This window comes from Rutilus rutilus (assembly GCF_951802725.1).
Source record: "Rutilus rutilus genome assembly, chromosome: 1".
NCBI lineage: Eukaryota > Metazoa > Chordata > Actinopteri > Cypriniformes > Leuciscidae > Rutilus > Rutilus rutilus.
The window spans coordinates 44,889,141-45,465,856 of record NC_140209.1 but is presented as its reverse complement, the minus strand read 5'-3'; the positions used below and the strand labels follow the sequence as shown (position 1 = coordinate 45,465,856).

Below are 576,716 nucleotides of genomic sequence, written 5' to 3'. Positions count from 1 at the left end.
CATCCACACACAAAATAGAATCAGCATTTTTTAAGCCATTACATCAACACCTCTCATAATGGGAGTGGGGGAACGGATTCCGACAGCTGTTTTTTTGCCGTCGTATTCCGTTCCCCCTATGTTTCTTACACAATAAGGTTCTAATATTTATTCAATTGTAGCATTTTGTTAGCCTCAATAGCCTAGTGGTCAGTCCCCTGACAATGTTTCTTTTTAGATTTGGGGCTACCCGAGTTCAAGTCCCGGGTCATCGAACTTTCTTGATACTATACTTTCCTATCATAATAAAAGGCAAAAAATATATTCTTTAAACTGATGCAAGTTAAGCTCCATCCACACACAAAATAGAATCAGCATTTTTTAAGCCATTACATCAACACCTCTCATAATGGGAGTGGGGGAACGGATTCCGACAGCTGTTTTTTTGCCGTCGGATTCCGTTCCCCCTATGTTTCTTACACAATAAGGTTCTAATATTTATCAAATTGAAGGAACTTACTAGTCTCAATAGCCTAGTTGTCAGTACCCTGACAATATTTTTTTTAGCTTTGGGCAACCCGAGTTCAAGTCCAGGGTCGTCGAACTTTCTTGATACTATACTTTCCTATCATAATAAAAGGCAAAAAATATATTCTTTAAACTGATGCAAGTTAAGCTCCATCCACACACAAAATAGAATCAGCATTTTTTAAGCCATTACATCAACACCTCTCATAATGGGAGTGGGGGAACGGATTCCGACAGCTGTTTTTTTGCCGTCGGATTCCGTTCCCCCTATGTTTCTTACACAATAAGGTTCTAATATTTATAAAATTATAGCATTTTGCTAGCCTCAATAGCCTAGTGGTCAGTCCCCTGACAATATTTTTTTTAGCTTTGGGCAACCCGAGTTCAAGTCCAGGGTCGTCGAACTTTCTTGATACTATACTTTCCTATCATAATAAAAGGCAAAAAATATATTCTTTAAACTGATGCAAGTTAAGCTCCATCCACACACAAAATAGAATCAGCATTTTTTTAAGCCATTACATCAACACCTCTCATAATGGGAGTGGGGGAACGGATTCCGATAGCTGTTTTTTTGCCGTCGGATTCCGTTCCCCCTATGTTTCTTACACAATAAGGTTCTAATCTTTATTAAATTGTAGCATTTTTCTAGTCTCAATAGCCTAGTGGTCAGTCCCCTGACAATATTTCTTTTTAGCTTTGGGGCGACCCGAGTTCAAGTCCCGGGTCATCGAACTTTCTTGATACTATACTTTCCTATCATAATAAAAGGCAAAAAATATATTCTTTAAACTGATGCAAGTTAAGCTCCATCCACACACAAAATAGAATCAGCATTTTTTAAGCCATTACATCAACACCTCTCATAATGGGAGTGGGGGAACGGATTCTGACAACTGTTTTTGTTTTTGCCGTCGGATTCTGTTCCCCCCATATTTCTGACACACTGAGGTTCTTATATTTATCAAATTGATGCTGTTTAAGCTCCATACACTCACAAAAATAGAATCAGCATTTTTTAAGCCATTACATCAACACCTCTCATAATGGGAGTGGGGGAACGGATTTTGACAGCTGAACTATTTGCCGTCGGATTCCGTTCCCCCTATGTTTCTTACACAATAAGGTTCTAATATTTATCAAATTGAAGGAAGTTGCTAGTCTCAATAGCCTAGTTGTCAGTACCCTGACAATTTTTTTTTTAGCTTTGGGCAACCCGAGTTCAAGTCCAGGGAAGTCGAACTTTCTTGATACTATACTTTCCTATCATAATAAAAGGCAAAAAATATATTCTTTAAACTGATGCAAGTTAAGCTCCATCCACACACAAAATAGAATCAGTATTTTTTTAAGCCATTACATCAACACCTCTCATAATGGGAGTGGGGGAACGGATTCCGATAGCTGTTTTTTTGCCGTCGGATTCCGTTCCCCCTATGTTTCTTACACAATAAGGTTCTAATATTTATTAAATTGTAGCATTTCGCTAGTCTCAATAGTCTAGTGGTCAGTCCCCTGACAATATTTCTTTTTAGCTTTGGGGCGACCCGAGTTCAAGTCCCGGGTCATCGAACTTTCTTGATACTATACTTTCCTATCATAATAAAAGGCAAAAAATATATTCTTTAAACTGTTGCAAGTTAAGCTCCATCCACACACAAAATAGAATCAGCATTTTTTAAGCCATTACATCAACACCTCTCATAATGGGAGTGGGGGAACGGATTCCGACAGCAGTTTTTTTGCCGTCGGATTCCGTTCCCCCTATGTTTCTTACACAATAAGGTTCTAATATTTATTAAATTGTAGCATTTTGTTAGTCTCAATAGCCTAGTGGTCAGTCCCCTGACAATGTTTTTTTTAGCTTTGGGGCGACCCGAGTTCAAGTCCCGGGTCATCGAACTTTCTTGATACTATACTTTCCTATCATAATAAAAGGCAAAAAATATATTCTTTAAACTGATGCAAGTTAAGCTCCATCCACACACAAAATAGAATCAGCATTTTTTAAGCCATTACATCAACACCTCTCATAATGGGAGTGGGGGAACGGATTCCGACAGCTGAACTATTTGCCGTCGGATTCCGTTCCCCCTATGTTTCTTACACAATAAGGTTCTAATATTTATCAAATTGAAGGAAGTTACTAGTCTCAATAGCCTAGTTGTTAGTACCCTGACAATACTTTTTTTAGCTTTGGGCAACCCGAGTTCAAGTCCAGGGTTGTCGAACTTTCTTGATACTATACTTTCCTATCATAATAAAAGGCAAAAAATATATTCTTTAAACTGATGCAAGTTAAGCTCCATCCACACACAAAATAGAATCAGCATTTTTTAAGCCATTACATCAACACCTCTCATAATGGGAGTGGGGGAACGGATTTCGACAGCTGAACTATTTGCCGTCGGATTCCGTTCCCCCTATGTTTCTTACACAATAAGGTTCTAATATTTATTAAATTGTAGCATTTTGCTAGTCTCAATAGCCTAGTGGTCAGTCCCCTGACAATATTTCTTTTTAGCTTTGGGGTGACCCGAGTTCAAGTCCCGGGTCATCGAACTTTCTTGATACTATACTTTCCTATCATAATAAAAGGCAAAAAATATATTCTTTAAACTGTTGCAAGTTAAGCTCCATCCACACACAAAATAGAATCAGCATTTTTTAAGCCATTACATCAACACCTCTCATAATGGGAGTGGGGGAACGGATTCTGACAACTGTTTTTCTTTTTGCCGTCGGATTCTGTTCCCCCCATATTTCTGACACACTGAGGTTCTTATATTTATCAAATTGATGCTGTTTAAGCTCCATACACTCACAAAAATAGAATCAGCATTTTTTAAGCCATTACATCAACACCTCTCATAATGGGAGTGGGGGAACGGATTTTGACAGCTGAACTATTTGCCGTCGGATTCCGTTCCCCCTATGTTTCTTACACAATAAGGTTCTAATATTTATCAAATTGAAGGAACTTACTAGTCTCAATAGCCTAGTTGTCAGTACCCTGACAATATTTTTTTTAGCTTTGGGCAACCCGAGTTCAAGTCCAGGGTCGTCGAACTTTCTTGATACTATACTTTCCTATCATAATAAAAGGCAAAAAATATATTCTTTAAACTGATGCAAGTTAAGCTCCATCCACACACAAAATAGAATCAGCATTTTTTAAGCCATTACATCAACACCTCTAATAATGGGAGTGGGGGAACGGATTTCGACAGCTGAACTATTTGCCGTCGGATTCCGTTCCCCCTATGTTTCTTACACAATAAGGTTCTAATATTTATCAAATTGAAAGAACTTACTAGTCTCAATAGCCTAGTTGTCAGTACCCTGACAATATTTTTTTTAGCTTTGGGCAACCCGAGTTCAAGTCCAGGGTCGTCGAACTTTCTTGATACTATACTTTCCTATCATAATAAAAGGCAAAAAATATATTCTTTAAACTGATGCAAGTTAAGCTCCATCCACACACAAAATAGAATCAGCATTTTTTAAGCCATTACATCAACACCTCTCATAATGGGAGTGGGGGAACGGATTCCGACAGCTGTTTTTTTGCCGTCGGATTCCGTTCCCCCTATGTTTCTTACACAATAAGGTTCTAATATTTATTAAATTGTAGCATTTTGTTAGCCTCAATAGCCTAGTGGTCAGTCCCCTGACAATGTTTCTTTTTAGCTTTGGGCAACCCGAGTTCAAGTCCAGGGTCGTCGAACTTTCTTGATACTATACTTTCCTATCATAATAAAAGGCAAAAAATATATTCTTTAAACTGTTGCAAGTTAAGCTCCATCCACACACAAAATAGAATCAGCATTTTTTAAGCCATTACATCAACACCTCTCATAATGGGAGTGGGGGAACGGATTCTGACAGCTGAACTATTTGCCGTCGGATTCCGTTCCCCCTATGTTTCTTACACAATAAGGTTCTAATATTTATCAAATTGATGCTGTTTAAGCTCCATACACTCACAAAAATAGAATCAGCATTTTTTAAGCCATTACATCAACACCTCTCATAATGGGAGTGGGGGAACGGATTTCGACAGCTGAACTATTTGCCGTCGGATTCCGTTCCCCCTATGTTTCTTACACAATAAGGTTCTAATATTTATCAAATTGAAGGAACTTACTAGTCTCAATAGCCTAGTTGTCAGTACCCCGACAATATTTTTTTTAGCTTTGGGCAACCCGAGTTCAAGTCCAGGGTCGTCGAACTTTCTTGATACTATACTTTCCTATCATAATAAAAGGCAAAAAATATATTCTTTAAACTGATGCAAGTTAAGCTCCATCCACACACAAAATAGAATCAGCATTTTTTAAGCCATTACATCAACACCTCTCATAATGGGAGTGGGGGAACGGATTCCGACAGCTGTTTTTTTGCCGTCGGATTCCGTTCCCCCTATGTTTCTTACACAATAAGGTTCTAATATTTATTCAATTGTAGCATTTTGTTAGCCTCAATAGCCTAGTGGTCAGTCCCCTGACAATGTTTCTTTTTAGATTTGGGGCTACCCGAGTTCAAGTCCCGGGTCATCGAACTTTCTTGATACTATACTTTCCTATCATAATAAAAGGCAAAAAATATATTCTTTAAACTGATGCAAGTTAAGCTCCATCCACACACAAAATAGAATCAGCATTTTTTAAGCCATTACATCAACACCTCTCATAATGGGAGTGGGGGAACGGATTCCGACAGCTGTTTTTTTGCCGTCGGATTCCGTTCCCCCTATGTTTCTTACACAATAAGGTTCTAATATTTATCAAATTGAAGGAAGCTACTAGTCTCAATAGCCTAGTTGTCAGTACCCTGACAATTTTTTTTTTAGCTTTGGGCAACCCGAGTTCAAGTCCAGGGTCGTCGAACTTTCTTGATACTATACTTTCCTATCATAATAAAAGGCAAAAAATATATTCTTTAAACTGATGCAAGTTAAGCTCCATCCACACACAAAATAGAATCAGCATTTTTTAAGCCATTACATCAACACCTCTCATAATGGGAGTGGGGGAACGGATTCCGACAGCTGTTTTTTTGCCGTCGGATTCCGTTCCCCCTATGTTTCTTACACAATAAGGTTCTAATATTTATAAAATTATAGCATTTTGCTAGCCTCAATAGCCTAGTGGTCAGTCCCCTGACAATATTTTTTTTAGCTTTGGGCAACCCGAGTTCAAGTCCAGGGTCGTCGAACTTTCTTGATACTATACTTTCCTATCATAATAAAAGGCAAAAAATATATTCTTTAAACTGATGCAAGTTAAGCTCCATCCACACACAAAATAGAATCAGCATTTTTTAAGCCATTACATCAACACCTCTCATAATGGGAGTGGGGGAACGGATTCCGACAGCTGTTTTTTTGCCGTCGTATTCCGTTCCCCCTATGTTTCTTACACAATAAGGTTCTAATATGTATTCAATTGTAGCATTTTGTTAGCCTCAATAGCCTAGTGGTCAGTCCCCTGACAATGTTTCTTTTTAGATTTGGGGCTACCCGAGTTCAAGTCCCGGGTCATCGAACTTTCTTGATACTATACTTTCCTATCATAATAAAAGGCAAAAAATATATTCTTTAAACTGATGCAAGTTAAGCTCCATCCACACACAAAATAGAATCAGCATTTTTTAAGCCATTACATCAACACCTCTCATAATGGGAGTGGGGGAACGGATTCCGACAGCTGTTTTTTTGCCGTCGGATTCCGTTCCCCCTATGTTTCTTACACAATAAGGTTCTAATATTTATCAAATTGAAGGAACTTACTAGTCTCAATAGCCTAGTTGTCAGTACCCTGACAATATTTTTTTTAGCTTTGGGCAACCCGAGTTCAAGTCCAGGGTCGTCGAACTTTCTTGATACTATACTTTCCTATCATAATAAAAGGCAAAAAATATATTCTTTAAACTGATGCAAGTTAAGCTCCATCCACACACAAAATAGAATCAGCATTTTTTAAGCCATTACATCAACACCTCTCATAATGGGAGTGGGGGAACGGATTCCGACAGCTGTTTTTTTGCCGTCGGATTCCGTTCCCCCTATGTTTCTTACACAATAAGGTTCTAATATTTATTCAATTGTAGCATTTTGTTAGCCTCAATAGCCTAGTGGTCAGTCCCCTGACAATGTTTCTTTTTAGATTTGGGGCTACCCGAGTTCAAGTCCCGGGTCATCGAACTTTCTTGATACTATACTTTCCTATCATAATAAAAGGCAAAAAATATATTCTTTAAACTGATGCAAGTTAAGCTCCATCCACACACAAAATAGAATCAGCATTTTTTAAGCCATTACATCAACACCTCTCATAATGGGAGTGGGGGAACGGATTCCGACAGCTGTTTTTTTGCCGTCGGATTCCGTTCCCCCTATGTTTCTTACACAATAAGGTTCTAATATTTATCAAATTGAAGGAAGCTACTAGTCTCAATAGCCTAGTTGTCAGTACCCTGACAATTTTTTTTTTAGCTTTGGGCAACCCGAGTTCAAGTCCAGGGTCGTCGAACTTTCTTGATACTATACTTTCCTATCATAATAAAAGGCAAAAAATATATTCTTTAAACTGATGCAAGTTAAGCTCCATCCACACACAAAATAGAATCAGCATTTTTTAAGCCATTACATCAACACCTCTCATAATGGGAGTGGGGGAACGGATTCCGACAGCTGTTTTTTTGCCGTCGGATTCCGTTCCCCCTATGTTTCTTACACAATAAGGTTCTAATATTTATAAAATTATAGCATTTTGCTAGCCTCAATAGCCTAGTGGTCAGTCCCCTGACAATATTTTTTTTAGCTTTGGGCAACCCGAGTTCAAGTCCAGGGTCGTCGAACTTTCTTGATACTATACTTTCCTATCATAATAAAAGGCAAAAAATATATTCTTTAAACTGATGCAAGTTAAGCTCCATCCACACACAAAATAGAATCAGCATTTTTTAAGCCATTACATCAACACCTCTCATAATGGGAGTGGGGGAACGGATTCCGACAGCTGTTTTTTTGCCGTCGTATTCCGTTCCCCCTATGTTTCTTACACAATAAGGTTCTAATATTTATTCAATTGTAGCATTTTGTTAGCCTCAATAGCCTAGTGGTCAGTCCCCTGACAATGTTTCTTTTTAGATTTGGGGCTACCCGAGTTCAAGTCCCGGGTCATCGAACTTTCTTGATACTATACTTTCCTATCATAATAAAAGGCAAAAAATATATTCTTTAAACTGATGCAAGTTAAGCTCCATCCACACACAAAATAGAATCAGCATTTTTTAAGCCATTACATCAACACCTCTCATAATGGGAGTGGGGGAACGGATTCCGACAGCTGTTTTTTTGCCGTCGGATTCCGTTCCCCCTATGTTTCTTACACAATAAGGTTCTAATATTTATCAAATTGAAGGAACTTACTAGTCTCAATAGCCTAGTTGTCAGTACCCTGACAATATTTTTTTTAGCTTTGGGCAACCCGAGTTCAAGTCCAGGGTCGTCGAACTTTCTTGATACTATACTTTCCTATCATAATAAAAGGCAAAAAATATATTCTTTAAACTGATGCAAGTTAAGCTCCATCCACACACAAAATAGAATCAGCATTTTTTAAGCCATTACATCAACACCTCTCATAATGGGAGTGGGGGAACGGATTCCGACAGCTGTTTTTTTGCCGTCGGATTCCGTTCCCCCTATGTTTCTTACACAATAAGGTTCTAATATTTATAAAATTATAGCATTTTGCTAGCCTCAATAGCCTAGTGGTCAGTCCCCTGACAATATTTTTTTTAGCTTTGGGCAACCCGAGTTCAAGTCCAGGGTCGTCGAACTTTCTTGATACTATACTTTCCTATCATAATAAAAGGCAAAAAATATATTCTTTAAACTGATGCAAGTTAAGCTCCATCCACACACAAAATAGAATCAGCATTTTTTTAAGCCATTACATCAACACCTCTCATAATGGGAGTGGGGGAACGGATTCCGATAGCTGTTTTTTTGCCGTCGGATTCCGTTCCCCCTATGTTTCTTACACAATAAGGTTCTAATCTTTATTAAATTGTAGCATTTTTCTAGTCTCAATAGCCTAGTGGTCAGTCCCCTGACAATATTTCTTTTTAGCTTTGGGGCGACCCGAGTTCAAGTCCCGGGTCATCCAACTTTCTTGATACTATACTTTCCTATCATAATAAAAGGCAAAAAATATATTCTTTAAACTGATGCAAGTTAAGCTCCATCCACACACAAACTAGAATCAGCATTTTTTAAGCCATTACATCAACACCTCTCATAATGGGAGTGGGGGAACGGATTCTGACAACTGTTTTTGTTTTTGCCGTCGGATTCTGTTCCCCCCATATTTCTGACACACTGAGGTTCTTATATTTATCAAATTGATGCTGTTTAAGCTCCATACACTCACAAAAATAGAATCAGCATTTTTTAAGCCATTACATCAACACCTCTCATAATGGGAGTGGGGGAACGGATTTTGACAGCTGAACTATTTGCCGTCGGATTCCGTTCCCCCTATGTTTCTTACACAATAAGGTTCTAATATTTATCAAATTGAAGGAAGTTGCTAGTCTCAATAGCCTAGTTGTCAGTACCCTGACAATTTTTTTTTTAGCTTTGGGCAACCCGAGTTCAAGTCCAGGGAAGTCGAACTTTCTTGATACTATACTTTCCTATCATAATAAAAGGCAAAAAATATATTCTTTAAACTGATGCAAGTTAAGCTCCATCCACACACAAAATAGAATCAGTATTTTTTTAAACCATTACATCAACACCTCTCATAATGGGAGTGGGGGAACGGATTCCGATAGCTGTTTTTTTGCCGTCTGATTCCGTTCCCCCTATGTTTCTTACACAATAAGGTTCTAATCTTTATTAAATTGTAGCATTTTTCTAGTCTCAATAGCCTAGTGGTCAGTCCCCTGACAATATTTCTTTTTAGCTTTGGGGCGACCCGAGTTCAAGTCCCGGGTCATCGAACTTTCTTGATACTATACTTTCCTATCATAATAAAAGGCAAAAAATATATTCTTTAAACTGTTGCAAGTTAAGCTCCATCCACACACAAAATAGAATCAGCATTTTTTAAGCCATTACATCAACACCTCTCATAATGGGAGTGGGGGAACGGATTCTGACAACTGTTTTTCTTTTTGCCGTCGGATTCTGTTCCCCCCATATTTCTGACACACTGAGGTTCTTATATTTATCAAATTGATGCTGTTTAAGCTCCATACACTCACAAAAATAGAATCAGCATTTTTTAAGCCATTACATCAACACCTCTCATAATGGGAGTGGGGGAACGGATTTTGACAGCTGAACTATTTGCCGTCGGATTCCGTTCCCCCTATGTTTCTTACACAATAAGGTTCTAATATTTATCAAATTGAAGGAAGTTACTAGTCTCAATAGCCTAGTTGTCAGTACCCTGACAATATTTTTTTTAGCTTTGGGCAACCCGAGTTCAAGTCCAGGGTCGTCGAACTTTCTTGATACTATACTTTCCTATCATAATAAAAGGCAAAAAATATATTCTTTAAACTGATGCAAGTTAAGCTCCATCCACACACAAAATAGAATCAGCATTTTTTAAGCCATTACATCAACACCTCTCATAATGGGAGTGGGGGAACGGATTCCGATAGCTGTTTTTTTGCCGTCGGATTCCGTTCCCCCTATGTTTCTTACACAATAAGGTTCTAATATTTATTAAATTGTAGCATTTCGCTAGTCTCAATAGTCTAGTGGTCAGTCCCCTGACAATATTTCTTTTTAGCTTTGGGGCGACCCGAGTTCAAGTCCCGGGTCATCGAACTTTCTTGATACTATACTTTCCTATCATAATAAAAGGCAAAAAATATATTCTTTAAACTGTTGCAAGTTAAGCTCCATCCACACACAAAATAGAATCAGCATTTTTTAAGCCATTACATCAACACCTCTCATAATGGGAGTGGGGGAACGGATTCCGACAGCAGTTTTTTTGCCGTCGGATTCCGTTCCCCCTATGTTTCTTACACAATAAGGTTCTAATATTTATTAAATTGTAGCATTTTGTTAGTCTCAATAGCCTAGTGGTCAGTCCCCTGACAATGTTTTTTTAGCTTTGGGGCGACCCGAGTTCAAGTCCCGGGTCATCGAACTTTCTTGATACTATACTTTCCTATCATAATAAAAGGCAAAAAATATATTCTTTAAACTGATGCAAGTTAAGCTCCATCCACACACAAAATAGAATCAGCATTTTTTAAGCCATTACATCAACACCTCTCATAATGGGAGTGGGGGAACGGATTCCGACAGCTGAACTATTTGCCGTCGGATTCCGTTCCCCCTATGTTTCTTACACAATAAGGTTCTAATATTTATCAAATTGAAGGAAGTTACCAGTCTCAATAGCCTAGTTGTTAGTACCCTGACAATATTTTTTTTAGCTTTGGGCAACCCGAGTTCAAGTCCAGGGTCGTCGAACTTTCTTGATACTATACTTTCCTATCATAATAAAAGGCAAAAAATATATTCTTTAAACTGATGCAAGTTAAGCTCCATCCACACACAAAATAGAATCAGCATTGTTTAAGCCATTACATCAACACCTCTCATAATGGGAGTGGGGGAACGGATTCCGACAGCTGTTTTTTGCCGTCGGATTCCGTTCCCCCTATGTTTCTTACACAATAAGGTTCTAATATTTATTAAATTGTAGCATTTTGTTAGCCTCAATAGCCTAGTGGTCAGTCCCCTGACAATATTTCTTTTTAGCTTTGGGGCGACCCGAGTTCAAGTCCAGGGTCGTCGAACTTTCTTGATACTATACTTTCCTATCATAATAAAAGGCAAAAAATATATTCTTTAAACTGATGCAAGTTAAGCTCCATCCACACACAAAATAGAATCAGCATTTTTTAAGCCATTACATCAACACCTCTCATAATGGGACTGGGGGAACGGATTCCGACAGCTGAACTATTTGCCGTCGGATTCCGTTCCCCCTATGTTTCTTACACAATAAGGTTCTAATATTTATCAAATTGAAGGAAGTTACTAGTCTCAATAGCCTAGTTGTTAGTACCCTGACAATACTTTTTTTAGCTTTGGGCAACCCGAGTTCAAGTCCAGGGTCGTCGAACTTTCTTGATACTATACTTTCCTATCATAATAAAAGGCAAAAAATATATTCTTTAAACTGATGCAAGTTAAGCTCCATCCACACACAAAATAGAATCAGCATTGTTTAAGCCATTACATCAACACCTCTCATAATGGGAGTGGGGGAACGGATTCCGACAGCTGTTTTTTGCCGTCGGATTCCGTTCCCCCTATGTTTCTTACACAATAAGGTTCTAATATTTATTAAATTGTAGCATATTGTTAGCCTCAATAGCCTAGTGGTCAGTCCCCTGACAATATTTCTTTTTAGCTTTGGGGCGACCCGAGTTCAAGTCCAGGGTCGTCGAACTTTCTTGATACTATACTTTCCTATCATAATAAAAGGCAAAAAATATATTCTTTAAACTGATGCAAGTTAAGCTCCATCCACACACAAAATAGAATCAGCATTTTTTAAGCCATTACATCAACACCTCTCATAATGGGAGTGGGGGAACGGATTTCGACAGCTGAACTATTTGCCGTCGGATTCCGTTCCCCCTATGTTTCTTACACGATAAGGTTCTAATATTTATCAAATTGAAGGAAGTTACTAGTCTCAATAGCCTAGTTGTCAGTACCCTGACAATATTTTTTTTAGCTTTGGGCAACCCGAGTTCAAGTCCAGGGTCGTCGAACTTTCTTGATACTTTCCTATCATAATAAAAGGCAAAAAATATATTCTTTAAACTGATGCAAGTTAAGCTCCATCCACACACAAAATAGAATCAGCATTTTTTTAAGCCATTACATCAACACCTCTCATAATGGGAGTGGGGGAACGGATTCCGATAGCTGTTTTTTTGCCGTCGGATTCCGTTCCCCCTATGTTTCTTACACAATAAGGTTCTAATCTTTATTAAATTGTAGCATTTTTCTAGTCTCAATAGCCTAGTGGTCAGTCCCCTGACAATATTTCTTTTTAGCTTTGGGGCGACCCGAGTTCAAGTCCCGGGTCATCGAACTTTCTTGATACTATACTTTCCTATCATAATAAAAGGCAAAAAATATATTCTTTAAACTGTTGCAAGTTAAGCTCCATCCACACACAAAATAGAATCAGCATTTTTTAAGCCATTACATCAACACCTCTCATAATGGGAGTGGGGGAACGGATTCTGACAACTGTTTTTCTTTTTGCCGTCGGATTCTGTTCCCCCCATATTTCTGACACACTGAGGTTCTTATATTTATCAAATTGATGCTGTTTAAGCTCCATACACTCACAAAAATAGAATCAGCATTTTTAAGCCATTACATCAACACCTCTCATAATGGGAGTGGGGGAACGGATTTTGACAGCTGAACTATTTGCCGTCGGATTCCGTTCCCCCTATGTTTCTTACACAATAAGGTTCTAATATTTATCAAATTGATGCTGTTTAAGCTCCATACACTCACAAAAATAGAATCAGCATTTTTTAAGCCATTACATCAACACCTCTCATAATGGGAGTGGGGGAACGGATTTCGACAGCTGAACTATTTGCCGTCGGATTCCGTTCCCCCTATGTTTCTTACACAATAAGGTTCTAATATTTATCAAATTGAAGGAACTTACTAGTCTCAATAGCCTAGTTGTCAGTACCCTGACAATATTTTTTTTAGCTTTGGGCAACCCGAGTTCAAGTCCAGGGTCGTCGAACTTTCTTGATGCTATACTTTCCTATCATAATAAAAGGCAAAAATATATATTCTTTAAACTGTTGCAAGTTAAGCTCCATCCACACAGAAAAAAGAATCAGCATTTTTTAAGTCATTACATCAACACCTCTCATAATGGGAGTGGGGGAACGGATTCCGACAGCTGTTTTTTGCCGTCGGATTCCGTTCCCCCTATGTTTCTTACACAATAAGGTTCTAATATTTATTAAATTGTAACTTTTTGTTAGTCTCAATAGCCTAGTGGTCAGTCCCCTGACAATATTTCTTTTTAGCTTTGGGGCGACCCGAGTTCAAGTCCCGGGTCATCGAACTTTCTTGATACTATACTTTCCTATCATAATAAAAGGCAAAAAATATATTCTTTAAACTGTTGCAAGTTCAGCTCCATCCACACACAAAATAGAATCAGCATTTTTTAAGCCATTACATCAACACCTCTCATAATGGGAGTGGGGGAACGGATTCCGACAGCTGTTTTTTTGCCGTCGGATTCCGTTCCCCCTATGTTTCTTACACAATAAGGTTCTAATATTTATTAAATTGTAGCATTTTGTTAGCCTCAATAGCCTAGTGGTCAGTCCCCTGACAATATTTCTTTTTAGCTTTGGGGCGACCCGAGTTCAAGTCCCGGGTCATCGAACTTTCTTGATACTATACTTTCCTATCATAATAAAAGGCAAAAAATATATTCTTTAAACTGTTGCAAGTTAAGCTCCATCCACACACAAAATAGAATCAGCATTTTTTAAGCCATTACATCAACACCTCTAATAATGGGAGTGGGGGAACGGATTTCGACAGCTGAACTATTTGCCGTCGGATTCCGTTCCCCCTATGTTTCTTACACAATAAGGTTCTAATATTTATCAAATTGAAGGAACTTACTAGTCTCAATAGCCTAGTTGTCAGTACCCTGACAATATTTTTTTTAGCTTTGGGCAACCCGAGTTCAAGTCCAGGGTCGTCGAACTTTCTTGATACTATACTTTCCTATCATAATAAAAGGCAAAAAATATATTCTTTAAACTGATGCAAGTTAAGCTCCATCCACACACAAAATAGAATCAGCATTTTTTAAGCCATTACATCAACACCTCTCATAATGGGAGTGGGGGAACGGATTCCGACAGCTGTTTTTTTGCCGTCGGATTCCGTTCCCCCTATGTTTCTTACACAATAAGGTTCTAATATTTATTAAATTGTAGCATTTTGTTAGCCTCAATAGCCTAGTGGTCAGTCCCCTGACAATGTTTCTTTTTAGATTTGGGGCTACCCGAGTTCAAGTCCCGGGTCATCGAACTTTCTTGATACTATACTTTACTATCATAATAAAAGGCAAAAAATATATTCTTTAAACTGTTGCAAGTTAAGCTCCATCCACACACAAAATAGAATCAGCATTTTTTAAGCCATTACATCAACACCTCTCATAATGGGAGTGGGGGAACGGATTCCGACAGCTGTTTTTTTGCCGTCGGATTCCGTTCCCCCTATGTTTCTTACACAATAAGGTTCTAATATTTATAAAATTATAGCATTTTGCTAGCCTCAATAGCCTAGTGGTCAGTCCCCTGACAATATTTTTTTTAGCTTTGGGCAACCCGAGTTCAAGTCCAGGGTCGTCGAACTTTCTTGATACTATACTTTCCTATCATAATAAAAGGCAAAAAATATATTCTTTAAACTGATGCAAGTTAAGCTCCATCCACACACAAAATAGAATCAGCATTTTTTAAGCCATTACATCAACACCTCTCATAATAGGAGTGGGGGAACGGATTCCGACAGCTGTTTTTTTGCCGTCGGATTCCGTTCCCCCTATGTTTCTTACACAATAAGGTTCTAATATTTATTAAATTGTAGCATTTTGTTAGCCTCAATAGCCTAGTGGTCAGTCCCCTGACAATGTTTCTTTTTAGATTTGGGGCTACCCGAGTTCAAGTCCCGGGTCATCGAACTTTCTTGATACTATACTTTCCTATCATAATAAAAGGCAAAAAATATATTCTTTAAACTGATGCAAGTTAAGCTCCATCCACACACAAAATAGAATCAGCATTTTTTAAGCCATTACATCAACACCTCTCATAATGGGAGTGGGGGAACGGATTCCGACAGCTGTTTTTTTGCAGTCGGATTCCGTTCCCCCTATGTTTCTTACACAATAAGGTTCTAATATTTATTAAATTGTAGCATTTTGTTAGCCTCAATAGCCTAGTGGTCAGTCCCCTGACAATATTTCTTTTTAGCTTTGGGGCGACCCGAGTTCAAGTCCCGGGTCATCGAACTTTCTTGATACTATACTTTCCTATCATAATAAAAGGCAAAAAATATATTCTTTAAACTGTTGCAAGTTAAGCTCCATCCACACACAAAATAGAATCAGCATTTTTTAAGCCATTACATCAACACCTCTAATAATGGGAGTGGGGGAACGGATTTCGACAGCTGAACTATTTGCCGTCGGATTCCGTTTCCCCTATGTTTCTTACACAATAAGGTTCTAATATTTATCAAATTGTAGGAACTTACTAGTCTCAATAGCCTAGTTGTCAGTACCCTGACAATATTTTTTTTAGCTTTGGGCAACCCGAGTTCAAGTCCAGGGTCGTCGAACTTTCTTGATACTATACTTTCCTATCATAATAAAAGGCAAAAAATATATTCTTTAAACTGATGCAAGTTAAGCTCCATCCACACACAAAATAGAATCAGCATTTTTTAAGCCATTACATCAACACCTCTCATAATGGGAGTGGGGGAACGGATTCCGACAGCTGTTTTTTTGCCGTCGGATTCCGTTCCCCCTATGTTTCTTACACAATAAGGTTCTAATATTTATTAAATTCTAGCATTTTGTTAGCCTCAATAGCCTAGTGGTCAGTCCCCTGACATTGTTTCTTTTTAGATTTGGGGCTACCCGAGTTCAAGTCCCGGGTCATCGAACTTTCTTGATACTATACTTTACTATCATAATAAAAGGCAAAAAATATATTCTTTAAACTGATGCAAGTTAAGCTCCATCCACACACAAAATAGAATCAGCATTTTTTAAGCCATTACATCAACACCTCTCATAATGGGAGTGGGGGAACGGATTCCGACAGCTGTTTTTTTGCCGTCGGATTCCGTTCCCCCTATGTTTCTCACACAATAAGGTTCTAATATTTATCAAATTGAAGGCAGTTACTAGTCTCAAAAGCCTAGTTGTCAGTACCCTGACTATATTTTTTTTAGCTTTGGGCAACCCGAGTTCAAGTCCAGGGTCGTCGAACTTTCTTGATGCTATACTTTCCTATCATAATAAAAGGCAAAAAATATATTCTTTAAACTGATGCAAGTTAAGCTCCATCCACACACAAAATAGAATCAGCATTTTTAAGCCATTACATCAACACCTCTCATAATGGGAGTGGGGGAACGGATTCCGACAGCTGTTTTTTTGCCGTCGGATTCCATTCCCCCTATGTTTCTTACACAATAAGGTTCTAATATTTATAAAATTATATCATTTTGCTAGCCTCAATAGCCTAGTGGTCAGTCCCCTGACAATATTTCTTTTTAGCTTTGGGGCGACCCGAGTTCAAGTGCCGGGTCATCGAACTTTCTTGATACTATACTTTCCTATCATAATAAAAGGCAAAAATATATATTCTTTAAACTGTTGCAAGTTAAGCTCCATCCACACAGAAAATAGAATCAGCATTTTTTAAGTCATTACATCAACACCTCTCATAATGGGAGTGGGGGAACGGATTCCGATAGCTGTTTTTTTGCCGTCGGATTCCGTTCCCCCTATGTTTCTTACACAATAAGGTTCTAATATTTATTAAATTGTAGCATTTTGCTAGTCTCAATAGCCTAGTGGTCAGTCCCCTGACAATATTTCTTTTTAGCTTTGGGGTGACCCGAGTTCAAGTCCCGGGTCATCGAACTTTCTTGATACTATACTTTCCTATCATAATAAAAGGCAAAAAATATATTCTTTAAACTGTTGCAAGTTAAGCTCCATCCACACACAAAATAGAATCAGCATTTTTTAAGCCATTACATCAACACCTCTCATAATGGGAGTGGGGGAACGGATTCTGACAACTGTTTTTCTTTTTGCCGTCGGATTCTGTTCCCCCCATATTTCTGACACACTGAGGTTCTTATATTTATCAAATTGATGCTGTTTAAGCTCCATACACTCACAAAAATAGAATCAGCATTTTTTAAGCCATTACATCAACACCTCTCATAATGGGAGTGGGGGAACGGATTTTGACAGCTGAACTATTTGCCGTCGGATTCCGTTCCCCCTATGTTTCTTACACAATAAGGTTCTAATATTTATCAAATTGAAGGAAGTTGCTAGTCTCAATAGCCTAGTTGTCAGTACCCTGACAATTTTTTTTTTAGCTTTGGGCAACCCGAGTTCAAGTCCAGGGAAGTCGAACTTTCTTGATACTATACTTTTCTATCATAATAAAAGGCAAAAAATATATTCTTTAAACTGATGCAAGTTAAGCTCCATCCACACACAAAATAGAATCAGCATTTTTTAAGCCATTACATCAACACCTCTCATAATGGGAGTGGGGGAACGGATTCCGACATCTTTTTTTTTGCCGTCGGATTCCGTTCCCCCTATGTTTCTTACACAATAAGGTTCTAATATTTATTAAATTGTAACATTTTGTTAGCCTCAATAGCCTAGTGGTCAGTCCCCTAACAATATTTCTTTTTAGCTTTGGGGCGACCCGAGTTCAAGTCCCGGGTCATCGAACTTTCTTGATACTATACTTTCCTATCATAATAAAAGGCAAAAAATATATTCTTTAAACTGATGCAAGTTAAGCTCCATCCACACACAAAATAGAATCAGCATTTTTTAAGCCATTACATCAACACCTCTAATAATGGGAGTGGGGGAACGGATTTCGACAGCTGAACTATTTGCCGTCGGATTCCGTTCCCCCTATGTTTCTTACACAATAAGGTTCTAATATTTATCAAATTGAAGGAACTTACTAGTCTCAATAGCCTAGTTGTCAGTACCCTGACAATATTTTTTTTAGCTTTGGGCAACCCGAGTTCAAGTCCAGGGTCGTCGAACTTTCTTGATACTATACTTTCCTATCATAATAAAAGGCAAAAAATATATTCTTTAAACTGATGCAAGTTAAGCTCCATCCACACACAAAATAGAATCAGCATTTTTTAAGCCATTACATCAACACCTCTCATAATGGGAGTGGGGGAACGGATTCCGACAGCTGTTTTTTTGCCGTCGGATTCCGTTCCCCCTATGTTTCTTACACAATAAGGTTCTAATATTTATCAAATTGATGCTGTTTAAGCTCCATACACTCACAAAAATAGAATCAGCATTTTTTAAGCCATTACATCAACACCTCTCATAATGGGAGTGGGGGAACGGATTTCGACAGCTGAACTATTTGCCGTCGGATTCCGTTCCCCCTATGTTTCTTACACAATAAGGTTCTAATATTTATTCAATTGTAGCATTTTGTTAGCCTCAATAGCCTAGTGGTCAGTCCCCTGACAATGTTTCTTTTTAGATTTGGGGCTACCCGAGTTCAAGTCCCGGTTCATCGAACTTTCTTGATACTATACTTTCCTATCATAATAAAAGGCAAAAAATATATTCTTTAAACTGATGCAAGTTAAGCTCCATCCACACACAAAATAGAATCAGCATTTTTTAAGCCATTACATCAACACCTCTCATAATGGGAGTGGGGGAACGGATTCCGACAGCTGTTTTTTTGCCGTCGGATTCCGTTCCCCCTATGTTTCTTACACAATAAGGTTCTAATATTTATAAAATTATAGCATTTTGCTAGCCTCAATAGCCTAGTGGTCAGTCCCCTGACAATATTTTTTTTAGCTTTGGGCAACCCGAGTTCAAGTCCAGGGTCGTCGAACTTTCTTGATACTATACTTTCCTATCATAATAAAAGGCAAAAAATATATTCTTTAAACTGATGCAAGTTAAGCTCCATCCACACACAAAATAGAATCAGCATTTTTTAAGCCATTACATCAACACCTCTCATAATGGGAGTGGGGGAACGGATTCCGACAGCTGTTTTTTTGCCGTCGGATTCCGTTCCCCCTATGTTTCTTACACAATAAGGTTCTAATATTTATTAAATTGTAGCATTTTGTTAGCCTCAATAGCCTAGTGGTCAGTCCCCTGACAATGTTTCTTTTTAGATTTGGGGCTACCCGAGTTCAAGTCCCGGGTCATCGAACTTTCTTGATACTATACTTTCCTATCATAATAAAAGGCAAAAAATATATTCTTTAAACTGATGCAAGTTAAGCTCCATCCACACACAAAATAGAATCAGCATTTGTTAAGCCATTACATCAACACCTCTCATAATGGGAGTGGGGGAACGGATTCCGACAGCTGTTTTTTTGCAGTCGGATTCCGTTCCCCCTATGTTTCTTACACAATAAGGTTCTAATATTTATTAAATTGTAGCATTTTGTTAGCCTCAATAGCCTAGTGGTCAGTCCCCTGACAATATTTCTTTTTAGCTTTGGGGCGACCCGAGTTCAAGTCCCGGGTCATCGAACTTTCTTGATACTATACTTTCCTATCATAATAAAAGGCAAAAAATATATTCTTTAAACTGTTGCAAGTTAAGCTCCATCCACACACAAAATAGAATCAGCATTTTTTAAGCCATTACATCAACACCTCTAATAATGGGAGTGGGGGAACGGATTTCGACAGCTGAACTATTTGCCATCGGATTCCGTTCCCCCTATGTTTCTTACACAATAAGGTTCTAATATTTATCAAATTGATGCTGTTTAAGCTCCATACACTCACAAAAATAGAATCAGCATTTTTTAAGCCATTACATCAACACCTCTCATAATGGGAGTGGGGGAACGGATTTCGACAGCTGAACTATTTGCCGTCGGATTCCGTTCCCCCTATGTTTCTTACACAATAAGGTTCTAATATTTATAAAATTATATCATTTTGCTAGCCTCAATAGCCTAGTGGTCAGTCCCCTGACAATATTTCTTTTTAGCTTTGGGGCGACCCGAGTTCAAGTGCCGGGTCATCGAACTTTCTTGATACTATACTTTCCTATCATAATAAAAGGCAAAAAATATATTCTTTAAACTGTTGCAAGTTAAGCTCCATCCACACAGAAAATAGAATCAGCATTTTTTAAGTCATTACATCAACACCTCTCATAATGGGAGTGGGGGAACGGATTCCGATAGCTGTTTTTTTGCCGTCGGATTCCGTTCCCCCTATGTTTCTTACACAATAAGGTTCTAATATTTATTAAATTGTAGCATTTTGCTAGTCTCAATAGCCTAGTGGTCAGTCCCCTGACAATATTTCTTTTTAGCTTTGGGGTGACCCGAGTTCAAGTCCCGGGTCATCGAACTTTCTTGATACTATACTTTCCTATCATAATAAAAGGCAAAAAATATATTCTTTAAACTGTTGCAAGTTAAGCTCCATCCACACACAAAATAGAATCAGCATTTTTTAAGCCATTACATCAACACCTCTCATAATGGGAGTGGGGGAACGGATTCTGACAACTGTTTTTCTTTTTGCCGTCGGATTCTGTTCCCCCCATATTTCTGACACACTGAGGTTCTTATATTTATCAAATTGATGCTGTTTAAGCTCCATACACTCACAAAAATAGAATCAGCATTTTTTAAGCCATTACATCAACACCTCTCATAATGGGAGTGGGGGAACGGATTTTGACAGCTGAACTATTTGCCGTCAGATTCCGTTCCCCCTATGTTTCTTACACAATAAGGTTCTAATATTTATCAAATTGAAGGAACTTACTAGTCTCAATAGCCTAGTTGTCAGTACCCTGACAATATTTTTTTTAGCTTTGGGCAACCCGAGTTCAAGTCCAGGGTCGTCGAACTTTCTTGATACTATACTTTCCTATCATAATAAAAGGCAAAAAATATATTCTTTAAACTGATGCAAGTTAAGCTCCATCCACACACAAAATAGAATCAGCATTTTTTAAGCCATTACATCAACACCTCTCATAATGGGAGTGGGGGAACGGATTCCGACAGCTGTTTTTTTGCCGTCGGATTCCGTTCCCCCTATGTTTCTTACACAATAAGGTTCTAATATTTATTAAATTGTAGCATTTTGTTAGCCTCAATAGCCTAGTGGTCAGTCCCCTGACAATGTTTCTTTTTAGATTTGGGGCTACCCGAGTTCAAGTCCCGGGTCATCGAACTTTCTTGATACTATACTTTCCTATCATAATAAAAGGCAAAAAATATATTCTTTAAACTGATGCAAGTTAAGCTCCATCCACACACAAAATAGAATCAGCATTTGTTAAGCCATTACATCAACACCTCTCATAATGGGAGTGGGGGAACGGATTCCGACAGCTGTTTTTTTGCAGTCGGATTCCGTTCCCCCTATGTTTCTTACACAATAAGGTTCTAATATTTATTAAATTGTAGCATTTTGTTAGCCTCAATAGCCTAGTGGTCAGTCCCCTGACAATATTTCTTTTTAGCTTTGGGGCGACCCGAGTTCAAGTCCCGGGTCATCGAACTTTCTTGATACTATACTTTCCTATCATAATAAAAGGCAAAAAATATATTCTTTAAACTGTTGCAAGTTAAGCTCCATCCACACACAAAATAGAATCAGCATTTTTTAAGCCATTACATCAACACCTCTAATAATGGGAGTGGGGGAACGGATTTCGACAGCTGAACTATTTGCCATCGGATTCCGTTCCCCCTATGTTTCTTACACAATAAGGTTCTAATATTTATCAAATTGATGCTGTTTAAGCTCCATACACTCACAAAAATAGAATCAGCATTTTTTAAGCCATTACATCAACACCTCTCATAATGGGAGTGGGGGAACGGATTTCGACAGCTGAACTATTTGCCGTCGGATTCCGTTCCCCCTATGTTTCTTACACAATAAGGTTCTAATATTTATAAAATTATATCATTTTGCTAGCCTCAATAGCCTAGTGGTCAGTCCCCTGACAATATTTCTTTTTAGCTTTGGGGCGACCCGAGTTCAAGTGCCGGGTCATCGAACTTTCTTGATACTATACTTTCCTATCATAATAAAAGGCAAAAAATATATTCTTTAAACTGTTGCAAGTTAAGCTCCATCCACACAGAAAATAGAATCAGCATTTTTTAAGTCATTACATCAACACCTCTCATAATGGGAGTGGGGGAACGGATTCCGATAGCTGTTTTTTTGCCGTCGGATTCCGTTCCCCCTATGTTTCTTACACAATAAGGTTCTAATATTTATTAAATTGTAGCATTTTGCTAGTCTCAATAGCCTAGTGGTCAGTCCCCTGACAATATTTCTTTTTAGCTTTGGGGTGACCCGAGTTCAAGTCCCGGGTCATCGAACTTTCTTGATACTATACTTTCCTATCATAATAAAAGGCAAAAAATATATTCTTTAAACTGTTGCAAGTTAAGCTCCATCCACACACAAAATAGAATCAGCATTTTTTAAGCCATTACATCAACACCTCTCATAATGGGAGTGGGGGAACGGATTCTGACAACTGTTTTTCTTTTTGCCGTCGGATTCTGTTCCCCCCATATTTCTGACACACTGAGGTTCTTATATTTATCAAATTGATGCTGTTTAAGCTCCATACACTCACAAAAATAGAATCAGCATTTTTTAAGCCATTACATCAACACCTCTCATAATGGGAGTGGGGGAACGGATTTTGACAGCTGAACTATTTGCCGTCAGATTCCGTTCCCCCTATGTTTCTTACACAATAAGGTTCTAATATTTATCAAATTGAAGGAACTTACTAGTCTCAATAGCCTAGTTGTCAGTACCCTGACAATATTTTTTTTAGCTTTGGGCAACCCGAGTTCAAGTCCAGGGTCGTCGAACTTTCTTGATACTATACTTTCCTATCATAATAAAAGGCAAAAAATATATTCTTTAAACTGATGCAAGTTAAGCTCCATCCACACACAAAATAGAATCAGCATTTTTTAAGCCATTACATCAACACCTCTCATAATGGGAGTGGGGGAACGGATTCCGACAGCTGTTTTTTTGCCGTCGGATTCCGTTCCCCCTATGTTTCTTACACAATAAGGTTCTAATATTTATTAAATTGTAGCATTTTGTTAGCCTCAATAGCCTAGTGGTCAGTCCCCTGACAATGTTTCTTTTTAGCTTTGGGCAACCCGAGTTCAAGTCCAGGGTCGTCGAACTTTCTTGATACTATACTTTCCTATCATAATAAAAGGCAAAAAATATATTCTTTAAACTGTTGCAAGTTAAGCTCCATCCACACACAAAATAGAATCAGCATTTTTTAAGCCATTACATCAACACCTCTCATAATGGGAGTGGGGGAACGGATTCTGACAGCTGAACTATTTGCTGTCGGATTCCGTTCCCCCTATGTTTCTTACACAATAAGGTTCTAATATTTATCAAATTGATGCTGTTTAAGCTCCATACACTCACAAAAATAGAATCAGCATTTTTTAAGCCATTACATCAACACCTCTCATAATGGGAGTGGGGGAACGGATTTCGACAGCTGAACTATTTGCCGTCGGATTCCGTTCCCCCTATGTTTCTTACACAATAAGGTTCTAATATTTATCAAATTGAAGGAACTTACTAGTCTCAATAGCCTAGTTGTCAGTACCCTGACAATGTTTCTTTTTAGATTTGGGGCTACCCGAGTTCAAGTCCCGGGTCATCGAACTTTCTTGATACTATACTTTCCTATCATAATAAAAGGCAAAAAATATATTCTTTAAACTGATGCAAGTTAAGCTCCATCCACACACAAAATAGAATCAGCATTTTTTAAGCCATTACATCAACACCTCTCATAATGGGAGTGGGGGAACGGATTCCGACAGCTGTTTTTTTGCCGTCGGATTCCGTTCCCCCTATGTTTCTTACACAATAAGGTTCTAATATTTATAAAATTATAGCATTTTGCTAGCCTCAATAGCCTAGTGGTCAGTCCCCTGACAATATTTTTTTTAGCTTTGGGCAACCCGAGTTCAAGTCCAGGGTCGTCGAACTTTCTTGATACTATACTTTCCTATCATAATAAAAGGCAAAAAATATATTCTTTAAACTGATGCAAGTTAAGCTCCATCCACACACAAAATAGAATCAGCATTTTTTAAGCCATTACATCAACACCTCTCATAATGGGAGTGGGGGAACGGATTCCGACAGCTGTTTTTTTGCCGTCGGATTCCGTTCCCCCTATGTTTCTTACACAATAAGGTTCTAATATTTATTAAATTGTAGCATTTTGTTAGCCTCAATAGCCTAGTGGTCAGTCCCCTGACAATGTTTCTTTTTAGATTTGGGGCTACCCGAGTTCAAGTCCCGGGTCATCGAACTTTCTTGATACTATACTTTCCTATCATAATAAAAGGCAAAAAATATATTCTTTAAACTGATGCAAGTTAAGCTCCATCCACACACAAAATAGAATCAGCATTTTTTAAGCCATTACATCAACACCTCTCATAATGGGAGTGGGGGAACGGATTCCGACAGCTGTTTTTTTGCAGTCGGATTCCGTTCCCCCTATGTTTCTCACACAATAAGGTTCTAATATTTATCAAATTGAAGGCAGTTACTAGTCTCAAAAGCCTAGTTGTCAGTACCCTGACAATATTTTTTTTAGCTTTGGGCAACCCGAGTTCAAGTCCAGGGTCGTCGAACTTTCTTGATGCTATACTTTCCTATCATAATAAAAGGCAAAAAATATATTCTTTAAACTGATGCAAGTTAAGCTCCATCCACACACAAAATAGAATCAGCATTTTTAAGCCATTACATCAACACCTCTCATAATGGGAGTGGGGGAACGGATTCCGACAGCTGTTTTTTTGCCGTCGGATTCCATTCCCCCTATGTTTCTTACACAATAAGGTTCTAATATTTATAAAATTATTTCATTTTGCTAGCCTCAATAGCCTAGTGGTCAGTCCCCTGACAATATTTCTTTTTAGCTTTGGGGCGACCCGAGTTCAAGTGCCGGGTCATCGAACTTTCTTGATACTATACTTTCCTATCATAATAAAAGGCAAAAAATATATTCTTTAAACTGATGCAAGTTAAGCTCCATCCACACACAAAATAGAATCAGCATTTTTTAAGCCATTACATCAACACCTCTAATAATGGGAGTGGGGGAACGGATTTCGACAGCTGAACTATTTGCCGTCGGATTCCGTTCCCCCTATGTTTCTTACACAATAAGGTTCTAATATTTATCAAATTGAAGGAACTTACTAGTCTCAATAGCCTAGTTGTCAGTACCCTGACAATATTTTTTTTAGCTTTGGGCAACCCGAGTTCAAGTCCAGGGTCGTCGAACTTTCTTGATACTATACTTTCCTATCATAATAAAAGGCAAAAAATATATTCTTTAAACTGATGCAAGTTAAGCTCCATCCACACACAAAATAGAATCAGCATTTTTTAAGCCATTACATCAACACCTCTCATAATGGGAGTGGGGGAACGGATTCCGACAGCTGTTTTTTTGCCGTCGGATTCCGTTCCCCCTATGTTTCTTACACAATAAGGTTCTAATATTTATCAAATTGATGCTGTTTAAGCTCCATACACTCACAAAAATAGAATCAGCATTTTTTAAGCCATTACATCAACACCTCTCATAATGGGAGTGGGGGAACGGATTTCGACAGCTGAACTATTTGCCGTCGGATTCCGTTCCCCCTATGTTTCTTACACAATAAGGTTCTAATATTTATTCAATTGTAGCATTTTGTTAGCCTCAATAGCCTAGTGGTCAGTCCCCTGACAATGTTTCTTTTTAGATTTGGGGCTACCCGAGTTCAAGTCCCGGGTCATCGAACTTTCTTGATACTATACTTTCCTATCATAATAAAAGGCAAAAAATATATTCTTTAAACTGATGCAAGTTAAGCTCCATCCACACACAAAATAGAATCAGCATTTTTTAAGCCATTACATCAACACCTCTCATAATGGGAGTGGGGGAACGGATTCCGACAGCTGTTTTTTTGCCGTCGGATTCCGTTCCCCCTATGTTTCTTACACAATAAGGTTCTAATATTTATAAAATTATAGCATTTTGCTAGCCTCAATAGCCTAGTGGTCAGTCCCCTGACAATATTTTTTTTAGCTTTGGGCAACCCGAGTTCAAGTCCAGGGTCGTCGAACTTTCTTGATACTATACTTTCCTATCATAATAAAAGGCAAAAAATATATTCTTTAAACTGATGCAAGTTAAGCTCCATCCACACACAAAATAGAATCAGCATTTTTTAAGCCATTACATCAACACCTCTCATAATGGGAGTGGGGGAACGGATTCCGACAGCTGTTTTTTTGCCGTCGGATTCCGTTCCCCCTATGTTTCTTACACAATAAGGTTCTAATATTTATTAAATTGTAGCATTTTGTTAGCCTCAATAGCCTAGTGGTCAGTCCCCTGACAATGTTTCTTTTTAGATTTGGGGCTACCCGAGTTCAAGTCCCGGGTCATCGAACTTTCTTGATACTATACTTTCCTATCATAATAAAAGGCAAAAAATATATTCTTTAAACTGATGCAAGTTAAGCTCCATCCACACACAAAATAGAATCAGCATTTGTTAAGCCATTACATCAACACCTCTCATAATGGGAGTGGGGGAACGGATTCCGACAGCTGTTTTTTTGCAGTCGGATTCCGTTCCCCCTATGTTTCTTACACAATAAGGTTCTAATATTTATTAAATTGTAGCATTTTGTTAGCCTCAATAGCCTAGTGGTCAGTCCCCTGACAATATTTCTTTTTAGCTTTGGGGCGACCCGAGTTCAAGTCCCGGGTCATCGAACTTTCTTGATACTATACTTTCCTATCATAATAAAAGGCAAAAAATATATTCTTTAAACTGTTGCAAGTTAAGCTCCATCCACACACAAAATAGAATCAGCATTTTTTAAGCCATTACATCAACACCTCTAATAATGGGAGTGGGGGAACGGATTTCGACAGCTGAACTATTTGCCATCGGATTCCGTTCCCCCTATGTTTCTTACACAATAAGGTTCTAATATTTATCAAATTGATGCTGTTTAAGCTCCATACACTCACAAAAATAGAATCAGCATTTTTTAAGCCATTACATCAACACCTCTCATAATGGGAGTGGGGGAACGGATTTCGACAGCTGAACTATTTGCCGTCGGATTCCGTTCCCCCTATGTTTCTTACACAATAAGGTTCTAATATTTATAAAATTATATCATTTTGCTAGCCTCAATAGCCTAGTGGTCAGTCCCCTGACAATATTTCTTTTTAGCTTTGGGGCGACCCGAGTTCAAGTGCCGGGTCATCGAACTTTCTTGATACTATACTTTCCTATCATAATAAAAGGCAAAAAATATATTCTTTAAACTGTTGCAAGTTAAGCTCCATCCACACAGAAAATAGAATCAGCATTTTTTAAGTCATTACATCAACACCTCTCATAATGGGAGTGGGGGAACGGATTCCGATAGCTGTTTTTTTGCCGTCGGATTCCGTTCCCCCTATGTTTCTTACACAATAAGGTTCTAATATTTATTAAATTGTAGCATTTTGCTAGTCTCAATAGCCTAGTGGTCAGTCCCCTGACAATATTTCTTTTTAGCTTTGGGGTGACCCGAGTTCAAGTCCCGGGTCATCGAACTTTCTTGATACTATACTTTCCTATCATAATAAAAGGCAAAAAATATATTCTTTAAACTGTTGCAAGTTAAGCTCCATCCACACACAAAATAGAATCAGCATTTTTTAAGCCATTACATCAACACCTCTCATAATGGGAGTGGGGGAACGGATTCTGACAACTGTTTTTCTTTTTGCCGTCGGATTCTGTTCCCCCCATATTTCTGACACACTGAGGTTCTTATATTTATCAAATTGATGCTGTTTAAGCTCCATACACTCACAAAAATAGAATCAGCATTTTTTAAGCCATTACATCAACACCTCTCATAATGGGAGTGGGGGAACGGATTTTGACAGCTGAACTATTTGCCGTCAGATTCCGTTCCCCCTATGTTTCTTACACAATAAGGTTCTAATATTTATCAAATTGAAGGAACTTACTAGTCTCAATAGCCTAGTTGTCAGTACCCTGACAATATTTTTTTTAGCTTTGGGCAACCCGAGTTCAAGTCCAGGGTCGTCGAACTTTCTTGATACTATACTTTCCTATCATAATAAAAGGCAAAAAATATATTCTTTAAACTGATGCAAGTTAAGCTCCATCCACACACAAAATAGAATCAGCATTTTTTAAGCCATTACATCAACACCTCTCATAATGGGAGTGGGGGAACGGATTCCGACAGCTGTTTTTTTGCCGTCGGATTCCGTTCCCCCTATGTTTCTTACACAATAAGGTTCTAATATTTATAAAATTATAGCATTTTGCTAGCCTCAATAGCCTAGTGGTCAGTCCCCTGACAATATTTTTTTTAGCTTTGGGCAACCCGAGTTCAAGTCCAGGGTCGTCGAACTTTCTTGATACTATACTTTCCTATCATAATAAAAGGCAAAAAATATATTCTTTAAACTGATGCAAGTTAAGCTCCATCCACACACAAAATAGAATCAGCATTTTTTAAGCCATTACATCAACACCTCTCATAATGGGAGTGGGGGAACGGATTCCGACAGCTGTTTTTTTGCCGTCGGATTCCGTTCCCCCTATGTTTCTTACACAATAAGGTTCTAATATTTATTAAATTGTAGCATTTTGTTAGCCTCAATAGCCTAGTGGTCAGTCCCCTGACAATGTTTCTTTTTAGATTTGGGGCTACCCGAGTTCAAGTCCCGGGTCATCGAACTTTCTTGATACTATACTTTCCTATCATAATAAAAGGCAAAAAATATATTCTTTAAACTGATGCAAGTTAAGCTCCATCCACACACAAAATAGAATCAGCATTTGTTAAGCCATTACATCAACACCTCTCATAATGGGAGTGGGGGAACGGATTCCGACAGCTGTTTTTTTGCAGTCGGATTCCGTTCCCCCTATGTTTCTTACACAATAAGGTTCTAATATTTATTAAATTGTAGCATTTTGTTAGCCTCAATAGCCTAGTGGTCAGTCCCCTGACAATATTTCTTTTTAGCTTTGGGGCGACCCGAGTTCAAGTCCCGGGTCATCGAACTTTCTTGATACTATACTTTCCTATCATAATAAAAGGCAAAAAATATATTCTTTAAACTGTTGCAAGTTAAGCTCCATCCACACACAAAATAGAATCAGCATTTTTTAAGCCATTACATCAACACCTCTAATAATGGGAGTGGGGGAACGGATTTCGACAGCTGAACTATTTGCCATCGGATTCCGTTCCCCCTATGTTTCTTACACAATAAGGTTCTAATATTTATCAAATTGATGCTGTTTAAGCTCCATACACTCACAAAAATAGAATCAGCATTTTTTAAGCCATTACATCAACACCTCTCATAATGGGAGTGGGGGAACGGATTTCGACAGCTGAACTATTTGCCGTCGGATTCCGTTCCCCCTATGTTTCTTACACAATAAGGTTCTAATATTTATAAAATTATATCATTTTGCTAGCCTCAATAGCCTAGTGGTCAGTCCCCTGACAATATTTCTTTTTAGCTTTGGGGCGACCCGAGTTCAAGTGCCGGGTCATCGAACTTTCTTGATACTATACTTTCCTATCATAATAAAAGGCAAAAAATATATTCTTTAAACTGTTGCAAGTTAAGCTCCATCCACACAGAAAATAGAATCAGCATTTTTTAAGTCATTACATCAACACCTCTCATAATGGGAGTGGGGGAACGGATTCCGATAGCTGTTTTTTTGCCGTCGGATTCCGTTCCCCCTATGTTTCTTACACAATAAGGTTCTAATATTTATTAAATTGTAGCATTTTGCTAGTCTCAATAGCCTAGTGGTCAGTCCCCTGACAATATTTCTTTTTAGCTTTGGGGTGACCCGAGTTCAAGTCCCGGGTCATCGAACTTTCTTGATACTATACTTTCCTATCATAATAAAAGGCAAAAAATATATTCTTTAAACTGTTGCAAGTTAAGCTCCATCCACACACAAAATAGAATCAGCATTTTTTAAGCCATTACATCAACACCTCTCATAATGGGAGTGGGGGAACGGATTCTGACAACTGTTTTTCTTTTTGCCGTCGGATTCTGTTCCCCCCATATTTCTGACACACTGAGGTTCTTATATTTATCAAATTGATGCTGTTTAAGCTCCATACACTCACAAAAATAGAATCAGCATTTTTTAAGCCATTACATCAACACCTCTCATAATGGGAGTGGGGGAACGGATTTTGACAGCTGAACTATTTGCCGTCAGATTCCGTTCCCCCTATGTTTCTTACACAATAAGGTTCTAATATTTATCAAATTGAAGGAACTTACTAGTCTCAATAGCCTAGTTGTCAGTACCCTGACAATATTTTTTTTAGCTTTGGGCAACCCGAGTTCAAGTCCAGGGTCGTCGAACTTTCTTGATACTATACTTTCCTATCATAATAAAAGGCAAAAAATATATTCTTTAAACTGATGCAAGTTAAGCTCCATCCACACACAAAATAGAATCAGCATTTTTTAAGCCATTACATCAACACCTCTCATAATGGGAGTGGGGGAACGGATTCCGACAGCTGTTTTTTTGCCGTCGGATTCCGTTCCCCCTATGTTTCTTACACAATAAGGTTCTAATATTTATTAAATTGTAGCATTTTGTTAGCCTCAATAGCCTAGTGGTCAGTCCCCTGACAATGTTTCTTTTTAGATTTGGGGCTACCCGAGTTCAAGTCCCGGGTCATCGAACTTTCTTGATACTATACTTTCCTATCATAATAAAAGGCAAAAAATATATTCTTTAAACTGATGCAAGTTAAGCTCCATCCACACACAAAATAGAATCAGCATTTGTTAAGCCATTACATCAACACCTCTCATAATGGGAGTGGGGGAACGGATTCCGACAGCTGTTTTTTTGCAGTCGGATTCCGTTCCCCCTATGTTTCTTACACAATAAGGTTCTAATATTTATTAAATTGTAGCATTTTGTTAGCCTCAATAGCCTAGTGGTCAGTCCCCTGACAATATTTCTTTTTAGCTTTGGGGCGACCCGAGTTCAAGTCCCGGGTCATCGAACTTTCTTGATACTATACTTTCCTATCATAATAAAAGGCAAAAAATATATTCTTTAAACTGTTGCAAGTTAAGCTCCATCCACACACAAAATAGAATCAGCATTTTTTAAGCCATTACATCAACACCTCTAATAATGGGAGTGGGGGAACGGATTTCGACAGCTGAACTATTTGCCATCGGATTCCGTTCCCCCTATGTTTCTTACACAATAAGGTTCTAATATTTATCAAATTGATGCTGTTTAAGCTCCATACACTCACAAAAATAGAATCAGCATTTTTTAAGCCATTACATCAACACCTCTCATAATGGGAGTGGGGGAACGGATTTCGACAGCTGAACTATTTGCCGTCGGATTCCGTTCCCCCTATGTTTCTTACACAATAAGGTTCTAATATTTATAAAATTATATCATTTTGCTAGCCTCAATAGCCTAGTGGTCAGTCCCCTGACAATATTTCTTTTTAGCTTTGGGGCGACCCGAGTTCAAGTGCCGGGTCATCGAACTTTCTTGATACTATACTTTCCTATCATAATAAAAGGCAAAAAATATATTCTTTAAACTGTTGCAAGTTAAGCTCCATCCACACAGAAAATAGAATCAGCATTTTTTAAGTCATTACATCAACACCTCTCATAATGGGAGTGGGGGAACGGATTCCGATAGCTGTTTTTTTGCCGTCGGATTCCGTTCCCCCTATGTTTCTTACACAATAAGGTTCTAATATTTATTAAATTGTAGCATTTTGCTAGTCTCAATAGCCTAGTGGTCAGTCCCCTGACAATATTTCTTTTTAGCTTTGGGGTGACCCGAGTTCAAGTCCCGGGTCATCGAACTTTCTTGATACTATACTTTCCTATCATAATAAAAGGCAAAAAATATATTCTTTAAACTGTTGCAAGTTAAGCTCCATCCACACACAAAATAGAATCAGCATTTTTTAAGCCATTACATCAACACCTCTCATAATGGGAGTGGGGGAACGGATTCTGACAACTGTTTTTCTTTTTGCCGTCGGATTCTGTTCCCCCCATATTTCTGACACACTGAGGTTCTTATATTTATCAAATTGATGCTGTTTAAGCTCCATACACTCACAAAAATAGAATCAGCATTTTTTAAGCCATTACATCAACACCTCTCATAATGGGAGTGGGGGAACGGATTTTGACAGCTGAACTATTTGCCGTCAGATTCCGTTCCCCCTATGTTTCTTACACAATAAGGTTCTAATATTTATCAAATTGAAGGAACTTACTAGTCTCAATAGCCTAGTTGTCAGTACCCTGACAATATTTTTTTTAGCTTTGGGCAACCCGAGTTCAAGTCCAGGGTCGTCGAACTTTCTTGATACTATACTTTCCTATCATAATAAAAGGCAAAAAATATATTCTTTAAACTGATGCAAGTTAAGCTCCATCCACACACAAAATAGAATCAGCATTTTTTAAGCCATTACATTAACACCTCTCATAATGGGAGTGGGGGAACGGATTCCGACAGCTGTTTTTTTGCCGTCGGATTCCGTTCCCCCTATGTTTCTTACACAATAAGGTTCTAATATTTATTAAATTGTAGCATTTTGTTAGCCTCAATAGCCTAGTGGTCAGTCCCCTGACAATGTTTCTTTTTAGATTTGGGGCTACCCGAGTTCAAGTCCCGGGTCATCGAACTTTCTTGATACTATACTTTCCTATCATAATAAAAGGCAAAAAATATATTCTTTAAACTGATGCAAGTTAAGCTCCATCCACACACAAAATAGAATCAGCATTTGTTAAGCCATTACATCAACACCTCTCATAATGGGAGTGGGGGAACGGATTCCGACAGCTGTTTTTTTGCAGTCGGATTCCGTTCCCCCTATGTTTCTTACACAATAAGGTTCTAATATTTATTAAATTGTAGCATTTTGTTAGCCTCAATAGCCTAGTGGTCAGTCCCCTGACAATATTTCTTTTTAGCTTTGGGGCGACCCGAGTTCAAGTCCCGGGTCATCGAACTTTCTTGATACTATACTTTCCTATCATAATAAAAGGCAAAAAATATATTCTTTAAACTGTTGCAAGTTAAGCTCCATCCACACACAAAATAGAATCAGCATTTTTTAAGCCATTACATCAACACCTCTAATAATGGGAGTGGGGGAACGGATTTCGACAGCTGAACTATTTGCCATCGGATTCCGTTCCCCCTATGTTTCTTACACAATAAGGTTCTAATATTTATCAAATTGATGCTGTTTAAGCTCCATACACTCACAAAAATAGAATCAGCATTTTTTAAGCCATTACATCAACACCTCTCATAATGGGAGTGGGGGAACGGATTTCGACAGCTGAACTATTTGCCGTCGGATTCCGTTCCCCCTATGTTTCTTACACAATAAGGTTCTAATATTTATAAAATTATATCATTTTGCTAGCCTCAATAGCCTAGTGGTCAGTCCCCTGACAATATTTCTTTTTAGCTTTGGGGCGACCCGAGTTCAAGTGCCGGGTCATCGAACTTTCTTGATACTATACTTTCCTATCATAATAAAAGGCAAAAAATATATTCTTTAAACTGTTGCAAGTTAAGCTCCATCCACACAGAAAATAGAATCAGCATTTTTTAAGTCATTACATCAACACCTCTCATAATGGGAGTGGGGGAACGGATTCCGATAGCTGTTTTTTTGCCGTCGGATTCCGTTCCCCCTATGTTTCTTACACAATAAGGTTCTAATATTTATTAAATTGTAGCATTTTGCTAGTCTCAATAGCCTAGTGGTCAGTCCCCTGACAATATTTCTTTTTAGCTTTGGGGTGACCCGAGTTCAAGTCCCGGGTCATCGAACTTTCTTGATACTATACTTTCCTATCATAATAAAAGGCAAAAAATATATTCTTTAAACTGTTGCAAGTTAAGCTCCATCCACACACAAAATAGAATCAGCATTTTTTAAGCCATTACATCAACACCTCTCATAATGGGAGTGGGGGAACGGATTCTGACAACTGTTTTTCTTTTTGCCGTCGGATTCTGTTCCCCCCATATTTCTGACACACTGAGGTTCTTATATTTATCAAATTGATGCTGTTTAAGCTCCATACACTCACAAAAATAGAATCAGCATTTTTTAAGCCATTACATCAACACCTCTCATAATGGGAGTGGGGGAACGGATTTTGACAGCTGAACTATTTGCCGTCAGATTCCGTTCCCCCTATGTTTCTTACACAATAAGGTTCTAATATTTATCAAATTGAAGGAACTTACTAGTCTCAATAGCCTAGTTGTCAGTACCCTGACAATATTTTTTTTAGCTTTGGGCAACCCGAGTTCAAGTCCAGGGTCGTCGAACTTTCTTGATACTATACTTTCCTATCATAATAAAAGGCAAAAAATATATTCTTTAAACTGATGCAAGTTAAGCTCCATCCACACACAAAATAGAATCAGCATTTTTTAAGCCATTACATCAACACCTCTCATAATGGGAGTGGGGGAACGGATTCCGACAGCTGTTTTTTTGCCGTCGGATTCCGTTCCCCCTATGTTTCTTACACAATAAGGTTCTAATATTTATTAAATTGTAGCATTTTGTTAGCCTCAATAGCCTAGTGGTCAGTCCCCTGACAATGTTTCTTTTTAGCTTTGGGCAACCCGAGTTCAAGTCCAGGGTCGTCGAACTTTCTTGATACTATACTTTCCTATCATAATAAAAGGCAAAAAATATATTCTTTAAACTGTTGCAAGTTAAGCTCCATCCACACACAAAATAGAATCAGCATTTTTTAAGCCATTACATCAACACCTCTCATAATGGGAGTGGGGGAACGGATTCTGACAGCTGAACTATTTGCTGTCGGATTCCGTTCCCCCTATGTTTCTTACACAATAAGGTTCTAATATTTATCAAATTGATGCTGTTTAAGCTCCATACACTCACAAAAATAGAATCAGCATTTTTTAAGCCATTACATCAACACCTCTCATAATGGGAGTGGGGGAACGGATTTCGACAGCTGAACTATTTGCCGTCGGATTCCGTTCCCCCTATGTTTCTTACACAATAAGGTTCTAATATTTATCAAATTGAAGGAACTTACTAGTCTCAATAGCCTAGTTGTCAGTACCCTGACAATGTTTCTTTTTAGATTTGGGGCTACCCGAGTTCAAGTCCCGGGTCATCGAACTTTCTTGATACTATACTTTCCTATCATAATAAAAGGCAAAAAATATATTCTTTAAACTGATGCAAGTTAAGCTCCATCCACACACAAAATAGAATCAGCATTTTTTAAGCCATTACATCAACACCTCTCATAATGGGAGTGGGGGAACGGATTCCGACAGCTGTTTTTTTGCCGTCGGATTCCGTTCCCCCTATGTTTCTTACACAATAAGGTTCTAATATTTATAAAATTATAGCATTTTGCTAGCCTCAATAGCCTAGTGGTCAGTCCCCTGACAATATTTTTTTTAGCTTTGGGCAACCCGAGTTCAAGTCCAGGGTCGTCGAACTTTCTTGATACTATACTTTCCTATCATAATAAAAGGCAAAAAATATATTCTTTAAACTGATGCAAGTTAAGCTCCATCCACACACAAAATAGAATCAGCATTTTTTAAGCCATTACATCAACACCTCTCATAATGGGAGTGGGGGAACGGATTCCGACAGCTGTTTTTTTGCCGTCGGATTCCGTTCCCCCTATGTTTCTTACACAATAAGGTTCTAATATTTATTAAATTGTAGCATTTTGTTAGCCTCAATAGCCTAGTGGTCAGTCCCCTGACAATGTTTCTTTTTAGATTTGGGGCTACCCGAGTTCAAGTCCCGGGTCATCGAACTTTCTTGATACTATACTTTCCTATCATAATAAAAGGCAAAAAATATATTCTTTAAACTGATGCAAGTTAAGCTCCATCCACACACAAAATAGAATCAGCATTTTTTAAGCCATTACATCAACACCTCTCATAATGGGAGTGGGGGAACGGATTCCGACAGCTGTTTTTTTGCAGTCGGATTCCGTTCCCCCTATGTTTCTCACACAATAAGGTTCTAATATTTATCAAATTGAAGGCAGTTACTAGTCTCAAAAGCCTAGTTGTCAGTACCCTGACAATATTTTTTTTAGCTTTGGGCAACCCGAGTTCAAGTCCAGGGTCGTCGAACTTTCTTGATGCTATACTTTCCTATCATAATAAAAGGCAAAAAATATATTCTTTAAACTGATGCAAGTTAAGCTCCATCCACACACAAAATAGAATCAGCATTTTTAAGCCATTACATCAACACCTCTCATAATGGGAGTGGGGGAACGGATTCCGACAGCTGTTTTTTTGCCGTCGGATTCCATTCCCCCTATGTTTCTTACACAATAAGGTTCTAATATTTATAAAATTATATCATTTTGCTAGCCTCAATAGCCTAGTGGTCAGTCCCCTGACAATATTTCTTTTTAGCTTTGGGGCGACCCGAGTTCAAGTGCCGGGTCATCGAACTTTCTTGATACTATACTTTCCTATCATAATAAAAGGCAAAAATATATATTCTTTAAACTGTTGCAAGTTAAGCTCCATCCACACAGAAAATAGAATCAGCATTTTTTAAGTCATTACATCAACACCTCTCATAATGGGAGTGGGGGAACGGATTCCGATAGCTGTTTTTTTGCCGTCGGATTCCGTTCCCCCTATGTTTCTTACACAATAAGGTTCTAATATTTATTAAATTGTAGCATTTTGCTAGTCTCAATAGCCTAGTGGTCAGTCCCCTGACAATATTTCTTTTTAGCTTTGGGGTGACCCGAGTTCAAGTCCCGGGTCATCGAACTTTCTTGATACTATACTTTCCTATCATAATAAAAGGCAAAAAATATATTCTTTAAACTGTTGCAAGTTAAGCTCCATCCACACACAAAATAGAATCAGCATTTTTTAAGCCATTACATCAACACCTCTCATAATGGGAGTGGGGGAACGGATTCTGACAACTGTTTTTCTTTTTGCCGTCGGATTCTGTTCCCCCCATATTTCTGACACACTGAGGTTCTTATATTTATCAAATTGATGCTGTTTAAGCTCCATACACTCACAAAAATAGAATCAGCATTTTTTAAGCCATTACATCAACACCTCTCATAATGGGAGTGGGGGAACGGATTTTGACAGCTGAACTATTTGCCGTCGGATTCCGTTCCCCCTATGTTTCTTACACAATAAGGTTCTAATATTTATCAAATTGAAGGAAGTTGCTAGTCTCAATAGCCTAGTTGTCAGTACCCTGACAATTTTTTTTTTAGCTTTGGGCAACCCGAGTTCAAGTCCAGGGAAGTCGAACTTTCTTGATACTATACTTTTCTATCATAATAAAAGGCAAAAAATATATTCTTTAAACTGATGCAAGTTAAGCTCCATCCACACACAAAATAGAATCAGCATTTTTTAAGCCATTACATCAACACCTCCCATAATGGGAGTGGGGGAACGGATTCCGACATCTTTTTTTTTTGCCGTCGGATTCCGTTCCCCCTATGTTTCTTACACAATAAGGTTCTAATATTTATTAAATTGTAACATTTTGTTAGCCTCAATAGCCTAGTGGTCAGTCCCCTGACAATATTTCTTTTTAGCTTTGGGGCGACCCGAGTTCAAGTCCCGGGTCATCGAACTTTCTTGATACTATACTTTCCTATCATAATAAAAGGCAAAAAATATATTCTTTAAACTGATGCAAGTTAAGCTCCATCCACACACAAAATAGAATCAGCATTTTTTAAGCCATTACATCAACACCTCTAATAATGGGAGTGGGGGAACGGATTTCGACAGCTGAACTATTTGCCGTCGGATTCCGTTCCCCCTATGTTTCTTACACAATAAGGTTCTAATATTTATTAAATTGTAGCATTTTGTTAGCCTCAATAGCCTAGTGGTCAGTCCCCTGACAATGTTTCTTTTTAGCTTTGGGCAACCCGAGTTCAAGTCCAGGGTCGTCGAACTTTCTTGATACTATACTTTCCTATCATAATAAAAGGCAAAAAATATATTCTTTAAACTGTTGCAAGTTAAGCTCCATCCACACACAAAATAGAATCAGCATTTTTTAAGCCATTACATCAACACCTCTCATAATGGGAGTGGGGGAACGGATTCTGACAGCTGAACTATTTGCCGTCGGATTCCGTTCCCCCTATGTTTCTTACACAATAAGGTTCTAATATTTATCAAATTGATGCTGTTTAAGCTCCATACACTCACAAAAATAGAATCAGCATTTTTTAAGCCGTTACATCAACACCTCTCATAATGGGAGTGGGGGAACGGATTTCGACAGCTGAACTATTTGCCGTCGGATTCCGTTCCCCCTATGTTTCTTACACAATAAGGTTCTAATATTTATCAAATTGAAGGAACTTACTAGTCTCAATAGCCTAGTTGTCAGTACCCCGACAATATTTTTTTTAGCTTTGGGCAACCCGAGTTCAAGTCCAGGGTCGTCGAACTTTCTTGATACTATACTTTCCTATCATAATAAAAGGCAAAAAATATATTCTTTAAACTGATGCAAGTTAAGCTCCATCCACACACAAAATAGAATCAGCATTTTTTAAGCCATTACATCAACACCTCTCATAATGGGAGTGGGGGAACGGATTCCGACAGCTGTTTTTTTGCCGTCGGATTCCGTTCCCCCTATGTTTCTTACACAATAAGGTTCTAATATTTATCAAATTGAAGGAAGTTACTAGTCTCAATAGCCTAGTTGTCAGTACCCTGACAATATTTTTTTTAGCTTTGGGCAACCCGAGTTCAAGTCCAGGGTCGTCGAACTTTCTTGATACTATACTTTCCTATCATAATAAAAGGCAAAAAATATATTCTTTAAACTGATGCAAGTTAAGCTCCATCCACACACAAAATAGAATCAGCATTTTTTAAGCCATTACATCAACACCTCTCATAATGGGAGTGGGGGAACGGATTCCGACAGCTGTTTTTTTGCCGTCGGATTCCGTTCCCCCTATGTTTCTTACACAATAAGGTTGTAATATTTATAAAATTATAGCATTTTGCTAGCCTCAATAGCCTAGTGGTCAGTCCCCTGACAATATTTCTTTTTAGCTTTGGGGCGACCCGAGTTCAAGTGCCGGGTCATCAAACTTTCTTGATACTATACTTTCCTATCATAATAAAAGGCAAAAATATATATTCCTTAAATCCGTTGCAAGTTAAGCTCCATCCACACAGAAAATAGAATCAGCATTTTTTAAGTCATTACATCAACACCTCTCATAATGGGAGTGGGGGAACGGATTCTGACAGCTGAACTATTTGCCGTCGGATTCCGTTCCCCCTATGTTTCTTACACAATAAGGTTCCAATATTTATCAAATTGATGCTGTTTAAGCTCCATACACTCACAAAAATAGAATCAGCATTTTTTAAGCCATTACATCAACACCTCTCATAATGGGAGTGGGGGAACGGATTCTGACAACTGTTTTTCTTTTTGCCGTAGGATTCTGTTCCCCCCATATTTCTGACACACTGAGGTTCTTATATTTATAAAATTGATGCTGTTTAAGCTCCATACACTCACAAAAATAGAATCAGCATTTTTTAAGCCATTACATCAACACCTCTCATAATGGGAGTGGGGGAACGGATTTCGACAGCTGAACTATTTGCCGTCGGATTCCGTTCCCCCTATGTTTCTTACACAATAAGGTTCTAATATTTAATAAATTGTAGTTTTTTGTTAGTCTCAATAGCCTAGTGGTCAGTCCCCTGATAACGTTTCTTTTTAGCTTTGGGCAACCCGAGTTCAAGTCCAGGGTCGTCGAACTTTCTTGATACTATACTTTCCTATCATAATAAAAGGCAAAAAATATATTCTTTAAACTGATGCAAGTTAAGCTCCATCCACACACAAAATAGAATCAGCATTTTTTAAGCCATTACATCAACACCTCTCATAATGGGAGTGGGGGAACGGATTCCGACAGCTGTTTTTTTGCCGTCGGATTCCGTTCCCCCTATGTTTCTTACACAATAAGGTTCTAATATTTATCAAATTGAAGGAAGTTACTAGTCTCAATAGCCTAGTTGTCAGTACCCTGACAATTTTTTTTTAGCTTTGGGCAACCCGAGTTCAAGTCCAGGGTCGTCGAACTTTCTTGATACTATACTTTCCTATCATAATAAAAGGCAAAAAATATATTCTTTAAACTGATGCAAGTTAAGCTCCATCCACACACAAAATAGAATCAGCATTTTTTTAAGCCATTACATCAACACCTCTCATAATGGGAGTGGGGGAACGGATTCCGACAGCTGTTTTTTTGCCGTCGGATTCCGTTCCCCCTATGTTTCTTACACAATAAGGTTCTAATATTTATAAAATTATAGCATTTTGCTAGCCTCAATAGCCTAGTGGTCAGTCCCCTGACAATATTTCTTTTTAGCTTTGGGGCGACCCGAGTTCAAGTGCCGGGTCATCGAACTTTCTTGATACTATACTTTCCTATCATAATAAAAGGCAAAAATATATATTCTTTAAACTGTTGCAAGTTAAGCTCCATCCACACAGAAAATAGAATCAGCATTTTTTAAGTCATTACATCAACACCTCTCATAATGGGAGTGGGGGAACGGATTCCGACAGCTGTTTTTTGCCGTCGGATTCCGTTCCCCCTATGTTTCTTACACAATAAGGTTCTAATATTTATTGAATTGTAACATTTTGTTAGTCTCAATAGCCTAGTGGTCAGTCCCCTGACAATATTTCTTTTTAGCTTTGGGGCAACCCGAGTTCAAGTCCCGGGTCATCGAACTTTCTTGATACTATACTTTCCTATCATAATAAAAGGCAAAAAATATATTCTTTAAACTGTTGCAAGTTAAGCTCCATCCACACACAAAATAGAATCAGCATTTTTTAAGCCATTACTGTACATCAACACCTCTCATAATGGGAGTGGGGGAACGGATTTTGACAGCTGAACTATTTGCCGTCGGAATCCGTTCCCCCTATGTTTCTTACACAATAAGGTTCTAATATTAATTGAATTGTAGCATTTTGTTAGTTTCAATAGCCTAGTGGTCAGTCCCCTGACAATGTTTTTTTTTAGCTTTGGGGCGACCCGAGTTCAAGTCCCGGGTCATCGAACTTTCTTGATACTATACTTTCCTATCATAATAAAAGGCAAAAAATATATTCTTTAAACAGTTGCAAGTTAAGCTCCATCCACACACAAAATAGAATCAGCATTTTTTAAGCCATTACATCAACACCTCTCATAATGGGAGTGGGGGAACGGATTCTGACAACTGTTTTTCTTTTTGCCGTAGGATTCTGTTCCCCCCATATTTCTGACACACTGAGGTTCTTATATTTATAAAATTGATGCTGTTTAAGCTCCATACACTCACAAAAATAGAATCAGCATTTTTTAAGCCATTACATCAACACCGCTCATAATGGGAGTGGGGGAACGGATTTTGACAGCTGAACTATTTGCCGTCGGATTCCGTTCCCCCTATGTTTCTTACACAATAAGGTTCTAATATTTATTAAATTGTAGTTTTTTGTTAGTCTCAATAGCCTAGTGGTCAGTCCCCTGACAATGTTTTTTTTTAGCTTTGGGGCGACCCGAGTTCAAGTCCAGGGTCATCGAACTTTCTTGATACTATACTTTCCTATCATAATAAAAGGCAAAAAATATATTCTTTAAACTGATGCAAGTTAAGCTCCATCCACACACAAAATAGAATCAGCATTTTTTAAGCCATTACATCAACACCTCTCATAATGGGAGTGGGGGAACGGATTCCGATAGCTGTTTTTTTGCCGTCGGATTCCGTTCCCCCTATGTTTCTTACACAATAAGGTTCTAATATTTATTAAATTGTAGCATTTTGCTAGTCTCAATAGCCTAGTGGTCAGTCCCCTGACAATATTTCTTTTTAGCTTTGGGGTGACCCGAGTTCAAGTCCCGGGTCATCGAACTTTCTTGATACTATACTTTCCTATCATAATAAAAGGCAAAAAATATATTCTTTAAACTGATGCAAGTTAAGCTCCATCCACACACAAAATAGAATCAGCATTTTTTAAGCCATTACATCAACACCTCTCATAATGGGAGTGGGGGAACGGATTCTGACAACTGTTTTTCTTTTTGCCGTAGGATTCTGTTCCCCCCATATTTCTGACACACTGAGGTTCTTATATTTATAAAATTGATGCTGTTTAAGCTCCATACACTCACAAAAATAGAATCAGCATTTTTTAAGCCATTACATCAACACCGCTCATAATGGGAGTGGGGGAACGGATTTTGACAGCTGAACTATTTGCCGTCGGATTCCGTTCCCCCTATGTTTCTTACACAATAAGGTTCTAATATTTATCAAATTGAAGGAAGTTACTAGTCTCAATAGCCTAGTTGTCAGTACCCTGACAATATTTTTTTTAGCTTTGGGCAACCCGAGTTCAAGTCCAGGGTCGTCGAACTTTCTTGATACTATACTTTCCTATCATAATAAAAGGCAAAAATATATATTCTTTAAAATGATGCAAGTTAAGCTCCATCCACACACAAAATAGAATCAGCATTTTTTAAGCCATTACATCAACACCTCTCATAATGGGAGTGGGGGAACGGATTCCGATAGCTGTTTTTTTGCCGTCGGATTCCGTTCCCCCTATGTTTCTTACACAATAAGGTTCTAATATTTATTAAATTGTAACATTTTGCTAGTCTCAATAGCCTAGTGGTCAGTCCCCTGACAATATTTCTTTTTAGCTTTGGGGCGACCCGAGTTCAAGTCCCGGGTCATCGAACTTTCTTGATACTATACTTTCCTATCATAATAAAAGGCAAAAAATATATTCTTTAAACTGTTGCAAGTTAAGCTCCATCCACACACAAAATAGAATCAGCATTTTATTAAGCCATTACATCAACACCTCTCATAATGGGAGTGGGGGAACGGATTCTGACAACTGTTTTTCTTTTTGCCGTCGGATTCTGTTCCCCCCATATTTCTGACACACTGAGGTTGTTATATTTATCAAATTGATGCTGTTTAAGCTCCATACACTCACAAAAATAGAATCAGCATTTTTTAAGCCATTACATCAACACCTCTCATAATGGGAGTGGGGGAACGGATTTTGACAGCTGAACTATTTGCCGTCGGATTCCGTTCCCCCTATGTTTCTTACACAATAAGGTTCTAATATTTATTAAATTGTAGTTTTTTGTTAGTCTCAATAGCCTAGTGGTCAGTCCCCTGATAATGTTTTTTTTTAGCTTTGGGGCGACCCGAGTTCAAGTCCCGGGTCATCGAACTTTCTTGATACTATACTTTCCTATCATAATAAAAGGCAAAAAATATATTCTTTAAACTGATGCAAGTTAAGCTCCATCCACACACAAAATAGAATCAGCATTTTTTAAGCCATTACATCAACACCTCTCATAATGGGAGTGGGGGAACGGATTCCGACAGCTGTTTTTTTGCCGTCGGATTCCGTTCCCCCTATGTTTCTTACACAATAAGGTTCTAATATTTATCAAATTGAAGGAAGTTACTAGTCTCAATAGCCTAGTTGTTAGTACCCTGACAATATTTTTTTTAGCTTTGGGCAACCCGAGTTCAAGTCCAGGGTCGTCGAACTTTCTTGATACTATACTTTCCTATCATAATAAAAGGCAAAAATATATATTCTTTAAAATGATGCAAGTTAAGCTCCATCCACACACAAAATAGAATCAGCATTGTTTAAGCCATTACATCAACACCTCTCATAATGGGAGTGGGGGAACGGATTCCGACAGCTGTTTTTTTGCCGTCGGATTCCGTTCCCCCTATGTTTCTTACACAATAAGGTTCTAATATTTATTAAATTGTAGCATTTTGTTAGCCTCAATAGCCTAGTGGTCAGTCCCCTGACAATATTTCTTTTTAGCTTTGGGGCGACCCGAGTTCAAGTCCAGGGTCGTCGAACTTTCTTGATACTATACTTTCCTATCATAATAAAAGGCAAAAAATATATTCTTTAAACTGATGCAAGTTAAGCTCCATCCACACACAAAATAGAATCAGCATTTTTTTAAGCCATTACATCAACACCTCTCATAATGGGAGTGGGGGAACGGATTCCGACAGCTGTTTTTTTGCCGTCGGATTCCGTTCCCCCTATGTTTCTTACACAATAAGGTTCTAATATTTATAAAATTATAGCATTTTGCTAGCCTCAATAGCCTAGTGGTCAGTCCCCTGACAATATTTCTTTTTAGCTTTGGGGCGACCCGAGTTCAAGTGCCGGGTCATCGAACTTTCTTGATACTATACTTTCCTATCATAATAAAAGGCAAAAATATATATTCTTTAAACTGTTGCAAGTTAAGCTCCATCCACACAGAAAATAGAATCAGCATTTTTTAAGTCATTACATCAACACCTCTCATAATGGGAGTGGGGGAACGGATTCCGACAGCTGTTTTTTGCCGTCGGATTCCGTTCCCCCTATGTTTCTTACACAATAAGGTTCTAATATTTATTGAATTGTAACATTTTGTTAGTCTCAATAGCCTAGTGGTCAGTCCCTTGACAATATTTCTTTTTAGCTTTGGGGCAACCCGAGTTCAAGTCCCGGGTCATCGAACTTTCTTGATACTATACTTTCCTATCATAATAAAAGGCAAAAAATATATTCTTTAAACTGTTGCAAGTTAAGCTCCATCCACACACAAAATAGAATCAGCATTTTTTAAGCCATTACTGTACATCAACACCTCTCATAATGGGAGTGGGGGAACGGATTTTGACAGCTGAACTATTTGCCGTCGGATTCCGTTCCCCCTATGTTTCTTACACAATAAGGTTCTAATATTAATTAAATTATAGCATTTTGTTAGTTTCAATAGCCTAGTGGTCAGTCCCCTGACAATGTTTTTTTTTAGCTTTGGGGCGACCCAAATTCAAGTCCCGGGTCATCGAACTTTCTTGATACTATACTTTCCTATCATAATAAAAGGCAAAAAATATATTCTTTAAACAGTTGCAAGTTAAGCTCCATCCACACACAAAATAGAATCAGCATTTTTTAAGCCATTACATCAACACCTCTCATAATGGGAGTGGGGGAACGGATTCTGACAACTGTTTTTCTTTTTGCCGTAGGATTCTGTTCCCCCCATATTTCTGACACACTGAGGTTCTTATATTTATAAAATTGATGCTGTTTAAGCTCCATACACTCACAAAAATAGAATCAGCATTTTTTAAGCCATTACATCAACACCTCTCATAATGGGAGTGGGGGAACGGATTTTGACAGCTGAACTATTTGCCGTCGGATTCCGTTCCCCCTATGTTTCTTACACAATAAGGTTCTAATATTTATTAAATTGTAGTTTTTTGTTAGTCTCAATAGCCTAGTGGTCAGTCCCCTGACAATGTTTTTTTTTAGCTTTGGGGCGACCCGAGTTCAAGTCCAGGGTCATCGAACTTTCTTGATACTATACTTTCCTATCATAATAAAAGGCAAAAAATATATTCTTTAAACTGATGCAAGTTAAGCTCCATCCACACACAAAATAGAATCAGCATTTTTTAAGCCATTACATCAACACCTCTCATAATGGGAGTGGGGGAACGGATTCCGACAGCTGTTTTTTTGCCGTCGGATTCCGTTCCCCCTATGTTTCTTACACAATAAGGTTCTAATATTTATCAAATTGAAGGAAGTTACTAGTCTCAATAGCCTAGTTGTCAGTACCCTGACAATATTTTTTTTAGCTTTGGGCAACCCGAGTTCAAGTCCAGGGTCGTCGAACTTTCTTGATACTATACTTTCCTATCATAATAAAAGGCAAAAATATATATTCTTTAAAATGATGCAAGTTAAGCTCCATCCACACACAAAATAGAATCAGCATTTTTTAAGCCATTACATCAACACCTCTCATAATGGGAGTGGGGGAACGGATTCCGATAGCTGTTTTTTTGCCGTCGGATTCCGTTCCCCCTATGTTTCTTACACAATAAGGTTCTAATATTTATTAAATTGTAACATTTTGCTAGTCTCAATAGCCTAGTGGTCAGTCCCCTGACAATATTTCTTTTTAGCTTTGGGGCGACCCGAGTTCAAGTCCCGGGTCATCGAACTTTCTTGATACTATACTTTCCTATCATAATAAAAGGCAAAAAATATATTCTTTAAACTGTTGCAAGTTAAGCTCCATCCACACACAAAATAGAATCAGCATTTTATTAAGCCATTACATCAACACCTCTCATAATGGGAGTGGGGGAACGGATTCTGACAACTGTTTTTCTTTTTGCCGTCGGATTCTGTTCCCCCCATATTTCTGACACACTGAGGTTGTTATATTTATCAAATTGATGCTGTTTAAGCTCCATACACTCACAAAAATAGAATCAGCATTTTTTAAGCCATTACATCAACACCTCTCATAATGGGAGTGGGGGAACGGATTTTGACAGCTGAACTATTTGCCGTCGGATTCCGTTCCCCCTATGTTTCTTACACAATAAGGTTCTAATATTTATTAAATTGTAGTTTTTTGTTAGTCTCAATAGCCTAGTGGTCAGTCCCCTGATAATGTTTTTTTTTAGCTTTGGGGCGACCCGAGTTCAAGTCCCGGGTCATCGAACTTTCTTGATACTATACTTTCCTATCATAATAAAAGGCAAAAAATATATTCTTTAAACTGATGCAAGTTAAGCTCCATCCACACACAAAATAGAATCAGCATTTTTTAAGCCATTACATCAACACCTCTCATAATGGGAGTGGGGGAACGGATTCCGACAGCTGTTTTTTTGCCGTCGGATTCCGTTCCCCCTATGTTTCTTACACAATAAGGTTCTAATATTTATCAAATTGAAGGAAGTTACTAGTCTCAATAGCCTAGTTGTTAGTACCCTGACAATATTTTTTTTAGCTTTGGGCAACCCGAGTTCAAGTCCAGGGTCGTCGAACTTTCTTGATACTATACTTTCCTATCATAATAAAAGGCAAAAATATATATTCTTTAAAATGATGCAAGTTAAGCTCCATCCACACACAAAATAGAATCAGCATTGTTTAAGCCATTACATCAACACCTCTCATAATGGGAGTGGGGGAACGGATTCCGACAGCTGTTTTTTTGCCGTCGGATTCCGTTCCCCCTATGTTTCTTACACAATAAGGTTCTAATATTTATTAAATTGTAGCATTTTGTTAGCCTCAATAGCCTAGTGGTCAGTCCCCTGACAATATTTCTTTTTAGCTTTGGGGCGACCCGAGTTCAAGTCCAGGGTCGTCGAACTTTCTTGATACTATACTTTCCTATCATAATAAAAGGCAAAAAATATATTCTTTAAACTGATGCAAGTTAAGCTCCATCCACACACAAAATAGAATCAGCATTTTTTTAAGCCATTACATCAACACCTCTCATAATGGGAGTGGGGGAACGGATTCCGACAGCTGTTTTTTTGCCGTCGGATTCCGTTCCCCCTATGTTTCTTACACAATAAGGTTCTAATATTTATAAAATTATAGCATTTTGCTAGCCTCAATAGCCTAGTGGTCAGTCCCCTGACAATATTTCTTTTTAGCTTTGGGGCGACCCGAGTTCAAGTGCCGGGTCATCGAACTTTCTTGATACTATACTTTCCTATCATAATAAAAGGCAAAAATATATATTCTTTAAACTGTTGCAAGTTAAGCTCCATCCACACAGAAAATAGAATCAGCATTTTTTAAGTCATTACATCAACACCTCTCATAATGGGAGTGGGGGAACGGATTCCGACAGCTGTTTTTTGCCGTCGGATTCCGTTCCCCCTATGTTTCTTACACAATAAGGTTCTAATATTTATTGAATTGTAACATTTTGTTAGTCTCAATAGCCTAGTGGTCAGTCCCTTGACAATATTTCTTTTTAGCTTTGGGGCAACCCGAGTTCAAGTCCCGGGTCATCGAACTTTCTTGATACTATACTTTCCTATCATAATAAAAGGCAAAAAATATATTCTTTAAACTGTTGCAAGTTAAGCTCCATCCACACACAAAATAGAATCAGCATTTTTTAAGCCATTACTGTACATCAACACCTCTCATAATGGGAGTGGGGGAACGGATTTTGACAGCTGAACTATTTGCCGTCGGATTCCGTTCCCCCTATGTTTCTTACACAATAAGGTTCTAATATTAATTAAATTATAGCATTTTGTTAGTTTCAATAGCCTAGTGGTCAGTCCCCTGACAATGTTTTTTTTTAGCTTTGGGGCGACCCAAATTCAAGTCCCGGGTCATCGAACTTTCTTGATACTATACTTTCCTATCATAATAAAAGGCAAAAAATATATTCTTTAAACAGTTGCAAGTTAAGCTCCATCCACACACAAAATAGAATCAGCATTTTTTAAGCCATTACATCAACACCTCTCATAATGGGAGTGGGGGAACGGATTCTGACAACTGTTTTTCTTTTTGCCGTAGGATTCTGTTCCCCCCATATTTCTGACACACTGAGGTTCTTATATTTATAAAATTGATGCTGTTTAAGCTCCATACACTCACAAAAATAGAATCAGCATTTTTTAAGCCATTACATCAACACCTCTCATAATGGGAGTGGGGGAACGGATTTTGACAGCTGAACTATTTGCCGTCGGATTCCGTTCCCCCTATGTTTCTTACACAATAAGGTTCTAATATTTATTAAATTGTAGTTTTTTGTTAGTCTCAATAGCCTAGTGGTCAGTCCCCTGACAATGTTTTTTTTTAGCTTTGGGGCGACCCGAGTTCAAGTCCAGGGTCATCGAACTTTCTTGATACTATACTTTCCTATCATAATAAAAGGCAAAAAATATATTCTTTAAACTGATGCAAGTTAAGCTCCATCCACACACAAAATAGAATCAGCATTTTTTAAGCCATTACATCAACACCTCTCATAATGGGAGTGGGGGAACGGATTCCGACAGCTGTTTTTTTGCCGTCGGATTCCGTTCCCCCTATGTTTCTTACACAATAAGGTTCTAATATTTATCAAATTGAAGGAAGTTACTAGTCTCAATAGCCTAGTTGTCAGTACCCTGACAATATTTTTTTTAGCTTTGGGCAACCCGAGTTCAAGTCCAGGGTCGTCGAACTTTCTTGATACTATACTTTCCTATCATAATAAAAGGCAAAAATATATATTCTTTAAAATGATGCAAGTTAAGCTCCATCCACACACAAAATAGAATCAGCATTTTTTAAGCCATTACATCAACACCTCTCATAATGGGAGTGGGGGAACGGATTCCGATAGCTGTTTTTTTGCCGTCGGATTCCGTTCCCCCTATGTTTCTTACACAATAAGGTTCTAATATTTATTAAATTGTAACATTTTGCTAGTCTCAATAGCCTAGTGGTCAGTCCCCTGACAATATTTCTTTTTAGCTTCGGGGCGACCCGAGTTCAAGTCCCGGGTCATCGAACTTTCTTGATACTATACTTTCCTATCATAATAAAAGGCAAAAAATATATTCTTTAAACTGTTGCAAGTTAAGCTCCATCCACACACAAAATAGAATCAGCATTTTTTTAAGCCATTACATCAACACCTCTCATAATGGGAGTGGGGGAACGGATTCTGACAACTGTTTTTCTTTTTGCCGTCGGATTCTGTTCCCCCCATATTTCTGACACACTGAGGTTGTTATATTTATCAAATTGATGCTGTTTAAGCTCCATACACTCACAAAAATAGAATCAGCATTTTTTAAGCCATTACATCAACACCTCTCATAATGGGAGTGGGGGAACGGATTTTGACAGCTGAACTATTTGCCGTCGGATTCCGTTCCCCCTATGTTTCTTAAACAATAAGGTTCTAATATTTATTAAATTGTAGTTTTTTGTTAGTCTCAATAGCCTAGTGGTCAGTCCCCTGACAATGTTTTTTTTTAGCTTTGGGGCGACCCGAGTTCAAGTCCCGGGTCATCGAACTTTCTTGATACTATACTTTCCTATCATAATAAAAGGCAAAAAATATATTCTTTAAACTGATGCAAGTTAAGCTCCATCCACACACAAAATAGAATCAGCATTATTTAAGCCATTACATCAACACCTCTCATAATGGGAGTGGGGGAACGGATTCCGACAGCTGTTTTTTTGCCGTCGGATTCCGTTCCCCCTATGTTTCTTACACAATAAGGTTCTAATATTTATCAAATTGAAGGAAGTTACTAGTCTCAATAGCCTAGTTGTTAGTACCCTGACAATATTTTTTTTAGCTTTGGGCAACCCGAGTTCAAGTCCAGGGTCGTCGAACTTTCTTGATACTATACTTTCCTATCATAATAAAAGGCAAAAATATATATTCTTTAAAATGATGCAAGTTAAGCTCCATCCACACACAAAATAGAATCAGCATTGTTTAAGCCATTACATCAACACCTCTCATAATGGGAGTGGGGGAACGGATTCCGACAGCTGTTTTCTTGCCGTCGGATTCCGTTCCCCCTATGTTTCTTACACAATAAGGTTCTAATATTTATTAAATTGTAGCATTTTGTTAGCCTCAATAGCCTAGTGGTCAGTCCCCTGACAATATTTCTTTTTAGCTTTGGGGCGACCCGAGTTCAAGTCCAGGGTCGTCGAACTTTCTTGATACTATACTTTCCTATCATAATAAAAGGCAAAAAATATATTCTTTAAACTGATGCAAGTTAAGCTCCATCCACACACAAAATAGAATCAGCATTTTTTTAAGCCATTACATCAACACCTCTCATAATGGGAGTGGGGGAACGGATTCCGACAGCTGTTTTTTTGCCGTCGGATTCCGTTCCCCCTATGTTTCTTACACAATAAGGTTCTAATATTTATAAAATTATAGCATTTTGCTAGCCTCAATAGCCTAGTGGTCAGTCCCCTGACAATATTTCTTTTTAGCTTTGGGGCGACCCGAGTTCAAGTGCCGGGTCATCGAACTTTCTTGATACTATACTTTCCTATCATAATAAAAGGCAAAAATATATATTCTTTAAACTGTTGCAAGTTAAGCTCCATCCACACAGAAAATAGAATCAGCATTTTTTAAGTCATTACATCAACACCTCTCATAATGGGAGTGGGGGAACGGATTCCGACAGCTGTTTTTTGCCGTCGGATTCCGTTCCCCCTATGTTTCTTACACAATAAGGTTCTAATATTTATTGAATTGTAACATTTTGTTAGTCTCAATAGCCTAGTGGTCAGTCCCCTGACAATATTTCTTTTTAGCTTTGGGGCAACCCGAGTTCAAGTCCCGGGTCATCGAACTTTCTTGATACTATACTTTCCTATCATAATAAAAGGCAAAAAATATATTCTTTAAACTGTTGCAAGTTAAGCTCCATCCACACACAAAATAGAATCAGCATTTTTTAAGCCATTACTGTACATCAACACCTCTCATAATGGGAGTGGGGGAACGGATTTTGACAGCTGAACTATTTGCCGTCAGATTCCGTTCCCCCTATGTTTCTTACACAATAAGGTTCTAATATTAATTAAATTATAGCATTTTGTTAGTTTCAATAGCCTAGTGGTCAGTCCCCTGACAATATTTTTTTTTAGCTTTGGGGCGACCCGAGTTCAAGTCCCGGGTCATCGAACTTTCTTGATACTATACTTTCCTATCATAATAAAAGGCAAAAAATATATTCTTTAAACAGTTGCAAGTTAAGCTCCATCCACACACAAAATAGAATCAGCATTTTTTAAGCCATTACATCAACACCTCTCATAATGGGAGTGGGGGAACGGATTCTGACAACTGTTTTTCTTTTTGCCGTAGGATTCTGTTCCCCCCATATTTCTGACACACTGAGGTTCTTATATTTATAAAATTGATGCTGTTCAAGCTCCATACACTCACAAAAATAGAATCAGCATTTTTTAAGCCATTACATCAACACCTCTCATAATGGGAGTGGGGGAACGGATTTTGACAGCTGAACTATTTGCCGTCGGATTCCGTTCCCCCTATGTTTCTTACACAATAAGGTTCTAATATTTATTAAATTGTAGTTTTTTGTTAGTCTCAATAGCCTAGTGGTCAGTCCCCTGACAATGTTTTTTTTTAGCTTTGGGGCGACCCGAGTTCAAGTCCAGGGTCATCGAACTTTCTTGATACTATACTTTCCTATCATAATAAAAGGCAAAAAATATATTCTTTAAACTGATGCAAGTTAAGCTCCATCCACACACAAAATAGAATCAGCATTTTTTAAGCCATTACATCAACACCTCTCATAATGGGAGTGGGGGAACGGATTCCGACAGCTGTTTTTTTGCCGTCGGATTCCGTTCCCCCTATGTTTCTTACACAATAAGGTTCTAATATTTATCAAATTGAAGGAAGTTACTAGTCTCAATAGCCTAGTTGTCAGTACCCTGACAATATTTTTTTTAGCTTTGGGCAACCCGAGTTCAAGTCCAGGGTCGTCGAACTTTCTTGATACTATACTTTCCTATCATAATAAAAGGCAAAAATATATATTCTTTAAAATGATGCAAGTTAAGCTCCATCCACACACAAAATAGAATCAGCATTTTTTAAGCCATTACATCAACACCTCTCATAATGGGAGTGGGGGAACGGATTCCGATAGCTGTTTTTTTGCCGTCGGATTCCGTTCCCCCAATGTTTCTTACACAATAAGGTTCTAATATTTATTAAATTGTAACATTTTGCTAGTCTCAATAGCCTAGTGGTCAGTCCCCTGACAATATTTCTTTTTAGCTTTGGGGCGACCCGAGTTCAAGTCCCGGGTCATCGAACTTTCTTGATACTATACTTTCCTATCATAATAAAAGGCAAAAAATATATTCTTTAAACTGTTGCAAGTTAAGCTCCATCCACACACAAAATAGAATCAGCATTTTTTTAAGCCATTACATCAACACCTCTCATAATGGGAGTGGGGGAACGGATTCTGACAACTGTTTTTCTTTTTGCCGTCGGATTCTGTTCCCCCCATATTTCTGACACACTGAGGTTGTTATATTTATCAAATTGATGCTGTTTAAGCTCCATACACTCACAAAAATAGAATCAGCATTTTTTAAGCCATTACATCAACACCTCTCATAATGGGAGTGGGGGAACGGATTTTGACAGCTGAACTATTTGCCGTCGGATTCCGTTCCCCCTATGTTTCTTACACAATAAGGTTCTAATATTTATTAAATTGTAGTTTTTTGATAGTCTCAATAGCCTAGTGGTCAGTCCCCTGACAATGTTTTTTTTTAGCTTTGGGGCGACCCGAGTTCAAGTCCCGGGTCATCGAACTTTCTTGATACTATACTTTCCTATCATAATAAAAGGCAAAAAATATATTCTTTAAACTGATGCAAGTTAAGCTCCATCCACACACAAAATAGAATCAGCATTATTTAAGCCATTACATCAACACCTCTCATAATGGGAGTGGGGGAACGGATTCCGACAGCTGTTTTTTTGCCGTCGGATTCCGTTCCCCCTATGTTTCTTACACAATAAGGTTCTAATATTTATCAAATTGAAGGAAGTTACTAGTCTCAATAGCCTAGTTGTTAGTACCCTGACAATATTTTTTTTAGCTTTGGGCAACCCGAGTTCAAGTCCAGGGTCGTCGAACTTTCTTGATACTATACTTTCCTATCATAATAAAAGGCAAAAATATATATTCTTTAAAATGATGCAAGTTAAGCTCCATCCACACACAAAATAGAATCAGCATTGTTTAAGCCATTACATCAACACCTCTCATAATGGGAGTGGGGGAACGGATTCCGACAGCTGTTTTTTTGCCGTCGGATTCCGTTCCCCCTATGTTTCTTACACAATAAGGTTCTAATATTTATTAAATTGTAGCATTTTGTTAGCCTCAATAGCCTAGTGGTCAGTCTCCTGACAATATTTCTTTTTAGCTTTGGGGCGACCCGAGTTCAAGTCCAGGGTCGTCGAACTTTCTTGATACTATACTTTCCTATCATAATAAAAGGCAAAAAATATATTCTTTAAACTGATGCAAGTTAAGCTCCATCCACACACAAAATAGAATCAGCATTTTTTAAGCCATTACATCAACACCTCTCATAATGGGAGTGGGGGAACGGATTCCGACAGCTGTTTTTTTGCCGTCGGATTCCGTTCCCCCTATGTTTCTTACACAATAAGGTTCTAATATTTATTAAATTGTAGCATTTTGTTAGCCTCAATAGCCTAGTGGTCAGTCCCCTGACAATGTTTCTTTTTAGCTTTGGGGCGACCCGAGTTCAAGTCCCGGGTCATCGAACTTTCTTGATACTATACTTTCCTATCATAATAAAAGGCAAAAAATATATTCTTTAAACTGTTGCAAGTTAAGCTCCATCCACACACAAAATAGAATCAGCATTTTTTAAGCCATTACATCAACACCTCTCATAATGGGAGTGGGGGAACGGATTCTGACAACTGTTTTTCGTTTTGCCGTCGGATTCTGTTCCCCCCATATTTCTGACACACTGAGGTTCTTATATTTATCAAATTGATGCTGTTTAAGCTCCATACACTCACAAAAATAGAATCAGCATTTTTTAAGCCATTACATCAACACCTCTCATAATGGGAGTGGGGGAACGGATTTCGACAGCTGAACAGTTTGCCGTCGGATTCCGTTCCCCCTATGTTTCTTACACAATAAGGTTCTAATATTTATCAAATGGAAGTAAGTTACTAGTCTCAATAATAGCCTAGTTGTCAGTACCCTGTCAATTTTTTTTTTAGCTTTGGGCAACCCGAGTTCAAGTCCAGGGTCGTCGAACTTTCTTGATACTATACTTTCCTATCATAATAAAAGGCAAAAAATATATTCTTTAAACTGTTGCAAGTTAAGCTCCATCCACACACAAAATAGAATCAGCTTTTTTTAAGCCATTACATCAACACCTCTCATAATGGGAGTGGGGGAACGGATTCTGACAACTGTTTTTCTTTTTGCCGTCGGATTCTGTTCCCCCCATATTTCTGACACACTGAGGTTCTTATATTTATCAAATTGATGCTGTTTAAGCTCCATCCACACACAAAATAGAATCAGCATTTTTTAAGTCATTACATCAACACCTCTCATAATGGGAGTGGGGGAACGGATTTCGACAGCTGAACTATTTGCCGTCGGATTCCGTTCCCCCTATGTTTCACACAATAAGGTTCTAATATTTATCAAATTGAAGGAAGTTACTAGTCTCAATAGCCTAGTTGTCAGTATCCTGACAATATTTTTTTTAGCTTTGGGCAACCCGAGTTCAAGTCCAGGGTCGTCGAACTTTCTTGATACTATACTTTCCTATCATAATAAAAGGCAAAAAATATATTCTTTAAACTGATGCAAGTTAAGCTCCATCCACACACAAAATAGAATCAGCATTTTTTAAGTCATTACATCAACACCTCTCATAATGGGAGTGGGGGAACGGATTCCGACAGCTGTTTTTTGTTGCTGTCGGATTCCGTTCCCCCTATGTTTCTTACACACTGAGCTTCTAATATTTATCAAATTGATGCTGTTTAAGCTCCATCCACACACAGCATAGAATAAGCTTATTTTAAGCCGATACATCAACATCTCTCATCATTGGGGTGGGGGAACGGATTTCGACAGCTGAACTATTTGCCATCGGATTCTGTTCCCCCTATGTTTCTTACACAGTGAGGTTCTAATATTTATCACATTGCAGCTAATTTCTAAACCCAATAGCCTAGAGGTCAGTGCACTCTCCACTGGCATACCTTGTTTTTCAGCTTATTGCGACCCGAGTTCAATTCCCGTTTCGTCAAACTTTCTTGATACTACTGTCCTATCATAATAAAAGGCAAAAAAATATATTCTTTAAACTGATGCAAGTTAAGCTCCATCTAAACACAAAAATAAAATCAGCATTTTTTAAGCCATTACATCAACAACTCTCATAATGGGAGTGGGGGAACGGATTCCGACAGCTGGTTTTTTTTCCCGTTGGATTCAGTTCCCCCCATATTTCTGACACACTGAGCTTCTAATATTTATCAAATATATGCTGTTTAAGCTCCATCCACACACAGAATAGAATAAGCTTATTTTAAACCGATACATCAACTTCTCTCATCATTGGGGTGGGGGAACGGATTTCGACAGCTGAACTATTTGCCGTAGGATTCTGTTCCCCCTATGTTTCTTACACAATGAGGTTCTAATATTTATCACATTGCAGCTAATTTTCTAATCCCAATAGCCTAGTGGTCAGTGCACTCTCCACTGGCATACCTTGTTTTTCAGCTTATTGCGACCCGAGTTCAATTCCCGGTTCGTCAAACTTTCTTGATACTACTGTCCTATCATAATAAAAGGCAAAAAAATATATTCTTTAAACTGATGCAAGTTAAGCTCCATCTAAACACAAAAATAGAATCAGCATTTTTTAAGCCATTACATCAACACCTCTCATAATGGGAGTGGGGGAACGGATTTCGACAGCTGAACAGTTTGCCGTCGGATTCCGTTCCCCCTATGTTTCTTACACAATAAGGTTCTAATATTTATCAAATGGAAGTAAGTTACTAGTCTCAATAATAGCCTAGTTGTCAGTACCCTGTCAATTTTTTTTTTAGCTTTGGGCAACCCGAGTTCAAGTCCAGGGTCGTCGAACTTTCTTGATACTATACTTTCCTATCATAATAAAAGGCAAAAAATATATTCTTTAAACTGTTGCAAGTTAAGCTCCATCCACACACAAAATAGAATCAGCTTTTTTTAAGCCATTACATCAACACCTCTCATAATGGGAGTGGGGGAACGGATTCTGACAACTGTTTTTCTTTTTGCCGTCGGATTCTGTTCCCCCCATATTTCTGACACACTGAGGTTCTTATATTTATCAAATTGATGCTGTTTAAGCTCCATCCACACACAAAATAGAATCAGCATTTTTTAAGTCATTACATCAACACCTCTCATAATGGGAGTGGGGGAACGGATTTCGACAGCTGAACTATTTGCCGTCGGATTCCGTTCCCCCTATGTTTCACACAATAAGGTTCTAATATTTATCAAATTGAAGGAAGTTACTAGTCTCAATAGCCTAGTTGTCAGTATCCTGACAATATTTTTTTTAGCTTTGGGCAACCCGAGTTCAAGTCCAGGGTCGTCGAACTTTCTTGATACTATACTTTCCTATCATAATAAAAGGCAAAAAATATATTCTTTAAACTGATGCAAGTTAAGCTCCATCCACACACAAAATAGAATCAGCATTTTTTAAGTCATTACATCAACACCTCTCATAATGGGAGTGGGGGAACGGATTCCGACAGCTGTTTTTTGTTGCTGTCGGATTCCGTTCCCCCTATGTTTCTTACACACTGAGCTTCTAATATTTATCAAATTGATGCTGTTTAAGCTCCATCCACACACAGCATAGAATAAGCTTATTTTAAGCCGATACATCAACATCTCTCATCATTGGGGTGGGGGAACGGATTTCGACAGCTGAACTATTTGCCATCGGATTCTGTTCCCCCTATGTTTCTTACACAGTGAGGTTCTAATATTTATCACATTGCAGCTAATTTCTAAACCCAATAGCCTAGAGGTCAGTGCACTCTCCACTGGCATACCTTGTTTTTCAGCTTATTGCGACCCGAGTTCAATTCCCGTTTCGTCAAACTTTCTTGATACTACTGTCCTATCATAATAAAAGGCAAAAAAATATATTCTTTAAACTGATGCAAGTTAAGCTCCATCTAAACACAAAAATAAAATCAGCATTTTTTAAGCCATTACATCAACAACTCTCATAATGGGAGTGGGGGAACGGATTCCGACAGCTGGGTTTTTTTCCCGTTGGATTCAGTTCCCCCCATATTTCTGACACACTGAGCTTCTAATATTTATCAAATATATGCTGTTTAAGCTCCATCCACACACAGAATAGAATAAGCTTATTTTAAACCGATACATCAACTTCTCTCATCATTGGGGTGGGGGAACGGATTTCGACAGCTGAACTATTTGCCGTAGGATTCTGTTCCCCCTATGTTTCTTACACAATGAGGTTCTAATATTTATCACATTGCAGCTAATTTTCTAATCCCAATAGCCTAGTGGTCAGTGCACTCTCCACTGGCATACCTTGTTTTTCAGCTTATTGCGACCCGAGTTCAATTCCCGGTTCGTCAAACTTTCTTGATACTACTGTCCTATCATAATAAAAGGCAAAAAAATATATTCTTTAAACTGATGCAAGTTAAGCTCCATCTAAACACAAAAATAAAATCAGCATTTTTTAAGCCATTACATCAACAACTCTCATAATGGGAGTGGGGGAACGGATTCCGACAGCTGTTTTTTTTTGCCGTCGGATTCTGTTCCCCCCATATTTCTGACACACTGAGCTTCTAATATTTATCAAATTGATGCTGTTTAAGCTCCATCCACACACAGCACAGAATAAGCTTATTTTAAGCCGATACATCAACATCTCTCATCACTGGGGTGGGGGAACGGATTTCGACAGCTGAACTGTTTGCCGACGGATTCTGTTCCCCCTATGTTTCTTACACAATGATGTTCTAATATTTATCACATTGCAGCTAAATTCTAAACCCGATGGCCTAGTAGTCAGTGCACTCTATACTGGGATTCATTGCTTTTCAGCTTATTGCGACCCGAGTTCAAGTCCAGGTTCGTCAAACTTTCTTGATACTATACTGTCCTATCATAATAAAAGGCAAAAAAATATATTCTTTAAACTGATGCAAGTTAGGCTCCATCTAAACAACACAAAAATAAAATCAGCATTTTTTAAGCCATTACATCAACAACTCTCATAATGGGAGTGGGGGAACGGATTCCGACAGCTGTTTTTTTTGCCGTCGGATTCTGTTCCCCCCATATTTCTGACACACTGAGCTTCTAATATTTATCAAATTGATGCTGTTTAAGCTCCATCCACACACAGCACAGAATAAGCTTATTTTAAGCCGATACATCAACTTCTCTCATCATTGGGGTGGGGGAACAGATTTCGACAGCTGAACTATTTGCCGTCGGATTCTGTTCCCCCTATGTTTCTTACACAATGAGGTTCTAATATTTATCACATTGCAGTTAAATTCTAAACCCGATAGCCTAGTGGTCAGTGCACTCTATACTGGGATTCATTGCTTTTCAGCTTATTGCGACCCGAGTTCAAGTCCAGGTTCGTCAAACTTTCTTGATACTATACTGTCCTATCATAATAAAAGGCAAAAAAATATATTCTTTAAACTGATGCAAGTTAAGCTCCATCCACACACAAAACTAAAATCAGCATTTTTAAGCCATTACATCAACAACTCTCATAATGGGAGTGGGGGAACGGATTCCGACAGCTGTTTTTTTTGCCGTCGGATTCTGTTCCCCCTATGTTTCTTACACAATGATGTTCTAATATGTATCACATTGCAGCTAAATTCTACACCCGATAGCCTAGTGGTCAGTGCACTCTATACTGGCATTCATTGCTTTTCAGCTTATTGCGACCCGAGTTCAAGTCCAGGTTCGTCAAACTTTCTTGATACTATACTGTCCTATCATAATAAAAGGCAAAAAAATATATTCTTTAAACTGATGCAAGTTAGGCTCCATCTAAACACAAAAATAAAATCAGCATTTTTTAAGCCATTACATCAACAACTCTCATAATGGGAGTGGGGGAACAGATTCCGACAGCTGTTTTTTTTTCCCGTCGGATTCTGTTCCCCCCATATTTCTGACACACTGAGCTTCTAATATTTATCAAATATATGCTGTTTAAGCTCCATCCACACACAGAATAGAATAAGCTTATTTTAAACCGATACATCAACTTCTCTCATCATTGGGGTGGGGGAACGGATTTCGACTGCTGAACTATTTGCAGTCGGATTCTGTTCCCCCTATGTTTCTTACACAATGAGGTTCTAATATTTATCACATTGAAGCTAATTTCTAAACCCAATAGCCTAGTGGTCAGTGCACTCTGCACTGGCATTCATTGTTTTTCAGCTTATTACGACCCGAGTTCAATTCCCGGTTCGTCAAACTTTCTTGATACTACTGTCCTATCATAATAAAAGGCAAAAAAATATATTCTTTAAACTAATGCAAGTTAAGCTCCATCCACACACAAAAATAAAATCAGCATTTTTTAAGCCATTACATCAACAACTCTCATAATGGGAGTGGGGGAACGGATTCCGGCAGCTGTTTTTTTTGGCGTCGGATTCTGTTCCCCCCATATTTCTGACACACTGAGATTCTAATATTTATCAAATTGATGCTGTTTAAGCTCCATCCACACACAGCACAGAATAAGCTTATTTTAAGCCGATACATCAACATCTCTCATCATTGGGGTGGGGGAACGGATTTCGACAGCTGAACTATTTGCCGTCGGATTCTGTTCCCCCTATGTTTCTTACACAATGAGGTTCTAATATTTATCACATTGCAGCTAAATTCTAAACCCGATAGCCTAGTGGTCAGTGCACTCTATACTGGGATTCATTGCTTTTCAGCTTATTGCGACCCGAGTTCAAGTCCAGGTTCGTCAAACTTTCTTGATACTATACTGTCCTATCATAATAAAAGGCAAAAAAATATATTCTTTAAACTGATGCAAGTTAGGCTCCATCTAAACACAAAAATAAAATCAGCATTTTTTAAGCCATTACATCAACAACTCTCATAATGGGAGTGGGGGAACAGATTCCGACAGCTGGGTTTTTTTCCCGTCGGATTCTGTTCCCCCCATATTTCTGACACACTGAGCTTCTAATATTTATCAAATTGATGCTGTTTAAGCTCCATCCATACACAGCATAGAATAAGCTTATTTTAAACCGATACCAACTTCTCTCATCATTGGGGTGGGGGAACGGATTTCGACAGCTGAACTATTTGCCGTCGGATTCTGTTCCCCCTATGTTTCTTACACAATGAGGTTCTAATATTTATCACATTGAAGCTAATTACTAAACCCAATATCCTAGTAGTCAGTACACTCTGCACTGGCATTCATTGTTTTTCAGCTTACGACCCGAGTTCAAGTCCAGGGGCCTGTTTCAGAAAGGAGGTTAAGTGAAAACTCTGAGTATGTTAACCCTGAAATGAGGGAAACTCTGAGTTTTCTGTTTCAGAATGGGAGGTATGTTAAACCTGAGAAAGCAAAGTCAAGCCCGTTTCTGAAAGAGAGGTAACTTATACTCAGAGTCAGTTACCATGGTAACTTACTCTGTGAACCTAACCTGGTCGGGAGCAGGTTTTCTTCGGTAAACCCAGAGTTTCTATTGGTCTCCTCCCCTTTTTTAAAGAGGAAGTAGTGTTTAAACACCTCATTCATTCTTTCAGTACATTTTTATTAATAAAATTAATCTTTTATTAATAAATTAAATATTGCTATTTTTACTGGGGTTTTTTTTTTTGTAAATAAGATGAAGTCTATATAACTCCTTACCTGGCAATTGAAAATACAGTAGTAGATTAGAGTTACATAATGTAGTTGTAAACAAATTCTACAGAATTAAACTGTGGCATTTACTGAGAATCACTGAACTGTGTTGATCTGTGCAGCAGAAGTTGATGGACCATCCTCCTGCTGTTCTTCCACACTCTTGGGGCAGGGGGAGAGATAAGAATACCCATTTATACTTAGATTTAAACTTTGATTCTATAGGCTACTCCACATAAATATGTGAAAAAATCTGAATGTGTAGATTGTTTGATGTGTAGACACTGTAGGCTTCTCTGTGGCAGCAGAAACTCTTTATCCCCATCGTCCTGTGAAGATGAGCGTTTGGTCGAGTATAGCCTACACTTTATAACACTATTTGTCATAATGGTGTATTGAGTAGGTTACTTACAACTGCCTGGGGTTCTGTTGGGACAGGAGGCTCCAACAGACAGATATTACCATCAGAATCTGTTGGGACCAACAAAAACCCAAACCAAAGTAAAATAAATGGAAATATCAAAAATAGCCTATATAAAAAAATAACACACCTCTTACATTTTATGAGGCCCTTGGACCTTCGGGAGTGACTGGCTCTGAAGTCCCTCCAGGAATTCCCTCTGCCAAAAATGCTGCTGCACTGCTACACTGGATGCTATTTAGTTATTTATGTCAAATGTAAAGTCAGGTAGCCTACGCCCATGATATGCTCAAGCCTTACTTGATTGAATTATGTTTTCATATTTAATTTTCAGCTGCTGCCATGTTCTTTTAATACCTGCAGGATTGCACCTACATGAACATTAAAATTAGGTTGAATAACACACTGTTCTTTCACCTCTGATATTATAACAGTTGGGTAAGTTACTTGTATTACTAACTACAAATGACATCTTCAACAGTGTAATTAGATTAATGTCTACTTATTACTAATTACTAAATCCCATGTCAACCTCAACCATTTCAACATTACAAGGAGAGACAAGAAACTGCACTTTTAATGCTTTCAAATAAACAATTGCATGAATTATTCTTAAATTGACCAAAGTGTGTAGAGGGAGAAGGTTACATAAAAAATATACCTTTTAAAAATGTATGTTAAATATACAGAATTGTTCTATAGTCTAATGCAATTACATCAGATTTTACTTTAAATTACAGAAGAATTAAGAGTAATCCCTTTAATTAAATTGCAGTATTTAGATTGCTTGGTAATTAATTACACCCAACACTGTATAACTAATTAAAATGTAAAGGTGAGAATATGCAGACCTCTTTTTGTCTGGCGCTGTTGCCATGGTGACTCATAATATCTGCGCTCCATTGATAATGGCAGAGCCCGTCTACGGAGAGCCTACCCACTCCCTATTAAGCTCTATTGTACCGAATTTTGGTTGTAGTACCACCAGAGTTCCACTGGGGGCGATCGCCATGAGTGCAAAATGAATGGGAGTCTATGGGGTTAGACGGCTAAATTTGTCTCTTTCACCCGATTGCCGTTGAGAAATCTCAGATCTGATTGTAGATTTTGCAAGTTCAACATGGGTTTTAGGTCGAAAGTTGAACGAACGAGTACTTATGTCCTTTTGATTTCTTACAGGTTGAGTTGTTGTTGCCCATAACACGCTAGCATTCTGCTAATGAACGCTGATTGGTCAGTGAAGGACTGATTACGACCAGAGATACCGCTTGATGGCATCGTGTCATCCGCAGCGGGACCAGAAACAAACAAAACAAAAACTCTTCTAGCACGTGTGTTTACCTGTGTCAGCTGTGTTGTCGATGCCTCGAGTGAAAAGAAAGTGCAGAGCGCGAACGCACCATAGTGACTGAAGGATTGCCGTTAAGCAGTATCTCTGGTCGTACATATGACGTCATTGACACTTTAAAAGACTTTTTAAAGCAAATAAGTGACTCTAAAAAATCTAACACCCAGCAATGTGTAATTTATTTGCATCTCCTTTCGAATACAACATTCAAATTACTAGACAAAAAATTATATCCTGAGAAAAGTGGATTTTTATTGGTATAGCGCCATAGACCTCCATTCATTCTGCACTCGTCCTGTGAGCGCCCTCATATGGAATCAGAGAGGAACTGCAACCAGTTCAGAAGCCGGAAGTGTACTGAGAGTGAAACTTCTCGCCATATTAGACATTCTCTGATAATGGCTTTTTATAGTTGTGGTGCACGCGCTTAACTCAGAGTAGGTCAACTCAGAGTTGATTGAACTGACTAATTTCAGCTGTTCTGTAACCAAAAACTTAGAGTTTCCCATCTCAGGGTAAGTCAACTCAGAGTTCAAGTTTTAACTCAGAGTTGGTTGAACCTCCTTTCTGAAACAGGCCCCAGGTTCGTCAAAATTTCTTGATACTATAAGTTATGTGGATATAAATGACTCATTCTAAGGTAATAAAAACATAACGGTTCATTAAGTAAGGTCTTTATACACCATTGAAAACATAGTTATGGATCCTATATTGCATTTCTGTCAATAGATCCTCAGAAATATCACACATTGCACCTTTAAAAAAATCGATGTATTTCTCTGACTTACCCATAGACTGTAAAAAAATATGGACGTAGTGTCCGTGACGTCACCCGTAGGTTTCTGAAGAGCATTTTTGAAGCCTAAAGTGGGCGGAGCCGGCCGTCGCCATCTTGGCCTTGCGTCACTCCCGGATAACAGAAAATAGACAAACAGGCGGGGCGTGAGTGGAGCTGAGGAGCCTGGCTATCTGAAATCACCTAGCTCGACGTGATCGAGTTAGCTGATGATGTAAACCCAATTAAACGTTCCTATTTTTGCCCTTCGAAATATTATAATAGTTAAAAGACATGGCTACAAGTGAGACTGTGTATTAACGTTACTTCGAGAGTGTTTGTGTGTGACAGTGCTTTATGTGCATACATGTCCGTCACTCTTTCATGGTCCGTCAGCGCGGCATCGCTCAAGTTCGTAGAGAGCTTATTCAGTCCATTTTAAATTCTGATGTTGGCCGTCTCTCAAATGGGTTATGGTTTAACCGTCAAACCATAGATATGTTGCCTTTGAAGTGCAAGTAAATGCGCTAGAAAATCCGCGCTCATTCACGGACGGAGAAAGCGCCGACGCCCGCATGATTTCATCTGACGGTAACTTACATAAGCATATTATAATCCATCTGTTCCATGGGAGCAGAACGAACGAGCATTTATTGACGTTTTAAATTTGAAAACCCCAAAAAGCAACGAAATTGTCAGACATCCATTAGTGCATGTTCACAGAGGAAAACAACTGAAATACAGCGCTGGTTGTTCTCTCGAACGATAACGACGGAATCCAAAGACGTGGGCTTTGTAACGTTACCCAAGTATGAAATAATAATCCCGAAAAAAAGCACAAACACTGCAGAGATGGCAAGTTCAGCAGCTAACATTGCTGAGGTGAAGTGACGGCTAGTAACAGCAGACAAACAGCTAGCACTGACAGCGGCAATCCATCTGTCACTCAAGTGGCTTGGCCACACCCTTAAATTTAAATATTAATCAACTAAACGGACGAGTTATAAAATAATTCACCCCCCTCACAGTTGTTATGAAGGGCAAAATTAGCTGTATAGACCAAATCCACATATAGACACCAGGCTTTAAACACGTTTTTTTCTACTGTAAAATTTGGCATTTTAACATGGGGGAGATACAGATTTGACTCACTTCTGACAACAGCCTCAAGCGGCCAGTCAACGAATTGCAGTTTAACTCACTTCCGTGTTGGTTTCAAGAGAGAGACGGGGAGGTTGCCGCTTGGACTTACCACAACAATATTTCCGTCAGACCATCAATTTAAATCAGCAGACGGGGATCAGTCTCTTGACCGTTGGAATTCAAAAACGTGACGTGCACTGCACTCGCGAGACAGCGCTGCGTGAATATGCTCGGCCAAATGCAAACAAATTGTTTACTTTGTAAAATTAATGAAAATAATGAGTTTATTACTTCTTTTTGTTTATGTTTGCTGTTCAACAGATAAAAAAAAATGTTATCCATAATGCAAAATTGTTTAGTTGTGGTACAATAATTTCACATTAATGACAAAGAATGAAATGAAAGAGCAGCAAACAAGACTAAGTAAGACAAGACGTAAGCCTATTCAGCTATAAATGGCTTAGAATGAGCCCTTATGTTTGTTTTTGTACTGAGTAATTTCTTGTTATGATGATAATAATGATGATGATGATGATGACGATAAGGTCAATATAGGGGTGTGCGATATAGCTAAATCGTCTGCGATAATATCGTATTTTTTGTTTTAACGATGTGCGCTTTAACATTATCAAGTATATTTCAAAAACTAAACAAATCGTGCCTACAGAGTGCACGCATCTAGGCTATAATGTAAAGTTACATGATGAAGTCTAGTTATACTAGTGCGCGTGTGCATTTTGAGTGCGTTCTTTCACTGCATTATTCAGTGTATTCAAATGCATTTATGAATGCATGTGAATGATCACAAAATTCAAAATATGGGTGTTAGAAAATGTATATATTTATATCATTTTATGTAGTTAATCAATATCACACGAAGAGTGCCATTGCAGTTTTTCTCCTCCAAAAATGATGATTAAAATGTGATATTAAGTTACTACAACAGATAAACAATAATTTAATTACAACTACAAAATGTTGCAGAGTAATGTAATATATGAATGAATAATAGCCTAAAGAACCTTTGTGCCAAAAGGGTTCTTTCTTGTCATTATAGAACCTTTTTAGCATAAAAGGTTCTTTGGAGTTGAGTAAAGAACCCTATGGTTCTATATAGAACCCCAATGAACCCTTTTTTCGAAGAGTGTAGTTTCTGCTAAACTATAGTGGCATAGCAGAATTACAAAAATACAGCATATTTTGCAAACACCATTTTCCAACTTTCCACCACACACCAACTTATTAGTGGAGAGAAGAAAGAGTGATGAAGCAAATCAGTGTATATATATATATATGGGGATGATTAGGAGGACAGAGGCCAATGGGCAAATTTGGCCAGGATGCTGGGGTTAAACCCCTACTCTTTTTCATCCTGAGATTTTTAATGACCACAGAGAGTCAGGACCTCGGTTTAATGTCTCATCAGAAGGACAGTGCACTTTGACAGTATAGTGTCCCCATCACTATACTGGGGCGTTAGGACCCACACAGACCACAGGGTGAGCACCCCTTGCTGGCCTCACTAACACCTCTTCCAGCAGCAACCTGGTTTTCCCTGGAGGTCTCCCATCCAGGTACTAACCAACCTCAACCCTGCTTAGCTTCAGTGGGAAACCAGTCTTGGGCTACAGGGTGATATGGCTGCCACACCCCTTACTCACGCCCCAAACTCTTGCTATAGGTTGAGCTGGAAAGAGATTGACAGATCTTGGCGGACTGCTCTCAATGACAACTTGATTTTGTCCATCAGGAATTGATTGGATGGTTGGAACATTGTGGTTTGCTATCCTTGTGCCAGAGAAGACAATAAATATTGCTGCAAGTGGGAGGGGAAGTTATTTTGATTAAAGATTATGAGGGCATGTTAATTTAATTTCATGGTGACTTTAACAAACAGACAGCATTTTACATTGAGTCTCATGCCTTTCTCTCCAGCCAGTTCTTCTGCAACCGGTTCACTGAATCAGTGAGTTGAATCTGTGAACTGAATCATTTAAATTTGAGAATTAATTATTCCAAAAGCTTTTGTGAACCTATAAACTGATTCACTGCTTATGATATTCAACAATCACAAACATATTGTAAGTCTCAGAACAATGCACGTCCCCAGTTAACAAAAATTGCTATGCTATGAATAATTTACATTCAACGTGTATTGTTTGCTACTACAGCTAATAAAAATGCCCTCAAAACAGCAAAATAAACTAATAAGCCCACAATTTCTCTTTAATAAAAGTTTCTTAATAATAGACTTTCAATTGTATCTAAATTCCCTACCATGGGAGGTAATGCATTTTTAAAACCATTAGATGAGCCGCAAACCAATGAATCAATAATTTAGACATTTCATACGGCAAGCATCCACTCTCATTGGTTAAGACAAGCCTTAACAAAATGTTTTCCATTAGAGAGGGCATGCACGCTATATAGAGTACTCTTTAGTGACAGCAATTTTAAAGGGCTAAGTGCCGATTTGGTTATACAGCATAAAAATTATATAGATTTTTATATATATATTTAATATTATATAAATAAATATTTGTTTATATGCAACGGCACAGTATATTATATTATATTATATTATATTATATTATATTATATTATATTATATTATATTATATTATATTATATTCACTTAAACATCAAATATTATGTCTTTCATTAATCCTATGATACCGAGGCATCAGAAGGAATGATGGTGATACCATAGGTTAGCACATTTAAACACAGGAAAAAGTGCATTTACACTATTCTCTGTACAATTAGTCTTTTGGACCGACATAACTCATCTGGAATGTTCCATTACAGTCTGATGTATGCAGGGACTTTCACGTCAACATCTTCAAAGAGGAAAGAATGTGATATAAACTTCTGCACATACCCACAAATAAAATTAAATTAACGTTATCCACTCTTTCATGCCTTGTGCATCACTTTATGCTCATAGATCAGCTCTGAGGGCAGCATCTATAATTTAAGGTCTGCAGTCGTGGAAGTTCAGGATGGGAAAGTGGTGTTGCATTTTTTATTAAATTCAGAGAGACAGTGAAAGAAAATAGAAGACTTGTCAAAGCCTGATGTCTGGAAATGGGGATTAATGCAGAAAAGCATGTGCTATCGGGTCCCCAGTGCTCTACCTTCAGGGCTCCTCTGCTCTTACCCTCCTTTGTTGAGCAGTGCACATGTCAGATCAAGTCAAGTCACCTTTATTTATATAGCGCTTTTTACAATACAGATTGTATCAAAGCAGCTTCACAGTGATAACATGAAAATAATACAACAAAGTTTGTTGAAAATTGGGTCATCGTCCATCGTAAGGCAGATCAGTATAAATGTCCCCAACCAAGCAAGCCAAAAGCCAAGGCAACAGTGGCAAGGAATCAAAACTCCATCAGGTGACAGAATGGAGAAAAAACCTTGGGAGAAAACAGGCTCAGTCGGGGGCCAGTTCTCCTCTGGCCAACGAGTGAACAGTGTATGATTATGATTCAGGCAGCATTACAGGTCAGAAGTCAGATTGGATCAGAATATTCTGAATATTTATCCAGTTTCATCTGGTTGGAAGACGGAGTCATCTCGCCGGTATGGAGACAAGTTTGTTGAGGATCAGTGCCGATTGTTGTCGTGTCGATGAGGCCTTCACAGGGCTGATGAGGGTCCAGGCGCAGGTCCACCTTCTGATCTGGATACGGCCCAGATCTGGCTGACTTCAGTAAACCTCTGAATAAACAGAAAGACTAACATTAGCGTAGATGCCATTCTTCTTATGATGTAACGAGTACATCAGGTGTTATAGGAAGTGTCCCCGGTAATTCCGGCTGACCTAATTTATGCATGCAGCCTAATAATAATTTAACTGATTTGAATAATAGAAATGTATAATGTTCTATATAAATGCCAGGTAAAAGAGATGCATTTTTAGTCTAGATTTAAACTGACAGTGTGAGACACGCATCTTTCTAGATACCATTTCTTTCTAAAAAGGAGCATAGTTGTGAGGATACTGCCTTTTCTATTAATTTTGACAGAAAAGGTAGATTTGAGATCGGCCTGTATTTGACTAATTCTCTAGGATCAAGTTGCGTTTTTTTAATAAGAGGTTTAATAATAGCCAGCTTAAAAGTTTCCGGTACATATCCTAGTGAAAAAGATGAATTAATGATATTAAGAAGAGGATCAATGACCTCTGGAAGCATTTCTTTCAGTAGCTTAGTTGGTATAGGGTCTAACATACATGTTGTCGATTTAGATGATTTAACGAGTTTAGACAATTCTTCCTCTCCTATAGCAATGAATGAATAAACATTTTCCTTAGGGAGACTACAATGCACTCTCTGATGCGATACTGTGGTAGACGGTTACATAGTTATAATTTTCTCTCTAATATTATCAATCTTGTAAGTAAAGTAGTTCATAAAGTCATTACTGCTGTGCTGTTTGGAAACGTCTGGTGTTGGAGCTTTATTTTTAGTTAATTTAGCCACTGTTTCGAATAAATATCTAGGGTTGTGTTTGTTTTCTTCTTAAAGTGTTGAAAAATAAGTAGGTCTAGCAGTTTTTAAGGCCTTTCTGTACGCAATCGTGCTCTCTCTCCACGAAATGCGAAAAACTTCACATTTTGTTTTCTTCCAGCTACGCTCCATTTTTCTGGCTTCTCTCTTTAGGGCCCGAGTGTGCTCGTTGGACCTCAGTGTTGGACTATTTTCTTTAATCTTCTTTAAGCGCAATGGAGCAACTGTGTCTAAAGTGCTGGAAAAGAGAGAGTCAATCATTTCTGTTGCAACATCGAATTCTTCTAAGCTATCTGGGAAGCTGAGAAGATGAAACTGATCAGGAATATTATTAATAAAGCAATCTTTAGTGGCAGAAGTGATAGGACTAACATATTTATAACACAGATAAAGGTTGCTTTGCAACCTTGGCTAAATTAAGTATACATGATATTAAATAATGATCTGAGATGTCATCGCTCTGCTGCAGAATTTCAACGGCATCAACATTGATTCCATGTGATAATATTAGATCTAAAGTATGATTACGACAATGAGTGATCCTGACACATGTTGTTTAACTCCAATAGAGTTTAGAATGTCTGTAAATGCTAATCCCAATGCGTCTTTTTCGTTATCTACATGGATATTAAAATCACCAACAATTAGGACTTTATCTGCAGCCAGTACTAACTCTGATAGAAAATCAGCAAATCCTTTGATAAAATCTGTATGGTGCCCTGGTGGCCTGTATACAGTAGCCAGCACAAATGTCAAACGGGTTTTATCACTTACGCTAGGTAACGTTACAGAAAGCACCATCACTTCAAAAGAATTACATTTGAAACTAGACTTCTGAGTAATACTGAAGATATTGCTATAAATTACAGCAATACCTCCCCCTTTTCTTTTTAAACGAGCCTCGTGTTTATAGCAGTAATCTTGCGGGGTGGACTCATTTAAAGTAATGTAATTGTCTGGTTTTACCCAAGTTTTTGTCAAACACAGCACATCTAAGTAAGTGCTTTTGAGGAAAGGGATCGAATATTCAGCAACCCGAGCTTTATCATTTGTTCATCTGCATTATATTTGTTTTTTATTTGTTATCAAATTTATACCCTAAAATGGGTTTGGGAGTTTTTTGAATTTCCTAATTCGGGGAAACAGACACAGTCTCTATGTGATGATATCTAGGTGAAAGAGTCTCTATGTGATGGGATTTATCTGACCTTGGTGACGTGAGACAGCTAGCAGACGGTTGGTTTAGCCAGCCTGTCTGCTTCCTGACCTGAGCCCCAATTCATGTTTGAGCTCTAAGACTATGTGCCATATTACTAGAGAGAAGAGCGGCACCACCCCAGGAGGGATGAATACCATCACTTTTCAACAGGTCAGGTCTGCCCCAAGAGCTTTTCCAATTGTCTATGAACCCTATATTATTTTGCAGACACCACTTAGACAGCCAGCCATTGAGTGAGGACAGTCTACTAAGTATCTCGTCACTCCTTCGAACAGGAAGGGGGCCAGAGCAAATTACAGTGCTTGACATCATACTTGCAAGTTCACACACCTCTAACGTTAATTTTAGTGATCTCCGACTGGCGAAGTTGAACATCATTAGTGCCAATGTGAATAATAATCTTAGAGAATTTACGATTAACATTAGCCAGCACTTTTAAATTTGCTTTGATGTCAGGTGCTCTGGCTCCCAGCAAACATGTGACTTTGGTGGCTGGTGTCTCTATTTTCACATTCCGTGTAATAGAATCGCCAATAACTAGGGCACTTTCAACAGGATTCTCAGTGGCTTCACTGAGTGGAGAGAACCTGCTTAATGTTGTTATCAGAACGTGTTTTGTCCCGTGACTACAGTGTCTCACGGTCACAGTTGCCCTGCTGCAAGGGCTCTACAGGCCGGAACCGAACAATGTACTGACTTCACTAAGCTAGTCACACCCAAAGCAGTATCTAAAGCCCTTGCATTCTTACTATCCTCGATTAAAGTTTGGATGCATGTCTCTAGTTCTGAAATCTTCTCCGTCAGCCTATCTCCCTGCATTTATCACATGTAAAGCCCTCAGCGCTGACAGAGAAGGTACTATACATGTGACATGAAGTGCAAGTGACAATAATAGGAGAAGACATGACTCACCGTGTTTGTTGACTGATCCTACTCGCCACAGTTGTTTGATGGGCTTGAAAAGGCGCAAGCACACGAGAGAAAAAAGATGGCAAACACGGATGGCAGATTAACAGGCTAGCGGAAGGCTAGCGCGTTTTGCGAGCGATAGTGAACATAATGAATGATTCAGATGGAATTAGGAATATATCAACGCTTTGAGTCAGATTGTGTTTGTTTCAGATTTTGAGAGGTATATGTTGTATTGACTAGCTGCAGCATACCATACATTTCTGTATTTGCTACATTTATTTATTTTCATATCCCTTTATTAAGGGGTCTGAGCAATAAAGCTGCTGAGCCCTATTACTTGGGAGTTTCTGTTTCTTTTCTTTTTTGTTTAAGCTGTTTATATATAACCCTGTCCCTATATGCTGAAAAGTAAAATTTTGCATGCAGATAAAAAAAAAATCTCAAACTGATGTGCACATTTTAAATAAAAAGCCATTTTTCTGAAAAATGTGAGATGAAGATTATTTGCACCTGTAGAGACATTTTCATACAACTGGATATGAGAAATTATGACAGTTAAAAATGAGCTGATATAAATTTTCAGATGCATTTATTGATTTTGAATGTACTTGCATACCTCAAGATAGTGATCATGATGAGCAACCACTTGTTCATTCAAACGCATAACATGGCAAAAATACAGTTTCATGAACACCTCATAAACTTCATGTGCACAGGGCTTGATATATCTGACCTCATTACACGACCGCAGGTCATTGTCACAATCTGGATCTATGAGCTGTGGAATGAGTAAGTAAAATGCGGTTTGTTGCCGGGTATTACTTTCTTGTCAGGCTCAGTTTATGGGTTTCATAAATTGTTCATGGCCGGCTCCTAATACACACAGAAGTCACCCCTACATCACTGCTAAAGAACAAGGGATAGCCAATTCATTCAGTACAGAATGCTATATTTCAGTTACACCTGCTCATGTGGAGATTAGACCACAATTCAAGAGTGTGTGATGGCAACCAGGTTTTTTTTACAAGTGTAAAAAGGATTGAAGATACAAACTGAAAACACAAGTACAAAGATGATTGAAAACAATTGTTCTGTATTGTGAAAACAAGGACGGTCTGAAATCAACCTGTAGAGGTCAGATTTCCTTAATGGAGGTCCAGGTTAATGCACAGCAGTGCTTATAATTTTACATTTCCTTGCAGAATTTTTTTTAACCATTTTAAAATTGCATTTTGTTTTTTATGGTACTTTTTAGTACGGCCATGTGGAAGCTAAACAAGTATTTTACGTAGCCTAATCTATCCGTCAACTAGTATGTAAACTTTACCTTGTTGGGGTTACCAGGGGTGCAAAAATGGACTATGCAAAATACATACTTCCTTTTTGCCAACAAGGCTGCTGATTGCCAGATAAATTTCAATAAATTTCATATATGTAAAAAAAAAAAAAAAAAAGTGTTATGATTGGTGAAAATGCTTCCCACAAAGACACATTCTTCATTTCATGTCACAGTAGCAATTTCCGATAATTCACCCTTGGCGTTATGTAGCCATGTGATACTGTTGTAGTGTAGTGTATATGCTTGATGTTGTTGCAAACATACATTATATAATATAACTACATTCATCTAATTTTAGTTATAAAAAACTCTAGAACCTGCTGAATATAACCTTATGTGCTTGATTTTACCCTTTTCCAATTTCTGCCGTTGGTCACACGGCTGTGATAACAGCGCTATCCAGTGTTGTGTTTTCTAGCTGCAGTCGCCAGAGTGAAACTCCCCTGTGCAAAGACATGACGTCATGGACAGCGTCACTCAAACACAAAACTGTAGCCATACAGCAGGGACACAGCAAACATTTTTTTATTGTTGCTATAGTGACCTTCCCTTAAGCCAAACCACCTGAGACCAGTTCATATCAGTTTCATCGGCTCACTCGTAATCGAATGAAGAAAAATGTCCTGCGCAGTGTCATTCAAACGGCTGAACAATATTATCATTTTATTACATTTTTGAAATAATGACCCTCTCACTTCCATGTAAATTATTAAGGCTTATTTATTAATTATTGAGACAGAGGTCAACATGAACATTACATTGTCCTGTCAAATTACACTATAATTTAAGCATTAATGAATATGTCGCTTTTATGTGTATTTTGTCTGCATTTTCAGCTTTCATATTAATTAATGAAGTTCTATCATTATTTGACTGTTTAACTCCTCAAAGTTACACCATAATAAAATAGATGACACTTTCTATAAAAAAGGTGCAAAATCGCTTCTTATTCCAACAAATAAACAGTGAAGATGCTGTTGTTGTTTTCTATTTATTTTCTGAGGATTGGAGTTTTGTGCAAATGCAGTTTATAAAGTTATAACGTTTACAAATGCAAATGTTTAAGCTCTCATTCAGTAGAAATTCGTGTACAAATGGAATGGACATTTTTGAAAATTATATCTTAATATCAACCCCATGTTAAGGAGTTAAAAGAAACTTTTTAAAATAAAGAATCAGACAGATATTTTATTTATAATTAAAATCATTTAAAATAGTAAAATATGACAATGAAACATTTAGCTGAACTTTAGCTTTTGCTGAAGTTCATTTAATAATGTATTTTTGTTTAGTGCATATTTTCATTTTGTTCACAAAAATTCGATTCAGACTGACAGACCCCTGAACTAGTATATGTTGACTTATTGTCTGCGTTAGAATATAAATTACCACAAGAGGGCAGTTGAGCATCAGTTACTGAAGCACTTCACAACAAACACAGCCCATGCCAATGACAAAACTCACAAGAATCACAGTGATTTGAAATATTTTCCATCTATGTGTTATAGATAGGTTTACATCAAATAAAGGTTTAGATTGTCAGGAAGGTTTTGCAATCACTCGTGCCTCTGGCTGTCACCTGACCAGTTTAGCAAAACTCACAAATATGCATTACATACATGTGCAAATTCTAGTGCTATGACAATAGATATTTAAAGATCAATATAATTACTGAACAAACAAGAATCACTGTTTTAATCATTGAAGTTGCTGTTATCAGGCTCATTTTGGTGACACATTCTGTTTTCGTTAAACAAAACATACACACTTGATGTGAATATACAAATGTAACTTTAATAACTTAGCCTATAACTTTTGCTAGTTAAAAAAAAAAAAAAAAAATTATGGCAACTGTGGTTTCATTATGATGTTCTGGATAATCTAGACTATTTTACTTTCCAACTTGACTTTTACAAAATGTTAGCTTTACTTTCTGACCTTTAAATAAATTAAATGCCTTACATGTCAATTCAATCAATGATAATCACTTTTTTAGAGCACTCAACGTTAGATGCTTGTCAAATTAATCATGAAATCAATAACCAAATAGACAATACTCATATTACAGAAACAAAAAGCAAATTCTCTGAAACATTTGCAACTAAATATGTCTGCATAAAGCAGTTTGATTGGGGTTTGACAACACACACTCCACATCATGATTCCCCACCACCAGCGTCTTCTGAAATGCTCATTAATCTAGAAGTGTCAACATGAGGATCATATCAACTAATTGATCATTCTACATAAAGCATCTTATATCAAGAAATAAAGACAAGGGGAAAAGAGAATGCGTACTGTTAGATGAAGGGTGATATATGAGAGAAAAGGAGCACACACTCTAATCGCCCAGGGACTCATATTGACATATATTTCTACTTCTAAGAGGGTCAGTATCCAGCTTGACTTCTATACATCAGTACACGTGTGCAGCTCTCCAAATCCTCTGGCCTGGATTTGAAAAGCACTTAAAGGACACTTCAATTTCAAGACGACACAGTTTTTCTCTACTTCAGTATACCTCTCCTGAGACAGCCATTCTTATAGCACAAAGACTCACCTAACCCCTAACCCAAATCACAACAGCCTTGAAATGTAAAATGTCAACAATTGCATCATTTTATCATAAGCCTCGCTTCCCTTGCATTTCTTTTGATGTCTATATGGTTCCTAAAAAAAAAAAAAAAAAAAAACGGTCTGGCTGAATGCATTTGTGCAAAATCATTATTGCAACTATCTCAAGTTCACACAAACATTTAGATCAGCAGCAGTTTCAATTACGACCAATAATGTTGCACGTTTCTAAAATGATCACAACAGAACTGCCATTCAGTGAGTGCAAAGAAAAACTGAAAATATACTGATGGGAAATGAGATGATGCAGACATTATTATCTGAGAAAAAAAATTAAAAAAACGTTAGCTTGGCACTACTAAGCGCAACTAGGAGGTACTGTGAAGTAAAAACAGCCTATTAGATGTTGTAATCCTGTAGTTAATGTGTTTCCAAAAAAACTGGATACTTACAGCATCATACAACTCAAAACATGATGCGGTCACTTGACTGATGAGATTCATTTTGTGGTAAGCGCAAAAAGAAAGGAGTCAACATGCATGGAGCGTTATGGACTAGCCTCCACAGTATGAATATGCAAGTGTACTGCGCTCCTTGTTTCCTTTCGAGGGAACGCAAATGTTGAGGATTAAGTGGCTTTTATTTCAAGCAGCACAAAGCATACAGAACAAGAACTGAGCTCAGAGCATTCTGTTGCGTTTATGGGTTGGGGAGTCCGTGATGACGTCGGCGCACTGGACCGAGGTCCGCTTCCTGGTGCCCGCGCTGCCAAGGTGGAGGGCCATCTCCTCCGATATGAAAGTGTTCAAGTCCACATCGTGCAGTCCATTGCGTCTGCGCCCTGCATTTGAGCTGCCGCTGACGTGAGTCGGAGAGCCGGGAGTGCTTGAGCGGACACTGATGCCGGCCATTGCTCCACTTAGACCTGGAAAAGAAAGATGAGATTTAATTCATCATCATATGCACCTTTTCCACATGTCAATGCCACATTTGCTACCCATAATAATGATACATTTTAAATACCTCCAAATAAGAGATGGTAACAACTGTAAAGGTAATGTGAAGGCAACTTCATGTTTCTAGTCTATTACTGTGACGCAATGTTTGTAGAGGTATGACACGCTGTGCTTGAAAATAAACCTTAAGGTCCTTTCAACCAGATATCTTCCTCTAAAAATACTACAGAATGTACACTCATGCAAACCTTGTACTTGAACCATGTGAGGGTCAATGGAGAAAATGATCTTTTACATGTCTGACAGCCTACACAAAGATTTCTCAACTTGACAAAAACATGAATGTAAATATATAAATAATATATATAAAATACTAATTTACATGCTGGCATTAATCTTTCATTGATGAATAAAAAAAAAACATTTTTATTCATGTTTTCTAAAAAGAACAGCATTTATTCAAAATAGAAATCTTTTCTAACAATATATTTCTACTATCACTTTTTATCAATTTAACAAGTCCTTGCTGAATAAAACTATTCATTTCTTTCAAAAAAGAAAAACAATTACTGACCCCAAACTTTTGAATGGTAGTGTATATTGTTACAAAAGATTTCTATTTTAAATCAATTCTGTTCTTTTTAAACTTTGTACTCAAAGAATCCTCAAATAAAGTATCACAGGTTTTAAAAATATATCTATTAAGCAGTACAACTGTTTTCAACATTGATAATAAATCATCATATTAGAATGATTTCTGTAGGATCATGTGACACTGAAGACTGATGAAAATTCAGCTTTGCATTTTAAAGTGTATTAAAAAAGAAAACCATTATTTTAAATTGTAATATTATTTAACAATGTTACTGTTTTTCTGTATTTTTGATCAAATAAATGCAGGCTTGATGAGCATTCTTTCAGAAACACTAAAAATAGTAATGCTTACAAATTTTTGACCACATATATCAGTGTTTCCCAACCTTTTTTCAGTCAAGGCACCCTTTGAAAATGTTTAAAAATGTGTGGCACCCTACACTAGTGTTGTCACGATACTACTTTGATACCATACCTTGAAATGTATCAATTTTCAACACCACAGGGAAGAACTGCCGTATAGGCCTACTGTCATATAGATATTTTTTATATTATCAAGTTTTTTTGTCCATCCATTTAAAGTCTAGGAAATCATTCATTTCTTCTGAAGAGATCACTTTACATGATGACATTTAATTAAGGCTTTTATTCATATATAAACATTGCTCAATTACCATTGCATATCTCACCTAAATGTTTGCTCACTCAGTGTATTTGTGTTTTTATATTGGGATAATTTTGTTATAATTGCACAAGACAGCTTGTTTTTAATATATTTTATGTAATAATTTCAGTTTAATGTAATTTCATCTCCAAATTAATGTAGAAACAACATAAAGACAGTATATACTTCAAATAATTGTTTAATGGCATCTTTTTATGAATGAAGTGTTATTTGATTCTGATGTCACTGCTGCATATGTGGATCCCACACGCGTCCCATTTTCTCACAACTCTTAACGTTAATTTAAGACTTTATTTATAATGTGGACGCACATTTCAATAAAATAAATGAGGCACGGGAATAAAATCACGCGCAAGCGCAACCTCCGCAATTCAACGCCGAAAACGTATGATTTGCATTTTTATAAATTTGTGCGCATTATTTGTTGTTATTAGAGACTTCCGACGATCCGAGATTGATGGTAAAATTATTTATTTTATTTTTTTAACACATTTTAGCTATTTTTAAATGTTTGATGGAGTTTTTACATGGCACCCCTGCTCTCGCCAGAAGGCACCCCGGTTGGGAAACGCTTATATATACAGTCTCTAAATGTTGAGACATGTCATATGGTAATCATGTTCAGTCAGCTGTATCTTAACTGTAATCGGGCAGTCATATTTACCATGTAGTGCTATGGCCTCACAGAAGGGCTGTAAATCACTCTCTACAGATGATACAGAGTCCGATGAAGGTGGTCGGTTAGGAGAATGGACAGTCAGTTTGGGGGCAGCTCTAGAAGTCCTTGGTGGTGGCGCTTTACCACAAAGGAAACTTATCAAATCTTCCCTTCGTATAGTTCTCCTTCGCTTTTTGACCCAGGCCAAAACATCTTTATTACGTCGCTGATGACCAATCTGGATTCCTAAGTCAAAGCTTCTCTTATGTGCATCAACACTCTCTGTTGAACAGATTACATTCATTTAATTATTTATGCAATTTATACAACAAACAACAGTGTGGGGGCACTTGATATGTGCAAACTCAAATCTTTAATACCTTTGTAAAGATTAGTCACTGCTGTTGCAGCGTTCTGAAACGGAGACCACAATGACAGTCCTTGCTGATGACAGACTCGATCTGCAAGACAGGAATAAATCAGGGGTGCTCATGTGACCTTAAAGACAACAGAGATTACTCAAATAAATTAGGTCCAGAAAAGTATTCAGACAGGATTCCTATCGTTAACCTTTACACTATAAGCCTGGGAAAGTCATGGTTTTCTAAATTCAGCTGGTTTTGCAATGGATTAAACCATGTCCATGCTATTTTTAAAGAGACAATAAAGGGCCTTTATTAACCCCCTGGAGCCGTATGGACTACTTATATGATGGATGCGCTTTTTAGGGCTTCAAAAACCCAGGTTCTATTCACTCCCATTATAAAGCTGGGAAGAGCCAGGATCATTTTTAATATAACTCCTATTGTGTTTGGCTGAAAGAAGAAAGTCACATACACCTAGAACGGCTTGAGGGCGAGTAAATTATGGGCTAATTTTCATTTTTGGGTGAACTAACCCTTTAAGTGCCTAACCATAACAATTGCTAATTTATTGCTAAAATAAAACACACTTTCCATTTTATACTTTTCTACATTGAAAAATTCTAACATTTAAAATTTTTTTTTTTTTACAAATAATACAAGTATTTTTTATTCTAAATATCCATTTTATATTGAGCATTATTGTTTTTTTTTTAAATAACCAAATAAAGCAAAGGATGCACCTATCAGTTCAGCAGATTTTGAAAGAACGATGGAAGCGAATGGTGACCGTTCCTGTAAGTACCTAACGTTTCTTTTTGTGTTTCACATGAAAAAAAAAAAAAAAAAAAGAACTTCATGGAGGTTCGGAACAATATAACCGCTAGTAAAGAGTTTTCATTTTAGGGTGAACTAACTATCCCTTTAAGAGCGAGTTCAGATACTCCTCGTGTAATCCAGACAATGGCTGTGTGTCAAACCCTAGTGAGCACCAACCTGGAGAGGATATAATGGCAACATAAGTGTGTTCTAACGTGCCCATGCTGCACAAAGGTAGCCAGTTGTGTGCACTAGGTTTTGAAACACAGCCACAAAAGGACACAAGCTAGCTCACTAACCGGCAGGGCTTTGCCAAAATGTGTGATTTTCTAAGACTATTAAACGTTAATGTGTTAAGCATGAAAATCAGTTACTCCTATACAGATAGTTTAGCCGAAAGTAACGAAAATGTCATATTAAAGGGCAAAATAGCCGGCTTTCAGGCTAGCCGGTTAGCAATAGCAAGGCCAATATAATAACAACGAACAAACTGTCAAACACAGCCAGACCGGCGCGGCTAAAGCTAATTATCATCCACACGCTCAAAAATAAGCACAAAACGCTGCTTTTGATGACGTTAGAGGCCAAATGATACCGGTAAGTTATGCGTTTTTTGATCGAAAGGTGTGGTTCGGTCGAAAAACAGCAAGTTTACGAGATTTTTCTAGACGTGAAAGGTTTTTAGTCGAGCTGCTGGACGTCTGTGGGCCGCTGATAGGGTCTCTTTCTCTGCCCACAGACCTTTATAAAGTTGCGCCACCGCCGTAGCGGAATTCTGGAAGAGATGCCAGAGTTTTTCCTGGTTCTGGTCCACCGCCTCCTCGTTCGGCTCTTCCCTTTCGGCCTCTGCCAGGCATTGGCGCTCCCATTTGGAGAACCAGTGTTCGGGTCCGTGTTCGTGGATCTCCGCTTCGCTCTCCTCCTTCTTCTCCTCCATGATGAATACTGAGAAACTTCGGTGAACTTCTGTTCGTTTTTTTTGTAATTTCTTGCTCTTGTGGGTTAATTCTAGTTCTTGAAATCACGCAACACCCGATCAGTGTCGGTTAATATCCTTATTTCTGGATTTACGGGCCTGAATTAAAACGAAATGAAGTGAAATGTTTTGTCTTTTGTGACGCCGAAATGTAATTACCCAGGACAGTAGCTGTCTACCCCCGGTTAGAGGATCGCTTTTGCCCTGCGCAGTTCCTCGATGTGGGCGGATCATATTTAAAACACGCCCACTTGTTTTGCGCATGCCCGTTTCAAACGCCGTTGCTCTGCTCATAGAAAAAAACACGAGAACCAATGGGTGGAGGCAGCTTAACATCCAGCTCCCCCTCTGGATATAATGGGTGGAGCTTGAAGGTCCAGCCACACCCTAACCCTAAATCGAATTAGGTTGAGCTCCACCCATTAGGTTCAGAGAGGGGGAGCTGGACGTCATTTGATTCTGCAGCGCCAGCGAGCACCACACTGTATCACACTGAACCAAACTGAAGAGTATCGCCTAATATGGGCTTACTTTATGTCGTGCTACATGCTAACATTAAAACTTTAAACACGTATAGTTACGTTTATTAATACTTATTAATACATTAATGTTAGCAGTCTGTAAAGTAGGCCTAATTTATTTGATTCATGTCAAATAATTTATTTGACCCACATATGGATTCTTGTAGGTAAAGTTAACAGTGCGGGTTTAGCTGAAAACTTAAATTCTGCTCAGATATGCTTGCTGGGTGTGAGGATTTTGCTCAAACAATGATTTTAGAAATAATGCTTTGATTACATTTCTGAGCTAGTGGGTGTCATTGTAAGTATTGGCTAAACCACTTCAGACCTGTGGGCAGAAAGTTTGGAGATGAAAAGCTCTCAGTGTAAAAAGCATGTTAAAATCAATTGTAAGTAAGTGCCAAATCTATTCAAAATCTATCAAATGAAAATCTATTCAAAATATGGCTACTTTATTTGAATAGCATTCCTGGCGCTAGCAACACTGAGGTTATGGATTTGATTGCCATGAAACACACAATTATAAAATGTACACCTTCATTACCTTCAATACCGCATATCGTTCAGGTCTTACAATAACTTACAACAATACCTTTAAATTACAATTCCATTCCTGAGTTTAGGTCTATTCATTTCTGTATTGGTCAAGTAATGATTTCTTTAATCTATTTTTGAATTGAATGATATTATGGCTCTGTTTGATGTTATTGTTCAGCCCGTTCCATAAGGTGACCCCACAAACCGAAACACACATGCTTTTAACAGTAGTTCGCACAAGAGGTTGTTTGAACACTTAATGTCCTCTTAAATGATATCCCCCGTCTCTTTCATGAAACATCTCACCTTGAATGCAATGTAAGTTGCTTTGGATAAGCCAAATGCATAAATGTAAATTAAATTAAAACCAGTCATTGTTCTTCTCTTTGTACACTGTAAAAAAAATTGATGGCTGTTAAATTACAGTAGCCCACTTTGCGTTACAATGTCCACATAAATAGGATGAAAGTTGAAGTAAAATGGACTATTAACTATTAAAGGAAATCCCATACTATTTAGTATATTAACTTGGAAAATATTTTAAAGGATTGTACAAATTCCTGTAAACAACTCACTAGCCTATTGCATTCTAACCCATAGTTTACAAATGTTGTTCAATGTAATATTAAACAATACAATGTGGAGACAGCTGTCAAGTTCAATTCAGCTACTCCACACATTTCTACTCTTTTGTTTGTATTTATGTTGAGCTGATAAGTTCATATAGATCGTTTTTTTAAAAGACTGTAGTAATTAATGTGCTCACACAGATGCAACATCTGTCAATTGTGTAATCAATTTGCACTGATGTGGAAAATATATTAAATGAATGCAAGGACACTGAAGGGCGCCATAATTGTAATAATGCACAGTCACCCCAATTACTATGAGCTTTTATTGTGAAATAAAGTAATTATTTTTTCTTGTAAACAAAAGGAGCTTCACTGAGAAGTTAATCGAAGAATCATGATGAGACTGTGCACTTGAATTGGTTTTGTCTAAAATTATTTGGCTGAGAACAAAAGTATTTGAAACAGAACGCAAACACCTTGATCATGTTCATTAACCATATGACAGTCATTACAGAATACAGAGCGCTTATTTTTTGTTGAATATCCGATTAGTTGCTGAGAAGAGTTTAATTCTGTTAAGTTTTCAAAACATGAATGATTATGCAGCAGGACCCATGCAGCTGCTTGTCCTCCTTGCCAATATTATTTGCGCAATCCACCTCACAAACCCCCCTCACACACAACTCCCACATTGACTTTTTGTTGACTAATGTTGTAGACCCTTCTCAGTCAGCAAGAAATGGACTGAACATATCAACACCATGGTCATGCCAGAGAAATCAAATTGATCACCCTATATGGTCAACACTATCAGACACAATAAGAATGTATTTATTTAAATATTTATTAGAATAATACAACACATCAAAAAAAATGAATTGTTGTGGTTTCCAAATTATTTTAAGGACTACTTAATAAATGCACAAAACTATTAATCTTTACTGTGTTGACAGTGTATTTTGCATAAAATAGATGTATTAAATGCAGCAGCTGAGGAAAATGTTCTCAAACTATTTACAATTAGGCAACTTAAAATGAATAAAAACAAACTCATATTTTTTAAACTGCAGTAGGGAAGGTGGTAATAAAAACAAAATGCAATTTATTTGATTACTTTTTTTTCTCTTTTTTTTTAAAATAGGGCTTTACATATTTAGGCTATAATTGTATGTTGTTTTTTTCATACGTTTAATACAGACCTATATATATATATTTTTATCCATAGGCTATTATTGTGTAATTGTCTGAGGACAAGTGTTTTTTGGGATATGTTCGTCCCACTGAGTCAAAATATTTTGTTACATATGAGTTAAAAAAATTTTTTTTGTCAAAAATGGACCTAGGCTACAACACATTTCCGTAATTTTATACAACCCACATAACCTATAGGGATGCTGCTGTCAGTAAAGCAAAATATGAATAAACAAACAAATATATATAGAAAAGTTTCAATAAAGTCTAGCGTGAGGCAGCATTTGTGTTTATGTCGCTCGCGGTGTGCGCCACTGTTTAGATCTCCATGCGGATGTGACATTTCAGAGAGGAGCGCGACCGCCATTTTGAGTTTTACCTCAAACTGAACACCATAAACCACGGGAGCGGGTGAGAGAGGCTCTGGCCGTGACCGGGCAAAATTATCTTTTCTCGTTTGAATAGCCGTTTGGGATGCAGCTTCAGGGTACAATTGAGCGTTAGGTGTTCAGGTTAGTTTCACTAATAACGGCGAGGCGAAACGCAGTCATTTTAGTGAGTTTAAACTTCTAAATTAGTGCGATTTCACATTAGAGTCTGGTTTGAATGGATAGGTTTTTTCTTCGTTCCCCCCCAGAAGAGGGACAATCGGAGGAGCACACGGACTGGAAATATTGCAGGGAAAGTTGTATTTAAAATAATCTTGCGGAGGCGCATGAGTTGCGCTGTTTCTTGTTTGATCACTTTTGCTAGCTTCAGCTGGGCTATCTGTGTTTTCCCCGGCTGCAGGTTGTTGTGAGTTGCATTCGCCCCGCACTTCTACGGGGGAAAGCCGGGGTTTCATTCATCGGGCCTTCGTGAAGCAGAAGCCCGAGGCCTCCGACTATCCTTACGGTTAGCATCCCTTCACCCGGGCGCCGAGATTGGGCGAATAGCGAGCAAATACGTCCGCGTTTCTCTGCCTGCTCCCCCACCGGCCTCCCTTCCTCCATCCCCGGCGCTGACAGCAGACAAGGCCGAGGTCGTCTTAGTGCAGGCCCAGCCGCAAAGGCTCGACCTGTTTATCCCACCTCCGCGTCCTCCGACTCCCCACCAGCCTCTGCCCGCGGAACCGCCATCAGACCGGCCCGACGGAGACAAAGAGCCCAAGCATCGTCCCATTCTCAAAGCCGCCAACATGAACCACCATCACACGCAGCAGCAGCAGCAGCAGAAAGCCGGCGAGCAGCAACTCAGCGAGCCCGAGGACATGGAGATGGAGGGTACGTCAAGGCCTTAAGCAAAAACAAAAAGCTCGCAGCCTTTAGTTTAATATCATAGCCAATATTTTCACATTAAGCCCATATTTAACAAGTTAACTGTTTATTAGCAAGCCACTCTGTCGCATGTTTTGACCCCAATAGCTTGTTAGCCAGCAGCTAACGTTAACTGTTAAGTTACCTCGCTGCATGAGGATAGCCAGTCAGCAAAAAGTCCATCGTTTTTTATTTACCTCATCATCTGAGTTATATTGCACTGCTACGTTGTTATTGTTAACCCCATAACGGTTGTTTTTTAAATAGCAGAAACGTTACTGTTAATGTGACCGTTACGCGAGGTGGATTTTGTTCTATTAGCGTCTGGCTATGTGAAGGCAGCATTAACGTGGCGCAGCCCATCTTTAAGCCTTTCTATCTAACAAACTGTGTCAGATTTTCATCTGATTATGTAAGGAGCCCCTCGGCTACACCTGTAGATCCTGTGGGGAACTTTTTTTTTTAAGCATCATGGGGTTAATGCTCACAGATGAGCTAGTGATTTAGATGGGCAAAACCGTGTTCGCATGCAGAATGGATAAACGTAAGTTAAGTCAATAACGTATTGTTTTTGTGCTGTAAATTGTCATTTAAAGGACGGAGAAGCGTTTGTTGTTGATGCGATCTGACAAGAGCATTAAACGGGGCATTCGCCCACTTACGTTAACTAGTTCACCATTTAATCGGGCGGTTTAGTGCCCTTTCAGAACATATGCTTGTTTAGACATTTCTGAAACCAGTTCAATGAATGGCTTTCATCCATAGTCAGCAAATCCTCATGTTCAGTGCTAGTGGATTCAAATAAACAGCATCACCGGATGATTGCTGGACAACAGCACCATTTTGAACTATAATTCGCTCCTGAACTACATAGAAGATGACGAGCTTTCTGTGCGATATCTAACTTGATCGGTTAAGTTGCATTTAGCTGTTACAGTGTCTTATTAATGTTACTGTTGTTGTTATTATTGGCTTTGGATGTGAGCCGCATATTAAGTTGTGCAGCTCGATTAGGGGGAGTGGATGGCAGTTTTATTTCAAGATGGTGGACTGTATTTTGCACAGATCAGACTCACGAGAGGCCTGCTTGCGTATGTGTTTGTTTATATCTGGGTGACTGCGCGGCCCGGGGCACATGATGGCTCACCAAAGGATCCGCGATCCAAGTAATTTATTTGCTCATTAGATGGTGTCGGATGACACCGTTTGTCCGGGATATGTGCTCTGTTTGCGGAGGGGAAACGTTAGCAGCTCGGCTAAATGTGTATGGAGGGGGAGGGGGTAAACGAGAGGATCGACTCAGAAACAAGTCGTTAATGTAACCTCTTTTTCCCCAGCGACACCCTTATTATTGAGAATATGGGGGGGTGTACCTATGCAGTAAGCTTTACATTTATATTTGATGCGTTTTCGACATCGTAATGACTGTGCGTCAAGGCCAGCGCGTGGGGATGCACCGACAGCGCGCGGGGATTTTCTGCTTCTTCATTGTATAACGAGTCATGCTGTGGGACCGCTCGCCATTTTTAATGATTACGGCTTGCTTGTCTGTTTTTGGCTCGTGTGCCCACTCGCGATCGCGGTTATAACGCTTAGAAGGCCCTAGAGCATTGATGTGATTTCTTCCTCTGTATTTCAGACGCTAAATTTTGCGCTGCGTTTCATCAAAGTTCTGCAGTGCACGTGTGGGGGCGTTTCTGTTCCGATGCTGCTGTCCAGAGACCCGCACTGAGACCTTTCAACACATGAACATATCACACCACACGAAGGCCTACGAATGCGCAAATTAAACGCAAGTTGCCACTATGAAGCATGCAGGTTGGCCTTTTTTTAGTCTCGCTCATTCAGGCCTCGTTAAACAACAAAACGTCGTGAGGAGAACCTGTTTGTTTAGTCTTGCATGGTCTTGGTGCATTTAATGCAGCTTTCATGCGTTATCGGATTTTTTTTAAAGTCGTAATTACAAGTTTGTTACATTCAAGTTGTCAGCAAAACAGGAATGGTGGAGGACGCCGTGGTTAATTTGTGTAGCCTATATTTTGGGGAAATCTTAAACTGTAGCTTATTGAATATATTTTGTAAATATCCAATGGATTTCATACATTGACAAACATAAACATTCATGTATTGTACATTCATCATGCTGCCTAGTCAGCTTGCTAACGATTCTGTAATTTCGGTCAAATAAATATCTCAAAATTTGCATCAAATGGTTATTTAGATATGTAGATGTTGTGGGGGTCACTGTAGCAATAGTTCTCTCCTCCGCCATGTTTGAAGTTTATGGCCTGCCCAACTCGGTAAATGGTGTATCAAAATGATCTCTCAGTTCTTGTAAATGACTTGAGAGGCCATTCATGTCTAATTTCTGATAATTCTGATAGCATGTGAAGGCAGCACATGTCCTCCTAGGAAGTCAATTTTACATTGTCAGGTGTGCTCAAACCACTTTGATCTACCACAAACAAAAATACAGCAAGTGTTTTTTAAACTCTACTTCTTCAAAATGAAGGCGCATTGGGTGTGTGTCTGCTTAGTTTTAATCCAATTTAAGAATGTAAGCAATTATTATACAATACTGTTGTATTTTCATTTTAACAAATCAATAAACACTACAGCCATTGTATCCAACTCAAAAAATTAGATCTCCCACTTGTAATTACAACATTGTGGTGGCATTCCTATGCTTTCAACTTGTAAATATGATCTTTCCAACATGGCTTGAATGCACCATCTATACACGTCTTAATGACTACCTTAAAATGTTACAAATACAATTTCAATCATTAAAAAAGATGCCTCCAGCAGTGTTTTAGAGTCTTCAATGGTTACAGATGCAAATTTTGCTTTGTCACTGGCAGTTCTCAGTGGTTTTAAATTTTGGCTTTGCACGCTTAAAAAATAAATAGATCAGGATATATTAAGTAGTTTGTTGTATTGAGCTAGCTACACATGCTAAATTCTTTGTAATCAATGTTGTGGGTGCATTTGTACCTATTGCACAGTGGATCTGCGCAGCACCATAGTAAGAGTGAGCTTGCAATAAATCTTATGGACCTGGTGCTTTTTACGTTAGCATTACATTTGACAAGGGATTTTCCGTTTTGACTTTTTCTTTCAGCTGGGGACCCAGATGATCCTCCAAGAATTCCCCAAAATCCAGTCATCAATGGGAACGTGGCTATGGCTGACGGACACAACAACACAGAGGAGGACATGGAGGATGGTAAGGAACATAATGAAGCTCAGCACCATGCATGATAACCCTTTTTTTTTTTTTTTTTAAATATGATTGTTTTTAGTATCTCAAGTTATGAATGGAAGTAAATCTGCAGCTCTAACTATTTATTACAACACGTCATAACAGACACAAGCTGGCGCTCTGAAGCAACTTTCCGCTTTGTGGTGGAGCGCTTTAGCAGGCTGAGTGAGTCTGTGCTCAGCCCACCCTGCTTCGTGAGAAATCTGCCCTGGAAGATCATGGTGATGCCCCGGTTTTACCCAGACAGACCTCACCAGAAGAGCGTTGGGTTCTTCCTTCAGTGCAATGCTGAGTCTGACTCTACGTAAGCAATCACCGCCATTACACAGAACAATGGACAATGAATAAGTCCATTAATTCAAGGACATCAGTGAAATCTCTATACTAGAAAATGTAAAGTTAATATATTTAGGCTAAACTTTTAGTTTTCTTTATTTATTTGGGAATAGTTCTCCCTCACTTTAAGCAACTTATTTTTGTTAGTTTTTTTAGCGAGCCTAATTTAATTAACCGATTCCTCCTCGTATGTAGGTCCTGGTCATGCCATGCTCAAGCCATGCTCAAAATAATCAACTACAAAGATGATGAGAAATCCTTCAGCCGCCGCATTAGTCACCTGTTCTTCCACAAGGAAAATGACTGGGGCTTTTCCAACTTCATGTCATGGAGTGTAAGTAAACAGTTTTTTTTTATTAGCGTCTCTGCTGAGCTGGTGTTGTCAGAGGGGAGCAGAGCTAAATAGCTGATGTTAAAGTGAAGTTTTCATTTCAGGATGTGACTGATCCTGAGCGGGGCTTTGTGGAGGATGATAAGGTTACTTTTGAGGTCTACGTTCAAGCCGACGCACCTCACGGTGTGGCGTAAGTCATTTCTCGTGACGTTTTCGATGTTGACAAGCTTTTACAACGATGGCTGATGTCACTGTTTTACTTACAGCTGGGATTCAAAGAAACACACTGGTTACGTGGGGTTGAAGAATCAAGGAGCCACATGTTACATGAACAGCTTACTTCAGACTCTCTTCTTCACAAACCAGCTTCGGCGGGTGAGACATCTGCCTTTTATTATCACAATCAGAATGTTTTGTTAATCTGTTTTTTGTTTTTTTTTGCAATATTCTTACAGAATGCAGTATGTATCACATAATTAGATGTTTGCCTGGGATGTGCATGAGTTAAATGATTATTAAAAACAGTATTCCTACTTTGCAAATTGATTTTCCATTGCCTGCTATAAGCTCCAGTGGAATACAGCCTACTTTCCTACTGCATCCCTCACCTAGCTGAAGTAGATGCATTATGTTGAGGTGAAGAGAGATGATGCAGTGTGCTTTCAGGTGCAGCCAAGTGTGGCCATATTTTGAGTCTTATTGGTAATGTTTGGTTCTTATTAGAGTCATACATCTCACCGGATGGGGATTCACTTTATATTGGAAAGAAAATGTGAAGCAATAAGAGAAAAAATTGCTTATCAGAGCCAGTATCAGTGTGTCCCTTTGCTGGCAGAGGACCTTTTTTTTTTTTTTAAACAACAAGCCCTGTTATTAACAGGCACAAACTTCAAAAAAAAAAAAAAATCGAATAAGATCATGTAAATTGACAAAGCGTGGTCAATTTTATACACTACCATTCAGAAGTTTGGGGTTGGTAATTTTTTTTACAAATGTTTTCCACAGAATTTTGTGAGACTCTGGTGGGTGTACATTGGTCCCTGTAGTGGGGACCAGGGGCATGCCCCCCTGGAAGATCATTTTGGACATTTAATTTTAAAAGCCTAAATCTGGCAAAATTAAGTTACTAGATGAATGAAGAAATTTGTTCTCTTGTTGTGAACAATTTTGTGCTCCTAGTAGTAATTTATTTATTGGTTGCATGGTGACGATGCACATTTGTCACATAAACAACATATAGTACATGATAGTTCATAAATGGTCATGTAGAGCATACATTTGAACCATCAAAAATATGTAACCTTGGTTGAATTAATGCATTTCTAGAATAATTAGTGGGGGCCTTTAATACATAGTTATTATGTACATATTTACTAGAGGTGTAACAGTTAAAGTGTTACATAACCGTTTGTATCACAGTTTTAGGGTCAAGGTTTCGGTACAGTTCAGTATGTGCTATGTTCAGGGAAAAATGGACAACCGTCAAATAAAAATAAAGAAAATAAGAACAAATAATTAACTAAGCAATAGTAAAAAAATAAATATAGAGCAAAGATACACATAAAATAAACAGTGCTTTTCAGGTTTTTCAAGTTGGTCTAACATTAGTTTTCAGGTACAGAAATTGAAGTAATCAAATGTAAAATAACATTACATATTTGACTGTATAAATGAAAGATTAATCCTTATAAAAAAAATTTTGTGTGAATTTGTCCGTTGAAGCTCAAGACTTGAAAGAGAACTCTATATTTGCGTGCTGTCTGAGATGCAGCTTTCCGTTCAGTGCTTCGGATGAGCGTGCACACGAATCTTCTCGCAGTGGCCGCAAGTGTTCATTTGCGTCTTCTGGCTCTTGAATGTTTAAATTGGCTTAAATTAGTTTAAACACAGATAGCAATGTGTGCTGTTCAAGTCTCACCAGTGCTCAACACCCGGGTGATGCCTATCTATGAGAATCTAGTTGAATGCCTGCTGTGCCTCATTCACTCGCTGCATGCTTATTTGGACAGAGCTAGCTCCTTTCACTCGCCAGAGCAGTTATTCGTCTGCTGCGGTATTAAGAGATGTTATATTTCCTGTTCATATACATTCACATTTTCCGGACATTATATTTTGTTAATTTTGAGACCGTGGCAGGACAAATTATCGCCACACTCTAGTTAATGTATGGGAAACACTGCTTTACATTTATGTGGTGGTTGTCTATTTTTCTAATTGATTATGTATGTTTTGGGTCAGTGGAAGAGGTGTGTTTTTTTTTTTTTTTTTTTTTTTATAGCATATTGTTTATTTAACTGTTTTCAAAAGTAAAGCACAGGTTGATGCTGTGCATATGTCAGTGAACCTGCTTTGTATTTGCTTTTTAGGCAGTTTATATGATGCCCACTGAGGGAGATGATTCCTCTAAAAGCGTTCCCCTCGCCCTGCAGAGGGTGTTCTATGAGCTCCAGCACAGCGATAAGCCTGTTGGGACAAAGAAGCTGACTAAGTCTTTTGGGTAAGTTTTGTTTTGAATGTCCAAGTTTACAAGCACTGTGAATCAGACACTGACACATGACACGTCTGCCTGTTGACATTAAGCAGGATGTGAAGTGTGGATTTCATGTTGTTCCTTGTCATTCTCCTTGAATATGTTTTATACTCTGTTGTTGGTCTTTGTAATAATTTTTGTAAATCGTTTTTTTTTTTTTTTTTTTAAGTGAACATATTATTTTAGTTTCCTGTAAAATTCTACAAACTACATGACTTTTCTTTTTCTTTTTTTAAAGTAGAAAAGGTACAATTGTCGGCAGACCTTAGACTTAAAGGGTAGGTTGCAACAATAAGGATTAAATTAAGCAAAGTTTAGAGCTAATCAAGGATTTGTTGATCTGAGTTTTATTTTAAATCAAGTTGTTGTACCAAATCAGGGATTAGAATTCTAACCTGTGATTTAAAAACCTCCATTTATGATACATTTTCTCTGCTATGATGTAATTGTAATTAAATGGCAACAATGTTAATTTCCATTTTGTTCTTTGACCACCAGAAACTCTGAAATAAGAAGCTCTTGTTGATAAAGGAAATAAACAATTTATAAACTGCTGCGTAGAGAGACCGTTACTGCTCAAGCAGGCAATGAAAATATTGAGGCAGCGCATGCTTATTTTATAAGCCTGGAAATATATTATCAATTAATGGCATAATATGGCAGCGTAACGTATGACAAAACAATTGAGATAAGAAAAAAATAACTAGCATAACTGACCATCTCCGCTCTTGACCGCGCCGACCTGACCGTTTGAACGCTGTCCATCGGCCCTGAGAAATGAGAAGTGCGGCAGCGATCACTGGTGCTCACCTCATCACCGCTGCTAAATATATTCATCATCTTTTTCTTGAAAAGAAGCACAGCGATGAGTGATGGATCTGCATCCCAGATTTTATAGCAGGCGTAAGCTTACTGGCCGCCACGACCATCACACTCCGCCGGCTCAATGCACTTTTAATTTATTTTTATTTGTCATAAACACCTGTTTTTGTCTTTGTTCAATCAGCCACATATTGTAATTGTAGTTGCACTTTATTTTATTTAAACCTCCTCACATGTAAATTTAAAGTTAATCCCTAATTGAGATTTAAATCTGAGTTTAAATTTATGGAGCAACAGGATTAAAGTTAATCTATCTTAAATATAAATTAAATCCAGGATCAAAATGATGGTGTAAATGTAATCCTGCTTATTTTTAAACAAGGTTTAAAGTTTGGTGCAACAGAATTATTTGATAAGCCTTGATTTAATCTAGATTTAAAACTTCCTTATTGGTGCAACCCACCCCATGTGACTTGAATGTTTTTGGTTAGCAATACCATTGTAGAAGTAGAAAAGCTCTATTCATAGTCAGGTGTACTTTTATGTGAATCCCCCTTTTTTCCCCCATACGTTTGTTTATATTTATAAATTGTCCGTTTCCTCAGATGGGAGACTCTAGACAGTTTCATGCAGCACGATGTACAGGAATTGTGCAGAGTGGTGAGTTGCCCTATCTCCATGGATCATTTTGAATCCTTCTCTTTTAACTTTAACTTGTTGATCAAATGAAGGATAAGTCATGTCAGATTGAATGAGCATGACTGTTTTGTGATTGTGCCAATTATAGTTGTTGGACAATGTAGAGAACAAGATGAAAGGAACATGTGTGGAGGGTACTATCCCAAAGCTCTTCCGAGGGAAGATGGTGGTAAGTCACCCGGACTCTCTCTGTGGTTTCGCTCTACATCTGATTCAGTGATTCAACCTTACCACATTTGGGTGTTTTCTCCATTTCAGTCCTACATCCAGTGTAAGCATGTGGACTATCGGTCAGAAAGAATAGAGGATTACTATGACATCCAGCTCAGCATAAAAGGAAAGAAAAACAGTAAGTGTGGCTTTCTCTGATATTCCGTCTTTGCTTTTCTGTTCCAGGAAGGCCATTCTTGTTATGTGGTCTGTAAATGCATGAATTTTCTGACATCTTGCAACTGACTTCCGTGATGGATATTTGATCTGACAAAATTGGCTAATTCAGCTAAGCCGTTTCAAGAAAAATATTGTTGTAGGACTGCTCACAGTCTGAGATTTAGAGGTAGAGGTGTGTTACTAATGCATCTTTTCTGCCCTGCAGTCTTTGAGTCATTCAAGGATTATGTGGCTGTGGAACAGCTGGATGGGGATAACAAATATGATGCAGGGGAGCATGGTCTACAGGTGAGGGGTTTGCATACTTCATCACCCATCCAAGCTAACCAAACCTAAAAGTGCAGTCACGTTTACCTTTGTACGGTAAAATGCAGTCTTTGATTTTCTTTGAATATGCAAAGCTTCCGATTGATTAGCTGCTATAGGTAAATAACTAGGAAAAATAACAGTGCAGAAATGGTAACTATTTGTGCTACAAACCAGTGTTTAAATATGATACATACCAGTTTGCAGCATAATGGATTTTTGTACAGCTGAAATTACTGGAAATGTATGACACACGTCATATTGGATTCAAGTATCTTAAACTTTTAACCTGCCACTTCACAGAGTTTACCAATATAAAGCTGCTTGGTTTTAAAGTAAGCTGTGCTTCAAGCATCACTACACCATTTACAATGGACAATGCACCTAATTTTTCTGTTAAATTTAGCTGAAGTTTTGGTGATGTGACTGCCTTGACTCTATCTAATAGTATACAGCTTGTTGCGGATGATACTGGTTTTAATGTTTGCACTTATTCAACTGGAGTGTTGTTTGTGGTTCATTTGTCTTCTAGGAGGCAGAGAAGGGTGTAAAGTTCCTGACCTTCCCTCCTATCCTGCACCTACAGCTCATGAGGTTCATGTACGACCCTCAGACTGACCAAAATATTAAGATAAACGACAGGTAACATTTTTTTTGTGTGTTGTAAATATAATGTTCTGTGCTTTAGATCTGCCGTTTTGACATTAAACGTGTCGTAATGAATGAAGAGTTTGTGACAGAACAAGTGAAACTGATACTCATTAAACTTCTGAAATTATTTCTGTGACGTAATGATGAATTTAGCATCAGGATAGAATAAATGCTTGTCATGTGGAGAGGGAGATTACACTTAAAATATCCTTGTAAGAGTGACTCATCTAAATGTTGTTGAGCATTAACTTGGATATGGACTGGAGGGTGCACTTTAAAATGGTCTGGCATAAGCTCTTGTTCACTCTCTCTGAGATGATGCTAGAGAAATGGAGGCTGAGCTTGATGTTTTGCCTTGCAGGTTTGAATTCCCAGAGCAGTTACCTCTGGATGAGTTTCTGCAGAAGCCAGACGTGAAAGACCCAGCCAACTACATTCTCCACGCCGTGTTAGTGCACAGCGGAGACAACCACGGGGGCCACTACGTCGTCTACCTTAATCCTAAAGGAGACGGCAAAGTGAGTGTCACCGCACCAATAGTGAGAACCTTTAATTTCAGGGGTCCCTATCTTTTCTTATGGTGGTTAATGGGTGGGCTTTCTGGGTGGCTTGTGGTTGCATGAAATGTTTTGTTAATTTTAGTAAAGTAAGACTTGAAGCATTGGAGGGCTCCAGACTGAGACTGAATTTTGCTCCAAATAGTCTTTGTTAGTTTTCACACTGTTGTTGCTTATTGATAAATTACTGTTTAAAAGTTTGGGAACAATAAGTTTGTTTTTTGCTTGATATTAATACCTATTTAAGCAAGAATACATTAAATTGATAAAAAGTGTCAAACGCTTTCACATTGTTAGTCAATTAGTTGCATTTAGGTCTGTTTTGACACTAAAGAGATGCATAAAAATGTCTAAAATTGTCAGTTTTTAGTATGAAAATGAACACGTTGGATGTGTTAAGACTGTCAAAATACACATTTCTTTGAAAACAATGTACGAGATATAGCCATTCAAATTAAATTTCCACCTTTTATGTTCAGGTCCGTTGTAACTCGTCAACTGTGGCTTTACACATGAAATCATGCATAATGTTTTTTGTTTATCTATTAGTTGGATTTGTCTCAAATTACTTAACTCTGAATAGGCACAGGGGGTTAATTCATGCAATTTGTAATAATTTATACACTATTATTGTTTTGACAGAATTATATTACACCTAACAAAAATGAACCAAATCAGGCACTGGCGCAACCAAAACTTTGAGGCAGCAGTGCCACAGTTTTCATTAGGGGTAGTAATCAAAGGGTACCTTACGTTACACGATACATGGCTCACAATACTGATAATATCACGATAAAGCAATTTTGCGATAATCAATATATTGATAGACAATCCTATAATGATACATCACGACATCTGTCGAACTATGAAAACAAAATGCCTTTTGAAAAGGTTAAGTGCAGGTTTTCTCTCTTTATTCAAGTCCAAACTGTTTTTCACACAAAATGTTTTTCAGTTTAATTAAATCAAACATTTTATGTTTATACATTTTAAAAGCTTAAACTTTTCTTTGCGTGTAAACGGACACATTTAACTGCTTATCGACTTTTAAATAAACCTGGATACGTTTCTAAATTTACCAACCTCTTTTATTTAAACCTGGGAACATCTCAGTGTTTACCAGCTTCCTTAAACCTGGGAATAGTGTTGTCAAAGGTACAGACTTTGGTATTTAAAAAATGTGACGATACCAGAATTCCCAAAATGTGACGATACCAGAATTCCCCCCTAGCATTATTAGAGGATTCTTAAACGGCTCTGACGGATCTGCTGATAGACGCCTGCTTTCAAACGCTCCTTTGTGTATCTAAGCACTTTGTGAAGAGTGTCAAAGATGTCTAGACAACCTGTTTGTCCCATCAATGGTATAAAAGCCGAAGTGCGTCCAGACTTGAGACTTAAACGTGGCTGGGGCGTCTATTTTACTTGCACTTCTGTTAAAAACCAAATTTTCCTATGCTAGTTAACTTATGTTCATGTTTCCCTCATTCATGTGTTGAGCGCTACCTCAAGAAGCCATGAAGTAGTGACGCTGGGAGCAGGAAAATCTATTTAGATCGCCTTATTTTATTAATTAAAATATCTATATTTGGCGCCAGCGTATAGATTCTCGTATCGCACGGAGAAGGACAACGATATGTCGCCTAGGGCTGTGCCGGTAAACTTGACAACCGCACCACCGCGGTGGCTGAGTAGCACCGGCGGTGGTCCGCCAGAATCTTTTTTTGTATGTGAATGCTGTTTTACATGAATATTATGACAGGAGTGAAGCACAAAGCTTTGTTTACAAAAGAAATAATAGTTTAGCCATTAAATGTTACATCGCAGCCATGGAAACATTTGGATTTGTGACGAATGAGAGAGTTGTGCGTGAGCCCATAAATTTAAGCTTTGTATTCTGTTTTGCGATCCGGTCACCCGATTATCAGCGAATTTAACAATATTCCATTAGTTATTATTCCACTGGACATGGAACCTCTTGTTTCTTTTCCCAAATCTTCACTCACATCTCACCCATTTTCGCAGGGGACTATAAACGTGTCTTCCTTTTGGTTTTCTTTTAAGTAGTCCTATTATATTTGCATTCATTACTGTGGTAAAGTAGAAAAACACTGTAAGAGCCTACTTTTTTACTTGCACGTCAAATTCTTTTTAACACCGTGTGTGCTTATTATACTTGGTAAGGCGGCGAGGCGCGTCAAGTTTATTTATAAAGCGCTTTTCACATTTTTAGTGACTTTTAGTTTAGCTTTCTCTGGCAGCGCAAAATCAAACATAGCTTAAATGTCTTGCCTCTGTGGAAGATAAAATTCGCTCTTCAGACCTTTTACAACAAGTAGAAAACATGAAGATATATAAAAGGAGATTGTCTTGCTGCTCGTGTCCCACATCCATGATCCCTCTCAAAGCACAGAGCGGTAGGCTTAGGCTATATCACACGTCTTTGTGTGGAAATTATAAATTCATGTTTTTTTTAAATATTGAACTATTATATTATTTAAGTTAATATTATTTACTGATATTTATTTCAATACTTTACAGGCTTTAGTGTGATGTGTCAGTGACGGAAGTGCTCAAATAAACACGCATGTCTTTTACTAAATGGATGTTTGAGCCTCCGTTTATTATTAATAATAATAATAATAATATTATTTTATTAATTGATTATATACAATTTTTTTTTTTTTTAAAGCACCCCCCAACCACCGCCTGTTGGTCCATTACCACCGCGGTGGTAAAAAAAACTGCCTCCGTCACAGCCCTAACGCCCTATCGATATTTTACCCCTAGTTTTCATAGTCTGGAGCCCTGCATTGTTTGTTTTAGCTGTAGTGTTTAGTCTGGTAGCAAACATTGTTTTGACTTTGGCATTTTGTTTGATTTTCTCTGGACTGGTTTATTCAATTAATTTCCACATGCCTTCATAATTTTATTTCCAGACGTAATGTTTGTTTGTTCTTGCAGTGGTGTAAATTTGACGACGATGTCGTTTCACGGTGCACTAAAGAAGAGGCCATCGAACACAATTACGGTGGTCACGATGATGACTTGTCAGTGCGTCACTGCACTAACGCTTACATGTTGGTGTACATCAGAGAGTCCAAGCTCAGTGAGTGCCATGAACATAATTAAGTCTGCTGTGAGGTCAATTTATGATGTTATCATTTTAGCACAAGGTAATGTGGGCCTGTAGATGCTGACAGCAATCCAGCTCTTATGAAAACCACCCTATCTTTGGTTGTGGATCTTAGGGCATGTGCTTGTCCTCTGTCCATCTGTGCTTATAAGTGCTGTTGTCATGTCCAGGTGAGGTCCTGCAGCCGGTCACAGACAATGATATCCCCCAGCAGCTGGTGGAGAGGCTGCAGGAGGAGAAGAGGGTGGAAGCCCAGAAGAGAAAAGAGAGGCAGGAGGCTCACCTTTACATGCAAGTACAGGTATGGAGCCACATTATGTCCAACCAAACCAATTATTCTTGGGAATGCAAATGTTCCTTCTAGAGATGCACCGATTGATCGGCTGGTGACCGGAATTGGCCGATTTTCACGTGATCGGCCATGACCGGCGACCGGCCGGTCAGTCTGACATATGCCGATTTTATGCCGGTCAAATGCACTCGGGCGCCGCATGATTAGCCTTTTGAGCGGTACGGTCTCATATATGGGATTTTTATTTCTGTGCCCCTGAGAGTACGGTGCCACATTTAGAATGTTCAGTGACGTCGCATAACTGCCAGATTCAAACTGTGCTTTCGCGCGTTGGCTGGCGCTGAGCCAGAGTCGGACGCGTTCAGTGCTGTCATATATCACAACCAAGCATTGTTTTCAACCTCATAATGTTTATTTTAGGTTTCAGATATTTAAATACACATTTAAGCACGAGTAAAACAATACATTTGGAGTTTGTAAAATACACACTGATGTCTGTTGAAGCAGCAATAACAATCTATTCAAATATAATTTGCCGACATGTGTTATTCATATCAGACAAACATAGTGGAAGTAACTATAAAGTTTACTCTATTCTTCTCAGTTCAACGGCCACTTTCTTGCATTTATTTCGGGAGAAACTGATGAATTCACGTGCTTTAAATCCGACTGACTGGACAACATTGCGGCGCCCATCTCATGTTATAGATCAAGATTATTTATAAAGGTTTTTAAATGACCAAACACACTCACTTTTTGCTACACGTATTTGAGAATCGGAATGTCAGATAGGCTAGCCGCTAGTTGATGACATGGTAAGCAAGTTTGTGAATATTTTGAATAAAAAAGGAAAAGCGAAATAAAAGCGACACACACATCTATCATACAGTATTATTGTGGCTGCGGTGTATCGCGTGATGACGCGTCTCCATGGAAACATTAAAGGGAACGTTCGCCTTGAGAAAGCTCACTCTGGGGGTGGGGGTGTCAGTTAGAATATTTTAAACTTGCACGTGAAAGGGTTAAAGAAAAAAATCAAAAATAAATATTTGTGTGCGCTGTAAAGTGGTTAGAAAAAAAATTAATCGGAATCGGCTAAAATCGGTATCGGCAGGTCAAACTCAATGAAAAATCGGAAATCGGAATCGGCCTAGAAAATTGTAATCGGTGCATCTCTAGTTCCTTCTAAATGGAAGACTTATTTGTCCACTTGGTGTGCTGGATAAAATGGTCACTTCAGGTCATGTTGGCATAGGCCTTATGTTTAGATCTTTAGAGTTGGATTTGTAAAGTAATTCCAAGCTACTTTGTGTTTGTTTAAACCATCCTCTGTGTTCCTGTAGATGGTGACAGAAGATCAGTTCTGTGGACATCAGGGCAATGACATGTATGATGAGGAGAAAGTAAAATACACAGTGTTCAAGGTTCTGAAAAGCTCCACTCTGGCTGAGTTTGTCCAGAACCTTTCACAGACCATGGTGAGCCTTCACTTGACACAAGTTCCTTGGATAACATCTTTCTCTTTTCAAATCCTTACAATGTTAGAAAAGGAATTTAGTATATATATAAAAAAAAAAAAATCAGGGAAACATGCATTCAGATTTAAGTTTGCTCAAGCAACTTGTTTTTTTGTTGTTTTGTTTTTTGTCCTACGCCGTTTTACCAATTTTAATTTATTCATTCACAATGCAAAATGTCTTGTGCGCGCGTCTGTGCTGCTGCTATTTAGGTGTAAGTATTTAGTTTAACATTCTATTAATTTGATACATTTACTTCATAGACATCCGTATCTGATATATCCATTCTGCTCTGTTTGCTCTGTTGTTGGTGTTACTTTGTCACAAGTACTGTACACACGCTGCGTGGTATCGGTTGTTGGTATCAGAGCAATTTAATGAGTACCAGTACACAAGCGCAGTATTGGGCCTGTTCCCTTCTTACGTCAGTGCATTCTGACCTTGTATGTGCTCATACCGGTTATCTTCATTCTTTGTTCACACACAGTGTTATACTGGTAATTTTACAACTTCTCTATACTGGTAATTTGCCAGAACCGATTTACCGGTATTTTTGAAAAGGTTCTGTTCGCACATGACCCCTTAACGGTAATTTACCAGTAAAGACTATATAGCTGCTTTTCCACCGTCGGGCCAAACTGTTCTCTTTGCTTAACCATTCCATTCCGTGCCGATCCGGGCCAGCCTGTATGGATATGGTTTCATTTTTCCACTGTGGTGCTGATAACAGCCGCTCTTTGGAATGTAATATAAATGCAAGGGTTTACTGATTACTGACTTAAATAGCAAATGCATTATAGGATAATCAGATATTTATTTTAATTTTATCAGTTATTTGTGTTTACATTGTTTAAATAGTGCGCTTAGCCAGCTGCAGAGAAACTTGTAGCCAGGCAAGTGGCCAATCCCAAGTGGCGACGTCAATACATGTATTCTACCAGCACTGTTCCTGTTAGCCAACTGTTATGAAACGTTCAGTTTGTAATCATGCCGTACCAGGCTTAAGTGGAAACATAACTGGAACCGTTCATTATCGTTCTTAGAACCGTTCGGCCCGATGGTGGAAAATCGACTTGTGTGAAAGGGACATTCATACATAGACCTCAACCCTGAATGCTGAAACCTGATTCATGGTGACAATCAACAGACAGTGTAAAAATGACCACTTAACAAATAACTGATGACAGTCAGCAAACAGCAAAAAGATGATCCTGCTACAGTAACCACATAATTTATTAATGCTGCAATTAGGGGTGTAAAAATTAATCGTTTCTACGATGCATCGCGATGCAGACGAGGACGCTTCGGTATCGGTTCAGTAATAGACCATAACCGATTATAATGTACTGACGATTTTCTGACGTCATTTGTCGCGTACGTGCTTTGTCGCGGTAGCATACAATGGCAGAGGGAGGTGAGACGCGAGTGCGAGGAAATAAAAAATGCTCCAACTACTTTAAAAGCCTACATCTGGGCACATTTCGGCTTTTATGAACAACCTGGTAAGCATGACCTGCAGAAGACACGCTGTGTGTGCCGCTCATGTCACGCACAAATAGAATATGCAGGAGGTAATACCACTAACTTGATAAACCACGTTAGCTGTTTTCACCCCGAGCTGTTAGCACCTGGCAGAGTCTGACTGCTTTAGAGTAAGCGGATGAGCTCCAACGTCACCTGAATCCACAGCCAAAAACAAATCATCCACCAGCCGCAATAATTTCTCTGATTTAAGTATCCGCACCCGATGGTCAAATTACAATTATTCTGTGTTACGCGTGATTATAAATGGATGATCGTCACCTTCGACAGCGGATTCGGCGACGGTTGATGCGCGCATCTTTAATGGTAACATATACACTGATTAATGAGCGCTGCTTTTAAATGAACATTTCTTTAAAACTAAATTTATTTGAAAGATTTTCCTTTTCTTAAATGGCGTAAACAAGCTTTACTCCCTTGAAACGTAAACTGTCTGGAATGTCACTGCGACTTCCCGAACAGGCGAGCACACGCACAGACACGCGCGCACACATCACTTTTGAAGTAAAATTTAATATTGAGGATGCGCTGCATCGCGATATCGAATTGAACTGAATCGATGACATAATCGTAATCGCACCGAACCGTGAGACCAGTGTCGGTTCACACCCCTAGCTGCAATGCATACTGGGAGCTTGCAAATCCTTAAAATCAGCAACATTAATTTTGAAATGAAACTGCATTAGGCTAGTAAAATTCTAATTTTGTTGGTATTCACTTAATGCCTGAGGTTAGTTGCGTTTCTTTTCTGGTTTGTCCATGGAGATGGTCTCAATGAATTTCAATTCCTCCAGGGTTTCCCGCAGGACCAGATGAGACTGTGGCCAATGCAGGCCAGAAGCAACGGCACTAAACGGCCGGCCATGTTGGATTATGAAGCAGATTGCAACAAGTCTGTAAGTCTGTGCACTCATATTTTTAGATATCCGTACTTTTTATAGCATTCTTACTTCATATTTTGCTCTTAATGTGAGAATAAAGCTGTGTATGTCAATGTCACAAACAGATGATCGACTTGAGCGATAACGAGAACCCATGGACAATATTTCTAGAAACTGTAGATCCAGAAATGGCCTCCAGTGGCGCAACGTTACCCAAGTTCGACAAAGACCGTGAGTTTCAATGTGTACTTTTATATTATGAATATACTCAGAACATTAATGTTTTAGTCTGTAAATGTTTCACATTTCATTTTATTTTTTTGTAGAGCAAAAGGCCTACAAAAATCTTTCAGTTCTGATTAACCTTTTAACCTTGGTTTTGATTTTCAGATGATGTAATGTTGTTCTTGAAGATGTATGATCCAAAAACCAGAAGCTTAAATTATTGTGGACATATCTACACACCTATATCCTGTAAAATACGTGAGTAATAAAAACTACATATAATAGGATTGTTCTCATGAAGTTTTTGTTGTAAAGATCTAATTAAACAGAAGTCAATCCTTTATTACGTTTAATCCATTCTAACCCTGACCCAAACAGGAGACTTGCTGCCCGTTATGTGTGAAAGAGCAGGGTTTCAGCAGGGAACTAGCCTTATCCTCTATGAGGTAAGACTGTTGTTTTGAATAATCTATCAATTTATGTTTTTTTAAAAATAGAAAGTAGTTAGTAGAAATGCATTAGTAATCAGTAATTGGTATGGTTGAAAACATATTTGGATGCTACAATTGAATTTAGGCATTAGAACATTATACTAGAGCAGCATGAAAATATATGTTTTGTATTTACTGTTCAAAAGTTTGTGGTCAGTAATTTATTTGTTTCTTTTCTTTTTTTTATACATGAGAATAAGAGGTTAAAATTAATATAAAAATATTAATGATGCATTAAATAAAACTTTGTTCATCAAAGAAGCCTGCAAAAGCCTGTTTTTCACAAGGTTTCACAAACATATTAAGCAGCACAACTGTTTTGAACATTGATCATAATAATATATTTCCTGATCACCAAATTTGCATATTGGAATAATTTCTGAAGGATCATGTGACACAGCAGACTGAAAGGCTGCTGAAAGTTCAGTTGTGCCATCAGGAATTTCTGAAGGAATAAATTACTTTTTAAAATGTATAAAAAGTATTAGATTTTAAATTGTAATACTTTACAGTTTTACTGCTTTTACTGTATTTTTGATCAAATAAATGGAGCCTTGGAGGCCCTAAACTTTTGAGCTGTGGTGTATTTCATGCATTTTAATGGTTAGTATAAATGCATTCTGCATAACAAGGATTTGGCTTCAAATAGGGACCTATAGTTAAAACATGATTCATTCTGTTACAGGAAGTTAAACCGAATTTAACAGAGCGAATACAAGACTATGATGTCTCCCTGGACAAGGCTCTGGATGAGCTGATGGATGGAGACATAATTGTGTTCCAGAAGTAAGAATTTGTTGTCTTAATTCTTAAGTCATTTTGCACAGGTTTACATGGCCTTGAAATCAATTGTTCTTTTGTTGTTTCACCACCAGGGACGATCCTGAAAATGAAACCAGTGAGCTGCCTACTGCAAAAGACTACTTCAGAGACTTGTACCACCGTGTGGATGTCATCTTCTGTGACAAAACCATTCACAATGACCCAGGCTTTGTTGTGACACTGTCAAACCGAATGAACTACTTCCAGGTTGGTTTGGATGGATAGATGGATGGATGGATGGATAGATAGATAGATGGATAGATAGATGGATGGATAGAATGGATGGATGCAAGCAACCTCTGAAAATTGTCATCCTGATTCATTTTCAGGTGGCAAAGACTGTTGCGCAGAGGTTAAATACTGACCCCATGCTCCTACAGTTCTTCAAGTCACAGGGGTACGTCTTCTAATTTTTAGTTTAATGGGACTTCTTCACCCCCCACCCCATTTGCATCCATGAACCTGAATTTTTATTCTCCTTCCTCTCAGGTACAGAGATGGTCCAGGCAACCCACTCAGGCACAACTATGAAGGCACTCTCAGAGACCTGCTGCAGTTCTTCAAGCCCCGGCAGCCTAAGAAGCTCTACTACCAGCAGGTGAGAGAGAGGCCTTATCGTCCACTTGGCACTCCTCTAAGGGAATATGAGATCTGCTAAGCCATTACGTTCGGGGCATCTGATTTATTCATGGTTTTCCTCCCACAGCTCAAGATGAAGATCACAGACTTTGAGAACAGGAGGAGTTTCAAAGCCATATGGCTCAACAGTATGTTTCGAGAGGAGGTAAGAACGTGCTGCAATAATTCTACATTAAATTATGCCAGTTAACCCTACTTATTTACAAAAGTATGTTTTCAGCATGTTTAGCACACTTATCAGTGTGAATATTTTATCCCCCTTTGCATTAGGAGATCACACTGTACCCTGACAAGCATGGCTGTGTTCGGGACCTTCTGGAGGAATGTAAAAAGGCAGTGGAGCTCTCAGACAAAGGCTCAGAGAAGCTGAGGTCTGTTTCTCATTTCAGTGAAAATTGAAAGCCCTGAATAATGGAAACAGGGTTCCTGTTATAGGTTTCTCAATTTAAATTTTTTTTATGAACAATATCAAATCTTAAATCCCATGAATCGATCTTTTAGTCTGCTGTTTTCAGTTGATGAATAAACAAAACTATGTAGCATCTCCCATCCAATAAATAGCAATAAGCTTTGAGCTTTTTTACTTTTGATATGAAACAAAGTCTGAGCTTTTAAATTCTGCCCATTTTATTATGAAATTCAAACAATAAACACCGTTTTGGTACTCTTTAATGTGGCGACAGATGGCTGTGGTACCTCAGTTTAAGCGAAGCGGCAGCACGAAGCACCAATAACCGATCATCTCTTCCGTTTACTACCAGTTACAGCATGAAATAAACATGAATGAACATCAGAAGATATGTTGAAAGATACAGTACAACTTACAGAAATCCATATCAAAATGCATTGAGACATACCTTATAAACATTAACATTGCATTTTAAAAACACACACACACAGATAGATAGATAGATAGATAGATAGATAGATAGATAGATAGATAGATAGATAGATAGATAGATAGATAGATAGATAGATAGATAGATAGATAGATAGATAGATAGATAGATAGATAGATAGATAGATAGATCGATAGATCGATCGATCGATCACATACACACACATTAGGGGTGTAACGTTACACAGAAGTCACTGTTCGGTACATACCTCTGTTTTGGGGTCACAGTTCCATATGAGTTCCGTACAGTAGGAAAAATTGGCACACTTACGTTTAGAGTCCAATTCTCACAATTAACTATGACCTTTGCCTGAAACTCCTAATTACGCCTTATTGATAGTTAGTAAGGTAGTTAAGTTTAGGTATATTTAGAATATGGTCATGCAGAACAAGTCATTCATATATGCTTTACAAGTACTAATAAACAGCCAATATCCTAGCAATATGCACTCTAAAAAGAAACTAGTTAATAATGAAAATTGGACCCTAAACTAAAGTGTTAGTTTAAAGTATAAGGGAATGTTAAGTATATAGGCCCAACCCTCCTATACTAAATTTTCTGCATAATTTTCCATATATATGTACAGAAAGGTGCAGTGAGGCATCTGCATAAAAACCAAGGAGCACATTACAGAAAGATCCTAACTTTAGAATCCTATCTTATCTGTTACCATGGCAATTTCAGTTAGGAGCTCATTTAGGACAAAAGCTATTACAAAATGACATTTCTTAAGTGCATATAATGGTATCTTAACTACGGCTAGGAAAATGAGTGTTACAGAAGCATCCTAACTCCACAAAAAAATCCTTAACTTTTTTTTTTACCACTTGTTTCTCCATTCTCCAGTTTTTCCTTTTTACGTCACAGCAGCTGTTTGCGTGTCGTTGCTTGCTTGGTAACAGACCTGAGAGTTGATTACCGAACTCGATGGAGGGGTTTAAGATTTCCTAACTACAGATAAGATTAGATTTTGTAAGATAGAATAGGAATCCTAAATCAACTTAAGATTTGCTTCTGTTTTACGACTCTTGAAATGGAAATCTTTTGTTAAAGACTGTCACTTCTGATCAATTTAATGAAAAATCCCACTGACCCCAAACTGTTGAACAGTAATGTGCAAGTATAAGGGGATACATAAGAATTTCCAAGTGTTAAATTGTCTTGCTATAGATGTAAGCATAGAGACATTTGATGTTTCACTGCATTTGATGTTTCATGCAATGTTAATGCCCCTCTCGTGTTTTGAAATTGATGAGCCTTATAGCTCTCTTGAATGTGAATGCATTACAAACTGACGATCCTGAGGAAAATCAGCCAGTCGTCTTTAATCGCTCAGTGATGCTGCTGTACAAGTCACTCTGCTCATAATTCTGACTCTTTTCACTTGCCACTGCTGATATCGTTCTCTCTTTTGCTCTTATAGGCTGTTAGAAATTGTCAGCTACAAAATTATTGGGGTTCACCAGGAAGATGAATTGCTAGAATGTTTATCTCCAGCAGCCAGTCGAACATTCAGAATAGAGGTAAGGATGAGCTGATACTCATCAGCCCTCAAATCCCATCATTCACGGATATGCACAACAAAGAATCTATTCCCTAGTAAAGCCTCTTAAAATGATTTGGAATCTGAGAGTTGCCATTTAATTGTGGATGCTGTTCCCTTGAAACAAGTTTAATGTCTTTCGTGGCAGGAAATCCCTCTCGACCAGGTTGAGCTGGACAAGGAGAATGAAATGCTGATTCCAGTTGCACATTTCCACAAGGAAGTCTTCGGGACATTCGGAATTCCGTTTTTGCTCAAGATCCGTCAGGTGTGTTGGCTGAGTGTTCACTGAGTGCATGTGTTGGTGGATTGTGGTCATTTGTTTGGTTTGCATGTGTCGTGTCCTTTCTAATGCGTGCGTTTATTGTGGCAGGGGGAACCCTTCAGAGAAGTGATGAAGAGAATTCAGAGCATGCTTGACATTCAGGAGAAAGAGTTTGAGAAGGTAAGAGCAGCAAATGTTAATGTGCAAAAACATTTCCAGCTTTGAAAATTCACTGATACAAATGCAAACTTAAGGTCACTAGTGACCCAAGGTATGTAATAGAGCAATTATATTTTCCTGTGCAACAATATTGAATCTCTACGTGATGAGAATGTCAATCATAATACTACCTTGGACATGACATGGTTTAATGATTTCCTGCAAAGCAAGTGCACAATCATATTAGCATCGTTTAATTAGTGGATCTGATGACAACGCTCTCAGCTAACAATTAGATTTTTAATGATAAAAAAGTATGTTTTTAAGAGTAATGTAAGGCTGTGCGATTCATAAGTTGCATAGGATACACGCACATGATGTCAGCTTCTGCAAGGTGTATCCGTTTCATAAATTATTGTTTTTAAACTAGTGGTGGGAATCTTTAGGCACTTAACGATCCAGTTCAAAACCATTCTTGGTCTACTTTTTTTCTTTTTCTTATTAGTTTGTTTACTAACTTTACATCTTACATTTATTTGTACTTTAATTTAATTACGTATGTAACTATAAATAGCTACGTTTTACATGACATACAGTTGACTTAATTTTTTACTTTTAAGAACTTATAAATGTAGTTTCAGAACATGCAAGCAGAGTAAATAATAGAGGAACAAAGAAACATATTAACTAGCATTAAACAGTGTGTTCTGTATCTAAGAGTGGTTTCCGTATCTGAACATTTTCCAGCCAAGAACAGTGAGTGGTTATTCTCTTTCTCAGCTTTGCTGCTGCTCAATTAATGCATTTTGAGATGCAGCCACTTACACGGAGTCGCACAGCTGCTTCCCTATTTTAAACTATTTATAATAAATTGTTGTACACGATAAAATGGCTATGAATTAAAATATTGTTACTTTTTTTATTTTTTTTATAGTGACTTTGATGGAAGTATTACAGTGCTTTGACTATTTTTGTGCCTGAATTACTAAAATATATACAGACTGGAATGTATGCATCAATGATGTCAAAATCTAGTGTAATATAATTTTGTTATTTTGTAATTTATTAAAATATCAGGGCAGTTTAGAGATCTTAAATGTGCCTTCTGGTTTGCTGAAGACCTGAATATGTAATAATGATTGAAACATTTAAGGTTTAAATGATGGCCAATTAAATTGTATTTATTTCCATTTTCTGACAGTTAAATGACACCAAAATATTGACTAAATTTAAAGGACTTAAAAAATAAATAGTTTAGACAAAGTGCCTTGTAGACAATGTAGAAAGAAGAAAAAAGTAAATGAACCATGGTCACTATTTAGCAGATCACAGTCCTGATTCAGACCCAAGTTAGGTTTCACCCAGACCACCAGTCATTATAAAAGAAATGAATATGGTTTTATTTTCTTTTAGTTCAAGTTTGCAATAGTCATGATGGGCCGGCATCAGTATATCAACGAGGAAGACTACGAGGTGAATCTGAAAGACTTTGAGCCACAGCCAGGTATGTCACTCTTTTTTTTTTTCTCAAATCAATATACATGTGCCATGGATAAATAAAAAGGATTAGCCTTCACCTGGACAATAATAAAATGATTTTAACTAGAAAAGAATACAAGAAAAACAAAAGTGCTAGTTATTAATAATGCATCAATATTTTTGAAAAAGAAACAGCTAAAATGAAAATTACAGTTTCAAATAACAGCACTGCTGTTTGAGCTGCGTGCGCTGAAGCAATAGATGATTACCGATAAACTGACGTGCTTTATTACTTCATTAACTTAACAAACCTTATCCTATATGGGATAAATCACAGATATACACGACATAAACATATATTACAAATTACAATTGCACAGAACAAAAGGTTTTGAATAACTTGACTGGGATAGTCATGAAGGTGTAACTGTTATCAATGCTCTAAAACATCTGCACAAAGAATTCACATTATTTTATAGTCATGTTTTCATAATTTTATGTAGCATGCAGACTGTAGACTTGCGCTGCACTTAACTGTATTTTCCTTCAAAGCAAAGTGATTCCAATCATATTTCAAGCATTTCAAAACCATCAGTGTGAACAGTGCTTATCTGAAACGATTAAGCTCAAGGAAATAATCTTATCGGAAAAAATGTCTTATCAGGCCAATAACGATAACATTAAACATTGAACACACATTGGCCGGTGCCGATATGGTGGCCGATATATCGTGCATTCCTAAACCTTGTCATATTCTGTACTTCATCAGGGAACATGTCACACCCGAGGCCTTGGTTAGGGCTCGACCACTTCAACAAAGCTCCAAAGAGAGGTCGCTACACGTACCTGGAAAAAGCGATCAAGATTCACAACTGACAAGCCCCCACTCTAACCAACGATACTAAAGACTTTAACCAAACCTCTTGTGTGCACCACTTTTAACACCTGCTGTCTGGGTACACAGGCACCATGTATGAAGTCTTCAGCGAATGGAGTGACTGCTGATGCTCCTGTTTTTCTTTTGAGGCTGTTCGATTTGGCTTCTCTAACTATTGACTGCCTATTTGTCTGGAAGAATGAATTGGATTTTAACAAGAAAGGGGGAACAGTATGTCCTAGAATTTTGTTTTGATTTTTATTTTTCGTTGTTTTTGTTTGTTTTTCTTTTTTTTTTTCTTTTTTTTTAAGTTCGTTTTTAAAAGAATTGTTACGGCAAGAAAGCTGCTGCATTGTGAGGTGGAGGCGATGGAAAGAGGAGTTATGTCATTTGCAGAAGATGAAAAGGATACCTCCATCTTTCAACAAAAAAAAATCACCGCAAATGGCTGATGCTTTTGCTAGTTGCCCTGACATGGTTGTCTCATTTTCTGGTTCCTTAGTGCAACTAGTCAATTTTCATGTTTACACAATTCTTCTTTCTCACTTAGTTTGGTTGGAGAAATTCAGTTTGTCGTCTTTGGAAATCCTGTATAATAAAGTAAAGAGCCACAGCATCTGTTTTAAAATAAATAAAAATGAAATAAATTGTCTGTACTTCATCTTGCACGTTGGCACTTAATAATCCCAAGGTTTTACATTTTTCAGCACTGTTAAATGTAATCTTTGGTTGGAGTTTGATTTGCATATCCCTTTGGGTTTCTCCCTCTCTCTTTTTTTTCCCCCTTCTCCCCATAAGGTTTTTCCCCCCCTTCTTTAGCTCCTCTGTCACTGGCTGTGGGATTATTCTGATGGGGGAGGGAGGGGTCGCTTGCTGACGGCTCCAGATTCGTTGTACTGTTGTTGGCACGAGGCTGCAGACGCATAATAGACTGGTTTGGGACATAGAGAAACCAGCATTAATGAACCAATACAAACCTTTTTTTTTTCTTTAAGCACAGAAGGAATGCTCCCTAGTGCATAGTTGGCTTTGTAAAAACAATTAAAATTGTATATTTAAAGAATGAACATGTAAAATTAAAAACACAGATTTGTTGGGTACAGATCAATTCAGATGTTCATATTCATTGTGTAGTTTTATTTTGGATCCTGACAGTTTCAAATTTTTTTATTTTTTTTCCTTAACTAATTGCAACAGTTTGTCTCGTTTAAGTGCAGTACAAAGATGACCTGCAGATCACATCTCTTTTTTTTTCCTTTTTTTTTTTCCTTTTTCTCCAGTCTAATTCCTCCGTGTAGCAGCAGTGTACGACAACTCTTCCTGTATATTGCCTTTTTGCTGGAAAATGTATGTTGAATAAAATTTTCTATAAAAGCTACAGCCATGGTCCGTGGAGAATTGACTCGAGATGGTGTTCAGATTGTAATATGAAGAAAAATACATTACGGGTTCTCATTAAGGTATTGCACATGCATGTTTCAGTTTTATTATGACAGTTCCATATAGATGCACATGACATTTGACATCATTGTAAAGATTCAGAGGCTTTTTACAGAAGTGAAACATGGCTAAACAGTGACCCAAAGACAAAGTGAATTTTGAAAGTGTAATTTCTATTTTTATTTAACAAACAGCACAACCCTATTCTAAGGCCCCATGACTTTTCCAGATTGTGATGTACAAGGATGACACTTTTTTTTATTATTACATAATTTGTACCCTATACAATATATATATATATATATTTTTTTTTTTTAATATTTGAGCATGCAAATATTTTAGAGCTTTTCCAATGGAAATTAAATTAATTTAAAGGTATAGTGGAGGATTTTCTTTTTCCGGGTGGATCATCAAGACTATTGGTCCTCCTAAGTGTCAATCATTCTGGTGATGTTTACGTAAGGCCATTGTACGTGCTCGTGCACACGATTCACACGATGGCGTGTGCTCAAAACACAGGTTGGGTTTCCCACTGATGCCTCAGTCACGAAGTTTCTACTTGACAGGTAAAGTTTGGCATGCTATTTGGAGCAATCTATTTAAAATCACTGAAAGTAAAAGTTAATGTAAGCTATGATTAGCTCGTGCATGCTCTCTCGTGCACACATTTAATAGGCGTTCCCTCTTGGGAGCAGGTAGAGTGTTGCGCATGTGCATTTTTTCAAAAAGTGGAAACAAATTAGGGAATTTCTAAAATTTCTTTAGTTTCTTTTCTAAAATTAGGGAAGATCCTCCGCTATACCTTTAATTTATTTGGTTTAATTAATTTACATGACTTTTCCAGCAGAAATCACTTTTAAAAATGAGTCCATCTCATATACCCACTTTTTATTAGACCGTGTGAAGGGTTCTTCAAATGAAAAATGTTGGAAGTATATTAATATAAGAAATATCTTTAGATGTTTTAATGCTTGTATTGGTTCAAATCAATTTAAGTCATTTTGAGGCCCCTTTGAAGTTTGCTGAGGGCCTCTAGCTTGAGGACCAACGTTCGATATGGTGCAGTTGATGGCAAAATGGGTGATATTTACATTGTGATGCAGTAAATGTAGTTAGGCAAATCAAATTCCATGAACACCTCAAACTTGTGAACCCTTAACCCTGAGTCCTTTATAGATATACAATCAAAACCATGAGTATTCATATTCATTTGTGAATGTAATAATACAGACTAAACCAGATGAACACCAAACGGTTCTTCGTTACAAACATTGCGAAGCATGTTCATACGGGCAAGATGACATCTGTGTTGGTCTGAAAGTGTCCTTCATATAGTGTAAGGTGCAACACAAACCCATGAGCAGTGTTAAATTCTGGGAGGGGATGGGACAGGGTTAGCAGCATTTCTTCCTTTCAATGTGCAGGATCTTAGTGCATTTCGGGCATGCGTGAATGACGTCTTTGAAAAACTTGGTGAAAAATGGAATCAGACAGCAGAATAAAATCAACCTGGAAGAGAGGAAGACAGTCACAGTTTGTTGGTGCACACAAGATTTGATGTTTTCATCTGCAAATTCAAATGGAGACTTACCCGCACAGGATGAAGAGTATGCAGGACAACCAGGCGAAAACTCCCACTTTGTAGCTGATTTCGGTTAAGACCTGCTGTTGGCAGTGCGTGCAGGTGGCCATTCCTGGCTTGCGGCCCAGCTCATATGAATCATAGCTGACGAATTTGTTTTTGGCTTCAGTTGACTGGGACTGAACTACAGGAGAAGCATGTGTTTAGTAAGTATTGTCTTTATTATTATTTATTTATCTTGTCTTTATTTACCATTATACAACAGTAAGTTCGGGTCCAATAATTTCATATCTATATTTAGTGCAGCTTTGGGATTAGACCGCTTTTCCTTCCTAGACAGGAACCAGTCACAAAGTCTTGTGAGTGATGAGTTTATTTGATTCATGAATAACAGGAATGTATGGAAGTACATTTCCAAATTTGAAAAAATATATAATTCACAATTCTGAGTCTATATCTTGCAATCCTGACTTTTTCGTAGAATCGTATAATGTTTTAAAGTTTTCTCAGACAGATCCTTTTTTATCACAAGATTAGGTGGAGAATGGAGAATTAAAACAATTCTCCACGTCCAAATGAAACAATTCCCCATCATAAGTACACATTGATGGCCTAAGACACAAAACGAGCGGTTTGTGTGAGAAAACGAACAGTTTTTGTATCGTTGTTATCTCTTGAACACAGCACACGTCCAAATGATCTGACGGTGCGGGCGGGTATAGATATATACACTAGATATCGCTTGGCTACGGTTTCGTTCCAATGAACTGCAGTAGCCAAGGCGACATCTATGTATATATCTATACCCGCCCGCGCCGTCAGATCATTTGGACGTGTGCTGTTTTCAAGAGATAACAACGATACAAAAACTGTTCGTTTTCTCACACAAACCGCTCGTTTTGTGTCTTAGGCCATCAATGTGTACTTATGATGGGGAATTGTTTCATTTGGACGATAGGGAATTGTTTTAATTTGGACTCTGTGCTTGTGTTTTGAGCCAGTGACCATCGACCTGCATTATATGACTGACAGACAAGAACGGTTTGACCTAAAAATATCAAAATTGAAACTACTGCGGAAACAAAGACACCTACATCTTGGATGCCCTTGAGGTAAGCTAAAACATATCAAAAATTAATTTCAAAGTGAACTATCCCTTTAAAATATCTTCTTTTGTGTTCAGCAGAAGAAAGGAAATCATACAGGTTTGGAACAACATGAGGGTGAGTAAATGATGACAGCATTTTCATTTTTGGGTGAACTATCCCTTTAACTAAGAATTATGAGGGGAAAAAACTCTTGTGTGATTTAAACTCATAATTCATCACCCTGCTGAAGAAAAAAAACCCCAGCTCAAATCAGCCTGTGCTGGTTAACTGGTTTTAGCTGGTCTTCCAGCCTAGTCATGCCTTGCTGGTTTTCGAGGGGTTTTCTTCAGCTGGTCAGGTTAAAACTATCTGAAAACCAGCAATGCCTAGGAGAACAGCTTTTTTCAGCAGGGAGAGAAAAAAGTCAGAATTGCAAGATATAAACTCACAATTTGGAATTGCAAGAAACAGACAGAATTGTGTGTTGTAAACTCACAATTCTGAGAAAGAAAGTCTGAATTGTGAGATATAAAGTTTCATATAGATTTTTTGTTTTGTTTTATTCCATAATGGAAACGGGCTTCCATAAACCATGCACCCTACACATATTCATTTATTTATTTAAATGTATACACAATATAAGGACACTAATAATGGTCCAATCCAGTAAAATCCTGATGGCATTATCAAAACATGGGCAGTTCTTTCTGTGTGCCCATTACAGCTAACAGTTTCCCAACAATAATGAACAGGTAACAGACTGACCAGGTGTGGATGATTTCGCTTGGATTCCAGAATCTCCAATAGTGGAGCTTTGCGGGGTGAACGGGGTGTGCACATGGTAGACCTTGACGTTGGAGCCCCTGGCACCCTCGACTGTTGATGTCAAGAGGAAAGATACGGGTAGAACATTAATATTTCCCTTCATATCTATTTCAGGTTTGCACATTTGCGTCACTGGATTGCTTTCATCATTAGTATCATGAAATGAGTCATTCAAAACGACCAATGATGACTCAGCAACTTACTTGGTATGACATACGCAGGCGGGTCCCCGGTTCCGTCAGCACTCATTCTGTCTTTGGCTGAGTTTAAACTGCTGGGACAAAATAAAAAAAAGTCTCAACAGGGTTTTTCCTGGCTCAAAACGAGGCGGAGGTGGTAAAATCCTGATCATGTATTTTAATAATGAGATAATTAAATTTGTATTTTTCGTAGACCATCATAATACTGTGTTTCCCATAGTATTTTTGTTGGTGTAGCTCGGTACCTCTGGGGGGTCTGGGGGAGCATAACATTTTGTACAATTTAAAGATAAATTCATTAATCTGGTGTACTTAGAGTCACCCGAATCCGCTGTTAAAAATAAATAATCCACCGATTTAGATATCTGCATCTGATCATCACATTGCAATTATTCTAATTCTCAGTGTTATGCATGATGATATGGTAACATATCACACTGAAGTAGGCTGATTTAAAATGAACATTTATTTAAAATAAAAGTTCTTCTTTTGGCAAAATTACATTTCCTAAATAGCCTAAACAGAGGCTTTACTCCCTTCAAACTTAAATTGTCAATGTTTCATTACATCACTGTTGGAAACACTCTTATCAGAATATTTTTTTTTTACCTTTATAAAGGGCATTTTCCCCCTAATTTTATGAAAAATAAAATTCTATTCATTCAAACGATTCGTTCAAACGGCTGATTTTTTTCAGAATGAGGCAGTTTATGAATGGGTCATTGAATCTTTGACTCAATCAATTCATTCAAAGCGCTGAATCATTCAGTAATGAAACATGGTTTAGTGTTGCTAGATGTGTTGTGTTTCTGCTGTGATCTTTATTTGGAACTATTTCCCCTGCTGAAATAGAACAAAAACAGTCATTGGGTCAATGTAAGATACTTAATTTTAACTATTTGTTTATTTGACTGTTATGAAATCAGTGTCTCGGTTTCAATCGTGATGGTATTCAGGAAAACAGCACTCTGGTGTGATGTTTCTTAACTGTATAATATGTTTTAAATAAATGCGTGAGCCTCAACAGCGCAACTTTGTTACCGTCAGTAGGCCTACATTAGGTAGGCCTATATTATTATCAACTATTGGCTATCAATCGCTAGCCTGGCTCCGCCCTCCTATGTACTTCTGCTCAATTTTCATTTTCCTTCAGTACTCCGTCTGGGTTTGCGGTATATAGGCTCTATGCACGATCTCTTCCGCGTTTTGTCTCAGCCCACCCAGTTACATCCGGTGCTGCGTCGGAAGCCGTTTTTGCATTCGGTGGAGATAATGGCAAATTACACTCGCTGTTTACAAGAACTTCCAGCGGTTAACGTGAATGATGTTAACAATATTGTGAGGCAGTTAGCTGTCACACCTAAGAGTAAGAAAAAGAAGATGAGCTACATCGACAACTTTGAGGGAGAGTATTCTCTCATATCATGCAAAATCCAACTAGAGATTCGGTTTCTAAATTAATTTTATGAAAGCTTTGCCGCTAGCTATGCGGAAGTAAAGAGGCTGGCTGAGATTCTACCGGAAATACGTCAGCATTCATGGGTTTTCTCGGCCAAATTTTGACCGTCCAATCAGTGAACAGAGGGAGTGGCTGAGAACGCTGGTTGAGGTCGTGCGCTAGATTGAGTTGCGTTAGCGATTGGTTATTATGGCAGATCCAGAGTGGCTCTGGGGAGATCCAATAGTTTTAAACTTCAGCAGAGTACCCGCCTTCAAGGAAGTTAACCCTTGTCAATGGAGAGTGACCAGACTCTCTGTACAAATGAAATGTAGGCTGAAAGTCTGGTAGGACCAGGGCAGGCTAATCAACCGCCACTTACAATAAATGAAATAAAATCAGAATCATCCTCGCGGTTTCGGTGATTCCCTAGTTATTTTTTTATATTGAAAATTGTTTTAATCAGGACATTTGTCCGGTTGGGCAAGTAAAATTCTCTTACACTTGTCCCTTCAAAAAAACACGCGTTAATGTCTAACCCTGGCTTGTGTTTTCCTTGATTGGTTTTCCCTGAAGAGAATTACGTTGTTCTAAAAGAGTGACGTACGTTCATTGCGTTTTATCGTGATGAGAGTTTATTTATTAAACTCAACACGTTATAATGATTCATCTATCATCCACCCTTGATTAATTGGAATTTTTTTTGCCTACTTGGGCCGCCCGAACCGTGGATTAAGATCCGTGCATCACTATCGGCAAATACGCTTGAGAATGAACACAGGCCAGGAACCCGCAACCGTCACGATGGGAAAAAATGGTGTCTGAGTTTTGTCGAGAGCCGGAGCCGGCACGAAATTTGGCTCTGAGCATTTCTCTATGCAGGAAAAACCCTTAGGGGTTGCAATATAGGCTACTTACATGCTAAAGTGTGATAAAATGACAATCTATGCTGGCAACTTAAAGGATGTGTTCAAAAAGTCACATTGTGAGCAAAGCATTTGAAAACTACTGTAAGTAAGAATCCATGTTATATTTTAGGATTGCTTGCTGTCTGTTACTGTTGTGAGTAGGCTACAAACATCAGAAAATGCCCAGTAAAGAAGCTAAAAGGTGCTGACCGTTTTCAAAGGGGAACGCCTTTGAGTTTAGGGGGAAGAAAACTGAGAAAGTCAGGGATGACATGATATGACAGTCTTCCCACAATGAAATAGTCTGAACACTTCTCTTCTTCCTGCTCAATTATCATCAAACTATGTGTAGCTGCCTGTCAACTTCACGTATGTTTGGCCAAAGTGTATACAATGCAGACATATTACAAATCATGTGGCATTTATTTCCATGATGCTACAGTGCGGTGAACGCCTTAGATAACAAAAAGACAACAGTTTTACAAGCCCAGGCACTGATTGATACAGATGTCCTCCCAAAGACAGAAGTGGAATGTTGCTCTACTACATGTCTAACTGCGGTAGTAATACTCGACTAATCAAACACAGATGTTTCTTATGGAAAACAAGCTCCAGTCTTACCTGAACTTCACAAACCAAATATATCAGATCAACAATGTGTAGATATAAGAACATAAAAATTCCCATTAAATTTATATTTCAAAGTGTATATAAATGATTGTAAAGTTAATTGTATTAGGTGTATCAGTAGGAGGTGACCTGGAAACCTCATACAGTCTAAATATGTCAGTTATTTTACAGCTAAAGCAAACAAAGTCAAAAGCACTATTTATTGCTCAGGTCAGCTTTGATCAAAGCATTCACTATGCCGTCTTTCTTAGTAAATGACGGTTTAGAGCTCTGGCCATTCAAAAAATGTTGCTGCAATTAGTTATAACAACTTAAAATTTGATGAGAACTTAAATATCCAACTTAACTAAAGTTAACTAAACATAACAAGTTTAAATCAAGCACGAACATATCCTTTAAAGTTGAAGCAACACATTATTTTTAATTCTAATGTTGAAATTTAAGTTGTGATAATCACAGCAATAATTTTTCACAGTGTATAGAGCTTAACATTCAAACTAAAATAAGGCCACACAATGTTTCATTTGCATTTACATTTTATTCATTTACATTTTTACTTCTAAAAAAACGTAGGCTATATTTTTCTAATTATTTCATCCCTGTTCTGTCTTGTACTATTCTGTACAGTTCGAAACTGTATTAGCACTTAATAACTTGTGTTATTGCCGCCTCAAGACTAATTGCTTGTTGTATTCCTCATTTATAAATCTCTTCATGAAAGATAAAAGTATTACAATAATACCATAATGTGTTTGTGAATGGGGTAGTTACTGCACAACGCATAACACGATTTCACTCATTATTTTTAAACCTTTTATTGTCTTCTAATCTGAAGCAAAACACCTTTAAAATCAAAATAAATCATTTGAATCAACATCCATGGAACATTTAGCATCAGTTCTAATTCAATTAAACTAACAATTCAAGAAAAATCCTGAAAGGAATATAAACAGCAATGCAAAACTGTTGAGTACTCAATACTTCAAACTCTTAAACCTTTTCTCAGATCATCAAAAATGCCCCACCTAAATCTAGAGGCACTGCAAAGCTGTACAGAGAGCTCTCTTACCTGTCCTGTTGCTGATAGTTAGACTAAAAACCAGTTTCGATGGCGTTTACAAGCTTTTCATAGTCACTCACCAGCTCCACCCCTGCCTACTTAGTATGCATTAACATATTCTGTCATGTTTTATGAATGTTCTGATGTCAGAAACAGGAAGAAGGCAGTATTTCTTGACATATAAATCATTGAAAATGTCTCTGTCTCTGAATAACCAGTTTCGCTAATAGCATCAATGGTGGGGTACAGTATATGAATGTAAACATAATACTTCTATACTGAAAATGACAAAAATCAGCAAAGTGTATTGTGGTAGCAGGTGTTTTGTTTTCACTTTTCACACCTGTTATTTCCAATGAAAGAAAACCTAAATATTGTTTGCTATCATGTGAAGTTGGTCAGATATGGTAATCAAAACTAAGTTGAAGTTGATATCTTATATAGTGACTCCTTTACTCTAAACCTTATGTTCTCCCAAAGATTTATGTGTAAAAAATGATAATAAAGAATAGTATTTTTAAAATTAACTTATTTTCTTATCAAAATGTCAAAACCCATTTGACAGTTATTATGTAATCTTTTAAGAACTTTTTGGAAATGTGAATGTTGATACAGTAACATTGATGTGACCCCGGTAAAAAAAACAAAAAAAAAAAACAAAGAGTTTAAATAACAGTAGACAGTTAGCAATTGAATCAGAAAATCTTAACATAATCTTGAAGTAACAGAAGTTACTATATTGCTAACACTTTACAAGAAGGTTTTTACAACATTTATTAATCTAGATAGCTAATGTTTACTTCTGCATACATTTTAACATTTCATGTTCTATAAATTAACATTAGTTGTATTCTGAACAAACACAAATTAATAATGAACAGCAGTATATTTGTAGTATACTACAGTAGCCTGACCAGTAGTATATAGTCTGAACTGTAGTATACTACATCAAGAGTAAAACTTTTATAGCTTATAACGAGTGATTATACATTTTATGAAAGTTATCAACATATCAATGTCAACCTGATATGTTAATTATACTAAACAGGGTGTAAAAAAAAAACGAAACAAAAAGGCCCTGGGTTCTCTCAGGCCACAAACAGAAGGTGTAAAACATCATGTTACAGTGGTCGGAAAATTTTGAAAAACCCATTCTTGAAACTAAAGCCCTATTCACACGGGATAAGTATTACCTGGTTACCTCTAGTCATTTGTAATAATTGCGGAGGTTGTCTGTGATCTTAATCCCGTGCGAATCGGCATCTCTGTGATTTGGCGGGGTCGTATATAATTTTTTCAAGGTTTCATTGTTTCCTGTGCGCTTTTTTATCCATCTTTCGCGAAGAATGGAGGCTGCGTTGGAGTGGTTTGATAGTATTTTGGGTGCTGGGTAATATCACTATAGGCTAAACCATACAATTTGCTGAAAGAGAAAGCTGAAAACCATCAGAAGAGCAAAAACAAAAAGAATGATTAGATGGAGATGAATGACTAGCAGCATGTGGTAAGGAACATTCTCCTGTTTATGATATTTCATACAGCTAGACCTATAACAACAAGACATTTCCAAGCAATAGACTATTGAGATCATATTCGGGAGATAAGTCAGTAATTTCGAGTAAACACACAGGCTTCGCTTACCCCGTGCAAATGCGCCACACGAAATTCAGATGTGGCTGGGTAATTTCTAAATGACACGTGGTCCCCAGATAATACTAATCCAGTGTGAATAGGGCTTAACAGACTAGATAATGTTGGTTTCCAGCAAAGATATTTCAACTTTTTCTGTTTTAAAGTGTAAGCTCTCTGTGTAAGAGATAAACATCCCTATACAAGGGCTAAGGGCAAAGAACTGTTGAGATGGATGGATGAGGGGTACGTGAGCTGACTTCATGAGATTTCCAGGTGTGGCAGGGAGTGGAAGAGTCTGTGTTGCTGATATCATGAGAGTGGGCTCGGCTTCTCAACTGCGTCCTTTTGTGCGACACTCCTTTCCCTGCGGTTTAGCTTGTCCGACAGCATTCCATCTGCCGTCACCAAACATGATCTGTTCCACATTCCGTAAAAGGTTGCAAACTTCCTGCTGATGATTACAGAGAAATAATTATAGTGAGATGTTGAGTTTGTCGGGAGTATTTTGAATGAATGAGGTATATGGCGCATTCCTATGTACTACTGTACACCCAAAGCACTTTACAATCATGTCAGGGGCTCTCCTCAACCACCACCAGTGTCCAGCATCCACTTGGATGATGCGACGGCAGCCACAGTACAACAGCGCCAGTGCGAATCAACCCCCATTGCACATCAGGTTTAATTTACAGACTTTCAGCTGTTTGCAATGAACAAATCAAACAAAAATAATTGAAATAGCTCAACACAACACATTTTTCAAGTGGTTTCCCCAAATGTAACTGAAAATGCAACTTTAAATGGCTTATGCAGTCTCAAAATGATTTAATCCCCTAAATAGAATCCCTCATAACAGCACAAATCTGCATAACGAGTGTTGTCTCAAGCACACCTGATGCAACTAATCAAGATCTTCATTAGTTGCACCAGGTGATCTTGAGCTAGAACATATGAAATACTTGAACTGGCTTAGTTTGTTGAGTGTCATGTTTGACTGCATGTTAGAAATATGGTCAAAAGTCAAAAGAATGGTCCAAAAATGCTAATTATAGCGAAGGCACTAAATGTTCCTTGAGACACCATTGGAGGCATAGTCCGCAAGTTTAAAGTTTAAGGAACAGTGGTTACATTTCCTGGACGGGGCAGAAAAAGTAAGCTATCAATAGCTGCATCCAGATTTCTGAGAAGGCAGGTTCAGAAAAACCCTTGAGTGACTGCAAAAGACCTGCAGGAAGACTTGGTGGCAACAGGCATTGAGGTTTCAGCTTGCACAAGGCGTGTACTAAAAGTATGCGGTTTCCATGCCAGAACTCCAAGATGTACACCACTCAAAAGCACAAGAAAAGTGTCATACATAAGCCACAGAAGTTTTGGGATTCTGTTCTGTGAAGTGATGAAACAAAACTGGAACTGTTCGGCCCTATGGATCAGCGATATGTCTGGAGGAAGAAGAATGAAGCATATGCTAGAAAGAAAACTCTGCCAGTTAAGCATGGTGGGGCTCGGTGATGCTCTGGGGCTGCTTTGAAACCCGCCATTGCAGGCCATTGCTCATGAGGATTCATCAGAAACACTGATGGGGAAGTTATAAACATCACGTGAGATATTTTGAACAAAACCCATTCCAAAACCTTTACTTAAAGCCTAACAAACTAGCATGCTTTGTTCAGTTTAAATTGTTCATATTCCAAATTCTGACTAGATGAGATTAGTTCAAAACTGATGTATAAAAACACAACTGTGAACATACATTCTAATACTAACCTTAACCCTATAGCCTCCAATTAGAATGATAAACTATGTCACTTAGTGGACAGAGTGAATTCTGATTATTGTTCATTACTTCTTACTGAATGTTTGTGTGTCGATTGCGGTTACTGCAGTTTTATAAAAACAATAAACCACTTGAAAAAGTATATGGCTCCTATGGCTTATTGTTATTATTTTGCAGTAACAAGACAAGTCAGCATGCAATATCCAACCAAACTGGATTTTCAAGATGTGTTCAAGGCTTCATAGAGCTATTTTAAGAAACTAGACTGGATCAATTCAGAGAGAACACAGTAATAGTTGTCATCTAAGGGGTGTTTTTGCCTTTAAAGGTCACTTCCTACGGAAAAGATCCACACAAAATCTTTGGAAGAGCTTGTACTGTAACTTTTGGGAGAGTGAATAGGCATCAATATGTGGTGTGGTTGTAACTAAGAAACAATTCTAGTAGGACGTCAAAAAGAAAAAGAGATTATGTGTGCTGTTTATAAAGCATGGAATGACAACCAGGGCAAGAACGTTCATAAATCACATTCCAACAAGAAAAGTCCCCCAGAAAGATCTGCAAAGAAAAGCAAGTAAAAATAGGGCCCAATCTACAGCTGTGATTTGAAGGATTTTTCCTTACTGATTTTTCACAGGTGTTTTCCCCTTCATTTGAATTTCGCACTGTGTATTAGGGTAAAATGAAAATGTCTGTAAACTGAACTGTCCAGGAGAAACATCACGTGAGATATTTTGAACAAAACGCATTCCAAAACCTTTACTTAAAGCCTAACAAACTAGCATGCTTCGTTCAGTCATATTCCAAATTCTGACTTGATGAGATTAGTTCAAAACTGATGTATTAAAAACACAACTGTCCCAGGGCAGAAAATTACCAGTACCTTTTCTGTTTTTGTTTTATTTCCAGATTTGTGGTAAGAAAGACAATGTGAAGGCTAGAAACTGATGCAGAGAATATATGCATGCTGTGCGTATGCATCTGTTTAATTTAAGGATAAATAATAAAGAGTTAAAATGAGAATCCCGTTAGTTTTGCATTTTAAAACTAGTTTGCATTTTTTGCAGGATCATTTATTGAAATGTATTCTCTGCAGTAGGCCTATCTAAAGTTAACAGCAGCCTACTAAAAGCAATACTTTCTGCTTTTTTGCCATCTAGCAGCTAAATAAATGGTAACACTTTATTTTGATGGTCCCTTTTGAACATTCTACTAACTATAAGTGACTTTGCTACTACGTATCAACTAACTCTCATTACAGTATTAGTAGATACTGCTTAATGTCTGCTTAATATCTGCTAACTCTTTATTTTGATGTTTCCTAACAGACATTCTACTATCTAAGTAACTGTGTAACATAGATAGATGCATATCAAAGGGAGGACATCTTAACTTTAAACCACGCTTTAAATAGACAGTTCTTGCCAATGTGTATATCTATACAGGAAGCTATACATTTGTTTCAAGGTAAGATATTTTGGACTTGCCTGTTGCATGATTAGCAGGCTTTTAGTATTACATGTGTTTCAATCTGAACAAATTTCCCTTTAGGCATTATTCAATCATGTATTAGTTCATTTATATATTTTAATTGAGCTGTACTGAAATATTTTGACCTGGGGCCCGTTCTTCGTACGTCGCTAACTCACTTAGCTGGATTTGATTGTTGGCGATTTGGCATGATCTTGGATTGTTCGGTTCTTCGACGCTCATCATGGACTTGCTGTCATAGCAACAGGTGCGCAATCTTAAACCTGCTCGGGAGCAGGCTTATTTCATGTTATCAGGATTAGACTGCGGCTTTATAAGCGGAGCTGATACGATATATCTTTCTGAGATATATCTTTTTTTTCTCGTGACTCCTGAGATTGTCGTTTACATTATTAATTTGTTGGAAACGCACATTTATTTTCGACTTGTCGGAGTCGGGCTTTAACTAGGCTACAGCACAAACTGTTTGCATTGCCCTAAGATTATTTGCGAGTGGCTCTTTCCTTTACACTATTGGAGATGCGGAGAACTTGATGGAAAGTGCTGTCTGTCGTGTCATTCGGAATTTACCTGGCGCTTTTAGGTTTAAAAAACAGTTGTTGTTGTTTTTTTTGTGTTTTTTTTTTGGCATTTCCAAGCCACTTAAGACCCAATGTTGTAAAGCATTTTTTTTAAAGCCTTTTTTCTTTTTTTTAGGCTATCATAATTTTTTATGAAGATCATGCAATCATGACCATGCCGATTACACTATATGCCACTCAGGCTTCACTAACGTGATTGGTACCATAGACTGCCATCAAGGCCTCAATGAAGGGGATTATGCATGTGCCATATTACACAACATTGCCAAAAAAACACACTTTTCATTAAATGTTTAATAAAAGACAAATATGCTTAGTTCCTTGAGTTTTATTTCAGTTGTTCTTTGTAAAGAAAAGCCAGTGGTCAAGTGCCTGCAACAAGAGATATTAGACACATGCCTCATGCAACAAATAAAAAGGAAAAGTTGGCTATACACTGCCCACCTGTAGGCCTATGTCTCCTCTGTCTGTGCAGACTCTTCTGTAGCCCTTTCTGTAGATGTGGAATCCTGCAACTTATATTGCAGCCATAAAGCATACAAGTATAAATTAAGTAAAGTTATTTATGCACTTGCAGGCTAGTTCCTCCATATGACAGTTATCTGAGAGGGTTTATTCACTGTCCAGTGCAATGGAAACAAATGGACATTACAAAGTCTTATACTTTCTTTCCTTTGTAAAGTTAGAAATGTCCACTTACTGCACATATTTCAGCCACTACTTTCTTGGGAACAGATACAAGTGTTGGTGTATTATGTAAAAGTGCACAAAAGAGGAAAACACAATGTCATTACAATGAACTACACTCTGGAAAAATGTGATCAATAACTCATGGCAAAATATTTTCACGTTAACATAAGTTTATCAGTTTTCACTTTCACAAGTCAAAGCAATTCATCATTACTCAAGATTTAACAGTTGAAATGACTATACAGCCTTAATTTAATGCAGCAAAAATTATTTTACAGTGTAGGCTACTAAGATCTTTTTTTTCAGCCTTTTTCTTGGTTGCTTTTATAAACAGACAACCATTTATTTAACAGTGCATTTTATAAAAGAGACTATAATATAACTAAAAATTACCATTATGTAGAATATTTTTGTACTTCACTTTTATTTGTTCCCATGTTCTAGTGTGGTGACTGACATTACAATGCACAAAGTAATTATGCAATTGTTAAAATACAATAATATAGTCTAATAAGTGATAAAACATCTAACATGGCCACTTCTAACGGATTTAAATTGTCTGCTACTCTTTGCCAGCCCTCTCTCCTGGCTTTTGCAGACTTTGAGATGTTCCCTGCCGTTTTGATTAAACATTAAAATTCCGAATAAACTTCGACTATTAGTTCTCTTGCTCTGCTGAGGAGAAAAACTGAGCGCGCTCTTTGGCCACGCTGAGCAGCCAATAGCAGCGTTGCTGATCAATGTTTCTACTATCGATACATATCCCCTTTTAACCAGCGCATGAACGCGCAATTATCTCAGATAAATCAATCCAGCGATACTAATCATATCCAGCAAGTGTGTTCGAAGAACCGAGTTAGCCGGATCATGATTCGCACGATGATATCATCTTGGATGTGTCATTTGATCTCGGATGTAATAAGCAACGTACGAAGAACGGGCCCCAGGTGTGAACTGAAATGAATTTAATGTAAATATGTGTGATGACCCAGATCTTGGTGCTGAATTGTGATCAACTCCAAATTTAGAGCCAAAGTAATCACAGATCCGAATTCAGCTTGGATAGGTTATTCTCCCAGGCTGTTGTAAGCAATGGTTGCACAAAGAATGCATCGTAAAATCTGAAACATGATCCATGAGTGCAATTTGTTCATTGCTAGGCAACTGTAGCCTACCACCTCCCCAGAAGGGGAGCTTTTGGGCTCAGACTTCAGGTTTCAGATGTGCTTTAAATTTGTCAGCCATAAAAGTTAAATGTTGGAAATCATACCTCAGACATATGTATGTTTATATGTTGTATTGTTATAGATAATTATGTTTGTGTTGTTTTTTCTCCCATGCTTTGAACACTTTGTGTTACTTTATACAGACAAATGCAGAACTTGTGCACAGAAAAAAGAAATGGTTGAAAGTTATGTAAATCTTTTTCAGAACATCCGGGAATAGGAGGATGTACACATACACAAACTATTAGATTTGGATATGTTTTAAAAAAATCTAAGATCCAGTTATTTAAACGGCTGTAAAGGAGGTAAAGAGACCATGACTAGATGGACCAGAAGTGTTTTGTTCATAATCTTCCTGCTGATGCCTCTGACCTACTACCTAATATAGTAGGATGTCCTGTTACTTTATCCTCTACAGTAAAAGACCTGGGTGTTATACTCGATTGCAACCTGTCTTTCAAAAATCATATTTCATATGTTACAAAAACCGCCTTTTTCCACCTTAGAAACATTGCTAAGCTACGTAATATGCTATCAGTTTCTGATGCAGAAAAGTTAGTTCATGCATTCATGACCTCGAGACTAGATTACTGTAATGCTTTATTAGCTGGTTGTCCTGCATCCTCAATAAACAAGCTACAGTTAGTCCAGAATGCCGCCGCTAGAGTGCTTACTAGATCAAGAAAATATGATCATATAACACCGATTTTATCATCACTGCATTGGTTACCTATAAAGTTCCGTATTAATTACAAGGTATTGCTACTTACTTATAAAGCCCTAAACGGCTTAGCTCCAGTCTATTTAACGGATCTTCTATCGCCCTATAATCCATCGCACTCTTTAAGATCACTAAATTCAAGGCTTTTGGTCATACCTAGGATATCCAGAACCACCAAAGGAGGGAGAGCATTTTCACATTTAGCTCCAAAACTCTGGAATAGCCTTCCTGATAGTGTTCGTTGCTCAGACTCGCTCTCCCAGTTTAAAACTAGATTAAAGTCGCATCTCTTCAGCCAGGCATTCATATAATATTTTTAATCTTACAGTTCAAATTACAATCCGGCCTCTAGTTAATAAACGCCAGAGGAGAACTGGCCCCCGACTGAGCCTGGGTTCTCCCAAGGTTTTTTTTTCTCCATTGGGTCACCTGATGGAGTTTTAGGACACCAGTAGGTCACTTGATGGAGTTTTTCGGTTCCTTGCCACTGTTGCCTTTGGCTTGCTCAGTTGGGGATATTCTGGGGATATCTAATTTGATTTTATCAATAAATTCAACTAGAAACAAACCTTGTTGTATTATTTTAATTTAATACTGTGAAGCTGCTTTGATACAATCTGTATTGTGAAAAGCGCTATACAAATATACTTGACTTGACTTGACTTGACCTGGACACAGGGAGGAGCACCAACTGAGACAAATAAACCCTTAAACCAAAGACTGAGAAGGCTGAATCAGCAGGTTTGTTATGTTTAGCATTTAACATACTGTCTTTAAATATCATATTACATATATCTGTATATGTATTCCTCCATTCCTAGTTCAATACATTTGAATGGATGATCTTCACTCATCTTCAGAGCATTGCTGAAAACTACAACATTTCAAAAAGCATAGACTCTTGATTTCAAGTTTTTTAGTCTGCAGTTTGAGAGGATCTCCAGAGAGCTCTATGCAAAGAAACATCAGAGATCAGTCTGAATTCCCTCAAATCCTGGAATCAGTTTTCCAGTCGACAGAAAAGTACTAAGAGGCTTGACTCGAGTCTGGCCAACATGACAAGAGCTTTGAGGGAGAACAACCATCTCAACCTCAGACAAATCCATATGCAGAGAACTGTGCTGTCCCACAAGATCCAGAACCAGCAAAGCCACATCGGTTCTTTGGAGTCCTTGAGGAATCAGGTTCGACATGGGATGCAGGATCTTCTGGCCTCTCTCAAAAGACATCAGACCCATATAATGAAATGGGAGAGTCAGATGCAAGAGTTGTTTAAGATCATTTCAGCTTCCAATGCATGAGTTTTAGATCCCCTCAATTTTATTAGGAAGCAACAAGGTGAGGTGAGGCATGTCCAGCCTATAAACCAAAGTCCGAAGAACACAGAATGAGAGATAGATTGCCTACTTCTGGGCACACCAAACAACCACAGACACACAAAATGAGACACAGACAACGGCAACCATGGTAGAGCACTGTACAACCACCAGTTCAGGCTGAAGAGGAACCTTTTCAACTTCCACTTCGATAAAAAAATCCCACATATTCAAGCCCCAAAGGAAGAAGCCAGAAGTAGATATTTCGAATGGTTTTGTGTCTAAAAATGAAATTGAAATGCAAACTGCAAAAAAGCAGTTTTTTCCAATTCGTGATAAAGAAACTCCAATAAAGTTGTATCCACTTTAAGTGACCTGCATTAGATCTTTGGAGGAGAAAGTTTCACAGTTAACCAATGCTCTTCTTGACTCTTTTGCTCCTCTGAGGTCACGTAAGGTAACTTCAGCAATCCCAGACATTTGTTTCAAACTATGAATAGACTGCTTAAAGTTGATGCTGTCACCACCTTGCCTGTTTCTCAACAGCTATGTGATTCTTTTCTTCATTTCTTTAACTCTAAGATTGATAGTGTTTGCAAACAAATTTCTGTTGCATCTACTCCCACTGTCCCACTTATCTGTTCATCTGGGTTAACTGGTATTTCTGTCACTAATTTCCTACATCTTGATTCTGAGGCTCTCAAAAGGGAGGTATCAAGCATGAAATCTACCACTCGCTTGCTTGATCCTATTCCCACAATCTTATTTAAATCTTGCTTCGATGTTTTGAGCCCTACTGTCCTCAGTATTATAAATGACTCATTGCAGATGGGGGATATTCCAGCAGCATTAAAGATTGTTGCTGTAACTCCTATACCAAAACAAGAAAATATTGCCCTGGATGATTTTGATAATTTTCGACCTATCTCTAATCTTCCGTTTATGGCAAAAATACTTGAGCGTGTTGTTGCCTCTCATTTGTGTAAACATCTTGCAATTAATAACCTTTTTGAACCCCTTCAGTCAGGTTTTCATAAATTCCACAGTACTGAAATGGCTTTGGTCAAAGTTACCAATGATTTGTTGATGGCTTCTGACTCCGGTGCAATTTCCATTCTCATCCTTCTTGATTTAAGAACAGCTTTTGATACTGTTGATCATAGCCTATTACTCACCCGCCTTGAACAAGATTTTGGTGTGTCGGGGACAGCTCTGAAGTGGTTTAAATCCTATTTCACTGACCGTTCTCAGTTCGTTTCCATGGGCGAAATTCAGGTCTGAGATTAGCTCTGTTCTCAGTGGTGTTCCCCCAGGGCTCTGTCTTGGACCCTCTGCTCTTTAATATTTATCTGTCACCTCTTGGCCATTTGTTGAGATCGCTTGGCCTCCATTATCACTTTTATGCTGATGATACGCAGATTTATTAACACTCTAAATCTGGTGAATACCTTGATGTTGATTTTCTCTCCGGCTGTGTTTCTGAGATAAAGGAATGGATGAGTAATAATTTATTGTGTCTGAACGGTGGTAAAACTGAAGTTATGCTTATTGGTTCCCGTCATCTAATATCCAAAGCTGGTTCTTTATCTTTGGCTATTGATGGCTCGGTCTTGGCGACTCAAGCTAAAGTGAGGGATCTTGGAGTTATTTTTGAAACTAGTCTTTCATTTGATTCTTTTGTTCAGAGTACAGTTAAATCATCCTTCTTTCAGCTCAGAAACATAGCAAGATTGTGTCCTATGCTAAATTTCTCAGTAGCTGAAAAGCTGATGAATTCCTTTGTTGTCTCTAGGATAGATTACTGTAACGGCCTTTTAGCTGGAGTCTCTAAATCCACGCTCAACAAACTGCAGTATGCACTGGATATTGACTGGGTCCAGGGTATGCAATCATATTAGGGGAGAGCGGGGTAAGTTGTCACACGGGTAAGTTGTCACACTGTCCATAACTCCAACACTAGGCTCTATCTCAAAAATCAAATAGCCACTTTATGTGACTTCTTCTTCTATAGTCAACTTCCTGTTCACATGTGGTCAAGATCACTGTAATCTGAGGTTAGAACTTGAGATTTAGCCAACATTAGCTCACATGTCAATATGGGGAAAGTTGTCTCAATGACTTTGGGGCAAGTCGTCACATGTGACAACTTGCCCCTGTACAAATAAACACAGCCCCAGCACCAACCCTGTCCTGCCTAGCATGCCCAGTTGCTTCTGCTATCACCAGCTCACCCTTACCCAGCAATGCTATCGCTGACAGTGGGCTACCAACTCCAGTGGACATCCGGCCATATCCATAAGATGGCCCCCGAAAACCAGCCAGCAAAGGAAGAAAACGACGCAAAAAGCTGTTTCAAAAGAAAGGGAAGCAGAAATCTGGACCTATGAAAAACAAGGCATTTACATTTAGTCATTTAGCAGACGCTTTTGTCGAGTTCAGGCATTGTTCAGAGTAGCATATGCGTAAAATGTGTAAAATGCAACAATTGGGCCCATGATGCTTGCACCTCAGGCCAGGCAATTTATGTGTGTCAGAATTGTGACTCTGGAGATGAGTCCGATTAGTCAGATACAGGGCATCTGTTTTGATCAGAGGTTAAGTTAAGCAGGTTATCTGCAGCATTCCATTCAGTTATCAGGATCTATGTGCAAGCCATAGAACGTTTGAGTTTAAAGTTCAAAGTAAAGTGGTTTTGCCACTTAATTGAAATGTGCATTATTTGGATTGAAATAATTGTTTTTCCAGATTCTCCAGGCACGGATGTTGATATTTCCAGTTCTGTTTTGAGTTTAAAAATTAAAATCAATATTCACAATTAAGTAGTTGTGTTCTTATTTTTTTAGATAATCTAGTGTGACAACTTACCCACCCTAGTGTGACAATTTACCCGCCGATGGGGCAAATTGTCACAAGTGCACACTCGCTACTCAACAGTCTACAACTCCGTAATGAGATAAGATATGAAGATGTTATGAATACATACAACATATGTGCCCAAGACTTCCTTCTTTCATTTGGTATGAGATTTATACCATTTTGATGTATGGTGCTCAGTAAATGTTAGACAGTGTGAAAAGTGTGACAACATACCCCGCTCTCCCCTACTCCAGTTTTGGAGTCCTTACACTGGCTCCCAGTCAGATTCCGAGTTGATTTTAAAATTATGATGCTGACATATAAAGAATTGCATGGCTTGGCTCCTTATTATTTATCTTAATTGTTAATTTCCTATTCTCCAAATCGGAGACTGCGATCTTCACAATCCAACTTGTTGGTTGTTCCTCATACACGCTTACGATCTATGGGTGACATTCTTCATATGCTCCTGTCCTTTGGAATCCTCTGCCTCTTGATCTTAGGGAAGCTCAGAACTATATGACATTTTTAAAGTTAGACTTAAGACATGTTTTTTTAAATTAGCGTTTGATTATTGATATTACTTTTATTATTTGAGCTTTGTATTGCTTATTTTGTGTACAGTGAAGTTGCTTTTAAAGGCGCTTTATAAAATAAAGTTTATTATTATTATTATTATTTATAAACGCTTATCCACAGTTTTAGACAGAAAACCTTTTACTATCATTGTTTAACAATTTTAGTTTTTAATCAATAAACTTTGCTTTAAACATACATCATATTTTTGTTGGTCACAGTCATACATTCAGTCAACACAGTGTCAACGCAATTGGACTTCTTGTTAAGCAAAACATATAAATTAGCCTATACCAAATTAAAATGTCAGACTCCAATATAAGATGAATGCTGTAAATTTAGCAGGTAACGAACCACAAAATGTATTCATACTGCCAAGCACATTCCCCCAATCTTAACCAATCGGCAACACTGTTCAATATAAAAACAAATTTGTGTTTTTCATGATTTACAAAACTAAATATATCACAGTTATGCTCTATGGGTGAATTAAGGGTGATTGGACACAAGGTCAAATGGAACAGTATAACTATACAGAAGTTTCTCACCTAATGAGTGAAATTTTAAATATATATAGCTAGTTTCGTTAAAATGTTATAAAATTGTCGTAGCTATATTGCACAAACCTTTGATGAATTGGAAACATGAATGTGATGCTGCACAACTGCAACAAAATCAGTAAAAAAAAAAAAAAATTGTTTAAATGTCAATATCATGTTGTCAATATCAATTGTCATTGTCAATGACAGTTATGAGCATGTTCTTAAGCTTTCAGAACAGTCCCAACTAGACTAGACCTACCGCACATCATTGACACAACCCAGAATAACTGTGAACTACATTTCCCAGAATTCCTTTAAAAACGGTTTCTTTCTTGGACCTTTGTTCTTTCCGTACACTCGTCACGGGATTGCTTATGATTGTTAGTCATGGGGAAGAAGACATGTTCGCAGTAGTTGTCCAGTTCGCAGGTTTAATGTATGTATAATTGTAAAAGTTGACATGGCCAACATCGCGAAGAAAGTGTCATGGTCTGGCCGAGGCGAAGATCGCGGAGAGAGAACGCCTCTGCTGAACGGTGCCGAGGATGGGAAATACAACAGAAAGGTACCAGACAGGCCATGCAGACTACATAAAAGACATGTATTGAATTCACATTCAATATGGAATGTTTTGGCTTCTACTTATATGAATTACTTGCTCTGCTGATTAAATACCGCATGCTTGTTAAGCATGCCAAGGTATTGTGTTGGCTTGCAGACAGCAACATATGATATTGACAGTACAGTTGCTTTAACTTCATGTCATTCCACAGTGTTGAAACGAAAACAAAATAGTTCTTAAACCTGTTATAATTGGGTAAAACCTTTGTGTTACTTGTTAATCCTTGTAAGGTCCTTATGTTCTTGTATTTGTGCATGGTGTTTTGCAACTCTGGATATTTGGATTTTTAACTTCCCATTTCTTTTAACCCTCTTATTCGGCTAAGAAACTGCAAGCACCTGTGGTCCTGTGACCTACATTGAATCGGTAGTGTTTTTGTCAGAGCCATAGCTAAATTCTGGCCCCTCACTGTATACTGCACTGGGCTTCATTCATTGTTGTGGGGCCCCTCTTTGCATATACACACACACAAACTACAGTGTGTGTGTGTGTATATACAGGATATTGTGAGAAGAATTTATGTTATTTATGTTAAAATAATAGTCATATTTTTTGTATTGTTGATATAGATTCTAAATGTAGATTAACGTAGACTATTGATAAGTGTAATGTGTTTGGTTCATAGTTATCTGGGGGAGGTATATTTCATATAGGCAGGCTGAGCACTGTGGACCTTGAGGAGGAAATCACACCCGAAGAGGTAAAATCTGTTTGACATCAATTCATTTTTATTCGTTTAAAAAAAAAAAAGGACACTTCAAAACAAAGAACACTTCAATAGCCCTTATTCCAGTCCAAAAGAGTGGCTTCACTGTTTTGATGCAGCTGTAGTTTCAGTTTTAATTTTGAAGTGTTTGTGGTTTATTCATGATTTGCATGTTAGGCTGCACATAAATATGTTCTAAATCTCTCCTAAAATCACCCACTCTTGGCAGGAGACTCAGGAAAAAGCCTGACTTGATGTACTTGATTATTTGTGAGGATATGTTTCCGATGTGCTGGCATGAGGTCAAGTTTGCTCATGGCTGCAAAGAGTTGATGTAGCTAAATAAAGTGTTGTGCTATTCTGATTGCATGAGCATAGAATGACTGTATATGCCCTTGATGACTGTCGGCCAAATGCAACTCTTGAGTCTGTATTTTATTTAATTTTTTATTCACACAGGACATTGTGAGAAGTCGACCGAAGGAAATCCCTCACAACGAAAAGCTGCTTTCCCTCAAATTTGAGGTAATTGAATCTAGAGCTGACCTCTCTCTTTCAATTGAGCATCTGTTGGGAATGTTTTGAAAAATAAGTAGGTTTTCAGTAACTTAGCTTAAAATGAGGCAAAATGCAACATGCACACTTTAAATAAAGTGTCTTTGAAGAGCTGTGATATAAAATGTCATAACTTTGCATTCTGTGTTTCAGAGTCTTGATTATGATAACAGCGAGAATCAGTTGTTCCTGGAGGAAGAGAGACGAATGAGTCACATGGTCAGTAGACTCAAATGCAGTAGCGAACCATGACTCTTGAACCTTGGCCCTCTCACCCCCTTCCCTCGTCGGGAAAAAAGTAAACCCAACCTAAAATCAGCCTAGCTTCCTTTGTCCTCTTCTATAATACTGCATGTTACCTTTGACAAGAAATGCCACAAGCAAACATCAGAGTGAGCGTGAGAGTTATCACCAAAGTAAACAAAAAGTAATAAAATGCAAATCGTCGTTACAGAGAATTGCATCATCACACAATCGGTGTGTCATTACAGCGGAATATGGTGACAACTGGCCACAAAAGCAACACAATTGTATGCAAGCCGACGCATCAAGACATCGCTCAGACTGAAGCACATTAGCGACAGACACTTCAGCACATGTTGATAATTAATCATATCACTAGAGCAGCTGATTAAATGTATGTAACAGACCGTATTTAAATTATGATTTGAGGAAAATATAGCTATTATGCTAAATTACAGCAAGTGTGCATGGTCGCCAAGTTAGTAAATTTACAGACTGGCCAGTAATTTTGCAAAATAACTGTTTTCTCAACTAAAGACAGTGGCAGCGGCAGGCAGAATAAAATCAGTCACGTAACCTATTCGATTTTAAATTAGTTGCACAACTTGCACAAACGGCAAACAATTCCAGCAGTAAAGCTTTAGTTTGATTGATGCTGTCATCCAGGGGTATCACTTAATTGCTGTGGTTTAAAGGTGCTGTATGTAACTTTTTCACTCTACTAAAGCATAAAAATACCATAATATGTTTGCATAGTTTGAGGAAACATGCTACGTTCACATACTCGTTTCTCTGAAAAACACTTTTACGGGCAGTTATTTTACTTTGAAATGCGCGTTTCCAGGCTGGAATGTTTGTTTTTGTTTAGGTCTGTGATACTGCACGTTGCCAATTTGTCAATTTTCATTGTCATTGGCGCTCGTTCCTGTTGCGTGTGCTCAGACTGGTAACCCGTGTGAGCGCCGACCAGTCTGAGGAGCAGGCGGCGGGAGAAATGACAATCTCCGATATTTAGAATTGGACTGCAGTACCTATTTCGACCACTAGTTGTCATTCTTACAGACTGCACCTTTAAATGCTTTAAAAAGCTTCTGGTCTTCCTTTGTCGATTAACAGCTTTTGTTCATTTTGAAAAATACGTGATAATAAATTAGCAACGATGTCCTCCTCATAAATGTTGCTTACGGTTTCCATAGCGAATAGTGCTAGCTATTTTATCAGCGCCCGCCCCTAAACACATTGATTTTTTTTTTCAATCAAATTATTTTCTTTAGAATTGATATCACTAAATGAATGAATGAAACTAACAGCACAGTTTAGCACATTTTTTTCTTGATAATCTCCAAATATGGCTTGATCCAAAATGAATATGCCATGCAGTCATTTTGAAGATTTGCAGAACGGCACTCACTGATAAGCTGTTTCCACTTAAAAGCAGTTTATTCAGTGTACTGACAGAACAGACTCTGGTTATAGAGTCTATAATTGTTATAGCCATTGCAGATTAACATGAAATGCTGATTTATCCTAACCACAGGGTTTTAGATGTCTGGAGATCAGGCGATGGGTGATCTGTGGTCTGATTGGGTTCTTCACTGGTCTCATCGCATGCATGATAGACATTGCTGTGGAGAGTCTTGCTGGGTACAAGTACTTTGTAGTCAAACAGAGTATCCTTTTTCTGTCAGTCATGTAATTTACAATCCTCTGATATAATCTGTTTCTCACGTAAAGCACTCAAAAAAGTGTATTTGTATAAAAAAAGTTTTTAAAGTTAATTAAAATTAGCCAATATACTGCAGTTCTTGAACAATTTGTCACAACATAATTTCATTTTATGCAGTCAGTTTACATTTGTAATATGAAAGTTGGTGTAATCCATTTCCTTTGGTATTACATTAATAATTTGGCCATAACTGAATGCACGGCAATCCAGATCCAGACACAGACACATTTGAAATTGAGCCTTTAAAAAATTTTTTTTAATCTAATGCAATCTGTTTATGTAGTTTATTAAACTTATTTCTCAACTATATTAAAATGAGGATTTCTTCTTTTTTTTTTTCAGGAAAAAGACTTAATAGCAATGTTTAGTATTAAAAAAAAAACTGTTTCTTACTGGCTTCAGAGTTTCTTTAATCAGATGTTCAGACATTGAGAAATTCACAGAGCTCGGAGGCCTGTCCATCTCTCTTATACTGTGGGCAGTGCTGAACTCTGCTTTCGTGATGGTTGGCGCCATCGCTGTTGCTTTTATTGAGGTTTGTTTTCTTCCTGTCCCAATGATATTTGTGTTGTGTGACTTCTGCTTCCCTTCTGTTTTTCAGAGTCACTTCAAATAAATCATACAGCTCTTTCTAAACAATGTACTCAAGCAGAAAGCAGAATTTGGCTGCGTTTGCAATAGCATACTAGCATACTGTATTATTAAGTATATTTCTCGACTTACTGAATCAGATTGGGTTGTTACTTCTTTTTTTTCACCAAAATTTTTGTTGTTGTTGAAATAGTACTTTTTTCTGAAAGAAATTAATACTTTTATGCAGCAAGGATGCATTCAGTTGTTCAAAAGTGACAGTTAAATTAAGTGCTGTTCTACTATTAATCAAAGAATCCTCGAAAAATGTATTACGGTTTCCACACAATTATTAAGCCGCACAACTGTTTTCAACATAGATAATAATAAGAAATGTTTATTATCAGCAACATTGAAGACTGGAGTAATGATGCTGAAAATGCAGCTTTGACATCACAGGAATAAATTACTTCTTAAAATATATTCAAATAGAAAATAGTTATTTTAAATTGTCATACAATTTCACTATGTTGCTGTTTTTACTGTATTTTGATCAAATAAATGCTGCCTTGGTAAGCATAAGAGACTGACCAAACTTTTGAATGCCGTAATGTACATTTGTATACTACGTAGTATTTACATAGTTTTACTTTGAACATTATTTAAAATTCAGTCTTCTCGTTTTCTCTCAGCCCATTGCTGCAGGAAGTGGAATCCCTCAGATAAAATGCTACCTGAATGGAGTGAAGATCCCTCGGGTTGTTCGACTAAAGGTGATGTCTTTTATATGTCTTTTTTTGTGATAAAGCTATGTAGAGCAGTCTTGGCCTAATGGTTAGAGAGTCAGACTTATAACCCAAAGGTTGCAAGTTTGATTCTCAGTACCGGCAGGAAAATGTAGGTGGGGGAGTGAATGAACAGCGTTCTCTTCCACCCTCAATAATCCTTGAGCAAGGCACCGAACCCCCAATCGCTCCCTGGGTGCCGCAGTGAATGGCTGCCCACTGCTCCGGGTGTCCACGGTTTGCAGTGTGTGTGTGTGTGTGTGTTCACTTCTCACTTCTCCTAATGTGTGTGCATTAACTCGGATGGGTTAAATGCAGAGGACAAATTCCTAGTATGGGTTACCATACTTGGCCTTTACATCACTTTCACTATTTCTCTCTCTTTTTTTTTTGTAAGAGATCTCTAAAAATGTATTTCTTCTACGTCCACAGACTCTGGTGGTAAAGGTCTTTGGTGTGATCTGCTCAGTTGCTGGAGGTCTTGCTGTTGGAAAGGTACAATAGAAAATCAGTCAGTTGGGGTTAATGAGACTTTAATTTGGGGTTAACAGACTCAGCATCTGCTCTTCTCTCCCAGGAAGGGCCCATGATTCACTCAGGAGCAGTGGTGGCTGCAGGAGTATCTCAAGGCAGAAGCACTTCACTGAAAAAAGATTTTAAGGTCAGTTTTCTGTACTATTGAGTCTACTTGAATCTAACAGTGAACATGGAGCCTGACTGCAAGTTTCTGTTTCCTGCAGATGTTTGAGTATTTCCGCAGGGACACAGAGAAGAGAGACTTTGTCTCGGCAGGAGCAGCGGCTGGAGTCTCCGCTGCCTTTGGAGCCCCCGTTGGTGAGACATGCAGAAATCCACATTTTTTTACATCAGAGTTATGCGAAGTCAATAACACAAACGTTGTTATTGTTAAAGCATATTAAAATGCCTGATATACGCAGAGTTTTAGCTGTAAGTGAAAATACATATAGCTGTGTTCCTCTGAATAAAAGCTGTTAAACTGCCCTAGAATGAATCTTGGATCAGATTGTTCAGGATCATCTTTGATTCATTGTGTTTTTTGGCACAGGTGGGGTTCTGTTCAGTTTAGAGGAAGGCGCATCTTTCTGGAACCAGATGTTGACTTGGAGAATTGTGAGTGATTGTGAATAAGAGCTTGGCTCCTCATTAAAGAGCACTGTCTATTTCACTGCTTGAACCTCTCATCCTGCTTTTTGATCTAGTTCTTTGCTTCGATGGTCTCCAGCTTCACACTGAACTTTTTCCTGAGTATTTACCATAACAAGGCTGGAGAACTCTCCAGCCCCGGTCTCATTAACTTTGGCCGCTTTGACAGTGATGTAAGTCCTGTATCTTTCTCTCTCAGTTACACTGACAAGTTTTTTTAGCTGCCAGTTTTAAGTTTTGCACAGCACTGAGATTTGAAAGGAAAATCTGTAGAATTGATCCTTAAAGCTTTCCAAAATGTCACAACATTTGAAAGAAAACATCGCAATATTTTGGTGTATCTATATCAGTCATGACATTCCTGAACTAAATTGAATGTGTGTTTTCTTTTTTTAGACTGTGCAATATAATTTATATGAAATTCCTCTCTTCATTATCATGGGAGCTTTAGGTGAGGGGAACATCACTTTGTCTGTGCATAAAACATCTTAATAATTTTGTTTACAAAATTAAAATCAGTGGATGTAGCTTTTGAATAGTTTTTCTGATTTTCTTTCGTTTTCCAGGAGGGATGCTTGGGGCATTGTTCAATTTGCTCAATAATTGGCTAACAATTTTCAGAATAAGGTAGGATCTCAAGCTATTGAACTCCGAAGGTCATGGGTAATATGTTTTGCATTAATTTAAGGAAAACTATTATTGGGGCCACCATGCATCTATTCCTTATATTGGCCATTTTAAGTCATTTTTGCAGCAACTTGACAATAGTTTGGAGATTCTGCTAAATGGATGGTAGGTTTTGACATTGAATTGTAGGTATGGGTGTATCATTGAACAGAAGCAGTTGGGATGTGTACGACGACGTTTACATATCAATGTGTAGGTTATGCCCTCATGTCAAATTGAGGCCATCAAGTAAAAGCAGAGACTTTCCAAACTTGTATGGAGTTTAATAGAGTCTGTGAATGACTGATACTGAAAACACAAAATATCTATGTTTGAAAACATAATGTTAAGTAATGTTGGAGAATCTTTTTATTTTTTTAACGTGTCAGCTTTATTGTTTACACTGCCATTCAAAAGCTTGTGGTCGGTAAGATCACTCAGTTTTTTGTTGCTGATTTGTTTTGTTTTTAAAGAAATTAATACTTTTACTCGGCAGGGAGGCATTAAATTGATCAAAATTGACTGAAGACAAACTTTTCATCCACTTCCATCCATCCATCGGCCTGTGAGATTTTAACAGGATGTGTTATGTCTCAGGTACGTTCACCGGCCGTGCCTGCAGGTAATGGAGGCTATGCTGGTTGCGGCGGTGACCGCTACAGTTTCCTTTACTATGATCTATTTCTCCAATGACTGCCAGCCATTGGGACCGGACCACGATGAGGAATATCCTCTGCAGGTGTTTATGTGCTTACATAGCTTTCAAAATGTTCTCTTAAATGATAAAATGCTTAGTTGAACTGCTCCTAGATCAGAATATAGTCTGAAATGTCAAACAGAAACGTGATTTGTTATATTGTTCATTTACAGCTCTTCTGTGCTGATGGTGAATATAATTCCATGGCCACCGCCTTCTTCAACACACCTGAGCGGAGTGTAAGGAGTCTGTTCCACAACCCTCCAGGTGTGTCTCTGCACGGGTGTGGTTGGGTGTGAACGGGCTTGAGAATGTGTGTGGAATTTATCAGACTTTGATTCTCAAAACATCAACCCTCATTGTTATTGCAGCACTTCTTGAATTATGCGGTGTGTCTGCATGTTTTTTGTGAATGTGTGTGTTTGCATATGTCAAGCAGATTTGGTTACAAGCTGGAAGCAGGCCAGCTAACAGGCAGCTAAAATCTTCCTGCGCTCTGGAGAGAAGCCATCTTTGATTGCTTTTCCAGAGAGCTGCAAGTGCACAATAGTCAGTGCTCAGCCACTGGACTAAACAAGCAAAATCACTTGCCAATTGGCAAAGTTTATAATGACTATATAATGACCAAGTTGGTTATGCTTCAGAATGTAATATGATTATAATTATAACATCATAATTACATGTTTTATATATGATTAATATCACACATAATGATATGGTTTTGATATTACATCATGGCTGGTAGCCTTATGCTGCCCTCTAGAGCTGGAGTGCTTGATAGTATGCTAAAGGGAACAGATGTTCACCCTACTACAGGTTGTGCATGTCTTTTGCATTAACATTTAAGGCATTTAGAAGATCCTGTCACCCAGAGTGATGTACCAGCAGTGTTTTAGCTTAACAAATGAGACCGTTATGATCAACAGATTGCAAGCATTCCATTTAAAACAATATCTGCTAGGAAAGGTATGCTTTTTGTAGTGCTAACTATAAACAAAATAAATACAGATGAAATAAAACCTAGTACAAATAAAGAAACCAATGCAATTATCTTATTTTATTGGGTTTTATTTTTTGTGTGTCTTTTATTGTTATCTTTTTAGAAACAAACTTTGCATATATATAACAAACACACCTCGCATATATTATTATTACATTAGTTACAGGCCAGCATAGTTCTATAGACAAGAACAATTAACAGACATTATCAAAAATAAATATGAAAAAATAGGTAAAGTAATTTAAAATAATTACTTAAAAAATTTTTTACATTTTTTTTTTTTTACAAATAATGATATTAGTACTTGATTCCAACCAAGGGGAACATGACAAGCAAAAGTGTGTATGTGTGTGTGTTTTTATATATCGTATCGTACCTCATAACTGGACAGCCTAATATAAATCCTTCAGTCCCTACCATTCCTTCTAACCAGGCTACCCATCTCTTTTTTTTTTTAAATGAGTCCTACTGCAGTCTAGTTTTGTTTTGTTTTAATATTGAAATTTTACTGGGAATATCTCTCTCTCTCTCTCTCAGGAACGTACAACCCCGTGACTTTAGGGGTCTTCACTCTAGCCTATTTCCTCCTGGCTGTCTGGACGTATGGTCTGACCGTGTCGGCAGGAGTGTTCATCCCCTCTCTGCTCATTGGAGCGGCCTGGGGGCGACTCTTTGGGATCCTTTTGTCTGTCATCGCTTCTAGCCAATCAGTAAGTACTTACCCTTCTCTGCACCTTTTTAATTATAGCTACATTTTTAACGTCATATTAATTAGTAGGAATGTGATAAGTCATGCCCATGAGATCGTTTTGTCGAGGTTATGACATCCTTATGTTGTGGCCACATGATGTAAAGTCATGGCCTCGAGATCAGTTAAAATCATCTCAATTAAGAAATGATTAATGATATATTAACATTGCCTATTAAATTGTATTGCGCGGGATGGTGTCTATAGACTGCTTTTGAACGAAATGTATTAATAGCTAATTGTTTAATATTCCTTATAAAACATTTTATCTATCCCATCCAACAGTCTTTTAAATCCATTCACTGATCATTTGTTTTTATATTAATATTTATATATTATTATTATTATTATTGGTTACATTTTTATTATTCATTGTTATGCATTTGCTTTATTTTCCCCATCATTTCTTTTATCTCTTTACCTAATTAACTTTCTGTATATTATGTTACTTAAAGGGTTAGTTCACCCAAAAATGAAATTATTCACCCTCATGTCGTTCCAAACCCGTAAGACCTTCATTCATCTTCGGAATATAAGTGAAGATATTTTTGATGAAAAGCTCTCTGACCCCTCCATAAACAGCAATTTAATTACCACTTTCAAGGCCCAGAAAGGCAGTAAAGACATCGTTAAAATGGTCCATGGGACTCCAGTGGTTCAATCTTAATGTTATGAAGCGACGAGATTACTTTTTGTGAGCAAAAAACAAACAAAATTAACGACTTTATTCAACAATTTTTTTCTCGTCTGTGTCAGTGTCCTACACTGTTGACGTTGTAAATACTGTGTAACGCTTCTGGGTTCTACGTCAGAACTCCTAAAATGAAGGGGTCAGAGAGCTCTCCGTTTTCATCAAAAATATCTAAATTTGTGTTCTGAAGATGAACGAAGGTCTTACGGGTTTGGAGTAATTAATGACAGAATTTACATTTTTGGGTGAACTAACCCTTTAAAAGTATATATTTTGTAAATACTGTAAATGCCCGATCATGCCAATAAAGTTCTGTCTTTATGACTGTATTTCTGTAGACTACACCTGTAGCCTATGTGACGATACATGAACGTCTGTTTTCATTTTTAATGCGCGCAATATAATAGTATAATTATTATAGGCATATCCAGCGCGTTTGTTTACGCATTTAACTCGTGGCCATGAGAAATAGATCTCGTTCACTCAACATAAAGAAGTCACAAGAAAAATGTATAGTTCCCTCAACATAGGATCTCAAGTCCACAACTTTACATCGCATGGTAATATTACGTTCCCTCGAGTTAATATGTCATGGCCACGACAAAACTAAGTGAACCGAACATGTCCCCTCCCGGTCACCGTAAATCTTTAACCCCAAATTTGAGAAAGAATTTAGCTAAAATATGAGGAAAGATTAACTGTACTGTGTTGTGGACATTTTCTAAACTGATAGATTTGGGCGGATCCTGGGAAATATGCTCTGATAGGTGCTGCGGCCCAGCTTGGTGAGTTATTGATGATTCATGTTAATTTTAACTAGATTTTCTTTAATGAAATGCAGCAGGAATGCAGTCTTGTGGTTTATAATAGTGCTCCCAACTGCATTTCTGTGAAGTAAGTACGTGTCATCATTAACAAATATAGCTGTTTTGTTGTGTTAATTTGACAGGTGGCATTGTCAGAATGACACTCAGTCTCACTGTAATCCTGGTGGAAGCCACCGGGAATGTGACCTATGGCTTTCCCATCATGCTTGTGCTGATGACTGCCAAAATTGTGGGGGATTACTTTGTAGAGGTGAGAAGCAAAATATCTAGCATGGTTGTTTTTGTCTCTTGTGAACTGGTGATTTGTCTTTCCAGTAGTTTTTTGTTTGGGTTTCTTAAGGGTGTCACAAAGCATTAGTCATGCATGCATGTCATTTATGTTTTGTGCTATTAGAGCATGAAGCTCATTTGTGCATCTGTCTGACTGGTTTTTGTTGTTTATAGGGCCTGTATGACCTCCATATTAAGCTGCAGAGTGTTCCTTTCCTCCACTGGGAGGCTCCTGCTACTTCTCATTGGCTGACGGCCAGGTAACCACACCCTTCGGCCTTACATGTCATATGATGCTTTTATCTTCTCTGATGCACTCTATACTGACCCTCAGTTCTAATCAATGTAACAGTAATTCATACAACCACGTAACATTAAGGCTGTGAATGCTAAATCATGTATGTACAATATATGTGCACAATAACAATTTTCAGAAAAAATAACATTACGATGCCCAGAAATCGATTTCAATTGTACATTGGGTTTAATTTGTCGTTAAATGAGCTCTACTAATATATATATTGTTAGTGGCGAGAATTTTCACGTGAATAAATGCATAGATCTGCGAACAGTACTTGTGTAGCCTACAGTAATGATCTAGTGGTACAACTTTTGCCAAGCGTGTCAGAGGTTCTGGGTTCTAATCCGCAATCGTATTGTTTTTTTTTTACACATTAAAACCGAATATGTCAATCGCTGGTTGTATATCAAGCAGGGACACGTTTGTTTCGTGATTTCACCGGATCGAATAGAGAATCTCCGCAACGGCGCTTAACAATTATTGAAGCGCACATCCGTGTGAAGACAAGCCACAAGAGAACACTGTATCTGCGCCACTGATAGCAGCGGCCGGCAACGATCACTCAGCTTGATTTTAAAAAAAAAAAACACATTCGCCTAGATCGCCTCTAATTTAACAAACAAATAAAATGAATGCTATGCTATTTAACTGGAGATGTTTTATTTATTTTTATTAGGTTCATTGGTGCCGCGACATGTTTCAAAAAGTGGTGGGGACAATATCGACCCTGGCAAAAAGTGGTGGGGACATGTCCCACCCACAAATTACGCCTATGCTTTGTTGGTCAAAACACAGAAGCGAGTTAGCATTTTAGCACTTCCAGTTCCATCGGCCCGAAGTCAATGGGTTTTTTGAATGGGGTTTTGGTTAAATGGCTGAAATAAGGTCTGTGGGGAACACAAACTTAAGATAATCTTCACATTTTATTCTACAACATAAAATACATCAGTATTACCCAACACGCGAATTTTTTTTTTTTTTTTTAAGCTGTTACGTGTCTTGAAAAAGGCGGCTGCTAATAAGTGGTTAAATGGGACTAAAGAGGCTGTCGAGGAGATTTAACATCATCACGCCGAACAAGTAAACTCACATCCTCGTTGTGCTTATAATTGTGCTCTTATAAACTATTCTAACTCAAATGTTCTGGGAAAATGTTTTTAGATAAAAACTGAAAGAGTTATCGGAAGCTTAGTGACGTTGTATTTGTTTAAAGCCTACCTTTAGCTTTTTACTTCTGGCGACTGCATTTATGCTTGAAAATTCATAAAACTTGTTCATCTGTGAAAATTATCTTGATGGACAAAACTTGCAAGTATCATAAACTTTTGTTGATCATAGAGCTTGTTTTTAGCTATAATCCTATTGGGTTTTTGTCGAGGGACATTTTTCATATTTGAAAAAAAAGTGGATAAAAAATTTATATTTATAATGAACAGATTTATACTTTAGAGTCTAAAGTTTAGACTAAACTAATAAAAAAGAAAGTAAGCACATTGGCCAAGTGTATACTAATTTTTCTGTTAACATAATGTACTTGTGAAGTTTGTGGCGTGAAATGTTTATTAGATATTCAAAGACCTTACCTTTCAATTATTAGACAGAACTGTTAAACAAAGACCGTAAACTAATGAAGATGGAGAATGAGTGCTTCTGAGCTCAGCGCTGTCAAAATAAAAGTCTTGCTTCTGACTATTATCGGTTAAACAGAAAAACGTATCAGCCGATGCTATAACAAATGTTTTTTTATATATCTTCTGATATATTGTCCTATGCAATATATCGGTCAGCTACTAGTCTAGTGCAGTGTTTTTATAATTAACCAAAACTGTTCAAATTGTTTTCATTCATTGAAATAAAGCTTAACATAAAACTTACTAACAACTAACTTACTACTTACTAGTATTTTAGTTACCAAAATAATTAAGTAATAAATCAAAACAAATGTATTAATAAAGCTGAATAGAATACTTAAAAAAAAAATAATAATAATAATAAAAGCACAACAGTTCGACTACAACTTAATGTAAAAATAAAAGCGAATTTAAAATATGAATACGTACTACAATATTATATAAATAATACTCAGATAATGCTGGTGCAGTGTCATATAGTGCATGTGTTCACCACAGGGAGGTCATGAGCTCTCCAGTCACCTGCTTTAACAGAGTGGAGAAGGTCGGAACGATTGTGGACGTTCTTAGCAACACATCCACCAATCACAACGGCTTCCCAGTGGTTACCCATACTACTGGGCATGATGAGGTGACACAACCATGACGTCAGATCCTGTTACTCCTAGTATATTCCAGTTTCAACAAAGACTAAAAGTTCTTACTATCTTCTTCCCGCAGCCGGGCAAAATCTGTGGACTTATTCTCCGCTCTCAGCTTATTGTTCTTCTCAAACATAAGGTGTGGACATATTTTATTATGATGGCTTTAGTTGGACTTTCATCTTTATTATTATAGGCAATATTGTAACTGTTACTTTGGCAAATTCTAATAGTTCAGCCCTCTGTGACTCAGGTGTTTGTGGAGAGGGCATCTTCACGTCTCATCCAAAGGAAGTTACAGCTGAAGGACTTCAGAGATGCATATCCGCGTTTCCCTCCTATTCAGTCCATCCACGTCTCTCAGGACGAGAGGGAGTGCATGATGGACCTCACTGAGTTCATGAACCCGACCCCATATACTGTGCCTCAGGTCAGTTGACTTAAGTAACTTACATTGTTGCAGCATATTCTGACCAAAGACTCCCCACAGAGACTGAGACTGTCTGACTTACATGTAAAGCAACCAATCATAGTTTTTGTTTTTGCATGCCATTTAAAGGCAAGTTTATCTGAAATTGATAATGTAAGGAATAATTGGCTTTGGGCCATTGAATTATTAGAAAAATAATGCACAACTGAGGTGGTAATCGTGTCGGAGCCATTACACCTCGGGTGTGCATTATTTTTGTAATAATTCAACAGCCCGGAGTCAATTATACTACGGTTATCATACCTCAAAACATTGTTCAGATGATGAGAGAGAGAGAGATGTTAAGCGTATGTGAAATACCTGAGTCTCAACAGTGTTCAGCAGCAGCGTCTCTACTAAAAGCGAAACTATAGGTTTATCTGCTATTGTTTACTATATTTATATGCTTGGTCAGTGTCGTGTTGTTGTGGGTTTTGGTTCTTTTGTTTTTATAGGCTGAAAGAACCTTTCAAATAACTGAAATCATATGGCGAAATGATATGGGCATGTAATGCGGTCAAGACCTGCCTGGAACTACTTTAGCCGTGTGTTTCCCTGAAAATAATTGCACACCTTACAACGTTCGTCAACCAAACCGATTCAAGCATTCAACAGCCCCGTAATATAAATCATAAAAATCGACTAGCATCAAAAAATAAAATAAAAATTGAGGCAGAAACTAGAACCTCTCCAGTTTGTGGTTTATTCATACATGGAATTGAGCCGTGTCCAAGCCTTAACAAGAATGCCACTGCCACACCCATACAAGAAATGCCACCAGGAAGTGTATTTTAGTTGGCATGAGTATGTGGTTAAATCATGTGCTGTATGAATAACTGTTGTTTTTAATATTTGATTTCAGGAGACTTCACTCCCTCGTGTGTTTAAATTGTTTCGGGCGCTAGGACTGAGACATCTGGTGGTGGTTGATAATGAGAACAGAGTGAGTCTATCAATATTCCAAATGTGTTACTACTTATTCCAATATTCCAGTGTTACTACTTTTAACTCACAGCTACTGTTTAGCAATGCACAGTATGTTGGTACTATATTAGTATTATTAATCAGCTATTGGCTGATATTAGTCTTTTTTTTTTTTTTTTTGTCAGTATCGGTTGATATTGAATATTTCATTTTGCATGTTAATTTCTTCTAGTTTTAGATTCAGATTACCTTTCTGTCATGATTATTTCTTTAAATATTTGAATTTAATATTTTTTCATTTCTTTATTCGTTTAATATAATTTAATTTATTATAGAGGAAATAGTATAGAACTTGAAAAGCGTCCATTTATCGTTTGTCTGCAATAACATCAAACTTCAGAAATGTTCCGAGTTTCTAATTGCCTGGGCTTTGGATGTGAAGGTTGTGGGGCTGGTGACTCGGAAGGATCTTGCACGCTACCACATGGGTAAAGATGGCCTGGAGGAGCTTCACCTGGCTCAGATGTGATTGGTTGTCGAGTTCATCCTGGACCCTGCCTTCAGAGCACCAGCTTTGGACCGTAATAACTCAGGGGCTGGTCAGAGTCTCTCTCATGTCAAAGATGCCAAACTCAAACCTGCAACATGCACAGATTTGTCCGACATTCAGTATTTTAAGGGCTCGATTATTTGAAAAATACATTTTTGCTCCTTTACAAAAAAAGTTAGTTATGGGTTGATTTGAGCGTTGAATGAGCACATTATGTTCGTACGTAATGTTAGTTTTGCACTATGTGACTATTTATTACATTTATAATATTTTAGAGTAGATGAGCTTTTCGGGAGCCCTAACTTTTCGTGGCTCTCCAAAAGCATCATTTTGTGTCACCTTACATGTTTATCATGGGTAGTTATCATTTGAGACATGAACATGAATGTGTCAAGCCAATGATAATGTATATCGACATGACAGTGTGTCACTATGCATTTCTCTTTTTTTCTTTTTTCTTTTTAACAAGGTTTTGTTTTTGCAGTCGCAACAATTCCTGCACAATATAAATTATGAATGCTTACTTGCTTATGCATAAAAATAGTTGCTGTTAGCTCAAAGTAAGACATCGGTTATGAATGTGCAGGACAATTTAAGCAAGTTTTCTGATCTTAGATTTCTCTTATGCCCATTTGTAGCATTACGAAACCTATTGGTGATACCTTTACGTGCACTTAATACAGACTACTACATATATTGTTACAGTTAATATGGTTCTTTGCATAATTGTTTACCTAGTTCTATTTAGGATTTTTAAATGTTTCTGTCTTGGTTTATCAGTTTAATATTCTAAAATATTTTTGGGTAGATCAGGCCCTAAAATTAAATACGTAAATCCTATTTTTCATGTGGCAAGTTTTGGTACGAGCTAAAAACTAGCGAGCGGTTTTATGTAGTACATTTCCTGAGGGCAGTTTGCCTACAGAATGTGAATTTTCTGCCTTGAGCTGCATTTGTTTTCTGTGAAAATCTATACTTTAAAATGAACACATAAATCACAGTATTGGGCAGTGAAAGATTATGCTAAAATAATTGCCAAGCACTGATTGCAAGAAACGGTCTTTAACCGAACATTAGATGAAGCGTATAAACATGACGTTGTTTTCTGTGTGCTAAAAAACTTTGACGAATGCTGTACGCCTCGATGTTTAAAGCCAACATTTTTTGTTTTTATTGATCAATGATCTTTTGCTCTGCTGATCTCTACTTTTATATTGTTGTTGATTTGAAGCAACAACAAAAAAGAGTGAATTTTATAACCATTTGAACTTTGTGAACTAATAAAGCTATGAATCAACAAATTAATTCCTATTGCCTCTTCAGTAATTCTCTCAGATAATCTGTGTAGTGCAGAATAGGGCATCAATATCTCTTTCTTTTGATCCAAGACTGTATTATTTTAAATGTGTATCTGGTAAAGGTTAATTTTGTCAGCTTTTATGAATACACTAGCATATAGATGGCTTTAAAATTAATAAACATGGATTCAAAAATGTTAATTTTAATTTTGGGGAAACGTGCAGTGTGTGTATGCAACTGACAAAGCTGCCCATGTTTAAATTTGCTAAGGCAACAACACTACATGACTAAGCAGTATGTTATTTTTCAGCTTTTACTTGTCATAATCATCCCTGTTACTACCCTGACACATTCCTGTGAGGCATCTGAAAAAATGGTGTAAGGTGTGGACATGTGCAAAATGGAATTCTGTGAGTAATGCTGCAAGGATCTCATTTTAAGTTTTCATGTATGAATCCCACGTCGATCCGCCCTGTTCATAATCATTGCTGCCGTGTGCCTCTAAACATGTTTTATTAACACAGTGATCTCTCTGAGCCCCTCTAAGTAGTGTTTCTCAAGAGAGAAGGCTAACGTAATTGCATTATAATTAAATAATTTATAGAAAAAATATTTACATGATTTATAACTATGTAAGTCTATCTAATTATGCTGAATCATGAGTGAGTGAGGTTATCTGTGTAGTATTTAACAACAATAAATTATAACCATTCACAGACATTTATTTATTTTATTTTGATCGTGCTCCGTTAAAAAACATAAAAAGCATAGAGCATAAATGTATCATCTGCAGTGCAGGAGCCTGAGGTTTAAGATCAGTGTGTCCTAATCCATTTAGAGCAAATCCAAATCTCCTTTCCTCTATCTTCTCAAATCAATAGGTGCCAAAATATATCTGTCTGGCATCAACTGCTAGAGCATTCGGTAACTGTCGACTTTTAAATATCCTGTTTAAATATGAGTATAAGGGTCAATGACATGACATGCATATTTTTGTGCCCAAATGGATAATTTCCTTTTAAAATAATTTGATAAATTCATGATATTTATCACTTTATCCTATTTAGTTTTTAGTACATTTAAATAATACATATTATTTTGTGTTTTGTTATCTTAAACCCCCAAATGTCAGGTGGTGCAACTGTCTGATTAAATAAACAGACTAATAAAACCATTTAAAATGGTGTCTTAATAATAAAAAAATTAAAACTAAACACTATTGCATCATTTTAGGTTTGAAACGTTTCATATAAACACATTGGTTGTTGAACGTAAACATGCCTATATGGGGAAAAAAACATACTTTTATTATTTTAACCTTTTGTTTTGACTTCCTTTTGTGAAAATTGCTAACGACCTTGTCAGACGTTGGGTTGTAACAGATATCAAATGTAATTTAGCACTGATTATGTTTTACCCTGTTAATCCTTATGAAGAAGTCATTTAGAAAAATGAGAAAAGAGACTATACATAAACGAATTAGAAGAAAGCAATTTGATGGCAGAGGATTTATTGTGAACTACTAATCATTAACAAGGTCAATGGGAGTCATACGATTCTTGCAGCAACGATTTTCCATGCTTAATTTCCACATTTCTTGTTCATGTTTCAGATACTTGAGAAAAAAGCAGACTATGTCTACATCAAATCTTTATTGGAACATAATTAACAACACAGATAAGGTTTTGTGTTTTAAATTAAGCCAAACATGAAAACTAAATTTGCTAACAATGGTCTAAAACACTGATACCATATGACAGATGAAGTGATGTGAACAGCCAATAACTTATAAGGCCTTTCCTCTCTGAGAGCACCTACTGGAAAATAAATAAATATATATATATATATATATATATATATAGAACTATAGCACAAATAAAAACAGGTGGTGCCACAGACTGTATTGTATTTTGGTTATGTGCAGTAGAAAATAAACAGATTGGAAAGAAATTCCATATTGTTTTTCTGGACTGTCACCTTTCTATCATCCAAAACATCATAAACCTATTTCCTTCTACATCTGAATAGTCACTATTAAATGAATCATGCATTCATAGGCTGGTGGGTTGGCATCTATAACTCAGCTGTTTGCAACAGAGTATAAAGGCAGTGGAGGTGTTCATTTGCAGCACCCCTCATTTGGGATCCAGAGGTGGAGCTAGTCTACTAAACAAGTCCAGGTGATACATCTTCCTGTAGTCCGTCTCAAATAATACCATACTGGACGAGCTTGCGCAACTCCAGATGGCTAAACGCTTCCCATGGGCGCACCACAGTGATGTCTGTGCATGAAAGAAATTGGCAGATGAAGCACTGTGATGAGCCAGACAGTGAGCAAAATCAGTTTGCAAGAGTAATGGGTTTATCATAACACAACACAGTAATTTGAACACTACAAAAGCAACGTTCCAAGGGCTGTACTCACCAGTGCCAAGACCCTCCATTCCTGGGATCTCATCACCAAATCTAATGGAAGGAGAGAAGAAATGAATCCCAAAGTTAAGTCTATTTCCTTATATAATGTTAAAAACAAAGATTCCAAAAGGGAGTTTTCACAGAACCATTTAGTTTTAAAATAACCATTATTTTTTCTTAGTGTGAAGAACATTTTTAAAATACAAAGAAGCTTTTTACACTGTTAAGAACCTTTTGAGGAATGAAAAGGTTCTGTGGGTGTTAAAGGTTCTTCATGGGACCATAGATGCCCATTAGGAACCTTTCAAGTAGATTTGAATTTTGTCTACTCACCCCTTGACTCCCTTTTTGGGAGGTTTGCTTTTGAATTGTCTAGTCACTCTCTATTTAAGTTTAGGGGGTCCTCTTCTGGGTGTTGTTGGTCCTACTCTTGTTGGGATGGGTGAGTCACTGAGACCGTCACAGCTATTCCCCAAGCTCATCTCATACACCATGTCCGTTTCCAAAAAATCAGGCTCTTATGTGGGCTCTAGTGTTTGCAGATGACTTCTCGTTCAATGTCAGTCTCTCTCCTTGTGGTCGGCTTAAATACACTCAGGCTGATTTGTGTTTGCGTCAATGGGTCAACAACAAAGGCTGACAGATTGGCGCAGTGACACAGAAGCAATTTGTCCCAGGTAAACTCGAGCAAAGGGCCAGGATTACTCCTCGGATTCTGAAAACACAAACTGGCCTTCGTTTGAGAAATCTTTCTGAATGGTCTACTCGCATACTTAAGTTCACCTGGAGAGTCTGTCATGGTAGAGAGAACATATTTTTCATTCATGGCATATGAGGAAATGAATGAAAACTAAATCTTAAGGCATGTGCACTCACAAGCATTCAGATATTGACAACAACTTTGATATGACATGTTTCAAAGAAACTTCTAAAGATCTCTTCAAAGTGAGTTGCATATAGTAATTCTTAAATAAAATGTGACTTTTAATCAAATATCAAATATCTCTGAGGAATGTCAGCATTGACTTTCCTCAGGAAATAACAAAGTTGAGAATAAACAATGACTTTATGTCAAAGTAGCATAAATAGAACAATGACACTGAAAATATGAATCTGAATTCTTTTTTAATAATAATTGAATTCAATAATTTATTCATTTTATCAAATAGTTATGTTCTTTCTATCTATTTATCTATCTATCCCTCCATCCATCAATACCATAATAATTCATTTTGAAATGGTTATTGTTGCCCCACAGTATTCAACACTACATTAAAGTGAGATAGACAACAGTATTATCTACACTTCATATGACACTGACGCTCAGTGTGGCGTAAGCTATGTTGAAAGACTAATGTACTTAAGGTTAAGTCCCTGACATTGTGAGTGATGTTGAGCAGTGAGCACCATTAAGAAGATCTTGTCACACAGAGACAGACAGATGTCAAATGTAGAACTGGGATATGACAGTCATGTGGCTGTGAGCCTTAATACAATTGAGAAAGAACACCTGCTTCTTTCAGAGAAGAGGAATTCAGGCCAACAGGTAAAATATCATCTCATGCAGCCTTTTCCGAGAACTGATGCAACAATAAAAAAGGGCAGAAGGAAAAAGAGACCTCAAAGTCCTCCATTTCCAGTTCACAGTGTGATCTGAGTCTCTTTGAAAGTTAGCTTCACTCTGAATTACCCACCATTCCCTGCAGGCATAGCTCCTAAAGTGTAGTTCGAAGATCCAGAGAGCCTTCTGTGGCAATGCCATAAAACTGAGAAAGCATAACTTACCTCGGTCTCAAATCAGTACCTGATTGTATTTCTGTGTTCTTTTTATTTTATGTTAAATATGATTTAAGAGAGTAAGGATTGAAATAATACAAACAGATATTAAACACTAATCCAGCTGGGGAAATGTAATTCAACTTTTAAACAGAAGAGGGTGGTAAGAATCTTAATAAAAGCTGAAGCAATGAAATTTTCTAATAAAGAACAGTGGTTTACCAGGGGCCTCAGCAATCTCACAAGGAGCCCAAAGCTTACTATAGTATTAAATCTAACTCAATTAAAATGCTGCTATAAAAGCCTTTTTAAACAATCTATGCAAACTGACATCATATACACAGCTGAGATCTCATTCAGACCATTTAATTCATACAATTTCAGACCACTGCAAAGTTGGTTTGTGCAGAAAAGATTTGAATATTGGACAATGAGGGGCCTTGGAATCCAAAAGACTGAGAAATGCTGGTATTCTTTTCTAGAAGACAAAAACAGGAATGACTGATTGATAAAAGCTGTGGCCTGTAGCAACTTCTTCAGCATTCCTTCTCTACACAGAACTCCATTAATCCCTCCTCTAGACCAGTGGTTCTCAATCCTGGTCTTGGGGACCCACAGCTCTGCACATTTTATATGTCTCCTTTATCTGACACACCCAGTTCAGTTCATAGAGCTCTTTCCTAACGAGCTGATGATCTGATTCAGGTGTGTTAAATGAGGGAGACATACAAACTGTGCAGAGCTGTGGGTCCCCAGGACCAGGATTGAGAACCACTGCTCTAGACTACTGTAATGCAAATCCAGCAATACAGGATCTGTCACAATCTTATGCAAAGACTACAAGCATAAAAATCATAAAAAAATAAAATAAAATAAAAATGCTACTAGGAAGTAGGCTATGACCAAATCGTGACTAGAAAAAAGTCTAATGCAATAACTGACCAATTTTAACTGTCCAAATTTATTGTGTTATGCTATACATCTAACACATATAGGCTACATGGCGCAACAAATGCATATAGGCTGTTTATCATAATTTAATAATCGCAATATTTTACATTTAGGCTATTCAGCTTCTGTAGATATATTAAGACATGTATTCACTTTGTATTAAATTCAATTCTATCCTAAGCAAATTGCATTCAAATTGTATTAAAGTCACATTTAACGTTATGTGACATTTTGAAACACGTTCCTCACTACAGAGAAAAGGCGCAGCTGTTTGCAGCAGGCATTGTTTTACAGAAACGTCGAAAATCCTGTCGAGGAATTTACAGACATGTTGAGACAAAGATGTTATATAGCCTATTTTAGCAGATGAGTTTGAGTAGCCTACAAGGCATCTTGAGGAGCTCATAGATTGTGGCGCAGAGACGCTGCACACTGGAATGTGCAGATTGACACTGCTCTGTCTTTCTTCATTTTCAAAAGAGTTCCTATGGTCATTAATATCTTGCAACGGCTAATACGGAACATAGTTGTACATCGGAATTTTAAAGAAAAGTTTGATAAATCTAGGCTATTTGATTACACAGTATCAGATTCACAAAGCTAACGTTGCAGTAGGCTAGTTTGCTTTGCAGCACGTGCAACAACAGAGATTTGTCACGCTCACTCATGCTTGTCTTGTGATACTGTTTCGACATTTTACATACTTTTGCCATTTTTAGCAATGTGATATTCTTTTGCAAGTAGCTACAAACATAAATAGCGATATTTACAAAACCGTAAAACAATTTTAAAGTACTGGGCTGGTGTTTCTCTTAACAGCTGTGTGTTAGTGTGAGGCGTAGAGTTGTGATTGGCAAACTCTATTTCCTGGTACGCACATGATCTGAACACTCTTGAACATCCGCATCTACAGTTCTGCAAGACGAGACAAGGCGGTAAGACACTTTTACTTTATTACTTTACTATCTAACTTTGTTTTCACTGTTAGAACCGTTTTGTTTCGCTGTAGAAATGATACAAAGATGTATACAATGCAAACTAAATTCATACTGATATTTTAAAGCTGGCTGCTAAATTGTTATTTTTTTATTTAATTTTTTTTAAACATTTTTTGGAAGTAATGATTATATAGGTGATCTTTGTGATTTTTATTTTCTGAGTGACATTCTGAAATGGAAATCCTGTCTTGGACTGTAGTCGGTTTAGAGTAACTTGCAGATTTAAACTTTATTCTCAAGATTTCAATTCACACAGTTCAAATTTATATGATTTAACTTCATTTTGACAGGAATGTTTGCTACTGAATGATATTAATATCTGGCTATGATGATACTTTTGTGCATTTATAATCTCACTTATGCCATAGTAGCGCCTGCCCCCATCCTCTAACTTTCGATGTACTTTTTTGGTAAAGTCGTATGCAACCACATCCTCTTTTAACGTAAGACCAAACTAAGATCCTGTTCTGACTGGCTCCTCTGGCCTCTATACTCCACAGACACCTTACTGCCATCCTTTATCACTTTATAAGTATGAATATAAAATATTAGCAGAATGAGCAAATCATCAGACTTTTATATGTTATGTGAGAGATGATGTAGCCTACAGTACAGATAGTCTGACATTATCACAATTCTTTTTCCAGATGTATCACCCTAGAGGGGTTTATTTTGGAATTATGATTAGTGACTGTACCATATTGTTATGCTGCAATGGCCTCAATGGCCAATCAGACACATAGCCTAGCCTATATGTTGAGCGCGTGAACACAATGGTCAATCAGAGGTGTTTAAGAATCCGCTGTCCGCTCAACAGTGACTTGGTACCAAATTTGGTACTTTTGACAACACTCGATCTAAGTGGTTACATGCTTACTAAATAAAACATAATAGCCTACCTTTTTACTAATGTGCTTAAAGGTCTTAACACGCTTCAACCCAGATAATGGCTGTTCACAGCTATATTTTTAATTGAAATAATTTTATTAGCTTACTTGTGATAATTTTTCAGAAATATTTGAGCTCTGAATGTTGCAATTGACCAATAAGAATCAAGAATTCCAGAAAGCTGTGTATTAAAAAAGTTATTAAAATTAGCACATCACCAAGACATGTCAAAATCTCACCTATTTTATTTCATTTAAATTGTCGTAAATATCTCTTTTTGCCATTTGAGTATAAGACCATGGGTAATTTTACTTGTGCATGAATGAGAAAGTTGATTTAAAGTGCTGGTGAATCACTTTTATTCTCTTAGTTTTCAAAAAAACACATCTTTTACACATACTCGCATAGCAAGTGCTATATATGATGGTGTTGTTGAGTGTCTTTATAGCCAAACTGGGATGCTTTCATCAGCACGAGAAGGTGTATTGCTATTTTATTGCAGCCTCTGGAGAATTCAGATGTGATTTGCTTTTCTTTTGAAAGCTCATTTTGCGTTGACATGGTTTAAGGGGCTGTAAAATGATTGGAAAATTCTTGCGATACCTTTTAGCCTCATATTGATGAGTGTAGTAGATGACATACGTCAAGGTGCATCACTGAGCTGATAAATGGCCCTTAAAAAAGCTAGCGTGGAAATGATTTTCGAAGATCTGAACAGCTAGCCTAACTCTCTTTTTTCCACACAAATAAACAAGTTTAGCCACTCGAGAAGCAGCCGAAAATATCACAATGCCTGACAAATCCGTAAAGAGGAAGCTGTGTATATTAACTGGCAGACCTCGATAAACAAGATCTCTGTCTATTGATCAAGATACCTTTTTCACTTCCTTCTTGAGGTGTTTGTTGTTCAGGCCTAGGCTTCCGCAGAACTTCCTGAGCTAGTGGAACAGATCTGAATTGCAAGTGAATGAGATTCAGAACAAGCCACGAGAGGAACCATTCAGAAGTGTTTAAATTAATTTAACTTTGTTGAGCAAAGTTAGATCCAATTTGTGAGCACATTCAGACAATATATGACAAGCTCCATTTTAAAAGAATGCCAGTGATGTAGACCGATTGGTTGAAATTAGAAGCTTGCTCTTGTTACTTCCTGTTTGTGCAACAGTTTCCAGATAAGTGAAGAGAGAATTTTTTTTTTTTTTTTTTGAAAGTGTGCATGCATGCATGACTTTATCGTTAGTCTTTTAGGATGTTTTTGTTGGTTTCTTTTTTTTCTCCTAGTAAGATAAAGCAGCCCCCTCAAAAGTTTTTTGATATCTTGACAGAAGTAGTCATTGGAAATCACAGGCCGCCAGATACCAGCAGTATTGTGCTTTCAGCTTAGGGTAGTTTGATAGTTCTGTTATGTAATTTGTCAAATTCCTTTTCATAGCTGCTTGGTTTTAACAACTGGCAGTCAGTCTGAACTCGAATCCCAGATTGTGCTAGCACAATGTGAAGCCTACTCTGTCGGATAGAATAACCACAAATGAGATCTCTTTCATTTCTCAATTCTTTCTTCTAGACAGGAAACAGTTTACATGGAGAGCAATTTGAGACTTAAAGTTGGCATGAAACAGAAGTTGCGATAGTCTTTTCTTCCATTTTGTGATGTATATCTGAGTGAAATGGCTTCAATCAATGCCTATGGGGAATTGATTGGATGGTAGGATGGTAGGGATGTTACTATTGGTTAATCAATGTGTGTGTGTGTGTGTGTGTGTGTGTTAGGGGTGGATGGAGTTTTCCCCTCCTTTCCACCTCGCTTTTAAATCGCTTATGAATGCCTGTGCGGCATTATGTGGCAATTCGGGGGCGGCAGTTGCTTGAATGCAAAATATTGTACAAAATATTGCCAAATAGGCGTTTTACATTTCGCTTTGAAACCAAATCTTCCGCCATCGTCTTGTGAGTCAGCTTGCCTCACTCGTCACGTGATATATGAAATCTGACTCCTGCTGCTGATCTGTGCTGTGACTTTCGTTTTGCTCATGCTGAATTGAGCAGACACGTTCAGTTTTTAAGTGTAGTGTCTGTTCTCTAACTGAACTAAAATAATTGTATTACTATAAAAAAATCAAAACGACAGTGGTGCCGCGGTGGGCAAGTGATGTAATCGGTGTGTGGTTGAACACGTGCAACACCGACTATTGCAGCAAGCCTATTGGATGGTTTTGGTGACCGTTCGTCCTGCCCTCGCACCAGTAAACACATCTTCAGAGAAGAGGTGTCAATGCAAGAGGGAGGGGAAGTTTTTAATTTGATTATGAGGACAATTTAAAATAATGTCCATGGATAAATATAATTTATAATAAATACTGCAATATTCCATAAAAAAACGAAAGAAAATAAAATAATCATTTTTGAATTCATGGTGAAGTTCCCCCTACTTCTTTTCTCCTGAGATAAAAACCCCTGTAATCTCACATGTGTCTCTGCAAGTTTGGAGTCACATATTCTGCTTAGATTTACCAAAATACATTTTCAATCAGCTGTCAGAGATTTTAATATGAAAGCAAACATTTCTCATCAAATTCTTCTAATTATAAGGGTGGTATTAGTGAATAAAGCTAAAATTCTTTAATTAGTTGAATGCTGTAGTTATCAGACGTTTGTGTTATATTTTTTCTTTTGCACTGGCACTTCAGTCTCACGCCTCCATCTGCTCTATTGACATGTCAATCTGCACATCTAAATTTCTTTTGGCTCTGCACGAGAATGAATAATTAACTTCCTATGATTATGATACTTCTAAGTACATGTAATGTCGCCTTTGTGCTAAGTAAACCTAATTTATAAAATGGATAGACTCTAAATTCTGATTGGATTGGATGAGCCACATTCATTGCCGTTTTGCATGACCATCGTGACTCATTGCTTCATTATACTAAATATAAATACTACTTCAGATGCGATCCAATGTGTCTTTACCTAGTTTACACATCAGATCATGTGCTGTGTGTGCCATAGCTCTGCACCAGACATGCAGTGAGATGCCATAATTGGTCGGCGCACATAAACCAATGTCCTTACAAGTCTCTTGAAAAAGGCTTTGGCATTGCAGCACCCCTTAGCAAGATGCTACCAACGACAGAGCATCAAGGCCGTGTGAAATGCAGAGGCACGCCCAGTGTAACCTCCGACAGGTTCCTCTGACAGGACCATGACCCTTGAGAGAGATGACTGAATGACGTGATGGAGAACTACAAACTGATAGAAAGTCATCGTTGACCAGGGGGGTGAAAACAGTCTGCCCAGCATGTTGTCCCTGAAAGAGAGAGAAAGAGAGAGAAACAGAGAGAGAGGGGGGAGATAAATGGGGAAACAATATGATAGTTGATATAAAATGGGGGATGGTAAGAATAATAAGTGTCTCTAGAGAGCAGAAATGTGAAGACAGAGAAATAGAACAGGGAATAAAGAGAACGGTGGGGAAAGGATACTGTGTGTGTGTGAGAGAGAGAGAGAGAGAGAGAGAAAGAGGATGAGATCATCGCAGTCTCCTGTCTAATGAGTGATGGGGTTGGGAGGCGTGCTGAACTGAGGCGGAGGGTTTGCTTCTCATGCCGGTGGAATCAATAGCGTCTGCAGACCGGAATACCGTTCCCACATTACCGCCTCATTGCCAACACTTCAGCCACAGCCGGTCTTCCAGCACGGATTACACACAGATCATTTGTGCATTCGTTCACTCCCTTACTTTCTTTCTCTGTCTCTTACATACTGTCTCTCTACTAGCTCTCCCTCTCTCTCTCTCTCTCTCTCTCTAGCCAACCCACACCCAGTGCTTCTGTATCTTGGGTTTTTTTGTGGCGGTAGAAGGGATGCTGCTGTGAATTCTTTTTTCTTTTTTTAAATGTGTTTTAGACACAGATTTTTCTGTATCACGGGAGGTGTGCTTTCTTGATTTTTTTTCTGATTTTTTTGGGGGAAACCTTGTGGAAAAGAGCTTACTCACAATGTTGGGCTTGGATGTTTGTGAATTTGGTGGACAGTTTCTTGAACTGCTCTGGTTAACCGTTTGCTACAGAGGTGAGGATGCATTTATGTTGTCTATTGTGAGATAAAAATGTTGAAAAGTTGAAAAGAATGTACTGAAATTAACTTGAGAATGCAGTTTAAATGCTCTTCAAACTCCACAGAAAGACCTCAGATGATCTGCCAATCTAATAGACCAGCCCTAAACCTTCAGCTGAAGTAGTTTAAAGCTTATTGTGAATGGCGTTTATAAGTTGCAATGTATCCTAAAACCTATTTACATTTCAAACAGATTTTTTTAAAAGTCATACCGAATGGCCATTTTGTGTGACGACTTCCTTTGTGGAAATAGACATTTTTATAGTTGCCATGTGATGCAGTTAAAACAAGTGAAGGTGGATTGATCAATATGTATTGATCGATCGGTTGTTGCTCTCACAACATTGCTTTGTGTGTGTGATCATCATGTTGCTTGTAATTACAAGACACAGATGTTGTTGATTCAGGGCTTCACTCTGCAGAGCTTCTGCTTACTGACACCAATCCAGTGTTCCTCACTCCCACTTTACCTCTTTATCTGTCTTCCACTCTCTTAGTGTCTCCATTCACTTTGAAATCTTGGAAGTAATGATGTATGACAAATGAACACCTGCCTTTATGTGTAAAGTGGAGAGTAAATGTACATATGTGTGTGTGGGATGGGTTACATTGATATTGTTATCTCAGATTCCTATACAGTATGTGGCTTCTCCATTAGCATTCCTATTAATCTCAATGGCAGTTGCTCAGATGACGCAGAGCCCCCTGGAAGTATGTGATTTTGCTCACGGGTGTTCAGTTTTGCAGGTGTTTTGAGGCAGATATCTGACTAATCACTCTAGAGACAGGAAACATAAAGTCAACTTAACTTAAATTTAAGTACCCCAAAAAACAAATCTGCCACTGGTAAAACATTTACTATAATATAATTAAATATAAATTATAATTTTTTTGCAACCATATGCATATGGTGTAGTTACAACATGTACCAACAGGGGTGAATGAAGCCATGCTAACCAGCTAATCCCAACCTGATCTCACGAGAAATTGTTTTACAAAGTTGGAAATTTGTATGATGTGAAAAGGAAGCCTGAACCTGCACCCCTAAACCTAGCCTTCAGCGGGGCATTAGCAGATTGTATGTAAAATAATTACGAATTGTCACAAGACTGTTGGATAAAACTTGATCCCTTTTATCTGACTCAAATCCGTAAAAAAAAAAAAGTGTAGTCTGAATGTCAAAATAGCTCATGAAATCATATTAAATCCATATGTGCTTTGAAATTTGATCAAAATCTGATATTTTGGAATGTGCCTTTGATAATCCGGACATTGGCTCTGTCCCAGATGGCACACTTCATAGCACTTACGGTCTTGTAGACTTACAGTGGCCGCTGTGTGCACGTAATCATGAAGTCCATGAGACCGTAGGGTATCCCATTCGTCATTTTAAGTTTCAGAAGGGTGCTTGCGGTGCTTCATGCTTTTGCCTGAAGCGAGATCCACAGCAGACTTATGCCCGCGAGTCAAAACGGCGTTCCATCGCGAAGGTGCGAACTCATAGGAAGATCGTGAGTGTTTAGGGTGCCATTTAGGGCAGGGCATTTGACAGCACTGATTTGTGTGCAGTGTGAACAAAGCCAGAGTGGTTTGAGGCAAGGTGATTCCAGTGGAATCAATGGTGTTTAGAGAAGGCCCACAAAAGCGGGCTCCAAGGGACGGACCGGTGCACGGGGTTCTCAGCTCTCTCTCTGCCGGACTGCAGGTGCTGACACGCTAAGACCCCCTGTGGCCCAGCAGAGCTGCATCACGACTCAAGCCTCAGCTGCTGCTGCGTTGTGATGGATGGCTGCACGTCAGAGACCTGACACATTTTTAAAGGAGTAAATCAATTAGATTGCATGTAGGAGAAACAGAGATTTCAAAAAGCTGATGTGTTTGTGCTCCCTGTAGGGATAGGCCATATGTATGAGGAGGATCACATGCATCATTGCACTACATGCAGTCAGGTGTTTAGCTCTGTTTTCTCACATTGCAGATGCTGTTTGATTAACAATCCTGAGAATTTCAATGTGTCATTCATCCCCCGTATTATGTGCACTAATACTTATTTTAATGTTTTTAAATTTATACTTATTCTTTTAAGTTTTTGACTATATTTAGATCTATGTTTTCATTTATAGTAGTCTAGTACTGTTTTAGTGTATCTTGTGAGTATTTAATCTGTGTGTTCAGCCATATTCTAGATTAGAATACATGTATTCCTGCTGCATTGTTTCAGTATATTACAGCCAAAACCTTCTGTGATGGTGTCAAATGGCTTGCAGTGTTCTGTCTCTAAAACCGTTGAATTGTGCAGATTTCCGGCCTGCTGTGGTTTTTGTTTGTCACTTACTTAAAGGATCAGAGTTTACTGATATGAATCACTCTCAACTCTGCTCTCAGGTTGATTAGCAGAGACTTTGACGTTGTAAAAGTAGTTAAAAAAGTGGAGGATGTGAGGGTTTCAGAACAGTTAAATTAAAAGTGTTAATATACGGGCAGTATGAAGTCACAGCAGCTGCTGAATTGGCTTTCATTTTAGAGCAAACAGCTCATAAGTGCAGGCAAAATATTCCGAGTTTTTTTTTTTTTTTTTTTTACTATAACACGCCATACTTTGAAACATAAATGAAAAAAACAACAGAGCCGCTAGCTATGTTTCCATCCAAAGTTGCGAATTTAACTTTTGCTCAAAATTGTAAAATCGCATAAAACATTTGCAAATAAAGCAGCATTTCAAGAGAACAAAATCGTCACTTTAGGGGAAATTGGCGCAAAATATCTGTAATATAAATGGAAGTTTCTGCAATCGGGGATGGACCTATGTTTTTTTCCCCCTACATCGTAAATGTATTGCGTAGGGATGGGACGGTATGAAAATTTCATATCACGATAATAGTGACCAAAATTATCGTGATTATCAATATTATCACAGTTTTGTTAAAGGTTGTATCAGCGATTTCAGGCCCAAACATAAATGATCACATTCATCTAATCTTTCCTAACGATCCGCTAGCTGCCCGCCCCATAAGCAGGCCGTCAAAAAACCGCGTCTCTGTAGGCAGCCTAGGCTCTGAGATCTGCACACAAAAACAATTGGTTTCACCAACCACTCAAAACCAAAACAAAGTGTTCCAACCAATCACCGACAGGGGTGGGTGTTGTGAGGTTTTCGCGTGCAGCCGTTCAAAAATAACTGATGCTCACACTGAAAACATTTCAACAAGTTTTATATTTGAAAATCAACAAACAACAAATAAAACAGGCAGATCTATGCACTTTTTTAAGCAAGAATATTTTGTGGCATTTCCTTCCTTAAAATGACGTCGTCAATAACAACGCATTATAACACAGCGCACATGTATCACAACGGACGCGCACGCGCACGCGCTCTCTCGTTTCATTCAAATACAACTTGCCGTCTTGCGTCTCCGTTTTCGATTGTATTGAAAATTAAATCAGAGTTGATTAATTGTTTACTGAGTTTGATAATATTTTTGTGATCATGTAAGATTTAAAACATTAATCTGCCTTCCGCCATTCCTTCTTGAATAAAAAACATTGCGTGCTGCGGCTGCGTCAGCCTGGGCTGGACAGGATTTACAGTGAGTTATTAAAATCGCGATAATCAAACACGGTTTTAATGATAATTCAATTTTAAACGGTAATACTAACCGTCAGTACATTTTATCGTGGTTTATAGTGAAACCGGTAATCGTCCCATCCCTAGTATTGCGTTTCAGAGGGCACAGACGAAATGCAAAAAAACGCTTTCATTTTATCTTGCGTTCGGAATCGGATGCCTGGTGTTTGAGAATGCAATGGTGTGAGATGCTTCTGGGTGGTCCTTATACCAAACCATTTTGATGACAGACTTTAGCTTAGGCATTTTATAATGATCAAACCAACATTTGAGATGCTGTGCAATGAAATTTGTCCGCTGGTTAGTCCAGTTATCCAATCACATCCCCTGTTGAGGCAGTTACGTGAGTTTTTTTGTTGCGCATCGAGGGATTTATTTGGTAAATGTATTCCCATCATAGTTTAGGCGTATGTCTTCTTATAGGATTAAAAATGTATCCCCCTTAATTGAGCGCGTAAGGTATTTATGCACATTTTTAGAATTTATGCACATCATTGTGTTTCCATCAAGCGTTTCATTTTTTTATGTGATATCTATAAATGCTCATAAAATATGTGGATGGAGACATAGCTAGTGTTCTTATGGTTATTTTTTGCCAGTTTTAGGGGCTGTTCACACAACACCTTTATCAACCAAAAACGGAAAACATTTCATGTGTTTTGGACGTTTATTTACATGTGAAAACGCGATTCAAAGTTCTAGTTTTTGAAAACGATACCTTTATCGTCTCCGTGTAAACTACAAAAATGTGAATTTGTGAAAACGGTGACATCATGCACATGTGTTTTACGTCTTCAGTCAATAGGCGCGTAGTAACATCGCCAACTACTGGCCTGGCAGCATAATACAGCATTTTTAGTCATTGAACAGAGAGCGTTTTAACAAGGTTGTCGTCTGTACGCGAAAAACGCAAAGGAAAAACTTTTGTTTTTAGTACATTGTTGTCACATAAACTTACCCTTTGACCCTCAGGGTTTCATCGCCCTTTGCAAGGTTCTTAAATCATTGTTAGAAGAGTGAGGTTTGATTGGACTTTAGAAACCCTCGTGGGCCTTCCATTCATCTGCTGGAGGTCCACAGAATATTTGGGTGTACAGCTGTTGTGAGTTGAATATGAGAGACTGCAGTTTGTTAGCGCTGTTTGCTTGTTCACTCCACCTCATTAGCTGTGCACTGAAACCTGCAACGCGCCATAAGATGAAAACTAGCATGCTATCCATCACAATGTAGCCAGGCATTTAACTGCTTCTACTGATCAAAGCGGGTCAAAGCATGTTGCCTTTGAAGCTCGAGATGCTGCGGCACACATATTTCACTCAGACATTATATCTCCGAAGGGTGGGGGAAGGCAATTAAAAAAGCTTGTCAGATTCTTCACAGTATTATTATTGCTATTTAACACAGCTGAGCAAGGGTAATTACTGTCATTCTTCTCTTTGCTAATAAAAATGACCTCTCACTAGTGGCCACTGCGAGAATGGCAGCATGTCTTTACAGAAGTGCTTCTCAATTGGTGGGTCGTAATACAAACAAGGTGCTGGTCCAAGTTTTTGAAAAAGATACCCTTATCGTCTCTGTGTAAACTACAAAAACGCGAATTTGTGACATCATGCGCAGGCCTGCAGGTTAAATATGAATTAACTTCAGTATCTGATTTTAACGACGTTTTTAGCTTATGTTTGACACTTCAACATTAAACACTTCAGCGCTTCAATCAGGATGCTGAGATGCAAATCCACTGATTTAAAGTTTTTTTTATGAGGTGGTCTTTGTTACTCTCACTCTTTGAATCATATTATGAACGATTGCAACTAATTAGCTGTTAGCTTGTGGACATTGAGAGGACATCAGCGATGTTTAATGATTTAATGTGGAATATCAATATGTATCTGATCACATGGCAGTTTTGAGATGCCATCTTCATTATACAGAAAACATGCCCTGAAATGTATCTATAACCATCCGTAACTGCAATCCATCACTATATAGTTCATTTTGCTTGTAATTTGCAGTAAGAATCTTGGCTTTGGCTTATGGATATGCTTTAAACTGCCCAATTAGCCCAGTCATTTATTCTGTGTGACCAAGCTTACCTATTGTGAATCTCAGCTCAGGGGATTTGATTTGTGTATTCAGTGTGCAATATAATTAATTGGTGTGCATTTTTTAGCAATATTTAAGCTGTAATTGCACAGGGATAATTAACTAAATAGCCTTATATGCACAGAATATTGGTCCAAAGGACACCAGTGTCCAAAATGTGGCCACACTTGAGTAAAATGTTGTAACACTGCAGTCAGTTTAGGCGTTTCCATTTTGCACAAGGGTTAGCTGTCAATTAATACACATTTATGCTTAGCCAAATTTCCCCTCTCACACTTCATTACCACTTTCATCTGTACACATTCAGATTGTTTATTTCTCTGTAATTAGTAGGTTAATTGGCTCACTTTGTCTTCTGCAGCTGGAGTATGCCGTATGTCTCAACAGCTTTTTGAAATTGTGCAGCCTCCTAATAAACTATAATCTGACCTACATGTCCTTCCTAAAATTGTCCTCCTGGATAGAGTGTTTTTCCCCCCACAGGTTCAATAGATGTAGAGATACAGAATTCATACCTTTTTGTTGGAGGAAATTGGCTACCCATTTTTTATATACAGCAGCATATGAGTGTCATGGTCCTCAAGCTAATGCTATCTGATGCAAAAAAAGATGGTGGTATATTTTTATTAGATGCTATGAGTGAAAATCGCTCTTATAAAACTAATGGTGTATTAGAGGATGACCCTCAAAACACCCTATTGATCCCATCAGATCAGATTTTATAGCCCCGTCCTTCCAGTATTGCATTTGCCTTCACATTACAGCACTTAGGGTTTTTGTTCTCCTAAAGGTTCATTGTCTCTCTTGATAATCAGTGAGTAGGATGTAAGCATGTTTCCATGGCTGCTGAAAAGCTGGCCTGAACAGTGTGTTCATAAAATCAGCCTGGGAAACATATAAACCTGGGTGGGGTATCTCTGTCTTTCTCTTTTTTTAATCCTAAATTGTGTTCGGGAACATCCATGCATCCTCTAAGGAGTTCCACTTGTTCTCCCCCAGACTACTGAAAGCAATGTCTTCGTTATTTAGATTTCCCATGAATTCGGTACACTCTGGTGTCCAGTGACTGTTTTTTTAGGGATAAAAATCTTTTTTTATTGTTGTGAGGACTATAAGATATGCTTGCTAAACTATTATCCAATGTAAAATTAATCTAGCATGAAAACTAGCTAGTTTAAAACACATTAAATGTCTGTACCCACCTTAAAATGATAATTTTCAGAAATCTAGAATTTCTCAACTGTATCCATTACTTTAATACACAAGTGTCATTTTAGTAAAAGCTATCAGACTTGTCTAACAGGGTTGCAAAAACCTAAAACCTCAGAACCTGAATAGAAAGTAAAACAGCCCATATAATATTGAGTTCCACCTCTTGAGGTTGACAAATTATATTTTCTGAAGGTTACGAGTTTTAGGCCCTAATTTTGTACCCTATTTGTAGAAAATGGCAGTATATTTCTATACAACACTCACACAGTACTGCTTCTCTAGGTGAGTTATGTGGACATTACGATTTAGCTCTCTTAATTCATATGATAAATTGGTGTCCCTGATGTTGGCCTCCTATATGGAGAGCAGTTTTCTGGGTCTTTATTTTCCTCTGTTTCTCTGGGGAGCAATACCTCAGCTGTCTGCTTTCAAGTAATTATTAGCTGTTAGTTGGTTTTGACAATGAAAACACGTTTTTCAATGTCTGACAAGCGGCTGAATTAATAAACAGATCTGCTACAACCAGACCAGCTTATTATAATTAAACAGGAACAGCTATATATATTGTCAGACTGTGGGTATTTAGTTAGTAACTGTCTTTCAAATGAGCTGAATAGAAATGGAATTATCAGCGTCGAAGATGAGTGTATTGTTCCGCTACGTGAGGATTACAACAAATGACTCTGAATATTAAAAGAGATAAGTGTTTAAATCTACTGTCTGTAGCAGTGTTAGCCAATCTGAAGTGGTTTGTGTTTCAAGCCTAAAAATGTGCGACAGGAGGAAAGATAGCAGAAAATTCATTCAGTCTGTCTTTTATCAGAACATTACTCATCTGTAGAACGAAGAAATAATCACATTGAACATCACAAACCATGTAGTGGGTCATATATTTCACACTAGATTTTTAGACTAATAGTTCAATATCTGGCCCTTTAATGCTCTTACTAGATGCTCCAAACTTGATCGTGACTGGCCTCCTTTTCAAAACCAGTCTAGAAATGTGGAGACTATAAAGTCATCTTTAGGTAAAGTTTTAGTCAGCTTTAATCCAAGTCAGAACAAGCACAGAAATGTTATCATCTCATAACAATTTACTACACCTAAATCAGAGGGGAAATAATAGGTTGTTTAAGTCACAACCACAGCCCTCAGTATAAAATTTGAATGATAAATAGAAATGTTTTTTTTTATGACCAACAAGTATGTTGATCCAGGTATGTTGTGAAATCATGGTAATTTTGATATCTCTATGTGAATATGTTTATGAATGTTCTTTCAAACTTATTGAGAAGCAACAGAAAAAGATTATTTGGAGCTTAAGACCATGGCTAGACCTATCTAAAACCCTAAATTCCTGTTTTTCTTAGGCATAATGGCTGATAAAGAGAAAGACGTGCCAGTGGTTGAGGACGAAGATGAACCAGATCTGAACTACCAGCCTCCGGCTCAAAAAAGCCTGCAGGAGATCCAGGACCTGGACAAGGATGATGAAAGCCTGAACAAGTACAAGCAAACCCTCCTGGGCTCTGGACCTGTGGTGGCAGGTTAGTGTACCTTCACAAGAAACCTCCTATTGCATGTGCACACCATTTATTAATATTATATTATATTATAATTTATATCATTTATACCGTTAAAAAAATCTTTTTAAATAGTCTGTTCATAAAATAATCCAGAAAAAAGGTATGACGGTTTCCTCAAAAATATTAAGCAGCCCAACTTTTTTTCAACATTGATAATAATAAGAAATGTATCAGGTTATCAGAATGATTTCTGAAGGATCATGTGACGCTGAAGACTAGAGTAATGATGCTGAAAATTCAGCTTAGACATCACAGGGATAAATGACTTCTTATTCAAATAGAAAACAATTATTTTAAATTGTAATAATATTTTACAATATTACTGTTTTACTGTATTTTTGATCAAATAAATGCAGACTTGGTGAATTTTCTCAACATTTGAAGCAGGCAAGATTTGAAGAATCTTGTTGATATTTTGACCCACATTAATAGATACACACAAATAATGAATGTTGCAAAGAATCTCATCTTGTGAAGATTGCATTGTCTTCATGGTTAAAGCTGTTGCTCGGCTCTCCAGGGACGGCTCTCCCTTCTCCTCCTGCTGTCTAGACGGATTCGGATCCCCCGGGGGACTCCAGTCTTGGTTCAAAGCGCCCAAACAATATCCTCTTAACTCAGGGAAAGAATGAGAAGGTGGCTATCACTTAGTTTGAAGAGCATAGCTTTGAACTGCTTTGTTGTTTAGAAAAACATGAAACATGAATTATGATTCCACTCCCTGCATAACGCTGGATAATTTGCATTTGATGTTCTGTCCCGTTGCATTAATTATAAGATCTGTTATTGTATTTCTCACTCAGTTATTGAGTGAAATAGCTTTGTGTCTTTTCTGTTTCTCTCTGTGATGAATTGTGTCTGTGATATTATGATCAAAGCCCAGCAATCCTAATTTCTTTTGCCACAGGGAAAATCCAAATATATACTTCAAATCCTTTAAGTGTGAACTGAAATACTTGCTGATACAGTGTTCCTAAAGGCATAAAAGGCAGATTAATTTCCTCTGGACTCCCAGGGCTTAAAACGTTTGATTTAGACGCAATTTAATTTTCTGTTGAGAATTAATCAACTGCAGTCATTTCTCCTTTTTTTCAATCAAAAGCAGCTTGTGTGCCTAGGGTATTTACCTTGTAAGTCCTCTGATTCATAAATGATTCATCTTTGTTCTGTTGGTTATGGCCAGGTTAATAATAGCCTTTATTCAATATTCTGGAATGCAAACGGCAGCTTGCGCTGGTATTTTACAGCGCTTTGTGTTTCAGTATAATGACTGAAAGATCTGCTTACAGTCCTGAGATCATGATGACCAATCAGGGCAAGGCAAAAAAAAAGTGGATCTTTTGCCTCTTGAGAACTATGATACATACCCTTCCTTATGTCCTCATTTCCTATATTGTGTATGAAATGAACATTGCAACATAATTTACTCACCCTCATGGCGTTCACAATCTGTACGTTAAGATCGGTACCAGTGTCATTTTAGTACTATTTATATATTATTATATTTTTTATTATTATCTTGAATTATTTTTTATTTTTATGTTTTCAGTTTTCAGTTTAATTTAGTCATTTAATTATGTGCTTGTCATTTTTTTTTTTTTATATTAATATTTAGTTTTATTTTAATTTTATTTCAGTTTTATTTATTATTTATTTCCAGTTAGTAATTTTAGTGCTTAAACTAAAACATATTTCAGATTTTTTATTTTATTAACCTAACAATAATTAGTATATTATTAAGTTCTCCTTTTATACTACACGGAGGAAAAAAATGTGGGTCACATTTTTTAAATCTTATTGATGTGGGTAAAAACAAAAATGCCACCACATTTTTTCGTAAACCAACCAGAGGTTGAAAACACTGGAAATATGAAACAGGCTTGTCCTGACGTTCATTCATTTGCCATAAGATCTTCTCAGATATAATAGTGGGATTATGCCAGGGTGATCAGTCATGTTTGGTGCTTGCGGTCCCCAGTGCGCAGTTTTGCGAGTGAGCATGCCTGCGGCGGGTGGCAGCACTTGTGGCCATCAGCGGATGATGAACTGTAGTTCCCACTTTTAAAACCAGCCCACCCTGCATCAATAACACTGCATCAATGAGACCCGTCCAACAATTTGTTATGTGCAGTTTTACACCACTAGCTCCCTCTTGGCACTGCAGAAACAATAATTTAGTGGAACAGTAGAGTTAAGCGCCTGAATTAAGCTAGTCATCTGCCCTGCATGCTTCATGGGACAACTTCTATGATGTAGGGCCTGTGGGAGTTCGCATATCACTCTCACTCTGTATAAACTGCTTTTATGTTGATTGTGCGTGTGTGTGTGTGTCCTTTTTTCGTGGAGCTTGACATAGTCATAGTGCTCTATGGTTGTATGGAAAAGATTCAAAAGTCTCCTTTTGTGTTACAGTGGAAAAAAATAATAACAGCATGCAGGTTTTGAATGACATGAGGGTGAATAATGACTGAATTTTCATTTTTGGGTGAACTGTTCCTTTAAGGGGTGGGGCAGCCGCAGCTCTATCACTGTTAAATGTGCTGAGACAGCATGCTGGGGTCACTAACCTGCAGTGGCTCTGTGTCCACCTAAACCCTGACAGGCCCGATCTATTTCTGTAATGGCCAGAGCTCCTATGGACACAAGAAACCTGGGAGGGAATGCATGCCGGGTTATTAGCAATAGTGATTGACGAGACTTTAAATGCCTCTTTATCTTATAATGAAGGTGATTATGTTTGTGAAAGACACTGTAGTTCAGTTTCAGAAACCTTCTGAACTGCATTTTAAAGAATTGTTGGCTATTTCCTGACACAAAGGCTGTTCCAAAGATAGGCAACTTAATTATGCTGTCTTTTAAGATAACTTTTTTTTATATCCTAGATGGTGAGAAACATGTATATTGTGAATAGATTTTGTTCAGTTCCGAAAGGTATTCATAAAAATAGCTCAGTGTAATTCAAATTGGTCAATTAACAAATATTTGTGTTACTTTAGCTGTATATTTGTATGCTGAGAGTATTATTCCTTAGCAATATGCTAACATCAAACTCTATTGAAATCAATGTTTTTGTTAATTATTTTTATGAGTTATTACTAGCTATATATTAATATATAGCTGCAATATGTTAACGTCAAACTTAATTGCAATCAGTTTTACTTTAATCATTTTTAAATGTATTTTAAATGAGTATCATCCTGTTAGCTTAGCAACATGCTACCATTAAACTCAATTGAAATCAGTTTTACCCAATATTTGTGTGTATTTTTTGATACGTATTTGAAGTATCGTCTCATTAGCTTAGCAACATGTTAACGGCAAACTTAACCAGTTTTACTCAGTGTGTGTCTTTTTTTTTTTATATTTTCAAGAGTTATTTGAGAATCGTCTCGTTAGCTTAGCAACTGGCAATTTGTTTCCTGTGAGGAACTTTATTCGTGTGGTGCCCATATAGTGCTACCTCAAAGTCACTTACGAGGTTCCATGACCGTTAGTTAGAATGCTAAGTAGGCAATAGGCATTAAGTCGGCTCACTAGGTTTTGGAGCACAGCTTTTTATACTGATGACAGATAAAACAATGGAAGTTAGTGTGAATTGTATGACCGGAGAAACCTGTCTTTCCACAAACCTGAACTGATGATGTTCATCTGCTGTTATCTGAGATGAGTAATGTGTCTTATTTACACACTGACTGGCCAGTGCGTTGCAGGTGCACATGAAAGCCCTGTTTCCCCCCTCCCCATTTTTACTCTATTTAGTCCAGTCAAAGTATCTTCCCTCTGGCCTGAGACACATGATGAATGTGTGGATGAATCGGCTTGGGGAAATGATACTTCAAATTGTGTGAAAGATGTGTGCTATTACTTTTTTCTAAGCGATCACACTTAAAGTCCCAATTTTGTGACGGGGAACTTGGTACAGGCAAGCACCACTCACATTTGCTCCAGAACCGTTATTAACCAGCAAATCATTTTGGTCTAAAAGCTTCACTGCATGCTGAGAATATTAAACCCAGTAAACACTGGTTGCCTGTTCCTTATTGTTTATGCACTTAGGAAAAAAAGGCTATTCTGATGGGCTTATCCTGTAGGTACAGTAGACGTATGCTTCAATAATAAATGTAGAGGAGACATTTAGCTGTTTCTCATCTGTTTTATTTATTGCATTGCAGATCCCACCATTCCTAATGTTCAGGTGACTCGGCTGACTCTGATGTGTGACCAGGCCCCTGGACCCATCACCATGGATCTGACAGGTGAGTCTCACAAGACAAACATAATCAACTTCATTTAAAATGAGAGCTGTCAGCCAAGTCAATATCATTTTACTTATTTAGATTAATCGGATATACTAATACTTACTGTGACAATCCCTCAAATGGGGTTGTTTTATTTGTTTTACTGTAATACATTTTTTTTTTTTCACAGATTATATTTTTTTATATGATTAACTGTACTAAAATAATACTACATTGACTTATTTATATACTATTATATTATTTATTAATATTTTCAATTAGCTTTTATTTTTTTATATTTTCAGTTTTATTTTATTTCTATATAGCTTTAACTAATTTGTTAGTTTTTTTTTATTTTAGTTTTTTTTATCTAATATTTATATTTTATTATATTTAAGCTTTATTCCAATTAATAAAAATGATTTTTATTAGTTTTAGTTTTATTTAACGATACGATACGATACAATTTTACTTTATTGTCCCCTTAGGAAATTTTTCTTTGGCTTAGTGTTTGCTGCATTTCACACAATAAATAAATAAATAAATAAATAAATAAATCGCATGTGTCTCACATAAACAGTTCAACAGTCCAGTTATGTGAGCAATAACAATAACAACACTGATAACCCTATTTAAAATTCAAAGCATTCAACTCATTCAACTCAAAGCATTCATATATTTTTGGTGTGATTAGTATCGGTAGGATAATAGTTATGTGGGTTGAGGTAAGTGGATGAATCTGTGATCTGTGGTTTTGTCCACACAAAGGCTGCTGATCAAGAGCTGGGAGGGCAGTTGCTTAGTTGACACTATTGACAGAGCCTCAGTAGCTCTGCACTGCATCCTAATGCTTCACCTCCCCTGCCTTCAGAGGGATGATGATGATGTCATTCCTTACACTGCCAGCCAATATCATGCAAGCAGGCAGGAGATGGAGATCTGCAACACAAATCAACATACACTGCTGTATGTAACCATGTACCCGCCCTCCATACATTAGAGGGGACCGTATGGTCTTTTGACGGTCAGAGCAGGTTTCAGCACGGGTTTTCACCCCCACCCCCCTTGCCCTCAGCCGGTTCAACAGTGTTTTCTTTCTCTTTAACAACGGGAATACGGCAAAAGGTCACCTGGTTGCTAGGCAATAGGATGATTCTGGGCTGTTTAAATCAGAGATTTAAAGTAAGAAGCCCTTTTTAGATATAAAATCTGTAACATCATTTATTCACAGTGTCAAACCTATATGCAGCAGCACGTTTCCTCTTTTAGAACAAAACCAGAAATGACTTGCGGTTTGAGTTGGTACAGGAAGGCGTTGCCCTCTTAACACAGAGTACACTGTTGCGCTTTTGTGTGTGGACTTCCTGTTTAGCAACTTCTATTCTTAAATTACCTCTCCACCGAAATAAAAGGAACAAAACAGTGTTTATTTCTTTATTGGTTGCCTGATGGCTGGTTAATGGTTATTATAGACTTAAAACTCATGTACTATGTAAAATGTCATTCAAAACAAAGGGGTTCAGATAAGTGTTCAACTATTTTTTTCAAAGTTGATGTTTAAGTCAGTTAAATATTTTTCTTATTTTAAGTAAAAAAAAAACAAAAAACATTACATCTTATATCTCTTTTATTAATTCTCATTATTAATTGTTGTCAAAATCAAAAAAACCTGTCAACAAAAAATGTATATAAAACAGTTATTATAAATTGTAATAATATTCCACAATATTACTGTTCTTACTGTATTTATGCAGCCTTGGTGAGCATAAGACGACTCCTTCAAAAGCATAAAAAGTCTGTCTTACCCCAAACTTTTGAATGGTAGAGTACTGTATATTTTTAAAACATTTACATATACATTTAAAACATTTAAAAACATAGTTTTTGCACTGAAATTCCATGCTGCAGCTGTAAATTCATTCCAATCCATAAATATTGACCGAACACTTTTCACTATACAAGAACTTGCAGATAAACAGCATAACATATCATTCCATAGCCTGAGCTGTAAGCAGGAGCACATTAGAGATCTGTGATCAGGAACGCAGATGTGCCAGAGTCCTGCTGTGAGTGACAGCCGAGCGTGGCACCTCACTGTGGGACGTCCACTGGGATGGAACGCGCTAACTAGACTGAGTTTTTGATGGATGTGGCTGGGCCGACATGCAATGGAGAAAAAAGACTGTAACAGTTAGTGGTGGATGAAGGTGGGGAGCAGAACCTGACTGCACTCAAGACTCGAATAGCACTCAGTGTGACAGCAGAAGTTCTGCTCTGCTGACGTTCAGATTAGAGCAGCAGGAAGCCAGACCTTATCATGCCGCTCTTAATTGAATCCGAATAGTCCATATCTGAGCAGCTGAATATTTTGCAGTGTTCGTCGCATCCCCTCTGAGAGAGATGTGAATAAAGCACTGAGGATGCACTCTTAACCCAGTCTGCACTTAAAAAAAATAATAAAAAAACGTACAAATATACAGTACTGTGCACAAGCCTTAAGCGGGGGACACACTTAACAACTGTAAGGCCGATGATGAATGTAATTTGATACTTACGACTGATCATGCCCAAACGCGCCGAATCAGAGACGGTCAGTGTTTAAAATCTGCTCCAGTCATTGGAAACAGTCTGTAAGTGTGTTCACTTCAGTCTTAGAATGTTTCAGCTAGTCGTTAAGTGTGTCGGGGGCATTAGGCACGTTAGAATTTTCACCCCGAAATTTTTTTGTTTAAGCCAGTTAATTGTATCTTTTGCTGTAGTGTGTCGGTAGGAAATATCAGTTTATATTTCCAAACATTCATTTTGCCATTAATTGTAACAATCCAGTGAGATTTTTTTATGCACAAGGAGTCTGACAACAGCCGGTGCTCCACATGGAGATCTGATCTCACCATCATCAAGTCTGTCTGTGATTACATGAAGAAACAAAAAAAACGGAGACAAACTAAACCCAGAAGAACTGCGTCAACGTTTCCAAGACGCTTGAAGAAACCTCAAACAACGAGTTTATTCTCAAAGTATAATGAGATTTATTCTCAGCAATTTATTTAACCTTTTTTTTCTCAAAACACGACTTCATTCCTTCATTCCTTCATTGTATTTCGAGTTTTATAATCTCGCTTTAAAATGACTTTAAAAGCGAGATGGTCTTTTTTATTATTATTATTATTATTATTACTTGGCCCTAATCCTCTTCTGTAGGAAACGTATCTTTTAGTGAAGCGAGATTCAGTGAGTTATGTTGATGGTGATGAGGTGTCTGTGTTGAACGCTGCAGCAGTGGGAGTGAGGGTGGAACGGGCCGCTCTCATTCTCACCTCTTGCCAGATTGCAGTTCCTCCAGACTGCTAGAGCCTCCGCTGGGATCTTCCTTATTATCCATCTCCATCTTTGCTCTCTCATTGCTGTGTGGGAGTCATTCAAACAACACACCAGCTACAACAACTTCAGCACACTGTGTTCATAACCAACCAAGTCCTTCTGAATCTTTAAGCGCAGGGAAGGAAAGAACACACATCTACACACACACACACACACACACACACACACACACATATGTGTTTGTATGTGTGCGCGTCTTGGACCAAATGTCACTTCCCGTAAGGATAGTAAAATCTGAATGTTTTTTGGTTTGAAAATGTTAAAATAATACAGAAAGTTTTCTGTGATGGGTAGGGTTAAGGGATAAAATATAGTTTGTAAAGTATAAAAATCATTATGTCTATGAAATGTCCCTGGCCCGGCGCCATAAGGGGGCATCGAGCCCTAAGATCGCATTTGTGCCCCCTCAGTTTCAATTTGTGCAATTTTGGGACTGCGATGGCCCCCTCAAGAATTCTAAATGTCCCCCAGGTCATGGCCTCTAAAAAATCCACATAAATCATGGAAGCCCAATGAGTACACTACCAAACAATAAGCAGCACAACTGTTTTCAACATGAATAATAATAAGAAATATTTCTTGAGCAGCAAGTCAGTGTATCAGGATGATTTCTGAAGGATCATGTGACACTGAAGACTGGAGTAATGATGCTGAAAATTCAGCTTTACCATCATAGGAATAAATTACATTTCAATATATATTCACATAGAAAACATTATTTTAAATTGTAATAATGTTTCATGATATTACTGTATTTTTTAATAAAAAAAAAAGCAGCCTTGTTGAGCATAAGAAATTTCTTTCAAAAACATAAAAAAATTATAGACCGCAAACTTTTGACCAGTAGTGTATGACTATGTAATGTGTGCGGACAATCTAATTTGCATGTAAGTGGAGCTAATCAGCATTTCATAAGGAGATCACACACCCCACGTTTTAACTCTCGCTGTCGTGGACATGGACTAATCCTCTTGTCCAATCAGGATTATGTTATTACAGTGATTATCAGAGCTAGATTTAGTCAATTACAGATAAGGGATTTTCATCTTTGTGCTGTTGAAAGGGTTTTGAGAGGGTTTGATGCCGCTTCTGTTATATTAACATTGGCATCACACGTCAGCACATGCAGAGAATCCACTTCTCCGAGCCGAGGTGCAGTTCCACTACATGATAAAGCCTCTATAGTCTAAAAATAGTATTAATGTTAAGGACACTAATAAACACAGTCTGGCATTTGGCATCACGTGAATGGGCCACAAATCATCATTAATGTTGTTCATTGTATCAATCTCCGATTTCTCCTTCCTCCCTGGTCTCTTTCAGTATCCATTACAAAGCACTTAGGGCAGATTAAAGGGATAAATTGATAACGCAGCATTTGCACTTTTGTAAGGAAACTCTTTGCATTGAACTCAGTTGAACTATAAGCAAAATGCGACCTGCAACATAAAAGGCTCGCATTTACAATGATATTGATTTCTGTTATATTTCTTTAAAAATGTCATTATGACCAGTGTTGGGGAAAGTTAGTTTTAAAAGTAATTTTAACATTACAATATTGTGTTACTCCCTGAAATGTAATTAAGTTGCATTACGTTACTTTTATGAAAAGTAATGTGTTGCATTACTTTTGTTACTTTTTCTCTCCTGGGCTGGGCTTGCTTGTATGTTTTTTAATGACAAAAAAAGTTATATTTTGGCAAATGTAAAGGCCCCTACACACCAAAAGTGAAATGTATAAGTTTAACGCTGAATGAAATGCAAATCCACTCCTGTACAGTAGAGGGTGCAGCTCAAACAAACCTTTCGGCTGTGCTGCCATTCTGAATTGCAAAAAATATATATGGTGCGCCTTTTTCCTTATTTCATTCAACATGGGGACAGGAGAGGTGTCAGACTATAAATGGGAAAACTACGGTGGCCAAGATAGGTCAACGCGCTGCAACTGAAGAAAACACATGCAAATAGAAAAACACCAGCAAATTAAGAAAAGATCTTCATCAGTTTCACAACACAAGTGTGCTCCGAATACTCACAACACAACCAAATTCAGAAACGCGCTGCAAATAGCACAGACCACAACGGAAATGTTTCCAGAGGACCCCAATAAGTGGCGAACCCGGCTGGGACATGCTTACAGCTCAAAGTCTACTTTTTTATTTTACTTTTTAAAAAATATATACTTTTTGCAAAACATACAGAGATGACATGTTTATGACATATAACTTTGTATACAACATACAAAATGTATTAACAATATGTTCAATGTCATCAGAATACAAATGAGAAAAGAAGAGTAAACAATGAGCTGAAAAAAAATTAAAAAGATAGAGAAAAAGAACACTGTACATCAGTTACATTGTACAAATTTTGTTATGTTTAAATAAGTTTCATAAGAAATGTTAGGTAATGCAGGGTCCAAAGATGAGAAGGCAAGGTTTAAAGTTGAGACACTCACACACAGATATATAACGCATATTTGACTAACTTTTTTGTTTAAAATGTATATTAATTTGCAACAGTTATGTTAACAGCAATAATATAAATTTCTGTCGTAAGATGGACACGGTGCTGCGTTGTCATGGGAACATCCCAGGTGTTAATAATGAGGAAATTACGTTATCTTTCGTTGCTCCCTTCATCAAGTGCGTTCCAAACGGCTACATAATGTCACACTAGTGCCCTGCTCACTCCAAAGTCCCCACTTCAAGGGCTCTGCCCTTCGAAGGGAGTAGGGCATAGGGATGCTCACGTCCCAGCCGGGTTCGTCACTTATTGGGGTCCCCTGGAAATGTTTCCGTTGTGGTCTGTGCTATTTGCAGCGCGTTTCTGTATTTGGTTGTGTTGTGAGTATTCGGAGCACACATGTGTTGTGAAACTGATGAAGATGTTTTCTTAATTTGCATGTGTTTTCTTCAGTTGCAGCGCGTTGAGTTCTCTCGGCCACCGTAGAAAACAAAGTCATGGCGTTACTTATTTGAAAAAGTAACTCCGATATTTTGTTGTAAATTTAAATGTAATGTGTTACTTGAAAAAGTCAACTGATTACGTAACTCTCGTTACCCCAACACTGATTATAACAATGCACAATTCCACTCTGAATTTCACTCTGGCTGATGGTTTTGTTTTTGTTTTACACACAGGTGACCTCGATGCTTTGAAGAAGAAGAACTTCACCATGAAGGAGGGAGTGGACTACAGGGTGAAAATCCACTTTAAGGTAAAAAATCAAATAGATTTTGAAGAATAAAAATGGAATTAAACAGTCAGCAGTAGCGGTTAATCTTTTATACTGTGGCCTAAGAATACTGTTGTGTATTTTCTTTTTTTTTTTTACCTACAAATCTATTATTCTGAGGTATTGTAAAAAATAAGGCAAGTTTTACAAAATTGCTTCAATGGCCTTGAAAGTTGAACCCAAGTTCAGAGCATGTAGATATGGAATGCAAGGCTCGAAGTGGATAGATTGTTTATTTCCTGTCTTGATCAGGCCAGCACTATGAAGAACATACAGAAATAGACACAGACACTCTTTCCCAGGCTAAAAGTCCCTAAAAATAACACACTTAAAATATTTGTAAACAGTTTGGGTTACAATGTAAGCAGAAAGTGGGTTTGTGTATTTTTTTTTGTTTTGTTACTGTTTTCTCAAGAAATTAATTAAAAGTGCCATCTAGAATCACTGTGAGTCATACCAGATCATGTGATCATGCAAAATACCATTCTTCCTGATACAGAAGATACTGTAAAATATAGTGTTAGTTCATGTATAAATACACTAAAATAGACAGTGACTTAGGTCTAAATTCAGTGCAAATTCCATGTATTCCCTGAAGTGAATTCCTAAATGTTCAATGATCTAACAGGACCTCTGCTGGTGACTGTGAGAATGAAAATGATATGTTAAATTAATATTTATTCTAATTCATCCCATCTGTTCCTATTAGGTCAACAGGGACATTGTGTCTGGACTGAAATATGTGCATCTGACCTACAGGAAAGGACTCAGAGGTAAGACTAGAGCATCTGTATTCATGAATTTAAATGTTGGCCTTGCTTGGTGCTGGGAATGTGGTTGAGTCAAGGGTGTATGGATCTCTTTAAACACACATGTACTGTTTGAATGTGCGTGATCTAAATAAACATCTTACATTCCCATTTTAAAGTACCATCTGATAAACACATTTCACTTATATTTATATATGTTATGTTTTTGGCAAAATCTTGAGATGATGTAGTCCAGCAATGCTCAGATTATCTGTGATAACTCCACTTTGAGTTGATCTGATATTATATAAACAGGAAACTATCGATGATCAGTTTGTTAACAAAGCAATTACAGATTTGTCAACAATAAAGAAAATGGTGTCATGTCAATAATTGAAAGTTTTTAATTAAAAACTTGTTGATTAAATATGACAAGAAAAAAATACCGGCACAAAATATTAACAATATCAGGTGTGACAATTCAATTCAATTTATTAATTCAAACATAACAATGGAAATAATTATTTAATTCATGTTTAAAAAGTAGTAATAATAATAAAATAATTAAAAATGACTAAATCATTTTTAAAAAACAATTAAATAAATTGACAAAAGTTTATATGCTTTTTTGTGTCGTTTTGCCAAATGCCTGTCAGGTTAGAAAATGCCATTGGCCAGTTTACTTGTGGGAGAAACCAATCAATCAGCTTTCAATCAATCAGTGTGGATGAATCGCGCTTGTGGAAGAGAACTTGTGCGATGCAGAAACTCTTACAAAGCTAAAAAAAACCACTCGTTTTTGGATCTATTAATGCATCTCTCGTATGCAATTTCACTGTTTAAAACGCCTGTAATAGGAAATCTACATGTGCTATCATGAATAATTAAGCAAGCCGTCTTCTCATAGGATAAGGACACGCAGTCTTATGAATAATCATGAGACGCCAACCGATGAGTCATCGACGTACTATAGTACGAGAAAACGTCACATCCTGTGACGTTGACACAAAGACAAAATTAATTCCGGAAGTTGAAAATTAACTAGTTTTCTCCTACGATCAAAACTAATGGATGGTAACATTGACTTCTATGATGTTCAACACACATAACTGTTAAAATCTCAGACAATTTGGTTTTGGGTTTCATGACCCTTTAAGAGCCACCCTCTCTCATATGTGTATGTAAGCTTGTTTCCAGCCTGGAATAAAACATATAAAAGGTAATTGCAACTTTTTGTCTCGCAATTCTGACTTTTTTTCATCAGAATTGTGAGAAACTCCAAATTGTGGGATATAAACTCACAATTCTGAAAAACAAGTCAGAAGTCAAAAACAGGTTAGAAAGTCGCAATTACCTTTTTTTTTTATTGCAAGTTTATATCTCACAATTCTAAGAAAAAAGTCAGAATCGGAACTGTCTTTTTTCTTGTTAGAGATAAACTTGCAATTGCGAGTTATGAAGTCAGAATTGCGAGATATAAATCCAAAATTCTGAGAAAACCGTCAGAGATAAAAAGTCGCAATTATTTTTGGCGGAAACAAGCTTCCATATAATTCCAAAATTGATGTAAGATGGACTGTCGTGCTATTTTGCAATTCAATTTCAAATGAATGAATATGACACAAAATGTTGACTAAATTTAAAAGATATTTTCATTTTTACCTGTAGTGGATAAGGCAGTGTACATGGTGGGCAGCTACGGTCCAAGAGCCGAGGAGCATGAGTTTATGACCCCGATTGAGGAGGCTCCGAAGGGCATGATCGTTCGGGGAAGCTACCACATCAAATCCTACTTCACAGATGACGACAAGACAGACCATCTGTCGTGGGAGTGGAACCTGCAAATCAAAAAAGACTGGGACAGTGCAGAGTAAAGAGGTTCTCCTCTGTCTCTCTCTCTCCCAGATGCATAGCAAAATACCCAATTTATGACTAATGTTTAAAACGGAGGACTAGGCTAGGTAGATATGCAGCTGGAGTTGACTTTGCAAATGGTTAAATAACAATTAGTCATATAACAAAAACCTTAAAATAATGAAGACATTCTTACATATTAAGTGTAATCAACGGTGAGGACAAACAGTGACTGGCAGGGTATTAGAGGTGACTTAGTACTTTGTAATAGATATAACAGCGGTATAATCAACAAATGAAATTCCTCATGCCTGTACTCTCAGGTTAGTGTAAACTGTAAATATTACAATGTCTGTATTCTTGCAATGCATTTAGAGTTCTTTACAGAGCCCATGACCAGATCAGTGCATGCTTGGATGTGAAGCCATCGTGTCTGCTATGGCTAATGTCTTGTATTGATGATGTAATCAGCCTGCTGTTAACTGATAAATACATGTTTAGGAAGTGGTTTGTACTAAGTGTTGCTTGTCCAAAAGGTATTTCTGAGCATTAAACCCCTGCGAAAAAGACCAACTTAGACTAGTATGAAGTTGTTCGCCAGCAAAACTTAGCTGGTCAAACAGCATTTCTGGTGAAGCTGTTACACTTGTCTTACTGGTTAGTCTAGTTAAGAAGCCCGATTGGCACACCAGGCTAAACATTTGCTGGTCTTTTCAGCTGGGAACCCACCATCACTGGAGCCCATAGTCAAGCACCCTCCTCATTCCCTGAAATTGTTCAAAATCTGTTCATCTCTGTCCTGGTGTCTGTAACCGTCCTCCATCTAGCTTTGATATTAGATTGTCTATGATTTTTTTTTTTTTTTTTGACATTCCAAAATAAATAAAAATTTTTGTTTATATGCCTGATGATACTGTTACCTTACACTTCCACCTCCATCTCTGATGTTACTATCTGACATGTGCATATCTTGATTTCCCTTGAACAATTATCTACTGCGCTATCATATTCATATATATCGCAGAATATTCAGAAATACTCTGCGGAAATGATAAGAACAAGATTTCTTGAAGAAAGGTTACAAATGCCATAGGTAATGTATAACTTGCATGTGCATTGTGTAATGCCTTTATGAGGGAGACAAATGCTAAATCATCATTAACTGTGAGCTAGTTAGCAATAGGAAGACATAAATAAGAGAGCGCACAAAAGATTAGCGGATGTTTTTTTTGTGAATTGTCATTTTTGATAACCGTGTCACTCTTCAGTCAAAATATGATTATAAGATGTATTTGATCAAATGGAAATCCTCATAATTTTTCAAAATATACGTACGATGTATATTTTCTCAAATTCATATTGTGACCGATAATGCAATTGATGTCCTCACAATTGGATGTTATCATTAGTCTACTTGTAATCTGTATTGCATGATGCTCCATTTTTAAAAACATGTTAATTAGGGGGTTAATTGTGATGTAATGTCGGCTGCAGTAAGATGTAATGTACGATTTAGTCAGGGCATTTTTTCAGCTGACTGATTCATTTGCTAAAAATAGATTATATTGCTTCTGAATTGTCATACCTTTTCATCTTGTATTTTTAAATAAAGTTCGGCTTGTCCTTATTTGTAATCTTGTTTCAAATGTTTTAGTTTAGTTCATGTAAGTTACTATGATTAGGCACATCAAGTCAATTTATCAAATGAACAACACGTGCATGTAGCAGTAATGGCTGGCAATGAACAGTTGCTTCATGTTGCTAAAAAAAAAAAAAAAAACTGAAATAAAATAAAATTACAGCACTAACAGATGATAGAAACGAATCTCTGAAGAAAAAGACAGGCATCTCTCACTTGAGTCTGACACAACATGTACCGCCTTCCAAAATTGACCAATCTTAGTAAAGTATATTAAGTACGTCTTTGCTGATTGGCGCTCTGCTCACCAGTCACACAAACTGTGCACGTCGCAGTGTTGCCATGTCCTCCTTTTAAAGCGTCTTTCAGCTTGTTTTTCATGAAGTCGCTAACAAATATATGTCCCGTTGTAGGCTGCTGTAAAAATATATAGTTGTTTTAATCGATTAACGTATTAAAAATACAAATAAATTACAGAAAGATGCAAATATGTTATTTTGGGAAAGTTACTTATTTTGAGAATGTTTATTAGTACAGCTTTCCTGTTTTTCAAGCGAGATCTGGCAACACGTGTACGCAATTGGTGAAGTTTGTAGCAATTTAGCATTATCTCTTCAGCTGGCGAGATGTCATCAGTATTAAGACACTGTACCAAATTCAGCCCCTCTGGTATGTGTGTGTTTTGCCTCATCTGAAACTTTTGCTGTTTTCTATTGTGCAGTGACCACTGACTGTGTTTTATTTTTAATTAAATATGCGTTAGCAATGCATCAAGGAATTAGGACGAAGGTCAGCGGACCACAAAAGAGTTCATGTTCAAGTTTTCATGTAACGTTAATCATTAGTGATCGAATTAATCTATATGTTTTAGAAAGCAGGACACATCAACATATAATGACACATGTCATGTTAGTTGTTGTTTTGGTGTTAACTTTTACTTTTCACAACTTTAATAAGGGCACAGCTTGTTCACACTGGGAAATACAACAGTGCTCGCGTAGTACATTGCATGTTTACAGAGGTGTAACCAATAGTCATATAAATGCACTGCGAAAATACCTTGGCTTTTAGTTTTACATATTATGTAAAATATTAGATATATCTCTGCAGGGTTTGTATCACTGCTGTCTGGAAACCGTAGTCATGGGAGAACCTGTGCTCTGCAATACTTTGTATCTTCAAACAAATATTCATCATCCTCAAAAATTAAAGTGGACCTGGATAGTAGTAATGGTAAGAATCTTAATACATAATGTGCATTAATAATGGGTTTACTGCATTGCAACTTCACATTTATCAAAAAGTCATTACCAATTTTTTTTATTCCTGTTATAGCCTAGATTAATAATTTAATATTCTCACAGGTGTTGCTATAATGCAGTTCCAAAGTCCTCCGGTCAACAGTCTAAGTCTTGACTTTTTGACTGAGTTTGCCATTAATTTAGAAAAACTTGAACTGGACAGAGGCTGCAGAGGTGTGATCATAACATCTGTAAGTCATCAGAAACATCTGCTTTAGTTTATACATTATGTTCATTTCATTGACACTGCTGTTTTTGTTATAGGCCCAGCCGAAGGTGTTTTCTGCAGGCCTAGATATTTTGGAAATGTATCAGAAGAGCCCAGAGCACTGCGCAGAATTTTGGAAGGCTGTACAGGACGCGTGGCTTAAGCTTTATGGGTCCACCAAGGTCACAATCGCTGCAATCAATGTGAGTGCCAGTATGTCCTCTTCTGTTTTCTGATACCTGGCTGGTTTAGGTCAAGTATTCATATATGGTCAAATTTTTAGTTGTTGAATAAATTAATTGTTCTGTTTTTAGGGATCCAGTCCTGCAGGTGGCTGTTTGTTGGCTATGTGTTGTGACTACAGGATCATGGCCGATAACCCTCGCTATAACATTGGTCTCAATGAAACACAACTTGGTATAGTTGCACCTTTTTGGTAAGTGTTATTGCTGTGAATTTCACAATTCATGGACTTTGGAACCACTAGCTAGTAGCTATGTTTGCCCAAATAAACTGTTAGTATTTGGATTGATGGCTCCATCGGACTGAAAAGGCTTCATGTAAACACCTCAATCGAAACGACTGAGATTGTTCCACGTGAATTTCGATCGGATTGAAGGGGAAAATAAATAATCTGATCAATAGGGAAAAAAATACGCATGTAAATGCTTGAATCCAACTATAATCTAAGTCGTATTAAAAAATATATCACAGTACCGTGATGCGTATGTTTACATGAGCCTAAATGTGTTTATTTACATTTTACAAAGTGGTCAGTGGAGGAGACTTTTCTGACATATTTGTCAGCTTTCCTTTTAGGCGTGTCATCAAGAAAAACGGCAGTTATTCTCAAGATAGCTCTGTTGACAATATCGCGACGGCTTTCTCTGGTTCTAAACGCACCGACTGGACACTGCGCACGCGCTGAAGTTTGTAAATGATAGTATGTGTAAACGATTATGTGAATCTGATTGCAAAGTTTAGGTTTCATATAAAGAGAACTTTCAGAATCTGTAATCGGATTGGATTCATTCAAAGTGACAAAAATGAGTGCCTGTAAACATGCCTACTGTAAAACAGGATGGTACTAAACGGAGATTTTGTAAACCAGGTTTAAGGACACCATGGCAAACGTTGTGGGCCATAGAGAAACCGAGAAGGGTCTTCAGCTCGGTTTACTGTACAATACTCCTGAAGCCCTGAAGGTCGGTCTGGTGGATGAGCTTGTTCCTGAAGATAAAGTTCTCAGCGCAGCTACTGTAACCATGACTAAATGGTTAGCCATCCCAGGTAAATAGTAATAGTTTGCTCCAAAATACAATATTTCTGCCTGGTATTGTTAGTACATTTTGTTCATGTACACTGTTTTTTGCCCACAGATCATGCCCGTCAGATAAGTAAGTCTATGATGAGAAAGCCCACCATAGACAAACTTCTTGCGAACAGAGACGCCGACACCACAAACTTCGTCAGTTTCATCACCAAAGACTCCATCCAGAAATCTCTTGGGATGTACATGAAGATGCTGAAGAAGAGGTCTTGAGGACCTGAACACGTGCCTGTTGTTGACATTGTCTCTATGTAGCGCATCAGTGTCACTGTATATCACATTGTCCTCTCTTTTTGTTACTAGAGGATAAATTTGTTTGTAAATAAAATCTTATTAAACTAAATTGGGGTCTCATTAGCATGTGGGTAGTTGACATATAACTTGTCTATTTAACTTTTTTTTTTTACATCAAGGTTTTAGATTAAAGTTTTATATGTCAGGTCAACTGATTGCCTTTTATTTGAAAGTCTTTATGAAGCGGAAGTTGCGATAGTCGCTATTTTGACGTATATATCCGATTGAAACGGCTTCTCGATCAAGAAAAAAAATGTAGGGCTGGACTTGTTTTTGTCCAATAGGATTTGATTGGATGGCTGTGGTTTGCTTTTGCTGTGATGTCATGTGAGTGACAGGTTGTCCTGTCCTCACACCAGTAACACTTCTTCAATAATAAACATCATTATCTTCATTACACATCAACTTTTTCCTTCACTAGGTCATTTTAAATGGTATTGCAGCTAAATTAGTTTTTTTTAAATGCAAATAGCATTTAAATAGCTGCACATTCACCTGTGCATTTCTTATAGCTAGAATGATTGGACAAACATTTGTTGAAGAAAATGATTTATTTTTATTCCCACCAAGTGTTAGAAGCAGTGCGTATCTGCTGTGAGGGAACAACCTTGATCTTTTTTTACATGAGCTTGACCTCAACTGGAAAGTGATCGCTCACTGCCAGGGCCTGTGAGAGAGACGTGAGCACTTCAGACAGATGAATACACTCAGCAATAACTCAGTCTCTAGAGATCCTTAGGTTTAATGTTTAAAACATTGTGCTGCTTAACAATAATCCCCAATGGGGCAAAACCTGTCCTCACCCAGCTCTGGCTCAATCCATGGGCTTCCATGAAGTCAAAGACCTGTGCTGATCCAGGGGACACTCCTTTCATCATGTCAGACGTGGCCACAATCCTTTTATATCAAGCATATCATGAGTCACTACATAACATACGTTTATCTGATCCAGCTAGATAGCTTGTGATGTTTTCCCTACCTGTCATAAGGGCAGTTTGTGTGTGTGACGGTTGTGTCCACACTGTCAGGGATGAGCCAGGTGTAGCTTTGGTCAGTGCGGAGTCGTATTTTTGACCAATTCGAATTTGAAACGTAGCTACAGCCAGCATTGAAGTCTCCCAAAAGCATGATGTTCTGAAATGAAATATGAAATGTCACAAATTCACTAAATCATACTATATTAGCATAGTTCTCATTATAGTATAGTTACATTTGTGTTCAAACGTTGTCTAGTATCCAAGACTACATCATGCAGAGCATCAATTTCCTGCACAGCGACTTCTGGAGATGTATGCTGGGGAATGAGGGCAAAGTCCCGGACAGCTATGGAAAATACAGACTTGTTAGGGCTCAGTATTCAAAACATTTTCTGTTTTTTTTTTATCATTATTATTTTTCTTTTTTTTAGTCTTATTGACCCCAAATTTTTGAATAGGAGTTTATATTCAGCTATAAGTATGGTCACTCAGGATCTGGAAATCACATTCCCTTCATTTTCACCATAAATGTCTTTAGATGAAAAGCTTTTGCTGAACAGAGCGTTTCAACTGTATTACTGGTAACATTTTGACAATGAACTGGGACCGCCACCTGTATTAGAGGAGAACATCACAACAAAGGGTTCTCTGTTGAAAGTATCAGTTCCACAGGATTCACATCCATCGTCATAGTGGAAGCTGTTTGAAACCGATACTGTCTGACGCCTGATGAGAACATAAGTGTAATTATTAATTTGATATGAACCGCAGGTACACATAATAGTATACATACAGTCTTATCTGATATATGAGCTACATGTTACCTGTAAATAAAGAGATATCTCTCTTTGTAAGTGCTCCTACCCAGGGGCTCACTTACAATGTGCTGATACACATATGGAGAGGAACCTCTGATAATGAAAATAATATTTGATTTATTTGTTATACAAAAAAAAAAAAAATACTGTAACTTATAGACATTAAATTAAACAACTTACCCATTTACACTTTCCATCAGTTTATTAGTTGCAGAAAGATCACTGTCTCTCACCTCTTGGATGAGTACAATGTCATAGCGATGAACTACCTAACAAACACAATACTAAGGTTACCAAACAAGAAGCATGATATGGGTATTCTATGGGTGTCACTCACTTTGGTAATGATGTCAAGCAGAGTGGCATTGGATGCTTTGGAGTCCCCAAAGGATTTGATGTTAAATGCTCCAATCAGAAACGAGTTTCCAATGTGGACGGATACCAGGAGCAGACTTAAAGTGGTAGTAATCTTCATGCTGTAGGCTATTTTGAGATGAAGACGAAAACATGCATATATTTCCCTGGGAAATATTCAGACATGCATTAGACAGTAGTTAATCATATCTGAGACAGATTAGCACAGGTAAAAGTCAATTAGAATCTTAAAAAATCAATGTGTGTAAATATGCATTAGTTAAGATTGTATTTTGATACATTTATTCCATGCAATAACATAGCTTTACCTGCTGCTGATTTCTGCTTTCACTTGTGACGTGAGAACGGAGAGAAAGCCTTTTTGCACCACTAAGGAGCCTTTGTCTACCTCAGCAAGTCCCTCTCTCTGGGAATATAAGTGGTATCACATATTCTAGAGAGTTTTTATTTTCCACTACTGTGTAAAGACAGCAACCTCTTGCTCACTCTCTCCCTGGGAAAAAAACAGATGGGTGATAAGACAAAGTCTAATGTAACTTTAAACAGGTGAACTGACAGAAGTATTTAAAAAATATTTACTTTGTAGCTGGCTGCTGTACCTCAGACTTTTTTTTAACACTATGATCTCTTATAGGGTCAGAATCTCTGCATTGTACCACTTGAGCTTATACTATAACTGTTCCATATACATTTCCCAATATTTATTTGATTGTAAAGATTTTGCGTACACTCAAAAAAGTCAACTAGCCACTTGCTTGATTTGCATGATACAAATATGTCTGATTAATAAGAATATAACGAGTTTACTTCTGTTAAATGATTCATTCTTGTTACTTGTAACTAAATTAAGAAATAATTAAATGAATTAGATCAGCACTTGTTGATTCAACGAGACTGAAGCGCTTCATATCAACAATTCTCTCTGGTGAGTACTGCGCATGCTCAGCACTACGGCGGGAAGTTCGGGCACACGCGAGTCCAGAGACGGCTATAAGTGGAGTTTTGTGAGCGGTCTAATTGTTCTGCATCCTTGATATTGAGGGTAAGTACTTGATATGTACCTGTTTGTAATTAATACTGTGGGATTATAGATTAAAAATAAGTTATTAGACACTGTGGCGATGTTTCTGCAGGTTTATTTTCCTAAGCATAGGCTATGTTGGGTTCAATCATGTGTCTTCGTCGATACGAGTTTCACCTTAACGTTAATACATGCGCTACAATTTGGTCCATTTCTGTCACAATTCAATGTTAGCTACGCGCCTAACTATTTACTACATAACCCACGTTAAACCTGAACTCTACCTCAACCATGGGAGGGTAAAACAGGAGATAAAGTGAATGCAGAGTCGAACACACCATGCACTCGTTTTTTTTCTGTTTGTAAGTTAGTGTGACGTTAGCTGGTTTATGCCTAATGTGGCATTTTTACGACATACCCGGGGTATATTTACGTGATCTATCGGTTACATCAGAAACAACAGAAGTTAATGTTGAATGATCAATGTGCACTTCTCATCTCTCCTTTCCTGTTAACGTTTAGAGCTTTATTTATTTCTCTTTTGAGATTTTGCTGAGAGTGTGCCAACGGAGGGACTGTTGTTATTATCTAAATTAACTAATATTGGCCTGGGCCTTCATGTGTATATCAGAAATAATATTACTTTAAACGTTCTGTAACTAGACATTTCTGTCTTTTCAAACATAGTTCCAAAATGCCACATGCTACCCAGTTTATTGAATACAGTATGCAAAAATTGTCAAGTAAAATCTATGATGCAGTCGACCATACATTTGAAATGTCCTAACAAAAGGAACAGTTTATAATTAAAGTCATGATGGTATAGGTTTGCATGGTTTTATTCAGGGAATATGGTTATTAATTTAAGTAAAACACTTGATATTTAGTAACAACAGCCAGTAGTGGTATTTTCTTTGGCCCAGGTTTTAAAGTCAGTCTTTGAAATTAGGAGAATACTGCTTGTGTTATGTGTTTTTCTGTTTTCTGGCCTTAGCATACACATTAGGGTAAATAAGTTGCAGTTTTGCAGATTAACTTTTAGACACTTTTTTTTTTTTCACAGTGAAAATGTTCCTTTTCTTCATACAAAAAAGAAATGCATCACAATATAAAGCTGGCGGCTGGCCCCTTGCTCTTCTGGTGTGAACCTCACCTTTTTTACATGGTAAGTAGTTTTTCTTAACACTCACATACAGTAATGTACAACTAACTATCCTTGATTACTGAACTTTCCTTTTCTTTCTCTTTCAGGGACATGTATGTGGCAGTGTGTTGCAAAGGAGAGTTGTAGGTACAAGTTACTTAAGCATTATAAACTATACCATTGTTTTGTAAGCGGCAATCATTATGTTTGTGTATATTTAAATTTAAGTTTGAGTTAATCTTGTCCCCACCCCACAGGATGACACTGCATACCCGAAGAGCCTGTGTCATCAAGTCTCTGTGCACCTACTTGAAAGAAGACCCTGAAAAACTAGTGAAGGCATATATGGTGAGTTGATGAGAAAATACAGCTTCAAAAGCCCATTGAATCTGTACTTGGGCCGTGTTTTTCCCTATTTGCTACAACAAACATGTGACATAAGAGAACACATAACTTTGTCAAATAACTGAGCTGGACAAATTGTTAATTTATAGGAAACTGAGGGTACACCATGACAAAGTTCTTATGTGAATTGGTTGATGCACTAAGTCAATTTTTTTTTTTTTTCATATCGGTTGAGCTCTCTTGGGGCTTAATTTACATGAAATGGCATCAGAAACTGTACATGCATGCTTTTGTTTTATTGCAGTGCATTATATTCTAAGATGGTTCTAATGTTTTAGCCACCTCATTCATTTTAAATATGGTGGCCAAATAAATTATAACAATCTTATAATATAATGCACTGCAATGACAGCCCAGCACCCACTGTGACCTCAATAATAAACATAGTAGAATTATCACCTTTCTGACAGTTTCAACTTAAAACCTGAGAAATTATAACCTTGTAAATGTAGAATAAATTTTCCTGTATCGGATTGACGTTTACTTAAAGGGATACTCCACTTTTTTCGGAAATATGCTCATTTTACAACTCCCCCAGAGTTAAACAGTTGAGTTTTACCGTTTTAGAATCCATTCAGCCGAACTCCGGGTCTGACGGTACCACTTTTAGCATAGCTTAGCATAGATCATTGATTCAGACGAGTCCAGTAGCATTTCTTTCAAAATGACCAAAGAGTTTCAATATTTTTCCTATTTAAAACTTGACTCTTCTGTAGTTAAACCGTGTACTAAGATCGACGGAAAATGAAAAGTTGCGCTTTTCTAAGCCTATATGGCTAGGAACTACTCTCATTCCGGCGTAATAATCAAGAAACTGTGTGGCTGTACCATGAGTGCAGCAGGCGTAATGATATGACGCAGCGCCTGAAAATAGTCCCCAGCTCGGTAACTTCTTCCAACGTGACCGGGACTAAGTTTGTCTAACCTATTAGACCTATTTTCAGGCGCTGCGTCATATCATTACGCCTGCTGCACCCATGGTACGGCCGCACAGTTCCTTGATTATTACGCCGGAATGAGAGTAGTTCCTAGCCATATAGGCTTAGAAAATCGCAACTTTTCATTTTCCGTCGATCTTAGTACACGGTTTAACTACAGAAGAGTCAAGTTTTAAATAGGAAAAATATTGAAACTCTTTGGTCATTTTGAAAGAAATGCTACTGGACTCATCAGAATCAATGATCTGTGCTAAGCTATGCTAAAAGTGGTACCGTCAGACCCGGGGATCGGCTGAATGGATTCTAAAACGGTAAAACTCAACTGTTTAACTCTGGGGGAGTTGTAAAATGAGCATATTTCCGAAAAAAGTGGAGTATCCCTTTAACATGTGTACCTAATAAAGCGGCCAGTGAGTGTATAATGTGCAATTCTTGTGATCAATATTTGAGCTAATTTTTGTTTGTGATCTTTCATGTATTTCGTCCCACAGGATTCAGACATTGAGTCATAAAGTACCTTGGAGCAAACTGTGGGGGAGCGCTGTCTGACAATTACCCAGTAGACATTGGTGTCATAATTGAAGATGTGGAAGTCCTCAGTGAAATGAGTAGCATTGCACAGGCTTGTGCTCTGTTATTTGGACTGATATACTGTTTGAACCTGAGCTCAAATAAAATAAAATATATTTTTTTAATTGTTTGCATGTTTTCTGTACTTTTTTTTATAGATTACTAATGTCATGCTTAAGGCTGATTTATACTTCTGCGTCGGACCTACGACGGAGCCTCTACGCTATAGACTACGCGTTGGTTTTCATTTATACTTCTGCATCGCTGTCCACGTTGACGCGCAATTACACATGCAGAGGGAGCATGTGAAACCCCAGGGAGCGATCCTAGCAGACCAATCACAGCGCTTGCATCCGCGTAGAGTTGACGCGTTGTTACATTTTTGGAGAGGTGCACGTCAGGGTACGCCGAAGGGTACGCGCGCTACACACAGCCTACGACGTAGCTACGGCGTGAGTTCGACACAGAAGTATAAATTGGGCTTTAGTGCCGTCATCTAAAACAAATCTAATTGAAACAAAAAGATAGATATTCATTAAACTACCAAAACCATACATGAACAAGACATTAACTAGTTGATGTAACAAGGCAGAATTTTGTTGAATGGAAGTGCTTTGAGTGAATGAGAATAAATTTGATTAGTCTAACACAATACAAACATTTTGATTCAATTAGTTGTAGAGAAGTTGCATTGACATATTAAAATCATGTTTAATCTACAAATCAATATTGTGTTCAAATAAAATATTCAAAGCTTTCCAAGTTTACTTGATTTGATTAGATGCATAATGGGTGCTACGATTAAATCATGTTCATTCAACAATTAATTTTTTTGAGTGTAGCAAGCCAATTAAAAATGTATTTGTTTGTCATCAACAAGAAACTTTATTATTATACTCTGACATTCAGAAGCTCAATTGACCCCTGGTAACTCAGCCCACTCTCCCTTAAAGCAATTCAACTTCCGTGCAACAGGGGGCGCTTCATGTGTGTGCCAACCATTGACATAAATACATTTAAATACACTCAATACATAAATATAGATAGATTTTATATGTACTTTTGCTTTATGTGAGTTATGTGTATATAGTAAATACTTCTGTATTTTATTTAATGCCGTAGGCTACTGTTAATTGGTCGGTTCCTTAGGAATTGTACCAATTTTTATTTGAATTCGAATAGCCTATATGGTGTTGCATTTGTTGACACTTCCATTGAAACTAACACAGAGTTTGAATTTGAGAAGGAAGAAAAAAGAAAAAGAAAGAAAGAAAGAGCAATGGTGAAGACAAACAAGTAGCCGATATAGACATACTCTGGATCACTGTATATGTACAGCAGATGCACATGATTCCCTAGATAAACTTGAGATATTGTATAACCTGGCTACAACAGACCACATACCAATTTCAGTTATGTTAAATGTTGAAAGTTTACCTGACTAATTGTGAAAATTCTGAACAAAGTGGAAAATTAGACTGGGCAAGACTCACAGCAAATGATCTTTGGGGATATAAACTATTGACAGAGCAATATAAGTGCCAACTGAGACAATTATGTGTGATAATGATTGTAAGAATCCTAAGCATAAGTATGATCTATGTGTGATGTAGGATGAAATAGTGGACTGTTTAGATAATGCTAGTAGACCTTTCTGTCAAAAAAGGGTTCAAAATTATAATTTTAGGGCTGGATGGAATGAATATGTTTCTGAACTGCATTTGCAGGCCAGAGAAGCATTTAAAAACTGGGTTTTAACGGGTAAAGCTAGGTATGGCCCAGAATTTGAGGTAAAGAAATTGGCAAATGCTAAATTTAAATATGCTGTACGGTATATAAAAAGAAACGAGCTGTCCATGAGAGCAAACTCATTGGCCAAGAACTTTCAGCAAAATAATGTCTATGAATTTTGGAAAGAAGTTAAGGCTATCAATAATAGTAAAATACCACTGCCAACTAGTATTGATGGGGTTGTTGGGGCTGAGAATATTGTTAACTTGTGGAGAAAATTTTATGGAGATATTATTAATTGTGTTGAGAGGAAGGAATTTAAAGTTTGTCATGTGTCGAATGATGAAGGTATGATTATTACACCTGATGAGGTCAAGTACGCAACTGAGAAACTGGCTGAGAATAAAGCATGTGGTCCAGATCGAATAACAGCTGAACATTTGAAGCATGCTAGTTCAAGGGTCACAGTGTTATTTGCTTTGTGTTTTACAGGATTTTTAATCCATGGTGTGTTACCTGATTCCATGATAACAGTTTTACTAGTGCCAGTAATTAAAGATAAAACAGGTAAAATTACTGGGACAGAAAACTATAGGCCAGTTGCATTGGCAAGTGTGATCTCAACAGTATTTGAGCAAATCCTCATGGATAGGCTCAAAGAATATTTAATAACTACGGATAATCAATTTGGCTTCAAAAGTAAGCATGGCACTGATCTATGCATATACATTCATTAAAATAAGTAGCTAGTAAGTATAATGTACATAATTCCACAGTTTTCGTGTGTTTTTTAGATGCATCTAGGCGGTTGATCGAATTAATCATACTAAGTTATTTATAAAATTGCAAGAAAGGGGTTTCCCCATATCTGATAAGAATTTTACATTTTTGGTATTTACATCAAACCTTAAAAGTTCAATGGGGTAAGAATGTATCAGAACCGTTTTATATGACGAATGAGGTTCGGCAAGGGGGGATATTGTCACCTCTTCTTTTTAACCTGTACATGGTCTTATAGAGTTAAATAATTGTAAGACTGGATGTGTAATAGGTGATAGTCTCATTAACCATTTGATGTATGCTGATGATTTAGTTATTATGTCTCCTTATAGTGCAGGATTACAACAGCTGCTTCGAGTATGTTCAAGTTATGGTGTGCAGCATGATATTAAATTTAATATTAAAAAGAGTGTGGTCATGATTGTTAAAACCAAAGAAGACCTTAAGCTAAATTTTCCTTCTTTCTATATAGGCTAGATGACCAAGGTTTGAATGTGGTCAATAAAGTAAAATACTTGGGTCACATCATTAGAAATGATTTAAATGATGACGATGATGTGCAGCGCCAGTGCTGTAAGTTGTATGGGCAAGCTAATATGCTGTCTCGTAAAATTTATATGTGTACAGATGATGTTAAAATAGCTCTATTTAGGGCATACTGTAGGCTACTTCTCTTTATACAGCCCACTTGTGGTGTAAATATGCTAAAGCTAAAATGAAAAAGCTCCAGGTGGCATTTAATGATGCGCTAAGAATTTTGCTTAAGCTCCCAAGGTGGACAAGTGCAAGCCAAATGTTTGTATCTAATAATGTAGACCCACTTTGCATGCTGTCTTAAGGAAGTGTATAGAATTTCATATGTCGGTTGAGTGATTCAAACAATAGTATCATAATGGTCTTAAATGATATTATATTAAGTGATACAAGGTATTCTTCCTGTTTCTGGAAGCATTGGAATGAAAGCTTGTATGTCTTTTAAATTTTGTCTGTTGTTTGTCAAAATTTATGTATGTATTTTTCTTTTTCCCTTTTGATATGGACCCATGGGTCTGAAATAAAGAATAATAATAATAAAAGAAAAATATACTAAAATAATAAACATTTTGACAAAGAGATCAAATTGTTAATCTTATCTCGTCTCCGTCTCGAAGGCACGCCAAGGACACTTCGGCGGCTTTCGGCTGATTCCGGAACGGACCGGAAGTGTCTGCCTAGAGTTGGTTGAAGTGCTAACAGCTCGGCTACGCTAATGCATTACAGAGTCTCTGGCTGAATGTGTCATCTTCATCCCAGACACAAATTTACACACTATCGCCATGCTACCGCAGCAGTGAACATTCTCCACGGCAATAAAAAGACACGACGGCATATCCTTCTGCTTATCCAAGCGGTGAAACTAGGCAGGTTAGGAATTTTTTCGCATCCCAGCTAACGTTAATGATTACTGCATACACGTTAGCGGTTAGCATGTAAACATATCAAGCAAACGCAACTGACAGTTTGATCATTTGAATTACTGCATTCACACATCATGCTATTATATACTTTTTTAAAATCCTCTAATTATTATTTTATTTGTTTAAAAAAAAAAAAAAAATCCATGTCTATGTATTTTGACAGGCAGAAGTACTAACTAGCTGCTAGATTTTGAGATTATGTGGTCGTTCAGTTTTGGCTTTTTATACGTGTATAAAATTACTCAACAGTGTTTTGAATTGTGTTTGCTGTTCCTCGAGTTTAATAGATTCAAATGAGGTTACTGTGTAACTGATGCCTCTTCAGTATCAATTGTGATGGGTAGGCTATTATAATGTTCAATATAATATTTTCATTTGCTTATTTATTATGGCAAAATGTTGTCTATTTACTTTAACATCTTGTTTCTCTTTTTATTTACAAATTACATAATTTGAGTTGACAGTAAACAGAAAGTAGCATGTCTTTACTCTTATCACATTTCCCCTGAGAGTGGTGATCTCACTACTACTGAAAGCAAGTTGCTGAAAGCTTTTAAAAAGCAAGTTATTAGGCACAGTTTTTACACATACTGACCGCCATGTTCTAATCCATCAATCTTTTAACACATAGGCTAATGGACTGATCAATAAAAGTAAGGGTTTTCAAACTGAGATGAATGATGTTAAGCACCGCTGAATTGTTTATCTTAATTTGTTCTTTCAGGTGTGAATGACCGACGTGGTGCCTACCACCGCCCTCAGTGAAATAAAGCTCCGCCTACTCTGCCACGATGACATAGAGAGAATAAAAGTGCTCTGTGGAGAGTGGTTCCCCATTGAGTGAGTGCTTGAACCAAACGATCCTTTTGTACGGCTCAAGCACAACACTAACGCATTGCTATATGTTTGTGTTTTAGGTATCCAGACTCATGGTACCATGACATCACATCAAATAAGAAGTTCTTCTCTCTGGCTGCCACCTATAGAGGTGGAATTGTGGGGATGATTGTGGCAGAAATAAAAAGCAGAACGAAAGTGCACAAAGAGGTATGACTTGCATATGTATTGAGAAAATGACACAATGAGGAAAAACTCAAAAAGTTTTAGAATCAAATAATATGTACTATTACGTTGCAATACATTCAATGCTTCTATTAAAACGTGGCGGAAGTTTGTTTACAGTGTTTTATAATATGAATAATAAATGTTTAATTGAGTAACATTTTTTACTTTGGCCATAAAGAGTAGTTCCTCTGGAGCTTTGATGTAAAGGATCATAATTAAAATCATCTGACATATCCAAAGCCTTTTTATAGCCGGTGATTAATTAGGTTACAGACTAAATTTCTGCATGTAGCGAAGGATTTGACCTTCATTAGAGAGGATTTTGCCTCTTCATTGTACAGTTATGTCTCCTAGAGTCCTACTAAAGCTGGCAGTCACTGGCTGTTCTGACAAGTTACATATTACTGTTAGTTCACTTTTAATGAACTTTGTAGGCCCACGCATGGCTAGCATATCAAAGTTGTTTATTAAATGTACAAATTCCATGTATGAAGTACAATGGAAGTCTTGCTTGAATACGTATAATAGACAGACTATAGACAAGATAGAATGAAATAGACAGTATTGCTACGTCTGTGCAAAAATATAGCCTATATGGATAAGCTTATAGAAAGTGGTAAAAGATCAGGTTGCAAGAGTTCCCATGTTGTTATTGATATTATTACACATTTTACAGCACTAGGGTATGCATTTCTGTATCTAGTTGTGTGTTCAAATAGTCCTGAGCCTGAAAAGAGATGTGTAATATATGCGATTTGTAGGGGTTTGAGTGTGACTTCTTCATACAATGATTGCAAGGAATCATTTTAGTGTTTTTTTAATTTTATTTAACAAGAAGTCCTTGCTGCAGCCTGTAGCACGATGACGTAGCTGGATCAGATCTGACACGTACTGGACGCGCATGCGCGGTGGTGTGTTTTGGTCTGTACAAATAAAACATAAAAAAAACACTGAATTTAAGTTAAATATAAATGATCACTTGAGTGACAACTGCGTGATCTGACTGCTGTAATTAGTTTGTATATTAAACTTAAATTCAGGGTTTTTTGTGTTTGTTTTTTATGTATGCACATCATGGCATGATACGTACATAAAACTCCGTCGCTATAGAAACAAAGACGCTAAAATGCAATCATGCAATGAGTTTCTCTACTACTTATTGTGAAATTGATATTTTTATATTTGCTATTAGTATTATCCATACTGCAAAATCCTTATGTTTTTATTCAACTATGTGTGGGCCTAATGAAAAATACGGGACAAATCCCATCCCTTATTGATTCGATACGGGACGCATCATCTTACTTGTAAATACGGGACGATTCCATATTTTAAGGGACGGGTGGCAAGAGGATCCTTATGTACAGATTACCATTACAGAGCCATTAAAGAAGGAACTCTTACCAGGCAAAATATCATTAAGCACTTTTTTTTCTGTCAAGATTAAGTTTCTTGTTGCTGTTATTATTTTTGCATTTTCCCTTGAATGTGTAACTTACTGGTATTTTAAGTTGTTTACAGGCCGTATTGTATTGTAGGCCTACCTCTAGGATTAAAATTACAGAGACAATTACTTGACTCAGTTTTGCTTTCACTCAACAGCAAATATGACCTGAATAAAATAAAATGGCTTTATTTTAAAATGTTCTGTATACACGCATTAAATCCATCACATTTAGGTTTAAAATCATGTTGTTTAAAATGTTGTAAAATGAACTATTTTGCATGTATGTAGAGAGAAACTAGGAAAGCATCACATTTATGTAAATAATTACTTATTCAACAATAATTACTTGTTACTATTTATCAGTAGGCTGCTACTACTACTACACAGGTTAGGACATCATCTCAATACAATATTGAGCACATGTCACTTAAGACCAGCGCATGCGAATTATGTTCATGAACATAACATAACATAACAAAACATAACAACATAACACGTTTGTCACGTGACAAATGAACGAAAGACTCGGAAGGTAAAGTAATTATTTATGTTCCCTGTAAATTATTTTTGACTGCATTATAATGATTTCTTAATTCAGAATATGATAAAGATTGCGTAGGTGGATGTGTTCGGGGAATTTGCCAGTTAAAAGTATAACATTTAAAGCCCCTTAAATGAACGAAATTACTCGAAAAAAGATTCGTTCATTTTGATGAACGAGATCGAACGAGAGTCAGCAGAATGATCCGAACTTCCCCATCCAGTACGTATTGGATCATCCAGCTACGTCATCGTGCTACAGGCTGCAGCGAGGGGTGTCTCATTTTAAAGGCACACTATGTAATTTTTCGCCACTAGAGGTCGTTTATTCAAAACAAAGGCGTAGCTTGATGACGCCTTGATTTCGCGATATCATGGGAGTTGTTGTCTTCACCTCTACAGCCGGTGGAGATTATGACGGGACTCGGGCTGAAATCATATTCATTGATGACCGGTAATGTATTAAAGATTTATTAACGTTATGAAAGCCGTTGGAGCGGAACGAGTCCGCTGGAGCGATTGCTAATGAGAGACAAGCACGACACACAGCTCGAGAGCAGTGGAGCTTTTATTATACCGCAGACGCTGCTTCTGCTTCTTCCGGTCATGCGTATGGGGGGAACGCAGCGCTGTTTTATCATATTAGAAACATTTGAGTGTGTTGAAAGTGTACCGTTCACTCGGCGGCTACCATATGAGACACTTGTTGCACACTGCAGTGAGCTAAATCGATATTAGGCATAGTAAAAGTGGTACTTGCGGTAAATCAAGAACACGAGATTTAAACAAAAAGACTAACTGTGTTGAGCTGTATAACAATGATTTGTTTTCTGTCAATGAATGTATCTAATCAGTTGCTCACCTGTCTAATAAAACACATAATATATTAAAGCGTCTTTGGTGTTTCCATGGTTTCTACAAAATAAAATGGAAATCGAGGGTAACGCGGGTATGATGTCATTGATAGGCGACGCTCGGACACAGTCCGTGTCCTGGTTAAAATTGCTCATTCTTCTGGTTAAAAAAATTCGTAGAAACATTTGGGATAATGTAAGTACACAAATCAACAAAATATATAACATTGTTCTAAAATCGTACATATTGTGCCTTTAATTTTGTATTTCATTGTTTTGGTGCAATTTATATTTTTCTCTAACATATGCTATTTTTTTTCTCTAAAATACTTGTGTACTGAATAAGAAATTAATGTTATGTATGTTATTTTTGAAATTACTGTTCAAAAGTTTGGGGTCAGTACGATTTTTTGTAATTTTTTTTAAAGAAACTATTTTTATTCAGCAAGGATTATTTAAAGGGTTCAAAAGTGACAGTAAAGACATTTATAATGTAAAAAAATAAATAATAGTAATTCAATTGTTATAATATATATTTGTGATCCAATTAATGTAGCCTTGGTGAGCATAAGAGACTTCTTTCAAAAACTTTACCAACCCCTTAAAATATCTCTTAACACCGTCAATATGCTTCAGTGACAACACAATTGAAATCCTAATTTTTTGTTATTTCCAGTATATTGTCCCAGCTAACCGCCTGTGTTGCTAACTCAGCATATATTTCTCTCCATCAGGATGGAGACATCTTGGCCTCCAGCTTTCCTGTTGAAACTCAAGTTGCGTACATCCTGAGTTTAGGAGTCGTGAAAGAGTTTCGCAAACATGGAGTAGGTGAGAGGTGACGTTTTTGTGCTGTTGTTGTGTAACGTCTGCCATGACACATGCTTCCCCTCATAAAACTTCGAACTGTATTCAAACAGTTTGTAAGGTCACTCATATCTCTTTCTCTCTCTCTGCAGGCTCTTTGTTGCTGGACAGTTTAAAGGAGCACATCTCCACCACGGCACAGGACCATTGTAAAGCCATCTACCTGCATGTGCTCACCACCAATAACACTGCCATTCACTTCTATGAGAACAGAGACTTTAAACAGCACCACTATTTACCGTATTATTACTCTATACGAGGAGTGCTGAAGGATGGCTTCACCTACGTCCTCTACATCAATGGCGGACATCCTCCATGGACTATCTTATATCCTTTTCTTTATCTCACATATTTGTCCATGTGCCGCATTTGTCTGTGAGTGTGATTAATCAGGGCGATTGGTAATTAGAGCTGGGATTGCTGTTGTGTTGTTGCTGATAAACACAAACCAATTTGTGTTGGTTGCTGATAAAATTGTTGTTGTTATTAATGATACCAAATCATTTTATCCAATAATGTATTAATGGTATTTTTACATGCATGTCCCCAAACCCCACAATATTGCTTGTACATTCACAGCTTTTCTCAGAGAAATTTGAAAAAGTTAAAAAAAATTGTAAAAGTTGAAAAAGGTCGTAGATACTATATTTACTACACTACTTTTCACAATTTTGGGGCCAGTAAGGTTTTATTTTTTGATTTAAGAATTAAAAAAAAAGAAGAAATGAACACTTTTATTCTGCAAGGATACAATGCGTTGACAGTACAGACATTTATAATGTTAAAAAAAACATTCTGTTGAAAATAAATGCTGTCTTTTTGACAAAGGTGCATCACAGTTTCCACAAAAATAGAAACTGTTTTGAGCATTTCTAATAACAAGAAATGTTTCTTGAGCAGCAAATCATCATATTAGAGTGATTTCTGAAGGATCATGACATTTTAAATGGTATTGATGTACTAGTTTCATGAATTTGACCTGTAAATGCTTGGTAGAAAAAGTGTTCCTTGACTCTCTCAGCACTGATTATATTCATCATATAGGTTCGGCACTGGCCAGTCTGAGCCCCTGCTCTATTCCTCAGAGGATTTACCGTCAAGCACAGAATCTCCTGCGCAGCTTTCTGCCGTGGTCGGGCATCTCCTCCAAGAGTGGCATTGAGTACAGCAGAACCATGTGAGGATTGTGGGGGGTAAGCCTGACTCATCCACCTCTCATGAGATCACCTCTTTTTCCACTCATAAATGTATCGTTCATTTAGCAATAATGATGTCTTGTTTATCAGGTGGAAGAGATTGATTTGTTTGGGTCACATCAGATGCCTGGGCTGCTGAAGACTGATATCGGTTCTCTCTGGTCTGGAGCAGTGTATTATACTTGTACATTTTATATATATATATATGCTTTATATATATATATATATATATATATATATATATATATATATATATATATACTTTAATATATGCATTGTCATTAGTAGATTTCCCTTTTAATATAAACTCTCCACTTCATGCCTGTAACTCTGCTGCTGTGTAGAAATATTCTATTGTTTATCCAGATTTTTAATATAAATAGATGTTTTTTTTTATTTGTGCCTGTTCTATATAGATGATTTTAGGATTTGATGGTAGAAGTATGCATACTTTTTCATTTGGTCATTTTCATCCATGTCAAGCTCTAGTGTTTTGTTTGTGACACTAAGCATGTATTTCAGCCCCCAGTTTTAAGTTTAATATTTGTTTTTTTAAATAAACATTTGCACAGAGGCAATGAATGTAAGTGTTGCTATGAAGGGAAAAAAAATGCCAGAGTTACAGAAAACCCCTCCATCTCACCAAATGTGTATTGTTAATGTCAAATACAAATGTGAAAACTCTTTTTAAATTTAGATCATCTTAATTTAGCTAGAATATTACACCATGCCATTCCTTGCAATATACTTGCTCTTTTAAAGGGGAAATGAATGTAGTGGGGGAGAAATGTTTGATTTTCGCTGTGATGCTGTGAATCAGGGATTTACACACAAAATAAACATATTTGAGAAAAATACTCCTGCGTTACACAAATTACAACATCAAAGATGATATTTATCTGTGTTTGACCATCCATTCACGATGTCTTTGTTAAAACATTGATGTTTTGGTGAAGGACGTTCACAGAGAAGCATTTCTGTGAAATTATAAAAGAAACCTTACGGAAACTACTGTATCGGATGTTATTGTCCTTCATGCATTTGAAAAATGTTTCTTCCATTTCCTTGTTTGTTTCATGCAAAATATTGAGTTTGAAGACAAAATAGCATGTATGAATAGCTGTTTTAAACAAGTTATCGATATAGGTAATATAATCACTATCACCTTGTGCTTTTGAGCGTGAAATTGTGTGTAAATCTACAATTATTCTCCAGTCTGGTTTTAATGTGTTGCATTGTTGTCAAATTGGTACATTGTTCTGTTTTACATTTCATTTTATAACATTTTCATTGTGGTGGTATCAAGAACTGAAATAGGAGAAATGTCTTATACTCTTCCAGTAAAAATGCATTCTAACCCTAAGATGGTAAACGCGTAGGTGAAATGAAATATTGAAAGCAGTGACAGAATTTTTCCTAATAGTCTCTGAATTGTGTAGCACCCTCTAGTGTGCACTGAGGTGAATTTTTATTTGTAAACAACTTAAATTAATTTTGTTGTATTGCTCTTATCCATTTGCATCCCTCCATTTGTCTATTCTTCATTTATGAATTGATTCATGCATTAAGAGCATTTTGAGATGACCTACAGGCAAGAGCGAAATAAAAAAGATTGTGCAACCATTTGTTTCAGTGTTCTTGTTTGTTTACGTTTCACACTCGGAATATGTGAGGTTTTACGGTAATTGTCATTTAATGATGTAAATCTGGATGGCATCGGTTTAGTCACGCCTCTTTGGAGTCTTGGACCCCCGATTCACAGTCAGACTCCGAGTCCGAGTAGACCAGCAAACAATAAGCAACTACTACTTTCTTTCGTGGCTGGCTGCTTTTCGTTATTCACTGCCTCCAACAATCTACGGTTGTTTTCTTTGGCTCGTGCACATTTGCAAACGGTGAGTAATGCTGTGATTCTTTTTGAAAGATTATATCCCAACAAAGTGGCTTTTTATGAAAGTGAAAGAAAAACGACTTCTGCGCGCTCGTGAATTATTCGAGAGATTAATGAATTACAACGAGAGATTCAATTCAATTCAATTCAAATTTATTTGTATAGCGCTTTTCACAATACATATTGTTTCAAAGCAGCTTTACAGAAAGTACCATTGGTAGAGATGGTCATGTTTGAAATCTGTCAGAATTAATCCGATGAATCTGTTGTTTAACTAAGTTTAAACATTCATTAATTTCTCTTTGGCGTCTCTGATTTTAATCTGTTGCATCTTTGCTCGGTCATTGGCTCGATTCTACACACGTTGAATATTTATTTTATTTTATTTGGGAATAACTTAAGGTATCATATTGAGCTTTTGTTGGAAGTTTGAGTAAGTAAGTGAAATAAAGTGGTTTAATTAATGCATAAACTGACTAGTTGAGCTGGTGAAGGGAGCGGTCTTAAAGCAGCTCGTCGAACGTGCCACAATTCTAGAAAGTATACAGCAAACATGCGTGTTAGGCTACGTGTAATGAAGGTGTTTTATTGCAAGACTGTGACTATTATTTTGATACGTTTGTTTGAAAGTCTTTGGCTGAAGCTCAGATATTGACACAATATTGCAGAAGTCTTGTTGACACCAGTGTTTTTTCCGTTTTGTTTTACCAGGACAAATAAAAATGTAAAACTGCTTTTGATTTAAAGCTTCAAATAAAGTGTCTCAGTGTTCGGTGGTTGAATATTGTATAGGTTTACTGAGCAATCCACTATAGAGAGGGGTCAAAATGACAATTTTCACCTGAGATGTAAAAATGACTTTAGAAAGATGACAGCATCATTATTTTATTTTTACACAGAGATTGGTAGGTCTATCAGTAAAATATGTTGACTAGCAATCTTTGTTTCATTATATGCCAACGGTGACAGTTCAAAAATGCGAAAAAAAAAAAAAAAAAAACCTTGAAAAAACAGCTCAAGAAGTATTCAAGATTTCTTAATATCAGATTCTGGTTCTTAAACTTTTTTTTTGTTTTTTTTGTTGGTATCTTCATTTTAAAGGCCCTTGATTGTTCAGTCCCAGAGATATGGATATGTTAATGTGGCTCCATGAGTAAATCGGTAACACATTTTCAGTGGTCAAAAATCAAATGTCACTTTGCATACAGCTGATACTTTTTTATTTTAAAGACAAATAATGTTAAAACTAGAAATGTATCTCTTTTTTTTTCTTTCTATTAGCTCAATTGCATAGAACATACCTGTCTGAGTGCCTTAAATATTCTTTTTCTAAAGTTGTCATGTCTGTAACTCTAAAAGTATTCAAGATATCTTAATATCCTTCTAGATTCTCATTCTTAATTAACTTTTCTTTTGGAATATAAAATTTTAATATATAGATAGATATATTATATATAGATTCTTATAAATAGATGTTTGAGAGCAAGTTATTGTGCCTCAACTTAACCATTTTCAGTAGATTTTTTTTTCAGTAGATTTTTGGGACTCATACAGTTATGTTTTATGCAATTATTTTGATAGAGGTAAACAAGATACATTTCTAGTTTAAACACTATTTAGTCTTCAGACATTCCACTTTAAATGCAAGTATCAGCTGTGTGCAAAGTGAACCACATTTGGTTTTCGATAATCAAAAATTTGAGCCAGGGAAGTTTCCGAAATTTGGTTAATTTGACATGGAATGACCCAACTGTAATTCCTCGCCATCATTTTATCATATATGTATTTTTTTGTGTGTGGAATACAAGATACATTTTGAATTATGTATTTGGTTGCTGTTTTCCATGCTCTTACATTGAATGAGGACTACGTTTGCAAAAACAAAACGATATCTTAAAGGGGTGGTTGATTATGATTTCACTTTTTTAACTTTAGTTAGTGTGTAATGTTGCTGTTTGAGCATAAACAACATCTGCAAAGTTACGAAGCTCAAAGTTCAAAGCAAAGGGAGATATTTGCTTTTAAAGAAATTGCTTTTTAAAGACTACAGAAAACGGCTAGTAGGGACTACACGACATTCCTCCAGGGTTAGTGACATCACCAATCCTATAATTTACATAAACCCGCTCCCGGAACACAATTTATAGATTGTCATGACAGAATATGCAAATCAATGCCTAGAATATAACTACACATAACCTGCATAAATTCATCAACTAACCATCCAGAAATGTCCTGTTGCTTCTACATGTTGTCACTTCTTCGTCTGTGTGAGGTAAAAGGGGACAAACTGTTGTAGCTCCGCCCCCTGTGCCTGGAGCAGCAGCTCATTTGCATTTAAAGGGACAGACACAAAAATGGTGTGTTTTTGCTCACCCTCAAAAAGTGACAATTTTAACGTGCTATATAAAAATATCTGTGGGGTATTTTGAGCTAAAACTTCACACACACACTCTGGGGACAAAACTATGCAAAAGCAAAATAAGAGTATCAAAGTGGTGGTTCATACAACTTGTGCACTATTTGTCAGTTCTTCTGAATTGTTACAATGACTTGGAATGTAGTGCACAACTAAAAAATAAAAGTAAAAGTCTCTGAAACACAAATTCCAAATTGGTGAGTCATGCAGGTTTTGGAACGAATGTGAATAATGGGCCATTCAAGTCATGTTGGAAGGATTGTAATTACGTGTTGAATGCACAAGGTAAAGTTCACACAATAAATGCAGAATCTCTATTGATGGTAATGTTTTTTTTAATGAATGAAAGTAGTATTTTTCATTTACAATAAAACTAGCTAAGTTGCATGTACAAAAGACGATAGTATTGTAAATTGTGATAGAATCTAACAATTCAATTTATAGCACCTTCATAAATTGAATAAAATGTGTGTCTGTCAGGAGTTAATAACCAATAAAGCACAGGAGACGGGAGTCGCGAACTTCATCCATCTTGCTGATGTTTACTCTTCACTTCTGTTCTCCACACATTACATCATTACACCTGAAGTTTTCTTCCCAACTCATAAATACAAACTTGAATGCATTATGCACCATAAATAACATTTGAATTTCATTTTTGGGTGACCTATCATTGAATGTTTTATATGATCTGTCATTGATAGTTATTTAGTTTATCAATCCTATTTTGAGGTTGCAAAATGATTTACTGTAAACTACAAGGACAAAGAAAAGGCTGATTACATTGGAGCTTACAATTTCCTGGCTTATGTCTACTATTTTTCCATTTTCAATATTTCTTGTCTTAGAAATGTTGTGTCTTTACTCCAAGAACACATTGTGTTATTTACACATTTTAACCTAGACCATTGGGCCATGCTTTCAGTTACGTAACTGATAGTTCTCAAGTTGTAATATTGGATTTTGGGCAGTGACAGCATACCCTGTTGGGACCTCATAAAGACAACTAGAGGTCATGTACTGAGTCTGTTACTGTCTTGGAAAACACTGCACTGTGCTCCTCCCTCTCTAGACAATTACAAGGTTATTCAGGCAGAGGTTTTGTTTCCAGGGTTTCTGTGCCCATTTGTGTGCCCATTTTATGTGACCTGGTCACATAGAACAACAATAATTAAGGGCATATTTCATTGTATAATCCAACCATCAAGTTAATAGAGAGCGTGATGACTTAAAGAGTTATCCAAAGCTCAGCTTGAATTAAAGACTGTTGCAGAGGGCTATCTGATCATCTGTTTACACAGACTAGCTCAATCTGTTGCAGAACAAACTCAAGACTAAGCTCATAAAGAAGGAGGTAATGAAATGGCAAATTATGGTAATTGTTTCTGGAGAAAGCACCCTGAAGTTTCGATCTGCCAGAAAATACTATTGATATGTAAATTAGAGTTCAAAGCCTCTTGACAAAATGGATTTTACCTTTTCAACTATACAAGTCATATACATTTCTTACGAAGATCATATTTTGCAAGCTCCCCCATGTGTGTGACCACCTTTGCCTTTCATAAATGTTCATATTATGCAATACTACCACCCTCAGTCAACCAGTACCAAGTGGGCTGATCCTAATAACAGTCATCTAGAGTCTATCTACCATGCTACTTCAGTTTCTTTGTTGTTATGTACCAGAGAAATTTATGAAAGCTGGGGCCTGGTATCATGATGGTAGTTGAACAAACTCAGGGTTACAGGATTATTTTCGAGTTGACAAAACCAAACCAATTCAACCAGGCTTTGTTGGTACTATGATGCTGATCATCAACTTTCTCTGTCAATTCAGGCTTTGATACTGAGTTTAGGTGTGACATCAGCAGTGAACAGCCAATCACATGCTGAGAAGGAGTGAAACTGCGATTAATTTTTCTCTTCTGCAGAATATTACGAGATTGAAAAATATTAAGAATTTGAACAAATTTACACAGCAAGAAGAAAATAGCTGTCTATGAAAGAGGACAACTAAAATGAAAAAGTCTTGCTATATCAGTGCAAGTAAAAGTTGTGAAGTTAGTTAATTGATAAAGGTATAGAGAGAATTGAACATTTAAGCTCACATTTTGTCATTTTATTGTTTTATCTATTGATTCGAAAGTGTATTTATATTACCTTTATATATTTATTCATTTAAACTGTGCGTAATAATAGATAAACTAAAATTGTGCATGTGTGATCGATTAAGGGTATAATAATTACATAATATCTAAATCATGAAAATATTATTATTCTAAATAAGCATTACCAAAAGCCAGACGATTTTGTCTTTAAAAATCATTTGCTATGTATTGACCTTTAATTTAGAGTAGAAACAGGTGGAGTGATTTTATCGCATCAGACATATGTCACTTTGCTCACAGCTGATTGTCCAAGTTCGGTTTGCAACCTCTTACCTGGAGCATAACCTGCCCCGGACCAGGTTAGCCAGGGTTTGTAAGTTACTATGGCGATGAACGCTGCTAAAAGCCAAACCACTTTCATGGTGCCTAAAACCCTGGCGCAAGTTTTGGCGCAAACTAAACTGAAACATACCTGGCTAGCCATCTAAACCGGCTTCATGGTATAGGCCCCTGTTCTGATCAGATGCTGCTTGATCTGTGATGTACTATTTCCAGATATTTGCTTTTTGCAGGTTCTGGAAAAGCTACCAAATGGCCAACCTTGACACATTGTTTTGAAAACAACATGTATCAAAGTCTTAAAGGGTCTTATAACTGTTACATTTTTTTTGCATAAATATTATAATTGTATCATAAAAATAAATGTTTCTGAAGTAGTTCTATTCCAAGGACGACAGTGACCTAACTATAGGGTCATTCTGTGTCCTCCAAACTAAAATGTATGATTTTTATAAAAAAATAATAAATAAAAAATCTGGAAGATTAAAGGTTTCACCTTTTTTGGAGCCAAATTACAGGAGGGGGGAAATAACTAAAGAAAGATGGCAGCAGCATTTTTTTTATTTTTACACCGAGATTGTTAGGTCTATTAGTAAAATCTGTTGACTTTAACAACCCTTGTTGCATTACAGGCTAATGGTGACAGTTTGGATGAACTATTAAAGACTCAGGTTCTCAAACTTTTCTTTTAGAATCTTCCTTTTGAAGTCCTGTATGGCTAAATTTCAGAGATGTGGAGATCTCAGTGTGGCACCATGAGCCACATCAGCTGAGATAATTCTTATTTATTTTAAAGAGGAATGTCTGAAGAACAAAAATTTTTACTTGATGCATCTTGTTTCCTTCTATCAAAACAAGTGCATGAAACGTACCTGAATGCTATTTTTAGGGCGTCTGAAATACAACTAAATAAATCTATTTTGGGATAAACACATAAGCTGTTTTCATCATAAATCTATTGTTGGATACCCATCCTTGCAAGAGGAAACTACCGTGCTGGGTTTTGATTAGCTGTTTCCTGGTTGGGTCCTTTTATTGAACAGAAGGTCCCTGCCTCCCTGTTTTTCCTCCTGCTATTCTTTTTCTCAAGGTTATTTGGAAATTTGGATACGTTACCAAACTATTCCAGTCATAATCTAACATTCCAAACATGATCTCCACCCTTCTGAATCCTGCAAAACTAAGATATCCCTTCATGTATTGAGCATTTCTAAATAATCAAAATATGGGCCTTTAACTTGTATCAACTTGTTGGTTTTTGTGGTTTGGCCTGAATATTTTCACAAAGTTTCACAAGTTCAGCAGTGTCATTTTATCAGGGTACATGTGGTTGTGGTTTAGTTTTTGTGGGGCAAGAAAATTTGCCAGCAGCCATATCACCCTGTAGCCCAAGACTGGTTGCCCACTGAAGCTAAGCAGGGTTGTGGATGGTCAGTACCTGGATGGGAGACTCCTGGGAAAACTATTGCTGCTGGAGGAGGTGTTAGTGAGGCCAGCAAGGGGTGCTCACCCTGTGTTCTGTGTGGGTCCTAACACCCCAGTATGGTGATGGGGACACTATACTGTCAAAGTGCACCGTCCTTCGGATGAGACATTAAACCGAGGTCCTGACTCTCTGTGGTCATTAAAAATCCCAGAATGTCCTTTGAAAAAGAGTAGGGGTTTAATCCCGGTATCCTGGCCAAATTTGCCCATTGGCCTCTGTCCATCATGGCCTCCTAATCATCCTAATTATGTTGATTGGCTTTGTCACTCTGTCTCCTCTCCACCAATAAGCTGGTGTGTGGTGGGCGTTCTGGCGCAATATGGCTGCCGCCGCATCATCCAGGTGGATGCTGCACATTGGTGGTGGTTGAGGAGATTCCCCCCTTCTATGTAAAGCACTTTGAGTACCCAGAAAAACGCTATATATAAATGTAACGACGAATTATTAAGTGAATTTGACTAAAGAATTTGTATTTAGATTTAAGACCATTAAGGGAATAGTTCATGCAAAAATTAAAACTGTTTTCATACCCTCATGTCATTACTTACCTTGTAATTACAAGTATGACTTGTAGAAATATTTTCTTTATATCATGGAACAGACAAAAATGATATTAATTTTAAATTATTAGTGAAATTTAAAGGGTTACTTCAGGATTTAGCATTAAGCTTTGTATTAGTAGAAAACCTGTAGTATTTTAGAATTACCCTGCTTTCCACCCTCATATCCCCCTGAGACAAGAGATTTATGTATTTTTTTGTCTGGAAAAAATCCTCCGATGACGCAAAAATCGTCATTTTGCGTCATCGGAGGATTTTCTGGCCAGAGGCTAAAGACTACAGCCAGTAGATGGCGTTGTTCCGCATGTTTTCAGCCCGCCCATACAGGGTGGGATCTTACTCACAGAATGTACACAGTGTCAGCCGTCTTTCTTTGGAAGCTAAGCTAGCAGGCTCTTGTTCTGTGGAGAAAGCTGAATAGTAGGAGAAAGCTGAGTAAGTAACCATCCTCCTTTTCCCGGACTTGTCCGGCGGGCGAGATCGTTCAAAATGTACGGGATTCAGCTTTTGCTTTCTGCGGTCACTATTCCTTGTTTACATGCACACCTTTTGTTTCAATCTAACTGAATTCATTCCGATTGGTGAATTTGAATGTAGTGTTTACATAAACAAGTCTAAACAAGTGATCGGTCGATGTGCGTTTTACCATTGCTAAGAAAAATTCCCGCTCCTCCGTGAGAGATGGGAGACCCGGCGCGTCTCAGTAATCATGCCACCGGCCTCGCGCCGTTCTCCCGCGGCCGTCAGCCTCGTCCTGCTCGCCACAGTAAACATGATGAATGAATGGCGACTGTAGAACGCAAAAGCCGAATCCCGGACATTTTGGGCTATCTCTAAATCCCTCGCAAACTCATCACGTAGGCTAGCTTTGTTGTTTTAAACTGCGCACTCTTACCGGTAGGCGTGGCCTCCTAAGACAGCGAAGCAAGTGCATTCTGGGAGTTGTTGTCTTTCATCCACATAAGCCAAAAATACATTTTCTGGCTTTTCTCAGTCTAGAAGGCTCCAAATTCAAAAATTTCCTCACATTTCTTCTACTTAAATGACCTATTTTAAATACACATTCATCTTCCCAGAGGTGAAGTATCCCTTTAAGTGAAAATTTGAATTAAATTAAATTTTTGGTGAACTATTCTTTTAAGGTGTCAGGGAGTAAAATATGTTTTTCATAGATAATAGCTAGACAATTATCTATGTAGGCAGTGAGTTGTACTTGATAATTTCAAAAAGTATCACTTGTCTTTTTGTTCAGTGACTAAACGGTGGAGAACGTTTTGAGCTTGCTGTGCTCTAACAGGTCAAATTCATATGTCTGCTACTGCTGTCATTGAAATATTAAAGCATTCCTGAATGGCAGAGACAACAAACCATTGATTACTTTTCTCAATATTGGTATGTCCCCACATTGTGCGCCATAATAGCTTTGCAGCTAATTCTGGGACAGTTTCGTACTGTCCATTGTCCCTGTCAAATAAATAAAATGAATGAATGAATATTGTGCTCAAATGTCCTCTCAGTTTAACATGCCACTGGAGAAAGTTGTTTGTACTTTCATTCATGCAACTTAATGCAGTTGTAACAGCAGGGGTCTGAGTCAGAGCTGTCCTTGCTATCTGAAACTTGTGGGCTGAATTCAATAGTGTGCCGTGTGTAGAAACATCTATAGATGACGACAATCAATATAGGCGTCCAGAGTCCAGACCTTGCAGAGGTTTTAGTCATTGTCACTCAACTGTCATTATTTCATCTGCTGCTGGCTGTGATGCATGCAAACTCTTTATTATATTTATCTGTCAGTTTATATCTGTTTAGCATGTTGTCTTCTGGGAAAATATGGGCATGAGTGGGCATGTTATTGGGCAAATGCAGCTGAGGTTGCTGTGATTGTTTTTTTTGTTTTTTTTCTGTGCTGGTGTGATAATCGTTGTTTTATTCCATTAAGTGGTGTAGTTTTGTTAGGTCTATCTCTTTAACTCATGTTTTGTTGGAAATGTACATTCATTGGATTGTTAAAAGGCAATAAAAGCTGTGCTGCTCACTTCCTGTGTACTTTACAAACTGGGCCTCTTCAGGTGCTCTCTTGAGCGCAAACAAACAGCAAATTATCACCCACGCAACATTCCCACCTCCAGACTTGTCATGCCACCCTGTTTCACAGACCTACAGACCTCTCCCGGACATGTCCCGCAGCTGTTCTGTAGCTTAGCAACTCACCATCCAGATGGAGAGCATTCCCTTTATCTCTCCATCGCTGCCATATTTATTAGTCACCACCTTCATGGAAGCTCCGCCCTCCGTACACGGGATCCAGGTGAAGCAAAAGAGGGGGATGTGGTTGACGCAAACCAAGCAAGGTTGCGCTTCCTCACTGAAGAACAAGCAGTGCTTGTACCCGTCCCGAGCAGACTGTTGCTGGTGAGTATCCCGGTCACACCAAGGGCAGAGATGAGATTGATTTCAGAGCTGCTTGTTATTACAGTTGCTAGATCAGCTGCGGATTAGCAAATCAGCTGTTAAATACCGTGCATAACTGTCTGCTGGTGAAGTCCACTTGTAATCTGCATGCGGAGGTTGTTTACCTCACTCATCAAGGCTGGAGGGAATATTATCAAGGCCTCTATTATGCTGTAAATTGAGATTCTGTGTACTTGAATACAGAATTGTTTACAGAGTTGCCTTTGTATGCCTCATTTACTTATTATGTTTTGTGTGCTTCATGTAAAGACTGTGCTAAACATTTGGCTTGAAAGCTCTAGATAGTGACGTGAATGCGCACGTAATCTTGTGACCTTGCTTTGTTAAACTAGTCATTTGAAGATGTTGCGGGCAGCTTCTTTCATCATTGCTGCCATGACAAGTTTCCTGTTAGGTGACGTCAATGCAAATGCACATCGTTCTGCCCCACTGCATGTTTTTTTCCTTGGAAAAAACCCCCCGGTTTTTCTTTGAGTGTGCAGAGCTTGTGGTTGAAATCTCATTTTGTCTATATAGACCTGTTCTATAGTGCTATTTTGCATACTGCCTTGGCACGGTTTAGGATCTCTGCTCACAATACGGCTTAGTGACCCTATTGAGGTTGGTTAGGGCCTGACAGAGTTATTTGCCTACGTTAGCAGACTTTTCAACAGTAAACTCTTGTCAGAGGTGGAGTTGATGGGAAATTCCAGCAAATTCTATAGCTGACCTTAGTGTAGAGGTCCGTGTGCTCATCCTGAGGTCATGTCTTCCACCCTCTGTTGACCTTTGTCTAATAACACGTGAGTTAAAAGCTGTTGTTTGCTGTTAGACCTCTCTGGAATGGACACATTTTCTACCAACTAGTTCCATACTAAACAAATGCAAATATATAAATAGGCTTAAAAGTTTGGCATCAGTGTTTTTTTTTTTTTACTTTGTGTGTGCAAAGAAATAAAAAATTAAGGCAGGAAGCATTAAATTGATAAAAAGTGATGTTACAAATGTTTTTATTTAAAATAAATGCTGTTCTTTTGAACTTTCTCTTCATCGAAGAATTCTGAAAAAGATGCCACATTTTCATTGATAATAAGAAATGTTAATTGAGCAGCAAATCAGCATATTAGAATGATTTCTGACGGATCATGTGGAGTAGTGGAATGATGATGCTGAAAATTATTAGAGTTTTACTCTAGTTTAATCAAATAAATGCAGACGTGGTGAGCTAAAAAGACTTCTTTCAAAATCATAAAAAATATCCCCAATCTCAATTTCTTTTTATGTTTTTAGCTTAATTTTTATTTTAAATATAAAATAAAAAAATAGTAATACGAAAAATCAAGGTTTATATACCCACACATATTTTTAAATTGTAACTTTTTTAAAGTACTGCCACTACTACTACTACTACTACTACTACTACTACTAATAATAATAATATAAGCTAATAAATCAAGGCATAGTGCATCATGACATGACATAATTTACTCAGGAATTAAGAACTTAACATGTGCAATTATTGGAGTGTATATCTCTGATGTACATAATTGTTAATTAATCCCATCAATAATCACCAACAGATCACGCTAATTTGTTTGTGTTGTTTCTTCACTCTTTGGGAATAATAACTCGCTTTAGCGGAGCAAGTGGCAAATTTAGGTTTGTGTTCACAGTAACAAATTGTGCATTTTACTTGTATCCTTTTATGCATTAAGGAAAAGATTAACATTTATTTTAACTGTAATAAAAGCCCTTGTTTCTCCCTAGCACCTTTATTTTCATTTCAGCTGGGGTGCGAGATGAACTATCATAGCCTGTGTAGGGGGTTGGTCTTCAAATATTGTCTTTGGTAATGGGAGACTCACTGGAGTTTTAAAGGTTGAGAACCACTACTAAAGAGACTGCTTTATATGAATAAGCTAGAAGCTTCATAATTTCTTACAAAGTAGTTATCTAAAAGTATGGTAATATCTTTCTGTTTTGATATATACATTTCGATAAATGATTGCCAAATTCATATATTATGGTATTTATGAGTTACACCAAGCCATTCAAAATACCATACCCCCAAAAAAGCATGGTCATACTGTGAGAGTTTCTTCCTCCTGCTGGGATGTACTACCTGTGTCATTTCTGCTGATGTGTGTGTGGAACGAATGAGAGCTGAAATGAACGTTCACCCATGCATCAGTACCTCAGCACACAATCAGCGCTGTATAATTGGCCCTGGTTTTCAAACACTCAGTGGCCTCGTTTTCGGTTTATGGGGCATGCCGAGTCTGACAGCAGAAAGCTATAATTGCAGTGATGTAATCCATCTGAAGGTACAAAGGGGCCCATTCTCATCTGGCATCTCTCGAGGGAGCCGTCGGTACTGTGTTGCCATGGCAGAGCCGTGGCAGGGACATGGGAGTGTCCGTAAAGCCAATTTGCTGCTTCTTCGGTGCTCAAAATTATTACATAATATGCTTTATGGCTCATAAGGAACATCTTTCGTGGTCATCCCGCTCTTCTTTCTCAATTTGTGTGGGCCGTAATGGCCCAAGGGAGAGCGATGACATTGGGGGAGGGCGTGCGATTATGCATTCAGTGCCATTTCCTACTGTGATTACTGGATGCTTGACCCTTCACAGGCCGTTTGTGTTAACATGCAGCGCTCTGGTGCTCAGTGCATTAGTTAACAGATCCCACAACCGAGTCCTGCACGAACCTCTAGTGGCCTGGCCAAACGATCTGCCGGCAGAGCAGGTTTGTAATATATTACTGGACAGGGGGGATCTGTCAGATAGGGCTAACAAAGGCAGAACGTGGCCTGCAGCATCAACAGTGAACATTCACATTACTGTCGCAAATGGGAGCTGCGGCCTCTGGGGGTTTTGTTTCAGTGATGGTGATTATCGGGGATACTCAACGATAAAGTCAAAGGGATTAAAACACAGTTGTTTAAAATTGTATATGAATAATTAACATCTATAATTCCGTATTTTAAATGAATACAGGAGTGGAGCTTGAATACAGAATATTATAGCTGTATATATTTAGAGGCAGGAGAAGAAAATGCAGGCTTTACATCTCATGTTTCAATAGTAAAGTAACTAATTGCTGATCTGAGTCATTCAGTGTTGGGTTGTCAAGTGGTTCCCTCAGGCTCTTACATATGTACACTAGAGACATTTAGTAACCTTAGATCTGTGTCAATATCACAGGGAATTGCATTATTTTTGTAGCAGTGGAAAATTCTCAAAAGGAAGGGTATCGGGTATCTGTTTTGTAATGAATCACACCACATCGTCTTAGCGATAGCTTTATATGGACCTGGTAACACACCGGAGATTAGGGATGCGCCAATATGAAGATTTTGGCCGATACAAATAATTTTTTATATTTGAAAACCGATATACTGGCTGATAAATCTAAATCCAAGTTTTTATATAATTTTTGAGAGCCTTATTACAAAAACAAGTCTCACCATTAAAATCCATGTCCCAAGCACACAATTATAATTATGTCCTCATTATAATTGTATGTTGCCTATGACAGACTTGTGCTGCACATGTTGCACTTAACTGTATTTTCCATTTTTGAAGTGATTCCAATCATATTTCAAGCAATTCAAAACCATCAGTGTGAACTGAAGTGTCTCAGCTGAAGGAAATAATCCATTATTTATCGGCTTTACAATAAATCGGCCAACTTTTCTTATCGGGCCGATAACGATAACATTATAAATGAACTTATATTGGCTGATACTGATATGGTGGCCGATATATTGTGCATCCCTACTGGAGATTATAGACAAATAGTAATAATGTGGCCATTTTGGGTAATTTTATGTTGAGAGCTGCTTGTAATATAGATCCAATGAGTAATGTTAATATATATCAATGTTTGCTAAAAAACAAATATAAATGATTCAAATGTGAGTAAATACATTGAATAAACATGACAAAAAATGCTTTTAAAAGCCAATATATTTTTTCACTACACCATTATCATGGCCAAACCAATTCACGATAACAAAAACTAGATAAATCTTGGAAAAAATAATGCCATCTGTGTAATGTATTTTTTACTTTATTTTGGGTGTTCTATTTATGGGTCAATGAATCACACTCAAAATACAAGTGTAGGGATGCGGAGAGAGAGTTTTTGATCATAACTGTTCAAATGCGCACTAAAATAACTATTGATCGGCACTTCCTGCAGACTGGAGTGCCTTCGTTACGGAATCTCCCACAAAAACCCCCACAGTGGTGAGTTAACTTTTTTTCAGGTGTGGGTAATATGGTTTTGCTTTCATCTCCTCCTTTCATCACACAATTTTGTGCAGCGGTAATAGCTACACACTGCGTTGTAGTCTTTTTGTACGTTTTATGATGGGTGAAAACCAGAGTTAAGGTGCAGTACCGCCATGTTGGAGTGTCAACCAGAAAGTTGCTGGCGCTTATTTACGATACTATAGTATGTGTAGGATTAACATGATGATATTTTTATTTATTTATATTACATCATCAATACTTGTATATTGCGACACCTCTAGTCATAATATAAGCCTATCACAGGCCTACACTTCACAGAAATCCATTTTTTCAAGGATGTCACTCCTTGGTAGACAGAACTTGTTCTTGTGTGCCATTTGCACTATTTGTGTTTTCGGTTCATGTACACGCAGACAATTGTCATGTTTCTTTTCAAGGACATACTTGTAGAAAACATATTTCAGTTTTAAAAATGAAAGCTTCTCACACTTTCTGCCTTCCCAGTGTCCCACCGTCAGCATGTCCTCAGAAGTGCCATCTCCTGTGAAGTCCACCACCCCTCCTCTGTCCCCGCTGTCCCCGATCTCTCCGGTGTCCCCCAGCTCTCTTCGTCTGCCCGCATGTCGCCACAGAGACCGGTCGCCCTCCCCCATGAGGGGCTACCTGATTCCCAGTCCCCTGCCCACCCGCCGCAACCGCACCTGCTCAGCGTGAGTACAGCAGCACATCTTCAAACCCATCCACTGCTTTAACCCATTCATTTCATATGTTCATATGTATGCATCCACTAGGGATGTCCAATCCTGCTCCTGGAGGGCCACTGTCCAGCAGAGTTCAGCTCCAACCCCAATTAAACACACCTGAACAAGCTAATCAAGCTTGAGGCAAGTTGGAGTTACACTCTACAGGACTGTGGCCCTCCAGGACTGAGTTTGGACACCCCTGTTTTATTCAACTTTTCAAAAGTTTCGGGTTAGTAAGAATATTGATATTATTATTATTATTATTATTATTATTATTACGTTTTGAAGGGTGTCTCTATGGTCACCAAATAAAAACAATAGTAGTGAAATAAAAAACTATTTGAAAAGGTAATTTGTTCCTGTGATGGCAAAGCTGAATTTCCAGCCTCATTACTCCAGTCTTCAGTGTCACATGATCCTTCAGAAATCATTCTAATATGATGATTTGCTGCTCAAGAAACATCCATTACAATTTTTTTAATAATTTTTTTAATTTAACCAGGAAGGTCCTGTTGAGATACAATGTCTCTTCTACCAGGGAGTCCTGGTCAAGATAGGCAGCACAAGACAAAAAGTAGTACATAACACAACATAATAATTATCAATGTTGAAAACAGTCGTGCTGGCTAATTTTGTGGAAAACGTGATCGATTTTTTTCAGGATTCGTTGATGAATAGAAATGGTTATTTTTGAATAATCTAATGCTTTTTTGCTGAATAAGTATAGAGTAACTTTTTTGTCCCTTTAAACCCGACAGTCAAGCGCGTGCAGCTGAGGGCCCGGTCTTCAGTGGGGTCTGCAAGTGCTTTTCACGTTCCAAAGGACACGGTTTCATCACGCCATCAGACGGAGGCAGTGACATCTTTGTGCACATATCTGAGTGAGTTCACAGGGCAAGCATCTTCAGCTGAGTCCTACGTCAAAGCCAACACACATTCCACCACAAACCCAGTTAAATCTGAAATCACATGTATCGACAACACCATGATTATCAGTGACGTAGATGCAAACACAAATCATCATTAATATGCAGCCCAAATTAGAGTTTATAAATGTTTGTAGATGTATTTGAACTGATCATGAGGGAGGGGCTTCTGAGAATAGAAACTTGTGGAGTGTGTGAAAGGTTTTGGCGTCAGGTCTAAGTTAAGTACTTGAGTGTGAGAGATAAGAGCACTTTGACTGGCTTCTTTCAGATGAAATGTTTGTCCAGTGGAAAAATGGATAGACTTGCCAGCTGCCCGCTGTTCAAACATTCAAGACTTGATTGTTTAATGTTCAACTACATACAATTACATTCTGTCAGTTAACTTAAAAACTATAGTGATTTATAAGAATTATCATTTGTAAAATGGGATCCATTTTGTTTGTCCAATCTGAAAGTGTTTTCCATTTGATGTACTTTTTAAACGCGCGTCTAAATCCAGTAAAAACACACACACACACACACACACACACACACACACACACACACACACACACACACACACACACACACACACACACACACACACACACACACACACACACACACACACACACACACACACACACACACACACACACACACACACACACACACACACACACACACACACACACACACACACACACACACACACACACACACGTTTTGCTGATGATCTCCATTCTTCCAACAGCATCGAGGGTGAATATGTGCCTGTGGAAGGAGATGAAGTGAGCTACAAGATCTGCTCTATTCCACCCAAACATGCAAAGATCCAGGCCGTTGAGGTGACCATCACTCATTTAGCACCAGGCACGAAACATGAGACCTGGTCAGGAGCAGTGTTTGAATCATGAGGTCCTTGAGAACAGCAGCTCTCTGAATCTGAACTGTTAGATAATGATGCCGAAAAGGGTTTCTGTTTCTTTTCTGGAGGTTTGGGGGAAAGGGAACAGGGCTGCATGAATGAATGCTTTAAGTGCTGTGTGTGACATGACGGCAAATCTCCAAGAAAAAAAAAAAAAAATATATATATATATATATATATATATATATATATATAAAAAAATCTTGCTTCTTTTTTTCTTTATTTGGGTTCAGGAAGGGAGTTTGTTTGAAATGATCTTGATTATTTGGTTTGTGTTTAATTATGTGGCATGAACCAGTCAGTTATACTTGCATTAACCATCTGTGAATTGCTGACTGATTTGATTACTCTTAACTAAGAACTGATTACACACTCTTAACAGGAAGCCTTAACACATCTAATATGTAGATTTCCCTTTTTTTTTTTATTCGCTAAAACAAAAAAACATGTTCACTGTGTATGTGTACATTATTGTGCAAATATATCATTTTGATCATTTGTCATGTGCATGTGTGTTTCTTGGTCATTTTGCTTCAAAGACAGGCAAGAATAAAAAATTATTCAAATTGTCAGATTTATTTTATAACTTCCTCAGACAACATTAAGGTTATGTAGAAATTACCTCAATATTTTTATCTAATTTTACTACATATAACAGTGTAAACCATTTTCTTTCTTTTTTTTTTAATTGTTAGAGTATCAACAATACACATTTCTCAATTAAATACTGACTTTGCCGAGTACAAACAGACACAGCGTTTACATTTAGAGTCACTGCCGCCGCCTGTCCACAACATTAAAAGGAACATTTGAAAGGCATCCAAAACTACATTTCTACATTACACTGTCATGGGACACAATATCACGAAGGAATAACACTATGTGTTAGAGACGGTGTGATTTTATACATATTTATACATATTAACTTGATTCTGATGCAGCTGTAAACATGGAAACGTGGTTAGTCTTCACTAATAAAGCTTACAACAATGAGCATTGCATAAACTCACTACATGAAGTACATATTGGGGTTTAAGAATTTAAAAAGGAAAGGACGATTGAAACGCCAAGCTGAAGGGATGTTCACTCTTTCAGCTTGGAGCAACTGGAATAGGAGAATCACCCCAAAGATGATAAACGTATACAGGCTTGTGATGGCCATTTAGCGAAGATGACCTTGTAGACGTTATCCATACCTTTTCTTACATGGCCTGTGATGAGGAACATGAGGGGATCATGTTCACCTGAGCAGAGGATGGACGCTAAGCTGAGCAGCCCCAAGCTTGTGCTTTTAAGACATGTTTCCTGATGGATTTCTATTGTTAGATCAGGTAGAAGTTTGGCTGTGAAAATACAAACGCATCTTTCATTGTCAATTATGGAATCCTGTTAATGCTGTAGGAAATATCAGCCCTCACATTACCACACCAGGTTGTGCTTTAAATGTTTCGTGCTGGCAACATTCTGTTCGTATCTCACTGGGATTCAAATCAGAGGCTTTGCGTCACAGTAAAGACAATGTCTCTTTATGATTGAGGAATTATACAGTAAAGCAGACACCTCAATAAAGGGACTTTCTGATTGCTTGAAGGTTATTGGCTCAAGAGACGTCCTGTTAAAATGGGAATAGAGGTTCTACAGTTCTCTGCAGCTTCTTGCTTTTTCCAGCTTTCCATCGGCTCTATCCAGCTCAAGATGCAATCAGTCCAACAATGCTTCCACGACTTGTCTTTCACACATGCTTTTAATTCAGAGAGGACCATAATATTCAGGTGCTCTGTAAATTCAATCTGTCATCATGCAAAATTACAAACTAGACATTTCCAGTGCAACCATTTCTTTGTAGATATTAAAATAGTTATATTTTATCTTCATAAAGCCAGTAGTAGCTACTGTCTACTTCATGTACTTTTAGTGTCATACATAGTGACTACACATCTTTTCATGTTAACTTCCAAATGCTTAGACCTGGAGTCTTTCTCTTTGACATAAAAAGGGTTATGAGAAATATTGCAATAATAAATCCTGTACCATCTCTGAGGTCTCTGTATTGCTTTAACTAACTTTCAATGGAAGGAACTTTCTGGTCCTGAATGACCCTACATTCACAAACTAAGTTGCGACATCAGCAAGAGAGATTTACTTTAATATATAATTTGAGTGAATGACCCTGAATTGGAGGCATTACTACTGGGATAATTCCTGTATTCTGCTTCAGATCTTCAATCAAGAAAAAAGAAAAGATCAGCTAAATAAAAAGAGATAGAAAACAGATTTTTATCCTTCCTAATTAGAAATGACAGGATGAGAGTGGACGGAAAGAGAGAGAGACGGTGATCAATTAATTGTGACAGGCTGGTATAAACCCTTGAGTGGGATTGAACCCTATATGTTTCATAATCAAGGCTGACCTGGCAGCCAGAACTCTATTCATGCTCAGTCAGAACGTCATTCAGGATGTTCAGGAGCTGATGGACATGGTACTCCTTGAAGACCAGAGAGGGACGGAAACGGATAGACCTTTCGCCACAGGAACCCAAAAACGCACCTGGTGAGATAAACAGAAGTTTTTTTTTATTTTAGAGAACATAGTATCCCATAAAGCCTCTGCATCTTGTGCGGACAGGGTCTAAAATGAACACTATTTGTTACTACTATACTACTAATATAATTATTGCAAATTGCATATTATATAATTACCTGACAATGACCTGAGCTTTGTCACTAGCTATGTTTCCAAATTTTAACTTTTGCGCAAAATTGTAAAAAAATCGCTTAAAACATTTGCGAATAAAGCAGCGTTTCCATCCCATGCGTTCAAGAGAAGAAAATCATCACTTCCAGGGAAATTGGCGCTAAATATCTGTAAAAAAAATGGAAGTTGCTGCAATCGGGAGAAGGAACTGTGGCTTTTTTCCCCAACGTTGTAAATGAACTGCATCTCAGAGCACACAGATGAAACATAATAACTAATTTATGAATCATTTATAAAATAATCCAATTGTCATAAGAGCAAAAAACATCAAATTTAAACCTTGTGTGTGATGGGGCCACAGCTTACCTTTGTTCCTGGCCTTCATCATGATACTGTTGCGCGTGGCATCATCGCAGGCGTCTATGGCACAGAATGTACCCTGGCCACGGGCTCTACTCAGGATATGAGGGTACTGGGTCTACGTGAGGAGAAGCAGCGAGACATTCAAACAAATAAACAGCTCACGATGTGGACAGTATCATATATCCACAGCTTCAAAACAAGCACTCATTACGTTGCCAAAATCGATTACAGGCTCAGGTTTTCTCTCCGGCAGCAGGAGTTATGAGGCCGGCCCTCAGATAAGCAATGAACGTCATGATAGAACCATTAACAGTTTTGAAGCCTTTCGTGATGAGCTGTGAGGAATCAGTCATGTAAGGATATAAATGAAGATGGCTGTACCTGCAGTGTATAAAGGCCCTGCAAAAGAGCCTTCCCTGAGCGCGTCACCTCTTCCAGAAGGTTCTCTCTTCTGATCACATTAAGCACCTCTGATAAGAACAGATTCTTTGAGGGGTCTCCCATCCAGGTGTTGAAGATTCTGTAGGGCTGAGGTGAATACAGTCACGTCAGTTTAAATGGTTCTTACACTCAAGTCTTCTTTAAGACGTCATGCAACCAAAAATGTATTTTGAGGGCATTCATAGGCAAAAATACTCCAAGGAGAGGCCATTTGATATTTTAATAGAAGGGATGAACCCTTCAGTATGTCCCGCCTCAAATTCTGTTTTGAATGCGTCAACACAAGAGATAAATTGTGTCAAGCAATTTTAAGTAGACCAAAAATGAAAAAGATTTTTGTTTATTTATTATTTTATAGTAATAATTTATAATATAAGAAATTATTTTCACCATTTAAATTGCACTGTTATAATTATTATAGTAACAACAACAATTATTATTCAAAATTATTAACACTCTCATCTCTCCCTATGTGCACTGGTCACTTACATTTTTTTGGGACAATTTTGGTTTCACATTGCACTGTCTGTACTGTTTTTGCCCTAAATGTCTCTTTTGATCCACTGCTCAATGTCGAAAGTTTTTAAGTAAAGCATTTATGAAAAGTATACGTTTATATAGGTTACATAGTTATATATAAGGTTATATGTTTATATAGGTTACATGTAGATTTTTTTGTGGCTTGGAATGTAGATAAAACTGCACCACTGGAGGTAACGTTACAGAAAGAAACAGTAGGGGGCATGATTGCTCAGTTCCATACAGCTATGAATCTCATCCAAAGACACGCAATCATTTAGACAAACAAAGACTGCGAAACTGACAGAACAATCATCTGATACTAAAACACATTATAACTCCATTCATAAACAATCACTTATAAACAAAAACGATAAAGCAAAGCAGCCCACTGGGAACAATTACTAAGAATGGGATTGACGACTTTGCATGAGGGGGCATTTGGGGAAACAATGACAGCCCTTACTTTGTCTGCTTGCAGTTCATCCCTGTGATAATATCCTCCTGTCAGCATCTTCTTGCTGAAGGAAACAACATCAGCAGGGTCGTCCATACCCCAATGCTCATGGGCCCAGAACTTGCCTGTTGCTCCTCCACCTGTCTGCACCTCATCCACGTGGAAAGCACAGCCATGCTGAAAGATCCAGACACAGATAAACATCTGTTAGCTCACTCTCTGTCAAAACCCATCTTGTCAGCCTGCATAAAACAGCATACAACACCCACTGGACACAGCCGTTGCGCTTTGCTACGCTTCATTTGAAGAGAACACTTCCCGAGTTTTTCAGGGAGAGCGTGGACTTCGTCACAATTACTTAAAGGGCCTCTTTTCTGTTCTCTGCATAAAATCAGCCTTATTAAATCATTCCCTTTTGTGTTCTGCCTTATCTCGTTCATAAGGACTCAATTTAGAGCAGATAAAAAGAACTTCGTGCAGTGCCTTTTTTTATTAGTGTTCAAAGAGTCTCATTGTAGCAATTTAGAGTGTCTATTTGAAACGACTTCAAAGCACAGAACCAATAAGAAAGGATGACTATGGAGGAAAGCTAAGCAAAGTTAGCTTGGAAAAAACGTTTCACCTTGCGTGCAATATTTCGCAATTTGATGAAGAAGTCAGGCGAAGCGTGGTTGTCCCCCCCCTCTGCCTGGATGGGCTCGATAACAATGCCAGCAACTGGTTTGCCCTTCTGCCTCCACTTCATGATGAGATCCTCAACCTGACACAGAGAAAAGTTAAAAACTTATTCAATGCTTTACTTACCTTTATCTTACTTGCATGTTAAGAACTAGATAACACCTTGCAGTCTGTGCATTGTAAGACAACGATTAGCGTCTGTTTTTAGTAAACTATGCTCCACTCCAAAATTGTATGCAAGATACTGGATATCTAGTGTCAGATAGTTGACAAATTAGGTATTTCTGTAATATTCCTGGTTCAGCACAAGTTTAGTTGAAAGCATTAAGCATCATGTTGATTAACAAAAAAAAAAAAATATATATATATATATATATATATGTTTTGACTCGTCCCTCATTTTCTTAAAGAAACGCAAAAAGCATGGTAATGGTGAGACACTAACAATAGAAGAAAATGGGGCCCATTCTTGAAGGATTTAAAAGCAGAAATGTGAAGCTTATAATTTTATAAAATCACTTACATTACTTAAACCATGTCATCACATTTACCATTGCTCTGTGAAATGTTAGTGTGTGAAATCCAATAATTTCAAATGGAATTCATTTAATCAGGAATTTCTAGCAAGGGTGAAACATTTCACCTCGCAGATTTCGCATCGGGTTTTCACCGTATTGACAAACAGCAGCTTGGTTGACCTCTGTGTGAGCGGTGCATTGTGCATTACTACACTATTGGCAGTGGACAATGCAGCTTTCTGTTGGTCAACAAGGTGATTCTGCGTGAAAAACTAGGATATCTGCTTTGGAGAAATGCTTTGCCTTGCGCAAAATTCCCAATCGCGTATATATTCCTATTGAAATGACTAAAGGGTTTAGGGTTCACAGTGATCTGTTTTCATGCTGACAAACCTGTAAAATGGGATATAACTTTACACAACATTAAAATCATGTTAACATCGTTGTTTATGTCTTGTGGTGATACTAGAAATAGCGAGTATTTTAAAATGTATGGATTGGTGTACCTCAGTGTAACGTATATTTTGGCTTTTTTTGAAGAAAAGGTGGGAAACTCACAAATGCTGTTGATTGAGCATTACTTGTACTGAACCCAAAATATTCTTTTAATTATCGTGGATTTTTTTTTTTTCTGTGAACACAAAGGAGAGATCTCAGACCTCCTCCAGGCAGCGGGCCTCTTCCTGGGCGTTCTCCCGTGCAAACTCCTCCAAAGGGTACTGGAGCTTAGGGAAGGGTGCGATAGGCCAGTCAAAGGCCGGTATATCCAACTTGTGAATGGCTTTGGAATGTGTTGTGGCCAGGCAACCTGTAATACAACACCACACACATTAAGGGGATGGATGTCCCAGTTAAAACAAAACAGCCAGGCGTCTTTGTTGGTCAAATGAAGTCATATGATACAAATAGTTGCAAAGGCAAACAAATGTAAGGCTAATACATGCAGGCCAGGTCAAATCCCTGAAATCCCTGAAGTGTACTGAACTGAATCAGACACATCTTTTATGTTCTTATAAATCAACAGACAATTTTCAAGCACTTACCCAGAGTTCTCCCATGGAAAGCTCCCATGAAAGACAAGATGCTCAAATCTGGGCATCCAGGACTCTGAGAGAGAGGAAAGAGAATAGTGTGTGTAAAAAGAACATTAAGATTTCAGGAGCCGCAGTCATGTGCATAATGTGTGTCTTTCACAGTGTCTATTCTCTAACCTGGTTGATCATGCAAGAGCCGATTTCCTCCGCAGATGGGTTGGTGTCTCCTCTCTCCTTATTCTAGAAACCATTAAAAAAAGTATTAGATATCAGATGATTTAAGATCTGTTCATGTGTATAGAGTAGGGCTGCCAACATATGTACGTAGGTACTTACAGTACATTTATTTCCATATAATGAACACAAGCACTGTCCAAGAGTCCATTTTATGAGCCCAGTTAATATGGAATAAGTCAGGAATATGTTTTTTTTGTGTGTAATTACATCAGATTTTCTTATGATTCCCTCACCTGTATCATTTGACAGCCCTAATATAAAGTAATCTGAATTAAATCAGTATTTCTAACAGACTTAAGCTTTCAAGCTTCTGTTATACTTTTGCAAGCAATAATACCAATGATATCAAAAATCATAATACGTATTATTACAAAAAAAGAAGAATTAGGAAAAAAATATTCTAGTGATACACAGTGATTTCTTTCCTCCAACAGTTTCAGTCTTGGTATTATTATTGCCAAAATACAACCGATATCACACCTATATAAAGCAAAATTTGCAGTTTGTGTGAGTCGAGCAGGAGCAAACTGAGGAAAGTCCACTCACTCTGTACCAGATAAACATGCTCTTGAAGGCATTCTCATTGGAGCAGGAACCACAGGCCATGGTTTGTACTCGCGTCATTCCGCTGGGGGCAATCTGATGTTGAAGAAAGAGTCATTCACAGCACTCCGCACTGGCACCTCTACAATAAACAGCAAGCCACTTCCGGCCAATGTGAAAAAGAGCGCAATCATTTATTAGGTTCATAGTGATATCTGCAAAGGACGTTATCAAGATTAAGAAAATCCCAAAGGGCTTTTTTACAACTGCCAGAAAACAATCTGTTCTTCAAGTGAAAGGTCTAAACCTTGCGCAAAACACAGTCCTTACTTGTGAGCATTGTCAGCAATAATTTCTGAGACATATGCTGTTATTAGCTTTTGTTATTGCAAGTTTGTGGAAACATACATCTTTCAAGAAATCCTTCACTTGTGTTTCTTCAAATCCAACAACACTCACCGTCAGCAGGCTCTCGACCAGTTTGTCTGGAAAGTTCTCAGGTGGCAGAATGCCAAGTGCCGGCCGGTTGACAAATGCACTCTGAAAACAAAAATTCACACAAAATTTGAAAAAGTACATTTGAAGTGTTATTACACTACTATTCATAAGTGTATACAACTTGTGGACACAACTTGTGGACACTTGTGTCACGACTCACTTGTGAATGGTAGCAAATTGACACCATTACAGGAATAAATCATATTTTAAATAACTTTAATTAAGTTTCACTATATTACTGTACTCAAATTTTTATCAAATAATGCAGCCTTGGTTAACATGAGACTTCTTTCAAACCATTACAAAAATCTTACAGACCCCAAACCTAATAACAGTAGTGTATCTGCTAAAAAGTGAATTATAAAAGAAATTAATTTTGTTTTTAATGGAAAACTTAAGTGAAGCAGTGCTACTGAAAAGCAGCTCTGTGCATCACACCTTTAAAATTCTCATCTCGTTCCACTCATGCTGACTGTTTGACTGTACAATGGAAATTAGATTTGCAGTAATCTATCTATAAAGACACACACTCGCACACATATGTGCACCCCCATGCGCGCACACACACACACACACACACACACACACACACACACACACACACACACACACACACACACACACACACACACACACACACACACACACACACACACACACACACACACACACACACACACACACACACACACACACACACACACACACACACACACACACACACACACACACACACACACACACACTTCATAGTCTGATCAGGACTCACCATATTATTTGGATTGGTCATCACTTTCATTAAGGCTGGATGATTGTAACCTAGAAAAGAAGATCAAAAACACTGTCAATCTATTCATTATACATGCAGTGCGATATCTGAAGATTTGAAACAGTGAAAACACACCAAAACAGACAGCAATTTAATTGAATGGCCCCATTTTGTCATAATTGGAGCTGAAGGCAACAAAATGTATTTGCACGCTAGTGGGTTGAGGTGGATAATTGATATAGTCGCTCTCTATGACTACAGCTGCAGTGAGAACAACTCTCTGATACTACTACTCTTACACAAAGCACCCAAAAACATTAGAACACTTAAGCCACAATCAAATATGTATGAATGTCATTGCAATACACAAAAATATCAAGTGGAAAATCATGCTAGAGCTTCTCTTGGTCCCAAAGTCATTTGTAGTGTAGATGCATGAAGTCGATGATTTACAAGCTAACAAACATAATGTTGTGAAATATTTGAGAAGTAACTTAAACAATGGTTTAATATTTTTGCATAATGACATTTATTTGGTTAAGTGACTTTTTGAGGTGTCTGACTCTGTGCACCTTGATGAGACAAACTGTATGTAGAGGTAGAGACAATTCATTGAGATTAATCAATCTTAATTAACAGATTAATAATAATAAAGTAACAGAATTTACTGTAATTTCGTATGTTTCTTGAATAAAAAAATCAGTTATGGTAGAGTGAGCCTGTAAATTCACTGTCATTTTTTTTCTTACAACTTTAAATTTAGCAGTTAGGGCTGATCCCCAAAAAAAAGGGAAGAACTGATCTGTTATGTCTGCAGAACAAGACATGCCCATAACAAATTGAACAAACGTCAAGTTTCACATGAACATGTGCCCTGCCCTAAATGTAAGCACAAACCATTTTCAGTGTGTTTTTCTGACATTACATAAAATTGTGTAATGTGTAATGTGCAAATGTATATATAAACTCATAACCCTAGCAACAATCTGAAGTATTTAGGAATCCAAATTTGCTTTTACCTAGTTACAGAGAATTATACATATGAAGAACCAATCATATTGGAGAATGAATCATGTCACCTTTGCCACACTCCTATTCCCTAACAAATGTGGTACTCATTTTGTCGAGGGGATTATCCGTGATTGATAGGTCTTCCCGGCCGTGATTAAAGCACATTCGAAGGCATTGTCTGGAGGTCCGTCTGATTAATGCTGTGTGACAGGCTAGACACTAGAGATCTTACTTCCATTCCCGAGTGATTGTGTTTAGTGGAACACGAGATCTTATTCCAAAGTGATAGTGTTAAAAAGGGACGAGGCATCGTCCGACTAGAAGCAGGTGTCGGAGAGGTGACGCCTTGTAGAGTATAAATTTGTAGGTGTCGAAGTGGAGACGCCCTAACGCCCGACTTAACTTAAGTCAGGTGCGTAAAGGAAAATCTACCACAGCAGCTTAATCAAGATGACTAGCTTTTAAAACTGCATGCCTACAGCTCACTAGGAGTAGAAACAGTACTAGTTTGACCTCTTTTGCTGAGGAGTTCATTCTGTTCTAAATGCTGCATCTGGCTCTTTCAGTCCTGTGAAGTCAACTGAAACAAGCATTTGTCCATGCAAGTGGCTGCCTTTATGTGAAAACACCAGCTGTTACCACATGGGTCATTCCTGTAATACAGTACATTTTCATGTCCCCATCATATTTTTTGGATAATTTTTTTTTACAATTACAATTCTTAAAGATTAAATCATATTAGTTTCCTTTATTATAAATCACAAACAAACATGTGTCAGTATTCGGTAATATGGTATATTGCGGTAATGAGTGGTATTTTGGTAATGAGTGGTACTGTTATTGTCGGCACTTCAAAATACTGGAAAATTCTCAGCAACTTATCCGAATTGGTTAGATTTTTAAAATTCACATTAGCTTGATTTCTATTAACCACTTAAGATTTACCAAAGTGTGCACACTGGCCTGAAAAAAAAAAAAAGTTCAAACAGCTATTTAGATTTTTGTATATTTACTATGGTGTTTAACAAACAACTCAAAATAATTTTACTTTTATTATTGTTCTTTATAGTTGAGTTCTACTGGACTTCTGATTTTTTTTTTAAACATTTGTCTACACTTTGTATACATTTCTTGTGCATTGTTCTATTATATTTAATTATGTCAAGTTAGATAAATTTACTGGACTCTTACTGAAGTATTATATTATCAAAACTTCCAAAATGCCTATAAAAATACACATACTCAAAAAGAACATGCACTGACGCAATGACATTTTTTTTTCTTATTTCCATCATGCTGAGTGAGATCTGTCTTGACTTTCTTGCCATAGCGTAAATAATCGAGTCAGAATTAATAATATTTGATTGCCTGAGCTTGACCAGAGCACATTTCTGAAAGTCTTGTATATTGTTTCATAGAAATACTTCCTTAAATTACACCACAAGCACATTTACTTCTAAAACTTATACAGAGTAAAGAATGTACTGCAAAACAAGAATGTACCTCATGAACTCTAGACAAGCCAGTACAGACTACTATACAACACTCCACCCACTGTTTCTGTTATTTACAGCAACAAATGTTTTGATATCTTGATCAAATGAATTATGAAAATCTGAAAAGGGGATGCTCAAGCTCATAAAAAAATAAAATAAAAATAAAAGCATCAAAGAGGTAGAGTTATCTATTTTGCTGACTGATGGTTGAATCTGTCCAGTGGCTGATCCAGGATCACAGAAAGCTTTAGATGAAGTCATGTGCTTTACTGACACATGTAAAGAACAGGCCGCAGAGCGAATAAAGCCTCGCTCTTGCTTAAACACACAGGATACAGGTGTGCAACACATTAAGTATGAAAACTAGTGGATTGTGGTGTGTGTTGCCCTTGTGTATGCATGTGTCTGTCATTGTGAATGTTTTGGGTGAGTGGGGGTTGTGCATTGACGTAACAACAATATCCCATAATACACTTCTGTTCAAATGAAACAGGAGAAGCAAGTGCAAGGGAAATCAAAGCTCATTAAATTGGAGTCACCACCTGAAGGCACATCTGAGAGCGAGAGACAGTAGCTTCACTCAATTTGTTGAGGCTGATTAAATGCAAGTAAGCTAACGGACCAAACGAATGAGATGCAGACAGAGGAAAGGTGCTCTTTCTGCCTCTCAGGTCAGTCTGTCATATCTGTACAGGCAAACCTCAAAGGAAGTCCTGAGTTCCTGTCGCTCACATTTAATCATCCGCACCAACAAGTCGCCTCAGGCAAAGCCACAGGACGCCTCTCACATTTACTGAGCAAGAACAACACAGTGGCCACAGTGACAACACTGTATGTTGGATTGTGAGATCCTTTCCAACTCTCGTGCAGTGTTGTTATTGTTAACTAAAACTATTACAATTTTCATTAATTGAAATAAAATGAAAAAAAAAAAAAAAAACAGTATATAGACATTAGATAAAAACATTGCTGCTAGTGTTTAATTACAATCAAATAAAATATTTAATCTCAAAATACATCTCATAAATGTATGAGATTCATTTTAATTAAATTTAAATAGCCGACTAATTAATTCTAAGATAATTAGAATTAGAATTAAGATAATCTCTAGATAATTCTTAAGAAATATTGCAGTATTTTATTATATTCTAAGTGATTTATCTGTGCACTGCACATCATTCTTTTTTTTAAATTCATGTGCCCTCACAAACTCTAATCAAAGTATCTTCTCTTCTCTGATGACGTGTTTACTGGCACGAGGGCGGGACAACCTGTCACTCAACATGACATCACAGCAACAACAAACCACAACCATCCAATCAATTACCACTGGAAAAAATCCTGTCCAGTCCTACATTTTTTCTTGTTCGAGAAGCTGTTTCACTTGGATATACGTCACGCAACTTCCCTTTCATGCCGACTTTAATTCAAAGTTGTCTTATTTCCTGTCTTACAGTAGATGTGTCAGTGGTCTGCAGAGCAATGCATGTGTTGTTACAGAGACCAGCTTACTGACGGAGCTCACCAATGGGGATGGAGGAGATTTGTGTGTACACGTCCAGCATTCGGTTACCGTCCACGTCCACCAGGTAGTTCCCTCTGCTCTCCTCATAGTTGCAAAAGAAATGAATCGCTCCAACATTCTGCAAACCAAAAGATAAGTAGAGTTGAATGTTGCTATTAAAGTGAATTGAGATTACACCTAATTTTTTTCTTTTTCTTGGCAGAGCTTCAGCTTCGTGTCAGTGAATGGCTAATAAAAAACCCGCAAGCTCTCACAACAGCTATTTGCACTGATGTCACATATGTATAAGTGGTGATTGTACAACTAAATGGTTATTGGCACAAGAATTTATAAAATAGAAATATAAAAAGTGAACATCAGGAAAAAATTAATGCTACAAAAGTCTAAAGTATATTCCCTTTAATGAATTCACATGTACTGTACAACTGAAAAAGCAGATGTCAAGTTTCAGACCGTGACTCATTACCACAAAATTGTGAGCAACGGTGCTTTATCTACTGAAATTGGCCTTTCCGTCTCCGTGGCTTTGAACCTGATGCAGCATCTATTTTTAGCACGTCTGATGAATAGGTTATGACTCTTCTTATGTCTGCTTATTGTGCACGGGAGACAGACAGCGACCAACAGACACGCACAGGAGCTGCGGCGAAGCAAATCTGTGATATTAGCTTCATCAAAGCCTGTCAGCTCACATCTATCTGCTCATCCACAGCAAAGCGGTCAAAAGATGACTGTGACTGCTCTCAAGAAGCTGGACCAGACAGCAGATAAATTACTGCCTGAAATACATTCCTCACTCAATATGCTGAAGACATCCAGACAGGCTGAAATATGGCTGGACGTCACATCAGAAGTGACATTGCTGATCTAGGGCAGTCACACTTTAGCTATACTGCTGTTAATCATATCGTTTTGTTTTGAATGGCACTGTCTGAAAAAGTGACTCATATAATTAAATCATTATCTAAGTACAAACTAAGAGAACTGCACCTCATGTGATTGACACTGGTTTTCAAATATCTCCATGTACAGAGTATGGAAGACTTCTATCTAATTGCATAACGCAAGTTTAAGGTACAGTTATGCGTGTATAAACTGAGCAAACGCCAAAGTTTGTCTCACCTGAATCTCTCCGAGTTGTCTCATCAGCTCCTGTTGAATGAGAGAAATTAATCTATTAGTCATTCTGCTCTGCAGAGTTATCAAAAGATATTTCTGTCAGCTTTAATCATACAAATATTGGACACACATTATTTTTCTTATGATTGTAATGCTTAATTTGTTTTATATATATAATTAACAAATACAATTATTTAAGCATTAAAATCATAAGAAAAATAATGTGTCCAATCTAATGTATATATATATATATATATATATATATATATATATATCTTATATTCTCTCTAAAAATCCTCTCTAAAAATATTCTCTCTCTCTCTCTCTCTCTCTCTCTCTCTCTCTCTCTCTCTCTCTATATATATATATATATATATATATATAATTAACAAATACAATTATTTAAGCATTAAAATCATAAGAAAAATAATGTGTCCAATCTAATGTATATATATATATATATATATATCTTATATTCTCTCTAAAAATCCTCTCTAAAAATATTCTCTCTCTCTCTCTCTCTCTCTATATATATATATATATATATAATTAACAAATACAATTATTTAAGCATTAAAATCATAAGAAAAATAATGTGTCCAATCTAATGTATATATATATATATATATCTTATATTCTCTCTAAAAATCTTATATTTCCTGCAGAGACATATCACAAAACAATCTGGTGATACATCTCATGGTAAAAGAGTAAAAATGCTGAGACTGAACCTGGGACTTTGGACCTGGCACAGCGGTCTTCATGGATGGGGTGTCATATTCAAACTCTGAAACAGTTTTTGTTGCAGTTTTGCTGACATATCTGGATCCTAATACAACAAAAACAGAATAAAAACTTAAATAAGACATACTTAATAATTTCAGCCACTGAAAGAGATTTTGAATTCACAGTTTGTAAAAATATAAATCATATTACAAGAAGAAAATGAATATCACATTTAGCTGAACATACTATTTTGATTTGAGCGGATGTTACCATTTATTCCATATCCACGAGTGCTGTGCAGTGTGCACAAACTGTTTTAATTATTAATTTCTTGCTGTTGTGTAAATGATCAAATCTGGTCCCCTTTTGTAGAAATTCACTTTCATAAAAAGTTACAGAGTTCAAAAAGTGCTGCATAACAGGAAAGAGTCATTCATTCATCCTTTAATTTCCTCTTGAATTATGAAAGGTTGCCTCAGTTTCAGTGAAGATAACTTCCTAAAAATGCTTAGCATTGCAATTTAGATGTTTATCTGACATCTCAAAGTAATTAACCAACTGAACACTGTAAGACCTTTTGTAGTATATCTGAAAAGTGGCCAGCAAATACATATAAAGAATAAATGCCACAAAATGCCTTTCAGCCATATTTGAGCAGTAGTACCCATGTGCACTTGAGGGGCTACATAAGTTTACAGAAGTGAACTCATAACTGAGCTACTGATTAATGTAGGACGCTGACAGGATTGGGACAATGTGACCAGACACTGAAGGACAAGACACAAACAACTTCTCTATACATGCAGAATTCACCAGCCAAAGCTGGACAGAACCAGATCCCTGTAACTCATTTACATGGTTAAGTAACTTTGAACTGTGTCCCTCTCGACATTCGGCTCTCTATCTATCCACACATCATTATCATTTTAAAGGAAGCCTCTCACTTACTAAGCCGAGCATGGAGTTTAATCACTCTGATAAAGTCTCTGTGACAGCTACAGCTCTTGTTGATGGTCAATAGTAGGTTGAGAACATTATAGTTAAACAAGCTTTTAAGACTGCAGGGTATCATAGTCTTCCATCTCAGCATGTTTTGTTTTTTTACCTGGAGCGGCTAGACGCAAGTTTTGCTGAAGGGAGACGGCCAGCTGGCGGGTCAGGAGTGAGGAAGCCATGTGTAGTACTCACGAAGGCAGAGATGAAGAGCGAGAGAGAGAGAGAGAGAGAGAGAGAGAGACAGCACACTGCCTGCCTTTCACCTTCCTTTTACTTCACCTGGGGAAAAACAATGAAAGAGATAGGTTACAAGGAGTGGGAGGCCAATATAGGTGTGGGATTACAAATTTAAGAATCTATTTAAGATCTGCTGATCTTATGTCCTTACATAACATAACATAACATAACATGAAAAACTAAGGTAGAGTACATTGAATTTAGCATTTAAGGTTATGATGATAACAAGATATTCCTGCCAGTCCTGTTCTCTCCATTGTAAGTTAAATGAGTCAGATTACTGAGGCTCTCACCCTTTGTCTTTAATGGCTCTTGGAGCCCCTGTCTTTGAATAGTTATGCTGATTGGATTAGGATTGGTAACACTCTAGAGTCTGGGGCGGGTTCCTATTGCTGTATACGTTATTTGCATGGTTTGTTTAAGGTCGTCACCCAAGTGCTTTGTATCCATTTCTAAGCACTGCCCTCTAAATTAATATAAACTACAATGTACTGTACACTGCCTTAGTTAGACTTGATGACTGCAGCTACCGACAGCTCGTGTTCTCAATAAAGAATCCTGCGTAAAATACAACCAAGTCTCCTGGTCTTCGCTTCTGAGTTTCCTGGAGGATAATATAATCTGCAGGTCAGACAAGAAATAATATCCATAATTTTATGTTATCAAGGAATTTCCTTGATCTTACATATAGTTGAACAGTTATACATTAATTGTTCAAACATACTATTATACAGACTATTTATTTTGTTAAAACAAAAACTACAAAAAAAGAAAAGAAAATTGTGTTTGTGATATTAGAATCATGACCACATAAACATATTACCACACACATTTACAGATCACCGTTTGCCATTGGTCGGACAAACAGATAGTCCTGCCAACTTGCACCATTGGATATAATAATTGTACTACATTGGCCTGGTCGGGAAGCTCAAACAAGTGTTGTTTTTGTTTTATTATATTATATTTTTAGTTTTATTTATATTTTTTATTCGCTTTTATTTTTATACATTTAGTTTTCATGTTCATTTAGTTTATTTTTTTAGTGATTTTATTACGTGCTTTTGTTATTTTATTAGATTTTTGTTTTTTATTTGTCTTTTTTTATTTCAGTTTTATGGTATGTTTACACAACAACAATGTACTAAAAATGGAAAAGTCTTTTCTTTGAGTTTTTTTTTTTTTTTTTACATACAGATAACAACGGTGTCAAAACACCCTCCATTCACACGGATCCACGAAAATGACTAAAAACGCTGTATTATGCTGCCAGGCCAGTAATTGGCGATGTCACTTACGTATACGCAATACGTATCTGCTTTCAAATGGTGCTTGAAAGTGACTCCCACACCTTATTGGACAGTTCTTTGATACTTTTTTGACCATTCTAGTTGGTTGCAAACTTGCAATCATTTAAAGAAACATGCACTGAACTGAAAACTTTCCGTTGCCCGAGGGCAACGCTGTGCTGTAGAGGGTTAATCATTCATCACAATGAGTAAAACCAAAGAATATAGTTCTGATGTGCAGCAAAAGATTGTTGAGCTTCACAAAATAGAAAATAGCTAAAGCATTGACAATTTCAATGGTCACAAAGCCTAAAAAAAAAAAGAGCTTTTTGGCAGCAAACAGGGATAAAAAGTACCCCATGCCCACGGTTAATTATACCGCTGCATCGTTAATGTTGTGGCCCAATTTTTTCGTGGAGGTCCTGGACATCTCCTGGCCTCTGCTAGAAATCTTATAATGGTTGGATCTTCCATCAGGACAACGATCCAAAACAAACATCAAAATCAACACAAAAATGTGTCACTGGGCACAAAATGAAGCTTCTGCCATGACCATCCCAGTCCCCTGACCTGGACCCTATAACAAATGAGTGGGCTGAACTGAAGGGAAGAAGTGCCAACATGGATCTGGGAATCTGAAGGATCTGGAGAGATTCAATATGGAGGAATGGTCTCTGATCTCTTGTCAGGTGTTCTCCAAACTCATCAGGCATTATAGGAGAAAACTAATTATGGCCAATGTGTTTTGGAGAAAACCCATTTATTACATAATGTGATTTACCCCCCATTTTCAATTCTTTTACTTCAATGAAAGGTTAGATTTTTTAGAATGTTTGACTGAAAGATCAAAAGGATTAACAATGCAGATTTATTTTTACAGCCATCTTTGATTATATTTACCAGGGGTGTCAATAATTCTGACCACAACTGTATATTGATATTTTATTTTATTTCAGTTAACATAAATGTTTTTAATATTCCTTGTTTTATTCAGTTTAGTTTTAGCTCACGATGGCTTTAGTTTAACCCTTACTCAAACAAACTGAGGAATATTCAGAAAGCACCCCAAAGCCAAAATGTTAACAATTTTCAGAGAAATCAACCTACAAACAGCTTGTCTCTAAAAATAGTTGCATATCTATTTTTTTATCAGAAGCTGATTAACAACCATATCGGTGCAAATCTTACAGTCTGCAGTGTGACAGTCCTGGGATCATGCTTCACAGACAGTTCCTCTCTCCCTGAGCAGCAGGTTCAGCCATGCCCATCAATCCTGTCCGATAACAGTGGTCCTGACAGTTGGCCCTCATGCCACTTAATTAAAGCATGGTTGATTGGTGTTAATTACAACATGGCTTAGACACTCACTGGCCCTCGGAAGATCTTTTTGCACTGCAGAACCATCGCAGCCGTTTCTTGGGACGGAGACAAGTGACTAACGGCGTGACTTTCGAGTACCACTAAACCTTCCCAACAGGCACAGGATTCAGGGAACTCGAGCACCACTCGGTCACACTTTGGCGTTAAGATTAACTGTGAAGAATAGTCCTGCCTAAGGGAAAGGCTGATGCCTGAGGGAATCCCGACATATCTTCAGCTATTATAATGAGTGAGCATATGCTTAGGGAAGGAAAAGCAAGGTGACGTTATGCAATTATTATGCACAAAATGTTCTTAACTGGAATAAACACCATGTTTCTGAAGCAATATTGTTCCTGCTCAGTTTAAATGTCATAGGCATATGTTTCTGTCATGGTTCTAGTCTGGACATTGAAAACCTGTGAATCAGTCTTCCTGCTCTATTGAAAGGAAGCTAGTCTTATACGTTTGCTTGTCCAAAGGAATCAATTCAGAGGGGAGAACCATAGCATCTTTATTCATGCGCAGGAGACGAGAAGCAGAAAGTGCATCTCTGTTGTGCTATAGGACGCTTACGCAATTGAGGCGGCAGAAGCAAGAAAAATCCAGACGCTCCGTCTCTCAGAAGCACTCCAACCAGACGGCTCATCGACCGGATAGAACCAGTTCTGAAAATGTGTGTTACACAAGCCTGTTGTCATGTGCCTGTGAGGATGCAGCAAGCAAAATGGGTTAAACTAGTTTGACGGCTGGGGGGCAACAACTTGACTGATGGAGCTGATTTTCCTTTCTCGAGTGAAAGAGACTAATTTCATTTCATTGACTGATAGAGATCGAAGAGATGAGGGAATGCTGATGGGAAGAGGAGTGTGGATACATAATAATAATAATAATAATACATTTTATTTATAATGCGCCTTTCTCAGACTCAAAGCACTACAGAATGTACAGAACAAACAAACAAACAAACAAACAAATTATATATAAAAAATCCGGTTAGACTTTGTGTGAGAGCACTTTGTGGACTACAACTCTTCGCTGCTTTCGACGCGGGAATCTGAAGAAAGAACAGCCCATTTTGTTTGAATGGTGACATTTGGGTACAAAACACACAGGCATCTCGATCTGCCTGCATAGATTATCGCAGCATTAGCACCGCGATTTGACAAGTGGAGGGAAAATGTGTTAAGGGGTGACGTCACATAGGCGACATGTAGTCTTTCTCGTTATGTCTTTTCCGCAACTGCTAGCCAAAGAATCATAAACTCGTAACATGAAAAATTACATAAAAAATTCACAGACAACATATGTTCACATTCATGGCACAATTCAAACGGGACCAGAAAATAATTATTTTCTCACATTCACTTGCATTGACGATTTTTCAACATAGAGGTCCACTTGGGGTTTTACGGATGGGCGGGACTTACCAGCTCTATATATGGGCATAGTTCAATTGACTCTGTACGCAATTGGATAGTCCTTCAACCAATCAGACCGACGATCCAGGCGACGTACTTTGCAGCGAAAACTCCAGGCAGGAAACGTGTCAACAAACGTGTTGGTTTGGAGCATTGATCAGCGGTTTGCAGAACCAGCAATGGCATCGAGCGATTTTTACAGGTTGTGCAAAAAACAACAACATGAAAGTGAGTGGTATTTACACCCACTCGAGCGATTTGTTAGCTAAACTAAAGAAGCTATTGAGCATCGTCGAGAGTGGATTTGATTAAACCCGCCAATAGTGCGCCAGGTGGATAAGCCAGTTTGTGATTGGTCCCCGCAAATTTGTAACGGAAGCAGGATAGAAGAACGTACAGGTTTCCAGCCTGAGCTGCAGGGCAAAATCAAATTGCCGGCAGATCAGGCTGGGTTTACCCAGTCTATGGCTGAACTGGAAGCCAATGCAGCTGCTGGAGCGCTGGAGTAATGTGATGGGGTGAGGATGTATAAGTCAAAACACGTGCGGCAGAGTTTTGTATATATTGCAACCTCTTAATAGAATTTGCTGGTAAACCTGCAAAGAGAGAATTACAATAATCAAGCCTTGACGTGATGAAGGCATGGATAAGCCTCTCTGCATCAGGCCTAGAGAGAAAGGGTCTAATACGAGCAATGTTCGTTATGTTTTTAAAATGAGGATTAAAAGTTAGCTGAGCATCAAATATCACGCCCAAATTACCCACCTGGCCAGAAAGGGACAATTGGGTATTGTTTACTGAAAGTTTAAAAACATTACATTTACTGACAGTTTTGGAGCAATTTAGTTTTAGAAAGTTGAGTTTCATTCACGCTTTGATTTCCAACGAACAGTCAGAAAGCTGAATAGAGATCAGGCTGAGAGCTGATATAAATCTGGGTGTCGTCCACATAACAGTGATAGCTCAGGCCATACTTCTGAATGATCTGCCCAAGAGGCAGCATATAAACACTAAATAAAACAAGACCCAAAACTGACCCCTGAGGGACACCATGACACAGAGGCACAGTCTGAGATCTGTTAGTACCCAGGTACTATATGCTGTGACATATGGTATCGAATGCAGCAATAAGATCTAACAAAACCAAAATGCCACAAGCCCCAGAGTCATTTATCTGCTCATTTTCAGCATCAAAATCAAACCAGCACTCTTTGTTCAAATCACATGACATCTGATTCTCTCTCAGCTAATCAATATTCATCAGGGGTCTCTGCATGGGCGCTGTGCTGGGGGAACATTTCAAAGCGAACAATAGCCGCCTGTGCTGGATTACACAACTCCGAGCCACTTCCTCTGCTCCTCATCCTCTCAGCTCAGAGTGTGAACTAAAGCCAGCGCTCCATGTGAGCAATGAGCAACCGCACACCAAACGCGGAGCCATTTTTAAAATGCAAATTATTCCTTAAGTTACGTAACACCATTTTTGGGAGCAGCTCCCCTCGGAAAAGGAGCAAGATAACATCAGTAGAAGTAAGCAACAAGACATGAAAGAGTCTACAGAATACATCCTCAATATATGTGAAGCTAATTTTTAAACTTCAGAGATGACAAATTGTGATTAACTGATTTTTAACTGATCATAGTGACCATAAAGATAGCAGAGAGATTATTTGGGTTTGCACTCTGGGAAATAATCATCATAATCCTGATCACCAGCAAATGAACTTTGATCGTTGGCTAGCGATAACATTGAGCACACTAAAGACACTGAGCTGTCAGTGAAGAATATGAGCACAGTTCATTGCGCACAATAGCTACTCATCGCTAACCCTGTTAAAGCCTATTGGTAAACTTCATTACACCAATTCCCCTCTGCATGATTTAAACAGTCTATTAGGTCATGTACAAGTCATTCTTTGCTACACTCACTCATACGAATGTGGTGAAGAAATATTCACAGGATTTCCCTCTATTTCATTAAAAAGATAAGAATCTAGACTCTAATACTGAATATGAAAATATGACTAATAAAAATATTCAGTCAAAATCTGAGAGGTTATGTAGTTGAAATAGACATTAAGAGTCTTAAATCAGTCTCTGTAGGAATGGTACATGAAAAAGGGGACATTCAGTGGGATTGAGGAGGTAAAACATCTGACAAATACTGCAAGACAGTTGCCAAGGGAACCAAGGAGGAAAACAATTGTACAACTGTCTTTCTTGTCTGGACGACAGAGCAACCTCTGTAGGGAAAAACTGTGGTGCTATTAAGAGGATAAATCTTGGTTAAGAAGCAATAGGCCAGGTTTTATGCATCAATACCTCGAGAAAAATAATTGCATGGCATATTCATTTAAAACAAAGCATGACATTGAGAGTGTTGCAGGGCTAATCCCAACAAATGCATCCTCAAAATGGGACAGAAACATGGGAAGTGCTCAGCATCAGATGGGAAGATGCTATGAATAACAAGTCCCACATACTGTACATGTACAGACAAATCAATCTGTCATCCATAAGGGGACTTCAAAAACATTCAGCATTCCTGAAAACATGCTCCACAATCAAATGCTTAAGCAGGTCTATTCTGTCAAGCTTCGCGCTATAAATCTACACTGTAAAAATCTGTGATATTTTACAGAAAAGGGCTACAGTAAAAAACCTGTTAATTGATTAGCTGTATAGCGATAGTATAGTATTGTTTAACATTGCATTATGCTGTTTTACTCTAAATGAATAGTTTTTGTAAGTAAAAAACATGAATTACCTTAATTTTTGGTAAAAACAGTAAAAGTACATTCCCAGAATTCCCTGAATGACACATCACATTGGATTATATTATATATAAATATTTTTTTGCATATTTTTACATTATTTTTTTTCATGTACATTAGGGTGTTTAGTGTACCATTTTTTTAATGCTAAAAAGGCGATTTGGGTATTTCAAGTAGACTGGTAAATTAACATTAATAAAACATATGGCTAGGAGTTATTAAATATACAGTCACCAATATGCCATTTCTTGCAACCACAGTTACCAGTTTTGTTGTTGTTGTTGTTTTTTTGTGAAAATTAAACTGATTTTTTACAGTGTAGGATAAATCATCCTTTTTATTCAGTGTGCAAAGCAAGGACAATATTGCAGGAGAGATTATGATACTAGATACTGAATGACAGCATACACCAAGAGCAGCTGAACATGTAAACAACATTTCACATGGATGTTTTGGAAACACAATTTTAAAAGATAAATTCAACAGCTAGTGTACACTATGTCAATATATTTGATTATGAACAAAATTGAGTTTCTTGCAACACAATATGTAAAGCTTTAAATAATCTTACTGAATATTACTGAATATAGTTTTAAAGAAACAGACTTCTCTGATAAGTCTTAATAGAGTTTCTGCTAAACAAAATGGTTCTATAGATCCCATATTAATGTATTATGGTTCAACTACAGGTCATCAATACAAAAAATATTTTTTTTTATTTAATCAGTATTCTTTCCTGTTTTCCATTAAAATATTTAGACATAATTAAAACAGATGCAAACAAGATGCATAAGAAAATATATCTTGAATTAATTTTAAATTTATTTATTTAAATTTATTCACATATTAAATTAAATATTTTGTTCTGGTTGAAAGCAAGTTTAAATCTAACAGAATAACTTATTCTATGCAATTTTGTTTCTCGAGAAAATTGTAATACTGCAAAACAGGGCAAACATGCGGTTATGGACACACTCACTATGACTAAGGATAAAAAATAATAATAATTAAACACTAAACAATTTAAAAAAAAAGTTTATATGAGGTACAATACATGAGAGCATTTGGATGACAGGTGGCTAATGTTGTTTTTGTCAGAATCAGTCACAAAGCAGCTGGTGGAACGGAGAAGCAACAGTATCCGGTTCCGACTGGATCTGACCTGTCAAACGGTTCTGCGAGAGAGAGAGAGACGTATGGAGAGAATCGAGACGATGCAGCAGTCCACCAGTCTACTGTCTCGCAACGCTGCAATGTTTCATAAGAAACGCGGCTGTTAAAAAACAAGACAGCTATTGCATCACCATCAACGCAGAGCGAGGCGTTCCTGCAGCGATACCTCTAATGCACGATAAACTTATGATTATGAATCACAAAATCAAACCGCGTGCTTATGCTCTGCGTCGAAAGCGCTGCAGCGTCTCTATTTCGCTACACTGTTCGCTGCTGCTGTAATGATAGGCTACTTAATGACATTTAAAGACTCACCTTTATGTTTATTCGCTGTACGGGAAGTGAAATATAGCAGGTTCTTGGTGGAAGGACGAACAAGTAAGACAAGAGTGCAGGAGTGAGGAACACAAGCAGATTTTAAAACATCATTAGAAGTCTGGCCCTTTTCCCGAGAGGAGGGTTTTGCTGGGGGATCCGCCGACTTCAGCCAATAGAGAGAGAGAGAGAGCTGCAGCTCCCGGAAATGTCAGCTCCCTTACACTGAGTACAGCTGTGTAGTCAGCAATTCATATTTCCCATTATGTAGCTCCAGTCTAGTAGGTTTTGATTCATTTCCGTGACTCGAATCTTTTGAATCACGGACGCGGTTCACCAAAAGATTCGTTCACTGATTAATTCAGTGTTCTGTATGCCAGTAGGTGGCGTTATGAGAGTTATTGAATCATTCGTTCAACCGATTCCTTACAAAAGAACTTGCGAATACATAAAAAAAAAAAATACATAAAAACATAAAAGTTTAAAAGCAGCGGAAGAAAAGGGATACCTTAAAACTCTCTAATTCAGGGGTTCCCAAATTTTCCATTCCAGGACCAGTATAATCTCAAGACCCACCAATATATCTCAATCTTAATCAAAAGTTTGATGAATTTATTTTCTGGAAATTCAGATTTTGTGGTGGCTGTGCTTTAAATAATCTTAATTTAAGTGATGAAGGATTTTGAAAGTCTGACAGTAGTGCTGAGTAAGGTTAACCCTGCCTGGTTTGAATGTTTGAAAATGATTTAACAGTTGAAAACATTCGTTAGACATTTAGAAAAGTAATCAAATGTAATCAGTTACATTACTTTAATAAAGTAATTGAAATAGTTACCCTACTTATTCAATTTTAAATAGAGTAACAAGTAATCTTACATTTCCAAATGAACCTTCCCAACATTGTGTCATTCACTGAAACGTAAATTTAGCTGCAGCAATTGACCCTTTTACCACTCTGAAAACCCCTGCTTTAGTCTAATTAATCAATAGATAGACAGACAAACAGACAGATAATTTGAAGACATTTATTAAATGTAAGAAACAGCCCGCACTCTAGTGCTATTGGTTCGTCCAATGATCAGTCTCAGGAGCGAAATGGGTCCATCAAAATGAACGATTCATTAAATTAGAAGATCTGCTCAAAAACACCAATTCCATGAAATATACATTAGCGTTTAGTCAAAAATACACATTCCCATATTGTATCCAATGCAAATGCTACATTCAGAGTGCACACATCATTACAAAACTATAGAATATGTACATTAAGATTAAGATTTAAAGGTAGCAATAAATTTAAATACATTTCAAGTGCTAATTCAGGTTCTCTCTACCTTTCAACTGTGCATTGAAACACCACAAACAAACAACAATACCATGCTGATTAATAAACAGAATGGCTCCATGAACAATTAGCCAAAGCAAGAAAAACTCGTCAGACCTGACAGGTCAGTCCTTTCCTAACTCCTGTAACCTCTAGTGTTCAAAGAAGGAACAACAACAATAACACTCTGGCACTTTACCTCTGTGCTGCTGTATATTTGCATGAAACGACTTTAAACGCGCGCTTGTGTGTGTACATATACACACACACACACCAACATATGATGCATATTTTTTAATGTATTGGATGCAAATGCAAAGATCTACAAATATCTACAGTTTAGGTCATAAAATGAATAAATAATATATTTGCATGATGCTCTTCAGTATCTTAAAATCTATATTTGCTGAAACACATTTTTGGCATAGGTAGTAATATTATATTACCTCAATGACAATACATTTGTGTTTGTTTTCAACATTTCATAAAATATGTCAATAGAATTTCCATAAACTCTCCCAATGATCCTTTGAAAAACTTGCCCCAAACCAACTCTAAAAATTAAACCAAAATGCACCAACGTTCTCGTCTGAAATGGCTTTCCTTTATAATTGTAGTTTTTAATGAACAAATTTAAGAGCAAATGATCAAACCAAATACTTTGAATTGCAAATTATAAGGAAAATAGGAATTACAAAGACAGATTCATTCTGCAAACATGGTGTTAAAGGGAAACTTAAAAACCCGTGGTGTTACATATTAAAGTCTTTCTGCTGTCACCTTCCAAAGTTCCTGCAGAGGAGCAGAGGATAGAATCCTTAATGAAATACATTTTGACACTGTTAATCAAAACACAATTTACTACAAGCATGAACAGCTCCCTCTAATGGCCCAAATGGTCAACCACCATTGTTTTTATTGCGCTTTATAGATAAAATGATCGATTGATACTACTGTATGTGATACATAATTAAAAACAAACAAACAATTGAATTATTTATAATTATAAATACAGACAAGCGCTTCTCACCAGCTGGTCCACCCTTTCATACTGAAAGAACTGTGAAAAGGAGATCTTCACAGGCTCAACCGTGAAATTCATCTTTCCATCTGTCATCTGCTGTAACTGGTCTAGGCAGTGACGGAAGTGATCATAAGCTTCACAAGCCACGTCCATGTGTCGAAGAGTGAAGTTCAATCTGCGGAAATACAGAAACCATTCAAAATAGAACAAGAGGTCTAGGTTTTTCTTGGTTAGCATGGCCCTGTTAGCCACTGCTGATAAATGCCATAACTACACCAATCATCTTTCTCCATTGGATGACTGTGTAAACTGACTAAATCAATATCAAATATTTCCTTAAAATAGATGATTTTCCTAAAGTATACTAATTGTTCTATTTATTTTATTATGTATTCATTATTTTATTAAAAAGTAACATACTTTAAGCTAAATATATAATAGCTAAATGATTTACCTAATGTATAATAATAATTATGAACTAATTATTTTATTTAAATTTAATTTATTACTGCTGACAGTTACAATGATGAATGTGAATGAAAAAAAAAAAAGAGCTACAAGTGATGTCTTGGTAACAGGCCATTCTAACCTCTTTTCTATGGAGATGTAGGATGTGCTGGGGTGCCGCATATTGCTGTAAAGTCTATATAGTATTCTGAACAGAGCGTCTGTAAGATCGTCATCATAGCACACTGAAGGGGAAGTACAAAACATTCTTAACAAATAACAAATGACCATCAATCAGGCTTTTATCATGCTCACTGAGAGCACCTATCATTATGTTAATACTCTCTCCAGTTTGTATTAAGGTAATGAATTCATTGTTAATTATGAAAAGCACTCCTTGCAAATGTACCATCTGCTGCGATCAAAACCGTGGTATTATCATGCAAGTCTGCTACTTCTGCGTCGGTCCAGCAGAACTCCAAATCAGCATCTGGGGAGAGTTGAAATATGAGGTGAAATGAGATGACAACCACATGTTGACTTTCAGAAGTCCTATTTCACAGGTCAGCATCACTGGTATTATGAGTGTGAGAAAGCCCTGTGAATTATACTGTGTCAACCGCCCATAGATAGACTATACTTCCCACTTAGAAATGGATTCTACAGAAGGTGAGGAGACTGCACAGCTCTAATAGACGTAACTGGTCATGTTACGATCGCAGTTCTGGCTCTGATCCACACCAATTAGCATCTCACACCTGATGTTCCTTGAGTTCTTACCTGTGCAGAAATCATCTGCCATCCAGTCCAGCTGCCGCACCTTTATTTCACTCTCTGATGGATGTTTAGAAGGGAAATCAAGATGAAGGAAAGAAAAAAAAGAGTATGAAATTACACTTGAACTATTTATGGAAGCCACCTATACGAGGAGTGATGGTTTGAGTAAAATGGCAGACCAACTGGATTACATCAATGAACTCATCAATGTTTTACCTGACAGACTCTATCCTTTACACATACACTCACCTAAAGGATTATTAGGAACACCTGTTCAATTTCTCATTAATGCAATTATCTAATCAACCAATCACATGGCAGTTGCTTCAATGCATTTAGGGGTGTGGTCCTGGTCAAGACAATCTCCTGAACTCCAAACTGAATGTCAGAATGGGAAAGAAAGGTGATTTAAGCAATTTTGAGCGTGGCATGGTTGTTGGTGCCAGACGGGCCGGTCTGAGTATTTCACAATCTGCTCAGTTACTGGGATTTTCACGCACAACCATTTCTAGGGTTTACAAAGAATGGTGTGAAAAGGGAAAAACATCCAGTATGCGGCAGTCCTGTGGGCGAAAATGCCTTGATGATGCTAGAGGTCAGAGGAGAATGGGCCGACTGATTCAAGCTGATAGAAGAGCAACTTTGACTGAAATAACCATTCGTTACAACCGAGGTATGCAGCAAAGCATTTGTGAAGCCACAACACGCACAACCTTGAGGCGGATGGGCTACAACAGCAGAAGACCCCACCGGGTACCACTCATCTCCACTACAAATAGGAAAAAGAGGCTACAATTTGCACGAGCTCACCAAAATTGGACAGTTGAAGACTGGAAAAATGTTGCCTGGTCTGATGAGTCTCGATTTCTGTTGAGACATTCAGATGGTAGAGTCAGAATTTGGCGTAAACAGAATGAGAACATGGATCCATCATGCCTTGTTACCACTGTGCAGGCTGGTGGTGGTGGTGTAATGGTGTGGGGGATGTTTTCTTGGCACACTTTAGGCCCCTTAGTGCCAATTGGGCATCGTTTAAATGCCACGGCCTACCTGAGCATTGTTTCTGACCATGTCCATCCCTTTATGACCACTATGTACCCATCCTCTGATGGCTACTTCCAGCAGGATAATGCACCATGTCACAAAGCTTGAATCATTTCAAATTGGTTTCTTGAACATGACAATGAGTTCACTGTACTAAAATGGCCCCCACAGTCACCAGATCTCAACCTAATAGAGCATCTTTGGGATGTGGTGGAACGGGGGCTTCGTGGCCTGGATGTGCATCCCACAAATCTCCATCAACTGCAAGATGCTATCCTATCAATATGGGCCAACATTTCTAAAGAATGCTTCCAGCACCTTGTTGAATCAATGCCACGTAGAATTAAGGCAGTTCTGAAGGCGAAAGGGGGTCAAACACAGTATTAAGGGGGTCGCACACCGGACGCGCAGCTCGGCGCCGTGCAGCGCCACGTCTTTTAAATTCGAACACATTATTCTCTATGAGAGTACACACACCGGCGGCGCCCAGCAACGGCTCAGGACCGTGTTCAAAATCATGCCGCGCCACAGAGCGCCATTTACATAGTTTTATATTAAATTTACATTTGTGTCTCAAATCGTAGTAAATGTATATACGGACTTAACCCTGTGCTGCAATATACATTTAGTTTTATATTTATTTACAGAAATCAGAAAATTGCTGAGGTTATCGGATTTTCAGGTGAGAGTTGTCCTAGACGTGGCGCGGCGCGGCGCTGAGCTGCGCGTCCGGTGTGCGGCCCCCTTTAGTATGGTGTTCCTAATAATCCTTTAGGTGAGTGTATGATGATGTTGACATTTACACTTAAGACAGAACATTATGTGAATGAATTAGCTTCAGCATGAAACCGATCTGTATTTGCCGTGTGTGTTGCACAGTGTTACTAAAGAACTGGCATGTTTTGTTTACACGATTACAGAGGCACAAAACCGAGGAGCACATGGCACAGGCGCTCTGCCAGAGGAAGTACTCCTTCCTTATGACACATTATCAACGTGAAAAGCTGTCGTTAATGAGAGAACGCTGCTTGAAATCCTGATATGGTGTTAATGTTTACCTTGGGGTTCAAAGTGCAGCTTGTTCAAAGTCACATTTCTCTGACACATGTTCAGAAGGTCTTCACCAACATCTGCAAAACACAAAGAGGCTTTCATTTAGTGAGCTAAAAACCTTCATCCATCATAACAAGCTTTTTATCTTCTGAAGATAATCACAAAGCTAAAATGTTTTGAAATGTGCGGTGACTAATTCCACAAATTGGCGCAGTATAAAAGACTACTAATAAGAAAGATGAGACTATTATACTAAATGAGACTGAAAAAGGATTATATTATACAGTATAATGATAGTTACATTACACTGATATGCTAATGTATTCACGTACTATTGGTGTAAAATTAAAGAGAGAAAAAATAAAAAGGTTTAATAAAGTCCAATAGACAATGTGTGGACATGAGTAAATGAGTTATGTACATTACTTACATTTCTATTTAGTGGCCAACAGGGATGCACAATATACAAGTTACATATCAGTCATCAGACAATATGAGAGATTTTTTAAAATCTTATCAGCCTATATTGAATATTTTATTGTGCATGCTCATTTCACATATTTTTACATGTAGATTACCTTTGTCATCATCAAACGGCCACTTAAAGGTCATTAAAACAAATTTGAATGCAAAAAAAATATACATCATATATTAATATACATGTAGATGTAATTATAAGCAAATCTCAAAATGAATATACATTTTTCATATTGTACATTTATGTTATAATGTAAATTCACATCGGATTCACACATGACTGACTTTATTTTTCACTTTAAGAGTTTTATTTTTTATTTCTTGAGACAAAATATTTCAGAATTTTGATATTGGTCATTAATTGATTGTTGGCCATGACACAAAAATAATCAGCTAATTGGCATCATCTATTATTTTTACATTAGTGCATCCTTAGTGCCCAAATGTGTTTGTGGACTATGAAACCTTTTAATCCAGTTCATGCCTGATTTGCATGAACATTTCTTTCTGCAACATATGAATATTTATCAAAGTAGTTTTTATCACAATTTAATGGTGCCCTAAAAGCTCCTTCCAGATTTTTATCAACTCACAATAAACTTTTGTAATTCCCCGCACAGTGGCAGTCAAATAAAGACAGGACTTAGAAAAGGTCCAGCACAAATCTCACAGGAGGGAATGTGTTAGTGAATACTGTAACATCATTCGCACAAAGCAATTAAACCACTGGCTTCTCCAGTCTACTCAACAGTGAAGTTATAAATCAATGTTCCTCTCTCTCTATCAAACAATCCAGAAAATGAAAAAGGTCTTGTTGTCACAAACCTAAGAGCAGCTTTTTGTCCATACCCTACTAATATAAACTTGACACAAAAGTCTGTCGAGAATAACATCTGGGAATAAAATCTACAACGTGCCTGTGTGTGATTTGTTCTGCAATCTTGGAGACTCTTTGAAGATAATGCTGTCGTTTATTGTCTACACCAAGCCTTTCCAAGCTCTTTAAAATGACGGCTCCATCTACTTCAACTGGTCTGAGAACATCAATCCAGAGTCATACAGACAGACATGGCTCTAATAAGTGACCTTCTTTCCAAAGAAACCTGGCTTTAAAAAAAAAACTTACAGAAAAAAATGAAATGGCAGCAATCATCAGAAAAAAAACATGGTAATCACTGCTTTCACACTACTGACAGGTCTTGACACTGAATGGATACTGTCCATTGTAAGAATGCTACTAAACCATCCTTTGACAAAGCTGGATTTTTTCAGTGTTCATGAGCATGATAGCAAAAATATTAACCATTTGCAATTATTTAATTTGGAAATAAAAATGATACATTTTGTTGTTTGTTGTCAATTATTGTAATCCTTGTATTCTGACTGACTATTCTGGTTGTCCCTTTCCCTCTTAACTGACATAATCTGTCAAATAAAACCTGTATCATGTTCTTTGGACCCTCTTCCTCCATCTCTTATGGTGGAAGTGCTGGACACTATTGGTCCGTGTATACAATTAATAGTTGTCTTATTAATGGCTGTGTTCCATCCTGTTTTAAACATGCAGTGATACAACCAGTCCTTAAAAAAAGGCTAATCTCTGCCCATTACTAATTTGAACTAATTATTGTCCCATCTCAAAACTTCCTTTTCTTTTTAAGGTTCTGAAGAAGGTTTTATTAGAAAAAAAATTAGAGAGGTTTCAGTCTTGTTTTAGAGCACAGTACTGTACAGAATTTGCTCTTTGGAAAGTGTTGACTGATCTGATACTGAGTATTGATTCGGATGACGTTCTGGTTCTTTTGGACCTTAGTGCAGCCTTAAAAGTGATCATTCAAATCGGTTGAAACTTCTTGAGCAGTATGTTGGAATTAGGGGATCAGCATTAATTTGGTTTTCGGGCCTTTCTTAAAGGATGAACTTTTTCAGTAGCTACTGAAAACTTCTCCTCCTTTTCTGCAGCTTGTATATGTGGTGTGTGCTGCTGGGTTCTATTCTAGGCCCCGTTTTGATCTTCCTGCTGCTTCCGTATCTGCTTCCATTAACCAATATTTTTCGTAAGCATCAGATTTCATATCATTGTTATGCAGACGATTAAAATCAGATAAGAACATGTCCCTTAAGACATTGTTCGACTGTTTAAGCGATATTAAAAGCTAGATGGCGGAACATCTTCTTCAATTGAACGACTCCAAAACCGAAGTGTTAGTTTTTGGTCCATCTGAATGTAACAATATCCTTTGTTACAATATCCCTAACAAAAGTCTTAGCCTTATAATCAACACAGTAAATTCTCAAGAAAGAAATTTATGAGCAATTTTTGATTCAACACTCAAATTTAATAAACAAATAAGTTCAGTTGTTAAATCAGCATTTTTTCAGCTTATGAAATAGGGTTATGGAATAGCTTGCCCTCGTACTTACGATCTTCCTCTTCTATACAGGTTTTTAAATCTTCGATTAAGACGTATATTTTTATGTTAGCTTATGAGTTCGATTAACGAGTTTCAGCATTGCTGAGGTAATAATGTAGGGTTTGATTGTATTACTTGTTACTATGTTTCTTTTTCTTTTTTTTTGCTCTTGCAAATTTGTGATTGTGATGACATGATCTGATTTTATTGCTATTACTCTAATTTACTTGCTTGTGCAGCACTTTGGTCAGCCCTGCCATTATTAAATGTGTCATATATACTGTATATATGTATGTATGCATGTATGTATATATATATACATACACACACACATACATATAGAATTATCAGCATGAACAGTCCCTGATCCATTATTCTCTAAAATGCACTTTTTTATTTAAACTACTAAATCAACTCAATTACATCACCACCTGTGCAGTACACCGTTTTAGCCACCATTGCCATGACAATGCTGGTCAGTCCCGTTCCAGCTCCAAGCTCAAGGACAGTAGTGCCTTTGAACATGCTTGCTTGTGCCAGGATGAAATCAGCCAATAGGAAAGCACCACGCCAGATCTGCAATGAAAAACAACAACTTTGAACAGTGCAATAGAGTAGACGTACTGCATAATTACCCATTCGTCGCTGTCCTCACCTGTTTCCCTACATCCTCCAGAGACGTCGCCATAGTATGCTCTGTTAGAACACATTTAAAGACATTTAAAAATATGACAAAACAATCCATTAAACCACATAAATCTCTAATGTAACCCTCACCAATCTTAATGATGTCACGGGCACCATCCTCCTCCTCCTCCTCAGAATCTTCATCCTGGTCGGTCAGCGTCACTGCAGATTGACTGAGGATAACTGGACATACTGCATCCCTGTTACAGGTGGGGTATCTGGGCCTTCTCACCACATCCAGGTCCCCATCTTCATCCCGAGGAACGTTTGATGCATCAGAGTTCTCATGGACAGGTGAATCACAGCCTGAGTCCTTCTCATTGTAATCCCGCAGAATCCTAAACTTTGAAGTGAAGACTAGACATACAAATGCAAATCCATTTTTAGTTAATATACAAAAGGTGTGAACTCATAACTGGCTTAGAACAGTCACACCAGCCTCAGCTACAGCAGATGCAAAGATCTTAAGTCAGCTACAGTATGGTGAGCTAATGAACTCTGGCTGTGGCAGACAGAATGACAGAGGCCTTTTTGCACTGAGCAGATACAGACCCTTTCCAAAAAATGTGAATATCATGGAAAAGTTTATTTATTTCCATAATTCCATTCAAAATGTTAAACTTCCTTAGATTATAGATTCAGGGCCCACAACTTAAACGATTTCAAGTATTTAGTTGTTTATTTGTACATAATTTGGGCTTCCAGCTCATAAAACCCACGAAAACAGGATTTCAAAAAATTTGAATATTACATGAAATCACACAGTGATACCATGGTCATTGAACCAGGTTTGGGTTATTTTGGCAGTGTGGGCAGGTGCAAATCCTGCTGGAAAATGAAGTCAGCATCTCCATAAAGCTTGTCTGCTGAAGGAAGCATGAAGTGCTCTGAAAAGATAGAGCACTGGTAGACGGCTGCGTTGAGTGGACAGCACAGTGGACCAACACCAGCCGATGACATGGCTCCCCAAACCAACACAGACTGTGGAAACTTCACACTGGACTTCAAGCATCTTGGATTGTGTGCCTCTCCATTCTTCCTCCAGACTCTGGGACCTTGGTTTCCAAATGAGATGCAAAATTTGCTCTCATCAGAAAAGAGGACTTTGGTCCACTGTGCAACGCAGCCGTCTACCAGGACATTTTCAGAGCACTTCATACGGACTTCATTTTCCAGCAGGATTTGCACCTGCCCACACTGCCAAAATAACCAAAACCTGGTTCAATGACCATGGTATCACTGTGTAATTACTGTGTGATTTCATGTAATATTCTAATTTTTTTAAATCCTGTTTTCGTGGGTTTTATGAGCTGGAAGCCCAAATTATGTACAAATAAACAACTAAATACTTGAAATCGTTTAAGTTGTGGGCCCTGAATCTATAATCTATGGAATTTAACATTTTGAATGGAATTATGGAAATAAATAATTTTTTTGGAAAGGGTCTGTATGTGATTTCTGCCTTTTCTGCAGTGGTAAAAACCATGTATGAGTCTGTCTGGTGCCATTTGACTGGGCCATCGATCGACCCAGTTCTAAGAAAAGAGTCTCTACATCATTTAGATGGATTTTTTTTGTAGTAGTGACAAAAAAGACAAAAGGTTTGATTAAACTGATTAGTTTGTATGCTTTACCGAAGAGGCATAAATCAGAAAAAAATAAATCATTAATAAATCATAAATCATTGTTCTACATTCACAACTGAAAGACACATAATTTTTTTTTTTATCTGATTAGGTCCATTTATAAGGTTAGTCAAAATTTCTTGAAAACAGACTGACATAAAAAAAAAAAAAAAAAAAAAAAAACATTCTTTGGCCTTTAAAGGTCCCATGGCATGAATTATTTTATTATTTATAATGTTTCCTGGGGTGCCCTTATAATGTTAGAATGTTTTTTAGATCAAAAGTGGTCATAATTTAGAAATAAAAGGTATTTTTCCTAGCCTGATTTTAGCGCTCTGTTTTAAGGGGCGTGTCTGTGTGAGACTTCAGTGTAAACGCCCACTGCTGTGATTGGCTGTCAGGCTTGCATATGAAATAGCTAGTTACATGTGGAACTCTCTCGAAAACTTTTACTATTACAGCTATTATATGTTTTTACTATTATAGCTATCGAGATTTACGAATCGTGAGAAGTTTTTAAAGTATTTAGATCTATTCCCATCACATAAAAGGTTGCAGTGATGAGCATTGAGCAGATGACAGCCTGTTGATCGCGTGAATGAAGATCTTATCATTGCAATTTCTGCACTCTCACTAATGCTTTCACCAATGCAAACATGATGTAAATACAGTAAGAGCTTCGTTGTGCAGTGTAACAGCGTCAAAACGAGTTTTGGTGTTTTTTGGTGTGTTTTGTTCATAACAAGTGTCCAGATAAACTCGCACTGTGTGATTGACAGCTTCAAGGGTGATTGGAAAGGGATTGTTCTTCGATCGCTTTCTGTAAATATTTTAATTTTCATCCTACTACGAGAAACGATGTGAAGTAGATATTTTAGTCACTGGCTTGATTTACTGATGCATAAACAGTATTTAACGATTTTGAGAGAAAGATTATCTGTCTGAACTTGAACAATTACACATCAGAAATTCTTCAGAGGCTCGGATGAAAGACCTAAAAAAATACTTTTGTGTTCATTTGTACATCCAAACACTGAGCAACTGCCATGCTTCTCTCGTTTGCAAGCCGTGATGTCTTTCGAGGAAAAAACAATATCACTCTCGCATGGTCGTAGCTCATTTTCTCATGGGCGGGCCAAATTCTCATGGGCGGGCAAAGCAGAGAAAGGGGAGGTAACCTTTCCCCTTATGACGACATAAGGGGAAGATTCCAGATTCGCCCGTCTGAGCTTTCATTTTCTCAAAGGCGAAGCAGGATACCCAGGGCTTGGTTTACACCTATCACAATTTCAAGCCACTGGGGGACCACAGGCAGGCTAGGGGAACTCATAGTTGTGTGACAAGTGAAATTGTCATGGCATGGGACCTTTAAATATTTTTTTGACTATTGTACATTTAAAGGTTTATTTTGTTTGTATGCTACTGTTCAAAAGTTTGGACTTTTTTTGAAAGATGTTTTTGAAAGAAGTGTCTTGTACTCTGTACTAAACTGTACTTATTTGATGTAAAATACAGTAAAAACAATATTTTGAAATATTAGTAACTTAAAATAACTTTTCTATTGTAATATATTTTAAAATGTAATTTATTCAGTTGATGGCAATTTCAGCATCATTACTCCAGTTGTCAGTGTCACAGGATCCTTCAAAAATCATTCTAATATGATGATTTGGTGATCAGGAAACATTTATTATAACCATCAATGTTAAAAACAGTTGCGCCTGCTTAATATTTTTGTGAAAACAGTGATCATTTTTTTAAGAATTCTTTGATTAACAGAAAATTCAAAAGAATAGCATTTATTTTAAGTAGATTACTTGCTGAGCCCAAACTTTTGAATGGCAATGTATGCAATGCCTAATTATATTATTATTGCATTTTATTATATGCATTTAGCATTGTTTCCCCTGCTGTTCACAGTTAGAACTGACCAGCAACTCATTTTTGAGTCTGCAACCCTACAGTTGAACAACTCTAAATCAAAGAATACTGCATTCAAATGTACTCTAATACAAACAAACAGAGATTTAATTGGGATATGAGAACAAAAGCACAGACATATTAAAGAGGTCTAGAGTAAAAATATTAGAAATTAGTTCTAGAGGTTTTGGACTAATGACAAAATGTGGCGTTTAACTTTGGATGGGAAAGAGTGAATCTTAAAACTCAATCTGGATTATTTTTAATTACTAATCTACTATGTTTAAAAGTGAGACTGATAGAGAAATTATGGGCACAGAACTTAGTGTCAAACTTTTAAAATTGAGCTTTCTGGTTGATGGAGTTCGCACAGCATGCATCTTATTACTCAAGAGCAGACCCATAAAGCTCGGTTTTACAGTGTCATCTCCAGTCTAGCGTTGTAAAGTCATCTCGTCTCTGCTGTTCAAAAATCAGGCTCTTTTTAGTTTTCTATCGTGATAGGTCGTATACAGTATAATTTCAGCTTCATTTAAGCCTAGCTGCTTTGGTGAGGATAATGAATCTCAGCCTATGCAACTGCGCTCATGTTCACATTTGGAGTTTAAAGGACAGAAAAGGCCACCCAGTAATGCTGTAAATGCACAGTAATAAAAATAACAGAACCTTGAAGTGATGAATGTTGAGAGCTCTGGCATTAACTTAGCAAAAACACTGGAACAAATTGCTGTGTTTATTTAGTTTGGCCACATAATAAAATCCTACTTTATGTGTGTATGTGTGTGTGATTATTATAAGTCGGAATTGAGTGCCAGCTGGTCATTCTTAAGTTCATAGGCTAATAACTTTCTAAAGGTAAACCTGTGTATACAGGGAATGGTGAACAGTCAGTGCGTAAATACTTAAGGCACACATGGAAACCGAATAGACAGGGATCAAGGCTATTAACACAAAAGGTTACAGTCGGTTAAGATAAACTCTCATACATGTAATACAGAGCACGGAAATTATGTTATCTGTAATCATGCCAAAAATAAGTGTAAAGTGATGGAAAAAAGCAGAAAGAAAAGCAAGAAAACAAAACACGGTGGAAAGGAAATAGCTCGGCTCAGAACAGCATACAAACATACACCTACACATGCAGCTTTTAATGTGTATACTGTGCACAGTACGCATGAAATACCAGGAAGACCCACCACAGACCTGCAACTCATTTTTGGTTTGTGACCCTGCAGTTGAAAAACACTAGCCTATGTGCTATCTCATGGATGTTCTACTTGGTGAAATCGCATTCACCTATGTGGTACATATGTGTACTGTGCACAGTATGCATATTAAATATAGCATGCATGAAATAGCTGGAAAGACCCACCACATTATCCTTCAGAAATCATTATATTATGCTGATTTGATCTTTATAAATCATAAAATATATAGGCCTAGCTGTCTTTTAAGTCTTAGGATGGGGGTCCCTCAGACAAGGAAGATCAAATTTGGGAGATTGTGGTATGTACAAAATGACAATTCCTACAATAAGATGCACAGATGTCTCCCAGCTCTCCTTACCTGGCTGTCCTACGCCGTTGAGTCTCTTCATGAGATGGCAAGCGTTTGGTAACAGCAGGTGCACATCAGACAGAACAGTGTCACTTCTAAATGTGACCTGGTCCATGACCACCCCTGCATGTCACCCTATGAAGGTCGAACTCTGGGGAACAGGGCAATTTCAATCAAATACCTCATCATCCCCTAACGTTACATGCAGTCGGAGAGATTATAAATCTGGAATTCTACACGAATGGAAAGACTATTTTCAGACAGTTCTACTCTAAAGGCAATAAGCAAGTGGTCTGGTGAAGGATTCAGACCACTTGAGACTTTTGGAGCTTTTGTTTGAGCTCGATTGAAAGCGATTATTCTTTTCTAGAAATATCTTAAAGTGGGCGTGACCATGCGTTCAAGAAAGACTCTCAAACTAAAGCCACTTTCTTTCTAACCGTTCCCTTAATTTTGTGGGTTAACCAGGAAGCTAAACAGAGAGTAGTTGATATTTACCGAGTTTTGACGAGGAGGAGTTTAGTCAAGTGCATAGATCATACTAAAATATAAGCGTAATAATATGATGAGATACTGTAGATAAAGGTTATATTGCAGCTTACAAGAGGTTAGACTTGCATAGTGTTACATTAAAAGCAAACCGTGTGTGTAAAAACCTTCTGAAAACAGTTCCACAACAGAACGCACTTGTACTTTATAATGCTATGAATTCAATTCAATTACTGCATGACTTCATGTCAATTTCATTTTTATATATTATTTTATTATTTGGCACATTTATAATCGGAAATATTATATTTATTATCAACTCTTTTTTACAATGTTTGTTAGTTATTAGGCTATAATAATTAATTATTGTTGATTATATTGATATAATAATACTTGTTATTAATAAAACGTTTATTATTCATACTATTATAAATTAATGATAAGATACTTATAAATGCAATTATGACCCCATAATTTCAATTCGTTTTTATTAGTATGGCTACACTTTATTTTAATGTGTCCCTGTTGCAGTGTAATTATAGGCTACATTTCAGTACTGAGTAATTTTAATTAACTGCATGTACTTACGATAGAGTTAAGGTAGGGTTAGGATTTGGTTTAGGGTTAGTTACATGTAATTATGCCAAATTTTTAGTCATAATTAGTAAATACATGTGTAACAAGGACAAATTAAAATAAGGTGTTGCCATATTATTTTATCATTTGCCACATTTATAAACAAACCGATTTGTTTTGTTTGAACTAAAATGACTACAATTTGTAAAAACAGATATTAGTTTTCTGATCGTATAGAGAGGAAGAGAAGCCAGCCTGACAACTGACTTGAAAGGCTGAAAGAATGTGCCAATAAATTAATTCAGAGATCCCTGTGGTAATAATCTGATACAAACAAACAAAGGTTTTCATACTAGAGGGGGAATTGTATGTTGCAATTACGTCTAGGCTATATCTAATCATGTTTGTGGTTTTTAATAATCACCAGCGGTATTCATCTGTGCCACAGTTCACGGTCAATCAAAGACGGAGAGAGCGAGCGCACTCGCGCTCGTCTGAAAGTGGAGCATACTGCCCTCTTTCGGTGAAATCGCGCTACAGTACAGTATAGCTGTTAATGGATAAAGAGCACAGCATCCAGCGAAAGGGCTTGCAGATGGGCAGCGACGCTGAGGGAAAGGAACACACTCAAGGGAGCGAGAAAGGAGGAGTTTCTCTTCAAGCACTGTAGATTAGAAAGCTGCATTCAGACAAAATGAAAGTCACTTTCACGGGTTTGGCCAGTTTTGTGGCCACCTTTTGTGTCCTCAGTTTTGTAGGTCTCGTTCTGGCAATTGGAACCGATTTTTGGTACATCATTGACACTTCTAAGAGAGAAAACAGCTCATCAGTGTCCCTGAGCTCACATTCTGGACTGTGGCGGACTTGTAACTGTAAGTCACATTACATATTTGTGTTTGACGTTCTGTTTGTGTGATTTTTAGGTTTTTATGTGGATAGATAAATGATACAAAAAAAAAATAAAAAAAATTATAGCCTATAAAAAATAATAATAATAATTACAGACGAAATCGTTCTCTCTTACAGTTCATAACCAGTGCCGGCCATTCATGAATCCTTTTGGGGCCGGAAGAAACATATCAGATTCACAAAGGCAGATACTAAGTAAGAGCTGTGTGTCATCATATCATCCTCATTTCTCATGATCTTGTATGTGTTACTGATAAGTTTAACTCAGCAGACAAAACCAAATTCTTAAAATCATTATCTTTAACGTTTCATGTATGCCATCTAAGGGATACCACTTGTTGTGGAAGTATATTTAGTCGAAAACTCCTTGGTTTAGCTTTATACTGAGATGTTATTTATGTTTGCTGTATTCATGTATTCACTATTTGGTCATTTACAAGGATTTTTTTTTGTAATATGAACTACTGTGATTCAATAAAGATTGTATAGTGTGATGTATCTCAGTAGAACAAACCAGAAAACACTTTCATTTACAACTGGCAGAGGGGGAAACTTAACATATCAACAGGAAGCCACACAGATACAGCTTATTATCTGTTAGCACTACAGAAACAGGCGAAAAATCAGTTTCACGATATAATTTTCATCTCAAAATATTGTGACAATATGACAACATTTTATATTATTTAATTTTTTTTTTTTTTTTTTTCTCGATTTAAAGTTTTTAAATTAAACTCAATATTAAAATGTAAGTCATTTTGAACACATCTATGATTCTTGCACATGGGCTGCATGCTTCAGAACAGAAAAGATGTTTTAATGCCATTTTAACCTGAATCCCATCATACAAATTCCTTTGATTGTCCTTTTATATTGTCATGGAAACACTCTTCAATTAGAGGGCAGCTGTGGTAGAAACACAGCTGTAACAAGTGCACCACTGTGAACCATGGCATGTGTTACACTGCTAATATTGCGAGGCCACCTGCCAACAGACCCTGCAACATTATTTTCCTTTGTTTTCCTTTCTTTTTTTTTCATAGTCTCAATATGTCTGTTGGCCATAACCTATAATTAATGTGCAACATCACTCCAAATTATTCATCTTTTTAGTGTCAAACAGTCACCAGCTATAACTTAGTTTTTCTTTTCAAATGAGCCAAATAATGTAGAATTGCAATTATTGCCACTTTCAAAGTGTCTTAATATTTTGATAACTGTACAAAAGCCATTGAGAAGAAAAGCGAAAGATAAAGGAAATTGGCTAAATGTATCTAACCCAAAAAAGTCTTCTTATCCATCAAATCCATCAAAATTATATTCGTGTCTGAGCCATTCGAGGCACTTGTGTAGGACTGAATGAGATTTTTAAATTCACATGCTCTGTCTACACCTGAAACATTATCTGTACCTGCCTCAAGAGACTGTAATGAGGTTGTAAAAGCAAGATTATCTCAGATTCAAGACCCCTAAACTGGCTCAAATTGGATTTAGTTTCTGTTCTGCTTTGAACAATAGACTCAATAAGTCTGGGTTTTCAGGGTGTTGCTTTGATTAGATAGTAGCCTCTGCTGCACAAAGCTAAATTATAGCCCCCCCCCCCCCCTCCCCTCCCCCTCCCTACAGCTAGTTCAATAGATCTTTCCCCTCCATCTGCGCTGAATTGTTCACCTAAAAGATAATCTTTGGTTAAACAGTAAAAGAAATACCTTATGTGTTGAACATCATCATGGACACCCTGATTATGGCTTGTGACAAAAATAATGCAGAATAATGTCGGTAATACAAGTGAAACGAGAATGAAACACACCCGTCCAATTCAATCATCCTACGGATCGACAATATTGTGGCTGCTCCAGAAAGATAATAATGGCTGGCTTGATTTAAATTATAAATTGACAGTGTGATTTTTGACTTGATTGTAAATGACAGCTTGTCACTGTCTGTATTGCCTGTTCTGTTTATTTGTAGCAAATGTCCAAACATATCAATATGGACCCAACAACTTAAAATGACTAGTAAATTGGGCTTTGCATTAACATTAGAAGTCGATATCCTTTGACCATTTTCACTAAAGTGGAAAAAAAATACATGTCTGTGTCCATTGGTATTAGGGCATTAAAATTCATATATCTTATTTCAGCAAACACAAATTTCAGTCTTTCTTGTCTTCTTCGCCTCCCATCATTACTAATATCCTTTTGCAGTTCATAGTGAAGCCATTAAAGAAAATCCATGTCCTTGAACATGCTGAATCATCTTTAATCTTAATGCTCAATAAGAAACTCTGGAATCAATAAACTCTTAAGTCTCTAATTCTGCTGGCAAGCATGTCCGACTCCGACAGTATAAAAAAATACATTACATTATATGAATACACATAAATATACAATGATTTTTATTTACTGAATACAGGGAATTTTTATAGCAAATAAAAAATGTATGAAATGTTACATTTAAATTGTACTAATATATATATATATATATATATATATATATATTAAAAAATACAGTAAAAACAGTAATATTGTGAAATATTACTGCAATTAAAAAAAATATTTATTACTACAATTTATTTATTAATCAATTTACTACAAATTATTACTACAATTAAAATATTATTTATCATTTATTTCTTGTGATGCAAAGCTGAATTTTCAGTATCATTACTCCAGTCTTCAGTGTCACGTGATCCTTCAGAAATCATTCTAATATGAAGATTTTCTGCTCAAGGAACATTTATTAATATCAATGTTGAAAACAGTTGTGCAACTTAATATGTTTTTTCAGGATTCTTTGAATATATAGAAAGCTCAAAAGAACTATATCCGAAATATAAATATTTAGTAAATTATAATATTTTGTGACATTGCAAATGTCTTCATTTACATCATTTAAATGCCTTACGTTTGAATATTTAAGTAGTAACGTTACGTTTATGAAATCACAAGTGGATGTGGAATGTCAGCTACTCAGTTTGAGTGGCATAAAGACGTAGGATAATTAAGGGAATAGTACAGTACTTACTAGTGTTGTCAAAGTACCGGTACTTCGGTACCAAGACGGTACTGAAAATGTGACGATACCAGCATTTCTGTAGTAGCGGATATATTCGGTACTACCCACTAATAGGCAGCTGCTTTAAGTCGCTTCCGTGTTTTTATCCAAGCGCGGGGCTCCAGACTAATTTTTCTACTTGGAGCACTGTCTGTAGCCGATATATATAGTGTTTGTGTATATTAAACTGCAAAAAGACCATTTAAGTATTAACCCTTTATGTTCTGCTTGTCTCTGTGTGAATGCAGACGCGCGGTTTCATTTTCCTCACACACTCTCTCTCTCTCTCTCTCTCACACACACACACACACACACACACACACACACACACACACTGACAGCCTCACGATATGATGACATGATGAAATTCATCTCCAGAGCCACTCTGAGAGTCACTTAATGAGCATTTTACCGTTTAATTTGAGAAAAAACTATCGTCATATCATACTATAATCAACATGCTGCTCCATGATCTCTGCCGTCAGCCTGTCATCACATGCACCGTTAGGAAGCTCTCTCTCCCCTGTACAATCCTGTCTGATCCAAATATGGTCATTTCCTTTTTATCAGCAACCAATCGTGAAAGTAAAAGGGCTGAATGCGCAATCTCATTGGCTGATGATAAATCTTTAAAGCCCGTTTTCTCAAAATGACTTTTCTCTCATAGCTACTCCAAGTCCGAAATCTCCACTTCAGTAGCACCTATCAAACTTTCCAGTCTTTTACCTAGTTATATTAAGACATTTACAGAGGGATTTGTAAATATATTATTCCTAGCCTGATTTATATAACATTTTAATCCAAAAAACATGGCGAAAATATTTTTTTTAAGGCTATTGACAGTATTTTCTGATTTACAAGATAACAAAAGTAGATATCCATAAATCCCTCTGTAATTTTTTTCCCCATCTAATATGTGAACACAATGACATTTTTTTTTTTAACCTGGCTTTATCCAATACTCAGATTTCGTTTTTTAAAATATATGCAAATTAGTGCATATTTAATTAGATATTGCCTAATTTGCATATTTAAACATTAAATTACAGAAAACTTGTAATACATTTTTTTTCTCATCTTAATGTAGGTAATCAACTGGGAAAGTTTCATAGTGATATCTGCTAGTTAAAATTTTTACCCTATTCACCTCGCCTTAAACAGCATGTAGCCTTTAATGCTTATATGTATTATTTACTTATGATTAGGCTACCATCATAAATAAAGTCAATGAATTGAATTTTTTATTTTTTCAAATAGTTAAATAAAATAGAAAAATAGTTCCAACAGATTTTGCTGTGGTACCGAAATTGGTTCCGAGAACCATAACATTTTAGTGGTATCGGTACCGACTACTGGAATTTTGGTACCGTGACATCCCTAGTAGGCCTACTTACAAAGTCTCAGGAGCTGAGCTTTGACCACCCCAGCCTACACAAAGAAAGCCAAATAGCTTTTCACATTCACTCACCGGCTGGCTCTATCAGTTTCCTTTAATAATGATAGACTAATTCTTATTACCAGAGCTGGGTCGCTCTTATTCTACATGTATACATTAATATGCAACATCATATTTTTAATAGTCTGCTATCAAAACTGCTAAATGTTATCAAATGTGCCATATGCTAAATGCATCTGGAAACTAGCACAAACTGCAACTTCATACAATGTCTCTCATCATGATCAACACAATGGGGAAAAAACATCATTACATAAGCTCTTCGAAATGATCCTGAATAGCCTTCTTGATTTCCATTCAGAATGAATAAATAAAACATTTTCAAGGGCACAAATGTTTTCGCAAAAGTAGACAGATTCATTAAAAAGACATAATTGGAACAATTCCAACTTAACGGACAGAACACAATTTTATTGCTATGCCAACCATGGAAATAACCGTTTCCAAATTAGTCCAATTAGCATGACAAAGATTGGACCCAGTGAAAAGAATCTGCAAGAATTGCGAGCATCCCCACTGACACATCCAGACCTCTTCTCTCTCCAGACATGCAAGGAACGTTCATCGTCCTGCTGCCTCTCAGCGTGATTGTATTGTTTGTTGGAGGAATGCTGGGCTTCATCAGTATGTTGGCAAGATCCTACCTGCTGCTGCTCCTGACCGGAGTCCTGCTTCTGTTCAGCGGTGAGTACCACCTTCGCTTTCACCTCTGACTGAGCCACTTGCAGCATGAATATTAATTCTACCCAAGTCACGCTTGACAAAACATCTGGATCTTCAGACACTTTTGATTGTAATGAATACAAAATGTGGTCAAAACTGATGGAAAGAAAAACTATGAACAGTTGACTTGGGGGACTGGAATTATCTTCACACACACACACACACACACACACACACACACACACACACACACACACACACACACACACACACACACACACACACACACACACACACACACACACACACACACACACACACACACACACACACACACACACACACACACACACACACACAGAGAGAGATTTTGTTTCTTAAAAATACTCAATTCTGAATGCAAAGAACAGCTCCTAAGAAGTTTTTGTTTTCATTTCACCTATACACTACCCATGACTTGATTCCATGGTGAAAATAAAAATGTTCTATTATAGAATAGAATAGCACTTCCAATATAAATCATTGTCAGAATATAGCATACACCATATTGCATTTTTAATGCTGATGAAAATGAGACTGTGAGGTATAGATTTGGCATGTAAAGGTCCTAGATCACATGTAATTTTAAAAACAACTTTCAAAATTGTTTCATGAGATGTTGTGAAGAAAGGTCATCTCTTTCATGCAAATGAAGCTTAAGAGATCCAGGGTTCCAGAAGTCAAAATAAGACTTTACTGAACAAAGCAACAAATTATTAGCATTTTAGCACTTCCGGTTCCATCATCCCGAAGTCAGTGGGTTTTTTGAATGGGGTTTTGGTTAAATGGCTGAAAAAAGGTCTGAGTGCGGTAATACATTAGTATTACCACACTCGTGATTTTTTTTAAAGCTGTTACATGTCTTGAAAAATGCGGTTGCTAACAAGTGGTTAAATGGGACTAAAGAGGCTGTCGAGGAGATTTAACATTATCATGCCGAAAAAGTAAACTCAGTCCGCTGTTACAGCCTCGTTGTGCTTATAATTGTGCTTTTATAAACTATTCTAACTCAGACGGTCTGGGAAAACGTTTTTAGATAAAAACTGAAAAAGTTGTCGGAAGCTTAGTCATGGTGACGTTAAAGTCGAGCGTCCGTGGTGTAGTTCGTTTATAGCCTACTTTTAGCTTATTACTTCTGGTGACTACATTTAGGCTTCAACATTCATAAAAGTTGTGATCATCTGTGATAATAATCTTGATGGACAAAACGTGCAAGTATAATAAACTTTTCTTGATCACAGAGCTTGTTTTTAGCGATAATCCAAAAGCCTATGGGAAAATCCTATTAGGTTTTTCTCGAGGGGACCAGTGTGATGCTAACAATGATTGGCCTACAAAGTCACGTGGTTTTCACACAAGTCACTTTACTGTGAGATGTTTCTTTTTTTGACAAGCTTCGAAGCCTCGGTTCTAAACGCCACATCACTAGCTGCCACCATGTATGCTGATCCAAGTGATAGTCAACAGTTTATGAGCAATATAGCTTAAATGTCCACTGGTGGCAAATCTGAGACACAACAATCTAGTTGTGGGTGTGTATTTGTGGATGTGTGTGTGTAATCCACTTTGCTGACACATCAAGGTAAATAAAGAGATTTTTGAAAAAACCAAGTATGTGTTCATGTAGGAGGGGAACACGGGGAACAGAGGGCAGCTCTGTGACTGGGCCCCTGGAGTGCAATCGACTTTTGGAACTGACTCTCAATATAAAAGCTTTGTCAACTCAGGTTTATTTCAGAGTTTTCGATTAGCTCTGAAGCGATTGCCCATGAAAATGTGACACGAGAGAGCCGGCTCAATTCAATTAAGAGATTATTTTGAAAAAAATATCATGAAATTAAGTGCATTTATATGGCAGGAATAAACACAGCTGCTGCAGTGAACATTTCAGAAGGCAGCTGAAAGAAAATATCTGACTATATCAATGGAAGTGAATCAAACAAATAGGCCTTATAATAACCTGGTTGAAACTACTTTCAACTCCGCCTGTTGTACTGCTCTAAACACAGTTCCCTTTCAGTCGAGAACGTCAGACGTATTTAAATAATTTCTCAGATAAAATGCATATTCTGTCAATCAGATGTATTGCCTGGTCGTCTGTTTAGAGAGGACACAATCTGCCCCATTCTCTTAGCTATAATAAATAGCTCTTTAATAAATGTTTTTTTTCCAGAAAGTTTTAAACATGCTATTGTACAGCCCCTATTGAAAGGACCTCACCTTGACCACACCGTGCATAACAACTACCAACCTATCTCTAAACTCCCATTCATTTCAAAGATTTTGGAAAAAGCTGCACTCTTACAGTTTACCTCATACCTGCATACTTTTAATATTCTAGACCCATTTCAATCTGGTTTTAGAGCGCTGCATAGCACTGAGTCAACACTGCTGAAGGTTACAAATGACATTCTGTTGTCCATTGATTCTGGGTCTTCTGTTATCCTGATACTTTTAGATTTGAGTGCTGACTTTGACACTATTGATCATAAGAGACTTGAGTGTGTTGTTGGAGTCAAGGGCCTTGCTTTACAGTGGTTCGCCTCATATTTAAAGGGAAGGACCTTCTCTGTAAATATTGGGTCATTCACTTCACCCTCTGTGCCGATCCATGTGGTGTTCCACAGGGATCCATTCTTGGCCCTCTTTTGTTCTCCCTCTACATGTTACCCTTTGGCTCAATATTCAAGAAATATAACATACATTTTTACTGTTACGCTGACAACCTCTAACTATACTGTATCTTCCAGTCAAACCAGGAAATGACTTTTCATTTTCATAATGAATGAATGCCTTGATGAAGTCAAGACCTGGATGACAAATAACTCACTGCAACTGAATGAAGATAAAACCTGCTGCTGAGTGAGTTCACGTAGTGTAACAGCGCAGCGCCTCTGTGTTGTACGTCACACGCATCACACACATGACCAGCGTCGGCCAATAGTGAGCCTACGTACTGACGTACAACACAGAAGCACTGCGCTGTTACACTACGTGAACTCACCAGAGGCCCACATAGAAGAAAATGAATAGTTGAATAAAGTCAATATATTTGTTTGTTTTTGCGCACAAAAAATATTCTCGTCGCTTGATAAACTTAAGATTGAGCCACTGTAGTCACTTGGACTATTTTAAAAATTGTCTTTACTAACTTTCTGGGCCGGCAAGTTTCGGTCCCATAGAAGCCTATGGAGGAGTGATCCAGCTCTCAGATTTAATCAAACATATCTTCATTTGTGTTCCGAAGATGAACGAAAGTCTTGGGTTGGAACAACATGAGGGTGAGTAATTACTGACAGAATTAAAAATTTTGGGTGAACTAACCCTTTAAGTAACAACCTACACAATCAGGCAAAAAATCTTGGAGTCTATTTTTATCCTCTTCTCCAATTTGACAAGCATGTAAATGCAGTTGTAAAGAGTAGCTTTTTTCTACTCCGATCTATAGCAAAAGTGAAAAACATTTTTTCAAGTAAAGACCTTGAAATTGTGATTCATGCACTAATTTCCTCTCGAATGGACTACTGTAACTCTTTTTACGTTGGCCTACCTCAAACTACACTGTCTCGGTTACAGATGGTTCAAAATTCAGCAGCCAGATTGTTAACAGGAACTAAGAAAAGGGATCATACCTTTAAAACATCAGGGCCTCTCAGAGTGATGTTGTGTATGTATTTTAAATTAGTTGCTGTTCTATGTTATTGTATGTACAGTGGGGAGAACAAGTATTTGATACACTGCCGATTTTGCAGGTTTTCTCACTTACAAAGCATGTAGAAGTCTGTAATTTTTATCATAGGTACTCTTCAACTGTGAGTGACGGAATCTAAAACAAAAATCCAGAAAATCACATTGTATGATTTTTAAGTAATTCATTTGCATTTTATTGCATGACATAAGTATTTGATACATCAGAAAAGCAGAACTTCATATTTGGTACAGAAACCTTTGTTTGCAATTACAGAGATCATACGTTTCCTGTAGTCCTTGACCAGGTTTGCTCACACTGCAGCAGGGATTTTGGCCCACTCCTCCATACAGACCTTCTCCAGATCCTCCAGGTTTCGGGGCTGTCGCTGGGCAATACGGACTTTTAGCTCCCTCCAAAGATTTTCTATTGGGTTCATGTCTGGAGACTGGCTAGGCCACTCCAGGACCTTGAAATGCTTCTTACGGAGCCACTCCTTAGTTGCCCTGGCAGTGTGTTTCGGGTCGTTGTCATGCTGGAAGACCCAGCCACGACCCATCTTCAATGCTCTTACTGAGGGAAGGAGGTTGTTGGCCAAGATCTCACGAAACATGGCCCCATCCATCCTCCCCTCAATACGGTGAAGTCGTCCTGTCCCCTTTGCAGAAAAGCATCCCCAAAGAATGATGTTTCCACCTCCATGCTTCACGGTTGGGATGATGTTCTTGGGGTTGTACTCATCCTTGTTCTTCCTCCAAACACGGCGAGTGGAGTTTAGACCAAAAAGCTCTATTTTTGTCTCATCAGACCACATGACCTTCTCCCATTCCTCCTCTGGATCATCCAGATGGTCATTGGCAAACTTCAGACGGGCCAGAACATGCGCTGGCTTGAGCAGGGAGACCTTGCATGCGCTGCAGGATTTTAATCCATGACGGCGTAGTGTGTTACTAATGGTTTTCTTTGAGACTGTGGTCCCAGCTCTCTTCAGGTCATTGACCAGGTCCTGCCGTGTAGTTCTGGGCTGATCCCTCACCTTCCTCATGATCATTGATGCCCCATGAGGTGAGATCTTGCTTGGTGCCCCAGACCGAGGCAGATTGACCGTCATCTTGAACTTCTTCCATTTTCTAATAATTGCGCCAACAGTTGTTGCCTTCTCACCAAGCTGCTTGCCTATTGTCCTGTAGCCCATCCCAGCCTTGTGCAGGTCTACAATTTTATCCCTGATGTCCTTACACAGCTCTCTGGTCTTGGCCATTGTGGAGAGGTTCGAGTCTGTTTGATTGAGTGTGTGGACAGGTGTCTTTTATACAGGTAACGAGTTCAAACAGGTACAGTTAATACAGGTAATGAGTGGAGAACAGGAGGGCTTCTAAAAGAAAAACTAACAGGTCTGCGAGAGCCGGAATTCTTACTGGTTGGTAGGTGATCAAATACTTATGTCATGCAATAAAATGCAAACTAATTATTTAAAAATCATACAAGGTGATTTTTGGATTTTTGTTTTAGATTCCGTCTCTCACAGTTGAAGTGTACCTATGATAAAAATTACAGCCCTCTACATGCTTTGTAAGTATGAAAACCTGCAAAATCAGCAGTGTATCAAATACTTGTTCTCCCCACTGTATATACATTGAATGATTTTGATACTTGATTTTTATCTCCTTTTTTCAACTCCTTTTCTGTTTATTTTATTTTTATTGATTTACTTGATTGCACTGTAAAGCACTTTAGATCAACTACGGTTGTGTTAAACTTGTGCTCTCTTCTAGTAATGCTCACAACAGACCTGATTTTACTCAATGTTATGTTTAAAATGCTGGTGTTTGTTAGTCCAGTTTTTTCTGAGTTATTTGTACAGGTCACCATGTTTTTCACTGTCCTTTTTATGATATACCTTTGAGCACTGACAATGGAATACATTTCTTTTTGGGCCCATTTAACTTAATGAAATACCTACCCACATACTTTGTGAGAAAATACAGGTTCACTTGAAATCCCTCTCAGGATAAAAGCCTTTCTGTTTCAAGACTTGCTCGGTATGACAGTAAAAAGAAATTTGTGTTGCATTGTGGACACCATGGCAATAACTAAACCCAACATGAACTCTGTACTTAATCAGACTGACATCAAAACATCGAATCATTGTATATATGCCCCTAAGTGTCATCAGATTATAGATCACAACCATTAAATGACTCAATTCCGTGGAGCCTCTTCTTTAAATTACCTGCAGGAACTGATAGGCTCTGATTGTGATGTAGGTTCTCAAAAGTCATGGGCTTTTTAAAGTAAAAAGAGCACCAGCATCAATGACTTGCTTTCAGCTACAATGCCCCCTATTGTGCAGAGTTGTGTTAGTAGACTATCATTTGCTCCATAGATGGTGGAGCAGAAGATGTGGTGGTTCATTTACAAAATATGTTTCCAATGAGAAAGAAAATCAACTGCCTGTCAATAGAAAGACCTTCTGCTTTATTTATTATTATTATTATTATTATTATTATTATTTTTCACCATTTTACACATTGCAGAGGAATATTAAAGTAAAAAAAAAAAAAAGCTAAACTTGCAATACTTTTTAAACCATCAGAAACTTTTAGACTATCTACAAAAATGTTAAATTAAAATATGAATTTTGTATAAAAATATCTATCATAGTTCACTTTTGACTGGTTGTGAAATATAACAACAACAACAATAATAATAATAAGCACAACATCCTTAATGGGATGTGAATAATGTCTATTATCAGTACAATGTATTCATTTAGTGATTACGGTTTACTAGCACTTAAGAATGTCTTACAAGTACCTGTCCTCCTGCTCTGTTCCTTACAGCTGTGCTCTCATTGGCTGGAATCTGCGTCTACATGGCGTACTCTGCGGCCGCCTTCAACGAGGCTGTGGGTATCTCTGGCCACAAAACCCTGGAGGACATAGAGATTTACTTTGGCTGGTCTCTGGTTCTGGCCTCTGTTTCTTTTGTTGGAGAACTCTGTACTGCCATGGCATTCCTACTTGCCTCAGCCAGAGTGAGCCAGCTGACCAATCAGGAAGAAGATGAATAATGATCTGATGTGACATGATCTGAATTCGTATTGTTCTAAGGACAGGAGAGAACTGCACCACATGAAGGCATGAAAATGACATATAAACACTGAAAATTAAATCGATGTTTACATTTTCATATTTTTTAAAGGGAAAAGTGAAATTTTCAGTAGTTCCATCTCATACATTTCAAGGTACTTCTGAGGTACATCTCAATCTTTGAGGTTTGTGAACCCCTAGGTAAAAAAAATAAATATATATGATCAATGAGTTATGACAACATGTGTTTTTACATCGCTTTAACTCATCAAAATAAGTTAAGAAATTTCCAATTTTTTGTATAAGTTATACAAGATTCCACTCATTTTGGAGTGGGAAAAAAAAAGCAACAACTTTTTTTTATACAGGGGTTCCTCTGGGAACTGCAGAGTTTTGTTTTATGTTTGTGACAGAAATGGCAATTCTAAATTAATAAAATTAAAACATAATAATAATTTCAAAAACAATAACAAAAAAAATGTCAAAATGTTAAATATACAAGTAAACATGTTGAAGAATGTGTTGACACTAAAAATATCCTCAAGTAAATAATTAAGGAGGTTCAGCAAGCAAACAAATAAAGGGAATCCTTGATGTATTAGAAACACATTTGTTGATCATTGCAACCGAATTTTTTAAACTTGCATTTGCTTATTGTTTTTAAGTAAGTTATTAATGTTCATTTTGTCTATTTAGTACTCTGCGTCTCTCTGCATTTTTTCAAATCACAATAAAAGATCAGTTTTGCCAGTTTACTGTGTCATTTTAAAGGGATTCATGTATTTTGAATATTTCCAGAGGATAAAAGTACTTTGCAGCACAGTCAACATGAACCATTCATATTTGTTTTATTTTCCGAGAGGGGTGGTGCCCTCTGATTGATTTATGCCAATTTACAGCAACACACATATTGATTTTCATGTAGAGTGCTTATTTAAAAAGCAGCCATTAATTACTACCAATTTGCCTATACACGACAATCAGACCTTGTTAGGCTGAACCTAGATCTAGCTGAATAAATATTCACTGTTATAGTTTTATTATGTTCATACTCAAATCTTGAGTCTCTTCAGATCAGGAAGTGAAAGCAGATGCTTCACCTTCTCCAGATGGCTGGTTATTAAGTTTGTTATAAAATCATTATGTAAATGGAGGACAGACACAAAGGTTTCATGGCATTATTTTGGAAATTACACTGCAATAATACAACAGCCTTGCTGCATCTGATTTCCACAATTACTGATTTAGAAGACCCTATTGCATGGTTTCACAGACAAGGCTTAAAGACCCAGACTAAAATGCATGTTTGAGCTGGTTTAACTGAAAGTAACTTGCAGTGGCATATCTTAAAATATGTCAATATGAGTCATTGTTTTATCTTAAGATGCACACCAGTAATGCTTTAGGCACATTTATAAAAGCTACTTAAATGCTAAATAAGACCTAATCCTGGCTAAATCTAAGCCCAGTCTGTGAAACCAGGCCTATGATATTTAATGCTTACTGTCAGGGCTGGAGGTTTCTTGCTACAGCGGTTTCATCAAATATTTTGATCTCAGTGATCTGAGAGGTGGGTAGTATTGATTTTGGGCTTGTTTGAGAAGGATTGGAAATAATACAAAAAATAAACAATCCCAATGAATGCAAACAAAAAGAGGATGTCTTGAGCTTAAATCTCACGTGTAAATATTTAAATGCATATTACTGTTAATGTACTTAAACAATGTACATGTTTACTTCTATTTAGTGTATTGTAAGACAGTGAGACATTGAAAATGTAAACTGATCATTTGACAGGCTGGAAAATTAGCAAAAAGATTTATAATCATTTGACCCTACTATAAATACAAAATCAGAAATTGATTTTATATTATATTATTTTTATATTATGATTACTATTAAATATGTGTGTATAAAACATAATTTTGCCTAGAAGTGTATCTTTAGTGTTAGACTTGTATTTTGAAGAGTTTCAATATATGCCATGAAATCATTGAAACAACAACAACAAGTATCTTAACACGTCCAGGCACTGTTTTGAGGACAATCCAGTGAGTAGAAATATCAGGTCAAGCATAAAAAGTAATGCTATTTCAGAGCAGAACTAATGCTCCAATTCAAGTAACTTCCTTCTGAATATTTTAAGGGCTAGCTTTTTGCGGTTGACCTTGAACTCATCTCCTGTGGAGTCATTCAACCTTGAATACAGCGTTATCTGCAGACGCTTTGATTGTATTCACAGATGAGAAGCGCCACATTCTTTTTCTTTTTTTTTTTTTTCCTGAGGCATTTTCTACGTTATGTGATTTTACATTATGCGATCTTTGTCTCTCTCTGCTGGTGGCCAGACGTAAGTGTCTTTTGAATTTTATTATTATTCCCACAATTTTTTTATGTTTTTGAAAGAAGTCTCTTATGCTCACCAAGGCTGCATTTATTTAATGAAAACATTACATTTACAGTAAAACATAAAAATTTTGAAATATTATTGCAATTTAAAATAGTTGTTTTCTATTTGAATATATTGATCTTTTTTAAATTTTAATATTTGAACTATCCTTTAAATTCATCAAAAGTGACAGCGAAGACATTTAATAAATGCTTTAATAAATACATTTAATAAATGCTGTTCATTCAACTTTCTATTCATTAAAGAATCCTGAAAAATCGGTTTGACTGTTCCTACAAAAAATATTAAGCAGCTCAACTGTTTTCAACATTGATAATAATAATAAATATTGAGCAGCAAATTGTCAGAATAATTTCTGAAGGATCATGTGACACTGAATAAATTACCATCACAGGAATAAATTACATAAAAAATATATTAAAATAGATAACAGTTCTTTTTATATGTAATAATGTTTAGCAATATTACTGTTTTTACTGTTTTTTTTTTGCCCCATTGACTTTAATAGTAGCCTATAGCCGTGGTTTGGTTACTGACATTCTTCAAAATATCATCTTTTGTGTTCAGCAGAAGAAAGAAATTCATACAGGTTTGGAACAACTTTTCATTGCTGGGTGAACTATCCCTTTAAAATTAGCCTACGAAAGTTCTTCAGTCAAGAGCAGTGAGGGATTTCTTTGTCTTCTGTTTGCTGAACAGTGAAAACAGACAGCAGCAGGAATATTAGGCAGCTGTCACTTTAGGACATAATGCACTGAGCCAATACACCGATACTGTACATATGCTTTGTCTTTCTCGACTGTTTACGTTCACTTAAGACGTAACCATGTTTGGGATATAACCAGGGTATTTGCCAAGACAGGCATGTTGACAATTTTTGTGACTGTCCGTTCAAGCGCAAGAAGACTTAAAGGGATAGTTCACCCAAAAATGAAAATTATATCATTGTTTACTCACCCTCAAGTTGTTCCAAACCTGTATGAGTTTCTTTGTTCTGCTGAACACAAAGGAAGATATTTGGAAGAATGTTTGTAACCAAACAGATCTCGGTCCCCATTGACTACCATAGTATATCTTTTTTCCTACTATGGAAGTCAATGGGGACCGAGATCTGTTGATTACAAACATTCTTCCAAATATCTTCCTTTGTGTTCAGCAGAACAAAGAAACTCATACAGGTTTGGAACAACTTGAGGGTGAGTAAATGATGACAGAATTTTCATTTTTGGGTGAGCTATCCCTTTAAAAGCAAACTCAAATTAATATTCGCATGCTGTCTGAGACACGGCTTTCCGTGCGCGCACTCAAAACTTCTCACGGCACATGTAAGTTCTCTTTCGCTCTTCTTGCGCTTAAATGTTTAAATTGGCAAGACTTAAAAAAAATGATCAACTTTTGTGACGATGCAGCACTGGCCCGACTGAGACAGTACCCTCAACTGTCCCAAGCATCTTTCATTCTGGCCCCAAGCCCTGCCCAGCGCTTTCGTTATTATTTTGTGCCTCTCCAAATTAGCACTGATTGTCTGTTTAACTCTTCCCCTGCCAGCCACTGGAATTTTTTTAATCATTTTCAGAAAACTCTCATGGCCCCCAGAATATTTTGTTGTATAAATATCTGTTTATGCAGTCAGGTCAAGGCAGCTGGTTTAGGGGCTTTTTTTTGGCATCTCCATGTGGTCCTGTCCAGTATCGTCTAATGTAAACAAGCTCTTTGCTGTTGCACTGTACACACATTATACACTGAAAAGTTTTTTTTTTTCATGTGCTTTTTGATGTGCAGAAAAGAAGCGTGAAGTCTGCACACTGAAAATAGCAGCTCCAAATTTTTATTTTATTTTGTAGTGCAACGTTTAGACCATCAGGTCTTCATCAGGCACACTTTTTGGTGTGCATAAATGCATTAATTATATGGACTCCTTATATCATTTGGTTATTTAAATACATTGTGAGAATCGCCCTTCAATCTGAAGGTTTATAAAGCAAATGACAAAATGAATGTGTTAAACAAGATAAATGGTGTATGCCTAATTTCACGATAAGGGTGTGATTAATGATTAAAAAATGTTGTGCTTTGGCTCTGCGTGACACTGCGGATGAATATAGTTATCCTACTGCTCATAAAACAGAAAACTCATGAATAGACACAGTAAATGCCAATGTAAATGTCATTGGCCAGGTAAGAGCTGTGCGTGTAAACCTCACTTCCCTGATCTCAAGAGGCGCTCTAGCGACTGACACTATAGGCTGCGGTCTTTAGCCTCCTTGTTAGAGCGCCCGGACTTAGAGACCACGGTTCGAATCCCGCTTGGATCGGGTTCAGTAGGACCGGTTACACCAGCACAGCGCTACAACAAAGGTAATGAAATGACCCTTCACAATAGATCATGCTTTATAATGAACTCTGTTAGAGAGCTTCATATGGCAATTTATCTGTTCAATAAAACACCTTACTCACCTGTTGAATAATAAAAACGCCATCTCTGCGTCGCTTTTACAATATTTAAAATCCCTCAGCTCTCGTCATCTCCGAAAAGCCAAGCCAATGTTGATTCTCGTTGTCCTGAACTGCTCCGAGACACGAAGGTTGAGGATCCAAAACGCAGTATTTATTGAAAGGGTAATCCACAATCAAAGTCCAAAAACAGGCACTGGTCAAAACACAGGCACACAATTCAAACAAATACCAGGGCAGGAACTCAGGTAGACAGGGTAAATCCAAAAAACAGGCAACAGGGTCAAAACCAGGGAACAGATGCTCAATAGAGTGCTCAGAAATGCAATAGTGACACAAACAAGACTTCGCAATGAATGACTGAATTGACCAGGCTTTAGGGTGAGCAAATGATGCTTGATTGCTGTCAGCACAGATACACTGACAGCAATCAGGGATAATGGGGGCAGTGACTTCTGGTGTCCAAATGTAGTCCATGTGTGAATGGCAATGAACAAGAGGGGAGTTCCCTCTGGTGGATATCAAGGGCACTCCAGCTGGTGATCCTGACATTCGTTTTATTACGAGCTCTGTCACGTTCTCTTTTTTCCAGCAGACTCTCCTCTGTTCAGCGGTTATTCAAACGGGTGATTCCCCGGAGATTCGAGATTTAGCTTCTCCATGTCAACCTTTATCGCTATGCCACTCCCACACCATACATGCGTCATAGCTGGATCAACTTTTTTTTAACGGATATGAAGAGACACGCATGGGAGAGTGACGCATATACACAATTTCCCATGAAAACCACCCATTCAGGTCTAAAATATAAACACTTATAATAGGCTTACCATAGTGAATCAGGGCAAGACAAAAACACGCTTTCAAAGAAATATTAATGCATTATTCAAATTAATTTTGAACAAAGTTATATAGTGTACCTTTAAGTCAAGGTTTAAAAAAAAAAAAAAAAAAAAAAAAAACTTTTTAAAGGGGTCATATAATGCCATTTTTGTACAAGCTAATATGATTCTTTAGGGTCTAAATTAAAAGTTTGTAATATACTTTAATTAAAAATTCTCATTAGTATTGTAAGAAAACACTAATTTTACCTGGTCAAAAACAGCTCTGTTTTCAGCACGCCGTTTCAGTGCATGTGTCTTTAAATGATAATGAGCTTTGCTTAGCCCGCCCCTCTGTTCTGTGAGTATACCATTTGAAATAATGACACAATAACCATAACGCATTGTTCATTATAAACGTGGGATTATGAATTACATCGAGAACGTTGTACATAGAAAACATGCCGTAATGTACCCTGAGTGTAAAAATAGCCGCATTCATCGTGAAGCGTGCTAGCGATTTGCAAAGATTAATATAAATATTAATATAAAGGTTAATAAAATGTTACACTCACTTCTTCTTCTGGAGGTGCAGCAGGAACACGGATATTTGGTAACGATCCTTTTTTCAGGAGCAGCTTCTTAGCAAAACCAGCTTTATACTGATCGTTTGTAAAGCAGTCTGGTGTGTGAAATGATTCGCGCAAACATGAAAGCATTGACGTTGATCGTGGGAAATATTCCCTTCGAAAACAAACTCTGCCACTGCGTCTTCAGCGGTTCGGATTTAGGAACATCAAAATGATGCTGTGTTCCTTATTACACCCAAGAACAGAACACCACAATCGCTTAGACGCCATTCTGCTCATAGACAGTGCTCCAGCGTATCAACAATGATTGACAGCTCGCTCACGAGCGGGGGCGGGTCTGTGTTGAAACGCTGCTGTCAATCAACAATCGTGGGAGGGTTGTCCGACCGTGTGACGTCACTAGGTCCAACGGCTTGATTTGAGAGGGGGGAAAACATATAAGGAGATAATAATAAAAAAAAAACACTGGATGGATTTTTATCATTTTATGATGGTTGTGTACAGGCACTGCCAACACACATTTCAGTACAATCAACTTGTAAAAGTGCATGTACCTTTATATGACCCCTTTAAATTTAAGTAAATGCACATTGTTTAAAGATGTTTTAAAAATGTTTACAGTACAACGAGACAAACAAATGAAAAAAAATGTGCAGTGTACTTTATTACGGTAATTACTGTCACAGTGTTTGTGTCACAATTCCTTACTTGGAGGATAAATAAGTAAGCAAGCAAGCAAGCAAGTAAATAAATAAATAAATAAATAAATAATATCAGCAGTTGAGGGGAACAAAGGTTTGAATTATATTACAAATGAATTTATTGTAATTATTGCAGTGTAATTAAAGGATTATTCCTTCCAGAAAAAAAATCACAAAAATCCACCTGGTATCGGCTCAGGCCCAGCCCAGCCCAACACCGCGCCGCGTGCATCACACCAGCCTTCCCCTGTTGTCTCCTCTTTCTGCGGCAGGCCCTCACCTCACAGTAAACCCTGCGTATAAAGCAGCCTAAAGACAGTCGCTTTGAGGGATGATTATTTACCACGCTGCAAGAGCACAACCTCTAGCGGCCAAGCTGCTTTGTCGTAAAAAAAATATATGAAAAGTGCGCGGGGTCTGCGCGCGAGGGCCAGAAGCAGCCGCACTTCACACTGGCATCAGTTACGGCGAGCAGTTTGCAAATAAACAAAGCTGCTGCCTCTCATAAATTCTGTGCGTAATTACGCACTGCAGATGCATGCGGGGAGGCGATGAGATGCAGGCAGACGTTATTTATCCCATGAAGTCGCTGATGCTGCAGACAAGATGGAGCTGATCAAATATTAAAGAGCAGCATATGGAGGTTCTGGGTGTGAGGAGGCCAACAGCAAGGTAGGAAGAGAGGAGAGGGAGAGAGAGAGAGAGAGAGAGAGAGAGAGAGAGAGAGAGAGAGAGAGAGAGAGAGAGAGAGAGAGAGAGAGAGGAGTGGGTGTGAGACAGATAGGGAGGGAGAATAAGGGAAGGAGTGGTGCGTGAGATGGAGGGAAAGAGCGCGCGTGAGGGAGTTAATGAGACAGAGAGGAGGAAAAAAGAGGCTAGATCGCTTGCCATGTCAAACCTCAGTCGACCTAGATGTCAACGGTATGGAGATGGGGCTTGTGAAGTAGCTACACTATTTGGGCAAGGGAGTCTGGAACTGATGGGATTGAGGCTGTGGAGCAGAAGGAGGAGGGAGCGGCCCTCATGTATTGTCATTACTAAGCATCACTTCTGTGTTTATGCTACTATGACTGCTGCTTATGACATATGTCTATCACACTGCGCTGCTTTCCCATTGTTTTTCTAGATAAACGCGCTAAACCGTTGTGCTTGCGTCGGTTGCAACGCGAGACGCGCATTTTAAAATAAGGCTTTATTTTAAGGCTAAAATAAGTTGGCTAAACTTAAACAACAACAACAACAACAACGCGTATTTAGTTTTTCTTTTATTTCACTGCCCTGCGTCTCGAGTTTTTAAGTGGAGAATAGTGGATATTCTTCAAGACTTGCAGTTTTTTAACAGTCATTCTCTATATGACCGGCAGGTGGAGGAAGAACATTGAGAATGCACGTGGAGAACGTTCGCAGCTCTCAGCTAGGCTATGTGGAACAAGAGTGAGAGGGGTCAATGAGAAGAGCTAGTAAAACAAAAATAAATTACAATAGTGGTAATAAACTCTTTTCATATAACGGACACCACAACACTATAGATAATAAAACCAATCAGCGTTTCATCTCACACTGGTAATATTTCATGAGAGAGCATTTATGGGATATTGAGCATAACATGTGTTCCTGTAAAAACATAAGAATTATATTATATTGTGCTGCTAAAAGCATCCTGAGTGATGCACATGGAACTAAAGGCTGCTTTTTTATTGAAAGAGAAATGCGCACACACAAAGGAAAATGTAAAACAAAAAATCGGAATGTCTTGCTTCCGTAAAGAAATGTTTAAGAAGGAGGGTTGGTAAGAGGATAAAAAAAACTCAATAAAAAAAAACTCAATAAAAACAGTATTTTCTCGAATGTCTGCATATGATCAGACCATGATAATCAGATTTTCCATGCTCATGTATTCCATGCATTCAACAAAGGAATCATTGCTCACATTCTGAACTGCACAAATCAGATGCAAATCCCATGCATGAGATTTTATTAGACATGTGAGGACCATGATTTGTAACTAAATGTGCCAAAACAAATAAGCTAAGGCACACTGCAAGGGATTTCGTGAAGGTCTCGAGGGTTGTGTTCTAAAAAGTAGCCCACTAAAAGGGCACACAACTTTGCATGTAAATCCATAATTGACAACAATGTTTAAACCAAACCAGCTCAGTGCCCTTGGGAAAATGTGAACAGATGTTCTTGAACTCTACAAATAAAATGAGTGACAGCAGAAATAAAACAATGAGTATTTTTTGGTATATATATATATGCTGAAATCAAACTAAATGTGAGTAGTAAACTCTGTATTTAAATGAAGTACCTTTATGTAATGGATCATAGTAATGACAGAATCTATATTTAATAGATTTAATTTCAACGAAAATTACATGTCTGGACTGGATGAATAAAGTCTACAACATTTTCATTTTTGTCAAGAATACTGAAAAATGGCAGCTAGACATTAAGGGTTAATATTGCAGCATTAATGTAATTTTATACATAACACCATCAATAACAGCCTAGCCGACGCTACTTGACATATTAGAAGCCACATCACTTCCATCAGCTCCTAAGGCAATGTTACATAACCTCCCTGTAATGGCGATGGTTCATAGAAAACTTGTAGATATATGTAAATATGCATCTCAATACGCACACCACAGAGACATGATTAAAAATATGGTTCTTCAGAGGGAGGTTCATTCTTACTATCAGAGGCCCTGTAGTATATACTGAGTCATTCTTCATAATGCTTGTGTTTACAGTAAGAGCAGTTCCCATGTGTGCACATTTGGCCTACTATCAACACCGCAAACTGAGCATACAAACAGTTTGAATAAAAACATAGCACTTTTTTTTGTGCTAATGCAATTATATCCATATGCCTTTCCTAGTGCAGCTTTATACTGCAGATGTTCAAAATGTCTGAAGGCTCTTTTTGGAGAAGACACGAGTCACGACTCTCTTTGGTGTTTCAGCTAATCCTTTATCACTTCAGCTTTATAAAGATAAACTTGTTTCTGCCACCACAGGCATTTGCCAATTTAATAACCGATATTATGGTTTTGAACTAATGCCATTTTCTGTTTCCCAATATGGATACGTTAAATCATTTGATGCAAAGAGAATTGATATTTCTTCATCATAGCTCAGGCGCTCTGCGAAAACAATAAGACTCCTGCTATATTGTGAATAGCGATCGTTCTAATGCAATTATCATAACCATGGGCTACATAACAGTTAAGAAAACACATCAAATTAATCTAATCTAATCTAAACCATCTCGTTTATTTTTTAAATTAAACAACAAGTGTCATTTAAATTATATTAATTTCGATATGTAAAACGGGTATTTTATTATATGAAATGGACGAATTAAAAATACCTAAAATAAATTACCATAGTTTTAATAATTAAAAAAAGAAAAAGAAATTAATACTATTATTCAGGAAGGATGCATTTAACTAATCAACATTTAATCCATTGACAGTAAAGGCTTTTACATTGTTACACTTTTTTTTTTTTTTTTTTTTACTTTCTATTCATCAAAGAATCCTGAAAAAAACTTTTCAACATTGCTAGTAAGAAATGATTCCTGAGCACTAAATCATCACATTAGAATGATTTCTGAAGGATCATGTGACACTGAAGACTGCTGAAAAACAATGGAATTTAAAATATATTAAAATATACATTGCATTAATATTTCACAATATTACAGTTTTTACAATATTTTTGATCAAATAAATGCAGCCTTGGTGAGCATTAGAGATTTCTTTCAAAAACACACCCCAGACGTTTGCATGGTACAGTATATGTGTCATCACGCTCCAAGTGTTTGATCATGTTGAAGGGCGTACACAAATGTTGACAAGTAAACTAAACTGCCTTGCTTAGCATGTATGGGGTATGAATTTGTATTTCATCATTTATGGCTAGAACGCTATATCAACCAACCAGAACTAGGATTATCGTTTTTCATGAGTGCATTCAAATGGCAGAAAAAGCTAAAAGATACAGTGTGCCTCAGCAGTTGAACTGTCTGTTTGATGTCTTCACACCGAGTGATGCGCATTAATGTTTGCATACATCACACTCACATCAGCTCTTTCTGCAGAGTGGCGATGTCATCTCAGGAATGCTGACAAACGCCGCTGCACGTCATCTCACGTGAACGGCACGACATTCCAAGAGCCCCAGTAAAACAGAATCTAGCACACACGAAATCTTTGGCCTTTTGAAATTGAAAACGGCAGGTCGCATCACGCCGTCGGTGAATTCCACGGGGCTCCAGACGAATGAAAACAAGACCCAGGCATCTCAACATAGCTCTCATTTGCATTACGGGTCTGATGAGTCATTTGGAGACTCCGGATAAAGACAGGGCTGCGGGAGGAAGAGGAGGAGGGCGAAGAGCTTCCCTCGGCGGCGTGCAGTCGAGGCAAGGGTTCCCCTGCAGCAGTGTTTAGAGGCCTGGTGCCTAATCTCTGATGAAATGTCTATTATCAGAGACTCTGCGGGAGAAAGTGGAGCAGAACAGATATGATGGAGAGGCGATTAGCTTCTGCCCTGCTGCCTCCTGCTTCCCTCCAGCTCACTCAGTCATTCATTCATAATGTGCACCTCCTGTATCAGCCCGTGTCACGAGCGCAGAGAAACTTTGCATGAAATCCAGCCGACTGGTGACAATTTAAGTGCAAGTGTCTGATAAAGCTCACACAGGCAAGAGGCTGCTAGGTGCAGTGCACAAATCTTAGATATGACAGCAACTCGTGCCGGTCGCGCTCGTGACGAATGGCTTCAGAGACGCATTGTAAACTGCATTAGGATGGCAGTTTTTGTAATTATGAGTGTCGTGGCTTATGGCCTTTTCCTCCAGGAGCCCAGTCCTCCTGTCTCTTTAATGAACACGTATAGCTACGTTTAAAATCTATCCCTGTATAACATTTAAAAACAGTGGCCGGGATCCACTAGAGGCCCGCAAGATGTCCTAAGGCGGCCTATTCATACCAAGAAAGATAACTATATTAGCGTTCACGGCAATGTACGAAAACGTTCTGTTTATTATAAGCGCATGCTGCATTTATGTCATCTGTCACTTTAAATGCGCGAGCTGTCGGGTGGATTCTGATTGGCTTTGGCTGTCAATGTTTTTATCGTTCATCAGCTGGAAAGAATAGTTCTTGTTATTTGTCATTGTTATAGCTGTGGTGTAGACTTCACTATCCTTATAAAATTGAAAAGATTATTATTAAAGCTTTTATAGTTAACGTCCTTGGTGTGAACAGGCTTTTAAAATAAAATAAGACAAAATAAGCTTTAAAAAAGCTAAACCAACTAAATATCAAGATATTTCTTAATTGAACTCCTCCCCAAACTACTGGAATTCTTCAATTTAATAATTTTAATTGTGTGTATTTTAGGGTGAGACACTACAGACAAAATTTTGGGCTTTTTGGCTTTTCATAAAGTGTTTTTTGGAAAGAAAAACATCCAAAATACACTTTCAAGTGTATCTTTTATTGCACTTTACACAATTACAGTACATATCTCTAAAGGCCGTTTTCTCAAAATGAGTCAGAAATCTCCACTTCAGTAGCACTTACATACACCACACTTTACAGTTTTATATTCTTAAGGGGTTTACAAAGGGGTTTGTTCATATATAATTTGCCTGATTTTATACTTTTTTTTTTTTCTGGCTGTTGATAGCATTTTATTGATTTATGGAGTGATAAAAAGAGATATCCAAAATCCCCTCTGTAAAAACTTTGACTAATATGTCAACAAAAAGAATTTTGAAACTGTCTTTATATAACTGCATATATTTCAAAAATATATGCAAATTAGTGCATATTTAATTAGATAATGCCTCCTTTGCATATTTAAACATAACATTTCAGAAAACTTTTTTGTGCTATTCTAAATGTAATCAATCAACTGGGGACGCATGGTGATATCTATTAGTTAATTATTTTACCCATATATTCATCTGGGGTCTCTTGCCTTAAGTACTTATTGTAATTTTTAACACTTCTAATTTATGTGAATATAATTTTTGAGTTTTAACATTTTTAAACTTTTAATATTGTTGCGGACAGGTTTGGAGTCAAAAACGATGGTGTTATAAGATGCTTTTACAGTCTCAGTTGGTCTTGGTTCTGGAGCAATTTTGGGCACTTTTCAGCTTGGACAGGTTGGAAGACCAGGTTAAGAATAGGCTGGAAGACCAGTTTAAACCAGGCAGCTATAGGACCACCAAACCATTGTAGACATCTGAATTGTTGTACAGTCTTACATAGAATCCAAAGCGTTTGAATCCTATAGTGACAACTGTGATTTGTAAGTCTGCAGTGTTATGAGAGAGCGATGTGAGAAAGCCAGCGTCCACTCGCTCCAATCTGCATGATAATCAATCCAGACTCATTCAGCCAATCAGACTGAGCAAAGAGACCCAAATTACTTCATTTAATACGTGATTTAATTCAGAAACATAAATCATCACATTACTGACAGCTCTCATAGAGCCGGTGGGAAGGGGGACAGAGCGGCGAGCCGAGCGAGAGAGACTGAATTAAAACCTTCAGACCTTCTTTACCTCTCCCTGTGGACGTGGCAACATAATCTGAAGAGAATGTACATTTTTCATAATAGAATTAATAACCAATTTTAAATTATGTCCCAGGCTTGTGACCCAAGATACGTTAATTATTGATCACCCATTTCTGTGAAGAGGTGTTGTAATTACCTAGCATAATGTGACTCCTTCATCACATTTAAACATTTATATTGCTTATCTTTCCAAGGAACCCCTGGCTAAGTTTTTCCAATTACACTGATCAAATCGAGAATGTGGGGTAATTCTTCTTTTCTTCAATTAGAACTATCTGTAGTATACATAATTTATAAAATACCATCATACCTTGGCGAAATGAGAGAAAGATAATGAATATCTGCTACTTACAGTTACGAGGGGCAGACAGGTTCAGGTTTGATGATGACGAGAGGGCCTCATCATTCTCCAAAGTAATGTTCTTCATACCACGTTCAGAATATTGCCGTTATGCAAATGATGTTCCTCAGAACTTTTGTGAAAAATCTACAGCCATTTGTGATTTTGCACCCTAAAATAAGTCCACATTGTGTGTCATTCTTTTCTTTTGTAGAAATATCTGCAGTCCGGAGATGTTTCATAACCCTGAAAGTGTTAGGGTCGGGATAACCTAATCAGACTGCAAGAATCCGATCTCGATTCTTCTTAAGGCCGTATAGATGACCACCTCAGACCTGGAAGCATCAATTCCTTTTAACCTCCTCGGATATGATCGTTTCCCCCTTCGCCTTGAGCTATTCGATGCAATTTTAGGCAATGAAATCAGATCAGAGGACAATCGCACTCCATCATCTGAATATGAGCATCGTGCAAAGAAATTCCAAGACAAATTCTCGTTATCTTGAGAAACTTTATTGATGGTTATTGTTATGCAGATCATAGTGCATGCACATACAATGACAAGGAGAAAGCCTGTCCACAACACGTACTTAAAGCAGAAAGAGCAGAATCACAGCAGTGGGTAAGATATTTTTGCCAGGTTGTGTGATGTGACGCACACAGTACACAAGAGGATATTTGCAGCCGGATAAATTGAAGCTGCTCTTTTGTTTGTATTTAATGCAATTGAAACTTTTATAAATACAAAATAAAGAAAAATGAGATATGTGACAAACACCTCTAATTAGGTATACTTGTAAACAACATGAAGGGAAGTCTTCGCGTATGCACAGCCAAGCTGCGACTCTTCAAGAACACCTTGACAGCTTGTTTGTGTAGCACTTGTAAATGACATAGTTATCATTATTCCTATTTACATATAGATATCTTTTTCACAAGTCATATATTTCTCAGTTTCTCGATAATCAAACAGTTTCAAAGTGTAAAGGCTGTGTTCTAGAAAATAATAGTACAAAGGATGTCACATTAAAAATGATATCAAAACGAAACACTTGGAAGAAGCAGAGAACCAAAAGAAAACGGACAACGGAACGTCTCACAAGTGAGAAGAAGAAGTGGTGATGAAAAAATTGCAGGTTGTGTGTGCAAAATTGTACAGTTGACAAAAATACTATGATTATATCTACATAATGATTGCATTACTTGTAAAGTGTTGATATAAATCTGTGTATGATTCCATAAAAAATGAGACACCTTTCTCTAACAGTTGGTCTACCACACTAAATCTAAAACATTATACAGTTGTGTTTTTCGTATAAGAGAACATTTTCACTGCACAGATCAAATTTAATACACTGTTTATTTTTTCCCACTCTCATCTTGTACAAATAATCAGTTTCTTAACTTCTGAGAAAAAAAAAAAAAAGAAAAAAAAAAAAAAAAGAAAAAAAAAAAAAAAAATATATATAACCGGCGCAACCGTCGCCATCTTTTTTTTTCTTTTTCGTGTTTCGTCTCTCCCGTATTATAAAAGTCAGCATTTATATCAATCGACGTACTGGAAGTACTGTAATATAAAAAGAACAACTCGTGGTAGGCCTAAACTAGCGAGGGTCTGACTTAAGGACTAGATAATAGTTAAACAGTAAAAGACTGTCATGATGAATTTTTGGGGAGTTTCTACGAGCTGCTATGTATAGTCTGAATATACACATTGAACACCCCAGGAACATAACCTTTGGCTTTGAGTAATGACTGATATAAGACAGCTTAAATAATCGATACCTCAGTGGTCTCTTTGACCGGCTCTGTCTTCTCTGCGCTCGGGGAACTACACCGACTTTACTGGCAGTCCCCGGTCTTTCGGTCTTCCCACCACGCACACGCCTGTATCTCTACGCCTACCCACAACCCCCTGCGCACTCTTCCTCTACGGCACAGAACCCAGAAGCGAAAAGAAACCAAAAGAAAGATGAAAGGCGATGTCAACGAAAGCGTAAACCACTGGACGACTCTAGTCACTTACACTCTTACAAAATATGATAACCCCGAAGTGACTTGAATATTTATCATACATAACTCATTTACATGATAAAGCCCTAACAATTTGTATCTTCTTATTTTTTTTCATCTTTTTAAAATCTAGCAGCTCTCTAGATCACCACAGAAACCTCTACAGCCAACAATCTATGTAATCTTTAGAAATTAAAAACCCACAATATTAAAATACACAGCACAAAATATCTGAGGTATAAGATGAAAAATATCCGTTTTTGTCTTCTCTCTTAAGAGATGCTAAAATGATGCACTACTGCATGTATTGCAATACCCAGGCCTCTGAATTACTCCTCCTTTACCCCCACAGGAAGATTCTCAATAGGTTTTGAAAGGTTTTTTTTTTTTTTTTTTTTTTAGTATGGCGCAAAACGACTGTATCCACCTCGGTATATACTAGCCTGCAAAGAAGAAAGAACGAGACCCACATCATCGGCGTGGCTTCTGGTCTTGGCATCAGTCAAGGGAGCGAAAGCATTCTGGAAGAGAAGCCACGGGTTTGGACACGTTTAATTGACACAGCTCAGAGGGGACCTCCGCTAGCATTCAGGCTATTTACCGTACATACCCCCCGGACGCAAACCAATCACGTTCCATCATGCAGCAAGCACACCGACACACCTCATGCCAGAAGAGATGCATTTAGCTACTTAAAAACGTGAAAGGGATGAAAGAATACATGAGTTAACAGAGCAAATAATAAAAAAGAGCAACATATGTAGAGTTTCATACTCTGCAAAATCATTTTCTTAAAGGGTTAGTTCACCCAAATATGAAATTTCTGTGATTAATTACTCACCCTCATGTCGTTTCAAACCTTTGAGACGGACGGAAGAGGATTAGGGCCAAGCAATAATAAAAAATAAAACCATCTCGAGATTAAAGTCACTATAATGCGAGATTAAACTCTTTAAATTTCGAGAAAAAAAGTCGAAATACAATCTTGAGAATAAACTCATTAAATATCGAGAATAAAGTCGTTGTGTTTCGAGAAAAAAACTCATTAAATTTCGAGAAAAAAGTCAAAATACAATCTTGAGAATAAACTCATTACATTTCGAGAATAAAGTCGTGTTTCGAGAATAAACTCGTTAAATTTCGAGAAAAAAACTCGAAATACAATCGTGAGAATAAACTCATTAAATTTAGAGAATAAAGTCGTTGTGTTTCGAGAAAAAAAGTCGAAATACAATCTTGAGAATAAACTCATTAAATTTCGAGAATAAAGTCGTGTTTCGAGAAAAAACTCGTTAAATTTCGAGAAAAAAACTCGAAATACAATCGTGAGAATAAACTCATTAAATTTAGAGAATAAAGTCGTTGTGTTTCGAGAAAAAAAGTCGAAATGAAATGTAGAGAATAACGCATTCGATCAGTGTTCATAGCCAGAGTGGCAGAGTTGGATCACTTAACGTTAGTCAAGCTATATTTTAGACTTTCTTTCAGTAACAAAGAATATAACATTCTTAGGTCTAGGTCGGCTAGGTCTGTTTAGAGGAAAAAATCAGTCCAATTTTGTCCAACATGAAATTCATCGAGGTTTCGTGGTTTCCCAGGATACCATAAGACGCATTATTAAACTTGTTGATCCTCAAGGTGTGGAATTTCGACGAAGGAGACGCTAGAGAAGACGCCAGTACACTTGCGCTGGCCCAAATGCACTCTGGCATATGTACAGCTATGATAAATTAAAACCGTAAGGCATTGCCATTAATGGCTGTATAGATGGTTACAGTCGTTACATTCTGTGGATGGAGGCGTACACAACCAACAACGATTAATAATGCGTCTTATGGTATCCTGGGAAACCAGAAACCTCGATGAGGTTGATATCAGTAGGCAATGAACACTGATCGAATGCATTATTCTCTACATTTCATTTCGACTTTATTCTCGAAATTCAACGAGTTTAATCTCGCATTATAATGACTTTAATCTCGAGATGGTTTTATTTTTTTATTATTGCTTGGCCCTAATCCTCTTCCGTACTTCCGTGTCAGTATCTGACTCTGTTCACGTTGTAAACACAGTGCAGCGCTTCCGGTTCTATGTCAGAACGGCGGCGCAGTATTGGCTGGATCCTGCGTTGGTTGTGGTGCTCACGTGAACAGCGTCAGAGACTAACACGGAAGAGAAGAAATTGTTGAATAAAGTTGTTATTTATTTATTTATTTTGCGCACAAAGTATTTGCGTCGCTCATAACATTACATTTGAACCACTGGAGCCACATGTACTTTTTTTAACAATATCTTTACTACCTTTCTGGGCCTTGTGAAAGGGTCAGAAAGCTCATGGATTTGATCAAAAATATCTTCATTTGTGTTTCGAAGACGAACGAAGGCCTTACAGGTCTGGAACGACATGAGGGTGAACAATTAATCACAGACATTTCATTTTCTAACCCTTTAACCTGTATTTTTGTCTTAACTTCAGGCAAAAATCTGTGAAAAGATTTGGTAAATTACCAAAAACAAAACTGTATAATATGTATTTAAGAAACATTTTTATCTGAGTAAAAAAAAGTTAAAACCTTTTTTTTTAGGTGTGGTCACATAAACAAAATTTTAGCAGTTTTGCAGGCAAAAAAAGGAAATATTTTGGTAATAGTGTAGATGTATGTCAGAAGCGATATAGCCTCGTGGGAAGTACTCTACTCCAACATCAGGCGAACTGAGATTGGCTTCCTGTCTAATCTTCACTCTTATACAATAAAGAAAGAAAAGAAAAAACTCCAAAAAACAAAAACTAAAAATAATGCTCGTCACTTTCAAAACCAGCAGTCCTCTGTTAGTCAATGCGTTGAATTAGCATGACAAACTGAATTGCAAAATTTTCGTGTGCAATTCTTTCGCCCTTACGTTACTTTCCTATTGAAATGATTAGATTTCACCGGCAAAAATTTGCTGAGCAACGGTATATGTGACCACACCTTTAGAGAGGTTTATGCTTAAAACAAGAAAAAACTACAGTATTTGCAAATGGTGTAAGAAAAATAAACCTTCAAATAATTTAATTTATATAAAAAAAAAAATCTCTGAAAACAAGAGTTATTAACTTCCACAGAAGTTTTAAGCAAGTTTACTGGAAAACTAGACAAAAATACAGATTAAGAAGTTGATCTTTGCAGTGTGCGTTTTGTATGCAATGTGGACATTTTGCGATCAAAAGCAGTCGCACGAACAAACAAGTCGCACATCGCAGTGGGCGCCCGGAGACTCCCGACGGTCTTCCTTGCACTCTTTCATCAATCCGTCTCTCCTCTGCTCGCTCCCTCTTTTAGCTGTTGCTACAGCACCACTTAGGTGATGGATTTAATTATCAAAATGACTAATTATTCCATTAAGGGGAGAGCACGGCTAGGTGATATTCACAAAATTAGAAATATAATAACTAACATGCACTACACTGCCAAGAAATTAAGACATTTATCACGTTTACTGGGAGGATTAATGTGGCATTTCAGCTGCCGTTAGCACAAGAGACAAATTCAATTAAGTTTAAGTGAGGAGATGTCAGCAGTGCTAAAATCCATGCAGGAGGAAAAGGTGGGAAGAAAAGGGAAAAGAATGAGCATACATGACAAGCGTGCACAGAGAAAAGAGCAGGGAAGGGATAAATAAAGGGGTAATGAGGAAAGAGAAAAAAGAGAGAGGAAACGAGCAGGTACAGAAACAAATGTTCACGCTCACCATGGCACCAACGCTGTATGTGGCTGCTGGAGCAAGTGCGTGGTTGTAGGGGTCGGCAGCATAAACTCGTCCGTAACTGTGGAAACAAAGAGACGGTCAGAACGTGCCGGCAAGTTGAAAATCGCTCCTTTTCTATGCAAACACAAATGTCATACAGTCATATACAACACCACGGACTGAAGCAACTACGTACTGTATGGTGATGATTTCAGAGTGTTTGGAAAATGACTATCAAATGAAGTCAGAGAGGAGAAGATCACATGGCTCTTGCAGTCATGCTGCACACTGTTTGAAAGTTGAAGGGAAAGTTGTGCAAGACGTCATTAGATATTCTGTGATTACGGGATGGCAGCGCTAACGGCAACATCCGTTTGTACATACAAGCTTTGGCAAATCCAAGTACCAAGAGGAACTTGCTTGTTTTTTTCTAGTTCAATACACTTGCACAAAAACCCTTCAATTTTTTTTTCGTAGTTTAATTTAGGCATATTGATCAAAAAGGCAAAAAATACACCACAGGAGAAAAAAAACCCAAACACACCAGAGATCAATGTTTTACAGTACTTGCCCAAAAAACAAAACATCTGTTCATTATCCTTGAAGAAAATGTTGCAGTTTAATGTACTTTTCAAGTGTCTTTTATCCTGAGATCTCACGTTGTTCCCCCTCAAAATTCGAGTTAAAACAACCTGGAATATCTGCTGCTTCGAGCATTGTTTTGCATGCATGGTGTTTTTGGACCAACTCAAGAGACGATCAAAAGGCAGAGAATTTAGACAATTTACATATTCCGCCACTCCTGGCGATTAAGAAGTTAATCCACTGCAAATTAGTACAGACATTGTTATTCACTACACAGTCGCTCTGTCTTCATATTTCAATGCGCGGCCAAGTATTTTGTTTGACCTGCGTTATCTGTGTTTACAGGGGTTAGTTTTAATGAGTATGCAGTGCAGTGATCAAACCAGGGCTGCCTGCGCTCTTCAGGAGCTAAGATTGAAAAGGTGACCCCTAAGGATATAGCACCTGGTGCATTATTCCTAAAGAATTAGGTAAGGGGAAAACGCTGATTGGATGAGTAACCTGAAATGCAAGAACTGGGGCTTTTAATGGCTTGTTTGAAGGACACTGTTGGTTTTCTAGCAGTGCTACAAATATAAGCTTAAACTCGTCCTTGTGACTATCGGTTTGTTCCTTTCCAAGATTCGTCATAGTAAACTCTTCCTGCCGCCCATCGAGACAGGTTGAAGGCAACCCCCCCCCCCCCCACCCCCCCTATCCCCCCTACCCCCTGATTTATGAGACTGGTAAGCTCTATGTTTGTTAATGAACACCAGTGACTATAACATACAGCTAAATTAGATCTGGGCCCTGAGATACAGGTTAATAAATCTCAGATGGCTGGGATATATCTGCATTATTGACTTGATGCTCATTATTTTGGAAAATGTGTGCTCCAGCAGCGCCATTCCTCTAAATGTATTGACTTTTCCCACCAGGAGACCGCATGGACAGCTCATTTCTATGATTTCTTTAAACAATGCCGGGCTGTACTTTAGGGGCTCTAATGCGAGTTGCGGATCCTCTCCGCTTTACTATCTGATTACGTTGGTTTGTGAACGTGTGGCCTTCGGGGTTATCAGCAATTATTGAACTGGGACAATTAGACCATAATTTGCAAGTTTTTCAGACTCCAAATTACACATTTCAATTGTGTTTTACAGAAAACAGCTGATGTCTTCAAGAAAGTGCCGTCTGCTAAATTACAGCCTTGTTAGCATATTCATTTTCCCTGGTCAAGGCGGGGAATAAAGAAAAAGAAGAAAGGCTAGGGGAAAAAAATAGGGCTGTCACAAAATCAATGTGTGGATGGACAAGTCCATTCTCCTTTCGGTATACCGCAACTCAAACCAGTAACAATCACACTAGTGTCATTCCCAAGATCTAGCCACCTATAGCCAATGTGCAAGACACCATACACTACATGAGCAACCTTGATACCACAATGACAACATCACTAGCACTACACGCCTGTAAAATAATAACAAACAAACAAACCAAAAACAAAAAAAAAAGCCCTCTCGAGCACACACACACATACACATACAGATCTAATGGAGAGGGAAGGGCGATGGTGGAGAGCTCAAAGGAACGATGGAACACAAGGAAGATTAAGAAAGGAAAAAAAAGGAAAATCACAGATTCCAAGCCTCGTGACAAGCGTGTTCATTTCACTCTTCAAGGAACACATGCCTCTTCCAAGCAATGCCATGGGAGAGAGAAACAGAAGACGAGAACGATGAATGCGATGCCTTCCAGCTATCCTCATGCAGTACTCCAAAACTACTCCACTCGTCCAAAAAAGAGCATTCAAGAGAAACGTAGTAAGAAAAAAACGTAACATCTACTAATCAAAGGGGGCAGAAATAAGGAGACAGCCGGGCAATAGAAGCACTCACTGTCAGGGTGCATTAAAAAAGGGGGTATATGCTCGCTCCCTCATGGGTGCATAGAGAAAGTGAGGGTGATTTGGTATTCATTTATAGTTATTTATTTTACCTGAGGAGGTGTTACAAGAAATTTCATCTGCTGCAACGAAGACGAAATGATTTCTGCAAGAGAAGATAAAATTTACAATACCGCCTGCTGACTGGCTGGATGGACGAGAGGTGGGGTGTGGGGGGAGGGGGGCGGGGTTAAGGGATTGGAAAGGGGGTAGGGGACGGATGGTGAGGGTGCTTGGCATAAATGGGTTTTAGTTCACAAGCAAAAACAACCAGAGCTCTCTGTGTGCGGCCCTGCGCGCTGCACGGGTATCAACATGGAGGAAGAGGGAAAAGCATGCTGAGATGCAAATGCGGGAGTAAAGAAGAGGGGTAAAAAAAGACATATACAGTATATCAGAGATGAGACTAAATCAAAACCTCGGACGGGGACCGATTCAATAGAAACTGCAGCTGTGCTCGAGACGCTTTTGATTTCGCTGCTCTAAACGTCCTCTGCTCTGTAAACCCCCTCCCTCCATCACTATTGTTCTGTAAAAGTCAAGGAACTGCATTCACAGCATTACTGAATAGCGCTGGATGGCCTTGATCGGTCACATAAAAGCCGGTCGTCGAGCCCGTTAGAAACACCTGAGACTGCGACCATTATACATGGATTATATTGGAAATCAAAGCAGATAATATTATACATCAAAGTGCTTATGTCATACACCGTAAACTGTTCTCGGGAGTAAGACGAGAAGAGAAAGAAAAGAAAAGGAAAACTACCTCTGTATTCTGAACAGATTTATTTTAAAATGTCAAAATAACTAGGTGCACTCATTAAACACGTTTTACATAAAGAAATAAATAGTGCATTTTGAAAAATATTTATTAAGCAAAAACTCATTGAGTTGATCAAAAGTGTCAGTAAAGACATTTATAATATTACAAAAGATTTATATTTTAAATAAATGCTATTCTTTTGAACTTTTTATTCATCAAAGAATCCTGGAAAACATATCATGGTTTCCACAAAAATATTAAGCAGCACAAGTGTTTGCAACATCGATAATAATCAGAAATGTTTCTTGTGCAACAATGATGCTGAAAACTCAGCATTTCCTTCACAGGAATACGTTTTAAAATGTATTAAAATAGAAAATATTATTTTAAATTGTAATAACATTTCATTAACTAAGTGCAAATAAATTGGTGAGCATAAGAGACTTCTTTCAAAAAAATCTTCTTGGTCGTCTTGTGAATGACTGATTAGTCCAATTTGTTATGAAATATTTTTTCATTATCTTTAATCAGAATGTAATAACATGCTCTTCTGAAATATATTTTTTTTTCCTAATGAAGTCACTCAAGACCAATGCCAAATTATTTAGACAAAGTTTTTTTTTATATAAAAATATTTTAAACTAACAAAACTAACATTGGTTCATTCGATTCCCAATGGAAATATGCAAATCTCGCCCTACTTTTTTTTTAATATCCTCTCAGAAATAGTTGGATTATGGAAGAAATTTTTATTACAAATGGCAAATCAAGATGACTACAAAATTACGTACATAAAGAACAATAAAAAATGCTTTTTTTTTTTTTGGTGACCGTTCAAGACCATTCCAGCACTAGGCTATTCAGTAGTGCTGTGAATGCAGTGTAATTCAATCATATGTGCCACTAGGTGCCAGTACGTTCAATACGACTGCCATACAGCCAAACGTGCGCAAAAAAAGACTTAAAATTACTAAGTGCACCTTTAATCTTGTGAATTCTGAAATATATATTTAGATTAAATTGAATGAACATTTATTGTTTACAGCTTTAAGTCAGCAGAAACAGTATACAGGATTACAGTAGCCTGGTTATAAAAAAAAAATGCAAACAGGATGGGGTAAATGGTGCACTCTGGGTAAACAAACATGACTAGCATGAGTCATATTATTGGTTACATTACACAAGCTTCATGAGTCACTTCACAGGTGTGACAAATGATGTGTCATGGCTCGATCTCACGTCTAATTAGAGACATTGGCCGCCATATTGCCAGGCCCATTTTTAATTGCCGCTTGGAGCTATATTTAATAACTAAATGAATCATTCATTCCTGCTATGCATTCAGATTGAATCGGCCCTCTTAATCATGTTATGGGGTTTGTTTTGAATACAATGTTCTATTTTGCATGACAGCATTGACCGTCCCAATGCGCAAACACACACGCACGCAACATGCACACACGCACACACGCACACACACACGCACGCACGCACGCACGCACGCACGCACACACACACACACACACACACATACACACACACACAGGAGTAAAGCTCAATGCAGACATGCATTTGAACACATGCATTAAATGGTGTACTGTCTGTAATTCATTGTGCCTTACAAAATTAGATATGTCTTGGCTTCAGGTATGACCATTGATTCCAATCATACACATTAAAGACTACACATGCACTTCATGAAGACGCTAAAGTCACAAGCACTTCATATGAGCATTAGTACACTAGACTACACTGTATAATGTTTCATCTCTTTGTATCAGCAATTAGTGGTCACTGGCACTTCCAGGCGAAATGCAGACATCTGGCCAACACATCCAGGGGTGTAACGCACTTGAGTAATTCTGCTTCATTCATAAAAATAAAGTATAATTTTTGGAAATATGTACTTTACCAAAAACTAAACATTTGTAACTCTACTCTACTCTAATAAAGGACGTATTTTACAAGTGTAAATCTTTCCTTATATTAAAAAATTTAATTATATATTAATTTAATTAAAAAGTTTGGGGTCAGTTCTAAAAATTGTATAATAATAATAATAATAATAATAAAAATTTAAGTAAAGTTTTCTAAAAATGTAATTTATTCCAGTGATGCCAAAACTGAAGTTTCAGCATCATTACTCCAGTCTTCAGTGTCACATGATCCTTCAGAAATCATTCAAATATGATGATTTGCCACTCAAGAAACATTTCTTATTATCATCAATGTTGATTGAATTAGAATTATTTGATGAACAGAATAGCATTTATTTGAGATAGAAATCTTTTGCATAGTTTTTTATCAATTTAATGCATAATTGCTAAATAAAAGTACTGATTTCTTTTAAAAAAATCTTCTTTTTTTGATGGTATAGTGTATATTTTTGTTGGTCTTCATTATGTCCCTTTGAATCTTTTAAATAAAATGTAATTTGCTCACATTACTGTATTCGTCATATATTCATCCTTGAAGAGATGTCAACATAATCTTTGATCCAAAGCAAAGCAAAGCTGTTTAATTACATCATAACCATTCTTGACGACAAACACTTGAGGCTTTACATAACAACATTCAAGTGTCAACACCTTCTAAGGAAAAAGTTGATTTTTTACTTAGAAATACTTTCACTCAAGTATATTTTGATTTCGATTTTTTAATTATGTGAAATCCCACACTGTCACTTCAGTATCATTTCTCAGTGCTTTTTACACCCCTGAGCATGCCTGGTATGCGTTAGCAGCTTAATTTACTAATAAACTGAATGAATGGCCTTTGATACAGGAGTTTAAAGAGTTGTCTTAGCTTCCCGCACAGCTGTTAACCCTGAGGGTTTCAGCTCAGTCCAGGGAGCGCCAGAAACACGCACAACGGACCACCTCAACCTCTCCTGAACAAGCGTAGCGGGGACAGAGGTCACGGTGGGTTGTAGGAAACCGTGTACTCCTGACCCACGTGTCCCCGGCCCGCAGCTGTTCAGATGGGAACGGTCGAGCCTTGAGCAGCATCGACCCTGGACGTTTCTGACAGAGAACGAGTGAAGCTCTGACAAACAGCAGGAACCAGATGCAGAGGCTAACTGCTAATGAGACCAGCTGCGGGAAGGCAGGGTGTCGGAGTGCGCCACTTTGTTAAGATAAAGCTTTTGGGGTATTGATATCCGCCACCATGGAAGGCAAGAGATCAACTGCAGTCAAAACACTTGCAGGATTAGCGGAGATCAGAGATGATATCTTTCACACGAGGTGATAACATCTAACAACGCTGAGAGGTTATTTTAATGGAGGCAGATTGAACGATTAAACTCCAACTGTCTAAAAAACGTTACTCATTGAGATATGAATAATTAATTTTTTTTATGAGGGAAGAGAGATTATAAGTCATTTACATTGGAAATGAATAATTCAATCGTTTTAAATCTGAAACATGTAAAAAATGAATGACTTCTCAATAACAATCATTTATAAGTTCTATCATTAAAGACTAGTCTTATGCAAACTCATTTACCTAGAATTTGTACCGGAAAGCCTAATTTGTATGTTGGGCCGCGGTTTCAATTTCCCAAAGCTGCTATTATTCTCAAAATGTGTCTCAAGGTAAACAAAATAATTCAAATGTTATTGAGAGGCCTCTTCATTTGCATAATCAATCAAGCAGGTTTCTGCAGCAGAGAGCGAAACAACATTAAGGAAACTTTCTGAATTGAATCAGTTTGAGCATTAGCATTAGCTCTGCCCACTGGCAAAGCAATGACTATGTCTACTAGTATAACTACATTTTTAATACAAACTGAACCACAGGCAATTTTGGGAGGGTTCATAGAACATAATAAAAGAGAGACTAAGATCTGTATTACTGACAAAACACTTAAAGCAATTGCTGAAACACATCATTCATGTCTGTAGCAGGACGAGCTGTGCACAGATATCTGATGCTGTCTGATACCCTAAGTATGAGCAAAAGTAATACTGATGCTTAGCTTAGAAAAAATCGCTGATGTCACAAGATGCACAGTAGTGTCACAACCGTTTATTTATCTGTTTCCCAATAAATGGATCAGAATCCATGTTAAATAAAAACGGAAATGATGTAGTTGGTCAGAAAATGTCAAGGTAGGAAAACTTCTTCTTACATTTATTAAAGTATTAAGTATAAGTCTTCCAAATATTTAAATGAATACTTAATACAAAATTAGTAAATGTAAATCTGAAAAGCTATACTATCTTATAAGCTATACTAGAAATGTCCCTGACTGTATCTACCATTAAAAAGTTTAGGGTCAGTAAATTAAAATAATAATAATAATTATTATTATTATTATATTCAGCAAATATGCAATAAAAAGATTATTCTTTCGAACAGTGCTTCATCAAAGAATCCTAAAAATATTAAGTATAATATTAAGTATAAAAATATACGTTTTCACAAAAAATATTAAGCGGCACAACATTGATAACAATAAGAAATGTTTCTTGAGCAGCAAATCCGTATATTCGAATTTCTGAAGGATCATGTGACACTGAAGATTGGATGCTGAAAAATTAAATACAGTAAACAAAATACATTAATGTTGTAAAACATATTACAAAAGAAAGTTGTTTTTACTCGCTATGGTAAGCAATAAGCGACTTTCAAAAACAGGAAAAAAATCTCACTGACCCCAAACCTTTGAATGGTACTTCTTTTCTTCTTTTTTTATTTAACATGGATTCTGTTCCATTTATTGGTAAATAAGTAAATCAAATATTTGAATGTTTAACTTGGACAAGCTAGTGCGCATCTTTACATGATTACATGATTGCCTAAGCCGAGAGCAATCGAACCGACAGAAAATCAGATTACCGCTATACCATAAAAGATTTCTCATAACAAGAAGCCACAGAACCACAACAAGAGCCCTTGGAATCAATAACGTGGTTTCTTAGGACGGTATTACTCTAATCTCTGAGGACAGTCTACTGTATTTTTTCAGAGAAGTCCCTGCATGTGAGGAGGACACATGTGGTTATTGAACTGATCATGAAACCACCCAGCCTGGCAACAATTACAAACACTAAAGACTCTACCACATGCAGCTCACGGCCGGCAGACATCCAAAAGTGCGCTCGGGTGCGTTTCGTCCCGATCCGTGGCTAATGATCTGCCTTTGCCGCGGACACTAGGATCTGCATACGCACAAACACTCCCGAGATGATTACATAAACATGATGTAATGATGATGAGCACCACGCACAACCAGTCGGGTGTGATTCACGGCACACAATTTTCAACATGCATGCAGGGACACCGTTGACAGATTATGACAGCACTGCTAAGATGACATGATAATCAAGTGTTGCTTCATCTAGTTATGGCTGCACAATATCAGTTGTTACATGTTGGATGACAGCATTACGATTATTATTTGGCATTAACAGTCATGAGCAGATATGCTTTTGTGTCATGCGAATGTTTTACAATCACATCAAGGCTCCGAATTTGCTTTATTCTTGATTGCGTGCCATCTGCAATAAGCTTACACTCACAATTGACAAGAGAGGGAAAGAGAGAGAGAGAGAGAGAGAGAGAGAGAGAGAGAGAGAAAAGAAAAGGAAATCAAAATCAGCCAAGACGACTTCCTCTGGTCGCCCTGCCAAACGGGCTTTTGTCTCATCTCTGAGGAACTGTCAGGTCTATCCCACTTCATTCTGCAGTTACAGTTGCTCCACCATGGATGCGCTTCACCATTACATTTGCAGTGACATCTCATTTGATTTAATTTGCCAATTACTTCACTGGGCACCGTGATATTCCCCATCACCACTGGCGAGGGGAATTAGGCTAATAAATCAGGCTGGCCTTTTTTTTTTTCTTTTTTTTTTTGAGCGCACGCCTGCCTCTGCTCGTGACGAAGGGAGAGAGTTTGACCTCAGAGGAGTAAGGGTGAGAGAGAACGAGGCTGGGTTGGGTGTTAAGGGCCCCGCCGGAGGGCCTGGTAAGGTGGTGTTGTCAGTGGTGTGCAGGCAGCGGTGTGTGTCTTACCTGTCACTGTAGGCAGCGGCGGTAGCAGTAGCAGGCTGAGTGTATCGGTAGGCAGCGTAACCACCCTAGAAACACAACACACACACACTCGCTCACATGGGCACGTCGACAACAGATGTTTGGACTTTTTTATAAAATTTGTTTGTGAGAAATAAAACAGCGATGGGAGGGGGAGGGGGAGGGGGAGAGGGGGGAGTTGGGTTTGATGTTATGTGCTGTGACAGAGACTGTACGACTGAATCTCATGGAGATGAAGAGGCATGGAGTGCTTTTGGAGAGCAGCACGCGACAACGTCGCATTCGTTCACTCGGAGTTCACGGTATCGGCGCACGCAATTGCCGGCATGCTCCAAAAGAGGGGACGCACATGTCATAATCATAGCTATTAAATATGCATAATCTAATTACAAAGCAGCAGCCTTATGTTGGTGTGAGTCAACCTAGTTTCTTATTCATCTCATGCATGCATCTGAGGATTAATTATGTAGCGCTGTCATACTACACTACTTCTTTTTGCCAACAACAGAGAAAGAAATAATTTCAACATGTGGAACGGTAACATCTGATGTTCAGTAAGGCAAAAAGGCCAAACAAACACATCCAGTCAAAAGCGCACATGTCTGCTAATTTGAACGGTGTTGTTTTCATAGTCAATGACTGTGCGAGATGGAGCTGCCTGCTTAAAATACTCCCACACGGTCAGTGCTGTGCTGTGGATTTGTTTGACATTTTTTATTTCTTTTTTTTCCTCATATGAGAATTAATTAATGTCTTTTCATTTAGTGTCAACCATTTTTGTCTTATCTAAACCCACAGCCCCATTATACCCTTTATAAATACTAAACCAGATATCTGCCTCTGTCTGGAGTCTTTAAATAAATGCACAGTGTCATAAAATACAAACTATCATACTTGCACCGCCCAAAAAATTGTATCATTATAAATAATCTTTATTTAAATTAATTATCTTTATTTTTCATCCATTTAACTTGTCAAAAGTATTTCTGTAATTTGTCTTTCATTTTATTTTACACTTGATTTACTTTTCAGAGCTTGATTTTCTTCATTAGTAATTATGAAAGTAAAATAAATCACTGGAAGTTGAGTTGTGACTGACACCAATTTGATACCAATTTTATGTGCAACACCTACACATATTAATTGTAAAAAAACAACAACATTTAAAGCCCTAGAACCTGCTTAAGGTGGTTAAGAAGGAAGGAAGAAGAAAGAAAGAAAGAAAGAAAGAAAGAAAGAAAGAAAGAAAGAAAGAAAGAAAGAAAGAAAGAAAGAAAGAAAGAAAGAAAGAAAGAAAGAAAGAAAGAAAGCAAAACTTAAAACCTAATCTATAATCTATAATCATAAACAAACCATGGTTGGGAATATCTGCTCTAATTTGATTGGTCAGGTGACATTGTTTAGCTAACTAATAAACATTTAGTCTGACATGCAAGTTGCTCTATATATTCCTATTTACAAAACTGTAGTTTAAAAGCAATAATACACTCACAATTGGGCTGTTTTACTAAATATTCAGAACAGCACTCTTGCTTGTTGTTTAATGCAATGTAATATTTCCTAATATTTGGTGTATTTTTGTACTGTTGATTCTTCTCTCATCCATTTTTTTTTTTTTTGAGGAGGCACAGTTTCCTTCACTACTCCCATTAGCAGTCCACAGAAAACACCAACCGATAAGTCCATCTGTACACCTCTGCTCTTTCTCTGTTTCTCCGGGGCTTACTGGTCTCCTGACCCTGCTGTTCTCCACACCAGGCCTTCAGGCTGTAGTAATTACCAACCTCCCTCTCCCTGCACTCACACATACATAACAGCAGTTCCTTCTCACAACCTTCTTCATGTTCCTCACCCTCCCACTTCCACGCTGCTCACCTCCGTCCTCTAACTCCTTCCATAATGACTCACCGGGTAATTCGACACTCCCACTGCGTGGCCGGCCCCTTAACAAACCATTTCATTTACTCGCACAACGTCTGACACATTGCCGTGATGCATCTGCGCTGTATTTAAAGCCGGCGTGATGAGCTGCGGAGCGGGACGGCCGAACGGGACCCCTTAGTCACCAGGGCTGTCATCTCTGACAGACGGGGGCCGCGGGCATCTACATGTCTCTGAAGCTCCATTAGGCTTGGTCAACTAACCTCGGGGAAACTGACAGGGTGTGCAGGTGCGGTGAGAGCAGTGGTCAGGACTTTAACGCTGAGATGCGCATCTGTTGAGCAGCCACAATTTATCATTATGACTCACGAAGAGAGAGAGGAACAGATAGGGCTCCACTGACTCCTGACTGCTCGTATCTGTCTGCAGTGCATGTGGACATACTGAACTTATCATGGTTATTGATGCACATGGTGCTTTTCTCATACTTTTACTAGTGTGTGTGTTTTTGCCTGCCACGGCCGCTTGATGGCCTGAGCCGACAGGTGGGAAATAATACAGAATAAGGGCTTCAATAAAAAAGTTATAGTGCATATTTAATTGAATTGAATCACTGAATCATTCATTCAACCGATTTGTTCAAAACCGTGAAGGAAACAAGGGACTGTCTTTATGAGTAAGTAATTTAACTAGCCTAGAAATCTAGACGCACAGCGGCAGCAAAATTTATTTAGCAGCCAGTGTAGTCTAGCAACTCTCAGTTGACTTTCGAGCTGGAAAAACCAAACTCTAGTCAGGCCAATCAAATCGTGTATAGAGTCGGTGGGCGGGCTTAACATAATGAAGGCTTGACGGTTCTGTTGTGACGGTTCTGTGTGAATTCCCTGCTACTTGAAAACTTTCGAATCGGCTTTGGCCATGACTCTGGAGGACTTGGCGTTAAGCTTTTCTTTGAGAAAAGAAAAAAGAACGGCACTTAAGTCATTCTTAAAAAAGGAAGATGTGTTCGTAGTTTTGCCGACCAGATACGGCAAAAGTTTAATCTATCAACTAGCTCCGCTGGTGGTGCGTTTCCCGAAAGCATCGTTAGCCAACTATGGTTGCAAGTTCCGTCGTTATCAGCATAGTTCAACGATTTGGTGTTTCCCGAAACCATCGTTCCAACGAACGTTCGCAAACAGCATCGCAAACTTGTGTGGTTGGAAGTGGAACGACAGCTCTCGAGCTGTGGTTAGAAGCATAGTTTCTAGTTTACATGAGATGTAGACTGAATAAATCCTTATCTTTAGCAAAATAAGCAAGCTGACATTCAGTACAACCTGTGTTATTTATTTAGAATACATACAAATGTCATTTACGTCTTTTAGTTTGTCAAGAGATTTAAAGCACCGTTTTTGAAGACTGCGCATGTGCGAACGTGCTCTACTATGTAAGAACGAGCCAAATATTGAGTCTGGTAATAAAGCAAAATAACTGAGAAAAATTTGAAATGGTCTTCAGATGCCATGTCTGTAGCTTATATGACACAATCTAGCATTAATTCGATCTCAAACAGATTAATTAAAATAAGTTATTAGTCCACCACGTGCGAGACGTCATAAACCAACGTGGTTGAACGATACTTTGCGACATACGGTTTCGGGAAACAGTCGTGATTAGCTAGTTGATTTCTCCATCGATGCATCGTACTATGGTAGTTAAAGGGATACTTCACCTCTGGGAAGATGAATGTGTATTTAAAATAGGTCATTTAAGTAGAAGAAATGTGAAGAAATTTTTGAATTTGGAGCTTTCTAGACTGAGAAAAGCCAGAAAATGTATTTTTGGCTTATGTGGATGAAAGACAACAACTCCCAGTATGCACTTGCTTCGCTGCCTTAGGAGGCCACGCCTACCGGTAAGGGAGCGCAGTTTAAAACAACAAAGCTAGCCTACGTGATGAGTTTGCGAGGGATTTAGAGATAGCCCAAAATGTCCGGGATTCTGCTTTTGGGTTCTACAGTCGCCATTCATTCATCATGTTTACTGTGGCGAGCAGGACGAGGCTCAGACGGCCGCGGGAGAACAGCGCGAGGCCGGTGGCATGATTACTGAGACGCGCCGGGTCTCCCATCTCTCACGGAGGAGCGGGAATTTTTCTTAGCAATGGTAAAACGCACATCAACCGATCACTTGTTTAGCGTTCATGTAAACACTACATTCAAATTCACCAATCGGAATGAATTCAGTTAGATTGAAACAAAAGGTGTGCATGTAAACAAGGAATAGCGACCGCAGAAAGCAAAAGCTGAATCCCGGACATTTTGAACGATCTCGCCCGCCGGACAAGTCCGGGAAAAGGAGGATGGTTACTTACTCAGCTTTCTCCTACTATTCAGCTTTCTCCACAGAACAAGAGCCTGCTAGCTTAGCTTCCAAAGAAAGACGGCTGACACTGTGTACATTCTGACTGAGTGAGATCCCACCCTGTATGGGCGGGCTGAAAACATGCGGAACAACGCCATCTACTGGCTGTAGTCTTTAGCCTCTGGCCAGAAAATCCTCCGATGACGCAAAATGACGATTTTTGCGTCATCGGAGGATTTTTTCCAGACAAAAAATACATAAATCTCTTGTCTCAGGGGGATATGAGGGTGGAAAGCATGGTAATTCTAAAATACTACAGGTTTTCTACTAATACAAAGCTTAATGCTAAATCCTGAAGTAACCCTTTAAGCAGCGAGCTATATAGTTGTACGGGAAACGCACCCCTGATTGGTTGTAGCACTAGCCTATTGCGTGCAGAGGGAATTTGAAAGACAACCGTTTATCCCGCCCCTCGGATTGAGCCCTGCCAATGGTGTGTTCCCAGACCCAACATCTTGATGTAGGTCTGGCTTGCCAGGCTATAATTTAACCATTCACTCAACCGATTTATTCTTATTATGAGACACGCTCTATCATTTCAATGAGCTGTTTGCGGAGGAACACGATTACAATTAAGTTTATTTTGCTCATCTGTATTTCTGAGACTCAGCTTTCAATAAATGTTATTATTTCCTCACAAAATAATAAAGTTTTGATGCTCTTTAATGTGGTGCGACAGATTGTTGTAGCTACATCAGTTCAAACAGCAGTTTAAAAAAACGAATCAAATGTCCATAGCTAGTAAGTTAAAACATTTTTTTTTTTTTTTTTTTAAAGCAAAAATGTTTCCCATCATTACTGATGTTGCAAATGGATTTGCTAGTTACAGTGTGGCTTTGGGCATTTCTGGATCTTCAAGAAATGAAAACTCAGCCACATGAGGCAAATGTGAAGCACTTTATATTACAGATTAAATCGAGAGATATTACACACGCTGTGTCATTTATTTTTGGTAGATCTTCCTGCTTTATTGCACCCCTGCATGTGGTATGTGCTCAGTATTTCTTTGTTTAACTTTTAACCCATCTTAAGGATGTCTGTTCTATGCTAGTGTAGCTTCATTTTTCAGACCTTATCCAACATTCAGTACATTTAGCAGAGCACTCAGCAAATTAAGATTGGTAATAAACAAATACAGTTTCTAATGAATATTAGATGATCTTATCGCAGCGGAACAATCAATCCCAGCCATTGTGGCACTGTGCTAATGACAAGGGAACAGAGGAAGCGTTACAGCAGCCTTCCCGTCATTTCCATGCACATTTGTAACCTGTACAATTTGTTTCGTCCCAGAGGAGGCCGAATTGGGGGAGATACATCAGGCTGTGTCAGGCTCAATGAGACATGGCCTTGAGGAGAACAAGGTTTCGGTCCCTGCTAGTTACCCCACCTCAGCTCCAGATGCTTCTGCTAATCTCAAACCGCGACGCTCCAGATAAACGCAAACATGCCCGTAGATCGCCAACGAACGCGGTGAAGATTTGATAGTTCACCATTCATTAAAAACCTACAATTTTACATGCAACCCCTTCAATACTCATTTACATAAATATTAAGAGATCAATCTTTTGGAATAATTTTAGATTATAAAACTGATTGATTATACAATATCTAATGTGATAATGCTCAGTAACCAATAAAAGTGTATTACTTTCTGCTCCAATTTGCCTATTTAAATATATTTACCCTCAATAATAATCATGAATCTGTGTCTACTGTAGGTACAGGTACATATAAGTTTTCACATTGTACAATCCCAGCATGCCATGCTCTAGTGCTCAATCTTAGGTCACTCTGAGTCTCTCCCTAACTGGCAATAAACTCATTTGTTACTCATGTGTGAAAGTCTCTTGACACAATTAATGAAGGATAAATGAAAAAAAAAAAAAAAAAAATGCTAACAATAAAAACAACAATGTATCAGCTGGTCGGTTTACAGTCGGAGGGATGAATGGGGCGGGGGTGTGGGCATGTACATGAACATTCAAGGACGACATGCGAATACTTACATAAATATCTGCACCATAAAATCCGTCCTGGTAAACAACACTGGAAAGATGCAAACACACCCGCACACACAGACAAACACCAAACAAAACACATCAATATTAGTGCATGTTCCCATGCAAGCAATACCAACCCCACCTTCTAGCCAGGGTTAGTGGAACAGAATAAGAAATACACACGCACTGAATAAGATACTTTCCAAAGGCACTCATTACTTCTGAAGCATTTTAGAAGGAGAACGTGGAGTAAAGACTTTATAGAGGGGCTACAGAGAGCTGAAACATACTTGCATCATATTTTAGTCTTTAGCGAAATTTAAAAAATATATTTTTTAATATATATGAAGAATTTTTTGTAACATTTGAGAAAAATAAAAAAATTATAGAAATTAATGTAATAATAATAATAATAATTATGTGTTATGTGTTATTGATATTGATATTAACCAAACATTCTGGTTAAGAATTGTTCTAAGGCAAGGAAATTAATTCAAGACCAAACAGACTCCATTCATACTTTTGTTTTGTAGATAATTTCAAGTGTGCTATTTATTTATTTATAATTTGTTTCCCATTTTTAAGATCTGAAGATCTTGAAAATCTCTGGTAACACTTTATTTTACAGTGTCCTTGTTACATATGTTACATGTACTCACCATAGTAATAACAGTAAATTATGCATAATTACATGCAATTAACCCTCAACCAAATCCTAATCCTACCCTAACCCTATAGTAAGTACATGTAGTTGCTTAATGTTACTCAGTACTTAAATATATAATTACACTGTAACACAGACACCTTAAAATAAAGTGTAACCAAATCTCTTATTGACTGTCACTGGCATTCAACATTTTATTGAAGGTGACAATGATGTCATTGTAATATCTGCATATTGAATTGCGACTGGTCTTTTTTCTTAAATTTATTTGCATACTGAATTACATAAACGTAATCATTTCTGAGCCACATTTGAAGTTCTAAAATGCTGCTAATTCCTTGAAAAACTATAAAATCTCAAAATTTCTTCTTTTGCTGCCTAACATCCAACGATATTTCCTTTGAATTTAGTTTTATTTATGTACCAGTTTAAATGACATGTATTACATTTTTTTTTCTTCTGTGAATCTTCTAACCTTCATGTTTGTCAAGACAGCAGGAAGTGGAATTTAGTCAGTAGCCCCTGTTTCTAAACTCCACAAAATCTCCTTCAGTATCATCTGCTTGAAGTTACGCACATGAAATTAGAACCAAAACAATCAGAATCATCATTTGACTGCTCAGAGATCACAAAAATCCTTCTGCATTCAGTTGTTTGAGAGGATTTACATAATGTTACATTACATAAAAGGAACGCTTAAGGCCATCGACCATGACAGAACGGCATGACAGTTCAGTGTCATCATTACTTGCAGGATGCACGGGCTACATGCTGCACTGGTTCTGTGTGGTGAGGTCGAGATGCATGCATGTTACAGCAGCCCGGTGACGAGGGGGAGCGCTTGTCAGAAGGTGAACTTGCGTGTGTATGTGAGAAGGGAGTGTTGCTACTTACCCTCCATAGGCTGGGATGTGTGGGGGAGGCGCGGCTGCCCGGAACGTATTGTAGACAGTGCGCCCTCTTCCTCTTAAGTGTGCCCCTCTGTACGCCGCCGCTGCCGCCGTGGCTGCTGGGTATGGGAAGCCTGGCACTGTGCAGAAAACATACAGTATATACATGAGGAACAATTACAGAAGAAAGAGAGTTATACCAACACTATCTCACGACCAATTCGTACGAATTCGTACGACCTCACTCGTTTTTCCTGTGTTTTTGAAGCTTTGATTGTGTTTACAGTGTGCAATATAACATGTGTTCATGTTTCGCGTGTAAAAAAACACAGTATTTTTCACACAATTTACTTTTCTGTATACCGCTGTTTTCACTGTCCTAAAAACGGGCTGATGACTCTATGAAGTCCCTCCTTCAGAAATACGCAACGAGTTCTGATTGTGCCAGCGGTTCCTGTGTTGTGATTCGACAGCAGCTTAGCGCACGTTGTCCGGAAAGGTCACGCCTCTTACCATAACATGGAGATGCATGCGCTCAGTGATATTGTAAACATGTCTTTAATATTACCTTATCAATTTGAGCCGGAATCAGACCCGGAGAACATAGATGAAGAGGATCGATTAGAACCTGTTTAAGCACGACTTTTGCAGGATGTTTCACAATGGTAAGCTGTTTATTTACGTTTGGCTGTTACCTTGAATTGGTTAAATTGTAATGTTAAATGTTACAAACTGTTATAAAAGCTTGTGGTATATGGTTTTGTCCGTCTGTCGAATTAACGATGGTGTTGTTGAATTTTTTTAAATAAGTGCATTGTTTATTCCTACCTTAGTTCCACGTGAGCACGAGTTTTGATTAGTAATGTATGTTTTATACTGTAGGTGTACATGTGGTAACTGTGACAAAATGCCAACGGAGGTTGAAAACATCTGCTGCAAAGAAATACAAAAAGTACTGTAACACCTCCTAATTAAATAATTTGTTGTGTATAGTTCTTTTGAAATTGTTTTCATCCAAACAACTTTATATAAATACACTTTATTTTCACCATGAATATAGCCTTAAAAGCTGCCATGTTGTGCAAAAGAAATCATTGCCATGCATTACAATAATTTATTTATTAAAAGTTGAATGTTACGTGACTGCACATTAAATTATTACTGCCTAACATCAATGTATAGGTTTATCGACAAACGCAACTCTTCCTCTTCTCCGTGGGAGCGCAACAAGACCACGCCCCCTTTTTTTGTGTATTCCTGTGGGCGGAGGTTAGTCAAAAAACTGTTCTAGTGACGTCATTAAAGCAGGAAGTAGAGGGATGTAGTCCAAACCGGCCGTTCGCTGTAGGCTTTGAAAGGGGACTTCTGTTAAATAAAATATCTCGCTTGGCATTGAACTTTGAGCTTTATAATTTTACAGGTATTATTTATGCTCTCTAACAGCAACATTACACACTAACTAAAGTTTGAAAAATGGGATCACGAAGAACAGGACCTTTAAAGGTGCAGTAGCAAAAAAGTCTGAGAGGAGAATATAGTCATGTAAAACTAAAAACCTTGGACTAGGACAGTCAGCCGATCATTATCGCAAAATAAACCCCTGTCAGGGTGATTACATGGCTACTTGCTGTATGAAATAAGTAACTAAATGGACAAAGTATTGAAGTACTGAAATTATTTTAATATGTAAGAAGAAAGATTTACTGAAAAATGTAAAAATGTAAATTATTTTTCTTCTGCAAGTAAATTTCATGTATGGAATTAAGTAAAATCTACTTAACTAAGTTAAGTAAAATTAACAAAGAAAATAAGTTTAAAAAAATAAAGATTTTAGAAATATAGAAGTTTGTTGAGTAATTTCAATACTCTGTTTCAAGTACATTTTACTCAAGCAATATAACACTGAATTAAGCCATGCTTTTAAAGTGTATGCTTTACATACAAGTAAATAATACAGTAGATATTGTGTAGACAACATATCTACATAATAGAAGTACCCTCCAGAACACAGAGAACTCAATACTTGGTACACAATACACAATAACTGTAACATTTGTTGGATCATTTTTGAGTATGAATGTGTCATTTTGAGTAGGAAATGGACTGTCGCAAAACAGTAAATTACTCAACCTAACAACAAAAGCAATGTTAAAACTGTGTAAATACAGCTGGAAAACAATGAAAAATGTAACCAATTATTCATGATGGGAACACCAGTATCAGAAAGTTGAGTAGGTTTTACTTAATTTAATAACGTTGATACTTACACTTTCATTTCTACAAGCTTAAATTGAGTAATAATATAGAATTTATATACATAATTTGTTTTTCAAAACTTATTCAGGTAGAAATTACAGTTTTTTTTTTTTTTTTCTGTAGTATTTACTTCACCGCATAATGATTTTTATCAGGGTGCTATGATAAAAGAGATGAAACAAGTGTTGCTAGGGGCGGTCAAAAACGATACAGTTATATAATGTAATATTTAACTGCAGAATGCCACAATTGACCAATCAGAATCAAGTATTCCAGAGAGCCGTGTAATACACTGCCAAATGAACTATAATTCCACAAGTCTCAACTAATATAAGCTGTGAGGAATGGTGCCCTACCTCCATTTACACCTGCAATTAGCCGAAAACTCTAACAATGAGTAATAAGCAAACTACAGGAGACATACAGACCTCTGAGGCTGGGTGAAAACAGAGCGCTCTGTATTGTTGTTAAATGATCATTAAGTTTAATAGGGCGTCGGTGGTGAAAATGACTTTTAAGAGGCTTAATTTGAAATGGTTGAGAGGAAGAAAGAGAGAGGGGGTTTGTGAAAGCTGCTTCATTCTTTAACATTACAGGTTTTCAAAGGAAGATCATATAAATGTCTAATAGGAGCACTGAATCTTTCATTTAGACAATAAAAAATTCAGATTTAAGGAAGGGGTTTGCGTGATGTAGAAATGTGAAAAGGATTGTTCCATTTGACTCTTTGTCATCTTGGATATGTCTCGCTTTCACGCAGTGCACCACAGCTGTCTTAGTATATTAAAGAGAGAACTACAGCTAAATGGACTCTACATTATACATTCCAATTTATTATATTTAAGAAAATGAAGGAAGACATACCTTCCTACCATTGAAGTGTGATATTTCTAATGTTAACATATAAATTATTCTGATATAAATACATATAATTTAATTTGAATTATCAAAGCATGTATTTCATATAGGCTATAAATATATATATATATATTCAATTTACATGTTATTCATCTCTTTAAATGTGTGTGGTTTATTAGGAGGCTAAACAACAAAAATCAGATGATGCAAACAACTCAAGAGTTTGATAAATGCCTTTGAAATTGCTACAATGGAACATTAATGCAGCATTTTTTTAAAACGGCAATGAAGATTCATTAGTCACATGTATTCCTCCCTCCTTCCATTGCAGGCAGCCCATCTGACAGCCATTTTTGAAATATGCTGCATACACGTTTGCATATTTGCAAGAGCTTCACTTTGATGTGTAGAATGTGTCCTGAGGAAAATAAATATGAGATGTATTTAGCCTGAATATTTACAGGATAAACAACTTAGACTATGCACTTTCATTTAGAACGATGAAGGGTGGAGGGCTAGATGAAAACGGAGAGAGAGAGAGAGAGAGAGAGAGAGAGAGTAAGTGGCGCTGAATGAGAAATGGGAGCGTGAGTAGCAGCAGTGAGCTCCAGGGGGATGCACAGGAGAGCTAGTCCGTTTTATTGCTTTGAGAGCGATTACAGTCAAGCAGATGCTCTGGCCGACGGGAGGTAGCCTCCGCATCAAAGCCATAAAAGTGTACAACTGCTTTGTAGAGCAATAATTTCTCTCATTGGCTTTTGTGTGGGAAGTGTTTTGGGGAGGGGCGGTTGACGGGTGGGCTGCAACATTGCAGGAGGTTCAGGTTGCCCTGTGCATCTCACTCTGCAACCTTACACAGTGCAGCAAACCGCAGAGACTCTTTTATGAACGCATATAAACAAGACCCGCTTTGAGATTCGAGAAATCTCACAGCTCTCAGATAATATAAAATGTAATGCATTGTGTATTGTGTACAGATTATTTTGCAGCTTGTGGTGATTTATGGTGAAATACTCATGTTTGTTGAGAGCTATAGGAACAAGACTTATCTATCTATATTTATTTTTAAAAGAAAATTTAAATGTATGTGCAAAAACACATTATGAAGATAAACCACTGTAATGTGTATGTTTAAATGAGTGGTATAGTTTAAGGTGGATGAATTATTAAAAAAAATATATAAAAAATTAAATACAATAAATAATTATAAAATAAAATAAATAAAAAGTCTGAAATTATCAAAAATAAAAGAATAAATAATTCTGAAAATGATAGTATTTAAAATAAATAATGATCATTATTCAAATTATTAAGAAAAAAAAAATTATATTAATTGAAATAAATTGAAATAAATTAAATAAGGGGGGGGGGGGGGGGGGTGTTATTTTATGAAAAAATTACTAGTCAGCTAGTGAATTGTTGGATAGTTGACCACTGTTACCCATCCCTATTTACTTGCAGTTATTTTCCTTTCAAAAACATACTTATATATATATATATATATTTAAATGTAAGTAGACAGTCACTATTCACGTACACTGTTCTTTACAAGCCCTCCCCAGCTTTATAATCCAAATGTATGTAATCTCACTGTGAGCAGTCTTTTGAAACACGTTTCAAGTCTTAATGAATGTACATTTTTTTAACACCTCTGTACACAAGTCAGGGTCATTTCATACTGTTTCTTCCCACAATGCAATCTCAAACGTTCATTGTACGACACAGAAGCCGCCACCAAAGTACTTTCATTCTTCTTTAAAACGCTTCGTCCTTCCGCTAAAATCCGCTTGTTGTCTTCCACGATAGCCTATCTGCACAAATTCATTCCGTTTTGCTGCTGCCTTTTTGAAAATTCTCAAATTCTTCTCCCGCACTCCGTTAATTGCACGTCATTTTTTCAAACTTATCATTCAGTATTTGCGAGTTCAAAAAAGCCCAGCAATGTTGAAAGTGCCAGAGGCGGTCGCTGTCTCTCGTTCAGTCAGGACTCAATCAAAGAGAGAGCAAGGACAGTGATGTCATACTAAAACACTGAAACATTAGCGCTGCGAAACTGTCAGTCAATACAAATGACCCTCTATATCATTACGACCGACCATATTCCATTTCAGTTCATATGGTGGAAACTCCCTCAGCCTGTCTGTTTCTTCGGAAAATTCAATAATCTGAATGTTGGGCACAGAGAAGTCGCCCTTCCTTTCCTCTCACTTAAGGAAATGAGTTTAACAATTTGTGATTAATTATTTATTTGCCAATAAACATTAATGATGAGAAATTGAGGTCAATATATGAATGTGCATGTGTGTGTGCCGTCAGAGAAACGTGATAGTCTGAGTGGTGTTTAGTCTTATGGATGTGTTTCTTCAACTTACTGTATGTCTCAGGGGTTGATTTTAAATCAAACAGACTTTGAACTTTTCTTTGGGTCATATGAGGAATCTTTAAATGTGGAAATTTATCATAAAAATATTAATTATATCTTTAAAACTATAACAATCTACACCAAAGATAAAAATAAAATAAAAAAATAGATGTATTGTGTTAAAATATCAGATGTCTGTCATTATCACAAAACCAATTCTGACACTAATAATTTTGGTTACAGACAGTAGTGTCAGTGATGCTTGATGAAATGATACGTGAAGTGTGAAATTCTTTATTTTAAAATTTTGTTTAACCCTTTAGAACCTGAAGCTATAGGTGTTTTTCACATAATTAGATTTTTTGACTGTAAAATTCTAAAACAATGTGCTATCTTCATGTGCAAGGTGTCATCTTTTTCAGAAAAAGATAAGCTTTCAACAAATTACAGTTATTGACCATTATTGTGTGTGGTGAGTTTGTACATAGAATTTAAATAGACAAAAAAAAAAAAAAAAACGAGAGTAAATGTACTGATTTTTATTTAGAAAAAAAACTGAAAAAATCATGAACGAAAGAAACTAACACTTTTAAGTTGAAAAATGACCTATAATACATATATACAAGTCTTTTTTGTGACATTGGGTTGCACAGTTTTCATTTAGGATTTTTATTTCATTAAAAATCATCCCAATCCCCTCTTCTGCTATCTAACACTTATTTCGCCATGTATTTGTTTGTTTCTTTTATTATTTTATGCAATCCAAAACACTCTAACCTGCCGCGCTTCGTATCTATCTGTTCAAATCCTTCCATCCCGCGCTGCTGTCATTTGTAGACGGAAAGCATGACATTACCGTAATAAGCCGTATATTGGCGAAAAGCGCATGATCGGGAACTATTTGAATTATTTTGATAGTGCAAACGGTTGAAGAGTTACAGTGACATGAATACAGCTTGGTTGGCTGTGTCGTCGACGACACATCCGGTTTTAAAGCGTTAATGGCTGATATTTCTGTAGTACTGACAGAGACCCAAACAAGTATTCGTCACCATTCGGACAAACATATAAAATACTTTAATTTCATTGCACTACAAACAAATATCACTTTTTTATTGTGATGCATTTACACAAAAATGTACTTGTAAAAATATTATTTCATTGTGTGTATTTACTGTAGAATACAAAAAATGCTAACTATGAAATAAACCTTAACATGAAGTTGGCCATTTTGTTCCATCACATAAAAGGACATTTCCATCACATGTGATGAAACACGACATAACTCTCTTGAGATGCATATGTCCAAACAAAAGTGTGTCTGCTAAAAGTGCCTACAGTTGGAGAAACACCATTATATGTTTGCCTTTTTTTAAGAGTGCATGTGTAATCAGACAGTATATATGGCTTCTAAAAAATAATTGCTGGAGCTGCATCTTTGTAACCTTGTTCATATGTGTGAACTCATTTCCTAAAAGAAAGCATGCAATAGAGAAAGAAAGAGAGTGTATTTGCGTGCCTCTTTGGCGAAGATTTTCACAAATTTCCTGTGGTCAGAGGTGGCGTGCATTTGCATAATCTCTGGACGTAAATTGCTGAAAGTCTAATTTTCAAACATCCGCCCAATCTCCGTCAGGCGTAACACTTAATCAGAGATCAGTCCGGCAGACAAGCGGGGTCTGGCACGTTGGTCATCCCTCAGCCTTCTGCCGATAGCTTTCATTTCCCTCAGCCAGAGAACTGTTAATGAACATCAAAGCTATCTTAAATCAACAGCCTGCCGCAGGTGAGAGAAGCTTCGAGTGGCGAGAAACGAACCTCTCATGAATCAAAGATGCTCCTTTTCCATCCCGGTCCTTTAGGATATTTGTTTATAGCTAACTTTCAAGCTTACTAATCACAATTCAAACTCTACGGCACACTCAATCGCTCTGTGCAGTCTCTCCATTTGCAATCTAAGCAGCAATGTGCCAATACCTATTTTCAGTCTTTAGGCAAACGAAAGGATTCAAGGCGTTTTCCGTTATCGGCACAATTCGGGCGTATTAACGATGCTTTAATTATAATTAAGACAGATGCCTAAAAAAAAGAAAAAGAAACAGCGATCGCTGGAATGAACAAAACACTCGCACCTTAATGGAATGTGGGCTGTTTGGACACTTGAAAGGTGAGACGAAAGCAAATCAATAATGAGCCATTTTGTAATTAACAGAATGTGCGCTGAATTAGGCAAACGACTGTCTGGAGAAATTGAAAATATTGATTTTAATTTATGAAATATATTTCAGCCCTTTGATGCCCTTGCGTCGACAGACAATTAGATTTAACCATCACTTGGAAATTTTTGCCTTCTCGTTTCTTCTTATTATCATAAAATCTCGATATTTTCCCATATAATGGGGAAGGTAATGATGTTCGGGGAAGGTCAGAGGCTTGGATGGCCAAGGTTGAGGAGGAGATGACCGAAGGAAACGAGAGAAAAAGAGTCCAGCTTGTCTTTCAACCGATGAGGCCCGCTCGCTTTCAAAGGCCCATAAAATGAAATGAAGCCCTGGGGGTCTGGAAGCTGGCTGGATTATGTTTTCAAAGATGTGTACCGTGTTTGCAGTTGTGACAATGGCGTCTTGAAGCCTCTTGCCAATAGACCAGCAAACATTGTGAAACAGGCCCTTTGGGTGATTAGAATAATCACTTCCTGCTTGCCAGCTCTTTCAAGCCTATGCCAGAGCTCGTAGATTAAGGTCACCCGTTATACACACCTCCAACCAGCAGGCACACAACTATGCCTTCATCAAAAATGCAGCTAAACACCGACCCGTTTCAAATTTCTGTTTGTTATTCCTAACCAAACAATTAACAGTACTGACAGAGACCCCAGACACTTAAAGTGTTGGAATTTCTTTGCACTACAAACAAATGATTTATTTTCTCAGTAATAACATTTCTGAGCTGAATTTATTCGATGTCTTAGCAGAGCAACCACAGGTGTAGTTCATAACATTAACTACCAAATATCATTCTTTCTTTAAAATGAGCGATGCTTGCTTACATTTTTCATCAAATGAGTTATCTAATGCAATGAGATACATTAATTTTTACTGTCCAGTACTTTTTGGAGCCACTGTAAGTTCAGTAAATGAAAATAAAATAACATAAGAGAAAAACACTATTTGAAAGGAATGTGAAATGGTCATATCTGGTATCTGAGTAATTTGCCATTTCATATCCTCTGCAGCATTCATAAATGGAGGATTCAGGGCATGTGGGTTGAGAATTTTTTTTACACACACAAAGCACATTAGTGAAACTGCCCATTGGCCCTAAATGCAAATGCATTTAACCCTCTGTGTTACAGGGTTGCTTTCTGCAAATTATTTATTGATTTATTTGGAAGCATAGTAATATGATTGTATTTATTATTATACGATATTATGCTGTATTTCATTCGCTCAAACAAAGCTGATCCATTTTAGTTTAGAGAAGTTCTACATTTATAAATATATCAATTCATAAAAAATGTATACTTTTTTATTTTTCTGATATTGTCCAATGACACCTTTTTCCACCCAGCAAAAAACACATATGCATTCCCAATGCATTCTTTTTGCTAAAGATATAATGCATTACAGAGCCAGTTTCTTTGAAATGAGGATCCACTCACCTGCATAGAATTCTGGGCTGTAGACTGCACCCACGACTGGATTCAACTTCCAGCCTAGACAGAGAAAGAGAGGGAGACCATCTGATATTAGCCGCCCTCGGTCTGCACTACGAGAATACTACATCTGATCCTTCACAAGAGTTGGCTTCTGGTTAACTACAATCTCCAGGCCCATGTGTAATGATGTCAGTAGAGGGCTGACCACACTGAAGCACTACTGTCATCTAGAGCCAGGATAGAGCCCTGAGTGGCCTGACAGATTTCTCTCTAATTCTAACCTCTACAAATGGCCTGTCTGTTTAAGTCCTCCGTAAGTTAAAAAAAAGAAAATCCCTGTGATATCAACTGAGATCTGATCTAAAAAGCTAGAAAAGAGAACTGCTGTGAAAAAAATGTTCACAGTATACTCAGAAAATCGACAATTACAAGCACTCTTCTTCTCTGGTTTCAATCTGTGGGTCTGTGGCTACATGTTTTTTAGATTGTGAATAAAACAGTAGAGTTGGTTACACTTTATTGGAAAGTGATATAGTTCCATTGTAATAACTCAAATAAGCACTGAGTAATATTAATTAACTACATGTACTAAGGGTTTAGTTACTTGTAATTATGCATAATTTACTGTTATTACTAAGTCACCTTAAAGTAAAGTGTTACTGTGAAGTTTCCTGTCTGTGAAGTTGCATACTCGGTATAAGGTCTAAACTTTGTCCTGTATATAATGTAAATATATACAGTGGGGTCCCAAAGCATGAGACCACTTGATGTGGTCAAAAAATGGGATTCAAAATGTAACTTGAAATAAACCGATTATAATGATTTAAAAAAGCATGTAAATAAACATTAAACGAATATGAAATATTTAAGGCTCTGCACTATTTCTAGGTTGTTAATTAGATGAGTAAATCAGTGACATTGATCTGCACAAGATGCTCTTTGGATTATTCTCAAATCATGCTGCTATCATTAACTCTTTTTTCCGCCATTGATGGAATATTGACGGAATTTTCTGTCAATCCATGTTTTTAATGTTATACGTTAGGGGGTGGCGCAATTACGCATTTTCTGAAAGAGTACATCATTTCCAGATCAAAACACAGGCGAAAAAGAAGCAGAAACAAGTAATAGAAGCATTGCTTATGTAACGGAGGCAAGCTAGTAAGAGCTGTGATTGTAAACCTCACTCCCCTGATCTCAAGAGCCTCCTTGTTTCCTTGAATTTCTCAGCTTTTTGTACAAAATGTTTCTTTCTTTTTTTTAAAATGAAACTTAACCACATTCAAGGGTTAATAAAAAGAATACATGAAGCTAGAATTTATTATTTTTTTTTTTTTTTTAAGCAGAGATTCTGTTCTTTCTTTTGATATATTGCATGTTCAGATTTTCATACAACAAAATATTATGGGGACCATGAACGTTTTGTGAAAATTATCAAAAATGCTGGCGGTGGCTGGCAACTAAAAAAAAAAAAAAAAACACTGGGGGGGGGGGAAATGTTAAATAAATATCAAGTCAACATTTTGCTTAAATTGTTTTACTGATGTAATTTGTAAAGAAAAAAAGCATATTAATTACAAAAAATACAAAATATAAACATTTTTACTTATGGTCTCAAACTTTTGAACCCCAAAGGTGTATCAAATGATACAGTTAAATTTAATGATATAAAATATTATAATTTCATTATTATGTTATTTTACACTCAAAATATTGCATATACTGACAAAAGTAGGAACAACCTACTTTTGTAAATCTTTCCCCACCAGCGTTTTTTAAAAAGGTTTCCATTTTCATTTCCATATACCATTTTCACCAAGTTTCATGGCCCCCAGAATATTTTGCAATATATAAAAACAAAACAAAAACAGTTTTATTCTAGCTTAATGCATTATTTTTAAATTCTGAAGAAATTTCCTTCAATGGTGGGGAAAGAGTTACTAAATCACAAAAAAGACGAATTAATTGTCAATGTCAAGTGAACTTGTTCTTACCGTTTGCATATGGGTTGACGGTCTTTTTATTCGTCATTACCCGTGCTGTTGCATTGTTTACCTGAGTACAAACAGGAACGTGTGAGCAAGAACCATACTGAGGCTTAGGCTGTAAATATTGAAATATTGCATGCATTACATTGAAGATTTTCAAAATGATTATTGATCATAACAAACAGTTAAAGAAAAGTGGTAATACATATAAAGCAAAGAAAATATATGCAAAAGTCTCATCATAAAAAGACTCGTCAGCATGCGTCATCAAATGATGATCACGTTGAAGGAGTACATGGAGTAAAGAAAAACAGAAACACAAAATGCACTCAACAAACGAAAGGCATCAAGTATGAGACGGCATGCAGTAGAGAGGGAACGACTAGGTTAAAAGAAAAAACACGGGAGCGTAGGAATGGAAGGAAACAAAAAGTTTGGCATTGTGCAACATACACTAAACCTTCAGAGTTGAGGTACAGTCGGAAAACAAAGCAACATTTAGCATTCAACACTCCAAGAGCCTTGTGCTTCATCACAAGAATAATAATCAGAAAGGAAAATAAAAAGAAGTAATAACGAAAGAAAATCATTCAAGCCGAAAGGACAGCTAACAAAGGATATAAAAAGAGGGTGCATTATTTAACATAATCATGGAGTTCAGAATCTGAGTAGGATGCGCACGATTCAGTTCAATCCAATCAGAGGCTCTCAGGAAGCTAAGTGTTCACTCAAGTAACACGCGTACCAAGAGAAAACAGCATCAAGAAACTCAACATCAAGTCAAAAAACAGTCACGAGGTATCAGCGCGGAGTTCGTGAAATGGCAGATGGCTCTCTCCACTTACCATTCGCCGCCATCGCCCGCGTGTGTATGTATTGTTACTGAGTTTGGTGAGGGGCCTACCAGCTACCGTTGGAAAAGGGGGGAAAATGAGAAGGCAAAATAGGCAACATCTTACTGAAAGATGGCACCACGTCACATCCGAAAATAACTCTTAAAAATAGAAAATAAAAAAGCTGCAAACAAAAAAAGCACAACTGTTAAATGTGAATCGGCTATAAGGATGGCCACTGTCGTTGACTGTAAAGTAGACAACAGTTCTCTTCTAGACTGTGAAGTAAGTGTCATTTAAAAGGCTTGTGTCTGAGAGCAGCCCTTTCTAATAGCAGCGTCTTCAGGCCATTAACAAACGCTGCCGGCTTCGGGCCGCTTTTAGCGCAGATCCCTCGTCAACTTTGCAATAAGGCCTCTGGCTATCATCACACAAATGCTGTTTGCACTCTGCCTGATGACTTGCTGCACCCATCTGCTTATTAAGCAAAAATATGCTATGAAAAAGAACAGAAAAGAACAGAAAAGAATCGAATAAACAAGTGAATGCCAACTAAAGCAAACCAATTAGATAACGCGAGCACCGTGGTCTACCTGATTTGAAATCTTAGAATAACTGAAACGTATTAGGGATACAATGGGGGGAGGGAGGGAGGGAGGGGGGGAGGGAAAGAGAGAGGAGCACACGCAGGAAAAGACGAGTGATGCGTCTAAAATAGTGAGATGAGAGTGAGGCACACACTGACACACACAACAGAATTATGGATAACAACAAGAAAGACAACAACAAACAAACAAAAATGAATAAAATAAAACAAAAACAATAGAGAAGGGAAATATTTGTTACATGCACCTCTATTTTACGACCTTCTACCACCGTGCCGTGTAATTTCTCTCTGGCCCTGTCCGCATCGGCACTATTTTCGAAAGTTACGAAACCAAAACCCTGCATGCAGGTGGGAGAGGGGAGGGGGGAGAACAACATGCACATTATTAATTCAGTCATACACCCAAGAAATCCACTGTGGCTCTACCTCTGCCATTCTCACACACAAAAACAGCTGCTGCTGCTGCTACTGCTGCATTTACCCCCTCTCTCTTTCTCCTCCTCTTTTCTCCTGCACCATGCAAAGCATCGAGATTAACGATAATTTACGGGTTCTGTTAGAACCTCTAAGGAGAAATGGAATACAATAGCACGTCTAAGAACGTAAGTGTAAAAAAAGAGAAAAACAAAAGCAAACAAAATAGTGTACCTTTAATAACAAGTCTTAGAGTAAACATAATCTATTGGAGAAAAGTGGAATAACATAAACACTGTCATTTTAAAGTCTATAATGCAACATAAAGAAAAGTCATTACAAAAGAAAAAACAACTCATAAGACGAATGATAAAGGATTGTGAACTAAAGAACTTGTTAACATGCATCATTATCTCCCCCAGCTGGAACAGAAGAACATAATTCATATTTCAATAAAGAAAATTGTTTGTGCACAGGAATGATGCAAAGTGTCATAACACTGAATAACGCTGTCAATTACGGAGCTCAGTGGAGAATGTTCTTCATTTGACACCATAACAGAACAAAGACAAGTGCCAAACACATTTCCACACACTCCATTGAACAGGGCACTAATAACTCTAGCACAGCAGCTGATATGAGATTGCATTACATACGTTAACATGACTACAACAAGCATTTATTCTGTACAATACAGGTACTAATTCATCATTGGATTCTTTCCCTTTTTAAATAAACACGATGCTCATTTAAGCCTCTAAACTCACTGCACTGTTCTGATTGGTCCAAGAATATGAGCATGCAAAGGAAGTAAGTCACACACGTACCTTTGATCCTCGTTCATTAAATATGATTTCAACATCTAAGATTTTACCAAATTGCTGGAAAGAGAACAGAAGACAGATCAGACATGCTGCCTAAACTTGATTCGACATGTAAACTCACTGTCTGATTTCAAAAACATTTACTTAATCTAGGTGCATCAAGCTACACGTTTTAATTTTAATGGATCATTTATTATCAAATTCTTTGAAAGTTTAAGTAATATTTATTTAAATTGAGTTGTTTAAAGCTAAAAATACAGTGACGTTGTGAAATATTATTACAATTTAAAAGCAATAAACTTTAAAATAGTAAAAACATTTTGTTTATTGTTTATTAAATAAACATTTCATATTTATTATCATTGTTGAAAACAGTTGTGCTGCTTAATATCTTATTATTTCAGGATTCTTTGATGAATAGAAAGTTCAAAAGAACAGCATTTATTTAACAATGTAAATGTATTGTAACGTTTTTACTGTCACCACAATTTATGTAAAAAAATTAATAAAATCCTACTGACCCCAAACTATGCTTTTTTTTTTTTTTTTATTCAAATAAATCCTTCAGTTATGCCCTATGGAGCTACCAAAACAAAACTTGACCCAGATCGCAGATCTTACCCAAACTCCGAATATCATGGGACATGCAGTAGGACAGCACGCTAGCACACCCCTCGCACACCTGTGCTGGCGTGGCCACTGTCTGCACTGTGAGAAAGAGAGAGAGAAAACTGGTACTTACGCCAAACATTTGCCTGAGGTCTGGATCTCTAAACCTGAAGGGGATATTAGAGACGTGGAGCCTCTTGGGCTGCGATTTGTTTTCTGTGTTTTCAGATGACTGTGTTTGCTGTTGGCTGTCTGTCTGTGCTGAATCGTCTGTCTGCTGTAAGAGGGGAAAAGGGAAAGAAATCAGGGAATATCAGTTAGTCAGACCGGCAAATTTTGATGCGCCAACTGTAAATAAACTCAACAAGCGAAGATGCTGTCTTTGCACACAGGTGTTTTTTCGGCTTGGTCCATTCGCAGTGCTGCAGTCAGAATGTACAGTCTATCGTGCCTGTACCTCCAGGCGCTCCCATGGAGCCAGACCCAAAGCTTTGTTTTAACAACATAGCTCTTGAAAACTTTCACCACCTGTTCCTGTTCACTTTCTCAGGCAGATTCGAAAAACATATGTAGAGCACGCACACACAAAACGAGGCGTAGTTTGTAATGCGGTGTTTGCAGGGGTTGGGGCAGTGGGTGGCAGCTGTGGGTGATATATGACATGGCTGCTTCACTATATCTTGCTTTCTCTCGCTTTCTCTGGCCACGCATGACTGCTGGCTGCTCCCTGCAACTATGTGCCTCTCAGCCTGGACTGCTGCCTGGGAGAGAAAGTGGCTTAGCCCTGGGTGTGTGTGTGTGTGTGTTTCTGTCTGACTGTATTTGTATGACTTAGCTAGAGAGAGTATTGCATTGGGAGACTTTACTTTCTATTTTTCTCCAATGTGTACATTTGTGTGTCATTGGGCGACTTCCAAATGGCATTTTTGTGCCCATAAAGGAACAGTTTAACAAAAAAACTACAATTCTGCAATCATGATTTTTTTTTCAAAGGGATCCTTTTTGAATAAGGAAGCCTTAAAAAGGATGCAAAAGCAGCATTAAACCAAAAGTATTATAATAAACAGTAACAATTTCTTTAAAATAAGTGACATTTTGTGAAATGTTATTTCATTATAAATTGAACTGTTTTCTATTTTATAATGTATTTGAAAATGTCATGTGATGTCAAAGCTGAATTTTCAGCATCATTACTCCAGTCTTCAATGTCACATGATCTTTCAGAAATCATAATAATGCTGATTTGCAGCTCAAGTAACATTTCTTATTGTTATCATTGTTAAAAACACTTTTAACAATGCTGCATAATATTTTTGTGGAAACTGTAATTTTTTGTTTTGTTTCAGGATTTATGATGAAGAAAGTTAAAAAGAACAGCATTTGTTTTCAATATATTTTGTAATAAATATATTTTTGTTTACTTATGATCAATTTAATGCACGCTTGCTGAACATTTTAATTTATTTGAAAGGTAGGGTATACCCTTTTGAAGTCACATGCTATCTTTGTGTGATGAACAGATCAAAATGTAAGCCTTTACTCACTTATAATGTTATTATATTTTCGTTATTATTTACTTAAGGCGAGACACTACAGGTGAATAGGGTAACATTTATAATTTGCATATATTTTAAAAAAACGAAATCTGAGTATTGGATAAAGCCAGGTTAAAAATTATTTTTTCATTGTGTTCACATATTAGATGGGGAAAAAAATTACAGAGGGATTTATGGATATCTACTTTTGTTATCCTGTAAATCAGAAAATACTGTCAATAGCCTTTTTTGGAATAAAATGTTATATAAATCAGGCTAGGAATAATATATTTACAAATCCCTCTGTAAATGTCTTCATAATATAACTAGGTACAAGTCTGATGTATATAGGTGCTACTGAAGTGGAGATTTCGGACTTGGAGTAGCTATGAGAGAAAAGTCATTTTGAGAAAACGGGCTTTAAAGATTTATCATCAGCCAATAAGATTGCGCATTCAGTCCTTTTACTTTCACGATTGGTTGCTGATAAAAAGGAAATGACCATATTTGGATCTGACAGGATTGTACAGGAGAGAGAGAGAGCTTCCTAACTACGGCAGAGATCATGGAGCAGCATGTTGATTAAAGGCAGGGTAGGTAGGATTTATTAAAAATTAAAGATCCAAATTTGTTAAAACTTTCTATATATATCAATACATAATTAAAATGTAAGAACTCTGCAAAAAGAGTATAAAAATCAAGTGACTCTAGACCGTTTAATCTGTATTAAACACAGCTCATTATTTCGATTCGGGACGAATCAAAGGATTAGCTTAGGCGACTGTCACTCTCTCGCAACCATGGCAACCACCCTTTTGCCACACAGCACCTGCCCACTTGCGCGCGACCGTTTGATTTGAGGAGTGCGAGAGGCACGGAACCTGATCACACCTCCGTCCAGTAGATGGCGGTAATGCACTATGTTTGCAAGCTGCCAATAAAATCTATCGAAGAAGAAGAAGAAGGCACTGAACCTAGGAATACCAAAACAATGGCAGAGAAAGAGCAATCTAAATTTACAGTACCGGCATATGCAGTTAGTGAAGGCAAACCAGGCAAAAAAATGCCCCTTCCCCTCCGCTTGTCTCAGGTAAATAATGCGTCCTCTAGCTCAGCGGTCGGAGTCGCGCGTTCATGTGTTTTGGGGACGTGGCTTTGGAAGAAGCACAGAAATGAGGGGGTGGAGTGAATGGAAATAATGAGATGTCTTTAAAACAGTCGTGAGAGGTCTACAGACACTCGATTTTGATACTTTCTTTTTCAGAGTACTTACATTTTAATTATGTATTGATATGTACATAAAGTTTAAACAAATTTGAAAAATAGAATTTTTAGACCATTTCTACCTACCCTGCCTTTAAGAATGCCAACTTTTGTTGAATTTATGAGAAATCTACAGACGCAAACAGACAAAGTGTAATAAAATAAAGACCTAAATGTGTATTTCGGACTTTTTTTCACCACAAGTCTGAAAGAAGACATGTTATTGAAGACAAATTTCCAAAAATCTCAAAATTGACCAGTAAAAAAAAAAAAACGATGTTTTTGCCTGCCGTGTCTCGCCTAAAAATATTCCTCTTAGATGTTAACCACAGCGATCAGATCATTGAATCTGTCAAACCCGAGAAGTGAATCATTCTAAATCATGAATGTATCATTCAGGCCAAATTTGTGAGCTGAATCAAGTGATTCATTTAAAAGATCCAGTTCAAAAGAATGATTTATTCACAATGAATGATTCTGCTCTCATAAAAATGCATTTTATTTTTCACCTCACCAAACGTGTCTCTTCCCTTTGGAGTGAGGCCATAGTGGTGCTCTTTCGAATGTAATTCACCCATTACGTGTGTTAGCATGAGCATGTTCACATGTATGTGAATTTATGTGCATTTATTTTCTTTTGTAGCGCTTGAGAAAGGGAAGCGGAGGTTCTGCCTCGAGCCCGCGGTTATGCCCAGAGATATTTTTTTAACTTTCTGCTTGCTGCAGCTGTCCTGTCATGCTTCAAGCGCTCTGGAAATCATATTGTCTGGAACAAAAGAATGACTGAGTCCCAGTGTAACAACTGCCTCTCTGACATTACAGATGCTCAGGACTGTTAAAGCAAGCTTCACTGGAAATCCTGGCAATGGAACGGACCGCGTGTCTGTGTGCGTGTGGCATTCTTATTTAAATCAGGCGGTGCTCAGGGCGACTCTGACTAAAGCGGCAACAGAAAGTTTAAAAAAAGCAAAGCTCAAATGAAGAGTAAAGAACAGCTTGCTGGGACTGTAAATATGAATATCGTGTCATCATAATGTTTGTACAGGGTACGATATACCCACCCGACTGAAATGCAAGGGTGGGGGGAAAACATGAGAGAGCACTTGAAAAATACTAGTCTTTCAATACATGAAAGGCTGCAGAAGTGCAAGGGAAAAAAAAAATCTGTCTTGTGTTATTACAAGTCATAAACAAAAGAACACCCACTCCTCAAGGCAGAGAACAAAGAAAAACGGAAGATAAAACGCTAAAGCAGTGTAGTAAACCATCCAATGTAAAACTGACAAGATGTGCGCCGTCTTTATTGCTTTAACAAAATTGCACTTTTCCTATTGCGGGAGGCTCGGTTTAATGGTGTCGTGAGGCAAGCGGCCCTCAGCAGAAGAGACAACTGGGCTGTTATAATTGGAAATATGCTTTTCCATTTACTGCTCTTTCAATAAAGGTATAGGAAGGAATGCAGCGGGTCTTTAGGTTGAGGCACGGTGCGGTCGGCAGCCATATGTACGGTTTTAGAGATCTCATTTCATGGTCCGTGCATATGGCTGCCTTAATGGCTCAATTAATTGATTCCGAAATCAATTAATCGATTCGCCCCTGTCTAGTAGCCGTGGGGAGCCGGAGGCCACGGTGACTGATCTCAGGGTGATGGGATGAGACGGGGGAAAAGGAATAAATCTATAGAACTAAAATAGGGGCCAGGGGCAGAAGCGAAACACATTTTGAATCCCATTCACAGTATTCGGGCATCAAATTTGCCTTGAAATCCCGCTTTCATTATTCAAACATGCAATGCACAATATGATACTTCCAATCGTGACAAATAACGATCGATTCCAAAGCGGCCTAAAAAAAAAAGAAGAAGAAAGTCCTCTGTGGCCGTTTCTATGGAGCCAGAGATTGTGTTGCTCCCTGTAGGGAGGAAAGGTGAGGGAAAGATGGAGCGATAAGGACAGGAATGTGAGGGAGGACAGCGGTTCAGCCTGGGAGACCTACTCAATTACTGATTGGGGACTCACAGAGTTGTGAGTGTTTACCATTCATTGATCTCACACTGAGTGCTAAACGGCAAACAGTGACAGGGCTGCCGGTGTGTGCTCTGAGCACACACACACACACACACACACACAAACACACAGCCGCTGGAGTGTAAGAGCCCACACGGACACACATATGGCAGCGCTGGACAGAAAAAGATAACCTCACAGTGAGGACTTGGAGCGTAAAGTGCCTGTAAAATATTTTCCTTTCCGAGGAATTTTTCATTGTGGGGGAATGTGGAATAATTGCATCAACCGTCATTGATCCATGAGGGAGCTTTTGTTTAATAATGTGTTGTACATTTCATAAAAAAGTGAATAAGGGAGAACAATTCCATATTTAATTTGTGTATATATGTATATGTGTGTGTGTGTGTGTGTGTGTACTTGTACAACTATCTTTGTGAGGACCAGTTTGAGTTTTAGACCATTGGAGTGAGGACAAAGAGAGTAAAGTGAGGACATTTTGGCCGGTCCTCACTTGCTGAGAGCCCTTTAAAGGCCTGTTTGAGGGTCAAGAATAGTTTTAGGGATAAGGTTATAATTAGGTTAAGGGTAGATTTAGGGTAAGGGTTCGGGTTAGGCACTTAATTGTGATGGGTAAGGTTAGGGTAAGCTGCTAGAGATTGCATTGTGTCAATGGATGTCCTCATAAAGGTAGATGTACAAGAATGTGTGTGGTGTGTGACATTTTTCTTTATGAAATGTATATTTAGTATAATATATATGTGTGTGTACATAAATATAAATATATATACACGGCCAGTTACCTACTTAACCTAAAAGGAGTGGATTGTTTATCATTCCTTTCTCGGAACAATTCTGGGATGTGTGCCAGGTAAAAATATAGCCTGTGTGTGTGTGCGCGTGTGTATAGCATGCATACGCCTGACAGTTTACATAGCATGCCATCTGTGCCGCATTCTTTTCACTGGCAGAGGACTTCAACATGGAGGGAAAAACAATAACAAACAGTAAAAAAAGGCTTCCAGTTAATCTTTTTTGGTATCAAAGGATTCATTAATAGTCGTTCATTATAACAGACGCATATTTTGCTGCAATGTTGGTTTTACATGAGCAGAAAAATAAAAAAACCAAGCATTTGGGAAAGATAAACCAACCAAAGCCACAGCGCTCAGTGCTTCAGAGTGCTGCACGCTCATTTGCGAAGACGCTCTCATGCACAAACAACTGCACAATAGCTCAGAGGTACAACACTGAGGGTTTCCTGCACTCAGTGAACCGCAGAGGCAAAAAAAAGAGACAGATAACGTACATCAGCGATGATGCCTTTTTAAGATGTGCTATTTTCAGCACAGCAACATTACTAGGATGAAACGCAGTAGCTGTCTAAGTCAACCTCCACTATCATCTGTGCGTCTACAACCATCCGTCGACCCCCAAAAGCTACACCAGAGGGGTTGCGAGGGGGACGTTCTGCAAGATGTCTGCCCTCTTGCGGGTATGGCCCAGACCACACGTGCCCTCCCTAAAGGAAATCAGCTCTCACTCCGCCTGGATGAGGATGGGCACTCTCTCGGGACCACATGGGGGAAGGCGGCCAATGAAGCACGACAGGAGTCAGAGCAGCAAGCTGACATATTGAGCTGACTTCCACACCGTTTGTGAAACATCCTTATTTAAGGAAAAAACTGCATGAGAAAATAATCAACAGATTTAAAACAAATATGAGACCAAATCAACCACTCATCTTTCTGAAGTGACACTATCCAGAAGCGAAATGTCACTTGAGAGGAAGCAGTACCTGCATGTCACTGTGATTGGCTGTTTACAGTCAATGAGATAATGCCTGGCTATCATGTTCACACAGTTCCCGCAAACCAACCTGAATGGGTCAAGCTGGAGGCAATGGACGGGCTAATTACAGAGTAAACAACTCCCCCACTCGGACATCACCACTTTCTGCATTGTCCGAAACTAAATGAACTTGAAATGATCTGTGAGTGGGCCGGTTTTAACAACCACTCAGGTCGGTTAAATTAAAGGTCCACCTCTGCGTCTGTGACCATCATTACACCCGTGGTGTTTACTGAGAATCTGATGACGAATGTCCTGAAATGAAGGTGACAATTAATAATAACAGCCATAACAAAACGGTTAAGAAGAAATTACATTTGTATTAATCTTTGTTAACATTAGTTTAGAAATATACAACTGTTTATTGTTTGTTCAATAATTTATTAGTAAATGTTCAAATTAACATGAAGTGTTGTTCTTTCTTAGTTTATGTTAACTTAATGTTAACTAATGAAACCTTACTGTAAAGTGTCACCCATTTTACAATGTTTAAATTCATTAACATTATCACGTCATAAGGTATAATAAACTAAAAAGAAACATTTAATTACAGCATTCATCAATTTAGGATAATGTTAATGTATAAATAACCTATTGTTCATTATTATATCTAAACAAATGTTAATTTAAGCAACTCCATATGCTAAAAATGTATTAGTATACACTGCTGTCCAAAAGTTTGGGGTCGGCTGTTTTTTGAAAGAAGTCTCTTATACTCAACGACGTTGCATCAAAAATGTAGTAAAAAAACAGTCATATTTTGAAATATTAATACAATTTAAAATAACTGTTTTCTATTTGAATATATTTTAAAATGTGATTTTTTCCTGTGATGTCAAAGCTGAATTATCAGCATCATTACTCCAGTCTTCAGTGTCACATGATCCTTCAGAAATCATTCTAATATGATGATTTGATGCTCAATAAACATTTATTATTATTATCAATATTGGAAAGAGTTGTGCTGCTTTATATTTTTGTGAAAGCCAAAAAAAAAAAAAAAAAAAATTTATATATGTAAATGTCTTTACTAGGATAATAAAGGGATAGTTTACCAACAGTTTTTTTAATTTATTCTGTCATTAATTTCTCTCCCTCATGTCGTTCCAAACCCATAAGACTTTAGTTCATCTTTGGAACACAAATGAAGATATTTTGATGAAAATGATGAAAAAGATATCTGTCCCTCCATTTATTGTAAAGCCTAAATTAAAAAATGTCATCATATAAAGCGATCATGTCTCTTCAGAAAATTTTGACTAAACCACTCAATTCACATTTGTCAGCCAAATTAATAAATGTAAATGTAATGTAAATATATGTGTGTTTCAAAGATGACCGAAAGTCTAACGGGTTTGGTACAACACGAGGTTGAGTAATTAATGACAGAATTGTAATTTTTGGGTGAACTAACCCTTTAATCCTTGCTGAAAAAAAGCCTTAATTTCTTTGGAAAATAAAAATAAAAATGACTGACCCCAACGTTTTGAACAGTAGTTTATCTAGAAATGAACATTAACCTAGATGAATAAATGTATTGTTCATTGTTAGCTCATGTTAGCAATTGCATCAACTAATGTTAACAAATATAAATGTATTGTAAAGCATTACTACAATTTTATATTATTGTTTGCTTTTAGAAAGTAAATACTGTTCCATACGCATTCATGAAATCCACCACAAGCTCTCTCACACTGACCACTGAGAATATGGCACTGCGCTCTATCAAAACAGCAATGAAAAGCATCTATTACTGTATTAAAACGTCCCTCTGGGAGCTGATTGGTTACCACCTACTCCAACAAACAAAGAAAATATGAGAATGAGGGAGTCTAGGCCTCTTTTGTTTGTAGATGAAGGATCAGTTGTGAGGAACGACCTGGATCTAAAAACAGCTTCAGCCAGATGAGGTCATAGCTTTGGATGTCTGTAAAGTTTTGCTTTCTCTAGGCTCATAAAGTGAAGGAAAGAGATTGATAGAGAGAGAGAGAGAGAGAGAGAGAGTGGGGGGGATAATGGCTTTTCCAGATGTGGTTTTGCTCCCTTCTGCTCTGGCACTAAAAAAGAAATTTGAACACTAAGGTAGGATAGGCAATGAAAATCTGGCCGCTGTTCGCAAGAAAGCTCATATTTTCCTTCAAATCATCAGTAAAACGGTTTAAACATTTTGTCTGTTGAGCAAATGGTCTAATTATGGGATACAACAGGAGTTTCTCCTAAAAATGTTTGTTCTTTCTAAGGAATGGTTCACCCCAAAATTAAACTTCTATCATCCTTTTTCTCACCCACATGTCATTCCAAACATGCATGCTTAAATCGCCCACCCACATGCAACACAAAAGTAGACATTTTTGAAGATTTGTTGCACATCTTCTGCCATACGAACTAGTGAACACATTTAATGCTAAATTTTAACATAATTAGAAATGACTAGCATTAACAGGGTGATAATGCATATTATTAGGGGAAATAACTGCAAATATTTACAAATTTAGTTTATATGGTACAACTCAAAATCATAAAAATGGGCCACATTGCCCATTTACCTGGGCCAAAAAGCCCCCCCAGGCTCTTCCCAGCTGTCACCTGATTGTTGTAGAATATATAAAATACATCTGATATCATCAAATTACAAAATCCCAGTCAAAGGGATACATCTGAATTCTATGAGTTCTTTACATAATGCTATCAATTATACACAGGCCTATATTACAATAAACTAACAATTCACACTGAATGATTCTACTCAACTGACCTATAGGTTATGATGAATAATGAAGTTTCAAATGTATTATTATATAAAAACTGTAATATAATATTTTATTGTAAAAAACCTACATAATTTAAATAAATCACTGAGTCCACAATTAACAAATAGACAGTATATTGAAGCCAAATAATAGCTTTGCGTGAGGAACAGACCAACATTTTAAGTCATTATTCACTGATCATTTACAGCTCACATCATGAGCGTGAGTAAATAATGACATAACCTTTTTAGGAAAACTATTCTTTTAATAAACCAAATTCTCCAGCGACTTCTTGTTACTGAGCAGAATTGCGCTGAATCGTACAATTTTAGAACAGAAAACGGTCTTGAAATTATTGAAAAAATCTAGAGGGAAAACCTCACCAAACTAAATTCAGCGAGAGCACTTTGTACTCTGAGTTGGTGAAAAACACAAAGATAGTCAATTATTCATGGAAATGCCCTGAAACATATGAAATATTAAGGCAGCCTACAGCACTGATGTCCTTGGAGGGCAGATCACGGAGGGCACCTCAATCCACAGCACAATCCAAAAAACCTGAACCGTGACGAGCAATGCCATCAAGAAGAGTCGGAGATCGAGAAAGCGAGAAAGAGAGAGATATTCTGTAGAGAGCGGCGCTTACTGTGGCTGTGCCGGAGACCGACTGTACGCTGTTGTCTGGTCCGCTGGGCTCACTGTGCGTCTGGGCAGGGGGGTACATGTTCAGAGTGTGCTCTGCCACGGGGGTCTGGCCCGGGTAGTCTGGAGTCGGGTGAGGGTGGGACGGCGTGTACTCAGCAGGAATGCCGTTCTGAGGGGGAGCGAACTGGGCCGATGGGTAAGGCTGGGCCATGGTTTCTGGGGGTGCTGGGGCGTCTTGATTACCCTGAAAAAACAGAGAACAACAGCAAAATATTAGCGACATTATAGCATAGTTCACTAAACGACCAAACATACCGTATGTGGACACCTGAACGCCACATCCATATCTGCATTGAGTTTCAAAACCATGGGCGGACGTTTATAGTGATTTTAGCTGCTACAACAGCTATTTATTGATTTTTATAAATCGAAAGTTTGTAAAATAAACGCTTTGTGTGAGTGGTGGGGATTTTGAGTCATCTTAGTTTTTTCTAATCCTTTTTCTAATCAGATTCGTTCACCGACCCTTCATGCATGTTACATAGTTACACCAGGTGATAGTGACAAGTAACTCTTAACTTTGAGTCCAGAAAGAGTGTTCAAGCATCCTGCTAACTTTTTTGTCCTTCATGATTTGTTCACTTAAAAGATTTGTACTAAAACACAGATTCCAAAACATCACTAATGCGTTCAGCCTTGAGACGAATATCAAAATTCAATTTTTTTTTTATCGTGTATCACGCTCACGTGATTTAAAACATTAACATTTACATAATAACAAAAACATGTATGATAGTGTCTTTGTTTAAGCATATACTTGTTAATAAAACGACAGCATCCAATTTAAACTCAAAATTCAAAAATCACATTGTCTGCAAATTCATTCATGAAGTTCACACTTTAGTCATCTTGACTTTAGACTTACTACTGCGTTGTTACTTTAAATATGTTCATGAAAATAATTTGAAAAATATTCATGAAAATGGTTTCTCCTTAATAAGTCTAATGGATATTTTGTTTCTATTATTCAGTATAATTCATTATTATTCACATTAATAATTACACATTTTTCTATGGTATTCAGCTTCATCCCTATTTTCCATCTGACGTTGGATCATGGGACATACTCTCATTCGGACACAAGAGGTCAGACATGATTGTATGTATCAAACATGCTCATTATGTCCACATACTTTTGGTCCATATTTGAGGTCCACACACACTAGCTTTATATCGCGTCATTCGTGCTCTCTGTGTGTTGAACTATTAGCGAAGCACACGCTCAGCTTCAGACAGAAGTTCTTTCATAAAGCTGGGCCAATTAAATTACAGTGTTAGCATGCACCGGACCGACAACAAATGAACAAGCACACCCACAGACAAATGCGTTCCATACACAACGCTCAACAGACCTTTATCTCAGGAAGAGCTTTCTTATTTGATCAGGACCAATTCATCCACCTCCCAGCACCCAGATTATCCACTTATGCATGGAGACGTCTATACACCTCGCACACCAAATCTACGCTAAACCGCCACTTTGCAAGCCGCGCCCGAGAGACCAAAAAGCCATCTAAATTAGCGTTCGCTATCAATAAACAACGGCAGATTAGCAGAATGAAAACACACAACAAACTTGGGTCACATGATGCACAACAGCACAGGTAATGGGGAAGTTTCATGAAAAATACATTCATCTGAATGGCTGTGTGGAATTGATGTGGATACTAACCTTAGGTGATGGTGCAGTAACTTTCTTTATTTGTGTGGATTTTGTATAACCAGATGGTGTGTTTTTGTTCTGTACAGCCATTTGGAAAATTTTATTGGTCAGGTGCCAGTGTTATTTTAATATTATTTCTCAAGTATTATAGTATAATTCATATTTTAAATGAGCTTTTATTTTATATTTTCAGTTTTTGTTTTAAGTTTTAGTAATTTAGTTACGCTATTGTAATACGCTATTGTAATAAAAAAATAAATATAGTTTTTCATCAAATATAGATTTTTTTTTTTAATTGTTTAAGTTAACAATAACAACGAGGTCAGAGGTTTCTGACAACTGTCAATAGTTGACATACATTCAAGTATAGATGTATAGCCATAATGAGTGTGGATAGTATAGCCCAGATAATTAGGTCTTGGGAGAATTTGAAGAGAAGTGTTTGCATTCATTTCTTTGACTTTAAGAAAGACGTTCAGTGTGCTCAGATTTTTCAAGGTACCAAAGAAACACATTTTAGAAGAAAAATCTGAGAAGCAGGTGACTTCATCCAAAAATGAAAATGATGTCATCATTTCCTCACCCTCATGTCATGACTTCATTTCTTCTGCAGAAACAAAAGATTTTTTGAAAATTATTTTTGTCCATACAATGAAAGTCAATATGGATGCCATTGGACAACATCTGATTCTACAGAAGACAGAAAGTCTTACAGGTTTGGAATGATATCAGGGTGAGTACATTTTTTGGGTGAACTATTCCTTTAAGAAAGTATATGGAGACAATTTTTGAGACAGCTTTAAGAAAAAAATTCTGTTCGCTCTCCATTTATTCTCACTGCAGTCTAGGAGAAATGATTGAGATATTAAAGAGATCTAATTGGTTATTTTCCATTCTTACAGGAGGAAACAGTTCGTGACACATTTCATACACACACATTCACATCTTCTCCATGCCAAACCATGAGTTATGTAGGCAGAGAGATCCCAGCGCCCACAGGCCTGTTGAGAACACACTCTGACACGGGACAACTGCACATTATAAAAATAGCAAAACACACTCTGCCACTACTTTCTCTCCTCTGACCACAATGCCACACTACACAGAAATCCTACGTACAAAGCGTAGGATAAAAGGAGAAAAAGTCCACAGTTCTATCTGTGATTTATATGAATATTCCAGTCTAAATTTCCCTATACAATAGCATATGATGTGTGAGGAACATGTATGTATAGTGTATATGTGTATAGTGTACATGTATAGTGATGCCATATCCATGAACAGTTATTTTATGTCAAATCTTTTCAATGAATAAGTTGATATGTTTTGGAAAACTGGACTAAATCATTTGTTTAAGTTTACTTCACTGTCTCAGTGATCTGGTTGCCCACTGGAGTGGAAGGCAATAAATGAAAACTGGGTAAGTTTTGAATTACCTACTAGTAGTGAATATTGACATTTTAGAAAGAATATACGGTCATATTTAGGATACTTTTATGGTACGCCTGCATCATTTTTTATGCTTGACAGCTCCAGTACGCCTAATTCATGGGTTCGATTCCCATAATAAAAATGTATACCTTGAATGCAGTTTAATTCACTTTGGATAACAGCATCAGCCAAATCTGTAAATGTAAATACTGAAAAGAGTGGTCAGGATGTTCTTCAAAAATTCACCTTTTGCATTCCCCAGAAGTCAGTCCCACAGCTTTGGAACAACGTGTAAATAATGACAGGATTTTCATTCTTGGCAAGTTGAACGAGCCGAGAAGAGCCAGGAGGGAAGCCGCAACTTGCTACTCTGTAAACGGGACCTTGTAAAAAAAATCCCTGCTGTTCCTTAAGCAGATGTTACACACATCACGCTGTTTTCCATTAACACCATCAGCACTTCGCATAGCACATTGATATTCAAGAGCGGGCACACCACCGCCATAATTAGACTATCATTTGATCAGGAGTGCTAAACTCTTTATACACAAGTGTCAAAGACGTTAAGGGGAGGGTGGAAGAAAAGTTAGAGAAAAGACAGTGGTGCTTCTCCATGGTGTGGGAAGCCCCTGATGGTGCAAGTCTGCTGGGAGCTCTACATTTGCGGTCATTGTAGTCGTGCCGTCGCTGGGATTTTTTGGAGGCCCTCGTAAAATAAGCTGTTGGCAAACACTGGGAGAAAAAATGCGATGGCAGACAGTCAGGCTTAGCTAAACGCTTTGGCCTCCACCCTAATGAGAACCACATTTGGAGGACTGAAATATGTTTTACGTGGCAGCGCACTGGATCCATCACTTCACTCTGCTCGGCTTCCAGGCGAACACTTAAACATACGCAGCTATAAAAAAGTGGCTTTGTTTTGGTAAAGGGCTTTTTACGACACTTTGCAAATATAATTCCGCACACAACGAGACTACTCCTCCCTCACTCCCGTAGGCGAGAAGTCGCTCTAAATTCCGCATGTACACGAATAGACGCAGCTCACGGTCGCGATGAGTTCAACCGCATGCTAATGCCTTAAAAATTATGGAAAGCCAGGTGTAGCACAGTAGCACTAAAGCGGTACGTGTCAAAGTTCTTGCCGGTAGTGTTTGACTATTATGGAGCAAAATAAACCGTTTGAAGAGCAGCGCGTCTAGCTCTCGTCTGTCTCACTCACTCTTCTCAGGCTGGATGACAGAATTCGGCTCATTTAATTGATCGTGTGCTGCCAAATTTGTGAGTTTAGCCACCAAGACCAACACGAAACAGAGCTCAGAGATGGATTGGAGAGAAATGAGAAAGAAAGAGACGGCGAAATGTGTGAAAAGAGAGCAAAACAGCTGTTGATAAGGCAGCCTGAAAAAGAGTTGCTGAAGGGGGCTCCCTCTTTCTTCAAAGCGCTCTCTCTCTCTCTCTCTCTCTCTCTCTCTCACACACACACACACACACACACACACACACAGAGACACACACACACACACACACTCTCTCTCTCTCTCTCGAACGCAGTCATACACAAGCCACTCGCTCTACTGTGCAGCCACAGCACAAAAGGAAGACGGGCAGGAAAAAAAATGCACTAATGCGCTTGGTAAGCAGAATAACAGGGAAAAAATACCTGTTCCACCATCTTGCTCCCTTTTTCCTCCATAAACTAAGCAGCTGCCTTGGTCCCAATCCCTGCAGCATCTGCCTAAAGCAAGCATCAATTATAGATGAGGGTGTGTGTTCAACCACTGTGTAGCGAGAGGGAGAGAGTGAGTGTGTGAGTATGTGAGCGGGAGGGAAAGGAGGGGTGGAGAAGGAGGGGTGGAGAAGGAGGAGGGAACTAATGCAAGCGAAAGCTAAGCTCCAAAATTTCTCTCTCTCTCTCTCTATTCATAACTAATGTCCGACACTCTGAAATGTTAGTGATTCAGGCCATTCGCCGAGCATGTAAACTAAACTTAATTTAGAGCTGTGATATAGATTGTGAAATGATGTTAAAGCTGAGGCTGTTTTCTGTCTGTGAATGTGCAGCTGATGGATTTGGATTGTATCGCTGATGGTGAAATGAAAACTAATCTCAGAATCCCTCTTTTTTTTAAACATAGGTTTTAAACTATGAAGAATGGAGCCTAAACGGACATGGTGATGGGAAAATAAATGAAATTGGAGGAAAAATATATATTTCAATGCTTTTGTGTCCTTTCAGAAATGATTTGTTTTCCCCCGAGAAACGGGTTGCAAAACTTTTGAGTCTTTTGTGAGGGAACACAACGTTTCTAGGGGAATGCAAAGGTTTTTGCGAGAGAACTTAAACATTTTGTGAGGGAACACAAAGGTTTTGCCAGCAAAACGCCACAAAGTTTCTAGAGGGAACGTGAAACTTTTGCGAGAGAACCCAAAAGAATTTAAATATATATTTTTCCTCCCATTTAATATTTTTTCCCATCTCAGGTACCTTTAGGGGCTCCGTAATTAATATACCGTCTTAGTCTAAAGTCTAAAAAGAATTATATTTAAAAATCAATATATTCTCTTAAAAAAACAAACAAAAAAACATTTTTCCTCTGAAAACAAATCAACAAATTTCAAAATCTAAGGAAAATAGCCAATTCATAAAAAATATATGCTCTCTAAAAAACACCTTATTTTTCTTAAATCCATATATTCTCTGAAAATAAGTCAAATTATATCAAGTTATTTTGTAAAAAAATACACAAAATGGTAATACAAAAATGATTCTGAGCGATCATGTGTGGTTGTCTAAGTTCTTTCACATTAGAATAGGATTGCAAAAACTTTACAAATTCAAGCCGAATTTTGTCAGCATGTTCAAAAATATTCAGGAACTTAAATAAGACGCTCAGCTACACTCATATTATCGCTCCTGATGGGAAGGAATCACACTGCGTATGCTTGATTTCTTCAGTAAAAAAGAACCATAATGTTTATTTAATCAAGTATCTAGTGCTTGGATGGTAAGGTCTGTTTATGGTTTGGTTCATTTAAGGACATGCAACTCACTGAAAGTGAGTAATGACCTCTTGCCATCCATAAATGCTGTCAGATTTTGGTTGGGCCAGACTGAGAGGTAAACAGGATCAAGATCCACTGTCCTTGCTCTTTCAAACACACTGACTTGCACAGCGAAATCCTGGGCCAACTCTTCGAAAAAACAGAAAATGGCTGAGGCAAGGCCTTCTTGAGCCCCTGCTGGGCCTGCCCTTTCTTTCCTATAGATTGGACGTTCGATCAACCTTCACCTTTGTTTTCTCCTCTCGCTCAATGCAGGATTCACACCACAGGCGCTCCTTGTGTATGTGAGTACGCATGCGAGCAAGGGTGTTTAAGGATCGGCGTGCTGCCCCTTTGCTCTAGACAGTCAGCTGGCTTCTGTCCAGGTCCATGGAGTGCCACTTCAGCTGGACACGCTCTCAGTTTAGAGGGCAAACCATTCCCCAACAGAGCCCCAGTGACATACGGCAATAGAGCGGGGCAGGACCCCCTCGACCGTTCATTATCTCAGCCGCTCTTCCTTCCCATTGAGCTCTGCACTATGTTTTCGGATCAAACATTTTGGCGTTCGCACACAGTGATCGTTAACCCAACACTTCTGGAGGAGTTCGCCATTTGGTGAGTGCGTGATGACTCGGAAAGCCAGACATCAAATCGCACTCCCTGTCTCAGAGTAAACAAATTAATAATGCAAGAGGTTTTGTAGCGCATGGGTGTGAACTATTTTGAAAGTAACCCATTTCCCAGCAGGAGGCTACCTTTTAAACATGCAAACTCAAAAGAAAAAGGGACCCGGCAGACGTCGTGAAAATATAACCGCCCCCACCAGAGGAAAGTTTCCGATGAAGGTTCAAGGGTGAAAGGAAGCTGAGATAGCATTGTAGCTCTGTGGGCACTGTTCATTTGTACACATTTTGACTAAAATATACTTGGCATACATTTTGTACATTTTACCATGAATAAAATAACACCCAATTTTTGTCCACAAAAATAACCATTTAGTTCACAAAAAAGTGCAAAATTCTATCCTAAATGACATGCGATACACTATACACTATGCGCCATGAACTCAACCATCTATAACATTATTTTGGCATCAAACATCGAATTCTGACAGCCCCTTCCCCTCTGCTGCATAAAGAAAACAGGGACAATCGAGTACATGAAGTGTTCAACATTCCACACTTCTTTCTTTCGGTGAATTAAGTACAACTAGGCATTTGAAGTGCACTTTTTCTTTGGGGAATTTTCCATGTGAACACACTACTCACACTATTTACACTACAATATGGCACAGAATATTGCACAAGTTTTATTTTTTAATTCAACCATTTCACAAAAAAAAGTTACGAAATCGAAGAAGCCTTTGTTAACAGATTAACGTTGCCTGTGGGACACCTCATTTTGCGAGCAAAGAGGTGCACCGAAGCTCCGAGTTAATGGGCTAGACGGCGGATGAGCCGAGTGGCGGCTAACCTTGCCTTGTTTCCCATTATCATATTAGCCGGCATTAGCGCAGGAGCTCTCGTCTGCCGCCGCTCAGCCCTGTGCTGGCATTAGCACACCATGCAAATGAAGATGTAAAGAGGAATCAGTTCATCAATCACACTCGCAAGGGGATAGTGTGCGCAGGAAGAGGATTAGCCACGTAGTCCCTGGACCCCGCGCAGGTCTCCCTCCTGTCACACAGCGTCTTTAATTAAACATCTTAAAGCACTCGCCAATGGCACTTCCTGCATAGTGGGGCTGCACTTGCCATTTGTCACAAGGCAAACATCTCTGCGGTCCTCTGAACAGTGTCGACAAACTCTTTTGGTAATCCTCCTCCAGAAGCATCTCCATCTGTGCAACCTTAATAAGCTAAATCGTCACCTGATGGGAAATCAGACATTACCGTGATGACTGCGGCACTGGGTCTTTTAAGAGGCAAACAAAGGAAACCCTTTACACATAATGGACAGCAAATAAAAAGGGCTGCCATTTTATTTTCAGGTCAAGTGGTTCTAGAGAAAATGGTAATCGGCATATGCACCGGTTGTAAGCTACCAGGTGCTGGAGTGTGTCCCCAAGCAGTTTAATTAGTATTAAAGGCTGATCTGGATTAAGTGGGCTGCTGTGATGGACACAAATCCTGTCAAGTCGATACCAATAACAGAAGAAATCTCTGTAGGATCACAAAAGAAACAGCCGGGCTGCTGAATGGATGCCGCCATCGACGGCACCACCGAGTGTGCGTAAAACCGTTCTACAATTCCGGATGTGTTCCTGCATAAATCCAGACCAAATAGGGCCTCCGGTAGATATGCACACAATTAAGCATGTGACCATCACTCAAAGGTGACGCTGGGAGGGAAGACCTTTTGTGCATTATTATTATTGTGCAACTTCTCAAAGTTTCACACATTTACTGTTACAAATGAAATTTTGAAATCCATTCCCGCTAAACTAACTGTGGTGAGTTGTAACACTGTAGAAAACATGGACAAAAATGTACATGCATTTAATTATTAACCAAATTTCCCAGTTTACAATTATTTCTATATTATCCCCCATAAACCTCTTCTTTCAAATCCATACATATCAATTTCTGCTTATACACTTTCCCATTTTGTTAAAACTTGCTCGGACATAATATTTGTATTTTTTATTTACATTTAGGTGAAAGTTTTAAATAATTGTTATATTGTAGAGTTAAGCTAGAGAACCTACTGAACTGATCCAAATTTCAAAGTGGTTACACTGATTGTGTTACACTCCACTCCAAGTTACAACTGTCTCCGGTATCCCATACTGTAAAGAGACTTTTATGAAACATTCTTAAAATGGTTTTGTTTAATTTCTTATTGGACTAATGACACATAATGATTATTCTGATTTCAGATCAGTCATGTAATGTTAAACAGGTCAGTTTCATCAGATCTGGGCTTGTGGAAACCTTTAAAAGTATATGGTGAACTCTCTGAGAAGACTCTACTGTAAATGTTATGTTTACCTTTTTTAGAGTCCACACATACAATTTTCCTTGCTGGCTCTCGGACTTTTGTTTTAGACTGTGAATGCTTTGGCACGCACGTCTATCCAACCACACACAGCTTAAAACCACAGGCAACCATTTTGTGAGTTGAGAATACCAATTTGAGGCATGGTTTCACTGACAGACTTAGTCTTTGCTTTGGTCTAATGATATTGGATGATGTTTTTATAGTCAGTGAGATGCAATAATAAGATCTCAATAGCTGGCTTGCATGAGAGCCTGAAGTGGGCGTATTTTGAACACAAAGCCATGCAATCATAACCCAGTTCCTTTTCCCTGTTGAACTCTGAGAGAAAATATGAACACTTTTGGCTTGCATATTACCAGTCTCTGAGTACATAGTGTGCACGGTATGAAGAGGCAGTAAAAATGGATTCACGCCTGCACCCTCATGCTACTCGGAATTTCGGATGAGGAGTACTACCTAGACAACCGCAGATAATGACCAGCACTGCAGGTTGGTACATTGCCTCCTGGGCCATCATTTCATAATAACCAAATGATACGACGTTTGTGCACACAATCACTTTTAAGGTTTCTTTATACAACTGCAGAGGATTTTCATTCTCCTATATTATTTGAAAGTCTTTGGGTAAAAGGTGATTGGGAATAAGAGTCACACAAAAAAGAACAGCGCCACACATAAAGGAGCATAAATGCAAATGGGGCACTTGCCTCGTGGTATGGACTCAACCAAACCCTCCCATACTCAACCCCCCAATATACAGTGGAAAAACATGAGCTGGTTTTGACATAATACATACTTATTTCAGAAAAAAATCTGAAAAATATAACAATATTTATATATATAATAATGCGTTACATTTATATAGCACTTTTCTAGGTACTCAAAGCAGTTTTACATACAGAAGGGGGGAATCTCCACAAGCACCACCAATGTGCAGCATCCACCTGGATGATGCGACGGCAGCCATATTGCGCCAGAACGCCCACCACACACCAGCTTATTGGTGGAGAGGAGACAGAGTGATGAAGCCAATCAGTATATACATAAATATTTTATATATATATATATATATATTTCTTTAAAATATATAAAAATATTATTTTTAAATAAATTGATCCAAGACTAAAAACTCATGACACGCATAATGTTTGAACCTTCAGGGATGACCCCTCCTGAGCAAATATAGTTTTTGGAAACTACAACAGCGAGAAAGAAATAAGAGGTTGGTCAAATCAGATGGCGGGTGTGTAGTCAGAGCCGCGTCCCCCTGCAGATGTTCTCTTCCTGCCAGCTTTCCTCTGATACACATCAGTCTCGGCCAGTGTGTTCCAGGGCTGGCCGCCGCTTCAGATGAGGAGCTCATATACATTTCCAGATCACAAATTCATCGCCTTCCCCCCACCGCTCCACTGGAACAAATCTGCTTTCCATTCCGTGTCGCAAATCTCATGTTCTAGTATGGTTGAACTTGGAGGGGTTTGAACTGTGTCGGATGCATCTCTCTCTCTCTCTCTCTCTCTCTCTCTCTCCCCCACAACACAGAATATATCCCTCTCTGCTCCTCCAGAGACTGTCGGCCCTCCCCGCCACTCACAGCTCAGCTCAGCCCTGCACGCCCACTAAACATTGGCACTGTCGCTAATAAGCCTAGGTCGTTAGTGTGCCATGTTTTGGGCTAATTTTCTAATCAGACAGTCAGGGTCACCACCCAAAAACCTCCTTGTGCTGAGAAGTTGTACCACTTCCTCCTACAACACACACACACACGCACGCACGCACGCTTGGGCTCCCATGTGCTGTAATTATATGTGGTGGATGTCATGTGGGTGAAAAGGGAACGCGTGGCAGGCAAAGGCACTCAGCAGTAGGGTCTCGGCCATATGGAGACAGCCTGGAAACTGTCAGGCTCACTTAATAGATGTTGTCCTTTGGGACTCAGGAAGGCAGGTTCATATGGAATAAACACAGCTCCTCGGGCTGAACGAGGATCGGGACGTGAATCACTCCTTAACAATCTTTTCAGCAGCCCCGCTTCCCTCCTACTTTCTCCATTTTGTCCATTTTTAAGGGGTCTCATTATGGGTGAAATAGATTCGTCACCATAGAGACAAGATGTAGAGGAGAATTAAAGAACTATTCACAATGGATTCACAAGAGGAGGCCATCTCAGAAGTTTGTGGCTGCATTCTTGCGCAATCTGCAAAATTGGTCCAGTGAGTCTGTGCTAAATATAGTTAGCACACACTTTAAAGTTTAACAGTCAATTATAAATGAGCTAAAAGTAACATACAACAGAAAGAATGCCACAGCAGCAGGCCGACTCTAGGGTTATCTAAGCGAGCCTCAGAAATCTTAATTACAAGTTAGCGTGCTTTGGCTATGCTTTAGCAGTGTGTGGGTAATTCTATTAGCAGATCTCACACAGACGGCTCGTGTTGCCTTTGAAGGCATCGAATGCTTGGCTTTTTCATTTCTTCATTATGTTTCATCAATTGTAGATCAGCCCTGGATCAGCGATTTGTTTGTGATGTGGCGTGACAATGTTCGTAAGGAAATTGTGTTTCTGTGGGTGTTGAAGGCGAAGTAGCTTGCGGCTAACACGCGCTAGCTTCAGTCTGGGATGGGGTCTGAGTCATCGCCCTGTGATCACAATGAGACATAAATTGGAGGGAAGCAGTAGCACAACACAGCAAATGGCTAATCATGTTATTAGGAGGACTGTTTTTATGCTTAAAATGCACAAATCTTTCTGAGTCAGCCTGAATGTTTTGTTCATAACATTAGCAGTGTATACAAGTAGCCATGCGCATGCATAAAATCACCAAATATCTGAAATGAAACCGTGGACATCATTGAGTCAATATATCATTGAGTGAGTTTACGTGCATCCTCATAATGCATTTGTAATTTTGATTTTGCGCAGTCTCTGCTCCGTATCTTCATCCGGAAAGCGATGCAGCGTAGGCAAACCCAGTTACAGCGGCATTGCGATGTTCATCACGGCTCAGAATAACCTTCCAATACGTCAAATGTGTTTTGCATTTGATGCAAGTAGATTAAAACAGCGGCCAGTAACATGCCTACTGTTTCTGAGTTCATCATTTGTATAATGGCGGTACAAATAACCACTATTCTGGTAAACGGGAGTGAAGAGGTTTGCCCGTGTCGAGTAAACATCTTACTGCAATTAAATCCATTGTTGGTGCACATGTAAACATCGTCATTGAAATTTCCAGCTGTTTGTGAGATAATTTGGTGTATTTTTGTCTTAAGTAATTAGTAATAATGTGATGACTCATTTAAAAATTATTACAGGTATAATGCAATAAACTGAAGAGAAATCAAAACGGCTAAGTAATAATAGGTTTTTCTAAATGATTTAGCTTGTCATAAAGCTGACAGCCACAGTGAACCTGTTCCTATGCTTATTATTCTTTGTCCTAAAACTGAAAATAAAACAGCATTCCTCAAATTCGGCCCTAAAGGGCCACTGTCCTGCAGAGTTTAGCTCAAATCCTGATCAAACTCACCTTCCTGCAATTTTCTAGGAACTCTGAGACCTTGATAGCTTGTTCAGTTATAGAACTAAACTCTGCAGGGCAGTGACCCTTCAGGACCGGATTTGAGGAACAAACAGGTCAGCCTATGCAGGTATGCACTTTGCATGTGACGAACTGCAAGTGCACACTTGTGTGTGCGTGCAAACAAGGTTCGGCCCTAATCTCCCGTGCAGTACATGAAGTTTTGTAGATGCACATGCGAAATGCCTAGTTGTCACAGCCATGAATGCGACAGCAGCATGAACAAAGTGCTCATCAGGCCAGCGCATCTCCTGCAGACACTCTGATGCTTGTCAGGTACAGGTGATTTTAATTACAGCCATTATTTACAGAGCTGAAACAAAGTGGCAAGGTGGCACTGAACCAGGCTGTCAGGCAGCCACACACTCTTACTGGCTGGAGAAAGCTCATTTCCTTGCCTTACTCGCCTTTCTCTCCTCCATCCAGTCCACCCCCTCCTCACGGTCTACTACTTCTCCCCCTGTCTCTTTCTCTCTCTGTCTCCCTGCCCTCCTCCCATTCTGGGTGAAAGGAACATGCAGTAAGAACATTAATCACGCATCATGTTTAACCTTGGAATCATGTCATTTACTGTTAGCTTTGATGTCTACACTCTATCATATGAAGTTAGCCTAATATATTTTATGAATTTATTTATTTATTACACTGCTTTTTGGAATACTTCATTCTGATTGGTCATAAGCAGCTTTCCGCAGTTAAATACTTGATAAAATGTTATATATATTAAAATATATTAAAATATATGTTAAACTGTATAATGGATTTTGTTGCAGGCAACTGATTTCCAACATAGCTGTGCTAGTTTCATGTCAGTACTCTGCTGTCTCTTTCTTCTCACAAATAATTTCAACTCAAGATCAATATTCCATGTCCATTTATATATTTATTGAATAATAACAGACATAATGTACAGTCATTAGGTCATTATTGCAAAATAAAGCACTTTATGATGATATAAGACCAGATCACCCAGTATATTTTGTGATAATGACCAAGTGAATATATGAATATGAATATATATATATATATATATATATATATATATATATATATATATATATATATATAAAATGTAAAGAAAAAAAACTATTTAAAAAATGCACTATATATTATATTAATTATATTATTATCATAACAATTCAACTTGTTTAATTCCAAGTTAAAATAAACAACGAATTCTAGATTTAACATTTTTGGACTTCACTTATAAAATATTCCATATAAAAGCTTCCATCTTTTCCCTTTCATTTAAGACCACTGGACTGAAATCATCCTCAGCTTTCAGGCCAGCTGGAACATTCTTTGAGATAGCAGGAACCGTATTATCTGTGGATCAATGGCGAGTAAGGGGTAGGACGTTAAAACTCTTTGATCAAAGAGCTGTCCCATTTCAGTTTTTTGTAAAAAAAAAACGAAAAAAAAAGGGGGGTGGTAACAACAGTGGTAACAAGGAGAACAAGAAACGGAGTGTGTGTGTGTGTTTGTGTGTGTGTGTGAGGAAACAAAGGCTAAGACTCTGGCAGATGTTGCAGGGTCTCTGATGACTGTGTAATGACAGATGTTTTGAAGCGTAGCTAGGAGAGGTATGACCAGGCCTAATGATTTCTGGAGCGAGCGCACAGGTACACTAAGAGCAGAACTAATCACACACAGATGGACACACACAGAGAGCTGCAGGAGCAGGCCAGGACACACAGATGTATCTGCCAGAAACGAATTCACGGCCCCCCTGGAAGGCCGGCCGAACGAGCTCCATCTCCAATCGGTTTCTTTAATCATGACTATTAAAGCACGTGCATTTGGATGCATGTCAGTGATGCCCTAAACAGGATGAGACTTTATTGAGTATGACATGAACAGCTCAAACAGAAGGTATAAGATACACATATTTTCTACTACAGACTAGTGTGGGTTGACATGATTTATGATCAGACGCATTTCTTAGGGGTAATCGCAACGGGGAATGTTGAGCATGGAGACAAGGCCCACCTTAAACATCTAATCCTTGGCCCCATAAATTTTAGGAGGTGATCACAAGTTCACAGCTGGATGGAGCACAACATCAGAACGTAGTGGTTATAAGATGTTTTTTTTAAAAAGGTGTTTAAAAAAGTTTTTTAACAAAAAAAAAAAAAACCCTCTTAAAAATGCAATACTTATCATGCAAGACAATAAAAAAGGCCAAACATATCTGTTTCAGTGTGTACTTAATTGTTATTTCTATATTATCTCTATCTATCTATCTATCTATCTATCTATCTATCTATCTATCTATCTATCTATCTATCTATCTATCTATCTATCTATCTATCTATCTATCTATCTATCTATCTATCTATCTATCTATCTATCTATCTATCTATCCCATTTATAAATCAATAAAAATATATAAACATCTGTCTCTTAAAGGGGTCATAAAATGGTACATGCACTTTTACAAGTTGATTGTACTGAAATGTGTGTTGGCAGTGCCTGTACACAACCATCATATAATTATAAAAATCCATCCAGTGTTTTTTTTTTAATCTTCTTATATGTTTTCCCCCCATCTCAAATCAAGCCGTTCGATTTTGTGACGTCACAAAATCGACGCCCCTCCCACGATTGTTGATTGACAGCAGCGTTTCAACACAGACACGCCCTCGCTCGTGAGAGAGCTGTCAATCATAGCCCGCGCGTCATTGTTGATAGAATGGCGTCTAAGCGATTGTGGTGTTCTGTTCTTGGGTGCAATAAGGAACACAGCATCATTTTGATGTTCCTAAATCCGAACCGCTGAAGACACAGTGGCTGAGTTTGTTTTCGAAGGGAATATTCCCCACGATTAACGTCAATGCTTTCATGTTTGCGCGAATCATTTCACACACCAGACTGCTTTATAAACGAGGGTCAGTATAAAGCTGGTTTTGCTAAGAAGCTGCTCCTGTTAAAGGATCGGTACCAACTATTCGTGTTCCTGTTGCACCTCCAGAAGAAGACGTGAGTGTAACGTTTTATTAACCTTTATATTAATATTTATATGAATCTTTGCAAATCGCTTGCTTCACGATGAATGCACCTAAGGTTTACACTCAGGGTACATTACGGCATGTTTTCTATGTACGACGTTCTCAATATAATTCATAATCCCACGTTTATAATGAACAACGCGTTATGGTTATTGTGTTATTATTACAAACGGTGTATGCACAGAACAGAGGGGCGGGGCGAGCAAAGCTCATTATCATTTAAAGACGCATGCACTTAAACGGCGTGCTGAAAACAGAGCTGTTTTTGACCAGGTAAAATGAGTGTTTTCTTACAATACTAATGAGAATTTTTAATGAAAGTATATTACAAACTTTTAATTTAGACCCTCAAGAATCATATTAGCTTGTACAAAAATGGCATTATATGACCCCTTTAATTCATCTTTTTTAAAAGCTAAATATAGTCAAACTAAAACCAAAATTTGAATAAGCTAGTCGACCAGTTAGATGACTAGTCATCCATTCCTGTATACAAATTCTGTCTTAGTTAAAAAGCCTTTAAACCAGCGCAAATTAATTGCACGTCGTTTCATGCGCAAGATTTATCTGTCCTTATCTGTATTATGGGAGCTGTGGATTAATTATGTTTCATTTTCCCTATATTGGCCAATTTCATGCCTTTGCACAGTTTGAAAATATTTACACTAGTTACAAACAATTAATTCAATGGCTTGTTAGGCAGCCCAGTGATTTTCTGTGCGAGCGCAGAATGGAGGGTTGGCATCACGTGTGTGCGCTCACATGTGTCTTCATGAGTGAGCTTAGAGAACTGGCATCTGTCATAATTACATTCACTGTGTTGACAAGCCTCGCCATCTAACAAGATACATCCCATTATTGCCAGATGTTTTAAAATTGACATTATAAATGTTTACACTGTGTAGTAACCCGAGCTATTAGTTTCGACTAGCGACATAAAATACTCCAAAAGCCAGCATAAAAACATTAGTGTCAGCTGCTGTAAAAGTTGTGCTATTAATTTTAGCAGAGGATGCAACTTCTCTGAATATGGCCCATCTGTTATGGTATCAAATGGCCCAAATTACTTTACGAAAACAGTTCCATCAAATTATTTTCATCACCGTTTTCACTGCAAACGCCAGCCGCTCAAAGTTAAAAGGTCGTATTTCAGCATCATCCATGCACCGACACGTCCGCTTGGTACGCCTGTGCAACTTTGAGCGCATATGTCATCAGTTAAACAGGCCGCACACATATGTTTTCGCCATTTCACCCATGTGCCACAATAGCTGTGTAATGTTAACAAAGCACTGTGGGAATGTGAGGTTGAGAGGTGCGGTGAAAAGTTATCACTGTAAATTAAAGGTATGACTGGTGGAAGCCCAAGGGTTTACACTGGGGTTATCGGGGGCTTCCACACATCAGCATCTCCTATCACACATCCGACGGTTACTGTGAAGTGTCATAAACTGCTGGGCCCATTTCCAGTATCGCTGTGGCTCCCCGCAAAGCCCCAAGGGCCTTCTGCTTTACCAAACACAAAAGCAGTGTTGCCTCTCTCTCTCTCTCTCTCTCTAAAGTCAATATATGTAGCTCTTTGTTTCCTCATATCACATATTTTCTCCTATCTGAGTTGAGCCCAGGATCATAACCCCCTCCCATCTCCCTTAAAAAGGAGGCTGCTGGGAAATGTAGTCCTGTCTTGTTAAAAGGATAGAGTTATGCTTTATTTTGAGGTTCCACTTATGATATTCTACTAGCTATAAGTAACTTTGCAACTCTCATTAGAGTATTAGTAGACTGTAGACAGTGGCCTGCAAAGTACTTATAGTCAGTAGAGTGTCTGTTGGGGACCATTAAAAAAAAAAGTGTTAGCAGATGTTAAGCAGACAGTCTACTAATGTGCTAATGAGATTTAGTTGCAAAATTATTTATGGTTAGTAAAAAGTGGATCATCAAATTAAAGTGTTACCAATGATAGTTCACCTTTAAAAATGAACATTTTGTCATGAATTACTCTCCATCGTGTTCCAAACCTGTATGACTTTTGTTCATCGAATACAAAAGGACATTCTGAAGAATGCACTGCTTCAAAAAAGATGCTTAATTATCATGAATGTATCATAGTAGTTCACATGCTATATTACATCTTTAGTTGGGGCAGAAACCATATTGAAATATTGAGGGACAGACTTACAGTTTTTACTACATCACATCATTTTCAAAACTCACTTTTTTATTTCATTATTTTGTCTACTGATTTATTTATTTTATTTTTTGAAAAGATGTTTTGTCAATTGAACAATTGCCATGTTGTTAAACTACAGTACAATCCAATTTTATTATGGCACAATTGACCAATGCCTCTTGCGTGAAGAACGAACCAAAATTCAATGAATTATTCACTGATTCATTAATGAATCGTAAATCCAATGGTTCTTAACAAACGATTCGTTCACACACTATATTACCTTCTATTTTAGTTTTAGGAATTCAATTTCATATAATAGCCTTGTGTGAGGAATGAACCAAAATTCAAGTCACTATTCGCTGACATTCATTAAGTTAAACTCAAGTCTGATTCGTGAATAAATCATTAAGACCAGTGAATGAAACCATGATTAACTGAAAAGATTCAACTCAAATCATCGATTCATTCACAAATTTCTGCATCAATACTTCTCACAAACACCAAAGAGATCTAAAGTGGATGTTTTCCTTACACAAAGCTATTGAGTGGCTTTTATGAAGTTTGAAACCACCCAGAACCCATTAATTGTAAAAACAACAACTAGTACATTCTTTAAGAACATCTTCTGCATTCCACAGATGATTTAAAGTCATAAGGTTTGAAAAGTCATGAAGCTGAGTAAATGATGACCGGATTTTCATTTTTGGGTGAACTTACAGCTTTTACAAGCAGGAACTGTGCATCATAAGAGCTCAGGTAGATCTGCGGATTTGCGGTGGTTGAGCAGGAAAGCCGTGGCTTTAGGAGCTTTGTGTCAGCTGATCCCAGCACTGCACAGGCTCTGTAACACACACCAGGAAAAGCACAGGTCACCGGGCAAACGGGAGGGATGTGCGAGTATGCGTGTGTGTGTGTGAGACTTGGCCCGTGGCACGTTTTCCTGATGCAGAGTGGGGGTGACAGACAGAGCTGACAGGCCAACCTTTGCACTGCGTAATAGACAGACAGGGAAGTGGGAACCGCACTCTGTCACCGGGGAATACAGATGTAAACATGGCCACTCTCTCACCCACACTCGCCTCCCTGACAAAACATATTAGTGGTGGAGTTCTCAGTGCACACCTCTGTGCTTAAAATCGCTGATGATCTGCATACACGCACACACACACTTAGTGCACGCAAGCAAGTGTGCCGCCGTGGGAACGCATAGCCTGCACTAATTGCAGTTTTAATTGTTGTGGTGATTCTAGTGTGTCACTGATATATCTGATGAGTCTGACGTGACTTATTGACAGATCTCTAGAGCGTGCGCGGCGACCTGACAAAAACGCATTGATTAATTACTAGCCATCCAAGACAATTAACTGGAACAGAATGCGAAAACAAGCGGCGAGCAACTTTTGCCGCGCCGCCATCCTACCCTCGTTTAAACCCTCTGAGGATACATCAAACAATTTCTTTCCCTGCGTTTCCAAGGCAACGCTAATATATGAGCTCACCAGTGTTACTGGAAAGCATTTCACTTGACAGTTTTAAAAATGATTTAAAAGCCGGCTTAGTATGTGAATCTCATCCACACTACAGTAAATCAGGCTGTGGACGAATCCCTCTCCAGCTGTCATGAAAGGATCGGGGAGGGGAACAGGCTCCTTTGCCTGTGGTCTTGCTGGAGAGGCTAGTTTGGGTGAAATATCTCCAGATTCCTGCTGTTCTCATCCATTGTTCACACTCTAGAAAAACCAAACAGACACGTAGGCCATTTGTTTTCACAAGCCTGAGTACATACAGTTGAGTCCAAAAGTCTCAAAAACACTAGCTTCTAATCATACACATTATACAGAATAGTGTGCATACAAATTTTAAAAATTGAATTTAAAAATTAGCATGCATTTCAGAATTTCTTTATACTTATTATTTCTTCACACGCATTAATGACACTGGAGCTGCATAAACTCTACAAATCTATTTCAATTTGATTTGTGGACAAGAAATAGTGCAGAATCTGAAATAATATGCCATGATGTTTCTTTTTCAAATGTTTTCTTTTTTAAATTTAAAGATTTTAAAACCCAGATATTCAATGTCTTTAACAAAATTTCCACCCATCCACAGAAATAGAATTTTGTGTAAAAGTTCCTAATGTAAAATCTACTCCAAAAAGTGCACTACTGTTCAAAAGTTTGGGGTCATTCATTCATTTGTTTGTTTGTAATGAAATTAATACTTACTTAGCAAGGATGATTTAAATTGACCAAAAGTGACTTTTACCATTTTATAAAAGTTTTCTATACTTCATTTTCAACACTGATAATAAGAAATGTTTCTTGAGCAGCAAATCATCATATTAAAAAGATTTCTGAAGGATCATGTGACACTGAAGACTGGATGCTGAAATTTCAGCTTTACCATCCCAGTAAAATATTAAAATAGAAAAAAAGTTATTTTAAATTGCAATCATATTTTTAAATATTACTGTTTTTACTGTATTTTTGATCAAATAAATGCAGACTTGGTGGGCAGAACAGACTTCTATCAAAAACATAACAAAAATCTTACAGACGTTACAGTGTAACTTAAGTATCCTATCTCATTTTAGCCTAAATCTAAGACGGCATCTTCTTTGCAGATAAGAATTATAAGCTAGTAATTATAAGTAAATCTATATTTAAATACCCAATATTTGCGAGAAGTGTATTTTATGGTTCAATTCGAGTATCGCACATTTAGCTCAGCAACATGTAAACATTAAACTCAATTGTAATTAATTGTGCACAACATCTGAGGCATTAGTCAGCTATAAAGTTCCACGACACCATGCTGCCTTAGTAGTCAGCTACCTATGTAAGCAGCGGGCAGCTCACTACGTAGAGGCGAACACTATTGGAGAGGAGCTCTCATCACAGCCTGTGCATATCTGCTTATACCCATCTATTCTACAGCGTTCTTCCTCTCCACTTGCCGATGCATGACACCCTCTAACAGAGCCCTGCTTGCTGTTCTCTCTTTGTCTTTTTCCCTCCACCAACTTGTTTTATCTCCCTGAGTCTTTCTCGCTTTTCTCTCCACCTCCGTCTCCCCCCTCCCCTCTTCTGGTGTGTTTCCCTGCCCCTCTCCGATTGAGCTCACTCTCCCCTAGACGGCGCAGGTTGGTGTTGGCACACATAACAATTGCAGAGGAGCTTCTAGCACTTACAGTAAATGAAGCTCGGGCAGCAGCCCACTGAGATGCATTAGATTAGGTAATTGAGATATGAGTGATGGCGCAGGCCAGCCCCTGCCGCAGAGGTCTTGGAAATAAGCATTTGCCGCATCCGGCGTATTACAGGCTCAGATTATGGAGGGCCCTGATAGAATAATGTCAGCTGAACACAAGGCTAAAATTGAACTGTCAAGAACTGTCAAATACACAATAATGTGCTCGGCAAACCCAAGTCATTTCGCCACTCTGGACTGGCTGACGGACCACATGCGTTTCAGACTGCACTTTGAGAAAACATGCATCTGATACGCATTCAATTTGAGAAACTTGAGATGCTAATTATTTTTAAGCAGAAGTGCTTCCGTTGACTCTCCTAACAGGATTTGCGAGTGGAAAACTTCGTTTGTTTTAACACTGTTGGTTTTCTTTAAGCGAACACGTTTTTCCCTGCTGAATCTGCTGTGATAGTGTGCAAAAACAATCACCTGTGTATGGATTAATGGCTTTAATTCTGAGGACTGGCAGGGCGTAGCCACACAAATGTCCATATTTCCATCCGTGCCCCGCTGTTAAGTTAAATTGATTCAGGCCTTGGCATCTCTGAAATGTGATGCCGTAAACAACTTGGATTCAGTTCAGCACGTTTGTTCATCACAGAAAGAGACCTATATATATATATATATATATCAAATCTCAACTTTAGTTTATATTATCACAAAATGTGAATTATATTATCACACAGCTCTTTATATAAAGTTGTATCAACAAGTAGGCTTATACAGTATATAAACTTTACCTGCATTCATATAGTATACTCACGTGAAACAATATATACTACAATATATAGCACATCTCAACTGCATGATTGTTTATATTGTTTATTTGTGAGAAGTGTATTTTATGGTTCAATTCGAGTATCGCACATTTAGCTTGGCAACATGTAAATATTAAACTCAATTGTAATTAATTGTGCACAACATTTGAGGCATAGTGCGTTCCAAATTAGTCAGCTATAAAGTTCCATGACAGTATGATTGTTTATATTGTTTGAAAATTGAAATTATATTAATCACAGCTCTCTATATAAAGTTGGATATATGAGTTTATCCAACTTTACCCACATACATACAGTATACTAATGTACAACGATATATATACTACTTTTTACTGCTAAATTAAAATTTGACTTCAGTATAAGACATGAAGATATTAAGATATTATAAAAACTGCTTTGAAGCATTGTGTATTGTGAAAAGCACTATAGAAATTAAACTGACTAGCCTATTCATGAATATTCAAGGCTTATTTCCTTTACTTCTAGAGTGTAGCCCTCAAGTGAACCTTATGAAAACAAACCATATTATCACTAAATGTATAATTAACTTGTAAATCATCCAAGCGCACGATAAAAAACAGCTCTCCGGCGATGTTTTTTTTTTTTCTTTCAGGGTTGAAGAAAGAGATATCATCACTTGAAATAACCCACAAATCAATACCTCACCGTTAGCATGTGCTCACCAACTTCCAGTGGCAGCACTTCATTTAGGTAATGGCCTAAAGAGCCAGTGGGAAAAGAGTGGACTGACATGGCAGCCCCACGCAGCACACACAGCAGAGTGCACTTAAAGCACAGCCGACTAAATCAGGGCCAATTAGTGTGTCTGTGGACCGCAGCAGCTGGGCTAAGTCTGGGGGCAGAGGTGCTCGGGGCTGGAGCTGAAAAATTGTGGTAGTCCTGAAGCAGGCCTTTCCTGAAAGAAAGAGAGGAGGGGGGGTATGCGAGGGAGAGATAGAAAGAGGAAAGCGGCCCACTGCCGGTCAAAGAATACAGTGCATTCTTTTTCTGCTAACCTCGCCCGACATCAATCACGCAAGCTGGAGGTAGAGTGAGAAGTCAGCTCGGCCACTGGGGAAAAATATCTGTAATGATTGACACAGGGGCTGTTGTGTCGACCTCTGCGCTTTTATCGAGACTGACTGTAGAAAAACATATTCATTATGGACTTGTTTACTATTTTACTTGTTTACTCTTAGGCCATTAATATAAGCTTTGAAGACATCTATATCCTAGCGTATTTCTAAAAACACTTTTAAACATACTGTGTGTATATATATATATATATATATATAATATATATATATATATATATATATATATATATATATATATATATATATATATATATATATATAAGACTTCAGATGCAAAAGCCTCTAAGTGCCATCTGAAATTTTCTTTTCGAGCATTTTTATCAAGCTCGTATATTTAGGTTCAGTAATTTCACTTTAATGACAATTAATAGGTATTTTTCATTGCCATTAAAGTGAAATAACTGAACATAAACATGCAAACTTGATAAAAATGATCATTTTAGAAGAAAATTTCAGATGGCACTTAGAGGCTTTTGCATCTGAAGTCTTCATATATATATATATATAAAGACTTCAGATGCAAGTTTTACAGTCTTTTTCTTCCAGGAAAACAGACCGAAAATGTTGACTATTCATCTTGCACTAATGCTGAAAGTATAAAGTTATGGTTTATGAATGTAACCTGACTAAAGACTATTGGCTATGTGGCAATATTTAGTATTTTCATGTTATTGTAATATTATTTTAATATTATTTATATACTATTACAGTATTTATTATTATTCTGAATTATCTTTTAATTTTATATTTAAATTTTAGTTTTAGTTTAAGGCTTACGTAATTTACTGTTTGTCATTATTAGTTTTTGCTTTATTTTTTAAAACTATTTCTACATAACTCTAATTTGAGTACTTAAATGGAAATTAGAAATGTTTCTTTGCCAACTTACTGAAATATGTTTCTCACCATGTAAGCCTTATTTAGATTACTGATTTAAATTATTTTGTTTTAGTTAACAATAACAACACTTATGACCAATATTCAAATTCTATATATTTTCTAAATAAATTCAAAATAAAACACTAAAACTAAAGTCAATCAATCATTTCAAGTGAATTTAGGCATCACAACATCATGTAATGTATGAAAAATGGATATTAACTGATATTTGCAAAAGTAAATCTAAATGTAAAAATAGGCCATGTATAACTAAATATCCAATACCGACTGATGCTAACAAATAAAAACAACAACAACAACGTGGTACGGATATATCACCGGTGCATCCCTAAAAAATTTCTCAGCGACAGAAAATAGAATCACAGTGATATTGCCAAATAAGACATGTTACTGGATCAACATATTTTGTTGATCCTGGAAAAACATTTCTGTCTGAAAATGTAGTCCTAACCCTATCCCTACCCCTTAACCTAACCCTACTCATACAATATCGCTAAAATCAGAGGGAAATGGCACAGGGAATTGACAGGTGAATAACACTGATGTAGGAGCACCTAACCCTGGTTGTAAGCCAAAACTTGACATAAACTGCCAGAGGTGTCAAAAGTATTCACATTCATTACTCAGGTAGAAGTATAGATACTAGGGTTTAAAAAGACAAAGTATAAAAGTAAAAGTAATGTAAGAAAAAAAAAAATGCAATTAATGCTCTCTCTCTCTCTCTGTGTGAATCAATATTTGACGCGATTTGCCCCGATTTCTCCCTCACTTACCGCATCTAGGTTTCCTTCGGAGGAGTTTTGGCGCTTCGCACAACCAAATGTGACTACAGCCTCTCACAAGTTAGAAAGACACCACAACGCCAATCAGTTTAGCGATGTGTATTCAGGAGGCGGGACTCAGATCTAAACCGTTTGTGTAATTGGCCAATTTTTTTTTTAACGACGACAAGCCGGAATGAAAACAAGCCGAAATTAAATAGGAGTAACGAGGCTATTTTTAAAATGTAAGGAGTAGAAAGTACAGATAATTGCGTGAAAATGTAAGGAGTAGAAGTAAAAAGTCGTCTGAAAAATAATTACTCCAGTAAAGTATAGATACTCCAAATTTCTACTTAAGTAAGGTAACGAAGTATTTGTACTTCGTTACTTGACACCTCTGTAAACTGCAAACTTGTCCTTCAAATCTAATTGGTTGTTTGGAATGTTGAGAAGAATCAACAAAGATGTCGATCCAGGAACCTGATGTACTTGGTGAAATCACGTTCACCATATGTCAACACAAGAGACAGAAAAGTGCAATTTACACAACAAAATGAGTTTGATTTGTTGTGGCGTGTGCATCCCCATCTCAAAAGTGGTTGTCTTTGTATCTTGGCAAGGGCTATTAGATGCTCTGGCGTCTCAAACATCCTGAAGGACAGAGTCGCTGCGGCGGGGTGGTAAGAACATGATGTGGAGAGCTAAGCAAAGGTATCTTCAGGACAAAGAGCAACCGCAGCGGGACAATGAGTGTGAACAATTCGAGCGTTTCATTCATCCCGCTGTTGTCCTGAGCTGGGGCTATCATGCATACGCACGCCACCACAAACAAACTGCAGCATGAGCGCCTCCGCTACTCCTGATCGCCTCCACGGTTTCAACCTGCAAATTCCTTTGGCTTGTTTTAAAGGAAGAAGCGTCCTATTCTGTCAATGTCACCGTGGATATCCCTATATACAATGCAATTGAAGATAAGCCTAATCTTGCAAACCCACACGGCATCTTCATTTTTTCCTGTATCAAAGCCAACAGAGTGTACAAACCAGAGGATTAGCCACAGACTTCTATCCTTTTGAATAAACTCGAGCACAATACGTGCAAAGTAAACCTAGCAAGGACAAAACACAAACATTGTTCCATGTACATCTAACATATAAATCATTTTAAAAAAAATCCATTATTGTGTATGTAGAATATGTCAACGTACATTTGATATTAAATTTCTACTTAATAATAAACAATTTAACGCACTTTTTTTGCACTACTTATGCAAAAATTTCGTCTTTCTATTTTATGATTTTCCACTACAAAACCAAGGCGCAGACATGCTTCCTAATTTGAATAAGATTAGATATACAGGGTATTAGAAGATTTCTGTTGCATAAATACAGGGTTCATAACATCTGCGCTGGTACACGGTGTCATTTGTTTGTTTACAAATTGAAGTAAATGGATTATGGAGGCCTTCTTTACAACACAGAGATCTACAAACAACACAACAATTCCATGTAGGAGAAATTTCATGACTCTTTATGAGGTAATTTCCTCCATGTCATACATTAGAAAAGCTGTCTGTGTAGATTAAAAAACAATATTCAAAGCAGACGTGAAGCTATTGTGCTTTAAGTACGCAGATTAAAAAACACAGATACCCTCATGCTGAACACAAACAAAAGTTATAAATAAAAAATGATATTATTTTTATAGTAGTCTTCTGTTTTTTTTTTGCCAAAATGCTAATGTTATATATAAATTTATTTTCATCACATCAGCTAAAGGCCTTAATTCTGCTCTCTTATTTTAATACTTGGCTTTACGGCCTGTAATTGTATGATTTGCATTTTTTTTTTCCCGCCCATTATAAATAATCCATGCAACACACGGCCTGGCTGCCAAGCTGGCATCACTTTCTATTTAATCTTGTGAAACAGTCGCTTTATCTCCTTGTTCAACCTGGGGTTTATCTTTTGTTGTGGCACCGTACTATTGATGTGGAAATGTTTACAAAGCAATATACTTGCCCCATTTAGCGAAAGCAGGAGTTCAATGTATTAATATGATCATTTTATCACCCCCAGTGTGCTTCACTCAGTCACTGACTTAATAACAGGCACTGTTTTCTTTAATGGCTCCTTTGCCTAGGACGTGGTGTTTTGTTAACAATGCTGTAATAAGGAGGCAGCATTTATACATATCACCAGGAGAGCAGAGACCGTTTTTTTGTTTTGTTTTGTGGTGCAGAACTATCGACCGTGGTATTCTCCTTCAACTCCCTGTGGGGATGAGAGCGGAGCCCCCGTTACATCGGCATGTTCTCCATTATCATTTCAATACGAGTATGACACACCGGCGAGTGGCAGAATGCTCCGTTTCTATTTCCACTCCACAACTGATAGCAAACGGAGTCTGCCCGGTGTGAGGTTTCCCCAACACCCCCCACCCTTTTAACCTGCCGCAAGCGAAACAGCAACACTAGCAACTAGCGTAATGTGCGCCGCGAGGCCCCGGCATGCAGCACAGGACAGGCTAAGACTATAACCAGTTACATAATCACCGCAATAAACACGTTCCGATTGTACTCAACACACAGCACTTAACTCCCACTGACGATAACAGAGTACGCAGCAACCCTTCGCCAGCTTCCAAGGGAAATAAAAGAGGGAGCGATCTAACACTATACTTCATTCTCACACTCAAGGGCCATGCATTTTCCAAACAATGAAACATATAATCACTGCGGCCCGGGGATATTTTACAGTCAACGTACATGGTGTTTGAACAGACTGAATCTTTGTTAAGTCATGGGAAATAATCAAATTCGGAAAATGGGCGCTTGCTTTATTTTTAAGGGAATTCATGAATACATAGTGTCAGATTATATTAAACATATTTATTTGAGAATAATATTGTGATATTATGTGTAATGTAATATTGCGTTTTCAACGTGAAGCCCATTTAAAAAAATTACAATTTGTTAACATCAGTTACTAATATGATGATTAATAAATGCTTTAGAAGTATTAGTCATTGTTAGTTGATGCAAATTTCAACATTTCTTAATACATTATTAAAAGTGAAAGTTGCATCTGTTCACAAATATTATTTAATAGACCTGGGCAAACATGAACTAACAATAAACAGATAACAAAGATGAATAAACACTGTAACAAATCTAATGCTCATTGTTAATGCTCAATGTTAACAATGGGACCTTACTGTAAAGTGTTATCAAAAATCATATGGAAAAATGGTGAAAAAAAAACAAAACACACACACACACACACTGCATTTTTACATTTTCAAAAAACATCACTTGTCAAAAAAAAAAAAAAAATGTCCCCACAAGGACAAGGATTTTGGATACAGCCATCTTTGTGGGGACATTTTGTCCCCATGACATAGGGTTTACCATGAACAGACACACACACACACACACACACACACACACACCAATTTTATTATATATTCTCTTTTCTAATTCCTGTCAAGGAAGCCGCATTTGAAATGAGAGGACTGACAGAAATCTGCATGATGTATTCAGCATCTAATGAGCGGCGGGGTGAATTGTAGGCACAGGGCATATGCAGTGCCCTGCGAAATCCCCTCTCCTGCACACTATGATTATTCACCCTCATGTAGCTTTGCACTTCCTCTATTCGGTCAAGCCCACAGGATTTACCAATCCAAAGCTCTGACGGCTCGAGAAAAAGAGGCCTGTCCTCCTCCAGAAGGGCTCCCTGCTTTGAGACGCCCTGGCGCACCACAACTGAGGCGCATCCATCTGTGGGCCTTGTAGGTGCTGTGGAGATAACCAATTTTTCAAAGCACAACCAGAACTTGCATAATGCCTCATGCTCCCACGTTATGACTCACTAAATTACATAAACAGAATGTGGGGTATTCTCTCTCTCTCTCTCTCTCCTTCTTCGCTCTTTTAGCATTTTTCTTGCCATTGTTATTTCTTCCAAAATCATTTTCAACCCGAACAAAGCTACTGAAAATAATGTAATGAGGGTATAAAAAGATATGTCAGCTTATGTAGAGGATCATGTTTTCTTTAAGACAATGTATACTACAGTATGGGAGATTAAACCACACAAAATGTTTTACTTAATTTTAATCTGAAAATGACCTCTCGTTTTCAACAGAATAAAGCAATAAAAAAGTTTGGGGGAAAATTGCTTAAAAAGTTCAAATGAGAATATGTAAAAAAAAAATAAGGGCATTGAATGATATTTCAATTAAAAATGCTTTCCAAATGTAAATAAAACCTACTGAATATTTGTACAAATTTGTAATAAATGACTCCTCCCTCAAATGATGTTCCACGTGAACAGCCAATTAAAACATATGGTTAACTTTGAATGATAAACTGGAAGTTACATTTTACCTGCTTTGTACAAATATGTGATTCCTCACAGTAAAATAATAATAATAATAATTGATATCAATTAGAAAAAATTAGAAATCGAATTAAGTATTTGTACAGTATAAGTTGGTACAAATGTAACTTCCAAAATATCATTCAGTGTCTACACATGATTAGCTAAATGTGTGGAGTGGACAATAGTTTTTATTTACATTTTTAGGACATATGTATGCTTTTTACAACTTACATTTTACAAACATTTTAGTTACATTGAGTGACAAAACTGTAGCACAATGTACATAAAATATATTAAAAAATATCAACTACTAGCAAATTATATTACACCCCTCCAACAAATTATATTACACCCAAACAGCCAATCAACCATGTCATCAGCATTGAATTATATGTGTTGACACCTGCTTATATTGCACAAATATACAATGCCACACATTTAATCAAATTCACATTTAATTTTTAATTTTAATAAATGAGTGGAAGCATTTGTACAGTATACATTGGTGAAAATATAACTTCCAAAATATCAATCAATGTCTACACAAGAATGTGTTTTGATTTGTTGAATGACTGGACAATGGTTTTTATTTACATTTTTGGGACATACATACATACGTATTTCCATACAAGAAATTTTGGGATTTCTTATTTTAACTTATTTTTTTACTTGGTGAAACTAAAAATGTAAAGAAGGCACAAAATGTAAATAATAACTAGCAACTACACCCCAAACCCCTCCCACAAATGAGACTATATACACACAAACAGCCAATCAAAACAACGCCATGTGGTCAGAATTTAATAATATTTTACCTGTTTATATTACATGTGTGATTCCACACATTTAATCAAATTCAAATATTAAAAGATCTTAGTTAAATTTGAAGTTAATAAATACAAATAGGGCCCGAAAATGTAAATAAAAGCTGTTGTTTCACAACAAGCAGCTACATTCTTAACTCCTCCCACAAATTATGTACCACACTAACAACCAATCAAAACACAGCCATGTGGTCGGCACCAAATGATGCGTCAGAAGTTGCGTTTCAACCTTCTTCTGCAGTACAAATACATGAATCCACACTCTCAATCAAACAGATCTGTACTGAACACCATTCACTATAGCGCCCCTTCATGTGAGAGTCAAGTCACGGCCCAAGAGTGTCACATAAAGTGCGTTAAGTTCAATTGTTAGTTGTAATTGCTCTCGTAAGTACTTTCCGATGCAGATGTCATTATAATCATTATCATTTTTGCAGCCTGAGAGAGTCATCAATATTCCAACAAAGGTTCGGAGAGGGAGAGCGAGCGTGTGCGAGGGAGAGAATATCAACAAAACAAACTATAATTCCCCGCTATTTCAATTACCCATCATTAGCTCGCATTTCCATCCCATTGCCATTCCCCCAGCAAAATCAAGGTCTCTCACACTCATCCCCATTAGCTGTGATAAAAGCATGCCTGGTGTTTAGCAACAAAAGCAACTCGCTGCTCTGTTAGCTGACTGATCACACTATGAGACCCAGGCGTTCTCTGACATTAACACAGATACGCACACACAGATACGCGTATCCGTCAACTGGAGTCCTCGGCGAGAAATTCCCTTTGCTTTGTAGGTCAGACTTAGATGCAGGCATTCTCAGACTGAAAATTTCATTATAAAACCTGCCGTAGGCTACACCCACCCCACTGCCTTAGCCCCGGGACTCACGACACTATATTGATTTTAATAGATACCAACTCACCCCCTCGTGACGCGAGAGCTCTTGTGTGGAAGAATAGCTACCAGGCAGTGTTAACAGTGGCCGCACAGCTCCATGAAGCAACACTCATGCACTCTCACACTGAATGGAAAAAGATCATTTCAAACAGCAAGGCAAGAAACAAAAAAGCCACGCGCAAGGGGGAAGCACACAGAAACAGAACGAGGGAAGGGAAATGAGAGAGAGACAGGGAGGGAAGAGAGAAAAGAGAGAGAGAAAGAGAGAGATGGGAAATTAATAATCCCAGAGACAAGTCCCCTCTGTGTTATTCATCAGGCTGCTTTCTTGCAAGCTGCGGAGGAGCGGAGATATGCAGATGGGAGGGGCCAACGGCACACTCCATTGGTTCGAGTGCCTCATTCCTATACATCGCAGCCAATCCACTTTTTTTTTACCGTGCTGCCTCGCATTGGAGGTACAAATACAGTAGCTGCCTTGCGGTTTCACGAGAGGGAAGAGAGGAGAGGATAAAAGACAAATGAGGAGCTAAAAAGGGGGGAAGAGGAGTAAGGAGAGGGGAAGGCGCTGGATGAGGAACACTGCTTAGGGGCTCAGCAATGCTGCCATCAGTTAATGCACTATTAACTTTATTTGAGCTGACTTCCCATATGATTCTCTGCGGAGGGGTCACTCATTGGTGCGCAATTTCTGCCCAAATCCCATCATAATGAAATTGTTGGCTATTTCCCAAACCTACAACAACAATAATAATAATAATAATAATAATAATAATAATAATATTATATATATATATAAAAAAAGAGAGGGGAAGGAAATAATGCAGGTGATGTTGGCTGTTGGCTGGCTGCCCTTGCTGTCAGACATTACAGGCAATTCCTTGCCTCCATTTTCCATGTTACAATGAATACATTTCACAGCTCACTTGCTCTAAAGTGTGGGTGGTACAGCATAACAACCTACACCATGTGAGAGAATATCTAACACTTTCACCTCTCTATTTTTCTCTGCCGTTGCAGTAAAGCGAAGCGAGTCTCCAAACCTCCACACTCAGCCAAGCTCATCAATTATTGAGGCTGCACATCGGCCCCACAAAATCTGATGCTTTAAATGTAGTTTTGTGTTACAGTCTGAGTGAAAAAGCTGATGCAGAGGAAAGGCTTATTTCGCTCCTGTGCGCAACTGTGCAGTCTTCGCCAGGGCTACGTTGTGTTTGAACAATCTGTAAATTAAAACGCTGCTGTTTTTTTATTTTTCATCATGACAAAAAACGATGGGCGTTAAGACATTGGCTTCACGAATGTTACTCTAAAAAGGTTCAAATTATTTTAAGGATGTGTTTAAAATATGCTAAAGATATTTTGATGAATGTTGGAGGTTTTTTTTTTGGTCAAAATATGACCCCATAAAAGTAAGAGCGATGATTTAACAACTGAAAAATAAAATAAAAAATGAGTGGGTCATGAAGTAGACAATTGTTCACAATTACTGAATGTTGCTGCTATGAAATATATTGCATTAAATTACATGGCAATAAAATTATCAATATATATGGAAGTATTAGATCAATCAAAAATATAAATATAAAAAGAATTGTTTATATTGTTTGTTTTATACTTCTACTAAAAATAATAAGAATTATTATTATAGTAATTATTATTATTATTATTAATCGTGACATCCAATATATTATTTGATGCTTCGGATTCAATCTTTAAAAACTTTTCAATTCAATAATTAAAGACAAATTCATCAGTTCAGTGTTCAATTGTGCATATAATTATGTACAATACAATTATGTTTATATAGTAATAATAACAATAATAAAAAAGTCAAGCAATACATTATTTGATGCGGGATTCGATCTTTAACATCAGTTAAACCATCTAAAAGCTAGTCAACCAACTGTCCATTCTGACCTAACCTTATTTGACTTTATATGTCATTTCGAGGTGTGCTAAGAGTAATCCTACCACACTCGTAGAACTGATAGCTTCATTGTCTTGTGTGCAGATTGGTTCAATCCAGACCGGGGCTGCTCATTTCAATGGCTGAATGTGCCACAGTAATTTCACATTTTGGCACAAAAAGCAGCCACCGCAGGGGGGCTATGAACAGTCAGTTGGATATGGCAAGAGGACAGTCATGTGAAATCGCAGACCGAATGTGAGCGGTGAGAGGCCAATCCTGGCTCGTCGTAATCAGCTAATTAAGCACTTCAGTCAGGCCGGCGAAGGCTGCCACATTTCCCTTTGTTATCAAATTCATTATTCAACGTTTCAAAAAAATGGAAGGGAACACTAACAAGATGGACTAGAAGCTCATACAAAGTATGAACGGGAGGTTGAGATGTGACATCTCTCTCTCATTTTCTGTAACATCTTGGGCCAGATCTGGAATCTGATACTCTCCGAACGCAAACACAAACTGCTTGGCTGATCTGCGAGATAATGGGAGCGTGGATATGTATCAGTGGCATAACTGCGCCAGAGAAACAGACGGTAATTACCATTGCCCTCTCTCTCACACCTCCAGTGCGCACACACAGGAAATGGGAAATGGGATCAGGCGATAGTGAGCCACCTAGCCGCCTCACCTCATTCCCCACCAATTCAAACTAATCTACTTCTTGATTTCAGAGGGAAATCAACAAACATTCATTCCATTGAATCCTTGCCGCTCCATGTGGGGAAGGAGGGGGCTCTGAGAGTAAAAGCGAGCAATGGGAGCCCATTGAAAATGATTGTCTCATTCAGCCGCGGCACACGCGGAGGCCTTTATCCAAACCTGGCTTGAAGCTCATCCAGAACTTTCTATCACATTACAAGCGCTCAGCACTGGAGTGTCTGAGATTAATCGCAGGTTAAATGTGCGTTTATGTACACGGCATTGCTCGATAACAAGCAACACCAGAAGGGGTTGGGAATTAGTTACTTTGGGGGGGAAAAACAATGTCCAGATCCCATCAATATTCATGAAATATTTCTACTTTGTAGATTAAGAATGGGGAAAAGACCATCCGTAAGTGTTGTTTCACACGGACGGCTCTAGGCGATGGTTCTCTTGTCCGCTCGTCGGCTCTTTTTCATCTCACTGGGCTTACGGAGATCTTATTGCTTTTATTTTCTGTCATTAAATTCTGTGATAGAATTAAGGATAAGAGCAGCTGGGTACTACATCAATAGAAAATCAATTATATTGTCAAAACTTAGATGTATGGCCTGCAATTTTTCATCAGTGCTGAAAACCATATAAAAAAAATAAAATAAAAAATGGTTTATTTTTTGAAGTTTAATCACAATATTCGATCTGATCCTGAAAAGCTGTTTATCTGCTTCCGTGACATTCATATTTGTGACAACCATATCAAGCAATTCAGTGACAAACAAAATAAACAATGGCCAGAGCTCGGCTCATACATTTTAAGCACTTTCCCAGAGGAAATCGACATCTAATATAATTCTCGCTGAAGCAAAATTCAACAGACCACTGGTCTGAACAGACTGTACCCACAAAATGGCAGACATACACAAACAGGATTTCATCCGCATTATCTCATGCCAAAGCGTAGCCGTTTTAATTGCGCTGATTATACGAGCATATTGTGAATTCCCCGCTGCCTCGTCGAGATCCGACTCGAGAGGGCCCTGGGAGCAGCGTCCGCAGTGCCGAAGGGCTCCTCAAGTCCTCGTTGAAATAATTTGAGTATGAAGTTGTGACCTCGAGCACCTGAAGTACCTTTCAAGCTACGCAAACAATACCTGCCTTCCAGGATTAATATCAGCTCCAAATCACAAGTGTTTCCTGGGTGGCTCCTTCAGACGGCCTTGGGTCACCAACAACCCGACGATGTCCAAGCAGCTCCGTGTCCACCTGCGTTGCTCCCCAACCCCCTTTGCTGTAGTTAGTCATAAGAGTGTCTGAAACGCTCTCAAATGACAGCATTTGGGAGTGTTTTTCCTCTCTTCTATCTGTTCACTGTTGGAGCTGTAATTGACTTTATGCTCCATTCCCGATATCTTTGACACAGCTGATGTGAGCTCTCAGCGGAGGCTAGAGATATGTCATACAATCCAATCTCCCGCTCCACTCAGATCACAGTCACCATTTAATTAAAGCCAGCAATGAACACTTTATTTAATGGCCTGGCCCCTCCCCCTCTCCATTACGCCCACCCCTGACTCCTCACACCTCGCAAAGCATCACACAAGATCCTCAATCTAGTCCTACCACAGTATAACTCGTAAGCCAGTAAAGCGACAGTCATGTAACAAAAGATTTCTTTTTCATAGAAATGCTGTTCTTTTGAACTTTCTGTTCATCAAATAATCCTGAAAAAAAAAGATGTAACACAATTTCACAAAAATGTTATGCACAACTGGTTTCAACATCAGCGTATTTTACTAGGATTTCTGAAGGATCATGCGACACTGGAAAATTCAGCTTTGGCATCAAAGGAATAAATTACATTTGACTATATATTCACATAGAAAACAGCTATTTTAAATTGTAATAATATTTCACAATATTGCTGTTTTTACTGTATTTTGAATCAAATAAATTATGAATATTTGCGAGGCATTGCCCACAGCATAACACCAGAAAAAGAACATATACCCAACCGACCTGCACTTCTTAATAACACCGGAGCCCATTTTGGTCAAATTATTTTGGGAAAAAAATCAATAAAAACTGGTGTATTGTTGGGGGTCTCGCAGTTCTACCTGCTGGGCCATACAGTAATCTGCAAGCAAGGGGTAATATCGGTTTCTTTGGCAGGAAGATTATCCCTTAGTGAATCTGTCACTTCCCATTTCAGTTAACACACTGTTGAGTAGGGTTCATCACACACTGAAGAAAAAAAAAAACTCTGCATGGCCGAATACAAAGCAAAAATCACAGTTTTCAAAGCCACACAGAGAACCGAATTCTGAGGGACCCCATTCACAACAATCAAAGACATGGGCTGTTTTGCCCCCGGACACGATCTGAGAAAGTGGGCTAATGTGTTTTATAAACAAATGGCTTTTATATAGTTGAAAGTGGCCAAAAACACAATGGCACTCCAGGTCTCTTGCTTTTGTGTCAAAAAGGCGATGGGGGTTAACTGGCTTTTGAGCAATGAGAGCACTTTGGTACATGTCATTTTGAAGGGGTTGCAGTTCACTCAAAATCTATCATCTGAGGCCGTTCTTTCTGAGGATGTGGATCAGCACACAGAAGATTTGATTTGACAGGGTCAGGAGGTTGTGCCTAGAGACATTAATAAACTCGCCAAGTCCCCGAGACTCCAGATTCACTTGACCCAACTGCTCCGCTGCTGATCCCAACAAACCTAGCAACAAAATGAAAGTTCAACAAATATCGAGTATATATAGTTACTTTTTTGCAGATTCTGCGATGTCCTTGAAATCGTTTCATTATTTTATCCTTGAATTATCAACAGAGACATTTTTCATTTGTTTCATCTTAAACTTTTTTCGCATAGATCTGATCAATATTTAACAACATACTTTGTATATCGTATAACATGATATCGTATAACATGATTAACAGCTGTTGAAAAGGTAGCTTAAAAAATCTATCTATCTATCGATCTATATCTATCTATCTATCTATCTATCTATCTATCTATCTATCTACAGTATCTATCTATCTATCTATCTATCTATCTATCTATCTATCTATCTATCTATCTATCTATCTATCTATCTATCTATCTATCTATCTATCTATCTATCTATCTATCTATCTATCTATCTATCTATCGCCTCACAGCAAGGAGGTCTCCATTTCGAGTCCCAGCTGAGCCAGGAATGGCTCCATGGAACATTGCATGTTCTCCCTGTGTCTGCATGGGTTTTCCTCCGGGTGCTCCAGTTTCCTCCAGTATAGTTCCAAGCAGTGTAATAGGGAGTGTTTGGGAAAGACCTGGCGGCCTACCCCGGAAAAATCATTGGCAAGAAAATTCATGGAAAGCCTCTTGTGTATGGTTAGATTCACCATATATATATATATATGCATATGATGGCAGGATCATGTCATTATTGTGCTTCTTGCCTTAGCACTAACTACAACTAATAAAAAATATTCTTAAAAAAAACACAAAGGGGTAGGCTCTTTTGACTTGAGCCAATGAGTAACCAATCATAACACCTTACAAACACTCTGAAAATCACATAGCAACGAACTAAAAGCCCTCCAAACACCTTAGCAATGGCATACAGTAGCATAGGCAACCACCATAGGTATACAAGTTACAAGTTCATCCAAAACGGAAAATTTTTATTAGTGTAGATAGTAGATAAATATTGGTGAGAGCGAAGAGAAACTGATCAGCAAGACTCAAACCTGTGTGCCAATGGGAGCACAACAGATTCAATACGTCACATGGTCATTTGCTACAGCTGCAGCACGGCATCAATGGCGTTATGTTTTTCAAACTTAATGAATTTCAGCTGTCCTACATGCTCACTAACTCACATATGCTCCAAAATAAAAATAAAAAAGTATAAATAAAAAAATACATTTTAAAATAAAAGTAAAATATAAATAAATTGAATTTATCAATTTCATTCAAGTGATTGCTTAGCAAGTTCTGAGACTACAGCAGAATTACACACTCTGAAATCCCAGTAAGACATGCCTGCTGGCCATTCACACATCTCCATAATAGCCCAGACCATCTAACAGCCAAGATCAGTTGCACTCCTCTGAACAACCATGTTTTAAAAAGAAACCACAAAGAAACAAGATCTGCGCTGTGCAGAGGGACACGTATTACCAAGTTGCTTATTCATGTATTTCTGTGATGCATTAATTAAGGAAAGGATGCAGGAGATATATGATTGAGAGAAGAGAGAGAGAGCCAGGGAAAAACAGATTATGTGAGACACTCTGGGGCTTTCTTCTTCCAAGCAACTGCAATATGGCCGAAGGGATCTGGTTAACCCACTTCTAACAGACGACTGTGGAGTCGGGCTTCCAATGAAAGGAGTTGAGATTTGTTGCTGTAAGACACTTTGTATGTGCCAGGAAACATGCAAATGTTTCAGCAGCATATAGTAGCCTGGTGCGTGGTGTTCAACAGCAAAGACGTGATGTCTACAATTAAGAAGTATCAAAGAGACGACCCTCGGGAGCGCTACATCAGGCCGGGGGCATTGAAAGTTCTTCCGTGCAGAATAATCGGGACACATCATGGGTTTGATTTACAACCAACACACAAACTGATTTAAATATTTATATACATTTTGTTGAATTTTATATAAATAAAAATGTCTGCTGATGAATATTTATAAAAGTAATTGTGCCTGGGTCAATGACATGACTGTTTTTTCCCTTTGTAACCTATTATATCTATTTTATATCTATTGGTTTAAAAATACATAAATAAATGCAATTCATACATACAATGACTTGAATATACCTCTTCCTCTATGAAGAAAGTTTTTCATGTATGAATAAAAAGAGAAGAAAAATTGGGGTGGGGGGTGGATGGTTAAGTCTTAGGTTGCCATAGTCATTTATTATTATTATATCTCAGAAAAATGATATTAAATAAATATATATAAATAAATAAATTATATGATAGAAAGGATCCCTAATTTGACCTTTATATGAAAACGCATGGTTAGACTACGTATTAAAAAAAGAAAATCAGGTGCTCCCCTAAAATGTAATATTTATGAATTTGTTATATTATGTAAAAATGCATGATATTTCTAAATTAGTTAATTAATTAATTAAAATACTAATATATTTTAAAACTTGAAATGCTTTAGCTGTGCACACTCACATGCATTATAGGTTCAAGGAAAATGTTATTAAATGTAAACTTCTCTTGAAAATGATTAAAAAAAAAAGTCTTTCAAACTACATAAAACCAACATGAATACAAAGAGTACATGGTTCTAAGAACTTGGCATGTGTTGTGTCTTAAACCAGATTTTTCTTTTTCTGTATCATGGACACTCTTATTTGTTATTGACCCACCTACAACACCCTCAATATCTCAAATGAATAATTTAGTTTGCCTGGTCATTTTAACAGATAATCTAATCACAAGGATGAAAAACGAGTGCAGAACACCAGCATATGCTTGACTCATCCCTGGCTGTACAAACAATGCACTTTGGCAGCATCTGCTGGGGCCCGAAAAAATTACACACACGCTGTTGCACGAACAGGACACGGACCTGCTCGTGTTTCAGCAGGATGTCCGCAGTCCGTCCACATACTGTATACAAACCCAAGCATGTGTATCTCATCTTCAGAGTGTGATAATTGAATAATAATCTAATTTGCATTTTCAGACAGCTCCAGCAAGCGGCAAGGATTTCGACTTAACAGATAATGACAATTATCTCAATTTCCTTTAATGTTTTAATTTCGAGCAGGCACTATTATGTGGGAACAGATAGGGTGAGCGATGATTAAAATAGCAACTTGTGTTGGTTTTGCAGCTTTGAAATGACTTGTCCTATCAGAGAGAATGCACATGGGAAGCGTCCCTCTCCATCGCTTTAATTCCCTGGTGTTTAGCATATTGTATGCCCATGGCTGGTAAATTAGTCACATCTGGAATAGCCTAATTAACAGATAGGAGCTTAACCTACTTATCAGAGCAAGCCACTTGGACTTTTTTTCCTTTTTTTTGGTATAGAGGGTGGGGGCACCAGAGGGTGGGCAGGCAGGCAGGACTGATGTATGGATGGAGTGACTAGATTGGTGCTCGCTAGCTTCCCAATTTGCTGATGACGGTCTTGTTTTTGTTTTTTTTAAAGAAATGCTGCCCACCCGCCTTCACACGGACTCATTTCCCAAATAAAAGTGCACAGATGATGTCAAGGTGTCAAGAAGCGTGGCTGACAGCCCAACATTACCAAACAATTGGCAGGGGTCAACATAAAAACAATACCGTGCTCTCAGACCCTCCATTACAGAAATGGAAAAATTCTGTCAGCCCTGGATTTAATGTTATTTGCAAATGATACAGTGCTTTAAGTACCCGCTTGTGCCATCTCTCCACCTCTTTCAGCCCCTCTGCTCATTTCTCTCCTTCCTTTCAAGCACAATTAAAGGTAAATAGGCAATAAAGGAATTGCTTTAAGTATTAACGCAAGAGCTCCCCCCCCCCCATCTTTTATGGTTTAATGGTAAACATGGCTTTTGTACCACAATTTCCACTAATGTAATCTAATAGCTGTTCTAGTAGACCCCGGCATCACATTATTGATATCTGCAGGATGAAAGCAATTTTTCATTTAATGCGTGAGAGAAAAAAAAAAAACAGAACGGTCCCTGTGCTAGCTTGGCTGTATAATGGAAACGGAGGAAATAAAATCATTCATGCCTCTTATGACAGTGTTACGTTTTAAAAACCTTCAATAAAAGCGTGGCCTTTCCGATTCCCCCTAATTAATCATCGGCAACCCTTTAAGCGTCGAGGGGATGGGGCGGACGATCTCCGCCGTAAATTTGAGAAATGCCGTCTTACACGATAAGACCACTGCGCCGGTTTCAATCCCTTTTGTACGCATCCGGCCTTAAAAAACATTCCCACAGCTAACAGCCGAGCATATTAGAAAATAAAATACAATTCTGCCACCTGACACTTCAATTTAGCCCGCTCCAACTGCTGAAGCCATCAAGCCCGCTGGCCTGCCTGCCTGCCATGATGGAGAATCCCCCAAATATCACTTAACTGATCTGAGCCAGGCACGTAATGCTCATGCACTCTCCCCCACTGCATTACCGACACACTCTCTCTCTCACTCTCTCTCTCTCTCTCTCTGCAGTGCGTTCCGCTCACACACACAATCTCATTTTAATTGACTGCATTGTCTGGGCCGGGGCTGCGGGGAGTGCCTCCACCCTCCTCTCTCCACCCTGCCGCTTTGAGGAGTATTTACAATCCGATAATCTTCAAGCTCCTCACCACATCTATTACACTGCAGAAGAACAGACACTGAGAAACCAGTGCCTTTAAAGGGATAGTTCACCCAAAAATTAAAACGTGCTCATCCTTTACTCACCCTCATGTCGTTTCAAACCTGTATGACTTTTGTTCTTCTGTGGAGCACAAAAGGAGGTATTTTAAAGAATGTGTAGACCACTCTTTTCCATGAAATTACAATGAATGGAACCTGGATCTTTTGAGCTTCAAAAGGATTAAAAAGCTCAATAAAATATTCTAAAAGTGATCCATGTGGTTTATGGGTTATATACACTTTGACATGAAAATACAATTTCAGTCTTTCAGTCGATTAATCTCAGTGTATACGTCTTCTGAAGCCATATGATATTTTTTTTGTGAAGAACAGACTGAAATTTTGGTTTTGAAAAGCCAATTTTAACCTTAGCATAGGCTACACTTCACAGTTTCAAAAGATAAGCATTCTTTTGAGTCAGATATTTTTAATGAATTGGTCTAGTTAACAGTGAGTCATTCGTTCATGAATCTTGAGCTCAATTGACAGTTTTGATCCCTTTATAGAAGTGAACAGCTCTCTGGAGATTATCAGTGAATAACAAGTTCAATTTCAATCTGTTCCTCACACAAAGCAATTGTATGACTTTAGAAGACTTAAATATACTGTATAGCACATGAGTCATATGGACTACTTACATGATAAGTTTATGGTCCTTTTGTGTCCTTTTTTAAAGCTTGAAAGCTCTGGCCCCCATTTTTTTGTGATTTCATGAGAGAAAAATGACCCGTACACCGTCACAAAAAAATGCGACACCTTATATCCACCCCTAAAAGGTGCATATTAGTACCTTAGAGTAGTAACAAGTTCCCTACTAAGTTACTACTCTGAACCTTAGGGATAAATAAGGTACTAAGTATTTTAAGGTTACTGCGCCAGTGACAAGCTGTTGTACCCTTAAAAGGTAAAATTTTGTAGAGTGTGCATACTGCAAGTAAACATGAAAGTGAGTAAATAAAGACATAACTTTAATTGCTTAGAGTGGGCCTATAAACGCTAGGTGCCAACAGGAAGCTGCACACTTGCCCTTTGTCTTAACTGCGCTCATTCTCTGCTTCTCTCTCTCTCTCTCTCTTCCTGCTGAGGTATGTAGCCGGCATAGCAATCTCCCTGCATCGCCATCCTTCACCACATCAAATGATCATTTAGCACGGCCCCCTCTCCGTGATTGATTGACTCAGCCCACGCCTAAATCACCCTCATAAAACTGGTATTGTGACAATGCTGGGAGTGTGACAGGTTAAGGAATCGTATTGATTCACAACTGCAGTCCTGCGGTGTGACTGAGGCACGTCAGTAGCGAGGGCGAGTCTGAAGACCGCAGAAAGAGGCACCAGCTTCGATAACGCTGTTGATTTTCAATACACATAGAACAAGAGAATACGCTCAAACTGGTGCTTTCAAAGTTGATTAGAGAATAGAGCTTGAAGTGTCACTAACAGGTTTAAGAGAGGACTCTGAAGACTGCCACTAAAAGAACAGTAATGCTTCTAGTACTGACTCCGACCTCCATTTTATCTCCTCAAATGTTGCATGCTGCCATTCAAAGAGAGCTTATTCAGGACACGCTTTTAAAAAGTGTCCTCGTGGACTGTTCATGTGTCAACAGTCCTCTAGCGTTAAAGGAAAGCTTCCCTGACATAAGAAGGCCTTGGGGTACGTCCCAGCCCAAAAAGTCAGTGATTTTTTGCTGCAGCATGGGAAATAACACAGAGAATTAGCCAGTCGTGAAGAAACACTCTTTGTTTCGGGTATTTTACAGAGGTGGCATGTCCTGTGTCAGTCCTCACAAATCGACAGAGGGCTCCAGACAAATCACAGCCAGCCGAGGCAATATATGAGACTTCAGGCCCCCGAACAAGACTGCTGAAATCAGCAGCTTTACAGGGTCAGTCCTCCAACCACCCTCCCTTTCTCTCTCCTTCTCTCTCTCTCTCTCTATTTTTTTTTTTCTTTACCTTACTGCCGAGACGCCAAAGCAATCAATCTTAACTAGAGCCATTCCTTCTCTGGAGTGAAGGGTGCCATTTGTTTTCTTCCACTGGGATGCTACCCTTTCCCTGGAATACCTCTCCTGTGCCGATCTTTTACATATTCCTTCGTTATTGGTTTATGATTGTAATAAGAGCTCTAATGTTCCCGATGCCCAAGACGGTCTCCTCGTTTTGTAGTCTGAATACTGATAGTGATTTTACCTTAGAGGGATTTAATAATGATTTACGGCATACATTTTCATACCTTTTTTGTTTTTGAAATGAAAAGCTTTTCAAAGAGTTTATTTCCGGCGTCACAGAAATGCTGAACGTATTCAAACAGGTTTCCTAAACACTTCCCCTGTTTTCCATTGGTTGACTAAACAGATAGCCCCCGCCCCCAAGCTCACGCCATTGGTTAAGCCACCGCTGCCATGTTGGGCTGGCCAGAAAAAGCCACAGAGACAGTGTTCACATTTTATCATGGGAAATAAGTCTATCATTTCTCATAGTTGTCTTGACATATTAAGCTTCAACATCTTAAAATAAATACACACTTCAGCCCTAAATTTCCCTAAAAATTAATTCCTACATTCTTTGAGTATCTGAATGGCCCAATGATGATTTAGTGACTGAGACCACATTCATTCCTGGTCATATGTCGCCACAGATTTTGACACAATTTGAATGAAATATTTTCCCATTATAGGCGCCGATGAAGAAATGAGGAAATACTCCACATTTGGTCTGTGGGGGTATTTTTGCATTAGTGACTTCTGAGCTTTTTAAACAAGTTCAACTGGCTGTGGGTTAATCGTTCAATAAACCGAGGACCATTACTTAGAGCGAAGAATCAAAATATTAAAATTAAGCAGGAAACCACAACTAGGAGGGACACATTATTTGTCAAACACCCGGACACTCCACAGGCAAAAAACAAGAGAGAGAGAAGGGTGTGGGAGAGTGAGAGATTCCTTTCATTAATCCATGAATGTAATTACTGTATAAACAGCCCCTTCCTCTGATTGATGTCCCTCAGCCATGTTTCATTTACTTCAGCATGTTCTCATATTTGAGTGAAATAAACAAGCATATTCCCACAGGAGTCATTTACATCTCACCCCTCTCATCAAACACATTAAAAGGCAGCTGAACCCCGCTCCATTTCGCCGACATTTCTGGTCTGCCCAATAAGAGTCGGGTATCGAGGCATCTGAAGACGGAGTGACGGGTAGTGAAATAGGCCATAGATTATACATTTTAAAAAAAGAAAGATGATGGATGTTGAGAGAAGTCATTTAAATCCACCTCTCAGCTGCTTGTGCTGTGGAGATGCCTGGAGAGGTTCAATCATTCCGGCAATTCTACAAATAGCTTTTCACTCAATGAAGCATGCAAGAGTTGGACCTTGTTTCAAAAATACACCAAATGTGAAAGGAAGAGAAATTACCCTCCAGAAAATTCACATAGGAGTCAGATCAGTCAGTTTGATCATATGCTTCACACAAATAAGCCTTAAAATCAGCTGTTCATAAAATATTGTAAACATAATTTGATACATCATGTCATGAATCTTAAGACACATGATCAACACTCAATATTATGAGTTATATTAGGGGTGTCAATCACGTTCTGTCAGAGCTTGAAGGATGTTGAGAGGGGAAAAAAATAAATGATGCTTAAAACATTCATGTGACTTTATCAAATGCATGATAATTATATTCATCATTTTCCCTTTTTTTTTGTGACAGTAGGATGGATTAACTCTACAAGGATAATTATTAGTGGTAAATAGTGAATTTCACAATCGTTTCCAATTCTCCACTGAATAAGAGGCTTATAATTAAAGTTAGCATCTATTTAGGCCTAATTCTAGAGCAGTGAGAGGTTTTCTTTTTTGTCATATATACTAAATTATATATACAGTACTGTATTCATGTTAGCTTGCTAAGGAGGCCCACTTGAATCTGTTTTTTGTCCATTCAGTGTTGTCCATTAAAACTGATTTACTGTAAAAAATAACTATTCAAATAGATGAATAGATGAATTGTTTAAAACACAAACACATTTCAGCAGTGACTATGATATACTGCTTCACCATTGACAGAAAAATGGCCTGATAAACTGCAGGTTGCCCATCTGTGCATCATGGGATGCATTTGCAGGTCTCCATCAGCACCATGGACAGTTGCTGTTGAGGGGGCTGAATGATGAATCTGGATTTGTTTGGCCTTAAGGCCTTCCCAGGGCCTTCCCCAGTTTGTCTGGTGCATAAAGGTTATTTCCACCAGACCGTCAACTCCCTGTCATAAATCCCCACGCAACAAGCTGAGGCCCCAGTACATGCACACATATTCAGACATCATATTTGACTTAAATCCCTCTGCTATTTGTTTGGTTTGACACTGGTGACACTTTGATTAATCTAATTTGCTCGCTTGCGTTCACAGCTTCGGCGGCAATGAATCTTTATTTTATATGGTCAAGCGCTGGCATTTCCCTTCAGACCGGACTCGACGAGGAAGGGGGGGTTGTTGAGCAAATCAGCCTTTCTGAGACGTAGCCTTCTGTCCATTCTGTCCTGCCTAAATTATGATGCACTTTAATTAAATTAAACCCCACACAAGCACTTAGACCAACTGCCAGCCACGAAGAGATTTTCTTTCCGAAAAACAGCACATTCACAAAGCCTTCCCAATCATGTTTGGCACACTGAAACTAGAGCTGAACGATATAGCAAATATTCACAAAATAATGATTTCAATTTTAAGCAACAATGTTAATATCACAGTTAATGAACAAGTTTTTCATTTGGCCATTAAATATCCTAAAGATTGTGTCTTCATATTAGTGTCACAACTTAAGACAGAGATGTTACTAGCATCAGTAGCAATTATTTCCATTAAACATTTCAATTTCTGATTCAATGATTCAGCCATCACTCAATTTTCCATAACATAAAATGTTTAATAAACATATTTTTTTGTCAAATATTGAAGTTTATTTGTTATATTGCTGCATACTATCTTTCAAAAGCTAGGGGTCAGTAAGATATATATTTTTAATTATACTTTTTAAATTGATTTAAATTGACAGTAAAGACATTAATGATTTTGCTAAATATTTCTATTTCAAATAAATGTGGTTCTTTTGAACTTTATATTCATTAAAGATAAAAAAAAAATGATGATTTCCACAAAAATCAAGCAGCACAACTGTTTTAACATTGATAATAGTAAATGTTTCTTGAGCATCAAATCATCATATATTATAATAATTTCTGAAGGATCATGTGACACTGAAGACTGGAGTAATGATGCTTAGTTAATTATATTTTTAAATATATAAAAAAAGAAACATTTTAACAATATTTCACAATAATAATGTTTTTACTGTATTTTTGATCGAATAAATGCAGCATTAGTGAGCAAGAGACTTCTTTCAAAAACATAAAAAAAACATACTTTGAATGGTATTTTAGATTAAACTGAACAAATATCACTCTTCTTTGTGTTTATTTAATTTTTATCTAATTGGCTATTATTTTATATAATATAGTGCTATTATATAATGGAACCATCCTTTCAACCAAATAGCCACTAGGGTTAATTAAACAAAACAGCAATATTTACCTACAGTACATATACCTTTATTAAAAACCTACACATGTCATGCAGGCACAGATTGAGGGAAAAACATCGTTTTAAATATCAAGCTATGTATTTATCACAACCACAAAAATGTGCAATGTGCTTATTTGATTGGATCTGAAATGAAAACTGGTGTCTATAACTTATTTAAATTTATAAGGCAACAATTTATCACACTTACATATTTCAGTTTGATGATCTTGTATATCTTTTTTTGATTCTTCACTGCTGCCACTGGTCATGGAGAGCGAGTTACCCTTTTTTTCCAGCAATACTTTGACAGATGATGATGGCACGCTGTAACTTAGGAAAAGAATATGCGCCCCAGTTGATGGAGAGCAACGTTTTATGGGATGAGTACAGGGCCTTATGGGAGACTGAGGCTAACTGCACTACTCTCGCTGGAAAATGCCTCTCACAACGTCTGAGTGACAGCGCTGTGCCTAGCAGATCCTCGCTGAATGAGTGACTGCTTCTCCTCAGGCCATTTTACTGACCTGGGAAGGGGAAGGAAAAAAAAAAAACTGTTGCAGCTCACACAGTCTCCAGAATAAATGGAGGTATTAAGCTTGATAACTAAAAACCGCACATTTGATCCTGCCATCCTCAGCATTTTTCCACACATAATTCTGGGCAGTTGAAAAGCATTTTGTGAAAGCTGCCGAGGTTAGCAATTCTGACTCCAGGGTTTCAGCGCAGATAACAAGCCGGTCAATATTCAAAAAAGGGGAATTTAATTGGCTCTCCCCCTCGTCCTCCCCCTTCTCGAGCCGTTACCTGCCAGAGTGCCAAGGGGGGCTTGTGGCGAAACGTATTAGCATGACTCTCTATTAGCCTGCCTGGCATTAGGAAGCAGTGCTTTTCATCAACACAGCTCATTTGCTTTGCTCTTTCTCAGCGCCTAACACAACACATTTGCTATTGTTTTTGCGCTTTAGGAGCCTGATCAACCCATAGCGGCAATTTTGGCCAACGAAATGCACGGCTTGGCCGGTGGTTGCGGCAGGGCCACTGGCCCTATATTAGATTACAATGGACACCGAGACTGTGGAAAATCATGTGTGCCACAATAGAAAAGACCGGTTATTTCAGGTTTCTCGTTCCAAAATCCTGCTCAGGGAGACGATCTCTAGTGAGGCGCCTATGACTCACAGGGTTGAAAATAACTCCACTCATTCCAACACTTACTCTGCCACTCAGTGCAACAATAATATTTCTGTATCTATAACAGCAATCGTCAATTCATTAAATGGAAGAAAACCCCTCTCAGCTGCTGCTATCGTCTGCGATTAACAAAAGGGAAATGCTGAGCAGATGATTACGCTGCTCCGTGTCACCGTTTCGAGTGTAAAAGCAAGAGGGAGAGAGGTTAAACTTCAGTCAGATGTCACTTTCTCACAGCAACCTTTGGCCTGGAGTGGCTTTTCATCTCACCGTGAGCTCTCACAATCCCTGAGGTGCCTCATCTTCAACAGCATCACAATTACCGTACGGTCTCTCTCTCTCTCTCTCTCTCTCTCTCTTCCTACATCCTTTCCCCTCTCCTCCTCCTCTTCTTTTCTTTGTTCCTTTCTTCTCCACTCCTGATCCTCTGAATTACTATTCTCTATCATGTCATCGAGCCAATGGAAATCTTTGGCACATCCGTTATCATAGATTCATGAAGAGAGAAGTGTGAATGCAGGAGATTCAGAAAAAAACACATCTGACAGTTGCGTTATAACTTTTACTTATCAAACTTATTTTACAAATATCTGTGTTGAATAAAGCACATGACAGTAACAAAGTGATAGATGGATGGATGATCATAGATAGATGTATAGACAGAACATGGATGGATGGATGGATGTTCAGCATCATTTCTCCAGTCTTCAGTGTCACTAATATGCTGATTTGCTGATTCAAATAAGAAAAGTATGTACTAATATAGTAAAATCCTGTTCTTTTGAACTACTTCTGTCAAACTGTGACCAACTTATTTATTTAGTTAATAGTAATCGAATCCTTTTGAGAGCATATATTTACACACCCCTAACAGATAGGCACAAATAAATAAAATATCCTATATACAAAAGCTACAGTGTGAAGCATGCAGTGCTATAGCATATATTTCTGGTCAGCAACACAGCAGATGTCACTATGTGTACCGGCTTTGCTTGACATGGTGCAATTTCCCATAACCCTGTCAGGACAATTACACCAGGCCCCAGCAGGAGCACGGCTACTCACAGATACAAGCCTCCACTCTGAGTACATCAGAGAGAGAGAGAGAGAGAGAGAGAGAGAGAGAGAGAGAGAGAGAAAATTGAGAAAAGGGCTTGAGAACTGAAACCTCCAAGTCAAACAGAGAGGATGAGATGGGTTGATCTAAAGACCTAAAGGCTAGTACAACAGATAGAGGGGCTGTACTCTGCAGTGAGACATACGGTCTCGTTCTCTCTTCCCCCTCCTCCTCCTCTTCCTCTATCCTGCACCTGGGACCAGTGGGGCTGTGCAGTCATCTCCTCTCTCTCTCTCTCTCTAGCTCTCTGTACTCTCCTGAGCAGCAGGCTCTTAACCAGACCAGGCAAAAAGCCCACTGAGACCCGACAGCTGGAGCCTGTCTCTCCTGAATGTGCCATAACACTGGAGTCCTATCCTGAGGTGTTCAGCCCTCCAGCCCCCCCTCTCTCTTTCTCTGATATGGGTAAGAACATTAAGACTGACATGACCCAGAGGACAGATTGCTTTAAATTGATGTGACAAAAAAAAAAAAAAAAGCAGGGGGAAGGCTGTATGTGTCCATGTGTGCACATGTTTTCGAGACAACGAGAGTGGCAACTGTAACTTAAATAGTCATCGACTGACGTGGTACCAATGGGACCACTCTTTAAAATGGTTTGGGGCCTTCGACCAAAGTGATTAAGGTTGAGTACCTCCAATAGAGCTTGGAAAGGTCTTAAAGGCATTGTTTTTCACGTACAAGTAAATACTAGCTTCAACAATGTTTTGATTAAGGATGCACCAGAAGAACTATTTTCATATTATGGATGATACATAAAGCATCGCTAAAAAAAGGAAATAGGAAATTTTGCCAATGTAGGACAGAATACTACCATTTCAAGAGTGATGGATGGGGTAAATGCTACACAACACAATTATTTGTATTCACTGTGGTTTGTGCATCACCATCTCAAATGTGGCAAAGGTAATCTAAATGTAAAAAGGGGAAAATGACATGCACAATTAACAGAATAAAAATCACTATCGGCAGATCACCAATATGATACCAACATTGTGCATCCTTAGGTTTAATTACCACAAAACTTGGACCTACTGTATACGATCTGCCACTGATATTAAAAAGCTACGACAAAAGTTGGATTACAAGGTCGACTGTAACTGTTTGGGTAACACAGTCTCACCCCCAAACGTCACATACTGACGCGTCTTGACCAAACGGCAATATACGACGAAAAGGGTACCCCTAAAACGTCCGTATGTGACTATTCGGGTTATGGGTAGGTTTAGGTATGCGTTAGGGTACCGCTAAGAGGCGCTGCTGGTGCGCTTATGTCTTCGTCTCATATGGACGTTTTAGGGGTACCCTTTTCGTCGCATATTGCCGTTTGGTCAAGACGCGTCAGTATGTGACGTTTTGGGGTGAGACCGGGCTGGTTTGGGTAAGATAAGATGAACCTCAACTGAAAGTGCCATGAAAATTACTTCAACCATACTTTATGATATAAAGGACAGATATTATTTTATAAAGCTTACTCCCTGAAAGCGTATTAAACACATACTGTCTGAGACTAAAAAGACCGTGATAAACTTTTCCGTTTTTGAGACGTACCGTATTCATTTCTTCAGTATGCAGGGGTAAGAAGACTAAGTTTTTGAGATTGGTCCACAGGACCCTGCATCCAGTTAAAAATGATTAATGATACACAGTGTAACAGAACTCCAAATGTATGCAGCAAATTACAGCAACTTACAAATGCAGGACATGTTTCCCTGCTTAACTACTGACTAGTAGCCTGGTAATTTGTTTTTCGCACAGCTCCACCGTGTTATTAAATTATCTCATATTAGCCAATATTTAAGTGCGCTCCCTCAAGCAATTTGCAGAAATCAGGAAAGAGTGAGCATAGCCGCCCTAATCAAGGTTGGATAAACAAATGCTAATTTTGAGGCTGAACTATGGCAAGGTGTAAGCCAAGCAAACATCTGTTAACATGCCTAATTTGTAAGCATATTAAACAGGGAGAGTATCATCAAGAACAATCCATCATTTTGGCAACAAACAAATGTTTACTCAATTAAAACCATTCATCTGAGATTTCAATAGGCTGGGCACAAAAAAACAGAAAGCAAAAGTATATTTCTTTTGAGAAAACATTGCTGGAGTGATTTGGGTCCAAAGAAACACATTCGCTTGGGGAATACAGTTTTCAACGGAGAAAGGGTAAATTTACAAATCGCAAGTTTTATAACGAAATAATCTGTTTTAAACAGAGATGTTCTGTTCAATACTTCGGTCATGATGACCAGAGGAGGATATTCAATACTTCTGTATGTGTCACCTAACCAACAATAACACTCATTCATTACCACCAGTGTTGTGGATTAACCTGCCCACTCACAGTGTAATACTTCCTGTGTATGGCTCTGTATTCATCTACACCAACTCCCTTCCTCTTCCTTTCTCTCTTTCTTCTCTCATCAAACTTTCTGTAAAATGTAGTGCATAGGGAGATGTGCGACTTGCCCCAGAAAACGGCTCCAAACAGGGCTAATCCATTGTGAGCATTCCCGATCACTCAAAACAAAAGATCCAAGAATAAACTACTTTAACTGGCAAAGCATTAATTCTGCATGGGAAGACGCTGGTCCTCTGGTGAAGCGCGAATGGGTGAGAATGACATTTCTGTGCCAAGCCTTTTATCCGTACGGTGCCCAAATCTCAATATTTGTTTTTAGCTAGCCTACTTATATTGAGAGCTAAAAAAAGGTCAATAGGCTCTCATTAGATCCATCTGTGGAGAACAGTTACATAATGCACTAACAATACAAACGCTGTACCCTGCATTTGTTTTTAATCATCGTGTTCTGATAGGCAATAATGCCTGTCAAAGAAAAATAGATGGTGAAAACAGAGATACTTTGGCTTCGGTTCAGAAATGCCTCTTTCAGTACCTCTGGCTGGAGAAAGAAGAGGAGCGCCGCGCTGCATATTGAACAGGACTACAGGTACACAGTTGCATTTCGGCGCCGTGTGAGAGTGTGGCATAGAGAGAGTGGAGTCGTGCCTGTGGGAGAAATGGTCCCAACCGGGTTTTTCAACCCTTTTGAATTTGACAGGACATGTGAAACTGAATTCTTAATTTCATAAAATAGTATTTTTTTTTATCACCACTTCAAGACCTCGTTGCAACCTCAGTGGGTTCGTAAAGCAAGATTGTGCCATTCAGAATTGAACTGATAGTGCCTTTCAAATTCCAATTCAATTCCAAATTGCAGTTTGAATATAAATGTAAGGAAGTAGAATTGAAATGTATACAACTGTAATTTTTTTAACGACAAAATCGATTTTGAATGCTGGCTTGAAGTATTTTGAACGTTTTTAAAAAAGGTTTATACGTCTTACCGATTGATAGATCAAGAGATCAATAGACAGAATAGGTAGTGTGGCGAGCAGGACGAGGCCGAGGGCCGTGGGAGAACGATGGCGATGGCGTGATTGATGATGAGCGACACCTGCGCAACACACCGTCTCGTATCTCTCACGGAGGAGCGACGACAGGGAAGATCGAGAGAGGACCAGGCTTTGACTGTTTTATTTGATGTTTTGTTTTATTATGTGTGGCGGCAGTCGTCCGTGAGGGACTGCCGTCTTTACCTTCATTTTGTGTTTATTTATTTTATGATTATTAAAGTCTTTAAATGTTCGCCGGTTCCCGCCGCCTCCTTCCCACAACGTCTACTTGCAGGTAGATAGACAGGCAAGTGTGGCTATACGGTAGATAGATAGATAGATAGATAGATAGATAGATAGATAGATAGATAGATAGATAGATAGATAGATAGACTTCGAAACTCATTTTACCCTCTTCTCCCTACTCTAATACAGCATTACTCTACCAACATTTGGTTGCAGCATCATTTCCTGTCTTTTTCTCCACTATCTGTAAAAAGACCAAAACAATAGTTATTTTGCACTGCACCTCATGTATGTGTTATCAATGTCCATGTGTCTAAATCACTTGATTAATACTGTGGATGTGGAGTGTGGGAAATGGCCTTAGAAAGCGGCATGTCATGGAGACGGTGCAGACGATGACACTGGTGTGTTTTAGTAAGGGGCTTGTGGGAAGGAGTGAGAACGGTCTTTTCACTGTTTGAGAGTTTCAGCAGGGGAGGGATATCTCTAAGACCTGCCGTGATAAATCCCAGCAGCCGCTCTCCAGCGCAGTGTGAAGTGCTGTCACTGTCTCTGAATATGGTGTGAAGTGCTCCCCAATTACTCCACAAGAAAAGTTTGGCCTTGCCTTCATAGTGCAAATGTTTGTCAGACTCTGCAGAGTCCTCTTCAGAGTACCGGGCTTCAGCTCTAAAAATGCACAGTAAACGACTCTTGCGCTGCTCTTCTTAATTAGGCTGACAACGGCGTGTGGTATCGTTCTACAAACTGATTCACAAAGAATAATCTGCAGTTACCACTATAAAAGTCACCATACTTTACAGATCCCATGGCGCTGTGAAAAATGTATATCCACATGGATTTGGAGATGATTACAGCTAGCAAACTCTCAAACCAGAATTACTGTCAACAACTATGACAAAGACCGCAATGGTAATCCTCATTTATATTGAAAAGTCAAACTCCGTGGGGACACCACGTCGCCTAGGACCACTGAAAAGGCTTTTGTTTGTGATATTTTGCTGTATTCAGTACATGTTCGAAGACCTTTCTTAAAAGCCCTCAGGCTAATAAGTCGCGTCCTCCGCAGAGTTCACCATTTTCACTTCAAACAATTGCCATGGTCTCAATTTCACTGACTTCACACAAAAAAAGTATAGGGATAATCAGCATATTAAAGCCAATGCTAGAACCATATGTTAATTATGTAAATGATTCATTTTAATCAGCTCGAACCATGTAACGAGTTACTGGGAAAGCGAATGTAGGGACTTATCAAAAATGTCATTAATATTCATCCGGATGGCGCCATGTGAATGTACTCATCCGCACAGATGAATTAATAGTTTGATGAGGGATGAAAGTGCTGGAGGAGGTGTTTGTGAGGAACCATCTGTCTAACTTTGAATCCCCTCCAGAACTGTTCAGCCCACAGAGGGACCACTGGAAGAAAGGACATGGGGGGCGGTGTCTCTACTGTAAAACGCAAGTAAAGAAATTTGAATGAATATGTCGCATAGCCCTGTAGAAACCTCATTGGTTAAGAGTAGGGTGGTGGTCAACAAGGTTATTTTTATCATTATTATTATTATTATATCATACAAAATAAAATATATTTTTTAACAATAGATTTTGATAACAATACCTTGCTGACCACCACCCAACATATATATATATATATATATATTTTTTTTTTAAGTAAAAGGCAGGTAAAGAAATACCCTATCCCTGAAGATGGCAAAAGCATGCTGTTTGTCCTAGATATTATGTCGTTCTTGTCAGCACTAATTAAATGTTTTTGATCACTGCTGATGTATCCAGCAAAAGTTGCTTATTCATTAACATTGTCCTTTGGATGGCATATAATTAGCTGGCTTGTGATTATTCGCCCATTAGCAGTAAGTAGCTGACGTTTTAACGAAAACCACCCTTTATCTACTGTTCATGGCGTGGCATATTTATTTCTCTGTGAAGGGGTTAACCCTTCATCATTTCGAGTGTGTCCTTAGCTGTGCGTCCTTCAAAGATCTGGTACAGACCATGTGCGTTACGGGTGCCGAATTGAGTTCAGAGCAAAGGGCCTGGTAATGTGCAAGCTGGCGTGAACGGAAAGAGCGGCCCTGTGCTGCCTGTGGAGCAGTGGTCCCTCCTCGTGGTTCCTCCGCCCCTGGCACTGCCCAGTACCTCTCCATCTGGACCCATCATCTGTGCCGACCTGCCGGGCTCATGTCCCCATCCGCCCCCACTACCCCCCACCCCCACCCTTCCCTCCCTGACACTGCCTGACCGCCTGCTCCTACTCTCTGTGGCCAAACTCTGGCCTGACCACAGGTCCTGCTTTACAAATCTGAGTCAACTACACGGAGCAAAGAGTCTGTATAATGACAAACACAACTACAAATGCATCTACATGCACAAGAACAAGGGTTATTATAGCTTTGAATATTTCACTATTTATTTATTTATTTTTGTACTTTATCTAAATTAAAATGTTCTTATGTTTATACAAATGCTTTCTTTATGTTTATACTTTTTTATTTTATTTGAATGAACATGTCACATAGCCTTATAGAAACCACATTGGTTAGGAGTTGGGCGGATGTCAGCAAGGTTATTATTATTATTTAAAGGGGTCATAGACTGGATTATTTTTATTATTTTATGTTTCCTGGGGTGACCTTATAATGTTAGTATGATTTTAACATCAAAAATTGTCTTAATTTATAAATAAAAGGCATTTTTCCAAGCCTGATTTTAACCTCTGAGTATTTGAATACTCAGTTTGAAGGGGCGTGTCTGTGTGAGACTTCAGTGTAAACGCCTACCGCTGTGATTGGCTGACATGTTCGCATATGAAATAGCTAGTATTACATGTGGAAATCTCTCTAAAACTTTTACTACGTTTTTACTATTAAAGCTATCGAGATTAAGGAATTGTGAAAAGTATTGATCATAATGATCTATTCCCATCACATGAAACATTGCAGTGATGAGCATTGATCACGTATGAAAATATCTTAACATTGCAACCCAATTTCGGGCACTCTCACGAATGCTTGTACAGGGGTCAGAAAGTAAAAGTCCTGCCATATATTTTTTCCACCCATGAACTCAGCCAGCTGATTTCACTAATTAGTTCTATATCCTGGCTGAAAAACGGTGCTAATTAGCAAATCCAGGTGATTGGAACAATAGCTACTGAGGGGGACTTTTACTTTCTGAACCTGGACTTTACACCTCTGGCTTTCACCAAATAACAATGCAAACACGATGTAAATACAGTAAGAGCTTCGTTGTACTGTACATTGTAACAGCGTCATGATTTTGTGATGATTGATTTCAACGAGTTTTGGCAAGTGTCCAGATAAACTTGCGCTGTTTGATTGACAGCTTGGGCAATTGGAAAGGGAGCGTTCTTTGATCGCTTTCTTTATTTAATTTAATTACAGTTTACAGATTATTTTCATCCTACTAAGAGAAATGACGTGAAGTTGATTGTTTAGTCACTGGCTTGATTTACTGATGCAAACAGTATTGAACGATATTTTGAGAGATAATCTGTCTGAACTTGAATAATTACATCAGAAATCACTGATCACAGATCAGGCATTAGAATAAACATGACTACATGTTTGTGGCGTTGCTGGCAGATATCGTAAAAGTCTGTTCGCAAAGCCTGCGCTGAAATTGACCAAATAATCCACAGTGAAATACACCGAATACAAACAAATGCACTGCTGAGACATTCGCATTGTTGGGAAAAATAACCCACTATCCTAGCATTAGGATCGTTTGGAAGGTAATGGTATTGATCCGGTATCGATCTTTTCTCGTTCTCATGTCACTGTTCACTAACGCTCCAGTGGGCTGGGCCAAAGCTGCCCTGTGACGTCACAAGTCTCCACTTTGTAGATTCTGTCGTTTGCTGGCCTTGGTTTCAATAAAAGCAGTTTTTGGAATAACAAGAAAGTTTTGAGTTTTGAAACTTACAGGGTCTTTTTATAGTATAACGAACTCTTAACTGTAAAAGGATCAAGGAACATTTGAATTCTCAGTCTATGACCCCTTTAAAACTAGTAGTGAAAGAAATGACTTGCAAATCAAAAAAAGTGAAACAATTTACATACAAATTTATAAAAATGTTTTATTTATTTTATGTGAAATTTGGTTTAATAATTTTTTTATTATTTAATTCAAATATAAAATCCTTTATTATTATTATTTTTGGAAATTACTATTATTTGTTTTCATAGAGTAAATATATACTGTATATCAATTGAATTTTTACAAAAATGTAGAACATATGTTAATTTTCACTGTTCACTTTCGTTTTAGTTTTCAGCAGTTTTTTTTTTTTATAACGATAACTACCTTGCTGACCACCACCCAACTCCTTGCAGTACTCATTAGCATAGCCTTATCGACAGCAAATGCGGTTTCTGCTGGGCTAACCGGCACATTCATTTTAGCACCGCAAAGCACTTGGGTCCTTCAGATTCAGCAGCAGTAGATGAAAGCGGTCTTGTCCACATTATGAGATGTGTCATCTCAGAGCTCTGAGCCTCATCATCCATCTGAGGGTTTCAACATAAGACGGACACTCGCACTCACTCAAAGGAAACTTCTCTGGTCACACTTCAGTATAGTTCCCTAGTTCCTGACTCTCCATCCTCATGTTCATCCCAGGGTTCACTGGCAGGAGAAATATCACAGCACTGATGTAATATCAAAGCACAACATTGCTCATTTACTTATGGTAAGAGATAATTTTCCATCACGGCACGGAGACAACCTCTGGAAAGCTAAATATAGCTTGTGGCATATAGCTGGCTCGGGCTGTAGCCTGAGATTAAAGCATGTTTCATTCCGGAGTTTGATAATTTTTTGTTGAGGGAAAGAGTCATGGACTTTAGAGAATAAAGCAATGGTGGAGATTTCTTTTTAAACTAAAGCTCAGTGAGATCACTACCATGATGTGATTCAGCCACTACATTTGTCCAAGTGATCAAGTCTCACATTGAGTAATTTGATAAAACAGCAAGTCTTCTTGCGAAGCTACGACAGAGCCATGCCTACAAAAAAAAAAAGAAAAAAAAAAAGATGCACTTAGACATGGCTTTTAGACATGTACAAATCATCTGCTTTAAATTAACATATTGGCTAGATTCACAGTACTTGCTGTTGGCTTTTAAAACCCAGCAGTCTAAATCAGAATAACAAGCTTGTAAAATCTAAATATAGGTCATTACTGAGGTAAAAGCACAATAAACACTCACAATACAGCGACTCACTTCAGAGGGTTTGTGAGTTTCATTTGAACACACACACAAAAAAAGCAAAGCATATAAATTATATCCAACATAAAAGTGTTAAAACATTTCAGGATGTTTCTCCATTGTTGCTTTAGGTGATTGTTCTGTCAGGCTAAGCCTTTAGCTCTTGCATACGGAGGATAAGCGTTCAGGCGTTTGTTTCACTGGCACACCAGTGCTGGGTTTTGATGTCTCCTCAATATGCTGCGAGATTCTGGGTTTAAAATGGATTAAAAGGATCAGGTTTTGTTGATATTACTACCCATATGAAGTCCCAGCGGTTGAGATAATGGGTTCATAAGGAGTGTATATGTGTTCTAGATCTATAATCTCAATGCAGGAATTTCTTCCAGCAGGAACCATTTCATGGTCACAGCCTTCACGGCGACTTAATAAATAAAGATCTTCTTGATGACCTCCATAAGATATGCGGCGCTAGCTACTATAAATATGTGCTTACACTTTGAGCGGGGGATGGGAGCTATTGCCAATTTGACATTACCATAATTCTTATTTACCACTGGAAGCTTTTCTTTAAATTTAGCAAAGGTTAAAGGAGCTGCCCACCTCTAATCTGCAGGACTGATAAATTGAAGAGCCAACTCGGAGAACAATCAAGTTCACGGGGGGTTAATACAATAAAGACCAAATAAAAAAGGCCCCAACATCAATATCATCAGCCTCACTGATGTGTGTGTAGTGGCGTTTGGTAATAACCGGAACATTCCAACAAATCAATGGTTATTTAATTCTCACTGAGCTTCTGAGTCCATTAAACCTGATTACCTTCACCCATTTTCTTCTGGGTGCTGTTATTTTTCCAATGCAGGCACTTAATCTATAAGGGGGACTTATGAGGACCTTCAAAAGCAATTTCAGCCTCTATTAACATAGCATGCTAGGTGCCATTTGGCTATAATTATTTATTGGACAGTAGCTTGTGGAGCAGCCTGAACCCCGGTTTGACCCCACACTAGCATAAAACAAAGCCACAAAAACCCTGAGTGCCTCAAAATCTTTGTTAGCAATACGCTGGTTTCCAAGAAAAAATACAAAATAAATGGAGAATGAAACCTCAGGAGGGAAGCGAATAAGGTCATATTGGTGAAATATACAGTCATGACATAAACAGAGCAGAGATTATAAAGACTCATTAGGATCGGCCAGATCTGTAACAATCAGTCATCTTTTTGGTGATCCAAGCATTTTCTCATTCAGGTCAACAACAACAGGAGCCTGATTAATGTGGTGTATGCTGTATGACCCACTTCTCAGATGAGCAGAACTCTGTGCAGCGGTGTGCCAAATGCAGATCAAACAGCCCTGACACTGTACCACACATGACCACGTGCCTGTATAAGACCGGAAAAGGCACAGAGTGTTAACCAATCTCTTCGATTCAAGAAAAAAGGTTGTTTTTTCGGCACACTCATCACCTATAACGTAGAGACGGAATGAATGCACACTTAGACATTGAGAGAGTTAATCCGCCGTGTGATTGGGTAAACAAATACACTCAAATTGATCTGGTTTGACTCGCCGTCAAAAACCGAACGGGATCCTGTACTGATCATTGCATTGACTGAGAAGATCTATTACCCATCCAATCACATGGGCTCCCTGCCATTTCATTTACTACTAAATAGCTCATGGCTTGATTTCCAGCTCTACATCCACCCTGCTAAGCAGGGAGGCATAATAAGGGGTGGGGTGAGGTGGGGGAGCTCATGTTGGCAGCCATTAAAAGCTCCGGAAAGTGCATTTGCATTTTGTCCCATCAGCAGGATAGATGGTCATTAGTAATTGCCTATGAGACCTTACAAGAGACCACAAGAACAAAACAAATCAAGCGCTCAGGCGTCAATGCTGTAGTATGTCACTATATATGTTTACGATATAGGGATGCATTGATGTAACATTCCTGGAAGATACCGATAAGCCAAATTATTATAATTTTATAGCCAGTAGCCAATAATTGGCCAATAGTTTGCAGGAGCAATGAAATACAATATCATAGATTTTTTGTTATTATTATTTAAATGTATCTAATATAATAAATTAATATAGGCCAATAACCGATATGGTTCAAATATACCGTTCATCCAGACAGGCCCATCTATCTTGTACATCTCCATGACTCACTCATTGTTACTCATATTACCATGTAAGATGATACATAGGATTAAAATATTGATTTAATGTGTTACATATTCACTATGCTTTAACAATTAAAAAGACAGATTCTTTTTGGCAAGTATGCCACTTCAAAGCTGCCATTTTCAAAACTGCTTACATTTACATAACCCTTGAATTTTTCAAACAGTATTAGCAACTTTAATGGATTTACTATCCAAAGTCTACACCCTTTCAGAAAAACGCATGTGTAAAATATGGATTCCGATTGCCTGATAAGTTACTTGGCGTGTATGAGATGAGGCTGAGACGAGTCAGCTCAGGGTGAGGTGGGGGTACTGGTGGGCCTGGAAAGGCTGGACTGGAGTGCAAATCTTCTGCCCTGTGGTCAACCTCCAGGAGCAAGGGCATGAATGTTAAGCAGCCTGGGGATCAATACAGGCGAATATAGCTCAACTGCACCATTTGTTCAGCCATGAGAGATGTCAATACACAGATTAGGGTGATCCATCTTTTTGATTTCCCACTGTCTTCCACATGGACTGCATGAGGGCTTTTGCCTGTATTAAAAGTGTTTGCTTTCTCAACCATAAAAATTCCAATTATTGCTCTAAGTGCAGCAGTGCTGAGTCGCTTGTTGGGGAGCAGCTCCAACGTTATGACGTGAAATAAAGAAGGGAAGGGGGTGAACGGCGAAATGAAAGAGGCCTTGCGGGGGAAAGAGAAAAGACTTTGTGAGATGACAGGAAGCTTTCAGATTGTCTTCCTACTGTAATGCCCTGACTTGATTCATGTGTTTTAGTCTGAGCCGAGGGGGGAGGGGGTAAAAATGCAGAAATCAATGGCGGTTCAGTCGATTGTGTTGTGATGCCATCAGCTACCCGAGCATGGATTCAGCATCACCTCGAGATTCAAAATGTGGCTCTCACATGGCGCCATTCATGGGGCATTTAAAAATGACACGCAAGACTTTCCCCCTATTTTTCCCTCATCAAGTGATCCTAACTTTCCTGGCAAGAGCTCCTGACCATTAGTAATTTGTTTTTCATGTTCATTTCAATCCCTGAACTCCTGCAATAATAAAAATGTTGGCGAAATAAAAGTAATCTTGTTTACAGTTTTGCCAGCAGATATCTTTTTTTTTTTTTTAATTCACTTGTGGCTGAACTGTAGTGTGTGCTTGTTTCTTGAGAGGGAGAAACAGTAACATGCAGTGATTGTGGCATGGCAAATCAAGCCCCGAACCAAAAAATGCAAATAGCAAATACAGAATAATTTACCCAAGAGACATTTGACTGTTAACTGTAAGGCAGAGGTTAGACATGTGGCATATTGTAAGGGTTCAAAGGATGAGAGTCTCCACTAATTAGCAGGCATACTGCCCGTCTCCCAACATGCCTTCACATTTGAGATCAGACGCCTTTGGGGAGGTTGCAGCTTGTGTTGAGCAAGACAGTCATAGAAAATGGATTAAGAAGCTTATTAATAGAATGTTTTCAATGCACCGTAGGACCAATGTACGTTTTTGTAAAGGAAAAAAAGAAAGACTTCTGCTCACTTATCAAAGCACATTACAATATGAAATTATGCTTTCAAACAGGTAAATTAACATAAGTTCCATGGCAGACAAATCAAAAGCAGTTTTCTACCAGCGAGTCAGCATGTTTAATTCACAAAACAGACGAGAGGATCTGCAGTAGTCTTTGATGATGCTTTCCTCTATGAGTGAGCCAGTTCAACACCTCTCTCTCTGTTATCAAACCAGCTAATGGAGCAACTACAGATGCACACATCATTGGTGGCTGGCTGCTACTTGATTCCCTGCATCAGGCCTTTTTGCCTGAGAAATTCATCCTGCTGTTGCATGTCTAAATGTGTGGGAGCACCTCTGACAGAATGAGGCTCTGGTGAGGACACAAATATGGCAATGATTCCACCCAGTTACACTTTCAGAGCACCGAAAGGGCTTCCATTGTGAGACGTGTAATTAGTATAACCACAGAATAATGGGCAAAGATCTTGGCACCAACAACATTTTTGTGAGCATTTAAAGAAACTGTCTCTGCAAAAAAAGTTGTACTATAAACCCTTCAAGCTTTAAACGCCAAAATGGATGGAATTAAACTTGTGGGATTGAAGTTGAACAATATGAATGCATTATGAATGAACATGAATTAAAAATTAGCAATATTATTTATAAATTACCACTAACCTGAAAAAAAAAAAGTTGATTATTGTTCATTCATGATACAAAAAGAATGAACTAATGTTAACAAATTAAACCTTACTGTAAGGTGTTTCCACTAAAACTATAAAATCAGTATCGGCCAATAATAGCATGTTTTTGTTAATATAATTTGCATTGTAGCACCACAAAGAGGCACAAAGCTATGCTTTTTAGTTTTTGAATTTCGCCAAAAGAATAAGCAAGTTTATGACATTAAAAGTTATATACGTAGGCAGCTCATCAGGTTTTGAAAAATGTCGGCCAATATCAGTGCATCCGCTAAACTGCATACATACAACACCTAGAACACTGTACTGGCCTTTCAAAATTAGCAGAATGATACCGAGAGGTATAAATATGTCTTCTCACCTCTTCCACCATTTGATTTCCTGCTGAGGTCATCAGATTGGACTACCACAGAACTACCCAAACACTTAGAGCGTACATAAATGTTTCAAAGTTGTAATGCAGCGTATGTTCAAGCTCATGCATCTTTGTGCACTTGTAAACAAGAGGTGCACACAATGGTGCGTGTCTTCAAGCATTTCCAATCAAAGCAAATCAGATCAGGGGAGGCTGAAAACCTCCCTTTGGCGCCTTCACATGTCTGTGCGCAGACACGGCAGCCGTCTGTGCATGTAAGTGAATTTCCATTCCATTAGGGTGACAGAGGAGCACCCCTGCCTGCCATCAGCCCACTCCAGAGACTAACTAATGAATCAAGTGCACAGAGAACAGCCCGCTCCTTACACAACCAAACAATGACCATTAAAAAGGGCCGCCACACTCTGGGAAGACGGCTGCATTCTGTTGTCATAAAAACATCGAATATTTAGAAAATCTCTGACATATTTCATAAGTGTTTCAAGGAAAATTCTACAGCTAGCTGGCAGAATATCTCAATGTGTCATTTTTGTCCTAATACTTAAAGTATTTGTGACCCCTCTTCTTCGTGAATGACAAAGTTTTTCATGAGTGGGCTTTTGCAAATCTATTGTGTACAAGTGAGAGTGACTAGCTTCATGGTAGGGTTCAAGTCATTCAGAATTGAATTATTGATTATGCCTTTTAAATTTCAATTACATTTCTTGAAGTGAGGCAGCCAACAGGACGTAGAATTGCAATTAGAATGTGAAACTAAAGTAGTAGAATTAAAAAGAGGTACAATTCAAACAATTGAACATTGGTTTATAGGCTGATAAATCTACAGAGTGAATCATAGACAGATTTAACGATAAAACTACAGACAGAGATATGTAGATACACAGACTGACTGATTTAATAAATTAAAAATTCTAATTCCAATTCAACTTACTGTAGGGTGTGGTCAATTCAAGTTTAGACTCAAAAATCTATTTGTTCTATATGGTTGTTCAGAGCCCTCAGAAGAGATTTGCTTGTAGTATATTACTAGCTGTATGAATCCCCTTGAAAAGGCCAAGTAAACAAATAATCTAATAACTCATAATCATAGATTTGTAACAGCAATCCATAAGCCTATCTCACAGTCATGAATCCTCCCTTCATGACAGCTGGTCTGATACTTTAAGAGCCTATAATCTTACTCACACACACAAACTGTGTGGCCCGAGGGACAACAGGCGATGGAGGTGAAGGTGCGGTGTCGCATTATGGGGATGCAAATAATTTACAGCCTTGGTACTGTATGCAGCACCTCCGGCCCTTTTAGCCCCAACCACAAGAGATTCTCATGGGTTGCATTTTGGCATCTTTAAAAGGTCTCCCCGACTAAATCTGGCACTTCATCAAATGTGATATTAATGACCCAGTATTCATCATGCAAATTCGAGGTGGAATATCAACTTTTAAAACTCGCTCTCCGCATGCATACGAGCCGATGGTAATCGCTCCCAAGGTCGTCATGAATCTTATTCGAGCAAACGTCATAACGTATCCCACACTTTGATGGAGGTGAAACGGATGGCTCCCTCGTCAAGACGCTTTGTTCGTCGTGAAGAGGCGAGTCGAATTAAGACTCACGCCTGGATTTTGCACATCAGATAAGTTTCCTATGACTACCCACTGAGCCAAAATCAATTTGTTTACCATTATCAGATCCAGCATTTAAAGGTATTCAGTTTGTCTCAGTTTCTCTCAGCCTCATGCTCTCAACTCAAACGCTGCACTCCTCTTCTCTTCTGCCCGAGTAGGTAATTTCATGAGGGTAAATACCAGATAATTATTTTTTCCAATGATAAACGCAATAGGCTTTGTTAAATGACCTAACCCGAGGAGAGAAGCTGTATTCTCCTACACTGTATCACTAAATAGATAAACAAGGAAATGTAACAGTAATGACCTCTTTCCTAACTGGGTTCTCATCTAAATTTAATTCTCTACACATACTGTATAGCAGGCGTTCATTATTTTCATAGGAAATTAGTGCATCTATGGGACCGCAGTGCTCTTGTATGTTTGTAGGTTTTCCTTTTGCTTTCAGGCAGGAACACTAGCCGTTAGCCAATGAATAGTGAATTACGTAGCACATGCTGCATTGTGATCCAGGGCTTTAGACACCTACCGTGTCCCGCACCTGTTTCTCCTCGGCCACATTTTTCCTAACCAGCCCTCATTGCCGTTACCTTTTCTTGACATTTCATGTGCAACAACATGTTTTTTTCTCCCCTAACACCACCTCCACCCCTCTCACAAAACATTTCAAGAGACGGAGGCTCCCGTGTTAGTGAACAATTCTCAGATCATTGCCCCGGCCTCACCACAATGATGTCAGGAAGATGGGTTTTGACATGCTGTTGCTATCTGCCGTCGTATAGGGAGAATGTGTTAAATGTTAATACGGTTTTCTGCTTTTCCGAGTCACGGACCTGCAGGCTAGCTACCTCTGATAAGCCCACGCTGGGATCAATTTACAGTAGCAGAGTGTTTACAGGAGTGATCAGACCAATGGCTGCAGGAGGGAGCGGGGAGAACAGCAGCAAGAACGGTCCAGGCTGCGGTCTTGGCTGGAGAGCCACAACGACGTCCTTGAGGAAATTACGTAACTGAGATAGAGGCAGTGAACCTCTCAATGTACAAAAAGCTTCTTTATCTCTACAGCTGCTTATTCGTGAGCTCGTATTTTGCCAGAAAACCTTCAGCATGACACAATTAAAAAAAGGTCTGTGGTTCTTTGTGGAGACATACAGAGAAAAGCCCAGAATTATGGCCTCCCACAAAACATTTACCAAGCCGCCCACTGGTATATCCTCTAGAAAAGTCAACATGGCTACTTATCAAATGCATGTTTGTTTCCAGGTTGCGGTTGGCCTACTGTCCAGCTGCTGTTGTTATCCATGAGGGACTCATCCTTTCATATCTGGCTATTATTTTCTGTCCCCTTGGTAGTCCTGCATATATAATCCTATACTGCACTGGCTCATGTGCAAACAGAAGAGACAATGGCACAGCTGTCGTTGTGTAGCGCTACATCTTGTGGACACAGTCATGCGTCATACCTTACTCACGCGCCTCTGCGACCTGGACACAAACATTTACCTTTTTTTCTGAAGTGTCACCTTGTATTCTCCTCCAGGGTTGTGTAATGAACTGGGTCCCTTTCAATTTGTGAGTGTTAATTGAATTGAATTGGCCACACCCTACAGGAAGATGAATGAGAATGACAGGAAAAGAACTTAAAAAAAAGAAGAAAAAAAAAGTAGGAAATGTAGTGTTCTTCCGAGGTGGACATCTATCCACCTACTATTTATTATGACCTTATCCATCCATTCATCATTAACAAAAGCTGTTTTTTTTTGTTGTAAAAAATGACAGAAAATTACTTCATTTAATTAACTCTAATTCAACTTCCTTGCATTCAAATTTGAATTCTGTATCCTATTTGCTAACTCAATTCCAATTTAGCCATTTAATTGGAATTTAAAGGCATTCTCTATTCAATTCTGAACGGCACACAACCCTGTTCCCTTCACGGTCACGGGGCCCCTGGCATCATCTGGGCCGCACCTGGCCCCTCCGTTAAGCTCGACTAGTGCGACAAGGATTCCTGCAGTGGCCGTTTCTTTAGATCTCCCCGCGTTTCTCAGCACGACAGCCGGAGACGGACTCTACTGTCCTCATTTAGCTGGCCTTACACAACTACATGGAGAGAGGAAAAAAGAAGGATGAAAGGAAAGAAGGAGATGATGTCCAGAGGCGCACCCAAATAACAAAATAGTGAACACCGCAGCAGCTATTTCAGGCAGAGCGAGGGAAAAAAATACAAGGGAAGGCAAAATTATTTAAAGCCTTCCACCCCGGCTTTGTCTCAGGCAGCACCTCTGTAGCCTTTCGGCCTTTGATGAGGCTCTTGAGGCGGTTTTGACCCAGATAAAATAAAGGATTTAGTGCGTTTGGGAATCCGACATTAAAGCACCCTCTCCGTCTCCAGCAAAGCACATTTTGTAAAGAAACAAAGAGGAAAGCAGAGTGCAGAGAGGTGGTGTCAGAAGTGAGGAGACAACATGTAGCCCGATGCCTCTCTTCTCACTTAATCATCAAAAGGAGTTAAAATGCCAGTAGACATAATGAGGTTGAATAGAGGGAGCGTGCACACAGATTTTTTTTCCTATGCTCTTTCCTTCCCTCTCTTTGAGTGGGTTTACTGTTGTGCAACACCAAGATGCAAAACAAAATAATTAGGTCACCACCAGATCTCCAGAAAAAGAACCTAATTGTATTTTTCTGCCTTTTAATGGGGTAGACTTAGTACTAGATTTTCTGTCATTTTAGGTAGAATTAGTCTAACAATTGTAACCCGCACCGTGCCTGGGCTGGCACTTCCTGTACTCGAGGGGGAAAAGCTTAAAGTCTTGTAATGACGGCGATTCTTCAATTATTCAGTGTGCTGTTTTTGAATATCAAAGGCCTGAAAGTTCAAAATGGAGGAGCCAATTGAGGGCCCTTGCTGGGGCCTGTGATAAGGCCTCTCTATTGTTGCGGCGCTGTCTGCAGATATTGATCTGCGTCTCTGTGGGTGGACCCTGTGGAGGATGAACCTGTCCACTGCCTAAAGCCGGGCCGCTCATCCCATACCAGACAGGGAAATGAGTTGCCATGGACACCTGGTGAAATGTCTGCCATGAACGCCATTTGATTGACGACACAACTGTCAGCACTGTTCAAATGCTTGTGATGGCTTTAAGTTGTCACTGGCCATAGACTGTCACAGAGCAGAACCAATATATGAACTATGAAATATATTTTATCTGATAAAATGCCATTAGATATTTTATATTTACATATAAAATACATTTAAAAACATATATTTTTATATATAAATACAAAAAAATATATAAAATGTAATTTTATATATTCATATTTATAAAATCTAGCTTTGTAATAAAAATATATAATAAATATTATATCAATAGATAATGGCATAATGTTTCAGACAAAACTGTCACATAATGATGTCAAAATAATGCACCAATATCAATGACTTTGAAGTGTTTTTCCTCTCAGCACATTCATCTTGCTCTTGGATAAACAAGATGCACAGTGCATTCTGGGGCAGCTTAAACAGAATACTAATGTTTGCATATGAATATGAATTGATAGTTCTTAAACAAACACTGAAAAGACAAAAACTCTGAGGGGACAACAAAATATAATTTAATTGAAAAGACAGACTTGCTAATAAAGCAGTGGCAAACACGACTCATCAATTTGATGGACAGAAAAGGTCTAATATTGTGTATTGCAAGATTGTTTACAAACTGCTATAGTTAAATATCACATATATGAAGAAAAAAAAAAGAAAGAAGAAAAATCAACTGCCATTCTTCATATTACAGATGCAGAAAGGTGCAGAGGACTCAAAAATGGTTTTGCCCATGCTTGCCTTTCTGACTTCTCCCTCCCCTCAAGCAGGGCATTAATTAATCCAAGCTGCCATGTTACAACCTCCTCGCTCAAATTACTAATATCCACACACTATCTTTTCCTCCCCATCTATTTCATATACATTAACTTCTGCACTCGTTCCCGTCACCTCAAATAAAGCACATTACGGGCTATGGATGTATCACATGACCAGGGTTTATGAAAAAATCCAAACAAGAATAAGGCTCTATATTACCCAGTTGCAACAGAGACAGCATAAGTGTAAGACAGATTCATAAGAAAGAAATTCTACAAAATGCATGCACATTAGCAGGTCCAGCCTGAAAAATATAGTTAATAGTTAATATATGATTTAAATTAACTATAAACAACACCTCAATATTTCCCCATTAAAATACACAAGAGCCGCACTTGTATGCCAATCGGTAGCGGCTTTTGCTATGTTTCACTCGTTTCACTTGAAACGGGCCTTGCATCAGACATCTGTCCGCTTCCGCTCGAAAAAGAGCCCTGCCCCCAGCCATCACTAAAGTTAATGGGGGCTTGGGGGGAAAATGCCACCCAAAAATCAAGATGTATAGGGCAAAAATGTCCCTGTATGAGTGCTTGGTTTTAATATCTATAACAGGATATAGTTAGCTGTTTCCCCAAATATCAGCACAATTGCAAATGTTAAAGCCAATTGATTTTATACAACAGTTCAAAAAGCAAGAAGTTAATGTTAGGTGACTTTCATTTTAGACTTGGAACCTTGCCTGTTTTTGCAACAAATTCACAGTAGAGCCACTGCGCGTCTCAGAGCAACTGAATGAGTCCGCATTTTTAAAGGTGAACTAAGTAACTTTTTTACCTTAACCGAACAGCTTCGGAGTCATTGGAATAGTTATATGACTTTTTTCGGGTTGAATGGTGGTCGTCTCGCACCCCCCAAAGCGCCTGTGAGCCGAAAAACCACCCTTGCAACTTTGGGCCGGCGGGATATCGCGTGATATCAGGTCTCGCGATGTAAACAATTGCTTTACGGCAAAAAAATCTGCTAAAATTCTGTCATTATTGCGCTCCCTCACGCTGTTCGAACCCGAATGAAGAAGACGTTTTAAAGAATGTCCCATCTGCTTTGATGTCGTTGATCTATAGCCTCAGGTATCTGAGAGTCGCCAACGAGTTTTTCGACAGTGTTGTCAAATATCTATTCCGAAGCTGTAGGGGGAGCTCTAGAGAGAAACCTGCGAGCAAAAAGCGAGAATACAGCGAAGAAATTCCCGAAACTGCATAGCCCTGCTTTAAGGGATAGTTTGACTGAATGATTGAATGACTCACTCGTTAAGACAATGATTTGCCACCACCTACTATCAGTTTTAGTTTAATTTTTTACTTTTTTATATCGTTTCATGGGGGCCTCTAACTGTTTTGTTGGCCAACCCAGAAGTTAGCATCACTCAAATTCACTCAACAAAATCCCAATAGGATATTTTCTATTGGCTTGTAAAATTGCAGAACAGGATCTCTGTGAGCTACAAAAGTTTATGATTCTTACATGTTTCATTCATCATGACAATCTTCACAAATGAAAACAACTGTTATGAATTTTGAAGCCTAAATACAATTGCAAGAATTAAAAAGCTGAATGTAGACTAAAAACAAACTACACGGGCATGTGCCTTTTCGTCACCATTACTAAGCTTCCGGAAACTCTTATTAGTATTTATTTAAAATTACACATTGAAATGAACACATTTCTCCTGAAAGTTTGATTTAGAACAGTTTGCAAGAGCACGGTGCTAAGCACATTGAGGCTTTGAATGTGAACTAGTGAGTAGATGAGTTTTCCCTTTCTGTGGGATGACGTTTAATGTCCCCGACAACCTCTGTAGTCCCTTGTTATCAACAGATTTTTCAACAAAAAAAAAATACATAATAATAATTCCCAAAGGGAGAATAAAATGTGAAAATATCTTAAGCTTGTGTTGACCACAGACTTTATTTCAGGCATTTAACCAAAAAACCCTTTAACTTCAGAATGATGGAACTGGAAGTGCTAAAATGCAAACTCTTTTCTGGGTTTTGGCCTATGAAAATACGTCATCCCTGCAGCACTCTATTACCAACAAACAAAATAGCTGCTGGGGGACATTACCAAGATGGTTGCCGTGTGAACCGACTTGCCTTAAAGGGCCACGTGCTCATACTGTACATATGACGAATCATCGGCAAGCCGTGCCTGGATATCTTCACCCATCCTTCAGTCTTTTATAACCTCCAATATATGTCAAAACGCTCAGCTTTCTGCACTGCTCAGGGTTGCTCGCGGAACAAATCAAGTCAGAAAGCACTAAAGGGACAAATAGTAGGAAATAATAAGATAAGTGGAGAAAAGGAAGAGCGAGAACGCCGGAAGAAAGATTCCACAGTAAATTTATAACAAAAGCGCAATGACAATATCGGCCACTTCTCCTCTGTGGCTGGAAGTGGAGTGTGGCACTGCATTTTATGATGTGTCCTCATTAGAAATCGCAGCCTGACTAACTAATTTATCACCCCCTTGTACGTTTGTGAGATCAGCAAATTCAAGAAGCAACCGAGATCAAAACTCAAAGATCTTGCTCAGCTGGAGGCCGGTACAGCGTGTTTGAGTTTGGGCAGGCACTGCAGTGGAAAGATCGCTCTCTGTCTAATTATCTCGTGAGCAGAACAGGCCGTATTCACGCCTTTAGCCAGGGAGGAGCCCGACGCAAGCCCGCGGCTCCAGTCAATCAGACGTGAGTGAGTGAGACGAGAACCCTGCGCTGGCAGCGTTCCTCGGGAGACTCTCTCCGGGACACAATTAACACCAACCAGCTTCCCTTTTCCAACGGAAAGTACGATACGAATAGCGCAAAACACTGAGTTTTCCTGATATTGTTATTTGCGCCACATTCGTGCATCTGATTAAATATTGATTAACATTAATGAGACTCAGCCTCTCCCCCTCTCTTTCCCCGCACAAAAAAAAAAAAAAAAAAACCTGTCCCAGTTTTTCCCGCCGATCCGAATAATTGAACAACTCTTTTAGGAGCTGAATAGACACAGCGGTAGATGTGGAGGCTGGTGATGCAGGTTTTTGCCTTGCTTTTCTTTGCCTTTTTTCCTTTTCTTTTTTTTTTCTCCACAGCTCCCTGAGGTTCACTTGATATGTTGGGGTTTGTTTCTAATGAGCTGCCTGCTGGCTGGGATGCAGTTCCATTTCAGAGCAATTACAGTGGCCGTAATAATCTACAGCAAGCCCTCAACATGCCAACTCCACCTCCTCCCCGTATCGGGCTCCGGTCTCGCTGCCTCTTCTGACTGACCATAAGCAGGGAGTGCTCACATTAAGCAAGGCCTGTCACAGCTGAGTGAAGGCCCTGCTGGACAGAGTTAACCAGCACGACAGGAGCTGACATTTGTTCATTTGGATGTGTTAAACACAGAAGCTCATAAAACATCGCTCGAGCCTGGCCGCTCAGCAGCTGGATAATTACTTTCAGGCAGCCAGAAGACAAACACGAACACGAGCGCATTATGAGGCTTCGGCTCAATCTTTTCTCCGTCTGCTTCTGTTCTCGACGCTTTCCTGCCTCGCTTTAATCAGTCTATCGCATCTTTCCGTCTTGCTCTCTGTCTTCAGTCTTATATGCAGGTTTAGACGTTATTGTTTGTCAGCACACGAGAATGTAGATGCCGCTTCGAAACGTAGACACACCACTTTTGAGGTGACTACATACAGCAGATTGGGAGGATAATGACATCACTATATGACGAATACTGAGCTCATTTGTTAAAGATTAGATTGCAAAGTACAGAAGTCTTCCTAGACTGTCCGGTCAAGTTAAGGTATTAATATTCATGAGCCATAGAAGTTCCATGCTATCTTAGAATTAAATGTCAATTTTACTTTTCTTTTATTTAAAAATCAAAATGATATATAGTAATAATAAAAAATGAGCTGTCAATGTAACATGTTCATTTATTGATATTAACTAAAAATCATAACAGTTTTGTGAGTCTGCAGTCCCAGCTGCTACTACAGACATCAGCAGCCTCAAGGCACAACTGAACTACTTGACAAGGCATCGTAAAAATGAGGCACTCATGACATGAGATACTGCAACAGCAAAAAAAAAAAACTGTGTGAAACAGGGCCGTGAACACCACAGACATTGACAGAGATGGCACCTTATAATCAAATATGGTCAAATTGTCCCACCCCAGTATTATATATTCTTGATGCTGCTCTACTGCACTCCATTGTGCACCACTCTGTTTTATATTAGGATGACAAAAAGTCTTAAAAGTACATTTTTTAGAATGGTCTGCTTCAGTGATTAAAACAGCACTCAAAATGTCTGAGATGGCCAATCAAATCAAAGGCGGCAGGCTTTGCTGCTCACAGAAAACCAAACGCAAATTTCAACGTGATTGTTTAGTTTTACACAGTGAAAGAGTGTGAGGTAAGATGTAAGTAGCTAAAAATATTTTATGACAGAAATGAAAGTAATATCCAGTAATGCAAACTATTCGAGTTTTGTTAAATTCCGTTTTGAATTGAAAACAGCCAATATAACACTTAATTATATTTAATTTGTCATTGAATGTGAGCGACTTTATTTCATTATTTCTTTAATTCCTTTTTTGTTTTGTCCGACCTGATGTTCAAGACATGGTTACAACCTTGATGCAAAGGCCAAAGTTTTCCATAATTAAATACAAATAGGTCGATTGCACATTGATTGGCTATTTCTTTAGAGTAACGGCATATTTTTGCATTAATGCACATTACAATTTATTTGATAACTTCACCCTTAAAACTGCTAAATACCGAAACAGATCTGGTATTTTGTTAATAGCAGTCAACAGGGATGAGGGCTGACCACAGAACAATGGCATGACAAATGCACGTATTACGGCATCCTACTGAAAACACTATCACACACGGCCTTCCACTGCCATTATAAAGATGCTTCAACTGAACTGTAAAATACTCACAGAGAACAGAGGGTGCCTATGCAACGCTGAGACACAAAAAAAAGGGGGGGTATGGACAGGATTGGTAAATTGTGCAACAGCTGCAAAAGCAAACAGACATTATTATGAATGTGAGAGACTAATCACTCTTCTACACACAAACACACAAACAGGAACACATGTGCCCAGCAAGGCCCGGCAGATGGTCTCCGCCCCCATTTCCATACACGCGTTGCCTCTCTCTCTCTCTTTCTCTCTGTCATCCCTCAGCAATCTCCCACCTCATTCTTCCTTTCGCTCTATCTCTCTCTCCCAGAGGGCCATGCACCGGTGCACAACACGCACACATGACCTAGGACATTCACTACCCTCTTGTTTGCATTCAAGCAATAACCAACTTCCACTAAGAGCATGCAAACAGAGCAGACAAAAGGATGTGATCATTTAGAGTCATGGCCCATGACAAACGCAATAGCACTGGCCTTTACCTGCCTGTCAATGCTTACTGAAGGGTTTGAAAACTCATCAGGACTTGATGACATGACCAATCTCTCATTTCAGCGACTCGCTGAGGGCTGCGAGATGGGAAAGGGATGGAATAAATGAAGCGCTAAACAAAGAGCCAAGGATATAGATTTCAATGCCACGCAACAATACAAATTAAACTTTCTGGTTGTCTTGATTTAAGAGATCAGAGATTAGCCCTGAAAACAAAACATACAAAAAACAAAAAAAAAAACCTTTACAGCGGAGGTGGTTTTCAAATGAAAGATTAAATGTTAACCTTTGTTTGAACATGCATATATCGTTCTCTGCATATTTGCCCTTTCAGAAACCTTCCCCAGCACAATGACAGGACAGGTTCACTCTCAGACTTGAGCTCTTAATCATCTCCTTGTTTTTGACACTTTAAATACTTTTGAAATTCATTATCAATCACTTTAAGTGTCATTCTAACCTGAAGAAGAAGAAAAAAGTGCATTTCCAACATTATTAAAAAAAATGACAATGAAATTTACCGTAATTTGATCTGAATCTGAATTTAAATGAAATCTGAACACTACTCTTTTGATGAGATTGAAAATAAATAAATAAATAAATAACAAATGCTGAAGCCAAAAGACCCATTAAAGAAATAAAGAAGCACTTTTTAAATTGACGCAAGCCTTGCTTTTTAATAGGTAGCTGACACATACATTGACCTAAAATAAAAACAACGATTTTAGGTTACAGTTTTTCATAAATATGAAAAAGGTTCCGTAAAAGGTGTTCTGTTTGTTGAACTATATAATATATAATGAATTTAAAAGTACAAACATTCCATGTAGTCTAAGTTTATAAAAGCTGGATAAATATGCATAATCATTATAATTAATTTAGTTTTAAATAGTTTATATTTTAATTTAGTATATCATTTAAATGATTTATTTATAGTGTTTAGTATAGAATCTCAACTCTCCAACAGTTCTAAAAAATGAATTAAATTAATGTGTGTGTGTGTGTGTTTGTGATGTGATGCATGAGCCTTTTGAGAAAGAAACAGTGAAAAGCAGAAGTGTCCAGGAGGCGTGATGGTATATGGGTGCGCTAGGTACTTAAATAAATGAACAGCACTGAGCAGATGTAATGGGAAGGAAAGAGAGAGGAGCAGTTACGCATAGTCAGCACAGATGGGAGCAGCAGAGAGAGAGAGAAAGAGCGAGAGAGGAGTGAGATGGGGGCTGTAAAAGGTCTGCTGAAAGAAAGCAATAGCCATGTGACTTTGGGCCGGATTGATTTTAGCTGCGAAGACCAGGCGACCACACCTCCCACACCTCCCACACCAGGTCAGTCCGGGGTCCTGCGGCAGGAGGGAGATAGGAGCGGGTGCAGGACGCCCCCGGCTTTAAGGGTCAGGTGAGGTCTAACTGGCAGCTGCTTAAACCTGCCCCGCTACTGACACAAGCACTGTACAAAACGCCCTAGTCCTGAGGGTGAACGCAAACAAATAGCACTGGTAAAATGTGCTTGGAAAATCACACATTTACATAGGGATAACATATGCTATATATGCACTGACTGCTGTGACTTTAAATAGAGGCAAATAATTAAACGTCTCTGTTTGACATGAATCTGTCGCTAAGAGACGCTCCTGTTTTATTGAAGTAATTAGTTTGCACAGATGAAAATAATTCTACCAATGGATGCAAACATTCCTTAAGCACTCGAACTAAGAGGCCCTGCTGATGCACAATCAAACGCGAGTTATTCCTAGACAACATTGTTCCGCATGCTAGGTACACGTGACCCACATGTAAAGAAATCAAATCGAGAAAAAAAAAAAAAACATAGTCGTGTTGTCTGTGCCTAGTCTTGAATGAGACCCCAGCTGTAGTGAGATGCATTCAAAATGTCTTGCATCTCAGCTATAAATAGTCTCAAAGACCCAGATTCCCAGTTCACTCAACACACATGAATGTGTGCGCACACACACACACTCAAAAACAGAAATGCTTGTGCAGGCACATAAATATTTGAGAATCAGAAAAATAAAGATCAAGTAATCAATCAACCTCTATGTCATGATGACCTTAGAACACACATCCCAGCTAAAAAAAACAAACTAAAATCCATAACAACTTTGATAATGGCAAGAAAATATTCAAATCGACAATTAATAATAAGAAGATAGAAATTTACACTTGCAACGAGGTATCATACAGTTAAAATAGCATTTATTCTCCCATACAAATGAATGACTGACATACTCTGCCTTGATTAGAGAAATAAAGCTGTCTCTTTGTTAGAAAAAAAATATATCTATCACTCAGATGTATTTGCAATTAAACTGACATGGAATGCAATTTCTATTGGATAAGACAAAGGTTAGAGGTGTCACTGAAGGTTAATGGTGGCTCTGTGCGACAGATGAAAGTTAAATGAGATCACTGATCTCAGTCACGCCGAGTTTGGAGAGAGACATGCAATGGCATATAGGATCTGATGACTGATCGATTCCATAGATTAACTTTTGATTTGATAAATCCCCTTGAATTGTCATCACTCTAGGAGCTGATTCACTGTTTGGAAAAGGCACTAATGACAATCAAGTGTATCAGATAATCAGGGGATAAAAAGATGCCCAAGGGTGTAGTCTAGCACATTAATGACTCTAAATTAAAAATCTGTTTTTTTTTTTTGTTTGTTTTTTTTGCAGCATGAACCAAGTTAATCATAAAAGAGATTTAAATATGATCTAATAAGTGTAATCATATAAAAAAATAAAGAGGATTGTACATGTATAACAAAAGGCATTAAACAGACATGCACACACAATATGCTGAGCACATGAGGATATCATGTAGCAAAGTCATAAGAGTCAGCAGAATTGTTTATCACACAGTAAAACCACATGAAGTGTTTCACCTCAACCCGAGAAGTGAAAAATCAGCTTGCACTCTTTTAAAATACAGGATGCTTGGTTATATATAGACTACTATATAAGGCTGATACAAATCGGATGACATGGCAGATTATTTATTTAAATTGATTGATGATTCTCAAAAGATGCATGACCAACACAGTTACACTAGTAGACAAAATCCCTCTCTTACCACACTGTCCACTTTCATATGTGTTCCACTTACACTTGGGCGCACACCCACATGCCGTTTGTGGCAAGCCCCCTTAACATCTAGTATTTATGTTACTACTTATTTAGTTATTTTTAGTAGTGATCCAGTCGTAACTGGTAACTTTTTCAGTTGACCAAGTTCCCAACTGAAAAGTCAATAGATTCTATAACAGGCTCTCTCTAGTGGCTAGTATGAATTCCAGTTCTCCACTAGTCTTTCATAGTTACTAGTGAGAAACCATCCCAATCGTTATGACTAACAATTCATAGTAAAATATCCTCAATAGTTACAGCTGCTTTTTCACTTGTCATAATGACTAGTCAAAATAGCTACTTTAAAGTTCAATTAAAACTCGCTAGTAACAATTGAAATAGTGTCTAATAAATACCAGTGTCTGCAACATATAGGCCTACTACTTGAATAGTAATTTGGGATAGTAACTACAGCAAAGGAAGCAGGCTAGTGCCTTGCGAAGAATTCTTAATTGAATAGAAGTGCACGCATCAAATGAATAGTTAGCCTACTTAGTAATAACAAAAAAATAGATACTAGTAACGTGCAAATGCATTCGTTCAAATGAATACTTGTTAAGACGGCTTGCCACAAACATGTTTCGCATATTTGCACTGTATTCCGCGGTGTTCGGAGAGGAACGTCGGCGCGCGCGTGCGCGTGCTCACTCACCTGCTGTAAGTACATGAAAGTCAAGGCACAGGAGAGCTGCGGACACATGTCCACATTCGGCAGGGCGACGCACGTTCCGCCCGTCAAAGGATGCTGCATCGTGTTTTCGTCCGCTCGTCCTGTCCTGTCCGCCGAGTTTCACGGGTTCGTTAGGACTGCTTTAGCAAGATCGGCTGCGGTTATGAAGCCTTGGAGCAGCCACGGAGTGTGCGCAAACGCGGCAGAATAACCGGCTACAAGCGAATGTGCGAGCACGAGGGTCCCGGTGGAGAGCGAAAACACAGCGCGCGTCTGTTCTTGTCCCTTATGATTTCAGTAAAACCCTTGTAGTTCACACGAAAGTCTATTCGGCACGTTTCTCGCTTTTGTAAATGAACTTAATCACGGGCAAGAGGTACGAGAGTTGGTGACTGGACGTAGTGAAGTTGAAGCAGATCTGTTTTTCCATTCGCTGTCAGAAGAGTCCGGGCGCACCGTCTGTTTCATTGAGCAGCATCTGAATCTCCTAGGCGAAGAGATGCGGGGCGGGGGCCAATCCTAAATCACACATTCATTTTTAACGGGGGTGGGGGAATCTCTCCATTTTTTCTCTTGCGTGAAACTGAATTGTCCTCATAATTTATTATTATGGCGCCACATAAAGCGTGCGCACAGAAATGAACCTCTCATCCACGTAAACAATCTGCCATCACATTTGTGTTCCATTAAAATCATTTTCTATCAGCCTGTAATGCTTTGTGCTTTAAGGAAGACCTGTCCAACCTAATACCTTTACTGAATTTATAATCACTTATAACACAATTTACCATTCCACTTTTACAAAATAAAACATTTGACTGTGATATCAATGGATGAGGGTTGGACTTAGTGCTCATTTGGTTTTCTAAGACTAATTATTATAATTTTTTTTACAAAAAATAGGTAGGCTATACCTAGAAAAAAAAAATATATATATAACAATATATTTATTTAGCACTTTTTGGTTCGATTAGACAATTATTACAATATTTATTTATTATTATTTAAAAAAATAGACCCAACTGTTTATTTTGATCATTATTATTATGAGCCTCTAACAGTTGAAATGTACATTAAGGATCAAAATAAATGTATCATTCAGCATTAATTAAATGATGGATAAAATTAAACCAATTACATAAAGTGAATTTTTAAACCTGGGAAATGTGTATGTGGAGAAACCTGTAGTGGTGCTCACCTAACAATACCAAAATATATATGTATAAAAGCACATTATAAAAAAACCGAGACAATTTCTGTGAAACATAAACGTTTCAATATGTGCTTTAACTCAAAAAATTACCATGGTAACCACAGGTTCTGTCAAAACACCGTAAACACAGTAATCACACACCAGTAGTATGTGATTGTTATAAAGAAAAAATCTGAAAATTTGCTATAGACAAAACATGTTATGTAAGATTTTATGTTTCAAAATTAAAATAAATAGATAAAACATTTAACTGATATCAATGCAGAACCATCTGAACCTAAGGACCATTTGGTTTATGTTTTCCTACAAATATTGTGCTATTTTACTATGTAGTTGATCCAGAAGCCCTCTGAAACTATTGCATCAAAAAATATGCTTGCCTTTGAAAAAAAAAAAAATCACAAACACAATCCCACGTTATGATTGATTTTCACTGCTTGTATCCTGAAACAATGCTGATGGTGAAAACCGTATTTTTGTAAACTGCAGTGATAGCTAATGATTTCTGTGCATAACATACAGCACTCACAAAAAGAGGTACATCCTCAAAATGTGCTCTACCAAATGACTGAAAGGCCTGTTAAAATATAATGAAATGAGAAAAAAAAAAAGCAGCATTTGGATGAGCCATATCACTGAACACTAGTGAAAAGGATAGAGGACAAAAAGGGTTCAGCACACTGAGACAGCGACATATAAGGACAAGTATCTGCTTATCTAAATCATAAAAGAACATTTGTGTGCACTAGGCCAAATGTTAGGCACTAAATAATTAATTAAACCACACACAAATGTTTGAATTTATTGTTCAACACGCTCCTTTTAACATCACTTTGGCCTTATCTCCCTATCAACAGCAAGGTCTATATTGTAAATTCATTAACAGCTGTTAAATGTTAAATACAACTGATATTCAACCGACAGGATGACCAAGGTCTAAGCAGAAAGTGCAAAGATATACAGTAGGGGGAAAAATAAGTTGAATTATTCATGTTCTTTCTCTTTAATCTTTTCCCTCCCTCTTTGCACCACGTTTCAACCTAAGGTGACTCGCAAATCCATAGCAAGATTTCATATCCTTGTTACTTTAACAGAGCAGAGTCATAAAAATCAATGTTTTTCTATGTTGCATGAGGGGCCGTAATTAAAACGGGCTTCTGAGGAGCCGGCAGACATGTATTATGGAGAGGGCAGCAGACTGCTTTGCTCCATTTTACTCTTTCTCTTCTCCACCCCACTCATAGCCTGAAGGCAAGACTATTTCTTCCCCCTCCCCACCCATAGACGTCTTCTCAGCCTTTCCTCCTGCATTCCCCCGTTTTTTTTCTTTTTTTTTCTCCAAGCTTTTTCCTCTCTTGATGCTACAGAGTACAAAATAATAACTGGACCGTCAACCAGTGCATCTTCCCAAAAAAAAAAAAAAAGAGAAAGAAATAAAGAAAAGAGCATTCGGCCAGCGTTTCATCGCAGATAGTAGTGTTTATTTTGCTGCATGTCACTGTGCCTTTGACATGTGATGAGGCATGGCTGCCCTTTGCAGTGCGTCTGTTGTCTTCGCCTTTACTGAATAAATAAGCAGGGACTGCATATTGAGAGAGAGAAACCTCGCTTATCTCTTTGTTTGTCAGTGATGGCTCTCTCTCAGATTTCTTGTGTACATTGTGTTATTGGTCTGTCTGTGATGGGCAGAAAGAGGAGGAGGAGAGAGGGTGGAGGGAAGCAACAAGGTTTCTAAAGCTTGTGTGCTTTTTCCTTTTGCACTGCGAGAACACCTAATGTCAAATTCATCCAAAGAATTAGGAATAGCACGATTCTATTAATAATGAGTGAAAGCTCTGATGTTTGCCATGCTGAAAAACTGGTTAAGATTTCAGGATAATGATTTACTACATATTTGTACATCAGATATTGGCATTTAAAAATCAAATGGATTTACGATGTCTGCAAAGAAATTGAAAAAATGAAAATTCTGTCATTATTTACTTGTCATGTTCCCGTATGGCTTTTTAAACTGCCAAGTAACACGAAACAAGGTATTTTGTTAATGCAATAAATGCCAGTGGGGTCCAAAATGACATTGGAGCTGATTTAATTTTATTGCATAAAAAAAAGAATCAACAGAACAAAGTCATACAGGTTTGGAATGACATAAGGGTTAAAAAATGACGACAAAATGTAAATTTTTTGGGTGAACTATAACTTTAAAGTCCCTGTAAAGGCAATTCTACAAAAAAATTCTAAACACATTATAAGTGCTAGAAATGTATTGCTAAAACATGTTACAAAGACTGAGAACTGTGAAGTACTAAATTGTGGAGTTAGACCGTTTAACAGTTTTTCACCCTTGCTGTGAGCCGGATTTTTTGGGCGGGGCTAAAACGGGGGCTCGATGACGCACTGCGACCCCCTGAGCTTGATTGGGCCCCTACTTGATGACGCACGGAGTCACTAAGCCTATCGCTCAATCGCGAGTTACTATCAGACAGCCTACAGTTTGCTAGCTACTATGCCCACGGCTCTGGCTATGCCTTCGTCATGTAAATGCGTATTCCCTGGATGCAATCACTTAGAAAACAGATTGGTGTCCTTATTTAAATTTCCGAAAAATTATCATATCAAGAGGAGGTGGATTTATCTTGTGAAGAGCTAACGTTACCTTGATGGAGAGCTGATGATCACCACCACACCCGCCTCTGTAGAGATCAGGATAGTTTACTTTCGTTGGAGACAACTGGAATTCACTGATAATCCGCTGTTACTGGTGAATGGGGCCGAACCGACTATCTCCCGCTGTCCGCTTCGGCCTTCATCCTCCCGTCGCGCCGACATGCACGAGCTGTGCGCGAGTCATATTTCCCGCGAGTGGGCGTGGTTTCAGCGCAGCCAGCGGACACGCCCCCAGCGTTTGAGAGCTGAGACTACTGCTCATTTTTTCGAGATTTTGATAGCTTATTTTATTTACTTGGCGGCTTTTTTAATCATTGAAATTGGGCTGGGTGGCTAATAACACATTTTTCGGTGGTATGACAAACTCAGAACACATACTTAATTTTGACTTTACAGGGACTTTAAGAAATATTTCGAGAGTGAAACCAGCTGAAACAAATTCAAGGCGGGACTTCACAATATCCATTGGGATTTGTTGAAAGTGAAAGGAAAGTGAGGGATTTATTGGCGAATATTATTTTCCCCACCTGCACGGCCTTGGTTACATCAGCAGAGGCGACGAAAAGTTAATACATTTTTGATGAAATTTATGAGTTTTTTTTGTTTTGTCGTCTTTTCTTTAGATTAACGTGCACAATAAGACCATGAACAATTCTGAAAAGTAAGCAAATAGTTTTGGATAGAAAGTACATTTTAGACCAACAAATATTTGGCCCTGTTCTACTTCTAGATGGACCCAAACGTACAATATTACCGCTGTTAAACGTTTCTCACAATCTGTGCTTTTATATAACAGCACAACAACAATAGAAACCACCCCAGAATAAGGAAGAAAACATTTAAGGTGAGAAGAAAATTTAATCATACCCCGAGCTGGAAAACAGTTCACAGTTATTTCAAGCTTTTACGGTTTAGATAGAATTTCACTGACATTTTATAGCTTCAGTAACTGACAGAAGAAGTGAGCTCGATGTAATAACTGTTATTGTGTGCCATGGTACACATCAACACTAATGAGAAGGACCTGCTGCATATGCACCTGAATAAAAAAACATGTCAGTGGCTAATCCTTAATACTTATTTTGCTTTGCCATTTGCTCATTTGCAATACACGCTCTGCGTCTGTTTTGGCGTTATCAGTTAGATATGACATACACGAATACAAATCCCTCCCCTTGAATTGTGTTTCTAAAAGCAGACTGCTTTCCACCACACCACAACAAATTGACTCTGCTGTTAAATGGGTACATGGTTGGTTGTTTCCATTATGTTTTTTTTTAAATTATTAATGCACGGCAAGCTCTCAAACGCACATCAACAGGAAAACAAAGTCAAAGATGGAGATGTGTTTTGCTAAACAAGCCAGCACGTACTTGTGACATTTTCGATCAAAACGACAACTAATATCACCTTGTTGTCACCACTTAGAGGACAAAACACGAAAGAGATGACAAAAGGAAATCCATATACATGTGACAAACAACACATCCTTCAGATGTATATGCGACAAACCACGGCAGCTTCGGAGGTGCAACGCAACTTTTGGCGCGTTAGATCCCTCCGAGTGTCTAAGTAAATGAGCTGTGGCAGTGCTTGCCACATTGTCATTTAGGATCAGGTTGGGTGTATTTCAGTAGCAGGGTGCTGAGCTACAGGACCGGGCTCCATTTCAGGCTGTGCACCCGATGTGAGCATCACCATCGCTGACAGACTAATAAGGAAGGACTGGCTGCCTCCACCCCGTGTCAGGAAGTTGACAGGACTGCAGCAGGTGCTGAACGTGTAGGGAAGATTGATGAAGTCACATGGAGGTGGATTGCAGGGAGCCGGTTTGGTCATTGTTAGTGTTATTTTTCATTACGGTCCCGGCTTGCTTAATGTAAATCCTAAGTCAGGATGATGGCTAACATCCTCAGCCACAGTGTGATGGGTTTTGTGCAGAAAAATCAGCCATTATCTAGCCGGGCTGCCGGGCCGATGAGCCTGGCGTTCAGGCTGTGATGGCTGAGACTCATTGTAAATAGTATTGTTTGTTTCTCCCGGTTGGTGGAGAATGCAGGCAACTTCTCCAATCATTTCCAATAGGAAAATAAAATAAAAAAAACACCATAACCGAATAGGAGTGATATATTTTCTCTACTCTGGGCTGGATATAGAAGGGCACAAACTGCACGGTCACGGTCTGCATAGGAATTCAAACCGTCGCCTGATATGTGACACTTTTCCAAACGCCACAGACGGCCGCATCAGTGACGATCAGCGCCGGGAGGCTAATCAGAGATTCCTTGCCGCTCTTTTACTTTGGACATCGCACAATTTGGAAAAGTCAGTTTACATGACAGTAATTACGGAAACAGATGGGGCTCCGGCAAAAATACGGCGGTGCGGAGACAATGGGCCCAATGCATGGGGGACTTTCGGGGGCAATGAGGAGTGCAGGCAGATTGCATGGCAGCTGAGACTGCCTTTCATTAGCACTTGAGTGTGCGTCTGGAAGCAACAGAAATGCGAGTCGTTTGTTACCCCGCTGCTGTCTGTGCTAGGGGCCTGCAAATTGATTACTGGGTGGGACGAGGCAAGCGATCCTTAGCACCTCCACACAGCTGGTTACCTAGAGCAGAAGCTGCAGAGATGCTAGCTGTCCACCCCCAGCTTTGGCTTGACAGCAGCTGCTGATCTGTGCTCATTTCAATGCATTAAGACTTTGCTGTCTTTTTAATTGGCAACAAAAACAATCCCATCTCACCGTTAATCACCTCTGTGGAAACGTGCGGGGGGGGAAAAGAATCAGTGCCTTTTCTTCTTTGTCAATTTTCTCCTTTTTTTATCCTCCAGTGTTCCTATATATAAAAACCATGGAAACAGAATATCCTTTAAATAGAAGACAAATGCTCAGAAAAGATGGAGGCCAGCGGTAGAGTGCTAATTAGATGTTTGTGGGTGCTAAAACCATAACAAGTAATGCTGAAGTGTTTTTCTACCAATTAGTTCTTCAGCTCATAATCGAAACCCCAAAGGTCCAGAGCAGATATATATATATGGGCTATAAAAAAAAAACAACGCACTAAAATGATGTTTGTACAAACGGGGACAGGGGAAGGGTTGCGGACAGGGCCGGGGCGAGGGCAGGCACTCTTTACGCCCAGACGGCGATTCGGAGCGACATCTTAGAGAGCTGGGGCAAACGCTGTGGATGACTTCCCCGTGCTTTCACCAGGCACTGCCATTAGAGTGCTTTAGCTTCCATTAACGTGTCACTTTCCTTTGCTGCAGAGCCCGTGAGGAGGGGGCGATTCGTTCTGACAGGACCAGGGGCTGTCACATGGAGTAACGGTTCAGCACCGACCAACAGGAAAAGCCTCAGAGCTGACGGATCCACGATCCATCAGAGCTGACGTGCAGGCCTCCTCCACCACAGATCCGACTGAGGCGCGAGGACAGGAGTCCATTAATTAACCGCTTAATATGTGGAGCTCTGAAATTCCCGCGCTACTGAGCATGCCGCTGTCTTGATTCGAATGAATTAAAATAAATAAAAAAATGTCAAAGATACACCGGTAAAGAAAGATTCACACCAATAATGAAAACCAGTACAAGGGTCCCAGTCTAAATATGTTCTACATTCACGTGGGCATTCTATAATTATTAATGGATAGATTCTGCAGTTATAATAAGAACAGTTTCAAATGTAATATTACAATGAACTAACAATGTTTTAGAAGAAGAAATACTGATTCATTTGAGCTGCGCGAGTTAAAGCTGAACAATGAACAATGAATGAACACTGGTAAATGGAAGTGCATTATTACTGGATTAATTAAGTCACCGAAGCGCATCTAATACATACCAGATTAATCAGATATATGCACAATATAAACATAATCTTACAACTTGCATCTGCATAAAATGGCGCGAATGCAGTTGCTACAGTACATCAATATGTATGTCACTTTGTGAATTTCTACTTTCTGTAACGACACTCTAAAGCATGGACAATGAATAACTACAGAATATACATTCACAATGTTATAATGGTGTACTCAATATATGTAACTTCAATAGCTCAAATTTGTCAACTACAATTAGACGTAATTCTTAGTAAAACTGACTAAACTAGTGAAGTTACACTACATGTTCATAAAAAAGACTAAAACTATGAGCAAAGCAAAAATCTATACAACCCCTTCAGAAAAAGAGGCACATTTGAAGTGATTCAGTGTCAGCGACGTCTCCATTTACAGTATAATACAACAGCGGGTCCAAATACATCAATATTGAGAAAGTCTTGTGAAGGGATGCTGCATTGTAGTCATTAGCATATCATTAATTAGCTTCCCACTTCCTTATGAAGACTGCAAAAGAGCAAAGGCCCTCCGGAGGGACTCGCCTTCATTTAAGTGGCAGCGTGAGGTAGGGAACAATCGGAGGAGTACTCGTCTCCCGAGACCACTCCCTGTAATCATCAGCTGCTGCTCTGAGACACGCCCTGCTCATTCATATCACAACCAAGCCGCCGCGGCACCTGTAATTCAAACGCCAGCTAACCCAGCAGCTGGCAAATTATATCAAAATGTCTGATGTTTGTGCTCAACTTCTGAGCCAGTCAGTCTTGCTAAAAGGAGGACAGATGGTACCGTTTCTTCGGTTATACTTTTAGCATGTACAGGCAAACAAACCGGCTTCGCCATCATGATGTTTTATGAGATTTGACAGAACTAAATCTTGAAGCAAACCATTACGGACATCACACTCCGACTGAAGCAAACTCCAAATAAACTTCTGCAAGATTTTGCCTTACACTGAACATGCTGTACTAGCAACGTTATAAAGGCACTGTTTACCTAAGCAAATTCATATTTTGCCATCATTTATTCTTCTTTACGTAGTTCCAACCCTGTATCACTTACTTTTTTTCTGTGCAACACAAAAGAAGTTGATTCCTCCCAAGCCCAAAATCAATTAGCAAACTTCAAATGATCCATTCACGTCCTCCATTTCCAATCACCACGTTCTCCTGTAATATCATCAATTACCTCACCACTTAAAATAATCATCATTCGTACTATATTTTCCAGCATATTCGTCTGACTCCTGCTGCTCATTAAAGGCCTTTCCATTTGTTTGCTCACCGCAAAGGTCCTTAAATCTGCCACAACATCCAAAAAGAGGCCAATTCCACTTTTCCCTGCAGTGTTAATTGAGGGAGCACACGGTCTCCTGATTAATTATGTCAATGTATAAGAAACATCCTCTTTTCCAGCGCTGCATAAAAAGAACTTCCTCAAATTAATGCACAATGAGCTTAACAGCCCGTAGATTGCATCTGCACATCATGTCAGTGTCTTATTATGACAGGCCTTGACCGGAGATTTCAGTCCTCTGTCGCCCCGGGGCAAATGGGATCAAGCTCTTCCTGGACAGAGATAAATTCACTTCTTGAGTGCAAGTTTTCTTGAGGGATGCAATTCTCGTGTTAATGTGATGTAACAAGATGTTGTGTGTTACAAATAATGCAAGGAGTTAATAAGTGAATTGCGAAATGTAGTTTCGAAAGAAGCGAAGAGACCGACAGAAATGGGTGAAATTATCAGGCAAACATGTTGAGGAAAACACACACACACACACACTGCTCTGACATGCATAGTCTTAAAGCTGGCTTGCAGTAATTACCCAGCTGCTGAACTACTAGGGTGGCAGGAATGAAAATGAGTACCAATTATTAAATGCACCACAGAGAAGATAGAACACTACAGGAGGTCCACAATGGGACTCATGTTGCTTTGCCATAGCTTCATAAATGCTAAACGACTCAGAAAAGCATTAATATTCCAACTGTTCCATCACTGATTCCAATTTAAAAGAAAAGCGACCACCTAGATATCATTCAAGTCAATGAGACGCCTATAAAAAACTATTGCGTTAGCCCAGTGGTGTAGTCTAGTTTTTTGTAGTGAGTATACTCTAATATAACTCTGAAGTATACTCTGTGCAATAGTAATATATTTCTGTTATAATTTCTTCAGGTTATACAGAACTTTTATTTTGACAGGTTGTCGTAAAGACATAACAGTTTCTGTGTGTATATGAAACGAATGAATGACGATAGTTTTATCAAATGAAATGGTGAAATTCTCATCAAGTGACTCTAATAGCAGCTCTGCGATGAAATGCACATGTGTAGCTTACATCATGTCTCAATACAGTGAAACGCTGAAAACCCCACGAGCGTGAGTCACGCGTGCTTCTCTGTGTGTGTGTGTGTGTAGTGGAGCACACACTGAGCGCTCATTCCCAGAGACGCGTAGAACAATTGCAGTCTTTTAGCTTTAATATTCATAGACACTAGAGATTTGATTCATTGTACAGCAGCTACTTTTGATTTATTCATTAAAAATAGCCAAATTCCGTGACGTTCTGCTTTATATAGCAAGTTCCATTTGTGACTGGATTCCGCGATTCGATCCGTCGCTTCGCAAACACAGACGGGGTGAATTTATGAATGAAAGTTCTGACACAAAACGAAGTTGATACGTATCCTCGCGCTTTTTTTAAGTGGGCATACGCAAATCCTTGGCCTTTTCTAGTGGGTATACGGCGTATACCTGCGTATCACGTAGACTACACCACTGCGTTAGCCATCTGATGCATTCCAATGAAGGTTTCACACCTGTATGGAATGCATTGCACTTCATCTCAGAGTGCGAGACAACAGGAAATAGCCACACACTGCATCTTACTACCAATAAATATGAAAAAGTAAAACTGGCGCAATTTTACCCACTCAACAAGGTGTTTGGATAAAATAAAAAAAGAGCTCTAGCAACACTTGTGGTCAAAAACTTTGTGGTCTTAAAGTGATAACTAATTATAATCTTAAAAATAACTACAGGCCTTCATCAGTATAAAGATGAAGTGCAAATTAAAAATTGGATAAAAATCAAACTTTTTTTTTTTTTTTTTTTTGCTGTTTCAAGTAATAAGACTTTCTTGTACTACACTGTACAAATCACCATGAACTAAAAATGAGACATATTTCTTGAGAGGATACATTTAATACAAATTTAGTAAGATGGAATAATACGAAAAAATATTTGTATAAAAAATATATAAATTAATTATTATTAATATAAATACATCTATTATAATAATACTGAATGTTAGTAGTGGCACTATTTTTATACACTTCTTTTGTTTTAAGGACAAGACTCAATACATTTTGTTCGATTTATGCCTAAACTAAGGGTAAAAATATGGCCAAAAATGACTACTGACTAAAAGATACTGACCACACGTTTTTCTGAATCTGTTCCCACCAATAAATGTGACCCGTTCATTCGGTCCGTCTTTCTTTATTTAAGGCTACTCCTCTTGTCATGCACAACGACTCCCTCAACGTTCACACTGTATTACCCTGGGACTTATTAGGTAGCTATATTGTGCCAGCACTCATACTAAGATAACCCTTACCTGGTCTTATCACCGGCACACAAAAGCACGGGATCAAATAGGCCTCCAATGTAATCCATCTCTGTCAGCGGCATTACGGAAATTACCTGTCACAACCATCATGGTCGAGATTGTGTGATTAAACACAAACTTTAAAATAAATACCCAAAGGTAGCAGAACATGGGTCTCAGCAAAGAATATTTCAATTGAGACCCCCCTCTCTCCACCATTACTCATTAATTGTTCAATTCTACACAAAGGAATTACGAACGACACAATGTTCTGTCTGAGTAAAAAAAAGAAGGCCGACAGAATGTGGGAGATCATCCCAGGCTATTGCTTGTAGCCGCAGAATGATCTTTCATTATCTTTAATTCAGATAGGCAGTGTTTTCTGTCATTCCACTGCGCTCGTGACAGAGCTGGAATTGCTGTTTCTAAAATAGAGCTGAGAAGTTAAATGGATTTAAACCTTTGTTCACCAGAGTCTTGTGTGCAGGCCGCACTTAATGGAAATGAGTCTCTGTGCCTGACAAGATGGGAGGTGCACGTGGTGACCTGTAGCTTAAAAGAGGACTGCTGTAATTCATAGTACAATTAAAAGACGTTGTCACGTCAAACTCTCACATCCTCTCTCCTGGTCTGCACCAACTGTATAAGTTCCACAAAGAAACCGAAGCTAATTACATTAACGTAAAGACAAACACATATACATTTTGATTCACATATAAAAAATTCACATTTTATTTTTAACAGTACATGTCAAAAATGTATATTTTGTTTTTGAAAGAAGTCTCGACAAAGGCTACATTTATATAAATAAATAAAAGTAAAATAAAATAGTAATAGGCTATTGTTAAATATTATTAACTATTTTAAAAGAATTTTTTATAGAGTTTTAATAAATTCCTGTGATGGCAAAGCTGAATTTTCAGCAACTTCAGTTACATGATCCTTCAGAAATCATTCTTATGATCTTAATTGCATCCAGATGCACCTGCAAACATGTATAGAAATAGGAAAAAAAGAGGCTATTTCAAGGACCAATGTGTTTTATAACCGCAAATATACAGTATGCATCAAATAATGTGTAACAAGCATGCTATGATAAAGCTTTGCTAATGTTTTTTCCACAATGTTTACATCCAGAACAAACCTGTGAAAAATCCTGTAAACTGTTCAAAGGTAAATGTATAAAGGTTATATGGCTGTATACGTGACTCTCGTGGTCATCAACTGCCTTTATCGGCCTTTTTTGCTTGAAATCTGTTCACGCAAGCTTCCAAATGCACTATTTATTGCTGACAGAAATCATTTTTGAGCATTCAAAACTGTGTGGCTTACATTTTGTTGAGTTTATTTATTTTTCAACTTCTGTTTACAAGGTTAGCTTAAAGGTTCACTCAATTTGGATGAAAGACCTTGCAAAATTGCGCAATGACCTTGTTCTCCGGCAGCTACTGTACAGAGAGGAACAGGAATAAAAATATTCCAAATTTAATCCCAAGGATTCACTCTCACTCCAAAGTAATATTTTGTCCTTTGAGAAATAATTCATGCAATATGTGTGGCAATGAAAATGATATAAGGTTAGGCATTAGATATTGATATAATAACTTATTTAGTGTTATTCATATAATGGACTCGATTATGTCAAATTTAACATTTCTTTAATAAATTATAAGATGGGTGAGAGTAAAAATGTCACCTCATCTTTATGGATCAAAGTTATATTCCATGCCTATCAACTGTTCCCATAATTCTGATTAACACCCCCGTCCATTTCTTAGGGGAAATATATTCACAGTCACACTGTCTTCATGCCGCATCTTTTTTCATAGTGGACAAATCTGTTTAAAAAAATTCAGAGGTCCCAACACATGCCACGAAATGCTGCATGGAAGAGCCCATTACGGTTCCAGTTTTACTGTGAACTCTGCCTACTGGTTTATTCCAGAACTTTGAGTGATCAAAGAGTGGCAAACTGTCAAACCCCAACAGTCCTGAAGACTAAAGTACAGCACATTTTCAAGTCATTGAATACACAAACAGCTCTGCACAATAGAGAACTTTTTATTCTTCAAATCCCTTTAAAGTCTAGGTCTTCGCTGAAGCGCTACTTTATAAGTTCTGGGGTCAGTAAATAAGAGTATTATTAAACATGGCTGTCAGCAAACCGAACAAGCCGAAGCAGTGGACAGCTTCCTACTAAATTATTTACAGCTCGACATGCAGCATGAATTTGTTATTCTGTTTCTTTAGGTCCCACTATAACAATGCAGGGCTGCGGCGGATCTCTGCGCATGGCATGCCTCACCTGCTCTTCTGCTCTGCACGCTACACCCATGCCACTGCTAGCAGCGGGTGGACGAAAAGACCGTTAGCTTCAGACGCGGCAGGAAACACTCAATACGCCAATCAATGAGATGGACCAGTGGTTTGTTTCGGATCCAAACTGAGTCGTGACAATCGTAAGACTTCCTTGTACTATTACCTCACTAACATTTATGATGCCCAACGTCTAGTCCTTCATGCCTTGATCACCTTGAACGGCTGGCATTCACAATGTTCTACAAATCTTAGACCACTGTGTGTTTGTTTATTATTAATTTGTCTATTTTGGCGAAACAATGTTTAAATTCCACAAAATTCAGTCGATTTTTCTCTCACTACCAGTAAAAAATATCTACAAAAATAAATGATTTAGAAAAAAATCAGTCAGGGGGGAAAAGATAAGTTTTCAGAGACAATAAAAGTATTTATATAATAAAATTAATACTTTTACTCAGCAAGGATGCATTAAAGGTAGGGTAGGTAATAATTTTTCTAAAAAAAAACATTCCAAATTTGTTTAAACTGTCTTTATATACCAATACATAATTAAAATGTAAGTACTCTGAAAAGAAAATATAAAAATCGAGTGACTGTAGACCTTTTAATCTGCAATAAACACAGCTCATTATTTCCATTCACTCCCACCCCCTCCCTTCTGAGCTCCTTCCAAAGCCACGCCCCCAAAACACATGAACGCGCGACGCCAAACGCTCAGGCTCAGCTGGAAGACGCATTTATTACCTGAGACGAGTGGAGAGGAAGGAGCGCAGTACATACAGTGACATCATGTCAGAATCACATGTAATAAAATACCTAACTTTATCACTATGAATATAAACAAATAAGATTTCTTTTAGAACTCACTATCAAGCTAGCATATCGATAATGGTAAAGTTTCATTCGGTAACGAGCTATATTTATAAGGCAAAACTAAAAACAGGTTGCATTGATACACGTTTTTCCATTACCATCAGTTACACTGTGATGAAGGTGAATTTCGTGTAAGATTCATAACATATACGGTGTTTTGCATGTAAGAGTTTCCATGATGAAAACATTGTTGACTCTAATGAAGACTAACGTACACTCCGAGTCCGGAGACAAGTACCGCATCGTCGGTTCGAGGACAGGTCCGGGGTTGAGGGCGAAGCAGAGGAGGTCGTTCAAGAGTGCGGGCAGGGTCCGAGGAAGTAGTTTTTGCCTTCTTTGCCCTCGCTGACTGCATGCAGGTGCTTTGAGCTGAATATTTCCGGGAACGGTGACATGTGATGAGTGCACGCAGGGCAGCGCGCGCAGTGGGGCTCGGGGCGGGCACGAGACATGAAGGCATCTGATTGGTTCTTTACATTCGCACCGAATGGCAGTGATTGGTCAGAGTTTTTACTGTCCTGCAGCTGCTACAGAGGTCTGATTTTTTTCATTCCTTTTTCTAAACACATAATGTATTGACTACTATCAGGATGGAAGGACCATTTCACCCAGTATAAAAAAAAGTGTTTCTGAACAGGAACACCTACCCTACCTTTAAATCGATTAAAAGAGAAAGTAAAAACTTATTTGTTACAAAACATAAAATGAACATTCTTTTCATTAAAAAAAATATTAAGCAACACAATGGGTTTTTAACTGTGATAATAAGAAATGTTTCTTGAGCAGCAAATCATCATATTAGAATGATTTCTGAAGGATCACGTGACACTGAAGACTGGAGTAATCCAGGCCATCACAGGAATAAATTAAAAAAGTTATTTAAAACTTTACAGTATTTTTGATCAGATAAATGCAGCCTCTGTGAGCAAATCGTACAGACCCCAAACATTTCTACAGTAGTGTCTGTATAAACTGTTCATTTTCCACACCCCTCTGGCAAATTCTTAGGATTTTTTTCTTGTTTTAAGCATAAGCATTTATACTACAATCAAGAAAACACTGGCCTTGGCCAAGAGAAAAAAACACAATAAATTGCAAAAAAAAGTGTGAAGGGCTCCTTATGTTCACTAAATAATAAGGTTACTGACAGATGTCTGCAATGTTTGATATGAAGTTTTCGTCATGGACTAATGGTGCAATTAGGGACAGACAAAATAGGTAAAAAGATTGTCGCAAGTCTCGCAAACCCATCAGGCGGAGTCATTTGAATAGTGTTTTGTTAAGATAAATGAACTGGTAATGTAACAGGCTCCTAGAAGAGGTCTGCGCTGAGATACGAGCTATTCTCTGTTGTTCCCCCGTGCCATCCCTTTTCTCTGCACGTCAATAGACTGAGAGGTGGAGCAACACTCCCCGTGGGCATCGCCTTTTCCATTTGGACTATTTGACACAACACCCTTTCTCCTCGCCTATTCAATCTGTGCTGGGCTTTCCAGTGAGCTAATGATGTTCCCTATTGTTTCAAAGGCTTCCTAGCAAATGGCATGTGTGTATATCTGTGTGTGTGTGTGTGAGGCGCTAAGCATGCGGGATGCTGTGGAGAGAGAGCTGACGCCCTCTGTGTTGAGAATGTGTGTGTGCCACAGCCGGAGTGCCTGGAAACTTTAAGCCTCCCTCACAGCTTGCATCCTGTCAGCAGAATTTTGCTAATATTGAAGCAAATTTGCAGCAATGGAGCAGAGCAGAAGTTATCACTATAAGTGAGGCTTTTTTTTCTTTTTTTTCTCCGACTGAGGTCATTTTGTTTGCCTTTGTTTTTTGCTTACTGTCATCGTGTTGTATTAATAACTAAACTGCACAATTAACCTGTGAGCGCTAGTGTATTTCTTAGAATACCTTTTCTTCATTAAGATTCCTGCCCGTTAATTACCTCACGGCTCCGAGTGCTTTGTAGCCTCCCTTCTCTAATTACTAACTGAACTAGCAATGATTTATTAATTGTGTATGATTAGTGTATCTGCAAAGGCTAACGCAGCCACAACACACTTTCGGTTTCACACAGTCCCTGAGACACAAGCTCTCATCAATCAGAATCAATCAGCATTTCTACACGGCTCAGCGGCCATTAAGGTTGAACGAAACTAGACTGTAATCCATACTATAATCCAAGGTGTACTTGGCTCGCTAAAAACCTCCTGTCTATTACCTGAGATTGACCACTAGCTAAATTCTTCTCAAGGGGACATGGTGAGGGGTATCAATAGGTGGATAAACATTGGTTAAAGCAAAACAAAATCCTGAGCCTGAACTTTTTCCGGGTGAGGTGGGGGAGAACTGGGTAGACAGTAGCCGCGTTTCCATTACCCTTCAAACTGCGCAAATTGAAATTGCGAATTGAAAATACGCTCAATGGAAACACGTCAATTTCGCAAAAACTCCCACTTATCGCAAAAAAGTTTTTGCGCTCACATGAGGTGGTTTTTCAGGCAATTCGAAAAAGGAATATTTCACAAAACTGCACTGGAAACAGTTTTTGCGCATTTACAGTCACCTGACTTAGAAGGCGCGGTGTGTTTGGACAGAATACGAGACAGTTCTTGAGAAGAAAGAATGACAGAAATACTGGATTCTAAACCTCAAAGAAATGCCACAATCAAGACCTCGGAGCAGAAATGAGTGAGAAAAACCCAGAAACACCTCAAATGATAGGAGATGATAACGGTATCCTTTTTAAAAACTTTTGCGTTTTCAGGCCCCCAAACGCCATTGCTATGTAAATGAACGACCAAAACGCACAAAATGCATTTAAGTGGAAACCGTCAAAACGGTCACCTGTAGCCGCTTAATAACTGATGGTCCGCCTGAATAACCGCCACATCTCACTGACAAACCGCGCAGGGCTGCCCAACAGTTGCGTGAACGGCGATGGCAGACAATGTAACTTGCAAATTACATCTGGTTGACAGGGAGGGGGGATGGGGCAGTGCAAAACAGTGTCTCTTGAACCTCGACAAAAAACACTAAGATGAGTCAATTCATATAATTAAGGCATCATTCACAGATATTGTGCTGTCAAATAGGCCATCGTGGGCCAGGATTTGGCTCTCATTATGAAGCATTTGGATGTGATGTTTCTCTGACACACAAGCGGCTCACCTGCTTCCCCCCTCTGCTGTGCATAATGTCCAGCTCATTACAGGCCTGCAGACTGGTCAATCTGAGGAGAGAGAGGGGCCTAATGAGGGCCGCGAGCTCCCCCTCGCCCCTCCCTGCCTACACTGACTCCAATTTGGAACCACATGAAAGGCGACCCAATCTGAGCCACCTAGAAACTTCTTTTCTTGTCTCAGCCCTTTTAGGATATGCCTGGTTTCATGTTATTCTGTTACAGCTGGACAAATCCTTGCTCTGCAACGTGGTCAGGTCTGAATTAGATAACAGGAATAATGAGGATAAATGGTAGCCTGGATTTACAAAAAGGTTTGATATTAGTGTCCAGTCTGAAGGAAAATATGGGTCAGGTTATTGCAAAAGCTTTTTCTAAGCAATAACACAATGTGTTGAATTGCAATTTATATGTGTGGATTTTGAGTCTTTTTCTTTAAACACATGAATAGATTCAATTTTGTTGGATTCGATTCAACTGCAATACGTTCCAAGCAGCTTTACAAAGTGTAGTGCCTATAGCAAGCCAAAGAACAGTGACAGTAGCAAAGAAAAACTTCCAGAGAAAAGTACTTAAAAGAGCAAGAAACCTTGGGAGAGCAAGACAATAAGACTTACATTTATAAGATGACATTTATAAGCTCACAATGACACAAACTGCACAAAACATCACCCGAGTAGGCTATATTATAGTAGCAATGTCTTATGAAATATATTCTCTATATGCTAATGCTGTTTCAGAACTGTTTAAAAAAAAAAACAAATTATTAAAAGAACCGACTCATGAGATGCACTTGTTTCAGGAATCGATCATGATTGAAATTCGCACACACAAAAAAAAGGCTCATAAGATTAATTTGTTTATGAGTCGGACTACACTGTTTCCGCTGTTTTTGATCCATTAACAAGAACCAAATTATTATAAAGAAATAAAAATAAAAAAAAGTACATTTTTGTCAGCAACTGAGCTGTTCACGCTAGATGTTTTTTGATTCGGAAAAAGATTCGGGTCACAAGAGACGTTTGTTTATGAATCACAATACCCTCTGTTTCCGATATATTTTTAATTCAGTAAAACAAACAACCGAGTCATTTGCTTTGGGAATCGGATTACACCAGCAACGTTTTGTAGGTTTTTGCACACAGTCCATAAAGACAACTCAACAGAGAGATGTTTCTTGCTATTTATTGCAACAATATAGACTGGGAAATCACATGAACAACTCATGTAAAGTTTTTTTCTGTGGCACTGAAACAAGCTATGTGGCTGCATGTCTGAGTTATGCTTTCTTCACATGCTATCGGAAATGTCCAAGTTCCCACTTCTGAAGTCGTGATTACGAGCTCATAGTATTCAAATTTTGACTTGAGAGGGCATTCATGTCAAAAAATGTTTTAATTAGGAAACTTGTTAACGATAATTCTGATAGCACGTGAAGGCAGCGTTAGTCCAGCAAAACACATCGACATCTACAAGATGGACAATGTTATACAAATACAGTACTGTGCAGAAGTCTTAGGCATGTTAATATCCCCCCCCCCAAAAAATGGTTTTAAGTCCGTTATTTATATATTTTGCTGTAGTGTGTCGAAACAGAAAAAGAAACAGAAAAAACTGAGACAGACTAAATCCAGAAGAACTGCGGGAACGTCTCCAAGATGCTTGAAGAAACCTATCAGCAAAGCTACAGTACTGTGAAAAGTACTGGCACTTGTGTTAAAATGCTGTAAAGTGAGAATGCTTTCAAAAATAAAATCACAAATTGAATTTATTTATGATTTAACTTCTATTAACTAATTCAAATCAATATATGGTGTAACGACCCTTCGCGTTTAAAACGGCTTTTATCCAGGTACACTTGCGCATAGTTTTTCAGGTAGCTTTGCAGGAAGGTTTCTTCAAGCATCTCGGAGACGTTCCCGCAGTTCTTCTGGATTTACTCTGTCTCAGTTTTTTCTGTTTCTTCATGTAATCACAGACGGACTCGATGATGGTGAGATCAGATCATACCGGCTGTTGTCAGATTCCTTGTGCATACACAAATCTCACTGGATTATTACAATTAATGGCAAAAAGAATGTTTGGAAATGTAAACTGATATTTCCTACCGACACACTACAGCAAAATATATAAATAACTGACTTAAAAATTTTTTTGGGGGGGACGGGGGGTGGGGGATATTAACATGCCTAAGACTTTTGCACATTACTGTACATTTTCACACAACTTCTGAAAACAGGCATTAAGATTGAATGAGGTATTCGAAAAATATATATACATCGGGATCGTTTAATAATTCAAAGGATTAATCGGAAAATGTATACCCAGCCCAAGAAGAAAGAATTTGGAGAGGTTGATATGTAAATTAACATGGATCAAACCTGTAAAAGACAGCAGCAGGTTTGAATTTTATATATTTTCGTATACAGATCATATTCCCCTGATATTTTACAATAGTTAATGACGCAATATAATCACCTATCATCAACACAACACAATATATTTTAAAAAAATCAACAAAACATAAACATAAACAATGGATTCATATACAAGACTTTGACCAATATAAACACTTATAGCCTACAGGAATGTAGGACCCCATTCCATCTAACATCTACCCTCCTATGTGAAGGAAAACCATTTTCTGAGGTCAAAATTTTGTTTCATTGTGAATATTAAAACAGTTTCACTGCACCTGTTGTATTGACCAGCGAACTTGATGACGTAATATAGTGATGCTGAAAGCTGATTGGCTTGAATGGTTCCCTCTAACAATGATTGGTTATATATGAGGAAGAAACATTTATTATACAATTTTGAATGTAAACACTCATCGGTCACTGTGGCTGCAAACAAATGCTAATTCCCTGTATTTGAAATGTCCACAGTATCTCAAACATACCCAGAATGCATCTGTCTGCACAGGTACGTGATGCCCCACTGACGGGGAACCATGAATACAGTGTCAGCTTGAAAAAGCTGCTTTTCTATTATCAAGTCGATGCGATAGAAAGCACCTTGAAGGGAAAGGCTGATATGCGACTGCCCCGCTATCTGGCAAGATCCTAGCATGTGCAGGACACAGCAGAAATCTCTGAGTGTGAAATCAGTCACCTATCTCTAAAATACAAACTCTCCGTCTTCGCCTGCCTTTTCATTCACAGGGGCCTTCAGTCAATGGGGCCCACAAAAGGTTCTGCTTAACGGCTCGCACGAGTCCATCTGCAGTATTTATTACCTCGACGCACAAGGCATTTTTCCTGCAGTATATACCTTTCTGCCGCAACAGTCTGGTCTGATTAAATCAATATCTGTTTCTTCACAGACATTAAAAAACAGACAGGGGAGAGACTGCTGATCCTGCTCTGCCTTATCAACACAAACGCCCCTGAGAAAGAAAGGAGAAACCATGATTTTTACAACACTTTTTTATAATCCTCAAATCTGCAGATTTGTTGTCTCGCAAAGATGCAGGGATTCGTGCCTGCAAAAACACACAGACACAACTCATAACTCCCATCCATCGCTGATGACAGAACGTCGAGGGTGCGTTTACAGAGACAGGGGGGCTTTAGATCCAAATGCGTGGCCCATTGAAATGGCCCCTCAACCTTTGAGGATGTAGGCAGGCCGTTGAGCGTGCACAGCAATTACGTATTGCTAATTGAAAATGTTAATCTTGTCACATTCAGGGGCAGACAGGGTTAAATTGGTAAAACTGCAATTCACTTAAGGCCATATCTCTCGTCGAAATGAACTGGATGATTAATCCTTTATATTCTTCAGGGATTCAGGGAATATCAGCAATTAAATTAACGACTACAAAGTGTATGCTCCAAGATGGGGAAAAAAATCATGAAAGACACACACTCATTTTTCCAAGTTGTTGCCTTAATTGTCTCTTTACTAAGCGCGTTGCTCCCTGTCGTTACTGAAGCACCCCCATTAAAACATAAACCCATGAGATACATTAGTATTGAGCCATGTTGAAATATACAATGATTGCTGAGGTTAAAATGTATTTATCAAATTCAAATCAATCTAGTACATTAGTTGCAAGAATATTCTGTTCTCACTTGGTAACAAATTCTTGTTAGAACGATTTTTTTTTTGTGTGTGTGATAATGACATATGTCATAAAAACTAAATGTTTTCCTGTTATAATGAGACGCAACATATAGTTTAGCATCCAAGTGCGAATAAAGAAAAATTTGGATTCGTGCCAAATGAGAGAGGAGCCCAACACCGGTTTCCGTTTCAGTTTCGCTTTAAATAAATTTGTTTAGGCTTTAAAATAAATACTGTTTGTATGCTAATTAATGCCACTATAATTTATGTTTATTTTATACATATATTTTTCACTCTTGTTTTGTATCGAATACCATTAAATTTAAAGGATTTGTTGTGGAAATTGCCTAAAATACATGTTTATAATGTTTGTAAACATTTCCTTTTTACCGTTTATAAAAAAATGAACACAGTTTTAGAACACAGAATGATAAAGGCACAATATAAATTCTCTATTATAGATCAGTGGATAAAGGCATATTTGTACGTCGCATACAAAATATGTTGTTTTAACGACTTAACATCTCGTTATTACAAGAAAATATGTCATTTTAACGACATATCTTGTTATTACGGGAAAAAATGTGGTTTTAATGACATAGCCTATCTCGTTATTACGACAAAATTGAGTGGAAAAAATATATATGTGGCAGCATTGCGCCAACGTATAAACTAACAAAGATACTTGAATCATTGATTGATAATGAAAAAAAAAATTACTAATACAACTCAAAAATTTGATCTTAATATTACTTAAGTCCTTAAAATCACTATGAACAATTCTTTTTTTCTTAACAATTTAACTAAGATTAATAAATGGTCAATTAATAAATTGCTCATTGTCAATTAATGCATTAACTAACCTTAACTAACGGAACACAAAAGAAGAGATTTTATAGACTATTCTGACTACTCTTTTCAGTATAATTAAAGTCAATGAGTACCTGTGGTAAATAAATAAATAAATAAATAAAAGTATAAAAAAATGACCTCATATTCCCTGATAGTCTTATGCTACAGTGAGCAGTATACCGCTATGACCAGATCATTAAGTAAGTGTTAAACTTTGTGAACAAATCATTCAAATCGGTTTTGATTCATTCAAAAAATTGATTCATTCACGAAAACTCTTAAAGGAAAGATGTTAAAATTCAAATTTAGTTTGTTCCTCACACAAAGCATTGGACATCTAAAGATTTGGAAAATAGTGCAAGACTTTTATAAACAACTTTACTGTGCTTTTTTATTTATCTATCTTGGAGCTTGACAACCCTATTCCTCATTCACTTTCATTATAGAGAAAAGAGCGGACAGGGAACAACATGAGGGTGAATAAACAATGACAGAATTATCATTTTTGGCTGAACTATCCCTTTCACATCAAGTGTACTGCACCATGTCCCCGTTTGTTCAAACACATAACGTCATTAGCAAAATCATGTTTGTTTTTTTCCCTTCTTCCTTTCGTTCCTCATTTTTCCCCTCCTAGTCAAGAGGAAACATTCAATATCAACTAGGTCAACTGAACTAGTGTGGGCACCAGAGGCGAGAACACTGCAATTGGTCTGGCCAGAGCTGATATTTGTAGATAAATACCACATCCCCAGAGGTTCTCCTACAGTGAATTATTAGCAAAGCTTCATTGATCTCTCTCAAAATGGCAATAATCTCCAGTTTCATCCGGGCCTTTACTAGGGCTTCAAAGTGCATTAGGCTGCCTGGCTGCAATTGTTATCACAAAGGTGTTTTCCTGGCCTGACCGTTTTATCCGAGAGCGCGAAAAAGTGTAAGGCAGTAAAGTGATTTTCTTCCTCTCTGTGGTATGTGCTGCTGGTGTATTGTATTTTATAGCCCCCAATAAAAATATCCACTACTGCAAAGCTCGAGACCATATGTGTATAGGCCTGATGCTTTTATGGTGATGAATATACTTATGTAATAAAGGCTGTTTATGAAAGAGCTTGTAGTGCTTCTACCTTTTTGTTTTTCTATGGCAGGAAATTTCATTAGAAGGGTAATGATTTCAAAGCAGACAATCTCTTAAAATGTCATTGATCTAGGCAAAGTCATCTTTAAATTTCCTCTTATTCTTTCTTTGCATTTACGGTTCAATCCCGGATAGGTTTTTATATATACATATAATGCATTTTATAAATCAGATTAAAACTGTCATGGCCACATCACAGCCTGGCACGGTGGAATCAGATGAAAGGTTTCAATGACCAATAGGGAATAAAAAACTTCTGGATTTTGAGCAGTGTAACATAAAAGCATCCAAGCACTGGTTTGATATCTGTCATAGGCTGCTCTGTCATTACAATGATGCCACTTTGATATGTTGCCATCTGTAAAGAACAGCCACCTGTCTCCATCAATCATCATAACAGACCAATGAAAAAAGCCACAAACTGTCATCTCATGACAGCAGATAATGACCAACACAACTGTGCTTTCAGTATTCGTGAATGAACAGGTAATGACATGGCAGGTCATTTGAATCTGTCCTCATGCGCTTGTAATCTAATACCAAACAATGGTGAGTAAACCTCAGAGGCAATATCCTTGAGCGCAGGATGAGTTTGGAAAGAGATTGAGTTCAGGTTGGACAACCATGTTGACTAACAGGTGTGACTCTCGAATTGTTCTGTTCATACAACAGCTTGCAGTGAGGCTTCTCTTCTATTCTATGTAACCATAGCGGCAGGTGCGGTTTGGTTCACACTGCACAAGTTAACCAAACTTCGCTGTCAAAATCCAAGTGTGAGTAGGGAACAACGGGCTAAATGCGCTTTCTCTACTCACATAGTGTATGATTGCAGAAAAAATATATATATGTTTGTATTGAGCACTGATGGAGCAACAGATTTTATGTAAAAATAAATCATAAAAGTGGTTTGTTTTGTTTAAAAATCTTATGAATGTATGAGGTGGCAAGGTGGGCCTTTTACCCCACATACGGTGCAAAAGGCACAAAGTATTGATACAAATACGTTAGCTAAAATAATATGATTTTAATAATATCTAAGTTAATACTTGTTTAAAACAATCCCTTTAGCAAAGTTCACACTATTTTCTGTTTATTTTTATAAATAAAATAATTCATTTTTGTTCAATAAATATACTGTCATTAAAATATGTTAATATACAAATATTTTAAATTAAATTTAAATGATTTAAAAAGTAAAGATTCTGAAAGCATTGAACGAGATCACATAATAATTAAATATAGATTTACAGTAGTAACAATAAATATGATATTCTATTATATGATATGATTAATACCTATTATGTTTTTTTAAATATGGTTTCGTTATAAATGTAATGATTAACTCTAAAATGGACACCCTACTTAATATGTGACATTTCCCATCTGAATCTAATGTCATGTCAACAAATGGAAAAGTCAGCCAGCTATTTATTATCATGTTCATTATTGTGCCTTTCGCCCCAACAGAAGGGGCGTCTTTTAACCCAAATACCATACTTTTACATATTCGTCCGCTATATTGAAAAACTGTTGCTTTAATTTAACCTTGAACAAAACTGACAATCATTGAAAAGACCTTTGTCTCAAAATATATTCAATAAGTTTAGCGATTCTCATTTTCCACTTAAATCTACAACATTTAAAAAACAAACAAATATTAGATCAAATTAGCACAGAATCAACTTAGAGTTGCTGCCCGCGATCGTGTCAAGGATCAGACAAATTTCCACGTGCATCTTGAATCACGGATGTTTTGGAAAGTGCTGCGGCAAGTTTTTGTGCCATAGTGGTACCCTATTGCCCCCATTGTACCCTACTGTAAATTTAAAAGATAGTTCGGTTATATAATGTGGTATCACGATAGATGGACGACCGACAAACAGACTGACACTAGTGCATGCTAGGATACCAGTGGAACCACACAGTGACAGGCGCTCCGCCTGCCCCTCTCTCTTACACGACTGGGGCTAGTGAGTATAACTCAGAGGAATATAATGAAATATAACACCACTTCTTGTCACAGGTCAGCAACCAAGCCTGCTCGGGGACTGGCATTCCAAATGCCAAAGCCATTCATTATGAAAATGCTATGCATTGATTTGTCATACATTGTAAAACTCTATCAGAAGGGCAATTTTTAAATCTTTGCAGCAATGCCTCAACGGCTGTGGCATTAGCATTAATGCTATTCAATCGCTCTTGATTTCAGAGCAACTTGCCCAGGCCCTCTGAAACCAGAGACATGCTAAGCACTTCAGCACAGTCAATGAAATAAAATAAGACCGGATTGAGTATATTAGATAAGAATTATGATATATAAGCTGCGCTCTACTGCAAGACAGCTAATTAAATAAGAACATATTTGATAGCAACTGACAGTGGAGCGTTCTCACCCAGGTCCCATCATTACTGTCAGGGAGGAAGAGGGAATTAGAAGGTGTATAAATACCATATGGTGTGTGCTGAATTGTCTTGCATTAATGTCAATTATATCCACTGTGAATACATTGAATGTTTTTAATTCTCATTTTTATGTTACCCGGCTACATACATATTCATCTTACGACACATGCAATGTATAAACTTTATATGCGTATAGATGCTGTTTTACACATAGACGTATGGGGGTTCCAACATGAATAAATTGGCATACAAATTATGGAAAGAAACAGCTAAATATTCAATACACTTTACACCTTTATCTTAATGGCCAATGGTACACTTATATTTTTCTATCATAGTCAAAGTCTCTCTCTCTCTACACATATTTACTTTTTTTAATTCAGAGGCTGCATCCTTCAAAGGCTGCCTTCGAAGGCAGATGGCGTCACATCGGCGAAACGTCGAAGCCTGCTGGGACACAGCTATTCTTTGAAAGGGATACTTTGCTTTTCATTACAAAATTAAACAAATAGCTTACCCAAGCTTATCTAAAAATAGAAAATTATTTAACTTATTCAAAAACACCAAAAATACCATAAAATACAGTAGTACAACTGCTGTATGAGCTATAAGAACCAACTCAAACAATTGATTTGTTCACTGATTCTGGTCGTAGCGGTTCTGTGTCTTAGTAAATGTTGTATGGAAAAGAGCTTAAATGTTCCACATAATAAAAAAAAATAAAAAAAGCATTTGGATTTGGATTGACATGACATGATATTATGCATACAAAGTGCCTAACCTTTCAAACTCTTTAATTATGCTTGTATAATAAATGGCTTTTTATTCATTATCATATATAATTACAGTTTAAATTGTGGCACTTAAAAAAAAAAACTGATCACAAGAGGTTCAGATTCTTGCTTTCACAAGTGACGAGTTTACCAATATATTGGTGTCAAGAAGTTAAGTCGCAATATGTGCCTCCTACACACCGCATGGCCCTGTGGCTCCTCTATTGGTTATCATGGAGGACGGCCTTTATCAATCAATTGAATAAACTGCTTTCATAGCATCTATTGAAAGACAACTCTGACAAGGGGCTAGAAGTGCCTCCACAGCAGTTTTTTTCAGCAGCAGGGGGGAGTAAATAGTAAGAAAGGCAATAACATCAGCCTGGACAGCACTGCAGCTCTGACACTGCTGTTTGCTTCAGTCTGTTCTCTACCTCAGTGATTCATTCCTCAGCCTGACGGGCCACAATTGACACCAGTGCATAAAAGTGGACTACGTTGAACTTTTTTAAAATTATTATTTGCATTTATTTGTTTGAAGACACAATGCTATAGAAGACATGGGGTCTATTTTGTAATTAAGACTTTATCGCCACATCTGACGTATTTGGACGTGGCACAACGTTCTGATGATCTATTCAGTTCTGTTAAGATGAAAACCCCGTGGCTGAAAAAGTAACACACACAATTAATTCTAGTTTACAGCCATACGATCTATGACAAAAGTAATACTGAAGGGTCGGATATAGAGCCTGAATTGGATTGTCAAATGGCTACCAGAGGCCTCTTAAAAAGAAAAACATGTCACGTTCAGCTTAACCCAGAATGCACTCTGGTGGTATCATCCATGTCTCTACAATCTTAGGCCTCTGGACATCATTCTGTCTATATTATGTAAACTAAAGACTAAAAGCAATAGTGTGTGTGTGTGTGTGTCTGTCTGTCTATCTATATTCAGAATTCAAAATGTTAAAAACAAGATGTATCAGTATTGTTCACTTCAAATGAACCAGCAAAGAAGTGCATTTCTTGTCACAAGCCAACTTAAAATGACGCAAATTAAATATTTAGCAAGAACTGTATACTTTTATACAGCACAGTAATTTCTGCATCTCCTGGGAAATTTCATCCTTGAATCTTTCCTAAGAAGCATATTCCTTCCAGACCACCCATGTTCCAATTAAACATTCAATATTCATTCTCTTAATATAGAATTTCAGTTTGCCGTAGATGCATGACTAAGTAACTGGAGATTGTCTTGTGTGTTTATCAAGTCTTTTGATTCTGAGCTCTTCTGACTACTGACAGAGTTTAAGAGCATGTTTGCGCTTTAATTATTAATATTATAAGAGTATACTTAAATAAAAGTTCTCATTCGTCTTGCTTTATTTTCAATAACACAAGAAAATGTATTATAATAATTATTATTATCTTGCCTCCATTATTTTATGGTTCGAAAAAATCAGTCAGTCAACTTGTACATCGTACAAAATCAAACATGACTCTTAATGGGGAAAAAAGAAAAGAAAAAAACCTCCGGCTGACACATTATGTAAAGGATCAACTCGTTCCTTATTTCTATTTTCACTTGAACTGCCCATCAGATTAAGATCTGTTCAAATAAGATTAATTTCCTGATAAACCCTCACAGTGAAGAAGTCATCAGGGTGCTTTAAATTTATTCCATGGGCAATTAAGTGCAGCGAGATTTCCTCAGCTAGGACTGATTTTGAGTGGTAATGGCAGGTGAAGAGACAGATAATGAGCAGGCCAAGACACACACGCTTACAGCTCTCTAAAATGACTTCCTGTGCTTTAACCCTGCAGTTATGAATCAACGTGTCACGCACCGCTTCTCTGACACTCTCTACTCCAAAGAAAGAGTAGCCTCGGCAAGGACGAGATGAGAGAGAGAGATGAAACTTTAAAATGACTGATTGCCAACCGGTATACAAAACACAACACAACACAACAGAGGATATCGCATGTAGAGAGGATCAAATGTATTTGGACTGATTTCCACCCTGCAACCAATTGCTACAAAAATGCTCAGACTATCAGATTCTTCAGATGAGAAAACACATAAACATCAATGACGACACACACACAACACTTTTGTACAGCACACATGCACAGCGAAGCCTGCAAACACCAACGAATCGGTCGGGATGGTTGTTACCTACCCACAAATACATCATCATCTTGAGCGAGGAGTCAGGGGCTCTCCGGCAGTGAGGAAACGCTTCCTTACTTATCTTCTTTTAACTTCTCGAGCTCAGCTACGGAAACCCGGATGAATCCTTCTTGTTTCCACTCTCTCAGGCTCACAGTTCTTTTGTATAATTTATTATATCACTACAATAGAGCTTATTAAAACTGACACTTGGAGGAAGAAGAAGCTACTTCACAAGGTTTGAGATGCTTCTAGCAGTCTTGTTCTTGCTCTTCTTTTCTTCTTTTTTTTTTTTTGTTCTTTCTTGCCTTTCCCCACTTGGTCCTCCTCACCCTTTCACTGACAACCCCTGCTTAGGCGCCAATTCCTGACGTATCTATTTAATGAGAAGATCCGTGCACCAAGGAAGTCCAGTACAACTGTGCACTCAAAGTGCCAGAGAAAGAGAGAGAGAGAAAGAGAGAGAGAGCGAGAGAGAGAGAGAGAGAGAGAGAGAGAGAGAGACGGAGAGTGTGTGCAGGGTTCTCTAGCACAGGCTCCTCAAGAAAGGTACGTGTACGTTAACGCACAGCTGATAGGACGATCCGAAGCAGATTTTCCCCCATACATAAAAAAGGACTTTTCCCTCTAACAAAATGCTGCTCAGATCCTCAGACGTTGTCACCCGGAAGCTGATGCGCAGGGGAAGAGATCAGTGTGAATTCAAAAGGCTCATCTTCTGTCCTGAGGAAAGGTAAGAAGACAACTGACCGGAAAAATAAATAAATTAAGCTTGCAACTTTCCTTCAAAAAATACTGCAATCTCAGCTATGTGAGATTCATGTAAATAAAAAATAAAAAATAAAAAAATACAGGTAAACTACAGTCAAAAATGGCACAATGGGATGAAAAGGAGGTAGAAAGCACCACCCTCTCCTAAATGTGAAGCTTGCACCTGACTCTGCAGCCTGGACGACTCCCCCCCCCCCTCTTCTTCTCCTCCTCGTCCGGAGTGAATGTGCTGGAGATAAAAGCAGCGAGTACTGGGGCCAAGGCCTTCCCGCTCGGCTTGCTTTGGCTCTGACGCACTGGCTGCCTTCTTACAGCACTTTTCTACAGCCATCTGCTGACTCTACAACGCTACTGCTACTGAGAGACCAGACGCGCAGCCAGCCAGCTCAAGCGCATATGAGGCTAAAACTCATTACTACTCTTCAGAAGAGGGATGAGATTTTTAATCAAACGCAGGTATTAGAGAAACTCAAGAATAACGGAAAACAACAACAAAACCTTTCTGTAAATGAATTTCAAACCAAGAGGGGACAAAACGGAAATTTGAGCAAGGTCCATTTTTTTGTTTTATGTGTGAGACACAAACGCAATGAGATTTGCCAGTGTATTTATGAGGGAAATTAAATTCTGAGGGAAATTTAAATATTAAATTCTCCTCAGGAAGCAATTTGACTCCCCTTTAAAAGGAAAACAATAAAAAAAGAAAGTACAACCATCACAAAGAGAAAGAGAGAGAGTGAGAGTGTCTGAGGAGGACAAATGATTAAGCTAAAGGCTCAGACTCGGGCACACACACACACACACACACACACACACACACACATCATGTTAACTAAAGCAATAAGGCCATGTTAAAGTGATTTCACCACAGGTAAGGGATTTCTAAGGCACAACACTAACCGTCAGTCACAGCAATTTAAAACACCAATGCTCAAATAAATTACATTTCTTAATGATAATTTAAATAGGGTCATTCCTGTTATGCAGTGTCTTTTGAGCTTTAACTTATTAAATATGCTCTGTGTATAAAATATGTGCCATGTAACATTCATTTTAATATTTCGTTTTTTAAATATTATGATTTCTGTAATTTTATCTAAAACGATGGGATGTTTTAGAGCACAGCAAAATATCACGAATACATAAAACACATAATTCATCAAATCCATTGCTATTGATTTTTTGTGACTTGTTTGTGCTGTTCCCATTAAAAATTATGTCACTTCCGGGACGATGATTCCATTATGGAACCAACTGGCTTTTATTAGTTAAAGGGAAATTACCAAAAATTGAGGACACTGGATAAAACTACAAACTGACTTTCAGTATTTCTAAATAAATTGAACAATTTTTATAAATGTAAGAAGTTAAATGAGTTAAATATTTTATTCGATACATTATTTATGATAGAGTACTGCCTAGCAGGAATGATTGACTTTGAGTGCATTTTCATCAGAATTTAAAGGCTGAACTATCTGACTAAAAACAGAAATATGTACCAGACAGTGCTGTGCTCGCTTTTGCAACAAGATGGAACGGTTTTCTTCCGAAAGAAACGATTAATACAGAGAAATCCGGTCAATACTCTGAACAACATTCTGAAAGCAATAAATGATTGTTGACATATTAAACAAAGATAAATGGCAGGTACAATGCAAAGCCCATTGTTTGTGCACCCAAGCAAAACGAACATACTTCAGCATACAATTTCGTTAAACCATTTTACTTCGGGGCAAGCAAGGTCTAATGGTCAAGGAAACTGAGTGCAGCTTACTGACATGTCCATTTACATGGAGCAGACCGATTCAGCTGCCGTCTCCTCGGTCCGATAGTGCCCTTTAGCCCAATTAAAAAAAGCTACAAGTCTGAAAAAGCAGTGGCAGTAAAAGCAGTAGTGCATCTCATTTGTTTGGATTATGACAAAAACATAACCTAAAAGAAAAAAAAAGGTAGCATTAGGTTGTCGATTTCCTGTTTAAAAAGTACTGAGTACATCACCCTCGATCCTGCTCTTATAATCTATATTAAAGGCAAGCTTCCAAAAAGCACTTCTGAAAAACTGTCTTCAGATTATTGAGTGAGTCACTAACAAGAGGAAATGAGATGGCAAAGAAATAAGAGAAGTGCTTTTCATGTTTCCAAGAGAAAAATCAGCACTGGCCTGCTTATTATTATTAGCTTTATTAATATAGGCTATATGAATTGTTAATTAAATGTAGTCCACTTTTACTGCTCTAATTTCAATGGGAATTAAAAATATCATTACAAATAATAATTATAATAATAATCAAGAAAGTAGTTGCCAGAAAAAAAATGAGAGTGATGGGTGTGTATGAACAGTAAGGTCTGGGCATTAATCATATCAGCCCTATCAGACTTAAAACCCTTCAACAAACCATGATAAATTACAGCGCTGAGAGAGGACTGCAGCACCTCCGCTCCTGCATCTCTCCCATGATTCTGCAGGGCTGTGCTATGTGAGATCAAGGCAGAGCCATCAGGACACATGGTTATCCCTCCACACAGATACGGTGTGTTTGAAGAAGATGAAGATCTTTGGGAGGGTCTTCATCAGGAGTGAAGCTGACACCTTTGCTACCCTGGCTTTTCAGGCCAGTGAGTGAGCAGGAGGGTTTGAGAGCCACTATTAAAGTTTAATGAGAAGGCAAGGTAAGCTTTGTTGTATTTTTAATATGGACACCGCAGAGTATGAGGGAATAACAGGTTTTGGTTCTTTTTTTTTGTCTATTGATTTAATATCATCATCTTCTCAGCCTGAAATGCTGAAATGAACATGAAGGATACACAAGAATTCATTCTAAAGTCATTGTGACGAAATGATTTGTCTTTACATGAATGAATCACAGTTGTATGATCTTCACGGATTGATTAATTAAAAGGTCGATACCAACAACATCCAGAAGCACAACAGCGGCACAAAGGAGCACACAAAAACACAGACGCACACAACCACACAAAGCGACACAGAAGCATCACTTACCCTGAGTTGGTCCGTATCACAACTCATTGGTTGTCCTGGAATCTGTCAACAGAGACATACAAATTAGAGTAACACATTACACACCAAATACAGCACCTCCCTTCAGTAATTACAAGTCAATCATCTAGAGTGGGCTGAAGGGAGAGAAAATGAGATCTGTCAAAACTGAGGTTTGCAACATGGAACCATGCAAAAGGTGGCGAGAACAGGGAATAAGACAGGCAAGACATAGTTTCCATGCCAGAAACGGTACACATAACAATATTTTCTTCTTTTTTCTCTCCAAATAATGGGAGTGGTATAAAGCAAGTGGATCTCAACTGGTTTTGCTTCAGGAAACAGATTTTACATCGACATTCAAGAGGCGATCTAATATAGTACCAGAACTGAACAAATGTTAAAATCACTCGAAATCAAATCACTAGTGAGAATGTGTGTGTGTGCGTATGATTTTTAACAGCCACGTTTGTTTTTAAGTATTATTTTTGGTTTAAAACAACTGCTTTAAACTGTGAAGGTTTAAATTTGCATTATTCTGCAGCTTATATTATATATTAGAAAAAATACCGAAGTTAAAACAAGAAGAAAATGTTTTTTTCAAGAGTTAATATAGAGTTTTTCAGTGTAATACATCAACATTTAAAATATGTGTGTGTATTGAAATGTATTGATATTACCATATCAAGCTGAACTGAACTTTAAAACTAAAATTATTTTCATATTTTCATTAGTTTCATAGTCTTTCAGCAGCCAATAATTCACACAAAAACATTGTAGTTCGCACAAAGTTTATCATGCAAGTGAACCTACAGTATATTTAATGCATATTCTTTTCATTTATTTTGTTCATGGATTTTGAGGATGAGGGGATTTCAAGCAACCCGTCCAAGTCGGCATCTGCTATTCACAGATGAGACAGATGTGCTTGCCCCAAAATATCATAGTTTGATTGGATGTGTGGCCTTTGATGTCAATAACAATAATATTGGAAGTGTTTTCTACTAATGAACTAAATTTGATTGTGCGGCTTGTACAATACAAACTAATATAATTAGAAGAGATCTGCGACACATTTTTGGGTTGTAAGTTGCAGAGGTGTGGACTCGAGTCATGTGACTTGGACTCGAGTCAGACTCGAGTCATGAATTTGATGACTTCAGACTCGACTTGACAAAATGTACAAAGACTTGCAACTCGACTTGGACTTTAACATCAATGACTCGTGACTTCACTTGGACTTGCGCCTTCTGACTCGAGAAGACTTGCTACTTCCCATGAAAACTGGGGGAAAAAATGTCCACATGGCCGCGCCGCTCTCAGTTTATCTGCATCTGTGAAAAAAATGTGCACCACCTGTATGCATGCAGCGAGCGCGCGCGCTGCCTGCACGACATCCAATCACTGTAGTCCCACGTTGTTTTGATTCGACAGCATCTAACGCCCGTTTAACACATACTCCGTTTGCAGTGCGTATGCGCCAGCGGGTGCGTATTTTTTTCCGTACCCATGTTAACAGGTTAGAGCTTTCACACTGGACGCGGTTGCAGTCCGTCGATCCGTTCCAGGTGCGGTGCGTATACAGCAGTGCCGCGATCGTTTCCGCACCGAGTCTATTTCTGCTGTGCTGCACATGTGCTGCACGCGCTGAATTAAAGTGACAGCGCATGTTTCGTGGTCAAAATGAACACAGATTGACCTAAAAATTTAGTAATTTCACCATAAATGCGATTAATTACATAAAATGTAGTAATCTCACCATAAATGTATTTAATTAAATACTATTTTCACTTTAAGACCAGGGTAAAGCAAGGAAAACTACAATTTACCTCAACAAGGCGACATAATGAACAAATCTCGTCTCATTCGTGGAGGTGGAAAAACATGTTCCCTGTGACATGCAAGATTTATTGTATTAATTTAAATATAAAATAAAAGGCATGAGAGTCGGCTGTTTTTTTATATAAGTAGCCTATGGTTAAATATTTGACCACTTGCTTTAGGAACTTAATATAAGTAGAAGTAATGCATTGAATAATAGGCCTACGTTGTTTAAATTGTGTTTAAACGTGCATACGTCTATTAAAGAGTGTATATGTGTACAAAGAGAATCGCAATGCTGAGACGTAAGACCGGGGTAGCCTAAATCAAGGGAAAATACATATTTCAACAAGGCAACATAACACTCGTCTCATTCGTGGAGGTGGAAAAACAAGTTCTTTGTGACATGCGAGATTTATTGTATAAAGATTTAAATTATGCAAAAGAAAGAGTATGAGTCTGCTGTTTTTGTCAATTTTAAGTTTTAATTTAAAATGTAGGCTATGCGATTTTAATATAAGTAGGCCTACATGGTTAAATATTTTACCACTTGTTTGAGCAACTTAATATATAATTATAAGAGTAATGCATTAAATAATACGTTGTTTAAATTGTATTTAAACGTGAATACGTCTATTAAAGAGTGTATAGCCTACGTGTGTACAAAGAGAATCGCAATGCTGGCAATTTTTTTTTTTTAAATAAAAGATGCTAATAACTTCTGGAAATACAAATAGTGAGTAGGCTATGTATTTGTGGTACAGCCGCGGATCACGCACTGCAAACGCAGCATATGTGAAAGCACTATTGCGCGTGCTGGTCTTGCACCGCATACGCACTGCAACACGCATTCCAATTATATTATCAGGTTGGTCCAGTTTTTCAGAAGTGATAATTTTGAGGAGTGAGGATTTTATTGATGACATGTTTAAAAAGGTTTAGGCTAAAACGACCCATATCTATTTGAAAGTTAAACTGTTTTGCAATATGAGGTTAATACAATACAGGACTGAAGCTGCATGCTGTGCATTGTTCTAGTGCAATATGCTGTTGAAATACAAGAATTTTTTGTGAAAATTAAATTCTGTTTTTTACTGTATTTGATTATAAATCAAAGTATAAAAAGAGGTTTAAATAAATACAAATCTTACAGACGTACATGATTTGTATAAATTTTATTTCTGTGGTAAGAGGACTTGAAATGACTCGAAACTAAAATGGTAGGACTTTGGACTCGACTTGAGACTTGTTGGCTTTGACTTTTGACTCGACTCGGGACTTGCCTCATCTTTGACTCGACTTGACTCGGGACTCGAGGGCAAAGACTTGAGACTTACTTGTGACTTGCATAACAATGACTTTGTCCCACCTCTGGTAAGTTGTAACCCACCAGTTGAGAACCACCGCTATATAAAAAAAAAAATCACGTTTAATTCTATTGAGCAGAGTATTTCTACATGCCTTGATGCACAGAGTTTCTCAAACACTAATCAATCACACTCAACCCTCAAAAAGGAGGGGGGAAGAAAAACATTTCTAATTTTGTTAATGCTTGTTGAGTGTTTGAAAGAGAACTACACAATTACGAGATTAGGGTCTGGTTACGCTGGGAGGGTTCCTGGATATACCACTAATCTTCCCTTCATGCCTGCCGTCAATACATCCATAATGCACTGGCCAATCTTCATTTAAGAAATAGAATCTGTGTTACAAACGCTCTCTTCAAATGTAATGATATTAACAGTTCCACTTTCCTCTCAGCCTAAAACACTTAGCTGTTTTTCAAAGTGTGCTCATTTCCCATTAGCCAGGCCACTGAGTGAAGCCGAATAAGATTTTCATCATTTAGTAACTGGACATAGCTGCCGAAAGACCCTAAAGAGGATTATGACCCACAGATAGAGGGAATAAAGGCCAGGAAAATTGCTTTGATTTGATATGATATGAGAAAAAACAGATGCATTAACCTTGTCACCTCAAAATATCTGCGGATCAAATTAGTAGTAAGCCTTCTGCTAACGGCAACTCGCTGGTGTTTGGCAAACCACTCTTGACCGTAAAACGTTACGCTTTCATAGGGAAGTTTATATATAGTGCGCAAAGTTTTCAATTAATCGTAAAAAAAAAAAAAAGGAACGACATCAGCATTTTTTTTTAACGCACAGTTCAACAAAATGCCCATGAAAGTTTTATGCAAATGAATATATTTTCCCTGTTAAAAAGAAGCAAAGAAAATCAGGGCACCACTAGGTTTTCTTGTAGGGTAGGAATTGTATTATTTAGAGCCGCTGACCTTAATGATGGCTCACTTGTTTTGGTAGCACTTTCCTTTCAGCCACTGGCCCCTAGCAGGTCGTTAAGAGAAGCTTCTCAATAGCTCTGGGGCACACAGCATGTTTCTGGATTCAGACCGCTGGCATACATTTTTATATATAGTCCTGTGCTGCTGAAATCTGAAATATTTGTTATTTTTTCATGTTTTGTGTTTTTCATATTGTATCATTATATTGTTAAGGCTGTAAAATGATTAAAAACATTCAAGTAATTCATTTTAATCCAATTCATTTCTTGATATGCTCATTATTTCATGCCAGGTACAGTATTTTTAAATGTCAGTATTTGCTGATTATATGAGACATACAATCACTGAAGAGATATTACAAAAGGTGAAACTAGAAGTAAATATATTGTTTGTTTTTAGGTATACACGGATATCAAAATTCTGGCCGATAACAAACATGAATTTTTTGTTGATTACTCTTCAGTGGCCAACATTAAAAATGATTTTTTTTTAATAAAATTACCATTTTAAATCATCATTATGGCTGTCAATTAAAGTAATTTAAGTAATTTCTCAATTTTCAAGTAGCCTAATAATAAAAATCATCAGTACTATTTTACACTATAACACAGTACAATAAATTACATTCACAAACATAATTTATTCTGCTGTGTTATAGAATTATTAGTGTGGTTTAATTAAAATACTACTGAATATTTTATTATTGTTTAAATAAGAACTTTTTTTTTTAAATCAGTTGACAGCCATGATATATTGATTTATGATATTACTTTTAATATGTTTAATATTGGCCACTGATCACACACACACACACACAGTTAATAATTGTATATAATATATGCAGCATGTAAATTGAGGCATCACTATATTATAATTAATTTAAATATCCTATATGGACTAATATATATACAATATCTAACCTCTGATACAGGTAAATGGTAAGGGGACATGATTCAATGTATTAAAAACAATTATGTGTTCATTAAAAAAAAATACTTTATAGGTATACTTCATTAACAAATGTAATCATTATTATATGTACTAAATCCTATGTGTTGATTGGAGTCTGATTGCTCACAGGGTGTAAATTGTTTCAAGTTCCCCTTTCAGGGCTTCTCAGGCACACACGATTCCACAAAAGACGCGGCATACTGCGTGGAGATGGGCTCAAACCGCTCAGAAGAGGCTCTTGTTCGGTAATGATACTTTCCAGATGAAATCAAGGGGAAAACCAACAATAGTAGCGCAAACAGCCCTCCTCTGTATGAAAGGACAAAAGGACTCTCGAAGGGCTTGCTTATCCTTTACCTCTAATGGTCTGCTTCCCTCCTTTTCACTCAGAATACACACTCTCTCTCTCTCTCTCTCTCTCTCTCTCTGACTTACGTAGAGTACTTGAGAGAGGCAGACAGAGATGGAGGGTAATACTGAACTGTTGCGGCACAGAATTGCAGGATGGAGAGCTAAAGAAAGAGAGAGTGAGAGAGAGCAGGCCTAATTCAGTCCCTCAATGAGCTCTATAGGTCTTACACATGCAGCGGAAAAAGCAGAATGAAAAAATGTCAATAAGTAGCACTCTGCTGAGTACAAGCGGCAGAACACGGCCGAGCAGAATGACTTTATTAAGCTGACACAGAAGACTGCGCTCAGCCGGACCGATGGATAGAGGGGGAAGAGAGCAAGACAGAGAGGAAGAGAGCATAACAGAAAACCAGAAACTAAACAAAGGAAAGTCGGCACTGTGCTACGATTGAAAATCAATCCCCTGATAAATCTGTGAAAACTTCACCAGACCCCCAGAGATGGAATTAAGGGTACCTTTACACAACAATGATGTATTAAAAACAGAAAAGTTTTTCCTTTGGGTTTCTCACGTACAGACGACAACATTGTCAAAACGATCCCCATTCACACAGACCCGCGGAAACGACTAAAAACACTGCATTATGCTGCCAGGCCAGTAGTTGGCGATGTTACTTTGTAAAGAAACACTATGCGCCTATAGACTGAACACAGAATACACATGCGCATGATGTTATCAATTTCACTTATTTGTGTTTTTGTAGTTTGCATGGAGACGATAACGGTATTGTTTTCATTTGCCTTTTCAGGGCCTCAAAATGCCGTTGTCGTGCAAATGACTGGCCAAAACACATTAAAAGTTTTCTCTTTTTAGTTGAAAATTGTGTTGCGTAAAAGGATGCTTGAACAGGTCTTTTGGCACAGGCGACAAGCATTTCAACAGACATAACAATATAATATTTGATCAAACAATGACACTAAGATCATTTGATTATATACTTAAAAGTGAGACTTTCTGCAAAGTCTGTATATAGTCTGTATATATACATATAACAGAAATATTTTCCAAATGCCTTTTAATAAACATTATAATTTCAAATTGTTTCTTGTAGATTAACATCTCAGTTTATTTTAGAAGGACAATATGATGTTCTTTTAGAACAATTACATCGATTTTAGTCATTGTCCTTTTTTTTTACATCAACCAATCAATCACTCAATCAATCAATAAATACAAATTATTTTTACAAGTTAAGACTGTAATTATTTTTACAATTTGCTTTTATACATTTAATATATAATATAAGCTACAAATGCTTCAAAATATTTTATACACGCACACACACATATATATATATATATATATATTTTTTTTTTTTATACACACACACACACACACACACACACATATACATATATATATATATAGCCAATATATATATAATTACAGTCTTAATATATATATATATATATATATATATATATATATATATATATGTGTGTGTGTGTGTGTGTGTGTGTGTGTGTGTGTGTGTGTGTGTGTGTGTACTGTGGTTAACATTATTTATGAGAACATTAAACTCATTATCAGGTTTACTATAAGACAATTATTCTTCAATAAGACTGTTAATAATAATTTTATAAAGCATTACACATGTAAGGTTCATAGAAAGTGTTACCGGATAAATCTACAGCCATATCTTTCACCACTTATAGCAGGAAGCACTGGAGTCACAGAATCATGACATGCTCCAGGGGATAAAACACCCATAATAACATACAGTGATGTTAGAATAAAGATAAGCCCAAAATTGACGCCTGAGGTTCTCTATACAGTGAAAATGCAGCACTTTATTTCAATTAAAGCTATTGATGTTAGATCAAAGGTAATGCTAATAAAATGCTAATGGCATCTGTATTAGAAAAGCCATTTCAGTCCCTAAGCATTGATGAATACATTTCTAAAATGTTTGGCTGAGAGAGAAAGAGAGAGAGCTATAGGTACTGCTAATTTATGCGCTGCTCTGAGGAATAATGAGAAAGGAGGGTGGGTGAAGAAAGTGAGAGCTGAGCCAGCAGAAATTCCCAATGCTGCAGTAGCCCTACTGAATCCTGCACTTTCACAACACTAAGCTTATCAGAGAGAGTGGAGGGGAAGAGGCAGCCAGATCTAAGCCTTTTAAGACTCTTCATCAATATTAGAATATCTGGACTGGCAGGGCCTTCGTACCTTTCGGTGCACAGTTACAGACTTTTGAGGACATCAGAGAGAAGTCTAGGGTTTGCAGCTGGTGTGGCCAAAGCTGTGGAGAGGAAGCATGCCCATAGACCTTATGCGCCAGAGAAATAAGCACGGAGCCATCTTCAGAATTTTGTGCTTGAACTTACGTTTTTGTGGTAGTCCTGTATATTTCTATGGCATCGCTGTCGAAGAGTAATTAGCTGAAGTGGATTTACTTTTTGTAGAGTTAAGGAAAGTTATCATGAGCATTGTAATGTTTGAAGCGGATGCCATGACAAATGCCATTTAAAACGAGAGGTTCATTCATAAATTCGTCAGATCTCACCTTCACGCTGTGGAAATATAAACCGGAAGACGGAACACAACGAGTGCAGCGCTGAAAAGGGGCGGGGCTACATAAGGTCCATAGATGCCTGCAATTCCTCTACGCTGAAGGAATGCGACTAAAGCAGAACCATGCACTTAATCATAAAGGGTTGTAACGTCCACAGTCGTTTAAGGGGATTATTCAGCCAAATGTTCAGATTAGTGCTCATCAATATAGTTTTTTCAGTGACCAATAATTGGATACATTGTTTTGAGGCGAAAAACAAAATGGTATGAATGAATGGGCAACTGCCTTTTATAACTTATCTGACATTTTGTGAGATCACCCTTAAAAACCTACACCCTTAACAACATTTAAAATTGTTCCTACACTCCCATATGAATATCATCAGAAAACAACAACATGGCCATATCAATTCACCCATTCATCACTTTGTATGATCCCATTATTATGGATCATTAAAAAGGAAGAGAATATAGATTAGAAGATTATAATAAATTATGAATCATAAAAAAGATAGCCACACTAAGGTGATTATTAAAGTGACATCATTTGTATCTTAACATTAAGGTACAAATAGTGATTCCTCATTGTCAGTCCAAACATGTACAAGAGCAAGGGTTCTTATTGAGTTTGGGGCTTAAAAGCAAAATGATGCTGTCGATACAACAGGCAGGGTAAAAAAAAAAAAAAAGAGAGAGAGAGAGGCTGAATTCAGTGCTCATTAATCTATAGACCTTCATCAGCCCGGGCTGCAGGTTCACATAGCCTTCCCTGGCATCTTCTCAAAAGAGATCACAGTCACTGATGCATCCTGCTTTGTTCTTGCTGATCCACCACAATTACCCCAACTCTTCTCCTAGGCTCAGTTTGAACAAAATGACAAAACAGAGGCCAATTTGCTCGCAACTACCCTCCCCCCCAAACACACACTCACGCACTAGCACAGAAACATGCGCTGGGACTTCTGGGACCTTAAATGATCCCCCTCGTCAATTGAGCAATGTTCCTTATGTATACGGCTGTTAAACTGCTTGGCTGTATGCTGAGGTTAATACTTGCACATGCAGTTGCTGGATTGTTTGAGGGAAACCAACATATTTTGTTTCCAAATGGCTTGATTTTACTTGATTTGTTTGCTATAGAAGAGCACAGGGGTAATTAGAACATTTATTTGATCAGTAAAAACAGTAATCTATCTATCTATCTAACACACACACACACACACACACACACACACACAAATGTACTGTATGTGTATACATTTATATAGAGTAAAATGGAAAAAAATAGCTATAGTAAAGTACAGTAAAAATGTAAAACAATGAAGAAGCTCTATAAATGTCAGTAATTACATTTTATGGGTACATATCAAATGTTTGTCAATTAAAATAATACCCTCAATTACTAGACATAGGCTAAATTATGAATGACAGGCTAAAATAGTGAAATCAAACTGTAACAACAAAGCTATGGATAATGGATAAATTATTAAATATTACTAACACATCAGGCCCAAAAACAAAAGGGGGAAGAGTGCACATCTTTCAGGAGAGATAACTTAACTCTAAAGACAAAAATGTTTGTCTCACAAACCTAAAGACAAAAATGACTTAAAGGATATTTTTACTTAGGCTACGTTTACACGTGGCCAGCTATTTTCATAAACGGACATTTCACCCCTCTCCGTTTTCAAAAATCGTGCACACCTGTCAATTTTCAGAAAAGTGTAAGTTTACACGAACCCGTGTATATGCCGTCAAGAGCAGTGTAACGAGAAGCTCAAGCGCACGTTAGCCAATCAGAATCCCGAAAATAGTCACATACTGTGACGTCGGCTCCCTAAAACTCAGTTTTTCTCTGTTTACATGCAAACGTGCAAACGAAGTTTTCCAAAATCTCCACTCTGGCCGGAGTTTTTAGAAAGAATCGTTTTCAGTCGCGAATTCTCCGTTTGCGTGTAAACGAGGGGCACAAACGAAGGGAAACGTCTCCGTTTTTCAAAATAACCATGTACGTGTAAACGGGGCCTTAATTAGGTCAAAACAGACTTTTTAAAAAAAACATTTGTGTCAATTGTAACTGAAACTGTAGATTATACTAGGGGAGAGGTAGAGGTAGAGTACCCACACGCCTGAAATGGTCACTGTGAGTGTGCACTGTGTGTTATAAGCAAAATGCATTACAATTATCCCTGCTTTCCCCTACTTTATTGACATGGCCATGGGCAAATATTCACATTTATTTACTTTTGTTAGAGGAGGTTTCTTTAAAGAAAGAACAGGATTAAAAAAAAAACAAATAAACAAACAAACAAACAAACAAACAAAACCGTAAAAGACGAAAGCAGTATTGTCTCACTTCATCTCAACGGGACCCAATTCATTCTTATATGCAGGACAACCTTTACCTCCATTTTGGACAACTGGTTTTACACAGTGAGAATGAACCATACTCTGATGTTTAATTGAGGCTCTGATCCCCCTAACACTTAAAGGGGAGCTTGAGGATTAGTCGCCCTCCATAAGCCTGTTCCCCTCACTCCGCATGGCTCCAGATACTTTATTTTGACAGGCTGAGCAGAGAAATACCAGCACAGAATACATCAAGTTCTCAATTATTGGATTATCTCAAAGTGATATCATTACCACAGGACATTCTTTCCAATCATTGATTGCATTTTTCAATTTATTTCACGATTAATGCAAGTAGCCTGACCGAACAATTGTCTGATGAGTTCTGGAACCCCATCAATATATTCTCCTGGCCCACATGGGCAGTCTGTGTGTTTTATAGCTCGGGAAAAAACATCTCTCATCCCTCCTGTCTCGTGCCTCTCAATTATTCTAAAGGGCTACCAATCTCATCTAGCAGGTAGATAGACCATGTGAATGAGAATTACAATTTTAAATGCAAATACACTGAACTGAATGCTATTTTATCACATGTCAGGGGAAGTTGCTTCGGCGAATGCTAATGCAGTTTGTCTTGCGTCCAGGCAAGCAGCTCACTTTCACAAGTGCCTTGATCAAGCAGTTGTTGTTTACCGCAGGAAATCATATTAGTTAGTTTTATATTAACACAATATCACAATTAAGTGGACATGTGGTGGATTTAACATAATTTCTACTTTGGTTTGAGCGAATGTTGCCCATTTTGGGCATGTGGATCAAACTAGCAATTTATTAAGGAATATTCCATGCTTCCTTCCTCAAATTGAAATGTTCAAAGTCAACAAAACAGGTTTTCCTGAGAACATTGTTTTAATTGGCTAATTTATAGTATATAAACATACACTATTGTTAAAAACTTGGGGGTCAACACATTTTGTTCTCAAAATTGACACTAAAGACATGTATAATAAGACATGTTTCAAAAAGATTTATATTTCAAATAAATGCTTTCTATTCATCAAAAAATCCAGATTTTTTTTTTATCACAGTTTCCACAAATATTAAGCCACTGCAGGTTTCGACAATAAGGACCGCTCGATGGCGCGGGGCCAGCGTGAAAGACGCTTATCTTTTGCACGTGTTTTTAAGTATGTGTGTATACCTACACTTATAACCTGTGCGACACTAAGGGCAACATTACCTTCATATAGTATGATACAGTTTTCTGATAATTAATTCTTGATTAGGGTGGTTCTGCTTTGACAGAACGGTATTATTTAGTAACAGGTTTTCCTCATTGATGGCTACAGGTGCTAATTACAATGGTAAATCATTTATGCAGAGGCAGACAAATGGATGGCCGGGCACTGAGGGGCTGGCGGAAAGGTCTCAGTTACAAACGATGTGAGATAAATCATCTGCTCGCCATTTTCACAAACATCATGCAATTATGCACTCAACACATGATATCTGCTTAATCTAGTTCATTTAGGTGATATATCGCAGAAACCTCATCAATGAGTGAACGAGCCATGTAGTGGTCAGTGTCGGCATCCTGCAGAGAATAACTTGTCTTAGCAATTCCGTATCGAACGCGATGCCTATAATGCAGTGGATAATTATTCTATATGGACTGTTTTGGTGTGAGCGGGCAGCGGAGATACAACCGGCGAGTTCAGGCACACGCCCTTCCCATAACTCAGACGAGAACAGCTTTCCGGAAGAAAAAAGAACTGCTGGTATGGCACAGCTTGGAGACTTCAGGATTTATTTGCCATTTTCTCCATCAATTATCCCATTTCTGTTGCCGTCAAATCTACATGGATTGTGCCAAACTTTTAAAATGATTAGAATGGCACAGCACCATCAAAGACACTAAGAAACCATCCAAAATGCAATAAGCCTCAGATCCAGGAGATGCCAACGCAAAAGATCCTGTCAGAGCATCTGAGCTATTCGCCACTTAAACTGGGTCAAACGGTAATGATTTTAGGATGGGGCATATATAAAATACTGACCCTGCCTTCACTTTTGTTACTTTTTATTATAATACATATTCAACCTGACAACAATTATTTAGGACATCTACATAAACACTGAAAATAATGGTGTAGGATTACTTTGAAACAGTTTTCACTCAGAAATTGCTAAATTTAACAAACAATTACAAAGAAACAGTGTAATTAACAGTGAGCAAGCAACGGTGAATTAAACATGACATTTTGAGGTATAAAGACTGAAATGATATTTTCTTGTAAAAGGTACTCCAATAATCTGTTTTATTTACAATATTTTAATTTTTTTTACAGTGTAGTCATTGGAAATATGTTAATTGTTCTATGTACTGTATATGTATGTGAAATCTGAAAATTCAACTGTGTAGAGGGAAATTATCTTACAAAAAAATAAAATAAAAATATTGCAATATAATTGCAGTCAAAAAATGTGGAAATCTAAGATAGACTCATAAGATCTCAATACAATCAAACATATACCCCCAAAAAGATAAATAATGCCTCCCACAAATTAACCTTGCAAACAAAAGACTTTAATTTACTTTGCATCACTCATGTTTAAAAATGTATGTTAATTCACATAAAATTTTCATTAAAACATGCAAAAACAAAAGCTGCCTTTGGATTCATCACTGGGGCGCTAAATGATGATTTACTATACAAAGCTGCTTTGAAACACTTGTGAAAATCTTTCAAATAAAAATAAAAAGCTATACAAATAAAAGTGACTTGATTTAACCAACCAAACACACGCATTCAAAGCCTATGACTAACATCCAGACTTTCCAAGACCATTTCTAATGGAAAACAATGATTAGATGCGAGTGCGCCATCTAAGAAATCCTAACCACTCTCTCCTTTTCCTGCTCTCGCTGTCACCATTTATTTATGCGTATAAGACGAAGAGGAATGTTTCTCGAGAAGAACCCTTGATTAAAAGAGGAAGTAGAAATAATGATTAGTTGGGGTTTGGTCAATGCCAGGAGATTTAGATGTTTACAAAGGTGTCCACAGCAGCCAGATATGCGATCACTTACCAACACAGATAGAAAGTGCTTTCCCGGAAGGAGTAATTTCATAGCACTCATTTATTCATTACGTCCATTGCAACCTCTTAAGTGCATCCAAAGCTTTTTAGGCCAAGCAATGAATTGCGCTGGCAGTCACATGGCATCAGCATCGTTCAGTAATTCTGCCGGGTTACTGTGAGCCGCGGTCAAGCACAAGGAAGGCTTCAGAGATTGGTGCCGCAGTTTCACTTCCAGCCAATGAGCACAGGCAATGACTTATGGAGCAATTTGCATGGCATTTGGAATGGATTGGAGGAAAGGAGCATTAACATTTCGTGATGCATTTCCTGTCATGAGTTCACCAGGGTTTTTTTTTTTTACACCATTGCACAAGCTCACTCACTCACTCACTCACACACCCATAACGTGATGCGCAATAAGGTTGATGCAAGCCTTGGTTGTCAGGGAAGTGTTACATGGCTGAGCCTCATCCTCTCTGGAGGCAACTTTGCAGAGCCTCAAATTCAGCCATTGAGGCCCACTGCTATGCTTGAGAGGGAAAATCAAGAAACATTTGGCTCTCCCTACGCCCCTCTCCCCTTTTTACTCCTGGAAATCCCACTTAAGAGAAACCACCATAAAAGACTCAATTTAGTCTTAAAGGTCAAATATCCAGTCACCACTGAGGAGGCTAATTAAGTGGCCTTCAAAGCTCTCAGAGTCCATCTGAATAGATAATATAACTGATTTGGTGCGGGAGCTCCTTTGCACATAGAAAAAAAAATGACTACTACCTAGTTTGCATGCTACTTGGCATTAACTGTTCTCAATGGAATGCATCTTATGTCAAGCAAACATAATTATCATACTATCAGCCCGTTTTATATCAGAAAGAAAAAGCTAATTGTATATATATATATACAAAGCAGTATTTGTTTTTCACTGGCATGGATGTAGACCTACCTTCATACACAACAAAGAGAAAATAAAATGAAAGCCCTTAGAGCAATTTCAGTTTGTAGAACCATTGATCCACAACATATAGATCCATGCAGGTCTGCTGTCTCTGTGAGCAGGGGAAAATACTCTGAAACTACCCATAATTTAATTAAAATAGTTAAACTAGTCAAAGAAAAGTAGTTAACTACGCTACAAGCTGCTTACTACATTTATTTATTTATTTAAAGGATGGCAATATCCTATTATAAAATTGAACTCATTTTTGAGATTTATTTTTATTATTTTATTTTTTTGAACAGGCTCATTTCTGAACCAATCAATTTATTAAAATGAATCAAATAAATAATAACCAAATATGACAGGGCAACAGACTTGGCTGTAAAGCTGAGTGCAATACAAAATGATTAAAATTAGCATTTTGTTACACTGCATCAGTAAGGTATTTATTTTTACCAGTGTTATTCTAGTATTATTCATTACAATTTAATTAGTTTTAATTTTTATATTTTAAGTTTTCATTTCAATTTTAGGGCCAGATTTACAAACAGCATTCGTAAGTGCAAACCATCTTTTTCGTCCCCTTGGAATTATAAGGTTCTATCTGACATTTTTGTCAAAATTTAGTTATTCACATATTCTTATTCTGTGACCACTTCTTTACATTATGTGATGTTGTTTTTTAAGTTGTGTACATTTTGGAAAAGGTTCTTTCTACACAGTCGAATGGAATGCAAAAACTTTAAAGCTCAATATCTCAAAACTGCTCAGAACGCAGATAGAACCTTATAATTCCAAGGGGATGTAGTGTTAAAAAAACACTGTCAGGATTTACTAAAGAATTAGCGCTGAAAAGGCGTGGACACAGTTATTTTTGCGGCTGATCTTATTGCATATGCATTTGTAGGAGTTTCCCTTTCAGATGCAAAATTTATGGGAGGAGAGTATTTAAATGAATCATGCAAGGTGATGTACTAAGATTTGTGCTTGTCAATTTATTGGTATTTGCGCCATTATTTAACGGCCAAAAAAGACGCTAATTTGCGCTGCTCTTGGTAGATTGCATTGGTCACTGTGTCATCAGTAAATCACGAGCAGAACTTTCCACTCCCATCGGCGCTTTTATGGGATTGCGCTCTCACGCAAATTTGCACTGTTTAGTAAATCTGGCCCTTAAACTTTTAAAAAACGCATCTCTAGACCGTGCACTTTTTTTGTTCCACTGACCTGTGTCGCGCATTCTTAACAACAGAAACGCATTCTGTGTGAACCAGCCCTTACTCTGTTTTGAATAGCTGCCCTACTGACTGTCACGGTACTAAAAATGCAGTTAGCTACGTTAAGTTAGCAAACTCTCTACGCCGTGTATTACGCCACACCTATAGCTTCATGCAGGCATTTGCCGCAGCCCACAGAAATTCTCAGAGAAGACATCCCCCCTCTAGAGCAGCGTTCTCTCCACCTCTCACCACACTGCTCTTTAGTGTCCGGATTGTCCATGTTGCCATTTGGCCGACCGACCTGAGCCTGTCTCCTGCGGTAGGGGTGCGGCTCTTCGCTGGGCCGTAGGGGCTCAATTAACTGCAGAACAATGGTCGCACTTCTGCCTCCCGCAGCAAAGCTGCCAAAGCAGGAATGTGGGCTCTTTAATCTCTCTACCCTGGGCAGGCATTTCAGCTGCTGCAGCCTCCAGGACCCACGCATGCTCCTCCAGATACCACGCAATGCACGCTATTACACATTAAAATCCATGTGTGGAATTCTTGTAAAACATGCCAGCTATCTATGCACAAACCGGAGGCTTGGATGGCCTATTTAAAATCAGATATGAGTATTGATCATATTGTTCGTGTCATTGATTCTTAAACATAAATACGGCAGGGCTACTTTATTGAATAGTGCAAGAGCACAGCGAAGACAAATCATCTATATGGGCTTCGCTTTTTTCTGTGTCATAAAATGCATGACAAAAGGGATCGTGGTTAATTACAGGGATATCTGCTGATGCTGTGTGTTTTCTGAGAAGGCTCAGTTTCTGCTACATTTGTGCTGGCAGATGATGTCATAAAGAACCTGTGTGGTAGGCTGTAGTGGGTGTCAGCTTTTCTGCTGGTAGGAGTCTTAGAAAGCGATTTCTGACAAGGCTGCAAGTCTGTTTCTGGACACAAACACAAAAGCTTGGATTTGGAAGGTGGAAAAACTCTCTCCGTGCCTAGCATTGCTACTAGAGTGCTGATATATATTTAATAGCTCACAAAATCCTCCCCACAACCACAGTTCCGGAAGTCAGGGGTCACTTTCGGTCGCATCAGCGATGATCTCCATATCTGAACTGTACAATTGCAGCCAGGGTGAGGGGTTAGTAGATCACACGGTATGCTGTTTGCTGATTTATCCCGCTTTTTCCATAATAAAATGTTCCTGCTTTGTACGCCAAAAAATAAATACCACGAATTGGCCAGTTGCTGTTAAACCATTCGCTGTAGCCAGCATTCAATCACCTATAAAGAACATCTCCATAAAAAAAAAAATCAGCCTCGCCACATCCATCCTCATCTTCGTAATGACAATTTCATCTCCACACCTTGCTTTCTTTAATGTTTCCTATCATAAAATCAGCTTCAGTGTGTGAGAACTCCTGAAGCGGCATAAAGCTAACATGATGGTGGGACGCATGTGCTTGTGACCCTAATTAAGAATCAGAAATTACCACCCCATTCCAGCCTGTGCATGTCCAATAACACTGAACTTAATATTCCATAAAAAGAGCTCCACGCGACTTGCCGTCACCCCTGCCCCCTCGATATGTATGTCATCCTGCTTTTTATTTAAGAAGTCAATATACCATTGTACGACAGTAGACATTTCAGAAACAAATTATGCTCACCGCTGGATGAGCCTCTCTTTTTCAATTCTTTATTGATTGTACCAGCTCATAAAAAGAACGGAGGGGTGCAGGCGCTAGGAATTGAAAAAGGGTGGACTGCTGACTGGGACTATTTTCTTTTGTCTGGATAATAAAAATGCTACTTCAGGACTTAGAAGGTTAAGTTGTAATGAGCATTTTGGATTGCGTGCGCCCATTTAATGGCCTCATAAAGCAATGCTTTGCTTGGCTAATAGAGGCAAGCTCACAGGCGAAAATTCCCAGATTCTTTTTGTTAAGAGCTGCAAAAGTGCACCATGTGGGACGGATAAATAATTCGAAGACCGGGAATATGCCATAATCATAAGACTCATTTGCTTGGGTGGCCCATGAATTTTTAGAGTATTACCTTGTTAATGATGATCAGTGGGTGATGTTTCAGTGGGTTTCTGAAGAATGTATGTGCAAAATAACATAACGGCTGGTCCTGAATCATACTGGTCAAAACCCAGATGATTTGTAAGATTTCTTTTAAAGGATGTGGATGAGTTTTCTAAAGCGGAAAGGGCTCATTATCAGAATAGCTCCTACCTGTGCTTGCGCTATAGGGTTTGTCAGTTAGGTTCAACAAGAGTGTTGTGGGCAGGACAGCTCTATAACTGTATGGAGCATATGCAGAAATGTAAGTCTGAGCTGATACACCATTAAAGTTTAAATCAGGAGCCTGTGACATGCAATCAATCCCCCAGCCAAGCCACCCTCCACCTCCATCTGCCACAATCTTGCAATTAACTTGTCAAAATATTTAGTGCAAAAACTGATGCATAAGAACCTATGTATCGTGACATTCTGCTCTGCTGACGTGGTGCATTAATAACCGTGAGAAAGTTTTGGTTTGCCGCAAGGAATACTTTACACAGTACTTCCTCTCCGGTTCAAATGACTCATCATAATGGGGATTTACTCTTAGCAGCATTAGATTTGGAGAGGGACAGAGCAGATGTATTGAGGTGGAAGGCATTGTGTCTTGATACACCAGGATTATGCCAAGGCTTACCACACTGGAGAGGGAAAAAAGACCCTTCACTTGCATTTGCCTGGAGGAATAGATGCAGAAATCAGTAAATCAATAGGTCTGGATGACGTTAATGAAAACAAAGATCAAAACAAGCTGCATTTGAGGAATTGCACTAATAAAATATCATCTCTGCCCCACACAGGCAAACAAGCAAGACATATAGCCTATGTTTCAATTATCTGCAAGATGTACTTAAAATCGATTGAATATTTTTGATGATGATTTTTCAAGTAGATTTGCATTTCCTGAAGGAAATACCAGCGCTTGCAAGGCCGCAAAAGTGTTGTGTTGTGTAGTGTTGAGCTTTTACTGTAGGTAGTTGATGTTTTGGGCTTTGGTTCTGCATAGTGAAATGTCGCATTTCCACCGATCACACGGATGTGCTGTAAAGGCAGCTATAAATTATTAAATTTAAGGAGGGAAGAGTACTGTAGATTGATTATAATTTAGTACACAAATAGCACAATAACATCATTGTTAACATTTTGAATGCTGAATATAGTATCAATGTGTCACGTGCATGACTTGTTTAGTTTGGTTTTCAGTGTCTCCATGTTTTGCCAGTTCGATCATCCATTGTCATGGTTTGTAATTAGTTCCACACCAGTTCCGTTTTCCATTGATTACTCCCTGTCAGCCCTTGGTTTTCTCAGTTCAGTGTTCTCCGTTGTTTATGTTAAATGTAGTTGCCTTGTTGATTTTCTCCCGCATATTCTCCTGGTTTATCAAAAAGACTTTTTGAAAACTGTTTCTGTTTCTGTTAATCTACACGTAACACAATGTAAGTCAACGGGATATTTGAAACTTAATATTTCCACAAGTGAGGCTGTAAATAGTAAAAAACAAACAAAAAAAAACGCAAAAGTGGCAAGACAAACCACTATGCAAATAACACAATGATCATTTCTGCAGTATCTATTACATTTTGAAGGCTCAATATTCTATCAATGTAAGTCAATGTCTAAGTCTAACTTTAATAAAAAATAAAAACAAGTAATAAAAACTCAGTGAGTGTTTTAGCGCAATTTTCTCACGTCATGGGATCACAACACTCAAAATTCAATTTTTGAAGCATAAAGGAAAGATTTTTGATCAAATCTTTTTTCTAATATTATTGTAAATTTTAGAAGCTATCGATTGCAATTTGTTTCAACTCGATAGCTATTATGGTTGCCGAGAAATTTGCAAAAAACGGATTTTTTTCTGGAATTTCCAGGAAATCCAAAATCTTTTCCTGGATTTTTTTTGTGCGTTCCCGAGATTAGACCTTCCTTAACATAATGCCGAAAACCCGAAGTCTCTAGGTGGTCTGGTTGAGGAGTAGATAGAAGTGCAAGATTGGTGCGCACAGACAGAACAGAAATCATGAGTTAACAATCGCAATTTTGTCCGGTGGAAAATTGCGCTAAAAAATGATACATTCTCAACATTATGTGACTGTAAACGGTAAAATATATGCAAAGAATGTAAGACCAATCACAAACAATTCTGTAAAAATTGTATAAATAAACGTAACTTTTAAAAATGCTATCAATGTAAGCAATTTGTGATATTTTCAATATATAATCTTAAATTTCTTAAAATGTTTACAATAAAAAAAAAAAAAAACACATTTACGACTGAAATTATCCAAAAGACAAAGCGAATGGAGTGTGTATGGGTAAGTAATGTATAAATTGTATCAAATATAGCAGGGTGCCTTGCAAGAAAAGGCAAGCATATCGTAACAATAACTATTATAAAATGTTGAGGAAAAAAGCCATTTATAAGAAACTGACCATATTCACCTCTGAAATGGGGAAAAAATGGAAACCACTAACCAATATGAATTAAAGTCAGAATCAAAAACACACTCTTTAGGGTTTTAGGATTGTTCTAGAGCCTTCCATCAGTCTTCCGACAGCCAGTTCATCCCCCAGAAGCTCCTGCCACTGAAATATGTCAATGCAGGTATGAAGAATTCAGGGTAAGATTTTTGAGATGTCTGCAAGAGATAGCACATTCTCTTAGAAGGCCAGCAGATAGAAGATCAATATTCCCACACAACTTTCTTGTGATTCATTTTTAATGGCCAGAGGAACTTCTCCCTTATAAAATGTAAATGGCTTTAATGTTAAATGCAAAGGGAATGACACATTGATCAGTCATCCGTTCCACTTTCTTTTCAGCAGATGGTGACCAGCAGAGTTGCTTGATGACATCTCTCTCTCCCTTCTCCCTTCAGAGACCCTCAGAGTGCTTTAGACAACTTTCTTTCACCTCCTCCCCACAGCCACCCAAAAGAGGCTATTCCCTCTCTCCAACCACATCACACGCAGCTCTACAGCTATGCTACAGGTAATGGTGAGTTTGGCTGAAGTGGGTGGATCTGTCTGAAGAAAAGAGATGGATCTTCTCCAGCTCCAAATTTATTCTGTGAAGGCTGCTTGGAATCCAAAGTTTCCATCAAACTACAGTGGCTGTTCAATGAAACCACAACAGATAATGTTCCTTTTCTAAATTCCCATGTGACAACAAGTAAAGAAAAATGTACGACGGGCCGTAGAATTATTAGAAAAATAATGCACAACCAAGGTGGTAATGCGACCACGACAAGAAGTGCATGTGCATTATTTTTCTAATAATTCAACAGCCCGTCGTCAATTATTACACTTATACTACGGTTACCACACCTCAAAACATTGTTCAGATTATGTATTTCAAGACATTTGTCAGGTCAGTTTAAGTCCTTAAAATGCTCGTGTATAGGACGCTTAGGGAGCCTGTCATCTTCGAGTATTGCTAAAACGAGCCAATGCACACATTGGTGTGCAAGCTTTGCATCCACACTCAGCCCCGCAGGGCGGGTATACAGTACATACGGAAGTGGATACATGCACCACTTGTTTTTCGCTGAGGAGCCGAGCAGGGCCCGGAGTCAGCAGTGGTCCAGCAATAGTGGCGACGGGACTACGTCTCCATTCCCTCCTTCAGGGAACGAGGGTTACATACGTAACCGAGACGTTCCCTTTCAGTCGCTCACGTACGATGTAGTCGACTGATCGGGATCCCTATTAAAACACCACTAGTGCTGCCACCTTCCAGTGCCTAGACAAAAGCCTCCTGATCTCCCCGCATTATTGAGGCGGAGATACTGTAGGACCTCTATTAGACATTGTATTACTATTCAAGTATAGTATTTAAAAAAAATAATAATAATAATAATCATTTTAAGCTGGTGTTTCTTTAAATTGAACAAAATCTCCAAAGTTAAAGTTTCAGCACATTTCTTTAGAGGGGGCAGACACAATTGGGCAATTCCTCTATAAGTATCTTGACCTAAACTGCACGGTCAAAACAAGATTTTCCAATTGATATTTATGCCAGGATGACAGTTGAATATGTACAAATCATGGGGTATAACAAAAGATTTCGAAGTATAACCATATTTCTGTGCTTGTACATCTGCTTTCGTAGGGGCACACAAAGATCCCAAATGATGTATCCTTGTCAACAAAAATAACAGCTTTGGCATTTATGCCTTTTTACAGTACCCAAAACGGTTGTTAAATCTGACCTATAGTGAGTTACCACTAGTAAGGTGCAGAATCCAAAATGTATTGATTTTACGTCCATTCCTTCTGAGAGGGGCCACATGAGAATACCCCAGCTCTTACAGCCAAAAGATAAATAAAGTCCTAATGATTTCACAGTAAAACCAGAGGAATTGACAGTAATTGACGAGAGCTCAGTTTAGATTTGCTCAAAAATCTCCTAGAATATTTTTTTATCTAAACTGAGGGCTCAATAATAAAGATGGTCCGTGTGAAAGAACAAAACCAGTCACAAGTCGCACGGGTATATTTGTGGCAATAGCCAACAATACATTGTATGGGTCAAAATTATTGATTTTTCTTTTATGCCAAAAGTCATTAGAATATTAAGTAAAGATCATGTTCCGTGAAGATATTTTGTAAATTTCCTACCGTAAATATATAAAACATTTATTTTTGTGAGTGAATGCAGCACAATTGCGAACATAAATGGACAACTTTAAAGGCGATTTTCTCAATGTTTAGATTTTTTTGCACCCTCAGATTCCAGATTTTCAATAGTTGTATCTCGGCCAAATATTGTCCTATCCTAACAAACCTTACATCAATGGAAAGCTTATTTATTCAGCTTTCAGATGGTTTACCCATGTGACTGGTTTTGTGGTCCATGGTAACATATACATTTTGTTTTCTGTGATGTATCGAATTCAGCAGATACTAAACAAATCAGTAATATTTTATAGTGTACCATCATTTTCCAGCAAAAGGTTTTTGTTTTTTACTCATACACACAGTATAAATCATAAGTAACTTTTAGACACTTTTCTGCATTTTTTTTTTTCGGTCAGGGGATTTTTATTTTTATTTTGTTGAGAGCTGCAAGGGTTAATGAAATGCATAAAAAAAGTTGACAGGTTTATGCCTAAAACTGTAACATTCAAATTTAAACAATTACATACTGTCTGCAAGCATCAGCAATTGACCCTTTTCATATTTCCGGGTTTCTCAGAAGCAGAAGTCGCCATAGTTGGGTAAAACTCTATAGCGCTAAATGAAAAAATGCATTAAATATATTTTATGTGCTCCCAATTGCTTTCAAAAAGAGGAAAAAAATAGAGAGATATTGATAACGGCAGTCAGAAGAGACAAAGACAACTTTACCATCACTCGCACAGCTGCTGTATTAGAAACACCCTCACAGCAACGTTAACTAGTTTCTTGCAATTTGATGCAATGGTAATATTATACTAAGTATAGTGTTATAAATTAACGTAAATTAAATAAAAAAATATATATATACATATATATATAGGATTACTTATAGGATACTTTGTAGGATTTACAATGCTTATGACCATTAAAACGAGTCATCACAGTCTATGAAAAGTGTCCATTGGAGAGCAATTTTTGTGATTGGAAACCTGCCTTAAAATGACAACTAAACCAAGGTTTTATGTCAAATGGAAAAGTTAGCTCAAGTGTTAAAAGTTACTATGATGAAAATAACAGAACATAATAATAAGTCTCCAACATACTTTGAAATGTTCCCTGTTCATGGCTATAAAGCGGGCCAGGGCAACTTGTCTCATGTTTTACTCAAATTGTATATTTTCTACAAAAAAAGCTATTTAAAAATTTCCAAAACTGACTGAACACATGTATCAGGGCATGTTGTCACAAATGGGGTAAGTCGCCACAATAGAACCTGCCATTAAACAGCCTATTATAGAATTTTCAGCAAAATATAAAAAGTGAAACAATCATAAAAAACATAAAATATGTAACATGTAAAATGTACATGTCTAAAATGTAAAAGGTTACATGAGAAAATGGCAGTTGTTTTGCCCAACAAATACTGCAATTAATAAACTGCACAAATTTAAACCATTTAAAAAAATAGTAAAAGTACAAATTCCACATTTGTGGAATTGCACCAAACCCCATGTCACAACTATTCCCGATCTCTTATGCAGTACGTAGCACCAGCCAGTGTAAACCTAAAACATTTAGACCAAATTCCAGCATTCATCACCCCTTCTTACCCCTCACAGGTGACTCACCAAACATTAGGTACCTGTTCCCCCAGCATCCGGGGAACATGATGTATCTCCTGTTTCTGTTCAGTTAATGAAAAAGAGCGGCCTGTCCCTTAAAACGCATGCTGGTGGCCATAATTGGATTGCAACTCGCCTGCAGTTTACCCTCCTGCTTAAACCCCTACTCCACGACAGAATGCAGAAATAAGTGTGTGCTTAACGCTCTATATTAGTTCGATTCATTCCGGGAGTTTGGTCTTATTGGGAAAGAGGCACTACAAAGGCATCGGCCTATGAAGTCGTCGAGCTACATAAGAAAAGCAGGTTATTCCACAAGCCTGACAGAGAGTGTGTTAATTAATATAAACCTAAATAAAGGCAGAGAGGAGGATAATCTAATGGGTTTCAGAGGGATATTATGTTTATTCTAAGCACAGAGGATGCAAAACCCCAGAGACGCACAGGTACGCGTAGTTATAGACAGAGACAGATGGATCACAGAGGCGCTCAGAAATTAGAACGGGGCCGGAGACAGAGGCCCACTGCAGTTCTGAAGCTCTAAACGCGGAGATGCCACGAGAAAGACCACAAGCTCGTGTGCTGCCTTTAAAGAACACGTGAGGGATTACTGTACGCTGCATCCTGTTCTGTACATTCATCAATTCACGCAGGGGAAAGCAAAGAAATGACAGACAAATATATTATGATGTCAAACATCAAATATTCTCTGCATAATTCCATCGGAATTCTGCTTAAGTACGGGATGAATTATTACAGTCTGAATTATATGATTCCTCAGCATGTTTCCCACAAGAGGTGGATATAAATAAATATATATATTTCTCTGTCTCTTTCCATGAATAGGGTACAAAATAGGTCCTGGCACTCTTTAAAAGTATTGATAGGATAAAGGAGTTAAAGTTGCATAACAATCAGAAAATGTTGACTGGTTTGGTTATTTTCTATAATAAACATTAAATAATCAGACTAACATTAAATTATTAATTTATGAATAAAAAAATAATAATACAATTAAATATGCCACAATAGGTAACAGAATTGTAGCGGTCACTCAGCAGGGGAAATCTAGTTATTTAATAGCTTACATTTACCAGAAAGAAAAATATCTGTTTGAAAATCCAGAACAGGGATGCATACAAAATGTGGAGTACAGATATATTATGTACATTATATATATATATATATATATATATATATATATATATATATATATATATATATATATATATGAAGACTTCAGATGCAAAAGCCTCAAAGTGCCATCTGAAATTTCCTTCTAGAATTATAATTTTTATCAAGCTTGTATGTTTATGTTCACTTATTTCACATTAATGGCAATGAAAATTACCTATTAATTGTCACTAAAGTGAAATTACTCCTAAAGTGAAACACCTCATGCACTTGGAAAGTTTTTTTTGTGATGGATAATATGGCACAAAATCTGTTACATGGCGATCTAGAGGGTGTTAAAACAAAACCGTTGAGCTTTGTGTTGGTAGGTTCATCAGCACAGGCATATGGACAAGATTGCACTTCTTTAATGTCATAGCAAAACATCAAATCACTCTGTGCAATAAACTCTAATCAAATTACAGATTTCAATATCTGTCCCTAAATGATTAAAAACATGTAAAAGAAGATTAACTGCGAGAAACCGTGAAAATTAACATTCCAAGAAAGATGCAAATTCCATTTGGATACATCATTCATCATTTGGGAAAACTCTGAAATATGTGCGTAGTGTGTACTTCTTGCTACTACAATCTGATTATGCCCAATAAATTCTGAAAACACTGAGGCAATATTAATCTTGTGGAACAATAATGTTTCAAATGCAGATTCCTGTAGATATTTCCTCTTTGCTAGTGGATATCATGCAGTTTTAATGAGAATGTGTAATCGTCACTGTATAACCGCATGCTATACAGAAATTACAAGAATAAATTTTTATAAGTAGAATAACTGCTTATAAACCAATCCATTTCTGCAACTCCAACACTAAAGAAAAGTTTGTCTTTTAAAGTTAAAGTAACAGCCATCCTTGCCATATCTGAAGAAATGCTGTGCAGTTCTATATGGCAAACAAAAAAATTAAATATTGTGACTGATATATTCAATTTACGATAGACTTCATGCATTCATATGTGCACATACACTGAATCTGTACAATTACTCACATACTGTATTGCCTTGAAATGTATCAAGTAGAGCAGCATGGTTCAGGATAAATTGAGAATCACCTTTTTTTTGTTTCAAACAGAGATCACGATTCTCCCACGATTCTGAACAGACAACTAAACAAAATAACATGCAATTTACTAAAGGTTCTGACAAAATGTTGATTGCTGCAGTCTTTTTAAAATGTAAATGTATGTAATAAAAATAGCTTTGAATGAATGATTCAATGACTCACTCATAAAGACTTCACTTGTTTAATTTCTGGAAGAATCAGCGTTTTTTGATAAAATCTCTTGAATGATTCAATGACAAATACATTTTTGACAGTCACTTGTTGCCACCTGGTGGTGCAACGATGTAATCGATACAATCATTATTTGAAGTGCTGTGTTACTTCTATTTTGATCGCTACCGAAGACATCAGTTTTTATATCCAAACTATAAACTTTTATCCCAGAACGTCTGTAATAATATGAATATATAACACAGAAATAACGATACTCTGTGGTAGACTATTTGTGAAGCGGTTTCATACCTACACATGAAACCTGCTCTCTCTGGGTCAGCAGCAGCACCAACACAGTTTTGAATGTTCCACTGTGATTTTTTCAAAGGTTTAATAGATACAGGCAATTGAGACTCTGAGTACTCAAAATGCTTTACATTTGGAAGGGGGAATCTCCTCAACCACCATCAATGTGCAACCTTGGGGTTAATGCCTTTTAAAGACCCTGGGAAAAGGCCAATTTAACCCTGGGTTAAAGATCACTCAAAACTGAAAATTCTGTCTTTATCGGACCCATTCTTTTCAATATAATAAAAGTGAATGCAGACTGGCAAAAAAAGCATCTTAAAGTATTATAAATAGGGCTCATATGAGTCTTTTTGAATGTTTTCTCAGCTTTGTTTAAGAAAAAGACAGGAATATAGGTCGTCATTCACTTCTTGACAGCCATCCTACTGCTGAGTCATTAATAATTTGTTCCTTATGTGTATCTTAAAAAAAAAAAAAAAAAAAAAAAAAATCAATCTGTCTAAATGTAAAACAGTCCAACACCTAGAACAAGATAACCCAAGATTACAGTATGTTTACCCATGGTTAAGAATGAAGTCTGAAAAATCCAACATAGGCCAAAAACTTAACAGTTTCCAGCTGAAATAAACCTTGAATTTTAACCTTAAAAGCGTGTATTCCTTTCCACACAAATTATAGGTGCAGATGGTTAATTAATAAAAAAACAATTATTGCACTATACTATGTTATGAGCGTCACCTATGCATGGCTTTTCTAATGTATTAAACTTGCTCAGTAGCTCACCTGGTACAGCACTGCATGAAACACAAGTCACGATATAAGAGCTCAAAATCTTGTAGAATTAAGCTAAAAAGGCATGGTTGCTTTAGAAAATGCGTTATGTCATTTAGTGCTTTTGTTAACACTATCAGTAGGGTTTAGTGCAATCTGTACAAAATTTTCATATGCTACAAAGCATTAACCTTTTAGCGCCACTCACTGGACATTTCATTTCCAAACTGCCACAATATGTACAACAAACAATGTAATAAAACGTTGCCAGATTCATGTTAATCTGTTTCGATAAAACTGAACACGCTTTTAGCACCACTCACTGGACATTACACTTTGAAAAGTGCAAGAAGCAACTTAATATAATTGCAGAAAGGCACATTGTTCCATTGAGCAGGGTTTGGGAAAGTCCATTTGGAGGAGTGTACACTGTTAGACTTTTCTGTAATTTCTACAGTTATTTACTTTAAATCCCCCAGTATTATACAGCTATTTCTCTTTACAGTAAATAACTATGATTCCCATTGCATCATGGGAATTTTCTGTGACGTCTAACACCACATACAGAGACTTACTGTATTTTTTAAATTTGCTGTATACTACTGTATTTGAGGTAACAGCCTCTCTGGCTGGCACCATTCCATCGTGCTTTTTATTTTCTAATTTTTGCCTTACACCGCGTGTCTACAACGCTATAATAGCCAGAGGCTGTCTATATTGGACACATTGAAGTGACCGGACCATTAATACAAAATGCAAACCTTGTCAGAAATAGCGCGAGCGCTTGGACTCGGAGAACCGTCCGTCCGAAATATAATGGCGCATCACTATACACACTGTCTGGGATTTTGTCGTGTCGCGCCGGAGCATGCAGTGTAATATCACTGGGTTCTGACTGTCTTTTGTTGGACCGCGCCGTTCGTGCCTGGCCTGGGGAAGAGACGGAATTCACTTCACCGAGAGAGAGACCAGCAAGCAAGGTAAAAAAACAAACATTCTGTGTGTGTTGACAGGATTGTGCTCAGTTTAACCTATGTTATAACGTTAGCCTAACCACGTTACTCGTCAACATGGCGGTAACAAACTTTACCACGGTAAACTGCGCTAACGTTTCATTTTACAGACTTTGTTAGATTATTGAATTGTCGAGTTTAAATATGCAAACGAGCAACGCTTATTTTACATTAACAATAAATTAACTAATGTGAAATTTTGTTTTGGTTGTAGATAATGTTGGCCTACTGATGGGAACCTTTATAGTTTTAGCATTAGTTTGCAAACTATAACATATTATATATATTTTTTATTTTTTATGGAATTTAATATTTACTTCCATTTTTGTATGTGTTTAAAGGCAACTGCAACAAAGCGCCAATTCGCGCCAGTGACTTCTAGCAAGATTCCGGAGGTAGGCCATTTGTGATATATTTTGAGATAAGTTTGCTGAAATGATTAGCAATATGTGAAAAGTGCTTTGAAGCCACTGGTGCAGACTAGGTAGCTTACAATATCTTATAAAATCTCTATAAAATTGGCTAACTTTATATCAAATAAGTGACCTTTGCATCATGTCTAACTTTATTACACAGCAAATGAACCAATCAGAAGATGGACCATTTTCTGTGTTCAGTCTAACCAGATTAAATGTATCCAGGTAAGCATTCAGTAAAACTCACTAATTCATTCATACCAAATCTAGCATTCTAAACAACTACTTAGGTTTATATTTTTGCATTATTTTGATATTTTATTAGGCAGAAGACTCTCTACCATTGCAGTCCCACCTGAACAGGAAGGTCCTAATATCAGCGCACAGGTGGGTTAACTACTGTAGAAAGGAGAACGATCATCACACAGTGATTTCTTGCATGTGTCTTACTGTGTATTTGTCTCAGACAGGAACCCCTTCACTGAAGACAAGCTGAAATGAGCTAAAATCATCGATTTCAGTCTTTCTCTCTATGGATCTCAGCATTTTTGGACAGAATTTAGGATTTGTAAGTATTAAAATTTAATCTGCCATAATTTAATTTAGTTCTTTTGTATGCTATTTATTGACAAAAGCTTTTACAAATATATATTCTTAAGTTTTTGTGAAAATAATAATAAAAATGTAAAAAAAGGAGGTTTAAAATAATTTGACACTAATATTTTCTCTCTCTCTCTCTCTCTCTCTCTCTCTCTCTCTCTCTCTCTCTCTGTGTTTTATATAGTGTTGGAACCGGGATCTCCTCTGAAGTACATTTGTGTTTGTGGACACGCACACAGACCAGGGAACATTCTGATGTTGTCAATCAAGTTCTGAACAGGAACCAATCTTTGGAGAAGTTCATTTATTTACAAAGGTGGACAAAAACATTGTGTTGGCTTTTTAAAGATTATTTTGATGATGACTTTTACTCCTATGCTGTAGAAAAGATGGAGGAGTAGACAGTCAGACATTGATAATAATAAGAAATGTTTCTTGAGCATCAAAGAGACTTCTTTCAAAAACATTAAGACACTTAAATACTTCTTTTGGCCACCAGTGTACATTAATCCAACAAATTTATATTCTGCAGTTTTATGAATGTAATGGTTGATATTTCATTATAATACTTGTATAAGCTAAACAACCAATGACTCTACATTCATTTTGTCAAATGCTAACGTTTTGTTTATGGTTTTATGTATGTTTTTAACAATGTGTGCAGTGAAGGACAGCACATAATGTGTTAATTTAACACGTTTACACATCTTTGTGCTAACCTTTCTGACAGATTTACTTTGTTAAAATCATTAACACAATGAATGAGTTAAAATTAACACAAAAAACGTTATCCCTAAACTCACCCATTCATGTGTAAAAATCACATCATTTCCAGCATTGGCAGACTGTTTATTTTGTGATATGAAATGTTTAAATAAAAAAAATGGTATTTTGTGATAACTTTGTCTAATTGGTTTGTATGTCAGTAGTACTTATGTAGGATAAAAATAAAATTAATCATATATCAAAATTATGAAATCTAATTTATGTTTAGTACAAATAAAAAAAAAATTACAGTAGTGTACTGATTAGCTTCGTTTTTACAGTAATGCACTGTATTACACAATTACAGTACCATACTGTAAAACTGAAATACGGTTTGGTACTGTAAATCTTAATTACAGTAACTTACTGGCAACAGTGGTGCCAGTAAGTTACTGTAAAAAACCCTTGAAAAGTCTAACAGTGTACTGTACAGGTATATTTACATAATAAGTGGAAAAAGAGGCTATGTTTTCATAGAAAAAATCAATGTAAAAATAACAGACCAAAAAAAATCCTTCTTTTCAACCTCCTTTTTTTGTTCTTCCTTCCCATCACCTTCTTCCTCTGCATTAGTGTTTCCCCTAGCATTTTAATGGCGGTGTTATTTCAAAAACTCAACCTATAAAAGGAAACATAATTAGACTAGGATTTCTAATTAGCTTGCCCTTCTTAGAATTGGATTCGGCTGCCTCTCCACACCCATTACGATGCGTAAGCTGAAAAAAATGTCATCTCAATTTAAGAGGTAACGTCAGCAACTTGCACTTCTTAGAGGCAGAGTAACATTTTGCAAACCTCTCCCTTTGTTCTCTGACAGGTTTATTGGCAGGACTTTGACATGTTTAATCCTATCAGGAGATGGGCACATTGGGGATTGAGTCTGTTTTATCTGCGAGGCAAGGAATCTCCACCCTGTTACGAGTCGGAGCCTGATCATCGTGGGGCCTCAGAGCTGTCATACTCGCAAGTTGCATCCTCATGCACAGGAAATAAATAAATAAATATTTCATGATCCATCTTGGTCAGGATCAAGGTAATCTCATATCTTTCTTTCTCTCTCTGGATGTAAGCTGAGAGAACAATGGGAAATCAAAGTGAGCTGAAGTTGATTCACCTTGTGTCTTTCAGAGGAGAGAAAACTAGGTCTATATTTGTTATCCTTCTTTAACCTTTATACTTGTTCAAACTTTGTTTTTAAGACTCCGTGAAATCGCTTTGTGAGTGCAGATTTCTCTCCTGCATTTCCGATTGAAGCAGGCAGGTTTCTCAACATTTTGGAGATAGCTGACCTCAAAGCATAACTCTAATCTTGCCGTCTTTAAGCTATCGGTTGCCTGCTGTACAACATTAGTGGTTCAAGTGGTCAAACTCTTGCCAGCCATGTGTCAAAAACAGCATCCTGAACAGCTGGATCACTCTCTGGTGTGGGAGCTGCTTGAAATCTGCAACGGGTGGTAAAAGTATCAATGCAATCAAGGAAGACAGACAGTATCAGGTAAAAATCCCACTCGCCCGTCCCATAGTGTACTCACAGCCATACCATCTGGAAGAAGGTTAAGTGCTATTAAAGCCAAAACAACCCCAACTAAAAAGCGGTTTTATCCAACAGGCTGTCAAGACTGCTCAATAACTCCACCTGACAACCCTCAAATGGACTGTCCATCCTCAACTCAAGCACTAATACTACACAAACCCCAGATTATACTTATTTCTTTGCTTCACTGCAATCCTTTTTTTTGTATCTTTCATTGCACCCATTGTCATCACTATATCACCGTTAGTATCGCTTTTTACCCATTGTACATCATATGGGTAGTTGAAGTAGTTTTGAGCATTCTGCGGTGTGACATCCTATACTTCATCCAAAGCCATTTAGATTAACTGCATTTAGCAAATTATTTTATAATTATATGCACGCAGCTTTAAATACATTATACTAACTGAGAAACTGCATGCAATTTGCACTTAAAAAAAAAAAAAAAAAAAAAAAACCTTTCCACACCGCAGGATCATTTAAAATGAACTATTGAAGGCAAACCGTATTTAAAATCTTCTCTTACAGAGTATATGCTGTAGCATGGTTCCAGTCAGTATATACTGTATATATAGAGAGAGAGCTTTTGTTTTGTTTCTTTTACACCTCTTTTTTTTTCTTCTTTTTTACAAATGTCCTGTGAGTTCTAAGAAAAGATGCAACAGATGCTATGTAAAATGCGACAGCCATGTCTAAAAGAAATAACAAAACTGACTAGTTGTGGGTTGTCTTAATAAAGTCTTAATAAAAATAAATCTTGGCTCAGTAGTTTATTATTTGCTATTTGCATCTATTTGAGTTGATTTAAATAATCACATTTTTAAATGCATTTATTAAAATTGATTAGAATTAGCATATCTGTTCATTGTGAAAATAATGAAAGGTATTCAGTTAAACATGGCTAAAATAACGCTAGCTGTAAAACAAATAACATTCAGACACGATATTGTCTGATACAAATATCTAGACACGATACTGGGTTCACGAGAACGAGATGAGACAAATAACTGAGTAATTGGATAATATTTTTTGTGGTAATAAAAATAGACCTAAATGAATAGCCTTTAAAATGACTTAAAATACATATATAACAAGTATCAAAAGCAGTAGTTTTAAGGTTTTATTGAACAACCCTGTTAAAATACATAATGTATTAATGTATTTCAGTACATTGAGTATTCAGCATAATGTACATCAGTACATTGAGTCTTATAACAAATGCTAGAAGAGGGCGCCTGGGGCCTGATATATAAATGTGGCGTACGCACATATCAGGATTTATACAAAATTAAACTTAGCATAAATATGTGCACGCCGTACGGATACCCTAGACCACGAGTACGCACTCTTTTACTGGAGTGAGCAAAGTAATGAAGTAAACAGAATGCTTTTAAACTCTGTTTTCCATGTGAATATTTCCATTTTCACATTTAGATAAAATATGCCACTCTAATTAATGGAGTTTAGCACTGAAATTAAATTAAATCATTATCCAGAAGTTACAACATTTTTAAATGAATTTAAATAGCAATATTTGTAGTGGATGCGCTGCTTTAAACACTTCCTGTGGCCTGCTGTGTTTTAATGTTTTAACTACAGCGAGGATTACTTGGCGCATGATAATTCTGCTTTAAATTGTGTTTTAAATAGCAGAACTCATGTTTTGAGAAGATATTTTCAAGCGAATACTGATCATTGATGCACACTTGACTCTAAGCAGATGGCTTAGCAACACAGATGGTATAATGACAGACACCGAAGGACTCGCTTGGTGATCGAACAGTCCATTGTCCCGTAGGTCTGATGACACAGTACTGTACAACCTCTGCTGCTCGTCGGTGTGCTGTTGGTGTTGTGCACAGACAGACAGTAGCCTAACGATAACCATTTTCACCACTTCCCAGTATTATGAAAAATACAATTGTATTTGAATAATAGAATTTGAAGGAAATGGTAAGATATGCACGTTTTATTTTTAAAATGTTTTGCCAGTGACGTGCTGAGTCAGACAGTTTAATTAAACTGCAAAAAAATAAGGCCTATCGGTTTCCATTAAAAATATAGAAACATCCTAAAATATATGTTTACCTTATAGGCAATTTAAAAATACAATTTGTTCAGTGGAAAAGATTGAGAATAACTTTCTGAAACTGAAAACTTTCTCTGAAATGTATTCATACAATTTCGATTTGTTTTATTCTCAAACAAGGCTACTGGACAAATAATGATTTTTAGCAATGTAATGTGACAGCACATAGTCCGTATCTCATATTTTCCTAATGTCTTGTACCGTTAAATATGGTATCACTGATGGAAATATGCATGGAAATGATATGCAGATGACGTTATGCATAGTAAAACTAGGCGTTGTAAGCTCCATATATGGTAATTTCGGGGAGGAGACGGGGTGGAGATGCATTTATGCACAATATTTCGCTGACTGGGTTTTATAAAGCGAATTTTGTGCAGGTTCTGAAAATTAAAAACGTATGCGTGTACACAAAATCTAGCTTTTGTGATTATTCACACTTTTACAAAGAAATCTACGGAAGCTTTTATACACGAGGTCCCAGGTGATTGTTGTTACACGTACAGCATGATCAAATCAGCAATGATCTTGTTTAATATTAGCCAAACAACATTTAATTCAAATGTCCACTTCATATTTGCAATCAATAAAACTGCAATCGAGATTTTTTTTTTTAATCGTGCTCTCGAATTTAATTGAGGAATCGTGACAGCCCTTCAACTAATCATCTTGTCATGAATGTCACTTCAGTTCTACTTTCTGAGTGTGGATTATCATGCATAATGCATAATTAAAAATTGTATTAAAAAACAATGCAAAAAAGTCCTACAGTACTTTTTCTTTTCTTAGAATGTAGAGGGCATTTACATAAGAATTCTTAAGATAAAAAAATGTGACTTTATTTGTACTTGACACATCCTTTAAGCTCAACAATTGATGTCACACGCTTAAAAAACAGCTTACAAGACAAGACACAATGACCAGTTACGTCTGTCTAAAAGTGCATGGCTGTAGGCACATTTAACATTCCCTGATAGGAGTCTTATCTACACCATCCCTGATTTACTGATAAACATCGTTTAGGGGACTATGAATTGACTGGATAAAGTATGGGGTCAAAGGTTGTACATTTACAGCACTATATCTCCATATCGGCAAGTTCTATAAAGTTGAATGATTGATACAAGAACCTCAACAGAGTAATGACTTCTGACAACCACTCAAAACAGTTGTCAAAACTTTTTCATTATTAAACATCCTATCTAAAAATCATCAAGACGAATTTGCGGCTTTTACCAGAGTCAAACCTCTCTTTGACCTGTCCTTGCTGAAGTTACAGAATAACTGTACTCGTATCGCTTTATAAAAGGCATAGCAGGGTGTGTTCCCGCTGATTGCAATGAATAATGCCCACGGGTATTTGCTAAATCTATGCAAACCTTCCGACACAGTGTATTCATCAAGATGTCAGGCGTTGAAGGACAGATGTGGGAAACAACACCTTAAGAGTCGTCTGATAGGAGCGTGTGGAAATCACCGCATAAAGTCTGAGCGCCTTGATCAGAAGTGTGGGGAGGCAGCCAGAGCCCATTCGCATCCCACACCTTTAAACACAGAGCACCTGTCTTTTCACTTTACTATAAGAAACGTACCCTGACATCTGAGGTGACTTTCAAAGACTTGAAAGGTAAAACGGAGACTTTGCGCATGGCTCAACTGCTAAGTGGCTCCCTCAGACAGGGAGGAACGTCTGATACACAGCAAGAAAAAACCTTGACTCTGCACTGGAGATGAACGTTTCCACATTTTGAAGACACATGCTCAGCAAAGAGCGCACTGTGGATTTTTTTCATGTACGAGAATGAAAATGAGGTAGATAAAATAGAATATAAGGGCCAAATATTTACTCACGATCAGATATTATACAACAGTTAGTTCCGGTCCTGAATTCTGATTGGTTGAGTGGCATTGCTAGGCTCCTGATATAATCCCTAGTTTTCCAGGGGGTCGTTAGAGAAATTGGTGTTTCGCAGACGTACTTTGTGATTTTAATCCCGTCCGGATCTCTTTCAAGTCTGTTTTTCTCACACAACCTGTGTAAAAATTCTGGGTCAAATTGCCTACTGTTTTTCGGCAAGCTCAACGATTCTCTGAGAAATCGAATCCCATCCGAAGGCGAATGTCTGTGCTTGCTGATATTGTATTATCCTAACGCTTCTCCTCATGTGTTTTTGACCTACCTGAGCTACTGTTTGCGCACCAATCTTTGGCATGCTTTAATTTCATAATATATTCAATATGGATGGTATACGACGAAAAAATTACGTACAATTAATAAATTGAGCCAAATCGTGGAAACTGCGAAGCCCGCCCATTTTAATATCAGTGTCAGGTAAGAGTAAGATACTTGTCTAGATTTCTCTGCTCACTTATCTATTATAAACAGCCACTGCTATAAACTCATAAAGTTTACTTAAATGTGTGTTGTTGTTTTTTATAATAAATCTAAATTATATCAACAAATAATAAATTAAAAGACATATACGTGAGGCACGCACATCACATGACCTTCTATAACGGCCACGTCTAGACAACACAAACTCCCACTTCTGTAGTAAACACGGAGATGTTAGTCCCGTCTGAATCGGTACATGAAATCACAGACGTTGAGTGATAAGAATTGTAACTCAAACGTCTTTTTGAACCGAATAGGGCTATATAATGCAACAGCATTAGGACTTTTCACTGTTTGCATTACTCTGCATTTCTGTATTTGCAAGCTTACATTTTTTTCAGAAACATCATTTGTTATTATCATTTTTTTGTTCATAAAACCTTTGTACAAAGGCAATATTTATTTTTTACAAAACAGAGTCATGTTTTTGAAAGAAGTCTAATGCTTACAGAGGTTGAATTTCTTTAATCAGAAATATAGTAAAAAAAAACAATAATATTGTAAAATATTATTACAATTTAAAATAATTGTTTTTTATTTTAATATATTTAAAAATGTCATTTATTCCTTTGATGGCACAGATGATTTTTCAGCATCATTACTCCAGTCTTCAGTGTCACATGATCCTTCAATATGATGATTTGAAACATTTCTTGTTACTATCAATGTTGAAAACAATTGTGCTGCTTAATATTTTGATACATTTGTTCAGGATTCTTTGATGAATAGAAAGTTCAAAGAGCATTTATGTAAAAAAAAAACAAAAAAAAAAAACTGGCAACATCACTGTCACTTTTGATTAATTTAATGCGTCCTTGCTGAAAAAAAGTAGTAGCCTAATTTATTTTACCCCAAACTTTTCCTTACTGACCGCAAAATGTCCCCATTTCCATCTAAGATTTAAAAAAAGTGTTTTACATAAAATGTAAGAAAGTCTCATTGTAACATACAAAGTCATTAAGCCATATTGTGACATATAAAGTCACATTGTGAGATATAAAGTCACAGATTTTACTCTGAGATGGAAATATCATCAGTCCCTTTAATGGCAAGGACAAACAAAGATGAAACGGGAAACGATAGAGAGAAGTGGAGGGAAGTGATCTGAAAATGACCCGAGCCGGATTCGAACTCAGGTCGCCCACAGAAAAGCGCTAGCATAACAAATAAAAGAGCTCATGCACTACCCGCCCAGCCACATCTCCTACTGAGAGACACTTCTGAGTTCACCTCAGAAAGTAACCACAGCCAAACAACACAAAACTTTTTGAGGAATGTTAAGGCACACAGACTGACAGTCTGTCAAAAACAGCTCTCAGGCAATACATGTGGCAATGCTGTATATACAATAATGGCCGGCGGGTTAGACTTTGGCTTGGCTCATTTTGGAATATCTCCGGCTCCTCAGACCGAAGAAATTGAAACTAGCAGTACAGGTGGCCAACATCTATTATGTAGAGAGATGCAGATGGAGACGGTGAGCTGCCTGAGAGAGAGCATTGTAGGGGTTTAGACAGAGACTTGTCTATCCACTGGGAGAAAATCCTGCCTGTTCTGACAATGACAGAGTGACAACATGAGATTCCATGGCAGACTTGACAGTTCAGCTGACTGCTGTGCACTCTAACGTAATGTAAATTCTGCCAAGGAAATGACTAAATAACTGCAGCCGAGTGTGTGGAATTGAAGGAAGCTTAATGTGCGTGCGTGTGTTTTTCCCCATCCCTTGTACTTTTTTCCATAATGGCAGTGATGATAGTTATATGGGATAGATAATAGACATTATAATAACATGCTGCTGGATAATCCAGGCATGCTGCAGAAAAAAGAAAAAAGAAAAAAAAACATCAGTACCAAGATGGGCAGAATTGATATGAAAATATTCCCTTTTTCTAGCGTAATTACAATGGCAGAGACACGTGCCAGCTTTGCAAAGGTCACCGGTCTATCCTCAAGCTCATGTTGAGTGTTTGTCACGCTTAGATGCTAGCAGAATATATCAAAAGCAGCTGGTTTTGACAGACCAAGGCAGGATGCCATTACTAGTCAAACCGGTCAAACGGAACTGCGAAAAAAAATACTGGATTCATTACGCTGGAATGTAGCTTACAAGTGATGCGTTCTCCATGGCATGTGGAGTTATTCTGGATGATGAGGACGGATGTAATTTCTGGGGTTAGGGAGCCCAAACGGGAACGGGCATGGTAATGTACCTATCATGTAAAGCAGTAGTTAGTGTCAACCTAAAACAATATACCAATTGTTTAGAATGTAAAAATGACATTAAAATCAAATGAAATAATATTACCCTGACCGTAACTGTAATAGTCCCATCAATATGCACAATTATTAAAAGCACAGTTCACCCAGAATACAAAAAAAAAATCAAATTTTTACTCATGTTGTTCCAAACCAGTATGACTTTCTTTCTTCTGTTGGGATACAAAAGATGATGATTTGAAAAATGATATGAGGGTGAGTAAATGACGAATAAATAAAACATTTTCTGAATGATTTTAATGTATTTGTTATTTTTTTTAAACTGTCATGCATTAATATAAGCAGAAATGTGATAAATGAACACTGGCCTAAATGTTGTATGTATGTAGTATATAGTATTAATTAAATGATCAAATGATGGACAAATTTGTGTGTGAATGTACGCACATCCTTTACGCAACAACAAAAATAAGACATTTTCCACTGTATCCTAATGTTTATCCTTATGTTTTCCCTGTTGCAACCCACTGGTGGAGAACCACTGCTAATATATAACATAAATATTATATATTAAAACTGGGATATATATAATACATAAATTATCCCATTTTGTATTTAATAAAAAAAAGGGTAATTGTGAGAAAATGTAAAATAATAAACTCCCGTTGTAGCATATGAAGTGTAAGACATGTACACTGTAAGATACAAAATCACAATTGTAAGATATAAAGTCACAACTTTTTACTCTTTCTCTGCTATCCACGACCCTGTCACACCTAACATGCGACCCTTTTGAGGGTTGCAACATACCGGTGAAGAACCACTGATGTTGACCTAGTGAAAAATGCTCAAGCTGAGACCGAGAACTCTGGGTTAGTCTAATCAAGATTAATACAAAGCCAGAGCGCTGGCAGGGCACCAGAGCCCCAGCGAACGAGATGGCTGCCCAGTGACAGCGTGATTCACCTTTGATCTTTACTCAAATGCCACAGTGTCCATCAGTAGCTCCATTACTAACCACTGGACACAGTGACACGGCAGACAGCTGCCAATTACAGCGCAGCCCGAGGCTAAGAGTGCAGGCCACTTACCATGTGGCACGGACTCTACAGGATCAGAACTGCACTGGACGCTGCCGAGGTTTGGCCGGATAACTGGGCTGAGGCATGTTTGGAGTGTACTGAAACAGGGCTGCTACAGAAACATCACATCTGATTTGAACCATCAGCCATCGCCATTTGTCCAACGCTGGGCTCGGGTTCAGAGGTGCTTCTCTTTCCTCAGAATCGGACATTGCATTTCACGCTTGTTAGCTTGACCTTTCGGATCCGTTTACGGCTAAAGAGCTAGCAGTCATGGAAATCGAGCAAGCCATCAAGAGAATACCATAAAGCCTTTAATTCTTGTGTCAAAGACCGAAGTTATGTTTCTCTGACCTTCCACTTCCCAGATATATGTTGCTCAAAGGCATAAAAATCAGCATCCGTGCTGTATTCATATTAAAAAAAAAACTATCTTAATGGTTACTGTATAAAAACGGTGTCAATGTTTTACAGCACAAAAGAGGAAAGGCTGTTTCAGTTCAGCTAACCCTTCCACGGTTTGCTGTACACAGACAGGTTTGCACAGCAACTACACAATATCAAGAGACCTCTGGGTAAACACTATAAAAGTAGGTTCAAAACAGCAGTTTAACATTGAAAATATGTGCACGAGACACCAATAACATTTGACTGATTCACGTAAGGCATAAAATGTTGATGAATCCCTTAGCATCAATGTCATAGAGTTATCAGCAAACATTTTATTGGGAGCGATCTCAGGGTGTTAACCTTGTTGACACCAACTATATTATGGATTTTGTCCAAGGATAAAATGGAAAATAAGAAATCTGCAAGAGGTCATACTAAATGCATATGTGTATGGAGGTGGAGGTGTAACACTGGAGGTGTTGTTGGCCCCACAGGAATGAGCTCTAACACTGATTACAGTACAAAGACGAAAAATGCAAAGCATTGAGGCCACTGCCATATGTTTTACAAAAAAAAGAGGCCAAGAAACATGAGCTATTCTAAGTTGAATTGGTATTAAATGAGAGAGATCAAGGAGTGAAAAGAAACGTAAAAGTTGTTGCCTATTTCTAGTCAAATATACAGGTTAGCACTCATTATACAAAAATATTTTACCTTAGTGCCACGACTAACTAATCTGCTAGATTAGGTTTTTCTAACAGAATACATACTCCACAAAATACACTAACAATCAAAAGTTTGGGGTCGGTAAGATAATATAATGTTTCTGAAAGAAGCCTCTAATGATCATAAAGGCTGCATTTTTTTTTTTTTTTTAAACAGTAAAGCAGTAATATTGTGAAATAGTATTACAATTTACAATAACTGGTTTCTATTTGAATATGCATAATTATCCCTGTGACAGTAAAGCTGAATTTTCAGCAGTCTTCAGTGTCACAAGATCTTAAGAAATCATTCTAATATGCTGATTTGCTGTTCAAAACATTTATTATTATTATCAATGTTGAAAACAGTTGTGCTGCTTAATTTTGTGGAAGTGTGATACATTTTTTCAGGATTCTTTTATTAATAGAAAGGTCAAAAATAGCAGCGTTTATTTGAAACAGAATCCTTTGTGACATTTTAAATGTCTTTTCTGCCACTTTGATCCATTTAATGTGTCCTTGCTGAGTAAAAGTATTAACTTCCTGACCCCAAACTTTTGAATGATAGTGTACATTGTGCACGAAACACAGTAGTTGTTTTAGTTTTTTTTAAATCACTTAAAGTCAAAGCCTGTAAGGTCAAATTCACAAAAGCACTAGCAGTGACAATTGCTCTTGTACAAAAAAACAATGCTAAAGGCGAGACCCAAATGTCTGAAAAAACAGTGAGGTTGAGTTATGAATCCAGTATTTGTTAAACATGTACAATGAAACTTCCCCAGACAGCAGAACAACTGGAGGTAAACTATTCATACAAAACACTATTCTGACACTGGGTATTCCTTTAAGACTGAATACAATAAATTAAATATGTTTCTTTCTTCTTTTTTTTTTTACAATGCATCATCATCAGTCGGTATAAACCTCCATCCACTTTAACTTCTAAGGAAAAGAGCAGCTCAGACATTCTGCCTAATATCTTTTGTGTTTCAAAGAAATAAAATAATACAGGGTTGGAAAAGCATGACTGAGTAATTGATGGACGAACAACTTCAAAAAAAAGTAATACAGATGTCTAATGCACTTCAAATTAGATATTTCTGATTCGCAGCCTTTACGATTCCTTGATCTCTATGTTTGTAATGTCAGGATGAAATGAAAAAAATAACTAACATTGCAATGCAGCTGTTTGTGGTTTAAAATCCAGGATCTTCTGCATTGGCTGGACACATTCGATCAAAACACAAAAACAGCATCAATGTATTTCAAGTGGTGTTGGTTTTCACAGTGATAGGCTTAGCATGAACTGCGATCCAAACTCTAAAACCAATGCATTTTAAAAGGCTGTTGAGGAGGAGCAGAAATGAAAGAAAATGCCCAACTTTTGCACAACTAATGAGATGAAGCTAATGGCCTAATGGCAACCGCTGAGGTTGTTTTAAAATGAAAAATAAATGAGAAGCCCTGCATATACAGAATCGTGGAAACGTAATGAGTCTCTGATATGCTTTTTGAGGCATAGCTTCTCTATAATTTGCACCTCATGCAGCAGCATTAAAATCATTCATCAACTTTTCTTTTTTTTTCTTTCTTTCTTTTTTCCTACCGTAACAACTTAAAAAGCAAAACACAAAGCACTGATATTTAAGCTTTGCATGAATGTGTTTGCCTGAGGGGAGGTAGTTTGCCTTAAATTTTCCATATTCATGAGAACGGTTTGTTTGCATGTCAGAATCTATAATCCTTATCACAGATACAGTATCTTTTTCTTATCAACTGCATACAGATTTTGAACTCGTGTCTATGCATTTCAGGTAAAATCATTAAAGCAAAACTAGCATACACAATGAATAAAGTCTTTTGAATATGTCTTCTCAAAACAATTACTACCTCAAATCCAAGAGGGAGGAAACCCTGGTGGGAAGTTTAAATTCCTGGTCCCTTTTTGAAATTATAACAAACCTTGACTCTTAAGTATAATGGCCATGAATAAATTTCACTATATGTAATGCATCATTTTAATAAAGACTGCCATATTTTTATCAATAGCACACAGGGGAAGTGAGATATACAGAGATATTTTGGGCTGGTGATGGAGAGAGTGCAAGTAAGCCTGTGGAGAATCTAAAACTGTCAGCCTTCAGTATGGTGGGGCACTTGATATTCAGGCACAGTGACTGTCAATCTTCCCCACAGAGAGATCGATAAATGACTACGAAGAGAAGGAAAACTTTACCGCGGGCAAGTGAATAATCAATATCTCTGTAGGTCTGCCTAATTAAACTGCCACATTAATATATCTTTCAGTGAAATGTACCAAAGAATGTATACGCAAATGTGAAAGACGTAGTGTGTTTCCTGAAATATGATATTAGTTTGAATATGGATATATATGTGAGAAGGTTAAAGGCACTTGCATCTAAATGTCAACACCTTGCTTGGTGTGCTTATTTTCTTTGATTCATTTTATTTCCCTCCAAAACTAAAACAAGACCAGAGAGGTATATATAAAGATATATTGTATTTCAAATGCTTATTTGAATAAGGGATAATGTAGAGCGAGGCGGTTGTTATAGCGAATACAACCCCGACAGGCTGATCAGGACCTGTCTTGAATCAGCCTGAAGGGGTTGTATTCGCTATAACAACCGCCTCGCTCTACATTATCCTGCTTATTACTTGGCTACCTACCAAATAAATCAATAATTTGACACAAAATATTGATTTAAAAAGGAGTTTATTGATTTAATAATGATTGTATTGCTTCCACTAAAGAAAACCGTTCCGTCTCTACGGTTAGAATCCTGTGTCCATAGCAACGCTCTGTTTTTCATGGCAACGGTGTGTTATACTTAGGCCCCGTCCACACTACTGCATTTTCGTTTAAAAACGGAGACCTTTTGCTACGTTTGCACTTCCCGTCCACACTAAAACGGCAAAAACGGAGACCCAAAACGGAGAAGTTTAGAAACGCTGCCGACCCGTTTTTCGTTTTGAATCTCCGGAGGGCGTTTTAGTGTGGACGGGTCAAAACGGAGGACTTTAGAAACGATGACGTAGTAGAGGCTCACGCTCGGATCTATGATTGGGTGTCAGCAGTCATGGCGTAGGCTATATCTTTTCTAGCAGAAGTAAATTCTGCATTTTACAATGCTAACTGCCTACATGCGCCGGAGGCAAGCTATTATTCGAGCGATCTGTGACAATTCCCGGTAAAATAGTGACAATGTGACAATTCCCGTGTGCAACTGACAATTCCCGATAAAATAGTTTACGTTTGACAATTCCCGGTATCGACCGTGTACATGGAGCGTCGGTTTTGGGTTAACCCGGGAAGAACCAGCGCATGGTGGGATAATTTTATCAATGAAGTTGTGTTTACACCGGCTCGCGCATGCCCAGTGTTGGTGAATGGTCATGTGATCCGCGTTTTCAGTCGTTTTAATGTGGACGGAGATCAATTCTAATATGCAGCTAAAACGCTGGTGTGGACGGAGATCGTATTCGTTTTAATTCTCCGTTTCTAAACGAAAACGCAGTAGTGTGGACGGGGCCTTAGCAGTGGTCTGTTATCAAGAAATAACAGACCGCATTCTACATTAGAATTCAACCAAGCCATGTAATAAATATATATACTTTTTTTTTTTTTGACAGTCACACACACACAGCATTATATATTCAGTTCAATTAAAGGGATAGTTCGCCCAAAAATTATATTTAACCCATGATTTACTCGCCCTCAAGCCGTTCGAGATGCATATGTCAATCTTTTTTCAGACGAACACATTTTTAGTTATTTTAGAAAATGTCTTAGATCTTTCAGTGGTTATAATGTGAAGCTATGGGGTCCACCTCGTTCAAGTCCCAAAATGTGCATGCATCCTTCACAAAAGTAATCCATCCGGCTCCAGGGGGATAAACGAAGGCCTTCTGAGGGTAATCCGTGCGGTTTTGTCGTAAAAATATACATATTTAAAACTTTATAAACGAAAATAACTGGCTTCTGGTAGCGGTCGACGCACGTTCACGTAGAATGAACGTGACAGCGCAGCCAGAGAGCATAGCAAAACAAAACTCTACGTTCGTTCTACGTCACGACGCTTCCTACGCTGCGTCCTACGTCATACGCCAGCATCCATCTCCGTGAACGCGCGTCGACCGCTACCAGAAGCCAGTTATTTTCGTTTATAAAGTTTTAAATATGTATATTTTTACGACAAAACCGCACGGATTACCCTCAGAAGGCCTTCGTTTATCCCCCTGGAGCCGGATGGATTACTTTTGTGAAGGATGCATGCACATTTTGGGACTTGAACGAGGTGGACCCCATTGCTTCACACTATAACCACTGAAAGATCTAAGACATTTTCTAAAATAACTGAAAATGTGTTCGTCTGAAAAAAGATTGACCTATGCATCTCGAACGGCTTGAGGGTGAGTAAATCATGGGTTAAATATCATTTTTGGGCAAACTATCCCTTTAAGGATTTGTCAGACTGATTCAAACCAGTAACAATTCATTAAATTAATCAGTTCATAAGATTCATTTGTTCATGAATTGGACTTACACACTTCATGCAGAATATGTGTGTGTGATTAAAAAAAGTCTGCTCAAAAGTGTGTTCAAAACATTTTTGTTTGTAGGACTAGAATGTGGCATGTTTTTAACTCACTGTAATAAATCAGCCCATAAAAAACACTTCTTCGCAAATCAGGATACACTGGATGTTTTTGATTCACTAAAAAGAATCAAGTTTGTTTGTGGATCAAGTTATACTTTATGTTGCAGCCTGCAGGACAACTCAAGACAACAGCCATTTCTTTTCACTATTTTTTGCAGCACAAAATGACTTTCTTTCATTACATTCAATACAGACTACAAACTCACATTTAGAACTCATTCATAACGCAACAAAAAGGCAAAATATGATTTGTTTTGCTCTTGTGCAGATTTTTTTTGCAGAAAGCTATGGGGTATATTAGACACACACACAAAAAAAACCCTTAGTATAAAGCATGCAACTCTGATATATTTAAAGGTGCATTGTGTAATATTTAAGAGGATCTGTAGACAAAAATGCAATTATATTATAATATAATATACATAACTATGTTTTCAGTGGTGTATGAAGACCTTACAATAATGAACAGTTATGTTTTTATTACCTTAGATTGAGCCATTTCTATCTACATAGGGGAGAGCGGGGTAAGTTGTCACACTGTCCATAACTCCAACACTAGAGGCTCTATCTCAAAAATCAAATAGCCACTTTATGTGACTTCTTCTTCTATAGTCAACTTCCTGTTCACATGTGGTCAAGATCACTGTAATCTGAGGTTAGCACAATTTTCTTATTTTTCTGCTTAAAAAGTAAAAAAAAATCACTTTACATTTTATGTAATACAACTTTGTTAGGTATGAATGTTTAAAATGATTATTTTGCACAAAATAGAGGAGACAGTAACGTGTCTTTTGGTACTTTAGCTAAAGTGATATGTTGAGCTAAACTTGAGATTTAGCCAACATTAGCTCACATGTCAATATGGGGAAAGTTGTCTCAATGACTTTGGGGCAAGTCGTCACATGTGACAACTTGCCCCTGTACAAATAAAAACAGCCCCAGCACCAACCCTGTCCTGCCTAGCACGCCCAGTTATGCTTCTGCTATCACCAGCTCACCCTTACCCAGCAATGCTATTGCTGACAGTGGGCTACCAACTCCAGTGGACATCCGGCCATATCCAAAAGATGGCCCCCGAAAACCAGCCAGCAAAGGAAGAAAACGACGCAAATCAGCAATACTTACTGACACGCCAGTGAAGCAGCAACTAGAAATAGAAAATAATAAGTCTCAATCTAGCAAAAAGCTGTTTCAAAAGAAAGGGAAGCAGAAATCTGGACCTATGAAAAACAAGGCAGCTACATTTACATTTACTCATTTAGCAGACGCTTTTGTCCAAAGCGACTTACAAATTAGGACTAATTTAAGCGAGTCATTGTGAAGAGGCAAAAAAAAAACCACAAGAAGTGCTCAAAATACGAAGTTCAGGCATTGTTCAGAGTAGCATATGCGTAAAATGTATAAAATGCAACAATTGGGCCCATGATGCTTGCACCTCAGGCCAGGCAATTTATGTGTGTCAGAATTGTGACTCTGGAGATGAGTCCGATTAGTCAGATACAGGGCATCTGTTTTGATCAGAGGTTAAGTTAAGCAGGTTATCTGCAGCATTCCATTCAGTTATCAGGATCTATGTGCAAGCCATAGAACGTTTGAGTTTAAAGTTCAAAGTAAAGTGGTTTTGCCACTTAATTGAAATGTGCATTATTTGGATTTAAATCATTGTTTTTCCAGGTTCTCCAGGCACGGATGTTTATATTTCCAGGTCTGTTTTGAGTTTAAAAATTAAAATCAATATTCACAATTAAGTAGTTGTGTTCTTATTTTTTAGATAATCTAGTGTGACAACTTACCCGCCCTAGTGTGACAACTTACCCGCCTATGGGGCAAATTGCAAGTGCACACTCGCTATTCAACAGTCTACAACTCTGTAATGAGATAAGATATGAAGATGTTATGAATACAACATATCTGCCCAAGACTTCCTTCTTTCATTTGGTATGAGATTTATACCATTTTGATGTATGGTGCTCAGTAAATGTTAGACAGTGTGAAAAGTGTGACAACATACCCCGCTCTCCCCTACACCGCGGGTCCCCTTACATTGAAATAGCCATTTTGCGCCGAAATGTTTCTACAGTAGCCCTAAACGGACAAACTACTACAGAGCGTGTTTCGTCACTATGTTGTTCTTCGTGCAAAGAAGCTAGCTAAAGTCAGCGAATAAAACACTGACACAATGATGAACAAGTAACAATCATATTCGCAATAATATATCGTTTTACCGAATAATAAAGTAAACATAATTTCTTAATGTATCTTTGTAAAGAATCCTTATTGCTTAACTGGCTACTCTTTGCTGTCTCAGACAATGACATCTTTTCCTGTCTGGTTCCTTCCAACCTCACCACTAGATGCCGCAAAAAAAAAAAAAAATCACACAGTGCACCTTTAAAGGGGTCATATAATGCCATTTTTGTACAAGCTAATATGATTCTTTAGGGTCTAAATTAAAAGTTTGTAATATACTTTAATTAAAAATTCTCATTAGTATTGTAAGAAAACACTCATTTTACCTGGTCAAAAACAGCTCTGTTTTCAGCACGCCGTTTAAGTGCAGGCGTCTTTAAATGATAATGCGCTTTGCTCACCCCGCCCCTCTGTTCTGTACGTACACCGTTTTTAATAATGACACAATAACCATAACGCGTTGTTCATTATAAACGTGGGATTATGTTTATACGTGGGATTATATAGTGGCCATGTACCCTGAGTGTAAACAGCCGCATTCATCGTGAAGCGTGCAGCAAGCGATTTGCAAAGATTAATATAAATATTAATATAAAGCTTAATAAAACGTTACACTCACTTCAGTTATTCTGGAGGTGCAGCAGGAACACGAATAGTTGGTACCGATCCTTTTTTCAGGAGCAGCTTCTTAGCAAAAACAGCTTTATAACGTTACTGACACTCGTTTGTAAAGCAGTCTGGTGTGTGAAATGATTCGCGCAAACATGAAAGGATTGACGTTGATCGTGGGGAATATTCCCTTCGAAAACAAACTCAGCCACTGCGCCTTCAGCGGTTCGGATTTAGGAACATCAAAATGACTGCTGTGTTCGTTATTACACCCAAGAACAGAACACCACAATCGCTTAGACGCCATTCTGCTCATAGACAGTGCTCCAGTCCAGCGTATCAACAATGACCGCGCCGGTCCGCGCGGACTATGATTGACAGCTCGCTCACGAGCGAGGGCGGGTCTGTGTTGAAACGCTGCTGTCATTCAACAATCCTGGGAGGGGCGTCGATTTTGTGACGTCACAAAATCGAACGGCTTGATTTGAGATGGGGGAAAACATATAAGAAGATTTAAAAAAAACACTGGATGGATTTTTATAATTTCATGATGGTTGTGTACAGGCACTGCCAACACACATTTCAGTACAATCAACTTGTAAAAGTGCATGTACCATTATATGACCCCTTTAAAGGGGTGGTATAATGCCCCTTTCACAAGATGTAAAATAAGTCTTTGATGTCCCCAGAGTGTGTATGTGAAGTTTTAGCTCAAAATACCCACAGATATTTTTAAATAGTATGTTAAAATTGTCACTTTTTGAGAGTGAGCAAAAACGCACCGTTTTTGTGTGTGTCCCTTTAAATGCAAATGAGCTCCTGCTCCCGTCACAGGGGGCGGAGCTTCAACAGCTCGTGTGTCTTTTACCTCACACAGACATGCAGAGCCGGATTAACGCAAAGGCAAACTAGGCACGTGCCTAGGGCCCGATTGGCGGGATGGGGCCCAGACAGAGGAAAATAATATATAATTTTTTTACAAATGTCCTATCTACAATTTATTTCAAAATGTATTAATTAACTAAAAATAGTGACGATGTTTATCTTAACCATAGACTGTTACATTACGTCACATTAACGCCAGCCCATGTATAGAGGCGCCAGCCAGTTAAGTCCGAGGGGACGTCAGCGGCGGTCAGAGGCGGTCAACGAACGCATCCATCAGGTGCTGCGAGTGCGAAGCAAAAGCAGAAATAGGCATGCAAAGAAGCACAGCTCGTAATGCAGGTCATCGATTTTGGAGTGATTGCAATATATTTTAAATATAAACTTGTGGGCTACTGTAGATCAGCGTCATTTCTGGAAAAATCATTCACTGCTTTGTTAGTCTACGCGAGCGCGAGCGTCATTAACGTGCCCAGACGCGACGCTTTGAATTTGCGCGTACAATGAATAACATCGCGTTGGGAGCTGACTAGTAAAAAAAGCTACAAAAGTAAAAGACAAGACGTTTGTATTCAAAGTTAAAAAACCAACACACTGCAACATTTTTAAATGTTTCAAATAAAGGATCTCATATCTATGGGTCTATCTTCTATATTCTGATGCTGATGATTAGATAATACCCTAACATCATAGCCTACTACACGTATATTAGTTTAGAATTTTTTTCCTGCTCAGTAGCGATCGTATCTTTCTCTTCCACTTGATTTGTGTATATTTAAGGTAGCAATGCAATACATAATAACATATTACTGATATTAATAATATGACAATATCTGCAGTCAATATTGATTAAATGGGAGGGAAAAATCCTGCCCATAACGCAGCTATGAAAAAAATTATAAAAGCACGTTCATCTACTGAAGTGGTATTCTGGAACTGTGAATAAACTGAATAAAACAGCAAAATAACAACAAGAACAATAACATCTTCATTAAACAAAAAAGAGATTACCTTAGATAAAGTTTGATGTAGTAGGCTACCAGTAAAAAGTCTGGACCCATTACTATTTTTAATGTTTTTGAAAGAAGTTTATTATTATGCTCTACAAGCCTGCATTTATTTGATCAAAAATACAGAAAAAAACAGGAATATTCAGCGAGGATGTGTTAAATATATAAAAGTGATAGAGAAGACTTTTTTAAAACAACTTTTTAATAATCAAAAAATCCTGAAAAAAAGTATCACATGTTATAAAATAAATATTAAGCACCATTTCTAACATTTGATAATAAATCAGAATATTATAAAGTTTTCTGAAGGATCACGTGACACTAAATTCAGCTTTGCATCACAGAAATATATTTTAAAGTATAGTAAAATAGAAAACCATTATTTTAAATTGTAATAATATTTCGCTATATTATTTTTCTGTATTTTTGATCAAATAAATCCAGGCTTGACGAGCATAAGAGACTTCTTTCAAAAACATTAAAAATAGTAATTTGTCCAAACTTATGTACTGTGTAAGTAAAAATATACTAAATTTAAAATTAAATGTTGTATAAATATAAAGGTTAGGAATCATATTTGTTTCAAGTGTTTTTTATTGGGGGTGGGGGGCCTCCAACATGAATTTTGCCTAGGGCCTCCAAATGTCTAGAACCGGCCCTGCAGACATGCACTGAAAATTTCAAAAACTTTTAGACTTTTATGTTCAAACCGGAGTCAGACAATGATGGAGAGACTCAAGAAGAAGTGACAACATGTAGAAGCAACAGGACATTTCTGGATGGTTAGTTGATGAATTTATGTAGCTTATGTGTAGTTATCTTCTAGTCATTGATTTGCATATTCTGTCATGACAGTCTATAAATCGCCTTCCCGGGGGTGGGGTTTATGTAAATTTTAGGGTGGAATGTCGTGTAGTCCCTACCAGCTGTTTGATGTAGTCCTTAAAAAATTATTTCTTTAAAAGCAAATATCTAACATTGCTTTGAACTTTGAGCATTGTAACTTTGCAGATGTTGTTTATGCTCAAACAGCAACATTACACACTAACTAAAGTTAGAAAAGTGAAATCATAATCAACCACCCCTTTTAAATGCTTATCAGTTTTTGTATTGAAACAGAAACATTTAGTTAGAATATATGAACTAGCCATTTTTATGTAATACTTTTTCCTGATAAACACAACAGCATGATTGTGACATCACTTCATGGAAATGATCAAAGCTTGTAGCACTTCTAGATTCTATTTCAGTTTATTTTCATGCATGTCCAACCTCCAGAGTGCTTCCTAGCACCTCCGGATTGAGCATGTGGCTTTTGGCCCCAGATTAGCATAGAAGAAGGAAGCATTAATATATAATTTATTGATGAGGCTACAATATGCGGCTGAAGTGGACTGGAGCGTGGAGAAATCCCTCAAAACTCCCTTACGTCTGCAATATGCACACGCCGCCATGTCTTCATTTACACACTTCATACATACTAATACGTCTTCTATTTTCTCCCAAAGCCTAGTTTATAGCAGTGGACGAAGCAGAGAGAATGTGGCCGGCTCTGTAACTAGCACTGGAGGGAGAGATTTCCATAGGGAAAAAGTGCAGAACAGGAAGCCAGCATGACTGAATCCCTTAATGCAAGAGTTGCAGGAGAACCTACAGTATCAAGTCACCCTAATAAAAGCATGTTTTTGAGCCCAGAAAAGGTCGTTTTAAGAACCAATAGTGTCCCAGAAAGTGACAATGAAGGAAGAGCATCCTTTTAAGGAACAACATAATATTATTTGTGCTCATGGGTTTACATGAAATAATATTTTCTCACAGAATGCACAAATTCTCCTTTCACAGATCTGTAATTCACAAAAAAATCCTCCTTTTGTCCTTGCCTTAGTTCAAATGACTTAAAAGGAACTGCCAAGCGGAGGTTCTGAAGTTTAATTTCAGAGGACAAGGCAGGAAAAAAATCTGATGCTGCGTTTAATTCTGGGATGAGTGGATTTTTTCATTTCATGGCCGATAAGATCAGAGAACAGGTGAGGCTAGCTCTCGATCTTTTCCAGGCAAACACCAATCAATTCCCATTAATAGACCAGGGGTGTAGGTACAATTTCACGACTGATGAGAGCGATATCCCTGGCCGAGAGGGTCGTCTGGCTGACCAAACTGTTCCCGCTAGTCCGTTTGCTGGATTAGTGGCCAATTTGGTGTCTGACTTTGGTGCTAAATAATGTGCGAGAAGCACAACTGATATAGAAACGCATTCCCATTCTATTAGATAAAAGCAGAGCGTCATAATCATACTTTACAAGTTGCAGTCCCAAAAAGGAGAGAACAATGCAGAACTAACATGACGTGTGAGGATAAGGAAGAGAGAAAAAATGTGTGAGCTGAGTGCTTACAGAAGAAGCATCTTAAGGCAATATGTAACATGAAGGCTGTTTCAAAAGGAACCGATATTGAAATTCTGGCCGAGACATGATATTATTTTCATGTTGAATAATAAACACTAAAAACATTACGATATACAGTATAAAAAAAAAAGAAAAGAAATTTGAGATAATTTCATACACATATAAAAATTACATTTAACATTGTCAATACATTATTTATGCTTTTAAAGACAACTTTGGTTTTGTTGACTAAAATTAAAACTATTAAAATTGAAATAAAGAAATTAAAATAAAAATATAAAAAAAACTTAAATGAAAATTAAATATGTAGCCTTGGCAATGACTGAAATAAATAAATAGGCTACTAAAATTATTAAAAATAAAAAAATATAAAAAAACGAATTAAAATGACAAAAGAGCACAACTAAAAATTGTAATTACTAAAACTTCAAGTAAAATTAAAAATAATAATAAAAATAAAGACTAATTAAAAAAAAAATTGAAGGCTTGATAAATACTATAATAGTATATACATAATATTAAAATAGCGCTGTTTAATGATTAGCCTAAGTATGAAAGAGCAGTCGATGATGGAAAAATTAAAAAATAAGTTAAATGAGCAGCACAGTCCAATATTGACCTGTAAATCACATATAAATAGTTTAAAAAACGATTAAACGATTAAATAAAATGATAAAAAAAACATTTAAAATGGGCCAATAACCAAAACAGTACATATTGTGCATCCCAAGACGTTATAATTATGTTACCTCTTAAAACTTAAAGCCAGCATTGTATGTATCCTTTGCAAAGAAGACAATCCTATAATGTACAGTGACAAACCAACAACATGGAGGACGAGATGACAGAATGTCACTTATAAATGAATGTACTGTACATTTCACTTAAAACTGAGAAGGATCAAGGTTCAACGTAATTAAAATGAATGACTGTACCAAACATTCATGTGTGCTTTTGTATTTTATGCTAATAAGAGTATCATGTCAATCGATCAGCGAGGTAGCTTACTAGGTTATGCAATAGAAAAGGGAACAAGAACAAAGGATGTGTCTATTTTGGGCTAGGAGCAAAGCCCTCATTTATTAACTCTTGTTTATCAAAGCACACGCTTGCTATGGCAAACCGACGCATCGGTGCCATGATAGATGCATTGCAGGCATGCAGCGCCCGTTGGCATTGCTCGGTCAAGCCTCCGACTTCACCCCCTGCCTCTTCCTCCTCCATTAGCGCACTGAGAAGAGAGTTATAGAATCCTCCCCCACAATAGGCTTTGCTGCAAACCTGTCTCTTAGTGAGCTAAATGGCGAGCGAGATACCGTAAAGAGGAGAAAATATCAGGTAATTGATTAGAGGCGCAGGGACTGAGCCTTCATTTGTGAAAGTGCTGCCGGGTTCAGAATCCACATCCCGCTGCCTCTCCTTATTTCGTGGAGAATGGGAACTCATGAGCAATTGATACAGTCCGTTAGCTCTTATCATGGTGAGAGTGATCGGATGTAGCCTGAGGGATACTTTATACAGTTTAACACTGGGACATAAAAAGGTAATGTTCTCTGTAAGGAGCTGGATTAACTGGTGAAGGCACTACACACTCCAGATATGTGCTGAGGAACGAGGAAGACAGAAAAAACAACAACAAGCATCTGAGGTTGTCGGTTATGCCCAATGAGTTGAGCGCGGGTGCAATAAAGCAAGTCTACAAGAAATGCTTTATACCGTTTATTGAGTGCCATCTGGTGCATCAAAACAAGTGGGCAAATTAACTAAGACTAAAGATTTTGCACATTCGTGCTAACAACTGATATTTTACCTATTTAAGCCTTTGAAGGATGAAAAAATGGTCCATTTATTTTATTGCTGTGGCACTGTGTTGCAAGTAAATTTTTTATTTATTTACTTTGTTTTGCACTGGCATGCACATGACTTTTCTTGAGAAAGAACACATTAGATTGATCAAAAATAACAGTAAAGACTTTTATAATGTTACAAATATATCGAATAAATGGTGTTTTTTTTACTGTTTATTAATCAAGGAAAACATGAATAATCTTTTGAAAGACCTTGACCAAAAATGTATGTTGTTTCAAGATCTTGTATTGACAATGCAAGAGTCAAGCACTCTGTAAAGTCTCCTCCAGTACCAAAGACTTTCAATGAATTTAAGGTCAGGACTCAGAGGTGCCAATTCATGTGTGAAAATGATTCTTCATGCTTCCTCCAAATCATTCTTTCACAATTTTAACCCTGATAAATCATTGTCATCCTGGAATATGGCCATGATGTGTTTTCCTATGGTTGTTTTAAGAAAAGATACATTCAATTACGGTTAGAAGAACTTTTGCCAAATATATAACATGCTAAAACATAATAATCACTACAATAACGATCCAATTATAGACTCTAAAGCATTTGCCTTTTTATATCTAAACCACGACTATACTGTATGTATGTATGTATGCATGTATGTATGTGTATATAGTACAGCAGAACTAAAAGTGTGATTGGATGGCACTGTTACATCAAGATTCAGCCACTTCTGCTAAATGAAAAGAAACCTGCATGTTTGCAATTATGAGGAAGAAAACACTTGGCTCTAATAAAGAGCTGCTCTGGAGTTACTAATAGGCTTCCTGGTTCAAAATGTGACACAATGACAATCAGTGACAGTCAAGACAGAGGGCAATTTAATCAGGACAGCAATCAATTCAATCCCTCTGCAGCAATTTGTGCATTTCATTGAGATTTTGCGTTAAACACTGAATGGCATATATCATAAAACCAAACCCACATTAAGGAAAACTCATTTTTAAAGTAAAGTAATCTAACTCACAAGCTTCTGAAGCCATGTGAGGAACACCTACTGAACGCTGTTGTTATTCACTGAAAATGTGAAAGGTTCCAAATAAATCGGAATATAGAATTATATGGACTATTTTTATTATGCCTTTTGATCTGCCATCATTATGCTAGTAAGATCTGTATTCGCATGGAGTCACAAAGACCTTTAAAAAATTTGTGTTTCACAGAAAAAAAACAACAACACCAGCAGCAGCATATGGTTTGGAACAAGGAGTAAGGAATAAATAATGCTGGAATTTTCATTTTTGGATGAACTATCCTTTAAATTGTTCACATTATCACTGATGTAACCCGTCGGAGCCCAGGGTCACGCTGGAGGACATCAAACTGGGATTCTACCTTCTCAGTGAATTCCCATTATGTGGTTTGATAACGGCGAGTTTAAATTTAATGTTGTTAAATGGAGCAAGATTCTTCTTCTAAAAGATAAAAATGGATGACAAAAGGCTTTTTATGACATTCAAGGAAATTGAAAAAGGCAGTCTTTGCTCTTTTACTTCTGCTACATTTGGTCTAAATGAAAGCCATGTGCGCGGCACTCTCAAACAATATTCTCTCATAACACAACTGAAAACACCTTGTAAAAACAACGTCCCCAGTCCAAAACAGGATTTTAGCGACATTTAGCTCCGCTGCCAAAGCATACTGTTACTGTACACCACTGGGTTTATATCTGCAAACTGGGCTGTCTTTGTCCAGATTGTAGTACGAGATCTTGTGTGATTTGTGTTGCTCGCTACAAGGACCCTAAACCCCAAAAGCAACAAAGAAACCAGGTTGAACTGGAAAGGTCACATGCATTTAGGTGACACATCACTCAACCCCTCCACCTGCCTCCCTCAACAAATGGCCTCCAATCCTGCTCCTCTATGCAAATGACTCCCAGCTTGAATTATTCAAAAATGAACATTTACATAATGTTAAGTCGTAAACTAGAGAAGAACATCAATGAATTTACTGCATGGTTGGGTACTGCTCATGCTTACAAATACCCAGGCAGGAAATAAAGCACAGATTAATTGAATTGAAGGAAGATTGGAGGATATTTTTCATTTGTCACGATGATAGAATAATTACTAGTCTAATCTTCAAAGGAAGCAAATGTTATGGGAAGGGGAAAAAACAAATGATGCATTCATTATCAGTGAATGATAATATTGTGTGTAATTCTTCTGCTGTGAATACGTCAATATCAAACCCATACGATTATTACTTTGCTGATGCGAGTTGGATCAATGCAATATTGATTATCAGCATAAACATTAAACTAATTAGATATGGTTCGGCAGAAAATTTGCCCCTACACAGTAAACAAAAATATTGTTGGTTTTAACTTAAAGTAACCTGGTAGCCATAAAATTTCTAGTTCATTGAAAAAAAAAAATAATAATAATAATAAATATCTATATATATCTCTCTCTCTCTCTCTCTATATATATATATATATATATAAAGGCAAAAAAACAATTCTCGGCAGCTGTATAGCAATATATCATTATTAATATTCTGCTTTTGGTACACTAAATGACATCAGTGCTTTACCCCCTGAGTATTCACAATGTGTCTGCCTTAACCTAACATCACCAGATTCAACAAAGGTTGCTATGATGGAAAAAATAGATTGCTTATTGAAATTTTTCTAGTGGAAAATTCAACAGCCGGCTCTAAATTTGCTTCTTTCATTCCCAATGGCTCATTCTCTCCCTGTCCAAAAAAAAATTGTGCATGCAGCAGTTTTTCTTCAAGTATAGGCTGAGGACATCAGTTCTACCAGCAGCCAGTTTCAGCGCACATTGATTTAATCTTAGTGTTTCGGAGGAACTCTGGAGGTCAAATGCAAGTCGTTTAAAAACTCGCCTACGTAACGTGATGTAATATTTGGTTAACGGAGGAACACTCCACAGCCCATATAGTGCATTAATGTGATTTCTGCACATTAGTGCTTTCCAGATCTATTCATACACAGTTGTTTTCCTTCAGGCTTCGCTGTTATGTATTTCACACACACTCAAATGGCTCTTCTCTATTCACTATGGATGGTAAACCAGTAGGTTACAATATTCATTAGCACATTCAGTCTCTAAAACCCATAAATGGTTTGGCTTGTAGTTTCAAGAGACTCTTTAAAAGCTCTTATTTGACTTGCATAGTCATTTAGCGGTAAATATACAACGACTCTAATCTCCACCAAAGCACACCAGAACCTTCTTGTTCAAACCATCTCGTATAAACAAACCTGGCTCATTACAACTGCTTCATTCAGCTCTAATTTGTGTGTGGTAGTGTCACATATTTAGGCAGAATCACTGAAGGCTGCATTCAAACACAGAACTTCGAACTGTTTCATGCTGTATCCTTAAGCAAATTTACTTCATTAATCATGCCAGTATGATCTCATTTCTTCTGCTGCCCTGGCTGTAAAACATATTGTTAATCTGGAAGGCACCCAATGTTGCAATCAATACATCAGCCTAGATTTATTAATGATAAATCAATACTTGTAATATTTTCTTATTCTAATTTATTCGGTTGGCTACGATCCAAAGCTGGGGTGATGGAAATATGCAGATGAAGCAATGCCGGAAGAAATACTTTGTGGACCCATAATACGGTGCAATACGAGTCTAAATACGCGGTTAGAAAGCTTATTCACCCCAAAAACTGGATATTAAGCAGAGAGACTCTCTGGATGAATGCCTTTCCCCTTTTAAAATGAAAAAGTTAAAAGATGCTAGCACTCTTGAAATGCTGGCCTTATTCAATAATGTATCCTTTAATAATCTGCTGTCTTACCACAGCAACTAGAGCATCTATAACAAGTTCACTTCAAGGGGAATAAGCTTGTATAAAAAATGAACGAGGAAGAATAAAAAAAAGAAAAGTTACCCAAAAAAGATTTCACTGCTTCAGCATAATTGCTGATCTTCATGATACTGTGATGAAGAAAATGGCATTCCCAAATGACTGGTCTAAGAGCAGAAATAAGGGAGAAAAAACTAATTAACTGCATCTGCTGAGGAGTTCGTCAGCACAGCTACCTGCTGCCCCCTCATGGATGAAAATACATCAACGCTTCAAGTGAAATGGGTCGCATATATACATATATACACATATATGTACACGCATGCACACATTTGTAATCCCTTTTACTGCCATTTCCTCTCATTCAGCACATCCTGCAGTTTTGATGCCTCTCCTCCAAACTCTACGTTGTCAGGACTGCATCCAGAGGTAGTGAGCTGCTTTTCTGTTCAAATCTTTCGTTTATTTCTCATATGTGCACTAAATACTGAATTTTAAAATGTAATTTTAATAATAAGTAATGTGATGAAGGGACCATTTGAAAGTTTGGGGTTGGTGAGATTTTTTTAAAGCAATGTTTTGGATCAAAAACAGTAAAAACAGTAATATTGTGAAACATTATTACAATTTAAAATAACTTTCTTTTTAATGTATTTTAAAATGCAATTTATACATGCATTATTAGTTTCCACATCATTACTCCTGTCTTGAGTGTCACATGATCCTTTAGAAATCATTCTAATATGCTGATTTGCTGCTCAAGAAACATTTCTTATTATTATCAATGTTGAAATCAGTTGTGCTGCCTAATATTTTTGTGGAAACCGTGATACATTCTTAGATGAATAGAAAGTCCAAAAGATTTTTTTTATTTATTTTTTGGTCTTTTGGACAATTTAATGGTCTTTACTGAGACTTTTGATCAAGCTGACACATCCTTGTTAAATTAAAAATAAAATTATTAATAAAAATGATTTACCCCAAACTTTTAAACGGTAGTGTATTTTCGAAAGAAACCAGAATTGAGCCAGACTGATTGTGAGTTCACTAAAACAATGGCAAAATCCTGTATCTATTTGAGTAACATTTGCCAGAAGCCAACACAGCCTTAGCAATGTCAGCGGAAAAGGAAAGTAATTTTAGAAGTAAAAGTTATATGATATGTGGAACACAAAACCAGTCACATGGAGCAATTTTATGAAATTGAGATGTATACATCACATGAAAGCTGAATAAATAAGCATGCAATTGATGTATGGTTTGTTAGGATAGGATAATATTTGGCCGAGATACAACAATTTGAAAATCTGGAATCTGAGGGTGCAAAAAAATCAAAACTTTAAAGTTGTCCATTTATATTCGCAATTATGCTGCATTCAATCACAAAAATAAATGTTTTATATATTTACGGTAGGAAATTTACAAAATATCTTCATGGAACATGATCTTTACTTAAAATCCTAATGATTTTTGGCATAAAAGAAAAATCGATAATTTTGACCCATACAATTGCCACAAATATACCCGTGCGACATGTGACTGGTTTTGAGATCCAGGGTCACATATTATATTATATTATATCATATTATACTGCATTACATTTCAATTTAAAATTACCAAGACAAACCATTTTTTATTTGGAATAAAATGCACAGATGAATCATTAATTCATAATATAAACAGGAGGCTGCATGGTAAATATGGAGGTGATGTTACGTTTAAGTCAAGTACTTTTATTTATGTAGTACTTTATATAATATAGATTGTTTCAAAGCAGCTTTACAGCAATAAACAACTTTAAATAAGGACACATGACTGAAGACACATTAATTGATCACACTGCACAGAGGACAGTTTTTGACTGACTGTTGATTAACAACCAACCCCACATAAATCATGTATTGTGGAGTTGTGTAATTTCAAGTTTCTGAAACTTCAGACACAAACACACGCCCCCTCACCGTCCAGAGCAATACTGATGGACCTGTCACGCTACACAGCAGCGGATGAAAGAGGATATTCGGTCATTCAATGCAGCATCATGCATGGAAGGAGATAAATTAAACTTGGAACACAACATGTTGCCTACTATTCACAAAAACAGCCTGTGACCTGCCTGCATATCTTTTTAAAAGCACATTCAGTGTTGTGCAAACAAATTACAGACCAATTAATTGTTCAATATTTGGTCAATTTAAGATTATCAGCACTGGCTGCTTTTTGTGAATAGTAGGCAACATGTGTTCCTGGAGTTGAATTTGGCGTAAGAACAGAAGTGTTAGTGTGTCTGTTCCAAAATCTGCTGACAGCCTTGTCAATAAATAATAGTAGTTATTTGTTCTTTTCAACATTAACTTTGCATAAATATTGCATAGTTAAATGTTAGTGTATGTCTCAGGTTTTTTTGTATTATCAGTTAAAGGTCCCATTCCATGGATTATTTTTATTATTTTATCATGTTTCCAGGGGTGCCCTTATAATGTTAGTATGTTTTTTAGATCAAAAATTGTTATAATTTAGAAATAAAAGGCATATTTCCTAGCCTGATTTCATTCCCTGGTTTGAACACTCTGTTTGAAGGGGCGTGTCTGCTGAGAGACTTCAGTGTAAACGCCCTCTGCTGTGATTGGCTGAAATGCTTGCATATGAAATATCTGGCATTACATGTGGAACTATCTGGAAAACTTTTACTATTACAGCTATTATACGTTTTTACTATTACAGCTATCGGGATTAACGAATCATGAGAAGTTTTTTAAGTATTTAGATCTCTTTCAATCACATAAAAAATTGCAGTGACGAGCATTGAGCAGATGACAGCCTGTTGATCGCGTGAAAAAAGATCTTATCATTGCAACGCAGTTTCTGCACTCACTAATGATTTCACCAATGCAAGCATGAGGCATATAAATACAGTAAGAGCTTCGTTGTGCAGTGTAACAGCGTCATTGATTTCATAACAAGTTTTGGCAAGTGTCCATATAAACTCGCGCTGTGTGATTGACAGCTTGGACGATTGGAAAGGGATTGTTCTTTGATCGCTACTTCCATATTAAATCACTACTTGTACTTACCGCTTGCTGGAATATAGTTGAAATTGTCCCCTTCGTCAGTATGAAACGCTGAGAGAAGCCTGCTTGATATTATCCCAGGTTAGAAAAACAGTCCGTGGTGAAATGGACAGAGCAAACTAACAACTTCGAATTAAACTTTTGCGGTATCCGATTATAGATAAACATCAACCATCTGTTGACATTTCGCCATCAATACGCCTGTGTTCCTGTGGGCGGAGGTTAGTCTAAACACGGTTCTGGTGATGTCACTAATGACGGAAGTAGAGGGGTGTAGTCCAATCGAGCTGTTTTTTGTAGTCAACTTCTGTTAAATAAAATATCTCGCTTGGCATTGAACTTTGAGCTTTATAATTTTACAGATATTATTTATACTCTAACAACAACATTACACACTAACTAAAGTTTGAAACATGGGATCACGTAGAACGGGACCTTTAAGAATATCACCACTATATCAGCCACCAACATCCAGCTCTATAGACAATAGTAAATTAACATCAGTTTAGTTCATTAGTTCTGCATTTTGTTCATTTAAAAATAAATTTAAATAATAATAATTTAAAATTAATGAATTTCACATAAATAAATATTGTCATTTTATGACAGAACAGAACAGAATAGAACTTGTAATGACATATATACATACATAAATGATCAAATCAACCAGCAGCATTTTAATCTAGCGTTAACCGTTTGCTTTACACGGTAAAATGACCTAATTTCTTTGTTTTAGCACCAGCTAGGCTACATCTGTGTACATTCAAACACACACAGGACCGAAATGATTCATAAAAAACAAATTGTTTTAAACAATGAGAGGATCTACAGTAGGAAAGAAAGAAAAATCCCTGTTTGGAACCCATTACCGACTGACTTCCCAGGAGACTGCAGGAGTGGAATGAGTTGCCACAGTCATGCTGCACTACTGCAGTGCTCTCTACAACTTTTCTCTAATAAAAGCAGAGGCGGAGAAACCCGCAGAGGGCCCCCGGCTCCGCCGCCACCGCCGCCACCGCTGGGAAACTAATGCTCCCTTCTCATCTACGCCACTGATGGAGCTCAGGTGCACGGCATCAGCCCAAACGTACACAAGCCCCGTTCCTTTATATTGACAGCAATTCCACGATCGCATGATCTAAATTACTATTGTATAGACCATATATATAGTCGTCCACAAGTAGCGCCTTGAGATGGAAGGTAGGGACTAGAGGTTTCGGCGCCGTAGACTATAAATGGGGTTGAGTTGTAAGTCAACTTGTAGCCGTTCAGACGGGGCTTGTTGGTCGTTGACTGAAGCTGAATGCCAGACAAGATTGGAAAATGCTTTACTTGGCTTCGGCCACCCATTCCCGTTCCTGCTGGACTGATTGCGAAACGTGAAAAAGGCATTGTCTGAAAATGTCTTTCTGACTGCGGTGCTGGTGATTGTCGCTCGAGCCCAATTCCAGCACTGGGGGTATATTGATTTTGGCTGTATTGCCTGATGCAATGCAATACAGTTTTCAAAAGTGCGCCTCGATTCCAATTTTAGGGCTTGGACCGCTGCTTATATGGGCTATGTTTTACACTGCAGCTGGCGGGCTCGTCTCATCTCGGTAGAGACAGATGGTTCTCGCTCTTCTCTGATTGTCTGCTGTGGCCCACCATCAGTCAGGCGCTCACCCCCTCCACCCACCACCGAAAGTCCACTCTCCATCAGATGAAAGAGTTAAAGGGGAAGGAAGTGTCTGGCAAATAGAAAATCCTCCCATTTCACTGGAGGGGAGAATTCATTACCCTCCTGTCCATGCTCATTTGCAGAGGAATAAAATAATGGGTGTGGAGAAACAGGCCACAGCAGCATGGATTAAACTTTTCATCACGACGCTCCGTACCTGCTGATGCAAGAGAGTGACGTTGCATATTATTTCGAAAATGGACTTTCGCCTGACATTGCATGGAAGCACGGAAGCTGTGAGAATTTTGATTCGCCGCAGAGCGACTAGCTTGCGAGATGTAATTACGTGAAGTTCACTAACATCCCGAGGGTGGCGTTGGTAATCAGTGAGCGAAGAAAACACACAAAAAGACCTTTTCTTGAGGCTAGCGCTGCTGAATAGTGTAAGACAATAAACGGGTTTTGTTGTTGAAGATGCATTTACTTCTGTTCACCCAACAAAACAACTTCTCGGAGTGAGGATGAACGCTCGGTTTGGCAGTCTCATCCTCAGGGATTTTTCCACCTGAAGAGAAGCTAAATGGATTGCAACATGTGCCCTTTTGAGGGGCTGCCACAAAAGGCAGCGCTCTGCATGCGAAAATGAAAACAGCGACTGCATGTTACGTAAATGACCGTAATCACTAGTGCTCATAGTCATGCTTCGCATTTGCAGAGTGGCTTCAGCGGGAAAGCGAACCCTAGGGAAGGAGGAAAACCTCCACTATCGTCTCAAGCGATATTGTATCACACAAGTGTCTGGTTTTTGGCAGAGTTGTTTAACTGCAGATAGCACATAGTCTCTGTTTAGTTGACATTTAGTTGCTAGCCTAGGCTATAGACCCTGCCATTATCTGCAACACAGCTAGCTGATGGCAGAGTAATTGAAAAAGTGGTTACTTTCGAGGAGAGACGTGTGCTGGCACTTAAGCGAGAGTGCGGCTGCTGGAGCCGGAACGATTGCTGGCCGCTTGTGAACCTTGACCCTGAGCATTACGCTTGGTAACAAGCAAAGCACTAAGAAGTTTGTACGCTGCCAAGACCAGAAATGTAGACATTGTGTTGTGTTAATGAAATTGGAGGCCTGTGGTAAATCGATTAATTCCAGACCTTTAAGGGACAGTTCACCCTAAAATGAAAACACTCATCATTTACTCACCCTCAGGTCATTCCAAAACTGTAAGACTTTCTTCCTGCAGTGAAACACAAAAGAAGATGTTTTGAAAAATGCGCATCTGTGCTTTTCTTGATCATACAATCAATGTCCAGTGTCGTTTTGGACCACACTGACTTTCATTGTATGGGCAAAAACAGCTGAAACACTCCTTAAAATATCTTCTTTTCTGGTCCACAGAACAAAGTCGTAAAGGAACGACAAAGGAATTAAAAATGCTGGGTGGGTCAACTGTCCCTCTAATGGAATTACACGATAGGCGCCACATTTTTAGGCAGTTTAAGATGGTTATGGGACACCAGGAACGAGCGGAGCTCCATGGGGGTGCTTTCGAGGCCCAGGTTAATTGGCTCCCTGTTCTGAGTGGTCATTCCAATGATCCTGATCTCTACTGATGGTTCACACTTGGCTCAGGGGGGCCTTTTGTTCGCAACTATCTCAGCCACATAGATCCCGTACATTAATCTTTGTGTTCTTTTCGCCTCCAGACAACAATAGAGAGTAAGAAAAGTGTTGTTATGGGCGCTTCACTAGCTTTATTTTCACTCTCCTCCAGCATTGCGGTGTGTGCGTCGCGCGGTGGCCGGGCGTAATGGAATGCGTTGCATGCCTGGTGAGAAATTACTGCTCTGAGCCCGACCACACAGGCAGCTCTCTCTGCCTCACAGCGCCACTGGCCAGAGGTTTTCATTAAGCAATGCTTCAGATCTTCCATTCCTCATGATATTTCTGACATTTTACCACCATTTCTCTTCTCTTATTACCCAAAGGAAAACGGAAGAGGGAAAAAAACGAGGTAGGGGTTATTAGGTGCTCTCTTTTTCCTCTGCTTTGCACAAGTACAACCAGGACCTGTGTTTGCATAAAACCTTATCAAATACGGCTGTCTTCTGTTTGATTCCTCTATTAGCACTGGGTATGGCTCAGATCAGCCGGCGCTGGCCCACATGACCCAGTCAACATGCATGGAGAATGAGCAAATTTTTCTGACTATAGGGCTGAATGCGGGCATTTAGAGTAAATCAATACATAATTTCACAGACAGAATGCGATGAGATTAGGTTTATTATCTCTGTAATGAGTAATTTGGGGTTGAGTAAAACATTTGGGTGTGGTTCACATTGCATGCAGCAGAGCAGAGATGGAAGTACAGCTCACCATGCAATATTCATCCGAAGCATTTGTGGCAAGACGCACAAATTCACAAAAGAGGTCCTGAATTAAATATGCATGGTGAAGAGCAAAACAGCAACTAAACATCTGGGCAGTATCAGGGGCTCTAATTACGCAGGGGATCTCGCGCTACAGCGTAATGGAAATATTAGCAAACCAATTTACGTATTATGAACGGTGGCATCCAAATTCTCCATTTAATTTGTTTGGCTTTCTTCAAATAGCTGAATATAGCATGTCAAATCTTTCACAGCTTTTTATTATTATTATTATTATTATTAAACACATAAATCATAAACCTAATCAGCCTAGCCCAAGATTATTAATTTGCCCAACTGTAACTGTAATCAATAACCAATTTTCTTAAAAGCAGGTAAGTGAGCTCTAGTCTTATTAGTAGGGGTGTATATATTTGTTCTAACTAACTATTTGATCCAATCTAGTCCAATTCAATTATGTTGGAACGATTCATAATTCTTTCCCCCAAAAAAATGCAGAATTTGTATAAGGAGTTAATTTACATTTATTTTTTATTTAAAAAAAGGATAATATCTTGGTGGTAAACTAACACAAACAGACGTTAAGTAGATGTTGAATACACAAAACGGAATTGAATTTAATAAGGAAATTTACTGAAATAAACGTTCTTGGTCATTTCATTACATCACAATGCAAATCGAGTCAAATTAAACTTAAAATATGATGCTCATTGCCCAAAAAGTGGGTGGGAACAAAGTTCAATTATTATTATTTTTCTTCTAATTTCTAAAAGTGGTTATAATGGATGCAACACCCCTGATTTCAAGTAAAGCTACTAAATAGCAAAGCACTGATAGAAAATTGGTGCAGAAAATAACTGGTGTGAAAGGTATGATCATTCCAGACATTGGTATGTGATGTGAATATGTCTGTTCCTCATGTCTCACTTTCAGAGAAGAGTGAGCTGAATAGCGTGTGAGCCCGCAGCTCGGGTTGGAGCCGAGGACCTGCCTCAGACGAGAGCTCCTCTCACAGGCCTCTTGCGCAGAGTTGCAGCTCCTGAATTATGTATATATGGAGTGGATTTATGGCCTAAATGTGCATTTGTGGGTGTAAAGGGAGGATAGTGCAGGCTAAAAGCAGCCAAAGAGCAGAGCACATCGAGAATTCGAACTAGGGCAAGTTCACGCTGACACGGTCACAAGTAAATAATTTCTACATATCTAATTACTGAGATTATCTGTTCAAAAACGAATGGTTATGAAACCTCATAAGTATATATGTATGTATATATCACACACCTCATAACCTGATTTAGAACTATTTACAGTATGTATACAGCAACTTATAAATCAACCCACAACGTGATTTCAATAGAGTTTGATGTTGGCATGTTGCTAACCTAAAAGTTCAATCATCTAAAAACAGAAATACCACACACAAATATTGTACTAAATTATTATAATCAACATTTTTCACTATTGAATAAAATGCACGTTTTTGTTCGACAAATATGCTTGGAAAGGTCTGAAACTAAAGGTTCCATATTTGTGACTGTTTTGTGATAGAAGTGATATTGTGACACATCCATCTTCGAATACAAAGGAATGTGGCTGTCACCCGGTGGCCAATTTTGGTACAGCGCCTAAACAAAATCTTCAATTTCACAAAAATAACTTTTTTGTGATATCAACTTCAAATTTGGAAGGTGACTTGGTTAGACATATAGCTTTGATTTTCTAGCATGTTTAGAGTAAACATTATTTTGTAAATATATATTTTGAATAAAAAAAGTTTTTTCGTACAGTACATTTGCTTTACAGTAAATTTAAACTTCTATGACTTTTTTACACTTGCATTTTTTTGAAGTACGTTCACTTTATCAATAATCTGCTGAGTGTCTTCTTTAAAAAGAGAAAAAGAGATTGTTTTCCAAAGCATTCATGGATTACAACCATTTAACTGGGGTGACAGGTAAGAGGTTAAAAGAAGTTACATTTAATAAATTAAAAAGAAAACTGACATGATCAAGCAAACACACTGGTCAATGTTTAAAAAGGTAGTCTGACACTAAACCAGCCACATGCACAAATTCAACAAAAAAAGAACTTGTATAACATCTTATACAAGTAACAATTTCAGCCCCAGTCTGCAAACATACATTTCCCCGCTTTATGAATTGACAGCACAGTATGATATAAATACAGGCTTTCCCTAAAGAGAGAGCAGAATCCACGAGGCAAGACCTCGACGGATCAAAAGCACACAAACAGAGTGAACGCATTCTTCTGACAAGATTTTTTGCTGCAGAGAGCTTATAGGTTTTATCATTCATCTGTTCTTGTCGGTCTCTCCACAGTGCTGGCTCTCTCTCTGTCCTCACGCAGAGAGCTGCAGAAGCCACTCTCAAATTGATCCTATAGTGCCATCTGATGGTGTATAGAGCTAGGGAGAGTCATGCTGATAGTGAAGCTCTCTGCCGCTGAGCAGACTGCTAAAAACAGCCTCTCTCACGCTTTCTTTTTCTCGGCTAACTACCAAGACTTCCTCTATTCTAATGGACTGTGCCCCATTAGCATAATCCCTTTTGGCATCTGTAGAGAAGCAGCTATAGAAATGCAAAAAAGACTGTAAATAAATAACTGGGCTGCCCTCTTTTCCTTTACCCAAAGTGGCACTGACACCATCAGGATTCACTCCGTACCACCTTGAAGTCGAGCTCTCGACTTCAAAGACAACAGTGTCGCTCGACTCACTCCCTCTCTTTCTTCAGCACTTCCTTTCTCTCAAACACGCTCTGCTCATCAACTGGTGCTCCTGATAGATCCCCCCCCCACACACACACAGAGAGAGAGAGAGCGAGAGAACGAGAGAGCGAGAGAGCGAGAGAGAGAGAGAGAGAGAGAGAGAGAGAAGGGGGGCTCTTGGTAAAATAAAGGCAGTTTAACAATTCTCCCAGGTCTGCTCTGATGTCTCGCTGACACTTCAAATGGGCCTCTTTCATCTCCTTCCGCAGTACTTATCCTGCATCATCCCTTCTTCATCCCCTCTCTCCACTTAATCCACCTGTTGTGAAGAACTTCCTCACATCATCTGCTTATCTGCCGGGGTTCTGCGACATCTTATCACAGTCTGAGTGAGTGTGAAGCTAATGGTTGTTTAAGAACTGCACGCAACTCCAATTGAGGACTACCTCTAGAGTTTATAGTTTAGAATTCTGTCTAAGTAATGAATAATTTATTAAACCCATCTATCTATCTATCTATCTATCTATCTATCTATCTATCTATCTATCTATCTATCTATCTATCTATCTATCTATCTATCTATCTATCTACCCACCCATATCTATCTATCTACCCATATCTATCTACCCATCTATCTATCTATCTATCTATCTATCTATCTATCTATCTATCTATCTATCTATCTATCTATCTATCTATCTATCTATCTATCTATCTATCTAGTACCTACCCACATTTATCTACCCATCTATCTATCTATCTACCCATCTATCTATCTATCTACCCATATCTATCTACCCATATCTATCTACCTATCTACCCATCTATCTATCTATCTACCCATCTATCTATCTATCTACCCATATCTATCTACCCATATCTATCTACCTATCTACCCATCTATCTATCTATCTACCCATCTATCTATCTATCTACCCATATCTATCTACCCATATCTATCTACCTATCTACCCATCTACCCATCTATCTATCTATCTATCTATCTATCTATCTATCTATCTATCTATCTATCTATCTATCTACCCATCTACCCATCTACCCATCTATTATCTATCTATCTATCTATCTATCTATCTATCTATCTATCTATCTATCTATCTGTCTACCCATATCTATCTACCCATCTACCCATCTATCTATCTACCCATCTACCCATCTATCTATCTATCTATCTATCTATCTATCTATCTATCTATCTATCTATCTATCTATCTACCATCTATCTATCTACCCATCTATCTATCCATCCATCCATCCATCTATCTATATCTTTCTACCCATCTATCTATCGACCCATCCATCCATCTATCTATCATCCATCCATCCATCCATCCATCCATCCATCCATCCATCTATCTATCTATCTATCTATCTATCTATCTATCTATCTATCTATCTATCTATCTATCTATCTATCTATCTATCTATCTATCTATCTATCTATCTATCATCCATCCATCCATCTATCTACCCATATCTATCTATCTATCTATCTATCTATCTATCTATCTATCTATCTATCTATCTATCTATCTATCTATCTATCTATCTATCTATCTATCTATCTATCTATCTATCTACCCATATCCATCTATCTATCTATCTATCTATCTATCTATCTATCTATCTATCTATCTATCTATCTATCTATCTATCCATCCATCCATCCATCCATCCATCCATCCATCCATCCATCTCTCCATTCATCCAAAGAGTGAGAGATGCACTTTGGGCATAAAAACCAGAAGCATCGGTTATTTACAGAAACCTCCTTTTATTTATTTTTTTCAGAACAAACCATACAGGTCAAGTACAGATCACAGTAGCAGTGTTACCCTTCAGTGCAACCCACACTATGTAGAGATCACAAACAGCAAGAGAGTAGACTGCAGTGTTTTGAAACCCTAAACCCTGTAACTGATATGCTGAGCGCATTCAACACCATGTGAAAGTGACTGGCTTATCCACTTGCTATTGATTAATGTAATGGATGCTGGTGTCGGAGGTCAACAGCTGAATCCTTTTAAACATGAACTACATGAAAGTGTTTTAAAATGGTGTTCAAAACACACAAAAATAAAAATAAAACCATGTTTGAAGCTAAAAACAGCACAAATTGCTTCATGTTATCAGGCATATCATGCTCACTCAGGTCCTTGTGTTCTGATCCAGTCATGTTTGCAGGTCAGTATGGTCAGCGAACCCCATGCAGGCTCCAAGGCCACATTTTCAGGGAAACATATTGCCTCGTGTCTTATTGATCTGCAGGATATGAAATATGGAGCTCCAAGCAACATCAGCATAATCACTTTTCATGCAGTTCCCCCTAGTGCCTCTCAACCAGCACTAAGATGAATCTGTCAGAGGCGCGGTGTGCTCCCAAAATGCCCACATGCCCCAGGTCTTTAAAGCTCTGTGCAATGGAATTTGCCAGCTATTTCATATTTGTGTGTGTGTGTGTGTGTGTGTATGGTGCTTCCATATCATTTCACCTCAGTTGTCATATAAATGTGCACCCTGATATATTGAATAGCATTTCTGGCATCACCTCTCTACAGTATAGGCAATAACAATGGAACAGCTTATCTACTGTGACAAAGGATAACCTGGGTGTCAAAAATGGGCCTTTGTCATTTAATTACCTTTGTAACGACATTAATTAGATAATTAATTAATTACACCGACTCCCACTAATTGTCTTAACATTTATAATACAGTGTTGGATAGGGCAAACATGCTTGTACATGACCTTGAAAACAATGACCGTATCTGACAAGCACTGTCAATACAACGGCCGACATGTCGCTTTGAGAAGGAATCTTTTTTTTTCTCAACACTGGAAGACACAAACAAGGACATTCATGCAAAATGACAATGAATTTTGTCTCTCATGTCACATTCCATGAATTTTCCCTCTCATGTCACATTCCAAACCCATTTGACTTTCTTTCTATAGTAGAATGCAAAAGATGATTTTATGCAGAATGACTAAGCTGCTCTTTTCCATATAATAAATTTTTTTGATTTGATTTATAAGCCCATAAAAGTAACATAGAACAAGTTCGAGCGACTATATTTCAAGTGTTCTGATGAGAAACAGACTTAAATTAATGTGTTATTAAGGCCCAATGGAAATCTTGAACAATACTCTTGCAATGTATGAAAAAAGAGCTAAATATCTGTTTTTGTGTTCAACAGAACAAAAGTGAACTAGGTTGTAACAACATGAGGGTAATGACAAATTAACTTTTTAGGTGAACTGTCCCTTCAAGTACAGTATAGACAATGAGTAGAGTCCCTAGAATTTGGCTGTTTTTCGTTTTCTGATGGTTTTCACCGAAGCATAGCCATTCACCAAGTGTTGATTTTAGTAAACAGGTTGCATTACGATACAGCTTGCTTTTCACTCAATCTCTCGTCAATTTAAAGACAAATCAAATCTCTGTGGACTAAATAGTTAACCAGTCCAAATCGTCAGTATTGGCATGTCTTTCTACCACTTTTGATCCTGAGCTGAGCTCTGAGACTCACAGCTCTCCATCACGTTTACGCCATCTTGGCTGAGAAGAAGATTTTCTGCGCCAATAACTATCTTTCAATTTACATCCCCTTGTCTCTTCCAAGTAAATCCTGTCAGGATTCAAGAGCGCTCGCTCCTTTATTGCCTTGGAGATAGTAACGCAATTTAACATCACCACCACCACGGAAAATGAAAATAATAAAATCCACAGCAGAGGTTTCTACATCACACACACACAGAACGTAGAATTCAATCTGGATCTGTGCGACTACAGTGTTTTCGATACATAAGATGCAAAGTCTTAGACATTATTTCCATTAATATACGATAAAATAAGAAGATTTTTTATATTCTGCTTCCCAGGCTACAGTTGCGCTTAGGCAACGTTTCAACAAATTTCTGCCAAACACTCTTCCCTGTCAGGCTTTGGGAGGTCTACAGTCTATCAAACACTTCCAGTCCTCCTGGTTTTTAATCCACAGCGGCAAGCCTCGGAGATTAAAGGAAATGAACACACAAAGGTACAGCATCCATCTTTTACTCGCAGTGCTGACGTCCTTATTTAAGCAGCTGCTACTCTCAGCTTTCGGTTCCTGAAAGAGGCAGGTGGGCATTAGTCAACCGGAATATCTTTCTCATGCTGGCAAAAAGCTGCTGTGGGTTTAAAAAAAAAATATCATTTCTGGTTCTAATTTCTTAGCGCACAAATAAATAGATAAATTAAGAGAACGCAGAAGTGATTTATAATAGCGTGGCTGCATTCCTGCAACTTTTATTCTGTTGCTGAAATCCAGCGAGGACCTTTCTGACCCCAGCGCTACTAATGAACACACGTTTGTAAGAAATGTTATTGCAAACAGCTCAGGCAGCAAGAGCTCGGCATGCTGAAATATCAATTGTCGCCGCATTACACACCACGCCATTAACATCCTGACATGCTTTCCACTTCAAGTCAGCAAGCAGTAATTTCACCGCATTTTACCGCTCTGTCCTTGCGATTTGAATCAGCTTAAACACTATGCAAATACAGGAGAGGGCAGCTTTGATGCTCTCCGTGCCCACAATTCCAATGCTGGAATCAAACACGTGGTTGGAGGAGAGCTGACATTGCGTGCCCGAAGGGTTAGTGTCAATAACTCTTTCATCAGTCGGGGCTGGGGGCTTTGTGCAGACTTGCAGGCTAAAATGCATATGGATGACATGTGACTGATTTGTTGACTGATTTGCATAAAACAGAATGTTTTCCTTTTAATTAATCAACTTGTTGACAACAGATGGAGTGGAGTGTTTTGAAGACGCAGCGCTGATGACTACAACAGAGCTGCTTTGTTTGCTCTCAGCTATTAAGACTCACTGGATCACAAAACATTCCACACAATTTCAGCCCCAAATAAGTGGATTAGAACTCTGTGTGGCCAAGGGACTTCCCATACATACTGATTTTTGGCTTAAATATGAAGCTGGTCAGGTTAATTGATTGTCTGAAATGAAAATAGCATCATAGATCAAGTCCCTCTAGTTCATGTCACTCAGAAAATGACAAATTACTGTGAAATTGACCATGTTATTAACAAGGTACTTTCAAGAATTTTAATAGCAAATATCCCAAAACTATGATAGTACAATGGAAATTTGAGTGCTTTTTTGTAAGTGCCTGAACGACTACCGTATTCATGTAGCGTGGAATTTATATGGTAAATTGCAGCATATTCCATTGGATATTCCAAAAACAGCAACAGTATACTTTGGGTACTTCTTTGTAAGTGATTGAATAGCTACCATTATCCATGTAGCATTCACATGGTACATTTACAACATATTACTATTGTAAATATCCCAAAACTGTGGTAGTAGCCTACCTTGCTATATTTTTATAAGTGACTGAATGACTACCATATTCATGTACCGTGGTATTCATGTAAATGGCTTGTGGTGTGTGTGTGTGTGTTCACTACTTACTGTTCCTAATGTCTGTGCACTAACTTGGATGGGCTAAATGCAGAGGACAACTTCCAAGAATGGGTTACCATACTTGGCCTTCACTTGTCACTTTCACTTTTAAGATTACAACATTTTAGAGTCCAAAAACTGTGATCGCAACATGGAACATTTTTACAAATGACTGAATGACTATTATATTAATGCACTATCATTAGACTATCATAAGTACTGTGGTGGTTCCATGTATATGGTAAATGTGGTATAGTAAATTTGGTCAATTTAAATGTTCACTGTACAAAACAGTGGCAGTAACCATGGTACATTTTTGAATGACTACCATAATCATTTACTGTGGTATTTATATTGTACTTTAACAAAGTATTTGCACATAAAATATATATTTTTAAATTATTACCTAGAGGTTGCACTGGTTAGTCGACTATTTGTCCGGCCACTAGTCAGTATACTGGCTGTGTGTCGATTAGTCATGGATCCAATGACTGCAGTTGCATTTGCTTTAAAATAGAAGAAATATTACTCAAGGCACAAACTGTGTGTCACAAGCTTTGTGTAGCATTTGGAATTATTGAAAAGTAAAAATAAATTGAACCCGGAGTGCTTTGCGTTCACAGCACATTATAAACAAACTGTGCTGGCACTGCGTACATCTCAGATGGTCCAAGTTCATTTGGAGTGTTTATGAACCAGCCAAAACTCTTGCAAAACACTCTGAAACTGATGCTTCGCCCACAGGCTGATAAAAATTACAAGTGAGTGTGACATGACTGTTTATGCTTTCATTTAATGGCAATGCAAGCGTTATGATTCAATGTCACAATTTTAGGTTAAAATTTACATGAAAGTACAACAGAGAGTATATTGTAGGTCCAGTAACTTCTTTCTTTTGGGTGGCTCATTATTTTAATCACATTTTTCCTTCTGTAGTTCAATTCATATGACCCCGCAGTGTGACAAATGAATGTTTAAAAGTACAAATATTCCATGCAGTCTCTCAATTAATATGAGGTCATTAAAATGGCATGCATAATTACAAACTAATTGGATAAATGCTGTTGAAAATACCGCAGGACATGACGATTTTTCAAAAGAGTTTCATGTCAACTAGCGAAATGAGAGTAATCATGAAAGCCCTAATATTATCATGGAGTAAAATGGTACTTTTTATATTAGCGCCAGCCATACTCTCTGCTAACCCATTGCTCACGCTATTTGTCAGAGCTACATTTGGAATCCCCTTCCTTTTCCTGCAGTGTTTTCTCTTTCTCTCCCTTCAGCTTAGTCTTAGTAAGGACAAAGGAGAAAGACTCAGCCCCAAAAGTGATCACTACGGACCAGGAGATGGCAGTGATAACAAAGAAAGCACTACCCTCAGCTGCTCCACACCTCCTCTCAGCTCTCAGTCAATTCATATCACATAATGAGAAAACGCCCTGTGTTTGCTCATCGGCTTTGCTTCAAATGAAATAACTGATGATTGTTTAACCACCTTTATCATCAAAATGACACATTAAAGTCTCCAACCCAGAGTGCACTGCCGTCATTAACAAAGCAGACTGTGGATCATCAGGGAGAAGGACAGGACAAACGAGAAGCAAGCTGCTGCTTATTGTTTTCAAGAATGTCATGTTATAGTCGAGACTAACAGACTAACAAAGTCTTTGTTGAAAGGATGGGAAAGCCAGTTTAGGGAACTTTTTTGCTACATATCTGATCATATTATTAACACTAAGCATTGATTTACAATCCTAACAGATTTTACCATAAACCTTCGCATATTTCACTTATATGAAGGTGTAAAGCACTACTTAACAGGATAGTTAAACTAAAATGAAAATTCTGTCAACACTTAATGTCATTCCAAAACCCGTTTGACTTTCTTCTTGCATGGAAAACAAAACAATATATTCAGCAGAATGTCCGAGCTCTGTTTTTCCATACAAATAAACAGCATCTCTGGTACTCATCTGCTTTAGATGCATGGAAAAAGAGCAGCTTGGACATTCTGCTAAATATCTGATATCTAACAACATGAAGGTTATTAAATCACAATTTAATATTTTATTTTTTAGCTGAAATATCCTTTTTTTAAGTCTGCCCTATAACACAACCGACGACTATAAACTCTGTCAAAGGTTTAAATGTTGATTTGAACACGAACGCCCAGGCGGCTTGAGTTTTGAAGAACTAAATAATGTATTTTGAGCCACAAGCAATAAGAGCACGACGGCATCTGAACACAAATCACGCCTGGAACGCATCTGTGATATGCATCACAATGCAGAGGGGTTCTTTTCGCCCTCCTCATCTGAAAAAGAAAAAAATAAACATTCCCTTTATCTAGAAAACCTGCTCAGGTTCTCCACAGGGATAAAAGTGACAGGGGAGATTAAAAAAAGATAACCAAGGCAGAACAAATAAAAGTCACAGAAACGGGACAAGCAGAAGACGACAGTCACCAGTGGAGCTGTAACGGCCATGAAACAACCGTGAAAAGGTGGAAGCAACTGTCATAGCAACAGTACGAACAATGGTGTAATAGGAACGGTTTACTCAAAAGTGAAAATTCTGTCATCATTTACTCTCACTCATGTCTTTCCAAACCTCTACCCTGTTGTTTTTTTTCCTCCACAAAAAAAAAGACATTTTAAAGAATATTTACTCAGATCTTGCCATATTTCATCAGCTGTCATGTGAATTCTTAATATAATCACTACAAAATAATTTCAGCATGCCTAGACCTCAAATGCAATGGTGCCAATGCTTAGTGTTTGAAGTTTAGAGAGACAATTGCAGAGTGATGAATAAAAAATATAGTGAAGATGCTGTTATTGTGACGATCTCCAGCCACTGGTGTCGCATAGGGCAAAATGCGTGTCATTTTGGATACATCTTTGGGTCAGGTTGGTACCCCCTTGATGTTTCTGCCAATGTCCAATTTGTACATCCCCTTCAGCAGATGGTGGAGATGTCTGAGGAGCCAGCAGAGGAGTCGAAGCTGGCGGCGGTTCAGGTACCCACCCCCAGCACCATGTTTCCAGGCACAAAGAAGCGGCCTGCAGTTGTGCAGCAGGCATGGAGAGCGCAGTGTCTGCCGATGCCCAGCTCTCCTCACTGGCACACACTCAGAAGCAGTGACTGACCATGACGAACACTGGGTCCTCTGAAAGACCCCACAGTGTCACACTAATACATGGTCTGTCAAAGGATAATGTCTAATTTTCTGGAAAAGCTGTGTCCGTCATGGTTAAACAGTCATGTCAAAAATATAAAAGGTTCATTTATGCATGCACGTTACTGTAGACTTATTGGGACTCACTCACTAACCACGTATGCGTTTGTATTTAAGTATGCAACCTGTGTGCAAACATTTTCACAGAATTATAATTAACTAATGTGCTGTATATTATTGATATGCATTCATTTATTTAAGATAAAATACACAATTTTATTGTAAAAATAAATAAAATAAATGAATAAATAATTACAAATATTTGAGGATAATTATATAGCAATAATAACTAATTAAATAACAAAATACATCTAGACATAATGATAAAATAATAAAAAAAACTACATGATAATAACTATTTTTCTTTTTTAAATAAGCAAAAACAAATAGGATAAATAAAATAATGGGATATTTTAATTTTATTCTATATAAATAAAATCTATAAAAAATATTTATACAAAACACAAGCAATACACATCTTTACAAAATAAAAATAATTAAATAAAACTACAATAAATCAGACATGATAGATAGATGGATAGATGGATAGATAGATAGAGACAGACAGACAGAGGTATTATAGACCTATTTGGGTGTACATACCCGTTAAAAATCCAGCAAAATCCAGCCTCATACCTTTGCTTTTTGGCCCCCCTTTGACCTACTTTACCATTTGTAGCTTCATTCAATAATGTATTGGTTGGAATTAACGTGCTGTCAATGTGTGCCCGAACCCATTAGATTCAAGAAAATGCGAAAACGCCCCTTTCGAAAACACGCGGCACTCACATACACACGCACACATCGACACACACCCTCCCTCTCCGTATGGTGTCAGTTCTTTGACTCCTCTCCAGAACAGCAGCGAACTCGCAAAGGTTAGCCTTCCCTTAGCATAGTCATCACACTCCCGTGGAGACAGCGCGGCTGACAGACTCAAAGATGGACTGGTATTCTCACACACTGCCTATACACTTTGTCACAAAAGCCTTCCCTCCTTGGGATTTTGAAATGACAGAGCAAATTGTTCCTTTTATCAGACGCTCAGATTTCTCACTCAGTATTTTGGCCATAGACATGCGACGATTGTTTTCCACACAGGGTTGTTGAAATTGCAGCGTAGTAATTTCGTTGTTCTTGAGCTAAGCGAGACACCCCGTCCATGTGAAGCGTCCCACCCTGGGGCAAAAGCATGCGCTCGTGTCCTTTCATTCGAGTCTGCAGCTGTAAAGTTAGCAGGAAAATGCATGGTGTGATGCATCGGGAAATGACCGCTGCGCTCATTTTCCTCAAGGTTTTCTATTCAAGATGCATTTATTTATATTTTCTGCACTATTCATATATCTGATCCTTCACCAAGGAGGAAGGAAGCACCTCAAGCCCATAAGAATGTCCTGAACACTGACTGCCTGAACACTAAAACACTCGCCTGTGTAGCTGAAAATAGGAATGCACAAATAATACCTCATTAATGAATCAATTCTCCTCCTCTGAACACTGAAAAATACTCAAATATTCTAATTGTCTTCAAGCTTCAGCAAGAGGACTCATCAGTATGTTACCCAAGGAGCTTAATTCTTTTATACCATGCCAGCAGGAAACTTTGATGATTATAGGGAGAAAAAGAAAACCAAACTGGAATGGACCTAATTGTAGTATCTTGTCAACAAAAAAAATCGTCCCAAACCCTCCAGGAACAGCAGAACCAGCAAGTATATAATATAATATAATATAATATAATTTTTTTTTTTTTTTTTTTTGTGATGGAAAAGCTGAATTTTCAATGTCACATGACATGATCCTTCAGAGATGATGATTTGCTGCTTAAGATATATGTCTCATCATTATCAACATTGAAAACAGTTGTTCAAAAAAAAGTTCAAAAGAACAGCATTTATTTTAAATATAAATAATCTGCATCATTATACATATAAATAACAGTATTTTTTGTTCCTTTTCAAACTGACACCAACATTTTTAACAGTAGGCTATATATATAGTTGCGTCTTCCAAAGATAATTTTGGTTTACGTGGAAGATTCTGTCATCATCTATCCTTCTCCATGTCTTTTGTAGCTCATGTTCCACAAAAAAGTCTTATCAAAATTTCAATAAACATAAAATGAAAATAAATGCTCATCTGTCGCGTACATTTGCATGATCATATGATGCTTTTCTGAAAAACGCTGTCATTTATAAACCAAAATTAAGCTGACAGGAAGTAAATCATCAAAAAATGTGAACATAGAGAGCCTAGCCATTTAAAATTCACATGAGCAGGACAGAGACTGAGTCTAACCTTTTAATGAACCCATCACTGAGTCAAGAGACTCACACAGTAGTCTAGCACATTATGACATCACAAATCTATAATACATATCAAAGATAGTGTAAGGTGGAGAAGTGGAAGTCCCACCTTTCACCAAACCATTGTTGTCAGATTGTATCACTGAAAAAAATATATACTATTTTTTTGATAATGTTTCACACAAATGTATGTCACACAATACAATACAAAAAAAGAGCTGTCTCTACTTCAATATTATTCAATTTCAATCAAATTTGTGCTACATGCACATGAGGAGCTGTTTATGAACAAACAGATTCATCCCCATCAATCAGGCATTGCATATTTCCTTAGACAACTCTACACCAAATCTACTTTAAATGTGACATTAGCATGAAACTAAATGACAGTATATCTGAGAGATATAAAATCTCATTTTCTCATTTGATATTAACCACCATCAATGACACTGCACGGCAATGACAAACAAACAACAGCTAGGATATGATTAGAAAAGAGATAAAAGTTGCATCTATCCGGTATCCCGGAGGGGGCATATAATGTTTCCGCGGTGCTTGGTGCACACTCGTCTCATCTGTGCAAATCCTGTTAAAGTGGAAAGAACTGCCTTTGAGCACATCGAGCCCACAGAGATTTGTCTAGGAGCATGATGGACCACAGTCACCGGCTGACACAAGGCCACCGCGTGAACGTATGCGAGTTTAAACCCGAGAACTAGAGAGCATGCAGCACATCCTCGCGTCATGTCTGAGGTCATGTTCACTGGACTGCACAATGCCCAGGAAAGATCCTTTAATTTCACTACAATATCAGTTTTTGTTGTTCTTGTTTTGTCCTTGGATTGAAGTCCTACCGCCTGCAATTTAGCGTTTTCCGGGGGTCTCTGCGCACCCGGATCCATATATCCAGCAATTGACGCGTTCCAATTCTGTTCATTCTGTTCCTACCAACTAATTGCATTGGTGTGATTAAATACGCAGATCCAATCTCATTTCTAAATGCTGTAATGTGATACGCTTGCGTGAAGCACAGTGGAAAAAATGGCATTACGCAGAAAATGAGAAGCACCAAATCAAAAGGGAAGCTTTGATGGCTGCTTATTTTTGGCTGTAGTGTAGCCGGGCCGTGGCAGAACATTTCATGTATGCGGTGACTTCTGACTCAGTGTGCACCTCTTATGATTGCTGCCTGCAGCTATTTTCTAAAACACAATGGTCTGAGAGCTTTAATTATTTTTGGCCTTGAACAGCTAATATACTTTTAATTGCTTGCCATTTCCCAAGGACCGTTTTATCTCCCTGACGTCTTTCTAGTAAAGTGTTCGTAATTTCGTTGGGGTTAAGCAGACAGAATTTCATCCTAAACCCCATTTAAAACATGAGCGGTAATGAGAGGCAAAGCAACCTAGAGCTGCTCTTTAAACAGCACGCAGCTTATTTATGAAAACTGCCGCATCTAGCGTGCTTAGCTGTGCCACAAACCCCCTCTATTACGGCAGATCACGAGAGCGAGCTGTACATGCCAAAAACCAAATACTGATGCCTAACACGTATTGCATTAAGGAGAGCAAATGGAAAGGAGGGGGCTGTTCTGTGATGTCTCCTTCAGGGCGACAGGCATATGTTAAAAGGTACATGGTGGCTATGAAACAAAATCTAAAAATAGACCTGATGTTCCTATTCATAATATGCATCCATTTATAATTACATTACAGGTTTTTAACGTCAGAACACACGGAAACGAGACGCTTTGATTCCTGAAGTCACCAAGAACATCAAACGCATACGAGAGAAACTGAGACTTTTTTTACTGGCAGGGAAATATATTTACTTCAGTAATATTTCAATAAGAATATATATATATATATATTCTGGGCTGAGTTACAGTTTATTGTTTGAGGTACTGAAGATTTTAAATGGCCTTGGCTGCTCTAATAGCAAACAAAATATAATTAAGCTTTAATATGAACAAGCAATTGTTCACTGCCATTTTTACGGAAAAATAATGTAAAAAACACCAACTTTTTAATTAAAAAGTAAACACTATAAAAAGGTTTTAAAATGTGAAAGATTACATTAGCAGGACAACACATGTAGTTTTACTGTAATCAAGCTTTTGGAAATAAATAGTATACATTTGGTACAGTATTTCATAATAAAATGTATGATAGTATTAACATCATTTACTTTGAAAATATATACACATTTAATTTAGATATTTTTTATAATCTTTTTTAAACTAAAAGAATAAATATTTTAAAGAATATAAACATATTTTCACAAAAATGCAGTGACATTTTAGAGTATATATTTAGAATATATAAATATTAAAAGAGCCAACGGTACGTACAAATGCCTTCGAATCATGTATGCATACACACAATGTCATTTTCACCTTTATTCTCGTGATTTAAAAACATGGGCAGCAACAGCCCCATCCACCACTAGAGACTTGAAAGACAGCTGAATAGCAATCCATTCCCTGAGCTCATTTTCATATTCATTTAGTCTCCACCGTCTCTCTGTAGGCCATCTACATATCTCGTCCTGAGACGGCAGAGAGGTGGAATCAGAATTCACAGCACCCATCAGTTCAGGAGGCACATCTTGATCTAACACAATGGCTGCACTGTGCCAAATGTCTGCTATCGGCGCCTTTATCTCTCAGCGGAGCGGCAGGAGACTTCCTGTTCCCCTGCCTGAAGTGCTATCGACTTATAGAGCCGCGTTGGAGTTTGTTCTGTAGATTAGGTGGGTGATTAGACCAGGGAGCCACTGGATCCCTGTATAACTATGGCCTGTTCAAATGCATTGCCATGCAATCATATCCAAACATACAATGCACAAGGATCAAAAAAGAAAAAAAAAAATTTGTGGATTGCCTCCACTTTTTGGACAAAGGGTGCTTATGTCTAAATGATTTGCTGCAAACGCTGTGTAGTTGCGTTGTGAGTGAAGAGGGGAGCTAATCCCAAAAAAGTGTTTTCCTTGTCCTGTTGGTATGTTGCCAGTGTGTCTGAAAAGCCGCGTTTACACAGTATGTTTCAGATCGACGCGGGAAGCTACGACTGACTTTTCTAAATAGCTGGCATGTTCAAAGATTAAAATATCTCAATTATGGACAGAATTACTGAACAAATGCATATTCTAATTAGCCCTGTTTATCTTCCAACAAGCAGTTTCTCTCGCGCTCTCTCTGGCTCAGACGAGTCCACCCGAAGCATCCTTATCTCCACACACATACATGCTCAGCCCCACGCGGCAGACAACGGATGGCCTCCTTTATATGAGAAAAACATTTACATAAACAGAAACTACTGCCAAGTTTAAGGGAGCAAGTGTAGGGATTATTACCGGTGTCATCTTCATTCATGACCCTGGAGTCATTTGCCTGCTCTGTGCCATGAGACATTCGTAAGTCGGAGGACACAATAGTCACATACAAGACAAATGTTTACTATGCCTAACATGGCTTCATGTCTCGTAGGAGGTGCTTCAAGAAATAAATCATCCAAAATGATTCACTTACTCTCATGTTGTTTCTATGAGAAGAAATGTTCAATGTGCTGGTTGCTCTTTTCCATGCAATTGCAATGAATGAGGACCCAGCTTTCAATGACACAAAAGCATAATGAATTATTATTAAAGTGATCCATACAAGTCATGCTTTATATTTCTAGTCTTCTGAAGCCATCTGATAGTTTTTTTTAAATGTAAGAAATTTAAGTTATAAACTGATCTTGCCCTCAAATAAGCCGTTAACAATTTTGAGTAAGTTTGAGAACCAGGGGCCGGATTCAAAAAAACATTCTTAAGAGTGAAAATCTTCTTAACTGCCATTTTCTTATTTTCTAACTTAAGAATAAAGTTAAGAATATTTTGTATTTCCAATTTTTGTATTTGACATGTTTTAAACAAGATGTTCTTGCACATTCTCAAAAGTTACACTATGTAGCGTTTGGCCCTCTAGCAGTTAAAAACAAAACTGCATGCATTTTGTGGAAGAACATTGTTTTGTTTGTGCTTTGGCTCTCCATGACACTGCGGATGAATATGGTTATCCTACTGCTCATAAAACATTCACTACTAGGCTCAAGAGAAATAACATTTAGATGGAAATGATCTCAAGGGGACTATAGCTGAAGACAATTTATCCGGCGTTCAATAAAACGGTTTAAAATATAAACACTTATAATAGGTTTACTATAGGATGCTTTGTTAATATATTAGACATGAACATGCCAAAGTGGATGTTAAGACTTAATATTTACTTCAATTTCAGTCGTTTTCCCACATAAAGTGTCATATGGCTTCAGAAGACTTGAATGTATTGAATATATAGACAAAATTTATGATAATTTTATAAAGATTTCGAATATTCCAGTCCACAGTTATTGTAACTTCAAGAAAAAGAGTGACCAGTACATTAAATTCACAGAGGTTTGAAACAACATGAGGGAGAGGAAATTATGACAGAATTTTCAGATTTTACTTTGTTAAACCTACAAAACACAAATTGAAACTAAAAATATCAGAGCTGCCAGTGGATAAAAATAGATAATAGTGACTAATGTCATAATTTTCTTCAGTTCTTTTGTAAAGAAAGAGACTCTTTCAAGGGACACAATATCTATAAAAACGTTTTGAACAAAAACTCACTTTACTGGCTTGATGCCAATGAACAGAAGACAAAAAAGGTTGCAAAACACTGCCTGAAACTACCCAAAGCTAATGATGGTGCACGAATGTGCAGAAGTCAATGTAAATACACATTTTACAAGCTTTTTTAAAGTAAATGCCAATAATGAATATGAATAAAGCTGCCATAACGATCAGATCTAATTATTACAACAGCAGCTACATGACATGGTGTTGCAAAAGCAACCAGCAAAGCAAACATTTCTGGCAAAATCTTGGAAGGCCATGGCTTTTTTTGATGTCACAGAAGGCGGCGACTCATACCTGGCAATTGCCTCTCAAGTGAACCATGCACCTCCAGAAAATGGCCATTTATCAGAAACAAATGAGATGTCATAGGTCAGAACAGCACCCAGGCCTTGCATCCTCCACAGGCTTGCTATTTGTCACACCAAATGAGCAAAACAACAGGCTCTGCAGAGAACACTGCGAGGAGAGCCTCTCCAATTAGTCAACTGATACACCACTGCTGCTATCGCCATCAGCGAGCCAGTCGGAAGCAAATGGTTTCCTTTTAAAACTTCGCTGTCGTCACGTACAGAGCTGGGATTTAATTGAATACATGCAAGCTAGACTGAAAACATACCAGCTACATACAAGCATCTGTGGCATAATCACTTTTGGCCTACTCTGCCACATGTGAGCTGAATTATTTAACTATACAATGAAATAAGTCACCAGAACAAAGAAGCTTAAAATATTCATTAATGACTGGAATTTTTTTTCATTTAACCGCTGCAAAATAGATTTTAGCACAGCCACCACATTTCTGGAAAACACTGACACATCATGTAGAGGCTAATTTGGATTATAATTATCCGGAAAAAACGTGCTGCACAAATTGGCACTGTTATTTCAAAAGTCCTTGGAAGTGCAACAAATGAAATAGTGGGAGAGAATGAGGCGTGGATGAAATAAGCCAAGTCACTGATGCCGTGTTGAGGGAAGCTTTTATTCTCCGCAAATCTCAAGATCTCAAGATTTCTCATGTTCCAAGAATTTCAAGGATTTTTCAGTCTATGAAGGTGATTTGACTTCCACAGTTAAATGCCACGGTAATAAACGTGACTATGAAAGCCTGTGAGAATTATGTTGATATTTTAAATGAGTGGATTGAAAAAAAAAAAAAAACCACACACAGTGAGTTGCAGCCCTGCATCTGCCTTGATCACTACAAAAATATATGTAAAAAATCAAAGAAAGAATGTTGTATTGTTTTATATTGATTTTCAACTGGCTCAGAGCCACAATAATGTAGAACAGTATGCAGAACGGCTATTTGTATTTGACTGAAAGAAAATAGTTTAAATTACTACATATATGTGAATGCACCTATAGAAATTGTATTTAAAAAATTGAGATGGATAGATAGATAGATAGATAGATAGATAGATAGATGATATGGGTAGATGGGTAGATGGGTAGATGGATAGATGGATAGATGGATAGATGGATAGATGGATAGATGGATAGATAGATAGATAGACAGACAGACAGACAGACAGACAGACAGACAGATAGATAGATAGATAGATTGATTGACAGACAGACATCACATGAAAAAATTACATTTTAAAACATTAAAATAGAAAAGTTATTTTACTGCACAACCCAGGCTTTACAAAGAATGGGGGAAAAAATGTGAAAGGAAAACTGCCTTTGTGCTTCATGAAAGTTGAGCTTGTCCTTCACAATTGTGTCCTAAGCTTCATGCATTCCACAACCAGGCAGACGTCTGCAGACAGTGAACACTGTTAACAATGTGGGGAGCTGTTCTTGGCACTGCGCAGCCATGACACTTTGCCCACGCACTCTCTCGCACACATGCTGTCCGCTCATTCCGAGCTGGTGGGGGAGGATACCTTGGGTTTGAATGTCAAAGAGTCAATGTATACAAACAAGTCTGGAAAATTGATGATGCTTGTGTATGCATGTGGTCTGTAAAGAATATTAATATTCCCTGTGCCCATTCTATATTATTTTCAAATGGGTCTGCTGGACTTTGAAGGTGGAGAGAGGAGGGGTGGAAACCGCTGTCTGTAAACTCGAGCTGTAGATGACATTATTAATCTCAATTTAGGAACTCTGTGAATGCGCATTGAGCTGCGACAAGAGGAAGCGATACAGTAGCAGAGCTCCTCCCAGCGGGGTGTTCCCAGATTAGAGTACATATAGCCTGTGCGTCCCCAGCGACGCATTAAAGTGACAGAAGTCCGTCGACGGTGACCTTTCATACAGATGGCCAAAAGTTAGCTGTCAGATGCTCGCCATTACACCCCAAAATCATCCTGGAGCAAAAAATTGATTTTTGTTTTGCAGCAGCCAGGCAGTTTATGGAGGGCGATTAAGAGCAGTTTTCCTCAACTGGAAGAGGATTCCCTAAACTGGGGCCAACGGTCTGCCAAAATGGCTGTAAGAGGATGTCTAGCATCTGCAGTGTTTGCAAAATCGAAGCAAGGCTGATAGTCAGTGGATCTTTAAAGACTAGAAAGTCCTTTTCAGTAATAATAAGGCATGAAATGACAGCTGCCACCGTTCCACTTATTGAGTAAGTGTGAGCCTAGTTGCATAGGAGAGCAGCCCACCATGATGGGAAAGATGTCACTGAGTAAAGAAGATGCAATTAAAGGCTCACCTGAGAGAAAATGAGTGCTGGTGTCTCGACGGGCTGTTATGAAGCCTCACGTGCTGTGTATTAGAGATAAAAAGGTTCATCAGAAATTCTCTCTGAAAAGGCAGGAACAGTCGCCATGAGGATTATGATATTCATTAACATAATAAAATAAACAAATGAAATCTGTGGGGCATTAAAATTATAATCCACATCAATGGCTTTTTCTGAGCATTTTTCCCCTCACAGAGAAGACCATAGAGTGTAAAACGATGACAAGCGCCACACATATATACCTTAAAACCTGATATACAGCCACGTGGATGCCAAAAGAACAGACTGTACCACAAGTTGGATGTAAACGGAGAGGTCTAGCTTTGCGTTCTCTTGATCAGTCACCTTTGCGAATCCCATTTTCATCCATAGATGTCAGGATTATCTTCACTATCTCCCTGACACAGTTTGTTTCTGTTTACACTGCCATGTGGCGTTTTATGTGCTGTTGTATTGTGCATATTGATATTTCACACCAACACAGTCCTCTGAGTTGTCACAGGTTGCATAACATTCATTCTGGCTGATACACTGCCAATTCTGTTCTGGCACAGGCCTTCGTCGCCCATGGCAAAATAAACATCAAAACCTCACCATGCACGCCAAACCCAAAGAGATTCAGGAGCGACCTCCGCGGCTCAACGTGGACGAGGATGAAGCCAAAGAAGCAGATTTAGAATACATCACAAAACCTCTGATGAAAAGGAATCTCATCTCAAAGGGTTTTACCAGCCATCCACACTGGGGTTTGGAGGAACACATTGAGTATCAGGCGCAAAATAAAGTTGAGGTGAAGAGAGAAAATATTGCAACAAAAAAATAAAGCATGATAAAAATAACTCAGAACATGTGACCAGGAGCACTAGAGGAAAACCTGATTCATGTCAAACTGCTGGATAATAATCCACACAGCACAATTTCAACAGATGGGATGATGTCTAGTGGGACCTGAAATGTAAGGCTTCATGGAGAAATGGCTGAGCACATTAGAGTTAATACCCACCTGATATCATTTGTGATCTCTAAGTACCAGCTGAAAAGCTCCAACATGACAGGTAACGCCAACATCTGGTCCTCAAAGTGCTCACAGACATACATTCTACTGTAGCCATCCATGAGCCAATTGGATGAGCCAATCACAACAAGCGACAACAGCTTGAACCCTTCAAGACACGTCTCCCACCCCAATGTCAATCACATAGGCAAAAAATGCAAACAATTCCAGTCTCGCTGGTGCTTTTTAAACAGAAAATGTATGTTGTCTTAAGGAACGGCATCTGCATAATACCCCATAATCCTGTGAATCCTGCAAACGTCTGTCTGACAGCAACATAGACAGAGCCCGCAGGAGAGGTTTAATCAAAGGTCAGGACAGAATCTTAACACCGTTTACCAGCATGGCCCAATCCCTCATTTGGTGCAGCGCCAAATCCCAACTCCGAGGGGAAATGTGATTGCAAATGACTTATTGTACAGTGCATGCTGATGAGAAACTAATGTCATTAAGAGAATATGCGAAAGCAATTGTTCGATGCACTTTTAATGGGAAGGAACATTTTCATCTCTGTTTTGACAGCAAACAAAGGCACGTCAATTGTTTATGACCATTTATACCTGTGCAAACGGAGGGAAAAGTGTGATTTGCCTTCACAGGTAAACTATTATTCAGGCTGTCATAGCAATACTGATGGACAGACAGATGGAGTGCTTGTTTTGCACTCAGCTTTACATGGACTGTATATTACAAAATAAACTTTGCTTATTGCTTGCGCTAGTCACCCTACACACAACCACTTAGGGATGCACCGTTACCATTTTTTCAGAATCGATCCGATCCGATACCAATCAAGTAGATTGGTAACTAGATTTTTAATCAAGTAGAATTTCTAAAACTCTGTGTTGAACTGAAAATCACTATTTTGTGTGTTAAAGGGATAGTTCACTTTGAAATTAATTTTTTATATGTTTTAGCTTACCTCAAGGGCATCCAAGATGTAGGTGTCTTTGTTTCCGCAGTAGTTTCAATTTTGATATTTTTAGGTCAAACCGTTCTTGTCTGTCAGTCATATAATGCAGGTCGATGGTCACTGGCTCAAAACACAAGCACAGAGTCCAAATTAAAACAATTCCCCATCGTCCAAATTAAACAATTCCCCATCGTAAGTACACATTGATGGCCTAAGACACGAAACGAGCGGTTTGTGTGAGAAAACGAACAGTATTTATATCGTTGTTATCTCTTGAAAACAGCACACGTCCAAATGATCTGACCGCGCGGGCGGGTATAGATATATACATAGATGTCGCCTTGGCTACGGTTTTGTTCCAATGAACTGCAGTAGCGAAGGCAACATCTAGTGTATACATCTATACCCGCCCGCGGGCGGGTATAGATGTATACACTAGATGTCGCTTGGCTACGGTTTCGTTCCAATGAACTGCAGTAGCCAAGGCGACATCTATTTATATATCTATACCCGCCCGCGCCGTCAGATCATTTGGACGTGTGCTGTGTTCAAGAGATAACAACGATATAAATACTGTTCGTTTTCTCACACAAACCGCTCGTTTCGTGTCTTAGGCCATCAATGTGTACTTACGATGGGGAATTGTTTAATTTGGACGATGGGGAATTGTTTTAATTTGGACTCTGTGCTTGTGTTTTGAGACAGTGACCATCGACCTGCATTATATGACTGACAGACAAGAACGGTTTGACCTAAAAATATCAAAATTGAAACTACTGCGGAAAAAAAGACACCTACATCTTGGATGCCCTTGAGGTAAGCTAAAACATACCAAAATTTTATTTCAAAGTGAACTATCCCTTTAAGGCGAGACACGGCAGGCAAAAACATAGATTTTCATGCGGTGGTCAGTTTTGAGATTTTGGGCTAGTTTACTCCTTCAATATGTGTTCTTTCAAGCTGCTATAAAGAAAACGTTGAAAATATACATTAAGATGTTTATTTTATTACATTTTGTTTACTTGCGGCAGTAAGTTTCTCCCGAATTTACCAGGAAGTTAGCATTCCAACGCGACACGCCGAGATCCGTCTGTTTACTGGAGTCTGTCACTGTAAAGCTCTGAGTCTCCTGCACAACGCTATGTAACCCAAATTTGGGCATTTCCTTTCTAGCAGTAACCAATCGTGAATGTCCAAAGGGGGATTTAAAGCTAACGACGATTTCTCATTTAGAGCTATTTAAATCTTTAACTGCCGTTTTCTCAAAATTAGTTTTTTGTCATTCTCCAGTACAAACATCTCAGACTATGTAGCACCTATGCACACCAAACTTTCCAGTTATACACTTAGCAGTATTCTGAAGATATTTTCAGAGGGATTTGTTAATAAATCATTCCTGGCCTGATTTATGTGACATTTTAATTAAAAAAAATATGGCGAAAATCTATTTTTTATGGCTATGGACACTATATTTTGATTCCCTAGGTAATGAAAGCATATATCCTGTAATCTGAGTTTTTATTTTCATCTTGTGTGTAAACAAAATGAAAAAATAATTTTGCACCTGGCTTTATCATATGTTCAGATCTATCTACCGAAAATATATGCAAAATTGTGCATATTTAATGAGATAATGCCTAATTTGCATAATTAAACATACAAATTTCTAAAACTTGTATTACATTTTTTTTTATATATATATATATACTTGTGTAAGTAATCAACTGAGGAAGTTTCATGGTGATATCTATTATTTTAAAATGTTACCCTATTCACCTGTAGTGTCTCGCCTTAAACACAATCTACTTAATACAGACAAAAATATATGATCATAATCTGACATAAATGCTATTATAAACTAGATTAGTGGATAATTCAGCAGTAAAATTTAGTCTAGAAAAATCACGAGTGCACAATAATTGTATAAAATCTGAACATTTTGTGAAAAAAACGTTTATCTATCTCACATTATACTATGACTTCAGAACACTTATAATATTGTGCACGAAAACGTATGGTGCTTTATAATGTTTGTGTGCCTTTTGTGGGGCTTAACAATAACACAGAATAGTATACGCACAATATCGGATTTGGATCGGCCTCGTCTGACCGATACCCGATCTGGCAAAAATGGTAGTATCGGTGCATCCCTATACAACCCCCCTCCTTTTCTTCGGGCTAACCCCTGAACTGGTTTTAAATAACTGCTTAACATAAAGATGCTTCTGTTTTACAGATTTCACTTAAAAAGATTGAGGACAACAGCCAATTTTCACTCAGGCACCTCGAGTCACCATGAACCACCACTGCATCAGAATGAAGACGGAAGGTACGGGCAAAGCGCAAACATCTGGAAATCCTGAAGAGATAGTGATACTTTTACAAGATTAAATAGACCACATTTAATAACATTTTACTGGGGAAGACTAATGTTTCCTTTCAAGCGCATTAGCATTTTGATAACCAGCTGAAGACTTTTCTTCCATTTGCGATAAGGAGAGAATGCAAGGCCGCATAGAAAGCATGAAATAATTGGCACGGCGCATGTGAAAAGTCAGCATTTAAAAAGGAGAGGGAGTAGAAATAAGGAAATAATAAAAAGGGGCTGAAAAAAAAACACATTTTCAGGTAGATGAGAACCAAGGGAGAGCTGATTCTAGAGTTCAGAGAAGGTTCGCTACAGCTCAGGGTGATTTCACAATTTGAGCAGTCCTCTATGTTGAATAAGTGTCTGAACTAATTATGTAAAAAAAAAAAAAAAAAAAAACATGCCTCAGCACTTTGCCCAGAGTTAGCCTGACGTATTGTACTGTACTTCCACTGACTGAATACAAAAAGATTGAGAGCCCCTACCTCATGCGATCTCCCTGATGTCTAAAATAAGAGGTAGAGTAGCCTCAATCTGTTATCACGCTTCTCAAAAAAGCCTTCAGATTGCGTTACCGTGTAAACGAAAAAGTAAAGCAATGACTCATCTGACCTATGAGTAAGGCTTGGTGTAACACACCACGGTAAAGCCTCTGGCGGATTTAAGACACATGAGCGTGTAGCCGTGCCACGGGGTGTTGGTGACTGGTCTGACAAAACCATGCTGTGTGAAATCACTTTGAATTATCACTGTTATCATCACCAGCAGGCCCCAACCTCAGAGAACCTAAGGACAAAACGCCCAACATTCAGCTATGAGATCTTGATGTCCATGAAGACTGACGTGACTAGTAACCCTTCCTCAAATACAAAAGCCTAAACGTATACAAGGAGCCAATTAAATCATTTACAAACAAACACAAATTAAAGGAGACATTAAGTGCGCCGCTAATGCCCGTCAGCGAATGTCATGAACATGGAGACTGAAGGTCAATGCGGTGGCGTATTTTTCTTCACTTAACTGCTCCTGAGCTATTGACCTGCAAAAGCCACATTTCTAATCTGTGCACCGTACCACGTCAAACATTAAAATTTTGCTAGTGATGAAAGCATTTATCGATGACTCATTCCAGTGTCAGGCAAGATTCGGTCACCCCGCAGGATCTAACTGATATAACTTTAAATGGGAGCTCTATTTGGTGCCTAAATAAAAATCTGTGTCAAGTCAAGTAAGTTTTATTTGTATTGTGCTTTTCACAACATATATTATTTCAAAGTAGCTTTACAAGAAAATGATGATGTTAATGTTTAATTAACATTGTGATTTTATTAAATATCTTAATATCTTCACACCTTATAGTCACATTTAGCAGATTAGAGCTGTATTGTTTACATTTTGCAACAATATAAACAAATCAAGCAGAAAATTGCTATATCCCTTTATGTAAGCAAGTTTAGCTGGATATTCTTAAATATCAGACTTTTTTTTACAGAGCTGTGCAATAATATAGTATGCATTTTGTCTTAACTTTGTCAATGTGACTATTAATATCTTTCAAAATGTCATATATCATATAACCAAAGAAAGCGTAACACTTTATTTTAAGGTGACGTATTTACACGTTACTTATACATGTACTTACTATAGTAATAACAGTAAATGATTGCATAATTACAAGTAACTAACCCTAAACCAAACCCTAACCGTAACTCTATAGTAAGTACATGTAGTTGTTAAATATTACTTGCTCAAATAACTTTTAATGAGTACTCTCTCTTTAGTGGATGTTTACAATTCCTACAAAAATCGCATAGCGATATGCCATTTGAAATATGTTGAAAAGACCATTAATGTCTGTTTTAGATAGCTCACCAGTATAGCAAACAGATACCGAAATTAACCTGAAAGCTTAACTTATACACTACACATTTGCACTTACACTACATGTAATTACGACAGTTTAATGTTTAAAATTAAAATTGAAATGTAATCTCAAAATGTTAAATGTCAAAATATTTCAGTTAGAAGAGTAGGTAAGATATACAGTACTGTGCAAAAGTCTTAGGCATGTTAATATCCCCCCCACTCCCCCACACAAAAAAATGGTTTTAAGTCAGTTATTTATATCTTTTGCTGTAGTGTGTCGGTAGGAAATATCAGTTTACATTTCCAAACATTCTTTTTGCCATTAATTGTAATAATCCAGTGAGATTTGTGTATGCACAAGGAATCTGACAACAGCCGGTATGATCTGATCTCACTATCATCGAGTCCGTCTGTGATTACATGAAGAAACAGAAAAAACTGAGACAGACTAAATCCAGAACAACTGCGGGAACTAGGGCTGTAATCAACCAAAGAAAATCTTGGTCGACTGAAGTCCGAAAATTTTCGACTAAAAATCGACTAAAAATTATGTAAAAAAAAAAAAAAAAAAACTTAAATTAATTAGCTGCGCACTGTGTGCAGTACTTGGTAGCCTTGTTGTCAGCCTAAATGAATTATAAATAAACATAAAAAACTAGTAGGCTATTTGCAGTATATTAAATCGTTTTTGACCTAATTATTTTGCACTGAAATGATGTCTGACACTCTGTCGGCTCTGACAGCGTTGCATCACGTGTACCTGCGCAATATCATAGCCTATAATTTCCGAAAATAGTACTATGTTGTCAACTAGTGATATCATCACAAGAACTTTTGAGGAATATGCAACATAATTTAGACAATTGTTTTTGTCATATGTATTATAACAACTGACAGACACTATCATTTCAGCCGCTCTGTGCAGCTCGCACACGCCGCTGCATAGGAGCTCAACTTCGCGGCTGAGACACGAATAGATTATTAACTTTTAAAAAAATGCTGCCACACTGCCGATGTCTTTGTTGACATGGTAGAAGAGGACTGACTGACTATGAATTAAACGCTCTCACAATTAAATAAATAATATTCAGCAAACCTTCTAGTAGCCTACTTTCTTCAGTCTGTCTCTCTTCTCCAGTGGGTTGGGCTAATCCAAAAGAAGTGAAATCAAGAGGGGTGTTCTGAAGACAGACTGTTACCTGTGAAACAGGGGTGCTCTGAAAACACCCCCATTAGCAATTAGTGCTTTCCACCTGATGAAATGAACGCGGCAACACTGAATGGGGCAAAAAATCGACCAATCAGAAATTTGGGTCGAGCCAGAACGTATCGACCAAATAATCGACTAATCGACTGGGAGATTACAGCCCTAGCGGGAACGTCTCCAAGATGCTTGAAGAAACCTTCCTGCAAAGCTACAGTACTGTGAAAAGTACTGGCACTTGTGTTAAAATGCTGTAAAGTGAGAATGCTTTCAAAAATAAAATCACAAATTGAATTTATTTATGATTTAACTTCTATTAACTAATTCAAATCAATATATGGTGTAACGACCCTTCGTGTTTAAAACGGCTTTTGTCCAGGACAGGTACACTTGCGCATAGTTTTTCAGGTAGCTTTGCAGGAAGGTTTCTTCAAGCATCTCGGAGACGTTCCCGCAGTTCTTCTGGATTTAGTCTGTCTCAGTTTTTTCTGTTTCTTCATGTAATCACAGACGGACTCGATGATGGTGAGATCATACCGGCTGTTGTCAGACTCCTTGTGCATACACAAATCTCACTGGATTATTACAATTAATGGCAAAAAGAATGTTTGGAAATGTAAACTGATATTTCCTACTGACACACTACAGCAAAAGATATAAATAACTGACTTAAAACCTTTTTTTTTTTTTTTTTGGGAGGGGGGGGGGGGGGGGTATTAACATGCCTAAGACTTTTGCACAGTACTGTACTTATACTGACAAATATTTCAGTAAGAAGAGTGTAATTAGGGTTGGGTATTGAATTTTAGCGATTCCATTTCCAATTCTTATCGATTCCAAAATGGTCAAACATTTATCAAACATTATATTTTGTGTCTTTTTGCAAAACATTCTGTTGCAGCTGAATACCATGAACAAAAATCAGCCGCCAAAAGAACAACTAACTAATATAAATTTCAAACATTATTAAATACAGTCAGTAATACAATAAGAACAAATAAGCAAATTAACAATAGCAGCACAAATAAACACAACTGAACAAAGTTCAGAAATCGAAATCAAATAACATTGCATAGTTTTATTTGTACCACCAGTGCAACAAAAGGATGGCCAGAAAGGATTTTTTTAATTATCTAGAAGAAGAGATTGTCATAATGTGCTAAAAAAAAATTTTACGGGCATTACAAATGGTCCAAAGGGGATTGAATTCTGCAGAGGAGATATAATCTTGCACAACACCGGGCAAATTCCACTTAGGTCTAATTAAATCACTGTTTTGTTTGGCCATCTATGATTTCGTTTAACACTGAAAGGTGTCACCACATCTTCATCCCTTTATCCTCTCTTAATGGTTTGACGATATAGAGATAGAGATTTAACTCTGCCCACCGTGAACATAATTTCAATTACATTAAAAATGTCAACACAAATAACTGTGCCAGCATGAGATCTACAACTGAGATACTATGTGCTGGGGGTGCTTTCTTAAGAGGATGATGCAGGTGCTAAATGCTAATGGCTTTGAGCGCTACAATCCACGACCACGGCCAATTAAGATTTGCAAATGCGTGTTTATCAATGCAAACAGAGTTGGGATTAAAAACAGATTATCCTGAAATTCATTGCCACAAGGGCCAACATACACCATTACATTCCAATAAACTGGTTTCTTCTCCAGGCCAATAAGCATCTCCCTCCCTGAGGCTATTAAGCAGCTATTCTGTCAGTCTTCTTCATTCACAGACCTTCTACAAGCAGCAGTATTATCGATTGCACTGGAAACCCTTAATAACCCAGGACAACAAACAACCAACATGGATACTTTCTTCTTGAAACTGCAGTTACAGTTCGCCCTCTGGGATTACACAATAAATCACTTGCTTATCGCCTAGCACTAGGCTTCTTGGTTGGTACATCACATTAATGAGATTCATCACATGTCTGTGCTTTTAAATCTCTATCATGCACTGATAGAAAAGACCAAATTTGACGAAGGCTGTCTAGACTGCATTCTCAAACAGACTGCTTTAAAAACCTTTATGGAATAATAGAGAGGGTTAAACAGCTTTGTGTGGAAGTCAATGACAAACGTCATTGTCAATGCAAAACTTATCTGTCATGTTCTCTCTGGAAATTACTGTGAGCATAAAGAATAAAAATGTGACTAAAGTATCAAAATTAAAAGGTCAATTAATATTTTTTTTTCCATGTATGAGCTTCCCCCTTTGCAGGATTAACCCATGTCTTTCCTCCACATAACATCCTATTGTTTCATATAATCTTCCATATTTCTCCACGGCCTATTTAAATGTAGCATTGTGAAACAAAATCAAATGACTGGTACCGCATTTGCTCAATAAATTGAACAGACAGGCCAGTTACAGTTATGTTATTTTAATGCATAATGTGCATGAATTTCTAATTATTTAAAAATGTATCATTTACCATTTAAAAAACAAAAACAAAAAAACACTACAATTTCAAAGTGACAACTCAAAGTTCTTAGTCTACAAAAAAAGAGAAACAAGTGTCATTATCTACATTCATAACACAACCAAACAACGCATTTGAGACATAAGGTACTGCTTCTTCAGGAGCTTTATAACTTAAGGACTAATACTCCATTATATCACAGTCTGATGAAAATAAAAAGGCTTTATAAAGACAAAATCATACAAATCATTTCCTACTCATGATTTCAATCCTGTCAGGGCAAAAAGAGCCAAGTGTTCTGATTGGGCAGGTAAGAATTTGACTGACAGCATTTAATCAGGCCTTATAATTTGCACTGCTCTATAATGTCCTTGCTCTGGTAGCAGCTAGAAAACTATCTGACATTACAAGTCAAAGTAGACTATATTTGAAGGAAATGGATTTTGAAACTTAAGCTCTGCTTTTTATTCAGAAACCAAATTCCTTCACCAGAATGTCACAAAGCTTGTTTCTATATGCTATGCAGCAGACATACAGTACTGTATCGCATATAAACGCAGAAAATCAACACAAAAAAAAAACATAAAAATCACACAAAACGAATACTGCCAATCAGAACCTATTTTCCCTGTTCAAAACATTGAGAGTGTAACAGAGTTTTCCAGGAAGGTGTTTAAAAGTTCATCTATTAGTGCCAAATTCATTTGGTGTGGAAAATAACACCACAAATCATCTGAGACATGGAGAAATCATACAGAGCGTTTTGACATATTGTTGTGCCATGGATCTTGGCACATTTTCTTCCATTTGTTGGCACTGTGTCATAGCCACAGTGATTCAGTCTCCATTTGTAGTAAAATGAAAAACATCGGCATTGTGTAGGACCTTATACGGGCTCAGCTGTTGTTTTCTGTGCATAATATTCCTCTGTGGGAAACCACGATTTTAACCATTGACTCCAGAATGAAAATTGGTCTTTTGCCATATACTAAGCAGGGTGCAGGGAGCACTCCTTTATTGAAGCTGGCCATTAAGCATTACAATTACGAATCAAAATTGTAGGTTCTTGTGCTCTTGTGCCTATACGGCTAACAAATGAAAATAGCAGATTCTTAATTACCTTATTACACTATTAGTGTTATAGTTAAACACAAAATGCCTCCTCTGTCACACAGAAATGTTATGTATTGAGCAAAAAAAGCCTGGTTTCAGGCGATTTAAGACATTAGAACTGTCATATATGTCACAAAGCTTTATGTTAGTAGTCAGATGTGGCTCGTTTAAACAAATGCAGGACATAAACACAGATCAAGAGTGGCTTAGCTGCATTCCACTGTCACTGTACAACTCAACATGGTGCAATATCTTATATTTCTTAAAGGTTTAAATGTGACAGATCTCGGACCACACATTAGTGACAGTGGAATTAGTCAGACTCAGAGTAAACCACTCAAGTGAAAGTGTCTCTGATGTTAACCTGGGAAAGGTTAAGACCTGTTCTCCAGGATGCTTCAAATAAACCAGAGCCTGATTAAACTGGAAGTTACGATCGCTCTCATAAAACAGAACCCAGGGTCTGTGTGTCCACAAATACCTGTGTAAATCACACCTGCCGTCATAACTCAGCTGAAGTAACTGTAATGATAATCTGGAAAAATGGTGTATTAAATAATAATAATCACATTTCAAATTAAAAACAACAGAACACACCACACCACAAACGGTTCACACATGGCTAGTAAACTGCATACTACTAGATTGTATAAGAGGGTGCAGGGTACATTTCTCAAGCTTTTTATTCTCTATATGAAATGAGGTCTACATATGAGAAGTTCAGTCAGTTTGTGACTAACGTCCACGAAAGACTACGCTATTCCCTGAGCATAAGGCAGTGAGAAAGCAGTTATCAGTCTGTCTCCAAGTGACAGTCTGAAAGGCATTATTGTTTGTCATCTTCTTTGTAACCCTATTTCAGATTTCAACATCAAGTACGTTTGCAGTGCACAGTTTTCTTCCTGACTCCCACTGTCAAGCGCACAGATGCATGTATTGATTTCAGTGTGAGAAGATGAACTTTCCAGTCGCAGGTGAACCAGCAAAGTCCTTGGAAATAACGCAGAGAACTAACGCTGTAACATTTAAATCCCAATGATCTCAAAGCCTGTTTAATCAAGCAGATGAAAGCGTAACTTTGCAAGCTAGGTAAACCACATCTTAACGACCACAAAGTCCTTTAGAAATGGTATCAGTGTACTGGCATCGACCATTAAAGAGAGAGCATGAGATATGGACCATTCCTTAACTCAAGAGATCTCTGAGAGCATGCCTGAACCCAAAACACATGCCATGCAGAAAGCACCGGTCTCTCTCTCTCAAGTCCCTGAGAAATGTCCCTCAACGCCACAAACCTCAGGCGTGCATCAAGATGCAAGAATACAAGCCAAGCTGTTGAGATGTCACCACTAACCTTTGATGTTGCAATAAGGCTCAAGCGAGAGTCGAACGAGAAGAAAAACGTGTCGGCTGAAGGTTTAACGGCGGCACACTGAAAACATCCCACGATTTCGCGTTCAAATTCCTCCTCTAACCAACGTGCTCATTTTCCTTTCTCCCCACCGCTCATGTGTCTTACCTGAAGGGCATCTCCCACGACTGCAATTAGCTGCCAAGATTTCATTGTGGTCGGGCAGCGAAAACGCAAAGGAAAAGTGCCTCCTGTTTTCTCAGTGGAGGTAAACCGATTGCGCGCGGAGAGAGGCAGAACGGGCAACGGAGAGCGCGCGAGTGGTAGTCAGTGGACCGTATCCACGTGGTGCCATGTAAATGACTGCATCTGTCACTCCACGCGCCTGTGCCACAGTCATCCTTGTGATCCTTCTCAAGTTCACACCATTGAGCCTGACTTTGGCTCAGGGGTTTAGTGTAAACAACTCGAAAGTGATGCACGGAATCCTACAGCTTTTCTGCACCACAAGTCCATCTAGTTAAGTGGCAAATGCTGAGCTATGCATTCGGGCTGAAAGTTATGTTCTGTATAGATACCAGTTTCTTTTACAAGCTAAATGTATGAATGCATTCAGTTAATCTTAAATAAGATCCATTCTGTATTTATTCTTGCAAAAACCATTAGAAACGAGCGATGGAACTGAAATAACTGCCATACCATCACCCCTGAGATGACAGCAGATGCTGAAATTAATAAATTAATAAATAAAAAAATTAAAAATGTCACATCTGATAAAATAGGACTTTGTATAGGCGTATTTTCCAGTTGTGTGCACTTGTATTAATCTATTTGAAATAAAAGCTTAAACTTAAAAGAATACATTGTTTACAAAAAAAATGAAATAAAAACATTAAAACTGATAAACAATTATTTTAGTATTATTTAGTATAGCCTATACAAATAATACAATTTTATGTAATTGTTTTCTTAAAAAAAAAAAAAAAAGATAATTAAAGGGTTAGTACACCCAAAAATAATATGTCTGTCATTAATTACTCACCCTCATGTCGTTCCAAACTCGTAAGACCTTCGTTCATCTTCGGAACACAAATTAAGATATCTTTTATGAAATGGACTATTTTAATGATGCCTTGACTCTTTACCTTTCTAGGCCTTGAAAGTGGTAATTTTGTTGGAGTCTATGGGGAGTCACAAAGCTCTCAGATTTAATAAAAAAAAATAAAAAAAAATATCTTAATTTGTGACCCTGGACCACAAAACCAGTCACATGGGAAGATTTTTTTAAATTGAAGAGTAAGCTTTCCATTCCAATAATCCATTGATGTATGGTTTGTTAGGATAGCGCAATATTTGGCTGAGATACAGCTATTTGAATCTGGAATCTGAGGGTGCAAAAAAAAAATTAACATTGAGAAAATCGCCTTTAAAGTAGTCCATTTATGTTTGCAATTGTGCTGTATTCACTCACAAAATTAAATGTTTTATATATTTACGGTAGGAAATTTAAAAAACATCTTCATGGAACATGATCTTTACTTAATATCCTAATAACTTTTGGCATAAAAGAAAAAAATCAATACTTTTGTCCCATACAATGTATTGTTGGCTATTGCCAAAAATATACCCGTGCTACTTGTGACTGGTTTTGTGATCCAGGGTCACATTTGTGTTCCGAAGATGAACAAAGGTCTTACAGGTTTGGAACAACATGAGTGTAATTAATCACAGAATTTTCATTTTTGGGTGAACTAACCCGTTAATAATTCTAATAATAACTGTTTTGAAGTAAATTTGATTACCAAAGTGCATGCATACAATATATAATGCCTAATTGCTGTTACAATCCAAAAAGTGGGATTTATAGGCCTACTCGACATTATTTTACACAGTTCATGGACAGTCTGGTATGGTGTTACGGTATGGTTTGGGAACATAAGAATTCCTTTGTACCTGTATCTGTACGTATGTTGAATAAGTGTTTATCCTAATCATTGTAAAGTCTAAACTGTCTTTTATATGTCCATGCAGCAACATGTAGTCCACAACAAATTTCCTTTCAAGGACAATAAAGTATACTACTACTACTACTACTACTACTAGTTGTGGAATATATTTGTTATTATTATTATTATATTTCCCTTACAATGACGTTGAAACAAAGTGTTCCAACACTCCCCGCTCTCTACTACTTTACTTTGAGTGAAATTGAGTAAAAACAATAAGCCCACTTTCACATCCATTTCTGTATCATTATCTCCTTAGCCATCTTTTTTTTATCCTCTTACAGATCTGACAGATATATATTGCTGTCGGATAGCACGTGAATTCCCCCGTATTAACCCTGTTGTATTAAGTAGCCCGATCAAACTGCGCCCTGCCTTTGATATGAAATGCAATCACAGTAGTCAGTCTCATGCCTCTTAGCAGTCACTGCTGATAAGTTTAGCATGAGGCCTCTCCTGGACTTACCCCATCCCTGGCATGAGGTCGAGAACTTGAAAGGCATTAGTCGACTGCAAGGTCCTTGGCAACTGTGACATCTGACAACCACATGACAAGAAAATATCTCCCTTTTTTTTTCCTGGTGAGCAGCAGGAGGCTAGTGTAGATCAGTGTGATAGCAGTCACCGCTGCAAAATCCCGGTGACAGTCTACATAAATTGGGTTAGCAGCAGCCCCCACAGAGCTGCATCAGGCAGGGAGACTAAAGGACTTGTCATAGGTGACCTCTATGTAACTACATCCCTGCTGCTTTGAAGTGCCGTGAGACATGATGTTTAATATGTATTCCATCCTGCCCTGACATTCCAATTTCTTAGCGCCTCACAATGTTTATTAGAGTGTTTTTATGCATGCAGACTTTTATCATTTCATCATGAGCACAGTCATCTGAACGTTTTTTTATCCCCCAAGTGCCAAAATTATGAACTAATAGCCCTGGGATGTTTATTAGCTGACAGCCGTCCTTCAAGCAAAACTCATCATGTTTGGGGAGTCTAGGATTCAAATAAAAAAAAAAATCATTTTTAGACCTCCAGTGAACTGGTGCTTGACTGAAATAAAATGTAACAGCAGACTTTAATCCTTTCATCTAAGAGACACCATAGAGCCCCACTCTTTTTATTCTTTTTTTTTTTGGTGCCATTCCTCAAGCCGTGACGCTATTCCCTCATGCATTAAATACCCAACACATTACAAAATAGGCCACCTTGTAGGGCCCTGCATGTTAACACACAGCATCCCACTTTAGGTGCAAATGAGAGCAAGGGGACAGGGAGAGGACAGAGGCTAGAGAGATGGACAGTTCCGTACAGTGGATTAGAGATTCTTCCTTGCCAACATTTATGGTTATTTATGAGTCTCCAACACAATATCGGTAATGGGTTACCGTTCATCCAGGTCTCCCCGGGCGCACCCCTATACGTTTACACAAATTAAAATTGGCAACATGCCATTTGTTTCCACAGCGCCTCTTGCTTCCAACCAGGTCGCTAATGGGATTATTCAGTTCTTGTTTTTATGAGCACAAACAATGTTGGAATCATCTGCGTGCCGTAGATCTGTTACCCTTATTTCCACTTTCTCATCTTATTTAATTAGATTTCTGACTGATTTGTCCCGTGCTGTGATTGACAGATGCCAGTACGTGGTTATCACAGGCTTAGTATTTCACGGAAGGCACGCAGGCCAGTTAGCTGCACATATACTGTAGCGCGTCAAGGACAACTCTTACGATAAGCTGATAGAATCTGGGCCGTAGGTAGCAGAAGCAGCGGCAGTCTCTATAAATTGTCATTATTGAATATGCTGTTCTTCATGCCAATGCGATAAGAGTGCATTAAATGAGAGGGGTGCACAATGCCAGAGAGAACTGAAAGGAGACATTTCGATTTCATTTTCATCTGTTTAATTTGTTCCTATTACACGCAACAGCTCTACCTTTGTGCTCGGGCCTCCGAATCGGTTAAGTAATAATTGTAACGTTGACATGTTGAGCGATGACAAGGCAAAGCGGTCGAGGAGATTGTTGGTCACGTACAGTATATCCAGGAATAAGCTAAGAGGATTTTTCTCTCTCTCTGCAGCTCCTGGCGGGGGGGGGTGGGGGGCTGTCTCATCTCTTCATTGTCTGTGCGGCTGTTGAATCTGCACAAATTATTTATTCTCCATTCCCGTAATTACCTCCTCCTTCTTTAAATAAGAGACACCGCTTGATCGCCAAATTGCCTGATGGTGACAATAACTCGTATTTGTCGGAAAAGTTCAAGGGCTGTGGCTTTCCATTGTGCAATAAAAAAAGAAGTCAATAGAGAGATTAGCGTGCACTGAGAAACTCAATATATATTCAAATATGAATAGCAATGTGATTCGGAGTTAGCCTTCTAGACTATTATCTTAGGATAATCTCATCAGATTCTGTTTATTGCTTTCATTTATAACTCTGCCGTCCTCCCCAATTCAGCCCGCACTGTTTCATCATCTTATTTACTTAGAACAACTTTGAAGCTCTTAACAGTTGCTTTCCCCATGAGAGGCGGTCAGGGCCTCGACGCCCCAAGCTGCTCCCTACCTCAGAGCCTAATTGAGGGAGATGGGTAATGGAAGTGACTTCTCTGCCTTGTGAGAGCGAAAATTCCATCTTGCTACTAATCCACGACAAACTCTCAGGTTCAAAACCGTGTGACTCACCGGCAGAGCCTTGGCAAGAATTAAGATTGCAATCTATGGCAGATGAATGCTTATCTAATTGAGCTGATACTTTATGATTTAAATTAATGAGGCGAGAGGCGCCGTGACAGAAGCATGGTGTTGTTGCTTTTTAGCCGTTTCGCTCGCAGCCATGTAATTTTGTTAATACGCAGATTGCCGATACCAAAACGCAGGAATACCTTTGGGATCATGCCGTAACCACTGTCAGTATGATTGAAATGCAGTGGGGCTTTCCTCCGTGCACTGGGTGGGTTGTTGATGGGTATACCGATCGGTGGCCTGTCTTTGTAAGACAAAGGCAGCATGATGAATGCTGTCAGGCACGTTTAAAGCCGCCATCTCGATTTCGTCCCACATTCCACCATCTTTCCCTAAAACAGGGATATGTTCTTTATTCTGGAGTGGGGCCACGGAGCCTCATCCATCAACGTGGCAACACATGGTGCAGCACTGCTCATACCTTTACAGCCAAATCAATAAAACAATTCCAGCCATCTCCTTCACACTCCTGAGTTTCACAGTGATTATCTCGAGCAGCATTCATATTTCTTCCATTTGTGTATAAAACGCCTTGGGCATCAGGACAGAATGTTGAACATAATATTGATGGATGCAAGAGTCATTGACCTCTATTCCACCATGTTGTGGGTGCTGAGGGCTCGTTAGAGCTCGCTGAAGAAATCTCCTGCAATACGGGAATGGAGACTGATGAAGAGAATGGGCTTTTGTGTTTTCTTCAATGTGAGCAAATGATGTCTTGAGGTCTCAACAGGCAACGGCACAGAAAATGAGAGAAGGAGAAAAAGAAAACGAGAATGTGTGTCAGCAGTGGGCGGATGTGGGCCAGGCACCAGATCATTTAGTACTGAAGGCTTCTGCTATCCGTTAGCATTCCCAATAATCTCAATGGAAGCAGTCAATCTGAAAAGTGCCATCTTGGAACCACAGAAATTTCTTAACCAATCGGCTGAGCTATAAATGCCATATGACCAATGACACAAACAGTCTCAAACACTTCCCTACTTGAGGTGCGTTTCTCAAAAGCATTATTAGCCAACTGTATTCGCAAATTCTGTAGTTATTTGGTGAGAAGAACAAAATAGTGAAGTTTTCCTCAGATGGCAGGTTTGCTTTTACAGCAATAATCTCACATGAATAGATCTCAAATCTTTTCATTAGCAGAAGCTATTACTCCAGCACCTGTGTAACACGTTTAATGACAATACTATATTGTTTAACCAACACTGTTTGAATGATGGATGAGTGAGAAAATGACTGTAGATCCGGGTTGTGAGTTAGTTATTTCTGCAACAATGCAGTGAACTAAGCAGTGAGTACAAGAAATGTACAAGAAATGTACAATATATATATACATATATATATATATTGTATATATATATACATATATATATATATATATATACACACATATCTTTAAGATAAAAATGCACAAATCAAAAAGACATATCCACATATTAGTGTGTTATCAGGGCATTGTTGTGATATCCTAATCTTGTTTCAAATGATCTTCTTAACCAATTAGCACGATGCTAAGCTAGTTGCCTGATGAAAAACATGTAATTATCTTGATGTCTTGCTAATCCAAAAAGTTTATTTTAAACAGCTTTGCTAAGCTAGTAGGCAAAGCTGTTAGCTTGCTAACCAAAGGCTAACTGAAATCACAAAGAAAGGGAAATGTTTCATTTCACCATGTATAGCTTTTAATGAGATATGTCATTCAAAAGACATATTTTATGACACACCCTAAAACAATTTTCTAATCGGCACAGAATAGAGTAAGCTTACACGTAAAAAATGTCTCAGCCAATGGAATGGCTGTGGGGATGATAGATAGGATTTTGCACAACAACATCATCTAGCGATTAGCAGCTGCTAACAGGCTAACCAGCCAAACAACAGCATGCTGCTGCACCAAAGCCGTCCTCACCACATCCTGCCCTGATCAATCCCTGATTACGATTCACCCACGCAGAGCTCTCATTATCATCTACATCGTTTACTGCGCTTGATAGAATGGTCTGGCCTCTCTCTGATAACTTGTATTGGGAAGTTAAGTCAATTGAAACTCTGAGCTGTGCTTTAGAGAGACAGGAAGAGAGAAGTGGGAACTTTAGGATGCCACAATGCACTCCCCATCCCCAACGACATTAAAATATGAGAGTTAGTAATAGCAAAGTAGGGGGACACAATATTACTTTCTTAAATTATGTATAGTCTGTAATACATACACCATGATAAACAACCTTCATGAAATATTTAACCGGCTCCCCTCCGATCCACTCTCATTCACTCCATTGATATGACTTTCCTCTTTAATAGTGCGGCAGCAGCCACATAATAACCTTTGTCGTCGGAAAACATGCTGTGCTGTGCGTGCGCCACCGAAAAGAAGGGAAAATAAGAAGGGGAAAAAAATGCACTGCTAAATGTTTGCTTCAAAATTCATAAAGCGCATTACTGGGTGAGATGGAGCGTGAAAGGATTCTATCCAGTGAACACACATGCAGGCTACACTGGCTCAGAGCATATACAGGCCTGGCTGCTGTTTCCTACCCTCATTTAATTGCATGTTTCCATGGTTACTGCCATACTTGGGAAAAAAGACAATAAACAAAAACAACAACAACAACCTAAAAATATTATCATCCAGATCGCTCCGCCAAAATAAGGCAGGGGCGAAGACGCTACAAAATATATAAGCTCAATATTTATTTTGACACGGTGCTATTGAAAAGGAAGTCCTTTGAAAAATCAAAGTCAAAGGCTTATGTCTTTGAGACAGTAAAAACTTTGCTTAGTCACCTAGGAGACTAGCTGTATTTTTAGTCATGTAGCCTCTGGTGTTTTGCAAACATATTTTTTTCCTTTGTAACGGATTTCTCATTTGGAAAGTGCAGCAGGTCAAGGTAATTTCAGACAAGCACGTTCGGACACATTTACATGTGAAGAATAGGGCAGAGAGCATGACCTGAGCACATTCATTCCGCACCGCTCAAGAGTTCAGACTTAACTGATGCAATTCCAAAGCAGGGAAGATGCAACCAACTGCAGTACTGTAAATTTCCCATCACCGTGAACTACTCGAGAGACGAAACCCATTTTACTTCTCCCCAAGTGCTGTGAGAGCATGAGACGCACACAAAAGTGCATATTTCTTTCATTCTTCTTTTTTTTTTTTTCACCAGGGATACATCAAATGAATATCCACCAGCATTGTCTGGCTTTTATGCTGAGAAAATGGAGAATGCCAGTATGAATTCAGAGTAGAAATTGCATGCCTTCACCTAGCTCGGGGCTGTCACACTGTGTATGTCAGTCATGTGACAAGCACAATGCAATTGGTTGGGGCCTAGATATGCTGACCAAAGAATAAGAGATAAACTCAGATTTTTCACCCAGACAAAATGAAACCCTCACTGCACACAGCTGAGCTCCTCCACGAGCCTTCGAATGGTTTACTCGATCAAGATCAACCCTCTTAACATAATGACAATGCCCCCATCACAAAGCTACCATCTGCCAGTAAGTTTGCGGCAATCTGCGAGACGAGTGACTAATGCCGGAATAGAGGGTTTTGGTGCAAGAATGTTAATGAAGAAAACTCAAAACAAAGCAACATAATGCTGGAGTGCAATGAATATGCCTTTTGTGTCCTTGTTGGACTGTTATTGAGGAAAATAAAAAAAATTGCATATATAAAACTACTTACATGCATTCAACTCCACTCAAGCCTGTTGTAAAATCTTAGGTATGCACTGATGTATAAAAAAAAAAATATATATATATCCAATACAAATACATTTAAAAATTATAAAAATGTCTACTGTTGGCTGATGGTATAATGCATCTCTACTAACTATGCATGATTAATATGTTCAGTTGCATTTTACTATTTGCATTTTCCCACAGCTGTCCAGTCACAAAACGCAACTGACACCATTTTTAGGTCACGAGTTGAGAATTGCTATCTTAGAACACCAAACCCTCGGTTTACAGAAAGGAGGTACAGGACTGAGAAACATTAATACTTGGCCAAGGTTAGTGCCTAGAGTTTGTGACTCAATAATCTATAGGCTAAGATATAATCAGAGGGAGACAAGTAGTTGTTAGTGGTCCCTGCACACTGAAGAATGAATCAATCCATCCAGTGACAGTACAATTCCACAAGCGGGTATCAGCTTTTCTCTACAGCCAAGATGACAGACAACTGCTCTTGATTGGCCATTGAGAAAGATGCGTCCCAAGGTGCTGGAAGACAAAGTGACTTAAATGCAATACACATTTTGTATGCAATAGGTTCTCGCATTAGCTGTTCAAAAAAGCATGTATTATCATACTCTTGTCTATAAAGATGACAGTAATGGAGGAAAATTGCACCAAGTAAGAGACTCAACCTGATTGATTGAATATAATCATAACGCAAAATTTAGTTTACCAAAAGATACCTCTAATCAATGAATCTCATTATTTCAAAATATGCTCTAAGTTTACAGCAGGGATAAATGTAGCCCACATTAGCCGTGGAATATACAGAACAGCGTTTTGCTGTTTTAAATTTTCCAAAATGCATAAACCCTGCAAAAACAGCTTGCATACATTTGCTCCACCAAGAGCAAAACCAATTAGGTGAGTGACCCCTTTTGTCACAAGGCATTTACACCGGCATGTTTATTTGTTGCTTTCTTCACCAGTCAACATGCTCTTATTCACCATGATCAAGGTCACTCTCCTCTATTTATTCCGCATTACAGAGCCGTCGCAACAAAACCCCTTCCCTCTGTCCAAGTCTGGACTGATGCGCAATGACCCGACTGCTATGGCCAATACAACTGCAGCTAGGAACCAAATTGCCTCGCTGACTAGGCCTCCGTAAATACTTAAATTGCAATGGACAGATTGGACATCGGTCCTCACTGGACACAATTACCACAGAGGTCCAGCTAGTGAGCCCCAAAAGATCCCTCTGCCCTTCAGAGTTATCAGGTGTGCCTGCGGGACCCTGATAAGACCAAAGAAGTCTGCTTGGAGCACAGCGGAGGAACGCTCCATTTATCCTCGAAACAAGTCTTTATCTTGCTCTCTCTCTCATCCTCCGTCAATATTCCCCAAACGTGCCACGGTTTGACCATATCAAGCAAATTATTGGCATCAAAGGCAAATCGGAGGGAGTTTAAGGGGTTGAGTGTTTAGGTGGCAAGAGCGGGCAATGGATCTTTGTCGTGAGAGAAAAGAAAGGAGCGGGAGAAATCCTCTTACGGGTGGAATACTGATGAGAGCGTGATTGAGCTGGTGTGCTAGCGATGGAGAAGTGATGTCACTGATGAGGCTATTGCAGGCAGCTGGAAATGACAGCAGGAACCTGACGCCAGCTCTGCCTTCTGGCTCACATAGTATCCTGCTGCTCACCTCTCACACCGCACAAACCATCTGAACTCGAGTCAACAAAATCTCCGGTAGTTCCTTTTGTCTCACCGACATTCTCCAATGGCCGAGAACACAATAAAAGCACAAAAACAAGTGTGGAAATCCCAATCTGCTACAGATTATACCTAATAACATCACAGTACAGGAAACATATGATCCCTGCATAATTTCAAGGCCCTATTTACATACCAAAGAAAACAAACTCTCTGTAACAATTGTGTATGCCTCGTACCCATATCTGAGTGTAACATTCAGACACAAAAAAGAAGGGAAAAAAACGATCATGACATTTTAACCATATCAAATATGAAGAAAAGTCAATCAAAAGATGAATATTACATTTATTTTTCGTCCACCAGAAAAGGGCCCGGCTCACTCATCCAAGGAATGAAATTAATAGCATTTAAAGCAGCAGGCGAAGGGGAAATGTGTTTCTCTAGATCCTCTGCTTCCTCCCTGCCCCAGGCGCTCCGCTACACAACTATATTTCACAGCAAAAGCTAACAATGCTGCCATCTTAATGACCCTAGCAAGGCCACATTATTCCAGAATTTGTTTGTGCATTTCCACTCCCAAATATGCAATTACTTCGCTGCTCGTAAACAAAGTAATAATGCTAGATTTCATATCTGACCCCACAGTACAAACCTATCCATTGTCCGCTCGCGACAACACCAACGCATCTCACCCTAGAGATAATAAAGCGAGGCTACTATATCAAATCAATCAATGTCTATAAACAATATGTACAGTGGGATCCCGAAAAGTCTAAGATTAAATTCAGTTCAATTACATCATTTGAGTGGCGAGTTAAAAAATGTTTGAAAGAAGTTGCTTATAGGCTCACCAAAGTTGCATGTTTGGTTAAAAAATACAGTATAAAAACAGTAATAATGTAAATATTGTTACGATTTAAAATAACTATTTTCTATTCATATATTTAAAAATGTAATTGTGATGGCAACGCTGATTCTTCAGCATCATTACTCCAGTCTTCAGTCACATGATCCCTCAGAAATCATTATAATATGATGATTTGATGTTCAAGGAACATTATTAGCAATGTTGAAAACAGTTGCAGTGCTGCTTTATATTTATGCAGAAATGTGGTACTTTTTTCAGGAATCTTTGATGAATAGACATTTAAAAAAATAGCTTTTAACATTATAAAAGTAGTTACTGTGATGTTTTTTTTTTTTTTTTTTTTTTTTATCAATTGAATGTGTCCTTGCTGAATAAAAGTATTCTTTTCTTCTTATTCTTAATTTCTATTGACGACAGCGGTCTGACACAAATGTGATGGAGAAAGAGAAGCCATTTGAAATGAATCTGGTGAAGGTTGTGAATATGCTAAAGTCAAACCTGAAGTATTTCTGTCAATTCTAGCCAGGTGCAGTCACTCCAGGAGTGAGATGTGGAGCTCATTATCCTATGCATTTAGTGGACGAAGGACCTGTTTCACATCCAAATAAAAAGATAGCATACAGACTGAATTAAAATGTACATTACAAGACCATATCAAAGCCCGAATTCAGCCCGTTTCCACTGGATGGCAGTATCTGTTCAATTAAGGCATATGGATGGTTATACATTTAATTATGACTTAATGCAGCACTTAAATGTAACCTAATTTCATTTGTGCAGGGAATATAACATGCTACTTTACTGCTGTGTGGTTCAAACTACTAAGCAGAATAGTATTATGCACTGCTCAGGTCACTGGTTAGATGATTGTATATGTATCTCGCCATCCAAACATCCGGTTTGTGACTAAATGCATCTGGCTCAAAAGCATTCCAGCTCATTTGTCAAAAGAGGGCATCTTCTTATGACAAAAGATGCACATAGAAAATGTCTTTCTTTTATGTGGTCCTTCAATGACTTTGCAAAAAAGAAAGAAAAAAAGCCTTCAGGATTCTGTTAACCACCCATTACGTAGATTGCAAAGATTGTCTGCATAGCTCAGACAGGTTTGCATTTGAGATACAAATGGAAAGCAACAGCAAAAATTCAGCACAAGTGCCTTTGCTAATTTGTTCTACATTCAAATTCACACAGATATTGCTATGCAGAACATGTCAATGTTAACGGCCAATCAATAATTGATCATCTTTTCCACAGATTCCTCAATATCTAATACATTTACCATTGTGCTGAAGTCCATTACTGAACTATTCTGCTTTTGCAGCTCCCACATTCCCTCCTTCAATGGAACAGAATAGCTACAAGCTTTACAAGATGTTAAATCAATCCATCTGCTTATTGAAGTGTCTTGCTGAACTTTTGACTTGCCTAAAAGTCCATCTGTGTGGCATTACAATTACAAACACAACATGCTATGTGGAATCCCATTGTTTCTTGCCTTGGGAATTCACACAAAATCGGAGGCATTCCCTGATTCCCTTGAACACACACACAGTTCTGCAGTACTAGTGTCACATCTTGAAAGAGTGTCAAAAGGAATCCCATTAGGGACCGGGATCATGACGAAAAGACCTGGACGGAGTTGTCCGAGCCCAGTGAGAGGTTAAGGGAGGATCAGAGAGAAGAAAAACAAGAAGAGGTACCCTGCCACACAGAGTTACCATTTATGAGGTCACTGTCGTTCCCCTGGCTTTGGCCTTGCAGCTATTTTGAACTGGCCTGACCTACATCTTGTCGGCAGTCGGCAGCAGACCTTTGCCTGACATGAGGCCCTCTCTGGGGCCAAGCAGTCGCACTGCTTTTTGCTTGTAAATATCTGTTGACAAGAGCAAAACATCCTCTACTTTCCCATGGCTGATGTTCTTGCTGAGTATTATGGGTAGTCAGCGAGGCACATAATACTCTAATCTTCTTCTGATTATATGGTAGCACGTATGTGCATGCACACAGTTATTATAAATCACTGCACCTTTTAGCCTGACTTAAACCCAACTGTATAATCACGGGTCTCCAAAGAATAAAACCATTCACCCAAAATGATAAAGCCTTAACCTCACATTTCAAAGCGAGATTATCTCTGGACAGAACCCTTCCCACTTAAAGGTGGGAGTGCATCATTTTTAATGTGAAAATACATTCTTCTATCCAAGCTTAAGCCATTCATAGCCTGACTTAACACAATAACAGAGCAAAGCTGTTGCTGTTTGTGTGAATTTCCTGACCAGACCCACATAGCAACACTGTTTCAACCAATGGCTTGTGTTTGTGGGCAGGACTATATTTTTGACTGGCAAATTTAAAGGGGTGGTTGAGTATGATTTCACTTTTCTAACTTTAGTTAGTGTGTAATGTTGCTTTTTGAGCATAAACAACATCTGCAAAGTTACAACGCCCAAAGTTCAAAGCAAAGGGAGATATTTGCTTTTAAAGGAATCGTTTTTTAAGGACTACAACAAATGGCTGGTAGGGATTACATGACATTCCTCCAGGGTTAGTGACATCACCAACCCTAAAATTTACATAAACCCCGCCCCCGGGAACAAGCAGTCCATGTTGAGAAGAGGAAGAGTTGTTGTAGTCGAGCACATTTGTGAGTCAGCTCAAACTGTAGGATCCATCTTTTCACATGCAATAGAAAGTCACTCTGTGTGCATCTCACAACAGTTCCTATACGAGCGATTTATAGATTATCATGACAGAATATGCTAATTGAAGATAGTTAACTCTACATCAGCAACATAAATTCATAAACTAACCAATCAGAGATGTCCTGTTGCAGCATATTTGCATTTAAAGGGCCAGACACAAAACGGTGCGTTTTTGCTCACCCTCAAAAAGTGACAACTTTAACATGCTATATAAAAATCTATGTGGGGTATTTTGAGCTAAAACTTCACACACACACTCTGGGGACATCAGAGATTTATTTTACATTTTGTGAAAAGGGCATTATACCACCCCTTAAAGATGGGGGAAAAGTTAAAGAAACCATTTGAAAACAGTCAATCGGTCTCTTTCACTAACCCTACCTGTTTCACACATACATGTATTCGTGCATAAAATCGGCATATGATTTTTTTTATAAAATCGGCATATACATTTTTTTACGTAGGATTCATGATTCATGAAAATGTTTGCACTAAATTTAATTCTATCTTCATTATCAAATTTAGAACCGACTGAAACCACATACATCCGGTAGCCTTAGAAATTTGAAGTATTTTAAAGTATTCATCATTTCAAAATTTACAACATAATTACTAGCTGCAGGCACAGTCTCTCATTTAGAATAATCATTAGAATGAGGGTAATAACAAATGTATGGTTTACTGCAGAAATATTGAGTGAGAACTTTTCCTGCGCACATAAAATTATTGCTGAATGAGGCCCTTTATTTTTGCATTTAAATTTGGTGAACTGCTAATGGCACAGAAAGTACATACTTCAGCTTTAAATACGAGGGTTCCAAAACCAGTGGGTGAGAAAGCCAGGAGACATTAGTCTGTTAATGGATGATCAGCATGTGTGTGTCAGAATTCAGGGAGACCCTCTTGACTCAGCAATTGTGTTTCTGGAATAAATCTCTAAAAAGCCTTTGCAATAATCTGCTTGACTCATGCCCAGACATAACCAATGTGCACTCCAAACGGCAGGCTGCAATGAGAACCAAACAGAGAAATGGCAACGGTTTATGGAGAATGAGCGGGCTTCTCTTAGAAGCCAAGCAGTGGATAACAGAACACAACAGAGTCAGTCAGGTTTGAACAAAGCACTATGGAAACATGTGGAGACAACCTGAAACCCAGTGGCGTAATAGGCAGAGAAATAAACAGAATTTTAATCTTTTTTCTTTTCTTTTTTTTTTATAAATATATAAATATTTCTTATTTCAAACTGATCTGAAATTACACCAGGGTGAAGAGTAAACAAAACTAAACAAAGACTATAAAAAATTATTTACACACTTCACAGTAAGGTTAATTTCCGGTTTTTATATTAGGTGTCATGACCTAACAATGAACAGCAATTGTTTTACAGTGTTTTTTTGTGTCTAGGTTAATGGCAATTTAAAAATATAATATTGTTCATTGTTTACCGGTACACTTAAAATAAAGAGTAACCGGCAAGATTAATGAATGGTCATGCATTAGCTAATACATGCTATCTTTTTCAGTAACTAAAGTTAACATAGAAGAACCTTATTGCAAACTGTTGCAACTCAACTTACAGTACCACTCACACAAGGGCTTGCAAGTGTCCAAATCTGTAATTACCTGTGAATGAAGAGAAAATGAAAAAGAAGTGATAAAACGAACAAGAGTGAATGAGAGAACCACTGTATGTGTAAATAAAGACAACTAATTAAAATGCCTTAAAGCATTAAAACAATGAAAATCAGGTCAATCTATGCCACCACGTGTGTTCATTTTATGGCCACTAAACTCTAAAAAGATTATTTTAGACCTGTTTATGAGTTATCGACAACCTTGTTCTTTTCATCTACTAGAGTCTATCAACCTGCAGTCAGGACAAAACATTCAGGCAGTGCTTGTGCTTGAGCGGTTCTCGTTGACTTTAAAGAGCTGACCAAGAGCCAAACTCTGCTCTCCATCAGCTTAGAGGTATCGACAAAATTTAGGAACACTCTGGACGTTTCAGACCGAATTCATATGCTCAAGGTGGGGAAAATTAAATCTATAGTCATCAATCAGAAGGCTCTTGAGATGCTCAAGTGCTTGCATGTGAATGGCTTCTTTACCTCTGTCATGCAATCGCGGGGCGGCCCACTGGTGATTATGTTTGGACACACTGGCTCTCATAAATAAGCTCTGCCATTCTGCAAGTGGGGACCTGAAAGGCAACGGGCCCCGGGGAGACATTTAGTGTGCTAACAGAGCCCGCGAGTATACAGAGATTAGAAAGCTGTCTTTTTATGTGCCTGCCAATATTGCGGCAGTGTGTCGTTAAACTCATCACACTTCCAAATCACAGCTGTAATATGCAGTAACGTTTTAAACGGAGTGTTAAATATGGTATCTTTGGTAGGTGAGGTTTTTCTGAGGTGATAAGTATGCATTTGTGAAATCTGTCATTTAGCAGACACGATTATCCAAAGTGATTTATAGCAGGACAATTCCAGGGACCGTCCCCCAGGAGCACCTCAATGGCAGAAGGGAACTGCACAATAAAACCCACCCTCACCACCATGCAGCTTCAACACAACTGCGTTTAACAATCAGTCCATTAGCTTCCCTTTATCATAAGTGTCTAAGGGCTTGGTTAAAACAGACACATTCAAAATGTACATTAAGTGTACTGAATACGTAATTAATCTTTAACTAAGGTTTATGTTTGTATTCATGGACTTTTAGTTTGCTTTTCCTTGTTTCCTGTGTCTTTGTACCCCATGTTCCCGCTCTTTATTTGTTGCCATAGTTACTGATTTAGTTGCACACCTGTTTCTAGTTTGCTTGTTTCACTATGTATTATTGTATTATTATTTATATTGTATGTATTATCATTATGCTGCATTCACGCCTTGTTGTAATTATGTAGGCTCGAGAAGACAACACGTGACGTTCTATTCGGAGCTGTTCACTTCCTCAGATTGGGAATCATGTGTGTCTATGGCAACACTATGAATGCCTAAATGAATCTTCAGCGGTTATGTGGTACAAGTTGGAGCTCTTAGAAAAGTCCCATCTTACAAGCTGTAATTACTAGCTTTACAAGGATGTGAACGCTTTTTACAAGTTGATCTTTCCAAGTTGAAGCTGGTCTTTCGGTTTCCCTCAGATTAGTTTCATCAGAGTTTTTGAGGTCTCATCGTCTATTAGTGTTTTCATGTACACCTTTTTCTCATTGCATTGTGGTCTTATTGTTTATATTTAGTTATGTTTATTTTAATTTGGTATTGTACAGCACAGTGGTCAACTACTGTTGTTTTTATTGTGCTTTATAAATACATTTTGGTAATTTCAACATGGTGTGAGCGCACCTTTAAGCCCTCAGTTTTCCTCAGTTCTTTGATTTTGAAGCACAATAAGAAATTAATGTCAATTTAGGTGAATCATTTTTGTAATTTTAGTAGGTAAAAGTATATTTTAATTCAATACCTTTCTAACAATGCTTAAATAAGAATGAACTAAGCATAATAAACCATCATTAAGTGTACTTAAAAAGTACTTAAAAGCACCGTCCTTCGGATAAGTGCACCGTCCTTCGGATGAGATGTTAAACTGAGGTCCTGACTCTCTGTGGTCATTAAAAATCCCAGGATGTCCTCCGAAAAAGAGTGGGGGTGTAACCCCGGCATCCTGGCCAAATTTGCCCCTTGGCCTCTGTCCATCATGGCCTCCTAATCATCCCCATACTGATTGGCTTCATCACTCTCTCTCCTCTCCGCCAATAAGCTGGTGTGTGGTGGCCGTTCTGGCGCAATATGGCTGCCGTCGCATCATCCAGGTGGATGCTGCACATTGGTGGTGGTTGAGGAGATTCCCCCCTTCCATATGTGAAGCGCTTTGAGTACCTAGAAAAGCGCTATATAAATGTAACAAATTATTATTATTATTAAAAGAGCACTAAACTGCATATAAGTAGGACTTAAGTATCTGTAAATACATTCAAGTTTTTAATAAAAATACAAAATTAATATTTTAATAATTGAAACGATTATAATAAAAACAAGTGTAGCAGATTAAGTTTCAGCTTACAGTATTTAGTTGCAGTAAAGTGCATTAAATTTACTGAATAAATTACATTAAATTTCAAGTATATCATATGTGTTTGACAGTCTATAAAACATTATACTTTGAATATATTTCAAGTCTATTATACTTAACTGGACTCGCTTAATGCTGAATTTAACACAAATTACAAATCATACTAATAAAATAAAGTTGCAAAACACTGTTCCAAAATAATATATTAAGTACATGCTAATGTAGGGTGAATACTGGCAAAGTGGGTCAATGGGTAAAGTGGGACAGTTAAGCTTCTTAATTTCTATCTTTAAACGTGCTAGTCTTTCTGTCGTGATGTCGTGAAGCATCGTAGACACGACGTAGGTTGTCGCCTACTATGACACACTATACGAGATGAAACGATTGAATCTTGCGTCCCGACGCCCGTTGTCGTTTACGAATCCCCACGACACCCTACGTCAAACGGATCGTGCCAAAATCGGGCTAAAATCGTGTAATCTGAACCAGGCATTTTAAGTGTCTTAAGTATAATAAAAAATAAATAGTTATGATAAAAAGAACACATATGTGCATTATAGCTAACTGCCACATCACAAATGGTGAATCTATTATTTTTTTCTTTATATTTAAAACATTTTCAGAAACTTTTTTCTAAAAAACATTTAATGGATGTTATCTTTTAAACTCTTGGCATGAAACCAAACTGAGGTTTCTACCATTCTTTCATGATTTTTCATGTCCATCGCTATTTCAAAATAAAGGTCTGAACACGCCTTAGGAGTATGAAAATATTCTTGTCGCAAATTGATAAATTACGGAAAAATATGAAAACTAGAGATTGTAAGCTTTCAAATGATATATAGTTTGTCAAGGTTTAGTATAGGATATTACTGTTTTAAATTTGCAATGGCTGTGGGGCCATCGGTGGGCCGGTGACACACTTTTTTCCACAAGGGTATATAAGCACATGATTGACTGGTCTTTACCCAGTCCTTTAGATCCAGTGTAAAAGTAAAACCTTATGATTAAGCAAAGAATGAATTATTCCCTGCAATAACTACAGTATTTGTTTTTCAAGCTATAATTCAAAAGAGATACACACAAATGATACCCAAACTGAAGTCATGTCTATCAGAACTTAACACCCTTTTCCTACCAGATTTAACAAAGAAGGTGTCAAACTGAGCCAGTGATATTAATTGTTTTTCCTGTCTATTGGCGTAAGAATCCATTGTCTGAGACACTGAGAGTCAATCCACAACCAAATTTGTTTTCACCAGAAAGGCTTATCTTGTCTTGACATTTGAAAAAAATGAAACATATCAGTAAATTACTCTGTGAATATTGAATCCGCAATAAATTAAGTACCTTCTCTCATGTCTAGTGGGATCAGCGTATCGTGATACACTTCAGAAAGTCTGAGTTGGAAGGAGGGAGCAGGGGGGGGAGGGAAATGAGTCTTTCTTGAAGACATCTTGAACAAAACCGCATCTCTCTGATATAAGGCCTCAGGCTTTTTATATGAATCAACCAAGCAAGGCTACTACTAACAAGTGTAAATTTCTGGGCTGCAGCTCTGAAACTTTATAGTGCCTCTCTGGGATCTCAACCTACTACACAATGTCTCTATAATCCACAGTCATGTCATATTTGGCTTTTTCTTTATATGTGGGGCACCACCGAAATGTTATCATGTCACATTTGATTTGACTTTTTAAAATAAAAAATAAAAATTCAAAAACGTGGAGGACATCTAGGAGTCAAAGTAATGATCACTTACACACAATTCTCAACTGGGGTTTATATGCATTGAAAACTTTGTTCACTGATGTATCAAAACAGACTGTGTTTTGATCTGCTTTGGCTATAGAAATAGCAATTACACATGCACACTGCTCAAAATAATACACTAACATTACCAATATTGTTTAATGCGCAGCGATTAAAAACAGCTAAACCACGAAGCGTGTCGCATTAGCTTTTTGATGCATGAATTATTAAATCACTGTGTTTACACAATTCTTTTATACGAGAATAACAGAATCGGAAAATACTAATTTTCTGATATGACCTTTTCATATAGCTATTTTTTGATCTCACTAATAAATCAGTTCTGGCATCAACATGCTCATCATCTGCATTCATGGTATACAAAGAATCCAGTGATGAGCATGATGCACATATACAGTCCATACCCATGGATGTTTGTGCTGAATAAAAAAAGCTACAAACAAACAGATATTTAGCAAGACATTTCTAGTCTTTTCTAGGACGCAGAGCATACAAAGCATGAGTAAACACACTCAGCTGGTTCACTGCAAAATGTATTCATTACTCTACAGCAACAGAAAAGTAAGCCCAGGCGGTGAAACCTCAGCATATCCTTGGAACTCTGAATACAGCACACCATATGAATATCCCATGGAAAGGGGGGTACATTTACAGAGCAAAGTGTGTGGGAAAGTTCCAGAGGAGTCTGAGTATCAAAGAGCTCAGGCCTGGACAGCGAGTGTCCACCTTGGGAAACTCAAGACTCTGACACCATAGCTGCAGGCCACAGACGAAAGCAGCAAAAGTTCTGCAGTGCCACAGAAGAAACCCAATTACATTCCCACCGTTGCCCAGCTCAACCCCTCCTGCCAAATCTGCTTCATGATAAGGAATGGCAGCAACATGGGAGAGCCTTTATACAGAAGAACTAGTGATCGATCCAACTTCTCTCCAATTAACAGCAAGGTAAATCCCTCTCCGTGGTCCCTTGAACGTGTTGCCAATTAGTGCTGGATGGCAGATGCTTGAGGGCACTTTCAACAGACCTGCGTCTCAAATTTGTTTAGAAATGCAGAGGCTGTTATTCAATTTCGCTCCCTCTTAATACCTCATGCCTCTTCACACACCGCTTATCAGGGGAATTGCGATTAACAAAGATGTCTAACACACACAGGGTTACCGATTGTGGTTTAAAGGCCTTCCAATATTCAGTCCGTATCGGCTTTTGTTTATTTCACAGCTTCAGAGAGCCAGTTCAGGTATTGGAGCAACGCCTTGCTCACACAGCGCTTGTTCCTGCTGTAATGAAACAGCAATAGTGGAATGCTATTGAATGCTTATTTCCCACTGACCTTAAAAATGCAGACAGCAGCACAGAATCTATATTTAAAGTAAACATGAAACGCATGCGGCTTTGGCTTTTTTGCCTGCCGTCTTTGACACTATCTGCACTGACCATTTTTTCTGAAGCAAATGTGCATTTTAATCTAGGGATTGTGAGATTTAAATAACCCCTGGCCTAATCACAGCCCTCGCTCGCGAGTCCTTCACCACGTACGATAGAGAGCCTTGGCCGTAGCTGGTTATTAACAATATACTTCATTACACGCTGCATACGCTCAAGTGGAAAGGCAGGTTAAAAATAGCATGCTTTGAGATTTGGTTGGTATGCTTTAATAGCTCATGAACGAAACTAAAACAAAATGTCCGAGGAGGTTGCCTGGCAACAAAGGCAGCTCAATTCAAAATGTTTCTACTTAATGAAAGAGTTGAGTAGGTGACGCAGAATCAGCCCGAGGAAATGGTTTTAGTCGACGCTTGTCGACACTTTCGCTCGCCATCTTTAAAGCACTGATGGCAAAACATTGTCTCGGGACTTCCCCTCTTCTTTGTGAAAATGAAACCAATTATAGTATGGTCAATTATTTCCAAGTTAATTGCCGTTAAAGCCTTACTTGTCAAAGGCTAATGGCTATAATCCCGATAAGAGGTCTAATTACGGCAGTTATAGGAGTAAATGGATTTAAGAGTCTGGTGGCAGGTGAAAACAGACAGTCTTTCTTCCGTTCTAAATTTTACTCGAATGAACGAGTAAACTGGGGACCTGTTATCGCAACGCATCACATTTTCTAGCATAACAGGCCTTGACCCCATTGTGGATTGAACTCGCGACCGCTCACGTTAACCAAACACTTAAGATGGAAGCACCATCACTCACGGAGATGTGTAATCGTGCCCTTATCTCTTCACAGAGAAAGATTTTACCATGAGAACCAAGGTACACAAGCAATCGAGCAGCTTTGTTACACCCGCTATTGTCGCTTTACAAAAATGTGCTAGTATCATTTTGAAGGCTGATAAAAAACTAAAATTATATTCTAGCCTATACTTTTTTACTAGGCTGCATTTGTTCAAATGTGACCCTGGACTACAAAACCAGTCACATGGGTAATTTTTTTGAAATTGAGATTTATACATCATATGGAAACTGAATAAATAAGCTTTCCATTGATGTATGGTTTGTTAGGACTGGAATCTGGAAAATCTGGAATCTGAGGGTGCAAAAAAATCTAAACATTGAGAAAATCGCCTTTAAAGTTGTCCATTTATGTTCGCGATTGTGCTGCATTCACTCACAAAAATAAATGTTTTATATATTTACGGTAGGAAATTTACAAAATATCTTCATGGAACATGATCTTTTCTTAAAATACTAATGATTTTTTTGGCATAAAAGAAAAATCGATAATTTTGACAATGTATTGTTGGCTATTGCCACAAATATACCTATGCTACTTGTGACTGGTTTTGTGATCCAGGGTCACAAATATACTGTACAGTAAAAGCCCTAATATTGTTATTAGAGTTAGAATTAGAGTTTTAAATGGTCGTTTGACTGTAAAAGTTAAAGCTGAATTTTCAGCATCAGTCTCACATTGTCACACATTTTCAGAAATCATTCTAATATGATGATGTGGTGCTGTGGTGATGTGGTCTTATTATTATTCTGAACACAGTTGTGCTGCTTAATATGTTTGCAGAAACTGTGGTGCATGCTTTATTTTAGGATTCTTCTATGGAAGTTTATCTTTATTAACAGTATTTATCTTTTTTTTATGAAAATAATAATTTACATGTAAATAAGCAAATTAAAATAACACAAAATACCAAAAAGTATGAAAGTATCTTTTACAGTAGCTGGCAGTGTAAATGCTCAGGGTCAAAATGGGTCTCGTTCTGCAGGGCCTCCACAATCTTTTCAATGTCCTTTTCCTGATGGTCGTGTTTATAGATATAACTGACATGTCCTCTGCCAAGGACACCAAAACACAGCTCCTTATTTTACAGCAATGCTTACATTTTGTTGTTGTTTCAGAATATGACCTTTAAAAATACAGTATTCCTGAGGTTTGTAGACCTTGGGAAGGTCATGATTGTTGAGAATTTTTTTACAGCTCAAATATGATCTATGACCTCGTATTAAAGTAGGCCTATTGCAGAATCGAAGAGAAAAAAATCCACCAAGACAGCACAGATAGGTTATCTCGATTCAATAAAAGAAAAAAATATGCATGACCTCCAACCAGCACCTTCTTGAAATTCACTGCATTCTTTGATTTCCGCTGAACTTTGGTTAATTGACATTTAGGAGGGGAAGCAACAGCCTGTTGAGAACTTAATTGCAGCACGACAGTTTTCGCTTTCTCTTCAAATAAAGGTCGAGACCTTACCTCCTCCGCCGTTAGAGGCATGCATATGCGATACTCCTTCAGGAGCATAACGCCCACACTCGTCAAAAGTGTTCAGAAATTCATGAGAAGGAAACGCTTTCCGCTGACTGCTCCCACTTACTTAACTTCCTTCCTTTGTTAAAGTTCTCCAATCGCCTCGAAACCTACAGTGGGAAAAAAAAGATCTACAACACTTACATTTTACCAGCATCTTCTGTGATCTGTATTATGTGTTTTATGAAATATTTAGCTGTGTTTTTCCATTGCATAGCAATAGTATTTTTTATGCTGTTGCAAGGAAAATGCTTTTGCAATGTTGTTCAAACATTTCAAACTGGACAAGGGGGGAAAAAAACCTAGAACTAGAAGAAAATATAAGACTGTTATTTAGTGTAGCCAAGCAGCAGAGCCTAAATGTCAAACAGTTTGTCTTTGTCTTGATGAAAAATATCATTCTTTAAAGACAAAATGCACTTTGATGGCTGATCATCAATTACCATACAGACAGCCTATTTTAAGCATAATGCAGATGATGCAGGTAAAGTTTGTTTGATTTTCTTTTTTGTCTTCCGCAGCCTTTCACAGAGAGTTGGACATGTCGTGTGCATGTTGCAGATTGGATTCCTGCTGACATGACAATGGCATTTAATTAGAGCGGGTGAATGGATGTTACCTTTGGCATGGTGATTGCCTCTCAGTTTCTGCTGCGCTGTCATTGATGCCGTCAAATCACTCTGCAGGTAATCATACAGGAGAAGGACGTCAATATTACACCTCACAGTGAGAATGTGTACTGACGTCCCATGTTCAGGACATTACGGTTCATATTTAGACGTTTTATGTTCCCTATTTGAGGCAAAAATAATAATTCTCTTTAACTGCATTTTGTGTTTTCCAATAAAACGATTTTTAGACAACATTTACTGGAAAAGGGGGAGTTGTTTTCAGAAAATATCTCCCTCCATGCCTAAAACACGATAAAGTTATATGCCAATTAGGTGAGAAATATGAATAAAAAATATCTGAAAATCAGTGTGTGTGTGTTTTTACTGGAAAATAAGACAAAGATCATGATTAAAACAGACCTTCACACTGCAGAAAGAAAAGTGATTTTAGTTCAAAGCTTTGTTTTTTTTCTCTCAAGATTGAATGCAAGCTATTCTTCTTCTGGAGTGAAAGAAAGTGTGTTTGTTGTGGTTGTGACAGGTGCTGCGTTCCTTTAGCTTTGCTCATCAACAATGTATTTTGTTTTCTAAGACAACACACACCTCAACTAGTTCTTACCTACACCCCCACCTCTCTGAAGAGATGCCCTCTGTGCTCTACACCATGCCTGGCTACCTGCTCATCTATCAACCTGTCTGACTGTGCTGTGTAGATCCAGTTGAAGTTAAATTCCTAGCCCACAGCATGCATGCACACACACACACACACACACACACACACACACACACCCCCTCCTTCTCTCTCATAGGGTGTTGTTCCTTTATGGTAAGATGTGCTGTAACGCATGCATAATTGTAGATTTTTTTTTTTTTTTTAAAGTGGCTTTGATATTCGAATTCCATTTATTATGAGCATGATATTGACGTATACAGCACCAACAAATCAGTGAGTGACACTGTTATCAGACTGCCCTCTACATTACAGAATGTGATAGAAAGTGCATGCAACAAACATCAAACAACTCATCAATAATGTTATATTCAATCCGGTTCATTAATATCATTCAAGTGGCCAATCAAGTGGCAGTCACGGTTTAAACGTACTATCCAATGCAATACACTACGCCTTTCACCAGCAGATGGCAGCAAGGAGCTTTTTACCAAGTAAAAACGTTAGGAACTAAAAAGGTCAACAAACAGTCTGTGATTAGATCTTTTCACATGATCCAGTGATTTGGAGAAATAATCCTCATGTTAAAATATAATCCTCTTTTGAAACTTAATTTGATTATTTTATTTGCATTCTGAAAAAGCAATATGCTCACACTTCCCTTCAAAAGTTTGGGGTTGATAATATACAGTATAAAGAGTAATACTGTGGAATATTGTTACAATATAAAATAACCATTTTCTATTTTAATATATTTTGAATTGTAATTTATTCCTGTGATGGCAAAGCTGAATTTTAAGCAGTCAATACAACTTCAGAAATCAATCATATATTCAGCTATGCACAGCAGTGGATTTCACGTCTACAATGCAATTAAAACTATACCCACACATTTCATACATGTCTCAAATCAATTCATTCTTCCATAACACTAGCAAAAGTTGTCACCCAACAAACACACTTTGGTAGCATTATACCGTTTTCATTTGTAAAATATTATTTCAAAAACAAGAATGACACAACTCTAGAATTCACTTCAGTATATGCTACATAGTATAAAATCATTATTCCTAAGTTGTCCCCTTTTGTACAGATGGTAATGAAATTATGTAGTATTGACAGCATTTATTTTTTTTAGACTCAGAATATATTTCATTGTGGTATTACTTTAGAAATGTAGCAAATTGATGTCATATTCAGTTTTGAAATTATGTTTGAAAAAAGTATGTAAATTGCAAATTGGCCTTTAGGTACATCGCATTTCGCCGGTGGTTGTGCCTGAGTGAGAAAAGATGTTATGTAATTTGAAAGATGTAGTCAATGAATGCTTTTTTGACCAAAGCAATGGAAAATTTATTCACAGTTTAATAACATAAACTGCTGATGTACTCACTGTGAGTTGGGAAAAAGTGACCCAAGTATTGAGAAATGAGTCCTAGTTTAAATGTAAAATGTATAATTATTTCAAATAATTGCCTACTATGTGGCAATCTATCCGTCCAAGCAAATCACACATTTATTCAAGCTGAATGAAAGCAGGTCACTGGCTCACTTGCACTTCGCACCTGAATTCACCTGAAGTTCTGAATATGTCCTTACGTCACACAAATCACCCACTTATGGCTCTTATGTCTCTAAAGCTCTCGATCCTCTACCCCCAGCAGCTTTATCATGCTTGACTGTGTCGGCGCAATGCGGTAGATGGTGATAATGATCAGGAGGTCAAAGGAATGATGGGAGCTACGAGGCCAGGGGGCAGTTTTCTCCTGCCTGTCAGTCTGTTGATTTCTGGATAGGGTTAGATGACAGCCGGCCCATCACCCCCTTGCTTTAGGTGCAGCTCCCAAAGGGATCAATCAATTAGCAGTGTCAACACAGATATTAGCCAATGTGATGGTGATTCACGTCCTAAGAAAGCAGCAGGCACATCCGATAAGACAAAAAAAAAAACTCCTGCAATATTTGAACACATTCGGTTTGAGAAAGCACTCTATCTCTGCAGAGGATCTAATTGGATACTGGGGGGGGGGGGAGGATCCAGTGATTTATGCTGCACCTCACCTCTATCTGTATTGGCTGGAGGCAGCTGTGAAGAAGAGTATGATGGGAATAGGGAGTGCAGCCTGGCACGTTTCCACAGTGGGAAAGCTCTCATACACTGCTTTGTGCTCCTTGATCAAATTCCATTTGCTGTTCTAGTCAGTTGCACCGTATCAGAGAGCATGACAAATATTAATCTCCTGTTCCTGTCAGAGCTGTGCTCCCATCGTGCCCTTGAATAATTCAACAGCGACAATGCGAAGTTGGTAACAGAAAAATGGGAGCGAGAGGGCTGATGTTGTTGATCGGCAAGGAAATCCATAAAAAAATATTTCACAGCGCAACGCTGTCAGCCGTAGTGACAACATGCTCACAGGTATGCATGCCCTGCAGCCACAGGTGCCAGTGCTGATTTCAAGATCACTGGCTCGCTGGGTTTTTCACCTCTTTAAAAGCAGATTACGGACACAATGTTATCGCCAGCTTCTGAGGACATACCTTGGTGACAGCACCTAATCTGTGACCTGAGGCAGGTGAGGTCAGAGGTCAACCACTGTCCAGCCAACGAGCCTGACTTAACCTGCACAGCCCTCGACGTAAACGCTCGCTTCAGTGGAAATCTGCAAATCAGAACAGTTCAAGAGACTTGAGCTTCTGCTACAGCAGATAATCTGCTCACACATGTCCACCAGTCTGAAATCATTCATCTCAGTCTGTGCTCAAAGAAGTAGCTGGAAGATGAAACTTCTGGGTTTTGATACTGCCAAGAGTTTGTCAGAGTATACCGGCCTTGCAAATATGATACAAAAAAGTAAATGCAACAAAGATTGCAACAACAGATTACCAACTCCTGCGAGGAATTCAGATGATGCAAACACTGAATCAAATGCACCTATGCTAAATTTAATTTAATTTAAGTCAAGTCACCTTTATTTCTATTTACAATACAGATTGTTTCAAAGCAGCTTCACAGAGACAGCAGGAAAATAATGCAACAAAGTTTGTTTCTAGAAGAAAAAAGCATCATAGTCCAGCTTAAGTAAGTTCAGTGATGGTTCATTTTTTTTGCAAAAAAATTATTAATTTAGTTCATTTACATATCTAGCCGCTCTGAAGAAAACCGTGATGTCATCGTCCAGCTCAGTTCAGTTCTCATATAATGGTGTCAATGCAGGCAGATCAATAATATGTATGTTAACAACATGTATGCACTACTTCAATAAGCTCACTGTTTCTGCCTTTAATATTGTTAGCTAAATGCGTGATTTGTATTTCTGAAATACATGACTTGACACAGTCACCTCTGATAACAGATCACTCTAAATTCAACACATGCATTTTCTGTAAAGCTGCTTTGAAACTAAATGTATATGTAATTGAATTGTGTTGATTTTTCAAACTGACAGCGTGCTTGTTGCTGTGGCTTTATACAGAAATTAAAATGATTTTCGATGCACTACAGTGACTATTTTCTTACAAAAACTGCCATTAATTATAACATGGTTATCAAGGATGGGCCACTGAGAATAATTACCGCATTTACATTTACAATGATAATTTCTGCTCATGGAGCAGAACCTGATCAGATCACAAACACCAAAACTGGAGCTAAACTGTGGAAGCCAGCATTTAGTCTGATTTAATGAATAAATGTCACTGCATGGAACCTGCATCTAAAATCATTTCAATATTCTATGCTACTTCATAAAAGCCTTTATTGCAAAAGATCATATTGACAAATAGCTTTGCAAAGGATTTTCACTGTATTTTCTGATGATTTCAGAATGCTATGCATGCCAGAAATAGGCTTATCATCACACACTGCTTATGTGGGCAGTGTGAACAGTGTGAAACATAATATGAGTGCCGAAGTAAATACTCTATAGTTTTTAAATAATATTTTTATACTGTAAGGATGCTTTAAACTAATCAAAAAAGTGATAATAAAACATATGTTACAAGAGATTTATTTCTAATTGTATTTCTATTCATCAAAGAATATAAAATAAAAAAAATTATCATGGTGTCCACAAAAAAAATATTAAGCAGCAGAACAGCTTTTAACATTGCTAATAATAAGAAATTTTTCATGAGCAGCAAATGATCATATTAGACTTATTTCTGAAGGATCATGTGACACTTAAGGCTGGAGTAATGATACTGTGAATTCAGCTTTGCCATGACAGGAATAAATGAATGTATTAAAATAGAAAACAGTTATTTTAAATTGTAATAATATTTCATAATAAAATCAAATAAAAGCAGCATTGGTGACCAGCTAATTCATAATTATTTATGCTTGTTTTCTTGCATTCCATAACAATTCAGGCTGCACTGGTCACATATCCATACCGAAATCAGCTTTAATGATTTTTTAACTACATAAATCATGTGGATTAACATTGACATAAATTATATTAAAAACCTTGGTCATGACCTTTGAAACAATGCTTGAGAAGCTTATTTGTTTGGTGTGGGAAAGTAACTCTGAGCTGTAGGATTAAATGCTCCTCAAATGTTTTGAGAAGCATTTCAGTCAATTGCAGCGTGCAGGAAATTGAGCGAGTTTATGAGTAATTTACTACTGCAGCAGCTGTGTTTGCTAGTTCCCTGACATTTACTGTTTATCTCGGATGTGTGCACAAAAAAAAAAAAGAAGAAAAAAAAAGGCGGTTTCAAAAAATCTAATATATTCTGCGTAAACATTTCCGATTAATGATAATTTGTTTAAAAGTTGCAAAGATCTTTTGTCTAAATTCTGGGAACCTCCTCAAGAAACTTTTAGGAATGTTGTTACACTGACCATAAAAGCAGACATTCATAGAAGTTAAAAAAGTGCTTTGCCATCAAACCCCAGTTCAGAGGGCATAATAATTAAATACACTTGAAGTTTGTACTATTTTTACCCTAACAAACCCGGTACCACTTCAGTGCTCTTAGACATGTTGGAGAATAGCTGGCAATACCAAACATCACACAGTCTAATCCTTCCCTTTCATTTCTGCTCAGCTCACGAATACATACTGCACTTTTCAACTTCCAGAGGTGGTTAGTAGCGCGGTCAAGGTCTCAATCTTCTACCAAAGCCCAGAAACTCTTCGCCTAGTCAGGACCTGTCTGTCTGAATATTAAAGACTACATGACATTAATCCCCAGCACACAACTCTCAAATGGCTAATGAGGGCCACTGAGGATCACTGTCTGGCTCCTCCGCATGGACGCTCAAATGTGAGTCTGGGAACCCAGTCACATGGTCACTCTCAGTCTCCTTCCACGTTTAATTGCCACATTTCCTGTTTCTGATATAAATAAATCCCCCCTATCTCTTGAAAATAAGCAGCAAAATCAAAGTAGGTTGTGGAAGATGAAAGGAATTCTCAGTTATCCTTCAGATGAGGGGCTCTCCACAATGGATTAAACCTTCTGAAGCCGTTTCCTGATCTAAGACTTATTGTTATACTGTTACATCTGAGTATAATTGCATTGCTAGAATTCAGTTTTAAAATAGGGGGATTATAAAACAAGTCAGTGTTACTACAAACACAAGACAAAAATATACATTTCACTAGTTCTTCATTACACTGAAGTGAACATGGCCCTCTGGACTTAATTACCCACAGAACAATGAGGGGTCAATACATGTGTTAATCCAGGACAGGGAAGTCCCTAAATCACCCTCTCAAAGCAAATTATACCTAGACCAGTCACATCTTACATTCAAAAAAGCAAACAGATAGACACACACACACATCAAAAGTGACAGAAATTTCAAAGAAATACATTTTTTAATCATTCTATTAATCAAGGAATAAAAATAAATAAATAAATAAAAAAGTACCATGGCATGATTCCCACACAAATATGAAATGTTTTCAACTATAATAATACGTCAGCACCAAAACAGCATATCAGATTGGTTTCTGAAGGATCATGAGACACTTAAGACTGATGTAATTGTAATGGCTGCTGAAAATTCTGTTTTGCCAACACAGGAAATTACATTTGAAAATATATTAAAATAGAAAACATTTATTTTATATTGTTATTTTCAAATAAATTATATATGATATAGTTTTCACAAAGGGTTATATCTCAGCAACTACAAGGCTTTAACAAAAAATTTAATAAAAAAAAGTCCAATTACATAAGTGTGTTTTCTCCGGCAGCACAAATTCACGTAAAAAACAACTAAAAGTTTAACCATGTTATCAAGACAGGAGTGTTTTGGGGTCAGGCTGTCACAAAACGTATTTTATTAAATATTATACATCTAAAATTCATTACAATATTGGTTGGGCAAAGAAATTATATTTCAGTGTTATATTTGCCGTTTCATTAATTGTTTTACTGTTTAATTTTGAGTACAGAACTTCTAATGGCAGGCGCCATTGTAACAACCTGCAGGCAAACACGCCAACCTACCCTAAACATGTTTCTCAATTTACTTGAGGAAACCCGTCAACAAGCGCTGGTCTGGGCTGATGGCGTACGTTCTGGATGAATCGATTACAAATCTTAAGTCCTTGCTGCTCCACATTCAAAGTGTTTCATTGATAATAATCGGCTTCTCAAGAAATCCACTTAGACTGAATCCCTCCCTCATCTCTCATGAGATAAGGACAAAGAGTCGTCTACTTTTGGGGGCACGCATGTTCCCCACACACAAAACAAACAGAAGAAGCAAACGAAGGGGGACTTTATATACTTGCCTTTTCCAGGTGTAGCCGCAGGGTGGGGTGAAAGGTGGGGAGGTACTTTACCCACCACTCTTTTCGGGAGGGGGGCAGGACTTACGAGGAGGAGGAGGAGGAGGAGGAGGTTTATCAGATGGTTTGTCTGCTTTTGAGTCTCTATTGAATCTGACGTTCAGCTCTGCGCTCTCAAATGAGAAACGACTCCCACCAAAATAGCAACTTTTTTTGTTGCATCACAAGCCCAAAAATCGTCGGATAAACTTTGGTCGGGTTGACATTTTTTAAAGAGGTTTTGTGCTGGTTTTGCATTGTTTATTTCTTGTGATTGCGTGCAACTGAATCTGGAAGTTTTCCTTGGACTGAAGTCATGATGTCAGATATCTCAGTTAATGATCATCTGGAGGGGATATTGTCTGATTTCGAGGGTAAGTGCATTCATTTTATAGTGATTTATGGAGCTATGGGAAACTTTTGCAAGTGTAGATTATTTAAAATAAATAAAGTCTATAAAAACTTTTTTATAAATAACTTTTTTTCACCACGTGTATGTAAGGTAGAAAAATAAATATTTAAATGGATACATTAAGAAGAAATAGCCTACATATTTTTATTTTAGAACTTTTTAAAATTATATTTTAGTCTATTTTGCACATTTACTGCTGATTATGGGATGAGTATGAAAGTGTATTATTATAAAGTTATTAGAAAGTCAGTACTTTGTAAAGAGCCTGACACCATTCCACTGTTGTTCTGCTGCAAGTATCTTAGTATCTTAGCATCCAAATCTCATCTTTTTACACTACAGAGTGTCAAGAAGCATCTCCACAACCCTCACCACAGCCGTGTCCACTATTGAATCTGACAC

The 576,716-nt window shown here is 37.8% G+C and overlaps 15 protein-coding genes and 2 long non-coding RNA genes across 40 annotated transcripts in view; 10 read left to right on the top strand and 7 right to left on the bottom strand.

The window, feature by feature from the left end:
• Positions 1-75,584: 75,584 nt before the first annotated feature.
• hapstr1a (HUWE1 associated protein modifying stress responses a) lies at positions 75,585-81,709 on the bottom strand. Its single transcript, XM_084435012.1, has 4 exons — positions 81,202-81,709; positions 79,660-79,740; positions 79,286-79,561; positions 75,585-77,311 (listed from the first exon to the last, which is right to left on the bottom strand). The coding sequence occupies exons 1-4, from the start codon at positions 81,395-81,397 to the stop codon at positions 77,067-77,069; spliced, it is 798 nt and encodes a 265-aa protein (XP_084291138.1). The 5' UTR covers positions 81,398-81,709; the 3' UTR covers positions 75,585-77,066.
• Positions 81,710-84,598: 2,889 nt separating this feature from the next.
• usp7 (ubiquitin specific peptidase 7 (herpes virus-associated)) lies at positions 84,599-111,584 on the top strand. Of its 6 annotated transcripts, XM_084408427.1 has the most exons (32): positions 84,602-84,668; positions 85,047-85,519; positions 88,674-88,778; positions 88,920-89,118; positions 89,346-89,484; positions 89,586-89,674; positions 89,751-89,859; positions 91,851-91,981; positions 93,442-93,496; positions 93,624-93,704; positions 93,794-93,884; positions 94,131-94,213; positions 94,764-94,873; positions 95,244-95,421; positions 98,404-98,548; positions 98,746-98,876; positions 100,211-100,345; positions 102,721-102,822; positions 102,933-103,038; positions 103,198-103,290; positions 103,411-103,478; positions 104,209-104,309; positions 104,399-104,552; positions 104,675-104,742; positions 104,835-104,943; positions 105,052-105,129; positions 105,255-105,355; positions 107,307-107,406; positions 107,575-107,694; positions 107,800-107,871; positions 109,264-109,354; positions 110,099-111,584. In XM_084408427.1, exons 2-32 carry the CDS (start codon positions 85,435-85,437, stop codon positions 110,203-110,205), a joined length of 3,336 nt encoding a protein of 1,111 aa, XP_084264553.1. In that variant the 5' UTR covers positions 84,602-84,668; positions 85,047-85,434; the 3' UTR covers positions 110,206-111,584. The 6 variants fall into 6 exon arrangements, with proteins under 6 accessions (XP_084264554.1, XP_084264552.1, XP_084264553.1 ...); XM_084408428.1 differs by having other exon boundaries at positions 84,599-85,519; positions 95,244-95,400; XM_084408426.1 differs by having other exon boundaries at positions 84,599-85,519.
• Positions 111,585-111,968: 384 nt separating this feature from the next.
• On the bottom strand, positions 111,969-119,418 carry litafd (LITAF domain containing). Its single transcript, XM_084408475.1, has 5 exons — positions 119,387-119,418; positions 115,345-115,415; positions 115,082-115,192; positions 113,238-113,412; positions 111,969-113,155 (listed from the first exon to the last, which is right to left on the bottom strand). Exons 2-5 carry the CDS (start codon positions 115,388-115,390, stop codon positions 113,041-113,043), a joined length of 447 nt encoding a protein of 148 aa, XP_084264601.1. The 5' UTR covers positions 115,391-115,415; positions 119,387-119,418; the 3' UTR covers positions 111,969-113,040.
• On the top strand, positions 116,614-131,107 carry ptx4 (pentraxin 4, long; the record flags this gene model as incomplete). Its single annotated transcript, XM_084431907.1, is given in 10 exon segments — positions 116,614-116,750; positions 123,693-123,699; positions 128,390-128,446; positions 128,449-128,790; positions 128,794-128,853; positions 128,856-128,960; positions 128,964-129,020; positions 129,022-129,064; positions 130,567-130,689; positions 130,980-131,107. Coding segments are annotated over 10 exon segments (1,059 nt in total).
• A 2,027-nt stretch (positions 131,108-133,134) lies between these two features.
• On the top strand, positions 133,135-149,873 carry clcn7 (chloride channel 7). 2 transcript variants are annotated; one of them, XM_084429792.1, is made up of 25 exons: positions 133,136-133,347; positions 134,030-134,104; positions 134,570-134,635; positions 134,819-134,884; positions 136,446-136,578; positions 137,060-137,169; positions 137,897-137,977; positions 138,422-138,484; positions 138,567-138,650; positions 138,730-138,823; positions 139,056-139,120; positions 139,210-139,326; positions 139,550-139,604; positions 139,720-139,780; positions 140,417-140,558; positions 140,690-140,783; positions 142,054-142,226; positions 143,689-143,740; positions 143,905-144,032; positions 144,227-144,312; positions 146,483-146,615; positions 146,705-146,764; positions 146,879-147,055; positions 147,957-148,037; positions 148,461-149,873. In XM_084429792.1, the coding sequence occupies exons 1-25, from the start codon at positions 133,243-133,245 to the stop codon at positions 148,545-148,547; spliced, it is 2,388 nt and encodes a 795-aa protein (XP_084285918.1). In that variant the 5' UTR covers positions 133,136-133,242; the 3' UTR covers positions 148,548-149,873. The 2 variants fall into 2 exon arrangements, with proteins under 2 accessions (XP_084285919.1, XP_084285918.1); XM_084429793.1 differs by lacking the exon at positions 134,030-134,104 and having other exon boundaries at positions 133,135-133,347.
• Positions 149,874-151,371: 1,498 nt separating this feature from the next.
• LOC311275797 lies at positions 151,372-152,801 on the bottom strand. The gene is made up of 3 exons (XR_014624983.1): positions 152,616-152,801; positions 152,293-152,333; positions 151,372-152,149 (listed from the first exon to the last, which is right to left on the bottom strand). It is a non-coding gene; the product is annotated as an uncharacterized lncRNA (long non-coding RNA).
• A 2,338-nt stretch (positions 152,802-155,139) lies between these two features.
• On the top strand, positions 155,140-184,624 carry arhgdig (Rho GDP dissociation inhibitor (GDI) gamma). Its single transcript, XM_084413611.1, has 6 exons — positions 155,140-155,944; positions 169,322-169,498; positions 173,710-173,793; positions 180,300-180,376; positions 181,104-181,167; positions 182,812-184,624. Exons 2-6 carry the CDS (start codon positions 169,327-169,329, stop codon positions 183,015-183,017), a joined length of 603 nt encoding a protein of 200 aa, XP_084269737.1. The 5' UTR covers positions 155,140-155,944; positions 169,322-169,326; the 3' UTR covers positions 183,018-184,624.
• A 312-nt stretch (positions 184,625-184,936) lies between these two features.
• On the top strand, positions 184,937-188,188 carry eci1 (enoyl-CoA delta isomerase 1). Its single transcript, XM_084413600.1, has 7 exons — positions 184,937-185,305; positions 185,747-185,869; positions 186,001-186,128; positions 186,202-186,348; positions 186,460-186,581; positions 187,257-187,435; positions 187,525-188,188. Exons 1-7 carry the CDS (start codon positions 185,263-185,265, stop codon positions 187,686-187,688), a joined length of 906 nt encoding a protein of 301 aa, XP_084269726.1. The 5' UTR covers positions 184,937-185,262; the 3' UTR covers positions 187,689-188,188.
• A 113-nt stretch (positions 188,189-188,301) lies between these two features.
• On the bottom strand, positions 188,302-190,432 carry dnase1 (deoxyribonuclease I). 2 transcript variants are annotated; one of them, XM_084423044.1, is made up of 9 exons: positions 190,248-190,432; positions 189,902-190,085; positions 189,745-189,833; positions 189,571-189,657; positions 189,360-189,472; positions 188,980-189,092; positions 188,749-188,903; positions 188,573-188,666; positions 188,302-188,436 (listed from the first exon to the last, which is right to left on the bottom strand). In XM_084423044.1, the coding sequence occupies exons 2-9, from the start codon at positions 190,037-190,039 to the stop codon at positions 188,389-188,391; spliced, it is 837 nt and encodes a 278-aa protein (XP_084279170.1). In that variant the 5' UTR covers positions 190,040-190,085; positions 190,248-190,432; the 3' UTR covers positions 188,302-188,388. The 2 variants fall into 2 exon arrangements, with proteins under 2 accessions (XP_084279170.1, XP_084279171.1); XM_084423045.1 differs by having other exon boundaries at positions 189,902-190,047; positions 190,248-190,344.
• A 472-nt stretch (positions 190,433-190,904) lies between these two features.
• LOC311285498 lies at positions 190,905-194,037 on the top strand. The gene is made up of 5 exons (XR_014626369.1): positions 190,905-190,981; positions 192,024-192,125; positions 192,212-192,251; positions 192,362-192,452; positions 193,939-194,037. It is a non-coding gene; the product is annotated as an uncharacterized lncRNA (long non-coding RNA).
• A 3,685-nt stretch (positions 194,038-197,722) lies between these two features.
• On the top strand, positions 197,723-205,574 carry naa60 (N-alpha-acetyltransferase 60, NatF catalytic subunit). 2 transcript variants are annotated; one of them, XM_084413220.1, is made up of 7 exons: positions 197,723-197,932; positions 198,710-198,825; positions 198,903-199,032; positions 202,626-202,722; positions 202,851-203,085; positions 203,783-203,951; positions 204,045-205,574. In XM_084413220.1, the coding sequence occupies exons 2-6, from the start codon at positions 198,716-198,718 to the stop codon at positions 203,937-203,939; spliced, it is 729 nt and encodes a 242-aa protein (XP_084269346.1). In that variant the 5' UTR covers positions 197,723-197,932; positions 198,710-198,715; the 3' UTR covers positions 203,940-203,951; positions 204,045-205,574. The 2 variants fall into 2 exon arrangements, with proteins under 2 accessions (XP_084269346.1, XP_084269347.1); XM_084413221.1 differs by having other exon boundaries at positions 197,726-197,928.
• Positions 205,575-205,687: 113 nt separating this feature from the next.
• On the top strand, positions 205,688-222,190 carry carhsp1 (calcium regulated heat stable protein 1). Its single transcript, XM_084420755.1, has 4 exons — positions 205,688-205,849; positions 219,975-220,180; positions 220,972-221,094; positions 221,876-222,190. The coding sequence occupies exons 2-4, from the start codon at positions 219,990-219,992 to the stop codon at positions 222,036-222,038; spliced, it is 477 nt and encodes a 158-aa protein (XP_084276881.1). The 5' UTR covers positions 205,688-205,849; positions 219,975-219,989; the 3' UTR covers positions 222,039-222,190.
• A 416-nt stretch (positions 222,191-222,606) lies between these two features.
• Positions 222,607-246,548, bottom strand: abat (4-aminobutyrate aminotransferase). The gene is made up of 16 exons (XM_084420730.1): positions 246,243-246,548; positions 237,784-237,953; positions 236,684-236,781; positions 235,956-235,985; positions 234,834-234,951; positions 230,802-230,851; positions 229,994-230,074; positions 229,538-229,630; positions 228,932-228,994; positions 228,764-228,827; positions 228,380-228,528; positions 227,147-227,284; positions 226,534-226,701; positions 225,489-225,635; positions 225,111-225,222; positions 222,607-224,597 (listed from the first exon to the last, which is right to left on the bottom strand). Exons 2-16 carry the CDS (start codon positions 237,851-237,853, stop codon positions 224,476-224,478), a joined length of 1,503 nt encoding a protein of 500 aa, XP_084276856.1. The 5' UTR covers positions 237,854-237,953; positions 246,243-246,548; the 3' UTR covers positions 222,607-224,475.
• Positions 246,549-247,255: 707 nt separating this feature from the next.
• Positions 247,256-261,258, bottom strand: mettl22 (methyltransferase 22, Kin17 lysine). Of its 2 annotated transcripts, none has more exons than XM_084400967.1 (11): positions 261,090-261,258; positions 260,601-260,742; positions 255,580-255,846; positions 255,458-255,498; positions 255,234-255,378; positions 251,917-251,988; positions 249,818-249,871; positions 249,447-249,527; positions 249,180-249,282; positions 248,597-248,765; positions 247,256-248,358 (listed from the first exon to the last, which is right to left on the bottom strand). In XM_084400967.1, the coding sequence occupies exons 2-11, from the start codon at positions 260,704-260,706 to the stop codon at positions 248,326-248,328; spliced, it is 1,071 nt and encodes a 356-aa protein (XP_084257093.1). In that variant the 5' UTR covers positions 260,707-260,742; positions 261,090-261,258; the 3' UTR covers positions 247,256-248,325. The 2 variants fall into 2 exon arrangements, with proteins under 2 accessions (XP_084257093.1, XP_084257092.1); XM_084400966.1 differs by having other exon boundaries at positions 249,818-249,896; positions 251,918-251,988; positions 261,090-261,215.
• A 1,018-nt stretch (positions 261,259-262,276) lies between these two features.
• On the top strand, positions 262,277-274,762 carry tmem114 (transmembrane protein 114). Its single transcript, XM_084398494.1, has 4 exons — positions 262,277-262,528; positions 262,683-262,760; positions 267,625-267,762; positions 274,312-274,762. Exons 1-4 carry the CDS (start codon positions 262,351-262,353, stop codon positions 274,539-274,541), a joined length of 624 nt encoding a protein of 207 aa, XP_084254620.1. The 5' UTR covers positions 262,277-262,350; the 3' UTR covers positions 274,542-274,762.
• A 15,219-nt stretch (positions 274,763-289,981) lies between these two features.
• On the bottom strand, positions 289,982-546,999 carry rbfox1 (RNA binding fox-1 homolog 1). 15 transcript variants are annotated; one of them, XM_084399707.1, is made up of 14 exons: positions 544,661-544,815; positions 445,912-445,953; positions 335,834-336,076; positions 325,916-326,059; positions 325,177-325,230; positions 324,181-324,273; positions 322,502-322,562; positions 320,511-320,564; positions 311,378-311,513; positions 309,826-309,865; positions 303,512-303,576; positions 296,781-296,833; positions 294,222-294,297; positions 289,982-291,010 (listed from the first exon to the last, which is right to left on the bottom strand). In XM_084399707.1, coding segments are annotated over exons 1-14 (1,107 nt in total). In that variant the 5' UTR covers positions 544,706-544,815; the 3' UTR covers positions 289,982-291,009. The 15 variants fall into 15 exon arrangements, with proteins under 15 accessions (XP_084255833.1, XP_084255831.1, XP_084255830.1 ...); XM_084399705.1 differs by lacking the exons at positions 296,781-296,833; positions 544,661-544,815 and adding an exon at positions 546,965-546,999; XM_084399704.1 differs by lacking the exon at positions 296,781-296,833 and having other exon boundaries at positions 544,496-544,857.
• Positions 547,000-575,942: 28,943 nt separating this feature from the next.
• The window catches only part of septin12 (septin 12), a 68,140-nt gene continuing 67,366 nt past the window's right edge, over positions 575,943-576,716 (top strand). Inside the window, exon 1 of the mRNA XM_084420842.1 lies at positions 575,943-576,276. Within this exon, the coding sequence (XP_084276968.1) occupies positions 576,219-576,276 (58 nt within the window). The 5' untranslated portion in view covers positions 575,943-576,218. The remainder of the gene's footprint in view (positions 576,277-576,716) is intronic.

Excerpts from the sequence above, each read along its gene's own strand:
- hapstr1a (XM_084435012.1), bottom strand. The coding sequence starts at position 81,397 with ATGGAGGAGAAGAAGGAGGAGAGCGAAGCGGAGATCCACGAACACGGA. Across the intron at positions 79,741-81,201 it reads GGTGGCGCAACTTTATAAAG|ATCGAGTCTGTCATCAGCAA; the intron begins GTCTGTGGGCAG and ends CCTGTCTTGCAG. Across the intron at positions 79,562-79,659 it reads AGTGACTAATCTTTACAAAG|AGAGTGTTGATGCACATAAG; the intron begins GTATTAAAGATT and ends TCTGTTCAACAG.
- usp7 (XM_084408426.1), top strand. The coding sequence starts at position 85,435 with ATGAACCACCATCACACGCAGCAGCAGCAGCAGCAGAAAGCCGGCGAG. Across the intron at positions 94,874-95,243 it reads AATATTAAGATAAACGACAG|GTTTGAATTCCCAGAGCAGT; the intron begins GTAACATTTTTT and ends TTTGCCTTGCAG. Across the intron at positions 95,422-98,403 it reads TGAGTGTCACCGCACCAATA|TGGTGTAAATTTGACGACGA; the intron begins GTGAGAACCTTT and ends TTGTTCTTGCAG.
- litafd (XM_084408475.1), bottom strand. The coding sequence starts at position 115,390 with ATGAGTGCTGACGGAACCGGGGACCCGCCTGCGTATGTCATACCAA. Across the intron at positions 113,413-115,081 it reads AGCGAAATCATCCACACCTG|TTCAGTCCCAGTCAACTGAA; the intron begins GTCAGTCTGTTA and ends CTTCTCCTGTAG. Across the intron at positions 113,156-113,237 it reads ATACTCTTCATCCTGTGCGG|GTTGATTTTATTCTGCTGTC; the intron begins GTAAGTCTCCAT and ends CCTCTCTTCCAG.
- clcn7 (XM_084429792.1), top strand. The coding sequence starts at position 133,243 with ATGGCCAACATCGCGAAGAAAGTGTCATGGTCTGGCCGAGGCGAAGAT. Across the intron at positions 137,978-138,421 it reads CTCGGGTTGTTCGACTAAAG|ACTCTGGTGGTAAAGGTCTT; the intron begins GTGATGTCTTTT and ends CTACGTCCACAG. Across the intron at positions 143,741-143,904 it reads AGGTGCTGCGGCCCAGCTTG|GTGGCATTGTCAGAATGACA; the intron begins GTGAGTTATTGA and ends TTAATTTGACAG.
- arhgdig (XM_084413611.1), top strand. The coding sequence starts at position 169,327 with ATGGCTGATAAAGAGAAAGACGTGCCAGTGGTTGAGGACGAAGATGAA. Across the intron at positions 180,377-181,103 it reads GGGTGAAAATCCACTTTAAG|GTCAACAGGGACATTGTGTC; the intron begins GTAAAAAATCAA and ends TGTTCCTATTAG. Across the intron at positions 181,168-182,811 it reads CTACAGGAAAGGACTCAGAG|TGGATAAGGCAGTGTACATG; the intron begins GTAAGACTAGAG and ends TTTTACCTGTAG.
- eci1 (XM_084413600.1), top strand. The coding sequence starts at position 185,263 with ATGTCATCAGTATTAAGACACTGTACCAAATTCAGCCCCTCTG. Across the intron at positions 186,129-186,201 it reads GAGGTGTGATCATAACATCT|GCCCAGCCGAAGGTGTTTTC; the intron begins GTAAGTCATCAG and ends TTTTTGTTATAG. Across the intron at positions 186,582-187,256 it reads GGTATAGTTGCACCTTTTTG|GTTTAAGGACACCATGGCAA; the intron begins GTAAGTGTTATT and ends TTTGTAAACCAG.
- dnase1 (XM_084423044.1), bottom strand. The coding sequence starts at position 190,039 with ATGAAGATTACTACCACTTTAAGTCTGCTCCTGGTATCCGTCCACATT. Across the intron at positions 189,658-189,744 it reads CTGATGGAAAGTGTAAATGG|AGGTTCCTCTCCATATGTGT; the intron begins GTAAGTTGTTTA and ends TTTCATTATCAG. Across the intron at positions 188,904-188,979 it reads GACAACGTTTGAACACAAAT|AACATCATGCTTTTGGGAGA; the intron begins GTAACTATACTA and ends ATTTCATTTCAG.
- naa60 (XM_084413220.1), top strand. The coding sequence starts at position 198,716 with ATGACCGACGTGGTGCCTACCACCGCCCTCAGTGAAATAAAGCTCCGC. Across the intron at positions 198,826-198,902 it reads GGAGAGTGGTTCCCCATTGA|GTATCCAGACTCATGGTACC; the intron begins GTGAGTGCTTGA and ends TTTGTGTTTTAG. Across the intron at positions 203,086-203,782 it reads CATCCTCCATGGACTATCTT|TGATTATATTCATCATATAG; the intron begins ATATCCTTTTCT and ends CTCTCTCAGCAC.
- carhsp1 (XM_084420755.1), top strand. The coding sequence starts at position 219,990 with ATGTCCTCAGAAGTGCCATCTCCTGTGAAGTCCACCACCCCTCCTCTG. Across the intron at positions 220,181-220,971 it reads CGCAACCGCACCTGCTCAGC|TCAAGCGCGTGCAGCTGAGG; the intron begins GTGAGTACAGCA and ends TAAACCCGACAG. Across the intron at positions 221,095-221,875 it reads ATCTTTGTGCACATATCTGA|CATCGAGGGTGAATATGTGC; the intron begins GTGAGTTCACAG and ends TTCTTCCAACAG.
- abat (XM_084420730.1), bottom strand. The coding sequence starts at position 237,853 with ATGGCTTCCTCACTCCTGACCCGCCAGCTGGCCGTCTCCCTTCAGCAA. Across the intron at positions 229,631-229,993 it reads TGGTCGAGAGCCTGCTGACG|ATTGCCCCCAGCGGAATGAC; the intron begins GTGAGTGTTGTT and ends CTTCAACATCAG. Across the intron at positions 225,223-225,488 it reads AGGGCCTTTATACACTGCAG|ACCCAGTACCCTCATATCCT; the intron begins GTACAGCCATCT and ends CTCCTCACGTAG.
- mettl22 (XM_084400966.1), bottom strand. The coding sequence starts at position 260,706 with ATGGACCAGGTCACATTTAGAAGTGACACTGTTCTGTCTGATGTGCAC. Across the intron at positions 249,897-251,917 it reads AGCTGCACTTTGAACCCCAA|GATTTCCCTTCTAAACATCC; the intron begins GGTAAACATTAA and ends TTCCTTCATCTT. Across the intron at positions 248,359-248,596 it reads ATGAAAGGGTGGACCAGCTG|GAACTTTGGAAGGTGACAGC; the intron begins GTGAGAAGCGCT and ends GCTCCTCTGCAG.
- tmem114 (XM_084398494.1), top strand. The coding sequence starts at position 262,351 with ATGAAAGTCACTTTCACGGGTTTGGCCAGTTTTGTGGCCACCTTTTGT. Across the intron at positions 262,529-262,682 it reads ACTGTGGCGGACTTGTAACT|TTCATAACCAGTGCCGGCCA; the intron begins GTAAGTCACATT and ends TCTCTCTTACAG. Across the intron at positions 262,761-267,624 it reads TTCACAAAGGCAGATACTAA|ACATGCAAGGAACGTTCATC; the intron begins GTAAGAGCTGTG and ends TTCTCTCTCCAG.
- rbfox1 (XM_084399694.1), bottom strand. The coding sequence starts at position 413,120 with ATGCAGCATCCTTTGACGGGCGGAACGTGCGTCGCCCTGCCGAATGTG. Across the intron at positions 303,577-309,825 it reads TTTATGGTGCAGATATTTAT|GGTGGTTACGCTGCCTACCG; the intron begins GTAAGTATTCGC and ends TTGTGTTTCTAG. Across the intron at positions 294,298-303,511 it reads GCCGCTGCCTACAGTGACAG|TTACGGACGAGTTTATGCTG; the intron begins GTAAGACACACA and ends TTGTTTCCACAG.